Source organism: Falco punctatus (assembly GCF_963210335.1).
Source record: "Falco punctatus genome assembly, chromosome: 8".
NCBI classification, from domain to species: Eukaryota; Metazoa; Chordata; class Aves; order Falconiformes; family Falconidae; genus Falco; species Falco punctatus.
This window is the reverse complement of record NC_137588.1, coordinates 25,847,278-26,404,811: the sequence shown is the minus strand read 5'-3', so window position 1 is coordinate 26,404,811 and position 557,534 is coordinate 25,847,278. Positions and strand designations below refer to the sequence as shown.

Genomic DNA, 557,534 nt, shown 5'->3' with positions numbered 1-557,534 from the left:
GGAAAAGCCACAGGAACTATAAACTATACTTCAGCAAATTGCCTTAAGCTCTCCAGCTCACTGTGGTTTGATACCCTGCCTAGTGGACCATTCCTAGCCCTTAAATTAATCTGCAAAGCATTTTTTTTTTCAAATTTCCTTTCATCTGCAGTGTTTTCTGTTCTACCTCCTCTATACAGGTCTGCTGCCCTGGGACAACAAATGTAACAAAATAAAAACTCACAGCAACAACAGTGTGTTTAATTTCAGGCTCCACTGTGGTCACTTTCCTGCTGAACATGGTAGAGAGACATGGACATGGGCACTGGGTTCCGTCTCCCCCACCAAGGATCCAATATCCTGTTCTCAGCTCATACATTTTGCATCCTCCACTGTTTCTGCCAAAAGAGCTTAATTTTACAGGAGAGGAAAGAGAAAGAATAAGAAAGGAAGATGACAAAGGGAGATTTTCAAAGGGCAGCCAAGATAATTCCTCCTGGATGTTTTGATCTTTTAAATAACTTGTTCTTGAAGAAACTATATTCTGATGGCCCTCTGCAGGAGAATACTTACAGGAACAAAATCCTATCACCACAGGAAGAAAGAAGATGTAAGATAATATTATTCTTTTCTGACTCTAAGGACAAAGGAATTGTTGGATGAGAAAACCCCACTAGGAGCAAGAGGAGATTGATCCTCTTTCAGGTGCAGTGCAGTGCTGTTGCTTTCTCTCAGATACAGGCAGACATATAGGAGATACAAAACAAGTTCAAAAACAGGTTCAGGTGAAACAACTTACAGGTGGATCCAGAACCAGCTACTGGAAATCACTTTCCCAGCAATTTGCTGATGCTTTTATCCCCTTTGCCAGGAGTCACATAACAAATTTAGGGCACTGCAGTGGCTCCGCCTTTGTTCTCTGCTTACTCAGATCCACCTCCAAACATCCCATGTTCATACCTAAAATCTCCTTTGTGCATGATCCAAATTCAGTTAGTGGTCCTTTAGCAGCACAGTCTTCTTCTCCTGTCTCCTTTCTGCTGGGGTGGACATGTAGCTTGAGTGCTCAGTAAACAAAGTTCACACTTTGAATATGAAAAGCCAACCACGGCCACGACTTCCATTTAGTTTGCCAAGGTATTCCTAGTCTGAGCCCTTCTAACCTGTGCCAGTGTTTGGCTGCTGCTCTGGTATGCAGGGAGGTAGCCCTGAGATGCAAGTGAAAGCCCTAAAGACTCTTTAACACCAAAGCTTTCCTGGAATAATTCCACGTTTAGACCAGGGTTGATGAGAGCAAATTGATCCTTCTTTCTTTCATTTTCCTTTCTTGAATTTAGCACTACTTAAAGCTCATACTCCCCAGTTTGTACCCTACTAAAATCTCTAGACCTTTAAGTTCTGTTTTCTGTACAGCTCTCTTATTTTAATCCACTCCAGTGGGGCCATTTCTGTAAAGGTCTGACTTGGTTTGTACCATTCTCCTACTTCCAGTTTGTTTTGGAAGTAGAAAGTCTCAAACTATGAAACTCATTTTGGGTTATAGAAAGCTCAGAAAACTCCTCTTTCATGTTTGGTGGGTTTCTAAAACAGAGACAGGCCTCATACCGATTTTTTCTACCTGAAGTGATTACACTAAGGTTTTAGGTCCTACAGCTGGCCTGAATTTAACCTGCATTGCAATGACAACCTACAAGGAGGATGGAATGAAATACCAATTGCAAAATACCCTAATTTTCTGTCTTTGCTGAACAATTCAAGTGACGTTCTGTATAACAAAGGTGCAGTGACAATTCTGCAGCAGCCTCCATATCCATAGGCACTCACACCCCATTACCAGGTAGTTATGTTTAGAAAAACCCATGTGGTATTTTTATGTAGTATTGGAGTACATTTAGTAAATATCCTGATCATTCTGAGACTGTGTTACTTATTGGCAACAAATTTAAGAATGTTCCTTCAGAAAATTAAATTAATTTTAAAAGTCCATCTTTATTGAAGCAGCAGCTGAAGAGCTTGCAATCCAAATAGCATCTCCTGAAACTGAAAAAGAAGCAGAGCTGTGATTTTGATCATGTTACTCTGACAGCTGAGCCAGTAACAAAAAATTCAGAAATTAGTGTAAAATGATGCCACTAGACTATGAAATTCAACTGTTCTGCTGTTGACATTTTCTTGCCATTTTGATCTGAAAAGAATCAACATGCCTTTAGTCATTTAGACTGTACTTCAAACACAGTCCTATTTTCATTTCAATGTTGTTGATGCATGTACTTGTAATATTCTCCACGCATGTTTCTTGTCAATATCATTAAGAAAAAAACTATTTATAGATTTCCCCTACTAAAAAACATTGCATAAAAACTGAGTTGTTTGGTTAGAATGATAATACAAATGACTCCACTCTCCAGCTAAGTTCCAGCTTGTAAAGTTTAGAACCTTAACTCTATCAGGTTCAGTCACCTAACAATAATATTCAGCTCTGCTTCACAGCAGCCAGCACTGACTGGCAACACCTGACATACCCTTATTTAGGCAGTATAGGAACAGCCCAGAGATAATCATGCCCCCAAGTCTCAGACCAGATGAAAGGTTCTGATATGAGACTTCTACCCTGGGAGCCCAAGTAACACAGACAGTCACTGTGCCTGGAGAGGATTTGCATGTCTTGCATGGTAGATTAACTTCTTGTCTCTTTAAACAGGGATGTTGTGTTACTCCTTGGCCAGGTAATGAGCTGTACACCAGGATTTGATATGTACAGTCTTTAACCATTGGTCCAGAGTGTGTTTGCTATTTATAAGCAGGCATTCAGAAGTTTACCAACAGGATTTAGCACAAGATCTGGTGCTCTGGCTTATTGGAGCGTACAGTTGATCATTCACCAAATCAAACAGAAAATAACTCCATTTGCATCTTACAGGGTGTAGAAAAAACATGATTATTTTCCTAACAGTGATTGCCTCCTTCTCCATGTGAGACTGCAAAGTGCCTCACCACAAATGAAAGTATGATCTATCATATCTCACTTCCTTCAATTTTCCTTCTTACACGTCTCCCTAGAGCTATTGTTTTTTTCTTGGCTCCAGTGATAAGATGACTTCATTAGACTTGCATTCAGGCTTTACATGATTCAGCCAGGTGTTACTCATATGCCTACATCAAAGCCACACAAAAGAGGAGAGAAATCCCTACTTCTCCAGGGAGTGCTTTTATGCCCTCTTCCACCAAATCAGCACTGTTGAAGGCAGTGACATACTTGACCATACTGTGTCTGCTGAGTGTGTATCTAAACCCTCATTAGAGTCTTTTGCCCTGTAATTACACCATGGCTTGATCCAGCATTAGCAAGCTAATGTGGCTGAAATTAAGACAAGACCCTTTTCAATCCTAATTCAGCAATTCTAGTGGAGTCAGCCTAGCAGGATTTTATACAGACCATGAGGTTTCTTAGTAGGCTTCAGAAGGTCAAACCCAAAGAGGCAAATCTACCACTTCAGAGCAGGCCTCCACTGAAACTGAATGTTCATCCCAGCTGGATGCTGTAGAAACTGCTTCTCTATCCCACCATTCCTCTATTAGCTTCTGTGTATATAATAATAGGCAATATAACCTTCATTTCCAAGGGGGATTGTTCTTTCCATATTTGTCTCTGTAATTGCATTATTCCAGTTATACACCAGACTGTAGGACTGTGGTAGATCTTTTATTTTGAAGCCCACTGAGTTTGAGAGCTTCCTGCAATTTCCAAGTGTTTTTTTTTTTTATCCCCACACGTCCCTTTCTAGGCTATTAGTATAACATAGCAGACATGGGTAACTTGGGACCCCCACAACACTGTCTTCTACAAACACAAGTGTAAGAGCTGAACTTCCAATCATTTTCTGTTATCAGTTCTCAAGATGAAACTTGGCCAACATGCAGCCTTTTCCCTTTTAAATGAATTGGAATGAAATGGATAGTCTGTTCCATTGTTCTTGCTCATACTTCAAGTGTTCCTCCATCCTTCAAACAGCTTTGATGTCATCTAGCTCCACTTGAAGGGGAAAGGATGTGTTTGGGAATAATTAACAAGCTAAAAATGACTTTGTCAGAACATTTGTGTTATTGAATTACTTGCATCTACTAGCTTTAGAGAGCTGAGGCAGTGGTTGGGCACGATTAGAGCCCTTTAAAGGGGAAAAAAACAGTAGTCTTTTGGTGAAGCACACAAAGTTGGACATATAAGACAAGCAGGTTAATCTCCTGATTCTGCCTTAAAAATTCTCATGTAACCTCAGGCACATCATTTAGTCTACCTACACTTCAGCCCCTCGCACAAAATCCCCCTGGTGACTCTTGCCTCATTATAGCATAAGCAAATATTAACATTACAACAGAGCTGTCTCTTATCCTACGTTCCTACCTCATCCAGCATAAGAGTCCTGGATTTTGTCAGTGCCTCTGGGCACTGCGTTAACACAAATAATACGCTAGTCAGAAGTCTTTTTCTTCCTTGTTATGTAGAGCATTGTTATTTTGAGGAGAGGCAATAATAAAACTGCCAGCCTTTATAACAAGGACTGTGAGCAATCAATACAAAAAAAAAGTCAACTAACATATGGCTCTTTCTTCTGTCACTACAAAGCAGAAATAAAGACACTTCTGTTGTCCCTCTACAGCAGATTTAGAAACTCAGATTGCTAAGTCTCCTGTTTCATAGGGAAAACCAGCACATGTTGTATAGAGTACTGCTTTAAAACTACTCTTTGGTATGGGATAACTTAACAGAAAAGAAAAAGTTCTGACCTTCATAAATTGCATTTCATGCCTGGATTTCTAAGTATTTGAGCTATCTCACCCCTGCAACTAAGATAGCTGTTCCATCAGCTGTGCCAGGATCTAGCTTGAGACTCATGTAGACTTAACCTTTTCAAGCCACAGTGAAGAACCAAAGATTAGATTTAGACACCCAGTTTTCCCCTCAGGTCTTCTTTAAATTTGTCCTTTAGTGGATTAAACTAGTTGTTCTGTGCCCAAGCAACTTCACAGACCAGAGCCTATATATACCAGATCAGACTTATTCAATATAAAATCAGACTTGATAGTAAAAGAGTAGATTGCAGGAGGAGGAAGAAAGGAAAATAGAGAAAAAATCCAACAAAAACGTTTAGCACAGCCCTCTGTCTAGTGTAGAAAGAGCCTCCATTTTCTTTTCAAGCCCCAAAAGCTCACTACCCCCTATCTCACCCCTTTAAAATCAAAGCTGGACCTGGCAACATCTGTGGCTTGTTAATGTTATCTCCAGTGTCTGTGGTTCATAGCTCTTACATAAACCCTCATCTGAGGCTAGCTTATGTCTTATGAGGTGCTTTGCTGAAGAGGAAGGTTGGTAGTATGTTGGAGGGAGGAAAAGTGCTCCACTTAGGGAGAAAATATGATTTTTAATTTTTTTTCCTTTTTGTAGAGCTGCTATGAATAGCCTGCTGTAGCAAAAGCAAGGCTTTCTGTTTAAAAAAAAAAAAAAAAGTCAGATCTGTCCTAGATGTCTAAAAGCCTAGGTAGGCAAATTTTGTCTGTTACTATCGTATTGCTAACTTAGTCTCTGCTGTATGACTTCAGAGGGGGGGGTCATGCAGGAACCTGATTATCAATAGGAGGCTGCTCACCTACTAACGAGAAGGCTTTCTCAGATTAGTTTTTGTTTTTCTTCTGATATATTTTAGCATTAAAAAAATATTTTTGTACCTGTCTATCTGATGCCTGTGTAGTGTCCCTATTTCAACTTTGAGTTGAAAGGGAATGCACAGCACACAATGTGAAGGAGCAACATAGATTAAAATCCATGAGGAGCCAGTAAAGGAGCTTTTGGTTACAGTAGGTGGAGAAGGATCAGTTGTCCTTGACAACTGATGTAGCCCAGCCTGGTATGCTGAAAGCTAATTGCCTGTCCTTGAGCTCCCCAAAAGAAATATCTTGTGTTTGAACAGAGAAGCACCCAAAACAATGCATCATGACTCAGCACTCTTATTTTTCCCTTTCTGCAGAGAACTGTAGGCTCTGAACACAGATCATGCTGCTAAACAAGATTGCTGTAAGTGTATTAAATCCTGTAGTGAACACACTTGTAATACAGTCACCTGTGTTGTATTTAACCTGCTGAAAAACAAAGGAATGTTGTGCCTTCCTAAAAAGTTAATCCACTACCTGTGACCCTGTGGCCTGCTTCAGAAAGTATATTTAAAAGCTCTGCTTTTAACCACATCCTCTGCGTGCTGTGTGTTTGGTTTGTGCTGCTTTGTGGGTTTTTTTCTGTCCCGATTGTGGAAAGAATAAAAGGTGAGAGGGAAGCCATTGGGAAGTGTGGCTAAGGAAGGGAAAATACAACATATCAGCCAGACCACCCAGTTGTCACTAACTTAGAAGGTGTCAGAATGTGAGTATGGGCTACTGTCACTGTGCAGGCTAAAACAAAACTGGAAACTCAATTCACTGTGTAGGGAGAAAACAATCCTGATGGTTAAAGCATTTGATGGGATCTGAAAACTTTGAGGGCCAGACATTGTAGCAGGATGTATAAACATGAATTTCTAAATAATGCCTGTCAAGTGCTGATGTCCTGATTTGAACCTGTAATGCTAGCTGAGCAGGCAGCACAAGATGTTTGCTGCACACCCCCCAACCAGCACACATGCACCCCCGTGATGCCCCCACTGCCTGTGTATGGATGTTCCCTCTTTCTACTCCCGTTTAGATTTCTTCTTTGAACTTTAGTTCTCATTATTTTTGGACTTGTCACTTTGTTTGGAAAGATTTATTTCCACTGTTCCTTCTCTGTTCTTTCCTTGCTTCTTCTCCTCTGGATGCTTTTTTGGCAAAGCCCATTGCTATTTTTTATGACTTTGTGTACTGTTTCAAAACAGTAAAATGTTTTTGAAGCAAGATGATCCTGTGTTGCTATGTTCATGCGGTAGTTCCTCCACCTCTGCTCCTTTTTAAAGGGTTTGTGCTGTACTTCTGGTTTTCAGTGTTCATTAAGAAAACAAGTCACCCTGAATTGTATAACTTAAACCAAAAATCCATTCTAGTGTGTATTTTGATGGTTTTGAGTTTTTTACTTCCCTCCATGACAGCAAGCCAGGTGTCTTTCTGTGTTCACATGCTGGTTTTCACAGATATGAGTGAAAAGGAGCAGTCCTGATATTTCTGTCAAGTGATGTTGAAATTGGCTGAAATTGGTGGTGGAAGGGGGAGAGCTGCCCAGTGTGATCACTGAATTGCCACTTCCTTTGGACACAAGGACTAAAACTAAAATGTTTGGATCATGTTGTACCATCCTAGCGACAAGTGAACTGATTTCACTTGGAAGTTGGAGGCTAAGATCTAAACCTAATTTTAGTAGCTCAAAAATCATGCCAGTTTATAAATACACACTTAAATAGATTTGATTGATTGAAATGGTTTTCTGTTAATTCTCTGGGGTGAGGTTCCTCTTGTGTCTACAGGCCCCTACAAGAAGCTTTTGAAGAGTTTTCACTTTATTCAATACACTGATAGCAATAGAATTTTGATATTGAGAATTATGTGAAGAAACATCTCTGTGCATAGTTAACTGGTATAGCTTGAATGTTAATTTTATATTGCATGGAACACAATAAAAAGAGTGATTAAAGTCAGGTTTCTAGAGCTAACACTTCTGCTTCTCAACTCATTTTTTTTTTCCTAAATTGAGGATTCTTTAAAAAAAGTTTCTCACTTTTTTGCCAGTTGATCTTTATTTTTGTGTTTGCAGAACTGCTCTTTGAGGTGATGAGGTAAACAACAAAATGTTGGTCCATGGTAAGGATTTAAACACTCCCCGATAAGGAAGATGAGACATGAACATCACTTAAAAATTGGAAAAATAGTCATAGGATGAGCTCTTCAAGGCCAAACAAGCTATAAGAGAAGTACTGTTCTGTTTTATGCTAGGGGATAGCTTACCTCCCAGAGTGCAAACTTACCACTAATACAAGAGATCTGTCCCTGATGGAACCTTTACTGACTTAGAGCCTCAGTTTTCCCACCATTAGAAGAGAAGGCTCTTAACCTGTATTACAACGGCCTTCACCAACACTTTTCCTATTTTGTTTGGTGCTCTAGACACTTTCACTGCTGATTTCACTTTTATAAGGTTGAAAAAGAACTTTCTATTGATGCTACATGAATGGTATAAAAAATAAATATCTCTTCCTAAATGTACTCCATGGAGTCCAAATCTAGATGCAAAAAAACAGTGATGGAGGCTTCAGTTTCCCTGCTGAATAGCTTCAATGTCTATAAAAACCCTTATCAGTAGACCTAGGTGCAGTCTGCTGGCTAGTAGATAGACAGTTTGCTGGAAATACATATCCATAACTTTCAGGAAATATGGAACTGAGAGATCAATGTGACTCTGAGGAGGATTGCGACAGCATTGTCCAGAAGGAAAGGAACTGCCTGATCTGGACCGGTAATGGATATCAGTGAAGGACAGCTGGTGTCAGCTCATCACAAGTAGTTCTCTACAGATAGCATCATACAGTCCTATCTGAGAAGATCTGATGCTTTTTCTTGTACATCGTAATAATGTACAAGAATTGTAACATTTTCTTGCATCTTTTTCTTCTGTTAGAAAACTTTACAGAGACCTTATTCCTCTCAGTTATTTTTAAAATTTTTCCACACTTTCCACCTGACACTGTCTTGTGAGCTAGTTTATCCCTATACCTTTCTCTGAGCCAATGCTGGCTGAAATAACTTTTTTTTTTCTTTCCCCTCCTGATGAATGACTTCAGTGTACTACCAAATAAAAGCTTAATTCCACATTTAGTAGGCTATCTCCTGCACCTGTTTCATCTTTCTTGAAGAGTACTAGCCAGAACTGTACACTTGGGTGTGACAAGTGTACAGTTTAAGAAGAGGGGACTAGGGACAACTTGGTAGAAAATGGTGGATTCATCCCCTTTTGGTGGAAAGGGATATCTCAAAATCAGAGCAACTCTGTCAACAGTTGTAGTGCTGTTGCAATTTGAACCAGACCCATGTACATCTGCAAAAATAATTTGTGCAGTGGCCACTGGAGGGGTAATAAAGATATTTTTTCTTTAATCCAGTCATTGGTAGAATGAATGGATGTTGTCGAAAGAATCCCTTATATCCTGTATTAAAAATAAGCATGTCTCGCTTCAGCTTCTGCAAGACACAAATGCTCCAATCATTTCCCCTTCCTTTTTGGAGCTCAGAGCAGGCTTTCAAGGGCAAAACAAAAGTCCAGATTCTAGTGAGACCTGTGGAATGCAGTTTGCAGTGGTTTTTATACGGAGGGTCTTCAGGCAACCAGGAATTTCCTCTAAAAAGTGAAAAACAACTTTCCTCTGAAGAAATAAATTAAAGTAAGCTGAAGGTGAAAGTGTTGGAGTTTGGAATGGGCTGTTTTAATGGTCTACAGGGAGACAAGCTGTGAAAGGGGGGAGGAACTGCTGTCCGTCACTGCTGTTAAGGCATTCTCCTGTTATTTTGCCTTGTGGTGTGGAGTTTGCAGCTCAACCGGCTCCAAACCAAAGGGAATGGCTCTGTTCCCTGCACCAAATAGGACTGTCTGTGTCTCTGGAGAAACATCTATGGGGCTCAGACTGCAAATGGTGTGGCTGCCTGTGCTGCAAGTGAATAACTAATGCGAGACCAGGCAGAGTCACCATCTGCTGCGGCACATGCTTTCCACACACTACTGATGGCTGTCACTTGGGCTCAAAGGATCCTGCTGTGGCACAGAGGGAAAGGAACATGTCTGGCTTTACCCACAAAGCATCTGCACTGCATAAACTAAAGCTTTGGGACTGAATTCCCAGTTCAAGAACTTCAGGGATCAGGTGTGTGATCTCTTCCAAGACTTTTACTGCAGAGGAGGTGTAACTCTTGTCCTGAAGGAAGGTTTGGACTTGTAGCTAATTGTTATGGTAGCTTACCTCTGAACACCACACAGATTCTTCTGATCAGTTTGACTTGCTGTCTGTGTAGACCAAAAGGAAGGGGAGACTTGAGATGGCACTGTTTGGGCTCTGACATCATCAGTCACAGGTCTTCTAACAGATATCCATTTTTTGTGTTTGCAGTATGGGAAGTTTGCGTGTTAAAGCTCTTGCCATAACCCTCACCACACTAAAACAGCAAGATTTTGGATGTTAGTAGAAATGTTTTTTAAAAGGTTGCTATATATCAAAGATGCTTTGGAGAGACAGAAAAGGTTTTCCTGGGAAGAACCTTTTCTTGAATGTCATCTGCAAGTTATTCCCTGTTGTGCTGTGTTTTGAGCTCTGTAGAAGATGTGTGGGTTTGCCCGTATAACCATTGGCTGCATGTTTGCCCTCCATGCCCAGTCTCTCCTCTTGTGTTCAGGGCAGGATCTGCCATTCTCTCATCCAGACACCCTCTCTTCAGTTTATTTTTAATCAGCTGCAGGGAGAAGGGAATCCTGTCCGTTAGCTTGTGTTTGGCAGAGCTTGTTTCAATTCTGTTTGATTTTTCTTAGCTCTTGTAAAGTTGATCCCGAAGGACCCTGTCCATTGCATCAGCTTGCTTCTTGCTTTCAGCTTCCATGCTTTTTCTTGCTTGCAGGCAGGCAGTCACCCAAGAGCAAAGTCAAACAAACTAGGCTACCAGGAGGCCAGCCAGAGGCTGTTCTTGCAAAAGAAATTTCACCCATCTTACCCAGAAAAGGGTGGGGAATGAGACAAATTCTCTTTTAAACTGCTGGCAAAGAGACACTTTGAATAGTCCCCTCTCCCTTTTGAAAACAAATAGAAATATTTCCTTTGTGCTGTGGGGTTGGAGGGACCTGTTATGGACACAAAGATTTTGCTGCTTGCAGTTTCAATCTAAATTTTAGCTGCCAGTGTTTCAGGGCTATGAAACAGCCAAAACAAAACAAAAAACAAAACAAAACAAAAAAAACAACCAAACAAACAAAAAAAAAAGATGAAAAAACAAAACCAAAACCCAACAAAAACACCCCAGACCATTTAACTGAAGCTGTATAATTGTAACATTAATAAGTTAAAGAAAACCAGATGTAAAGGTGTACTGGTCAAGCTTTATTCAAATTTTTTTTTCTGTCATACATTATCACAGCCTTCACTTAATGAAATAAGACACATCATTTTAATTTCTATTTCTCCAATGTGTGGAGCCTGCTCCTCTTCTGGTCTGGGTAGATCATAGCAGAAAAAGAAGTGGGAGCACAGAAGATGCAGTCCACCTGCAATACAGTGCCACAATGTTCTCCAGCAGCCTGTGTCAGACAGCCCCACTCAGCTGTTGGCACACAAAGAGGGAGCATGCTGCATGCATAAGAGCAGTAAGGGGATCAGAGCATGCTCATTGCATGTTGATCTGCCTGAGAATTTAGCTGCCAAACATTGACAAATTTTCTATTAAGCCTGTGGTTTCTTTGAAGTTTACAACTTGACCATATTTGTGTAGATTTTTGTTTTTCACATTGATGCTACCAGTGCCATCTTTGAGAGCAGGGCAGTCCTGTCAAATTTTACATTCCTATTCTAAGCAAAGGCACTACAGTTTTTCACTGGAACTGTTGTTTGTTTCTTTTTACACTTGGACAAAAAGATGCCTTTTTTCACTTTTCCTTGGGAGTGGAAATATTCTAGCTGAAACTTCAAAGAAAATCATTCTGCAACAGATGCTGTATCATGGAAAATTTCAGGTTGAGCCATTTCAGTCTAATAGCTTTAAAAGCAATGATGAAGCAGAGGCCTTTCTGCAAGGAAGAAATGTTAAATACTGTCTGTATTGTCTACATTTACAAAACATGAGTTGAGAGGGGTTTTTAGGGAACCATGTGCAAGTGTTCTCCCATTCTTTGTGGGAGCAGCATCAATTTCACCTCAGATCCTACCATTAATTTGTATGGAGGGTCCAGAGCTCAAGAACCCTCAACTTCTTCAGGGGTACTGAGCACATTTTTATAAAGACAACCTTGCTGCTGCTTGCAATTGCAGGAAAGACAAAGGTCTGTATTCATCCCTCAGTTCCCACGAGGCACCAAAGCATGGTGTTAGGATGGGAATACCCAAGTGCTCTTTTCTGACCTCGGCTGTGACTCAGTGACCTCCAGCATGTCCTATAAAAGCAACGTACCTGAGCAACCCCTGTCAGCAACCCAGATTTCTATGCAGTCCTGTCATCTCCGCTTGGAAAATTGCTTTGGCTTTGCTTCCTCAGCAACTTTAAAAGCTCCATAGAGACTGTAATCCCAATGGCTCAAGTCAGCAAACCTGCGCTGCTCATCTATTCCCAAACACACTGCTCAGTTTGAGTCAGAAAATGGAATTAAGAATTTTCATTTAATATATGTATATATAAAAAAGAAAAATGAAGGAAAAAGTTGTTTGAGGGAAGCTGAAGATGGTTTTTGCCTTTTATTGCCTCTGCTTGAATCAAACCATTTAGACTAACATTATTCTTTCCAATATATTTATGAGTATGCTACTGCCGTTGACTCATTTATGACACAGGAAGCGTGTGAGGGTCACATGCCTTAGAGCCCATCGCCCATTGGGCCTCTGCTGTCCGACCCAAAGAAAAGGCTAACAGCCATTATTTTCTTTGTCTTTATTCTCATGGAAACAGAAAGTGGATTTGAGGTGAAACATCTGGTTTGTTTTGGGTAAATTTTATTTATCTCTTCTTTCCCCTTGGCTTTTTTATGTTTTATTCTTTTTTTTCTAAACTCTTTCCCCTTTTTGGAATAAGGGCCTTATTTGAAGCTCATTGGATTTTTCCATCGGCTCCAGCAAGACCTTGGATCAGGCCCTAGATACAGATACAGATTTTTTTTCCACACTCCTTTGTATCTGTCCTCTTGTGATCCCCAGTGAAAATGCCTTGTGCATTTGCTGAAGTGTTGTTGTATTCCTGCCTACTGCATTTGAAGGTGTGTTTCCTCTTTTATTCTTACTATGTTCCATTTGTGCCAACATCCTAGGTATACTAACATTTTGGGGAGCAGGGAAGGGAGGTGAAGTCTTCTCCCCAGTAGACAAAGATCATGGTGGACTGAGGGAAAAGGGCTATGACAATGACTCTAACATATTGCAACAATGCCAGGGATGTGTCAGTTGCATGCAGAAATATAAATGAGCCTGCATTTTATTAAAATCTCTACCAGAACATTAAGAGCTCAAGTATGTGAGAAATTCTCTCTTCTAAACCTGCATGTGATCTACCACTTGAACAAGTTCCCAAAGGATGTGCTTATGGTCCAAGTGACCAGGACACCAGCATTACAGACTGAACTTCTTCCTTCCTAAACAGCAGGGTTTGGACAGAGGTTTTAGGGTTTAATACCAGCACCACTGGCTGACAGCCTCTGGCATCTGATGTGCCTACAAACCTAGGACTGAAGAATTTTTTTTAATTTTTTTTTTCTGGAAACAATGGCATCCTCTATGTATTAGCAAAAATAAGTCTTGCATGTGTGGTGTTCGGAAAGGCTTTCTACATCCATTATTTCTACTGAAAGACACTGATTCTACTCAGATGCTAGCCTCCAGCCAAATCTGGCTTAAATTGGCCTTGGCATTCAGTAGGTAGTAGAGCAGATGGACACTCTCTTAGGCATGTATCACTGACCACACAAGCATTCATTCTTTGAGGGAAAAAAAGGCTTGAAATACAGGTATCTCACTGGATATGTTAGTTTGAAACCCAGTGTTGTTAAGCACATTTTACATCTCAGTGAAGTTTTCCATCTGCCTTGTGCCCACACACTCTAACACCTGACTCACTCTCTGTGTTCTAAGAAAGGTTCTGCAGCCGAGAAGTTCACCTCTGCCCTCCCTCCCTTCCTTTTTTATTTATGAACCTGCAGAGCAGCTGATGTTATCTAAAAAGTCATGTTGCTTGACTTTGATTACACTAGTTCTTTCACTGTCTGAGAACTGAGCTTCGGGTGTAACCCTACATTTACACACATTACTCTTATTCTGCTTTCACTTCATCTGTGCAAGTTCTCATGTCTGTGTTCTTTCCCATTAGTTGGATCCTCATTGTCTCTTCTCCCTGAACACCAAAGCAAAGTGTCCATATGGTTTCTGGTTCCTCCTTACTTTCAGAACTGACATTGGGGCAATTTGCTTTAATTTAGTAGAACTGACTGTCAAAATCAGACTCGGTGTCCAAATAAGTTGTTAAAATTCTCTTCCAGGAGACTTTGCTCTCTGTGCTGGTTGGCTCACGTGGTGTCTCTTCCTCTTTCTACTTACTATGAGTAGCTCTGAAGCCTTGATCCCTACTGCACCAGCTCCAGCTTTTAGCCTTGTTCCCATATCCCACCATCTCCTGGTGAGTCAGATACTTGACTGATGTAAACCCACATACAGTCTTTCTTCAGTCATCTGCACACAGTGCAGCCTTTCTTTTTCTTTATGTAGTCAAGGAACTATTCCCTATCTGTGCTAGCTTTATTCAGGGGTCTAGCTTACATGGCTTCTCTGGAGGTTTAACTAACCAGAACAGTCCCTTGTAGCCTTTAAAGAAATTTGTTGATCATATAACTACTCCTGGTTTCACAGACACGTTCCTGAAAGCAGCATTGGGACAAATAGCCAGTAGGACTACTTGCAGCTTTTGCTACTGTTCTCCTCTATTGCCAGGCTACCAGTGTACAAAAAAGGAAAATTATGATGAACTTCAAAGTGAGTTAATTCAGCAGGAGTAAACATTTGAGGAAAATTCTGTCCTCTGTTCCTTGCCTGTCAGCATAAATGAAGCCTGCATGAAATTTCTACATGGAAATCTAGCTGTAAGGTCTATGTGGAAAGATCAGTTATGTTTTCACATGAGCCTTTGGTTTATTCACCAATTTCTTTGCAGAGACTGCAGGGTTTCCCTGCCTTTCTTGGTTTTGACCCAGGTAGACTAGATGGCAATGGTTGAACCCTAGGTTATGAAAGCTCATAAATTATTGTGGAAGACGTTATCACCAGAAAGCAATGGCTGGAGCTGCCTTGTCAGCCACAGTGATAGAAAAGTGTTGCAGCACTCTCCAAACTATCAGGCTGCAACAAGGTCTTTTACCATCTCATACCAACATACTCTTCATGCCAATCGCTCTGCTGCCTTCTCCTAGTCTCTCCTCATCCAGAGCACATGCACTCACACTCTTTCTCTGCTTCTTCCTCCTCTCTCTTCCTTGGCTGCTTATTCTTCGTTGGCTGCCCACCTTCTTAACAGAACCAGCCACAGCTGTACCCTGCTTACATCAGCAAACCTGTAGCCCCTGAAGCCAGCTCACAGTTGTATATTATCAGTGCCAATTAACGCAGCTTCATTCATCTACAGGAAAGTCCTTTCTCTGGGCAATGCTATTTGATTGCCTTGAACAAAGCACTATATCCCTGCAGCCCCTGAGGTGGGGCATCCTCTGGAGTGCTCATGAGCATATGGTTTTAGGAAACTAGCAATTTCCATCTTGTTATTGTCAGTCAAGACACTTATTTTTAAATAACTTCCTCTTTCTCATCTTTAAATCCATCTGCTTTTTTTCCTACATTCAAAGGATCTTATAGGAGGAAGTGAGTGGTCATCCAGCAAGAAATACCTCCAAGCCCTCACACCATCTAGCTGTTTCCTGAGGTCCTCCCAAATATCTTGCCCAACAGTGACCTCCAGAATGCTTACGTGCTGGTGGCAATTAAATGTTCTGACAAAATGTGTGAGCAATAGATGAGACTGTACTGTATGAAGCTGTTCTCCAAGGACATTCTTCCACTTCTCCCTTGAACAAGATCTGAAACAACATGTGGACCAGAATTTTTGTCACATGACTTGAAATACACTGACATTTTACATCAGTGACACATTCTGATACTCTTTCAAAATGAAGCACCTAACAAATGAGGATTTAATTTAGATTTAAGATTGTATTTATTGTTTATTAATAAAGTACTACGTAATAACTCAAACCACATTTATTGAGGCTGTTATGATTATCTAACAGGCCGTTATGTTTCTAAGAATTAGCTGGCACCATACAATTACATATGAATTAAAGACATTTTCTAGTTTGCTAAGAAGCCAGGAGTTGTTCTCAGCATGGATTTGGTGTTGGTAACCAGAGAAACCTCATGCTCTGGAAATGAGGTGTGTCCTAGGTGACAGCCCCACATTTTTGCCTTGTGTTCTCATTCTTGACTTACAAAGATCACCTTGAAAAGAGACCAGGAAAGGTAGAGTGCAGGCATTCAGGAACAGGAGGCTGAAGGGACTGGCTCAAGGTAACACAGCAGGAAGTCTAAGGTGGACCAACATGTGAATGTGGGTCTCCTTAAGTTATTCTCTCATTTCACATAGCTTCATATTGCAGGTGGAAATCCTGCCCCTACTGCTATTCCGTACCTCAGGGGAATCTCTTAACCACACGGTTAGTGTTCCCCTGTGCTGTGGGGCTCTGTTTTTACAAAATGAATCAAAAACTTTGAAAGGTCTTTTTTTTTCATCAAAATGTGGAAAGGGAGCATTTATGAAATCTCTGTTTCATGGGGTGGGAAAATTGTTTCCCTTTCTACTCTAGAGCAGATTGATAAAAGACGCATGATAGCAATTGAACACTGAGGGGATTTTTGATCTGTGCAGCTGTGCATAATCATTATTTTTACAAGTCACTGGAGGTGCTTGGTAGGGTCAACATGGTAAGAAATATGGACCTGAAAGTGAAACAAAGTGTCTGTCACAGAGGCCAGCTTTTAATTGGAAGCTAAATTTAATTTCAGAGGAAGAGGAAAATACCACACTTCTAATGAGATCCAGGGCATTCCAGAAAGCGGCCTGCAAAGACTATTTAAATAAAAAAGTCCTGTTTAGAAAAACCTGTTGTAAATGAGTTCTTGATATTGAAGGTAGGTAAATGCACTTAAGCTCATGCCTCACAAATGAGAAACCATATCTAAAACATGCTGATGACTTTAAAAGTAGTTTTAACTTTAACTGGGAAAAAACTTATTATTATTTTTTGAACTGGAACTGTCAGAGAAGCTAAAGGCTTCCTTCTCTTTCCCTTCCCTCTCCCTTCCCTTTAATATTTGGAAGAGGATTATTTTTAATTGAAAGTGGAAAGCAAGAATCAAATTCATTGTAAGTGAAAATTTCCCATTTTCATGAGATGCTTTCAATTAAAAGACAAATTGAGAAGACTTTTTTTGTTTGTTTGTTTGCATTTCATTTTTCCGTTTTTTTTTTTTTTTTTTTTTAGGTTTGGATTCCTGCACCTTGAAATAATTCAGGCTGTTTAAAATATAGTACAAATATTGATACTTATACATGAGCTTTTAGAAGTGGTAGTGTTGATTTTTTTAGGTAGTCTGCTCAAATGAGTTGAAACCTTGAGGTCAGGTTTTGATCCTTAGACAGTCATCCGAGGAGGAAGGAGTTTTTGTTTTGTGCATGGTGACAGCCAGAGGACAAGGGCAGAGGAAGAAAGGATGGTAGGTTCCTGCCTCTGTCTCTTGCAGTATGCAAGACCTTAGAGACAACCTGGGAGGTGGAGAGGGATGCAATGACTCTAAGAGGTCCAAAGTCAGGCTTCACTCCCTCAGGGAAAAAGGGAAGCAAAACCAAGGGGGTTAACTTTCCTACTTCACCAAGTGTACTTCAATCCCTTAAAAAAGCTGAAAATTATTTTGGATGAGGGAGGAGGAAGATGTTCCTTCCTCCCTCCCTGGATTTTATTCTTAACCTATGGTCTTAACTGATTTGCTCAATGTAGCAAAGCCTGGAAGTCAGACATCTCAGCAACAAAATGACGGCTTGTGAAAGGATGCAGACACCCCTGGTAGCATCCTTGTGTTGGAATCAAAATTAAGTCAGGGCTAAATAGATTAGTAACCAAGTAGAAAAGGGAAAAGCTGCTTGAGGAAGAGTTAAAAATTCTTTTTCTTGGGCTGCAACCGCAAGACTGAATAAAATAACCAAGTCTGTTGAAATCAGACATTTCAAGCCAGAGACTGGCTCTCTAGGGAATAAGGGTAATACCTGTCTCCATACCACACATCAGATCACACTTGGATTTTTTAGATGCACTGCTTTTGAGTCCAGTTTGAGTGGATTATCTTCATATGAAGGAATATGGTACAACCACAAAATCCCTGAACTAACAGATTCACAGTCACTTCTTCTGCAGCTGGGTTGACTTTGTCCCTGCTCTGAGCATATAAGGAGAAGCTTAAATATGGGGGAGGACAGGGAAGGAAATGATACACGAAGAAACCATTTTTTTTCCCTTCCCTCCAGCATGTATCAGTGGATAATGAAATTTTTCAAATGATTAGATGCCCCATTGGTTGGAAAATTTGGAAGCAATCATGCAATTATATCGCAAAACCTCAGAGTCATGTACATTCAGCCAAGTAGAGAAACCAAACTATTAGCAAAAGAGGGAGGGGGGGGAGGGGGGCAGAGAATAACAGAAAAAAGACTATTTATATTGCAATACTGGTCCTAAAAAATGGAAAAGAAAACACAATGGAAACTTTTCTGCAAACAATTAAAGGAGGGGGAGAAAGGCTCAGGATGGGGCTGGTATTTCAGGATAAATATAGAATTTATAACATAGTAAGAGCTGTTTTTAGTGGGCCTTAATTAAAACTACATTGCTTGCCCCTCTGCTGCTGCATCCCAGTGCTACAGTCCGTGAGAAAAAGAAGGACTGGGTGACTTTCCTAGTAAGGGACTGATACATCTCACTAGAGAAAACAATGATTGGCAATGCTCTTTGCCAGCACTTGGGGCACTTTTGTAAACAGGGGCATGGACTTGTGCTCTCTTCCACGCCATAGCGTCTCTGCTCCCAGCAGACACTGTTCAGCCCCCATCTGCTCCAGAAGCCGTTAGACACAGATACAGTTTTACTAAATGAAGCCATTTGCCTGAACTAATACTTTTTCTCTTTCCTTTTTCTAATAGGGGAATTTCTTGCTCCTCTTGGTACCAGGATGAAGGAAAGTATTGCTTTTGTGCACCCCAAATCATCTAGATAAGGACTCGGAAACACAGTGTTTTCATTAGTAGGAAAACGGAGCAGTTTTGGGGGTGAAATCCAAGCCCACTGAAATCTCAACAGCATCTTTTTGGTCTTGGGGGTTAGAATCTGACCTCAGCATTAGCAGCATCTCTGTCAACAGCTTCCTTCCTCTTCAGCTGCCCACCCTCTTTCCAGGGTGCCACTAAAATGTGGCATCTCTGGGGATGACCTTGCATGTGGAAGCTGAGGTGACATTTAAAAGGGAGCACCTGCACAGCAGTGGTTGAAGGGTGTGTATAGCCAGATGATCAGAGGAGGATCAGCTGCAATTAAAGAAGGGGCAGGTGCCTGCAGCATGCTCTGTAACAAGCTGAGGACTTCATCAGCTTCCCAGAATCCAGGATCCTGGATTAACCTATTAGCCAATAATGGAGCCAAACACAGATGAAGATCTGAGATCCAGAATCTGGTCCAATTCCACCTTTTTAGTCTTCTTTTCTGCCTTTGAATGGACTTCAAATTAATTTTAAATCTGGTTCCACTGAGGGACAAGTAGGAAGAGATAGGCCAGGATGGAGTGGGCAGAGAAATTAAAATAAATATTAGCATATTGCTGGCATATAGGAATAGGGGAAAAAATGTTGAGGTGATCCAAAACATAAATTGAATCTCAGCTAGCCACTTACCTAATTTCTTTGCCTTGTCCCCATCCTGATTGTGATAATTGGTCTGTTCCCACAGAGGGACTCCATCCCACCTTTCCTGTTGCCATTTCGAATGCCTCACTAGTTTTGATGTCTCGGTACCTTGCTATTAATGGAAGGAAAGTATCCCTTCCCCTTGGCATGACAAATGTGAAATTCAGTAAGACGTAGAAATGGTTTTATTATTTAATTTTCTTTTTTTCCAAGATAAAAAGGAAATATTTTGCAATTCCATGCTTGTTTGGTGCTGTGGTTTGATCTAGTTCCCCAGAAAAGTGGGGACTGTTCTTTGGATTCTGCAAAGCCTCCCGGGGTGAGGGGAAATTAGTGGCTCTTCGGGAGCTTCCTGGAATTTGAAATGCCATTTAACACTGGCTTTATGGCTTCAGATGCTTGGGATCTCTGGAGTCTCAAAGGCACAGGGAGTGCCAGGGTAGGATGGACAATTAGATGGGTTAAAAAGGGGAACTCATTAGGAGCATATTCAGAGCAGAAACTGCAAGAGAACAGTTACATTCTTTGCCTTATTCTTTACATAAATTTTGAAAGCCAATGGAAAAAACAGACTGTCACAGGGCTGGATCCAGGCCTGGTAGAGGCAGGGTTGTATTTTTGTTTTGCTTTCCATCAAACACTCAACACCCCAATTTTCTCTTCTTCCCTTGCAGGGAAAAAAATTGGATTCAATAAAGAGCTCTTCACCCACCAGCTCTCACTGTCCTACTGAGTCTTTTACAAAATTTAGGTGCCAGCAGGAGCACATCTTTTTTAGAAGAATTATTTGCCTGGTCTCCAGATGTTTGTGAGCCAAATCTGTCCCATGACATGGAAAATCAGTGCTGATCCACTCTACGCTGAAGAACCAGGACCCTTACCAGACAATTGATTGGTAGCAGAGCAAGGTTTACAGTGGGAATAGCTCTGCGAAAATGCAATCCCAGGTATCTGCAAGGTGTAGTAGTGATAGTTATAACTATCAAGATGGAGAAATTTTTGCAGGGACATCAAAATGAGAGTGCTTTTCCAATATGTTGAAGGTCCTGTCACTGTCCTCTGTAACTCTATGAGGCTGACTTCAAAATGATCTGTTGCAAAAAAAGGGGAAGTATATTTATTTGGGGCTTTCAGCCAAATACAATTCTTTAGTGAAAAGTGAACACCTGTCTTGAATCTGTCCTACTTCTCATGAAAGCACCAGAATGCTTCCCTTTTTGACAGGAATTATTATTTTTTTTCATATAGAAAAATGCATTCCTTTTTATAGGAAATCAAGAAATTTATTTTCTGTATTCCTCTTTTGTGTGGATTTCCCCCTATGTTTCCTATAGGCTGGTCACAGAATCACAGAATAGCCATGGTTGGAAGGGACCTCTGGAGATCTTCTACTCTAACCCCCGGGAAAGCAGGTTCACCTAGAACAGGTTACAGAATCACATCCAGGCAGGTTTTGAATGTCTCTAAAGAAGAAGACTCCACAGCCTCTCTGGGAAGCCTGTTCCAGTGCTCTGTCACCCTCAAGGTAAAGAGGTTCTTCCTCATATTCAGATGGAACTTCTTGTGTTTCAGTTTGTGCCCGTTGTCCCTTCTTATCCTGTGGTTGGCCACCACTGCAAAGAGCCTAGCCCCGTTCTCCTGACACTCACCCTTCAGATATTTATAGACATTGATAAGACCCCTCTGTCTTCTCTTCTCCAGGCTAAACAGGCCCAGTTCCCTCAGCCTTTCCTTATCACAGAGCTGCTCCAGTCCCCTCATCATCCTCCTCTGGACCCTCTCCAGTAGTTCCCTGTCTCTCTTGAACCGGGGAGCCCAGCACTGGACACAGTGCTCCAGATGTGGCCTCACCAGGGCAGAGCAGAGGGGCAGGGTCACCTCCCTCCACCTGCCGGCCACGGTCCTCCTCTTGCACCCCAGGATCACACTGGCCGCCTTGGCCACTGGGCACACCGCTGGCCCGTGGGCAACTTACTGTCCCCCAGCACTCCCAGGGCCTTCTCCCAGCAGGTCACCCCCAGCCTGTGCTGGTGCCTGGGGCTGTCCCTCCCCAGGGGCAGGACCCTGCACTGGCCTGTGTTAAACTCCACCAGGTCCCCCCCTGCCCAACTCTGCGGCCTGCCCAGGCCTCGCTGGATGGCAGCGCAGCCTCTGGAGTGTCACCCGCTCCTCCCAGCTCTGTGTCATCAGCAAACGTGCTGAGGGGACACTGTGCCTTCACCCGGGTCACCGATAGATAAGTTGCACAGGACTGGGCCCAGCACAGACCCCTGGGGAACACCGTTGGCTCTAGGCCTCCAGCTCGACCCTGCGCTGCTGGTCACAGCCCCCTGAGCTCCGCCACGCCGCAGGCGCTCAGCCCACCTGGCTGCCCGCGCAGCCACCGCTCTGCCTGCGCCTGCCCGGGAGGGCTGTGGGAGACTGTCAGAAGCCTTGCTGAGCTCAAGGTCAACAACACCTACCACTCTCCCCTCATCTTCTCAGCCAGTTATTCCATCATAAAAGGCTATTACGTTGGTCAGGTATGATTTCCTCTTAGTGAATCCATGTTGGCTGTTACTGATGACCTTCTTTTCCTCCACGTGCTTCGAGATGACCTCCAGGATCATCTTTCCAGAGGTGGAGGTGAGGCTGACTGACCTGTTGTTTCTTGGGTCCTTCTTCTTGCTGTTTTTGAAGACATGAGTGACACTGGCTTTCCTCCAGTCCTCAGGCACCTCTCCTGTTCTCCATGACCTTTCAAAGATGATGGAGGGTGGCTTAGCAATAACATCTGCCAGCTTCTTTGGCACTCGTGGGTGCATCCCATGAAGCCTATGGATTTGTGGGTGTTGCTTAAGTGATCTCCAAACTGATGCTCCTCGACCAAGGAAAGGTCTTTCTCCGGGCTTCCTCTCTTGCCTGCAGGGTCTGGGAAACCAGGGGGCCAGCCTTGGCAGTCATTGGCTTTGTCTCCACTAAGACATGAAGGATAAATTTGAGCTCATTAAAATCACTGAATTGTGTTCTCTATTTGCATAATGAACAAAGAATAAACTTTGGCTTTCTCTTGCTTGGTCTGGAAGGGTTTGACTCCTGTGCAGAGAATTGCATGCCATTTTCGACATACATTATAGACTCGATTATCGCCTCTCGCAAAATGTATTCCTCAAGATTTGGTCTTCACGGTTTTTATCCAGAAGAATCCTCATGTCTTCTGATATGGATGTTTTCCTTTTTTTTTTTTTTTTTTTTTTTTTTTCCTGTTCTCTTTAGTGCAGTCTCCACTCCCAGGATCCCAATTGCAGCTGTGAAGGGAGCCCTGGGACAGTCCTTTATGTCCTAGACAAAGGTGTCTAAAATAAATGGAGGAACAGTGTTCTGAGCCTGCCAGTTCAACTGTTTCACTGCTTTGTCCTCAACGTCATCTAAACTATGATTGTTTTAATATCCAAAACCCAAACTAGTAAAACAAGAAGCCTGGCAAAGAACTGTTGAGCTTTATCTTACTAATTTCTCAATCACTTGATTCTGTTGGAATTATTTAAATTGTTGACTGGAGTTTGAAGGCAGATCAGCTCTTATAGCTTCAAAATCCTTTGACTTCCCATGCAGAAAAGGAACTACCCAAGGTTAAATTGTCCACAGTTACTAAATTTGTGTCCTTTGCTGTATCTCTGAAGGTCTTTAGAGGGCTGATCTGAAATCAATGTTATTTCACATAAAACCAAATCTGAAGGTGGAACAGCTTAGTTAGTCTGGGGACTTCAGGCTCATATTAAGCAGAATGGGAATTAGTTCTTGACATTGTTTAAACTCTCTGGAGTTTTTTTGGTGATCAAAGGGGTTACTTCTGCAATATGGAAACAGATCTGTTGAGGGGAAAAAACCCACATGCCTGCAAAAGAGAGCACAAGTCCCACAACAATGCACACACAAAATGTTTTTTTTCTTTACATATTCAAAATCTAGCCATGAAACCAGTCTGAACTGACAATTTTGCATGAGAAGCCTGTGCCACTAATCACTTGCAGCATAAAACTAAAAAAAGGTTGTAGAGGAGTCCAAACTCCGCTCCGTTACAGACGTTGGTGGTTCTTTCATCCATTTACATTGATTTTTGTGGGATCACTTCAGTACAATTAAGAACACTTCCTTTGACCTATGCAATTTATATCAAATTTTTTTTGGTTATAAACCCAAACTGAGCACAATTCCACTTTTAAGAATTAAATCCTTCAATTGCCTATGTACAAATCCTCAGTAAAGGTTTTGGCTTTACTGCTCAAGCCTTTATAACCCACAGAGGAGAGCCTGCACATAAAAACCCATGAAAATTAATGAACATGGACTTGCAGGAGTGAGAAAGTTGGAATTCCTGCTCTTTGGGAACTTCCAGTGTGTCAAAACTTATTATTCTAACTGAAGCAAGTACTTCCAATGTAATAAATCTGCACAAAACCTGAAATTTCTTATAATTTCTGTTAAAAATTTCCAATACTTTCATTGTTCTTGAATAGAAATGAGAATGGAGAATTACCTATATTGAAATGTTTCCTTTTGTTTGCTGGATTTGACACACATGTTCAATTTGCCTGAAATTTGGTTAATACTGAACTTCACATTTTGTAAGGGTCTCTATTTTGGCTTTGTAGCTAAAAGGCCAGAACCCCCAAATTTCCCTGTGGACTAAACTTTTCTGTCCAAATTATATTTCTCATACAGCACTGAAGTCACATAAGTATCCAACACAACACATAATTCAGGCTGAGTGCATGCTATTTCTTGGGAGCTGCAGTCCTCCAAAGGGTTATGGGCTCACAGTACAGAGAACAGTTGTGAACTAAAACTCCCACAAGGCAATGTTAAAATAAGGAAATTAAGCTGAATGCCATGGTGAATCAAGACAAAAATTAATTATTTTGTATAAATAATAAGGAAAACCAAGTTTTCTGAACTTGGATTGCATTTCATTTGGATTGCAACACTTCATTTTGCATCATTCCCATTGTGATTTTGAAAATTCTTCACTTTGGAAAATCAATTGGGTGGAAATTGCCATTCCTTTTGGAAAGTTGCACCAGTGTGTCTCTTGACCATCTCTGCTGTTGGTAGCTATTTCCTCCACTCTGGCAATGACAAGCACAATCCAGCATTCTTGGTGAATCAACACATGCTGGAAAAAAGAAGCCAGAGGAAGTTAGTTGCTATAGCCAAACATCACCAGTAAAAGTATGTAGGACTGTTAGTTATCTAAAATGACTTTTCTTTCTCACCCTCTCCCCACTAGCCCTATGTCTTTTCTGCTGACAGATAACTGCTATCCTAAATGTTCTCTTACTCCACAGCACATCAGCAGGAGTTCCACTGATGTAAGGGGAGGATGCTCTTGTGTAAAGAGAGAGGAGACTGAAACCAGAGATTTCTAAGAAAGAATTTAGTTTCCCAATGTACTTGTTCTCTTACAGAGCAACAGACTGCAGTTGCAGTAGACACATATTAGCCAGAATTTAATTTTCCTGTTGCAGCTCAGTGATGGTCTTGGCACCAGATCCTCAGCAGGTACAAAACAGAATAGCTCCTGCTGGTTACACTGATTGAAATGAGAGAAGTGTCCCCTCTCCTGTGCCATTAATTGCATTTGACCCTGTCATGCATTAAACCCCCAAAGCATCAGACATTGCCTTAAACACCACCCATAAGGCTTCCTGTCCTAATCCAGCCCACAAAGTCAAGAGCTCGGGAAGTAAGTAAAACCAACTCTGCAAATGCATTTTGTAGGCCACAAGGAAGAAAAACAGTGTTCGTGGAGCACACTTCAGTTTTCATTGGTGCTTCTGGCAACCTTCTTCTCCTAGACATCATCATCATCAAAGAGAAAAAACCCAGGCTCCCTGTTACGTACACAAGAAAGGGAGACTTCTCTAATGCTTCTCTGTGAGCTGTAAATTTCTGAAGAGCTCTGCTATAATCTTTTACAATCCCACCCTGCAGCTTAATGAAATGGAATGGTACAAATGCTCTCTGGACATTTCACTGCTGACAGTTACCCAAGGCTTGCCTCAGCTGTTACAATATGGCTAGTTTATTGTCTTTTTTTTTTTATTTCTGTTGTACAATTTCATGACTAACTATGCGTAAAATGGAAGGAATTTCACTACGCTTTCTTCATCCAGTTGGACACAAACTGGGCTGGTTCCTTTAACTCACTTTTCAGCTGGCAGGGCTTGCTTTCTGTTTTCTTTTAAATGTCAAAAAAGGTTAAATAGTCTTTTCAAATCTGCAATAGATCTTGAAGATCTCTGGGGGTAAAACCTTCACAAAGGAAACCGTTTATACAAGTTCAAACAACAAACTCGGGTTCAGAACCTAGAAGGCAAGAAAAACAAGCCTAAAACATGTCTCAAGTAAAAATCACAAGAATGGTGGGGTTTTTTGTTTGTTTACCTGATCTCCCAATATACTGAAAAGGAGGGGTTGAATCTCTTTGACTGTCTTGATCTTTTTCTATTTTTATTTATATTACAGTTATACATTGCAGCTTTGAAATACACATGCAGATCAAGGAGCTGGACATCAGGTGATTCCTACCATTTTCCTGTGTTTGCCTGGTATCTTCCTTTGCTGCAGGACTTTCAGAGGGACTGAGACCCTAGCTAGCCTGCCACATCTCTCCTCACCTGAAACAGAAAGCAAATGCAAACACTGGGTCTAAAAAGCTTAATGGAAAGTTGGCAAGAACTTTGGCTTTCACAACTTGCTGAAAAATTCAGTATTCCTCATACCAGCATAATGCTACCATCCCAACTCAGCATTTGCCTGGTAGATACAATATTAACTCAGGAAAAGGACAGTAAAGAAGTGTTTGGATTCATAGAGCTGGCTATTAGACAGATCATCTCAAGTCACTTTTATTTTGAGGTCTGTAAGACGGGTACAAGACCAAGTGAAGATATACAGAGATTTTGAAGACCAATGGTGTGTGCTATGTGACTAAGGCTTTCAATGTCCAAACATAGTCCACACTAGCATACAAACACACTAGCACCAAACTCCTGCTGATTCAAACACAGTCTGCCCTGTGCTACTTAGAGCTATATGCAAGGGCCTTACAATTCAGGGTGACCATAGTTTTAAGCTTCTTTGGATGCATCTTCTTTTGTTTCTCACTGGTAATATTGCTCAGGAGGAAAAAGACAAATTTTGGCCAGCCAGGTGAAACTTTTTGTGCAAAACAGTAACAAGTCTGGATTTGTTGCACATGCACTGGGGTACTCCAAGTCAGACAGAGGCTCAGAACATGTCAGGCACCTTGTGAGGTAATGCTTCCCCAATAACTTGGCCATGTGCAAGTGTACCCCAAAGCAGATGGACTTCTGTTTCTGCTTCAGATTTCCCACTGCAAATGGAAAAGTTGAGGTGGAACATTAAAACTGGAAAATTCCTTGACACCATCATCAGCAACTGAGGTTTCTCATAACTGGTAACTCCTGCCTGCTCTGTCCTCACCTTGCTACAGAGAAGCCAAACTCCGCATCCGAGCTCCAGACAGGAGCATGGGTAGCGTGCAGTGGAGGGGAGCACAGGAGTGTCTGAGCAGAGAGAGATCACATTACCACAGCACTAAGCCCCTCACCTCAGCACTTTGGCTGATGCCAGGATCCCTTCCCAGCACTCCCCTGCTTTGAGAAAAATGTGAAAAGTGGTTTATTTGGCCTCAGGCCTGTTATCACTTATGACAGCAGTGATCAGAATCAGGGTCCATTAACAGCCTTGGTATTTAATACATGCATTAACTTATGAGTAGAGGGTTCCCGGTCTGTATGATTAATGTCATCTCAACATATTCCATTAACAAAAAATATGAGGCACTTTGATTTTTTTCCCCCTATGTGACTGACAACATAAACACATTGTCAAAAGCACTGAACAGATGGTAAGGCACTTAGGAAAGTGCTGCATTTAAACAAGTCACTGGCCTTCAGCAAGTAGTTAAACCATCATGGGCAGTAACTGAAAGAAGGCTGTCCTTTATTTCCAGAATGAGATGGAGTGAAACACAGTCACACTTCGCATCTTTCACGCAGTAATTCTGCATTCCCATAGTGGTCTCTAATTGTAAGCCAGCCTTTTATCTCTGGTGGTCTATCAGTAGAGAACGGCACAAGGAACAGAGGATGGGTATTTGGGATGGGACAGCAGAAGGCAGGGAACAGAGCTTCAGTACATATGGGAGGGATGCTTGCCACAGTGTCAGCATTGTCATGTACAGTTGCCTTCTGCATCCTTCTTTGCTGGGAAGCATTCTCAACTTGCATCTCCCTTTGGCTACACAGCAAGCCTTAAATGCTCACCTGCCAGAATCTTTGAGTCTGGCTGTCTTGGCCTTCAAAACACTCTTTCTCATAATTTCCTAGAAATCGTTACCAGTTTCACGCTCCCCAGTGTCTTGTTTCACTTTGGGGTCTTTCAACAGCTTGAGTAATGAGTATTGATCAACATCAGCTTTACTCCCACAACATGAATTAATTATTTCTGCAGAGACCTCTTGTCATGAAGACAAATCTGCAGGGGACTTTGTCTTCCTTTCTGCTGAGGGAGTTTCAGTAGTTCTTGTTCTCCTTGACTTTCAATGGCATGGATTGCCTTGTGCAGCCTTTCTCTCTAGCAGGTAGTATAGCTTGCATTATATCTAGGGCTAAAAGCTGGTAGGGTTTACTAAAAACTGGAAAGGAATAAACTACTTTGAGAAATATGAAACATCCCTTTTCCCTCTTCTGTTTTTTACTGTGTAAACTGGACTATCCTCATTCCTCAAGCTTTAAAACCATGATATCATTAATCACTTTGGACAATAGGTCTTGTCAAACTTTATGCCATTCTGTAGGGCAAGTTAGTGTTTAAGTCTGATTCTAAGGCATAAGATAAGCCTAGTCAGTGCAAAAAACTATTACTGATCCCACCTACGTAACCTTTCACTGTCATTCCAAATCTTCTGTTAGAACATGGTGGTGAACATTTGTGATTTGATATTTGACACAACTGAAAGCCAGACATGGTTATGGAGGGTAAGGTGTGGGACTCTCCAGAAATATAGCTATTGATGCAACATCCCCATCCTGAGAAAGGAGTCATGTCCCCACTGAGGACACAGAAATTCTTTAAAAACTTAGTAAAACTTCTAAGTTAGTATCATTTCTGAAAACAGCAATAGCTATCCAGCTACTGCTTAGCAACATTAATTAAACATAACTCATTAGAGAGCTCATTAGGGAGTCATTAGAAATGTTATATGTTTGGATTACTGTCATTAGTTTTACTGAATTGTTAGGGCTCCATATTTTGATTTAAAACAAATGAGTACGGAACAATATACAGAGCAGGAATAAATTAAAAACTGACTGATAGATCTCCAAATTTCAATCCATGGAAAAAGCCTGAATAACTGTATTTTCAGTGCTGCTGTTCTAGGATAAGGCTCATTTTGGATCTGCACTTTCATCACTGATTTATTAATAGGTATAAAATCCCTGCTGATAAACACTACTGGGTGACACAAGCATTGCTGGATAAATGGTTTATAATCAAAGCAATCAGATGATAAATTCAAATTAATTATTTCAGTAAAAGCTTCTGCCTAATGGAAAGGCAGTATGTCATACCTACAGAAAGACTGGCCCTCACACAAATGTGTTAAAAAGAGAGGATTTAGCAAAGGGTGCTCATTCTGGCTATGAAGATGAGTGAAACAGGGGTGCTGAGGTCATAGGATAAGTTGAAAGTAATAATAACCTGACAAATGACATCATTACCTCTGCAGATGATACCAGCTTGTTGCATTTAGCTCTGAATCCACACCTGAGTAAGTATAAAGCCACAATATTTTGTAGAACAGAACCACATGGTTATTCTGGGTCTGGAGAAATCCCCTCACCATGGGAGAGTTAAAGAAATCAATCTGTTTAACTAATCATGAAGACAACTGGGGAGACAAGAGGTGACTTGATTACTCTATAATTACCTTCCCAAGGAAAAAATAGCAGTTGCTAAAGAAGTCTTTAATTCAGCAGAGAAATGCAGAACAAGAGTCAGTAGCTTGGAGTTCAATTAAAACTTGGCACGCTATTTAACTAAGGGGGCGAGGGAGAAGAATCAGCTATTTGGAGTAATCTGCCTGCAGAAACAATGAACTGTCTTTCATGCCTTGTCTTCTCCAAATAAGACCTGAGTATCTCTCTAGAAAACACATTTTCACTGAGCAATGTTAACGGATCTTATTAGATGGCAACCGGGAGAAAAACTGCATCTAGTATTCATGAACTACACAGGCAGTCAAATCAGATAACCCTAATGGTCTGGCCTAGATTCAGAGAATTTAAAACTAAGAAGTGCCTGGTACTGACCAGGGCTATGTGAGATGTTTTAATTTCATGGTAGTACAGTAACCTTCTGAACAAATTATATTGGACCTCTGCATCCTAGTTGTGGATAACCCTCTTGGGAAAATGCTTTAAAAGGCATTCATTGAAAGTTTGGCTGCCAGTATATTGATTCACTTACTGGTAGTTAAACAGGCTGAGACAAACCTTACAAAGTCATCTAGTATGACTAACACATATTCATATGCTCTTTTTTCTTATTTCCAGGTAAAAAAAGAAAGTCTGAAATGACACAAAGTCAGCTGGTTCTGCTGTAACAGTCTTCATGGGGCTGTGGCACGCTGGACTACTGTGGCAACTACCAAATAGTCAGCAATTCTAGTGGCATCTATCCAGATCATATTTTTTTGGCTGTTGTCTTTTCTTAGCTACATTTTTGGCTGTATATACTAATAGTGGCCTCCTGCAGTGGAGGAATAAGATGTCTTGGATTTATCTCATGTAAGAAAAGCTGTAGAAAGTGAATGGCTTTCTCAATACTCTTGCAGTAAAATCACCATATTAGCTTGGCCCATGTTTTATTGCCTTCCACAGACCCCCCTCTTTCGCAATTTACTAATATTTTTAGAGTAGTCACATCAGATGTGCTTATGTTAACCATTGAAAATTTTCTTTATATTCTATGGAACTTCTTGAATGCTCATACCAAGATACATGTGCACGTCTCATCACCAAAATCCTCAAAGCGTTATTCATGACCTACTACTTTCCAAGGCATATGGGAGAAATAAAATGACTGATTTCACTGATGTTGTTCCTTCCTAATCCATTCAGAACATTATGAATTTGAGAGGAGTTGTTTTCTTGAGCAATTTAGTTTTTTCTGGTTGCTTTCCAAAAACTAGGCAATGTTGGATAATCATTCATTTTCCAAGCACATCAGTGCATGGTCAGGCTGTGACCTGTCTCTCTGGAATAACTTGCAGGATGCGTTTTTCTATTTTATCCAGCAGATGTGACACTGAGACATGTCTTCCATTTGCACTTGTTTATGCACAGAGATACACAGATAAAACTAACCAACTAAATCACTTTATTCTGAGCAGTCACGCATGGATGAGTAGACTACTTAGCACCTGTTACTTCAGGAGATTTGGAGCTAAGAACACCTCTAATACACATGAAAAACAAGTTCTGATTTCCAAAACTCTGATAGCTTACAACCAGTGAGCATACTCCCAAACATCTGAGTCTTATCATGACTGACCGAACTTGTGATTGAGAAATGGACAAGATGAAGTCTGCTGATCTCTTCCTTTGTGATACGCATCCTATCAATGTAAATTGTTTGAAAATACATTACAATTTATACACACTAGAAATGCATTCAACTCATGCATCTTCTGCTATTAACACTATTATCCCCACACAGCTATTAAAATTAAATTTTCTTTCAGCCAAGTGTCATAGATCTTGGCATTCTTCTAAACAGACCATATCCATTTTCTGGTGAATGTCTTGTAATTATCATTGGCTCTTTTGTTGTTGCTTTGGTACTTTAGATTTCTGGAGGAGCATGTTTCCGAAGAAATGCAGTGAAATTTTTTTGCTTTATTTCTCTGGAAAGGTCAATGAACCAAGGTAAAATCGGTGTAGTTGATTTGTGAAGCAAGTGAGATATTTTGGCCCTGAAAAACACTGAGCAGGACTGAAAACACCACAAAAGTCTGCAGCTTCAGGTTTGAGAAGTAAGGGCAGTCAGTTGAGCTAGTAAAGAATTCAGCCATGCTTTAAAAGGTAAAATCAAAGATTTCTGTGTGCCATATAAAGTTGAAAGGGAAGCAGAATCCAAAAGGGTTGGGTGACCAGTTTTGAAATACTTTTTGAAGAAGATGGATGGTTTGGAGCTTGCCATACTTGGTTTGAGGCCAGGAACAATCTTTTGAAAGCTAGAAGTACTTTTGATCTCTGCCTACTCCTCCTCATCACTGTGAATCTCCAGGGATACAACCCTACCATGCAATACAAGGGAAAGAAAATGTGCTTCAGAAGAGGGAGAGGAAAAAGGAGTAGGAAGCCAATGAAATAGTATCTGAGAACAACACCACTGCCTGTAATGACACTGACCTGCTGGTGCCAGTGGAAGAGTTTTGTAATATTTTTCCAGGTCTGCTCTTGTTTTTGATACTAGGCTGTGGAGCTGGCTTTGTGACTCTATACCACCCTCCGCATGCTTCCAAGGGTATTGGGAATGATTCCTATGGGCCTGTGACTTGAAAGTATACCCAAAATGTTTTACAGGCCAAAAGTCCCATCAGGCAAAATTGAGCCAAACTGATCTGACATTGGTGGGAGTAGATACGTTGAGGAGCAGGGGTGTCCGCAACGCCATCTCTACCCCAGTTAGGAGGTGGCTGTGTTGGAAGTGGAATGCAATGGGTTTATAATGTGCACCAAACACAGGGAATGATTTGGGAAGAAATGAAGGGTAATAATCCATCAAATGAGTACAACAGAAGACTCAAGGGGAACATGGTATTGTTTATAATGGAATTCACACAGCTTAGCTGGAATGGCATCGCAACTCTAGTTTAAAAAAAACAAGCATCTTCTCTTTCAAGGACCATCAGACCTCTTAGCTACACATTGACTCCAAAACCACCTTAGCATTCATTATGGCTCAGCCTTAACTTGTGGAGAAGCATGTGTCCATGGAATTACTGAAGCCATATCTCTAACGCAGACCTCTCCCTGGTGGTTTGTTGTTGTAGTCTGTAAATGCTAGGAAATTAGAAGGTCCTGCTGGGAGCATATAGTCATTTCTCAACACCTCTCTTCTTCTCTACAACTTAGATGCCACTAAGACTGAGAAAGAATCACTACCTCCTATTGGGTGGCATATCTTATGATGCATGGGAGGCTTTAATAAGCTTTTTCTGTGAGTAATATAATCCCCTGGGACTGTGGATACAGGCTTGAGCCATGGAATAAATGTGGCTTTTTGGGCTTACAGTTGTCCTGAGCAAGATTCTCCACTCAAAACCACACCCTGCACTTGCTGGCGGGAGAGTATAAACAGTCAGTTGGAAACTTCCTCTGGTTTCTTCCTATCCGATTCAGAAATCCCCAGTATGGAGATAGCCAACAGCACCTCCAGCTGTGACCACCATATAGACCATTTCTGAAAGTCGCCATGGTCATGGCTTCAAAGAAGCCTGCAGACTGCTGGCATCCCTGAAGCCTTGCCAGGGAGCCAGGCCCTTGGGGGCTGGGGGGCTGGGCAAACCCAAGAGAGCCACAGATCATACATGCCAGCAGAGCTGGGTGCCTGCCTCCTGAGTAGCTGAAGGGCAGCCCATGCCCCACTCAGACCCCACATTCATATAATTTTTTATGCAAAGCTGTTCTCTTTTGTTCACCACCCTGCCTCACACACGCACTTACTCGTGTCATGTAATTTCTGGAGTGCCCAGACAGATGTGTACTGCCTAGTGCTCCCTTCACTTCTCTTCTGCGTGCACCCAGCCTCACAACTCCTGTCAATTCACCTTCACCTGCTGTTTGTCAGAGCATTATTAATTCTTTAGAAATGGTATCCTCTAGTGTTTGTCATCCTTTTGTGCACAGAAAAAAATGTAATTTTTTCTGAAAAGAACTGAATAAAGAATCAGTTTGTGCAAAGGAAAAGGCAGGGGGAAAGGGGACAGAAGAAAAGATGAAAGAAACCTTGTCTTTGCCCTCGAAGGCTTTTCTTTTAAAGATTTTATTACTTTTCTGTCAATGTTAACTTACTGGCATCTCGATCAACACTCCATCCACTCCACAGATTCTTTAGCCAACTTTTAAAACCAAACTGAATTCTAGGGAAAACTCACAAGATGCACAGAGAAGTAAATTTCAGCTTGTCAAGCTTTATACTGATCAGTGGTAGTGTAAAACAAAATGTCAAAGAACAACCTTCCCTCACTCTTCTTGTCAAAACCCACACCCTCCCGTTCTGCTTCCCCACCACCACTCTCACCTTAAAAATAAATGCAATAAAAAGGAAAATAAAATAAACCTCTTTCTAACCACTTTGGAGAATGAAAGCTTTGAAAGCAAAACAATTCCATAAAACGATCCAACTGCAATTCAAAACAAGCTGGTCACACAGAGTAAGTTGGTTGCAATATTTGGAAAAACCACTGCATACGTTCCTACCCAAGGTCTGGTAAAGGGCAGCCACAAATTGTCTGATCACAAAGAAGGAATTTCCCCCTCACTGGTTTGTGGCAAGTATACGTGAGGCTAAGAGTGATGTTCAAATGAGACGAGCTGAGCGCAGCTTCTGCTGAGTGATCCCTTCTCAGTCTCCAGATACAGTAGCAGTAAAAATGAAGTAGAGAGGAGGAGACAGTACCATACCTCAACTGAGATGGGAGCCAGCATAGACACCAGATGCTTAGGACCAGCACTGAGCGGGAGGCAATCCTTACATTTTCAAATATCTTGATTATGTCTGATAGGAACAGGATGTGCAGGCGTTAGCATGAAGAAATGTCCCATCCCCTGCAGCATTGAGGACCTAACTCAGCACAAGAACTCACAGTGCAAGGCCCCTTTTGTGTATGCTCAGATATGGAAGGCACTGGGTGTCTTCTATCCCCACTAACAATGCACTGTGTCAAGGGGAACTCAGCAGCAAACAGGAGATCCTCAGGTTCTCACTGAAATTTTTAGTATTGGCAACATTCATTATCTTTCGAGTCCATTCACCACATGGAAAACAGTAAAAGAAGTCACTGTGCTGTCTTAAAGATCTGTGTGCAACCCCAAAAGCCTTCTAGAGCTTGTGTGGAATCAACCTATAAAGCAGAAATGAAGTCAAGTAAAACAAAAGCTAAGGAGAAGCATCATATGCATTGCAGTTGTAATCCTCTGTTTTGACTGCTAAATAGGAGATGCTGTGATTAATCTGTGATTATGTGACTCACCATAATTATTGTTGAAGTTGAGTTTATTGAAGCATGAATCATTCCACTCAAAGTGGAACCTAGTTGCTCCATCGCTGTGGTAGCCATTTAGGGTTTAGAGAAGTTGATACTTGGGTGCAGCCTTCACCTTGATTCAAGCAATGAAAAAAGGTGAGAGTGGTGGTGCCTTGTCATTTGCAAAAGGGTGAAACTTCCTTTAAAATGAGAATAGAAGAATCCATCCCACTTCTGTTTGAAGTTCTTGGAACTGTTCAGCCAACATAATGGTGAAAAGCTTCCTTAGGCTGAGAAGGTACATTAGTGATCAGTTTGGGTCTGTGAGGTTGCTGTCAGTATTTGAATGCTGTATCACTCAAGCTACAGACCTCTCACTGCTTGTTTCTGGTCACATGCTCAGCAGGGCTAGTATATATCCACAATAAACCTGTAGTTTCATCAGTAAGAGTAGACTAGAGAAATACAGCAAAGATGAGCCCGGCACTTCTGCTTTTGATGACATGTGTGAGGTTGGAGTATGTGGCGTGTCTGTGGGGTGTCTCTCAACCAGAAGCCCTGTATAACAGAGAGAAAACTAAGGTCAACTTGGATTTTCTTGCCTCTTTTTAAAAAAGAGATCTGCATTTTATATTCAGTTGTTTGGATTTTTGGATGGAAAAGCCTTTTTTCAAATGGGAATTTTTATGGGTAGACTTTTTGTTCCACTTTTTTACCAAAAAGCCACATTTAATGAAACAGTCTTTGTATTCAGTTTGGGAGGGGAAAAAATTTACATTTTCTCCTCTGATGTAAAATGGACCCTTTTTCCTAACCAGACTTTAGTACAATTATTGCTAGCATACATGAAGAAGCATAAACAATGGCTCTCTGGGGTAAGGAGTTTTGTTAAATTGTTAAATATCCTGCTCTATTTTTAAAATTCCTGCTGCTGCTGCTGCTGTTGTCTATAACACAGCAGTAGCAAAGGCCCACAATAGCAGTTAAGGTTGAAATTGGGATGAAAATTGCAAGTAAAAACAAAACCAAAGCTAGGAAATACTTTGCAGTGCATAATGCTCAACCAGGCAGAAGAATTATGCAGGGCAAAAAAGGGGGAAATTTACTCTTTGATTTCCCACTTTTAATGCCCATTCAGAGATCCATCACTAGGTGCTGAAATGAAGGAAACAGTCCTGCCTCACATCACTTGACCTCAGTGCTCTGTGTTGGTACTGTTGTTACCCCCCAACTACATTTAGCCAATGGGAAAGTGATGCAGTCCCATCTGGTACATCAGAGGATGTCTTTTTGTTGGGATCACATCTGGTTTATGTTCACACTGAATCTTGGAAAGGAGACATGGAGTCAGGGTATTTGCTTGGCTATTACAAATTTGTTACTGATTTCTAGCAATGCACCCTTGAAAACGAATATTCAGTGCAAAATAGCTGGGCTTTATGGACAGTGAAAAGGAAATAAACATGTCTTTTTTTGGTGAGAAACTGTATGTGATGAATTATTTATCAAAAATGTCTCTTCCTTAAAAGGAGACACTGTGTAAGGTATTTGTGTCAGTCATTCTCTTCTAGATCTGCCCCTCCAGAGAAGGCTTCCATTGGCCCTGTCAAACAGCCTTCCAGTTATCAGTCTGATACTAGGAACACCGGTTCTTGTGTTGGTCATACATGATCCTTTTATTGTTTTAAAAGTTTGTTAACATCTATGTTTAAATGTTTGTTAACATCTATGGCAATCTTTTTATTCTCAGACTTCCTGAGATCTGCTGCGGAAGAGATTCCTCTTGGTCATGGTTTCTTGTAGAATCTTCGCTTTTGTTTACTCTTGTTTTTTAGGAATGGAGAGATGGAGTCACTTCTTGTTTTTCATTGACAAAAATATGCTTCCTGAGGTCCATCAATTCATGGTACAAAAGACTTTTGAAACTAATCTCAATCACAATGCTAAATCAGTCCTGTTCGCACCTTCACATGTTCATTTCTGGCTTGACATTGCTGAATGCTTCATGTCTCAGGGAAGGTATGTGAACAGCCTTGCTCCAGAACAACGTATGACTTCTCTTCTGGGGCTTAGAAGCCAGGCCCTGCACTCTCCTGTGCATGGAATGGCACACAGTCCCTGTGTGAATGGACAGCTGAGACTTGCACCAGGGCAAGACACAGAAATAAGCCCCCAGGACTGGGAGGAACACGTCTTTACCTTGGCACAGCACTTGATTTGCTTGAGCTGCAGAGAGGAATGGATGCACATGTGTATGGACGCACAGGCAGTACAAGTATTAGCAGCATTGCAGGCCACAGACTTAGAGGGGCAAGGATGGTAGTAAAGCAGGACTTCTAAAGTCATTCCACTGCTTCATCCTCAGGCAGATTTCTGGATGTCTGCCCTTTCCAGAGTGGGAGGAGCGGAAAAGACAGTGATACTTAAAGGTCAAGATAGCCACAAACATTTTGCCGTGCCATTCATTGATGGCTCTGGCCCTTTAGCTAAGACCACTAGAGTATGAGTCTTGTCCTTTTCCTAGCAGTCTGTCCCCCATCCACCACAGAAGGTCTGAACACCAGCAGAATTGGTCCTCCTTTCCTAGAATGTGGAGCCAGTCTTGATTAGATGGTTAAATGCTACCTGACCAAGAACTGTCTGCTGTCTCCACTTCCACAGGAGCCAATCTGCTGATCTGCCAACCAGATTCCAGTTATTGGCATAACTTTCATCCTTTCTCTTTGTTAATTTTTTTGTCTCTCTTGCATCCAGAATAAACTGTCATTTTTGTAGTTCTTGAGTTTCATGCTAGTTAAATGACACCATGGGTGTCACAGAACATTTGTCCACTTGCTGAAGCATTGGTCACAGAGGATCAGGCTTACCAGCCTAAGAAGCATATGCCTCCCTGAAGGTAAAGTAAGAGTAGGGGAGATTACTTCATGGGGATAGTTATACTCCTGAATGAATTCTTGTTAAAGCTAAATGGTTCATATAATGCTCCAGCATTTCTCTGAGCTTTGACCATCTAGGGTCAGCAGTCAGGCACTAAGGATGCTTGCTCTTCTGGGGGATGGCTTGTGCAGTCTTTTCCAGGTGCAAATACAAGACAAACACTTTCTGAATAATTCCACTCTTCATGTTTGAGCAATGACTTCTCATTTTAAAAAATACTTAGGTATTTCTATCTATCTGTCTGTCTGTCTGTTTATTTATCTATCTATTTGTCTATCTGCATTTGTTGAGAAATGTATAACCAAACATTTTGATGAGTGTTTTGCTGATTTTATCTGCTTTCCCTTCTTCTTCCCTCTGGAAGATATTTAAAGACAAAAAAAGAAACTTTATATTCTCTTTAAGTCCCTACCATTATTTATCTGAATGTTGCTACCCTCCTCTTCCACCCCTGCAGATGTCTGCACCAAATCAAAACTTTTACTCTAGAGTGGCTTCCCCAGGAAACAGTTCAATGTGATCATGTTGTTTATGTATCAGCCCATACAACTTACAGCTTTGTAACCTGACAGGCAGGAGAGGATGCCTAAAAATATTGTGACTATCATATTTCATCAAAATAAGCAAGTGGAGAAAGGAGAGAGACTTTCTTATTCAGGGATCACACCTTTTATTGAACACTAGAGAATCCATGCAAGCGAGAGCCTTTGGAATAACCTTTCATTTCTTCCCCTGCTTAAGGAAACACTTTGTCTGTGGGTTGTCACTGCTCTCCCTAATTAGAGCCCCCTCCCCTGAGCTGTATCACTTTTTCAGCAAGTGTGAAATATTGCCTTGGAACCTATCATCTCACAATTCACCTTGGGTCTGGCCTGGAGGATTGTGCAATTTCTGCGGTCTGCTCCAGTGCAAACAGGAAAAAGAATCCAAGCCTCAGTTTTTACAATGTGCAGCTTGCGTGCAGGAAACGGACTGACTCGGCAACATCTCTGAGATGTTTATTGCTCTGTACTCCCGCCAGCAAGGCCCAGGCCACTAGCTCTGCTGGCAGAGGGCTCAGAGCTGTCAGCATTCACAGGGCCTCTGGTGGCCCATCATCCTGCTGGAGGTCATCTGGAAAAGTCCTGGAGAAGTTCTCAGGTACTGCCTGGGGAAGAGGGGAAGGTTTCTTCCTCTTCCAGAGAGGTGATGTGAAGAAGTGCAATGCTCCCACCTCCCCAACCTCAAAAACAACCAGCTCCAAGTTACGAACCTGATCCATTAACTTATTATCAATAGCAATTTACAGGTGATGGTACAGCCCACTGCAGTACAGTTGAGACCATATGTGAATCCATCTCTGCCCAAGGGACCCGCTTTCCTTATCCACCTGTTACATTTTCCATCCAGCTCAGCTGCTCTGTGCTACTTTGGTCTTGGAACCTTCTAGGGATGAAGTTTCTCCCTCTGGAATAGAAATGGAGCCTTGGGACACTGGGTTAAAATCTTCAGCCTTTTTATTAATTCATCCTATTTATAGTCCAGTGGGATGAAGCCCCATCCTGTGTGCAGTTGTGTTTCTACAGTCATTAATACTACACAAATCAATCCTACAGCTCACTAGTGAGTAGTTCATGCCAGCCAAAACAGACAAGTTCTAAAAAGTATTTCTCCCACACTTTTCTTGTTGCCTAAATCCATCAAGGAATCATTTGTTTTTCTGCTTGAATTTTAATCTCCATTGACATGTTTTCTCCTCAGTTAACTTTACTCAAAGGAGAAAATGGCCTAGTCCTTGTTATACACTGAAGACAAAGAATTTGCATTCTCTCCTCTAATCTTTCACACCATGAAGATAGAGATGAAGATGGGGCACTGATACTTCGGGATTCCCCCTTCTAGCTTTCTAGTTTCCATGCCTTCTCACTGGGTTGCTGAACTGGGCCATTCCTTCTGAGTAAGTCACATTCTCCCTCTCTAGGCCTTGGTTTCTCTACCTTTTATAAACTCCACTGAGGTTCCTGGATGACAAGGAAGACCCAGAGAAGATGATATAGTAGCACGGCAAAGGCTACTAGCAGGTATGTACTTGAATTCAGGAGATTCTTAACTTGCCCTGGTTAAAGCAACCTTTGTGGTTTGCAATTTCCACCTATGTGTTCTTTTGACCCTTGGACAACCCTGGGAGATCCATGTGTATTGGGACAGAAAACTGCTTTCTGTGTGTCTCAAGCATGTAATTCAGTCCTGAGGAACAGAGTGGGCCACCACAAATATTTGTGGAAAGTGAGTACTCCTATGCAGAGAAACAGCAGATGTGTTCCTGCCTGAGGGCAGGACCTGATGTCTGGGCATCACTGCCTCAGGGCTTTAGGATACACAACAAAACTCAACCAGAGAGGCAATGAGCCCCAAGAGGGGTTAGGAGGTGAAGAAGCTTGAGACATGCAGATCCTTTCCTCAAACTGGTACTGGAGAACCTACAGGAAAACTTGCAATCAATGGAAGAGTTGAGCTATGTCGAACCTTGAAACCCAGGTTTATGCAGGAATTAGAGCGATTGCTAGAAAAGCAACAAGCTCTGCCAAGGGCCAATAAAGGGGCAAAGTCTAGTGTGTGGCTGGCTTGGCTGTGGACTGCTTCATGTCACTGAGCAAATGTCTTCTTTAAACCATAGTGTTGACTCAAGGAATGAGGCAAATAGATCTTCCTTGCTTCCCCTCTTCCATCCCCAGTTTACGTATTGGATGACCAGAAGCAGCTGAAGAGTAGCTGTGCATTTACTAGCACAAGGTATGGAATGCTGCAGTGAAAGCTTACCTGGGGTTTCCCACTGGGATACGTGAATATCAAAAGTTTCTGTGGAAAAATGTTTTTTAGAGCTAGGGAGAAAATCCAACTGGATTTCAGTTGTTTCAACTCCAGCCCAACTGCGTTCTCCTTTACATGACCTCAAAGTGCTTTATTTCTAAATCTGTGCAACAAAACAGGAATTTCACATTTCTTTATGGTATGTTTCTGGATGGTACTTTGCAGAAGACCAGATGCCCATGTTTCCTCTTCAGAGTACAGATTTCCTAGAAAACTACATATCCCACAAGGCAAACAAATATTGCAGCTTTTTTGGGCACATGATGCCACTTCTGTTTAGGTAGTTTCATGGGAGATGTAGTGTGCAGAAGAAAATACAGGCTGGAACAACAACTCCTAGAAGGCAAACATTGCTGTAGCGTAAATCTGAATGCTGAAATTAACTCAGAGGAAGGGATCCTCTTCAGGCGGTCTCAGGGATGAAGTGCTTCCATTATTTACATTTTAAATGTCAAAACAAGATGTTTTGACATTTACTGCTAATAAAAAAAAGCTTTTGACATTTTCTGCAGATTAGAAATTATGGCATTTTTTTCTCTTTTTCTTTAACCTCATGTTTTGGAACCTAAAGCAAATTTTAAAATGTCAGATTTTCCCATGGGATGGAGATTCAGAATTTTTTCTCAGCTGTAGTTATGATGCTTGGAATTACTTCTGATAGCCAGAAGACCTACAGTCCAAACAGTGAGACAGTCTGCAGGCTCGGGCAGAGAAGGAGCATTTCCTCCCTTTGTTCTGTATTTTGAAACAATGTTCGTTTTTAATTACATTCCTCCATTCTCTGATACAATTTTGCAAAGTAAGCAATTCCATCTAATAGCTTTCTTCTTTACTATAAAGCAATCCCCTTGTTGCTTAACCCTGCCTAAATCATCAGTGTAAATTTCTTTGGGGACAAAATGAGCTTAGTGTCCCAGTTGGGACCAGCTGATGATATTTCTCCTTCTACAGTTCAGGCTAGGTTGTGTTTATCCTGTGGCCCTACCTTGTTTAACCAACAAAGATCTGAATTCTGAAAACTGACAAAATTTTTCCTGGGTATCTCACATCCTCCCTCAATAGAAGACCAGGGGTTGACCCCCAGAATCTCCCCTGTCAGCAGAAAATGCATTACATCTGGGAAAACCCAAAAAGCAATGAAAATCTGCTGACTATTGCACAGTAACCAAGACATGAGTGGTACACATCTTTATCCAAAGACTCTACTAATATAGTCAGGTGTCAAGACCCTGTTAAACAAAATTTGGATTTGATACTAGAGGCCCAAAGGAGCCTGTATCTGACCAAGCTTTGCATTTTTATAGAAAAGGAGGTTAGATGGGGGAGCAGAGCGCGTTGTTGGGACAACTCAAAAAAGAGGGTATGAGTTCGCTTGGGCTAGCAAGCTAGGGGACTGAGCTGATTGCCTTTAGATTTGGCAGTGTAAGGAAGCTGTGTCTGAGCCTTGTGATACAGGCCCATGAGGAACTGTTCAAAATCTTTCATGCGCCTTTGCAAATAGGCTGTTCCTCTAAGATGTGCCACATAAAAGGTAAGTGCACTTCACTGTAGTGTTATCATTGAACATGAAATAAGACAGGCCACTCACACAACAAAAAGCTCTTGATCCTGATGACTGTTCTGCCTGATGATGCTGACTAGTGGCAGCTGCTCTAGGATAAGTGCAAGAAACACCATGAGCAAAATCCATGGGTTATGGGGAGACTTTTGTATCCTGCAGCTATAGATCTATTACATTTTTGATTTAGGATTCACTGTTGCAAACCCAGATGTTCAAGCTCTTGCTGAACATGACAAAACTTTGGTTGACAATCGTACCTCTGTGCCAGTGAGCTACACAGAGTCATGTTCTGCAGAACAGATATCCTAAACAGACATCCTAAATAAATCTGGCAAGGTATATATGATAAAGAAAAAGTTAGTAAAGGTAATGTAGGTCTGATGGCATGCCAAAAAGCAAGTAGGGTATCATCAGAAAGGTGAGCAGAGGCACAAGAGTTGCCACCATCTTCCCTTAAAGAATAGAGGCTGCAAACAAGAATCTGATGTGATTTTGCATACTGCTTAATAACTTACTAGTGTTGGCTCCAGAGCACATTCCCTGCAGGGTATAAGCAGGAAAGGATGTTTTTGGACTTCAGTAGTCGTGTCAGAAACTCCCGGAACAGCTTTGCCTACACAGGGGCATGCAGCATTGCTCATTTGAATTAAGCGGTGGGGTGAATTTAAAGCTGATGTTTAAACTACAATGAACCAACCCCTGGTTAGACTATCTCATTTGGAATTAATGTGGCTTCAGTGTGATTTACTTTAATTCACTTTAGGAGTGAAAGCGATGACTTAAATCTTAGAATAGAGTGTCTGTAGGATGGTATTTTAATGACCTTAGGGACAAACGGACTTGTCCTAGTTACTTTGAGTTAAATAATTGCTTGAAAAAAGCTAATTCAGATTCCTCTTTTTTCCTTCAATGTTTCTTTGCAAATAAATCTGTGCAGATAATGGTTTTCTCATCCTGTGAAGCTCTCTGAGACTTCAGAAATTGTTAATGTCCTACCACAGGATAAACCCAAACTCTTTTGTAGTGGTTTGGGTTCATTTAGCTGGGATTTTTGTGTGTGTGGGGGGGGGTGGGGGGTGGGGGTGGGTTCTCTCTTCCTTTCCTCATCCTGGACAAACAAACAAAAACTATGTCTCCCTGGAAGAGAGTCAGCTGACTAAAATAGCAAAGAGATCAGCTGAGGAGGGAGCCATTACCCCCTTGAATTTAACACAAGCTTAAGACAATCTTTCAACTTTTTATGATTATGAATGAGGTGGTAATACCCCAAAACATCATTCTCCTAGTCTGAGACTTGGTCATACTTATTCCAAGACATATATATTCTATATTAGCAGCTGCTCTGAGCTGAAAGCATCTACATTTAATCGAAAATTTCATCATCAAGCTAGAAAACCCAACTTTATTGAATTTTTGGGTTTGTTTTATTTTACAATGATGCTTTTTTGTAAAAAGATGTGTAGGAGGAAGGTTGCAACAGCAACATTTTCCAACAACAACACCTTTAGCCAGCAGTCCTGTCTGTCTGCAAGCTACTGTTTCCTGGTTTGTGACCTTTGTATGCTGCTACTGTGTATCTCCAGGGCTGTGCTTTTGTGTCTGCTTTTTTTGCCCCCTCTAGCTGCACAGCCTAAACAATCCCACTCTCTAGCAAGTTTAGAAATTACCACATCCAAGGGCCTCAATGGTTACACTCTTCAACAGACCTGGGCCTAAAGGAAGAAGGTAACAAAAGTCCAGGGAAACCCAAGATAAGGAATGAAGTAATGCTGAGTCTACACAAAGGTCATCTGAATCCTTAGGCTTGTTTAAGACTGTTAGGGTTAGGACTTGAAGAGTCTCATTCCTAAATGGCCACTGATTTCTGCAGGACTAATGCACCCAAAAGCCTTTGGGGGGTTTATTTCTGATTGCAAGGTTATTCCTGTCAAGAAACACGTAGCCAAAAGAACTTAATGCCAAGTCTTTAGCATGAGTTTTATGCCATAAATGAAGAGAAGTAATATGGTCTTTAGTAATTAAAGTTGTTTTGCTGTCTACAGTTACAAAGGAAAGAAAATTGTCAGCATTTTAATTTAAAACTTGAATCTGAGAGTAACTAGCAAAAAGAACTTGGCAAGTTATGCCAAGTTGAAGCTTGATGAATGAGGCTGTAGAAACTCAGTTTCTCTTCCCAGTGTGTAAAGAAGAAAAGGTGTAAGCATACATGTTTAAGGAGTAGCTTCTCAATAAAGATGACCAAGGAGAGCAGGTAGCCAAAGCCACTTGGCTTGCCAAAGCGAATAGCTTGAGGTCAGATGAGAACAGGCAGCAGGACAGTTCCTTGGGTTTGTGATTTTGGGTTATTTGGATTGTTATCTTGAGGAAGGACTATTACTGCAACCTCACTGCTTTGAGCTGGTTGGTCTTTTCAAAAGGATTGAGAAATGACTAATCACTGCTCTGAAACTAGTTTAGTGACAAAACTACAAATTGTCCCAGTAAGGGAAATCAGTCAGAAATTTGATCAGCTAACACTTCTGCTTGTTTCGAGGAAGGAAAAAATGCCTTCTCTCCAGCAACATCCCAACAGTAATGAGGCACCTTAATGCCATTACTCTGATCAAGTCCAGCTGCAGATTCCCCAGGTAGTAATGCCTGTGTGGTGTGTCTTAACATGGTACCCCTTGGTACTATTGAATAAAGCCCCTTCTGCATCCTGAGCTTCAGGAATATGGGTCCAAAAAAAGACCAAGACAACTGTGCAAGAGTGACAACCAAAACCACCTACATCCATGGTGAGAGGTTCACCCAGCCAAGTACATTTCAGGGACGCAAACACATTTACATTATGTCACATTGCACCATCACCATGTCCTCACTCAGTCATCTTCTAAATTAGCCTATGACTACATCCAGCTGTGTGTTTTTCTGTGAATTTTCAGTGGAAGAGAAGTCTTTGGGTCACTGAAAATTCAACCAGAATACTGCATGAGAGCGCCTGTAGTCATGGGGCAAACCCAAAGGGTCCCAGCATGGGTTGAGAAAGGGGAAGCTTGTTTGGATAGCTGGGGAAATTGCTTATTCAATGCATTCCTCTGTGTCCATGGCCAGTTTGTAGCGTGCTCGAAGACCCTTAGTAAACTTGATGAGGAAGCAGGAATAGAAGAAACAAGGCTGGAACTCCCAAGTAGGTCAGGGAGGGTAAAATTTCAATCTGCCTACATTATTGGAGAACACATGAAGGGATGGGACAATCTTCATGAGACAGAATTGGCAAAGTAAGAGCCAAATTAACAACATAAAGTTGGGGGTTTTTTTTCCTTTTTTTTTTTTAAGGAACATTTGGAACCAAACTTCTAGGAAGGAACGTAGAGAATTAGCTTTGCAATTCCTGCTAATAGGAGTCTGGAGACCCTTCCATATGTATTCTCATCTTCTCCCCCCCCCCCCATCTATGGTGAAAACCTACCCTCTGAGGGTTATCTGAATGCTGCTAACAGGAAGGCAGCTAAACATGTGTCTTGCAGCAAAGACAGAAACAAAAACGAACCAAGGTTTTTCTTCTTCCCATAAAACTTGAGCATTCATACTCGGAATGAATGCAGACAGCCCTGGGACCTGTATAAAAGACTAGCAACTGGCTGTAAGCACTGTAACTTAGAGCACATTCCACACTAAAATGAGGAGAACTCGGGAATAACAGGAACAGAATAATAGAAAGTGCCTCATCGAGCAAATTCCCAGCACCCAGCTCAGGGAGAGGTGAAAAGTAAAGGCAATTAATTGGAGAGGATGGATTGAGATCTCTGTGACCAGATGAGGGAAGGGAAAATGTAAGGGGAAAATGGGAGTATGTAAAAGTAGTTGATGCCTTCCAATAAATCTTGCAATGTTTGCGCATCAGGAGCAGTCCTGTTCTGCACAGACTATAACCTCCCCCTTTCTCTTCATGCTTCCTGCTAGGGATGCTCACTGAATGAGCTCTTTTGTTTTCCATTGGCTTATGCTCAAGGAGGAAAGGAAATATATCTTCCTTATATTCAGTGGTGGGGAAGGAGAAAGAGAGGAGTATCTTTGCCCAGATGAGACCTCTCCTGGGTGTAAAATATTTGCCCAGCTTTACTTGGATCTCAGGTGTTTTCCAGTTCCATAGCCAACTCTGACTGCCTCTGCAAGCACAACTGAGTGACCTTTGGAGTGTGATCATGAATCTTAACTCTCTGCAATTTGAGCTCATGGAAACTGAAACCCATCATCTGAAAATCTGGTACTTTCAGATCAGCTGCAGCTTCTTGGAGCCCCTAGAGCACACATCTTTAGGGCATCAGATCCAAATTTCTCTGAATTTCTAGCAGAAAGGTTTGGATTCAAGGCTGTGGAAGAATGATTGTGCCTCATAAAGAGTACGTACTTAAAGATCTCAAAGGCAGGAATGTCCTGTGGGTGGTCATTCACTCTCCCATATGCCACTGAGTTTGAAGAAGAGAGAGATTATTCCACACTCTGTGGAAATTTTGCTATGGATCTGAGAAAAGATGCTCAGATTCTGCTTAATCACACAACAATTTTTCCAAAATTTTTCCCACAGTTTTTGTAACTGCCAAAAATCTGATTCTGCCTTTGATTTTTTTGTTTTCCTGTGAGTGTGTGTTAACCTGAAGAGCTTAAATCCAATAGCCCCTGCTAGGGATTCCCTCTAATAATTACACAGTCCTACAAAAGAGACTATCTGTTCCTGCTTAATGCATTCCCAGCAATGTTTTCCCAGCATTGTTTGCAGGTCACTTTCTTTACCAGAAAAATCACTGCAACTTGTTTAACAAGAGAAGGAATGAGAGCTCCTTCTTGAACCACCTTATCTGCTAAACAAGAGCAACTAACTATGTGTCTATATGGCCTGCTTGTGCCTTCTCCCTTCATAAATAAAAATATTCTAAGCCACGTTTCTATAGGAAAGTTGCAATACAGACTTTTGCACCCTGCAGTCAGAGACCATGCAAACAAATAAGATCTCTCAGGCTATCGTCACCTCCAGCTAAAATTATAATGAGTGAATTATTTCCAATTTACTCAAAGGCAATGGTAGTTGGAAAGGCAAAAAGGGTTTATTTTTGTCTTTTGCTTTTTTTATTTAAGCTTTTTCAAAGAATAAATCTTCGGCTAGGGGGTGGTGGTGGTGGTGGAAATTCTTCCTAGCACTTGGTTCAGAAGACACAAGGGAAAAAAACCACTTTATCTATTTTTATTTTTAAATAATTAATGTGGTTCAATTGGTCACTTCACAGGAATGCTTCGGCCTGTTTGGTGCTGATGAAACTGTGGTGAGGTTAAAGAAAAGAGGAGGTTCAGTGCTTACACAAACTGTCCAGTTTCTAAAGCATCTGGCACTGGTATGAAAATTAAATATGGCTATCATGCATCATGCATGATGGGACCCAGTTTTACTGTTGTGAATCCAGATGCTATAAACCAGCCACGTCCTGAGAGCTGATTAAGCACCACTTGGTGAGCTTAAATCCAATGAAGAAATCCATGACCTTGTCAGAGCAGGAGCCAGATATATCTCCTGTTGTCATTTTTCAGTTCCTTTTGAGAAAGGACTGGTGTTGGAGATTACATCAGGCAGAAAGAGGACACACAGTTGCATAAACATGTGAAAATACATCTTTTTGCATCATTTATAGCTTGAAAGTAGCATGATAAGGCAGAGCCAAGAAGTCATTGAAGAGTGAGGGAAAACACGGGAAAGGTGTATCTAGCACAGCCAGGTTGCAGGGTGGTGGGTCTGACAGACTGGTGTCCAGATGTGAGATGTGAGCCTTCTTCTCACAGGGGCGTGATCCAGCTGTGCACCATTAGTCTTGCCTGTGAATACGTGCCCAAAGCCAGGAACGCTTATACCCCAGAAGCAGAGTCTGGTGGTTGAACACCTCCAGATGGTTCATTTAAGTAAATTTCTTCCAGTTGAGACTTGACCTGGGCCAGGTTTTAAGCACTTTCTTGTGTAAGCACAGTTTGTAAGCAGAAATGTGTGTGTTGGGCATACTGTGTTGGATGCACATGCGCTCTGCTTGAACACATGGGACCTTTTGGGGCCAGACCTTTTAATTGCTGCATTTCCTTCTAATGGGTCTGTTGCTTCCCAAGTAGCATTTACATCTGTCCTACAAACTCTCAGCCAGAGTCCTGTTCTGAAACAATGTGCTTGTTGCAGGGCTAGAGTCTCTTCTCAGACAATAAGCCAACAAGTCCTGAGTGCTTTTTAACCCGTGCATCATTGTGTACCAAAAGATGACTGATGCCTGCACAGTCCATGAGGCGATTTAGTGACCTGGAAGGCAGAAATAGGTGCAATCTGAAGTTTGTCCATAAGGAAGGCAAGCAGGTGAAAGGGAGAACATTCTCTTCTCATTCTGGCCTCCTGCACAAGAACAGTGCAGATATAGCCGAAACAGGATGGGGGAAAATCTGAAACAGAAAGCTGACTACCACCCCATGTGGAATGAGAAGCTCAGATACCAAGATGGGGTATCTGCAGCCCCATCAACACAAAGAGAAGCTGAACCAGAGATCAACCCATCACCTGTCTGTCCTAATGAAAACGTGAGGGAATTAGCATTTAGTGTGCTCTTCAGAGTCATTTCAGGCTGGTGCTTCTGATCTCGACATCTTTTTCTTTAGTTCATCTTTTCCTTTACAATATCATCAATAAGAATCTAGTAATGGCAGTATCCTTTTGTGTAGTTAGGATATCCTGAAAGGTTCCTGGAATTTCAGCAGGTAGTAAATTGCTGTGATATTCAAAGGCAATTTTTCATCAGCATTGTATTTTTTCCTCATCTTTATGTCTCACTTTCTTACCATCAGTATTTTCTTGCTTAATCATATGAGACTCATGTATATTTATTGTTGTTGGGTAGATATGGTGCATTTACCTTGAAGCATTTCCTATTTTTCAGACAAGTCCAAGAGTGTCCATTAGATTTCACAAAGGTGCTTTTGGGTTCTCGGGTAAAATCTGTTCTTCCACAGCTTTATAATTCCACAGTTTGTTTGTGGTTTAGTGCAGGAGGGCCAGCAAAATAAAGAACCAAGCCAACAAACAAAAATATACACACTCCCAAACAACCTTCCCAGTGATATGCCTGGAGATGAGGAACACCCATCCCTCTGGTCCTCTAGTCTCCTTCTAAAACAGCAGTAGGCTCAAACACAGTTGTCAGCTTTACTCTGTTGCAGTGACAGCTCAGGGATTTCATGTGGCATCATATTTCTGGTAGCTGGTTCCTGGAGAGTGGACCTGATGTCCTGAGAGAAAATATTGCATTGTGTGCTGTCTGTGCTGCAGAGACGGTTATCTGCATGGTTATATGCAGAGTGGGCCTGGTGTCCTGAGAGAAATTATTGCATTGTGTGCTGTCTGTGCTGCAGAGATGGTTATCTGCATGGCAGTGATCCAGATGTGCATCTGTGCTCAGAATCCCTGCTCCATAGGCCATTGTCTCCCTGGTTTCAGAAGATGAAAGCTGGATGCCTCTGTGAAGACCACACTGTGTATACCTGTAAACTAAGCACCTTTTGTCTCATTTTACAGGCAGGTGTTACTGACTTTTCTGCCTGGCTCACACACTCAGAGACCCACATGGCTGGTACCATGCCCAGCTGCCGCTGGCCAGCCATCCAACGTGAGTCGTGTGGGACGTCCAGCACTGGCTTTGACCACAGGCAAGCCCAGCCAGCCCTGGTAAGCCTTCCTTGTTGTAGTTCTTGTGGCAATGGGCTCTTGCTGCAGAAGTGTTCAAAATCTAATTTAACGTGTGTCCATCTCTCAAGGGCTAGGAAGGCAAATAACCACACTGGTTCGGCTGACAAGGGGTAGCTCTTTTACATGAACACTGCACGATTTTGCAGAAGTGATGCAGAACAGGAGTTTTCATCCATGGGATCCTTTCAGGACCGCATTGTAGTTAGGCTGGCTTTATGTGTATGCTATGAACAGAAACCATCCTTATTCCAAAAACTGCCTGCTTTTATGCTGCCGTGGTACAAAAGGGTTGTTTTTTTCCTGCAGCCTGATTCCATTTTAAACCCAACTTTTATAGCTCCTATCTGTATCAGCTTCCAGTAAGACTATTCTCATCTGAGAAAAAATTGGTTTGAGGAAGTTTTACCACAAACCCTTAAATACTTTGATATGACAGTATCCATTGCACTGACAAAGTCCAGGTTAAAAATAGAGTTTACAGGCTTGAGTTTGGCATTCAAGTTGACTGCAATACTGCAAAACGATTTTAAAGTCAGCAAAATAATGTTTAACATGTCCCGGATCCCAGATCTCCTTGGAGGAGCAAGAAAAAAAAAAAAAAAAGAAGAAGAAAAAGCTAAACAACCACAACATCAGGTCAGATGGTAATTTACTGCTGCCAAGCCTCCTCCATACAAAATCATTGCAGATGCTTCCTGGTCAGTGACAGTCTAAACAAGCAGTGAAACATTTACAGCTGTAAGCTTGCATGCCTATTCAAAAAAGCCTTCTGGAAGGGAAGGTGCATGGTTTCAGAGAGGATGAAGTTAGGATCTTGTGGCAGGATCAGGGCAAACCTGGAGTTAAGAGAAAGGTTTCAATGAGGAGACAGATGGGTCTTTTGTGTCTTCCTGCAAGGGAGGGTGAGAGTACTTTATTGACACCTTGCTGACCCTATTTGCACTTTGCTTAACAGAGGTTGTAGGGGACCACATCAGCTAGACAAAGGGAAAAGGAGGATTTTATTTCCCATGATTCATAGTCCCAGTTCTGTCTGTTTTATTTCCCATGATTCATAGTCCCAGTTCTGTCTATTTTTACCCATTTTTCTCCTGGTGTTTTAAGACTGAGCTGTACCTAGAGACAGGGTGTGGGGCAAGCATCCTGGTGCTGCTAGAGGTAGTGAGAGTTTTCCCTGGAGCACAGCAGTGTGAGGTACTCATGCCATCCAGATTAATCCCATTGCCAGATTTGGCTTTGGGAAGGTATATCTTTTTTTTACCCCCATTGCCCAGATCTGGCATGGATTATTTTAGAGAGATTTTACTTTTCTCTATGAAGCAGGGGTATAATCTGTTCTTCCAGACTACTACCATAATAACCTCCTCTCTGAAAGTGAAGGAACACATGAGCACACTCTGTGCTAGCTCTCACCCTGAGTGCATGGTGGTCCTCATACCCTTTCAGCATTTTACAACAGGTCTTATGATTTAAAAGGGCACGTGTGGGTTGTGCTGGGAGAAAAGCAGTGATTCTAAGGATACTTTTTGACTACAAGTTTCTACATGGTGGCTTGAAACTATCAAGATGGGGAGGTTTTTGCCACCTAGTGTGCTTTTTTCTGTCCACAATTTATTGTAGATTGTGATGACTGACATCACACCATCACTGAAAAGCCTCAGCAAAAACCAGGTTGATGATGTGTTTGAAACTCAGTGGCTTTATTAGAGGCTGACTTGGAAGCACTGGCCGCTCGTAAGGCTCCCCAGTGCCTTCTATTACAACACATGCTGCCTTCAGTTGTTCATCATTTTGCCAAAGCTGAATGTTTGAGTTCAGGTTTTCCATGTTGGATGTATGCCTTTGTGTTGAACTGCTTTTTGGGTTTCATTTTCCACCCTCCAAATACCTTTCTCATCTGAGTTGACCTGACAAATATCTAAAAGAAGAAAAGTCACACAGTCCCTGTTTTCCAGGCCTGAGTCTGAGCAATACTGAGGAGAGTCTGTCAATAAGCATTGCTCCACAGAAGGAATGAAACCACTTGGAAAAGGTCAGGAAGGAAGTTATTGGAGGAGCCAAGAATTGCAGTCAGGTTTCCCAAACTTACAAACTGTATCTAAACTCTCAGGCTATTTGTTCTCTTTGTCCTTTGCTGTAGGACTGATGATTTAAAAGGCAGGATGGGACTGGTGTTCAGAGGAGTCAGAAACTCTGGGTCAATTGGGTTAGAGGGTCTCTGCTCTCCAAAGAGTTTCCCTTGAGGGTCTTGGGTCGGAAATGTCTCGCACCGCAGTATTTCTGTACACCAGCCCTGTTCTTGTATGCTGCCCTACAGGCATCTGTGGTAACTACTCTCCCTGCAGAATTTCTCAATGATTAGCCCAGAGCCTGCCCAAACAAGAAAAAATAATAAAATCCCTTTCACAGGAAAGAGTGACTTGGCAGCAGGTAGGGGACAAAACCAGAAAAAAGAAGGGTGGCATGAGAACAGCAGAACAGAGCCCCCACGCAGCACCTATCCTCCCCTCAAAGAGGTTCAAGGTGTCTGCCAGTACTACCAGGTGGTGTTTAGTCTGAGTCAGGAAAATTGATAAGGTAGACCCCATGGTTGCCCCGCTTTCTCCTCCTCCCTGCTCTGGGGATTCCCAGCTCAGACCTGGCCTTACAGCTCTTGAAGGAAGGATTCTGTGACTCTCCAGGAATGAGACAGAGGAAAAAACACATCCAGAACCTGAGTAAGGTCTCAGGGAGCTTCATGGGACCTACAAAAACCCTTTTGTGGTACAGCTCAGGCCTCAGCTACCTACATATCTAGATGGAGGGCTTTGGGCATGGCAAACCAGATGCTGGAATGAGGTCTCAAAACCTTGGGGGTCTCAGAAGAGATCTCTCCAATGTGTGAGGAAAATACCGCCAGTTGAAAAGTTTTTCACATGGGAAAGTTGACCAAAACTGGCTGTTTTCTCTTCCAAACACACAAGGTATTGTTTGGTTTAAAAATCTGCAAGGACTCACCGTTCTTTGAAACCAAAGCAGAAGTTCCTTTAGAGGATGATTCAGAGCAGGAGCTTAATTTCCTGGGCTCTGGATCACCAAGCTCCCCACTGCATCTGACAGAGACAAAGGCAGCTAGACAGATAAGTTACATGTCTGTAGCTGGATGCTGGGACATGAATGCTCCATGCAGGTTATGTAGGTACCTTTCTAATACACTTCCCACCAGATTATGTTCTTCTTGAGGCTGCAGTACCTTCCTGCTCACAAAAGTGGTTGTAATTCACACGTAGGTGAAGTGTAGAGGCAGGCAGACAGTTCAGTTGTTTCAGACACATTAAATAAACCCTTTTCCTGGGGTAATATGATTATTGTTGTCAGGTAGCCCTGAGGGCTCATGGACAAGGATTGCACAAGGATGCCTGAGTCTGTACACCACTGCACAAAGCAAGGAGGCTTTGGACAGAGCAAGGGATTGCCCTTAAACCAGAGCAGATGACTGTCTTATGTGAGTTGCAGTCTCTGGCTTGTGTCTTTTGCCTGGTATACCAGGTCTGACGGGGTGTTGGATACATCTCCCTGTGATCTAGTGGTGATGTAGCATTAGCAGACATAGGGAAAACTTCAGCCTAGCTCCTAGTCGGAATCACCCAGCGCAAACTGCTGCTACTGAAGAAGACAGTCCTGCTCCAGCCACATGATAATGAAGACTGGAAAGTTCAGCCAACTGAAACTGAGCTACCCTTATACTTCACTAGTTTTCAACAAGATCAGTTCCCTGACCCCATTCATCATCAGACTACAAGGATGCCACTGCTGCTATAAGAGCAGAGAAGGGAATGAGAGAAATGGGTAGATGGATTTACCCCTCCAGATTAATGCTGGCTTTGCTTACCCTGACTTAGGGTAGTAGTTACAAACAGACACATCTCTGTGACGTGTTCTGGCTCCAGAACAATATACTTCTGTGAAATTTCCTTATTTTGAAAATACACAAATGAGCTCTAGTTCAAAATTAAAGTGATACATAAATCACAGCAGATTTTGGCTTAAAATACAATGCCTTACCAAAAAAAAAAAAAAAAAAAAAAAAAGTATGTGTATGTTCGCTAATCCAGCCAAGAACTGCAATAAACTGTCAACATCAGTCTTGTTCACTTCATTTTGGGGTCTTGCTAGTCCTTACAGAAAGGTTCTTCAGCTATGATCTCCAGGCTGGTGGTCTGTGGAGATTTTTCTGTTCCTGTGATTCTGTTTTTTCTATCTGAATCTGATAAACCTCATTAAAAGAAGTCAGTACCCTATGGGATGAAATGTCAGGTCTGTCTTTATGAAATATTGTGTTCTGAATTGATCCAGCACAAGCCAGCTCCATGTGGGAAGTAATGCAGTCATTTTAGTGCATTGCTGAACCCAGCTAATAAGCACTTTTGAAAAGTAGGTTATATTAGTTGTCACTCAGCACCTTGTGATTGCATTTCTGTGGCTGTTGGACCAGTTTGGAGTGTGGGCAAAACATGTCCTGTCTGCTTGCAGACGACTCTGTGGATCTATGTGGATGTATATCTAAGCACATAAATGATTCTCTAGGTGACATGAAAATCCTTGCCCAGAGTACAGGAAGGATATAAGAAGCTGTATCGACTTTGCTTTCCAAAAGTGCTGAGGTTACTGTGAATAGAAACCTGAACATGAGAAATTTGCCTGAGGGAAGGCCGGGACAAGTCAGAGTATTTCAGAGTTACACAAGTAATATAAAACAGAAGGAAACCCATAAAGATTTATGGACAGAGTGTCCTCTGTTCCCAGGTAAAGGAAAACAGGACTTCCACAAGAAAAGGAGGAGGCAGGGAAAAAGTATAAGTCTTGCTGTAAATTTCACTTAAATCAGGAGTGCAATATAGAGGCGGTACATGTTGCAGCTCAGCTTGGTGTCCCATACCTTGTTTGTTCTGTTTCGGTGCGGCTTTTTTCTAAGATGCTGTTCTCTCCTGAACCATCCATGCCCTAATCAGCCCTATGTCATGCTGTTTGCTGTGTTAATCAGTAGTTGTCATGCCACATATTTGTGCCTGCTTCCTGCATCCTGTGCCAAGCCTGCCTTGGTTTTGCTGCTACGTGGTTTCAGCCTTCACTCAGCTACACCAGTTTTTGCCAGTACAACTTGTCATCAGCTCTAAGGTCAGTTCCTCACCGACATCCCGTTCACACGTCATCAGGCAGCCATGGGCTCTGAGCTAAATCCAACACAAAAGAAAGGGCTTAGCAGCACTATAAAAATTAAAGAGGTGCCTTTGTTTGTGTTCATCACCTCCCAGGTGACACTCTATAGAGACCAGCAGTTCCTGGTCTGAGGCTTGTGCCCATCATGAGCACTATGTAGCAGGCAGATCTAGCCCAGGAGGCAAACAGCATGGAGTGAAAAGTGCACAGTGGCAGCTGCAGTTGCAAGAGACTAATTTCTGTTCAGGTTTTTTTCTTGCAGCAGGCTGTGTCCATCCAGTGATACTTTATTTACCAGTTCTTAATTGTCTTGGGAATGCTTCAGACGGGTACATTTGGCTGCCAAAGAAGACACCAAAGCCATTTTCCCCTTGCCAAGGTTTGACTCCATCCCGGCAGACTTGACGTGTTGCCCAAAGTGAACGACACATTTTGTTTGCTGTTCCCACTGACAAGGGGTTGTGGCCACCCCAAGGTAATCCCTGACTTGCAGGAGCAGGGGAGACGAGAGGAGGTGGTGACAGTGAAAAGATAAAGCACAGGTTTTGGTCACAGCCATCAGACTCTCCAGGATGCAGTTTACTGGCTGAGGGAGTCTACAGCAATGTTTTCTTCCTGCTTGCTCCTACAGGAGACTATCTTGGTCAGAACAGGCATTCAGATGACCACACAGCACCGAAGGGTTTCAGGTATTCTGAGACAGCAAATTGATTTTACCTCCAGAACACTCATCCTCTTGGGTTGGAGGGATATATTCATTTCAACACACAGAACCACACAGAGGAGAAACGAAGGACTGCCTCACCGAGATTTTGGATACAGATTAGGAGCTAAAGGAAGATCTCTCAAGGTGCTGGTCTTCCATCACCCCAGGACCCACTAGCTACATGTCTCACCTGGTCAGCAGGGAGGTATCCAGCCTCTGCTACTATATGTGTGGTGCTGGTGGGGTGCAAATTCCTAATACCATCACCTCACAGGTCTGCCTGAAACAAGTACCAAGACTCATGGAAAGCCAGTGGGGAGTAACAGAGCAGCCCTTCTTTTCTCCTCCTCTTTCCTTGAGCCCCAGGTAACAGACCTCATGGCAGGGCCCCCCACCTCAAGCCATGAAGGGTTTCCTCTCTTCTGCTGCTTATTTGTGAGATCTACCAGTGGTGTGGATAGCCCCTTCTGGAATGGAGAAGTGACTTTTACTCCTTACAGTTTAATCAAACCTCAGATGTGACATCAGCCCTAGAGATGGGGCATCTATTCTCATGGCTAAAGACTAGAGACTTTGGCTGTGTTCCCCTCTGGAGGCAGTCCCCGCAGACGACCTCCTTACATCCACCAGCTGGTGAGAGTTAACCAAGCTCTGCACTCAGATGCATGTTTTTGTCATGCAGGCCTGTGTATGCCTGCCCTGTGCAGCCCTTTCCAGCTGAGTCTGCAGGGTAGACAAGCAGGTCTGACCTTCTGAGTGACCCAATGGTCACATTTGGTGATGTGTTGTGCCTCTCGCTCATATACCATTGACCAAGTCACCTTAATCTCATCTGGAGGATGAGAGCAATTTCCTAGTTTCCAGGCTTGCTTGGGAATGACATATACCTGGAAAACTGACTTGAAAACTGCAGCGATCTGAGTAAAATACAAGACCCCAGAACCTGAAGGAGATGGAACCTGCTGAATCAGTCTTCTTTGTTCTTCACAGAAGGGGGTGGCCTTTTACTGCTGGCCTACAAGCACCAGTCCTCCATGATGCAAGGGGGTTGTTGCTTCTGTGTGTAGTTGTCTGTCACTGCTGAGCTCTCTGTGGGAGTGTGGCTGTAAACGTGCTGAAAAGCCAGCTTGTACTCAGGAAGTACAGGAATGCCTGCAGAATAAATAACAATGTAAATTAGACAGGACTGGAGCTCACCAGCCTCAGCAGGAGTTATTCCCTTGTCCAAACATCCAGCCAGCAGCTGATGAGCTTCCTTGTGTGCTCAGCAGTGCTCCTGCCAAGCTGAAAAGATTAAGAAGGAAAACTTGCCCCAGCTGAACAAATAGCTCAAAGGTCTGCCTGAGGATCAGTGGATGATTGGGGCGGCATGGTTAGGCACTAATTTCTGTAGCCTGAGAGAGAGATGCAACTAGCATCACGTCCAGCAGCAGCTGCCACGCTAGCCTGCAGGACCTGCAACACACCCGAAATTGTGCCCCCTTTCTTCACACAGCAGGTGAGAGAGAGGTTGAATTCCAAAGACAGAAGTTCAGATACCATCAACTCTTAGTCATCTTGTCCTTTGAACCACAGGAACAAATACCTGGGAAACTAAATGCTTCCTGCCTTCCTTGTCTGCCCAAGAACAGGGACACATCTAATCTGTAAAAGAGAAATCACATCTTCCAGAAATGTTGACAGTCCTGTGTGTTTCACCACTGTTGCTGAGCCCAGGAGTCAGGTTCTGCTTCGCTTATCTCCCCTAGGATGGTTGATGGCTCAGCAGGGACTGCAAATCTATGGCTTCCAGCTAGTGAAGCGCTGCTCAAAAACATCTTCTAATTTACAGCCAAGCATTTATGCAAACACCATAAATCTAGGGATGATCCGTAGGGACTAGTGTAATCATACTTTAAGAATAACAGAGCATTTTGAAACACTCATGACAGGTTCAACCCCACCTGCCTTAAATCACCTTTAATGGTCTTGGCCTCATCTTAGTCCCCAGCTGAAATCAAACCTGCTGTCATACTACTTTTTCTGAGTGCTGGCTGCACCTGAACTCATCAGCAGGGACTGAAAGCAAGGAAGAGGGGCTGGAGAACCCAATGAATGTTATCATCACAGAGGGAACTTTTAATAGGTTTTCCATCATAGCCATAAACTGAATGATCCAGGGACTTTTATGATGATCTCCCTATGGAGCCCCAAAGGACAGAAAATAAAACACATTTTTATTAAGCCTTCTGAAAGATATAGCCACTCATTTTTCTCTGATGAAACCCTACAGATGGGACACTTCACAATCATTTTGCTTTCTGAATGCAAGAAAGTCTGTTGGGTGGTCAAACCGAATATTATTGTCATGGCTCAACACCAGGACAGCCCAAAACAATGTAGGCAGGGTTTGGCACCCTCTTAGATGTGTTTTCCTATCCCCAGTCCTGAGGTGTTTCCATCAGAGCATCTACAACCCATCTTAACAGTCTTGTTGATACCACTGCCTCTATGTGAGAAGCAGTAAAAAACATTATCCATGGACAGCAAGAGATTTACGGTTACAGAATGCAGAAAGCAGGACAGTGGTATGGAGCTGAATATATAGCACCCAAGAATAGGAGGTGATTTAAAGAGACCTATGAATATCCAGACACTTGTCACTGAGCATGGTTTGAATGTGTCACCTCTGATGCCTTCAACAAATCACATGAATAGGGAGGTTACACAAACAAATGCAAATGCAAATGGAAAAGTGTTTTATTAATCAGATACTGTGAAAAGGCCTCCAATGCAGTGGAAAGTTAGGATTACAAGGTTTGAGAATATTAACTTGGCAAAAAGAGAAAAAAATTGTACTTTTCTCCCACTGTGCAGTTCTTTTTCTTTGTCCTGGCATCAAGCCACAAGCTGCATAAATCTTTGGAGGCATCTCCTAGTACAGACATGGCTTCTGGACTAAGAATGGTGTAAGTGCATCTTAAATAACAGAAGTGTCCTTTGCTCCACTATAAAGGGTACAATAGAGAAGTGTCAGCAACAGGAATGGACTTTGGGAAGGAATGACTCCATAGCAGTCACTGGGGCTCACTGTGAGCAGCTCCCCTTGGGAACGTTGTTGAAGTGCATATACCTTGCCTGTATCACTGCTCACAGATTATCTGTCTATATAATTAATTTGCCTTTATAGGCCTTCAGCTCTGGACACACCCCAGTTTACCAGGCAGGCAGGTCAGAGCTTCACTGCCCTTGCTATTCTCCCAGTGCAAAGCTGACATTTCCCTTGCCTGTTTAAGCCTGCAATTTCTCTTCTTGCTCACCACAGAACCCAAGAGCTGTTCATCATCCTCCTCTATATCCATTCCTCTTTAAAACATGAAGACAGATTGCGTGTTGAACACTGTAAAGTTTTCAGTCTTTCCTTTAGAATTCTCCAGACCTTCAGTCAGCCACTTCTTTTTCCTCTGGATCTCACCATTTGCTTTGTCCCTTTGATAAAGCGTGATGCCCATAAAACAGCACTGTACTTCACCTAAGACTTTATTGATGCTGAGTTAGAGATTATTGTTTTAGACACCTTGCAAAGCAATGTTCCCCTTTATGCATCCAATTTTCATAGCAGCCTGAGATCCTGTCTCCCATTTTATCTGGACCCACCTCAAAACTCATACTGGGGAATGCAGAACTGCTGCCATGCTATTTATTCCCTATCTTATGTATTCCCCATTTGAGCCATTGAATATTCCTTCATAAGCAGAAAATTTTATTCCTTCCTTTGTGGAAGGAAATCACATTTATTTCAGTCTGCTGCTCCAACTGGGAAAGACCTCTGCAAATTCCTATCCCACTCTCCATCTCATCATCAACAGTCAGAGTTTTCAAATCCTCAAGGTTCAAGCTAAACTCACTTTTAACCTTTTGACCATTGGAAAAGATGCTTGAATGTCATGCTCTGTTCTCCAGCTGTCTTCCCATACACTTAAAAAACGTGGCACATTCCCATAATTAAGCACATCTTTGACTTCCATGGGGTTCAAACCAGTCCCTTCTTAAGAAAATAATGATTTAAAGGATCCTCTGTGTCTGTTATTGAACCACACTGGACAACTTCTTTTTCTTTTCTGAATAGTAGATTAATATTTAAAGACTATTCTGGTGCTTCCAGTATCTTGTGTGTAGTTATTATGGTCTATAGATCAAACCTAATGATTCCTGATAAATATCTTAAGTTCCCCTGGCTGCTTACATAGCAGTAATAAAATTGCCAGGCAAAGGTACCTGGCAAGAATCACTTCAGTTCCTGACCTCATTACTCATGAATCTGCATACAGCTGCCTCTTACCTCCATCAAATGCAAACCCTAGAGGCCTGAGCAATGATTGTACACACTTGAACATGCCAAACTCCCAGTAGAATAGCTCACACCCCCACCCACCCACCCCACCCCCGCTCCATGCACCACATCACAGTGCTTTAGCCATGCTTTGAAGGAATCGCTTCCTTAAAATGCCTCTGGTTTAAAGCAACAGGATGAGTTCATGCCTGTGGCCTAGTCTTGGCCCCCTTTCTCTGCTGAGGCTGACATTTTACACTCAAGATGATGTCTTGCAAAGGCTGTAAGGGTTGCAAGAACTTCCCCAATTGTCCTTCATGATGTACCCATACTTCACCCGTGCCCCCTTAGATGAACACTTGCGGTCACTTGCCCACGGAGCTGGGTTCTGCCTGCCTCTTTCATTTTCAGGTGCTTCTAGAGCAAACGCTTTGTGGCTCACTGACCTCCTGAGGCAAGATGTTATTTTTTGTTAAAGCCTTTTGATAGATTTTACACCTGTGAATTTGTCTAGATATTTTTGAACCCAAATAAACTTTCTACAACTGCAGAAACCTGCAGCAAGAAGTTCCACAGCTGAATTGCAGAATGTGTGAAAAAGCATCTTCTCTTCATTTCTTTGTCCTGCCACTTAGTTTCTTCTGATGTCTCCTAGTTCTTGAATGGTAAAAGACAGTGGGAAATCATTCCCTATCCGTCCTTTCACAGACATTCATAACTCTACAGATTTCTACCATACCTTTTCTTGATTACCTTTTTTTCTGGGGATCTCATTAGCTTCGTACAGATAGGCAAATTGCTCCACTTCTACTTCTTTCATCAGGATTTCTCTGATGAACACGTATCCTCCAGAAGTGAACTGAGAACCATCATCCTTATTGTACATGATCAAATGGTCATTTCAGTCACTACCTGAATTTGGACTATCTTCTTAGATCAGTAAATGGTCAGACACCTGTAAAAGAATGTGGCAGATCTGCTAAGCACCAGTTGTTTCCCATTCCCAGCATAGTGAAAGGGCTCAGACTCCTCATGTAACCAGGGTTGTGAGTTATCCTGTCTTTCCTCAGCTGGGGCAACTGCCTATATCTCTTCTCTTTGCCTGTGGCAAACAGAAAGCGATTCAGTTTAGCTTAGTCTGAAGTGTTAAATTACATTATTCTACATTTGCCCAGGGATAAATTGACTCAGCATCTAGGCTAAGCATTTACTGTAAGGTTTGCATCCAGACAATTACCTCAGCTTTGCTGATGCTTGATAACTTGTTAAGCCACACTATCTTAATTACAGGACCTAAGGCTCTCATAAGACAGACTGGGATGTTAAGATAACTTCAGCTTCTATTTTGGAAATCTGGAATAAATTCCAGGGGAAAAGTGTTCTAGAGCAAAGCTATGCATTACAATCTCCCATCATGTAGTCAAAAGAGTTTTGTATATAAAATGGGAGTTGCAGCCATTTTTTTTCTGATCCAAACTGTCCACCAAATACAGAAATAAGATGAAAAACTACCCTTGGCATAGCTAATTGTAATTAGAGACTTTTGAAAATTCAAACACTCATTCCCTACTTTAAACATAATTCAGCAAAGCATTTAAGCTCTGACTTGAATGGGATGACTTAAGTGATTAGAATTAACCACATGCTAAAGCATTTTGCTGAACCAAGACCTAAGGGGGAGAATAATGTCTTAAAACTATGCCAATTCTTCAGCTGAAAGAACACAGAAGACCCTTGCTCCGGGTACCGAAATTATGTTTCTTATGCATTTTTGATCTCCAGAAACAAAAGACCACTTTAATATGGTCTATGCCGCAGCTACTGGATATGGATGAGTCTGGTCCTTTGCAAGCTGCAAAATAGCTTCTTCAGGAAAATGTTTCCCCTTAGCAGTTAAGAGATAGCACATTATCTTTGATGACTCTGCAATACTGACAGCAACAATTTAACCTGGATATTTTGCAATTTGATTTAACTTGTTCCCAAAGGTGTGTGCACAACAAGGAATCCGGAAATTATTTTTTATATTTTGCTCATTAGGATCAATCCTGACAGCAGCATAATCTGAGCAACTTCATCACTTACTGATAAATGACATGATATAATTTAGAGTATTTTTTTACACAATATAGCTCTTAACACACAGGCACTAAAGTCACTCATATTATGTACCAAGATTCATTCCCATATCTTGCCACTGGATTTGTTAATATTCTGTACTTAAACAAAGCACAGATACATGGAATAGGCCTTTAATTAGTTTGAATCAGTCTGCAAGACTTGGCCATGATGTTCTGGTGCTGTAACATCAGAGAATGGGCTTGCTTCTCCCCAACCATTCACCACACATAACATATACATCCATGATTTTTATGACCTTACAAATTCTTCTCCCACTCATTTACCATGGTAAATGGCAGTCATTTACCACGGTAAATGTGACTACAATACCAAGGAAAGAAACTGGGAAGACTGCAGTACAAATTCAGTTCTTGTAAATATTCCAGGCATTCATGTTAGGCATCAGCTGTGGTTGAAATATGGGGATTTGGGGTTTTTTTGTTTTGCTAGACGATTGCTCTGCTTGGGATAATTACTGAAGCATGGCCTTGAAAGAAATGCCTTAACTCTGGATCTGGGAGAACAACCTTGCCAGTTACAGTCCATCAGTTTAAAGGTGACATGTAAAGTCCTGGTTTTGGCAGAGAAAGTGGTAAGGGGAGCATTTTTGTCCCAGCCAACTTTCCTGTGCTTTTTATGTTCTGTAGTAAAGGCAAGTTGGCTTCCTCAGTCTATCTAGTCTAGTGTCTTTCTGATACAATCTCTTCATGGTCCTACTATCAGCAATTAATTAATCCAGGCCAATAATCCACTTGAAGATCAAAATTAAACCCCAACTGCGCATTAGAGGACCAGACCTCTTGTATCTTGTGTCAAGCTCATACTGGTGTCAAGCTACCACATAACTATCAGTATGCTACCTATTCTTAACTTAGGCATCAGGCAAAAGGGAACCAAGGCCATTCCTAGATAAACTGTTCCACTGTTAAAAAACATGCAATTTATTTCTGCCCTAAATTTGTCACACTCATCTTAAGTGTCTGGCTATGTAAAGTCTTCATTCAGTCGATCAGAGTTTTGTACTAACAAAGCACTTAGCAAACAGAGATAGAAGAAACTCCAAGAGATCCTCTAGCCCATTTCCCTGCCCTAAGGTAAGACCCACTCTGCCTGTGCCCTTCCTAAGATCTCCTGCAGTGATAACTGCACCATCTCCCAAGGCCTGTAAGCAAGATCTCTGTTTACCATATCGGTCATAATCTTTCAGGGAGTTTTACATATTTCAGCTGTTTTGATGTGTGGTGGCTCTTCATGGAGGAAGCACTGCCTCACATGGTAGATGCCCCACTAGCGCTGTGATGTGCATCTGTCTTAGCTATCTAAGCGAGGTTCCTGCTTTTTGGTCTTTGGGACTTGATTGTATAACTTCTCACAGAGATACCTCCTCAAGAACATTCTCCTAAATGGCACTGACAGACACTTACATACAAAATGTTTGGAAACCTTCAGTTTGTAACCCCCTCTGCCAGTGGGTGGGCTTCTGTGGGGTATCCAGTTGTTTTGCCCTGGGTATTGAACGCTGTAAACTGCTTCATTTTTAAAGGAGCTGAAAATGTCTGGCACATCCAGCCCTTGAGCATGAGGTCTGGCAAATGCCACAGATGATGAGGTTTCTCACTCAAAGGAAAACACTGCAATTAACACTACATTAATTAACAGAATAAAAAGCAAATTATTTTTGGAAGTAGGCGCCTGCCCACTCAGAAGCATCCACGAGACCCATTGTACACTTCTAACAAAGTCATGTTAGCCTCCCAGACTAACCAGTCCAGAGATGGGGAAAGATGGTTTAAACTGGGGCTACACACTGTGCAGATCCATATTTTGAGAATCCATTTTCTGGCACCCTGACCCAAAATTCTGCTGGCATGGAAAAGGAAACCCTGGGATGCCAGTAGAAGCAGAAGCTAAAAAGTAGCAGGGACTGCCCGGCTTTTTATAATTCTGCTGTCATGGGATAGAAAAACCAAAGCTTCAGCACGTGCTTGGCTGAGAGAACTGTCTGCTTTTAGAAATCCATACTTGGCTCTTTTTGGACAGATAAAGTCTCTTTGAAGCAGCAAAAAAAAAGTGTTTACAGAACCTGTCTTGTCTTACTCACCAGTGTAAGAAGAGGCAGGGCTCTGCCTGATGTCACTTTTCACACTCAGATAAGAGGAGCATGCCAGGACAGCTTTCTAGTTGTCTGTGGTCAGTGGCATGGTGATCTTACATGAAGGATTCCTTGGGGAAAGAGATATATAACATATAAAGGTAAATCACGGGATAATAGATTATAATGGAGGAGGATGAAGCTGTATGCTAAAAAAAAATCAACAAAAAAACAAAACAGAAATGCTAACTGCTTGAGTTTAGTCAGACCTGTTTATGAAGCTGGTTCAGGTGGTGTTTTCATGATTTAATGACCTCTATGTAAGCTCATCAGAGGTGCAAGTCAGGAGTAACAACAGTGTTACACTCACGTACCCGTAGCACAAAGCCAGATTGCTGCCGTTCACGAGTCTCAGTGTGGGTGTTGTCTTACCAGCCACATTCTGGGTATTGCTGACTCTGTGAGCAGCACTGAGGACTCAGAGAAGGAATAAATTAATGCTCATCATTGAGAACTGGGGAGGAATTTTCCAATGGAAGTGTTTGTTGTCGGAAAATGTGGGTTCATTGACAGCTGTACACGTGGCAAGGGACTGACTTCAGTGACACACTTTTTTTTTTTTTTTTTTTTGACAAGAACATTTTTCAGGTCCAGCATAGAATTTTTACTCAAAAACAGAGCAGAAAACAGCAACTCTGGAGTGTTTATTTCTCCAGTGATCAGCGTGTGAACTTGGAGATGGAAAGCATGGGTTTAAGCCCCTGTTGCAACTGATTTGTCTTTCATGTCCCTTCATCTCTAGCAAGTCCCTCACTCTAGAGGTGGTTATGTGGGGAGAAGAACATGAGCCCTCTTGCTGGGGAGGGCTGTCTCTGCCTTTGTTTTGCTTTGTTTGTTTGTTAAGAATACAGCATTATTTCATGTAGTAAGAGAAAAAAGAAAAACAAAGTTCTTGAAATCTCAAGTGATGCCAGGACATATTTTCTACCCAGCTACTTGCCATAAATAAAACTGACATTTTATATCTTGGCCATTACAACTAAATGACTGCCATGGGGTTTTTTTCCTTCTTCTTAATAAAGTAGAAGCCATGTTAACACACACTCACTACCAGAAAATATGGGGTTTTTTCAGTTGGTGCAAAACTGAAATACTGAAATATCAATTTAGAAAGATACACAAGGGGCACTTCTTTTTTTCCTTTGCCAAGCTTAATTTTCATTCGGGGGAGTTGTCTGCAATCCAGATGGTATCTATGAGGGGGGATAAAGACAGGCGCCATTTTTTCTTCCTCTCTTTTCCTTCCAGGAATCACATTGCAAACAAATTTGGAAAAGGAGCCATTTAGAGAAGACCTGTTTCAATTCTGCAAAGGTGACTGGCACAGCTTTTCTTCCATACAGTTATTTTAATTTTTCTAAGTCCTCCACTGGACATTAAGTGAATCACCAGCTTTCAGAATATTTTATTTCAGCTGAAACATTTCTCACTGTGCCCTTTGGCAATGGATTCTTATGCTGCAGTTTTGTCAATAAGTTTGTGTGAGGAACTGCAAAATTAAGAAAAAAGTCTTATGTCTCCATCTATAACTGCCTAGCTCTGCACATCTGGAGAGTACCTGGGGATGGGATCTTTCCTGGCAAAGAACTGAGTTTGATCCTATGCTTCCATTGAATTGAATTACACATTTTAATGCATTTCTCTGCATTCTCAGTGATTTTTATGAGTAAATAACATCAACAATGAATAGCTTAGAATGTCAAGCTCTTGAACTCAGAACTGGATTGCACAGTGAACAGTAGAGTTCACTGTCTCAGGATGAAAATAACAGGCTTATATCTGACAGAACCAAGTTAAATTCCTGCCATGGACTCTTTCAGTCTTTGTGATGCCTCTGGAGCCAAGATTAGGTTTTGCACATATATACAAACACACTCAATGGTATATTGCTTTTAGTAAGACCCTTTTATTTCCTCTGAGTCCTGGACTCTGTTCATGTAATGACTCATGAGCAAACAGCTTTGCAGAACATATCCTTTGATTTGTAATGCTCCCTGCTGTGCTTCTGCAAAGTTTTTTATTTCTTTGTGAAGTTTGCACAGAACATTTTCATAAACATCATCTTCCAAAAGCTGCAATCAATGGGAGCCATATCCATTACACTAGGGATGCATTTGTCTTGTCATTTGGGACTTTTAAAATCAGAAGCTTTAAAGCATTCATCGTTGAAGATAAGAACACTTAGGAGCACAAATCCTGTCAGCTTTCAGTGGAGATCAGGTTCTAATGGCAGATTCTTAAACAATGTTTTTCAGATATCTAGCAACAGCCTAAGGTGCTTAAGCCTCCTTTTTAAATCCAAGCTCTCCAGCTATGTTTGTGCTTCCTCCAGTAGAGAAGTACTTGAGTTCAGAGCAAGCCAAATGCCTTGAGATGGTGGCACCTGTACTTAAGGTGGGACCACAAGTCTCAGCCAGGTTTCACCACCTCAGAAATGCATTCACCTGACTGAAAATTCTGAATTCAGCTCAGAAGTCAGACCTGGCCTTTTAGCTTAAACGTCTAGCAAGCAAAGGAAGGCTGACAAACCAATGGTGAAGGGGGATGGCTTAGTTAACATGTCAGGTAAGAGGTAGCTTTAGCTGCTCCCCATAATGTTCACCCATCTTTTCTCCCCAGCTCCCATTTCAGTGGCATTTGCACATCTAAATCTCTTAGATGCCCTAGGCAAACCTGTTAGTTGCAAACAGCACTGGCAGCAACATATTTCCCCCCATTCTACCCAACAACATCTGAACACTTTGTAAATGCTGAGGGATCTGGGCTTTGCAATACCTCTGCGGAGAGCAGGCTGGTAATGCTTGCTTTTATTGACAGATGCAGGGCTGAAAGATGCAATTATTTAGCAGAGGTTGTCACAAAGATCTCCAGCTAAGAGAGGATGGATATAAATTATTTTATATTTCCTTGGAAGCCTCCTTTCCTTCTTGCCTCAGAGTTAAGGGACAACTAAAATGTTGACTGGACAGTGAGAGCTAGATGGGAAATTTTGTCCCAGTCATGTTTTGTTCTCTCTTCTTACAGGACACTTCATCGTGTTGGGGACTTCAAAAGACTGCACCAGATAAGCAGAGGAGAAACACAGGTTAGCTGAGACATCAACAAACATTGGATGAGGTCAATTAAAGCCAAATTAAACAAATGAAGCTTTCAACTGCGATCCAGACAGGAAGAAGCAGTCGAGTTGCAAGGGCTGGAGATGAAAAGAATTCCAAAGGGCTGATGCAGAACAGGAGCATGGGGGTTGGGAAGGGCAGGAGGAGCAGGGCGAGGGGAGGGAGAAGAAGTACCTTCCACCTTTTGTCTTCAGACAGGACCAAAACTCACCTGGATCCACCCCACCTGGAGAAGCTGGAAAGCAAAAGCCCTGTCGAAGCTGAGAACCACTTTAGTGTCTGCAGAAAGGAAGGTGAAGCAGAGTCCCAGAGTAAGGGTTGGGGTGAGTGAGGGCAAAGACAAGCTCTACTGCAGCAAGCAGAGCAGTGGCCTAGCAGTGAGAAGAGGCAGATTTTGTGCCAAGTGGATTCTGGGTCACATAACTGAAGCCGAGCTGCTGAGTCACTCTGCAGAGCCTTCCAAAAGCCACTTTGTTCACCTCCTGCTACCACAGTCAAATCTATCTTGAAACAGGGGTCAGGACAGCTGGAAACTGTGCTGTAGAAACAAGGTGCTGCCTGAATATGCCAGAGGTGACCCTGTAAAGGGCTTGGTGCTGAGCCCACAAGGCCCTCTGAGTCAACAGCTGAGTACCCCTGAAATGCTGGAACAAAAAGACTGGGTTTGTTTCATAGTGGAGTTTTTTCATGTCTTGGCATTTTGCTTTGCCCATCTAATCCACTGACTTGTATGAGAGATCAGACTCAAGCTGTGTAGAAATATTGACATGATAGGAACTGTGAGGAGGTAATATATGTGCATGGAGCAATAAATATTCTTCTTTTGGGGGGCTGTTGACAACTCTGCCTCTAGGTCATATATGTAGGACATGGCAAACATCCTATTTGTTTATATCAGAATATTTGTTTACATCAGAAGCAAATTCAGCTGGGTTGAAGGACAGGCAGCTCTCTCCCCTGTATGCTCCAGCATCCATCAACTTTTGGTATAAGTTTGTCTTGTGGCTTCTAGGTCTTCTTTTGCACTGTTTTTTCCTATATCAGAGAACTATTTTCTCTCTGGAACATAATCCTCATACAGGTATTTGAAAGTCATGTTTGCTCGTTTATGGATCACCTAATCAGACAGCATCCACCTGCTTTCTCATTTAGAGCAGGCTTCTCAGATTCTGAGTCAAACAGCGGCTGTTTTCTGAATTCTTCTTTCTATTCTTCAAGGCCCTTTTTGATGTGTGGACAACTGAAGCAAAAGCTGTCCTTGTAGCAGTGGTAGGTGAGAATGATTTGTAAGCAGGTCATACCCTTCCCCTAGGCTGTCTTGATGATATTTTTTGCTAACATCTCCAGGGTTTAGTCCCCTGGGCATTAAAAATAAAGGTACTTTTATTCAAATGACTATTCCAAACCACTCTCCAGAGTCATTGCTTTCTTGCTTTGGTTTTCCAGCTCCCAATTTTGCCATACACTTGTATCCTTGCTTTCTAAATGGGAATAATATTAATGATCTCAAAATTACTATCTTCCAGGCTATGCTTCCATGTGGGCCATCTGACTCCATCAAGAAACTTCAACAAGTAGAGTATAATCTCAAAGACATCGTGTTCCCCTATAAGCAACGGCAGATTAGAGCAGCTAGAGGACAACTAATACTCTCTTGCCAAGGGTAAAGCTACAGTGCGATCCCAGTGATTATCTATTGTGGTGGCCAGAAGGTCCAGAGTTTGGAACCAGCTATGGGTATGTGACTACCTGCCAAGATCTAGGAACAAGAGAGGAGATGACAAAGGGGCTAGGGCACATAGGAACATGGCAAGCAGTCATACAGCAGAAAGAGAGTTGTTGCATGGTAAGGAATGACAGGGGAGCTACTGGGGCAAATCCACAGGGAAAGAGTTTCCATGACTTTCTGTGTCCACGGGACATTTCACTTGCCTGGACCAGAACACAATCTACTTGAACAAAACCTTTCCTTGCAAAGCAATCTAGTTCCAGTAAGATGCACAGCGTTCCTTTTGCTGCCTATTTACGGTCCTTGCAAAGACCAGAACTTGGAGGCAGAGGCCCATCCAACCATTTCCCCTCAGTATCTGAGTTTATCTTCCTTTTATTCTTAAGAACTACAGGACAAGGCTGATGTCAAACTCTTTCCTTCAGGCTGATTTCCATCACTCCCAGAATTATGTTCAAACACACATATAGCCCAGTAATTAACACAAACTATCATGAGCTGACATGCACCTCTGTCTGTGTATCAGTATCCTCCACACCTCCAGAAGATGGATGGATTCAAATAGTATCTTTGAAGACAGCTGAAGCAAGTTAATTAGGGATTGACTAACACAGTAAAGTTATTTTTAGCAGTCAATTTATATCTGGTTACCTTGTTACGGGAAGCTTATGCAATGCTAGTAAATTCTTAACTAAGGAGATAGGTTGGACACCAAAATTATTTCACTGTTAACTCTTTGAGTGTCTCTTTAGAATAACATAGGACTTCAAAAAGTAATACATTTGACACAGAGAGATTTATTTGCCTTCTGCTGTTAAAGTTGCCAGGGGGTTATTTTTCTCCTCAAGGTTTCCTCTGAAGCTATGCAGGCTACCAATAAAAAAATGGAAATTTGTGATGAAACACCTGCTTCCAGGAGCAATTTAGTGAAATAAACTTCCAAATCTCACAATCCTCACCCATATTTTATGTGACTTAGTAGTACCAGCATTTTGGAGCATGCATTTTTAACAGACTGGTGTTTTAATATACATGCATAAAAAAAACTTTTCTGTGCAACAGGGGAGCATTGATATGGCCACGCTGATCTGAACAGTCCTGGGCTGACAGTCCCAGTAAGTTAATAGCTTTTCAGAGAATGAAAACACCAGTCAAAGCAAGTTCCCATTAATCTTCTGCCTCTCCAGGGAGGAAAGGAGGATGGAAGAGGAGGACCAATTCTAACTTTGTTTTTACCTTTGCAACTCTGCTAAGATTGTCCCTGGATCCAAGTAAGGACAGAGTTTGGCCCACTGACTACTGAGCGGGAGTAGGGGCTGATGCAATTGAACCCAAATGCAGAGGCAGCTGGCCAGTAAGACAAACTGTCTTGGGAGCCAGGGCACGATGCCGTGAAATGCTTGATCCAGCACAGCAAGATGTTTTCCTTCTTTGCAAGCCCTAATATGAGAACAAGGCACACTCAGTATATATAGCTCTGGGGATCTGGATGGAGAGCTTTTGTGTCCTCAAAAAAAAAAAAAAAAAAAAAAAAAAGTAATTTGCTGGACAAAGGGGGACAGCATTGCCCAGCTTGGAAGGAATCTCTTTTTTTGGAAGGCTCAAGGGAGGGCAAATGGCACTGAGCCACTTCTAAAAATTGATTTGGAGGGCAAAGCATGTGCATGTTTCCAAGCAATGAGTAAGCACCATGACATCAAGGAAAGGTTTTGTCAGTGGGATGAAGAATTCCCACTGGTGATGTGTCTTGGGGATGCAGAGCCAGGTAAATGGTAGAAGCTCCCTGGGGAGGGACTCTTGAAAGGTGATATCACACAACCCTAGAAGATTCAGTTTAGACTTCTCTAGAGAAGCATGGCAGATTATTTCCTAGGATCACAGATAAGGGCAGAACCAAGGTCTATCTAATGCCATGTCAGCAGTACCAGCAGAGCCCCAGAAAGGAGTAAAATGTTAGAATCACCCTCATGGGATGAAACAAACCCAGATCCTAAGATAGGTCTTTGCCTGACATTTAATAACCAAAATTGGCCTGCGCTAGGTAGCAATGAGTGTAACATCCCTTTCAAAATCACAGTAATTGATTCCAGTAACCATGAAAAAGCTTGTATTTAACAGAAATAGCAGAAACATTTTGTTTTCCCTTTAACTTTGCTAATTTTTTTGTAGATACATCCATGGCATAAAGTTCTACGTTCGCCTATCTTCTGTGTTAAAAAATAAACACACACACATATTTACTCTGTCCCAGTTCTGAACCTGTGTTGCTACTTAATGTCACTGAAAGGAGGAATCCACTGCTGTTCTCAGATTCTTAGCTCCTTTGATCTGTTCAGGTGTGGAGGCAGGATCAGTCCTGTACCCATCAATGGCAGAGATTACCCTGCTGGAATAGACTCACGTCCCATTTTCTGGCCTCCAGCTGCAGTGCTCAACTCTTTTCCAAGAAAGCAGCCCTGCCTGCAGCACCTCACTAATTGTGCACCAGTGTGGGTGTGTGGAAGTAACTTGACTCATGCTGCCAGTTGCAGGAGGCACAAGGTTTGACAGCCCTTGTAACTATCATCTTATCTGCTGGAGCTGATGGGTGCTGTTCTTACAAGTGGAGTACATAATCCTCTTTTATCTCTCCTAAGCACTGGGCCTCCATGTTAGCCTCAAGCAAGCCCAATCCCTGTATTAATTATTGGTTGCATTTTCTTAAAGCCATTCTTCTTCCTTTCTTTTCTATTTTTCAGAATCAGTCACTCCTAAGTGAAATCCTGTCACTCACCCTTCCCTCATAACGGGCTCACATGTGCTTCTGCAGCCTTTCAGTATCACAGCAAGTAGGCAGATTTGGGGGTCTGAGGATGTTTTCAGGAGCAGGGGGATGGCAGATAAAAGAGGCAGAACTTGTGATTAACAAACTGAACAAACCTTCATGACGGCATCAGACTACAAGCCAAATTCTCAGGGAGCAAATCTCAGCTCCACACCTCCAGTCTTGTTTCTCACCTGTTTATACTGGTTCCTCTCCACAGTGCTACTGTATTTACATGTGCATCCTGGAGCTTTACATAGCAAAATGAACAAGAAGAAAAAACCAGGTATGTAACTGGCCCAGAAAACACCTCCTCAGTGCCCCTTTGCTGTTCTACTCCCAGCAGCTTCAAAAACGGGAGATGGTAAGCTCTGGTAGAGTGTTCACAAGCCTGCTAAAGGTATACCATACTACTTTCTACACAGCATAGCACAGGTGTGAGTAAGAAAACCTCAAGCATGCGCATTTCTTCTTTTCCAAATGTAAATCATACTTTTGTAATAACCCCAGGCCCAAGCCTATAACAGTTCCTGGGAATTAATGTCTTTTGCTGCGCTTGCCTCCCTGTCTGCCCCGTCAGCATACAGGATCCCTCAGCTTTACATCTCCTGCATGTTTCCTATCACTTTCCAGCCACCCTCAGGTGGTGTAACCTCAGGTTATATCACAGCACTCACTACAGTAGGGCCGTTTTTTCCAGGTTTGGGATGGATTCTTGCCCAATTTCCCCCCACCTGCAGAACAGGCATCTGGTGTCACCTTGGTTGTTCCCAGCTGGAGCTGGATTTCCAAGGGTAACCTTCACATGAAGGCTTTGATTAAAGCATCTGGGTCAACCCCTCTCCCCTGCTTCCAAGGTGAAGAAGTTGGAAAGTTCTGAGGCTCTTGAAAATGCCCTCAAGTTCTGGAGGAGCAACCCCACCTCTCCTCAGCTCCCTTGTGCCTGACATGGGTGGACCAGAGCAGAGGAAGTTCTCCTGGACAGAGGTAGCAGTCCTGATTTCCCATCATTTACGCCTGCAAAGAGACTCACTGATACTATCTGCTGCTTCTACTGTTGAAACAGCCTCAGCTTGACCTCCCTCTGACAGCCGCTCTTGTGCTGAGTCACAGCTCTGCACATCCCTGCCCTTACATATCTGCAGGGAGGTTACATGAGGCAAAGGAGTCTGTCTATCCTCCATCTCCAGAGAACTTCTCAGTGACGTGGTGGAGAGGAATAAGGGGTGAAAGTGTCCAAACCTTTACAACTTTTACAGAACAACTTCAAGAATATATTCTTAGTCATTCCACAAGACAGGCTGTAAGAGAGCACAAACATTAGATGTCAGAAAATCTAGGTGACGCGAGACTTCGGGAAAGTCACAAACACAGATCAGACCAACACAGACTTCCTTAACACAGAATTCAAGTAGCCTCCCTTACAAAGGCTTCATGTCCTTGAGTTTGCTAATTAGACTGCTCAAAACTTCTTTTATTTAGTCTCCTCCAAAGCTTTGTTTCACAGTCAGTCCCACTAGAATTACACTGGTTCTTGAGATGTCAAGACCTCAGTATCAGCATGTGCCTAAGGTTTTGGAGAGCAGTGCTGACAAATGTTCTCAGAATACCCTGGCATTCTACTGAAACAATGCCAACAAAAAAAAAAAATCATCTTCCTCTTCATTTTTGCAGCAGAGATGTTGGGTCCCATGTTGCCTATTCTTAATCTGTAGCACCACCTTTTGAGGGGATGCTGTACTCCCAAGCAAATACACTGAGCTCTCCCCAGAGGATCCCCATGGGGCCTTACAGGCCACAGTCAAAGCTGGCTGAAAAAAATTGTGACAGTAGCTGTTTTCCATTGGAAAGGGACATTTCAAGGCAAAATGTTTCTTGGGAATGTGTGACGCTGAGTAAATTTGTGACTGAAAAACGTCGAGCTGCTACAACAGCAAGAAAGACTTACTTCGTTTCTAGTTTCTCAAGTTGTTTGGTCCCAGCTTGGTTTTGTCCAGCTCACATTTATATTTGGGCAAAGGGTGCTCTGTATATTGATACTTTCTATGCAACATTTGCATTGCTATATTTAATATTTTAGTATAATATTCTGGTATTGCTAAACGGTGTCATTTTCATGTTTTCAAATTATTTTTTTTTTTTCTCGGGGGGCGGGGCAGGGAAATAGAGAAATGTTGACTTTCCATATCCATTCTTTCTCTCTGTTGTTAATGGCATCACCATCCATACAAAGACAGCTTCACTGTCCTGAACCTGCTATGGTTAATAGCAAATAATTGCTTTATGTCACACTTAAGCTCTGAAGGACTTTGCAGGGAAGTGAGTGAATGTCTCTGGGCAGCATGTGCCTCCCTTCACTTCAGCCTGGATTTCAACCAAGGCTGGGTGAAGGGAAGACACAGTAATATTTACAGTGTTGTGTTAGTAACCTGCAATGATGAGACTGCTTGGCAGCTAGTGACTTTTCTATCCCCAAAGTGCTCTGGGGTGAAATATTCACACCCAACAAATAATGGGGAAACCGAAGCATGGAGAAGGGAGGTGATCCTTTTATAGTTAATGTCCAATATCTTCACTTTCCTTTCAAAACTTCATGAAAAGCCATGAGATAGAAGAGGCCGGTTTCAGAGGATTCATTGCTCGCTCCCATTTAGGTAGGCACTGGGTGTCTGCTCAGCAGTGCTGCTCTGAGCCACCTGCAAAGTGCTACACGGCATGTGGAACGGATGGTCACCTACTGAGCTGTAAGTGATGGGTTAGATCACTGAAGCCATAAACCAAAGCTTGGCATGATGGAAGCTCATGGTCCCCATGGTGCAGATAGTAATGGAAGCATCTTCCAAATGCTAGCCATGTCTAGAGAGGAATATAAGCAAGGAAAAGTTTTCCACTTTCCTTTTATTTTTATTTCAACTCCTTTTATCTGTCTTGTTTTATAGCTTTACATTGGAAGGAAGCCTATTTCCTGGTACGTACAGCAGCTTGACTGAGCATAGCTTGGCAACAGTGCCTGTTGCTTTAGGGAAGAACAGAGCATATTCTCATTGTGCATGTTTTCCCTTGGAAACATTTCATCCTGTCTATATAATTCTATATATGGCTCCCAGCCATGCCACTACAAGCTGCAAAAACACCAGTTCTTATATACTAACAATGTCAGGACTATTTAATGACTGGATCCAGGGCCATCAAAAAATTACCTGTGATTCTGTAGACTGTCTTTTTCAGATTTGGGTTTTTTCTGGCTCAGCATAGAGAAGGGACTTATTTTGCCTTTTTGGAGGAGACTCTCAAAATCCTCATTTCTTCCATGCTCATCACATACCTCCTTTGCTGTTTTTCACAATGGTAAGAAAATGAATTTGTGGTGTCCCAGCTAAAATCCAGTATTACTAATTCATGCAGTTCTCCCTGCTCTGAAGAGTTTATTGCCCCCATCTCAAACAGGTCGTGCAGAATGCCTAGGTCCCTCTCCCACGATGCAAGCTGCACACTTCTTTTGAGTTGAACTGGCTATGCCTGCACTGAAAGACCTAATTCAGTCCTGTTCTTCTGCTGACAAGCTAAATGGAAATAAAACAAAAATACTATCCCTCAAGAGCTGCCCAAGAGATGAGATTCTTTGGAGTCCTTTCTCTGCAAAATGAAAAAGTAAAATGTTACAGGTTCAGTTCAGGCCTTGTTTCATGTCTGCCCTAAATGCATGTCAATTTTGCTGGTAATAACCATCTCAATGTTAAACAAGAAAGAGAAAGTTTGCAAACTTTCTTAGTGTTGAAGGCATAGGAATGCTCTTGTCCGTATGAGCATGGATTCCATCTTTCGTTGAAAACAGCTGCACTACTCCAGGAAGTGCTGTTTCTCTGAATACTTTCTGGCCCACATCATCTGAAGTCACTCACAGAGCTGAGACCTTTTATTTGGGTTCTTTACTGTATCACACTGAGTGCCCTCAGCTCCCAGGGTTAGCAATGGGAACTCCATGCTACTCCAGAGGTGATCTACATAGGACCTGTCACCACAGAGGATGTGGACACAAGGGGGATGATTTCTCCAGAAATGGGCAGCTTCAGCTCCACCTCTGCCCTTGACACTGCAACCCTTGATTGACTCTTGCCATCCTCAGGCATAGCCTCAAGAGCCTGAGACCTCGTCTCTCTGGTTTCTTCTCTGCTGAGTGGAAGAGTGTTTTTCTTCTGAGGTTAGTGTGATTTTTTTTATTTTTTTCAGCTTCTCAACTGATATGTCTCCCCAAACAGCTTGTGTGAGAGGAAGGGACCCCTTGAACTTTTCCTTGATGTGCTCACTGATGTCTCTTTGCCCTGTCTGTGGATGCTATACTGTTCTCTAGGACATCGTGTTTGGCTGGAGAACACCCTGGCAAGAAGGGATTTTGAAAAATAGCAGTAGCAGCAACAGTAGCAACAGATGGGACTAGCAACATTTCCCTGGGTGGGTATCAGATCTGTTACTCTTCTCAGCTCTTTGGTGGGTCATTGCTGGATTAGGTATCCAGTGATGTTTGTGCTGTGTTCTGGCCTGGCGATATATATACCAGATTCTTCTGGTTCTCCTCATTGCTTTGCTTTAGAGCAACAGCAGTGCACTCAAACGCTCAGCAGAGGTTTTGCAGACTCTGAACTGGAGCAGCCAAAAAATGGAATGTCCTAAAGTTTGAAACAACTTGTTTGTTTCAGAGACATGTATGCATATATACTGCATAGTTTCTCATTATTCAGCTTTGGTTACTGCTGTCTGTAGCCATCAGAAGCCTCTACATGAAATTCTGTTTCCTCCTCAGCATCATTGGTAGTTATCTCAGGGGTGACTCATTATCTGCCTGCATTGGTTACCAGAGGGCTTTTTTCAGTGTGAAATCTTTCTATACTGGAGTCATGGACTAAAAAGCCAAGAAGGACCATTTTGGAGCACCTGAAATAACCTCTGAGCTGTTCATGTATTGAGCTGCGAATGTTGGCTGGTGATTGTAAGTGTTTTGCGTACAGAAATGGATGTTTCCATTTTCAGTGCAAGTTTGTACTTGTTTGCTTTCCCTCAGTAACATTTACCATGCTTTCGTAATAAGATGGATCATAACAGTCCTTCTGCGGCCTAACAGCTATGAAGTGGAAGTCCTTTTCCCAGATGGTCATCAAAGACAATGGGCAATAAACAATAAGCTGTCATGGAATTTGAATGGCTTTGGTTCTTGAGAAGGACACCTTAAGATGATGTTCACATTGTACAAACAAGTGAAGGACAGGGATACTTTGACTAGAGCCCCCAGGTGTGACATCCACATTGCATAAGTCACTGCAGAAACATTGCCTTTTCATGCACTGCACTATTAGCACAGTCATTCCCAAAACTGTAAGTCCAGTTTTTCAGTAAAACTCCATCCAAGATTTTGCACATATTTCTGAATCCATGTTCCTTTCTTGTCACTATTTATCACCTAGTGCCATTGATCAGTGTAGAAATGCCACAAAGAACCTTGCTTGTCCTTGCAGCCTGCTCTGGGATAAAGAAGTTCCTTCCCTACAGTTATGCGAAAGTTTGATACCCATGTGATTAGACTTCCTTTTTAAGGCAGAAGTCCTTGGAGAATGAGCCCTTATAATAAGAGTTCCAGGTGGCAACTCATGCTTAGGCTGAGGACTGAGTAGCGGGACAGGAGAGGAGATCTGTCCATGAGAATATCACACTGGACATATTAGGTCAGAGTAATGGTCTGTTTGGATATGTTGTCTTTAATAATATTCAAAAGCAGATGCCTAGGGAAGTATATTAGAACAGAAGAAACATCACGACTTCCCCTCTACGCGTCTAGCCTCCAGCCATGGGAGATCACATGGGACCCCATGGGAGCTAAAAATGCCATGGACCAAAAGTGAACTGAACACTGATACATACAGGCAAGTCAAACTCAAAGAGGACACCTGACTGGTCTTAGGCCACCCAGTGATCCTTACACACCTGCAAACAGAGCAGAAAAAACAGTAGACCTAACTCAAAGGTGAACAAAAGTGGTAGAATGCAATGGCAGGACAGGGAAATTTTTCATCAAATATATCAGTAAGGAACAAGTGTGGTATGATGCTGGAAGGAACAGAAGACACAACCCGCTCTCCCAGCCATGCTGCAACCTCTCCCATCCATGGCACAAGTGTTTACACTTTACAGTGTTTCCAATGGAAGATTTTTCCTGTCGGCAATGTCCCCAGCTGTCTAATTATGTTATTCCATTGGTCTCTTAGCCGTTAGAGATAAAATGGTGCGTGTTACAAAGAGGAGAGACAGCTCTAGAGTATGGCCACTGCCAGGTGGGACAGACCTGTTTCCTTAGCAACTGCAATTTCTACTCTTCACACTAGAGGAATAAAATTGTGTTATTCTGAAGAGCTTATTGGCAAGCGGGACAAAATGGGCACAGTATGGAAGACCTCCCTCAGTTTTACAAGAGGGTAATAGAGGCAGCAGTGCCAATAAGACACATCCACATTCATCCAGGGTTATCTGAGACATGAAGCCATGTTGCAGCTCTTGTTGTCCTTGGTGTGTGTCCTGCCTCAGGGGCAAGGTTCCTCTGCCAAGGTGACCTGCCTGAACACTTGATCTCACCACCTCAAGCCTGCTTCCATAAACAGCACAGTCTTTCCATGGCTTACTGCTCTCTATCAAACTTATCTCTTTCATAGCATAAATGCCTGTTTGAAGACTGACTGTGCCCTGAACTAAAAGTGTAGTCAATCCCCACACATCTGGATGCCATACTGCATGGCTGAAAATGTTTCTTTTGACCATGATTCATCCCTCTTCATTTTTTTTCACTCTTTGAGCTTCTGTGAGTGACTCAAATCTGACACCCATGAAAGGCCTTTGTTTCTTTATAATTCCTGTCAGACCACTAATTAATTGCTGTGTATGTTCTTTAATACCTGACCAATTAGCGTAAGTAAATAACATGGGTAGAACAAGATGGCATGCAGGACTAATAAAACTGCTGCAGTGGTTTTAATTGCCAGCTTAAAACCTTGCGGAGTCTTTAGCACAAAAGGAGGAGAACAAGAAGGAAATAGGCTGAGTGTCTAAATTAAGAGCTACCTCTGTGGGCTACCCTTCCAATGTGTGGACTACTTCTAAGAGATTTATAAATAATAATATTTTTAAAAAATAGCCATGTTTCAACAGATATGAAATCAGGAGGGCTGATGAGTCCACAAAAGTTGAAGACCAGTCCCTAAGCAAGACCCCTGGCTGGGTCCAGATCCTCAGAACTGGGATCACTGTATTTCCAAGCAGATTGCTATGTCTGCTGTTCGTTTATTTTACTGGCTCACTATATAAAATTACAGGGTGGAAAGAGCAGGAATGTCTAGGGAAACCTAAGATGTCACTGTAACAGCCCAGCTAAATTTCTAAAGCTGTATATATGCATTAACACAGTATTGCTTTCAAACTAAACCATATCCTGCCTCCTAGCTTGGCTTCTTACCCCAAACTCGGGTTCAGCAATGCAGGTACATGGTTTCTGGAATAGAACCATCATGTGGCCAAACTGCTTGGACTAGCAGTAAAGCTGTTCAGATGTCTCTGTGTAGAAATGCCCTAAGTGGTGGGAAAAGGTAATAAAAATCCGGAAGCTACTTGGAGACATTAGAAAAGAGAGGGTGAGATTTTTGATGTGTTCAGTGAGAGCCAGGAAAATGGAGGGGCACAGGTTTAGGTTAATCATTAAATAAAAGGCAGGCCAAACATGAAGGTGACGTTTCCTACAGCAAGAGCTATGAAGCACAGAGCCAGCTTGAGGGAAGCACCATCACTGACTCATTTCAAACTAGTCCGAACAAATTAATAGAGAGAGCAGAGATGCAGGCAAGCCTGGCAACAAGATTGGAGCTGATGATACTGCTTGATCCAAGAAACTGTTGGCCCTTCTCATCTTGAGTTTTCTTTGATTCTGCAGAAGCTTTTAATAATTTTATGGATTTTTGCATAAAACAGCTACAGTGTTGCATAAGGTCTCTATTAGCAGCTCCAGCTCTAAAGATGTGTCAGCAGTTCTAGTGTTGCTCCACTCGAAGGGGCTGGGGGTGCAAGCATTTCATATGCTGTAGAGATATCTCCCATCAACACCCTTTTTTGACGATGGGCTCAAAAATGAGATTTATTAATTTGCTCTTCTTTTAATGTGGGTTGCCTTTCTCTATAAACTATCTAAAAGCAGGCATAGCTGTTAGAGACTCTGATTCATGGTTCTCTTAAACTCACACTTTGCAGCTGCTACAATGCCTAGCTTAGGTGTTGAGATATAGTTCTCCTGGCCACAATTTTAGTGTCCTTGAGAGTTAAGCATCTCAAAGTCTTTAATGGCTCTGCAGATTGCTTTGTGAGCTAAATCCACCATTTAGCATGGAAATTCCCAGGTGTGAATCTGTGGTGCTTTCCTTAAGCTGGGGATTTCTGGAACTCATGGAGTGCCTTTGGGATGTGTCGCTGGGCATTAGCCATGGTCTTGTACTCTTCCTTCAGCATTACCTGCCTACATGGATACTTGCCTGAATCTGCATGGCTATTCTTATGTTCCCAGGGAAACCTGGCAACTATAGGATCTGGCTACTAAAGCAAAGCACAGCAGGCTTTATACGCTTGTGGGGAGCATCTTACAGGCACATGGTCTTCATGCTTATGTACATGTATAGACCTCATATGAAAGGTTAACATCAGGTTTGACCCCTCAGTTATAGGACACGAGAAAGGCTGTTGGAAGCAGCAGGGCAGTTGCAAGGAACATTTGGTATGAATTTTCCTCTGTTTCGCAGTTAATGAATCATCCCTGAGCCTGCCCTTCCACTGTTCTCATTATTCCAGTTCAGACTGTTGGGAAAAGAGCTCTTTAGATGGAGCAGAGTCCATTTTTATGTATTTAATTTGGTTGGCCAGGGACAGAGGGAAGATGGACTGCGTGCCATTTCTTAACTGACTACCTTCTTGTCCAGTACAAGTTTAAGCTTGCTTTCAAAGCAGTCCACAATTTATCTCTAAATTCATAGGCTACTATGAAGCTATAATGCTTGAAGGAGTCCCAGAAGATCTTTTCCTTTGCTGTGACCTAGGCACCCCACCTCTGAATGCACCCTGCAAGGAGCTGCAAGTATGGCTATTCAAACATGGTACAGTGCACAAGGGTCTTCTCTTTAGCTTGTCCTGCTGGGGCCCACAAATGCAATGAGGCTGATTCAAATAAAGCCATATGGTAAAATTTCTTTCTTCTTACTAGTCAGTTAAAAAAAAAAAATACAAGCTAAGGCAGCTGAAAAATAAATTAGGCATTTTGGTAGTGAGGCAAGGTACCTGGATTTTCCCTAGGTCTTCTGGGAGCATGGTACACATGGGACTCTCTGTGCTGTTGCTACCTCTATCTTGGGTTACTGTGAGGGGGGTGCAGAGAAGGAAGACAACTCCGTGGTCATTGTAGTAACTGTTGTGTTCTGTAGGGTTAACTCATCTCAGGTTTAAAAATCCCAAGTGCAGAACATCAACAGGGCATGTAAAAGTGCCTTTTGGTAAATTGCACTTTTTTTTCCACAGCAAAAATGAAACCACTGAAACACTAGCAGAATTTTAGCTGACATACGTATGTGTATGTCTGAAAGCCAATTGAGGACACAAGCCCACAATCCAAGAAAGGGTTAACTTCAGAGAACTGTCAGGCTAGGCAGGACCTTTTATGCTGGCCGCCTTCTAGGAAATTCCCTGCAAAAAAATTAGAGGGAGAGGACAGTGTGTAGCCATAATCAAACCTTGTTTAGTTTGGCACATTCTCTATCTATCCCATCTTTACCAATCTGACTTGCTCCACTGTTTTTCTTGGCTGTATCACTGGAGTAGTTATTCCATAGATATATGTAATATTTTAATGTATACAGCTAGCACAGTTTCTGCTTTGTCCATCCTTTGTGAAGCAAACCTCAGGGAATGATTCTGAGTGAGATGAATTTCCAGGGTTTGCTGGAATTCTGCTCCAGGGCTGTGCAGATATCCAGAGCAGAGGTTCTTCTAGACTTGGCATGAGAGAGGAGGGAAGAGCTTTTTTCCTTCATGTGCCTCAGGCATTTGAGCTCTCAGACACTTGCTGGGCACCCCTGAGATATGTCTGAGATTTCAATACGGGAGAATCTGAAAATACTTTCATACTTCATGCTGCATAATTAGCCCATCATAGGGAGTTTATTCTAAACCAGAATTCTGCCTTATCTATGCATGCATCACTATCCCAATAAGACTGAATTGCACCTAGCCAAGGTAGCAAAGAACCTCTTTAATGTGTGAAAAGGTGACCCATAGGCAGGTGTCTCACCAAAACCAGCTGAGAAGAGAATCTAGGGTATGACAGAGTTTTTCTCCTGTTAATGAGCAATCTTTATATTTTAATATCTTCCTTTTCTTTTCCAGAAACGATTGCCAAACCCCATAAATAAACATAGTATTCTATACGCTAAGGAACTGGATTGACGTTCAATGGTATTTCATAGCATGTACACTTTAATTAAGACATGATGACCTGGCTTCAGTGAGTTGACACAAGGGAGCATTAACTCTCCATTCTAACAGTTCTGCTGCCAAGGACAAATTCTCTGTTGCATCGGTGTGACTCAGTTCGAACAACAAACAGTCTTGCAATTTAAAATCCCTACAGGCCCTGGTCAAGTTTCCCCAGTTCTTGGATAACTTCCTCTTTTCTCCTTGATGTTTTTCTTAAAGTGAGATATTCTGTTGCTTTGTCCTGATTTTCCAAGTAACGGGTGGGTCTTTATACTCCTGACAATAAAGTTGCCTTCCAAATATTTATCACATCAAATAACATACTTTTCCATGTTATTAATCCTGGAGAATCTCCATCTTTCCATTTGGTGAACTGTGTTGTCTAATATGGACAGATATTTCCAGAATTAATGTTTCTGGGATTTAACATTTGTAACGTACATTGAGAAGTGTATGAGGAAAAGAAATAGGGTTAAATTCTGTTTTGTTTACTTTTAGTTGTTAACATTCATGTGGTTCTGCTCGAGTCAGTGGGTGTAACTTAGAACAGAACTGGGACATATTTGTATGAAACTGAGTGTTTTAAACTGGAGATGGATGAACCTCCAGAGAAGCCATAGGCATAGTCTCCTGAGAGACGGAAGTGAAGTTTTCCTGGATTCTGGCTTCATAGAGGAACTATCCATTGAGCTCCATCATACAGACTCACATAAGCTTGTACCATCATTGTGCTTCAGATGCCTTCGGCACAGTATGGAAAAACAAACCAAAAATAAACTTATTCAGAGTTGAGCAAGTTTCTCTACTACAACTCCGTGTTACTGAGGCCTGAGGTCACCTCCACAGATCTCCCAGTTTACCCTGAAATCTGCCCTTACCTTCCTCTGAGAGCACCAGTAATGGACTCTGCAGTCCTTTACTGAAAATAAAGTAGGATGAAGTTCAGTGAAGAACTTTGAGAGACAGCAATGATGAACTTTTGCAGTTGTCCCAGGTCCTGATGTTGCAGCAATCCAGGAAACCAGAGTCTTTTCCCCAGTCCTTCAGTCTTTATCATACAAGCCTCAGTTTGGTCCATAAAGCATAAACACATGGAGAGAAGATGAAAACTGAATCAGGACAGCAGAGTCCTTGTAATGTGTCCAGCTCCCAGCGTTAGGCAGAAGGTCCCAAGGAAATGTGAGCAATCTGGTGACTTGGCTTACAATGCATGCCTACCAACTTTCACGAGACCATGCCTACTGCTGCAGAAGTTACTGGGGAAAAGCTGCTGTCTGTAATAGGAGCCTGGCTTTGCTGACCTGGAGAGTTTATAGGTTTTGACCTTTCTGGAAAGCTTTCAATCCACCTGTGTGACACTAATAGTATAACAATGGCATCCACCCACAGCAGCTGGCTCCGTGTTTCCTAACTGCTGTTAGTAGCAGGGTTTGGATAATTCTGCATGCAAAGAGCTTTTAAACCAGGCCTGTTCATAGCCTCTGGAGCTGGCCAAGAGGTAGGGCTGCTGTCTGTGCTGAGATGGGTGAGGACAGTACTCCTCCATAGCATTACCACAGGTAAATTCCTTGATCCCAGGCTTTCCTCATCTGCACAGAGCAGAAGCTTTGGGGATACTTTTATTTTGTTCTTGTGTTTTAAAGACATGAACTTTGCAGAACCCTTTTCTTCTTGGCAGGTTCCTTAAAAAAGGCATATTCCTGAAGCTTGTGTAACCCTTACTGTACCTCTCCAGGCACAGAGATGGAGAGCTTGTGTGTGCACACAGCTTCCCCTCTGCTGGAGATGTTTTTCATACGGCTCTGAATACCACAGGAGATGGCTGCTTCTAAAGGCGCAGGCTGGCTTGCAGTTCTTCACGACAGATACAGCTCATGTGCAGTACAACAGCTCCTGTGAAGAGTACCGGTAGCTCTGCCCAGCCAGTCTTCTGTTATCCTGCCTCAGCCAGGTCCAAGGAGTTCGTGACAGCTGATATCAGGGAGTCTGTGGTGCTCTGGAAGATGCAGAGAGAATAAATTCTGTGGAATGCACTTGTCTCTCTTCTCCATCGATAGCTTCAGACCACACACTGGTCATCCGTTCAGGACAGCTGTAAACACTGCCTGTGATAGAGCTCTGGCAAAGAGGCCAGTGGTCCTCCAGTGAATGCAGATGGGTCTCGGAGGAGAACAGCTGTGTGTGAACAGGAAGGCAGAGCTTCCTCCTGACTCTTCCAAAACCTACCACTCAACCACTAAATAAATCAACGTCAGCAGTGACTCTTCATAAGACAGAGTGAGCCAAGCCCAGAATGGGAGTTTACCTCAGCACGTAGTGAAAGGAGAGGAGCTGTCTGCAGCAAACCGGGGTTTTCCCAACACAAAGCTTTAGAGCATCACCAATCCAATTTTACTTGTTTTCATATAGCTTCTTTCCTAATGCTGTTTGTGCTCCCTGAAGTTACAGCAATGACATGGTGTGTATCACCAGATGGAGACAAGGCATCCGGAATGTAGAACAGGTGAACTAAAAATTACTTTCAGCTATACAACAGTAAAAATATCAAGCAGCAGCTCAGAAAGATGTGGTTTGGGTAACACTGTCACTGTTGAGAGCTGTGGAAGAAAACCTGTCCTACCTTTGGATAGAACATGAGACATGGTTTATAGGTTGCCAACAGTTTTTATTTCTGCAAGGGCACGTTCTTGCAAGAAAAAAAAAAAAGCAAGACTCAAGAAACTAGACTGCTTGGATCTGCTATTCCCACAGCAGTAGAACAGAAATGTCTGGTCTGGCATTAGACAACAGTTGAAGTGACAAAAGAAACTGCAGTTCTTGTGGTATCTTCACAGAGCACTGTACTGATCATTTATCATTTTAAAACAGCGCTTGAGGTCCTTTTAACATGAGTGTCTTGTAACACTTCAAGCCTCATATCTGATAGTCTCAACTTCATCCTAGGGTGTGTAATTACAGGTACTTAGTTCTCATCATCATGTATATAGTTAAATTACAGTATAAATTAATTGATGGATTTCCTATGTGTTGTGTATGGTATGCTGTGCTTAGGATAAGAGTCATTTGGATTGGAAGGGACATGGCTCATGTTCTGGTCCAGCTCCTATAGTTTAGGACACACATACAGCGTACCAAGGAAGAATTGTGCAATGTACAAAGCAAGGATTGAATTGTGTAATACCATATTCGCTAAGCTGTCTGGAGGCAACCATATGAGTGGCTGGATAGGACAACCTGGCCTTTCTAATGTTGTATGAAATGGCCACTCTTGTCTGAAGAGGAGATCAGGACACATTTTTTCCAAGAAGATATTTTCCTGTTATAAAGCTTCATTGAGAAGAAATACATTTTCCTAGAAATATGTTGGTTTGGACAGATGTGTGTTTAGAAAGAATAGTGTGAAATGCAGAATTTTAAAGCCAAGTGTTCTCAAAATATGTCATTTTAGTGTGTTTGGTTTAGGGGTGTTTTTACATCTTGAAACAACATTTTACCCCTTTTCTTCTAGGGTGATTATTATATTATTAGACATAATTGAGAGCTGGAGATAAAAAAAAAATAATAACCCAAAGAAATTTTTGACTTCCTGAAAAGAAACCAGTTTGCTTTACCCAGAGGAAAACATTTGTGCGAGAAGCTTTCAAATGTACTTGTGTTTAGTCCTACTCCCAATGCATCTTGGTGTGGATTCACAAGGTTTCATCCTTGCTGGGAAGACGAGCTGCAGCAGCTCAAAAGACAAGGTTTCCTAGCTGGGTACCTCTCAGTCTTTGTATTGGGTTCAAAAAGGAAGACTGCAGCTTCCAGCTAGGAGAGGGGTTTACGCTGATGTTTCTTAATCCTACCTAAGATCTATCCTGAGCCAAGGTGGTCCATCAGGGCCACAGGGAAATACTACAGCTGGTATCACACCTGGTTTTGGTTTCCCAGTTAGAAAGTCAGGTTCCCACTCATAGCTGGATGAACTTGGGCAAGATCAAAGCCAGGCTTGAGCACAGGCACCTGGCTTCAAAGGAGCTCAGGCCATACAGTGCTCTGGTACCCTTTCTCCAGCAGCTGAATTTCACCCCTGCAGAGTATATTCAGGATTTCGGGTACCTAAAAATTTAAAATATTTCTAGTGTGGTTTTGATTTTGAAACCTCACCAAATTTCATTATCCCTGACTCCTTGTAGGACAACTCAGCAAATGAAATTTTAGGCCTTTCTCATTTGTTTAGATAAAGGGGCAAGAAAGAGGCAGGAAGAGGCTTGGACTGTTTTGTGTAAGGGAAAACACAGTTTTCCAGCTCGGCTGAAACTGTTCTTCCTCATGCACCCCAGTAAAATTCCCATTCAGGGATGGACTATGTTTGGAAAAATTCAGCTGAAAATGTGAATGCTCTGAAACAGAAAAAAAATAATTATAAGAATGAATAAAAGAGAGGTTTAGCATGGAAACTGCTCTGCAGCCTTCACTATAAAGCACTGCCAGATGCTTTCTCTAAAAGAACTCAAACAAGGTATTGCTCACATGGCAGTTCCATTGTCCCCTTTGAGTCTATGAAAATAAATTAGGGTTACTCATGTGAGTAAAGCATTGTGGGATCAGAGTCCTCTTTTGCCCAACTGTGAGCATCTGTAAAAAACCTTTTGGAATAAAAGACACGGAAGAACCGTAAGACCCTTATGGTTGTCAAATACAATTCCCCTTATTTGCATTTTTTTCTTCCATTTGGGCTCCGACCTCCATCTGTTTATGGAAATATTTAGATCCCTTTGGTGTATTTTTAGCAGATCATTTTGCTTTTGCTGCTGCAATATCATTGCATCATCATTCTTCTGTTGCTCAGCTCTGATTCCTTCGCATTCTTTCTTTCTCTTTTTTTTTTTTTATTTTTATTCTTAAGCTTCCATCATTCCAGCAGACACACACAAAAACAGTAAATGCTATGTTGTGTTTACACTCCGAGTGCTCACACAAACATGCTGGCAAAGCACACACAGAGACATACACACAGAGCGTGGTTTGTCCTGAGTGTTAGTGTTGGGCTTTTTTCAATGATATTTCCATTTGTGAATCATCCTGCCTGAGACATTATGGGATGGTTGCCCTGGCAGCTGAGATCTCAGGCTCTTAGGGGTACTGCCCATAAACAGCTGAAGCCTGAAGGTACACATAGCTGTCACTGTCCTTTGAAATGTTTGGTGTCATGTTCAGTCAGCCATAAATGCGCCAGTCCTGGCACATTTCCTTTACCAGTGTTCAGACCTGCACACATATATGTATATGAATCATCTTCTCCATTGTCTGAATGCTCTTCCTCACACAGATATGGACCTTCCTTTGACAGGGAAGGGTTCTTACTCCTTCCCCACCACCCCTGTCTATTTTGTCTGCAGGCATGTCACAGCTTTAAATGGTTTCAAAAATCAGGAGCCATTTGGGCCTAGTTACTTACAAAGGCGGGAGAGCCTCAGCCTGCTGGCAGACACTAAGTAGAAAACCTGCAGTATGGAAATTCAGCTGAGACCAAACAACTCATTAAGTAAACTCTTTTGTCCCTCTTCATCAGATAGCACTCATTGGGGTTTACAGTGTCATTACCTGCAGCCTGAGGTGACCAGGCACAAGTGAAATCCTGGAAGAAGTGTATAGGTAGACCCTGATGAAGGTCTAAGTAAGGTCCTCAGGGATACAATTAGAGCTAACTTCTCCATGGATGTTTGGGAAATGCCAAGAATTATGTCTCCTGGGAGAAAAGCTACCCTGTTTCTGTGATAACCTTAGGGAAGCAAATATATGACTTGTCCCATGGATTTGATTTCATAACCCTGTATTAGGTAACAAGGTGGAAAAGAGGAATATTATGTCACTGGGAGGCTATGTCATTCTTTGGCTGAGCTGTGTTAGTTTTAGGAGACACAGTGATTTGTGACTCATACATAAACAGACCTGCACTCAGGAGAGGTCAGGCTCCTTTTCCACACCTGAAGAGTCTCTGACTAGGCGCTAATGAGAAAACCCACAAAAACCCAAGCCATGCTCAACATCTGCTCTTCCTAAATGCCTCAAAATTGTGTTGCCATTTGCAAAATTTCAAACCACAGCAGTCTATTTATCCTTCTTAGCCCAGACAGAGAGTGTGTGATGCTTGCTCTGGACAAATCAAACCATTGTGCCTTTCAAAATGCTTTCATCATCATCATTATTTATTATTATTTATCATCCCTGCCATGTGTTATGTTTTTTCCACACACAAAGAACAGGCAGATGTTTTCCATCTGCATGATTTCTTAATTTTAGATCTTGGGGGGAGCTGGGGGGGGAAGAAAAAAGAAACTGTCAAGAATGAAGAAATGCATAGCATGTCTGGGAGTGGCACTGACCCTCACGTACAGGTATGTGCATGCATGAGGTCTCTGGAACCAGAGCCAACAGCTTCGCCTTTCCTCTGGCTCTCAGCTGCCTTGGAGAAAAGGCTCCCGGGACTGCGATGGGTAAGTTCATCAGTGCATGGGTCCTAGGGGAGCAGTACACCAGATGAACAAAAGACCTGCTCAGGAGGTTACTCTCACCCAGAATGTCGGGATGAAGTGGCGCTGACCCAGGCCAGTGTGCAGGCCTGCTTCCTTCCACACGAACCCTTTTTCATCCCTTGGCCTCTTCCCTTCAGCCAATTACTCCTCTGCCCATAAGCTCTACTGAGTCTCCAACTCCTTCTCAGCTTCTTCCCCCATACACATGTGATGTTTTTTCTTATTACCTGACAGCTCAGACAAGCAGAACTTTTTACTTTCTTCTCTCCGCTGTGTGAGACCCATGGATCAGGCTAAGTGGCCCAGGACGGTGCCCTGGCAGGGGAGGTGGTATTGCCCAGCACTCTCCCTCAGCTTTGCACAGCTGTAGTCAACACTGGCTTTGCTGGGAAACTAGAGTTCTGATTAAATGTACGTTTTCTTGAAAAGTGTCTTCTTTCCACAGGAATTTTGACTTTTTGATGAAGACCAAAAAAGTTTTGGCCTAAACATTTGGGGGTTTTGAGTCTTTTTTTGGACCATATGAAAGGCAAGACATTCAAAAATTGCCACAACCAGATTCCAGGGGGAATGGATTTATTTTGGTTTTCCTTCAGAGTTTTCCCAGAATCTCCCTCTCTTTTCTGAGAAACTTGAGTGTTTGATGTGAACACATAGCTATGCCATACAACCTACCAGCAAGTGAGCAGGCAGGATACCAAAGTGGGCTGACAGAAAGGTGAAAAGATTTGTATGTTACATCAGTCCCCAGAGCAATCCAGTTGCCCAAGAGGAAATAATGCATGAATAATAACAAAACAATGGTGGGAACAGGAGCTATATTAATAATAATACACCATAAATGCACATGGCTTTTTACAACCATATTACTAACAGACCATATCAAAGACCATGCAAGAACAGCTCAGTGCCTCTAGGGCATTTGGAACACAGACCAAGATTTTGCCCATAGAAACTGATGTGATACGTGAGGTGACAGTTTAAATTCAGACATCTGGTGGGTTGTGGGGAATGGGGCACTGTGGCTCTGGTATTAATAGCATGTTCCCTCCATTCACTAGTTCAAACAAGTTGCAGTGTTGTTGTTAACTTCAGAAAGCAACCAGGCTTGTGAAAAATTAAGCTGTTTTCTTTCTGCTTGACATATTGTCGAAGAACTGAACAGACACAGTAACAAGTTCAGGCACTCTGAAGTGTTTTGGTTAGTGATTATTGCTATGAAGTCCTCTGTTTTTTCACCCCCACCACCCTGCTTGCCAAAATGAGAATTTGATGACAAGGTAACTTGACTCTGCCTCGCCCTGAAAAAGATAGAAAGATTCAAAAATAGCTGTAGGCTTCAGGCTACACAGAAAGCTTGCAAAGAAAATTTGGTTGAATTAGTAAAATTAAAATTTGTTGCATAGAAACTCCCAAATATATGGTTGACTTGAAAATCATGAGAAATATTTGGGGTGGTGGGGTGATGGAAGAGTGGGGAGAAGAGGGGGTTGGGAAGGGTTGGATGCTTCCTGCTGTTGGTTGTCTTTTTGGTGGTAATCCACCACCTTGGGGATTTCTTATTATTATTTTTCTCCCCGTTAAAAATGTAATGAGTATATTTCCAGCCTCAAGAAGTGAGGAAAAGAAAAAATCAGATGAAAAATTTTATAGAAGTGTAGGAAAAAAGGGGTAGGGGGAACATCTCGGTCAAGGTGCAAATGACAGCAGAAGAAGCCAAAAAGGGGGGGGGGCGGGGGTGAAGTAAGAACTGCTTTCAAGAACAATTTGTTTCATGGGAATTGAAATGATCCATCAACTATTGTGTTAATTTGCATATGTTGGGATTATTTTTCTCCCAAGGAACTTCTGGAGAGACAGACTGCTGTGAGGTACTAACAGGCCTGACCAGAAATCTCTGACTTCAGGTCTGTTTTGCCAGGTTTCTGTGACAAGATGAGCCCACGCTCCTCTCTTGTAATGTTTGCCTAATCTCTTACATGCCTCCCAGCCAGAATCTGCTGGTACCATCATGCCCAATGCACCAGGAATAGCACTGGGCACGCTGGCAGCATTGCCTGTGTGCAGAGCCCAAATACAACTGAATCAGAGCATCGCATCTCCAGCACCACTTCACTGAACCAAGTCTGGGACTCAATTCTGTCTTCTCTCTGCCCCACCTTCTCCAACGAGTAGAGATACATGTGCCAGGTGATCTGATGGAGAACACCTGTTTGTCACCTGCTGCATGAACACAACAAACCGGTAAGAAAGCCTCTTCAATGTGACCCTGAAGACCTTGGTCTCTTGGTGTTCCCATTCCCTTGCGCAGCCACCTGAAGGCAACAGTTCTAGGAAAAAGGAGAAGGGTTTATACACTGAACTTGGGTTGGATACTCGGGCTTGATTAGTTTGCTCTAAGATGCAGTGAGACCATTGTTTCACAACAGAAGACAATGGCAGTAAAAACAGGATTTGGAAATAAATTCACAGTGTCTACCACTCTGCTCTTCTGTGTGGAACAGCCTCCCCACTTGTCTGTTCCATTATCCTCCCATGAAACTCCCTTCTAAGCTTCCTCCTGCACTGTGGTGATCAGGACTTCCTTGACAAGATGAAACAGCCGGTGAACTGTGAGCCCTGCAGGACCAGCAGGTCTGAAACCTTTCAAACTCAAACTCATCTGCCCTACTGTGTTACAAACCTTCAAGTCTGCCCTGAGAAGATGCCTCAGCCCAAGAGTCAGAGCTTTCTAAAGGGTCCAAGTGAGGTTAGGCATGGCAGGGGGTAGGCCAATGACAGAGGAAAAGAGCAAGACCCTGGTCATAAGCTGAGCACGTTCAAGGCCAGACCTCCACCTTGTAGCATTGGTCTTGGCAGATGCACCGGGTCACTCAGCACAGCAGCTCTGGGATAGAGCAGGGAAGTGACCCTGGAAAGTGGAAAGCCAATGCTTCAACAGGTGGCTCATCCTGTCCCACTAGAAAGAAAATCCTTGCATTCAATGTCTGTGAAGCTGTGTTCAGAAGAGGATGACAAGTATCATATGTCTGCACCCCTTTCTTTGATTATCCCAACCAACATTTAGAAACCTCTTTCCCTCCCATCCTTAATCCAGCCCTGTCTGTTTCTTGATTTTTACTTCCTTTGGGACTGCTGCTTCTGATTCCTTGTGAATGGGCTGTGTGGAGAGGCTCAAGAGAACTTCTTCTCAGCCACAGAAAAGGAAAAGAATTGCCTTGTATAATATATGCTGCTTATTTTTATTTCCTCCCTTCAAATTGGGAGTACTGGTCCCCACTCCCAGCCTTTTGACATGACAGTTTAACACTGTCCATGAAATAGAAATTTGTTCATCACGTGGAATTTCCCACTTCAGTTTACCTTAGAAAATGTGGGAGGCTAAGAAGGTAGAATTCTATTAAGTCTTTCCAAGTGGTGCTATGATGCTGTTCAACCTTTCCCCACGGATGTATAATGCCAGAGCTGTCAACCTGGATACAGCGAGTCTCTGCATGTACTTAATGCATGGACAGAGACCAGATCTTTAAAAGAAAATGTCTGCATAAGCAACTTTGCATTCACCTACCTTGGTTAATTTAACTCTTTCTCTCCTGAGATGCATTTTGCCGTCCATCTACAGCAGAGAGAGAGAGAGAGTGTGTGTGTGTGTGTGTGTGTGTGTGTGTGTGTGTAATATTTATATAACAGCATGTTCCCATTACACTGGTTGGGTCACCTAAGGATAACAAATATTGTAGATCATTCCTTAATTCTAATGATGGAGCCCAGGCTTTAGTGTTGAAGGTCACAGGTTCATCCCTTTGATACAATGTTGGTAATATGCAGTGGCATGTGAAAAACATCTCATCTCCTAATGTACCAAGTACAATGGAACTATAAAGCTAAAATTACTTTTTGGGTTGGTTGGTTTTCTTTTTTTTATTGTGCAGAGACTCATTTTCCAGAACAGAGTTCCATTGATCAATTTTTTAATTTTATAAATATAACTCACATCAACATGATTGATTCTGGGGAGACAGGTGGGCTGGATTTGTCCTCCCACACATCCCCTGACAAGAAACTAAAATATCCCCTAATGGCACAGTTCTGGGCTGAGTTTCAGAAGTCCTGAAATCCAATCCTGATCTTGATACTATTCCTGGTGTGAATATGGATATGTCATTTCACTTCTTTGTGCATCTTCTTTTCCTCTGTTTCATCTAGTCTTAGCTTGTCTCATGTTTTGTACAGCAGCTATCAAGACCACAGTCCTGATACCATCACCACTCAGCAGATAATGATATAGAGCTTCCCAATAGATACTAGAGTCTCAGCTGGGATCAATGACAGTGGAGGCTGAAGACCATTTTGAGGGAGTCTATTTGCTTTGCTTGAACCATTTGTGCCTTTAAGGGGAAAATCAAGGTGTGTAAAAACTAAATCTGAAGCTGCTCAGTATCTGAGGCAACTAGATGTTCGTGAGTCATTATCTGACCAGAAGTCACTGTTAGGCCAGCGGATTACTTGGGAAACAACTAAAACCAACCAGAACTATAAAGAAGATAAATTCCATTCTCAAGGAAATCTCAGGATCTCTTTTCCTTTGCAAAATAGAATAATTTTTTTTTCAAATGGCATTACTGAATTTCTCTAAAATGAGCATTCCTGAAGGTATTTGGTTCAGAAACATAGGAATAAGAAAGCTTGTTACAAAAACATAAATTATTTCATATGGAATGTTTCCCAACCAAACTAATTTAAGCAGAGAATTTCTGTGCATAAAAAAATGCCACTCAGTGCTGACGAAACTCCATGTATGCTAAGAGCACCTACCTGAATAACTGTTTTTGCAGTTATCCACTGCTACACAAAGAAGAGAAACCCTCCTCTTATATATCATCCCCCTTCCCATTCAATGCAGAGATCATATGGAACCCTGATTACCTACAGATTCACTGAAGGAGGTGGACAGGTAGGAGCTGGGGGATGGCAGAGTAGAAGGAAAAAAATCTTTGGAGAAGAAACCCTAAAGAAATTCCATGCTTCTGGACCACAGGTATGGTATGCATTACTTTCCATATCTCAAACAGTTATGATTTTATTATTTTTTTAACCAAAAGAGGAGATAGAATAAGGCAAGGAGCAAAACTACAATTTTTCAGGAAAGGATAAAAGACAGAAGTTCTTGACACAAGAAATTAGTTTGGCACATTGACTTGAAGGCAGGCAACCTAGGCCAAGGAATGAGAAAGAGAGAAAGAAGAAAAGCCATGCAAAAGCCAGCACACCACCAGGATGCAGCTGGGAATTGGCTGGCAGTGATGCCACTGCACTCCCTCCAATGACCGACTGCTGGTGATGTCATCTCCTTTCCCATAATACATTCTAACAAACAACATGGTGCAGAGGGAGGTTGTCCCTTTTTCTTCCTATTATTATTATTATTTTAATTTCAAAATTAATTCTGTAATAACAGCAATTAGACCCTCCTGCCAGCCTGTCCCTGGGGGGTGATTCTAGTTCTTGTGCAGCAAAAGTTTGCTTCTAAAGAACGTCATAGCAGGCATGCAATAATCACCCAGAAATGCACAGCCTGTCGTGTCTTATTCCTTAATTATCCATCTTACCTTCTCTCAACCCTCCTCTTACTGTACTTTGTTTGATGCCTGTTTATTTTATATAATTTCACCCTGTTGCCCTCCCTCCCTGCCTTAACATTATGAGAGCTGAAAACATTTTTCCTTTTCATTCTGCTCCCCTGAGATTCCTCCTGCTTGGTCACCGCTGATTGCTCCCATGAGGGATTATAAACTCAACAGTCCCTGAAAGCTTCTCCCACTTTTAAGTTCTGGGGGACCAATTCTACCAGCTGTAACATCACTGCATTTCACCAGACGTGAATGTGGCCTTTTGGGTTTATGCCCTTAGAATACAACTGACTATGACCTGGTTCCTGAAAGGAACTTCTCCTGAAAGAAAGGGAGATGAACCCAAAGAAACCTAACATGCAGCAGCCAAAAATACTGTATGAAACAGTGGCTAGGAGTTTCTCACCTGGATATCCTGGGATTGGCTTGGTAGGACATGCACAAAACTGTACCAAAAATCTACGTAATGTTTATTACGGTGTGCCTTGAGATCCCTTGCATTAAAAGTTGCTCTGGTTTAAGATAGTTGTTAACCTCTGCTAAATTTTGAAATCACAGCTGAACACCTGAGTGGTATCAGGGTGGAACAGTCCCTGCCCCTTCCACCCGACCCCACTGAGCCAAAAAAATAATCTGTTCAGTTTGAATCATTTTGCTCTGCTAGTCTAGAGAGATGTTCTTTACAGAGCAAAATCTGGGCCTCTATATCACATATCAAAAAGATTCTCAAGAGAGTCTGAGTAGCTCAGAAACCTAAGTCTGAAGATGAAGAGAGGAAAAAGCTGAATGTTTCACTGGAAAGCAGTAGCATTTACATCTCTCTTGAAAATAGGAATCAGTCTGCGAAGCTGCTGGGGTAAAACTAGCAAAATTGGTCAATTTTGTATCCACATTCCAAACTCTCCTTTTTCCTTGATACTCTCATTTCTTGTGCTATGTCTCTTGAACTGAACTAGGATCAGGATGAGCTGTGAGCAGCAGCTCGTGAGCAGTTCAGCTGAGATACCCATGCCCAGGTGACAAGAGGGGGCTCATCCCGGGCTGACAGAACAAATGTGCCAAAGGGAGCTGGGGAAAGCTAGGTCACTCAGAGATCCTGCTAGAAGCCTCACAGATGGGCTTCATAACAGGTGAGGAGATTTAGAGTGTATTCAGTTTTTCCCTTTCTGCTTTTTTGGTGCTTTTTTTAGATTGATAAAACAAAACAAAGCCAGGACTGGGAGAGAGTTCCTTTTTGGTTTAAATTAATTTTTAAGAAGATTTTTACCAAGCAAAAATGAAAACAAATAGGCATTTTTATACTGACATTTTAAATTCAGTGTTAGCCATCTTTAAACACATGTGAAAATACAGAAAGGTAAATTAACTAATTTATTTTTAAGTGAGGACCTATTTCCAAGGCAAATAATGGAAAACATTTATTTTCCAACCTATTGGAATGAAACGATTGGACGGGAAGGGGCTTTGGTATTATTATTGGGTGCTTTTTCCTTGCCTAAATGAACTGCTCAGGGGAAAAGGCATGAATTCATAAAACATTTTGGTACTACTAAATCAGGAGGGGATTTTTTTTTTCTTTTTTTCTCCTGGTATAAAAAGCATTAGACAAAAAATATCACCTAGCTCAATTTTGGCACAGTGGCTGTATAGTATTTGCTGGGGTTTATACCTCAAACATTACCCACCATGTTTACCCATCTTGAGAGCTGGGAGGGAAGTCCATTACTGTCCTTGGCAAGTCTCCGCCTGGCCCCCTTGAAGACCAGGTTTGCTGTTGCCGGTGCAGAACACAGGGCTACACAGACGGCTGCTCGCATGTGGCCTCCTGCCTGCCGGGGCGCTGGCAGTGGCGCGGCAGACCCGGCATGTGGCCAGGCACACGGCAGCTGGGTGGCCAGCCCTGGGTGGGTCAGGCAGTTCCTGGTGCTCACATCTGCACCCAAGGTGGCACTTTATGAACAGTGTGGACACAAGACCAGCCAAAGAACATCACTGGTAATTCCTCCCTCCAACCTACCAACTTTATTTTTTTCCCTAAGATATGCAAGATACGTCAAGGCTCGGCTTAGGAAGGGCTTTTAAGAGATCTTTACCGTTCAAGGCAGGCTGTGGTTTCATTATTTTTATTATTTTGGTAGAATGAGTAACTGGAATAATAGTAGCTGAGGGTTGTTTCTCTTCATTGACTCTGTGTTAGGCTTGGAAGCTGTTCGACCAGGACAGTCAAAACACAGACAGGAAATAATCTGTGATAATGTCCAACTGGGGTATCAATTACGGCTTTAGAGTTTCATGTTAAAGGGATATTGTGAGATCAAATTTAAACCAAAAGTTGAGGGTTGCATTTTTCAAATACATATATATACATATAGATTCGTATATATATGAGAGAGAAAAAAGAATGGAGACTGCTAGAAATATTTCCAATTCTCTTTAAGTAAAAAACAAAAATTTCTAAAGCAAACAGTCTCCTCCCTGTTATGTGTGAAACTTGACTGCTATCCTCAGCCTAATCTGACCTTAAGAGCTTGCTGGGGATTTTTTAACATCCTCTCTTAAAAGACTCCGGTGGGTGAAGCAACTTTTTCCCCAGAGACTAGAAGAGACAAAGGGTTAAGCTGTCACAGTGGCCCCATGGCAATTTCCAGAGCAGGAGTGGACGCGTGCCCGTGTGGAGGCTTGACAAGTGCATCTCTGACAAGGGTACGGTGCATCCAAGCAGAGTCGATGGAGCCTTTCCCCAGTTCATGGGACCTGAAAGATGTGTCTCATGGAGAAAGCCACACAGGGTAATTGGGAGGGCAGCATTTCAACCCAGCCTTGCTCAGTACAGTCAACCTTTCTTTTGGCCAGGCTGGGAGAAATAGGTGGGACTGATGCTGATTCTGTTCAAAAACAGCTACTTTCTGGACATCTGCTGTCAAGTCTCATAAAGATAAGACTGTAATTGCTGCTTGGTGTTATACCAAAAGTCACTGGGTGGTCCCCAGAAAACCATGAAAGATTCCTCCATATTAGGATCACATAGTTAAAAGAAACATCATATGCTATCACTTTCCTTCTCAGTCTCCCTTTTGTCACCCAGAACTGGCAGAAATAAATAAAGGGGGATATGTTCACAAACCAACCTCTGGCAAACACATGAGAATGAAATCCTCTGTCCAGTCCCAGAGTTGGTACTTTAAAAAGAAAACTTGGAGAAAGCTCAAAGAAGAGCTGCCAGAAAGATTTACAGCCTGGCAAACGTGCTTACTGGTGAGAGAGGAAAGGAGAGCAATTTGTGAGATGGCATATGGACTAACAGGTTAATAAGTGATTAGAGGAATTATGGAGTGAAAAATTCTGATATAAAATGGATCTTTGATCTAGCAGCCTGAGGCATGAGTGACTCCACGGACTGCAATTTGGAAATCAACAAAACCCACAGAGGAAATTCATGGCACATTTCTGCGCAGAAGAGTAATGCATCGTGGGGAGAGCTGCACCCCAAGGGACAGGGTGGATTTACCATCATTTGGAGCCATGGGATGACATCCCTGGTCCTGACCCAAATGAACATAAAATATTACATCCCTGCTAAGCACAGGGCCAGATAAACAGGTGAAAAAGATGTCTTCCAGATCATCAGCCTGGAAGGTCTTCTGGGAAGTAACCATCACTGCCCTGGTGTCTTAGTTATGTGACCTATGCAATGCTGGAGCAGTTATTTTCTACATGTATGGACAGAAAGGGATTTTTGCATATGTGAACACAGGGAAGGGACTGAGAGTCCACAGGTAATTCCTCCATCCCCAGTGAGTCACAGCTGGATCTTGCCTGCACACCATCATGACTGATTGAGCCTAAGGAAGCTTCACACACAAATGTGTCAGGCACAGAGGCCAAATGGGAGGCTGCAAAGAGAGAAACTGCATGTAAAGCCTTCCTGGTAGCTGCTAAATATGGCTAAGCATGAGCCTCTTGGCTCACAGAGAAGGGACCTGAGGCACTGTTCAAGTGAGGTCCTGTGCTGGCCAGGTAGAAGTCTTTGGCCTCACATAGTGATTTGCATGGATCTGGGACCCTGTTGAAGGAAATGAGAGTCATCTTTTAGCCCAGGGGTTTGAGGTACAGAAAGAAGTTAGCAGGCTCAAGGTCAACACTAGAATGAAGGAGGTTTTATGTATATAGCCACATGCATAAGGCAGTGATTTTCAAGTAGGAAAAAACATCAAAATGAGCTTTTTCTGCTCTTCTGTTCTTTGAGAGAGCTTTCACTAATGTTTTCATTAGATCTCATTCTTTATAAAGGTCAGGCTAAAAAAGACCAGTAGCTGGAGCAGACTTCTCTCTCGCACACATCCGTCAGGTTCTGGTGAGGGCCTTCCATCCTTAGGAAACCTTTAAGTCCAGCATCGTTGCAAAGCTTGCTCAGCCTTTAAAAGGAATGTGTGAAATTCCAGGAGCATTCCAGAAAAGCTGAATTGTGTGGAGCCAGGTTTTGACCCCAGGATTTGATTAAGCCTGAGGATAAGGGAAAGAATTCTTTATACTGGGGAAATATGAAGGAAGAAAAATTTCCAGACTCCAAAAAAGTCGAGTTGGTTCTGAGTATGTTCTCTCCCATCCCCTCTTCTCACAGGTAATGTTAAAAATCACTGTTACTGTAAAAAGTTACTGTCTGCAGACAAATCACCCGGCAGTGGCACACTGGGAGGTTTTATGTAGATGATGACTGAAACCCACAAATGTGTTCCAGGATCTCAGTGTAAGTAATTGGGCCAAGATGTAGAGACTGGATCCAGAGTATAAGGGCAGGTGTCATCCATTCCATACCCTTCTCAGTCTAAGGGAACAACCTCCCAAAGCCACAAACCGATGGGTGCATTGGAAACCCTGACCTCAAAGCGGAAGGTCCCTGTTCCATTGCCTTGCTTTTCCTGTCCCCAGCGAGGAAGCTTTTTGTCTAAGCTCCCCTCCTTTCTGCCATATTCTGTCTCCTCAGGCTCTCTTAGGCAGTTCATGTTCCATGTGACTAGAAACTGGAATGATTAAAAAGGGAGCCTCTGATTACAATAAAACAAAAAAGCCAGAGTTTGTTTTGTTTTCTCTGCAAGAAGATCTGGTGATTGGCCATTCTTCAGAGTTACAGTTTTGAGAACTTGTCAGGGTGTACAGGGCAGAGGAAAGCATGTGACAATGGATTCAGGGACCATGACCACAGCTTGGGACAGTGAGAGGATACACAGTTGGCTGATCCTGACAGCCTATTCTGTCTTTCTCCAGAGCTGATAAACAGTCCCCAGTGATAATTAAGCAACAAGTACCAAAGACGCATTTTAAACTATGTTTCCGGGTGTTTTTTTTTTCCCCTCATTCTCGGCTCAGGTAAAGCTTTATGCCAGATACCTAATAATAGGTGCTTGTGCTGTTTCACACAACCTTAAGGATCACCCCAGACAACTCAGCTGCTAAACAGGAACATATCCCAGAACTGGCCGACAGAACGTCCTGTATTTGACCTTTTCCCCAGAGCCAGGGTGCCTGTAGGATAGGTTCCTTCTCCCTCAGTTTAGCAACTAAAACTCAGGCTTCTAGCCCAGGCTGAGCACCTCTGGAAGCAATTCATCCTGCCTGGGGTTATCTAAGGAAAATGAAACACTGCTTTCCATTGTTTTGCTCAAAAACATGGCATCCAACTTTAGGTGGCTGAAGTGTAAGTAATTCCACATTATTGAGATGTATGCATCTACATGCATAGATGTGTGCATTGTTGGGTGCATACATCTACTCTAGGTACCAGGAAAGAGGTACTAAAGATGTCTGAAATACAAGTTGGATGATAAATACAATTACATTATATTTAGAACATCTTCTGGACCGTAGTTGTGACCTAAATTTCCAAGATAAGGTACATAACCTGCTATTTCCACATGTAAACAACAGGTTCAAAAATGCTGAGAATACCTGGGTCTCACAGAGGTCATGCAAAAAGAAAGTTAAGAGAACAGGGTCGCTTGTCACAAAGAAGAGATTAATTAAAATAATACTTTTAAAAACTAAGGACAAATCTGAGAGAGAGAATCTGTCTCTCTTTCTGATGATAAGGGAAGGCTCAGCCAGAAGAACAGAAAAGTGACAAATTCCATCTTTACGAAAAGAAATTAATGTTTGGTTTTCATGGGACAGTGGGAGTCATTGCCACAGGAAGACTGGGATGCTGAGAGCTGAAAGTTTAAGCCATTGCCTGGTTAAGAACAGTTGGGAATTTTCCCAGAGGGAGGAAAGGGCTGGACAGATCATCCAACAGCTCTCTGCTTTGAATGGCATGACCTCCCTTCTGAAACACCTGTGTCAATTGTCACTGAACACAACCTCATATTCAAATGAACCAGGAGTACCTTGTATCACCCTGATTTCAGCAAGAGGCACACACTAATGACCTGATAGACAAACACAGGGAGAAAAGCTCTGCAAGAGACTTTCAGATGTCCCTGTTTTACCCACCCCATGTTCACCACTTTCTTACTGTCAGCACCAGATCCTAAAGCTGGGATCATGTTCCCAGAGTACAAAAGCAAGTAAAAAATGGCAGTATCTCCTAAAGGAAGGCATAAGGGTGGGAGATGGACTTAGCATCAATAGAAAACTATACGCAGATTTTCAAGGAGCTCCAGAAATAGCAGACATGCTGTCATTGAAATGTAAGAAGAGGAGGGCAGAGCAAAAATATATAGGTTTTATGGGGGATTTGGAAGATTAGAAGAACAAATAAGTAACACAATAGCTGGATATTGACTCAAAGAATACTTGAACTAGATTTGACTGGCAAACAGTCCCAGTCTCTATTTGCCAACTGCTTGGAATTGTTTGAGCAATGACCTTGAAAAACAGACCAGATTCAGAGACTGGGAAGCCAGAAGGCCACACTACTGGTCTGATCCAATCCTCAGCACAGCAGCATCCATCCAATGTCACCTAGTCTCAACTCTGCTAACTTTTTAAGCCAGCAAAAGTGGCTCAGCCACTTTAAGACATTAAACTGGTTTAAAGAACTAAGTCCTCCTAAATCTTGAAAGCAGTTTAGCAGATCATACTGCTTTTAAGACACTAAATTCTTAAACCACCTTAACTCTGATGGAAGAGATGGGTGCTTATTACACCAGAGCTGTGCCAACTTAAGAGTTTAAACTCTTAGAACACTTTTCACAGTATAAGCCAAATTCAGGATCAAGCATAGTGCCCACATTCTTGCCTGGTGTCAGTTCAAATGTTCAGCATCCAGCTGTGTCACCGCACACCAGGTTGAGAGACTCAGGGCTAAATGCCTGTTTTAACTCATTGCCTGCTTTGCCAAATCACTTGACTTGTCTTCCAAGAGCTTTTGTTCATATCAGTCAGTCTTAATCTATAAAGTTTATCTCTCTCTGCAGATGGTTTTGATGTGGTGTAAGAATGTAGTGGGTAAGGCTTTTTAAGTTCAACTCATGTTGAAATTTTCTGATGATAAATACAAATACAAGATCATATCCAGATCAGCTCTAAAATCCTAAGAAAGAGGCCTGACCCCAACATATTTTAAAAGAAGGCTTTTGCTATATTTTTGCAACTGGAGAGGCACATATACAATTAGGTTTAAAGAATGGAAGGAGAGGATAGGGTAGTTAGGAAATCAATTTGATTCTTTAGCAAACACCAGTCCAGCAAATTCATCTTTCAGCAAAAAGTTTTATGACTGGTCACAAACTACCTTTCCCCTGGATAGAGAGTGTCTATATTTGCAGCTCCAGAGCTGATCTTTCTTGTGCGGGGGTGGGGGCATGCAAAAGAATTTAGAATCCGATTTTCTCCATAGAAATGGGCTCACTTGGGATAAGAAAACCTCCTGTGGTTTAGTGGGATATGACAACTTCTGAAACAGTAACTAATTGTGGTAAAGAACAAAAAAAAAAGTCATTTACCAAGCAGGTAATATATAAGAACACTGAATGCACAAAAATGTTTGTATTGATTGCATTTTTGAGGTCTCCATGTTGTTTAGAGTGAATGACTTGATGAGGAGAAAGAGGGACTCTCTGAAAGGGTGGTTCAAAGCAGAAGTGTACTCAGGTAATATTTAAATTGGGGGATGCAAAAGTACACCCAGACAAATCTGGACTGTGTGGTTTGGAGACAGATTCGTGTGTGCATCAGTCCCCACTGCAACTCCAGTGCCATCATTTCCACAGGGAGAAAAACAGCCATATGGGCCAGAAGGGAGCAACAGTGTTCTCCATTTGGACCATCAAGGAACAAGGACCCCTGTGTGTGTACTCCTCACACAGTGCCCCAGAGTATGCCATGCACACACTGTGTATAGCATCAAGACCACCCTCTGAAATGTTTCACTGTCAAAGGATCTTTCGACTTAAGATCAAATGAAGACTGCTCTTCTCCAGGCTGGCAGTGAGTCCCTCAGAGTGGCTCGGCCCTAGACCATTTTTCAGCTTGTTCCTGCTGCACTGGGGTCAGTGGTACAGAGCTAATGATCTGGCTGGCCATTCCTTTGACTCATATACTTTGCAGATTTGCTTAAGAGGAAAGTTAAAGCAAGCCACAGTTAAAAGCAGCTTTGTTTTCTTGAGGTAACAGGTTTGCTCTGTACAAACAGTTTCTCTTATCTAATAGCCCTAGAAAGGCATGTAGCGTCAAGCTGATACTGTCTTCATGCTTGGCTTATTTTTGCATTTCAGGCCTGAGATATGCAGGCAACTTGCCATCAGCTGTAAAACCACAAACCCCGATCTGTGATGGGGACTGATAAGAGAAAATATATGAAAACAGACTCCTTAGAGCTTGACTCCTTTCCAGGAGGCTCTGGACTGAGATCTGGTATTTGAAAGTGATTGTTCATGCATAAGAAGCAGCATTTTTTATGTTTCCTTTTTAAGGCTGTAGAAAGGCTAAAAGAAATGTGACTGAGGCGGGGGGAAATCAATATGACGTTGTTAAGCTCCTGTCATGACATTAGCAAGTGCAACATCCAGTAGAACAATGGCTTTGACCTGTGCAGCCCCCTGGGCTCCCAAGAGCCTTCTCCTCACTTCAAAATGAGAGGAAACATCATGTCAGTGGGTTGGCACGATTCACAGGGACAGAAAACAGAGCACAAAGCTGACAGCTTCCACTGATGGACTGTTTATCAGTCCATCTTTCCCTTGCTTGCTTAGTCTAAACAGCCATTTACTGACCTTAAACTTTGGAGTCTTCTAGTTTTCTCAGACTTCCTGCTCCCAAATACTTTTGAATATAGGAATTAGGTGGCATCGCTTAAATGTAGGTGCTTGCTTGTGATGCTGTTTGGTTTGTAATATTTCAAGACCAAGATACCTGGAGTACCTGTGATGGACATGATACAATAGAGTGCATGCTCCAGGCCAAAGGCACAACCACAACTGCCTGCTTCCTTCATGTTGTTTGTCAAACCCTGCTCTTCCTTGCAGGATTTCTGCCTAACAACAGAACCGAGGTAATGGAAGAACTCCTCCTCTGGATATGTCTGAGTCTGAAAGTAGAAACAGCAGCTACTGCTGCCACTGATGTGTGAAATCTACTGCCCAGAAGGAAGTCTTTGTAGCTGTTATTTAGCCTGCCTCCATCTCAAAACACCAGATTCCCCTGCAACTTGAGCTAAGACAGTATTTCACCACCTGCTTGCAGAGCCGGGCCTGAGAAACACTGCCAAGCTGTTGTGCTGCTACCTCCTAGCAGGCAACACCACCCCCACACTCTCCCCCGCCTAATAAGCATTATCAGTCCTTGCATTTTTTTCTGGGAGCAAGCCCCAGCCATGTGTCAGGAGCAGATCTTCCTTGTCGAACTCATGGCATTGACCTCTCCCAATACTTTGCCTTTCCAAAGTCCTTGGGAGAAGCACCCAGCTGCAAAGCAATTTAGATGGATGGGGAGCCAACAAGTATACTAAATGGCTTATCTGATTCTCTGAGGAATCCATCTGGAGCCAAGAGCTTTTCCCCATCTGTGTAACAGCGATTACACTGCCTTCTCACCCTCATCCTCCATAAACTCTCATAATCCCCTGCCCTCTACCCAGACAAGGGCAGCGATTCTCCCTGGAGCAAAATGAGCTCACCAAGGGAGAGCTTCACATTATCAGGAGCACACCAGTCCCTGGCATTCAGTTAAAGGGCAGCCATCCAAACAAAACCTCCAAGGAGAGCTCTTTCTACCTCTCACCAGGTAAAGGAATGAAGCAGAACTTTGCTTTGAGGATGCTCCTGTTGCACAAAAATGTTCTGAAGATTATCAGTATCCTGTGACAGCTGCACTTACCTGGCACCATTCTGGACCATCTTTTCTGCACACCCTGAAAGCTTGAATTCGTCACTGCATATGGCTATACTGGGACCAGCGCAGAGGACTGGCACCTTCTTCCTACCATGTACTCCTTATAGGTATTAAGGACATGTTCTTGACGTCCACTGCACCAGGGAGAAGTGGTTAGTGGCATCCTGGCCCACGTGGCTCCATTTGGTGGTTCTCTGTTGAACCTGTCCACTTACAACAACTCTGAAGAAAGCAAAATGTAAGCAAGAGCCAGATTTAAAGTGAGGAAATCAGGGTTGAGGATAGCATCAATGTACAGAGCCTAAAAGGGCTTTTTTTCTTTGTGGACCATTTGTGGGAATGGCTGGAGCTGTCCAGTGCCAGCTGTGGGCTACTCTCCAGCAGGGCATGAGCAATGAAAAAACCCAATAAGAGTCACAAGAAGAGAGAAAGCATGTCCTGACACCTTCCCAGAACACTTCTCTAGGCCTCCAACATTTCAGGCTTGTTGACTTCCCAAGTTATCTTTGGCACCTTCATACTGAACAGCTCTTGATGGATTCAGACCAGTTGAAGAGATTAGTGGAAGAAAAATCTTTAGCACAGATCATCATGCAGCAAGGAATTCCACAGTTTAGCAACTTAATGTGAACAAATACTTCCGTTTGTTTTATACTTGCCTTTGAATTTTGTGTGGTGCCCTCCAATTTTTCCACATTTTGAGTAACTCCTCTCTTACTTGTGATGCTTGACACAAGTGGGTTGCAGAAGATTTTTTAAATTAGTTTATGTAGAATGACAATCTTTATTTGAATGAGGAAGTTGCAAATAAAGACAAGATCTGGACTGATTTCCTCCTGAAAAGCCTATGGTTGCCCAAACATACCTAATCACTTACCTTCATCTAGCCCATATTTTTCTTATTATAATGATTTTCTCTCTTTGACTGTATAAGACTTTATTTTTGTATCCTGGGGTAGCTAAATGAATTTGAAATGAATATGGATTTCCTGCTGATCTCATTTAGTTTTGGTCTTCACCCTAGAATTGAAAACATCAATGCCAGGGTGTGTTAGAGGTACACTTCTGGAAAGGCAATTATCCTATAAACACTCAGCTGTAACTTATATAATAATTATTTCTTCAACTGAAGTGCCTTTTGAAGTACTTTCCAAAAACTTACAATAGCTCTAACCCATAAGCATTTTGGTGGGGCAGGGAGACCAAATTCTGCACTCCATCTGAAACCATTCTGCAGAAACTGTGTCTGAAGTGCACTGGCATTGGGTATAGCTGGATCTCTAACATTAGGTGTTTGGAAATCTGTCCGCAAAGACATATGCCCTGCAATGTTTACTTTTCAAATATTACTTGGAAATGATATGATGGATGACTGATCCTTCTTTTCTTTTTTTCATTCCCTCTTGGCTGAGGGTTTCCCTGGAACCTGAGACATGTCTCTGCTGAAAAAAATCACTCAACATTTATGAAGAACAAAAGAAAGCAGAAGGTTATTGACTGTGTCATGTAGTTTCACCTGAACCCCAGTGGTTTCAGGGTGTATGAGACCTACCAAGCATCTTGTCCAAGTCAAAAGCAGACTGCTTGTAAAACCTAAATTAATTCTTGTGACGCCAGACGTCTGCATTAGCTGGTTAAATAACTTCTCTCTAATACAGCCATTAACTGAGGGGAGAAGTGTATGGGCTGAGAATCAGCAGATTGGGGGGTCAGTAGTCTTTGGTGATTCAAGTAATCTTGGGAGCCTCCCTTCATTTCCCTGGAGCCCTTCCTTTCTCTCCTTGTCTGAAGCCTCTTCCAGTCAGGGATTTGTTACGCCTTGTTCTCACACAGCACATGGTACAGGGAGCCCTCAACTGTTGTTGGGATCCATTGTAGGCACTGACTTAATTTAGAAATGGTATTAGGCTATTTGGATGAATTCATTTGGATGAATGGTGAAGAGCAGCCATCGGGGAGGCTGGGCTGCAGCATGAAGCTGAACAGCTGGAGCAAAGTAGTGTCTGGTGTTTTGAGAAAAGGCCTTTTAAAACCAGTACGTGCTTAGGATTCAGAAAATAGTCACAGAGGGGCAAATTCACCCTTGGCAAAACCCCGGCCCTGGGTCACATCGGAGGTAAGCGTGCTTCCCTTCTATCAGAGGGATTTGCAAGCAGAAAGAATTTTAACAAGGTCTCCAGACGTGACTAAAGACCCTGTTTGTTTTAGATCAAACTCCCTCCACACCAGAGCCCTGAGTATTTCTTTTGTTCATAAAATATCACAAGCTCGGATATATGTTTGTTTTCAGGGATGACTCCTCCCCACAGCTCAGCCTGGTTCACCTGTTAAAAGCTCATGAGAAATTGTAACCACAGCATTCCTGTCCCTGTAATACTGGCGCGTGGTGGAAGCCAGCAAGCTGGTTCTCCTCAGACTATGCGAAAACACTGTCTTTCAAGCCTCCCTTCATCTGAAACACGCTGACTCCTTTCCAGGGCAGGCATACAATATTGAGTTCGTGCATCTCAAAACATTGAAAAACTTTTCCAGAGGCTCTTTAAGAAATAAAACCATAACCATGATGATGATGATAATGATGATAGTAATAATAATAATAGCCTTTGAGTCTGCTTCTGTACCCCCCGCAGCTCCTTCTGTTGGAGGGAATCTTATTTCATTGGCTCAAACAGAGGAGTCACAACCAATTCAATTACTCAAGAGTAATATCCTTCGTAAAGAAGAGCCCCTGCCGCTGTTCCTTTGGAGGGTTCCCCTTTCCTGCTCCAAGCAGCTGTGTTGGTATTTAGACACAGGATACCAGCTCAGCCTCTACTTCCAGCACAACCTCGACTCATATCCTGCAGGCTTTATAAGTCCCCAGATGGTCCATAATGCTTGTGTAGTAGTTAGCCAGCCAAAGAGTGCTTGCTGCTTATCTGGTGTATAACTCCCTGGAATGCGTGTGTGGGGAGAATGAGAAAAAATGCCAGATCATCTTCCCACAGAACATTTCCTTTCTTGTCCTCAGCCTCCCCTCTCTAAGCCCAGACAGAAACAAAACACCAGCTAGGGAATCGGCCACATTTGCGTCGCAATGGACTTGATCCTCGCATCTTTTCAGAAGCAGCCTGGTGTATTGTGGCTGTGAACCTTTGATGCCAGGGCATTTATGCTGATCTCTGAGCTCGTGACAACCCATTTAGCTCTAGCTTAAATGACAGCACCAAATGGAAGTTAGTAACAAAGCATGTCCAAAGCTAGCCGTTTTCAAAATAATGGAAATTCAGAGGATTCCTGCTAGCAGCAGCAGGAGGACAGAAAGGTAAGAAGAAAGGAAGAAGTTATGGAGAAAAGTCCATCATACTGCTGACGTTCAGAAATCTTTGTGAGGGTTTTGTGCTAGATTACCCTTCAACCTCAGCTCTAGCTTGGCTCTTCCTTCACCGTGTGAAGAGCCACACTGGTAGCTCCCAAAGTCCCTGGTTCAGCCCTTGAGACTGGCCAGCAGACATGCCCACAGTGAAAGAAATGTACCAGACAAATTAATAAACCAGAGATACTGACAGTGAGTAAGAAAATAACTGAAGGTGTCTCCAGGGCCAGCTTACTCTGCTCTCCCAGCAAAGACCTGGGTTTGCCTGCTTGTTTGTGTTGTTATTGACTTAACCAGTACTGGCAACATTTGGATGATCCACACCCTAACACTATGGGCAAACAAGGCATTCATTTCTTTTGCCAGTGCTGATCTGTTCTGATATTCAGCTACCCTGGAGCAGAGTAGGGAGGCCAGGGGAACACACGGAGGCACAGATGGAGGTTTTCATTTCAGATTCACAGCTTCAGAGATTCCATTTTAATGTGGAAAGGGAATCTTCTGTTTAGTGTGAAAAACAAATTAGTAAATGTTGCTGTTGTTGCTCAGATTTTTGTTGTCATGAATAACTGCTGAATATAGAAAGTGCTGGCCCTCAATGTCACTTGTGCCTGGGCAAGTGGGGTGAGCAGTGTGGGTACCTCAGGAGAAGGAAGAGGTTGTCATATATCCCAGTTCTTTTTATTTTGTTAAACCTAAATGAAAACAGCCAGGGTCAACACCCTTGCCCTGAGTTCCAGAATTACTGCCACATTCCTGAGTAGGAACTCTGGACACTGAAGGGCATGACAACAATTAATAAAAAATACAAAGGCATTGAACAGAGGACAGCAGTGGCAAAAGACAAGTTTCACATTCTCTTGGTGTGATGGTGACAACATATGCTGTAACACTTCAGCAGGTAGCCATCCACAGCCTCATTACCAGGTATTAAATAAACAAACGGACTTGTATTCAGCCTTCTGTTTCTTAATGGGAGCTCCTAAGGTTCTTTCTAACCTTATCTTCTGTGATTAAGACCTTACATAACAAAGACTGTGGACAAGGGTAAGTTGGAACTGAAGATGAGTCACAGAAAAACCATTGAAATATTTTGGTTTCTTTCTTCCTGTGCTTTCAAAGGACCTCAGGAGAACACTGACCTGGTACAGGATGCTGAAACCCCCAGATGCAGGTCAGCAAAGATATTTAGTCATCTAGCTCTCAATTCACTCAGTGCCTGAGTCTCCCTGTGTTTTGTTACCCAGAGCCTGAATGATGTTATGATGGCCATCCAACTTCCACTATTGTTAATTGTTCCCTGACGGCTGAATGAGCACATTGAAAGAGTAAATTCAAAACATATCCCATTGTCTTGATGTTTTCATCTTTTATTGTAACTTTTTCTTAGTGCCTCCTCAGGCTTTACATACAGTCACTTCTCTTCCACATATCACCCATACCTAAGACACCAGACAGCTGAGCTAGCCAATGACTGCTGTCTCCCAGCAACACAGAACTCACCTAAATATATGAGGCTTGCATGACCATACAGCAATCCTCTTGCCATGTTCTGCTGTCACGCTTTGGAGGTGGCATGTTACTTCTCCATTTCTTCTGAAAAGATTCCACAAGCATTAAGCATCCACCAGGAAAATGCAAAGGGGGGGGGGGGGGGGGGGGGGGAGGCAAAAAGCATGACATTAAAATTCAGATGCCAGGCTCAGTAGCATGAATTAAAATTGTCTTAACCTCTGAGGTCAGGAGGTCACCAGCTGGAAGTGGAAAATCGCCACCAGTAAATTGCTGTGGGTTGGAGTGATGAATGCTAGTTAGTACCAGTGAATTTCAGAAGAATCTCAGCTGTAGGGCGACAGGGCATCTTGGAACAAGGCTGAACAATTCCCGACTGTGTTTTCTTTCTTCTTTAGTCTGTCTTGTGCTCTTTCTGCTTCCACAGATTTCTCAGTTGAGGCAGCAAAAGATTAAACCCTTGTGGGAAAGTCTTGCGGCACATAATAGGGGTGAAAGCAGTGAGATTCCATAGGGATTGAGTGGTATTGTAAGAAAATTGCTCTCAGGTCCTATGGATGTCAAGAGGGAGGGAAAGTGCCCCAGTACTTGAGATGTGCAAAGCTGACTGGAGCACAGAGGTGCATCCATTGCCCTAGTAAGCTAAGATCATTGCCACTTATTTCAAATTACAGCCCAGTCCAGCAGCAGGCACCCTGTACTATGTATGTTCTGCTTATTTGAACTCAAGCTATGAACAGCCCAAGCTGGGAAAATGCTGAATTCATCTTTCTGTGCTAGTCCACCTTTTTCTTACAGGGTGAACATAAACATATTTTGCCTGGGTTCCCCATTGGCTTACCATCATTCATCCATCCATTGCCGTGTACGTCAGCTTATAGCCTTGTCTGTCTCTGCTCAGCCACCATCTAGAATAACAGGTTCTTACTCTGTTCATAGGACATAAAGCAGTGAAGTAATACAAATTAATAAATGCCTATATGAGTGAATAGAAGTTGTGTCCAAATCACTTTGTCTAGTCCAAAATTCTAGGGTGGGGAAGGTTTCAGGTTGAAGAGGTTGGACCACACCACAAAATGCTCCAATGATGATACAATTCTCTACAACACTTTACGGGACACTTGAATATAAGCCCCTACTATTAAATTTGGTTTGAGGTTTCCATACCGGAAAGGGGCCAGCTTGCATTTCAGATGTCATTTGTGTAGGGGAAGCTGGACAAAAAGCAGAATGTTGGCAGCAAAAAGTACCAGGCTCCTTTCTCCTTCCATCCACCCCTCTCCAACCTCTTTGGCTAACACCCAAACCATGGCAGGAGCTGAACACTGCTTTTCATTGAGTGACATACCTGGCTCTAGAAGAACACACCCTTGTGGAATTGGCACCCGGGCAACATTTCCATTCCCTCTGCACAACAGTTTTCTTTAATGCCTTCCAAACTAAAACAAAATCCAGAGGATTTGCTACCATATTCCGCTCATTATATTGGTTTTATGAGGGTGTGGAGTTTTCTTGCGTGATGGCAGGATGGATTTGTCCCTGAAACTTAAAATACAGCAAGAAAATATAATAGATGGGGAGCTTTTCCTTTTTCTCCATTGGCCTTTCTATGGTTTTGGTTTGTTTCTTGAATATTTACCAATTCAGCCCAAATCAATCCACAATCATTTCATGTCTTTTTTCAGGAATGTGTTCACCCTTTAGAACTAGAACAGCAGTGGGAAAATCAGACATCCTGGACTCATGTGGAAAACACAAAGGTTCATAGCAAACAGGTCTGCCAGGGACCTCCAAAAGTCACCAGAAAAAATCACTCCAGTGCACGATGGTTATACCTGGACCATTTCTAACCTCCTCTTCCAGCTTTTAGGGCTTGTGATTCCACAAGTCCTGATGGACACATCTCCCCCAAGCTGCTAATGATGTTTGCTTCGGTTTTAATCTATTGCCTTTCACCTTGTCTGCATTGACAGGTGAAACAAGTTGTTTCTTTTTCTTTGCAGCTTTGTGTGTGCACAAAGACATCTATCATGGATCACTTCAGTTTCTCTTCCCAGACTAAACAACCCTACTTCTTTCAATCTTTCTAAGTCAGATCTTCAATCATTTGTGTTACTTTCCAGCTGGTCTACATCTTTCCTGAAAAGCAGTAACCAAAACTGCACACAGTATTAAAACTGAGTCCCTGCTAATGGCAAGAAGAGTGGAAGAATTTTCTCATACTTACAGGCAGTTCTCCCACTTAGCCATCACAGTATAGCATTTGTCTCTTTCCCAACACCATGACTGTGTTGGATTATACCCAATATTCAACCTGCTCTAGGCAATCCTACTCCATCCTCTGGCAACTCAACCAATCCTTCTGCTTAAGGGCAACATCCTGCATGTTTCTTTATTGAAATGCATCTTATTTTCCCCATAAAAGTGGACCTGACTCAATCCTCTCTGAAGCCAATAGAAAGAATACACTCTGTACTGACATTACAATGTGTAATTAGGCTGTGATGCATCTTCTGCACAAAATACATGCTAGTTAGATCACACCATTTACCAATTGGACATTAGAGGAGCATTTAGAGACATAGGTAGGAAAGCCATGTTCTTGACCAGGACACACCACTCTGCTCTTCCATGGCACTTCATTCTGTTATCCTGCTCATGAACTTCTGAAGCCTGATCCAGCCACAGGGAGATTAGAGTCCATAGGGATATAAGGAAATTGCTTTCAGATATTATGGACTGAAAGAGGGACTGAAATAGTCCCTTGGGCTAGTTGAGGGAATCTCTCTAGTAAATCCATGAAATGTGGGTCTCAAAGGACACCTATTGAGACCATGAATTTTGAAAATAAACCCATAGTTCCATATACGGATCCTGTTGACTTTGTCACTTCCCACACTGTGCAAAGGGCTTTGAGATCCCTGGGTAGGAGGTTGATGTGGGAAACCAAGAAGTTCTTTTTCCTTCATCTGGCTAAAGGCCTGGGATTTTGGTGGAAAGGTGTTTACGGTACATGTACTGCATGGTACATTTGTTTTCAGGGGTGGGCAGATTATTCTGAGATTCTACTCCTGAGAAGGCAGGAGTAGAAGCAAATTGAGGCAGATGGTTTGTTTCCCTAAACTGGCATTCCTAAAAAACAGCTGTTTTCTGCTTGAATAGACACATGGATGGGGAATATAGCTGGAAAGTCATCATATCAATACTGCCACCTTCCACCTCCTCCATGGGTTAAAGAGTCCAGCATGGTCCATTGCTCCTCCTTCTTCCCTCTCTTCCTAAAAGTCTTGTAATGTGTTTCACAGAAAGTACCTTTCCTCTTCCTTTTGGTGTAATATTAATCTTGGGGGGAAGGGAGGAGGGGCTGAGGGAAGGGACGTAGCATTTTGAGGTTAATATTCCCCTTGCAGTTAATCTCTTTAACAAACCCCTTTAACAAATGAAAGGTCTGACAGGAGGCAGAATCATTAAAATGAATTAAAGTGCATCCAGGAGAGAGATCAGTACAAAGTCACTCACCAGACAATGCCCCTTTTCTTCTCTGTATGGACTGCTAGGAAATATCCCACATAACAAAAGGTTTTACAATTGAAAATGCCGATCCTTCAAAGATGCACCATGTTGTCTTCTCCTCGCTCCACAAATACATCTGCAGCCAAGGGATCCAAGAGTAATTTCCTCAGGGGGAGGGTCAGAGGGATTGGTTTTAAGCACCATTGAGCCTGCAAACCCTCACATACAATGAGAACATGTCAGCAGACAGTGACTGTGGTGCAGGATGGTGTCTACCATGCTGGCATGGTGAGATATCCAAACACATCCACTCCTATTGGGTACCAGAGGAGTTTGGACCAGGTCCACAGAATAAATCTGGAGAGTATGGCACAGGAGGAGGACCAGGATGGGATCAGCAGTGAATGCTGCACACATGCAGCAGGTGAGAATTTGGCCGGGGAGGGGGGAAATTAGGCAGGGGAGGAACAAGAGCAGTCACCAGTGCACTGGTGACGAAGATGGGAATAGACAGTCTTCAGGAGAAACGCAGCTGTAGAGAGATAAACTAACTGGATTTTGAAAGTAGGTCTTAACCCATACAATGGTCATTCGATATTTCAAGGGAGGCCACACAGATCCTCTTTCCTTCAAGAAATCCATTGTTTAGTTGATTTAGCTGAAACTATGCTGCTCCGTGCTCTTTCATGGAAAGAGTCCCAAAAGATAAAGCTACCATATGTGACAATGCCATGGTATGCCTGGATGATGTTTTCCTCCAGTTCCTGGTGAAGTAAAAGCCATATGACTTGTGTGAGAGTGTGGTCTGTGCTATCAGTTGTAAGTCAGTCAACCTGTGATCCACATGTGCATCTTAGCATGAGCAACAATAGAGACAAGCCAAAATCCAGCGGGCTAAAGCTGCACTGTGAGGTTCAACCCTTCACTGAAAGTGTTGAGAGATCAGTAAATCAACTGGAGGTTAAAAACAACTCCTCGAAGTGACGGAGAAGACAATAGATAAATAAAAACTGGATGGCTGGAGAGAAAGAAATCAGATTTTAAAATCTCCTAAGCTTTTTAAAGTATTATTCTTATGGGAGGTGGGGGCAGAAAGAGTCCCTCCACCAGTGCTGTATCTGAATTCTTTCAGATCTTTTCTGGTTTTCTTTTCAACGCGAAAAGGGTGTTTCCCCAAGAAGTTCCCCAAAGTGCCACACACCACATTTGCAGTTTCTGCATGCCAAAGCAAAACAACTTTCTACTTTCTAAGGTGGCAAACAATTAATCTTTAAACACAGCAAGAAAAATGTGTTTTGTTTTGAACAGTTGATTTCAGTTGATAGAGCCTCAATTTCCCAACTAGCCCACATATCTGCCTGGAAAATGACAGCTTCTGTATCTCAGATCAAATTTATTGGTGAGCGAAGGTTCCCATCTGCAGATGGAAACTCAGCAAAACTTCCAGGGAAATAAGAAGTCATAATAACCTACTCCACTGACATGAATGAAACTCTGTGCTGCATCAGCTCAGACTATATCCCAAAGTTTGCTGATGACAGAAAAACAATGAGGTAGTGAATTGGTGGGGGACCCATTTCATTTGTAGTCTGCAGAGTTACTACATCAAAACATGTCCGGCAAAGTTTAATAGTGTCAGCATTTAATGTTCAGTATAATGTCATTCCTACAGACCACGACAGACACTTCCCATAAGTAATTAATCTTGTACAAGTAATTTAGCCATCGTAAGCAAAAGTGGATGAAATGTATTAATGGGGGAAAAGGTTGGGGGCAAACCATGCATGGAGAAATATTTCTCTGCATTAGTCTCACAAAATTACAAGTGAGTTACAGCCGATAGATTTAGGACAGTTCCTGTTGAGTAATTGTATTCCATGAGGGTTTTCAATACAATGTGATATTCATTTTCACTTTATACAGTAGAGACAATAATGGCTACAGGTGCACAGGCTGTCTTGCTGGGAGGAATAAAAGTGTGATTGTTTAACATCTGATTTTTCTCACACAGTTACAGACGTCAGAGTCAAGCTATATTTTGCACATATCTCAGACTTGGGTTGTTCTTTTTTTTTTTTATACTTCAGGAGTCTAGCTCTGAAAAATACAGGGTCTAAAGATCCATTGTCAAATGAAGCACACTTCCCTCATTTGATTTGTTTTTTCCTCTCTTGCAATATCAGCTTTCACTACAGAAATGCAGACAACACTGTGTTTGGGTAGAGAAATGAAACTGCCAGCTCATGCAGGATGCACGGCTGCCAGGCCAAGCTCTCAAAACCCAAGTCCCAAAACAGGAACTTTTTTATGCACTTCTGAAAACCTGGACATCCCTGTAAACGTCTCTCCGTTCTGCAGGACTTTATACCATTGCTTTTTGCTTTGGCATCTGATCACAGCTCCACTGTGTCCTTCTGGGACTTTCCTGGTCTCTCAAACAAGAATAACAACAACAAACCCAACGAGCCAAGCAAAGAGAGAGCCTGAACTTTCTCCTGGAGAAGATGGTATGGCTATTCCTGGATTTTGCCTGCCAGCTGCCTTTCGTCTCAGAAATGAACTTTCCTTCCTTCTGCTCCCCAGAGACACACTAAGTTTGCTTATGACGTGACTGCAGCTAACCACATCCACCTGCCAGGGTGACTCTGCTTCCTTACGAAGGACTCAGTACCTGAGCTGAAGGTGGGACACAAGAGAAGCCCAGCAGTGTCTAGAAAAAACTGTACAGTTTTCTCTCCAGCGGAAAAGCTGTAGGTTCAGTCTGATCAGGAAGTGATTTGGGGCTTTCTTATGTGAAAAACGTGCATCGTTTTATTATGTTTATATCCTATATTTTAGTTTAGGTAAAAACTTATTGCCCCTAAAATTGTTGTGGTTTCCTGCTATGAAACACTGAATTATTTCTTCCTTCATACTTCAGAAAATTAAAATACAGATTTAAACACTAACTTCTATTTTGCTGGGGGAAAAAACAGATTAAGATGATCTTCATTTTTTTAAACAAGAAGTTGCACTGTTTTGGCAAAATGGATTATTTTTTTTCCAAAAAAATAAAGTCCCTCCCTCAAGTTCTTTGACTTAGGGAATTACTGACTTTCAACAGACTTACCTTTTCTAAGTGTCTCCAGGTTAACTGCCTCTGGACTTTGCTCTTTTCCATCTCTCCAGGAAGAAAATAAATCCTGGCAGTTTTGCTTCTGGACTTCTAGTGACCGTCAATAAAACTTTCCCAACCATCTTGGTGGCCTGGGAACCTAAGCTGCCCACCCACTCCCTGGGCTGAGTACCTGGACTGCCCATTTGACCATTTTCTTTGTATTCTTGTTATTTCTGCTACGTGCTGTTCACAGCAGCTCTATAAGAGCTGGCACTAGTGTTGATTTCATGTAATTTTGCTCTCCATCACTGTCCCTTAAGATGCAAGTTCCCGTGGCAATTTTCCCCTTGGATGAAACAAAATGTCTTTGTGGTTTGTAAGAACAGGCATCCTCATGCTCCCGCCTGCACCACAGTGAGAGCCCTGGGCTCATTAGCTCCCTAGTTTTCTCAGAGCCTTTAGGAAGGTAACATTGTTGGTAGCTGTGCTGGTCTCCCAGACAGGAGACAAACTGGGACTCAGAAAGTCCTGGGAATGGCACAGATAGACGGGCACACACACAGCCATGCATGCACAGACAGAGACACATAGCAGAGGCTTCACTTCTTTAGGAAGCAAGGCTTAAAACAACCAGGAAAACCCATGCAGCCAGTGTAAATCATGCAACAGCTTCCACTCATGCAAGGATTTCTGAACCTGGTTTTAGAGCATTCTGCTTGCGCCCAGCATTAGCTGAGGGCCTTGTTGTTCATCTGAAACCGTTACGCTATTCCCCTTGTGAACTCTAATCAACATCTGAACCCAGGTATTCTGAACATAACGTGTCACCTTCCCCACTCTTGGGAAATGAAGTCCTCCAACGAGCACTACAGGGATGAAATATGGGTTGCAGATGTTGAACCGGGCACAGAAACAAGTTTGCAGGGCTGAAATACAACTTCCAAAACCTGTATCCCTTTGACGTTTCAGTCAGCTGTTCCACAAGTCTTTGAGGAAAAAAGGACCTCTGTTTCTTCCTTTCTCCTTCTTCCCTCCCTTTTTAATGTTGTATATTTGGACTATTACTTATTCACTTTTATCTTTAATTATTTTTACTGAGTGTTTAACATCTGCATACATTTTGGAAGTGATCTCGAAATTTTAGCTTTGTCCTCACTTGTTGAAATGGGGCAACCTTAAATAGATCTGCTGCAGTGCAGGCAGAGAAATTGCTGGGCTCTTCTAGACCCTATGCATTTGTTTAACTGAAATACGTGGTTTATAGCGAATAATTCTAGTGGACACTGACGGACACAATTGGGCAGGTGTGGCATCTATCCAGGGCAGAAGGCTACTGAGCCAGTCAGGTATGCCCACTCCTGCGGTCCAAAAGCAGGAGTCAAATTGAAGCCATATTGAGCAGAGCAGGCTCTGGAGCCCAAGCAAGTCATTAGCAGTCTTTCAACTGACTTTGAAACAGGTCTTTGAGACCCGGTCTGTTTTATATGGTGGAATGTGGAATAACAACCACTACAGCTTGTAAAACAGAGGGGAACAAAGCAGTGTTCCTGTGCGCCTGCCAGCCCCGGCTTCCCCAGCCCCTTCCGCGCCTGCAACTGGCCAGACTGCACCCCTTCCCCACTTGACTCCTATAATTTTCTGACCAATTTAAGCACGACCTGTAACTTCCCCTTTTACATCATTCATGAATTCAAATGCCTCCTAATTTTAGCTGCACCTCATAAATCCAGTGGAAGTGATTGTGTGATCGAAAAGCCTTGGACTGGCTCCCAGAGGAGCTACTCCTGTCATGAGCAATACAGCTGACATCAAAAGTGGGTTTCTTTGGAATAAACTCACAGGCACACATCCCATATGCTCTGTACATGAGGACACACTCACATGCACACCCGCATGAGCTAAAGCTACACAGAAAACTGAAGTTGCAGGTATGAACCATGATTGAGCACATGCAGCTTCCATATCATACACACACATTTTTCAGACTCTGTCCATTTCACAGCCAGCTCTCTCTGGACAACTTCACACTTTTCTAAATAAAAAGCATTTCAAAACAGCTCTCCTGAAGGCTTCCCTGAATAAAAAATACCAGGTCCAAGGACTGATATGTATCAGAGGAGTGGAGGGAGAAGGCGCTGCCTTTCCAGCCTCGTGGCCCATGACACACACAGAAGTGTCAGCAGTCGGTACAGGTAGCTGGAGGCTGATGTTTATTTTGGCACCTGCCAAGGTGACTTTGTTGTTGGGATCAGGGCTTGGCCGGCAAATTGTGCTGGTAGGACGACATCCAGACCAATGCAATAAGCCGTGTCTTGAGGGAAGCCAAAAGAAAAGACAAAAAAGACCACACACAACTCAGGGCTGGTGCCTGGATTTTACAGGAGAGTGGGGGGGGGGGGTTTCTTCCTTTTTTCCTTAAAACCTCTTTCCTTATTTTTTTTCCTTTTTGTGAAAATACTTAAGGACTTGAGAAAAGATTTGAGTCATTATGAAAATATAATTCTATCTCATGATACAGCTGTAGTGAGCAGGGCAGCTAGGTCTGGAGGAGTCAGCAAATCGGGCTCTCTGATTAGGAAGCAGGGAGGCCTTTGGTCAAATTTAATAAAAATAGACTTGTTATATTTGGAACATTTTATCTGAGAACATGTCATCTCTTTAATGCTGTCTTTTATCTGCTTGTCAGGCAGTAGGACACTTCCTGCAAAAGGGGCAGGCTCTCAAGAAAACTCAGAGCTGTGGCTGGGAGGGATCTGTGGCTGCTGTGGGCAGAAAGGGCCATTAAGATGATTTCTGGCTATCACAAAGTTTTGCCCAGACTGAGGGTAAAGGTTAACTTTTACATGGTATGAGTTGCCTGTATGAATCTCTCTCCCTCCAATGACATACAGGGAAAAAATCCTTTTACTTGTCTCATCTGTCAGCTAAAAGCAAAGCAAAACACACCCCATGATAGGTTAGGTTTTAGACAACTGGCTAGTCTCTCTCTTCCCTGGTGAATCACTGCTATTCATTTAACGAGCTTTAAAGCAGCATGCAAACAGCAAAAGTCAGCCCAGCCAAAACCATTGAAACCACTGGGAAATCCTCAGGTCTTTGCAGTGGTGTTGTCAGCCTGTAACAATGATAGACAGAGGCTCTTTGGCAGCCCAGTTCAGGGGCAAATAAGAAGAGATTTGCACAGTATTTAGCAGCTCTAAATGACTATCTATGGAAAGGAGCAACAGCCGAGGAGACAGTGAGGCAGTGGGCTTTAAATTATTAGAGAAGTAATTGTTTCCCTTCATTCTTTACTCAGGAGGCTCCATCTGAACTATTTTGGACAGTTATGGGCCCCCAGTATAAGAGAAATTTAGGGCAGAGAGCCACTGAGATGGTCAGAGGGCATGAACACAATGTTCAAGGAAAAGCTGAGGCAGGAGGTTGGGCTTGAGACCTCCACTAGCTTCAGGGCATAAGAAGACTGGTGAACAACGTCCTTTATTAGGAGGAATCTGTCTTCCTGGACCCCAAAGCTCCCATTGAACATATTGTGCTGAATTCCAACACAGAACTGACAAAAAGGAGGATTTCGGTGATCTGGTTCTGTTTTCTTTATAATCCCTTGCTAGGGTTTGACCTGCTGTGGCGCAGCTCTGTGGAGAAGGACCTGGGAGTGCTGGTGGACAGAAAATTGCCCATGAGCCAGCGGTGTGCCCTGTGGCCAAGGCGGCCAGTGGGATCCTGGGGTGCATGAGGAGGACCGTGGCCGGCAGGTGGAGGGAGGTGACCCTGCCCCTCTGCTCTGCCCTGGTGAGGCCACATCTGGAGCACTGTGTCCAGTGCTGGGCTCCCTGGTTCAAGAGAGACAGGGAACTACTGGAGAGGGTCCAGTGGAGGGCTACAAAGATGATTAGGGGACAGGAGCACCTCCCTTATGAGGAAAGGCTGAGGTAACTGGGCCTGTTTAGCCTGGAGAAGACTGAGATGGGATCTTATCAATGTATACAAGCATCTTAAGGGTGAGTGTCAGGAGGATGGGGCCAGGCTCTTTTCAGTGGTGCCTGGTGACAGGACAAGGGGCAATGGACACAAACTGCAACACAAGAAGTTCCACCTGTATATGAGGAAGAACTTTACCTTGAGGGTGACAGAACACTGGAACAGGCTGCCCAGAGAGGCTGTGGAGTCTTCTTCTCTGGAGACATTCAAAACCTGCCTGGATGTGACTCTGTACAACCTGCTCTAAGTGAACCTACTTTAGCAGGAGATTGGACTAGATGATCTCCAGAGGTCCCTTCCAACCCTTGCCATTCTGTGATTCCTTGTCTCTCAATGACATAACCTCACGGAGTCTGTATCTCCCAGGTCTCAGTCTTGTGTTTAGCCAGGAGCCATGTCTCTAGACTTGCCATCCACTTTGATCTCAACAACTACAGCAGGCCTCCTTTCAGAAGTGTCCTTAGAGAAACTTTCCTGTGAAGACTTCTTTGACTAGGATAAAACTCTGATCAGCAAATGCTCTATGTTCCTCAGAAAACAAGACTAAGCTAAATGAGGAAAAACAAACAGTGTTTTCATCTGACAATAGATAGCATCCACTGTAGGGAGCTGCTTTATTGTCACTTTGGTTTAAAGGACAGGTGTCCCAAAATGCAAAGAATGAGAAACACGACAAAGCCCAGGATGAGGAAGGCAGAGGAATCCACTGACTTTTTAATTTCTCTGTATACAGTTACATTTGATAGCAGAAGTTTCAGACTGAATCTCTCAGCATTTCACTGCTCGGGGGCTACCTCATCTCCAGGCACAAACCACAGGACTTCTCTTGGAATTTGGGACTTTCTCTAATCCGTAGTTTCAATTGCCTGCTTGGTTCTTAACACCCTGCATGACTAGACTGAGATACCAACAGCTTCCCCATCCTTCTCTTTCCTGTCTCATTTCATCTGAGTAGCCTGAAATGTACATGACCTGAGGGGTATAAGAAAGGTTGCTGATAAAGCCAGCTGTACATATTTCCATCTGTTGTTGTTTCTTGCACTCAAACATTCTGCCTTAATTGTACCTTGGCTTTACTTCTCATAAAGGACCCAAAGGACCTTGACCTTTGGCCCTTACACAGCTTTTTTAGCATAGACTTGTGCACATGGATTATGCAGTGTGTATGGAGAGGAAGTAGCTGGCTGAACCTGGCTTTGGAAGTCATAAGCTCCAGAGCATGTACTGGGATCTGAGGAGATCCTAAGAATTTAGCATTTCCATCTCGTCTTGCAACATGTGTATCACCGTTTTGATACAAAACACCTACAGACTTAATCTACCCTTGGGTGAAATGAATTCTCTCATAACCGTAGCTTAGCCCAAATAATTGTATGCACTGTAGGCACTTGACACGGTGGGGTAGATTTAATAAACCAGAGTTGCATAGACCATTCCTGTGGTTTAGCTTTAGAACCTCTCTATCAAAAACTTAGGAAATGAAGAGTTAAAAAGGAAATCCACATGTGTTTATAGCCAAATGGACTATAATGAACGTGTGAAATGAATTACCAAGAAAAGCCGTTGGTGAATTATGGCTGAATGAGAAAATGAAAGACATAAAGTTCAGAAGGTGTTAGTTAAAGGCAGCTGATGGGCTTGTCAGAACCAGCATCCTTCTTCCCTACAGTGACTCATGGTTTTCATCTCTGTTACTGCATGTATCCTCTCAGAAAGAGAGCAGACCACCTATGTGATGCTGAGCTTCCCCTCCACATGCATAGATGTGCCCGTACACTTAGAAGCAGAAAGCTGTGTGGTCTAGGATTTCAAGGGGGAAATAAAAGTTGGATTCAGGATCCTGAGTTTTAATCCCAGTGCTTCCCAAAGGCTCATTGCACCAAACCTGAGAAAGTCACTTGCTTCTAGCTGCAGTTAAGGAATATGAGACCTTTGGGGAACCTTGTTTTCTATTGAGATCTTTCTTGCTTCCTTGCTTCTTTCTAAGGAGTATAATAAATGTAAAATAGGCCTCTTTAGATGGTCTATCATTACGTTTTCATTCATTTGCTTGTTTGTTTGCTTGCTTTGTCAAGTGTCCAGGCTGAAAGTAGACCCATTAAGAACAGCTTGTTCCTGAGGGACTAAGAATAATCTCAAAAAAAATTATTTAAGAGTTGCCCAGATTCATGTATAAAAGTTCTCCCTGAATATTTGGTTGTTGCTTCTTGTGATCCAGCCCCAGATCTCACAACTGCCACAGCCATGTATCTTTGCCCCACTTGCCTGACTCTCCTGGAGTCAATCATATCTGCTCACCCGAAGTCCTAGTTTCCTTTTAGTTGCTGATAGTTAAAACCTTGTGCAAGTCCCTGCTAAAGCAGCATAAGAGACATCTATTACACTTTTCTGTTAAGGCAAGTTTGTTCCCCTTCAGTGCTTTCTCCAGACTAGTTTTGAATAGCTGAGAAATAAGGAATTTTCATCTCTGCAGATTGTAGAGCTGCAGACTGATGGAATCTTCTTGCCCTGGCTTAGCAACCCAGACCTGTTATTCCAAGCTATCCTTACTCCAGTTTTACCTAATTTTCTTGAAACTGATGGCCTTCAGAAATATACAGGTGGTTTGCCTGACCAACAGACATTGGTGGCTCTTGGACGTACTGAGGCTTATAATATGTGGGAGTCATACTGGAGGCCGAGATGGTGCCAGGCTTGTATCTCCAGTAGAAAGGACAATTGTTTCTCAGGGCACTCTCTTGTATCACGCAAAATACAAATTTCTTCAAAACTTCCAGTCATGGAAGAAAGTTTTTTCCAACTGAAAACATGAAAACTTTCCATTAAATACCAGATTGTGTGATACAAAGCACTGATGGCCCTCTGGCCACAGCTGCTTCTGTTTAGTCACAGTGTGAGCAAAGAGACACTCAAATAACACATTTGCACTGGAACAGCCCTTGCTGTAACTTGCGTTACTGCAGCTGGACTCACATCAAAACCCAACGCACCGTGTGGAAAGCAATTATCCACTGCAAAATGGTGGAATGAAAAGCACTTTTCAATATCCCCTTTCTTAATGGTGCTGAACCAGATCCGGCAACTCAACAAAATACTTGAGACACTTTCTCCCCACCCCCTCTCTCTTTCTTTCCTTCTTTTCCTCTGTTGTTCAAGCTGCATTGCAAAGATCTATCAGACATACTAAGCTGAGAGCAATTTTACCAGAGCTTTTATCAGCCCATCCAGGTTCTCAACTGGCCTGGCAAGACTTGTGTTGCTGCTTGTAAAACTGTGAGGATCCTGGTTAGGGGCCACATTGCACTAATTTACAGGATTTAAACAGATATTGTGAGACCAACCATGAGATATGGTGAGGATTCAGCTAAGCTTCTTGCACGGACTTTGGGGCCCAGCTGGTGGCCAGACATAACCCAGCACATAGTTTTGAATCTGGGAAGGGATGAGTGGGGGAACTGTGGGAGCAAAGGACTGCAGAACCCACAGCAGAAAAATCCATGATGTGCAGCCTATTAAAAGAGGCAAGTAAATTAAACATTAGAAGTCCTGTTTCACAAAACAGGTGCTTGTTTTTCTCCAGCAATATACATCCTTGAGAAATCAAATCACTGGGGACAAAAATGACAGCCTTGTGATGCAAAGGAGGGAGTTTGCCGAAACAGCTTTGCATTTTCAAGTGTGTCCAATGCTGTGCCTTATTTGGGAGATGCAGCCTGTCAAGTTCAAGTGAAATTGGATCATTGATTTTCTGCTGCAGGAAGAAAAGCAAGATTTCCCGGCAGCCTGGAGAGTGGTTTGGTTTGGGTTTTTTTATTATTGTTATCATTCATATTTTTCCAAGCTCTTAAAATTTATGTCAAAGTACAGAGTCATTTGTAATCCAAATAATTCATAGTAGTTTTTTTAATTGTTCCCTTTGTTTTGTTTCCCACCAGTCTGTGGGAAAGAACTCCACCTTTGGAATAAAGCATCTCCGTTCAGTAGCTTGGAGTCTTATGCTCTTCTTTTGCCACCTTTAATACTTCTCTGTCACCTACTAGCAGGCTAGAGAGCCAGCACCCCATCAAAAACCTACACCTCATTCTAGATGATACATGACGTCAACTGAAAAGATAATCCCTGCTTCAAAGAGGTTTCTACCTACCCCCACAATAAAAAATGCTTATGGATGGGCACAAACAAAGCAAAGAGAATGCAGAAGTAGTACTCCACTATGGGAAGATATTTAGGTCGCCCCATTTTAGACACTGCTCCTTGCTGTCCCTTCACTGCTGTCATCTCAGCATGCACCATGAAAACACTCAAATTCTTATGGCAACTGCTGGTTTGCCAAAGGTGTACTGCCTTGATGCAGTCTTCCCCCAAAGGGTAATAATAACTGTAGCACACCAACCCAATGGGTGAGTCAAATTATGTGCCACCCATCACTAGTGATAACCTGGGGCGGTAATTTGTAGGGCATGCAAATTATTCCTCACCAGCTGAGCTGTGGTAACTACCTAGTGCATATGAAGTGGATCTGTTTTTTCTGAGCCACTGCGAAGGCTGTGGCTCCTTGACATCATGGGGTATCTCCCCACTGAGAAGCCACTATGTGACAGGTTAGGCAAGGGCCAGGGACAGTGAGGATCCAACTAGCCTGTGGAAGTTGCTAAAGGCCTTTTAAATGAGCAGGACATGAAGACTATATCTCTGCACCCGGGAGGTGGATACTCAGCGGTTTTGGGGACAGGGCACAGAAGGAAGAAGAGGAGCTGTGTCTCGAAAGCTGCATCTGAGAAGCCCTATTGTAGTGAGAGCACAAGGAGTCAGGGGAGGTTAAAAGGGGAGTGTGCTGGGAAAGCAGAAAGCTAGCAAGAGCAGTGAACAAGCACGCTAATTGCAGGAACAGCAAGGAAAATATGACAGGGAAAGGAGTCAAGGGGAAGCTGGAGGGGCCCCATCAGCCTGCTGCTGCTGGGTCGGGTGCAAATGGTTTCAGCAGAGGCAGCTCGCAGCTGTAGGGAACAGGTGCAAGGGCAGACGGATGCTGCCCTAAACCTGGGGAGAAGGCTGTAGGCAGGAAGGAAACCAGTTTTCCCAAGCTCCAAACAACAGCACTCGAAAGAGGGTGAAGGAGGGAGAGCAGCATTCAGAAAGAGGAGAAACAGCTCTGTCACTCTCCACTTCAGGAGCGTGATGGGCAGATGAAAGATGAATTTACTTCAGCCAGTCCTGTCAGATGTTTCTGAGCTGTGGGACTTATCAGCTGTCAGACCAGAAAAGAATAAGCTAAACAAAAAGCTTTCACAACCCTCATTCCCAAATCTGTGCGTCATAGTGTGCCAGGAAAAATGATTTCTGGCTTTTTCTTTTTCTTTTTTTTTTATTTCCCTTTTCTCTGCTACCACTAAATGCTTTTCCCTTTCTCTCACTGGACAGCTGGAGGGAATCCAGACGGCTGCTGTTCTTGTGGCTGCACACTGAATGCAAAGGGGAGAGGCTTGCAAATGGCTTTCCAAGTAGCCAAACACAATGGTGATGAGGGGCAGCCTGTGTGTGGGAAGCAGAGGGCTTTCTCTGAAATGGCAGGGGCAATGGCAGTGTGGGCATTCAGGGCTTCCTGTCCCTTCATTCTCCCATTATGCACCTCAAAACCTTCCGCTCCTCTTCCCCTGCTCTGCCTCCCTTCAAGGGCCAGCTTATTCAGATGGGTGCCACCACACAAAGCCCCGGATGTCTCCACACAGTGGTCTCACTGGTGGATTCAGTTGGTGGCTTGTTCTAATTAATTCCTTTTAAGCTGGAGTTTGGAGGTAATTGCCAGTCCAGATACTCTTGACTAACTCAGATGAATACCCAGGACTGGGCTGGAAGAGAAGCAGGTAAGAGGAGCTATGCTGTGCCAAACCAACACTCTACTGACGCCCCAGAATCAACAAGTAGATCCACAGGACTCCTGAGGACTCTTCCAGTTGGATTATCTGATGATCCATTGTGGTGCTTCTCCACAACAGAGGGTCGGAGCAGGTCACTGGGGAATAAGGCTGGCATAGAGTGGTCCTTCTCTTGCATGGTTCGTGTCTCAGCAGATAAAACTCATACAAGCACCTCTGAATCACAGGCTACTCAGCCTTTCAATCATTCCTGACTCTTCTGATGACATTTTAAGGTGTGTCTATGTTATTTTCTAGGATATCCCTCTTTTACTTTTCAAGAGGCTCGGAAGAACAGAGTTGGAAGAGGAGAAAATAGGTTAACAGATTGAACTAACAGTGAAACTGGCTTGAAGAAAGAAACCAAGCCTCACATTCTTTATCTACCAGAGACAAAGGGGTCATGCTTCTTGCCAAGTTATCATGACTTAATGGGTTACCAAGCATCAGCTAAGCTATTATAGCAGTCTACATCAGCAGTCTCAGCTGTAACAAACAGAAGGGAATATGGCAGGACATAATATGTAAAATAAGGGTCTAAGCTTAGCTGCATTACTCTGTGCTTGTTTCAGGCCAACAGGAAACACCCAGGTGGTTCCTTTAGATCTGCTGATGCCTGGTAACTTGCTGTGCTCTTTGTCATTTGATTATGACCATCACACTCTCCCTATGGACTTGGTTGACATTTTTCCCTCCCTTGTGTTTCTCTGCACTTTGGCCGTGTCTTTGCATCCTGTCCCTGGTTTGTTTCTGTCAATTCTTTAAACAGCTGCCGGGTTCTGCTCTAGAGGTGGCTGCATTCCAGCAGTGGGGAATGTGACTCCTGACATATGGGAGAGCTGGTGCTGTGTGTCAGGAACTGTGAAACTGAGAGATGCAACACATCCAGGGTCAGCTTATCAGCACTGTGCAGCCCCAGGAGAGGTCCTAGTTCGGACATCCATTTTATTATCTTCACATGCTTCAGCTTGGTTTCTAGCAACAGTTTCTTGTGTTCATTTCCTGGCCCATAACTGAGTCACCCCTTCTGAAAGCCTCAGCAGTTGCCATACACTGAATCGGCTTCACATGTGAAATCCCATGCTGGAAATGACCCTCAGTCATCAACTGCAAGCAGCACCAGGGAATGGAACTGCCGCGCATGATCCTGGTGTCGAGTATCGAAGCAGCTGGGCGGCTTTTGGCTTTCCCCATGCTGTGTTAGGGAGGGTCATGCTGCATTTGCCACGCTGGGTTGGGTCCCCATTTTCAAAATACTTTCTGGGCTTCTCAGGAATCTCCCTCTGGCTCCCTCACTCATTGGCAGGCACTTCCCCACATCCCTTTTGTTTCTCTCTTGTGGTCAGCTGGTGTCAATGCCCTCCACAAAAAAGGGCACCTTGACCCATTCACTGCTTCCCCCTGTGTCCAGCAGGCTCCAGTGAGTCTGAAGCCTCCTCTGCTTTTTTCCAGGACAGAAACTGGATGTTGGCTGTGCAAGAAGGCATCTGTGGGTTTGCTGTATTCACTTTTTCTGTGCTATTTCACAGATCATTGTCTGAGTTCTCATGGACCAGCAGTGGTCCCTGAGCCATCAGCTGGGAGAGGCAGCAGCAGAGAATATAGCCTATGACTCAGTTTCCCACAAACCAATTCCTTTTGTGCTAGTACCAACCAGTATCGGTATCACGAGCTCCAAAGCTCCACACCCTCCTCACAGGCTGTGCACAGTGATGCTATTGGCATGGAGGAACATCCCAGTATGGTGAAGAGGCCAAGAACATGGCAAGTACAGCAGAGCTGAAGCCACTTATCTAACAGGAACTTTTCATCTCCCCACTGACAGCAGAACATGAATCCATAGAGTTTCACCCTTTCCAGCTGAGAGGCATCTGCCACAACCCTTTTCCTTTAGCCAATATACTGCCTCTTCTTCCACTTCCTCCCAGAAGACTTCTTTTCAACAACTGACTCCAAGGACCTTCTGCTCGGTCCTTTCTCCAAGCACCTTCTGCTCGGTCCTTTCTCCAAGCCATTCACTCCAGTTCCCATAAAGCTCATCTGTTAAGCCTCAGAGAGCCTCATCTGCTTCTCCCCAGAAGCTGCATGGCCATTTCCATGGATAAATAGCCCCACTTCCTGAAAGATCAGCCTATAATCAGGACACTTAGGGCACACTTTGTAGCAGACTCTCATGAAAGCTTGTTGCTGGCTTGAGGAAAGAGGAGCAAGAGGATCTCCAGCTCAGCCCACTGAACAGATCGCACTGCCATTCCCCAGAGCCAGGAGCAGATTTTGCTCAGATGATCCCAATGCCAGGACACATAGCAGAGAAACAAGCTTCTACAGCAGGGTCAAACCAGGATCTAAGCTCTGTGCACCTGGAACATGCCCTAAATTGCTGGAAGCCCAACAAGGACTACCTTGCTGGCCAAGAAGGATTGCCATCCCCAAGCAATAGGGTGGCAACCCACAGAAATTATGTGGGGTGGGGATCCAGTTATCCAGAATGGAAGAATATAATTTTTCTTTCTTTTTGTGAGAGCAAGATTTCTTAGCGTGTTCCCTATGCTTCACTTCTGTCCCTTAGCTGGAATAAGGCAGAATGGGACAGCCTGTGTGTACTTTGTGATAACAATGGGGGCATTTCCTTGAGGATGAGAGAGAAATTCATGTCAAGTTACAAAGCAGAGACCTTTGGGATAGCCCAAAGTACAGCTGTAAGCCAGAGGTGTAAACATGTTTGCAGCCTCCAGAAGCAAAGAAGAGGGGGGGAAAGGCAGGCACAGAACCAGGAGTTGCACATGGGCACTCTGCAGTTAGTTATCCACTGCCTACAAGTACCACTAAAACGTAGTTCCCCAAACTTCTATAGCAGGAAGATGTCACCCATGCCTAGCCAGAACCATTCCTTGGGAAATTTCCATGAGCCTCTCACCCAGTGAACCAGCACATCCTTCTCCTCCTCCTCATTATTCACTCATGTAATACCTCTACAAACTCTGCTCCTTACTTACTTCAGTCCCCTCTGTTTGTTCCGCTGCAAGATGGGTGGCAAAGTCCTAAGCTCCAAAGATAATGCTGTGCCAAGGCATTTAGACACGGCTATGTCTGAAGACAGAACATTTCTCTCTGATTCTCAGCACTATTGCTTGAATATACCACCGCTTGCACAGAGATAGAAGTTCTCAACCCCCTTATGAGATGAGACAGGTTTTTGCTCACCCAGGGAAGCTGAGGCACAATACGACCTGTCCAAACTGCCTTCAACAGCACCTAAATTAGACTCAAAAGCCTGCTGTGATGACAAAGTTCAAGACAGCAAAAGAGAGTTTCTGCCATCAAGGGTTTTGGGGAACCTGAATCATGTCTGGGGTTGCTGAAAGGGCTGAGGATTGCATTCAAGGCCCTCACTTGGCCCTGCTGTCTCAAATGAGAGCTGGAAGGTTATTACCATCTCCTGAACATTGTTATATACAAAGAAAGGCACAACTTCAAGATGTCCACAAAGCCAAACAGAAGCACCTCTGACACAAGCAGACATGGAAAAGAAATATAAAATCAGTCAGAATTAGCTGGAAGCTCTTCTGGGCTGAAAGACTGGGTGGAGGATGCCAAAAAACAAAGAAAGTGAGTAGTGACACCTGTGGCTTATCTTAACATTGTCTTTATACTACTGGAGTGTATGCAGATAAAACACAGTTCAGTATCACAAACTAGCAACAGAGATGTTGGTAATACAAACACGATAGCGTTATACCTACAGGAAGAACAAGAGGCTGAAACTATTAAAGGAAAAGTGTAAATTGAATCTCTCAGCACAAGCCACAAACTGCTGATCGGTGTTCCCTACAGCAACAACAAAAGCATCACTACTGGGGTCACTGGTTAATATGTGCAAACCCTTGCCAGAGGTAAAGGTGGTGCTGTAGAGTGATGCACCTGTAGTGGTGTCACTGCTATACAGTTTTCTCACCCATGAAGGAACATGTATTTTACTCCAAAGGATCAGAAGATTAACTATGTACAGTTATTGCAGAGTCTATGTGAAAACAATAAACTGTAGCATAATGCTATTCTTGTTGTGGAGCCAAGTGGCAGCAACTTCTTTGCTTGCCAGTGCATTCAGTCCTACATCTGCAGGACTGCTTTCTTGGGTCAGAAACTTCAAGCGTGATATTAAACAACCACAGATATTTAGGGGGGGAGGGGGGTGTGTGTGCGCAATGTTCTTGCACTGAGCCGATACAAGAATATATTGCAGCTTATGCATTGTTTTTCCTGGCCCGACTTTACATTGGCTTATCAAATTGTGAACATCACCACCTGCCAGGTTGGAGAAGATGTTTTCACAGACAGATCATCTAATTTATGTTATTTCCTACGTTCATGGATTTTAGGACCTCTGCAATAAACTATTCTAGTTTCATGATAGTACAGACTAGAATTAAGAAGGCTATAAAATTTCAATACCATCACAAGCAGGGCAAGAGCACATTTCTACAACTGCAAGAGGGTATTACAGAGGTCTAAACAGAGAAGATGAATAGGAGGTGATTGTAGCTTGGCCCTCATAATGTAAGGCTAAAAGGAGACAGGCTAATAATAAAGGAAACAAAGCACTTTGCGTAATGCATCATTCAACAGTTCAAGTCTTACACCAGATGTTGAGGAAGCAGAAAGCTTGCATGGACTTAATACATGAATGGACAGTTTAATGGAAAAACAGACCATCAGGGGCTCCTAACCACAGAAACAGCACTTCTGAGCCATCGGATGCCAGGAGAGTTACCTGTAAAGCTGTAAAGCATCATCCTTCCCCAGGAACCTGCTGCTGGCCTCTGTCAGAGGGAGGGTTTGGGGCAGCTGGACTTCTGGTTTGATGTGGGTCAGCCTGTCCTAGACAGAAACTATGGCCAGGCCACACGGAATTTTCAGGACTGTTGTGAGCCTGACACCAGTCTTTTCATCTGTGCATGCAAGCAGTAGATCTGCCAGCATGGCCATCACCGAATCTGGGGCTTTATGTGCTCCAGTAGGCTTGATCCCTGCTTCCCTAGGAAGCGACAGAACAGATGCAAAGTGGGTTGGTCGGGGAGTTCTTCATGCTCCCTATCGTTCCCAAAACCACAGCTCAGAGCAGTGTAGACACAACCCTGGAGACCTGTGCTCCTCTGAAGTACAAACCCTTCACATCAGTTGTGTTCTAGCCTTGGAAAAATACTTAAGGCACTTAAGTGTGAAACCAAGCGAGTCTCCCCCTTCGTCCCTGCCAGGAAGCACTCCAGAGGGGTGGAATTTGTTTTTCCGATTAGACTTCACGCAGCACGACCTTTGCCATCTCCAAGCCAGGTCGGGCTGATTAATGGGCTGTCATCCCAGCACAATGAGGTCCAGAGGGGTGTGGGGTTGCTAGGACATTCTCCTAACAGCTTCTGCAGGAGAATCACTTTTGGATTGCTCTGCACCATTAAGCAAAGAACCTGGGGGTCTTTAATTTATCAGGTGGGAAGTGAGGATAATTACTTTTCAAGCAGCTGATATACCCAACATGCACTCACAGCGGAAGCAAAGTGGGGAAGTTGGGGGATTTAGACACTGTTTACATTCCACTGAAACTGGATCTCAGTGCTACACACCAAGCTTGGAAAGGGAGTGTCGGACCAGGATGGAGAGGAGGACAGGCTGTTATATAGAGTGACTGACAGATTAATCTAATAGTCTGGACTCTGAGGCTCCACAGGTGTTCAGACCAGGGGTCTGACCAACCAAATTTGCAGACAATAAATCCAAAACCTACATGGGGCCATAGTGACTAATTCTGCTAGGGGTAACATCAGGTATGTAATAGGATGCAGGCCCCCCCCTGCAAGGACTGATAAGATCAAGTGAATATTGAGAGCATTTTGAAAAAATAATTTCTTGCTCCTTTCCTACCTCTCTCTGGTTTTGATATTACACTTTATTGTCAGGATCTTCGGTCATTACATAAACATGAAGAGAATCAAAGCCCAAAGGGAAACGACACTTTCCCCTCTCCTGAGCAGAAGGCTGGAATTGTTTCCTGCCACAACAGGACTGTGGTTACTGTTTATTTAACTTTCAGGGGAGGGGTTGAAAGCATCCATGTTAGATGATGGTCTCGCCCAAGAAAAGCTTGTTTTATATCTTAGCCTGGGGTGCAGGACCTCTCTGTGCTCTTTTCAAAAGGTGAAGCAGTGGTTTGACCAGTGACTGGTCTCTGGAACAAGGATGGGTCAGCTGTACCCGACCTGGGAAATCATTTGGGACGAGCACAGACATTGAGGGATAATGTATTCCTCCCAGATAACCAAGGCTGTCTGAGATGCAGGACCAGCAAGGCTTACTGTCATGCCCAGGAACAGAACAGTTGGGAAGGAAGCAGCTGAAAAAGAGATAATCTAGATGTGTTTTCAAATCCCTAAGAAAAAATATTGGGAGCTGACATCTTTAGCAAGTAGGCAGATCTCTGTAGGAGGCACAGAAGGAATGGGGCAAACACAGATCCTTTATCTGAGAGGAAAAGTGACTGAATCTTGCTGTGAGTGATGCTGGTGAGCCTACCATACAGCTTTTCTCACATCCAGTGCAACCAGAAGACTCAGTATTTTGAGAGTCTGGAATCTCTCTGTGTGCCATCCCTCCCTTGGACATGGAGAGCTATCACTGAGCAACAGCCTTTTCCCCTGCTCTATGCCATCCCACAGGAGCCATGTAGACGTCATACCTCTTCCAGCCTTTAGGTGAAACCAACTCATCAATGATATCTTAATAATAGTTAACAGATGCACACACCTCCCCTGGGCTCAATAAATACTTTCTGGGCTCATCTCCTATCCCTCTTAAAAACACTAGTTAAAAGAACAGAAGGGAGGGGGAAAATAACCCCAGATGCAGCACAGTGCCCTGTGGGATGAGACTTGGGTCTCAGAGCCTTCCTCACACTGAAACCCCCCGTGAGTGAAATATGTCTCATTTGGGGCAACAGGTAAAGAGATGGTGATCTATCAGCTGCTAAAAGGCGTCAGCACGAAGCAAGGACAGGGAGAAGCAGGCCCTGGGGGGACATGCAGGGATCATTCAGCAGCACAGGCAGCAGCACTAGCAGCAAAGGCATTTACAGAGGCCATCAATCCTCGTATTTCTAAGTCTGGGCGGCCCATCAGCTGGGATAAGGTAAGAGTTTCCTCCCCTGCATCATGCTGCACTGGTGCCAAGGACCTGAATTATGATGCTGAGTAGTGTAGAGGAAAAGGGCTCCGTCTTTTGAAATATCCAGTGTTGGCTCACCATCAAAAACAGTATAACAGGCTGCATGGAGCACTGGACTGGGACCTCCAAGTCTTGAAGCAGCAGGACAGCTGCAGGTGGCTGCAAGACAGTTGTATCTAAACACATCGCATTTGTGTTTCCAGCACCATGGGAGGAAAGATGTGATGGTATCATTACCCCTTTATCTAGAGTGGCAGCAGCCATCCACAGGGATCACAGGAGGCCCCTGAATGCCAAGGGAGCCCCCTAATTTCTAGCCTTTCCCACCTCCTTTTCCCAGGGTGGTGGAGGGAGTTCCTTACCTGTGATGAAGAATGGGCTGCAGGTGCCCCTTTCACCCATTGCTCTGTTTCCCCCTGTCTTCCATGACTGCCCTGTGACCCAAACGCTGTATTAAATGTGAGATATTTAGGCAGAGGGTCATGGTTTTGCTCTTTGCTTGTGCAATGTCTAGCAGCTAAAGCCATTCCCCATGCAGAGCTTAGAGGCATTAGCTCAACAGTACCAGAAATAGTAAAATACCACAAGCACAGCGTAGTTTCAGTAAAGAAATCTAACCACACATGAGCAGGGGGACTTCAGCTTTCTGGTGGAAAGAAAAGGGTAAAGCAAAGCTCTAAAGGCTAATGAAATTTTCCTGGCTGTCATCAGGGCTGCAAAAAAAATGGGCTTCTCCTGTTGATTTTGCTGTTTCCTCAAGCCAGTAATTGTTTCCTTCATTTGCTTTAAGCTCTTACACCTTATCCTAGTAATCTCAGATGCTACAAGGATCCCACTCTGTATTAACTGGAGACATTTTGACAAGGTCCATTTAGACACAGGAAACTTCTCTGTACTTTTATATGGGCAAAGTCATATGGGCAAACTGTCGCATCCTTTGGGAATTTATATGGGCAAATAGTCAATTACTGGTACAATGGCACTAGACAGGCATCTTTAACTTCCTCAGGTTTTCTTCTTACTTAACAGTGAACTGTCATGTTTTCACATCACTAGGAAGAGATGAGCACCTCTCCTCCTTTTACACACACACACACATGCAGTTTGTTAGTCTGTGAATTTAACTGAATCATGAACTTACCTGCATCCGATAAAATGGGATCCTGACTTAGGACAGGGATCTTTCAAGGACCTTGAGACATGCTACGTGAAGCTTTGGAGATTCAGTGCACTAAATAACCAGTTATCTGCTTATTATCTCAGCCATTTACAGATCCTCACCAGCTGTGAAGGGTATAATTGGGTAAGACTGAAGATAACCTCTTGGCCCTTTGTCTTCTGAACTGAGCGGCTAGCTAGTCAAGGTAGAACTGTGACCTCTGCAAGAGCATTGAGAATAGGCATTAACAGGACTAAACTGCACTTGACAAGTCAGAGAGAAAGATTCTGTGTTAAAAACGGTGCAGAATGTTTGTAGCCTAGTCAAGAGCTTTGAGTGAGCAGATGGCTTGACTGCAGCACTACCAAGTCAGTTGAAATGGTTTCATGGCTGTCAACATTAGAGGAACCTGTTTGCAACACCCACTATGGTACATATGCTTAAATAACACCCTCTGACCTGACAACTACACAAACAGAATCCCCTTTAGAGGACCGTCTTGTAGCACCTGTCAAAGATCCTCCTGATCCTCTAACACGAGGTCTAAATGAAGAGATGGGGAATCTAACACCGCACCCACATGCTGTCTAACCCCACAGAGAAAACACAGGCAAAGTGAAATCCTTCCCAATCTGTCATCCACAACCAATCTGCCAGAAAGCAGCACGTATCTGTAAATATACTGTGGGAAGGAAAATGCATTGTTACTACACATAAAAACATCCTTCCGCTAGGAGAGAGGACCAAAATGTGTTCAAGGCTAGCCAGCAGCAAGAGGGTCTCTGAAGTACGTGCTTCCTCAAAGCCCTCAATCCTTTCCACTGTAAGTATTCGGCATGGCTTGAATCAATATTGCCAGTGCAAAATCTGTTCTTCATCAATGTCACAGTGTTAAGATGAGCCTATACTTTGCCTTGCCTTTCTGTTGGGATGGTCGTCAATCGTCAGCTGCTAGGATCATGATCTAATTCTCTGGAAGACAGCAGTGAGGTTATTGGGGGCAGTTCATTCATGTGGGAGTTTTCCTGCATTCATCACTGGGCGGGGGTAGGTTTTCACAATAGGTCATATCTTTTACAACCTTTTTGTTCCACAGGTAAATGTTGTTCTGATTGGAGAGGCAGAATTTGACAGTACCCCTCTGAAACACTTTCCCTCCAGCTCCACCAGTTTAATTAACAAATACCAAGATGAACATTCCAGTTTCTTTCCCTAGGTATGTCCAGAGTCTAGCACAGTGGGACTTTGCTGATCACAAGAGTTTCTAAGTGCTATGTCAGTTGAAAATACTGTAATACTTTATCATGGGCTGGGTGTTTTCAGGCTGCTGCTTACGGATGTGGAGCCCAAGTAGAGTGTCTACATGCAAGCCATCGGACTAAGCTCCTGAATTATTAATGGACATACAACAAGTACTGTCAATACATGACCAGAGAGCTGGCCAGATGACTGAATTTAGGTGTCTAATCTATCTGTTTATAAAACATACAAATTCGCCGCTTAGAGAAAAGAAAGAGAGAATGTGATGTGCAGGATATCTCACAGATCTGTGAAACAAAAATATTGGCTAGATAGAGAGATGGCAGCAGAATAATTCTTTCTCACAGAGAAGTGGTTCATCTGGGTCGGTATGAATGGAAGATGAGGTATACTGTCACACTAAATAAGGGGAAGATGAGACATCCTGGGATAAGAGAATTTTGCCCATATATTTGTCTTTAGTGCAATGCACCTCAAAAAATCAGCTGTATTGTTGATCTGAAAGTGCAGGACAGACAGAGTTCACTGGGGAGACAGTTAATTCATGGCAAAGGATGTTAAATCACTGCTCTGAATTAGCCAGTAATGGAAAGAGGTCCCCAGTAAAGACTGTTTGTAGGCAGGGAAGAGATGGAAGAGATTGCTCAGTCCAAATCACAGGCATCTCCATCACCAAAGTTACCAAACCAAACCTGTGAGCTCAGCCTAGGAAGGTGATCTACCCTTCCTTTCTCGAGGCTCCCCACTGTGATGGGGGAAAGCCATTTCCTTTTCGAGTCTTTGCCTGGTCTATGAATTAAGACACTGCTCTCTGGGGATATCCATCTGGAATGCATCTGACATATTTCTCCGGTGTTGCATTTGGCTCATGGGAATTGCTGTCCTCCTGAATAAGATCAGGGGTCCATCTACCCCATCTGCCTGTCTCCAAGAACAGACAACACCAGATGCTGGAGGTGAAGCTGCAGGAAACCCCTGTGGTCAGGAGTTATAGGATAGCCTACCTAGGGAGACATTTTGTTTCAAAAATCCTATTGCTGAATGTTAACGAATGGACTGGAACGTGAGGTTTCTGCCTTCTCTAAGAACATGTGCCTGTGAGCGAACACAAGAAGTTGCTATTTATGGGTAACCCTCCCTCAGCTGAGCTGCTGTAAATAACCATATACACCGATGGCCTGCTCCTGCTGAGAGAGAAAATGTGTTAGCTTAAAACTCATTGAACTCCTAGTTCAACCCTGACTCTTCCTAAAGAAATAAACTGCAGTAAAATAAGAGTTTGGCTCATGTTTGATCAGCTCTATCCATCTGAACACACCCCACTGTTCCTGAATCAAGTATGCATTGAAGCAAGATCATACTGGAACAGCACAGCAAGTGAAACTGTGAGAGCTGGCTGTGTTAGGTACAGAGCTTTCACAACAGGGCATAAATCTTCTCTGAGAGCAGGAGGACAAAGGGAAGGTGAAAAGAAGAGGAAAAACAAGGTGCTGCTCTTATTTTCTATAAAAGACCCAGACAGAAAATGCAAACTTGAAGTTTTGACATGATGTGCTTAGATTCATATTTTTGTTTTACAGACTGAAAAAAATAGTAAAAGTCTTGCATTCCACAGCAGCAAGTCAGGACAAAGACAAGACTGAAACCATGTCTGCAGGAGGAGAAACTGCGAAGATGCAAGGCAGTTACCAAGAGAGAAAAGGAGCCAGTACTGTGGGAGTGTGAGCGATACCTCCAGGGCTGACTAGTGGGAGACTGAAAGTAGCCTTCCAGTAAGGGCCTGGTCTGCAAAGCAATGGGGGTGCCTGAAAGCATGGGTTTCCACTGATTAATTCCTTGCTCTGCAAAAAGAGTTGAGTGAAGGTAATGTTTAGGAAACAGAGGGAAAATGCACCTTCTGCAACTTTGTGGACTCCAGCACTGAACGATGTGGAAATCAGCACAGTGACTGTTTGCATCTACTGTAGGGCATTAAATGGTTGAAATCTTGTCAGCAGCAGTAAGAGCAACAGCCAGCGTTTCAGAGGGAGAGGTGTTACATACTTGATGAGAAAAGGTTAGAACTGATACAGTGGTGTTGGACTCAATCATGATTAACTACCTTGTACCAGTTCTGATCAGGAAAAAAACAAACAACAAAACCCTGTGGATTTCTGGATCCAAGTGTCCTATTCTTGGCTTTGCTGGATGGAGTCAGGCTAGCTTAGCCAGCAGGTAATGAGTAGCTAAGCAGGTCATTTGGCAGCCAGGATGACTGATGAATCCTGGGTTCCTATGGCTTTGTGCCTTGTGAGCCATCACCCACCCCAGTTACCTGGTGTTAGAAAAAGGCTAGGCCCATGGCCTGGCTTTCCCTGGACAGAGGCACTGAAGGAGTTTCCTTCCTCCAGCCAGTTGCTCATGTCATGCCATAATATGATCCAGTACACATGAGATGATGTTATGGGGGAAGAAAGACAAACCCACACAGTGTAGTCTCGTTGCTTTAGGAATCAGGGTGAACAAGATAACAGCCCTCCCTGAAATGTCTGCCTCTGAGAAATCACCCACTCCTGGTCTGCATCTGAGACACACTCAACCCTACCAACCCCCACCAGATGAACTCCCCATCCTGCTCTTAGGGACTCCCAGACTTGACGCATTTCCAGCCTTTCCCAGTAGCTTGTAAGGTTTCAGTGTTATCCTGCTCACCTTAGCAAAAATCTAAGACTGAATGGGATAAGACCCTTGAGCAACCTGACCTAACTTTGAAGTTAGCCCTGCTTTGAGCAGCAGTTTGGATTAGGGATCTCCCGCAGTGCCTTTCAACCTAAACTGTCCCAACCTAAACTGCCCTCCCAAGGGGACAGCCACCACTGGAGATGTGCCACACTGTTCCTGCTATCTGGACACAATCAGGCAATGATACGCTGAGCTGCCACAGCAATGCACTGGTTTGATTGCTGAAAGACAGCTGCCTCCAGCAAAGGTGGAAAAGGCAGTCTCCATTTGTTGGCTTTATTTAATCCTTCCCAAGCTTGTGCCAATCAACACAAAAGAGCTTCTCTCAGCAGAAAGACAGAAAGAAGGAACGAAAGAAGGAAAGAAAAATTAAATAAGCCCTCATTCAAGGAGCTAACCATCCTGTCAGCATAACACTTGAAGCTCCTGAGGGCTACCTTGTATCTCATCTCTCTGGCCTTTCAGATTCTCCTTTTCAGATTTCTCCTCCCCCTCTAAAAACAACCCAGCCTTCGAGCCAGTCCTGGCATCTCTCTCCCTCTTGTGCAATGTTTGCCTACTCCACAATCCCCTCTCCAGCAAGAAGTTTCTCCTGCTGTAATGAAAGCTGACAGCAAACAGGAACCAAGGCTCTTTTTCTGCAGAAATGCACACACCTCACAGATTCCTACATGCTTCTTGCTGTTGGCCATAATAAACTCTCCTGGCAGTGGTAAGCAGAATTAATGCATGTTTGAGTCCCCAGCTGGGGGGGCTGATGGCACAGCAGATAAAACAAAAATTACTATTGTATTTCCAAAACAGCACCAGGGGAGATGTCTTTCCATGTGACACCACATCACAAGAAATCACATGGATTTTTGCTAATGTGAAGCTTCAGGGGATGATTGTGTGAAGCAGAGACGCAATGGCTTTCTGCAGCTCTGCATCTGAGTCATTTCCAATTGACTATGCCCTCACACATATCAAAGGATAAATCTGGAAAAATCTAGGCAGGATATGGGGCATTCAGGAAGAAGATACCTCCAGGATAAGATCTAACAGGTATCATCTCTGACACCAAATCGTTACAGGATACCACAGCACAGAGCTTATTAAGTCCAGTTGGGTCCGAGATTGCTTTATGTGCTGTGCACTCATGGCCAAGTTGAACATGAGGCAGGAGGAGTCTTCCTCTCCCTCTCCCTTCTCCTTCCAGGTTGGAGAATGAACTGAGCTCCCACGACAACCTCCCTTCCAAGACATCCCACACACATTGTCGATAGCAACCCCCTCCTCCCTGCTGCGTACCAGCTATTTCATGGTGGTAAAACATGGTGCCTGTTTAACCACAGCCTCAAACTTATACAGCAGATTAACACAAGGGGTCAGAAGTACTTCCTCCAGCCAAACACGCAGTATGTCTCTGGGAAGAGCAGCATGCAGTTACCCAGGCAGGAATTAGGTAAAGGCAACAGAATCCTTTCCTGCAACACATTTCCATGATGCTTTTAGTGACTGAAAGGACCGCTGTGTCCCTTTGCTATGTGTGGGTATGTGCCTCTAAGGCAAAGATCCATCTCTCTTTTTCATCCATTGCATGAACAGCTGAGTCTGCACTAGGGGGCCATATCAACCCAAACTGCAGAGCTCTGCACGCTGCAGTGAGATGCTGAGCACTCATCTGGATGAACTAGATGCAGTAAAACTATAAACTAAGCTTGGACTTCCTAGAGATACCTCCCGTTCAGCTGAAGAACTGACTGCTTTCCTTGCAGTCTAGACTGCAAACATTTGTCCAGCTTGGGATGCTCAGGCCATTTGCATTGCCATACAGATACTATACTACAAGACTCTTTAGAGGCAGCTTCTCTTTTCCACACCGCTAAGCTGGTGATGTGTAGATCTACAGGATAGTCCAGCCAGACAGATTTAGCGCTCTTGTGTCTAGTAGATTTTAGAGAAGTAATGGCAAAATGCCATCAAATATCCAGGATCTAAATGAGTTGTGCACTGAGTAGGCCCACTGAGAGACTATCCTCGCACTGAAGACATTATCGCAATACAGAGAGGATAATGCCGTAAAAGAGGGTGGTATTACCACAAGGAAAATGCCCCACCACAGGAACAGTGGTGAGGGCAGGTTCTGCAAGTACCTGTCTCTCCATTAGCTTGAATCTCAGAGGTCCCTTCCAACCTCAGCCACACTACAATTCTATAAGGAATCCACACTACTGGCTTAATCTGTAGACAGCAAATCCCATGGCTAAGTGACTTCCCTAAGCTCAGATGAAGTCCCTGGCTGAATCAGGAACTGAACCACTCTTTTTCATATCTTTCCACATCTAGCCATCCCTCCCATCACTTGAATTTGCCACTTTTGTCAAAGACTCTTGAAAACTAACAAAACTTCAGCATTTAAAGCCCTGTCTCTTTAAACACCACAGTGTCCCTAAAGGATGAAAGCCAGTCCCACACAAATTGCTGGTACCAGGAGTTAAATGGGTTGCTGAAATTCTGCTGCTTCTGTCTTTGTGCCTGACTTCCACCCTCCAAAAGCTGAGCTCACACAGGTCTCTGTTTCTGCTCACAGTGCCAACACTTTGCCCTTCTCCTTTTGTTCAAAACTGCTGGAAAAGGAGGACTGTTTCTTCAGCAGTTATTTGAAACCTTGGTGATTGTATTTTTCATTTCACAAGAGGATGGAGGGGGTGGAGATTAGACATTGCCTATAGCAAACTAGCAGTATTTCACTACCTCTGTGATGAGAGAGTTTCCAAAACCTTCGTAATCTGCTCATGAAAGAACACACTGACCGTGAACTTATTTCTTCCAACCCCATTTGCTAGCTTTGACCCTAGACCTTCCTCCTGGTTTAGGATATTGGCTGAAATCTTGCTGTTGGGATTAATCTCTCTCTCTCTCTAACTGACCTCTGGAAGGGAAAACAAGTTTTGCCTTCCAAGGAATTAAGAAAAGGTTTGCAAAGCACCCAGAAGATAATTAGCAAGCCTTTTCTTTATGCACAGCAGTGTCACTGAAATCAAGATTTATCACATGACGACTTGGACCCAAAAGGAGTAGGAAGCATGAAGTAGTTTTCCTGTTGGAATCAGTTTTCTCATCCCTATGTTTTATCAGTTTGGCTGGGAGAGGAGAATGGGAGCCACAAATGATGCATCTGTAACCACAGAGTGACTCAGCTCCGGATCTGATACTACGAATGCCCCTTCTTCTCTTAGCCTCTTGCCTTAGTCAAGACCACACAATGTCCTTAGGCTGCTGACAGTTCCTCGGCAGCTGAGTTCCAGTTTATTCCTATAGACTTTTATGGCTACATATATAATCCTGAGACAATTTAATCTTTAAGTATCATCAAGTTTATGCTCTTTGATCTGGCAAATCCGGCCTCTTTTTTTCTTTTCTTTTCAACAGTCTTTGTGGTTAATCTTTTGCCTGCTGCAATGTTGTTGCTCTGCAACTGTAGCAGGTCAGGGAACTCAGCTGCTGACTCTGCAAATATTGTTCTTAATCATGGTTTGATGGCTTTTCATCCATAATGACAGCCAAACAACCTTGAGCAAGGGTCCTGTTCCATCACGTGAGTTAGCTGAGTTTTGATAGTTAGACACAAAAAAAAAAACCAACCCAAAACGAAAAAACACAACCACACACACACAAACCCTACAGCAAGCACCTAAGTGGCTGTAAAAGCAAGTCACTTTTTACACAGCAGCACCCAACCAGGGAGGTTATGGCCAACTGGTCAGCTGAATTCCCTTCTTTTCAATGACCCAATTCACTCCTTTCACTTGTGAATCAGAGGTATCCTTCAGAATTTGGCAAGAGGAGGGGTGCCAGATTCTTGGTCCAATCCCATCTGACGGACCCACAGTCCATTCTTCCCTCTGTAGGCCCCAATCCAGTAAAGCCCTTAAGCACGTGCAAAAAACCCCTTGACTTCAGTGGAATTTCTCACTGGCTTAACACTAAGCATATGGTTGCATTCATACCATTGCCTCAGCATGCTTCTCCAATGGCTGTGTAACATGCCCGTGACCTGGTAAGCGGCTGACACATTCCACCTACAACAGTTCTCCACTCTGCAAAGTGATTTCTGCATCCAGAGAGTGGGAGGTTACAGAATCATAAAATCATTTAGATTGGAAAAGGCTCTTAAAATCATCAAATCTAACTGTTAACCTAGCATTGCCAAGTCCACCACTAAACCATGTCCCCAAGTGCCATGTCTACACATCTTTTAAATATCTCCAGGGATGGTGACACAGCCACGTCCCTGGGCAGCCTGTTCCAATGCTTGACTACCCTTTTGGTGAAGAAGTTTTTCCTAATATCCAATCTAAACCTCCCCTGGAGCAACTCAAGGCTGTTTCCGTTTGTCCTATGACTTGTTACATGGGATACCCCCACCTCACTACAATCTCCTTTCAGGTAACTGTAGAGAGGGGCAAGATCTCCCCTCAGTCTCCTTTTCTCCAGGCTAAACAATCCCAGCTCCCTCAGCCACTCCTCATAAGACTTGTGCTCCAGACCCTTCACCAGCTTCATTGCCATTCTTTGGCACATGTTCCAGCACCTTCTTCCAGCATGTTCTTGTCATGAGGGGCCCAAAACTGAACACAGTATTCAAGGTGCAGCCTCACTAGTGCCACGTATAGGGGGACCATCACTGCCTTAGTCTCGCTGGCCACACCATTTTGGATAAAAGCCAGATGCTATTGGCCTTCTTGGCCACCTGGGCACACTGCTGGCTCACATTCAGCTGACCATCAGCCAGCAACCCCAGGTCCCTTTACACCATGCAACTTTCCAGCCACTCTTCCCCAAGCCTGTAGCATTACGTGGGGTTGCTGTGACACAAGCACAGGACCTGCCATGTCTCCTTGTTGAACCTCATACAACTGACCTCAGTTCACCGATCCAGCCTGTCCCAATCCCTCTGAAGACCCTTCCTGCCCTCCAGCAGATCAACATTTCTGCCCAACTTGGTGTTATCTACAAACTTACTGAGAGTGCACTTGATCCCCCATCCAGATCGTTGATAAAGATATTAAAAAAACCTGGCCCCAGTACTGAGCCCTGGGGAACACCACTTGTGACCAGCTACCAATTGGATTTAATTCCATTCACCACAGCTCTTTGGGTTCAGCCATCCAGCCAGTGTTTTACCCAGCAAACCGTAAACTTGTCTAAGCCATGAGCAGCCACCTTCAGCACAAGAAATGCCTAATCACTAAATATCCTTTTATTTATTTCTTATCTTTGTGCTCAGCACTCAGCAATGCATTAAGCTGTCAGAAGGGCAGGGAAAGGGGGGAAATTCCTGCTTAGTTTGCTTCTTATCAATCACTGAAACAGGCTATAAGAGAAAAAGAGTATGAGGACCTGAGTAAAACAGACCCAAGCAGGCCCACTACCTGCAAGGATCATAATATTACATGACAGGGAGAAAAACTTAATACCTTGAGGAAAAGATACTGACTTTAAAGAGAGCTGGAAGCAGGCAGTAATCTGCCCGTAGACTTGCCTGACAGGTAAGAAAATTCTCTCTGTGGATGATAAACCCATGGCCAATACTTCATGCCCTTTTACTCTTCTCTTTTAAGAACAACCATGCTTTCTCCAGCTGCTTTTCTTCATCTCTTTTCATATGGCCAAAAAAGCTTGGCCAGAGATTTTCTCACCTGTAGGGCTTGTCCTTCTCTCCTCTCCCATGGCTGTGGTGGACCTACAAAAACTACAGTTTAGAGGCTAGCTACAGAGATGCCTAAGGAAGCATGGCATGGAAAGTGTAGCTGGGACAGGATAGATGGAGCAGGATTCAGAATTTGCTGTAAAAAAAAAGACTAAAAAGTTCTTCTAGGAACATTTTATTTAAGAAGTTGGTCCACCTACAATTTAAGTCCGTGTCTGTTCTGTCACAATTCCAGCTCCATCTCACCAATGCAAACACATTGAGGAGGATCTTTAGAAACCCAGTCTAACAAGATTTGTTCACGTCTCACATGAGACTGAGCTGAACCAGGCTAACTTCTATTGATCTTTCACCTGTCCCTGCACCAAAGGACTTAGCAAAAGACACTGACTTTGTGTTGGTTTTGTTTGTTGACCTCACTGGATTTTACTGCTACAGTTCTGCTGCCCCAGTCATGTGTGTGCTTTGGCAGAGGGTGAATAACTTCAGAAATGTTGACATCTGCCCCATGTTTCTTTAGCGGGGTTTGGAGCTCATGGGGGATCTTTACTTTTGGAAAGCTGGGGGGAGAAAGTTGTTGACTGAGACACAAGTGACTCAACAAAAAAAAACTTGAGCTAGAAATGTGCATTATAAAGAATTCTTCTCCTTGCTAGAAGGGCTACAGTTAACTTTGAAGAGATAAGAAAGCAGGTAAACTTGTACAACCCATCCCCACCCTCCTTCTATTTGCTTTGCAATATTCAGGTTTAGAGTACTTAAAGTACTTTGTGTTGCAAGAGCAGTCACCTGGCTTCAATCCTTCAAAGCCTTTCTGACTTCCCACTGACCAGTTCATCTGGGAATTATTTTGCCTAGTAAAGAAGCATCTGTCATTGGCCAGAATTGGCAAAGTGATGACACGAAGACTGAATTTGGTATGGTGCTTCTACAGACCCTGGAAGCAGAGGTCTTGAAGGAAAAGAACAAGAGTAGGATAGGAAACATTCCCTTAATCTTCTCCTTCCTACAGTCTCAGAAATTGTGGGACACCTTTAATTACATGAAACCTCTTGACTGAGATCAAAGATAAGTCAGGTTTATAAAAAGCCCTGATCTTGGCCGGGACCAGATTCCAAATACGTTTTCTGATGCTTCTTCCACCTTTTTTCCAATCCCCAAACTAGAGAGGACAAAGTCTGTGTTGCCTTTCAAGATGTGACTCTCCCACACCCAACTCATTCAGACAAACAGATACAACAGATGTCTTTATGTCATGACATCCTTAAGCAGTTAGCATCCCTCTAGAATGTGGGATCTTACCCACCCATCCACTCATCCATCCATCCATCAAAAATGCCATGCTACCTTTTGTCAGGTCTCTGCATACGTGGTCCAGAGATCCACTACTGTTAGGAGGGACACTGAATGGGACTGAGCTTCTGCTTGAGTAGATACCCATGAGAAATATGTATTTCAGATCCTATCTCAGGGTGCTAATTTAAGACTTTCCAGCTGAAGACTTTGGTATATAAAATTTGACAAAACAAAGGAGGTGTTTGCCCTGTGTAGGTTACTGGCTACAGCTCACGTGATGGACTGAAAGTTGCTGAGAGAAGATAGGTCTGACTGTTTCTGCCATAAATGTGTGTCTGAGCTGGCAAGAAAATAACTTTTTCTGCAGTATAAAAGGATATAAAAGAATATTTTGCCATAATCTCTGCACCAGGATGGAAATAACTAGAAATAAATCCAAATGGAAATTGCCAACCGGTCACAGTTTACAAGGAAAATTTTGGAGAAGAAAAATGGTTCTGTTGGCTTTTCAATTCCTTATTTCTTCAAATAAAACCAAGTTGAGAGCATGCAATGGACTAGTGGAAGATTCAAAAGTGTAATGTTGGCCTTCATAAGAATCCCCTTCTCTGAAAGAAATATTTTCATCTGTCCCACTTACTTACAAAATGGATCAACCAGAAGTAGTATAGTGTGCCTCCTGGTAAAAGATCTAAGACAAACATCCTTAGACTTAATGACTCGGCCTTAGATTAGTCTCCCAGGAGGGAAAAAAAAACACTGGTCCCATTTTCTAAATCATTCCAAACTAAACTAATCATATAGCTGTGATAATTAATGATTTATCCTTTCAATAGACAGAGAGAACAAATGAGAATATTAATAGCTTTATGGCATCTCTACTTTGATATCTGTAATTTCATAAACACAGTACTCATGTTGAGTGTTCAAAGTAAATAATAATGCAGTTTGAATTCATGTAGAAAAATGGGTAAATGTTCCATGACCACAGGTCTTCAGGGGATGGCAGAAAGCAGCTTGCTTTCAAGGGCTAGCTACATATAATAGAAGTTCAAATGATGCACAAGAGATTTACTTGGTGACTGCGGCTTTTTCTCTCAGCAAATGGTCATGACCAAGACTTCAGTATTCTCAGAAGTGTTCATTATGGGGGATTTATTTGTGAATTTCCTAAGCAAGCAAATTGCTTTCCACAAATTATTAATACCTCCAACTACTTTAGACTACTGATATTTTTTGACTGTTTGAATAGCCTGACATCAGTGTATGGGAAGCGTTGTAATTTTTGCAAGTCTGTATGGTAAAACAAAAGAAAATAGATGGGAAGTGACCTTATTTTGCTCCCATTACCACCTAACTAAACCATTCACTTTAGAACAGAGAAACAGATCCTCCAGAGGCACCAGTCCTTCACCTTTGACTATAGCATGAGCCTAGAGAACTAGAAAAGATTATGTTTGTTTAAAGCTTAGGATAAAGAGTTGTGAAATGAATTCCACCTCTAATTTCATCCTCTGCTGCATTTTCTCACTCCTAGCCATAAGTGGATTTGCATTGAGGGAAAATTTTATTTTGTGGCTGTTATCAAACATGATTGCCCCTAACTAATTTGAGATCTTCGTGGAGCACCTTTCCAAGAAAGTCTGAGCCTCCACAACTCTCGTGGAGATCCTCAGCACCTCGCCACACTTGTCCTTTCACCAGCTGGTGTCCTCGCTGCCAGCAGCATTGCATTTCAGTGGCATGTCCATTTCCACACGGAGAAATGCTGGTGCACACAAAGCATATTAAGCCTGTCTCCAAATCAGCATACAGATGCAACACACAGCACTGAGTTATTATTTACTAATTATTGTGCAGATTCACACAATGGAGGAAGAAAACTCCTTTATCTTTGGTGACTGATTAGCCAAGAGCCATGAGGGACGAGGAATGTAATCCAGATACACCACCAAAGCAAGAGCAGCGAAATTCTGGAACAGATGGTCTGGAAAGTTTGTGAAATCTCCATTACTAAGGGATTTTAAGAGCAGTCCAGGCAAAGACTGGTTTCAGTTGAGTTGCTGTTTTCCTGGGGAAGGTCAGTGCAGTGAATCACCTCCCAGGATCCCTCCCATCTCTTTTCTGTGGCTCTAAAAATTCCCTTTTCTCTGAAACATTCTAAGTGTATTTGCACATAAGAGCTGCCACGAACCGAGGTGTTCCAGAGGTGAGCAGCACATCGAATACACACTTTCTTGACAGATTGCCTTGCCTGAGTGAAAGGTGAATGGTTTTCTGGAGACTGAAACATAGACATTATAATGAAGGGAGCAGCAAAATCCACCACAGGTAGGGCTTTCACCTACTGCAGCACTCCTTGGAGCGGATATCCACAGAAAAGGTGTGACTTGCTAGGACAAGAGTTTGATGGGGATGAGTCCCCGTGGATGAGGGTCTTTGTACTTCCTTCTCTCAGGGAAGCAAAAGCCCAGTGCAGCAGAGCCTCCACTGACACTGGTCTCAGCCCCAGCCTGGGGAAGAGACAGCAGCTCTCCCGCTGGGCACGCAGCAGCCAGATGCACATCACCTTTGCGCCCAGCAGCTAGAAATGCTGAGGCACCCCCAGGCTGCTTTAATAAAAACCCTGGCCCAAGTCTAGTTAAGAAACAGCCCATTTCTCCTCTATAACAGCATGCTGGACCTCCCCAGGGTACAGCAGCAATACAATGACAACACAACCTGAGGAGACTCAGTCCCAAATCTGAGCTGCCAGCTCAAGGTCTCCAGCAGAGCCCTTCTGTCCCAGGCCAGAAGTGAGGGAACAGCAACTCTATTTTTGTCTGCCACCACTGCTGACAGCATTTCTCTCCGGTGCAGATTACAACAAGCAGCCTCTTGCCCTCCCTACCTGGCCCGTCATCTGCACAGCCCCTTAAATTCTGCCATAAAACTGAAAAACCTGGTCAAGCAGAGAAGGGGAATGTTTTGAAATAGCTCTTCACCGTTGACTCCTCGGTTCTAACGCAGAGTTCAGGTCGCAGCAGACTCACTTGTTTGCTTATATTTAAAAGGAAGGGGGTGGAAGGGAGGAAAGGAGGAGGAGATGGGACAGGAGACGTGCAAACCTTTTGTTTTCAGGCAGAGCAAGAGCACCCTCTGCAGCTTACTGCACAAAGCACAAAGCAGACAGGCTGGGAAGGGAGGGTGGATTACCTTACTGTCTCAGGAAGAAGGGATAGAAAGCGGCAAAGTACCAACTGACCCTCAGGTCACAAGTGTTTCCTGGCTCCTAATGGCCTCCAGGCCCTTTGCAGTGCTCTCAGACCTCTTAAGCAGACCAGCTTAGCCTGTCCAAGGCACATACAGGCTTGCAAGTGTCTCCACAGCCAGAGGACCTGGGCTTTAGGGCAGAGTGAAGGTCACTTTGGTTCATTGCAGTTCCGATCTGGAAAGGCATTTGAACCAGCTTCAAGGGCTGAGATCAGACAAAGGCTGATCTGACTCTTCGATTGTTGCAGTGTTTCCAGACATAAGTATTGGAGCACCACTACATCAAGAGGATCAGAAAATCCCCAGATTTCTTGGTTGTCAAGAGACTTCACAAGAATGCAAAATGATGCTTCATTTTTTTATTGGACTCTAGGTGCTGTTTGTCATTAACTCAGGTTTTCCTTCCTGATTGTGGAAGTTAGAAATTTGTTCTCTTTCTCAGAAAGTGAAAACTAAGAGTCCTGCCTTATGAAGAGCACATGAATCTCAAAGCTGCACCTTCATGGCAACAACCAAAACCTGTTGGACTGAGGAATGAAGTATACAGCTTTTAGTCTCCACCCCACCCCTTCCCATCTTCACTTATGAATACAGTTTTGTATCCTGCTTGTATTAAAGATTAGATTATTTTGTGTTTAGAAACAAAAAGAAAAGCCCTTCCTCCATCTTCTATCTGACCTTAGAGACAGTGAGGCACCTCTGCTCCTGCAGGTCCACAGAGCCTCTGTCGATTGTCACAAGAAAATACTGTGAATTTCACAGCCAGGGCCACCCTGGATATCTGCAGTAGCACAAGGATGTGAAGGGACCTATTGTGTTGCAGAACCAAGATCTCTGTCATGGCAGGCCATCGAGTCATACCTTCTCCATAGAATTATCAGCATCCGTCACGCAAGAACATCCTAGCTGAGACGAGGGAGTTAAAACTTTTTATGACCCTAGTGCAACCCTTTCTACAGATTTTCCTGACAACAGGTGAGCATAGGGCGGTTAATAAAACAGACTAGGGTGGAGTGTGGCCAATATGGGCTAAGTATGACTAGAAAAGAGTATTTATTTGAAGGGGTTGGGGGACAGGAGAGAAAGTTACATCATTTAATATTTTAATTAAATGGCACTGTAGATATGGCTAACGACACTACAATAGGAAAGTGGCAGAACATCTCCTTATTTGTATTTAAAACATTTCACAGGACAGGTCTCCAAGAAGCTGATGTTCAACCTCTTGATTCAACTCTTGCTCCTAGAGAAGGTTAAAAGGAAAATCCTCTACAGAAATCTAGAGAGCTTAAACGTCTCCTTGGCATGTATATTCATTGAAATGGCTTGGCTTTTCCCATTGAATTCCAAGAATTAAATGATTTAGGGTTGGTAAGGAAAGAAGAACAGACAACCATTACCTTTTGGCTTAGAACAGAATTGGTAGGTTTTTCCATTTTCCAACAACAAAAAGAAGTAAAGTGGCACTTTCCAAAACTCCAGCTCCTCACTATGAACGGACCAAAGCCATTTTGCCATTGTTTTCAAGTACACTTGTTGAGTCATCCAACATCTCTGTGATCAGCTGCATGTCACTAGAGCACCAAAAAGAAGCCAAGTTCCTTGTCAGCAAACACCAGCATCCTGTTGCACCTGGTGACTTGTGCAAAAGTCCCATAAAAGTCGATGAGCTATTTCTTGTGAAGTTTTGCATTATTTCACATCTACTTCTGAAGGGCAGGCAAGCTAATGAAATAATAACCAGGAAACCAATTCTGTGGCTTTCCACAGGATTTGATCCAGTTTTTCTCTCTCATTGTAACAGACATTTGCAAATGGATTGATTGTCCCTGGACTTTTCTTCAGCAGAAATATAAGCTGAATTTTGCTGAAAGCTGGAGCCCATTTGGCTTCTTTGGAGATCTGAACCATATTATATTAACTAGAAGTGACACAGCTACACCCAGGCACTCCAAAGCTTCTAAATTCTGGAATCAGACCTGACTCATGAGTTGGCTGGTCTCATGTCCAAAACTATGAACAACGCTTGCTTTCTCCCAGCTGAAAGGATAGGTTGACTTGAAAATGGACCAGATTCATTAGGTCCCTTTGTTTTTCCTCGGGCATATCCGCAAACCTAAACTGCTGGCACTTGTCTTCTCTCCCAGCTGCAAAACCTCTGGATCTCAGCATGTACTGAAAGGCCTGACTTCTTTTGCATCTTGCCTCTACACACAGATTTTGTCTTCATAACAGGCCTTGGAAAGATGGACCATGCTCCCTGCAGTATAGGTGCACTTGAAAGAAACCCTTGTGGTACTGCTGTGATACAGGGATGCATCTGCAGAACATGGCAATATCTCTACATTCTTTTGAGGCCAGGAACCTCACCCACATCCTATAGGTGCTCTTGCACCTCTCCCACAGCAGTCCCCAGAAATGCAGAAGTCAAGCCAGGAGGAACAGAGAAGATGACCTGGAGACAGTCATCTTCTTGCTGGGGCAAAAGCACCAGGTTTTCTGAAGGGACACAACACCTGGTGCTGCTAGAAAAGTCAGGAGACTGCTACTATTTGAATGCTAGTAGAAAAGCATCCCGAGATTTTTCAGTGCTGCAGAGAGTCTGAAACTGTTTCATTCAAGCAAGGTTCCTAGGTGCCCTGCTCATCTCTTGCACACACAGCTAGCTCCTTGCCCCTAGTTAGTTTTTTATGCAACTTATCCCTTGAGCAGGTACTCTGGTCACAGCCCAGGCCAGACAAAGCCTCTCATCCCAACAGGGAGCGGTCCAGACAATTCAAGCAGAGAAAAGTGCCCCTCAAACCACAGGGATCTTCTGACTTTTCTTCTGACTTAAATCCTGTATTCTTTTTGCATAATGCTTCATTTTGCATTTCAAAAGCCAAGCCCTAGCCTTTCTTCTTGCACATAATTAGCTGGAGAAATGCCAATACCCCCCAGTGTCTTTTTCAGGGCCCATAAAGAGTTAGGATATTCCTGATGCAATTCTCTGTACCTCCGCCTCCTCATTAAAGTCAAAGGCATCCTCAGCAGCTTACCTTGAACACTTCATAGGGCAAGTTCTTCTTGATGTGTGCTTTAAAGTCTTAAACTGGGACTCATGCATTGGTGATGCTCTACCCATGGTTAGGTGGAGGAGCACCATCAAGGAAAGTCATAGAATCCCAATGACACCACCCCCTAGTCAAAATGAGACAGTAGTCCTGAGTGCTCACCCATGAAGTATCATGTGCAAACACCAGGCATCGTCCATCTGAGTTTCAGCATGTGCCTCCAAATAGGCCTGAGTTACGGTGCTGCCTGTGCGGCCTCAGAGGCAGCTGCTGGGGTCACAGAGAGCACCTTAAAATCAAGGGTGGCTACAGCTAAACAGTGGCCACATGAGCCTCAGCTGCAACAAGATAGGTTTGTAAATTCAAGAGAAATAAACCCTTTCCAAAGGGAAAACACAATATTCCACTCACGTTTAGTCTGCGCCTACCTGACAAGGATAGTTAGGCATAATTACCCTCAATTTCCAAAAAAAGGGAGGAAAACATGGAGGTTAAGTTTTTTGCCCAAGGGCCTTTTATGTTGCAGTGTTTCAAAGACCAGCATTTTGAGTATGGACTCTAAAGCACCGGTTTCAAAGCTGGGATTTTAAAGGGTTTCCAGGCAAATATCTTTGGCAAACCAAAGAACATCACAGCACAGAGAACCAGCCCAGTCTTTCTCACTCCCAACAAACAGTGCAATGCTTTGGGCCAACCAGACCTTGTCTGAGATGTCTAAAGTTGGGCACAACGGAACATCTAGCATAGCTGAGCCACTACTACAAGTGCAATGACAAAGAGTAAAGTCTCTGTTTGTTGCCCATTTTATGCAACTTTGATAGCTTCACAGCAATTAGTTGAGCAATTAGACATTTTGCATTTGCATGCACAATTTCACATCTATATAGTCTGAGAATCTGGCTCCAGGCTAATGCTTGCCAACAATATCAGGCCATCAGTGTTTGAGCAGGATGCAGTGTGGCCCATATTCAAACAATATGTCTCATTTCTATATGGATGGTCTCTTTTAAATGTTCCAATCCAAACAGCAGGATTGTCAGCTCCCTGCAGCCCCCACTGTCCAAGATCTAATGTGTCTCCTGGTCACCCAAGGCAAGAAACCTCTCTCTCTCACTCCAAAGCCAACTTATGTGCCTCAAAATTTTGCTCTTATTTCCTTAATCAAACTGGTGATGGGTTTGGATATGATTTCTTCAGTCTGAAGACCCTCCTGTCATGGCCACATGCTCCTCATTTTGCATGACATTTTTGCTTGCACAGACAATCCTTTGTACGTGCAAAAGCTCGCATTTGTGCTTGCCAGTCAAGCAAACCATTGTCTGCTTAGCCTGTCTTTGTGCCTGCAGAAATTCTAGGGCAAATGCAAAGGCTGGACAGAAGAGCCTTTGGGACTCCAATTTTCTTAGCAGCCAAAGCCAAACACATTTCTAACTCACAACGACCATATCACAGTGAATGCAAGCACACATCCATCCATCCCAGCACAAAGACTGAAGTCCTGGTCCTGTCCAAACTGATGGGAGCCTTGCCTCTGATTTCCAAAAGATGCCTGAATTTCCCTTCTGTGGTGTTTGTTTTTTTTTTTCCAAGTCTTCCCCTTAGCAGAAACGATGCTCCTCAGTTGCATGTGCTCTGCCACTTGCAGCAGTGGAGGCAGCCACATGACCCAAAGTAATTAAGGCACCGAGAGCTCCGGCCGGCTTGTTCTTGCATTCTGTTTGGTCACAAAAGAGCAGTCATGGACCGTTTCAACTGAAAATAGACCTGAACACAGAGACTTCATTGTCCTGAAGCCAGAAGAGATGGCTGCTGGGAAGAATTTGAAAGGCATAGGTTTCGGTATATATGTTGCTTTTCCATGAAACTATATACACTTTTGCAAATTATAAGCCGTTTCCTGTCTATGTTCCAGCACTTTGGGCTCAAATTAAAATCTCCTTAAAATCAGACCAGCAGGGGGGGGAAGAAGGAGGAGGTGTTTGCAGGAGTTCTTGAGCAAATGGCAGGAATTCAAGGTCTTGTCCTCTCTAATTCCTCCCCTATAAAGGAACGTACTTCACCAGGTTGCCACATACTGAAATAAACTTGGCAGTGGTGAGAGAAGAGATGTTTTCCTTTGCATTTTTTATGTTTTTGGCTTGGACTGCATTCTCATTGCTTCTTCCTATTGCATTCTCCTGCCTTTCCATCCAGGTGCCACTTAGCACACTGGCCGTTTTGCCTGGGGACACGGCAATAAAAGAAACCATTCCACTAGGCTGTGATGTTTTCCTTCCCCTTTGCCACTGGCGACCAGCAGGCCTCCAGGCAGGAGGCGTTGGCCAAGGGATAGGAAATGTTTTATATGCCCCTTGCATGGGGCTTGCTTGCATACCAATTACAGCCTGGCTCGCCTCTGTGTCCCCCCTGAGGGCTGAGAACATCTGGAAGCATTCACAGTCCAAGCACAATCCGGGCCAAGTCTCAAATTGGAAGGAAAACAAACCAGGGAGCCCGGGAAGTCAGCAGAGCGAGGTTCACTGAGGCACACCAGGGACCTGCCTCTGATGTCTCTGCTCCTCTCTCTGCTGCATGATGGGAGTGCTATGGGGTGAAGATATCCACCTGTCTGCTGACCCCATGCCACACCTCTTTGCTGTCTTTAGGGCTCTTCTCATCAGTATGAAGGATCTATCTCACAGGCTGCTTTCCTGCTGTTCTTGAGAAGGACTTGGTGTTCCAGTCTCAAACTCAATATTCACAGATTTCAAGCCTTGATCTTTTCCAGCCTCCTTAAACTGGTCTCCTGTTTCCCTGGATCAGGTTTTCCAGTGCATCTTGGGTGCCTTGAGAGAGCACACAGCCCCACTGAGACATGAGCAGGCACTTCAGCTCCCAGGAGAGCTGTTTTCTCTCACACTAGTGCTCAGTCATGGCTCATCTTCAGGCACCTCTTTCAGCCAGTGAAAACAGCTCAGCACCTGCCAGAGGACAATTTGGCCCATGCACTTTACACACTGACCCAAGGTTGGTGTGGTGACCAGAGGAACCAGTCTGATTTTGCTGATGTTGCTCTGCAGGGATGAACACCATCTTCCTTGAGTGTAGTGTTGTGCAGGGGTAGAGTGCTCAGTGCCAGTTGGCTGTGCCAGCACAGAGCTCACTGTAAGGTAACTTATCCTACTTCTCAGGTGGGTTTTCTAGGCGGTGTTCAGTTCCACGTTGCCCTGGCTGAGTCAATACTGTGGTCTAGACACCTCTTTTAAAAGCTGAAACTCAAAGTGAAGAAACCAAAGAGAATGATTTGGTATGGAAGAGAATATGGACTGGCCTTCATCGGTTTTTTTCCTGATAGTTGTGTTTATAATAAAAGATAATGCCATACCAGAGGCATCTATGGGCCAAATACACACATGATTTGTAGTCCAACATTAGCTCCCAGTCCAGGTTTTCATCCAATATCACAGAAACCAAGAACAGTCTTTCTAGTTGTATCCTTGGTGGAGAAAGGTAGGGAAAAAAAAATGTGGAGTAAGCTTTTGGACTATTATTTTCTTTGGCTTCTGTTCCATTCCACATACACATAAAGACAAAGACATAAAGACAGAAGGTAGGCAGTTAATATGTTGGTTTGCTACACTAATTGGAGTTTCAGAGCCCTACAAGGCAGGCAGCACAACTGTGATCCTATCCCACCTCAGCTTTGTAATGTTTGGCTGCAACAGACCATTCCTTTATTTGCAGATGGCTCAGAGTAGGGTACATTTCAGAGGAGCAGCAGCAGAATCTATGTCCTCCTAACCTGGAGTCGGGAGAGGAGACTGACTTTGCAGTGCCTGATGCCTACAGCTCATGTTCCCACAGGATGCTGGCCTTGGTAATTCCAAATCTCGAGTAAGGTCCTTGGCTCTTCAACATGGTAGGAATGGCAATCTGTGTTTTAAGTCATGGGGGTATGGAGCTGTCTCTGCCAGTTCTGTTTGACCTTTGCTGATTTACCCCCCTCACACAGCCTTGTTCACATCTAAATATTGTTCCTTTCTCTTTTGACATACATGCAGCTTTGAAGGCAGAGTGGATGGTTGCTATCATGAATCCAGCCCAAGTCAGAACCAAGGAAAGAAACAGGCAATCTGGTGGGGAGACCATGGTTTAGCAAGAGTAAAGGGAATAAAAGATCCTCCACTGGGACACAGGTAGCCTGGCAGACAAGGACATGTATTCATTTCAGACAATATAAATCAGGATTCAATTGTGGCTTAACGTTTTATGTGGGGAATCTCATGGCAGCAGATAGATCTGTAGTCAAGTCTGTTTAGGTGGTCATCACAAGCAGGTACAGAACCAGCAAGAACAGCATTTCCCTTCTTGTGCTCTCAACTTGCTTCAGCTCTGCTGCTAAGGCCAAGCAATGCTGAGAACAAAGAAATTCCTTCATTTTTGCCAGCTTCAGCTGGAAGACCCAGAGGTCTGAACTCAGCTAAATAAGCCAATTTTTCTAAATCTGAATTTTATGAAGGAGGAAAAAATAATACAGAGAGCACAATAATGCAGAAAGCATGCTGTATCTCCTCCATGCCCATGGTGTGCCTTCTGCTTGAGGGTGCAGAGTCAATGTGCAGAGCTCAGAGGAGGATCTTTCCTACTCACCCACAAGCAATTGCCTTGGGAAGAGTATGTCTGTAGGCACAAGCCTGCTCTGGCCTCACCTCCATGCTGAACGCAAAGGAAGTTGTAGCTGCAGTGGGCAATTTCCAGATCTACCCAGTCCCCAGCTGCTCTTGGAGCCATCTTGCTGCTCTGCTCCCCCTGTCCACCATCAGCTCCTTGAGATGTGGTGTGCAGGTTCCTTTGCTTTGCACATCATCACAACCTGATAACTCTTTTGGGACTGAGTGATGTAACAGCTCTGCAGTGTTGCTGTGGGTTCTTTTCCCCATACAAAGCAAAACACAAAAGCCTGTGTTGAAAGGCCTGTGGAAGACAGGTATATTTTGTCTCTCCTTAGGGTGCTCGGAAGTACTGAGGAGGTAGATTTTTGCCTAACGAGGGGAAGAAAGAGAGGGAGGAAAAAACCCCTGGGGAATCCCCTTCCATTATATTTTTCACACAAGCAAATGAAACAAGGTAGGGTTTGGTACAGCATTTGGGGTTTTTCTAATCAAGATGGTTAAGTGATGTCTGAAACCCAAGTAGACAGGGATTCCCTTTGGTCTTGCGGCAATGCTCTGTGTGTTGGTCTCATAATCCTACAAAGCAACAGTGGGTTTTAAGAGTGCGGTTGAATTTGTCCATGTCCTTCTCCCCATTTACTGAGAGTTCCAGGGTAAAGCCTGGTCTGTGGACACCCTGTGCATGCTAGAGAAGGAGGAACCTCTAGGTGTTCTAGTAGAGGCTGAAGATGAGAGACATATAAGCTGATTAGACCTGTTCTAGGTCCTTGATGATGCTAGGACCCCAGAGACCTACCATCACCCAGGGCAGAACTGATTAATGTTATACCTGGCTGCCCAAGCTGTTTGTATGCAGGGAAATCAGCATCTCCAGAGACCAGTTTATCCAACTTTTCATGCTTCATTCCTTAAAGTTGATGAATCCTTCCAGTCTAAATGATCTGTTTTCTATTCAATGATCCCAAGATTTCTTATGCTAAGCATCGCATCTCTATATACTCTTAATTTTGGGTCAAAAACCAACCAATCAATCAACACACCAGTGGATGCAAATATTGACTTTATCTTATTCCTGATTCACCAGTGTGGCAAGACTTCTTCAATACAGCTCCCTTTCCTCATAGAAAAGAGGAGCACAACTTGTACATATCAAGTTCCAACCCACAGGGAGAGTTTATGAGCCAGCCGTAAGAGCCTGAAATGCGACTCCAAGATGTGTCTTTGAGAATATTGCCACTGAAAGCCCCTCAGCTGAAAACCTTTCATATAAAACCCTTCATTGGAGCAGCCAAAGAAGAATGCTGGTGTCTGAGTACAGACTGAGAAATCAGCAAATTCATTTGAAATTCAGATGCCAGCACTAAGACACATATGGAAACAGGCCCTACCCCTTCTAATATAGATGATCATGGGGATCAGGTTCCTTGCAGGACCCAGGCCTCAGACAGACAGGGATTTAGGCAATGGATGACCTTGAAAATGCCGCAGCATAAATCACCATGCAAACCCAGGAGGGTGGGTCTGTTTTCCCCATATAAGTATTTAAAGAACACTTTTTTTTTTCTCTAAGTGATAGATGACAAGCAGGTGGCCTGAAAACTGGAAATATTCTTGCCATTTGTTCAGGGAGTTTTCTACACAGGTTTTGCATTTACTTCTTTATCTATTTATTTATTTATTGGTGGTTTGCCATGTTATTCTCTAAGGCCAGGAGTTGCTTTTGGAAACTTTCCTGGAGAATGGTGCTCCTGCTTTGGGATTGCTTTCTAAGCCTGGTTTTGATTTTAAGCAAGCAAGATCTGATTTCCCTGCTTTACTGCAAGCTACCTTGCAGGCCACACTTTGGGTCAACCCTCAGCACTTGCTCCATGGTCAGGGCTGCGCTGATTACATTAGCTCATGACTACAGCCAGATCTGATCAGCCCAGAGGGCCCAATCTCTTTTCTTTGACGTTATGCAGTAACAGGTGCCCAGTGAAGAATATAAGGGCAAGGCAAGTGCACAGTGATGGAGCACTTGCCCACCCTCCAATGATCAAAGACAGTAGCTTTGTGCTCAAAAGCACTTTAATTAACCAGTTAGTTTTTGAACCCATGCCAAGTTTTAGCCTTCATAGCCTCCTGTAGCAAGGAGCTCCTTTGGTTAAGTCTTGGTGGTTTATATTTGTTTCCTTACTTGTTTGCATCCTCAGTACTTTTCCTGCCTTTACAGGTACCTGTAAAATCCTCCATTAGCCATCTTGTTTCCCAGCTAACAGTTCCAGTCTGCTTATTTCTCTTATAGAAGCTCTTCCCTGCTTCTGACTATCCTTGTCAAAGGAGCATGAGACACAGGTATGAAATCCATGAGGAAGTCCCACCACCTGATGGGCCCAGGAAGTGGGGCAAGGCCGTTTGTACTTCTGTGGCAGAGCTTGTATCTATACATACACAACACATCTCTGTTTAGCACAAACATATCTGTAAAGGGGAATCTCTGCCTCAGGGGTTTTACAACACAGATAGGAACTGGAGGGAATGAGGCAAGGTGCAAACCATAGGGCAGAGGGTGAGATATTTTCTCCGATAACCTCGTGACTTCAAAGTCCATTTGCAAGGTAGATTAATGACACAAATACCTGAGATACATTATCTGAGCATTAATGAAGCCATCCACCAAGGCAGTTTCCCAGACCCAAGCACAGTTTTAACAGGGGGTAGCACTATAAAAGCACTCTCTGCATAGACCAGAGTGGTGCTGGGACAGGGCCTAGAGAGAGACTGATAGGGAGAAAGCGGTTCATGAGCCTCAGTCTGCCCTAGTTTATTTCCTCCCCCCCCTTGTTAGCGTGAATAACACAAGGAGGGTTGCTGGAGGGTTGCTGGCAAGGGTGGTGACTGGACTCCTGAGTCCCTAAGGAAAGCATATGTAATTATCTGAATGAGTTAAGACTGAAGCCAGAGATAACCAGCACGAATAAATGAGCAGAGATGAGATCAGGCTGATGTCATTCACCCCAGGCAAATTTTGGATGTCTCTCCGGGTGGAAGTTTCGCTAACCAGCGCAGTGGAAATAGGAAATTAAAAACAAGCCTCTGAACCATGAATTTCACCATTGAGTGCTAACACAACTCTCCCCAAAGCCAAGGAGGCAGCCAAGTGGGGGAGAAAAGATCAGGTTCCCGTTTATCTCAGATCTATCTCCCAGTCCCCAGCAGTGCTTTGACATGGTTGAGTGGCTTCCGATGAGTCACTTCCCTCCAGCCTCCCCTTCCAACTTCCCTCCACCTTGCCTAGTGCAATGCTGGGCTTGTGGAGGTAAGATACAACCCCCTTTCCAGCAGTCAGACCTAACAGTCGTGGCATTTGCCAAGGCTTCAGCAATTGTGCTAGCAATTGTTTTTGGAAGTGTTAAGCACCACTTGACAGCAACAGGAGTCAAAGAGACTCGACAAGCTTTCAAAACAAAGCCAGAGAGGGGGAAAAAAAAAAAAATAAAATCAAGCTACTGCTGTCTTCTTTTTCAGTGGAAGCACATGTATTAAGAGGGGAGCTGCTGATTTTTCTCCCAGTGACTGACATGCGACCACTTGGTGAAGCCACTGGCTATGGATGAACAATGGTTGTTTCTTTTATCTCAGCAGACATATTTATAGATTTGCAGAATACTCTCTACAGTTTGCAAATGACTGCCTCATACAGCTCTCTCCATCTTTAAGATTTTTATCATATGGAGCCAATCCAGCGTCTAGACCAATAATGATAGCCCACATCTCAGCCAAACCTTTTCTTAATTGTCCACAGGGCTAGCGAGGAAATATAAACATTCATACAAACAGTGACATTACTAAAAAGGCTTTGACCAGCCGCCATCTTTCCCTGCCAGTCCTGGGACAGCTTCTTACTGTATATTTCCTAGAGCTCAATCCAGTCTGGTCTTAAAATAGCTCAGATGATGGTTGTTCCCTGAAAAAGAAAGTTTCTGCAGAAAATGTAATGGCTGGAGATTTGCCTTCTGATCCTGTCCTTTGGGGTAAAGCTTGGTTACTCCTTTACTCACCTGCAGACCCCTCAAGCTTCTTTGTGACACAGTGTGGTAGAGCCAGGTTTTTTTGGTGCATTTGTTCAGAAGGCATAGCCTCCTCCCTCCCCCATCCTTCTCCCACGTTGATGAGGCCAAATGTCACACATTGGAGCACCAGAGCTGTGAGGGGTGCCAGTGTCAGCTGCGGAGTGCCCTAGTCCCACATAGGGTCTACAGGTGCTACCATAGTGCAAGAATATCATTGTCTCAACAGATGGTAGTTTGTATTGGAGGAAGTTTGGCTGTACCACCAAGGCATACGTCTATGCCATCCTTTTCTTCTGGACCTGCAGCACCTCCTGAACAAGGTTATGTCCCTTGCTTGCAACACAGCTTTCTAGCAGTTCTTTTCCCAGGCACTTGTCCTGAAGTTTGGTGATGGTGTTATCATTCTTCCACAGTTTTTCCAGTTCATTTCCAGATTTTTTGATTGTCTGTCCTCCCACTTTGGCTATACACCTTCGCCAAAAGCATGCCCAAAGCCAAGTGTTGTGATCCAGGTGTGGGTGGACCAGGAACATGCTTCCCTAAATTTCTCCAAGACTGAAATGCTCCAAAGATGGTTATGAAACCTTGAGACCACATGGTCTTGTGCCTTTGTGTTCATATCTATATATCCACCTAGTTAGTCTTACTTGAGACCGTAAACTTGCTGGTATGGGATCTTACTTTTCATTTTGTGGTTTCAATAGCACCAGGCAAAAGGAGAGATGAGTGAGGATGGGAATGAGTCAGGTTCCTCAGTGTTCCCTCCAGATCAATGAATATTAAGAACCCTAAAACTGCCCATCTCTCGTGCTTACAGGAAGAACCCCACCTCACCAGCCCAGACCGTGCATATCCCATCCCAGCAGGGCCTAAGCTTCATTTGAAGTCCAACTCAAGCTATACTTTGTGGCATTAAATTGGAGTTAAGTACTGAGCAGGCTTTATGCAAACTCTGGGCAGAGGGAAGTTTCACCACAAAAGCATTATCAGAGATTGCTGACTCAACCGCTGCAGCACCTCATTTTCAATTGCATGGAAGCTGCAGGATCCAGACTCCAATGTCAGGGGGCCAGGGGCTTCAGGGTTTTGGTTGGGGCCTATGTCCCCTTGCAAATTACCCACTGAAGACACAAGCAAAGCTGTGGGCTGTCATGTAATAAGAGGCATTTTATGGCAGCTGGATTGGGGTTTTAAAATAACATGATACCATGCATTGAGCAGCTGGGGAACCCAGCTACCGAGTGCCACTCCAAGCCTTGCCCGCTGGGAGCCAATGGCAAAGCCAGGAAGTAAACCCACAGCTCTCAAGACCCAGACTAGCGGCTGAGCCACAGGATCATTCCTCTCCCCCTCCTGCAATCACAGCAACTGCCCCACCCAAGGGCCTGCAAGCTCCCCAGCATACCAGGACCCCGCAGGCAGAGTAGGCTTCCAAAACATCTCTGACAAAGGTTGAAGTGAGGCTGTGCCTTCTCATGGCCAAGAAAGGGCTCTCGCTGCTACCCAGGATATAATCATTCTGCACCTCTGTGCCGGCAGAGCCCAAGGAAGTTGCAGTTTCTTCCACCTTCCAAGTATTCAGCTTCTTTTCTTGATACTAGAAACCCAGGAAGCCCAGGTTCCTCCATCCTGTATGAGGATTCTTCCTACTAAAAATTTCAACCATCCCATTTCATCCGCACGCTCAGAGGAGGAACATATCAGCCCTGCACACCATCAGGTTGTCAATGCCATGGAGTAGGAAGTGCAACTGGAAGTTGAAATGCGTGGTACCCTGGATAGGAAAGCATCAAGCTGGTAAAGTCCATCAAAAAGAGCATTCACCAGCAGTCACCATGTGTTCTCTTTGGTTCTTGACAATCCCTTGTAAACACTCAGGTGCTGGGTTAGTGCAATGCCAAGCGTTCACTCTGCAGCTGAACTCAAGTGGAGGTGGGCATCAAATGTACACCAGTGAGCCACATCCACTGTGCACCAAGACATTCAGGGACCTCACAGAAAGCAGACAAGCAAATTAAAAACATATGCCACCAAGTCCAAATGTATGTTGCACAGAAGCCTATTCGCAGGTATTTCTGATCTCCTGACCTTGAGTCTGCAAGCAGAGCACTCCATTCACCTCATTTTTATTTGGTGTAATATCAGCAGAATTCCTTCATGCCTCTGTTACTCAAATGGTTAGAAGAGCTGACACAATCCTATCATTGCACTGGGAATATATATTCAGCTGGACATTCACTGTAAACAGTTTTCTGCATAGTCACCATCTTTGGGAGAACAGCTTTTCCTTTTTTCCCCCCCCAATTTGACTTTCCCCTTTGTTCATAGATAATATGCATGTGGCCCTGTTAAAACCCACTTCCACGTGCAGCCAACTATCACTGTTCCACTGGTTATTAGCAGCCAAGGGGCTGAGCCAGATGGACATATCACTGCAAACTTGTGGTAATGACAACATTGCCCTGGCACACAAATGATAGGGTTTCCCATCTCCTCTGCTTCATTGTACCCTAGAAGCCTAGGTCTTCCAGATTGCAACCTGGTGCTCTAGGTTACTAGGGGCATTGGTACCATAGAAACAAAATAGATGGGTAGCTAGGTGGTTGGAGACTCGCCAAGCCAACAAAAATAGCTGAGTAATGCCACAGCTTAAGCCAAGAATGGATAACTTCTAAATTCTTGAGAAACTCTTCTATTCCTAGCCAGGTGTTCAGGGACCAGGCAGATGCAGCTTAATGCTGCAGCTTTCATAATAAATCCTACCAGACCTAACCTGGGTCTGCACTGCTCCCACAACAAACACATCCCCAGGGTGGTAGATCTACCTGTGAACTGGATACTAGGGCCTGCATCCAGTTTTGCCTTAGTCAACCTTAAACAGTCTAAACTGAGAAAGTGAGCATAAGATATAGCCCCCTCTCTTGTGCTGACGATGCCCTTTATCATGGATAAAAACATCAAGTCTTCCCAGCTCTGTAAATCCTTTCCAGTTGTAAGGACACAAGGAAAATAACACACATTAAGTAGACCATAAACTGCTCTAGACACTGATTCTACACAAAAAAAAAATCTCGCATTTGGAGCATGACATTGATTTGGCCTAGTGGTCACATGAATTCCCAAGACTGTATATCTCCTTTTTGCTTCTTGTGTTGCTGCTTACACACAAACTCACATTGTCCCTGTTTCCCAAAGACTGCAGAGATAGCCAGAACAAGGGCAGGAATGCTTCTTCCCTGAGGCTAGAGGAAGCTCCAGAAGTGCGATGTAGAATTGGCAAGTCCATCTTCAAGTGGAGGTGGGGGGGAGAAGACAACAATTGCTTTGGGACAAACCTGGCATAGCTATTTTTTGCTTGCCACCTGGTGCCCAGCCTACCTGGCCTAGCCAGGACCTTCCTGCAGAAGGATTTCATTATCTCTCTGCTCACTCCATATGCTGCAGTCCTGGATCATGGGTCACCTGGTTCTAGGGACATAGGACTGAGGTTTAGTGAATCCATTCCTCACTGGGCCACAAATATTTTGGAGGATATAAATAAATTGCATTTCCATTTGCACACTGTAGATAATATTTCTTTTCAGGCCTTCTTTGCCTGTTAAATTTATAATCCTTTTATGATCAGGACTATGCCCATAGAACACTCCACACCATGTGTACCAAATTTCATGTAGAATCATATAGATTGGAAAACGTCTTTAAAAATCAAGTCTGTTAACTTAGCACTACCAAGTCCACCACTAAACCATGTCCCTAAGTGCCATGTCTACACATCTTTTAAATACCTCTGGGGATGGCGATACAGCCATCTCCCTGGGCAGCCTGTTCCAATGCTTGACAATCCTTTTGGTGAAGAAAATTTTCCTAATATCCACCTAAACCTCCCTTGGAGCAACTTGAGGCTGTTTCCTCTTGTTCTATCACTTGTTACATGGGAGAAGAGACCAACCCCACCTCATTACAACCTCCTTTCAGGTAGTTGTAGAGAGCAAAGAGGTCTCCCCTGAGTCTCCTTTTCATTAGCCTAAAGAACCCCAGCTCCCTCAGCCACTCCTCATAAGACATCATTCCCACCATTTCTGACCTTCCCAGTCAGAGCAACAAGGTCCCTTTTTGCTCAGTTTGGCAGGAAGCCTTTGCCATAAGTGTGAAAGAAAAATTGAACTCACAGTCCTGGACTTGCAGCAAAATAGTTTAGTTGCTTTAGTATCTCATTCCAGCTGGAAATAAGAAATTACAGATGAGACAAAGAACAATGTCAATTCTAGTCCACATACATGCTTGGAAAAATGTAACTCATAGGTCTTCAACAAGTGTAACTCCACCTAAAGCGGCAGTGATGTCCGCTGTGGGTAACTCTGAACCCACCAGAGCTCTTAAAGAAATGCTATGGTAAGCAGCAGAGTAGGACAGTTATTCCTAGAGCCAACAGCAGGAAATTAAATTTGACACCTTTCTGGACATAAAATGCAAATTTTGGATACTGTGCCCTCACTTTTGGAGTAACTTCATTGGGAATATAGATTTTCCATCCTTTGAAGTCTTCAGAGCAAGACTGGGCCCATATTCAGATGGCCTACTCTTGATGCCTCAATCACTGCACATGCTATGCACTCAAAAAACCCAAGAAATCTTGGTTGTTTTCTCTCCAGAGCTATAAGATCATTGGATCCCTATGCAGTCAGTGAAGAGAGATAGTCATGACATTGAAGTTAGCTTCCTAGAATTGTTGGCCTGCAGTTGCTTGTAGTCTCCTTTCTGCACAATAGGTTATAGCTTCACCTCAAACTGGTAAATTAAAAAAATTAGGAAAAAAAAAAAACTTTCCAGGGTTTGGCTTATCTGTCACATGTCAGGATTCATAGTCCTAATTGTCCTTTCCAACCTTACTGCTCAGAGACCACCACAGAAAGCTTTTGGGAAGAACCAAGGAACATTATATTTTCAGCTAGATAAATGACAACCAGCTAAAACTTAGTCTGTTTGGGGACTTTCTGGTGAGGCTACAGCTTTAAGTTTTCAGTCAGCTATAACAGATAAAGGGAGAAAAAAATCACAACAGTCACTTCCCCCTTTTGTGGGATGAACATATCCAACAGATCCCTGATCTCTCCCCATTGGGGACCACCCCTCTACTCCATCTCTGTTATGCATGAGCACTGTAACACGAGTAACACAATCACAATCAGTCTTCAGCAAAGAAGGGGTTAAGTGGGACCAAGAATGCCTTGTAAACAGACTGAAAGCGTAACCTTTGCTTATAAATCATGTGTTCAGCCCCAGAACATGCCTGTAATCCTGTAATTACATTCAGAACTTGCTGTTTTAGTTAAAGAAATATGAGCTCCTCTCCAAATGGCACCAGGGCTGACCTTAAATGATATGTTAGCTCCCCGAAACGGCCGCAGAGCCCCACTGCTTCCAGCACCCCATTCCCAGGCGGCGATGCAGGGAGGCGCATGGGCCAGGCTACGTTACCCTAGGTTTCATGAAACTCGCCTGCTGGGGCCCTGCCTCCAGCCAGCAGTTCCCCAAGAGAGAAAACCTGCCCGCAGGCGTCAGGTTGGCTTTGCAGCTGTGGCTGATGGCAGTCCAGGTCCCTGCTGGATTGCAAGCACACAGAACCTCAGCCGTTGGCAGCAGGGCAAGAGGATAGGCATTACTGGTGGAGCACAGCATCCCCTCTCTTGCAGCTCTCCTCCTTCTGTGGGCAAAGCCTGTCCCCACAACCCCTGGGGAGCAAGCAACGGTCAAGAGAAGGCTAATGTCAACCAGGCAGCTCCCTTTCTGGTCCCAGCTCTGCTTCTGCACCAGCCTCTCCCTGGTCACTGCACAGCTGCAGCTCACCAGACCATCCTGAGGAAGGCTCCCAGTCAGGGTCCTGCCTATACCTCTCAACTCATTCACAAATGAAAGGCTGGAAACTCAGAGGTTTCCACCAAAACAGCAATGTGCAGGCAGCTGGCCAGCCCTGCACAAAGCCAGAGCAAGGCTCCTAGGTGGTGTCGCCTGCAGTTGCTGGACCCAGCTGGAACAGGTCAGACTGCACAGGTAACTCCACAGGGCACAACTCCCAGCACGGACACCCACCCAGACAGTGTCAGCTGCAGACCAGAAGTATTCCCAGGAACAAGACTGGATCTGTCCCCTCTTCTCTGGAGGGAAGAGAGCTCAGCTGCACAAACACATGCTGTACCATTTGGATGCAGGGCTCAAGTCCATTCCCCAGCCCATTTTAGTACCCATACAGGCTGGGAAGAGGAGTTGGAAGACCTCGCTTTGTTGCAGACATCCTGCAGAACCTGAAGCTAGACCCAAGGCCCCTGAAAGACATTTTCTCCTGCCAAGCATGCAGATACATTTTCCTACCATGGTGGGGTGGCCACCTGCTCTTGGGTAGCTGTAAAAAAACAACTGTGCAACCAAAGTTTTAATTTATTCCCAGGACATCTATATTATCTTTCAGTTAACCACAGGATTGTTTTTGCCCCCATTCACTTCCTCTCCATATCCATTTCCTGCAGAAAGTATACACCAATATCTTCAACATACTTGGGAAGGTTTTTCGTATCTTATCAGGAACCTTCCACAGGTGCATTTTCTCCAGTACTTTCAGAGTTTCTGTGGGTGGATCAGCAAGGAAAAAAAAAAACCAAAAAAAACCCCCAACCATAATGGTAGTATGACCCCTGGCTCTCAGCTCATCTGCACTGGCATAATTACTTGTTGAAAGTTCAGCAGAGCTTTCAGTTTCCATTGCAAAGTGAAGCAGAGCTGCTTCTTCCTAGACCCATTTAGCCTTCCTTCAGATATAACAATGTGCTGTTTCCAAGACATCTCAAATGGACAGATGAAGCACAGAGCTAGTACCTCCAAAAAGAGTGGCTGGCAAGATCCTGCAATAAGCAGATGTTCTGCCAATACCTCCTGAATTTCTGGAGCTCTTAAAGTAGTAAACAAGGTTATCACATTGCAATGAACTCCCAAGATCTCTCTGGATTGAATCCATTTTCCATCCCCTTCATGGAAGTGATCCAGGAACTGGATGACTCATTAGCGGTGGCTGGCCAGAGCGTGCAGCAATAGCACACCTCCTGGGTTTTTATGGGAGCAGTTGTATTGTCCTCCCTGGAGAAACACTGGTGTGTTTCAATTCACAGCTGCCTTGCTGCCTTCCTTATATTTGCTTTTCCAAGCATCTAAAGGGCAAGGAATGCCAAAGGCAAAGCTGGACCAGCAGATCATGGTCTGTTGGTGGTGACATCAAAAAACAGAGTTTCAAATGTCACTTTGCAAAACATGCACCCATGGTTCCCCTTTAAATCACATCTGTATCCTTCACACTGGGCAAGAAATTCCGATATTCACACTCCTATCCCCAATACCTACCACATCTGCAGGGATGACGTGCTGCCCTGACCATCTATCTGATATTAGATGAGCCCTGATGCAGAGATTACCAATGTCTCATCCAGGGTCTGTAGGTAGTATGCATTTCATTGTTTGTATCTGTTCGGACACCACAGTAGCCTTTTGGCCTAGATGGAAAACCAAGTTCCTGGGCTATTCTGCTTTGGAAATGTAATGAAATCAGTAAGGGCAGAGAGTAACACGGGCAGCACAATGCTGGTCAGTGCAGTCCTGTAGAACTGGCTGCTGAAGTGATGATACGTGGTTTTCAGACTTGCTGTTGAAAACACTTCTTGCAATTGAGCCAGTTCATATCAAATTCTTGAATCCTAACCTCTAACTCAGCAACTAGGAATTTACTCCCTTTCTCTTAGGAAGTCTGAGCACAGCAGTTCTGCAAGGACCCTGAATTTCTGAATGCGTAATCTTCCAATTTTGTTCAGTCAATTAATTCCTAGCTTGAAAAAACCTCCTTCGTTTTTACAACCCATCTCCCCAAATATGTCTTTCTTTCCTCCCTCCTCCCATTGCAAAGAGTTAGCATCTATGCTAGACCTGTGCCTTCCCAGCAACACATGGCTGATAGCCTTTGAGGCTTGGCTCCCTCTTTGGGCAAGATTGCCTAGAGCTGATCTGTGCCGAGGAACAGGGACTGCAGCTACACAGCTTTTTTCAGAGTTACAACCCAATTTTTTTCAGGCGAGAACTATTCAGTCTTGCCCGAAGCACCAGAGAAATCTTCCATCTTACACACATGATACATGCCACCAAGTTTTACCACATCTTTAATTTCTTCTAAGCCCATATTCCTGGTGACAGAAAAGCAGACATTTTAGTGCAGTGAAAGGAAGAAAGAACAACCTCTTTTTATTCTAGGGTCTCCATCCTATTACTGCTGCTCCCACAGAACGGATTTGGACAGGTCAAACTGTCCTCCATTAGTGCCCTGTGCTTCTGAGAGAATACCACAATACCATATCAATTTAGATTGTCAAACTTCAGCTACAGTAGTATGGCAGGACTGTTGCAGAACTGATTTATGTGACCAAATGGATGTGGTGTGGTTGAATCTGGCTTCAGAAATCACAGCTTTTCCACAAGACTTCTTCACTTCCCTGTAAGTCTGCTGTGATATTTTTAGCACAGACAGCTCCAGGACAAGAGGAAGGGGACCTCACGTAATGGGATTTTTCTGCCATACATTTTGGGGAGGGCTGAACCAAGGAAAAGGAGAGCTCAGACTCCACCTTTTGTAGATGGGAGCAGAAAATTGGCTGCAGAGCAAGAACCATTGGATAATTCTCAGTGGGATCCTTTCTAAGTGGGAAGGAGTTGCTTGTGGAATACCACAAGGATTAGCACTGGGTCTGCACAGTTTTTAATTATTTATATTGCATAAATTCCCCAAGTACTTGGGGAGGGGAAGCAGGGGGAACTACATCTTACCTGGCAAGACAACTCTTCTTCCTCCGAATCCACCTTTCACTCTATTTCATGCCTACTATCTCCCTTCTCCCTTTCAGCCCTCTACTCTCCATCATTACCCACCTTTTTTTTCTCTCCTCTTTTTACCTTCCTTCACTCTAAGATTTGTGACATTTTGCTATGTTCTGATACAGTCTGTTATATATGGCACTCCACCAGATTGTGAAGTCAGAGGGAGACACAGTCAATGCTGTGCTGGCATTTTGACTTTTAACCTAATAGCAGTCAGCGATATGTAATTGATTAGATCCTTGCTGCAGTAGGGCACTGTGCCTTCCTACAACAGAAGACAGCTTCTGCCCCAGAGCCATGAGCCAGGTCTACACAGAATCCTCACACTGTAGTCGATCTCTGTCCCAAGTTTTCTCTAGTTATATCCTCATGGTACCTTAGCATGACACAGTCCAGACAGGAGTTTTACTGACTGCTGGCCTGGCCAGCCAGAAGCTTGATGCCTGCCCAGCCCAGCAGGCATTGATGGAAGTGGATCTGGTAACCTACTATATTTCATGTCCAGTCTACCAAATGGGCAACATTTTGGATGATGGGGGTGTCCAGCCTAAGCGGGACCAGACCCAGGAGCAGGTAATTCTCAGACCTGCTATGCCAACATCCCTGATGCAGTGACACCTGGGAGGTGACAGAGCACAAGCCCACTTCATGCCACCATCACTCCCACACTGTTGATTCCAGGTTGTGCAGAATGATGTTTCCATCACTTTCAAGGGGCATTTTTATTTCCAGTCCCACTGAAACAGGGGTTTGGGCTTTGTTCTTTAATTAAGAGAAGTGACAGGGAACAGTTAGCCCCTTTGCTTTGTAGAGGTGGAACCTGAGCTTTCCTCTAATGCTGCCTGGCTTCAATGGATCAGCTGGCTGCAGAGGTGGAGGGCTGAACATGAGGCACCTGCAGAGTCTGATTTCTAGTGTTTGCTCTTTTCTTTCTCTATTCAGGCAATATGACTATTCAGTGAGCAAACCAACTCAGTATGCAGCTTCATAGGGTGAACAGGCAATTGGGAAGAAAAGTCAGGAACCATGATTTTGTAATGAAATCATCTGAGCACCCACCTGACTCATCTTGCGTTTTCCCAGCAAAACTTTTTTTTAAGGGCTGAACTAAAACACATTAGAAAGATACATAGCCTCAAGTTAGGGGCACATGAACTGCTTTCTTCAGATAAGACTAAAGAAATAAATGTTCAGCCTGGCAGTAACTTCATCAGCTCCTACAGAGTCACACCAAGTCTGCATCTGATTCACAGAACAGAAGAAAACTAACTAACTCCAAGAAGGTCAAACAGCCAAAGAAAATTAGAAGAGTGGAATGGGAAACCCAGTCACTGGTTTCCCTTATGTCATGAACTACTCTTAGGCCTGAACCATGAGCACACAACATAAGCACAGACATTTTTCATTACAATAGAGGTATTTCAAAGCATTGGGATCTTTGGCAATCAAGCTTAACTGTCTATACAGCCCCGGCCAGGAGCCAGAGGGGATCAGTTTCATAGCTAGGGTGGCTAACTAGGATCAGATGAGGACTGAGGTTTGGGATTGCTTGTCACTAAGCTCTAAAACCACTCATCCAGCAGCAAGGCAGGTAAAAATTGATTGGGGTAAAAATGGATGTTCCCCTCAGACTGACCTTTCCTACAAAAAGCAAAAGTTTTTCTGGCCCCAGTACCTTCTTATTCAATGATATATTGACACTTCCACTTACAGGAATGGGGATTTCCATCACAAACCAGTGTGCTGATATCTTTTCTCTGATGGCAGCCAAAACTTAAAGCCTCAGAGGAAAGCAATAAACTGCCACAACGCACCTGGCCAATTTTGTGTGGCTGAGAGGAGCAGAGGAAAGGGCTAATTCCTTCCTGGCTCCCAGGATGATCCCTCTGCTGATGCCTGAGATCTCATTACTTTCCTCTTTCCTTACATGGCTCCAAATGTTTCTGACCCATTGTTTATCCTGCGACACTGCTGAGATTGCAGCAGGAGTGTTGGGTTGAATGAAATGAATGATCTCTTTGCTCGAAGCATGGGAGCTTTGGGGGGGACAGATTCAACTGAACTGCACCTTCCACCCAGAGACTTAAGCTCAATTCAAAACTAAGGCTGGCACTCTCCAGACCCATGACAAGGTTTCCTATCAGTGTCCTTGTGATCTTGCAGTCATCTAGTCCTGGATAGCGTCCCAGCAGAGGAAGCACATGTGATCAGACAAGGCCCAGGAACAGAATCAGAGCATCTGAGGACCTATGAGAGCCAGCTAGCCCTTGGTATGTGCAACATTTTTCAAGGGCTTGGGGAATGGCTTTCAGCTATTCGTGGAAGGGATCCAGAAGTCCCTCTGAGAATAACATGTTGCCCATTTCCCCTCTAAAAGGTATGCCGAGCTAAGGATGCAAACAGAGGCCATCTGGTTTGAATGCCAGAGAGGTGCCTGCCAGCAGACCACCAGCTATCCTGATTGTCACCACCAGTAAGGGAGGCCGTCAATACAGTTGTGATTTGACCATGGGGGTGGTAGACCAGGGAGAACTGAGGCAAGGCATGTTTTAAAACAAGAAGTATTTCCAATAAGATTGGAAGAATAGCCAGACCAAGAACACAACCCAGCTCTCCAGAGCTTCCCCAGTCCAGTTCTGGAGCCAGAAGCTTTTATGACTTCCTGTTCATACGTGTATATCAATCTGTCTCAAGAACCTGCCGTGCTTGTCCATACAAACTCCAGTCCTCCCTACGTACTAAATATTTGTTAGCTGCATCTCCCAGGTGTGCTCCACCCCAGTGGTCACAACATAGGCATCAGCTGACCTACAGTCACAGAGAGACTCAAGGTTACAAATATAGCCATGCAAATACACTGCACCAAGTCCCCTCAGGTGATACAACAAACATGTACATCTGTACGTCACTGGGTTGCAAGCCACTGTGTTCCTGAAGGTTTCTGGTCTCTGTTCCACCCTGCACACAATACAAACACAGACCCAGCTGTCATGACTAGCTGCTCCAGCCAAACCTCTTGTGTAATCATTGAAGTAGGACCCAAAGCATCCCATCTGTCCCTGTGGGCACAAAGTAAACAAAAATCTCTATGGCTTTGCTCTGCTTGGACACAGAGGACACCACCTTGAAACCCACAGAAGGGTTGTACAGGGATCTCAGAGTGGCACTCACCTTGTGCCATGCAGCCACAGACCATAACCTGTTCTTACTCTGCCACCTCCTGTTACCTTGACTTCCTAAGAAACACAACTAGTGTCCTGCATGTTTGCTCTGCCATAGGTAATTTTTTATCCAGTTGGTTACTTTTGAGATCTTATTATGGAAGCTGGTTGGAGTTTTATCTAGACAGAAGCATTCAGGAGTGTTCATCCTGAACTGAATCCTACTCTTACAAGGAAAACGTGGCTGAGGGGAGCACAACCATAATTATTCATCAGAACATCTACATGAGATACCACATTTCCTTTGAAGAACCTCAGCCATGGGACAAGTTTTAGCAGGAACCCATGCCTTCTAAGAAACCAAGATGAACCAGCTGTGAGACAGTTCTGCAGGTGCTCAGGTACCCATCATCCTGCCCTGCCCCTTTCTGACACAGAGCAGAGTGACCTCTTAAAAGGAAGTAGGATGAGGCAGAGCATGGAAAGCAGCAGTAGCACCAGAGCATACCCAAAGAGGAGAAAAAAAAAAAAAAAAAAAAAAAAGACACACACAAAAAACCCTGCATGGGAAGATACTCAGCCTGCCCTCAAGTGGCTCAGCCCAAAGGCTGTGTAGAGGCAGGGCAGAAAGGCTTCTTCCAGTCAAGTCAAGCTGCAGTGGAAAAGCTAAGAAAGGAAAAAGCTTTTGTGTGATTTAATTACATGCATGATGCATCTTTCCAATGAAGGTTGAAGGGGCAAGATGTTTCCATTGAAACAATAACAGAAAGAGAAAGTTTCCACAACCCTGTTCTCAGGATAAACAGAGGGTGGGTGACAAGGGCTTTTAATCTATTGTTTGTTGACAACTTGGCTTTGTATTTCTGAAGCCAAGCAATCAAGGACCCAGATGGCTGCCAGGCTGCCTGCAAACCCCATCTTCTAGTCCCTCCTATTTTACAAAGTGCCTTTTATTTTTAACGTGGTTCCCTAAATGAACAGGCTTATGCAGCCTCACTGTCTGCGTGTCACACTCATCTGTCCCCACCCTTAGCAGCTCTGGAACCCGTATGTCCTTTCCACTGACTTTGAGTAAAGGGAGATATTTCAAAGATAGGAAACTGCTACCAGATTCATGAAAAGAAGCATCCAGACAGATGATACAGGCTGTATTAGGGATCCCATTCCACAGCAGAGTGAGAGATGAACTCAGCCATACCAATCCACGTGCAGGTGCACCATTCACTTATCACATTTAGGCTCCAAGACCAGGCTGCCTAAGGGTCACAGCCATGATCAAAGAGTAGCAACAGCTAGTATGCAACAAGCCAAAACCAAACCATACTCACCACAGCATCTGAGGTGCTGCACTCTAAACCCAGACACTGTTGAGTTTGGAGATGCCTCTGGGCCACCCATGGGAACACAAGAAGGTTTGCTAGAGGAAAACAGCTGGCAGAATCTTGCCAGCAGCCACAGGCAGAACTTGAACTCAGTGCCAAAGCAGTCACAGACTGCAAGACTTCACCTTGAGCATCCCAACTACCCTGCTAGGGCTGTTCCTTCCCACAGAGGACAGGAAGATCCATCTATGCCTCCTTACAAAGACCCTGGCAGAAGCTGGTGGCTGTATTTGGGTGGCCTCACTCTTTGCGAGTAGGTCATCTCCAGCAGAGCAGAATCAAAGGCATTACAAAGCTGAGGCTGAAAATGGGTGTGCTGCTCTGGGGTTTGTTTCTAGTGCAAGTCCTTGGACAAGGGAAATAAAGACTATCCACTGAGATTTCTGACCTGGCCCCTAGGAAACAGATCATAGTAATGTCCCTCACAGACTGGTTTAATGTGCTTGTACCTCGGGGCTGTGTCTGGTGGTCTCTGTCTCTCTGATGGGAAACTGGTTGCCCTCTTCCCACAAGCAAGATATGATGGTGCAATGTTTCCATCGTCACGGAAAGGGAAAAAAAAACAAGCTGCCACATGGATCTATGGCATGGCTGGACTCTGAGCCACCCGGCCAGAGGTCCTGTATTGTTAGCAACAATTCCTTGCCAGCCCCTCTGTGGCTCATTTTCCAGTGCAGCCCTCTGAATCCTATTGCTCTGGCAGCTGCAATGCTCATGTCCCAGCAACACTGAGATTGACATCACTAGATTTGTTACAGCCTCCCTCATTTTGCAAGACTGTTTCAGGCACTCTTGTTTGCCTTGGAGACATTACTGATGTGCCCAAACAGAATCACCAGCCGAGACCAACAGTTTCTCAAGCTGCCACCCTCTCTTGCAGCAGCAAGAAGTTAGATGAACAAGCCTTGGCTTCAGGGAAGGGACTAAGCCCATCAGCTCTATCTTGCACAAACATGGGAGTGCAAAGCTGAGCAGCCCAGCCGTTTCTTTGGCACCACCCCAGGGATGGGTGCTGTGGCTATGGTGCAGGTCTCTGTGGTTCAGGGAAGCCAACCTGCTGGCAAGGGGTACCCCCAGTGGGATGGCATCCTAACCTTTTCCTACTTCAGCCTCTGTCATCCAAACTATCTTCCTAGTGGCTGCTGTCTCACGTGTGTCATTGCCAGCTGTGCTGAGGATCCTGCATCCACTATCAGGCAGCGGAGCTCACCACAAATTACTGACTCCATGTGCCTGCAGGAAACATGTCCATCACTGCGGGGTGGGTGAGAAGAAGATGTTAGCTCTGTGCCAGACATATGCAGTGCTCCCTCCAGCTGCCATTGTTTTCCCTGCAAGGCTGCCACCGCTCCAGAGAAAGGTCCCTGAACCCACAGAGCAACTACCGGATCAGACAACATGGCTTCAGGGCCCCGAGCCCAGCTGTGGCTCTGAGCCCCAGCCACTGCACTCATGCACGCTTTCCACTTCACACAGATGCTGCTTAGCTAACCAAAGACCAGGCTGCAGGATTCAGCAAACCCTCCAAAGGGGGGGCCATGAAGGAAAAAGGAGGCACTGCTATTTGCTCCAGGGGGAGCAGCACTGCATGCAAAGTACCTTTGCAGGGGGTACCTCTCATCATCTTGCTGATGGTGTGGCTCAAGAACAAACCTCTGTCTGCAGCCACTTTACCTCCCCACTAGCTGCAGAGCTATTTTCAGTCACTGCCAGTATTTCTTTTTCCTTCCCTGGGATAACTCTGCAACCTGACTAAACCCCATCGGCCCTTTCCTGGGACTGCAGGCACCCATTGGCCTCTCTAGGCTGGAGAAAACCATTGCTTGCTCCTGCTTCACCAGAGACCTGTGAGAAGATTCAGATCTTGAAGCTTTGCTTCTTTCCCATTTCCTCAAAGAAATGTCAGTGGAATTGAGGATGGGGGCAGAGGCTTCAGCTGGGAGCCTTGGAAAGCCAACAACCATTAGCCATCAAGGACTGATCTGCTAGAAATGCTGTCTATTCTATCCAGAGGTTATCTGGGAAGATCTGGCACGTTTATCCTACTTACCAGGCTAAAACTGAGCAGCAGCAGTGACTCCAGACTCCTTTTCTTCCTACTGTGAGGGACCAGATAAAAGGACTTGTCCGTAAGTTTGGCATAAGGAAGGAGGGATGCTAGGAGAGCTCTATGTTGTTAGTGTGCTCATGGCCTGCTTCAAAATAGATACAATGCAAAAGCTGGTACCTCCCCCAAAACCATGGAAACCTTCTATATACATGTACTGCTGTCAAGCCCAGCCCAGAATAGTCAAGGCTGGTGTTAAATAGACCTTTACTATTCACACCCCAGCTCTTCCTGCCTGGATTGTTGTACCCACCATTGTTCAGAGCTGAATCAGCAAAGCCCAGTTTCTCCAAGAGAGCACCCAATAACTTAGGCTCTATGCTGAGACTTGAGATGCAAGTACACAGTGTCCACCCATGCCACATTTGTTAGTGTGATCAAAGTCACATTTGGACTTAAACTCCTCAGTAGATAATCCCTTACAGTCTATTCTCTGCTCTCTTGTTTTATTCCTTACACAAGATGGGCTTCTTGGTGCCTCCCAGTGTCTACCCACAGGAGTTCTTAAATACAGAAGAACTGCTAAGCCAACAGGGTAATGTCTGGTGCAAGGGCAAGATGTATTTTGCTGGAGCTAATCGAGTGAACTACTTCAAGTTCAGGAAACACTGTGAATGTCCCCCAGACCTCAGTGTCATTCACCAGCATGCCTCCCCTACCCTACTGTTAAGTGTTCAAGTTTAAAGCTGCTGGAAGGTAACTGGGTAAACATGCAAAATACCCTGGGAAAAACTGAAAGCCAAACAAAAAACAAATAACATTTTGAAACATGATGATGTCATTTAACCAACACAGTCACGGTCTCAGTGTAAGCTGCGCCAAAGGGCAATCAAGACTCCAGGAAGGAAAGCAGAGCTTGGTCTCGTCTGCAGTTTCACAGAGCATCTGACACCAACAGGAAAAATGAAATCCCCAGATAGGCAAGAGGTGAAAGTTATGCGTTGTTTTGTCCAGTGTTTGCTGATGCATGAGAGTAGGACAGGCAGGAAAAGACCCCAAAGATACTACATGAGAGCTGCCTCGTCAAGGAAAAAACAAAAATAATTTTTGAGCACTGACAGCAGGCTTTTCACTCTGCCTGGCTGCAAACTGGTTTCTTACAGCAGGTTATTTTTTCGTTATTGGACTGAGCACCAAAGGGAAGAACAAGTCATGTTGATCTCTACTGGGAAGGCCATGGAAGATTTGGCTAGCTGGAGGGCTGCTGCAGATTGTAAAGGTGAACAGCAGGAACCTACGGGCCTCACACTGAGGAGAAGCAGGGGAGCTGCAGTCTGCTCCAGCTCTGCTCACCTAGGATTGTCATCAGGCCGTGTTTCCCAGTTCTCCCTCCATCTGTCCTCTCCCTACCCAGATGAGTGAGCAATGCTCCAGCCAGGACAGTCTGTCCAATGGATAACTGGACATCAGATTATTGTAATGCAGCTCCCAGAGATGAGACAAGCTACCTGTGCTATCCAGGACCTAACTTGGTAGACAGAACGTAGAACAGCAAGAAACCTGGGTATCTGCATTGTTCTCACACAGTGGGCAGGTAGCTCACCTCTGTGTCCCCACCTAAGGGGTGCAGATGATCTGCTGGCATCCTGTGCCGTTACATCCCCCTCCTGAAGTGAAAATACAGCAGGGGGTCTGCATATTTTCTAAGTGATTCCTCATGGCTTATCACCATCAAAGCGTCTGCTCTATGTCTGGGCTCTCAGACATCCTCTGCAGCATGGCCACCCGGTGCTACCCAGGGGATTTAGAGGCATTGTTCCAAAGCGAACGCTTGCTTGGCTTCATAACAGTATCTTTGCAAGACAAGTCACCCCACTCCCTGCCTGCCCCATCTAAAAGCAATATTTATAATCAGAGCTCTTGTTTTGTGAGGCAGAGCTGTACCCTAACCTCCGAGTATGGAGGGAGAAGATGATTTCTCTCTCCTGAAAGGAGGTCTGTCCGTCTCAGTCTGGAATGGCACAGACAAGTTCAGCAGGGTCAGCACCCAGTGCTGGAAGGAACAGTCCCTTTGACAGAGCACATTTGAGGTTTGGGGTGAGAGGCAGCAGTGGGAAGGCATTAAATATCATAAAAATATATAAGGAGTGCTAAAGACATACACTGCCATTTAAATAGGTCAGTGTGATTAAAACCCGATGTGTTGTAAGATCTTATGGGCATCTCATTAAAAACCTATTACTTAAAAAACACAGCTTAGATGGGAATGTTGTTAAAGGGCAACTTAAAATAAAACTGACCATCTGGTCCTCATTAGGCAATTGTCTATAACCACCATGTTATTATAAAATCCACTGTGTGCTTCACATCTGCTTATCTCCCGCCTGCCCCTAAAAGGGCAACATCTGCTGAGACTCAGAGTCTAGAAGAGGCATAGTCTGGGGGAGGCATAGGGGGTCTATGCTGGTGTAGGATTTCTAGGTGATAGCAATCAGCTCTTCCCACACTGCCCATCTGTCCATGCACCCCCTTATTTGATTTATCCCCATGCCTTCTATCCATCCCTGCGTGGTATTTGCAGTATTTACTTTGTCTGTCTCTCACTGTAAACCACTCATCTTTCTACCTCATCCCTACTTTCAGCCTTGCCCAGTGCCCACAGCATACCTAAAGCACACACAGTTAGCAACTCCAGTTGGACCAGGGACTCCAGGTTTTTTAACCCCAACCCACAACAGTGTTATTCCAAGACCAATGCCCCATGTTGTAGCCCAGACCACCCACACTGCAAAAGCATGGAGGGTAGCAGCATCACAGCAGGAAGATGAAAGACAAGAACCCATCCCCAATAAATACTAGCCTGATGAGTCCAGCACTTCTTAGAGGTGTTGGACTCACGCGTGGTATCTAGCCACCAAGCACAGACTCTACCAGGGATCCCTTGTCCCAAAGCAGCTGCAGTGGAATAACATAACCACATTGTCAATAACAAACCTACATGCAGAGCCATCAAGATTTTTATCAAAAATATTGCAGGAAATTCCATTCCAACACAGGAAATCCTCCAAATATGCCCAGAAAATACAAACAATCAACACCACCTAAAGACAAACAAATATGACTAGGCTTTGTGTTTGTTAATTGCAAAGTTTAGGAGAAAGGGACTTTGTAGGAACAGCTGAAGGAATTTTCGCCTAAGGAAGGCATACACTGAAAAGAGTCCCAGAAAAGTTTGTCCTCTGGATGATGCCTGGGAGCAGGACCACATACTGATTATGGGGTCCAACAACAACCCCAGATGAGGTGAACGATGATCCAGTCCAGGATTCATCTAAAGAGCCCAGTCAGGATCAAAAGCATACAAGGCCAAAGACAGGATACAACCCACATCAGAGGGACATATATAGGAGACAAGTTACCTGGAACAAAGGTCCAAGGTCTGTCTAGGAAGCAGGATCAGAGGCAAGGCTGCAGCCAGGCATACCAACAACACAGCTCAGGAAAGGATTTAATACCCCGGGCTGAGCTGAAAGGTGGGTGGAGGTCCCAGGTGAGGCTAGTTAGGGCAATTAATGCCTATTAGTACACTGACAGAAGAGCTGCTGTACCAAGGGATGTCAGAGATGGGGGTGTTGTGAGAGGAGGGGTGATTTCAGTGAAGCATTGAGCCTGCACTGGATTACTTACAGAATCTTCCTTCATCTCAGTTGTAATCTCCAAGGTCTCCAGCTAGACCTGCAAGAGGGGCCCTGCCTGTGACTTTCCTACAGGTCAAAACACCCCCGGGACACTGAGCCACACAGCTTAAACACATCCAGAATGTTACAGCCCATCTAGACTGGCAGAAGAAATTGGTTTCTCTCTGTGGTTGCCTTATTTTTACAAGGAGAATAACTGAAACTAAGGCATAACATCTCTGTGTCAACATTAGCACTTCAGCTGCCACATGGAATAGAGTGCATTATCTATTGCTATCTTATCTATCTTGTTATCTCATGTCTCCTATGAAACAAAAGGGGACACACAAGGTGCACTATCCATAGCCATGGCTTCATCTACACATTACACCAGTAAAGGCCACCTGCTTAACTTGTGTAGTGGCTTCATTAACCTGCATCAGACCTCTGTAACATACCTGCTCTTTAGAGGCAAGTGGCCTTCCCTTTAAACTGGCTCCTACAGTAATGAATTAGCCTGAATTCTTCTTTCCTGAAAGGCGTTGCAGTAAAGTTAACTTCCCCCTCCAAGCTCAGGCTTACATTTGGATAAACAAAACCATGGGCAGATGTGAACATCTCTCACGTCACCACGGCAAGACAGATGTATTGTAACTATGCCACCCCTTCCATAAGAGCAGGCACCTTTACCTCCACCTCGAGCAAGAAGAAGCCTTCTGGACTTTGGAAAGTGATGTGTGATATATGTGCCTCCCTACATGCCAGCTGGAGGAAGAGGATGACTGAGCATACCTGAGAAGTGCTTACAAGAGATGTTCTCCAACAGCATCTTCCACTGCAGGAAACTGAACTTTAATAGCACGGGGTGACCTGGTAAGGTTTACTCTTCACTTTCTTCTTCCCCATTTCCATCAGTCTGCATACTCCAGAGAGCCAGCTTGCTTGATGCAGAGTGAATTTGGGCCCATAGTGTCTTCTAGTCTTCAAGCACAACAGTGAGAACAACTGTGTCCTTCCATTCAGTTTCTCTGAACCCACAGCTGGCTCCAAATATTGCAGAAGCATGGACATGGCTGCATGTTGCCACTCCAAGGACTTGGCTGCTTCAGCTGAAAGAGGAGGTGCAGAGACATATAAAGACAGCTTGCAGAACTGAGGACAAAACACAGAGAGATAACTCTTGCTCTTGCTGTCCTGGGAGGCAGAAGGTATGGTCAGTGCCTTCCCTTCTGGGAAGAGATGTGCTGCAGAAAAACCTCAAGCACAGAAGCCTCATTATTTCTCCAGACACAGCCAGCCTGGGATTCCTGCTCTGCACAACTCCCTGCCTTAGGCAACCACTTGCTTGACTTGTCATTAGAGTCTGCCTTGTCTGACCCTCCGCACAGCATCCAGCTAGCATACTCCTCCACACAGAAGATGTGGGGCCACACTTTTCTGGTACAGTACATTTATCCATCCAGCATACACAGAACCAAACCAATGGGCACTCCACCATGCATAGACCTTGGGCTCAGGAAGCAGACAGGACTGCTCTGAGTGTCCAAACCATCTTTCTACACCCAAGGATGGGGCTTTTTACAAGAGGCAAGGTTCAGAGGAACCATTTGGCAGACTCTCAGCACTTCCAATATAAAGCACGGGCAGTTCCGACCAGAGGAGCACACAAGTAGCCTACAGTCATGGCATGTGAGTTCACGACCCCTGAGACACACCACCTGTCAATCCCACACGAAGCGGTGGAGAGAAAGGTTTCCAGGAAAGAGCTAACACCATTGGAGAAATTGCTTTCAGCTTGGTCACAGAGAAGGAAGGAAGGAAAAGGAGGTGAAGGAAACGGACGCTGGTCCAGTAGGAAATGACAACTTCAGGAACAACATCCTGACCTCATTCTGTTATAAAGGAGTGGATCCATGAAAAAGGTTTTGCTGGAGTTTTCCTCTTACCTCCCTAGTGAAGAAGTCAGTGATTTGCAGTTTGCTCCAAGTATTCACCCTGAAACAAGTGCTCTGTGTTTATCACCAAGGTACACCTCCTGTCCCCAGGCTCTGGAGATGAGGGTCAAATGCCATTTCAGGAACACGGGTGGGGGGAGTGCTTGTTTGCTTGCTTGTTTGTCATTGGGATGTTGTGAGGGCTGCTTGGTTTGTTTGTTTGTTTCTTAAATCTCCCAGGGGAAGTTTCTGGCAGAAAGCACCTCCTGAGCAAGCTTGGACCAGGGTGTGCTTTGGCTGGGAAGTGAGGCGATCTGTGTATGAGGAAACAAGGGGTGAAGAGGAGAATTGTCAGGCCAGGGGGCTCCAGAAGGCTGAGGATTTGGCTTTGCTATGTAATGTGGTCATCAGGCAGGGACAAAACCAATGAGAAAATCAGAAACAAGCTTTGCCCACAACACAACTCAAACCTCAGCAAAAGACATTTGAAATATTTCCATTTTAATTTTTTGCCATTGTTAGGCCTCCTGTGTGTTTTATGTGACAGGGGCTACTCTGGTTCCTATTGAGATTGAGTGAAAAGCTGCCTACTTTAGGCTGGAGCCATGTGAACCCCCTGCCTGGAGAGAAATCGAGCAATGTTAATGCAGCCTAACATGTCTCAGAGATGGTTTTTCTTGGAGTTGCATCCAAGGCCGTTACAATTCCCTAAGGGGGCACCTGTCAGCCAGCCTTACCTTTGCCACTTGTTGAACTACTTCTGCAGGGCTTTTCCCACAAAGAAATCCACAGAGCTCCAAAATATGCCTGATGGAGAAATCTCCAGACACAAGAGAGAGCCAGAGGGATGGCTCACTGGTGTCACAACAAAGAAACATGTCCTGTGGCTGCTGAGCTATCACAAAGCCATACGAGCTCTGGGGAGCTGCAGCAGTTTTCACGTAGGCTGGTTCTGCAAGCTACCTTAGCTGACTATATCACTGCCTTTAAAGTAGCTGGACACGTGGAAAATAGAGCTACCTTTCCATTTCCTGTTTCTCTTGGGATAAACAAATATTGCACGGGTCACTACAAAGAAATCTTTCTAACAAGATGCCAGGGCCCATCTGCTCTGGGAGAAATCACAGTCCTGCATTCAAAAATTGCTGATGGAAGTAACAGATGATGTACTAATGATCCTTGGGGCTTTTAGACAGGTTTACTTAGGAAACCAGGCATGTGAGACCACAGTGTCTTTTAGTCTGCCAATACATTTGTCTGGGTCCTTCGTAAAAGCTTTTTAGCTCATGGGTCAGTTTTAAGAAAATATAACAGAAGAGTATGAGTCTCCAAAATAGGAACCTTGTATGAGTTTAGTGAAAATTATTGGCCAAGCGGAAGAAAAAAAAAAGTATAGGTCTAATAAAAACACACACTGCTACATGAGCTCAACCCTTTACAAGGCTTCAGAGAATCCACAGAGGTGCTCACCTTTAAGTTCCATGAGAAACAAAGCTTCCTTGGTTTTGGTGTTCACACAATGATTTAGGACATCTTCAGGCTTCAGATTCTGAATAAATGGGTGCCCTTGTCCCCTTTATCATGCAATGCAGCTGTCTGTTCAGATCAGGACAGAGATAGATCAAGAATGCCCAAAAGATGTTGCAATGCAGGACATGTAAGGTCACAAGCAGGTAAGACTTACAGAGCTTGTGTTCAGAAAGTGGCAAGGGAAAAATCTATATAATTCTTAAACCCCAAAAGAATGATGCAGATTTGGGCACACATCTCATTTTTGTGTTTGAACTTTGTTTGCTTTCCTTCCCACAGCTCTAATGTAAAGGAATGTGTTTGCCTAAAAAACATGTACTTACACATTCAGGGAAATTTCCTTTGGAACAAAAAGCAGTGCTTCAAAAAAAAGGCAATCTAAATAAGATTGAAAAGGGATCTCAAAATGGGTGCTGCAGATCATCATTTGCAGAACTTCCATGCTGTCCTGCCACAAGCACACACGTGAACACACGCACACCAGCACACGCTCATTGCTATAAACGGTGCTCTGGCTAGTGAGGAAAGAAACATGGAAAGGTGAGCAAAAGCTGCAGACCCCTGCACCCAAGGGATCAGCATGGTGTTAATTACTGAAGCTGGTGCTAATGCAGGAGCACTAAAGCACAACTCTCATGGTAGCATCTGGCACTACATGCCTGGATCAGAGCACTGATGCCAAACAAAACTCTTTCCTTGTTTTTAAAATAGTCACAATCCTCTCTCTCCACTGCTTAGCACCCCTTTCTCCACCGATCACATCATTGTTTTGGATGACTGATTTCCCCAGTTTGCCTCCAGAGGCGAAGCCACCAGAGTTAGCATGTGGCCATATACAGAAAAGGACTTGATCTCCTCACCCCACCTGCTGCTTCTCATCACACAACCGATACTCCTTACCTATTAATGCCTGGAATGCCACCTTTGCTACTTTATCCTGGCCTTCCTTACCCAACTATGTTCAAATGCAAAAGGCCTTTTCCTTTCCCAATCTCCTTCTGGACCTGGCACAAATGTGTGGAAAGAAAGGCAGGGATGGAAAGATATTTTCTTTTTCCTATAACATTTATTGGTCACCCATGCTCTGTCACCTCCCCCTTCCCATTTACCCCATCGTCCAGCTGCTGGCTTTCATCTTTTAGATCTCTGGGACATGGAGATTCAATTAGGATGGTTATAACCATGCAGGAACCTTCAGCTGCCTCCTGACATACATATCTGTAATAATATTTACATGCCTATTTCTATCCAAAGGCACTGTCAAACTTGACTTCATATGTTGATACACATAAGCAGAAAGTTAGAGATCTACCCAAGACTCTGCAGCTCAAGGAAAATGGAGTTAAGGAACTATCAAGTACAGATTCACACCATCGGCAGTGATGTACCTTGCGATATTTTGGGCACATCCAGAGTATCTGATGATGAATGGATCAGCCTGCATATGTTTTAGAAAACCCTTTGAATTCTAACAATGTTATACATCAAAATCAGATGTTATTCTTCTTCAGTAAGCAAATTCCTAGAAAAACTCAAGAAAAAAACAAACTCATTCAGCTTGTTACAAGATCTATAAATAAGATAGAAAAGCATAGTGCATGTTTTTTCCCTTTACACCCAAACAATTAACAACATGGAGGACATTTTATGATTGTCTCCATTAGAAAAACTGATGATACAAGAGCAGTTTGATGACATCTTGTAAACACTTTTTTGCTGAAAATTTATTTTTAAAAGTCTAGTTTCCCTTAATAACAGTGGCATCCCATTTATTTCCTATGTTCCTGTGAAATCCATTTCTAGAAAACCACATCTTTCTTTTCTTCCTTACAAGTTGTGTCCTCATTGCACAAGTAATTCAGAACTTGTCTCAATTTTAGCTTATTATCTCTATTTCATTTCTAAAGAAAAAAAGTCCTGGACTTGGGTTTGGAGATGGCTTGAACCTGGACAGCCTTAGCTGGCCTGAAGTATCCATCAGAGCTCTCCCATTTTGAAGCAAAGGACCTGACAAAATCACAAGGGTGCTCATAGTCCTCCTCTCCATATTTTCCCACAGTTGTTGTGAGGGACACACTAAATTCATCTGAAACCAATAGAAGAGATGGGAAAAGAAACATAGCAGAGAGACTGGTGGGAATTCACCCCTCCACATAGTTATGAAGAAGTAGGGGTGATGTGAGCTGTATATTTCACTGTGATTGACATGCCACCAAAAGTTGGAAGACTTTTCCCCAAGGCAGCCAGCCTTCTGGCATACCCAAATCTCCACATGACCAAGATATGCAGACTAAATCTCTTGAGGGCTGAAGTGCAAAACAGCTTCCAGAGAAATCTGCAGTCAGGAGATGGTAATAGCTGTCCAAAGGCATACTCCACTCCATAGTTGGGGAAAAAGCTGAAGAGGATGTTATGCTGGGTCCATGGCAATCCAAAGATCTCTGGGTTAAAATATCTAGAGGTATTTCTCTCTGGCTGTCTTCACTCCAAGATTTCACATCACCATCATAGCCCAAAGACAGGTCATGCTAAACCTCCATCACTACAAATGCCACCTCCTGCAAGACATGCAAGAAACAAAGCAGGTGACCTTTTAACAGTCACTGGAACACCTCAACCTGCATGTGTCTGAGCACTCAGGAGTTGTGTGGGTGTCTGTGAGAAGGAGAAGGCAGGAGACAGCCTGATTTAGAAAAGAAGTGAAGTGTTGAAGAGATGCTCGGGTGCACTGGAATCTGAAGGAAGCGTATTTGGAGCAAGAGCCAAGCACTCTTCTTCTACAGTACTCAAGTGTGGAAGTCCCTCAGCCTAGACCCAGCTTGTACAACCTGTCTGTGATGCATCAGGATGTGTTTGAGCCCATGGTAGAAGCACACCTTAATTTCCCAAGCTCACTTCAGGGATTGTGTGGTCACAAAGAGAACAGTCAGCATTTGGCCATACATTAACATATTCTAGAAAATCAGCAGTACAGGAGCAGCCAGACATTATCTGTCTCTGTGACTGCTTTTTGCTGTGCTCATAGAACAGCCCAGGTGTTACTCATCCTATTCTCCCATGCCATTCCTTTTCAGGAACTACCCAAGTTGCTTCTGCAAGTTGCCTCCTATTTGCCTTCTCCCTGTCTCTTCCCCTCCCACTGGAAGCCTCTTTCCATCTATTATTGCCCACACAGCAGTTTGCCTTTGAGCAAAGTGGCCAGGCATGAGCTTGGCAGAACACAGATCTAATCCAGGTGCAAAGAACCTTCCTTTTGGGCAGCATCTCATCCATGTTTGACCCTTTGGGCCCAGCTGTCCCTTTTTGCTTCTGGACCCACTGTATTCCTGCAGCTTCCTCTCTCCATCCTGAAAGAGGTGGAGGAGAAAAGGAAGGTGTTTTCTTCTGACAGTCATGCTTTGGAAGATGTGCCCATGCACGGCATTCCCCTCCCGCTCTGCCATCCCTTCCCCAGGGTTGCTCCTGGTGGCCACAATAAGAGGTTAGCCAGCCTATTTCAATTAGTGGCAAACCGTGTGGCGTGACTCCAGGGCCTCCATATGTTCATAAGTATATGCAACCGCGCTTTCCTTGACGCATTCCTCATTCCAGGGAAAGGCCACATCTCCACAGCTTCCTGGCACAAGTCACACAGGCAACTGCAGAAGAGATGGGATAATAAATACACGCTCACATACATATACACATACACATACGTAGGAAAACTTGGCACCCTACCACCCTCTCCCGTGTTGACGGCCACATGGTCCCCATCAATTTTTGTCAGAGCCAGCAAGCCAGCCAACTGCTCACAGATGCTGACAAGGCAATTTCAACAGCTGAAGGGACTTCTCTGCTTTCCTCCACCAACCCGTAGGATTTTGGTTTGGTTTTTTTTCTTCAGTCATCTGCTTCTGAGAGACATTTCTCAGCCATGGCATTGCCAGCTTCCTAGGTATTCCTTGGCTAGGGTGCTCCTCTCTGCAGCTGGGGGTCAGCAGGTTCCACTTTGTCCTGTGTGGCGATGGGATGGGGTCTGAAAACAAAGAAGTTCTCATAATGTGCCACCTCTACTATCTCAAGCATTCCCAGAGGAGACATTTTCTGCCATTTTCCCATATTGGCCCCGAGAATGCAGATTCCATCTACTCCTCCTCTGCCCCAAACACAACTGCTACCTTCACATTACTCCAATCCCACCGCTTTCAACAGCCATCCTCCCCCTTCCCTAAAGCTGTTCCCCACCTCTCACTCTCCTTTCTTCTACCCACAGCTTTCTTTGCACCCATCCCTCTGTCCCTCCTTTGACACTGATCTTTCCATCATTTCTTGACTGCCAGTTCTCCTTTACACCATGCCATGCCCTGATAAGGTTGCTCTTACCCATGAGCTCGTTACCTTCACTCATCCATGTATATCTAGTGATCCTTCCTTAATTTATAGTGTGGCTTCCAGTAATGCCTAAGAGAGCAATGGAGATATGATTTTCTTCAGCAATTTGAACGCTCTAAGGTTCTTCCTCTTGCAGGTACTACACACTCCTTGACTCCAAAGAGCACCCTATGCTCTAATCTGCCTGGAGCCTTCTGCATTCAGGATAAATGGGCTGTGCTCAGCACCTGTCCTTTGAAGGCCTCACACTTGTGCTTGGCCATGCAATGGTGAAGTGTCCAAAAAATTACAATTCCTTTGGCATTAATAGCTTGAATCCTTGACCCTTGAGGACCCTGGAGAGATTAATCCAACTCTCAGCTTTGCAACTGTATTAATGCAATGGTCAAAGACTTTGATGGGGGTTGAGGACACATCTTAGTGTTCAGGATGTTCCCCTGCGACAGGCTTCTCCTTCCATATGATGTTTTCAGAGTTTTCTGCAGGTGAGCAGGAGTTTGTGTTTGGAGTCAAAGTCAGGCCTGAAAGATATTTGACACATGTCAACAAGTTTGCTAATACTTAATGACACAACAAATACTGTAATGGCCCCTAGGCTAAGCTGAAGGGCAGGAACTGTGCTCCAGAGAAAGGGCTATAGTAGTATTTGGGGAAGGAAGCAGAAAGCAGTGGTGGCAGAATGAGGATTTGCAATCTCAGTGAAATCCTGGTCCCACTGAAACCCTGGAAAAACCTCGCATGGTTGCTCACCCCAACCCTATCCTGGGTGAAGCTCAAGAACATCAGTCTGGTGCCATATAGGCTGGTGTTTTCAGTCCCATGAGAAGAGGCATTTTCGTGTCCTAGGCCTGGAGGCTCCCACCCATCACCTGTGCAAATCCTCCATATCTGACCCTTCTTTCTTCACTCAGTCCTACCCCAGGTCAGGAGAGGGGTCTTTGTTTGAAATGTGGTTTAACACAGAGAGAATTCCCAGCCAGCTGTTTGCAATACAGCTGTGGGGCTGAATTTTGCAGGCAGGAATGTGTTGCTTGCTCAGATGCCCAAAAACATCTGTGCAGACAGTGAGACCAGCAGGCACGTGGTGGAATGGGAAGCAGAGGGAGAGCAGGCCTGGGAGGACTGGGAAAGAACTGAAGGGAATTGTTTCAGATGAGCAAGCAAAGTTCAGCAAATCTTCACAACCAGGGTGTCCAATCAGGTCTGGCAGAAGTATCCAGCTAGCACAGGAGCACTCTTCTTCCTCTGCCCCAGCCATCGCGTCCATAATGGACAGGACAACTGAAACCCCTCCTGCATTGCTGAATGCCAGGTCATGTCAGCCCTTGCCATGCAGTGAAGAAACCACATCGCACGAGCAGCCCCATTTCTCAGAGCTGGAGGCAGCTGGGTTGAGGAGATGCTTCAGGAAATATGGAATTCAGTGAGCAGCTCTGGCCTGGATGGGGTCATGAGTAGAGTCAAGTCAATTACGAGGAAGTGCTCTGACCACAAGACCACACTGCCTGTCACTTCCACCAAAAGACACATCTTCTGACATGAACAGGGATCTTGTTAGCAAAAGAGACCCTGAAAGCCATCCAAAGCTGACAAACCTTTTCCAAACCACTAGCCTGGGCTCAACATGCAGCATCATGGGATTTCCCTATACCTATATTATGGTGCTGCTCAATTATATGCATTATGGTATTTTTATATCTCTCTCTGAAGCCCTGGGTGTTGATCACAAGTGATGACAGGAGAGTGGGCAAGGATAACCCTCAACTTGGAGCTTGAGACTACAAGTTTTAGGAAGCAGGCTAGGCCTCACAGAGCAAAATATCACCATTTCCAAGAATGTTCAAAATGAAAGACGCAATAAAGTGCTGGGATGAGCTGAGGAATTAAGAGCCCTTACAACATTGCATTTTGCTTCAGTGGTCTGTCTTGGACTAATGTGGGTTGTAGAAACTTGGCCATGTCAGGGACAGGGGCTACAACTGGAAAAGCAGCTGGAGGGTGAAAGCCGTGGAGACTGTCAATGTACAGGACTGAGGCAGCTCTCCCAAGCTCTCTGTTGGACTTCCCACTGCAACTGCAGCTGTCTCATCAAGACAAAATCAGGTGTATCAGCTGTGATTTGAGGTAGATGAGAAGGACAGAGGAATTTAACAGCTGTCTCAAATTGTCCTGGCAAGTCACCATGGGAAGTACTGTTTTGTCCTGCAGCTAACTATGAGATCCATGCTAGAAGAGACTTGTTGCTCCCAGTCCTCTTCCTGAGCATGGATCCTGCACTGGAAATGAGAGAGATCCCAGACTAACCCAGAGAGTCTTTTAAAGAAGATAAAATTAAGACATGACATGGAATCAGTCCCCTGTATTGCACTCTCAAGATGTTCTTCTTCCATATTCCTGCCTATACATCTGGGAAGGTCAGAAAGAAAACAGAGAAACTAGAGAAAGTTTCAGAGAAAGTACAGTTTCTACAGATTCCTCAGTTGTTTCAACTGAAATGCGTAGGGAAATCTGTCCTGTTTCCAGATGACCAGTGATTTCAAGAGGTCACTGCCGTCTCGATGCCTGACGTGAATGCTTTCTTCCCCATTGCTCCTCTGCAGGTAACAGCAGAAACACACATGGTCCAAGAGAGCATGGATGTGAAAATTTTACTGCTACTGATCCAAATATTTCTCCAATCAGCCCTGAAACACCCACATCCTTCTGGATCACAGTTGACAGCAACAAATATCATCTGCAGGGAAGGAGGCAGAAGAGAAGGAATAATTTGATTTGTCAACTTTGCCAAACTGCTCTAAGGCTAATTGCTCCTGTATCTGCCTAGGTCAGAGCTAAACCTCATCAACAGTTTGAAATCTCACTTGCTGGCCACCCCTGGGTGGCTGGAGCCAGGCAAAGAATGGGGGCATGCAGACAGTTGGAACGACCTCCAAGCAGAGCTCAAGGAAAGATCTAGAATTTCACTGCTGGTTGAACAAAATAAGCTGATTTTGCCAGTTGTCAGGCAGCAATCACAGCCCTGATGAATGACAGAACAAACCAAGTTCCTTCTGCAGCCAAATTCCATTGACACCTCCACAGAATTGGCTGTCACCATCCATCACGGTATCTGCTAAGGTCCACAGGAAGGGGAGAGGGTGTAGCTCTCCATCCCATCCTGGGTTATTTTTACAGCTGGGAAAGGAGATTGGTGAACCTGGACGAGAAGGTTGGAGGCTTTTCCAAGGCAGCTCACAAAGGCTGTGAAATCAGACCCAGAGCTTACAAGGCCCCAGATTTCCAGATCAGCAGCTCCAAATGTGTCACTGGCAATGAACCTGGAAGGGCCATGTGCCCCAGAAAGGAATTTCCCTAGTTCTGCCCAAGCAGAATTTTTCTGCACACAAATGAAATGTCCCAGCCAAGTACCTGTCTCCCCCATTGGTGTAGAAACCTGAAATAGATGCTTAGAACTCATAAGCATCTCCAGCCCTCCTGGAGGGCACAGACTCAGGGGGTACAGGCAGGACATTGGGACAGAAAAGCCATCTAGGACTTGCAAACTTTTTGCCTGCCCAAATGCAAGACTTTTGGAAAATGCCCAGCCAAGCAAAGGCCATGAAGCTGTGCTGATTTCCATCATATTAAGATGGGTCCCTTGAAAATCAATTCCAGGTGAGCTGAGTGGAGCTGCCCAGAAGTTGCTTGCTAATTTCTCTCTCCCCATTCCTTATTGCCAAAACATGTTGAAGCTGAGGATTCACAGGCAATGCAGAACAGTTCCCCTCAGGAGGAGTCATTCCACACATGCCTTCCCAATAAGCTATCCCAGCAGAGTGGCAATGTTTAGAAACCAAATCAGTCATCTCTGGCAATTGTAGAAATGGACAAAAATAGCAGAAAAAAATTTCACAATTTCCTGCACATTTTTTCTGATTGTTCTACAAAAAAATGTTGAGTTATCCAAAAAAGAAGAATGGTTTAAGCAAGCAAAACAACAGTAATCACCTGCTTTGCTAAGTGTTTGCAAATACCATAAACTGTTCTTCTTAGACAAATGTCATTCCTTTCCACAACCATCACCCCCTTCTCCCAGTTACTCACTGTGACTAATGGGAGGGGAAAGGATTGTTGCCTTTTTTCCTAATGGATTTTAACTCAAAAACTTTAATTTTAGTTGGAAACTGCTCTCCTCACCTCCTCTTTGCACACACACACCCTCAGGATGGGGACAGCATTGTATCTGTGGCACAAAATCCTTTGGCTTTGGACACTTAAACATTCAGCAGTAGAAGATAACAGCTAGCTAAGTCTTCTCTGGCAAACTGGGAGTGGTGGGACGAGACCTCTAAGTTTATAACACTTCTCCAAGACAGGCAAGGTTCCTCCGACACATCCTTCATCAAATTCTCAATTCTGCTATCAAAGTCGTGTTGGAAGGGAGAATTGTTTATATTTATTTCTTTCTGGGTTGTAGACATTGCCAGCAGAGTCTTCAAAATAAGAAAAGAAAAACCCTCTGACTCGCTGCCCAGAAACTCAATCCCAAAAGCCTCCTCCCAACCTCTGTTTACAAAATTATAAGCTTTCTTTGTCCTAACCATTTTCCTGTTACAATAATATTCTTCATTTTCTATCTGACTATTTTTTGGTGCATGGAAAATATGATTTCATTGTGAAAGGATTTCTTATGAATCAATACAGCAAAGGGAACACAGAGATGTTTGCAGTAAATCACCCTCGAGCAGAGACATGTAGAAAACGAGTTACAAGAAAAAGTAGATAATCCCAAGCCATTTCCAGATGGAAGGAGGTTATATTTTCCATACACTGTATCTGGTTTTTGTGTCACAAAACACGCTGATATTTATTTAAAGTATTTTTTTCTTGTACTGTAAAGTTATGATTACATGAAATGAGTTTCCAAAAATTACAAAAATTGGCCTGCTTTAGGTAACAAATGGAAGAACTGAGATACTAAGTTCAAACCAGCTAGGGCTCAGCCCCTTTTGAAGTTAAGAGCCGAGTCCAACAGCAGAAGGCTGACTTCCATCCAGCGAGGTTCCCTCCTGCCGGAACGGTCATGACCAGTACAGAGGTCTGATTTTCCAGCGTTTTGCAATTTCTTTCACCTACTTCTCCATAGCTGGCTGGGACAACACTTGGAGGTAGGCTTGCTTCTCCCCTTCTGTAAAGTGAACTCTGTCATCAACATATCCTTAGAGAAGGTTTGGCAGGACTGGACGCCTGGCGACTTGAGGAAGCCACTGGATCACTGAGTTCTTGGAAGCACTGGACGGGGAGCAGCCTGTCTGAGCCATGCATCAACTGGGTGTTAGGTACCAAGCCATTCTCCTAAAAGAGAGACATCTGAAAGCCATTTAGAGAGCATCTGGATGGAATCAGTTCTGGCTGCTACCCAGGGGACTGAGGCACATCCTCTGAGTGGTTCACTCCTGCAGTGACCTAAAACTTAGACAGGTAAATGAGGGAACTACATCCCCCTTTCAGCAATTCCCTGACACCTGAAAATCTGGTGAAAAATCATCCCATGGGCTCTTCATGGAACTGTGGTTCATCGACACTGTGGGTGTGTAGCATCCTGCAAGACAACTGAGAAACCGATGACCACAATAGATACAACCTCAGACATGCAAGCAAACAAGCAACCTGTGAAGAAATAAAAGTAAAACCAGACTTCTCTAAGCTGAGTCTAGCTGTGGGCAGACAGCACAGGAAAGCCCCTGTGCAGACATTTGGGGTGAAATGTTCTTGAAAGTGGAAAGAGTCCTTGAATTTTAAAAACTGGTGAGAAAGATTATTGTGATGTCCACATAAGCAAAGTAGTGTGGGTCTGGGCTGCCTATGGCAGTACCTTGTCTCCAAACAGCTTGGAAGGCAGCGGGGTCCTGGCCCAAGAAGCCACTCGTGCTGTTGCTGGAGTTTTCTGCCTCAGTGTACTTTAATCTCTGGCTCACACAAGAGCAATGCAGCTGTGTTGGGCCTGTCTCATGTGTTATTTGGATAAAGCACCAACAAGAAGAGCTGGGGTCACACAAACCAGCCAGGCAGGAGGACCACACAAAAGGTGGTTTCAGGGGGAGTACCTGATATACCAAAGCTCCTGTCCTTCGTTATCCAGTTCATGCAACATTCACAACAAACCTGTCACCTGCTGTCCACAGATTTCCTGAAGTGAAGAAGTACTCCAAATAAGACCTGCAGTGTAATTGCAACCTACCTTCTCCAGGTACACTAGGCCAGCCTCTTCCCTTGCTCTATAGACGACAGAACTGAGCAAAGGAGAAGCTGGATCTTCACTAAAGCCCCTGGCTGTTACCCTGCTATGTCCTAATCCTAATTGCGCTGACGAGGGTGGGACCCAGACATGGTCATTATAAGGGTCTGATGCTCAATCAGAGGTCCTGAGGGCCTGACCAGGTCCTGAGCTCCTGCAGCTCACTGAGCAGTAGGGGAGTGCAACCAGAGCTGAGACAGCTCTCCATGAGGTTGACTGTCTTCACTTTTCTGGTGGCTGGAGCTGCCCCTGAGGCTGCCAGAGGTCTGTGTGCACCGGCTGCCTGCTTGAAAAAATTTTTTTTTCCAGGAAAAGCTCACACTCCAGCTATTCCAGCACTCCCCTGCCCTTAAAGACCTGCTTTTTTTTCTGGCATGTCAAACACACCGATCTATACGAGGAGCAGTACCAAGCCTGGAAAGCTGGCCCGGGGCCGGGAGAAATGTCAATACGACAGGAAGTGTCTGTCGCATGCACACACACAAACACACGAGGTTCCATCAGCCAAGCTGATTGAAGTCATCCCTGGCTGGCTGCTCCCCGCGCCTGCCGGCCGCGGTCCCATCGGTGGGGCGCGGGCGGCCTCTAGCGGTGCGAGCCCGCAGTGCTACCAACGCGGCTCCCGCGGGCGGGGCAGCAGCCTGCGCCCGGGGCAGAGCATCTGACCTGCGCATGGGTTTCTCCCCTGCATAATAAAAAGATCCCACATGACTGGAGAAACCAATAAGGGAGGAAAAGGGTGGGAGAGCATCTAGGGAGCCAGAGGGAAGCAGCCACCAGAACTCAGATTATCAGATTTCCCTGGGATTTGCATTATCCAACCCTTCAGCATCTCCACCAGAGATGTTCCCCCAGGGCTGGGGGCTCTGAGAATACATTTGGTCAAAACGAGGTAGAGAGAGAGAGAGCAGAGATGGGACAGCAGGGTGCTGACCTCGAAGGGGGCTTGTGAGGCCAGGTGGAATATGGTTAGGGTCCCTGGGTTCATGCCCCAATATCTGCACATTTTTCTTTCCCTCATGCAGCAGTTTCTGAAGTAACTAAAGAGAGGGTGTCTCCCTGTTCCCCAGCAGCGTGAAGAGAAGGAAAGGCAGGAATGAGTAGCAGAGCTCGAGAAGCTCACAGCCAAGCACTTTTCCCTTGCCGGAAGGTATTATCTCCATCTGAGTGGGGCTGAGGCTGGAGCTGGGGCCCCTTGGGAGTGAAGGACAGCCATCGCTTGCAACGCAGCAAGCCGAGGCTGACAGCAGCCTGCCTGAGCAAGGCTGAGCTTTCTCTCACGTGGAAGTGTGAGCTGTAAAGACATGTGAAACCCTATCTCCAGTGCTATCCATATCAAAGTGTTCAAGGGAGGGCTGCTTTAAAATAGGACCTTGGCACAGGTTCCTGCTTCTCCTCACGTCCTACCAAGCGGCACTCTGCCAAAATGTCAGCTTGGCTGCTCCACATGTCCCAGGCATCCCACGCATGTCCTACAAACCTTTCCGGTGCTCCCAGGGAGATCGCTGCCTCCACAAACAGCCTCTATTCTCAGCTGTGGAGGGTCCCGGTGACCCCTGAGCACCATGTCCCCAGCTGAGGAGCGTCTTTCCTGAAACACCAGAAACAAGAAATGGGGAAATGCATGAAGAGGTCTCTGAAGACAGTGTGGAGGGACCCCCTTTTTCCCTCCCACCCTGAGCAAGTGCAAAGAATCCATGGGGAACCAAAAAGCACAAGGCAAATCTGGTGGGAGTGAACCTGACTTTCTAGTACAAGCAGAAGAAATTTCAGCTGTAATCAGGGGCATAGATGTCCAAGGACCCTGAATGCTCATGAGGAGCCACAGACCGGCAAAGCTGTGGTATTTTAGAAACTGTTCCAGACACATAAACCATGGAGCCATCTCCCAGGGGTCACCCAAATACCACAGTAAAACCCTAGAGGGACAAGACAGAGTCCCCTTATACTGTCCTGGGATATTGGCTCAATCCAAGCTGTCTCAAAGGGAGAACTGAGTTACCATAATCGTTTTCTCCCACCCCACCCAGGCTTTCCTCCTTGTTTTTGCCCTTCTCGGTACAGCACCCTTGCAAAGTCCCAGCCCAGAGAGGGAGCCCACATAAGTAGAAGCCTTTTGAGATTACCCCGAGGCTGGTGGGTATTTTCTCCCTGCTCTCCTAGCTGGAGGAACAGGCAGGGGTGGCTCAGCCGAGATACCCAGCAGCACTGGAAAGACTGAGACCTCAGTAAAGCCAAAGGCATTTGCTGAACATCTGTGAAGACGGATTGCTCTCACACAAGCTACCCCATAGACAGCCAGGACAATGAGGTGCTGCAGCAATAAACCACTCCTCTCCTCCCCAGCCCTCTTGAGTGACTGCAGTGCATCCCAGCAGAGCCCCGCTACACCAGAGCCGAGGTCGCTGGTGCACTCCACTCTGATTTAATGCAACCTTCCCTCCCATATGCTGTTTTCATTACAGCCTGGCTCTTCTGGCAAGGGCACTGTGCACAGTCACGAAAAGCTGTTCACTGGTGGCTTGTTTTATCCAGTTGTTGGAGGCTTAAAACAATGAGCTTGCAAATATTTCATTCCTTCCCTGCGCTTTTTCTTTCTTTCTTTTTCTGGTATGTGGTTGGGTTTGGGTTGTGGTGGTGGTTATTTAGGGGGCGTGGGGGAGGTTACATAGTGGATAGCACTGGAGCTTGGGGTTAGAAGGGATGGGAGAAAAGAGATCAGAAAGGTATTCCTGTCCTGTCCTGTTGTGAGAGAGAGAGAGAAAGAAAGCGTGTCAGAGACATGGAAAGGAGGGAGCCTGGAGTCCAAAAGGATGACCCCTATTTTGGAGCCAAACACTCTTCCCTGCCATTGACTGTGAATCTTTTGCTGGGACCATTTGCCATCAGGACATACTGATGCCTTGAGACCCAGGTGACTTGTGAGGAAGGCTTGGTTTTAACTGGAGAGGAACTGCATGCCTGTTTCTGCCAGGTACTGCCTGAGATCCATGTAGGGATGAGGGGTGCAAGCAATGGGACAGTGCAAATATGGGGTGGCAGCCAAAAGGCAGGAGGGTGTGAGTCACCCTGGGACTATCAAGGCTTGAGGAGGCAGAGGACAGTGCCACTTCGGTTATCGCACCATAAGGACAGCCAGCTGAAGGCCATCAGCGCTGTAGCTTGAAGCAGACACAAGGCAAGGTGTGAATGAGGTGGGAAATGAAGAACCAGTGAGCATGTTAGAAGAACCCCCTTGTTCTGGGCTGGGGCAGACAGGCTGTGAACAAGGTGCTACACATCCCTTTTCTAACCCACATTGCTTGCTTTAGCCTGTCTGTAGCATGCCGGGACAGTCTGGACTCCTGTCCTCTTGTCTTCATGCCTGTCTAAAACTGCTAGCATAAGAGGCATCCAAGGAAGGACAGTGACATGGTGAGCACCAACTAACTGGGGAGAAGAGACCTGGATAATGCTGCTTTTTACTCACCTGGGCTTTTGAATTAGGCTGCCTGCCTGATTTGCTTGGACTACATGGTCCCATGGGAGCCAAAGTTGCACAGTATTGCCGTGGGGGTGGAAAGAGTCGCTGGCACTGCAGGTCTGCGCCAGGGCACCTCTGGGATGTGCTCATGTGAAAGACAGGCAGGGTCTGGCAGAGGCTGTGCAGCACATGCGAGTCTGGGACCAGCAGTGCAGGGAGCGTTCTGCAGGTGCCCCTGCTGCACCTTGGTCCTGCAGTCACCCAGCAGGCTCCCGGCCCCTTTATATCAGGAATGGATGAACCGAACTGCATCTGATCTTGTCTGTCCATCGCAGAGCAGCAGGAGCACAGCTCAGAGGTCCACTGTGGGAGAGGAGCCACAGGAGAAGCTGGCAGCAGGCAAGGTGACATCACCTCCTCCTGCCCAGCCTGCTTTGGGCGTGCATCAGTACAAGGCCTCCATCACTTGGAGACACATCCCTGTAGATGGAGCCAGAACCTCACAAGGCAAAAGGACAGCCATGTCCAACCCATCACCCTTCTCCGAGGGACAGACCCGACCTCCTACAGATCACTCTGCTCCGAAGAGGATCTAGCCCTCAAACACCCCCAGAGTTTTGACTCCACTCCTCTCCAGACAAACCATTCCAGAGTGTCACGTTGTCCCTTTTTGTTCAATATTTAACCCAAATCCCTTTCTGTTGCCTTTTCCTGTCCACCATGGCCATGGAGAGTGGGTAACTCCTACACTACAGGTTGCATGTTGATGCCCCTCTTCAAGCAGTAATATCCCCCTGGGATGATAATGAAGTCCCTAGAGACATTTCTGGGATGGCTTTTCTCATGAGCAGCCCCTTTGATGGACTTCCCCAGGCCTTGCTGGGCTAGATGGTGTCACTCAACACATTGTGTACCCTACAACTGCCTTGGTCCCCTCCCAGGAAAGAGCTGAGGGTCTGACCCAGAGAACAAAGAGAGCTCCGAGTGGGTTGCTGAGGCAAGGGAAACTGACTGTCCCCTCTTTTTTACCTCTAAAGCTCCTGGTCTGGTGCTGCTTAGCCCCAGTCATCAATAGGAGCACCCACAAGGGTGACACAGGATGTCCCCATCGCACACAGTGGCCGAGCAGCTCAGGGATGCAGTAGCTCAGCAGCAGCAGCCAGACACCACAGTGGGGTTTGCAACCTGCAAAGAGCCACTGTCATTCCCATGTGTGCAGACCCCTGAGCGAGCTGGTGTGTGTGTGTTGCACAAGGGTACATGCATGCGTGGCAGGCAGCACTCTGCCCAGCACACCCGCGTCCCCAGAGAGGAGCATCAACCAAAGCTTCTAGCATGCTTGAGTGACTTCAGTACCCAGAGACTGTTTCACTTCAGGTCCTAGTCTGTGCTGCCTACAACACTACAGAGCCTGAACTGGTCTGGGAAATGGGACTCGAGTGCTTGGCAGGCAGCATTGCGGCATCTGTCAGGCCTGGCTCCACGTGGACAAATCCCTCCCTTGTTCGGCAACAGGGCAAAGGCAGGTTCAGACCAGCAGGGAGAACATGGCTGGGGTGGTTTGACATCAATGGTTGAGCAGGGCAAGGGACAGGGACACTGTTTGCTGAAGAGGGTGCAGACATGAGCACAGGTCACCCCAGCCCTGGGCTGGCTTTTGCCCACATCAGGTCTGCTCTACCCTTCCCACCCTGGGAGACTGGCTGGCTTCTGATCTTTGTCCAGGCATGACGCTCAGGAAAAGCCAGGTTGTGTTATGCTTTCTGTCCCTTGGTGACATTTTTGAGGGGTCCCCAGCACCACTGAGAAGCCTGGGAAAGAGTAAAAGTGAAGGAAGATGAAACTGGCCTATACCCATCACTGTGACCTGTTTCATTTCAGACCTGAAGGTTGTTTCTAGCTTAGTCAATGGAAAATGATGGTAGGGAGGGGACACACACACCTCCAGGGTTTCTCCCCAGGAACACTCTTACTTGTTAGGTTCCCCCCTGGACTTAGGGCATGGCTTTCTAGCTAGATTTTATCTGCCAACAGTACCCCACAACCCAATAACCCAAGTCCCAGGGCCTGGGCTTTAAAAATCTGTTAAAGGCTCCTTGGGGTCTAACCACATTTGCAAGGCAGTTGGCTAGGAATACTTGCCCCTCATGTAGGCTTGGTGCCCTGGCCTCAACCCAGGGTTTCCTGACTGTGTGACAGCATGGACACCCTTTTCTCCTGGAGCAGGAGGCAGAGAGGAGTGAGAAACTTTGCTACCTTTCACGGCCCCAAAAGAAATACTCCATGGGTGGCCCAGAGTGTCCAGAGCAGAGGCTGAAATTAGAAAAAAAATGCTGATTTGGGAACCTGAAGGTAGGAACTCAATAGGCACAGGGAGATGCAATGGGGCAAGGTCTCCTGGCACGGAGCTGGTGGGACCTACCTTTCCTGATGGTCACACCAGAGCCTCCAGCCTGGCCTGGAGACAGCAGCAAGTTGCAAAAGAGGGAGACCCTGAAAAGCCTGTGCTGCAGCAAGGGGAAGTGGGTGACAGATAAGAACATGTTGAGGAAAAACACAAACCAGAAGCTCCTGAGGAATTTTGGAAAGGAAATGGGGAATTAACTGCAGAAAAGGAGCACGGTGGTGGCGGGGGTTAGGGTAATGCACAGCAGTTTATGGCTCACAACAGTCTGTCCATGCCACCTTGCCAGGCACTCGCTGCCTCTCCTTCCTTCGGAGGGATCACCCACCAGCAGCTGCCTCAGCTGGGCAGGAGCACTGGAAACCAGCAAGTGGCTGGTGCCAGCTGTGGAGGGGCCAATTCCAGCAGGAATCAGGGAAAAAAACAAAACCAAGAGAAGCTGGCAAGAAAACACCATCCCCATCGTGTCAGATAGGGAGAGGAGGCTGCAGGTCCTGTCTTGCTGGCGGGTAGATCAGGGATGACTGAGGCTGAGGCCAAGGCTGGCAGACGCCAGGTACCTCCCGAGGTCCCATGGTGCAGCCTGCCTGGCTCAGAGGGCACATCACTTGGGTGCCCACCCACAGCCCCACAGCTATTTCTGGGCCAGAAACCATCCCATCTCCTCTTCATTCTTTTTTTACCCCTCTCGTCTTTGCCTCCCAGCACAAGCCCCGCAGCATGGGGTCCCCATGAAGCAGCCCCCTCAATCCGCCCCTCACCCTGCAGCTATTTTAGGGAAAGGCAGGAGGTATTTTTAGTGCTGCTGGCTCCCAGGAGAAACTCTGAGCCTCTGAGCCGCAGCAGTGCTGGCGCCAGAGAAACTGCCGCTGCTCTGGCTGATATTTCTTGTATAATTAAACTCAATCCATGCCGGGGGCCAGGCCTTGGCCACCAGCTCAGCAAGGAGGGGAAGGAGCAGAGCCAGAGAGCTGGGGGCTGAAGGGTCTGACAGATGCTGGGAATTGCTCTGCAAATGCTGGAAAAGCCAGGCCTGAGACTTTGGGGGAAGTTTTGCCAGGCATGGGGGAGCAGGATGGCTCCAAGAGGGGCAGGGAGTGGGATTTAACGTGAGCAGAACCCAAACTATCACCTCGACAAAGGCAAAAGACCCCATATCAGCATCGTCCCATCCTGCTCCTCTGCAGGAGATGGACTCAAAAGGGGACGTCCAAGGCTGCGCAGACAGCACCTAAAGTCAACCTGGGAAAAAGCAACCGAATTTGAAGAGCACCCAGTGCCTGCAGGGCAAGCGGAGAGATCCCTCCTGGTAAACAAAAGCCCAGGCTGGAGCTGGAGCTGAAGCCACGTAGGAAGCCCGGGGGCTGCCTGGTTAGCGCGCATCTGGCGCGCACCCGCCGCGGCGGGAGGCTGGCGAGGCGCAGCGCAGCCCCGGCTCCTTCCCACGCCCACCGGCGCCTGTCCGGGGGCCCCAGCGTGCCATCGAGGAACGGGGCGAACGACAGCCCAGAGAAAACACAGCACCCGCTGAGGTTTAGGGTTTTTTTTTTCTTTTTTTTTTTTCCCTGTGCAAAAAGAACAGAGCATTTATTCCTGCGCTCCCTTAAATTTCAAGATACATTTCCAGCGATCCAGACACCAAGCTGGCATTCCAAGCAACGGTATATTTTATATAACTGATTTTTTTTGTTGTTTTTACCACTTTATAAAGCCATACAATGAACTGCAAAGAATCTGATATCTGTACAACGGGAAGACAACCGCGGAGTCACATTCACACATGGACATGGTGTGACCGAAGTCGTCCTTACACACGCGACATTATGGGCACAAAGATACAAAATATAATGCATTTTTTTCCAACTATATAAATACACAGAAATGGGCGAGTCTAAAAGTTTGAAACTGTTCATTAACACTGATTAGCAAATAAATCTGTAACGTTCCCAAAGTAACAAAGACAACAACAATCAAAAAAACCCAAAAAACCCACGCATAACACGGCGGCACAGGATCCACCAACAGAAACGTCGGGTTGCTTCCTTTTTTTTCTTTTTTTTTTCTTTCCTTTTTAAGGAGAAAAAAAAAAAAAAAAAGAAAAAGAGTAACCCCAAACCAACCTCACAATTTGCAAAACAAACGAACGAAATGAAACAAGCCCCTGCGGGCTCCTTTGCTGTCTGATCCTCCTGCCTGCTCCAACGGGAAGGGTTGCCTTTTGTTGATGCCGATGTCTGGGGTTTTGGGGGCAACTGGTTTCTTTACCTGCCCGACCTGCTGGGTGGGGATTTACTTTGCGCTTAGGTTCAGGTGGTTGAACTCGCTAGAAAATAGATGCCCGGAGGCTGGGTTCGGTTTTTCTCCCTACCTGGTTTGTTTTCTATATGTGGTTTGACCAGGGGCAGCCAGCAAATGTTGCATCCAGAGCAACCCCAAACCTTGCTCAATTCCTCTGCTTAAACCCATGAGCTCCCCCATCTCCACTGGTGATGAGGGGCTGGCAAAGAGCATAAGATGGGTGCATTCCATCTGCAGATCATCCCCCAAAATAGCTCCTGGTGGGGTGCAGAGCCGGAGGCAGCCCAGCTGAACAGGAACCCCACATTTTGCACATTGCAGGTGCTACCATTTGGGACAGGCAGCAAACAAACCCCTGGGGAGCATTTCCCAAGAGACAGCAACATCGACAGCAAAGGGAGGATGGGTGGGAAGGGGCTTCCCCAAAGAACAAACCAACACAAAAAGGACATGTACAATAAATTTACACACGAAAAAAAATATATATATAATGTGTGGGGCAAAGTGCGTTTTTAAGGATATCTTTGGCAAGAATATATGCAGTTCTTTGTGCAGGAAGGAGGGATGCATTTGTGTGTGTGTGTGTGTGTGTGTGTGTGTGTGTGTGTGTGTGAGCAAGAGAGAGAGATACCATCCGGCTGCTGACAACGGCAGTGTGATTACAACAAAACATATGCTGGGCTTAACTCGCACAAGCTTGAATCTCAAATACCATGACTGCATTAAAAAAAAAAAAAAAAGAAAGAAAAAAGAAAAAAAGCGAAGAGTCTTTTCTGTCCCTTTCATAAGGAAAGATATATCAACACTAGGTCCCCACCACTCCCAGGACCTGGGCAATCCTCAGCACCGGCTGACAGTCTCTCCAAGGGACAGAAAGGGTAGTTACACCTAAAAATGTAACTTAAAAAAAGGAGATAAAAGGGGAAAAAAGTGCCTTTAAAGGGAGTTGACAAAACACCTGGCTACATCATTGGAAGGTGATTAGCTGTGTGTTAAAAAAATAATATAATCATCAGACGATTTTGTTAGTGTTCAAGATTTGGATACGGTCTAAATCTTCAGCTAGTGGGTTAATGAGGAAGCCGTGAGCGGCTCAGGACCCAAAGGTATCAGGACCCATAGGCATGATGCTATCGGCAGGTATCTACTGGGTTCAGCTTCTATGCAACATCTCTGTGGTGCTTAGATCTGCTTCATTTGTATGGGGAGAAAAAAAAGGAATGAGAGTTTCAAGCACCAGTTTCCGAGGCAGCAGATTAAAATAAAATTACATTATTATAATCTCTTTTCTGAGCAGTGAGAAAACAAAGTCTGAAAAATAGAGGCTTTCAAAAATATATCTTTATATATCTATAAACACAGTGTTTTCTCTAATCAGTGAACGGCGGCGTGAGGAGATTATGGGTGAGATCGTTTCTCATCTCACTTGAATTTCGCAGAAGGAGAGAATCGCTTTTTGGAAACATTGGAAATGAAAAGGTCTCTGCATCCGTGCAGCCAGGGAGCCGGGGAGGGGGAAAGCCCTCCCCAGAGCCCCCCATCCTGCCACCGTCTCACAACCAGCTCCTCGCTATGCATTCTTTCACTCTCGCTTCAGTACATCAGTATAGCCTCCGGCCATGCCAGCCCTCTCTGGGCACCCACGCGGCTCGCTCATACACGCACACGCACATGCACACCGGTCACACGCACGCCACCCCAACATGGGGGGGCCCCCCACGCATCTTCCACCATCCATATTTTTCCTTGCTCTGGATTTTCTTTTAACATGCAGGTGTTTCCCCGGGGCAGGGGAAGGCGGGGCAGATATAATGGGGGAGATAGGATGCGCAGAAAGCAATATGGCAAAAATAAATATTTTCGGAGTGTAAATTTAACCTTTTTTTCCTCCTTAAAATTTCATTAGCTTACAGTATTCCATCAGTATAGCTCAGATATATATATATATTATCGCTATCAAGGCAAGGGCGGTCTGAGGGAGACAAGCTCTCCGGAGGAGGGGGGCTGCAGTGCTATGTTTCTAATTTTTGCCCCCAGTAGACTAGCATCTGGGCCACTTTGCACTAAAAACTTCTCACAAAAATCTCTCAGGGGTGGGGGGGAGCGGGGATGTAGATTTTCAGCAGACGGCTCAGCAACAAGCCCACAGCTCCAACCAGACCGTTCCCCCTGCCCCAAACCTGCACGTCTGACCAAAGCATCCTCTGCTCCCTCCCCAGCACCACAGGGCTGTGACCTCTGCCTGCTGCCCCGCAACCATGATGGCCCCCCACCAGCAGCACAGGGGCCTTTTGCCCCTCTTGCCCTCCTACTGGCCCTCCTCATCTCCCAAAGTGAAGGGAAAAGCCAACGGCACCAAAGCCACTTGCCAAACTATGGTGCATTTGGGGCGCACAAGCCTCCAGCCAGCCGGTTTTGGGTGTACATGTGTGCCAAGCAGGGTGGCTCTCAGAGGACCTGTTTACCTCCCCACTGAGCCAAAGCTGCCCAGCGACTGCAGATCCTTTCCCTTTTTCTTTTCTTTTGAAATTTTCTTCCTTCTTTTTCTTTATTTTAACGTGGCCTCCAAAATAAAAGGAGAAAAAAGCGCCTGAGTTACTTGTAGTCATTCGCCTTTCGTGCAACTTGAACGTCCATGCAATTTAAAAACCGCTTGCGTGTCTCCGAAGAGTGAGATAGGGGTAGCCACGGGTCCGCTGCTTCGCACAGAGAACCCATCTGTGCCAGCATCCACTATTATTATAATTACTATTATTATTGCAATGTTTTTCTTTCCTTTGTTTTGTTTTTTTTGTGTGTTAAGAGAACACGTGACAGGCCACAGGAGAACCCTGCCAAAGAGGACCAGTGATGGGAGGGAAAAGGGGAAGACGGGAGAGGAGGCAACTTTTCTGCATCCTCCAAGGAGGTTCCTGGGGAGCTTCTGCCTACCCCAGGTGCAGGGTAGCAGCAGCCCCCCACCACCACCTCCTCGCAGGCTGGAGGGCACAAGCACCCTGGGGAGGTGGGAAATGCCATGACCCACCTCTCTGTGTGGACCCACAGCAGCTCACCTGTGACCGGCGCTGGGCTCTGGGTCAGCACAGAGGTTAGCCCATGGTCAAGCTCCCCAGGGACAGGAGGGTTCAGAACCAACCCCCACCACATCCCCAGTAATTTGCCAGGTGGCTGGCAGGTTTCAGGAGAAGCGTGGGGGCCAGTGAGGACCCTTGGCTCCAGCCGAGCAAGGGAAGGTTTCTGGGGGGTATCTCTTCCAGTATCCCACGGACCCAGCCCATGTCGTTATCTCTTACAGGTTGTTTCAAACACACAGCAGACGTTCGCTGATGGAGCTGCTGGGATGGAGTTTCTTCCATGGGTTTTGCTAGTTGTCTCTTTTTTTCCAGACGGAAAACACCATTCATGTTCCCGTATTCAGTCCCAAGTGGATGTCAGCACTCAGAATCATGATGCTAAAAGCTGGGAACATCCATCTCACTGCTGCCTTCACTTTGGTCACCTTCCCTGCGATGGGACATGCATCCTGTCTGGCATGACTTTGTGGCTCTCTTACGTAGGTGCTTTTGGTTCCTCTGTGTGTGTGTTTGGCTTGTGTTGAGTTTTTAGGGGTTTCGTTGGGGTTTTTTTGTTGTTTGCTGTTTTCCTCCAAAATTCCAACCCTTCCCCCCCAATTCACTTCCCTCTCCCACAATGCACTTCCTCACACTCCTTCTCGGATCAGCTCCAAGTCCTTCTCCAAAATTCAAGAATCACCCGCAAGCGCCAGCTCATCTTTTCTGTCCAGAGCCAAGCATGACCCTGGAGACAAAGTTGACAATGGCTGCAGCTGGCTGGTCTGGGTCCAGCTCAGCAAAGAGGTGACAGATGTTGTCTGTGGTGCTCCCTTGCTTCCTGGCCACAAAGCCGAAGAGCCTGGGTGGGGAGAAGGCAAGAGGCTCAGTAAGGTTTGCCAGCATTGCTCACCCAAGGAACACCACCACCCTCTTCCATCACAGTCTTGTCCACCTTCCCCTCTTCAACATGTACCTCACACAACAGAGGGGGACATCCCAAACCAGCCTGCATGACCCATCTACTCTTCCCTTTACTGCAGTTTCTTTGAAGGCCAGCACTGTGTCTCCATCATCTCTTGGCCCAGCCCTCCTTGCTCTGACCATCCCTGTCACTCTCCCCTAGACCGTCCCTGAGACGGGACCTTCCAGACAATCACAGCATTGCCTTGGTTTGGGTGATGACTCAAAGACACAGAGGTGTGATGGATGGGCTGGGATAGACCCTGTATGAGAGGAAGGCCATGTGGGGACACAAGGAGCTGGGTGAGACCATACAGTTATTTCTGTCTTTCCTCTGATGAATAAAATCTCCCTCCCCTTTTTTTTTTCCCCTTTTTTTTTTTTTTTTTTAATTAGAATGTGCAAACTGAAGTTATAAATATGGGGGAACAGAATGTGAGACAGGCTCAGGCCATGGCATTTCTAGTTAGGGAAGGGAAATATCCCAGCAGCTGGACAACCTAATAAAAAACCATTCGCTAACACAATGGCTAAAATTAGTGGGAACTGGTCCCTGGAAATGGGCTCAGCCAGCAGCTCTGCACTCCCATGGGCCAGGACATGGAGTACAGGAGGAACAGAGAGAGTCAGCCGGTGGCTCGCACGCCATCAGCATAACCCCCAGCTCTGATCCATAAGCTGGCTCCTGCTGATTCTGCTGGGACAGTTTCCAGTAAAGCCAGTTCTGCAAGGGCCATGCCTGCTCTGACCAGGAATTTGGGGTTGAAAGATGCCTCCTGAGTCCCCAGAACCGTGGTCTCATGCTTGGGTGAAATGTTCCTGCAGCAAACAGCTCAGCCCATTTCACACATGGCTAAGAGGCTGCCCTGCATGGGGCATCTCTCAGCCAGTGCTCAAGCATAAGTGGGAGCCACCCCAACAGTGGCTGGGAGGAACTGGCTGGGAAGCACAGAAAGCACTTACTTGGCTGGGCCACTGTCATCAGTTTTAGTCCACCTGCAAGGAGAAGAGGAAGTGTGAGGGACTCCTGCACCCCACAAAGAGACAGGGCCGTGATGGGGGCCACTGCACCAACACTGGAGGGTCAGCCTGGCTTTGCACAGGCTTGGCTCTATGAGGAAAAAAATGATGCACCTCTCCCCCAGCATGAAGAGGCTTGGAGACACCAAGTCACCAGGAGAAGCTGGTGTTGCCCCTCAAAATCTAAGGGAACCTTCCATCCCTGCCCTCTGAAGGAGGAAGGGGGACAGAGCTAGCAAAGACCCTGCTCCAAGCAGCCCAGGGGAAGGGAAAGGGGCAGGGGACATGTGCTCCCCCCAGGTTAGGGCACTCACTTTCGTTCCTGGGGGTCCAAGTCACAGAAGGTGACAGTGTTGAGGGGGTAGTGTCGCCGGAAGAACAATCTGAAACACAAGGTAGGGAGCGTCAGGGCCAGGGAAGCACCACCTCTGCCCCACCACAGCCCAGCCCCACCAGCACAGGGTGGGGATCCCGTGGGTCTCCCCTAGGATGCTCCTGGAGTCAAGGACAAAGCACAGCCCTGCCCATGACCAGCTTCATGCCACCCCAGGGACATCCTTCATCAACACACTCCCTGAATCACAGCCTCACTGGCTTTGGGGACCCAGGGACGTGGCCATGGGGGCTCTTACTTCCTCTGGTTGTCCGTTAAGGTGATGCCTTGTGCAGAGACTTTGAAGTGGACGATGGTAGCAGTGGGTGTGGGATCAGCCACCAGCGTCTCGCCAACAGCCTTTGCGATGGCCTGGGGGCCTGTCAGTGACTCCATCTCCACAGAATTGATGAAGAGGACATTGCAGGCTAGAAAGGGAGACAGCAGCCATGGGATCAACCACTGCTCTGAGCCACATTTACCCTGGAACAGCCCCTCTCTACTCACCCGCACCCTGTTTGAGGAGGTCTGTGGCTGAGTTGGTGGCAGACGCAGTGTCTTTCTTTTCCTCCATGGGATCTGGAAGACATGTGATGGTTACTGTTGCTCCCTGCTTGGAAACTTACTCTGTTCCTGCAGGCTGTGAGGGTGGATGCAATCCCTTTTGGTCCTGGCTCTTACCTCGGTCAGGAATGACCAGCTTGCAGGGCAGGGCCAAGGGCATAATGGAGTGCTGGTACACCAGAGCCGAGAGACAGCCTGGGGACAGAGAGGAGATGGTCAGTGCAGGGCTGGGGGGACAGGCTTCCCCAGCGTTAGGTTGTTGCTCTGGGTGGATGGAAGCAGGCTTTCAGTAGGCTTCTTCGCTACATGTGGCGATTCATCTTGCTGAAACTACCATGCCTGCCCACGGAGGGCTCAGGGAGGGGGAAGAGATGCCAGGGCCTCCTTAGGAACAACAAATGGGGCAGAGCTCCTTGTGCAGCACCTCAGAGCACATTAGCCATGGGATAAATAAAACAAGGGGAGCCCCTGCCCTCCACCCTGCCCAGTAGCATCATTTGTCCGGCATCTATGTGCAGAAAGGTATGTACCTGTGCACACAAGCACATTTGTGTGCACTCATGAGTGTGCATGACTCCAGAGGCTCCAAATGCGCACAGGACTCAGCTACACAAGGACAAGAGGCAGTAACAGAGGCAGAGCTCTCCCAGACACCTGACAGCTCTGCTTTGATAGTCCAGCAAAGGCAAGGCTCTCCCCACCCAGCCCCGCATGTGGAGAGCACACTGGGGCCACTCACCAAAATTGGGCTCATTGGGGCATCCTTTTAGTTTCACACCCCGTGGGCTAGTCTCGATGAGGAAGTGCCTTACCAGTTCATTGGTGAAGTCTCCTGGAAAGAAACAGTATGTTCTCACACCAGAGCCACCCTCCTCCTCCTGCTTCTCTGCAGTCCCATGGGGAAACCAGTGCTCCAGCTCAAGGAAGGGATCCCTACCACCCTGCATACCCTTCTCAAATCCAGCCCTTTGTACAGGGTCAACCCCAAGCCAGGCTCCCCAGTGGTGTCGATGGGCTGGGGAGGCTGTGCCCATTTTACCATGCCAAAGCCCAAGATGTAGATGAGCTCAGGGCAGAGGCTGTCTGGTGCTTCCCTGTGCCCTGGGAGGGAGGGATCCTGCCACATCAGCACATACCCAAGGGCATGACTGGCTCAGCAGACCCAGCTGCCCGCTCACCCCGGCTGAATGATGGAAGGCGTCTTGGCGTGGGATGGAGAAGGGTATACAATACCTTTCTTGTTCTGCTGCATGACTGTGGGAGGCGGAGAAGCTACTTTCATGGCAAGGCCGTAGGCTCCCCGGAAGGAGTGGCTGTCTCGGATGATGAAAGCCCCCGGCTCCCTGTCCTTCAGCAGTGCAATGGCTGCAGGAGAGAATGGCAGACCTCAGAGCCAGCATAGCAAGAGCCAATGTGCCTTCTGAAGCCACAAGGTGTGGGTCAGGACTGGGCACCCCCGTTCCACAGCCTCGCAGCTGGGCACTGCAATATTACCATCCCCCCTGCACATCTGCATGGCGGCCTCAAGTGGGTCTTCAGCCAGGCAGGGGCTCATCTCCCCCTGGCCTCCACTGCCCTGTGTGGGCATCTCAGAGCATCCATTCCCACCCAGCCCACCTCTGAGCAACTAAGCACTGGAGAGCAGGCAGGGACCAAATGCTGGGACATTGCCCCTGAAGGCACGTTGCCCTCTCCTTGTTCTCCCCACTTATTTTAGCTATGTCTCCAATACCCCTCTGAAGACTCTCAACTCAAGATCTGGGTGCTTTGCACCCCAAACTGCATAGATCCACTGCACACTGCAGGGACCAGTGCTCCTCCATGAAGGGGAAGGTTTGGGGAACCCATGTCATGCAAGCCTGCAGCTGAGCTGGGCTTCAACCCCCCTTCTGCAATGGTCTGAGCATGCACAATTCACCTTCACTCCTAACTCAGCCTCTCAGGGAAATTCTTGCTAAACCCTGTGATCCAAAATACACCCCAACTCCCAACCACGGCTCACTCAACTGCATCCTTCGCACTGTGCCATCTACCCACCCTGCTCCCTGGAGATCTCCGGTTTATACCAGTACTTGGAAGTGTCCTGCACAAACTTGACATTGGCACGAGTCTCGGGGCTGACATCTGCAAGGAAAGGAAAAGAAGACAAGGAAAAAGTTAAAAGATGCTGTATCTAAAATTCCATGTCAGCTTTTAGCAAATCTGGCTAAAGCATTAATACCTCCACCTCCTTTCCGCCCCAGCACATTGCTTTAACCTCAACCCAATCCTCCATACCCAGGCAGGCTGATCATCACCTGGAGCTTAAGGGGCTGCTGGGCACCTAAAGCTAAATCCAAGCACAAGAGCCCTCAAAGGGCTGTGCATCGAATGAGCCTCTTGGCCACAGAGCCAGAGACAAAATGGGAACTCATCATTTAAAAGGGAGCTGGCTGGGTGAAATGAAAGCTGTTGGAGGAAAGAGAGATGTCCAGAGGGTGGTAGAGAAATCCTCTGACTTCAGAAGACCTTCACTGCTCTCCAGTATTTAAGATTTGGCTTGTCCACTGTAAAAATAAATTCCTTCCCTTACCTGTGCCCTGTGCAAAGGAACTGGGCAGGTTGACCTACCCTGGGAAAAGCTACGTACGCAGCCCCAGCCCGACCCTGCCTCGCTCAGTGCCTATCAGTAACATAGCCCTGATGGGACCCAGTCCTCTGGCCATGAAACTTGTCACTTCACTTGGGTAACATTTCCAACCACCTGCCTTCCAAAAACAACTGAGCAAACAAGCCAGAGGGCTGGACAGCATCTCTGCTGGAGACGTATTAACAATCCTTTGCAATCTGGTCACCTCTGGAGAGGCAGGGGTCTCACTAATTGTTACGTGTTTTATTTGCTCATGCTTCCCTGCTGGGAAGGGTCCCCAGCCACAGCCAAGTCACAGGGCCAGGGCGGGCACCAGCATGCCCACAAAGGGCTGCCTGCTCGGCAGGAAAACCAGCCCAGCAGCCGGAGCCAGGAGCCACTGCGGCCCCACGGCTTTATTCCCCTGGTCCTATCAATCCAATCTTGGCGTCACCGAGGTGTCCAGTAACTGGAGCCAGTGAAGGCATTCCAGGCACAGTGGCACCCAGGGCACGGCACACCATTTGAAGTGAGGAGGCAGTGCCCCAGCAGGGTCCCAGCGGGGTAAAGCCTGCCAGGAATGGGGCCGAGAGGTCAGCACATCCCCACAGCAAAGAAAAGCCACCTCCGGGTGCTTTGATCTCCCTGTACACAACTCTGGGTGCTGTTTACGCCAGTGACGCCAGCTCGGTGCTTTTCCTGTTTGGATTTGCCAGAAAGTGGAGGAAATGGCCCAAGCCCCAGCGGTGCCGTCAGTTTGCAGATGGTGCAGGAGGGGTAAATCAGGACATGGCTGCAACCCCTTCCCCGCCGGCCAGCAAGGAGGAGGAAGGGAGAGTCCTGGGCACGGCAGGGGGATGCAGAGACCTCCAAGGGCATCCCTTACCTGGCATGGAGAACTTGGAGAAGTCCGGCAGCGTGTGGGAGAAGGTGACAGCACTCCCACTGCTGGGGCTGGACATGCCACTGGAGAGGGGGGAGGATGCCTTGCCATTGACGGTGGCGTAGTTGGGGAGGCTGTTGGAGCGGTCCCCGGCCGACATCCGCCGCTTCTCAGGCAGTGCAGGCTGTGGTGTGGGGCTGCCCTGGCGGTAGGCGGCCGAGTCCGGGGAAGAGGAGTGCGGCGTGCTCGTGCCGGGGTAGTACGCCGGCGAGACAGGGAAGGATGGCGTGGAAGGAGGCTGGTAACCAGAGGAGCTGCTCTGCCGAGACAGTGTCGGGCGCCTCTCCTCTGGGCTGGAGTAGCCATACAGGGGGCTGCCAGGGGGGACGGCTGCCGCAGCTTGATGCCTGGCCAGGCTGGGGCTCCCTGGTGGGGCCACCAGGTTGCCATGGGCCACTACAGTGTGTCTGCCCAGTCCAGGGCTGCCGGGAGTGCCGCTTACGCTGGGGTTGACGGCTCTTCGCCCGAAGCTGGGGCTGGATGGCGTGTTGGTAGCCACTGTCCGGTGCAGGGTGCGGGGGCTCCCTGGCAGGACATGGACCCCCACCACATTGACCTGTGCCTGCGGCCGAGCTTGGGGGTCTGGCTGGAGGCTGGCTCGGCCATCGGGATAGTTGGGGCTGGTATATGCTGAGCCCGGGACCCCACCTTGGACCATTGCAAAGGAAGATGGAGACGAGTTTTGGTAGCTGCTGTTAGCAGAGGGTGTCTGCGAGCTGACAGGTGACCGGCAAACAGGCTCAGCCAAGGCATGGGAAGGTGTAACTGTGCTGTGGGGGCTGCCCTCTGATGGGTAGCTGCGGAGGGAAGCCCTGAGGAGAGATGAGAAGGAGGATTCAGCTCCACTGCTCATTCCTGCTGCTGGCTAGCACCCTTCTGTGAGTGGCGCACAGGGAAACAGGCACAGCAGCAGCAAGCTGCTCAGCTTTCAGAGGCAATGGTGGGATGGGTCCTGCCAGCTGCATGAAAGCAACTAGAGGCAGCTTTAGTTCTACCATGCATCCTAATTCCATCTCAAGGTACGATTTTCTGGGAGACAGAGCCTTTTACCAGCTCCTCTTGCAGCAAACCACCTGATGCGCTCCTCTCTGCCAGCCTTGCCAGGCTGGGATGGTGCAGGACACCTCACAGGCTGGGGTGGGACATGACACAGGGACAATGGCTCCATTGCACCACAGGGGACCAATGCTCAGCCTAACCCAGGGCTAGGGGTTAGCATTGACCCCATGCTTCCTCCCAGGGGGTTCCCTGTGAGGTTCCCTCTCCCTCTGGCAAGATGCTACTTAGGTGCGGTGACCACAAAGTGACCACCAGTGACTCAGCTTTGTGTTCTCAAGGTAGTGAGTGACATGGTTGGCCAGGACCCCCAAACCCTGTGTGGGGAGATGGGGGTCCTTGCAAAGGCAACTTCAATGTGGGAGCAAGCCTGTGCACCTGGCACTGACCCCAGCCGCACCAGCCCCTGGGACCTGCACCACTGCCTTACCCGTCCACACTGTGAATGGGGCTGCTGGTGGAGACAGGGCTGGGGGTAGTGAAGGAGTTGGTGAAGGTGCCATTCCTGGCAGGCACCTCCAGGCCCTCAGGCTGGGTGGTGGGCAGGCTCCCTCCCCTGCCTGTCGTGGCCGTGCGTGCCACCGACTCGACGTAGCTCCTGGGCTCTGTGGCAAAAAAGAAGGGGAAAACAGATGAGCCTGCCGCTTGCATGGGAAGGAGGTATCCCTGTTTCAGCCAGTGAAGATGTTTGAGCTCAGCCTCTCCAGTGGCACATTCCTACCCTGTCGCTCTTTCCCCAGGGCTTGTGCAAAAGCATCTCTGGCTCATCTGGGCCTTTAGATTACTCCAAGAGATGCTGCAGACCCCAGCCAGTGCACAGGCAGGGGGCCACGCTCACCCCTTTCCCTGAGGGGGCCACAGCACATGGGACCACAGTCCCTTTGCACACCATAGCCCCTCCGCCCTGCTCTGAGTCAGCGTCCCTCCCCACCCAGGATGCCACATAGCACATGTCGTGCTCCCTGCTCATCCTCAGCCCCTAAAAATAGAGCCAGTGACTGTCCAGCCTGTGCTGACTCACACGGGACTGATGACGATGCCCTGTGGTCCCTGCCCTGTGTGGCCCACCTCTGCCAGCCATCTCCAGCAGCAGACCAGAGAGCAGCTCCAACTATTTCCACTGCAGCATCCAACACTCTCACTCCCAGCCCGCCTTGAAACCAGAGCCCGTGAGCACGACCAAGAAAAGCAATTTTCCTTTGGAGCCACCAAGCAGTCCTGTGCCAGAAGCAGCGGGCTGGGCTGGCCGTTACCAGCCACAGCAGCTGCCAGACCCAGCCCTTCCTCCTCCCGTTCCACCCTGCCTCCTGCTCCATCCAGACTGGTCCCCATCCCTACAATAGCCCCCGCAGCCCCCAGGCCCCCCACCAAAAGCTGTGCTGGAGGAAGGGGCTGCAGCTTCAGTCCCACCCCTCTGTGCCCCTGCAGCCATTACACATCAGCTGCCATGTGCCACCAACTGACTCCATGCTGGGGCACAGCGCCCTAAGTGACACCCACCAGCATCAAACACTATGGGCTGGGCACCCTTGCAGGTCCCTGGCTCCATGCTGGCCATGCCTGAGGCAGCTCCGCAGCAGTAATTAGCATGGCAAACATTATCATTATTATTATTATTATTAGTCATAACAGCCAGGCTCCAGCTAAGGCTGCCAGCAACCCAGCCTGCTCACAGCCAGCAATGCCGATGCACAGCTCCATGTTCAGTGTCGGACCAGGGAGTTGCAAGGAAAAAGACTGTCACAGGTCCCCCTCCTTCCCCCACAGCATCTCTGTGCTCCATCCGCCTGCACACAGGGAAGGAGGAGTTCATCCCTTGGGCTGATCTCCCTGCCCAGCCCTGCCCAACCATCCCAGGGAAGATATGAGCCAAAACCAGACCAAGGACCTTAACACGGGCTGGGTACCAGCATCCAAGGCAGGACACATGACAGGGTCGAGGCACTGCCCAGAAGGACACCCAGGGCAGCTGTGAGAAACTCATCGCCACTTAGGTAATTAAATTAATTTCACAGCTACTCAGTTTCCCCCCAGCTCCCCACTCCAGACTAAAATTAGCCAGACTGTACATATGAGTCAGCCTGCAAGAGGTTAAGACCAAAGGGCTGCAAAAATGCCAGCCCCTCCTGCAAAGGTGGGGGCTGAATGGAGGCGGGCTTGGGGAGGGGGGACAGCACACATGTGCCACAGTGAGGTGTGTCACCATGGGCATGAGTTCAAGTCGTTTGGTTCAATATGGGAGAAAAAAAGAAGAAAAAAAAAAAAGTGGGAGTTTCAGACAGGATCCTTTTAGGTTGAAAAATCTGATCTTGCCTCCTGTTTTTTTCTTGGAAGAGGCTCCAGAGATGGGAAGATGGTGGGAGAATAGAGAGGCTGTGAGTCACCAGGGAGGTGGAAAGTCATTCGAGAATCCCAAATCCAAGCAGGACTGCACTCCAGCCAGAAATCCCCAGCACTGCAACTGTGCCTGTTTTAAAGCCTCCTCGGAGGTGGCAGGCAGGACCCGAGCTCCTGGGCTGCTAGAGCATCCCTTAGCCCCAGGCACAGTCCGGCCATACAGGCGGGGATCTGCTGAGCAGAGCCTGGAGGGGCAGGGATCCTTGTGGGGTGTGCAGCTGAGTGCAGAGGGTGCTAAGCCAAAGTTTTGTTTAGCCAAAACACCAGTCCCTTCTTAGGACTACAGGTTCAAACCCCCAGAAACCTTCAGGTTATCAGAGAGGAGGAAGAAGAAGGGCAAGAGGCTGGCGGTGGCCAATCTGCCTTGCCAGCGTGGGGTCACTGGACATCCTCGCTCCGAGTCAGCCATAACACAAGCGGCCTGAACACCACAGGAACAGACAAGCAGCGCAGCTTGAGCTTCTGAGGGTTTGGTGGGAAAGAGAGGAGAGGTGACGTTCACATCTTTGTAGAGTTAAAGCTGGACAGAAATGGTAAAGCTGGGGGGTGGGGGGAACAGGGACTTAAGAGGGAAAAAAACTGGGTTTATCCCAGCTTTTCTTCCTTTAATGTACCCAAGAAGCCATCGCTGAAAAATCAGCTCTGGAAGCAGAACGTTTTCTTCAAGCACTTTCTCCAAGATCACACAATGTTCAGGTTTGGGTTACGTACATTTTGAGGAACTCACAGAGGGAAATTCTGACAGCTCTCAGCACCACGAAGAATCACAAACTTGCCAAGAAGAGATACCCTTTCTCCAAAACCCATCCTGAACACAATTCCCCATCCTGGCCCCGAGGGCCCAAAGTTTCATTAAAGAAAACAAAACCACCCAACCACTGTTAGATAGCAGGTGGCACCCCAGGGAACCACAGCCACTCCTGAAGCCTCTGTCCCCCCAGGAGACATGCCACCCCAGAGCCTGCAGTGCCTCCTCCATCAGCACAGCCACTCCTGAGCTGACATCCCAGCTCAGCCCCATCCTTGGCATCCCCAAAGAGGTGCAGCACAGGGACAGGACGGGGGCGGAATCTGAGCAGACTCCCAGCCAGCAGAAGATGCACACCGGCTGCCGGCGCTGTGCTGCTGCCCAGCCAGCTGAGCCAGCAGCACACTGGTGGCCTCTGCGCCTGCTGACCTTTTGTGCTGCACTTTGGTTTATTTTTGCTCCAAACAGCAGTGGCAAAGCCAGATCAGGAAGGCAGGAGCCCAAAACCGGGACTGCTTCTCCCAGCTCCCCCCACGAGGCTCATACAAGGCTTGCCACAGCATGCCAGCATCCCCAGCACCCTCTGGCAGCGAGGATGCCACACACTGAGAAAGAGCTCTCAGCCCCTATGGATGACTGATACCCAATGTTGACAGACCTCCAGGTCCAATTTGGACATCAGGGAATCCAACACAACACAAGGCACAATGCTCCCTTCCTCAAAAGGGAGCAGGATGGGCAAGACTCAGGCTCCTGCATCCCTGAGGGACAGTGCAAGGGAAGGCTGCTGGCACAGACAGTTGGAGCCTGCTCTGAGCAACAGTTCCGACAGCGGGGATGAGCAGGGAGGAGACAGAGAAAGAAAAGCCTTTCTTACCTTCTTCAGAGTCACCACCCGCCTCCCCTTCTAGCTCTGAGAGATGAAGGAGCAGGGGAGCAATGGGAGCAGGAAGAGGAGGAAGAAGGGAGGTGCGAGACAGAAAGAAAAAGAAATCAGAGTTAAGCAGCTTTGCCTTGCTCAGGGAGGGACACACAGAGCACAAAGCAGAACACCACACCTCCCCGACACTGTGCCCCAAACGGGACACCCAGCCTCAGACACCCCCAGGGTCCACCAGGGTATTCCAGAGATGATGTCTAAAACCCAGGAGGCTGGTTGCAGGTGGGGAAGAGGGAACAGCCCAGCAGGGAGCCACCACAAAGTATTGCTCTGAAAAGCCCAGCAAGGACAAAAAAAGCATCAGTTCTCCCTTGGGGTCAGAACGAGAAGGGTCTCGCTGGGTGGGCTCAGCCAGGCCATGCCCCCCAGGCTCAGCCAGGTTTTGGGGAGGTTGCACTCAGCCCTGAGATGGCCCAGGAAGGGGCCCTGGGTGCTGGGGAGCAGTGAGGTCTGGCTTGGCAGACTGCTCTGGGGTGCATCCCCAGGACAGCAGGGCCTTTGCACCCAAGGACCACTCTCCAGGATAGAGAGGGCTCTGGATACTGTTCTGGCTGACAGGCTCGACTCCCAGAGAGCAAACCCTTTCCAGCTGTGCTGGGGAGAAGGGACGGAGGGAGGGAAAAACACAGCGCTGGCCAGGAGGCAGGACCGTGGGGTTTTCCAGCCTCCACCACTGAAGACCCTGCTGGGCTGAGGCCCCCCCAGAGCCGTACCACATCCCCACATCCTCACACAGTCCCAGAGTCCCCACAAGAGGTGACAAGGACCCCAAGGCCACCTGGGCCCAAAAGGGATGCAGAAGTACCTTCCCCAGCCAGGGGGCCCTTCCAAGGGTATCCCCACAGATGCCCCCCCACACAAACCGCCCGCAGCCCCAGTGCCCACACTCACCTCCCACCGGATGCAGCAGGATCTCAGCCGGGTTGTGGGGTTTCAGCCCCAGTGCTGAGAGCGGGGTCTTGGCCAGGCCGGGGGGAGAACGCACTGTCAGAACAGGGCACACAAGCATTAGTGGAGGGGTTGGAGGTAAAACTTCAGAAAGGCTGTAACTGCCCAGGGGTTCAGAGCCCCCTGCCCCATCCCACCCACCCGCTGCAATGGCAGGCTGCTGGGAAGAGGAGATGCTACGGATGAAGCAGCACCTCAGGGAAGGGCCCCAATCCTCCTCTCCATTTTGGGAGAGGGCACAGGGCAGGAGGCACCTGAAAACAAGCAGCCTGCCCCATCGCGGGGCTGGCAGGATGGAGAAAGGGGGCAACTCCCACCAGGGCAGTCCCAGACCCCATCTCCCAGCGCTGTCTCTGTAAGCAAATGGTCCCACCATACAGGCATGAAGGCTCTTTCATTGCCCCTGTGCGAGCTGCCATCCCCCCAACACAGCTCTCCCAAACCTCAACCCCCCTCTGCTGATGCCCACGTCTGGCTGAGCTGGGACCAGGCTGTCCCGGAGCAGTCATCATCCCCATGAAAAGGACAGCAGGATTGCCAAAACCCTCCCACCCTCTAGACCAGCTTGATGGGTGGGTGAGGATGTTCACACAGAGCATGTTCCCCCAGGGGTAGAAATGCACACATGAGGTCTGTACCCCTGTGCCCATACGTACATACCAGGAGAAGCTGCATATGTATGTATGGCTATGGTATGGATGCACCAGCAGTGTGGGGTGGCAGGGTTTTACGGGGCAGGGCAGACCTCCCTGAGCTGAATGTGCCTCCTCTTCCCTCCTGCCCCCTGGGTTTGGCCCATTTCCCCAGTGCTGCATTTTCCCACACCAGGGGGGACCTCCTGGCCTCATCTCCAGCAGGAGGGCCCGGAGGGCACATTCCTCCAGCAGCATCTGAATCTCCCTGACGGTCAGTGCAGGCACGGACCCGCAGCGAGGCCGGGAGGCGGCGGGTGGTGGGAGCTCCAGAGGAAAGCCAGACCTTTGCCCTGATGCCGGGTCCCCCGGCAGCCTGGGGCTGCAGCAGCCAAGCAGCGAGTCCCTGGGAAACCAAGACGGCAGCGCCTTCCCCAGCGGGTGTCCAATTTCCCCAAACCTTGTCAGCCACAAGCCGCAATGTCAGCTCGCACCTCCGCTGGCTGACAAGCAGCAGGGTCCCTCCCGGGCCTGGGAATTCCCCCGGGACCAACCTCTCCCCGTGGAGAGGAACTGCTCCCGTATCCCCCGGGGGTCACTTTGGCCAAGCCTGCAAGCTGCAGCTTCAAACTTCCCAGGCCTCCCGGGCTGGCGTGTGACAAAAAGCATTGCCTCCGGGCCATGTCCCCAGTCAGGCTGTTCCCGTCACCTCTTCGAGTGACTCATCCCGCAAAACGAGCCACTGTCCCACAGCCAGGGAGCTGCTGCCTCTGGAACAAGCTCTCCAGTGCCCCAGAACAACAGGGCCATTTCCAAGCTGCCAAGTGCCCTGGGGATGCTCCCACACTCCAGTCACTGCATCCCACGAGATGGGGCTCAAACATCAGTGGGTTGCAGGGGAGAAACAGCAACGGTGCAGGAGAAAACAGTCTCGAGCCCCATCGGCTGAGTTATGGGGACCAGGACGTGGCATCAGAGGGGGCTGGGCCCAGCCTGAGCATCCCCAGCCCTAGAGCATCCGTCAGCCTTGATCCCTCAAAAATGTTTTGGAGGGGGTAGGGGGCTGCTGTCGTTTTGATCGGTTTCCCAGTTGACCAGCTGCTCCGTTGCACTGGTCCAGCCTGAGTCATGCTGTGCCGACGTGAGGCTGCTCATCAGGTTCATCGCTCGAGCCAGCCACACACCAGTCCACACAAACCCACTGTGACTGCGCAGTCAGGGTTAGTCAGAAAGGAGGCATGCTGCACTGGAGGAGCTGAGACAAGCTGCATGCAAACGGCTGGCATCTCCCAGCCATTTCCCCCTCCTGCCCTGGAAACAGTGAGAAGTGGTATGGTGTGTGAGAGTCTGCTCTGAGTCCCCTCCTATTCTTCAGTCCCTCCTGCCTTCCCTCCACTCGCTTGCTACTGCAGTCTTGCTGCCCTTCTTGCCATGCTGGTAGGAAAGATGGGGAGATGCAGAACCAGAACAGAGTGAAAGGATGCTGTCTTTCGGACCCTGCTTCTCTCTTTATCCTGCCTTGGGATCCCATGCAAGAAACACCCAGTAAGTACAGGGCGAGAAAAAGCCAACAGGAGGGTGCTGAGCACGGGATGCTGGTGGCAGTGCAAAGCAGTGAGATGTGGAGGAAAGGAGGATGGAGAGAAAGAGTGATTAACATGGCAGTGGGTGTCTGGAGACCAGAGCTGTCTGACCCTTGGCAAATTTCTGGCCTACCAAGCCCCTCCGCCTCCCGGAGCCGCAGCACTTACAGGGACTGGAGTAAGGGGGTTGTGGTGAGACGGGGAAGGCTGGGGTGGGGGGAGAAATCTCACCGCCGCTGGAGGGTGGGCTGGTGGGGGAGGCACCCTCCATCTCTTCAAAGGCTTCTTTGTAGCTGTGGAGGTGAGGCTGGGGAGAACAGGAGAAAGGGTCAGTCCCATCCTTATGATGGGCACAAACCTCCAGCATACCCCAAGGAAGGAGCAGAGGGGGCAAAGGGAAGGTTTTCACCTCCTCCCTGCTAACCACCACCACAGAGAGCATCATTGACCCCCAGCCCTCCAGGGTGCTGCAGATGCCAACCAAGCCTTCTCCCTCCCCAGAGGTGTCTACCCCCTATCAGCCACCTACCCACGCAAGCACCCCCCGATCCCAGCACACCTCTTTGGGCCTCCCTCCAGGGTTGGCCGCAATGGTGCTGACCACCTCGGGCGAGAGGACGGTGGGGCTGCGGGGTGAACTAGGCTCCGGCGAGCTCTTCTCATAGTGGCTGTTGCTGGGGGTCCGCTTGCGGGCAGGCACAGCACTCTCCTCTGGGGGCTTCTCCCGGGACTGCACCCCTGTGGGGCAAGCACAGGGTGGGAGGCAGGTGAGGAGCTGCTGGCCAAGATGAGGACCAGCAGGAGATGCTCTGGGCTGATCTGAGAGGTGTCCCCAGGGCCATGTGCCATGGAGGGAGCTCTGCCCAGCCGAGATGGCAGCTTCAGCACTCACCTGCATCTAACCCCTGGACCAGCATCAACAGTTTTGAGCTGGGGCAGATACACCCTACAGCAGTGGCCTGGGGACAAGCAATAAAGCAATGCAGAGTTGTGGCTACTGGCTGGATTGCTGCACTAGCCCTCCCAAGCATCACGAGACTTGGGCTCAGGGACGACAACCCCCAGCAGTGGGTGCAAGGGGCATGAGCATCCTCTGAGCAGCCCAGCCAGCACAGCCCTGCAGAGCTCCAAGGATCTGGACCTCCCAACAGCATCACGGTGGGAAAAGGCCAAATCCCCAGCACCAGGGCAGCTGCATCCCTGCTCCCACAGCCAGATGTGGCTTCAACCACAGTGGCAGAAAAAGCCTGGTTTTTTGAATCCCCAAGGCAGAGGGAGCATCGGGTCCAAAGGAAGGACTCCAACAGAGGGATGGTGCAGGGAACCCCAACAAACCACTGCTGATCTCCTACTCCCAGCACAAAGCCTTCCTAAAATGGGTGACTGGCATCTCCTCTCCATCTCCCCCCAAACCTCCTTTCCAGACCCCAGAACCATGAGCCACCAGTGACTACAGCCTGGGGAGAAGGAGCAAGCAAGTCACTGTGGGAGAATGTGTTTCTCCAGGCTGTCGGGGTCTGGTAGATCCCACTGCGATCCCTACAGGCTGCGATAAAGCCCAGAAACAGGGACAAAGCCAGCACAGGGCAAGTGGTCATGAGGCACTGGGATGAGAGGTGCGACCCCAACTCTCCCAGCACCCAAACACACTCTCCACTCCAACTTGCCTGATGAAGAGGTTAATTAGGGCTCACAGATGATAGTGCCAGGTTCAGTGCAGGGCAACTGCACAGAGCACCACTGGCGCCGCTCGGAGCCCTGCAGGAATCCCATTCTTCCCAGGGACCCACACGGCAGTGGGGTGACCTCTGCTCTCAGACCCACTACTAGCACAGGTGACAGGACCACCCCCTCCACCTTTCCCACAGAGGCAGGGAGCACTCTCGCTCCCCTTGGCCAGCACACTGGGGGGGGTGGTAGAAGCGGGGGGTGGGGGGGTGGGGGTGAAGAGGCCAGCATCACGCTCCAGGAAATGCACTTTTCAAACACCAACTCCTTTCCCACGGGCTGGAGGAGGAAAACCAGCCATCAGCTGCTTCCCCTCACTCCCTGGGGCTCCACGCGGGACCCACGCCTCACGCCCGCTGACCTCCCCTCTTCACCACCCTGGCACCCACACCAGAGCTTCCCCGGCCCCGGCCCCGGGAGAGGGCTGGGAGCACGGGAGGGAGGGAGGTGGCCGGGGTGCATTTCTAAATAATCAGCCCAGTGAATGGCAACAACAATAAAATCGCAGCTCAGGGGGAGAGGCGGCCAGGCTGCAAGGCAGGGGACATGAGCCAACGGGGCCGGCTCCAGCCGCGGAGGCGGCCTGGAAAATTCCACTAAGAGCAGCTTTGAAACCCAACTCCCGATCCCTTCTGCAGGTGCTCGCCGGCGCGGGGGACAGCCACGAAAAAGGCCTGTGGAGGAGCGGGAGGGAGGAGAGGGTCCCTAGGAAGCTACCCTGCAGGCATGGGCAGCATCGCATAGAGCCACCCTGTACCTTCTGCCCTGCTCTTCACTTGAAGGGAATGAAGCCCTGAGTTGTGAGCACAGGGAGAAACAAATTTTGGGGGAAAAACAAAGTAAAATCTTGTATTTTCTGTTTGTCTTTCCACCTTGTGTGCCATGGGGTGTCCTGCACGCTGTACGAGCATTACCAGGAGCATCCCTTGGCCCATCCCAAAGTGAGCTGCACCGACCAAGCACTGCAAAGAGGCAGGGACTGGCTCCTTGAGTCATGCATGCCTGCCTTGCTTTGTTTTCCATTTGGGAAGCACAAACAGCAGCTCGCTAGGACCCTGCTGTCAGTGCACATCCCACATTTGCAGCGTGGGACTCCCTGCATGTCACCCAGCTGCAGGGTGCTGGATCTGGCCCATTGGGACACCCAGGAGCTCACTGGGCTTTGGCTGCTCCACCCCCCAGACATGGAGAGCAGCCGGGGCCATGGGGAGGGGAGGGAGGAGAAGGGAAAAAAGGGACTCATTGTTAGGGAGCAAAGAGTGGGAAACTTCACAGGCTGCCCAGAGCAAAGCCTGGAGGAAACCCAGGCTCTGAGCACGGCTCCCCCGACCCCCTGGGTGATTTATGGGCTGGAAACTACACTTGAAAAACAAACTCTCCTTTCCCCAGCTCGCTGTGCCCCCTTGGCAGACATACAGCCTCCCTTAGCCACAGTACTTCCACCGACCCCCCAAGGGATGCCCAGCTCAGCTGCAGGAGGGAGGGAGTCCCAACCACAGGGAGGGAACAGCAGCCTGCACCCCGCTCCCCACCCCAGCCTCCACCACCTCTGGCACTACTACCCTTTCTGTTGCCCATTTAACTCCCTAACCTGACAGCAGCTCTCCCCCAGCAAGGTCCTGCTCTTGGACTCAGCACAGCTCTAGGACTGGGGAAAGGCAGGAGCACAACAGCCAGGCAAGGAGGAAACAGGAGGGATTTAAACCCAGGTGGTTTTGCGGCTGGGAAGCTGGGTTTTGGGGCCAAATCAGGAGGCAGTGCTTTTTGGGCATAAGATGTTGGAGCTACTGCCAGACAGGAGCTGGGCAACACCCCCAAGGCGAGAAGGCAAAGCAGCATCCTACGGCCCTTGGGATGTGGCACCCAGCAGTTAAAGCCAGACTGGGATACACAACGCCCAGAGAAAAGAGAGATGCAAACTTGCTCCCTGCTTGCACAAGGAACAGCAGCAGATGTTGCCACATACCGCTCTCCACCAGAGCCCAACTCACCCTGTCCCACCAGGCACAGACACATCTACTGCGCCCCACCTCCCAGCCTGATCACTGCAAACGGGCATGACAAAATACCTTACTCTGTGCTGAGGAATGGGAGGGTTCAAACCTCTTCGGTCCTCCTGGGGAGAAACCCGAGGTGCCAGCAGAGAGAGAAAGGTCATCCAGAAAGCTGGTGACTCCCCAGCCCACTCTTTGTTCCCAGCCCCTCTCCATACCCTTCCTCCTGCTCACCCCAGGACAAGTGGGTGCAAAAGTAGGTCTCCAGCACCTGTCACCCAGGGCAGACTCAACTCCAGGGAGGACAAGTCACATCGCCTAAACCCCCAGCCTCAGCAACTCACATTCTGTGGCTGCAAACAGACCCACGGGGAACACCTGACTGAAGCAGGTGAGACCCTGCTGGGCCAGGAACTGGCTGAACCTGGGATCTGTGGAGCTGCACCCCAGCCCTTGTCTCCCCGAGGAGTGAGCCACATCCAGGACAAAGCTCAGAGGGGCTGGTGTAAGCACCTAGGCCAGCAGTGAAACCCCACCAGAGAGCAGTGCCAGGCTTGGATGAGATGCAAAACCAAGTGTGGACAGGGGAGTCTGTACCCAGGGCCAGGGGCTCCTCCATGACCAGAGGAGGTCAAGGTGGGCCCTGAGCATTACTCTGCTGAAAAAGGGGATCAGTTCTGCATGGGGAGGGTCTCCCAAGCCTCCCTCCATCCCACATCCATGCAACACACAGAGCACTCAGCATGCAAGGATAGCGGAGGAAGAAGGGAGGGGTGGAAGGAGGGAGGAGAGAGAAGGGAAAAGGAAGAAAGGATGTGATGGAGGAATGGACAAGAGGGAAGAAGGATGGATGGGGAAGGCTGGAGGACAAGAAAGGAGGGAGGTGGAATGAACAAACCGGAGGAGAAGGACCGTTGCTGGTTCAGAGAAGGACGGGGGGCTTTGGTGCTCTTGTTGAGGTCCCTGAGCTTGGCGTTGTACTCTGCCAGCGTACCAGGACAGGGAGCGCAAGGAGGGGGGGAAGTCACACGGGACAGACACGGTTCCCCATGGGGAAAGGAAGGGGCAGACAGGACAAATGTCACAAGATACAATAGGGAGAGAGAGAGAGAAAACAAGAGAAAATATTAGTTGGGCTCCAACAGATGAGCCTGGGGTCACCTGGGGGGTCCGAGGGAGCTCAGACCCTGCTTGGAGCTGCTTCCCCATCACCCAAATTGCCTGTCTTCAGGCACCACTTAAACCCATAAGGGAAATCAGTGGTGGCTCCCAGCTACACATGGCCTTGTGCAACGCCACAAACGTCCCATCACTATCACCTTGGGAATGGCCCTGTGCAGATCCCTTCCATCAGGGGATGCCCAGGGCTGGGACAAGAAAGGATGACCCCAGACACCTCACTGGGAGATGAAGGGGACTTGAAGGATGGCAGGACCGGCTCCTCTCTGCAGGGAGGTGCTAGGGATGCCAGTGCTGCCCTGTTCCATCTCTTTCCCTCCATCACCAGTGGGAAGTGGGAACAGAAGCACTCCCCTGCAGGCCATGGAGGAGGTGTGAGATGCTCCTCGTTGCTCTGCTGGGACACGCAGGCAATTTATAGCAGCAGGGAATGTAAACAAACCCATCCGTGCCCCACCATCCCCATCGGCTGTCCCCTCCCAGTGCTGGCTTCAGGACACCTTGTTCCCGCCGGAGGTCAGGCTGCCCACCAGCACTGTCCCTGCCTCAGCATAGACAGCCCAGCTCCAGCAGGGACAGGTGGCCACAGGCTTGGGACTACCCCAGGACGCCTCTCCCCCCCAGGAAGCCCAGTGGCTGCAGGGGGATGAGAGTGACCCCAGCCCAGCCTTGAGAACCTGATCCCAGGGTTGGAGGGGACGGATTTTTTGGTAGGCACCATCAAACATTCATTTCCTACCCACTCCAAAAACTGTTCCTCCTCTCCTGAGGACTCTGCTCTTTTCCACCCTGTATTTTCCCCTCCATATTTCTGGGGAGGCATCTGCTCCTTATAATATTCAGTCCAGACATACAGCACGGTTTGGGCATCTGTGTGCCAAGCCCTGGGACCCTCTGCGGATCTGGCCTGCACCACCGAGGTCAGGTTCAGATAGATGCAAAGTTCCCCCAACACCTCTGCAACCCCCTCTGTCCCTCTCCCTGCTGCTGGCACCCTTCTTGCCCCCAACCTCCCTTGGTGCCGCAGTGACTCAGCCCCCGTGACTGGGAGGTTGGTGCTGTTGGATTTTTCCAGCCAGGCCTTTTCCCCCTCCCTCTAATGCCAGGCGAGTTTCTGGACTGAGCGCAGAGCTGGAAGGGACGGAGCTGCCAAGCCCCAGCATCACAAGCTGGCCCCCAGCCCGGCCGCAACCCCAAACCCTTCCCAAATGTCACTCCACAACTCAACAACTGCAGCTGAAGCAGCAGGGAGGGAGGGCACTGAGCTGCCACAAGGCCATGGCACCTTCCTCCTGGGAGGCTGGGTCCCTCTGCATCCCCAAAGCCCCCAAGCCGGAGCTACAGGAGGGCAGGGAACTGGAGGACAGAGTTTCCCCTCTGTGGCACAGAACAAATGCCTTCATCCAGCCATAGCACCGACATCCAGTGCTGCGCCCAGCCAAGCACTGCACCAAACCCTGTTGGCAGGGCTGGGAAATGCCTTCCCAGCCCCGACCACTGCCCCGAGGCCAGGGCCAGCTTCAGACAACCCCAGGCCAAACTGGCTGGGCAGAAATGCTGCTGCCAGCCTGCAGCCTGTCCCCTACTCCAGCAGCACCCCAGCTGCCTGGGGAGGAGGTCTGAGCACCAGACCCAGCACTCCCAGGGGGTAAGCAGGGGCTGAAATGAGGGAGCAGCCCAGCTACATTAAACACAGGGCAAATGCTCTGCTGGGACCTTATACCAGAGCACACTCCAGGCAGGGACAGCATCTTGTCTAAAGTGGGGTCCAGGCAGGACACCTCAGCCAGAGATGAAAACACCTTCCCAAACATGGCCATATTCTCCCCAAAGGGCAGAAATTCCTCCAGGATCCAGTGAGCGGCCCTGCTGCAGGTGACAGACCAGCCTCATATCCCAAAGGGGTGAGGATGGGGGCGGGGGCCAACCCCCTCGGCCACCCCTTCTCCCCACCTCTGGGTGATGCTGACGGTCTCAGATGGCAAAGACGGTCTCAGCAAAGGAGAGTGGCACAGGCTGCCCCCCTGCCCGGTGTGCCCCCACGGCGGGTGGCTCAGTCCCAAACCCAGATCCAGCACGGATGAGTAGTCGCTGCATCTCCCGTCCCCGGCTCCACCATGCATACCAACCCCACAGGCTCCGGCTTCTTGGGACATGTGGTCCCCCCCGTCCCCCCGAGGAATCAAAGCATCCTACCTGCCACCCTGTGGGCCACCAGGCCCTCCAGATTCAAGGGCTCTTCCGCTGACCTCGACAGGTCCTCATAGCTCTCTGGTCCCTTGAAGGGCGTCTGGGTTTGTGCTGGGACGGTGGGGGAAGGTGGGGAGGAGACAAGGAGCTGCTGAGACCCGACGGGGCTGTAGGAAGTGCTGAGTGGGAGGATGCCCATCGGTGTTCCAGGTGAGGCATGGCTGTAGCTCCTCGGCTCCGGCACTGGTGCTGGCTGGTAGCTGTACGGCGAATACGTTTCCTGGTACTCATGCACCCCGTAGTCTGGCTCTCCAGGAGAATAGCCTTTGCCCCCGGGCTCAGAGACCACGGGGCTCACAGAGGTGCTGAATGACCTTGGCTGGGCCACCTGTGGAGCTGGCCGGCTGTAGATGCCAGCAATGGGCTGGGCCGAGAGGGAGGAGAGCAGGGGTCCCACCGGCTTGTCCTGGCGGGAGGTGGCAGGCACACTCTGCGACTTGTGGACGGCAGGCGCGAGGTCCAGCATGAGGACATCGAGGGCTTCAATGGACTGCTCGATCTCCCGGCGGGAGGGTGCCCGGGGAAATTCAGGCATGCTGTGGCTGTGTGGGGGCACCGGCTGCAGTGGGCTGGGCTGGGGGCTGCAGCTGGAGACACTGGGGCTGTGGCTCTCCACACTGCCCTCCTGCAGCCGGGAAGGCGGCCGGCTCCCTCCTTGCTGCTGCCAGGAATTCAAGCCCCTTTGCACAGCCTCCCGGCTGCTGGTGCTGCGAGCCGGGGCCTGGGGCAGTGCCGGGGTCGCATCGTACTTGGCCGTGTCCACCGCTGGGAAAGACCGGGAGCGGTAGGTGCCAGGGGGGTCATAGCCATACAGGTAGGGCTGGGAGCCAGGCAGTGGCTGGGGCTGGAGCCAGCCCGAGGTGTGGGATCCCGGCGGGCGCTGCGGGTAACCAGCCAGGTGCTCCTGAGCAGATGCTGAGGGCCGCAAGGGAGGCAGCGGGTCACGGACGTGGTGGCCCATCAGGGCGTTCTGGTTGTTGTAGGGGTAGCCACCGTTGGAGAGTGGCTCACCGTCGTACAGCCCCTCCTTCGGCAGCTTCTCAGCCCCATTGCAGCTCGAGGGGCCATTGGGCAGGGAGGAGAGACTGCCCACCCGGGGTGCCTCCTGGTAGCCGGCCTCGCTGGCAGTGGTGCCATCCAAGGAGGAGAGTGTGCCCAGGCTGCCCACACTGTGCTCATCCTGGTTGGGCAGCTCGTCGTCCAAGATATCTGTCTCCCGCTCAGCCACCAGCGCCACGGCATTCCCATTGACGTGCACCTGAGCTGGCACCACGTGGCGGCCCAGCATGGTGGGCAGGCGCGCCGGTACAGAGCTGGGCACGTGGTTGTGCATGGGTGGTGCGCTCTCCAAGCCAAAGCCAACAAGCAGACGATCCAGCTCCCGCTTCTCCTCGGGGCTCAGCACCGCCTGGCCACCAGGCACCCTGGGCACCCCCGGCTCATCGGTCCGGTCGGTCTTGGTGGAGGCGGTGGAGTTGCCTGAGTCGCTGCTCACCGAGAGCGTGTGCTCAACGTGGTTGGGCGCTGCTGAGAGGGGGAGGCGGGCGGCGTTGACAGCACCAGTGCTGCCGTGGAGGGAGTCTTTCTTCTTCACTTTAGCGTAGAGGCTCCCGTCCAGGGGCCCTTGTGTGTGCCCAACCTCTGCAAGGGGAGAAACGAACACGAGACCCCAGATCAATTGCTGGCTTTCTGCACGGAGCTAATGGGTCCCATTAGCCGGTGGTTTCGATCTCTTCCATGCCGCCGGAATGCTTAACAACCAGCATCACTGTCTCCTCAGCACCCTCCGCAATCCCACGGGCGCCACCATGCAGAGACACCGGAGCCAGACCCCCCCATCCCCATGCACCTACGGCCTCCCGCCCTGCATGCTGTCCGGCCCTGCCCTGCAAGCACCGCCTGCTCCACTGGGATTCACCAAATATCCCCACCCTGGTTCTAGGCATCCTTCCTAGCAACTCCCCTCCACGGCAGGCAAGGGCTGGGGCTGCCCACACAGTCAGCCATCATTGCTCCACAGGGCTCACCCGACCTCAAAGGGCCACATAGCACCAGGGAGGCAAACAAGGAGGTGGGGGAGATGCACCACAGCCCGTAGGAGGATGGGCAGAGGCAGTAAGGATCTGGCCTTGTAGCTCTGTGTATCTCCAGCTGGATGAATGTACTCAGCCCACGGGTGAAGGACAGATGAACCACGGACCCATCTTCCCTCTCTCTGCCCTCTCTCCCTCCCAGATGATGCAAAGATCCAGCCAGCTGCCCATCCCTGACATTTTCTTCCCTGGCTACAGACAGACTCCCACTCTTTCTGTCCTTCCCCTTCCCTCTCTCAGGCCAGGTGGATCTGCCTCAAATCATTCCTCACTGCCCTGAAGCTCCCTCGCAGGCAGTACCTCTGCCCAACCCCAAACATGCAGCATCTCCTCCCCAGGAGGTGCCGAGCACCCTGGCACCACGATTCAAGGTCGGTGTGAGCAGCTGGCTCCACCCCACAGCCCCAAAAGGCTGGGAGGCAGTCAGGGCACAGCAGCATCACCACCAGCAACCCTGCACCCCAGCTCCAAGCCCTCTGCTCCCACAACCCCCAGCATCCCCAACACCACCACCAGCTGCACCCTTTAAACCTTTCCAAATGGGGCAGCCAGATTTTGGGGGCACAGAGGGATGTCAGTCACCAAGACAGCAATGCGGACAGCCCTCAGGCCGTGTCCCCCCCTGCCAGAGTGTGTGCAGCACCGGCCAGGCTTCAGACTCTTGTTTTTCCAGCTCCCTGCCGAGGTTTCCTGGAAGGGCCCACGAGCAGCATTAAACACTTTCTTTTGGAGGAAAAAATGACTCTTCCTTGGCAGGGAGCCAGGCAGCTGACTCAGGAACGGAAGACGGCCCTAACGCGATAGTGTGAAATCAGAGCGCTCCTATCTGCAAGCAAAACACTTCCGAAAGCCAGCCCTGAGCAGGGACGGCTTAACCAGTCCCACGCCACCACACCCGTGCCCCAGCAGCTCCTGCACCACCAATCCCCCTCACTGTAAAAGAGGAGGGCAGTAATACCCAGCATGAGTCTTATCAAGTCAGGGTCCCCTCCTCACCACTCATTTTCTACTCTCAAATCCCCATCGGCAGCATCCTAAGGACACAGCCAAGCCCCAAGCTCCCCTTGCATTGGAGATGCCCCAGGACTGTACAGGAGGGTCCTCTCTGGGCACTCGGTGCAGGAAAGGATGAGGATGGGATCCACAAATTCTCTGAGAGTCTCAGAGCTCCTTCAACCAGCTAGTGTAGCCAGGAACCGGCAGCGTTTGACTCCACAACACCTCCTGTACCAGGGAAACAGGGGAAAGAGGGAGGGAACCTCATCCTGTGGAGGCAGAAAGGAAAAAGCAGCATGTCTAGGGACAGCATCAATGCCAGAGAGGCTGAGACATTGCCTGGAGCTGGGGAAAAGGCCCAGCCCTCCCGTCTGATGGCAGCAATGGGTGCCGGCCTGTCCAGGAAACAGGGCAAGAGCCAGGATGGGGGCTGGGATAAATAGGGCAGGGGAATAGAAAGAGAAAGGGACTAAATAAATATAAATGAAAGCACGTGGCACCAAGGGAGAAAATAGATGGGAAAGGCTTTAATTAGACTGTGGTCTGGGTACTGCCCCATGGCTGGTAGAAAAGTCTTGAAGCAGGGTCAGGACGGGGCACGACGCAGTTCACAGAAAAGCCAGAAAGCCCCGAGTGCCCCATCCCACCCCACCTTCCCCAGATGCTCCAGCCAGGCGGGGACACGGGGGGTCTGGTGGCCCCCACTCTAAGAGCAGTACCAGGATAGCAAGCAAGGATGGCATCATGACACCTCCACCGTCAGCCAAGCCCTCATCCCATGGCTCCTCTGCCCCAGCTCTGACTGTCCACCCTGTCCTTGTCCCCAAACATTCCCTGGGCTCTGACACCAAGAGTCAAATTCTGCTGTTCCCCACCGCTCTCAGGCCCCCTCCACCACCCCTGGGCTATACTATCACTCACATGACTTTCACCTGAGAAGGTGAATAAAATCCCCCCAAAAAAGACAAAGGGAAGGAGGGACAGGCTGCCTGAACTGAAGCAGCCATCCCCAAAGCAGCAGGCTCCAAGGTTCCAGTTTGCAAAGTGTTTGCAGGTCCCAGCAAGGTCAGATTTTGTCCCTGAAGGTCAGAGCAGCTCCAGCCTGCCAGGCTGTGCCATCCCAGCGTGGGCTGGGTTTGCCCAGGGCTCAGCCCCAGACGCAGCTCTGCTCCAGCTCTGTCTGCTCCAGCTGTATCGAGGCAGCTGGGGGAAGCACTGTGCCCAGTCTGGTCCCACCACTGCGGCCAGGCTCACTGCCCTGGCAGGGCAATACTCTGCCCTCTCCCTCCCCAGCACCATGCGGCTACACCCAGGAGAAAAACTGGTCCAGGGCATTTGTGACAATGGGAAGGGGGATCAGCTTGCATCCCCAAAATCCCAGCCATCTGCCTCATGCCCAGTGGGGTGCACCGTACAGCATCATGCACCAGCATAAATCCTGGCTGGGGCTCTGCACCAGTGCAGAGGAAAAGGCTGGGGCACCACCAGATCTCCCCTTGTCCTGTCCCCAGCAGCATCCCACCTGCTGCCTTCATGCCCCACCACCCAGAGCCCGGGCCTCAGGGCATCTCTGGAGTATCAGCTGGCAGGGAAGATCCTGGAGTCCCAGGACCCTTTGTAGAGTGAAGGATGAGGGCTGAGTCCCATGGGGAAGAGCTCAGCCCCCTTCCCAGCTCTGGTTTTATGCTGTGTCCAAATATGATGGCAAGAAGTAACCCCAGCCCCTGAGCTGTGAGTCACCACAGCCATGAATTCCCCACCCACCCCCAGCCCTTACCCCCATCCCCTCTGGCTCAAATAAAAGCAAAGTCAGGACTTACCAAAGGGGACCGGGAAGAAAAGATCCCAGGTGAAGAGAACAAGCGGGCAGCCAGTATCCCTTTCCTTTGCCCCTTCCAGCACCAGAGCCTTCCAGGGGACCCGCTGCGGTGGCAGCTCAAACGGCGTCCGCAGCCGGCTCCGTGTATCCGTCCAAGACAGGAGCCGACGGCCCGGAGCTGGCTTTGGTTGGCGTTTGTCCCTTTCGCTTTGCTTTCCCTCTGGCAAAGGGAGCTACTCCCTCGCCAGCGCCATGTCCCACGGGGCCAGCGAGAGGGGCACCCCGAGGGCTGCGGGGCGCCGGAGGGGCTCGGATGCGGGGTACCCGCGGGGCACCGGGTGCCGGAGGGGAGGATGGAGGAGAGGAAGGCGGCAGAGGCAGGAGATGGGCTGGAGGCTGGAGGTACGGCTGTGCTCCCCTCCGCCCCAGACCACGCAGGGACTAGTGGGAGGGGAAGGGCAGAAGCAGCAAGGCGGCGGGGGGCCGCCCCAGCCTAAGCCCCAGCCCGGGTTAACCCCAGCGAGGTGCCGGGACAGCCGTGGAGGGAGGACAGCCAGACAGACAGCTCCTAGCGATGCATATTAACTACTTCCTCCACAGGCAGGGCTGCGCCGGGTTAACTGTTTCCTAGGCACGACAGACAGACGGACGGACGGACAAGCTGGACAGCCCACTCACCCCGCACCGCGTGCTGAGCATCACCCCACTGGACGACCCCCCCAGCTCCAGACCCCCAGCCTTGCTCAGCTCCTGAGTGCACGCATCACACCTGTCCCCCAAAAGCGGTGACACATTGGGGGTGAGGATGTCCTTTTGGGCCACACATGATGATGCTGTAACCCAGCTGGGTCTGCAAACCCAAATGTCTTGCTGGAGACTTGAGTTTCTCCATCTTAAATAAATACGCAGCCGAAGAGGAGTGGAAATCTGCTGTGGCCAAGCCACCGACCCTTCCAGTGCCAAACCCAACCTGTTTTCACAACCCCCCCTCCCTGCCCGCCCAGCACCATGGCACAGCGTGGATGCACCAGCACTGGTTTCAGGATGGCACATGCCGCCCTGTCCCATGGCAGGAGGCACAGCACAGGTTCCACCCGCCCTGGAGCTGCCTGCCCTCATGCTGCTCCATTCCCAGGCAAAACCTGTGCTGGGATGGTGCTGTCAATTCACTGGTCCAGGTAACAGTGAGTCCACCCCACGTTCAGGCCCCTGCTTGAACCTGTGCTCAAGCCTCCACTCCTCGATTGATTCAGTGTAATCGGCAAAATGCGAGGCTCCCTCCACTCTAATCCCCCAAATCGTGCGTTTCCCACATCCCCACAGATGACGGCAGGGGATGAGAGCAGCACTTCTAGCCGGCCCACTGACTCACAACCTCGTCTGCTCCCACATGGCGGTGCACACCAAGTCAGCATCCTCCCAAAACCTCTGAGGTTTGCTTGCTTCTCTGACTTCTAATTTTTTGCCCCAATTGCACAGCTGCAGTCAGCCTGCATGAGGGCAGGCTAAGAGCTCCCCGCTCCAGCAAGGCTGCCCGGGGACAGCCCCAGTCCCACACACACACTCCAGCAGGTTTTGACTTTAAGGACAGTTTAAAAGGGGAAGAGAAGGGACTGAACTTCCACCAGCCCACCTCTCTCTCCCTGCATCTTAGCCCTGCCTGGTTCCCAGTCCCAATGGGACCAAATCCCATCACCCTGCTACATCACAACCCCAAATACCAGGTCAGAGGACAGACTCTGCCCTGGGAGCAGCCACCCTCCAGCCGAAACGTCTAGCCAAACCCGTAGATGCTCCAGCATTTCTCCCATGGGGAATAACCAGAAGCAAGGGGAAGAACACTCCTTATGGATCCCCATGTAGCCCAGCCAGGTCCCCACTGCCCCCCAAAATGCGCGCCCCACCAAGCCTTTACCTTGCCGCGGCTGGAGTGGAGAGCGATGGAGAGGGGCGGAATGGGGAGGGGGAAGCAGATTCTTTCAGCTTTAGTCAGCTGGCGAAGGCGAGAGGAGAGCCAGCGGCTCCCCTCCCTGCAGAGCCCAGCCAGGAGATGGATCCAGCCACGGCGGGGGGAGCAGCAGCCTGCCGGCAGCTCCAGCAATGGATTTAACAGCTCTGGCCTGGCCCATTTGGCTCTCCGCCTCTGCACAGCCTGGCTCACCCTCCTGGGCAGCATCAGCCCTAGATAAGTGGGGCAGGATTTGACCCCACTAAGAAGGATGTACCCCACAAGATGCCCACCCTCCTGGGGGACCAAAGGGTGACAGCAACCCCATCTAGGGTCTTGCCTCCCCATGGAAAGGTGCAGGATCAGCATCCAGCTAGATTTGGGAGGCTCTGGAACCCCCCAAATTTTGCCACATGGGGTTCAGGCTCTGCTGTGACCTCCCATCCCCAAAGGGGTGGGATGCTCATCCCACGCCCCACCCCAGCCAGCCCTGCCCTGCGCGCGGGCCTGAGCTGCAGGGAAGCCCTGCGCCAGAACCATGACTCAGGTGGGGATTTAGCAAGTCTCCTGCAGATGTTGGATTTGGCCAGGCCCCAGCGACCCCACTTCCAGCCCCGGTAAGAAGGGATGGCGGGCAGGGCCAGCCTGCGGTGGGGACTGGGATGGTACAGAGCTGGGAGGTGAGGAGTGGGGATGGATGTTGGGTGTGGCAGGACCAGCCACAGTGGGTCCAAGGGCAGGTCATTACAGGGAGCTCCTGTGTTGGGGACCCATTTGTCTCACACCACACCAGGATGGCAGAGGCTGGTGTCCCCCGGCCACGGTCACATATCCAGTCCCTGGGGACAACCCCTCCACCCGCTCCATGCTGGCCCCAGCGCTCTGATCTCCACCAGTATTGTTTTTCTAGGAAAAACCAAAGCGGGCCATAGATGTTCCCCATCCAGACTTGCCCACCTGCCTCTGCAGTACCCCAAAAATTTCTCTACAGCAACCCTCCAACCAGCTCAAAACCCAGCAGTGCCGCATCCAGCCACAGGTCTCTTCCCTTCCTGCCTCCCTGGAGGTAGCCTAGCCCCCCAAGAAGAGCCACCACAGTGCTGACAAAGCTGGACACCCTGGATAAAGGACATCTGAACCTCAAAAACAGCCAAAGGAAGAAGTGCCTCATCACCACCCTTCAGCCCTCAAACACCCTCTCACCCAACAGATGGGTATGGGGACTGCAGCAGGAACCTATCACACAGCCAGCACCAACTCCAAAGCAACCTCCAAGGAGGACAATGGAGATCATGGAGAGCTGCTTGCCTCCCCCACTCCACGTGGGGATGGATGATGAGCAGTGAGACAGGGCTGTGGGGGTATCCCAGAACACCCCACTCTTACTAAGGACCACGGAACAGCCTGAGCTTGGCAGACAGCAGGGACCCTGCCTGGGTAAGGCGGGTGGCTGAGCTTCCTGACGGGGCCCGCCTTGGCCTTGGGGGTGGTTCGCAGAACAACCCCCGTCTTCTGGGTCCCCTCAGCCAGAAAGCAAGATGTGGGGGTTCAGATCCCCCTCTCGTGCCCCCTGGCTTGGGTGAGCTCGGTCAGGTGGCAAACCTGCTGCAACTCAGTTTCCCCTTTCCCAAGCCCCCATGGATAGGGACAACAGAGGCAAGGGGAACACGAGGACAGGACCATGCCCAGCCATCCACCTGCTCATCCAGGTCTGGGGTCCCACAGGGTCATCCCACTCCATCAGGCACCCCCCCAGCCCATATGTGTGCCCCACACTGAGACAAAGCTGCCGGAGAAAGGGCATCCACCTCCACTGAGAGCAGCTGCAACCAGCAGAGACGCGGCGCAGGGGGGACCCACCGTTTGGCAGGCGATCCCGATCCCGATGGCCCGGTCTGCGGCGCCAGTCTGCAGGGAGCCTTCGCGGAGCAGCCGGGACAGGCAATGGCAGGGATGAGGAGCAGCGGCTGATCCCACCCCGGCGTGGGTGCTGGTGCCAGCCTCACCCCCCTCCGCCCCCGGCTGCCGCTCGCTCGCGCCTGGTGGTGCCAAAAATGTGGCGTGCAATTCCCTGACCAAATAAGGCGAGAACAACCACAAACAGGGACCCCCCTCGCACAGCCAGGCACCAGGGTCCCCATCCCAGCCTGGAACGGGCTGGAGAAAAGGAAAAGTGCCGACAGAGAGGGAGGAAGATGAAAGCCCCCTGAGCCCGTGCTGGCTCTCTCCACCACTGCTCAAGGTGCCCCATGGGGCAGCCAGGGGAGACCCCAATAGATGGGCTGTCTTGCAGCTGCCTGTGCTGGCACGGCTCAGAGGGCGGCCTCCCGCCTGCCACTTCATCCTCTGGCAGTCCCAGCTCATCCCCAAACTGGGGCAGTGTCTGCAAATCCAAGGTGCCCTCGTTCCCCATCACCACCATCCCTCCAAAGAGGACAGCCCAGGCAGCGCATGGAGGGACCTCTGGAGCCCTGACACCTGCCGAGACCCCCAGGAGGCAATGGAGAGGACCCCTGGGGTACCTCTGCAGCCCTGCAAGGGGCTGGGAGTGCGGCAGCTCTGCCCTGGGGCCAGAGGGGAACACACAGGCACTCAGGTCTCTACATGCAGAAGGGGACTGCCAGCCTGTCCTGCCAGCTCGGGGCAGGGGCAGAGTCATGGTCTGAGCTCACGGTGGGGACACACGTCCCCTCCCCTTGGGCTGGACCCACAGCTCCCTGCTGCATAGCTGAGCCCATGTGTCACCAGCTGCCTGTTTACTGCCCTGTGCCAAGGCAGGTGCCCGTGCCCGTGCCAGTGCCGCACAGCCACCTGGGGTCTGGCCCCAAGTCCTCACTGTGAACAGAGACCCCCTCACCCACACCAGAGACCCAGAGACCCCACCCTCCCCAGCAAGCCCAGCTGCCCACAGCTCTCCCTCAGAGCAGCCGGTGACCTTCAGGGACATCGGGGATCGCAGCTGTCCTCACTACTGGGATGCCTGTCCGGACCAGGCCAGGAAAGCTCAGGCATCTGCTCAGCCACAGGTGGCTTCACTGCCGGGACAGGGGCCCACCACCCTTTGACATAAAAGTACTGCCTGTTCCTGCCAAGCGGGTGAGAGTGGCCGATTTGCTGCATCCAGATGGGTGCTCAAGGGGCTTTTCTCAGCTTCAAGCAATGGTGCAGACCCTCCAGGGCCAGTGAGGCATCCTCATCCCCCAGGGGAAACTGAGGCACAGCTATGTCCTGCCATGCTGGCACTGTGAAAAAGGACCTGGGAGATCCGTTAGGTCCTGCTCCCAACAGACCTGGGGTTTGGGTTTCCCAAAGCTCTGAGACATAAACCAGGGCTGGAACCTGCTCTGTGCAAACAGGGCTTTGAGAGCAAAAGCAGCAAAAAAAGAGCCTGTGCTCCCTGGCACCGCAGCAGGAGGGGAAGTCCACCAGGATCGTCCTCTCCCATCCCGTGGGCATGCTCCTCCCAGCAGCAGCCATTCACCTACAGCTCTGCTGCACATCAGCATCCCCTTCCCTCAGGGCGGGGGCACGGGTTTCCCATGGGGACACTTTGGCCACAACCGCCCGTGAGCCCTAACCTTTCTCCAGGTTCTTGCCGGGCAGGGGTGGCTCAGCCCAGGTACCCTCCGCATTGTCCTCACGCTGAATGTTGAAGTTCTCGTAGGAGTCCCACCGGATGAGCAGATCAGATGTGTTATAGTCCACAGAAACGCTGGGCCCGTTCTCCAGGTGTTCCATGCCTGGGAAGAGGCAGGACAGTCAGTCAGGGTGATGATGGAGCCACCATGGGTGGGACAGGGGGAGAAGATGGAGGGAAGGTGCAGGCAAGGGGAAAAGGGCAGCAGCTGTAGGGCAAGGCAGGAATGTCAGGTAGGAACAGGGCCACCAAGAGAGATGGATCGTTATGGGATGTACACCAAGACCCACAAATAAGACGTGCAAAGCTGGCTGGGGCTTTTGGAATTGCCTAGGGACAGGCAGACAGCAAGTGTGACTAGGTCTGTGCTTTTTGGGCAGGGGGTCCTGTGTTTCCAAGCACCCCCTCGCTCTCTCCCAGACCAGCAAGCGTTGCAGAGAGCAGCCTCCTGGGGAAGAGAGCGAAAGTGATAGGGCACCCAGGGGTGCCCCTAGGTCAGCATCATTGCCTGGACCCCTCATCCCACCCTGGTGACAAAGGGACTGCAAATGGGACAAGGGAAGGTTGCAAGGAAGGCAGCAAGGGATAGAGCTGGGGAGTGGGAAAGGAACGAGCATCCAGCTCCGAATCACGCAGCAGTGAATCAGCCATACCTTGGATCTTCTCAGGGCCATAGGAGAACACAAACTCCACCTTCCCGTACTCAGGGAAGCGCTCATCTGCCAGGGAGAGAGCAGAGCAAAGGGACCGTCTCCATCCATCCTCCCAACAGCACCCAGATAGCAACCCCAAACAGGCCTGCAGGCCAACTCAAGGCTGAGAGCTGGTAGAGGACATCCCAGCATGGAGCAGTGCATCTCAGCCCCCAAACCAACCCTGAGGCAGCCCTTCCACATCAATACCAGTTTTGGCAGTGAAGGGGATGATGCTGCCACCGGTCCCTGAGTAGCACCACACCCTGCCAATGGAGAAGGGGTGCCCTGCTTTGTCAGGGGCAGATTTGGGGTGGGTGCCCAGATGTCCTCTGATGGGAGCAGCATCAGAGGGGTGGGAGGAGGAGGGAGTTTGGAATGAGGAGGTGGTGGGGCGGCTACCTCTGAAGGCCTCATCCAGGTCCTCCTTGCCAAAGACGACATCAAGGTCATGCACAGCGCATGTGTGGAACTGCACGCGGAAAATCACATCACGGGTTGGGCTGCGAAATTTCTTGTGGTAACACTTCAGCTGCAGAGGGGAGTGGGGACAGGCTGTCAGGACGAGCTCCCAGAGCTGAGCAAAGAGGAACCAGAGGGTCCCGAGGCACGAGGACCACCCAACCCCTGGCTGCTCCCTGTGCAGGGGGCTGAGCCGAGGCTCCTTACCAAGATATCACCCTTGAGAAGCAAGCCAGGTTCAATGGTGATGCAGATGCCCGTCTGGCTGTCTCCTTGCACATTGCTGCAGAGAGGGATGGCAGGAGGATGTAAGCTGTGGTGCAGAGCTTCCCCAGAGGTCCCAGCACCACCTCAACCAGTCCTTCCACCCAAACCCAGCCAGGGAAGGTGCAAAGCCCAGAGTCAGCCCTCTTGGCGACAGAGGGGGGTCCCATCTAACAACCCAAGGGGCACCCATTCCCCGGGAGAGGAGGACAGGAAGGGGAAACTGAGGCACAGCTCAATGAGGGTGCTAAAAATGCTGGGTGGGTGGGTGGGTTTGACCAGGGTCGGAGTGCTGAGGCTGGGCTGTCAGCCATCTGTCCGGCTACCACGAGTCGAGAGGGGCACAGGACATGGAGGGAGGGCTCTCAGGGAAGGCTCTCATCCCTGCCTCCATTTCCCTGATGGAAGCCCTCCCCTCCCCAGGGCGCCAAGGGGCTGCCTTTGGGTGGTGGCGCTGGCAGCAGGGGATGAGTGAAGAAAGGAGTGGGGATTTCACAGGCAACATAAACCTGGAGTTTATTACTGGCATCCCATAAATGATCTATTAAAAGCTGAAAGGTAAGGCTGAGTCGGCACTAAATCTCAGCTAACAGGGATGCCCAGCTGTAGGGAAGGGAGATTCTGGTTCAGGAGGGTGAAGTGGGAATACCCCTGAAACAAAGCGCTCTGTTCCCTCCAGGGGAGCCAGGATTGGTCCCAGACTGGGAAATGGCCCCAGCAGAGCATCTGGACAGCTGGAGAAATTGGCTCCTGCCTTGCCTTCACCATTGCCTGCTCCCGGGAACAGTGTCTGAAAATGGTGTTGGGTAAACCGTGGGGTGGTTAAAATGGGGGGAAACTTTTTCTGGGCAAAGAAAGAGGGTTTTTAAGACTAATCTCTGGCAAGAGGAGCAGCTCTTTGGGCAGGGAGAGGAGAAACGCCTCCATCTCCCAGGGAGGTGTCCCCACCCCAGTTCTCGCTCCCTCCAGGGACACCCAGCCCCAGGCTCTGCGCAGCCCCAGGCTCCCTCTGCTGATACACAGAGTCACTACAGCCCTCCCAGCAGAAGGGCCCAGTACGGCCCAGTATAGCCAGTTACCACCTCCAAGGAAAAGGAAGCCCCTTTTTTTTCAGTTCCCTGGACCCCAAACAGACTAAGCACAGGGCAGGGGACCGCTGGGGTCTTGGCCTTGACCCTCTCCATCTCTCTCCACTTGCCAAGCCCCCCGTGCTGGGGAAGACAAAAGCCCCATGGTGAGGAGATAGTTACTAGATCCCCGAGGTGTAGACGGGCTGCATGGCCTGGTAGATTTTCAGGAAGGGCCGACAACCTGGAAGACATCAAGGCAGGGAGAGAAGGCGCACTGCTGTTAGCCGGCAGGGCGGAGGGGCCAGGGCAGGGATTAGTCACGGGGGAGAAATCCAAACAGGGAAGGAGCCAAGGCAAACAGCCACTCCCCACACCGGCCATGGGCAACATCTGGGATGGGCAAAAAGGGATGCTCTGGATGGGGTGGGAAAGAGGGAAAGACCCTGTAGTTTCCTGTAGGGAAAGAGCAGCTTGGCTCCTGTAAGACCTGGGGTAATTGCTAGGCTGGGAACAGAGGTGAGATGATGGTCTCTGAGCAAGGAACCACTTCTGAGTTCCGGCACCAGGTGTGGTACCGCATCCCAAACCCCAACCCCAATCTGGTGCCATCCTCCCAAAAGCCATCGGAAAAAGCCTTGCCACTCTGCAGCTCAGGTTAGGGCCCAGAGGTGGGGGGGCAGCTCCCCGAGGGCATCACTGTGGGAAAGAGTAGCACCCTGCTAATAAGAGTGCACAGTCCCTGAGAAGGAAAGAGAAATTCAGATTGCTGAGGTAACTGTGGAAAATATCCCCCACGGAGAGCAAGCCTGGCCAGGCAGCACGGAGCAGGGGTGTGAGCGTGGGACCAGGCTGGGGGAGGTGTGGGGGCACCTACCGCCTTTCGACTCAAAGTTGGGGATGCCGTGCATGATGACATGATGGAGGAAGAGAGGCTTGTTGTTCATCTTGATGCTGCCAGAGAGGAGCCCACTGAAGTAATGGATGTACCTGGAGGGCAGACAGGCAGCTCAGGGGCAGGACCCACAGCAAAGCACCCACCTTGGCCCCCTGCATCCAACCACCGGGGCCACAGGGTCAAAACCCAACCTGCAAACACGTGCCAGGACCCACCTCTTCTGGGATGGCTGTCCCACCGGCACCACCTTGTCCTCGTAGAAGCGCTTCATGGCAAACCTGTCCAGAGCCTGGTCAGCACTGTGGGGACGAAAGGGCAGGTGAGATTGAAGGAAAACATTGGCACCAGCACCCCAGCACTGCCACGATGGAGGTCGGCAGTGTGCTCCAGGGCCAACCCAGGACCACATGTCCCTCTCACCTGGCTGAGATGTTGCTGTAGTGCATGTAGGCAGCCACCACCACCCCCAGCCGGCCACGGTTCCCCTGTGGGTACACAGCAGAAGGGGTGTCACAGGGGTAGCAGTGTCTGCAGGCACCCGGGCACAGCCAGTCCCTAACCCCCACACACACATACACCGGTTCTTACAGGCACACACGTGCTGACACTTACCCACACCCCAGGCCACAAACCACCACATTCCCTACATCTCTAAGCCCTGTCCCTGCAGCCCCACAGCCCTGCCCAGCCCCCCATCACTGTGTGCCCCAGGGTGCAGCCCACCTTGTTGTGCAGCACCACCACGTTGTGTGCCGCCGCGTTCAGCCACGTGTCCATGGCTTTGCAAATGCTGCAGATCTTCTCCAGTGCTGGAGTGTGCAGGTCAGGCCACCCAAAATCCAGCACCTGGGCAGGGGGAACAGCCAGGGGTCACATCATGCTGGGCTCTGCCCCCTCTGTAGTCCCCAGCCTGCCAGTGTGCAAAGCCTAGGGCACATACCCAGTGTGGGCACCACCATTTTGCCCAGACATACCGCTCCCAGCCTCTCCCCAACCCTGCATCCCACTGCCCAGACCCCTGCCCTGGGAAAGGCATTGGGGTCCCAGATCTCAGCCCACTCCAGGTCACTCGGCTCAGCTGCCCAGGGCTCCCCCACAGTCACAGGGATGGGGATGACACCTTAGGGAGGTCTCCAAGAGGCCCCCAACAGCTAGGTTTGGGCTGGGGACTGGGGGAGTGTTTTAAGCTGAGACCCCACAATTCACTGGGAAGTCCCGGTGCTTTCCTCTGTGCTTTCCCCCCTCTGCTCCTCCACCATCTGGGTGGGATAGAAAGGGTGGCTGTTCCTCCCCAAAACAGCTTGCAGCAAGGAGCTGGTCCCGCAGACAGCCCTGAGCCCCTCTGCAACCCACAACTGTGGCCCACCTTTGGGTGAAGTTTGCTGATATCATTTCTCCGCTCAGAGAGGTTGAAAAGCTTCAGGGAAGAGAAAAGACAGGGTGATGGGTCATTTTCCTCCCTTGCTGCCACCTCTCACCTCTTCCTTAGCATAAAGCCCCCACAAATCACCCCATGACAGGCTTCCCTGGACACATTAACCTAAGTAATGTCTTGCCACAGGGCAATGCAATGGTCAAAAACTCCCAGGAGGTCCAAAACGGACTGGAAAGCTTCAAGGAAGGAAAAAAATCCATCAATTTTGATGCAAAGACGCCCATCACCAGAGTCAAGCCCAGCCAGAGGCAAGGATGCAGCACCCCTCCCCCACAGGGCACCAGCCCCAGGGCCTGAGCACCCCAGCCCCTTCCCCAGCCTGGTGGGTACTGGGCCACATCCCTCACCACATAATTGTCCCCATGCTTGGACTTCAGCATGTGGGCCACTTCACGAATGTTGCTGCAGAAGCTCTGCTCCTCGGCCGTGCTGGGGTAGGAGACGGCAATGATCCGCTCCGTGATGTACACCAGGTCCAGCTCACAGCTGCTCTCCATGGCTGTGGCAAGGCTCATGCTCCTGGGTTAAGGAAGAGACTGCTGTCAGGACACGGCATGGGGAGGGTATGCTGTGACCCTTCCCCACCTTGCACAGCCCCTGAGGTTAAGCAAGGCAGGCTGGGACACATGGGGATGCAGCGGCAAGGCTGCCTGCAGACTTTCCCCCATTCCCAGCCCCATTTGGGTGTACTGGGGACCCCAAGCTGAGGGTAGTGGGTCATAACCCCTGTGTCTTCTCCACTGGGAATGTCTCCCAGATGTAGCACATCTACATTGGCAGGGTGAGTGAGTTTCAGGGAGGGCAGCTATGGTCACCAGAAGGGGAAACTGAGGCATTTACCTGGATGTTTTGCGGCGTGACTGCCCGCTCCTGGGGGATTTTGTGGCATCCTAAGGAACCAAAGAGGGAAAGCAAGTTACTGCTCTGACCCAGCCCACAGCCAACACAGAGGTCCTGCTAAAGCCAGGTGCGATGGTGCTGCTAGAGCATCCCACTCCCACCACACTGCACCACACACTGTAACACCTCCAAAATATCACTGTCTCCAAATCCTACCTGCTAAGCATTCCGGTGGCACCAAACACCTCGATGATGCCATCGTCCCCCCACCATGGCCACAAGTAAAACCCAGCTCTCATAACTCCAGCACAGCTGGGACCTGCCACCTTGGGAACTGCAGGGCCAGTGCCTCGGCACAGGGTCCCAGAGGAGCTTTGAGGAGGATGTCATGGGTTGGGGGACAGTCTCAGGCATGTCACAAGTCCCTTGGTTTCAGCCAGGCTGTGGGCACACACCTAGAAGGACAGAGCGGCTTTGGCCCTGCCCAAAGCAAGGGCAGGTTTGCTGCCTGAGCAGCGGTGAGGAGCCAGCCAGGCACGACGGTTTGCTTTGGCCCCAGCTCTGCAGAGCCGAACGCCAGGAGGAAATGTTTGAGCTCTCGGAGCAGGAAACTTCTATTTATGCATGTTCTCCGGCCTCGAGAATTTCATCTGCAGCCGGTTTGCTCAGTGACTTCATGACCTCAGCCGAAAAACAAAGCAGGGTTTCCAAAAAAAACCGCTAAGGAAAAACACACTCACACCTCATTAGTTTTAGTATCTCCAGCTAATAAGCAGGAGTCATTTAAAAACTCATCTCGCACAGGCAGCACGTCCCAAGCCCCTGGAAGGATCCAGCAACAAGAGATGTGCCCACAGCTGGCTCCCAGGATGCCCCTTTTGTCCCCGGAGCTGTGAGACCTGCTGCTACCCTTCTCAGGGCTGCAGCATCCAGCAAACAACCCACACACTGGAGGTGACAAGATGAGGTGGTAGAGCCTTCCCCGGCACCCTTCGCCTGCCATCTCCTACTCTGCATGGTCCCAGGGCTGCAGGCAGCTGGCGTCACCCTCCATCAGCCTCGCGTCCCCTTTTCAAGGTCAGGCTGCCCGGCAGAGCGGAGCCAGGCTCAGCAGCCTGCAGGGCCGGGGACAACGGTCTCCCCTCCCAGCTGAAGCCACTCTGGGAGGTGGCAGCCCTGCCCGAGTGCCCAGGGGTGCTCAGGCAGCAGTAACAATCCCCTCCCAGGGCCCCAAATTGCTCGCTCACCCCAGAAACCCCCCAGCATCGCTGCGGGAAAGGAGTTAAAACACAGCAAAAAGAGAGGTACGACCTTTCCTGGGCAAAGCCAGGGTGCATGGAGCAAGCTTGACCCTGACTATGGGCTTGTCCCTGCCTTACCGACCAGTGACTGAGATGGGATCCCCACCGCAGGCTCTGCTCGGCCCCAAACTTTTGTAGCAGAAGAGGTCTGGGGTCCCCCACCCACACCTGCCTGCCAGGGGAGCCCCATCAGCCCCTGTCACCTCACCCAGTCGCAGCAGCCTCCCAAACTGCAGCCTTGCCCAACAGAGGAGCTGACACGGGGCAACCAGGACTCACCCCCCTCTCCCACATGGAGAAACTGAGGCACAGAAGGTGAGCAAGGCAGGGACACCACAGCTCCTCTCCCTCCCTCTTCTCCATACCTTGATGGCAGCAAGACCCTTGTTAATCCATTTCCATGGCATGGTGGCTCCACTCCTGGCAGCCCCCCAGCCCCGGGGAGCGGGTGCCTGCAGCCAGGGCCCTTCAGTGTCCCCCGCCCCCACAGGAGCCCTTCGGCTCTGCCCTGCTGCCTGCCACCGATCTAACCGCAGCCACGCTGCTGTCTCTGCTGCCAACCCCTGCACAAGGAAGAGTCAGCCCACGATCAGCTGATAGGAGCAAGCACTCACATTATTAAACACTTCTGCCCGCTACCAGTCTGGGCAACCCTGCAAAGGTCCCCTCTGGAGCAGAGATCTCAGCCAAACCAGTATGTCCCAGTCCAGCCAGCATGTGGTCCCCGCCACGCTGGGTTGAAGACGCCCCTTCCAGCCCCATTGAGCATCTGCCTCCCAGCCCCAGGCTGGCTCAAGAGTGTCCCCAGGCTCTGGGCAGCATCCAAAATCTGCAATTCCCTTCTGCTTGGAAACGGTGATGCGAGGCACAAGAGAGCCTGCAGAAATACCAGGAAACTTCCACAAAAGAGAGCAAAGCTGGCAAAAGGGGCTCCTGACTGTCTCACTGGATTTTTCTAGCTGTGTATGCTCTTCCTGCAGTTTGAAGAGAGGCTGGAAACATGGCCTGGACAACCAAAAGGATGGGGCAAAGCCAGCTACCAGGTGAGGAAGGCTTTCACCCTCTTCCTTGTGGGAACCACTCTGCCTCCATCCCTTGGGTCCCAGCCCCAGCACACAGGGAGGCCAGCAAGCTAGCTGCGGGCAGGGGGAAGCCATCCACGTTGACTTTGGCAATGCGTTTGTCTACACTGTCTTAGCAATTTCATGTCCACAGATTAAATAACATATCCCCAGCTTTGAGACAGGAAAGACGGCTTTGCAGCAAAAGCCCCAGCCCCCTCTCCGCTGGGCTGTGCCACTGCCTCTGCCACTGTTCCTGGGCACCTCACCTGGCCTGTGGCATGGCCACCATCACCTTGACTGGCAGGGAGGGAGGGCTGGGGGATCCCAGGGATGTTGGAGGACCACAAGGGCATCCCAGGCTGAGGGATTTTGGCTGGGGGGGCGGTGCTTGCAGCAATGGGACAGGCACAAGTGACCCCCCCCACAGACTCTAAGCAGAGATCAGCCTCAACTGGTAGCACTTACCAAAGCATCTACCTGCTTCGTGATGCTCTCCCCCGGTGATGGCTGCAGACAGACAATCAGAAGGAAGGGGAAGGTGAGAAAAAGGCAAGCGAGACAGAAGGAGAAAAATAGTGAGAGAGAAACACACACACATAGCAGGGACCGGGGTCAAAAGTTCCCCCCTGACTATTTCTGGCCCTTCCTAGGAAATGCGCCACAGTCCCGTTTCCTTCCCTGCCTGCCAACATGTCCACTCTTCCTAAAGGTCGGGAATCCCTCGAAACCCAAGCACAGAGGCGGGGCAATGCTTGGGTACCAAGGATGCTGCAGTCCTGCCTCCCAGCAGTCAACCCCCAAACTGGACTGCTGCTGTAGATGGGGAGTGCTTGGCCAAACCTTGCACCCACCCTATGACAGGCACCTGGTGCCTCCAGCACCTCTGGGATCCCATATGGATCCTCCATGGTCAGACCTCACAGCCAGGAGGTAAACAACGGGGCGAGCCCAGCACAGCCCCACACCCAGCCTGGCCGCCAGCCACCAGCAAGCCCAGCTCCCAGAGAAAAACCTGACGCCACAGGGCCAGTGAAGGACCCCAGTGGGAGCGGAGTGGGGATTCAAGATGCTCCAAAAAGGGGCAAATTTGGTGACATGCCACTGGAGTCCACGGAGAGCTTTGAAATGGGGTTGGGGACAGGAATTAACTTCCTGGGGTAGGAAGAGTGTCCGGACCCCAAATATAGGGAGCAGGGGACTGATGTCTCTGCCGAGGGACAGCTGGTTGGGATCCCTGGGGGTGGCACGGCAAAGGGACCCAGTTGGGTGGCCTTTGGGGGTCTTGAGACCAGGGGGACTGATGGGACCCACGAGACTGGGCTGCTCCGGTCCTGGCAGCAAGGCCAGGCCTGCCATTTCCAGCCATAGGACAGGGCAAACCCCTTTCAATTTCCTCCTAAAGCCGCAGTAACGGTCCCAGCTCTAAATCAACACATTTTTGCTGGTGATAAGTGCCCGAGGAGGCTGGCAGGGGTGGGGGGTGCAGGCAGAGATTAAACTTGGGGCAGATAACCACTGCGGGGCCCTGGGGCGGGCAGCACACGCTGCTCTCACCCCATCCCCTCGCTCGCTCAGGCTCATGCACTGCCCCCATGAGCTAGCAGGGGGCCATCCCCTAAACCCACTTTATAGGTGAGACCCCTGCCCGGCTATGGGGTGCCCAGCCCAGGGCTCCTGTATAGGGCACAGCCACCCCAGCACTGCCAGGCTGCCAAACCCAGAGCTGGAAACCTGCCAGGGCCTCCTCTCCCCAGCGCCTGCCCCAGCAAGCCTTGGCACACGTCTGGAGCAAGAAGGAAAGGCAGCTGCGCTGGCCCCGGGCAATGCCAGCCTCCCTGCCACCACGTGCCCACTCTGCCCACTGCCATGGGCACAGCCAGGCTGGGGATGGGGCAGCAGGGCTGCTCTGCTGGCAAGATGCTGTCTGGTGGCCACCGCTGTGCCACGCTTCCCAAACCTCTGCCCCGAGCATGGTCCTGCTCCCAGTGCCATCCCAGTGCCCTGCCATGCCCAGAGCCCTGCTGTGGCCCAGCTGGAGCAGCACAGCAAGAGAGCAGGGCTGCCCACCCAGCACCCCTGTGCCCAGCCTCCCCAGGATGGCGTGAACAGAGATGGGGCACCCAGCTGTTTTCCCGGTATCCAGAGAGGACAGGGTGGGCAGGGCTGTGCATCGCCCTGGCCCCAGCTGCTCATTAAAGGTCCCCAGGTGGGACAAAAGAAGAGGGTGACAACAACAAGGGCTGCAAATGCACAGCCTTGAGCCAAAGGCACATCTGGTAGAGTCATCTCCGGGCGTGCAAGAAACCGCCCCAGCTTTGGCCAGGGAGGGGAAGCCCTTGGCGCCGGGGGACCCCAGCACCCAGGCTGGTCACGTCCCACCTGCCTGTCCCTCCCAGCAGCCCTGCAAGCCCCTCTTTCTTGAAAACTCCAGCTCCAGAAATCCTGTGATGGCTGAGCTGCCCCAACTCATGCTGCTCAGACATGGGATGCCCTGCAGCCAGCCATGCTGGGGGGGCACAGCACCAAAATGGAGAGTGCCATTGTCCCCAGCACAGGACCCCTGTGGTTTTGGGGGAAGAGGACTAAAACCCTGAAGCCCCCAGGCAGAGAAAGCCCCACATCCAGTAGAGAACAGGGTGTCTGGTCCCACCCAGTGCACTCAGAGCCCTGCCTGACACCCATGGCTCACAGCGAGGGCTCACTTACCAGCTCATAGTTGACAGCAGGGGAGCAGGGGGTCACAGCCTGCAAGAAAGCAGAAGAGGGCCAGGATTAGTCTCTGCAGCCCCCAGGCCAGCAAGGGGCATGGGAAGGGGCTGGGTTGCCGCATCCACACCCCTACCACGAGCAAACCCAGTGCCCACCCAAGGGAGTGACAGGGGCACTCGTGACCTGTGGCCCTGCCACCTCTGGGCAGGAACACGGGCAGCATCCCAAGGTCAAGGCTGGGCTCCCTGGTAACAGGAGCGGGCTCAGGGCCATGGCGGCCGAGTCATTCAGACTCAGCCAGGGATCCCGGGCAGCCCCAGCCCTGGGTGGGCACAGCGGGCACGGCACGGGGCAGCTGCCTGGTGCCAAGAGCAGCTCCTGGAACAAACCCCAGCCCGGCCTCGTGAGCGCTCCTGCAGCCGCCAGCTGAACAGCCCAGCTATTGTTACCTTAATTACCAGCGGCAATTACTGACAATTAACCTTGGGTTTTGTGTGCACCCCAGTCCTCCCGGGAAGCAGCAGCACGCCAGGGTGGGAGAGGCAGCGCCCTGTTTGCTGGTGCCGGGGGCAGCAGGAACAGCCACCCCAACCCCACACTGGCCCAGAGATGCCGGCAGTAGCAGGAGGGTGTGATTCAGGGCACTCTGTCCCCTCCAAATGTCCCCCGTGTCCCCAGGACCAGTGATCCCCAGCCAGCCATCTCCTGCCTGGTCCCAGAACTGAGCCAACATACCAAAAACAACTCAAGGCTTGGTCCTCCACCGTGGCAGCACAGGGACACCTCCCCATGCTGCTCAAGACTCCCCTGCCCTGGGCTATAAAAAGCAGGATTTGTCCCAAGCACCCCACTCGGAGCACCTGGGTCCCACCCCATCCTGGTCCTCACAGGGTGATGCCCAGTGCCTGCCCCCTCCCCAGCCACCGGCCAGTTCCCATCCTGCCTCCCTGTTTTCTTCAGGGATTGTTGTTGTTCCTCCTCCCGCTCCCTTCCCCTGCACATTATTATTATGATTTTATTCTAATGCAGAAATGCTTCCATAAAAGGCCCCTTTCCCTGCCCCGCGGCGCTGGCCCTGCGCCAGCCTCCCTGGAATGTTCTCCGGCAGTGAGCCGCTACGGACGGGGCCAGCAAGGGCCGTGCAGTACTATGCTGCACCGTGCCCTGCACACCACCACGCTCCTCCCCATGGGATGCTCAACTGAGGGCCCCCAGCCCCCACTCAACCCCCACTCCCGACGCCAGTGACAGAGGGAGATGTGCAGCTCCCCCACCATGGGACACACCAGTCCCACAGACAGGTAGGGTCCATACCCAGCCCTCCTCTGCAGTCGGCACCTGGAGGTTTGCAGGCTATGAAAGCTCCTTCAGCTGGAGAAAGGAGAAAACCGGGGTGCCTGTGGTTGCATCTCCCTGTCCTAGTAGATTCTCTGATGTCTAACATGGGCTTGTGCTCACCCAGTACTGCTCCTCCCATCCACAGGAGACACCATCCCAGGCTGTATGGCACCCTCTCATCCCAGAAATGCAGTTTTACAAGGACTGCAGGCACATAACACTGTTTTCAGCTTCCATCCCTCTCTCAACTTTGGCTCACACACACACTGGGTTCAAGAAGAAGAGGGAAGAACCCTGCCTCAGGCAACAGACTCCTTCCTAGGGAAGCTGAGCCCCTGACTCAGGGGTGCGGGAACATCCCTCCTGCCCCATGGGACTGGTGAGAGCTTCACCCCACACAGGACTGTGGCAACCCCCAGGGCTGCCACCACTTCTGTCCTCAGGGACCCCCACGTTCCCCAGTGCAGGGAGGGGTGGGAAAGTAAGCGGGACCTGCACACCCCTGGTCCAGGCTTTGCTTCACCACGGCAGACACAGCAGCCTTTCTTCTCCCCCCCACACCGGTGTTTGCATTCCTGCCGCCAAGCTCCCACTGCCACGACCCTGCTGCCCGGCAGCCCTGCCCAGGAATGTGAGGAACGAGGCGCAGCAGGGCTGCCGCCCACCCTACCAGCCCCCCACGGCCCCCTGCCCGCCCACCCAGCCCCCCAGGTTGCAGCCCCATCCTTCCCAGCAGCCACATCCTGCAAACCGCTGCCTTGAGACCCGGGTTTTGCCAAGCAGCAACATCAGTTTCCCAGGAAACAAGGTTCCATGGCCACAAGTGGTGGGGACTCTCTGATGTCTCCTAAAGGGTTGGGCACTCCCAGCAGTCTTCCCCTGGAAAGCAGTGATGGGCTTGCTCTCTTATAGCGAGCTGTCACCATACCTAGAGAAACTCGATACCCTCGAGATGTCCAAGCCCAGAAGTAAACACCTGGCTGGCTAACCCTTGCTGGCTGGCAAACTCCTGACAGCCCCTGACCACACTGCCCCAGGGCAGAGTAGCGCATGGGAGCCCTCCTCCACTAAAGCCTACCAGCTGCAGCTCAGGGACCAGCCTCTGCAGCCCAGGTCCCCTCCGGGACTTCAGCACCAGTTCACAAGCACTGAGCAAGGCCAGAAGAATGCAAACATCCACCACATACTGGGAATGAGACACCCCAGAGCCTTCTTCTCTTGCATCTCCCCTCCTCCTAAAGCCTTCCTCTCCCTCCTCCTCCCTCAGCAAAACAAACCCTGCAGCTGCGGAGATGCTCAGGGGCATCATCAGGTCCTGCTCCAGCCAGAGCTTCCCCGCGGGTTGTAGCCCCAGCCCATGGGATGCCAGCAGGGCTGGGGGGAGACAAACCTCCATGGAGGGGCCCTTCAGTTCAGCAGCGGGCTGGGTCGGCACAGAGCTGGGCACAGGGTGGGCTGGGGGAACGCAGGGGTCCCCCCAGCCAGGCTGCCGGAGCCGGGTGAGCGCTGGCCCACAGCCCACAGCATGGCCTGCCCGGCTGCCGGTGGACGACGCGGGCCCATCTCTGACGCATATCCCTTCCTTTTGGTGGTGGTTTTTGTTTTTCCCTTCCCCAGGAGCTCCGATAAACATTCCCGAGCCGGCCAATATCCGGGCCAGCGCTGACCCTTACGATGCCGGGAACAGACGCAGCATTAGCCACCCTGGCGCTCCCACGGACCCCAGGCACGCCTGCTTCCCATAGCCAGGCACTGAGAGGCCAGCAAGCCAGCCCAGCTGGCACGGTCAGAGTCAGAGACTTGCTGCCAAAAGGGACACCCCCAGCATCCTGGACCCCTGGCACCAAGCCCACATCAGGCAGGCACAGCCCTCCTGGCCTCCCTACCCAGAAGGGATTTGGACCCCAAAAGAGGGGAGGAAGGCACCCTCCTCTCTCCAGCCCCCAGGGAGGGGGTCCCCTACCCAAACCACCCTGCAGGATGGAAACGTGGCTGTGAAAGAGGATGGTGACTCAGTGGCCAGATTGGCATCCTGCAGGATGACTCTGGGGTGGCATTGATACCAGCCCAGCCCACGTCACCCCATGGGGAACCTCATGGGGTCCCACATCACCCCATGGAGGACCTCTTCCTCCCTAGCAAGGTCACCTGAACTTTGTGTCATCCACATCCCAGCCAAGGCTGCGCATCACCTCCCCACGCACCCCATGGCTCTGCTCACCCTGAGACCCTGCCCCAGGCAGGGAGGGGGTCTCAAGGACAGCCATGGGCCACAGCAACCTCCCAGCTGGCCCCAGAGCCCTTCCCCTGCCTGCCAGCCCCTCCAGCCCTGCTGCAGCCACCAAGTCCTGCCAAACCCCTTCTTAGCCATGATGTGGGGCAGAGCAGGAGCCCTGCTCTGGCACCCCACAGTAGAAAGCACTTTAAAGGGACTTGTTTCGGCCAGCAAGTTGGGGACACCAGGGAAGGTTTTCCCCTCTCCAGCACCCCTGTTTGCCCCTTCCTGGTGGGACCAGCTGCAGCATCCTTCCCCACAGCTAACTATAAGGGACTACAGGGTTCAGGCTCAGAGAGGGCCCCTCCAGCCACCCCCCACCCAGCACAGGGGGCAGGTCCCCCCTGACCAACACCACGTGCTGCCTGCTCCTGCCCTCAGATTTCTCACAGCTCTAGTAAATCTGTTTATGCAACAAGTCCCCGGCAGGAGGACAGCATGTTTCCATCCACACCCTCTCCCCCCTTGCCCCAGCTCCACCCTGCCCAGCACAGCCCGAGCATGCAAAGCACGGGGCAGCCACATAGAGCCCCAGCCCCCTGGCACGGGGGTCCTGGGGAGCGGGCAGCACCCCTGCACCATGCAGCCCCTCTCTGCCCCCACCAGTGCACAGGGGTTCTGCTGCTTTTGGGGGTTCTCCTCTCAGGCGGGGGTAACTGGCGGCTGTGCCGAAGGGCAGGGGAGCGGCTTGGCCAGCAGCTCGGCCAGCAGCTCAGGGTGAGTCAGGCTAGGCTGATGCCGGGGCACAGAGGTCTTGCCACTCCCAGGCTTCCCTCTGAGCATCCCCAGCCCGCCTCGCAGCTGGGCCAGGGACTGTCACCGTGCCATCCCCTCTGTGCCAGGATGCTGGGAAGCACCCAAGCCAAGGCAGAGGCCACCAGGCTGCCACATCCCTGCATTGCCCAAGAGATGCTGATGGTACCTGGGGAGGGTACTGCACAGCAAAGAGCCACCACCATGGCAGGGATGTCCCCCAAGCTGTGACAGACCCCATCCCCTCTGTCTCCCCATGTGTGTGTGTGTCCCCCGTCCCTGGTATGTCCCCAGGGAGCCGGCTCATGGCCCGTCCCCGCCAGGAAGGCGGCAGCAGAGACAGGACAGAGGTTACCTGGTGCGCCCAGCCCTGCAGATCAGGGCTGAGATACCATGGGGGACACCAGCCACCCCACCCTGCCCTGGGGGCCACCACTGGCACCTTGATGCACCCCGGGATCCACAGCATAGCCAGGAGGGTGAGGGCCCCCAGCAGCCCACAGCTGGCCAGGCCAGCAGCCCCAGCACTGGGACACAGCACAGGACAGCAAAGGCAATGCGCAGGGAAGTTCCAAGGGGTTGCAATGGAGGCAGCAGCACCAAAATAACCTTGGTTTCAACCCAAATAAGGGCAGGTCCCAGCACCAGGGGAGTTTGAGCAATCAGCCCCAAGACTGCCAAGTGCCTACTAGGGGAAGGGGGAGAAGACAGCATCCCTGGGCCTGTTTAGGGGGAAAAGGAGTTTCGGGGCTCAGGAAGGGGACAGAGGTGCCACCACACACCCAGTACAGGGGCTGGCCCGCTCTGCCAGTGAGCACTGGCTCGGCACGGGGCCGGCCACAGGCAGGGATGTGCTGTGCTCCAGTGCCTAAAAAAGGCAACATCTGCAGGCAGCGGGTCTGGATCCAGCCCCACGGGCCAGCGCCTGCCTGGCACTGGCCCCACAGCCCTGGCCATGCCCTGCCACCGGCACCCACCCATGGCTGCTGTGACCCCACAGTGGGGACACCCCTCACCCTGGTCCCACAGGGACCCCACAACCACCCTGCCCCCAGGGAGCACACTGGGTCACGGTACCCTGTCTGCCCCAGGGAGGGCACGGGGGTCCCCCTGCCCCAAATAGGCCGTTGGCCAGGGAGCATCTTCTGCCTCAGGGATTGGCTGGGAGCAGAGTGACACTGGGATTGGCTGGGACAGGGTCTGCTGCAGGGGGCTTCACCGGGATTGGTCCATGCCCAGGTTCTTACATGTGATTGGTCAGCGCATGGATTCTCACACAGGACTGGCCAGCACACGGGTTCTTAAATGTGATTAATCAGTGCATAGATTCTCCCATGGGATTGGTCAATACATGGATTCTGACACGGGATTGGTCAGAGCACTGATTCTCACGCAGGATTGGTCAGAGCAGCGATCCCAGCACAGGATTGGCCAGGGCACAGATTCTCCTATGGGAGACTGGTCAGTAAATGGATTCCGACCTGGGCTGGCTGGCACAGGGCCGGCGAGCGGGCAGGCTGGCGGCGAGCGGGCAGGCTGGCTGCGCCCGGCGGGAGCCCTGTGCAGGACCCTGCCCCACAGGCCCCCTCTGCCCTTGGCCATGCTGGGGGGCGCCAGGCGAGCCCCATCCCTGAGAGCAGAGGCTCTGCCGCAGGCTCTGGGCTGCCCCAGGGCATCGGGTCACTCACAGTGCCCATGGGGCTGTGACTCATCTCCTGTGTGGTCAAGGCACCAGAACAAGCCCTGGCTGCCCCAGGGGGTGTGTGCCCCCCAGCACTGAAACTGGGGGCTCCCCTCAAGGGGGAAAGCCCTGAACAGATGGAGACTGGGGTCAGTGCTGTGTCCCCACCCCATGGGACGGAGCTGGATCTGCTGCAGTGAAAGTGAACTGCTGAGCAGCATCCCCAAAAACAGTGTCCCCCATCTGTCAGGGGGAACAGCACAGAACAGAAGGGGGAAGCAGAGACAGAGCTGTGGGGCTGCTCTCCCTGCCCCCCAACACCCAACGGGGCGGCTCCCGCGCTGACCCAGGTCTGCCGGCACTGTGATGGGATGCACTGGAGATGGGCTGCACGAGGCTGGGCACGGGACAGTGGCAAAGCAAGCAGGAGGGTGGCCCAGGGCAGGGCACAGCTCTGCTCCACAGGCCCCCCAAAACAGGTCAGGGTGCAAACAGACCTCTTGGCTTGGGACCCCAAAAGGGGGGACAGGGAGTGGCACAGCCCCAAGGCGCAGTGCCCAGCCTGGGGGGAAGCAGCAGCCCCGCGGGGCAGCAGGAGCCCTGCCCTTCCTGAAACAGCGGCCAGCGGCACTGCTAACAGAGAAGCTTCATTAGAGCAGGCATGGGCTGGGGGCTCATTTTCTCCTGACCCGCTTTCCTCGGGGGTGTCACCCCCAGGGATGGCTTCGGACTGCAGGCAGGATGCACGCAGCCCTCCCAGTGCCACCATGCTGTAGGGACAGGGGTGCCTGCTTGGGGGCCCCCCAGCACCACCGAACTCCTCACGCAGCAGATGCCACCCCCAGCACTGTCCGAGGACCCGGGGCGGTACTGCCACTGTCACCCCCTTGTCCCTGCCTGCTGCCCGCCAGCACCCACACCGGGGTCACCGGTCCCACACCGGTGGCTGACCCCGACGCCGAGCGGGATCAGGCGCCCCGGGAACGGAGCAGTTCCCTTTTTTTTCTTGTTTTCCCCTTAAAACCAAGAGGGCTGATGCCTCGCTTGGCCGTTTCCTCTCCCAGGAGCACAGCCCAAAAACATCTGCGCCGGGACCTGCCCTGCCGGATTTAACCCTCTGCGGACCCGGCGGCGCGGAGGGGCCGTGGATCCCTGCCCGGGGGGGGGGGCTGGCACCCGCCGGGGCTGCCGGACTCCTCGCCACTCATTAACCCGGGGTTTAACCATTGCCGGTCCCGCGGCGGGACAGGGGAGGGGGGTTAACCCATGTGCTGCCACAGCTCCCAGCCAAGGGACTGCCCCTCCCGTGTCCCCCGCCCCGGGGTGACAGGCACCCGCCCGGCATCGCCCACCCGACCGCGGTGCGGGAGCGGGGTGCCGGGGCAGGACCCCGCTTTCCCGCGCAGCCCCCGCTCCCCAGGGACAGGTCCCTACGCACTTCGGAGGGGACGCAAACCCCAGCGCCTGTGTTCTGCCCCCCCCCCCCTTCCCGGGGCACCCTGCGGGTCACCGCCCCGGCGAGGCGGGGAGGTGGGCACGGGGGTCACGGCCCCCCGGCGCCGCTCCCAGCCGGCAGCAAGACGGCCCTCACCCCCTCCCCAAATCCTCCTCCCTGCGAGCACCGCATTGTCCCCCCCAAGTCCCCCCCGTACCGCCAGACCCCCTCTGGGGACCGACAACTGGGGACCCCCCAATACGGGGGGGGGCAGCACTCCCCCAGCCACGCAGCACCCCATCACCGCTCGGATGTCATGCGTGGCCCCCGCCCCCTGATGAGATGCCACCCCTCGCAGCACCCCCCTGCGCGGGGGGGCTGCGAACCCCCGTGCCCTCGCAGCCTGCCCGTACCTGGTTCATGACGCTCCCGAAATCCATCCGGGGTCTCGCCTGCCTACATCCGAAAGGGACGGCAGCGCAGCCTCACCTGGCCCCGGGGGCGCGGGGGGCGGCCGGGGGCGGCCAGAGGGGCCGGGGGGGGCAGGCGGGAGCCCGGCGTCGCCCGGGCGGGCAGGCGTGAAGACAGACTGCAGGCAGAGCCCCCCTCCCTCCCCGGGCCAAGCCTAGAGAAGGAAGGAAGGAAGGAGGGAGGGAGGGAGGGAGGTGGGAGGGGAGGGAAGGAGGGGGAGAGCCGAAGGGTTTCGCTCCCCGCAAGCGGGACCCCGGCGATGGAGGGGCGCAGAAGGGTCCCGCTGCCCCCCCCGCTCCCCTCCACACCCCCGGGGCGTCCGGGGGCTCGGGAGCCCGGGGGCGCCAGCCCCGGCCCTGGGAAGGAAGGGGGTCCCGGGCAGCTTTTTCCACCACTCCCCTCCCTCCTCTCGCTCCTTCTCCCTCTTTCTTCTCTTCCCTCTCTCCCCAGCTGCACGTCGTGCTCCAAGTCCAGCCCCGCTCCGCTCCCCTCGCCTCCCCCCAAAACGCCCTTAAAGGCAACCAGGAGCCCGGCTCAGGCAGCTGGCCCTGGGCAAGGGGTGCTGGCAAGTGGGCAGACGCCCCCAAACACATACACCCCCACGCACCTCTGCCACCTCCCCCTGCCAAGCGCCTCGCACCCAGTGCTGAGAGGCCATGGTGGGGCGCAGCAGGGTCGGGGCCTTATCGCCCCGCGTGACGCCACCAGTGTCCCTGTGCCCTTGGCGGGGGGGGGGGTAGCAGGGATAAGGGTGTGGGGCCCTTCTTGGGGCCTTTATCTGCCTGGCACCCCCTGGTACGACTTGGTCCCCCCTGCCACTTGCAGGACAAGGTACCCAATTAATGGTCCTTGGGTGCCCCACACCCCCGGTGTTGGGGGGATGTGAAGATATAGCAGCCCACCCTCCAATTAAAAAGGAAACCCAAAACACTGGAAGAGTCCCAGCTGTCCCTCAGCACATGGAACCACGCCAGTCCTTGCTTGCCTGTCCCAAATCCAGGGTGTGCCCAGCATCAACCTCGCCTTCCTCCCATCTCCCTTCCTCCTCCTCATCCTCCTCAGGGGCTCTGTGTAGCGATGGATGGAGCCCTGCTCTCCCCAGCCACACCTGGGGTATCCCAGCCCTGGCTCTGCTGGGCAAGCAAGTGCTCAGCGCCGGGAGACCAAGGAGTGATGGGGGGAAGCCCCCAGCAGTGTGAAGCACTGGGGAGCCCACCAGTGGTAGCCCACAGAGTGGTGAGCCAGCCGAGGAGGCAGGGAGCCAGGCACCCGGCCCAGTGCTGTTGACATTTTCTCGCCCAACACCTCCCCGTTCCTGTTTGCGTTTCCGTCCTTGCACTGCGGGCTCAGCCAGAAGGCTGGGGCTGGCTCTGCTGGCACAGGGCAGGACCCCAGGGACCCCTCCGGCCTTGCCACCCCCCCAAAATGCAGCAGGGAGTGGCTGGTGGTTAGGAGCTCTCCTTCTGCCCTCCTCCAAGACTCCCATAAGATGCACTACCCATGGAGTGCAATCCCACTCCAGCAGATCCTGCCCAGCCTCTCTGTGCCTCAGTTTCCCCAGCAGCCGGATGGTGCTGTGGGATGGGAGCACTGAGAGGCACCAGAAGACCCTTCCCACTGAGGGGCAAAGCACCAGAACCCAAACATTCCCAGGGGGCACCTGCTCATCCCCCTCCTGAGCAAGCGCCAGTCCCACTGCGCTCCCCAGCACCCAAGGGCATGGGGCTGGACCCCAACAGACACCACTCTGGGGCCAACCCCACCCCCCCCCGGATCCATGGGCACCCCCAACCAAGCCCCCCAGCACCCAAAAAGCAGGCATTCCAAAAAGAGGGGAGTGCTGCAACTGGGATAGAGGGGCAGTAAAGGTCCTTTGCCAGAGAGCTGGGCATGGATGCCAGCTTGGCTCCAGCGCAGACCCCCGCACAGACACCCCCCCAGCCCCAGCGCCTTGGGAGGCAGCTGCAGGACAGCTCCTGGACCCTGGGAAACAGCAGCAGTAGCAGCGCCGGGGCCAGATGGGAAAGTATCAGCTTCTGAGCAGGGTGGAAATGAATGAGTGAGTCAAGGGCACTGACAGCACGTCCCCATCCCCAGGGAGGTGACGAGAGCTGGCCCCTGGGGAGATGATGTGTTCCCTTCACAGGACACAGCCAGAGAAGTCCTGACAACATCCCTAAACTCCATCCAGCCCCCTAAGTACCTCCCAGAGCCATCAGGTCAAAAAGCCAGTGGGAGCAGGTCCGACGGTTGGCTCAGCACCCCACGGGGTCCCACCAGCACCCCCAGAGAAACCACCCCCATGTGAGCCAGCTGCTCCACAACCCAAAACAAGCATCCTTGAGCATCACCACCCCAAAATGTCAGCAGAAGAAGGGGGACCAGAAGAAGAAGGGACCCAGCGGGATCATCTGCAGAGGTGAAAGCACACAGGAGATAAAGCCCCAGTGCGGGGTCTGTAAAGTCTCTCTTGAGTCAGATCTTTCAGCTGGTTTGGGGTTGATGCCACCCCTTGGAGCGTGCTGGGGGTCCCCAGCCACCCAACACCCTTCCTGGGGCAGGTCCCAGGAGAAGTGGCCATGGGGGACGCAAAGTGGTCTGGGAACAAATAAAATGAATGAGAAAAGAGACAGAGACCCTCCACAGGAGCTCCCATCCAGCCCAGACCCTGTGTCCCACCACCACAGGCCCCTGAGGGGGCTGGATCCAGCCCTGGAAGCCCCTGAGGAGGGAGGCCGGTGGTCCCCACTGTCTCAGCGAACACCTCCCAGGCAGTGCTCACCAGTGCAGCGAGCATGGGCAGTCTCAGCACCCCCACTCCCCTGCCTGCCCTCCCTGCACACAGCAGCACCCAGAGGGTGCAGGGAAGGGCCCCGGCTCCTGTGAGCAGCCAAGCCGACCCCCCTACCCCCCACCCCCCCACCCCACCCCCGCCACCTTGGAACTGAGAGAGGCTGAATATTTGGGCAGTGACGTAAAGAAGAGGAAAAAGGAAAGAGGGAGGAAAAAAGAAAACCAGAACCCCCTCCAGGACCCGCTGCACAAACACGACCTGGCAGGGCTGATCCCCACAGCCCCCCATCCCGCCACCCCGGCTGGGCCCGTGCCAGGGCCAAGGACACATTCCTGCGGCATTCCTCCCCCTCTCTGCCTTCTCAGAGGAGGGATGTTACTGATTACTTTGTCCTGAAGCAGTGGCAGGGTGGCTTTTAACGGGGCATCAGGGACAGGGACTGGATGGGCAGCTCCCTGTGTGACTGGCACATCATTCCCTCCACTGCACTGGGAGGAGGCAGCTGGGCAGAGTGGCTGGGGCAGTGAGCACGGACAGGACAGCCACATGTGCCCTAGCATGACCTCGCTGCAGCTGGGACGTGGATGTCCCCTCCTTGCAGCCCCCATTCCTGGCACAGCCACAGGGAGCCTGCAGTGCACCACCTGGCCATGCTCCCCAGCACTGCCCATGCCCCTGGCCATGTCATGGCTGCAGGGTGCCCACCACCACAAGTCAAGCCTGCCCAGAAGGGTCCAACCACTCCCTGCCTCAGTTTCCCCTCCTGGCTCTGACTTGCTTTACAAGCAGGGGAGCCCCCAGCACCAGCTGAAGACAGGAGATGCACATCCCCTTTGCCACCACCGTATGTCCCAGCATGGGTCCCACTGCATCCCCAGCGCCACCAAGGGCCCATTGGCGCCACAGGCACTGGGAGCGATTGCTCTGGCCAGGACGTGCCTCACTGCCCAGCTCTGGCCCTGCTCCAGCCCCCGGTTTAATGATGGACAAACACCCCCCCCGGCCAGAGTCCCATCGCAGGGGGCCACTCGAAAAACAAGCCGGGCCTGGCATGAGGCCAGTAGGAATGGATGGCACTGAGCTGGGAGCACACGCATGTGACCACCTGCCCATGTGCAAGCACACGTGCACACGGATAGATATTCTTGCACGCACATGCATTGCCCTGAAGGCTCACGCACACATTCATGCACCTGTGAGTGGACATGATCATGCACACATATGATCATGTAAATGTGTTCATGGTCAGACACACACATGCACACTCACACAGACACGTTCACATGCACAGACACACACGTACTCACACACATGGCCCAGCAGCCCAGCAAAGTTCCATCACTCAGTGACAGCTCACCAGGGGACAAGGCAGCCCTCAGATGCCTCTGCCCCATGCACTGTGCTGTGCCTCAGTTTCCCCTCTTGGCACAGCCCAGCACCCCCACTCCCCCAGGACCTGCGGGCCCTGGTGTGGCACAGGGTGACTGGGGCAGGCTGGAGCCCCACCAGGCCCAGCTGCCAGCACAGTCACCACTTCCCAGAACCATTCTCCCGTCCCCCAGCCAAACCAGCCATCACTGGGCTGGCTCTCGCCACCAGGAGAAGCATTGTCCCCTGTCTTTTCTCAGATTCTCCAAGCAGCGTCATGGCAAAATCCAGCCCCAGTTGGAGGGAGCGCATCCTGGGGGACGCAGATGCCCCCAGCACCTCCCTTGCTCCATGATTTGGGACATGCCTGCCTAGCTCCACCGCCTGGAGCATCCTCAGGCTCATTCCCCCCAGCCCAGCCAGGATGTCAGTGACACCACCAGATCCTGGCAGTGCCACAACTGGCACATGCCAACGCACAGGCTCACCCAGCCTGACCACTTCCACGGAAAGCACTGCGCCCCACACCATGTCCCCTACCTCTGTCTGCCCCCAGGCAGGGCTCTGTGACTCAGTTTCCCCACTTTTCAAAGGGAGCTACACGCCCCCTGCCTTGGGCAGGCAGTTTTGGTGCAGGGAGGGAGGGACCAGACAGGCTGGGGGGGTCACGTACATGCCAGTGTCCATCCATCCATCCCCCTCAGAGGGAGGGAGGGAGGTTTGCTAAGCGAGGAAAAATCCCTGAGTGGAGGCGCTGAGCACGAGAAGGGCCTTACATGGGCATGGGAACGGCGTGCTTCCCAGCTGATGCGTGTGTGGCTGCCACAGCCCCCCCAGAGCCGCCCACGGACACTGGGCACCCTGCCAGCATTGCTGCCACCGCGGGGCACGGGTCCCACCGCTGTCCCCCACGCTGTCCCTCAATGGGTGCAAGTCACTCCTGGGGCACAGATCCTGCCTGCCCTGGCACAGCTATACTGCTCACTGTCTCCTCAGGAACGTGGCACTCACCAGCATCCCAAAACGTCCCTGGTGTCCCCACATACACCCCAGTGCTCCCCCCCATCCCCATCACACCTGTGATACCCCTTGGCACCCACACCCATCACCCCCAGGACAACCCTTCACACCCAGCCAGCCCCTCTACCCACCCCGCTATTGCTCCCCTCTCCCCCCCCGCTCACCATACCCAGTCCATTTGGGGTTTGTAAGGGGGGGCGTCCCCCCAGCTGGGCCAGGAGCCAGCTATTCCAGGGGCAGCCGGTGGAGCAGAACAAGGGGTCGGGGCAGGTCCCAAGGGGGTAAATAAGGGGACCAAGGGGAAGATGTTGCCAATAGCACTGTGTGACAGGCTCCAGGGCTGGAAACTGCCAGGGAGGGGGACACAGGGTCCTTGCAGCATCTCCAGGGCAGGAGGAAGAAGGGTTGTGGGGGGGCAGCTGCCAGCACTTTGGGGGTGAACCCATCTTCCTGCTCCAAAGTATCCTAGGGGTGCAGGGGTTAAACGTAAGGGGCTTCAGGTAGACAAGAGGCCGTTTTTGCTCCGTGCCAAGCCCCCTCCCCACAGCGCCCTCCCTGGAGACCCTACAATAACAAGCCGGCGTGTGAGTCAGCTGGCCGCTTGCCCAGCCGAAGGAGCCCCTCCCTGGGCGCTGGCCCAAAGGAGCTCTGCAGAAGGCCCCTGGCCCTGGCCCCACGCACGCACCCCCCCTAGCAGCACACCCCTCGGCTAGCCGGCCCCACTGAGGGGGCTCCAGCTTCCAAAGAGTGTGGGAAGGGTGATGGAGGCTAATGAAACACAGCCGGCTGCAGGAGCAAGCCATGGGTTGCCCCTGCACACAGGCTACCCAGATGCTGGGACCCTGGTGTGACCCTCCTCTTAGTGCACTCCATATCAGACATCAGAGAATCCCCACTGGGCGAACGCCCAGACGCATGTGCTTCCCGACACTCTCTCCTGCCTGGAAACCACTGGCAGATGCACCCTGCCACCACCTGCCATACTGCAGACATTCCCCCACCCCGTGCCCCCCTCGCCTCCCTCTGCGGCATCCCAGCATCAAGGCAAAGCCACCTCCTCTGGCCCCAGCCCCTGGGCGTCTTCAGAACAGGGTCCTGGGATGGCAGAGTCCCCAAGATGGCATAGGGTTCCCCAGGGTGGCACAGGGTCTCCAGGGTGGCACAGCCCCACCAAACCTCCTGGCCACCTCTGTCCTGCCCACTCAGGGCCCAGGGTTCCAGGCATGTCCCCAAGGTGCCCCCATAGCCCCCACCTCCTCCAACACCCTGGCCAGGGCTTGGTGCCTGGGCTGCTCCCGGCGCCTGCCCCACACCGCCACCCACGCCGCAGCACCCGGCAAAGCCCAACGCGTGCCTGGCCCGCGGCACAGCTCCCCCCTTCCCCGCCCCCCCCTCCCCAGGCCTTTCCTCTCCCTCCCTGCCCAGCCCGGCATGGGCACGGACACGTCCCAGCCTACGCCGCTGCCTGCCCGGGGTGCGCCAGCCTCTTCCCGCCTGAGATGCCAGCCCCAGAGCCGGCTGGCACACATGTCTCCCCAGGGATTCAGGAAAGCACAGCCTCCCCTGCCCTGGCAGCATGGTGGCAGGCACCGTGCCCACCTCTGTCTCCCTGGAGAACCTGGGTTGCCGTAGGGTCCCCCTCCACCGGCGCAGCAGCCGGACAGCCGGACATCACCACCGGGCATCCTTGGCTCCACTCCCTCCTGCCAGTGAGATCCGCCCCTGCCGGCGCTGGGTATCAGGAGAGGTGCCCAGCCTGCGTGCGTGCTGCCAGCAGCGCTCAGCCACGGCGCATGGCACCCACATGCAGCAGCAGCCACCCTGGCAAAGGGTATCCTGCTCCAGGCGCTGGGGCACAGATCCCTGCCACCTCTGAGCTGGGCTGCACCCCAAAACCCAGCCCCGTACCTAGACAGGTATGTGCCATCAGCAGCCAGGCAGCATAATGGCACCGCCAACCTTACCCACTGGTGACACCAGTGCCACCATGACTAGCTCACAGACACCAGCCCATCAGGGTGCCCATCCAGTGGGGTCAGCTGGGTGGAAAGTGGCATCCCCCCTCCGAGTCCCCAGTGCCCCCCAAGCAGGGAAGGGCACACCTGAGGGTGCTGGCCTTACCTTGGCTTGGCACTTGGTGTGGCAGGAAAGCTTGCAGCCTGGGGGAGGGACAAGGGAGAGAGGGTTAGTGGGGGCAGGAGAGGGAGTATTTCTGGGGTCAGCCTGTGAGCACCCCACATGCTGCAGGGCATGGAGCACCTTGGCACTGGGCACAGGCTGCTGGGACATGCACACATGCACACAGAGGCCTACAACTTGCACACACACATGCACACTCTGGGTGGCACCAGCACAGCACAGCATCATGTGCACATGCACGTGGCACTCGGGCACACACCCACACGCACGAGCCATCCTCCCTGGTGCCAACGTGCCAGGAAGCATGTGTGTGTGCAAACCCCAGTGCCCAGGGGTTAATGGTATGAAGGGGAGGCTGTGCACAAACACGTCTCCCAAGGCCTCGCACGTGCACCAGCGTGCATGGGAGCACCATGGGGGTGCTGCCAGTGCAAGTGCCCCTCCTGCCCGCTTGCTGCTGTTGCACGCTCACACCCACGCCCCTGCTGATGGTATGTGCACACGGTCAGCACAGGCCTGTATTTGCCACTGCTGGGGACAGATGCTTATTATACAGGGCACCGTGCCTGGGCAGCCCTGCAAAGCCACATGTCCCATCCCCAGGGTACACCAGGGTTCCTGTGCAGCGTGGCCCCCGCCACAGTCACCCCCCAGGCCCTGTTCCCCCTTGGGGCTGTTTCCTGCAGCGCAGGAAGCTGCATTGTTCCCACAGCGGCAGGGTTTCCGACCGACCGCCACCCCTTGCACGGGGCTTGGCAACACCACACACGTGCGAGAGGCCGCAGCACCGCCTGTGTCCCACCAGGCACCATAGGCAGTGAGCACAACAGAGGGCACGAGCACCCACCCGTGCACACAGACCTGCATGTATGCACCGACGCATGACATGACAGTTGCACACTTGCTGCACGTGCATGCAGCTGGCACATGGCCACACGCACACAGGCAAGTGCCTCCACAGGCCCCCCTACTTTCCAGCCACCTTCGCACCCACAAAGGCACCATGCACACTCTTGCACACCCACAGGCTCCCCCACTAACACACATGTGCACAGGTTAGCATAGGCAGGTGTTCCCACCTTCACACCTTTGTGCACACAGCTGTACGTGCAGGCACACACATGCACCCCCTGATGGCCTGACCCCTCAGCACACCCCCTTCCACACGTGAATGCCCACGCCCCCGACTCACCTCGGCAGGTGCTGCCCTGGCGCGTGATGGCCTGCCGGCAGATCCCACATGCCTTCACCTTCTTGAAGCTCGTCATCTCGAAGCTGTGTTCCAGGGGGGCCTCCAGGTCCTGAGGCTGGGGGAGACACAGGGCTTTGTCAGCGGGACCGAGGTGGCAGGGAGACTGGGGAATTCAGTCCTACCCTGCCTCAGTTTCCCTCTGGGCAAGGGGTCATCCTCCACCCCCCTCCCCGGAAGAAATGTGCCCTCCCCTTGCACACCATCACCCGAGGCCGCGCCTTCTGCGGCAGGACCGGGGCCGTGGGGCGGTGGGCACGGCGGGGATGGGACCTGGGCTAGTGCCCCGGTGGGCAAGGGCTAGTGCCCCGTCCCGCGCTGCGGAGGCCCCTTTAAATAGTCTCTGCCGCCCCCTGGCGGTGCGCGCCGGAGGGCCGTGCGCGTGTGCGTGCACGCGCACGGGCCTGTGTATACTGTGCGCACAGCTAAGCACCGCCACACCTGCGTGCACGCGTGTCCACCGGTGTCTGAGCACGTGTGCGTGCACATACGTGTGTGTGTGCACGCGCGGTGTGTGCATTTGCGCATCCCTGCATGTTGGTGCATTCGCACACGTGTCCCTGTGAATGCCTGCCTACGCATAAGCGTTTCTGTGAGCACATGTGCACGCACAAGTGTGTATGTACGCACACACGGGGAGGTGCACGTGCTTGTACGCACGTATGTGTGTGCAAACTTGTATGCACATAAGCACATGAATGCACCTACATAAACGTGTCCGTGCATGGATGTGTTTGCATGTATGTGTGTGAATACACAGATAAGTGTGCAAACACACATGTACATACCCTGTTATGTGCAGGGGCTGCCAGAAGGGTGGCAGGGGGAGGCTGATGCTGCAAGTGTGAGTGCAGAATGGATCCAAACTTGTGCAGGCGCTGGGGTATGAGCGTGCAAGCATGTACGTATGCTCATGCATGGGTGCTGAGGGTGGAGCAGGGGGCCTGGCATAGCTGCAAGCAGCCAGTACCCCTCCTGACACCCCCCACTCCCCTGCAGTGTTTGGGAGGGGGGGACCTCCTGGCAGTGTGCCTGCCCTGCCCACTCACCCGCCGCCAGATGAAGACATGAGCCCCCATAAATCCGCCTTTTCATGCCAAGACTAATGAGATTAAGCAGAGGCCCGGCAGCCTCCCCTCACTCGGGCACCCCGCTCTCCTCTGGCCTCAACACTGCACCAGAGCCGGGGGGGGAGGTGCCAAAGTCAAAGTGTTGGGGTGCCAGGTATCTCCCTGCAAAACCTCCCTGCCTCAGTTTCCCCAGTGCACTCATGGACAGGCAGAAGGACCACACACAGGCCAGCATGCATGCATGCAAAGACCCCTGGAGCTGTGAGGGTGCTGTGCCTGCTACACACAGCGCATGTGTCAGGGCATTGCATGTACATGCACACCGGTGAGTGTGCAAGTGTGTGCAAGCATGCACATCGCAACCAGCCACAGCAGCAGCACACACGTGGGCTGAGTTCCACGTTCCCACATGCAAATCCATGTGCAATTGTGTGCACACTCATAAGTTTCTACACACACCTGCTCCCACAGGGCCACTCTCTGGTTCCTCAGCAGCCCCCAGCACTTGTGCCACCCTACAAAGTGGTGGTGGTGGTAGTCACCACCCCTACGACGAGGGGCACACAGCTATATGTATACGCATGCATGCACATGCATGTGCACAGGCGTGTCATCGCCCATCCAGCAGACGTGGGAAAAGCTCCCCAGGCTGAGAGCTCCCACGCCACAGTTGCTGGGTGACAGAGAGGCCAAACGATGCCATGAGCTCGTTTGCATATGCAAAGCAGCATCTTTGCTGCGGGGTGCCCCGGGAAGAGGCCTTGGCCCCCCGCTCCCAGGAACCCAGCCGGGATGCCCGTCTCCCACGCATTTACCCCCCACCCTGCCCTGGCACCACGTTAGCATGGGCCTGCTTCATTAACAGCAATTATCCTCGCTAGATGAAGAGCTGCCTCCCCCCTGTTCCCAACCCAAAGAGCCCCCTCTGCTTGTCCTGTTGCCAACACCATCCCCATGCCAGGGGGCTGCCAACCCAGAAGCCAACTTTACGCCCCCAACTCCCTGCTGCCAGGGGGGCACCTTGCCCACCCAATGCCTTCCTGCTGGCCAGGGAACCAGCTCATCCTATGAAAAAAACCTGTCCCAGCTCCATACTGGCAGGGTCCCAGTTAGTTTCCCTGCCCCCAGGGCTGGGAACTGCTGGTGGGACACATGGGGAGGCCAGGGGGCTTCTTGGGGATGTGACCTGGGTACCCAACCATGGGCACCCACCTCCAGGAGCCAGCCCCCACACGGTGCAGAGGGGGGGGTGGCACAGACATCTCTGGCCATGGGCCCTCCAACTTGCAGACACAAGGAGGCTGGAAGGGGACCCAGGTGTCCTGGGCTGGAAGAGGCACTGGGGAGAGATGCCAGATTAATCAGGAGCTGGGAGGCCTGGGTTCATTGCCCAGCACTGCAGAGAGGTGCAGCGGGGTGGGGGGCGATAACGGGGGACGGGGACAGACGGACTGGGACACCCAGTTCCCCTGAGGCTGCAAAGCTGGGGTGGGTGGGGGACACTGGGACACCTGGGTCTAGTCCTGTGGGCTTGGGGCCACTCAGCACTTCACCCCCCACTGTGCCCCGGGGTCCAGCTCATCCTGGTGACAGGGAGGGGGGGTGCAGAGCCCCAAACCCCCAGCACTAACTGGACCCCCTCCCCAGTTTGCCCAGTTTTCCTCCCCTCCAGTGGGGTAGCAGAGCCTCAAACCGGGGGACTGGTGGGGGCCCCTGGCTGGTGCCGCAGGCTGGGTGGCATGGGGGACCAGCCCCCCACCCTCCCCATCCCCAACCCCACACACCCCCTCCACAGCCGCCACCACCACCCCCGGTCCAATGTCCTTGTCCTGCATCCCATTCCGGTCGCCCCCTTCATGCACCCCCAGCCCGGTGCCCACCGCCACCGCCTTCCCGGGCTGGGTCCCGCTCCGCTCCCCCCGCTCCCTGGGGCTCCTCCCGGCCCCTCTCCCGGTCCGGTCCCCCCAGCCCCACCCCGTCCGTCCGTCCCTTCTCCTCTCCGCTCGGTCCTGGTCCCCCCCCGAGCCGGTCCCGGTCCCGGTCCCGGTCCCGATCCAGCACAGCCGGCTCCCCTCGCTCCCGCTCCGCCCCGGCCCCGTGCAAACGCCCCCGCTCTGTCCCGGTCCCCCCGCAACCAGCCCCATCCACCGCCCGTCCCCGGGACCAGCCCCGCTGCCGGGCCCCACCGCGCTGCTGTTCCGCTCCCCCCCGGTGCCCCCGGTGCTCCCGGTGCGGGCGCGGCGGGCCGTACCCAGAGCAGGCAGGAGAGGCACAGCCCGGTCATGCTGCCCGCGGCGCGGCCCCCCGGCCGGCCGAGCCCCCCGGCCCCCTCGCTCCGCCCGCCCGCCCCGCCCCGGCCCGGCCCGCCCCGGCCCCTGGCCGCCCCTCCAGCCGGGGGGAGAAGGGGCACGGCAAACCCCCCCACTGACGTCCCGGCCGAGGTGGCCCAGGGGGCGGCCGGGACCCCCTCACCGCAGCAGAGAGGCTGCGGGACTGGGGGGGTCAGAGCGGGCCGTGCCTTGTCCCGGCCCCCCTCTTCCCCCGCACACATTTGGGATCCATTTCCTCCGCTGACCCGGGGGGCACCCGCCACCCCCTCACTCCATCCCTCCTCAGGCCTCCAGCGGGTCCTGAGGCAGGGTGTCCTGTCCCCCCCATCGCCCCCAGCTGTGTCCCCTGGGTGGTCCCAGGATAGGAGACAGGGAGGGATGGGCAGACATCCATGCACCGAGCCGGGGGGGCCTCAGCCAGGGGGAACAACTTCCAAGCAGGATGGACAGTGGCTTGGCTTGGCTTGGCTTGGCTTGGCTTGGCTTGGCTTGGCTTGGCTTGGCTTGGCTTGGCAGTCCGTGGCCCTGACGGGGGTGGGTTCTGCAGGGGAGTACCCCAGCCCTTCCTGGGGTGGCTTGGCCAGGCAGCACACGGTCCCCCCACACCAGCACTGACTCCAGCTCCAGCGTGGAAACTTGTGCTCAACTGGCCATGACCACGAGGGAGTGAGTCAGGGTGGGGGACGCGCCGGCGGGAAGGACACGCAAGCAGGACAAGCCACAGCCGGTATGGGGACCTGGGCACGGTGGGGACATGGGCACTGTAATGCCCCCGCTCCTCATGCCTCAGTTTCCCATATATAAATTGCATACAGCTGCCAGCCCGGAAAGGAAGGGCAGGGTGGGATGGGGGAGCTGCCCTTCCCAGGCACTGGGGTGGTAATCTGACCCCCTCAAACTGCAGCACCCCCTCCCCAAAATATCCCCAGCCCAACACTCTCTGCACCACTGCTTCAATATGCCCATGGTCGGAGTACCCCTGTGGGAATGTGCTAGCTTGGACAGGGGACAGATGGGGACAGCACCCCCGTTCCCCCATGACAACCAGGCCCAGGGAGAGAGGCTGGGGGGCCTGATCCTGCTCACAGCACTAAACAGGCAGAGAGTGCCCATCCATGCACACAGGCACAAGGCGCACGCATGCACGCACGCACACACGTCATTATAGCTGTCATTAATCAAACCTCGTTACTGCCCACAAATGAAAGCCCCAGTGGAGAGGGGTGTCCCCACCCCCCCCATAAATCACCCCCTCTCATTCAGTGCCATGACAAGCCCGGGCCCCTCAGAAGGGCAGGGACAAGGGTCATGCAACAGGGACAGGGTAGCCACAAGGGACACTGCCTGTGAGCATCATTTAGGGCTTGTTTTCTCAGCAGGGTGTGGGGGGACACAGACAAGGGCACTTAGCCCAGGGATACCCCCCATGGGTACCAATGGTGTGGGCATATACCCCCAGTGCAAGGCCAGCCTTGGCAGCAGTCTTCTGTGTGTCCCCTCCTGGAGCTACCATGTCCCCAGAGGCCCCCACACCTTCCAGCAGAGCTGTCCCCACACTGCCCTTGGGTGCACAGGGCACACACATGTGTCAGACACACCCTCATTGTGTACACACTGGGGCACACTCACACACACCACATACAGCCCATGTCACGTGTGGCAGGTGGGCACCCGTGGAGGGGGCCATCTGGGCGCAGGATGGGCTGGGGAGCACCCCTCTAACAGCTCACACCAGCGCCAAGCCCCGCTGCTACTGCACCCAGCACACACACATATGCCGGGGGCATGCACACGCACCCACGCAGGGACACACACCCCATGGCAGCTCCCCAGAGACCTGCTGTGCACCCACACCCACACGAGCTGCAGTTCGCTTTCACCCTTGTCCCACCTGCACACTTGTGAACACACACATGCACAAGCAGGCATGTGTTACACATGAGTCCCTGTTCTCAGACCATATCGGGGACACATGGACACAGGGCCACACAACTGCCTCCCCACACTTCATCAGTGCCACCCACAGCCCTGAGCACACACACCCCCCCCATGCTCCCAGCAGCTCACGGTCCTACATCCCCAGCACGCGCTGAGGTGCCCAGGCAGCCAGGGGCCTCTCCCTCCTCCAGGCTGGGTCCCTGCCTTGGCACATACTGGCCTGCAGTGACACTCCCCCAGGCACTGTCCAGAGGTGGCTTTGGCACCTGCCTTGCTGGCACAGTGCAGCCAGAGCGGCCCATGCCATCCCACCGGACATGGGGCAGCTTCCCAAAGGTTAAGGAACAAAGTGAGGGTGGTGCAGTGGGAGCCCCGTGTCCTCCACCAGCCTCTCCCCTCCCTGCCTCAGTTTCCCCAGCATGGGTAGCAGAGCAGGATGGGTCCCCACACCAGGCACTGCATGGGCACAGGGATCTCCCATGTGGGACAGTCCTTTGGCACAGGGATCCCACACGCACCAGGTGCCGATGGGCACAGAGATGCCCCATGCCAGATGCTTATGGGCATGGGGGTCCCTCATGCTGGGCGCTTCTCTGGGCACAGGGATCCCACCCAAACTGATGACTTTACGGGCACAGAGCTTTCCAGTGCCAAGTGCTTACAGGCACAGTGATCCCACATGCTGGGCACTTTATGGGCACAGGGATCCCACATGCTGGGTCCTTTATGGGCACAGGGGTCCCCCTGTTGTGAGTGCTGTAAAGACACAGGGACACCCCCCACCTCTGCATTCACTCTGTAAGGACACTGGAGGAGCCCAGCAGATCCCTTCTCATGAAACGCTGTACAGCAGATCCCAGCAGACCCCCTCCAGCTGGGCACTGCAAGGGCCCGCAGGTGCGGGTTACATGGGACAGGGTTGGGGGCAGAGGGTCACAGTGCCACGCTGTGGGGGGACACAAGGAGGGACAAAGGACATGCCCGGCACCCTGGCATGCATATGCTCGGTTTAACCCACCGCTGCCCGCACGAGGCAGGGCCAGTGCCAGCCTGTACCCCGCTCCCCCCGCACCCGCCGGAGCCCACCCCATCTCCATGCCCCCCCTGCAGACCCTAACCCTAACGCAGTGCCCGGCGGTGCCTGCTTACCTCCCGGCGGCGGCAGGCACGGAGGGGCAGGAGGCAGGACACCAAGGACTTCCCCCAGCGAACCAAGGTGACAAAGCACCAGCTCAGCCGGGTCATGGTGCCCCTGCCCGGGGGTCACCCGGCCGGTGGGGTGCGCAGGGCCGACCCCTGCCCACGGCGCACTCGGGGGGGCGGCCGAACCCAGCCGTGCCTCTCCCCGGCTGCAACAAGGTCTGGTGCCCGGGCAGTGCCCAGGAGGTGCCCGGCGGTGGGCACGGGGCCGCGCGGCGACTGGCTGGGGGGCTGCGGTCCCACCGGGCCCTCTCCCCCCGCCGGTCCCCCAGCGTCGCCTGCGCGCTGGCAGCCAGGCAGGGAGCACCGTGCCCGCCCATGTCCTGCAGTGCTTGGGTAGGAGCCAGCTCCGCCACGCTCCCCCTCCTCCGCCGCTTCCTCCTCCTCTCTGCACACGGGGCTCGGCGCCCCCCGGGCTCCCCTGCCTGCCCCCGGGCACGGCATCCCCTGGGGTGGATGCCAGACCCCAACAGCTGCCCCCTCTCCAGCCCCCTCTGGTTTGGAGCTGGAGGAGCCCGGACACCTGGGTTCGGTCACAGCTCAACCCGCGACTCCCCACCCCGACACTGCCTCTGTTTCCATGCAGAACCCCCTGCCCACCCTAAACCCTAAATGGCAGTGCTTGCACATGGAGGGGCTTCCCTGCCCCTCTGCCAGCCCCCCTGGCACCCCACTAAGCCTCTCTCCTTCCCAAGAAGCCTGAGGACACATTCAGGGACCCCCCATCCAGCCCCTTCCATTGGGGTCCCCTCTCCAAAGGGTGCCTGGCTGATGGACCATGCCATGGGCACGGTGTTATCCAGGGGACCCCCTTGCCACAGGACACCCCCACACAGCTGTGGGCACCCCCACCCTACCACAAGGTTTACACAGGGCAGGGGGACAAGGTGCACCCACACAGACACCCATTGCAGTGGTGCCAAGGGGGGCTGGCGGCAGCATCCCCAGATGCCACTGCGATGCGGCAGTGATGCTGGGCAAGGACCTGTCCCTGTGGGGTGGCTGCCAGTGCCAGCGCCCAAGCGTGGGCAGCAGCCATGCCAGGCCTGGGTACTAATTGCGTTTGACTCAGGAAGGCTCCTAACGAGCAGCAGTGCCAGGGAGAGACACGGCAGGCAGGGAATTCTGGAGGTCCCACACACTTCATGGCTGTCCTCCACACCCTGCCTGGCACCCTGGGGCTGGCAGAGGGCTGGCGGGCAGGGGGTGCCAGTGTATGCCAGGGTACAGCCCCCCACCCTGAGCACCAATGAGGTGACATCACTGCTGGCTCCATCGTCCCCCACCCCCATTTAATTAGCAGATGGCCCCCCAAACCCCCCCGCCGGGCAGCGCCAGGCCTGTGCAGGGCCATTAGCTTTATTGGCTGTGCTGAACAAGGGCCAGGCCTCGTTAATTGAATTGCACCCGCGCCAAGGACGGGCAGGCGTCTTCTCCCCTCCCCAGCCCCCGGCACCCTGGCCCTGGCCCTTGGCTGGGGCAAGGACAGGGGATCCTGCTGCCAGGGTGCTGCAGTGGGGTGGCACCCACCCCAGCAAAGGGTGGGCAGGGGCACAGCCCCCCTGTGGGTATCAGTGTCCCGCCCGTGGGGTGCCTGGCATGGAGCAGGTAGGTGCAACCGTGGGCATATGCATGTGTGTACATGCACACATGGGTGCCCTCAGCCCCATGCCCGCGCCTGCCACATGTATACTGCCTGCACCTACATGTGCACACACATAGCCGTGCACACGCAGCCTGCACACAGGTGCAATCTTACACATGTGTGCACACACATACGCATCTGCCTGGCACAGTGAGGTGATGCTCCACCACCCTGCCTCCATCTACCCATCCACTCCACCCCCCATCCAACGTGAGGTGCTGTGCTCCATGCCCACAGCACCACCCACTGCGGGGTGGCATGGAGCAAGGGGGTGCTGGGGAGGCTGGGGTCACCCAGAGCACTGGCACCAGTTCCCTCGTGCCCTCTAGCTGCTCAGGGGCACCCCACGGCCCAACATAACCCCCCGCCCCCAGGAGCCGGGAGGGTGTGGGGAGGCCCAGGCTCCCGCTCAGCATCACTTCCTACTTTCGCTTTGGAGCTGAGCCGAGGCCTGGCCTGGGGGAGGCGGGTACCCCCCTGGCCCCCCGGGTGGCACAGGTAGGGGCAGTGGGTGCTGTCAGGTGGGTGCAGTGGGCAGCAGGATGTGGGGGCAGCTGGGTGTCACTGAGGGCATCCAGCAAGTTAGACAGTGCTGGGGAGCAGGATGGCAGTGGGTCCCCATGCGGGGCACTGGCAGGGTGAGCTGGCATCCCACCTGCCCCCCTGCCAGCAGATTTAGTCCCACCACAGAAGAAACTCACAGGACAGGGCTGGCACAACAAAGGGGGATGGGCATGGTGGCTGAGAGGCATTGCCAGGCTGGGGGCCCCCCAGGCATACATTGCAAGGGGGGGCCTTGGGTGCCCCGGGAAGAGTTTACACCCAGGCTTTGGGCTTAGGGGCATAGCCCCCATGTGGGGGCAGATGTCCAAGGGGGGCTGTGGGCCTTGCTGGAATGGGCTGCAGCTTCTGGAGGGGGTATCTCTGTGACTAGGGGCTGCTGCCCCTGGGGGCTGTTGTGCATGGGAAGGGGAATACTGTGCTAGGGGCTGCTGCTAGCTGGGTATGGGTCCCAGACCCTGTCCCCAAAAACTTCAGAGGGGTCCCTCAAAGCACTCTCAAGCCCCATTTGCGTGCAAGGGCATCAGGGTCACCCCCAGGCCTGGCACTGTCCTTCCCCCGCACCATGGGGCTACACGGAGGGACCAGCCTCACTGGACTCCTCCCCAAGACTGGCACCTCCCAAACCAGGGAGCTGGGTGTTGGGGGACCAAGCCACGGTGCCTGATGTGATGTGGAGCTCGTTGGGGGTGGCTCCTGCAGCCCCCCCAGCCTCCCACACTTCCTCCTGGCTGAGGTACAAAAGGAGAAGCAGGCAGGCACAGCGTGGGCACAGGCACACTGCAGCGTCCCCCCTGGCACCCAGCAAACACCTTGGGGCATCCCGCAGCTCCCAGCCACAGGTAAGGGGCTCCTCTTCCAGGGGAAATTGAAGCATGGGCAGGGTGGGCTGGTGGGTAGATGGCTTGTCCAAGGTCATCCAAGGGCACCAGGACGGGAACTCAGGCATCAGGAGTCCCGTGTCCTGCTCTGCCTGCTGAGCCACTCTGCCATAGCGGGGTGTGGGGGTGTGGGGGTGGGGGTGGTGGTACAGAGCACTCATGCATGCTTGTGCACACTTGTGCACACACGCTCCTGTGAGCACACACGGCCCCTGCCCTGCACACACACGTGTACTCCCCCAGCCGTGTGCCCAGCCACCACCTGCTGCGGTGACAAGCCCCGGACCTGCCACCTCCATGGGCACTGTCCCTTGCCCTGTCTCCAGGTTGCCACCCACCGCCCCTCAAAAACACCCTACTGCATTGTGCCCCCTGCCCCCCCACCCCATGGCCACAACACACCCAAACCCCGTGCCAGCCCTATAGGCAGCACGCTGTGCCAGGGGGCTCTGCCTGGGGGGAAGATCAGTTTGGGGGGCTTCATGCTGGGGGCTGTGTGCCCCCCTTCCTCAGCCCCCCAGGATCCCCACACACTGTTCATGGTGTAAGTAAGGGAAGCGAGAGCAGAAGCAAAGGCAGTGCTTCCCCCATGCCAAACCCACATCCTGGATCCTGGGGGATGGGGAGAGGGATGAGGACAGGGACACACTGGGGTGGGGGCTGGGGTGGAGACTCAGCCTCAGGAACCCCCTAAGGAATGGGGGCAGAGGCTGGCATCATTTTGGGACAGGGAACATGGACAACTAAGGGGGTATGGGATGGGACACCTTTGCCCACCCCATACACCCTACCCCATGTAGTGGGGAAGATGTGGGCAGGGAAAGGGGGTGTCTGAGCCCACCATCTCTTACCTTAATCAGGCAGCTCTGAGGTGGAGCTGGGGGGGCAGACCCTCTTCTTGGGGCAGAGAGTTTGGGCGTGCCAGGTGAGTGCCAGCCTGGCACTTCTCAGTGCTGCCCCTGCCTTTGCAGACCCCCGGGGACAGCCATGGCAGGAGACGGGGAGCTCAACCGTATCATCAAGGACCTGCACAGTAAGTGTGCCAGCCTGTCCCCTGACAGTGTGTCCCCTGCATGGCACATCCCACCCTGGCTGTGCCAGGTCCCTCCTCGCATCCAGCCCATGGAGCAGCAGAGCGGTCACTGCCAGGGGTGCTCCAGAGCCCCCCAGTGCCAGCCCTGCCACTGCCACCTGCTCCCATCGTCACCATCAGCCCCAGGAGACCAGCAGTGCCCAGCGGGTACCTGTGTCCCTCGCTCCCCAGTTTCATCCCAGGGCAGTTCCTCTTTCACCCGCTGGCAGAAATCCCCAGGGCTGGGAGCTGGGAGGTGGCGAGGAGCTGGGGTGGGATGGGGCAGGGTGCCCACTGCCTGGGCAGGGCTGTGCCAGCTCAGCTCTGCCATCCTGCAGAGACTGTGGCCGAGCTGAACCGCAGCTACCGGGAGCAGAACCTGCCAGTGACAGACGGGAGCCGGGAGTTGCACAGCCTCTGTGCCCAGCTGGAGTTCCTCCTCCAGGTACTGCTGCTCATCTGTCCCTGTCACTCCCTGCCTCAGTTTCCCCTGGGGCACAGCTAAGAGCAGAGGGGTCCCCATGCCGGCTGTTTCGGTGGGTGAGATGACCCCAGCCGGCATTGTCCAGCCCTGGGCATCCCCAGCCATGTAAGCACCTGGATCAGGCTCATCCATGTCTGCATGTGTAATTGCACATACTGCAAAAGGGAAACTGAGGCACAGAGCCAGCAAAGAGGAGACAGCCAGGGGACACTGAGACTCATTCTTCTGGGGAAGCTGGCTGGATCCCAGCCCCACAGGGGACACATTGAGGGGACAGGGGACTCCCCCGAATAAGCAAGCCCAAGTTTGTGTCTCTGTCAGTTTGACCTCAAGGAGAAGAAGAGCTTCTTTGGGCAGCGCAAGGACTATTGGGATTTCTTGTGCCAGGGCCTGGCACAGCGCCGGCAGGAGCACGAGGGCATTCGCTTCGTCACCTCCCTGGACAAGGTGGGCATGGGCTGGCAGGGCACCTGAGGGCTTGCGCACGCACACGTGTGTGCGCTTCTGCTTGTGGGTGCATATGCGTTTGTGCACCAGCACACACTCACTTGGGTACCAAGGGTTCACCCACTGGCACTATAATGGGTTTTCTCCCCTCTGGGGTCTCCGCTGTCCCCATCCCTGTCCCTGGAGGCCCTGTTCCCCCCCAGTAGGCTGTGGGGGTTGGCATGGAGGGGGCAGACTGGCATGGCAATGCTGGATAACCACTTCTCCCCCCCAGCTGAAGACCCCTGTGGGCAGGGGCCGAGCCTTCCTGCGGTACTGCCTGGTGCACCAGCAGCTGGCAGAGTCCCTGCAGCTCTGCCTCCTCGACACTGAGAACCTCCGGTGAGAGCAGGGGCACAGGCAGGAGATGCTCATGGTGCTGGTGGGCACAGCCAGGGCAGGCAGCACCCTGCAGCATCCAGTCAGTAAGGGTGCTGCAAGGTGCATGTGCTCACCCGGGGCATAGAGGAGTTCATGAGCTCATTTTGTGTATGCAGTGAGTGGTACTACGCCCGCAGTCCCTTCCTGAGCCCCCAGCGCCGGGCCGAGATCCTGGGCAGCCTCTACGAGCTGGACTGTGTCACCTTCCACCTGGCCCTGCACAGGGCTGACCTGGACACTGCTTGGCCCATGTTCTCTGAGTGAGCCTGGGGACACAGGGGACATCAAGGGTGCTGGGGATGTCAGGGGCACCTGGGGTTCAGCATCACGAAGCAGCACGCAGGCGTTGCCTCACCATCTGGGACCCCATGTGCCACCCTAGCTGTGCCAGCCCTCCATACATGGCCCCAGGCAGGCACAGACACTTGTGCCAGCGTGCATGCTATGCCTGTGCCTATGAACATGTCACATGTGCCTGCACACACACCCCCCCACACTCTCCTCTGCCAAGTACATGCCCAGGCACAGGTCTGCTGCAACACCGTGACACTGTGACATCTGAGACATGGGGGCATATGTGTATGTGTGCACACCTTTGCCCCCAGGCACACTTGCAGGAGGGCATTCGCAGATGCAGCCACTCCAGCACACTCACACCTGTTCTGCTGCTTACACACTCATGTGCATGTGCTGCCAAAAGCACACATGCAGCCCCCAATTTCCCACTGCAGCCTCCATGGGGTCTCTGGGTGCCACCTGTTCTGTGGGTGCCCAGGCTGGTAGCACCAGCATCCCTGCTCCCCTGTCACCAGGTGCCACCCAATGTCAACAGCCCTGCTGCACTCCCCATCCCCAATGCCTGGCTCGTGCCCAGGGAGCTCTAAGGGAGGGTGGTGGTGCCCTGCTCAGCCTGGGAGTGACCTGGTGGCCCTGAGCCCTATGTCCCCTCTAGGACACTGGTACGGCCCAGCCCGGTGGCCGGGAGCAGCCTGGCAAAGACGGCCCTGCAGACAGATGATACTTGCACCGGGATGCATGGATGGCCCAATGGCATTACCCATCCCACCGTGGCACACTGTGGGGTGCCAGCCCACCCATGCCCACCTGCCTTGGCTGCCCTGCAGGTAGGGGATGCGGAGGCGGAGGATGCGGAGGAGGATGTGGAGGTGAAGAAGGATGTGAAAGAGGAGGTGGAGAAGGATGATGATGATGAGGAGGAGGTAAAGGATGTGAACGTGGAGGTGAAGAAGGATGTGGAAGAGGATGAAGAAGAGGAGGTGGAGAAGGATGAGGAGGAGGATGGGGAGGAGGTAGAGGATGTGGAGGTGGAGGAGGGCATGGAAGAGGAGGTGGAGGAGGATGAGGAAGAGAAGGTAGAGGACGTGGATGTGGAGGAGGAAGAAGAGGAGGTGGACGAGGATGTGGAAGAGGAGGTGGAGGAGGAGGAGGTAGAGGACATGGAAGAGGAGGATGAAGAGGACGTGGAGGAGGAGGAGGTTGAGGACGTGGATGTGGAGGAGGACATGGCAGAAGAGGAGGATGTGGAAGAGGACGATGAAGAGGAGAACGAGAAGGAGCTGGAGGACACGGGTGCAGAGGAGCTGGAGGCCGCCCGTGGCGCTGGCCGCGCACCCCAGCCTGACGGTGACTGGGAGCCCGGCACGTCCCCGCCGCCCGGCACGGGGTGCGCGCCGGGCTCCACGCCACCGGTGCCCGGGCAGGACGGCAGGACGGCGGCGTCCCTGCGGGCGCTGGTGTCGCGGCTGCGGGCCGAGCTGGGGCAGCGGGAGGCAGCGGCGCGGGCGCTGGCGGCCCGGCTGGCGCGGGCGGAGCGGCGGCACCAGCGGCGGGAGCGGGGCAGCGCCCGGCGGGCCCAGCTGCGGGCGCGGGAGGCCGAGGCGCTGCGGGAGACCAACGCCTTCCTGGGGCGGGCGCTGGCGGCGGCGGGGCTGGGCGGCGGCGCGGGGGCGCTGGCGCGGGCGCAGGAGGAGGCGCGACGCTGGCGGGAGGTGGCGGAGGCGCGGGGCGCCCGGCTGGCCGCGGCGCTGGCGGAGGCGGCGGCGCTGGCGTCGCGCCTGCGGGAGTGCCGGGCGGCGCTGGCGGCGGCGGGGCGGCCGGCCGTGCTGGAGGGTGCCGGTGCCCCGGCCGAGGTGGCCGCCGTGGAGGAGGCGCTGCGGCGGGCGCTGGAGCTCGCCCGAGGCCCCCAGGAACCCCCCCCGGAGCCCCAGGTGGAGGGGGAGCCCGGCACGGCCGCCGACATGGCCATGGTATGGGGCAAGCCCGAGGGGACCCCACGGGGGGTGGTGGGGGTGGTGGGGTTGGCAAGGGTTGAGCCCCCGCTCTCCCACAGCGCCTGGCCACCTTGGCCACCGCGGCGCGCGAGGAGGCCCGGCAGAGCCGGCAGCAAGTCCAGGCGCAGCGGCAGGAGGTGGCGCAGCTGCGGGAGCAGCTCGGCAGGTCAGGCGGGGACCCCTGCTCCCATCACCCCGCAGCAGGTCCCCCCCATCCGCACCGGCCACAAAGTTTCCCCTGGGACGCCCACCGTGCCCCACTTGGACCCAGGGGAGCAGCAGCCGGGGATGGGCAGGGGAAGGGAGGGGGAAGGATTTGGGGAGGGAGGACTGGAGAGAGGAGGGCACTGTGGGCCTGCTACATAGATGGGTGCACAGAGGGGTAGAAGAATGAACTTGGCATGAGTAGGTGGATGGAGGGATGTATTTGGGGTGAATAACTTGATGGGCGGGCACACGGGGGGATGAAGTTGGGACTAGTAGGATGGAGGAACAGAGGAATGAATCTGGGGTGTGTAGATGGATGGGTGGGTGGGCAGAAGGCCAGAGGGATGGATGTGGGGAAGGACAGATGAGCAGCTGGGAAACAGATGGGTGGCTGGCCCTGCAGATGGCAAGGTGGCTGTGGGGATAGGAAGCCAGCTTGGGGATGGATAGGCAGCAGATATAGGGAGGGAGGGATGCGAGGATGGATGGAGAGATGGTCAGCTGTATGACAGGGAGACGATCTCCCCGCTGTCCTGCCCCAGGGCTCGGCAGGATGGTGAGCGCTGGGCATCGGCGCTGCAGCGGGCGCAGAGGGAGGCCCTGGAGCGGGAGGCCACGCGGGGTGCCGAGCAGGCACGGCAGCAGGAGCTCATCCGCGACATGAAGGGACGGCTGCTGGAGCTGCTGCGGTGAGAGGCCCAGGGATCCCACTGGTGTAGGACCATGTGTGGGCAGGGGAGTCCAGACCCCTTTGCCCAGAGGAGGGCACCAGAGCCCAGGCAAATTCGTTCTGCTCACCACCTCAGGAGACTTACATGCCCACCTTGGGTCTGGGGTGCCAGGGCGTGCTCCTGGACCTCCACCACCTGGCGTGTTCCTGCCAGGGTTGATTTGTTGCCTCCCGCAGGGAGAAGGATGCCCTGTGGCAGAAGACGGAAGGCATCAACACCCCAAAGCCCAGCCCGGCACCCCATGATGCAGGGCTGTGCGCCCGCTGCCACAAGGATTTCCGACTCCTCTCCCGGCGGTACAACTGCAGGTGGGCTGTGGCAGGCACCAGGAGGGGGGCACCAGCATGGCATCACGGTGGCAGAGCTCTCACCACCCACTCTCTCAACAGGTTGTGCCAGGGCAAGGTGTGCCACACATGCTCCGTGGACGTGGGCAAGCAGGGGCGCTGCTGCCTGCTTTGTTACCAGCAAAGGCACCCACAGGCTACATGAGTCAAGCCCTTGCACCATGCCTGGGACACCCCCTGCCCTGGCTGCCTCGTCTCAGGCTTACCAGGTACCTAGGTGTCTGGGGCCTGCAGGCAGGTCCTGCTGCCTGACATTTTGGGTTTGAGATAGGTCTTTCTTGTGGCTGGTCCACAAAAAAGAAAACAACCCATTCCTGCTACCCCTGTGCCTCCTGTGTTGTCTATCAGTCTTCATCGGATTGACCCCCAGGCTGGGCATGGGGTGGGGGACTGCTGGCGTGGGTGTGTCTGAGCACTCCTGGGGGGGAACCGTCCCCATAAGGAGTGTCCCAGCTGCAGCCAGGCTGAGCCACCATCTGCCCTGTCTGCTTCTGCCTCCCTGCTACGGGACAGGGCAGATGGCTCTTGGCCAACAGCCCTGGCTTCCTGCTGGCCTGTGAGGAACCGCTTGGGCAAGAGGTTTCCCAGCTGCAAAGGTAACGGGCAGGCCCTGTCCAGCACCCCTGCTGATGCTGCCCAGCCCTGAGTCCCCAGGGCTCCCGGCCTGGGTTCTGGGGTGCTCCGGTAGCCACCCATGAGCCAGCGCATGGATGGCTGGCACCTACTGATGCCCGCATTGTTAGGGCCCCCAAGATCCTGGATCAGGGGCAATGGAGGAGCAGTATGAGACCCCTGCACAGAGATGCTTGGGCACACTGGGGCAGACACCCTGCTGCCTGGCACACAGGGTGGCAGGAGAGACCCCAGCAGGGTCACAGCCCCCTCTTCAGCTCTTCTGCCCCATGCTGGTGCCAGCCCCCATTGCCCAAGCTGGGGCGGAAGCATCCTGGTTGTGTAATGGACAGGTTCCCAGCCTTTTGCACAATGATGTCCTGGCACTGCAGTGTCGGGGGGGCAGGGAGCACTCCGGGTGCCAGCACCCTTCAGGCAGGGGTCACAGGGCTGGCTCAGTGTCAAGAAGGGGTGCTCAGGCATCTTGCAGCAATTTGCTCCACTGTGGCTCTGATTGGGGTCAGGAAGGAGTGGCTTTGTCCCCAGGTGGGACAGATGCCACACAAGAGACCCCACACTGGGGAAATGCCAAGACCTGGCTGGGTGGATGCAGGGAGTGAGACTCGGGTCTGGGTCCCCTCTGGCCATGCACAGGATGCTGAACCCTCTGCAACAGCCTCTCAGGCAACAGCCCTTCTCTGGCTGGGCAGCGGGGTTACCCACAGCCCGCCAGGCTCAGCTGGCACCACCGCTTTGGCACTGAGGTAGAGAGCCCAGCACCCACTGTCCCTAGAGATGTGTCCCGACCGCATCCCACCATCTCACTCCCAATGGCAAAGAGGAGCCAGACCTGGGTGACCAACATGCCAACTCCTTTATTGCTGGATGGCTGTCGGCCACGAACACTGTCCCCACAGCAGGGTCGCAGAATCCCCGGAGTCACAGGCTCTGCTCCAAAGAGCAAGGAGGGTGGGCAGTGCTTGGCATCACTCCCCTGGCAATGGGGTCCTACCCCCTTGCTGCCCAAGCCCACTTCCAGCCAGGGTCCAGCATCCAGTGGTGGTCCTGCCAATCCCTGTGGCATTGCTACCTGCATCCAAGGGCGCTGGGCAAGGATACTGGGGTGTGTGGGGTGCTGAGACCTGCTGAGAGCTGTGAGGGTTGGGTCCCAGCAGGGCTCAGAGGGTGGTGGAGGTGTTGCCAGAGGTGGAGGCATAGGATGTGCGGCCATAGCGGGCCACGGCATCCTTGCTGATGAACCCACGCTGCGCAAGGATCTTGAGGAAGCTGTTGCGAAACTTCTGCCCAATAAAGGCATATATGATGGGGTTGATGCAGCTGTGAGCGAAGCCCAGAACCTGTGTGACGGAGAGGGCCGTGTCGATGCGGTTCCTCCTCTCGCAAGTCTCAGCGATGGCCCGTGTCCTCATGAGGGTATCGCTCACCAACGTGATGTTGTAGGGCAGCCAGCAGATGAGGAAGACCAGCACCACAGCGAAGATGACCTTCATGGCCCGCTGCTTCTGGGCATTCTTGGTCTGCAGGAGGGTGTGGATGGTGACACCATAGCAGAAGAGCATCACCAGGAGGGGCAGGGCAAAGCCGAAGGTCTGTGGCAGGACCCGCAGCACCACCCGCCACTTGGCCGTGTCCTCACCGCCAATGCGCTCGTAGCACACGGTGCCATTGCTGGGTGAGGAGAAAGCCTCACGGAAGAGCAGGACAGGCAGGGAGAGCAGCACAGAGAAGACCCAGATGCCCAAGCAGACAAACTTCACCCAGTGCCTCTTTTCAGTGGCAGCCCGGGTGGCGTAGACGATGGCCAGGTAGCGGTCCACACTGATGCAGGCCAGCAGCAGTATGCCGCTGTAGAAGTTGGCCTCCTGCAGCACAGAGATGGCTTTGCACATCACAGTGCCAAAGACCCACTCATGGGCTCGGTAAGCGGCCCAGAGCGGCAGGGTGAGGGCAAAGAGCAGGTCTGCCACAGCCAGGTTGAGCAGGTAGACATCAGTGACGGAGCGGCTGGTGTGGCTGGAGGTCACCACCAGTACCACCAGCCCATTTCCCACCATGCTGAGGATGAAGACGAGGCAGTAGATCACTACCACCAGGTACTTGTTGAGGACAGAGCCATCGGGCCGGCATGGGGCAGAGGAGATAGCAGTGTCAGGCATGGCTGTGTAGTCATAGGTATAGTTGTAGAGGGTGAAGAAGTTGGAGAAATCCCCATTGAAGGAGAAGGACTCCATTTAGCCTGTGGAGCACAAAGCAGCTTGAGGGTGGGGTGGGAGGGTGGCATGGGCCAGGGGTGACAGTGTCTCTGGGTCCCCTGGCATTTCCATTGTCCCCCAGGTCCCTTCCCAGCCAGTGGGCAGCCCCTCTCTATCACTCTACTGCAGGTGCACACTGACCCTCATATGTCTTTTTGTACAACACCCCCAGCACCCCTCAGTCTGCCGCACTTCACTCCAACTCTGTCCCTTCATTGTCCCCCACAGAGGAAAGGGGACCCCACAGCATCACATCCCTCCAGGAGACACCTGGCCCCTCCATCATCCCTGGGTCCCCCTGGATTGTGTGTGGGTCCTTCAAAATCCTCTGAGCTCTTTGAGCATCTCAGGGTCCCTCAGGCACCTCCAAAATCCTCCAAGCACCTCTGGGTCCCTCCAGCTTCTCCATCCCCTCAAGCATCACTGCTGGAGCTGCCCCTCCTGCCAGCCCAGCTGGTGGTGAGGCTGCAGTCACAGTGCATGGGGCTGGCGGCACTGAAGAATGTCTGAAGGTGGTTTCATGCCCTTCTTCCCCTGCCCCAATCCTGTCCCTGTGCGGGTGGTTTCACTGCCGGATGGAGAGACATGTCACCCTTTGCGGCTTTGAAAATATTACACATCTCTGGTTTTCCTGTTGCTCAGCCGGGCACTGCCAGGTGTCCCCATGTCCCCTGTGCTCAGCCACGATGTGGAAATCACAGGTGACAGTCACTCTTCCTGTCTCCTCACACGTAGGACATCCTGCTTTGTCCCTGCCTCCCCAAAGACCATTGGGCCTTCTTCCAGTATGGATCCAGACTCATTTCACCCCTCTGCCCCATTTCTGAGGCCCCGAGCCCCTCCAGGGCTTGGCAATGCCGATGGGTCAAGGTCCCCCTGAGTGGGGCTGCCACAGGCACGGGGCACAGCCAGACACCAGTGCTTCCCCTCGGTCTATTTTTGGCTGCTTCTTTCTGCCTCCCCACTCCAAAATCACAGTGGTTCCTGCAGGACCGGGTATCCCTCAACTGTGGGTACCCCACAGCCAGCCCAGCCAGGAGAACCAGCAGCACCCCATTTCCCCTCCTGACCCTGGAAGGGTTGGGGGACACTGGCGTGGCCCCGGGGGTTCCCACAGGGAGGAAGGAGGGATACACCATGAGGAAGCGCCCTTTCATTTCATGGCTGTGCAAGGAAATGGGAGCGGGCGCTTCTCCCCTGCGGCACCCACAGCTGATGTCCCTGGGGACCACAAGAGGTTTGCACCCCAAATGAGCTCTAAGCACAGTCCCAGGTGGCCCCACCTGCTGCCTTCCACTCCCCCTGCACCAGGCAGACCCTCAGGCAGCCAGAGCAGCCACTGTGGCCCCCAGCCCAGCTGGCTCCCCACATGTGAGGGGGCTCAGCCGGGTGCTGGGGGAGCCAGCACAGCCCAAGGAAAGCCCTGATCTCCAGTGGAACACACCAGGGACTCACCACTCGCTGCCCTCACCGTTCTTCCAAATCTGGGGTCTTCTCTTGGTCCCAAGTTGGTTCTCACCGGGAAGCACCCGGGCACAGGGAAAAATCCAGGTGTCACTCCCAAAGGGCTCCGGTGCAGAGTGTGGGAGGACGTGGAGCAGCACCAGACCTGGGGGTCCTGCCAGGCCAGTCAGAAGGTCCCTCACCTGCAGCCACCACTGTGCTGCCTCCTGGCACCCCTTCCCTCCGCTGTCCGATTTATGCCAGCCGGGGAGGAAGCGAGGTTGCAAAACCTTCTCCTAGCATGAAGGGGAAGTGGCAGTCAGCAGGGACCCTTCCCCGGCCCCCCCAGGATGCTTTTGTCAGGGCCGGGGGGAGTCTGCAGCACACCCACCCACCCTACCTCAGGGTGTCCGAGCCACCCGGCAGCAGGTGACACCGGGGCACATCCAGGGGTGCCTCTCTCCCCCTGCAGCGGTGCACCCCCTGGGGGTCTCCAGCCAGGGGTCCCCACTTTGTTCCCTGGCCCCCAGTCGATGTGGAGCTCCCCTGCGAGGACTCCCTGGGTGCTGCAGCCCCCCTCGGGAGGGTGGAGGCCCTCTGGGATTGGGGGGCTTTGGTGGGCAGGCCAGTGGGCAAAGACAGGCCAGGGCTCTGTGCCTCAGTTTCCCCATCGATGGGTCCTGCTATTCCCCATTGAGGGGGCTGGTGTTGGCGTTTTGGGGGCACAGGGGGACCCCCACTGCGGGGCTGGCTTCCTCCCCATTGAGGGGTGCAGCAGGGGACCAGAGCAGAGGAGCCCCACCCGCGTCCCTCCTGCCCTGGCTGTGCTGCGCAGAGCCGAGCCAAGTGGCGCCGTGCCAGCAGGCGGAGCTGTGCCCCCATGCCAGCCCCGCAGATTCGGGGGACCCTCCCTGGCACCCCCATAACCCTGGGGCACCCTCACACCTCTGAGCACCCCTGCTGCCTTCGGGGGAAACCTGCACCCGAGGGCACTCCCCGGGTACCTCTGTTCCTCCGGGGCACCCCCAAACCCTTGAGGCACCTCCATCCTCACACCTTTGGGGTGCTTGTCGGTCTTAGGGGTCCCACACTTTTGGGGCACCTCCCTTCCCCGGGGGGCACACGGACAGTTGTAGTTGCACCATCATACCCCTGGGGCATCACGAGGTCATTCATATTCCCTCGGAACATCCCCAGAGGTTTGGGCACCTCCCCAGCTCCAGGGCACCCTCACAGCCCCCTTAGGGTGTCGCCACTCCCTGGGGGCACCCCACATTTTTATGGCCCTGTAACCCTGGAATCATCCGGTTCGCAGGACGCACTTTTCCCCTGTGAGCACCCCCACATCCCTGGAGCACCCAGTTCTTGTGCAGACCTTCATACTCTGGGGCACGTCCACTACTTCCTGAGTTACCCCTATATCCCCGGGGTCACCCCACACTTTTGGGGACCCCTCATACCCTAGGAACACCCCATATCCCTGGGAGCACCCCACACCTTTGGGAACCCGCTCACCCCAGGCACAGCCCGTATCCCTGAGGGCACCCGGCACTTTCGGGGTCCTCCATCCTCCAGGCGCACCCCATATCCCTGGGCCCCCCAAGAGGGGGGGGGGCGCCCATCCCGAGGATCAGCCTCAGCCCCCCGGGGCACCCCTCTGCCCCTGCCCCACGACATCGGCGGACGCCCGATGTACCCGGTTCCCCTGACGCACTCCGCCCCCCCTTCCCGTCTGTCTCCCGCCGCTGGTGGGCGGGGCATTCCGTGACGTCAGCGAGGCGGGCGAGGGCGGGGCGGGAGGCGCGGGCACGCTAGCTCTGCCGCCTGTCGGCCCGCCGGGGCCGGAAGTGACGTGCGGGCGCGAGAGCGGAAGCGGCGGCGCAGGCTCGGGCGGGTCCCCGGTGCGCGCAGCGGGCTCGGCTCCCTCCGGCCTCGGTGCCCTGAGAGCCCCTCCCCTCCCCGGCACCGACATGATCCTGCTCGAGGTCAACAACCGCATCATCGAGGAGACCCTCACGCTGAAGTTCGAGGGCGCGGCCGCCGGGTAGGATCGGGGGCGCTGGGACGGGACGGGCTTGACGGGCACGGGGGCGGCGGGGCTGGGCCGGGCCGGGGCTGCGGCCTGAGGGAAGGGCGGACGCCGGCTGGCGGGGGCAGGGCTGTGCCAGAGGCCCGGGCAGAGGGGAAGGCCTAGCGGGTGGCGGGGCGGGTGGTGCCTGTGTGGGATGGGGGCCCGTGGGAGGACAGGGCTGAGCGGGGCCGGGGGGAGCGCCGAGGCAGGGTGGAGGTCGGGGGATGGAGGGGCTGAGCTGGAGGAGGTGGTACGGGGGCGGGATGGGGGCTGGAGGAATGGTGACAAGGCAGGATGGGGGCCTGGAGAATGACGAGGGGTTGGCGCTGAGGTGGGGTGGGGGTCTGGGGAGCCAGAAGGGCAGAGCTGAGACAGGGTAGGGGTCTGCGAGGTGAGAGTGCTGGGAGGAGGGTCTGTACTGGGGGAGGGTGGGCTGGGCTGGGGTAACTGAGCTGGGGGCCGTGGAGTTGATCATAGCTTGGGCAGAGTGAAGGGCTGGGGGACGAGGGAGCAAAGTCAGACAGGCATAATCAGAGGGCAGAGTGGGGCTTGAACGGGTTGGTTAGTGCTGGGGTAGTGTGGCGGCCCGGGGAGGGAGGAGGCAGCTGGGGAGGGTATTGGAGATTGCGCTACTGAGGTGGGCTGAGGGAGCAGAGCTGGAAAAGAGGGCCTGGGCAAGGAGGGAGTTGGGAAGGGGGAAAGGTAGTTTTCCAGGGATGTTTGCTTTGGGTAAAGCCGCATTTATAAGAACAGGCCCAGCATAGTGCCAGCACTGGTACAGAATGTGTGTGGGGAGCTGAGGAACAGGAAGCCTGTGTGTGGAGTTGTGGCCTCAGCCTTCTGCTTTGTGGGTGGGGAGCAGATTCCAGCCTGACCCCCTTTGCTTTCCAGAGCAGGAGGGATGTAGGCCCACAGCCCCTGGTGCCAGCCTGGTGGGTGTCCTGGCCTAGGGGCATGGTTGGAGGTGCTGGTTTGCACCTGCATGTCTGGCTGGGACAGTTGAGTCCCTGGGGAGCTAGTGATTGTTTACTGCGAGTGTTGCACCAGGGCTATAAAGGTGCTTGTCTGAGCACAGCGTAGCTTGGAAGAGAGTACCTTTCATATAAATGTCCTTATCTGTAGCCAAGCTACTCGAGGGCTCACTGTGCTGTCTGCTGGCGTGAGTAACACCAGGCACCTTTGTACGGAGACAAAGCCTTGAGAAGCAAAGCACAGTGGTGTTATCTCTAGGGTGGAGCCTGCCCTGGCACCTCAAATAGCATGGGCCAGGCTGCTCTGGGAAGGGACCCCACACACAGGCAGGTGCCTTTTTGTGTGTCACCTTTTCCTTCAGCGGCTTTTGAAGCTCTCAGCCTTTTGTGTGCAGAACTTTGACAGAGGCCATTTCCTCTGCTTTCTCTTCTCAGTTGACTTGTTGCTTGAGTTTGGGTTTTTTTTTCATAAAATAACCTCACAGACTGCACTGCCTTGCAGGATAGCTGAGCTGCTTGCAGGCTTTTTACTCTTCTTGAGCCTGATCATTTAATGCAACAAGTTTCCTTTCCCCAGAGCGCAGGCACCACGCTGGGAAGAGAGAGCTCCTGGGTGACTACTATGGTATTGCAGCTGCATCCATTAGAAAATATTATATGTACAGAGGTTGATGGTGTGTGTCAAAAATGCTCATTCATCACTAGTCTATACCAAGGCACTCTTCCTGCTGGAGAGAGAAGAATGTGCATGTGTCCCTGTGTTGGTGATGTGTAGGTGGTAGTCTGCAGCATTTAAATGCACCTTGAAACCCCAACTCTGTGTGACCAAAGCTGGACTTGCTCACTCTGCACCAGCCCACAGGCCCCCAAAATTTCCATTTCACAGTACAGCAAAGCCTCCTTGCTTCTGCATTGGCATGCTTGCATGACATACCGATTGTTCCTGGATCAATTCATAGTGCTGCTGATGGTGCTCTGCTTCTGCCTCTTACTCATCTATGGCGTGTTCTTTTCTTTAGATGTCATTTCTAGATAAGTTTTCTGTCTTGAGTGTGTTGCTGGAGGAGAGGAAGTTATTTACTTCTGCATTTTCTTCTCTGCTTATGCTGGGGCCCTCCTGTTCAGGCAAGCACAGGGTGGAGACAAAGTTCCAAGATGTGTAGGGAGATGTATTTTTTTTTTCCTGTCCTGGTTTCAAGTCTTCTAGGGAATGGGTGTTACGCAGTGTTTATTCATATTAAATTTCTTTTCCTTCTGGCCACGGTTCTGGGGTCATTCCTGTGGCACCAAGCCTGGAGAAAGGAGGGGATTTCCTGTATTTCATGATTTTGGTGATGCCTTTCCCAAGGCTTGTCTTAGGAATGGACACAGGACAGTCAGGGCAAGGTCAGGCTTTGAGGGATTCGGCAACTGGGAGGAGTGAGTCTAGACACTGACAGAATTGGTTTTGCATTATTTGCTCTAAACCAAGACTGGGGCAGATGCAATGCACAGATTTGGCTGTAGTGGTTGTCTCAGAGCCAGGTGTGCCTGGTGGCTTCAGCACCAGGCTGGGAGTCAGGCAAGGTGAGGTTTATTTCCAAATCCTTTGCCAGAGGCTTGTTCTGTGACATGGGCTGTGTTGCTCCCCTCTGCTTCCCATGGCTGCATTGTGGCCATAATTCAGCAGGCTCCCTGCAGAACTTTCCTGGACGATCAGATGAGAGGCACTTCATATTTCACCTTATCGTATAGAATGAGGTCAAATTTAGAAGTTGGAGCTAATAACTGCTCATAATATTATTGTCGTATATTATATGTCAAAATGCACTCTGCGTGGAGGTCCATCAGTTGTCTCTGGAGTTCCCAGTGTGGAAGGTGCCTCAGCAGGGCTGCAGAGATCAGGCCTCGAGGCAGGGCCTAATCTGTGTCTTGAGAGTCCTCCCTTGATAAGGTCCTTGGGGCTTGGCAGCATCCACCTGTAAACAGGGTAATTCCAAATTTAGTTTGTTTTTGTGGGTAAACCCCATGGAGATATCACATCCTTGGACAGCCACCATTGAATGGTGGTATTTAGATCAAGGTAGTGACAGGTAATGGACTTCAATGCATCTGATTTTTTTCTTTATTTAATATTGTAATTTCTTGTTTTAAATCCATTTCCTTAAAACAACCACATTTTTAAATAAAAGGCCTAAAGCTACCAGAATCTGTTGAAATAACTGGAGTTAGAAATTTGCTGCTGAAACTTCCAAGCATTGAACTGCTACAGTACCAGGGAACAAGCGTGTTAAAATGAGGCAGCTTGTGAGCTTTTGTAGGTGTCAAGAGAATAAAATGTTCCATAAGCTTTTGGCTAATTTATTTGGACTTAAGAAGTCACCTAGAAGCTGAAGTCATACTTCGGTTTTCCCATTTCTGATAGAAACCTGATGTGAGGGGATGAGCTCTACCAGTTGGAAGATTTTGTTTCTCATCATTGCTTCCCTTTGCTAACCACAAAGGAAAAAACCCACAACAAACAATTTAAGTATAAAACATTTTCATGCTTGTTCTCTGTACCTGATACTTGTTCTGTTTAATACATGGGGAGGAACTGCCTCCCAAAACAGATTTGCTGTCCCATTTTGTCCTGCTCTAATTTAACTGACTCCAGTGAAAATGTGGCACAAGGCTGCTTCACAGGGTGTTTGGTTTTCCAGCCATACATAGCTTGCTATAAATCTCTGATAAATTAATCACCTGCCTCAAACTGTTACTTAGTATTTATCCACTGTGCAAAAGAAAACAAATTTGCATAGCTGGGGAACAGTGTGCTTTTTCCCTTGGTCGGGGTGGAGGGAAGAGAATCCTGAATTAAACCATTGGTTTCTTAATAGGTACAAATCTGCAGGGCTTCATGACTATTAGCTACATAGGAACACAGCTGAAGCTTGAACTTCCCTGATGTAGAGCAGTTCCTGTGAGATGGTTGGAGAGCTGGGCTGAAGCGGCACCCACGTGCTTTTTGGTATTTCCCATCTGTGGTCTCTTTGGTGCTAGTCAACTGTAGAGCTGAGCCTTTCAGACCAGCAGGCTGAGTGCTGGGTTGAAATGAGGTAGTGTGAACTTTGTGTTCATGATGTGACATGTGTAAGTTCATTGTGGGGAGACCAAGTAGCATCTGGAGGCTGTCAGGCACGTTGGGAGGGTAGAGGAGCTTTGTGTCCTGCTAGGTATGACTGAGAAACATCCTGCAGGAGTGGCTGTGGTGATCTGTCGCTGTGGCACTTCAGGGGAGATCAGCAGCCCCACTGAAAAGAGAGGTTGCTCTTTGCCACCCCCTCCTTCTTGCTGACACAGGCGTTGTTGTGGCTTCAGGGGAAGCAGGATTGGGGAAGTGACCTAGGCTAAAATTAAACAGGCAAAACTGGGTATTTTTAGCCCAGATGAGTTTTCTCATCTCATTCATTGTGTGAAGGCTGCGCAGCTGAGGAGCAGGGATCAGCCCTCCCTCCTTCAGCAGCAGTGGCAGGTGCTGGCTCAGTGTCCTCACAAGCCCAGCCTGGAGCTGCACACCTCCCCTAGCACATCCTCACCTGCTGAAACAGCCTGCCTGACTCTGAGGAGCGCTTGGATGATGTGGCTGGCAGAAAGCAGTATCCTTGGGTTCAGCATGGCATAGGTGGCACTAGTGGTAAACCTTGGCCATCCACATTGAGCATGTTGTAGGTGTTTGAGAGTAGCTCCTGGGCTGCCACAGCACATCTGACTTCAGCCACCAGTGAAAGTGACTTTGCATTAATGATGGATTGTGAGCCACCTCTGTCCGGAACTAGGCAGTGCTCTGCTTTCAAGGAGTAGCACAAGGAACAGCATGGGAGAGCAGCCCAGATCTGCAGTGTTAGGTTTTGCAAGTTGTTCTGTCATTGCTCCAGCCTCAGTTTTCATCTCAGGTTCCCAAGAGAGGCCTGCTCTGTATTATCCTCTGAGAATGGTTCTCACTACAGCCACTGGTGTTTGACACCAGAGAAAAATGGGTATCAGTTGCTATACCAAAGAAGTGTAGTGAATGGTGTGTGCAAAATGAGGCTTTTCCCCAGAGACCTGCTGAGCACTGGATCGCCCTGGTGGGGAACTGTGGGCTACGTACCCGCAGCTGGAACGGAGATGTACAGGGCACAGACCTGGCTGGAAGTGGACCTGCGTGCTGCAGCACCAGCTCATGCCTTGTCCACTGGGAATCCCAATGCCTTCGTACCAGCCAGCCTTCTCCAGGCTGCCAGGCCCTCAGCGAGGGAGAAGCTTGAGCACAGAGGGGTCACCGAACCAAGAGAGGAGAAGTAGCAGGTATGGGGGCTGCCATACGCTACTTGGTGTTGCTCGCCTGACAGAGCACTCCTGTTCAAGTTCGTGGTGGGTGTGCTGCCAGAGCTATGGGAGCTCTTTGATTACATACGCTCCCGCAGCTTACGCAGAGTAGCTTTTGTTAGCTGAGCAGGGTCCGTGAATAGAAGAACTGTTCAGATAATTTTAGACATTGCTCATAATTTTTTTATTGGAGTGACCTTTCTCTGGTGAGAGCCTGCAGTCTGTCACTGAATCTGGCATGCTCTTGCCAAACTGTGTGTTGACTCTGGTGATCTGAAAGCTCTGCTCAGGGCTTTAAGCTTTGAAATACCCCCTTTCTTTCCCCCTGCCCCTCTCCTCTGGGGCAAGAGATTAGAATATCTGCATGCCTGCAGCTTTTAAAATAATTGCCATCCTCCTTTATTTGATACAGGTATTAACTGTGATGTGGGAGGTGCTTCAATATGGTTGTTGGCCTGTATAATTAGAGTCTTCGTTCTTCTGTACTTAGATTTGTTGTAACATTGGGCTAAGAGCCTCTGTGGCCTGAGAGTGAAGCTGGGGAGTCTGGAAGTTGTTTGAGTCGAAACTGAGGAAATGCTGTCAGAGAAAAAAAAAAAAAAGTTTGCTGTTGCTCTAAAGTGCTCACTGGTGTCTCTCCATGGGCAGTGTGGCTTTTCATGGATGTTCTGCTGGGGTGAAAAATCTGATCTAGAGCTGGCTCTGTATTAGATAGACAGACCATAGGAACCATTTGGAGACAAGTAGGAGGAATGTGGGCAAGAAGACATAAAACCTGTCAGGGTCTTCTATTGTTAAAAGCAGAGAGTAGGTGGGATTTGGTGTGGATTTTTACTTCAAACCTGGTAAGTGTTATCAGAAAGCAGACCGCTGCTGCTGCTTAGAACAGCTGCCATTTTAGCATCTGAGTTCAGGCAGGGTTTTGCAGAAAGGCCTGGTCTGGATTTGGTGTTTAGCGCAGAGAGGAGCCATCTCAGTTATTCCCTATGTGAGCTGGTTTTATTGTCCATTTGGGACAGAGGGTAGCAAACAGGGAAGGTCGCTGGGGGAGGCTATGTTTCAGGTAGCATTGGCGGTAAGGAGCTTGCAGGAGTCACAGCAGGTCTCTGCCCAAGGAGCGGATGGGCTGTACTGTCTGAGATCCTCTGAGCTTAACCAGGCTTAGTCTGGTTCTCAGAGAGACTTGAATCAGGGGTGGAAGTGAACCCCAAATGAGGTCCTGGCTGCCCAGAACCCTGCTTCAAAGTAAACCACAAAAAGGATGGCTGGGGTTTACAGTCACTCTGCACAGAGCTGCTAAACTGCTAATTCTCACCATAGGTGTGGATGGGTCTCATCACTGAGGCAGGGGACACTGGAGCATGCTAAATGTTGTGAAATTGCTTGGAGGGGGGAATTACAGATTTAATATTATAACAACGCTTTGGGGAAAAATACAGCACTGGACCAGGCAGAGCCCTTTGGGATCGTGCCAGTAACCTGATGGTAACCAGTACCCACCCTGCAGTGGTGCAGCCCTGGTGCCAGGCCTACTGCATCCCCTGCTCCAAGCCTTCACCTGCCCAAAAGCAGGGTGGGCTGGGAGGGCTAAACACCAAGAGGACATGCTGTGCCTCTGCGGGGTGTTCAGCACGTTCCTGCTGCTATTTCTGTTGGTGGAAGGTCAAGGGGAAGTGATGACATGCGCAAGTCTGCTGTGAGTCCAGAAGCCACGGGAGGCTGGAGGTGAGAGCTCCTCTCTCTTCTGCCTGGGGAATTCTTGATGGGGGAACAATTCAGGTAGCAAAATGGGTGATTTTTCTGTTGTACAAACGTTTTAAGTAGCCAGGATAGCTTTGGTAAGGTGAGCCAGAGAGATAAATAGAAGCACTTTAAACTTTGGGCTTATAAGACTGCTGAACTGTGAAGGGCTACGAGAGCTTGCTTTGCTCCCAGCCACACTTCTGATACTCTTCTCTGTCCTCCCCTGGGCCAGGCCAGGCCTGGGTTACTTAAGCATGTGCCAGGCAAGGCAGAAAAAACACCCTGCAGTAGATGACAGGGCCAGCGCGGCTGCAAGGAGCTCTGTATGCAGCTCACGTGAGCACTCGCTTCACTGATGCTGTGCCGGGAAGCAGTTGAATATTCAGCACACCAAAGTTCTGCCCAGTTACCTGCTTTTCCTTTAAATATCTCCCCTCCTCAAAATCCCCCAGTACAAGAACTGAGCTACTTGGGAAATCAGTGTTACAGTAACTTCTTTAAGAAATCATGCTTGCACGATGAAAGGTTCAAAAATGGGGCTGTGTTAGAGGTAGGCTTTTGTGTGCAGAACAAAGGCTCTCCTGCAGAGCCATTAACCGACTTTGGGTACACGGTCTCACACAGCTTCTTAAATAATGTGACCAGTGATCTTCTGCCTTCCCCTGGGGTACTGGGTGAGTGAGCAGGGGAATCGTTGTCCTTCCTAGGTAAAACTACTTCAGTGCGCTGGCTGTCAGTCTTCCCTGTGTTGCTGAGAGGGAGGTGCTGTGTTTAGGGGCTCTGCTGGGAGCTGGGGCTCTGGGAGGCGTCAGCTCCATGTGCATGGGGAATGGGGTTTGAATGGTGTAACTCTGAGAAAATGGAACAATGGTTTAAGGATGTGTCCTCTTTAATATTCCTAGCTCTCGTGTGCCTGACTGTGCTATCTTTAAAGCTTCCTACATAGGTTTCTTTTTTTATAAAAATTTATACTGCCATCCAAGCTGATTCCCAAGTCTGAGTGTGGTACTCTAAAAGAAGAAACATGTCTGCATTGACTGACCTAGTGGGATCAGCGGGATTTTCTTTTATTTCTGCTCTGAGCAGTACTCGGTGAGCTGAACTGACTTGGATGTGGCTTGGGGAATTGCTCCCCTTTCTAAGAGCCTGGGTTAAACATGCAGCCAGGGATGCCTGCTAAGCCTCTGTCTCAGGCCCAGCTGGGAAGGGGAGATGACAGAAGAGAGGTCACAAGTAGCTGGCACAGCTCTTAAACTAAAGGACCTGCCTTGGGTGCACTCGCTCAGCTTCTTTCAAGCATGTGGTTTTTATCTTCAGCAATGCTGCACAAAAGACAGAGGCTCTCCAGCCTCCCGACAAAAAGGTCTGTTGCTTTTCACAGCTAATAACTTTCAAGAAGCAGCCACACCTCATCGTTTCCACTTAGGATCTCTGGCTGGAAGTTAATTCCTCCGTTTCCACCTGAGTAAAATGTTGCTAACACAATGCATGGTCTGGGATCAGTGCTGTTCTGTGCCTTGGTCTCCCTGCATTGCCCATCTTGAGATTTAGCACATCACGGTCATTCCTGGCTTCCAGGAATGAGGCTGTCTGCAAAAAAGCTGATGGAAGAATAGTGCTTTCTGCTGGGGGCAGGGGGGAAGTCATTAAAAACTTTCCAGAATATGGTGAGGGAAATTAGAGTCATTGCTTCCCCCGCCTTTTTCTGTGTATGTGCCGAGGTGTAGCTAGTACCTAGCAGCATGTACGTGGGTGGACAGAGCAATATTTGGTGAAAAGGTTGAAGCTGGTCTCTGGGAAGCAGCAGCATAGTTGAGGCCACAAGGCTGTCTCAACACACTGGCTTTGGTTTGAGGAGTTATTTCAGTACATTGGTTCAGGTGGGTGTGAATGAACTGCTTTAGAGGCTAGATTTGTTAGCAACAGCCATTAGCCTGTACTTTGTTTAATGTCAACTGCTTTTGAAAAGTAAGTGGAGATACACAGTGAAACAGCTGCATTTTTATCCTATTCTCATTTTTCCACCCCTGCTGTCATTGATGGAGACCTTTGCATTGCTCCCTGTTGGAGAATGGCCTATTAATACTAGTCCCCTCAGAGCTGCTGAAGCAGTTTATAGTGGCAGTTCCAACAAAATCACTTTTCAGAAGCAGTTACATCTTTCACAGGATCCTAATCTACAAATCATGGACAAACTAGCAAATAGGGTCTGTTAAGATGTTGTGAAATCTTCATACCCACAACATAAGACGTGATGTGCCTTTGGCTTGCAAGGTGCTCTTGTTGCTGATGAGAGGATCCCAAAGACCACACTGGGCAGTGTTACAGCAAACCCACATGTACAGTTTTCCTGCAGAGGTAGTTGGCATAGTATTGGGGTATTTTGAAAGGGATGTGCTGGGTGCGGGATGAAATGCACATCTGGAAAGTTTCCTTCTGTGGTTCACTTCTAGCCCCAAACTTGCAGAAGGGTCCTCTCTGTGAGTGAGTTATATCAGTGTGTTTGTAGAGTTGCTGTTGATGGCAAAGGTGGCACTGCGTCTGGAAGGATTGTTCAGTCTCTAAGGCCCTTCCATGAACTAGTATCGCAGGAACTTAGAAAGGAGCCTCTGTCCCCAAACCTGGATTGTGGCTGTTCTCTGTGGAGAATGTGCTTGTTAAACTCCATAGTGACAATTAGCTTTTTCAAACATTCCTAACTGGAAATGTGCTATCTGAAAATCTATTAATAAGCTACAAATAATAACAGTCTCTGCCAGCTTCAAGACCTATTTTCTATCATCTAAGGTAGAACTGGTGGGTACAGGAATGAGGAGAATTTGAAGATCCCTTGTTGAAGGTTACCTGCTGGTTGAACAGCAGGAGACAGAGGGGTTTTCAGGTAGAGCTGCTTGTGAGAAATAAAGCATTGGAAATTAATCCTCTTTTCTTCACAGCTTGGAGGCTGCTGTTTGCATTCTCATTTACCTCCTTTGTTTTCTTTGCTTTTTAGAAATAAACCAGAGGCAGTAGAAGTAACATTTGCAGGTAAGCTCTGCAGCTCTCTTGACTTCTCGGAAAAAAAGGGCTGGCTCAAGTAGTCTGCCCACGGTTATGCCTGCTGTGGGGCACTGCAGCAGGGGGCGGAGAGCCATGCAGGGACAGATGGTGTGGGCACCCCGCAGCCTCCCCAGAGCTGGGGCTTTGTCAGCTGCCCCACAATTTTCTCTGTCCATTCACCTTCCCTGGGACTTTCTCCACAGCAGTGAGTTCAGTGGTGGCAGAGCTATCTTTGGTGTGGTTTTGTTACCTAGCTCTTCTTTTTTACCTCGTGTATTCTCCAGTCCTGCTCTTGATGCTACTTGTCATTAGGTCTTTAGCACCATCTAGTTTGGGTTGTTAGAAAGCTGGCTTAGGGTGACAGGCAAGATGAATTCATCACCTGAAGTTTGCTCTCCAGGACAAGAAGTGCCAAGGAAGCTCAAGTGCTCCTTCAGCAACCGATTTTTTGCTTCTGTTATCAAAAATCTTTGTAAGCTGCAGAGCTCCATGGGGAAGTAGAGCTTGCTAGGTAGCTGGAGGGTTGCCTTTCCCTGCCTCCTGCCCTCTCTGCCCAGTCTGCAGTGAAGTGGAAGCTGTCTCAGCAGGCAGCAGCTGAGATGCCTTTGCTGGCAGAGATGTTTTCCCCTCCAGGCTGCAGCTCTGGCCCGGTGGCCTTGTCAGTTACTTTCTGTGCTGGCCATCCAGAAGGCTCCAATCTCTGTGTGTCTGTATCCTCGTGTGTTGAGCATAAGCAGATTTTCCAGGGATACTAAATGACAGTAGACTAAAACTTTTGATGATGGACAGGTGTCAAAACTGTTTCAGCTCTTTCAATGGTAACAGGTCTCCCTACATGACATTACTGCTTTCTTTAATTATGGGTTTCTCTCTTGGTGTATGTGTGAGGGCTGGAGCAGGGGGAACAGTGTCTCTTTATGCAGTTCCTGGAACATGTAGGGAAAACCTTCCTCAGAAATAGGAATTGGCTCCTGTTCCCTCACATTTCTTTTGCTTGCTTCATAGACTTTGATGGAGTCCTTTACCATATTTCAAACCCCAATGGAGACAAGACAAAAGTGATGGTCAGTATTTCTCTGAAATTCTACAAGGAACTCCAGGAACATGGTGCTGATGAGGTGAGCATCTCTGGGTCTTGAGCCTACAAATACTGTCTTTAGTGTAGGCAATGTCTTTGCAATGTTGATGGATCTAACATACAACCCTTAGAGAAGCACCTGTGCTCCCATCTCACAGTGGTCAAAAGAGCAGCCCTGGGCCAACCAGGAGTTCCACTTTGCTGGAAGACAAGGGCAGAGTGTGTTCACACACTCTCATGAATAAAAAGCCATCTTATATGACCCTGCAGCCTGAAAGTCAAAAGACATCACAAGTTTTGAAAGTCCAAGTGAATGTGAGGCCTGGGCACATAGAAAGTTTCCCTGACTGATGTGCTGAGTCCACAAGTTGAAGGCAGGCACCAAGGCAAATCCTTGCTGCTGTTCCTACTCTAACCATGTTTGAGAGCAAGTGATGGGCTCCTGCTGTGTGTGGCAGATCATGATCTGCAGGCTGGTTCCCTCTTGTCTGCTGCTGTGTGAAGCAGTCGGTTCAGTTCCTGTTGAATGGGCCGGGGCTGTGGAGAGCCATTTATGGTAGAAAGAAGGAGCCTGTCTGAGCTGTGGTTGGGTGCTGAGGCAGGAAGTATGACTCAGTTCCTGAGTCAGTTTTCAAATCTCCACATAGTAGCAAATGAGGTTCACCCAAGGCTCTTAAGCAGGCTTTTGCCTCTGGGTGCCTGTCCTTGGAGGAAAACAAGGAAACTGCTCCATGAGTTTGAGTCTGGTGGAAAACAGGTGGTTTGAACCCAAAGTAAATTCCTGTGAGTTGCTGCAAGACATACCAAAGTCAGAATAAATACGTTTGAGTGTCCTCCTTTCCTGGTTCCTTGTGCAGCGCTCTCTAGGAGCAGCATTGCCTGCTACTGAAAGGTACCGCTGCTGGCAAACAAGAGAGTCAAGCAGCCCAAATGGTGGAACTCCCACAGCATATTTAGTGAGGATCAATATGGATTGATCCCAAGATAACTGCTGTGGTGGGTGAGTGGCCGATGCCACTATGCAGCAGCAGCCATCATGGTGGTTGGTTGAAGGCAACTTCCCAGGTTTTTAGGGTGAAAATGGGATCTCTGTAGAACTGCCTTGGGAGTGCTGACTAAATAGAAATTACACTTTTAAATTGCCAGTTAGCAAACTGTTGCTTTCTGTGCTTCCCTGGAGATGATGGAGCTTGCTTCTGCTCCATCTTTGGTGAAACTCCACTGTGAGGAGCGCAAAGTGGGGTTCCTGCTAAGAGCATCTCCCTGGGCTGCAGCAGGCAGGCAGGCTCTCTGCTGGAAAGGAGGTTTTTGACATGCAGAGAACCTGTGCATCCTCTCTGCATGGTGGTGGGTGTCATCCCAGGAGAGCCAGTTCTGCCACAGCATTTATTGTGTTCTCTGTGAAATACGTCCTGTTCCCAGCCCCCTCATTGACACAGAGCTATGGCTCAGTTGAAAATTGCCATTGATGTAAAATTCAGCAGTGATTACGTTTGAATAAAGGTTTTTGCTGTGCTGTAGGCGGCTCTGCTTCTGGGAGGCGTCCAAGCTGCTTGGCAGTCTCCTCTCCATCCCCATCTGTCCCTTGCAGTAGGCTAAGACAGGGTGGGTGATCGCCCAGCCATGCCGTACATGACCCCCGCTCTGAATTTGCCTTCCCACAAGGAGAGGGACGGGGCACACTTTGCATCTGCCTTTGAATGGGAAGAAGGGTTTGTAGCCCTTAGATCTGTTGTGTCAAGCTCTGCTACAGTTCTCCTTTGAAGTTACGGGGTGTATGGAGGGGTTTTCTACCCCATACAAGTTCAAGACTAGCAAGAACTTTAAAAAGTTCCAGCTCTCAGTCCTGTCCTGCAGTGCATCCCCTGTCAGTGGCGGTTTAGGGAGCTACACCTAGAGCAGGAGCAGCCAGTAATACTAGAAGCAGATGACTTAGTATTTGTCCAAGTTCACTTAGACTAAGAGAGGCAGATGCTGTAATTTGATGTTTCTAAATGAAGACCACACATGGCCTGGGCTTTGCAGGAGGAAACAACCCTGACAGCTTATGCTTTCAATGTTTAATTTCTTTCCTAGGTATTGAAGAAAGTCTATGGAAGCTACTTGGTAAATCCTGAATCAGGTAACCCTGGGGTAACATTTACTCTTCATGTGTGTGAATGCAATTCCAAAATTACTTCAGTCACTTCAGAAATGCTCAAATGAAGGCTGCACTTCAAGAGCTTGATATCTGGGGCTCTCTGTACCATGAATGACAATATAAAAGGTGGCTCAAGTAAGTCAGGGCTGCAGTAGCTTGCAGCACAGGCTGTAATTCGTGATGCAGTCCTCCTCTGGGAAGCCTCTGTTCCTCACAGTTGGGGTCTTTGTTCTTCTCAAAGACGCTTTGTGAGACACAGGAAAACCATGGTTACCTGTGACAGCATCTCTTCCTACTCACTGCAAAAACTTGGGAGCAGCTGAGCTGGCACTTGTGTCTGGGAGCTCAGGAAGGAGCTCCAGGTGTGTTGCCATGGCTTCTGATGATACTTGGGGTAGGAAACACTCACTCCTGGGGCTTCTGGGAGGGCTTAAGGCAAAGGTGGGACTATATATGTCTCTTTTGGAAAATGTCTCTGACTTCATTAAGGCCTTGCATAGATAATTAAGGTTAGTGGCTGTCCCTCCTAGGTTACAATGTCTCTTTGCTCTACGACCTGGAGAACCTTCCCGCAGACAAGGATGCTATCGTGCACCAAGCTGGCATGTTGAAGCGCAACTGCTTTGCTTCAGTCTTTGAGAAGTATTTCAAATTCCAGGAAGAGGGCAAAGAAGGAGAAAAAAGGGCTGTCATCCACTACAGGGACGATGAGACAATGTAAGTGTTCAAACCAAGCAGTACAGGAGTTGGCCAGCTGTAGGTTGTGGTGGAAAGTCAGGAAATCATACTGCTCTGTACTTTGCCAGGGCAATAAGGGCCTGTCCTAGGCTGTCAGAATTATCCAGTGAGGGCAGTGCTCATCCCTCAGGCTGCAGGGTGTTAAACAAGAGTCTCTTGTTAGTGCCAGCACTTGTGGCTGCATGCAGGAGAGGAATTGGCCACTCCCAACAGAAATGTTTTGCTCCCTGTAAATACTGTCTTGAGGGAGGGGAAATTTTCAGCATCCAGGCCTGTGAATGATTGTTGTATCTGCTTGACCTTGTCACACAGTTGCTTTCTCATCCAGTTGTACTTCTTGGCTCTGGTTCACAGCTTGATTCTCCTCTCTCACTCATCTGCAGGTATGTTGAGGCAAAAAAGGACCGTGTCACAGTTGTGTTCAGCACAGTATTTAAGGATGACGATGATGTGGTGATCGGAAAGGTGTTTATGCAGGTATGGAAACTGAATTGTGGGGAAAGGGTCTGGTCCTCAGTTCAGATGTCTTGTTGCTTGAAAGAAGCATTGCCAAAACAAGCAGATGTTAGGCTGAAGTGAGTTCACAGGCAGCTTAACGCACATAAATGCTTTCTTTGCAGGGCTCCAAGCTGCACTGGGATGGCATAGGCAGTGTATTTTCAAATCCAGGCACTTGCATTGGCATCTTCTATTATCAATGGTCTTGTTCATGTGGGCAATTAAAGATATTACCTGTTACAGATGAGAAACACCATGGTGAATACTTCAGTATCCACCCTGAGGCCCTGTAGTGCAGCTGGCTGTGTTGGGGGGATTGCCAGCCAGCTGAGGAGCTGAGCATGGTGGGGAGGCTGTAGAGGCAGAAGAAGGGGTGAGATGGTGCTGAGAGTTGTCTTCACCTTGAAGTTTGTTCCTGCTAATGTTCAAATGCTGTAGAGAGACTCCACAGCTCAGTGTGGCTGCTCTCAGGTGCCATGATGGTCTCTTGAATCCAAGCTTTGCAAAGCTATGAATTTGCTTAGTTTGCAAATAGATTGCTTTAATCTGTCATGATAATGCCAAGTACCTCTGGATTCAGCTACTCTTTGCAATTGCCATTCAGCCAGGAAGCATTCAGAAGCCCGTAGTCTTTGCTTTGCATGTCTCTTAGTGACTGCGTGCAGCCTGTGGTGATTGGGACGTTTGTTTACAGCTGAGGAAGGTTCAGTGCATGTTGGTGCATGTGTTCATCCATGTCGCTGGCCCACCTAGCTCACTTGTGTCTGCTGAAGCACCTGAGCAGCTTCTTGCGCAGTCATGGCCACGGAGCAGGGCCCTGCAGGATGTTCCCAGGGCTAGAGGAGCTTTATTTAGCCTATCCATTCAGGGGTACAAGGCTGTACTGCTGACAGGCTTGTGGACAGCAAGTTACTGTCCCAGTTTGCTGGATACCAGTTTACCTGTACTGGGAATCACTAGGGCGGTGTCTGTTGTGATGGGAGTCTCATCTCGCAGTTCTGCTCTCTGTGTTCTTTAGCCATGGGCAAGGCATCTTCTCTGGCTTTGAGCTTTTCCCCACCAGCATATCCCACAGCCTGGAATTTAGCTTTTAAAACACGGAAGGAGGATGAGGTGAACAAAACAGAACCCTGTGAGGCTCCCGGGGAGGTGGCAGGGTTTCAAGGCAGCAGCTGTCCCAGAGTATCCATGTCCCAAGTTCTTCGTTTTTAAAACAGCAAACCCTGCTCCTGCCCAACCACAAGAATTTCCACTCTGAGTCACGCTGCCTCCTTCCCTCCAGCTATTGCTCTTGCATAACGCAGCCCAGTCGCACATGGTGGCTGCTTATCTGGGCTGTCATGGAGAAAATCTGACCATTAACTAACCAGTGAAGCCATTTGAAGTACTTCACCCTCTGGCATAAGCAGGCAAAGTGCAAGCTAAGCATTTTGTTAAGGAAACCACAGTGAACTACTCGGTTCTCTAAAAAGGGCACAGATGCTCCTGCCCTTCCCAGGGTGAGCTGTGCTCAGAAGGGAGGAGAGGCCAAGGTGGCTGATATGTAGGTTGGGCTGGGAGTCTGTGAGGCAGAGGAGAGGCTGCCCTGTCTTGGGGCAGGAGAATGGTGTCTGGACTTTCCCAGCCCGGCATAGGGACAGTCCTGTAAGTCCTGAAATGCAGAGCCAGTTCATTTCATTTGAGGTGGGGTCATGCTGCTGTCAGGTTCCCTGGCAGAAGTGATCTGTTGTTTCAAGGTGTGGAGAAGCGTTAGGAAGAGCAGGCTTTGCACAAAATCTTCAAACCCTATAGGTGCCTTCTAATGCCTAGACAAAGACTCCTGGTGGGAGATGCTTTCTCACATGGAAGAGTCTTTACGCTAGGTGCAATGGAGACCTTGCAGCCCTTTCTGAGAATTTCCTTTCCTTTGGGATGATGGGCACTGCCTGCTTTCCCTGGAGCATTGATGGTCTTGACTTTCTGGCAGGAGCTGTGCTGTCTCATGCGTTTGCTGAGACGGGGGTGTCCCTTCCACAAAACACCCGTGGCAGGAAGTGCAAGGCTGAAAGTCACCCCAACTGAGGGGCTGTGCTAGGGCCACATGCAAACCCAGGACAGCTGTGCATTTTGGTCTGGTTTAGCTGGGAAAAAGGATTGTTTTCCCAAGGTTTGGCCTGATGGATTAATCCCATTCAGGGAAAACAGGGAAACCTCCTGCTCAGCTGCCCTGTGGGAGTGTCCAGTGGGCATGGGGAAACCCCGTTTGCTTTCCTAGTGTGTTGCTGGACTGTCACAGTGGGACTCACCTTCAACTTTGTCTTGTTCAGGAGTTCAAGGAGGGTCGCCGGGCCAGTCACACAGCCCCACAAGTGCTCTTCAGCCACAGGGAGCCGCCCTTGGAGCTGAAAGACACAGACGCAGCTGTTGGCGACAATATTGGCTACATCACCTTTGGTAAGCAGGCAGCTCTGAGGCCTGGGAACACTCGGGGAGGAGAGAGGTTCCTGCTGCCGCATGAAGGAATTCACCTTCCCTGAGTGTTCAAGTTGGTCATTGAGGGCTGAAGGGACTCTGGAGTTGGATTCTGTGTTGTCTGTCCCCTTTGGTGTGTCCCTTTGCTGTACTGGGTCACCTCAGCTCTGCTGAAGGTGTGGAAGTAGACAGTGAGCTATTTAGTGTCTGCCTACAAAATAAACTCAGCATTTGGAAGCAAGGGAAGAGTAGCTTTGCTGCAATACTGTGGAAACTGGATGTTTCCTGTGGGAGGTTTCATGTGAGTGTATTTGTAGCTTGTCCAGCTGCAGGCATCTGTGCAGTGCTTAATAAGCAATCGGAGAGTGGGACAGTGAGTTCTGCTTCTCCAGTTGTGCCTCTTTGCTCTGGGTCAAACACTTCCATCTCTTAAAGAGCCACTTTCCCCTGCCTGCGGAGGTGCTGGCCAGCAGTCACCACTTCCTCCTGGGCAGCAGTGCTGAAGGCTGAGCCGATTCCAAACCCTGCCCTGTTCAAAGGAAAAGGTCTTTTCCAGAGAAACTGGAGATCGTCATCCAGACAAAAAGGTCTTTCAGGCCTTGGATCTGAGTTGCTTAGCACAGCAGCAGCCTCTGGAAAGAGCAAGCCACCGGGCCCCTGCAGTAATCGAGTCTGGTTCTGTCATGGGGCCAGCAAGCTGGTCAAGGGTAGACTGGATCTTGAAATCAATTGAGCAGCCTGGCTGCCCTTGTCTGCCTCTTAACTCTCTCCTCCATTTGCTGCTCCAAAGTACTGAAGTAGCATCATGCAGTTTCCTACAGTGCCATCATCTCTGGGCACTTGGCCTTGCCGGCATCCTCCAGAGTGCACAGCTGTGTCCAGGCTGCTGCGGGAGACATGGAAAAGTGCTGCTAAGCCCTGTGTTTAAAATCACAAGTGCTGCTTAATCTTTATATTGTGTCATAGTAAAGGGCTCTTTGTAGAGAGCCAAGTAGGCGTTCAGAGCAGCACACCCTGAAGCCTCCAGTACTGGAGGAATGTGAAGCCCTTTGGTAGCCTCAGGAGGCACTAACAGTTTGTATTGCTCTCTTTTAGTGCTGTTCCCCCGTCACACCAATGCTGCTGCCAGAGACAACACCATAAACCTGATCCACACATTCCGGGACTACCTGCACTATCACATCAAGTGCTCAAAGGTACTGAGGGGATGGGGGATACAGGGTAGCTTCAGCCCATCCAATCGGGGTGCTGCAGCGGAGGAGCCACAGGGCAGAGGTGCCCCCCTGAGAACTCACTGGGGTCTGGCATTGCCCTCCCCAGTCATGCAGGGGGGGCAAGTGATGCATTATCCCCTTCTCCCTGCTCTTTGGCGCAGGCAGTGCCTGTTTGCTTCCCATTGTAGCAGCGAAGTAGAACTTTTTTTCCCCTTTTTGGATCTGGTTTCCTTTCTGAGAACAGGAGGGCAGTTGTTCAGAGAGACCTGGCTTTGACCAGGGCTCAGGCAGCCATTTTCACCGTTGCCTCCTGAACTTCCCTCACAGCACCATGGCTGTGCAAAGCTAGGTGCTTTCCCAGCAAGCAGAAAGATAGCTCCTGCCCTGTGTCCTGAAATCTCAGCTATGAATACAGGATCCTGACAGGTCCCCATTTTGTCCTTACAAAACGCAGGCCTATATTCACACACGTATGAGGGCAAAAACATCGGATTTCCTCAAGGTGCTGAACCGTGCCCGTCCAGATGCAGAGAAAAAAGAAATGAAAACAATCACGTGAGTAGCACAGCGAGGCCCAGCTCCCTGGGCTTCTCAGCCAGCCATGAGCTTGCTCCTTCTCAGCTTGACATAATCCAGTCTGGGGAGAACTGGGATGCTGTGGGGGTCACCAGACCAGGGCCTGATGTGCTGGGACCCCATCTGAGAGAGGAGGGTGTTTCACAGTCAAGTGCTTGCTTGGGTGTCTTGAGGTGACTGGACTCCCAGGACCCCTGGTGCTCCCTCCGCCACAGTCACATACTGCCTCACATGTCCTTTGAGGAGCTGGGGCTGTGGTGAATCCTGTACGGGCAGGTCCTATGTGGAAGGCTTGTACACAGCTCTGCGAGCCCCAGTGTCTCCGCTGCGTGTGTGTCCCCGAGCCTGTCCATGTGGCATTCGTGGGGCTTTTCCCCTGTTGTGTTCAACATGGTTGATCAGCTCTGGGGGCAGCTCCAGCTCACGGCGGGGCCGGGGGAGAGTGGCCCCGTGCTTCCCGGGGGTTTGTGGGCACTGGAACAGGTTCCTGCTGCCTGGTGCGTGTGCAGCTCCTTGGAGCCCCTGGCCAGCAGGTGGTTGGGGCCAGGAGCGCTCCCAGGCCACCACGCTGGCTGGCCAGCTGGCTCCCTCTTGTGAATAAAACAGCCCAGAGGGAAGTGGGTGGAGAAGAGTTGTGTGAACGTGTTTCCCTCGGGTCCTTTACCCTTTGCTCATCCCAGAGGCCCCTTGGTGCCCTTTCGCTGTGTGTCCTGGCACGTCCCCTTTGTTGTTCTGCTCTGGGGCCACGGGGTTGTCCCCTCTGTGAAAGCCAGCCCTTCCCCATAGCCCCGTGACCTGGTTCCGCAGCTATAAACGCCTGTGAGCTCTGAACCAGCGCGGTGCCTGCCTGGTTTTGAGAGCTCGGTGCAAGTATATGCCCCACCAAAAGCCCTGTAGCTGCCCTGGGGGACCCCAAAACAGCTGGGGACTGTGCTGACCTCTTTCTGCATTCTTTCAGGGGGAAGACGTTCACAACCCGTTAACGCCAGGGTCACTGAAGCTGCCGTGGAGGACAAAGGTTGGGGCACTTGCTACCCGGATAATCGTAGCTTTTAATGTTGCACCTCTGTGGGCTCATAAGGAATTCAAGCAATCGGGGTCTGTTTGTACAACAGTTTGGGGAGTAATCTGCAGAAACGAGCTGTGCTTGCGAGGACTCGATCGTTCCAAGAAACAAAACCTTAATTCCAGTTTGATTGACTTAATTTCTTTTCTTTTTTAATTTTTTTTTTCTTTTCAAGCTGTTTCGCTTTGCAATATGTTACCGGAAATAAGTTGCAGTATTTCTTATGAGAATAATGCAATATTAACTTGTTTTCTTCTGAGTATTTGAGTTCAAAACTCCTGTATCTGAAGAAATACTGTTGGGGTTCATTAATAAAGGAGATCTTTCTATCTTAAGGGGCTGTGGGGCTTTGGCTTGTCAATGCATGTGGCCTTGCCCCAGAAGGGGTATTTGGATAATTACTGTATTGTAGAGCAAATTACTTCTGGTGATCTCTGTCTTGAGGGCTGAAGTGGGGGTGCTGTGCCCAGGTCTAGGAGTGAGTAGCCTGTTGTGTTAGGGAACTCCTGGACTGCACAGAAGAGGATTGTCCTACCCTCAGTGAGCAATCTGCACCCTTCCCTCCTCCCCTGACGCCTTTGTTTCTCTTCCCCCCAACAAGCAGAGTGGATGGCATACAGTTAAGTGAAATAATTTATATAATTAAAAGACATTTTCATACAAAACCCCACACTTGGCCCCCAGATGGTGAGGGCAAAGCAGGGCAGGCGGGAAAATTACAAAGCACACACTGGAGAAGGGCATGAAACCCGTCTCCCTCATTCCTCTGTACACAAGCCCCCTGGCAGAGCCAGGACACCGTCCCTCAGCACAGTTCCTAGCGATCAGGGCGCTGGACACAGAACACTTTGGCTTGGTGGTCACCAGAGGTCGTCACCACAATGGAGGCATCCCTGGGGGAGACAGGACTCAGAGATGGGGCTTTGAGCATCCCTCACCAACACCCTTAGCCCAGCTCTGATCTGCCCTACTCCCCCTTGAGACCCTCAAGTCTCAGTGTGGACCTGGTTTGTGTCCCCCCCCCCACCCCCCCCCTTGGGACCAGACCCCAGGGGCATCCAAAGGAGAGAGCTCATGATGCAAGTTCCTGAGGCTGGAGGCCCCTGCCACCCCCCTGGTCTACTCTACCCCTCAGGGAAAGGGTCTAGGAGTTTCCTGCTCACTTGTTGACGGCGAAGTCAAGGATTTCGGCTGAGTGCCCTCGGTACTCGCTGATCATCTTCCCCGAGCGGGCATCCCAGAGCCGCACAGCCCCATCCAGGCTGCAGGTGTACACCACGGCTGAGCTCTCCTCCCACAGCAACTGCACAATCCCTGACTGGGGCAGGAGGACGCCACAGGGTAAACACTGGGGATCCCCAGCAAGTCTCTGCTCCCCCCACATGCCCCACCCAGTGTTGTCTGCCATCCCCACAGACAGGAGAGCCAGCCTCCAGAGCCAGGCTCTGGGGCACATCCTGTGCGCAGGGACTGCGGCTGCCTTTGGGGAAGCCCAAGGGGCTGAGGGAAAAGTGCAAATTGGGAACTGGCCCCAGGAAAGCCCCTGGCCTCCAAGGGAGATCTCGGAAGGGCCCAAAGCCCACCCCCAGGCCTAGGAAGAGGGGGCAGGGCAGTACCTCATGCTGGCACTTATGCCTCAAGCTCTGTGTAGAGAGGTCGTAGATAGCCAGCGTGCCATCCAGGTAGCCTACAGCAGCCAGTGGCATCCTGCAGAGAGGGGAACAGGCACTATGTGGGCCTGGCAGAAACCGGGATGGAAGCATGTGGAGAATCAAGGCTGAAGGCAAACTCTGTGCTAAAGACTACAGCATATCAAGAAGATGAGGGACAACCCAGTGGCCAGACCATGAAACTCCCCGATCAGGAAACCTGACAGGACAGTCAAGAGTCAGCAACCAACCCAAGGTTTACAAGGGAGAAGATAATGTCCTGGTAGGAAAGATCCCCAGCAGCCATGTCTAGAGGGTATCCTGGCCAAACAGTGGTCCATCAGGCTAGCCCAGACACCCCAACGTGGTGGGGGCAGGACTGGGCAGCTGGTGTCCCTTGTCCTCTGTGTCACACCCAAGTGACTCGGGATCTCCACAGCCAGCTGGGGAGGACGGAGGTGAGAGAAATGGCAGCAGAATGAGCACAAGAGGTGGAAATGGATGTTTGTAACAACCCCTGTTAGATCTAGCATTGAAAAGCAGCTGTCCCCACACTCACACGTTACAAAAGCCCAGCGACTCCACCGAGTTGGACTCTGCCTCCTCGCCTTCGCCGGCAGGGGCCTTGGGGGCCATGCTCTCCATCTTGAACACACACACCACCTGGGTGGAGGGAGGCGGACTAGTCCCCGAGGAGAGGGAAAGGGGACCCCCAGCCGCACCGAGGTCCCCTTCCGTACCCGGGATCACGCCTACGTTCCCTGGACACCAAGGCCCAGCCCGACCCCAAAAAACCTCAGGTCCTCAGCGCTAGCAAGGGGGAAACTCTTCCAGGAGCCCAGCGGAACCGCCCTGGGGGAAGCGGGTGTGTTGGCGAAGGGCGCCTCCTGCTGGCTGCCGCTGAGCACCACAGGGCTGCTGGGGCCGGCAGCGCACCGATCCGCCCGGAGACACGGGCCCGGCGCACGACAGGGGCTCGGGAGGCCGGTCCCCCGGGGTTCCGGGCTCTGCCCCCACTCACACGGACCCACCTTGCCCGTAGCGGAGTTGACCAGCTTGGCGTGACAGTCCACAGAGCCCGTCATGATCAGACTGCCGTCCTGGTTGCTAGCTACACACGTCAAGGGGTCCTGGTGGCCATCCTGGCCTGGGGGGCGAGGAGGAGGGGCATGAGCTCCACGTGGCCTCTCTGCTGAGACCCTGTGGGCCTCGAAACCCACCCTCCTGCAGCCTCCACCCTGCCTGGCTCCAGGCTCTGCCCAACAGCACCTGGACTCAGAGGGTTCCACCACTCCACCTGGCAGGCACTGAAAGAGGCGGTTCCCCAATTAAGGAGCATTCCAGGTGATTAACTCTTCCCTACCTTTCAGAACATGCAGTGAGGTTCCCTGCTTCAGGTCCCAGATGCGCATGGTCCCATCCTCATACCCCACCACCGCTCGCTTCCCTGGGTGAGACAGAGCCAGCAGATAGAGCCAGAGCTCCCCTTGTCCCTCCACCTCCTGGCTCAGCAACAGACTGGCAGAAGCAGGAGGGCAGATGATGACAGCTGGGATCAGTCACAGAGCTGCTGACATTCCCCACCCAACAGCTCCTGTGCCTCACCATCAGGCAGGATCCTGCCACATGTGGCTGGGCACGCAGGGCCCTGGAAGGTTTTGCAGTCTCCGCTGGGGATCTTCCACATCCAGGAGTTCCCATCAGCTGTGCCCGCCAGAAGCACATGGGCTTGAGGGTGCCACTCCATCCACTGGGCAGAGAGAGGGACAGACAGCATCATGGGGGTGGCATCCCCCCTGCCACCCAGGTGAGTCCCAGATGCCAGACCAGGAGCTCCCCACAGCACCAGAGGTCCCACCACTCACCTCCAAGTCTCCCACCACTCACCTCCAAGTCTCCCACCTCAAAGGACCACACTTCTTCCTTGGCATCCACCCGCCATACTTTGATAAGACCAGACATGTCACCCGTGGCCACAAACACAGAGTCGTGACTGAAGCCGGCACAGGTGACCGAGTCCTTGTGTCCTGAAGACATGGGGGACAAAGACTGCTCAGGCCAAGCCATGAAGGACAGCCAGGAGCCTGACTCCAGCAGAGCATCAGCTGGGAAAGAGCACGTCCAGAGAGACATGGCTGGGAGGAGACACAGCCTCTCACTTGGACAATTTCAAGTGCCTCACCTGAGCATTCAAACAGGAGCTCTCCATCGCTCACACGCCACACAAAAGCCTTGTCGTCCTCCCCACCTGTCACCGCCAACGTGTTGGTCTTGGGGTCGAGGCTCACACAGAAAACAGAAGCTTCACAGAAGAATAAAGACAGGCTGCATGGCCTGGATGCCACTCATGCCCCACCTGACATTCCCAGGGGATCCAAACGCCACATAGCACTGGGTCTGGGCAGGATATCAGCGAGCTGAACCTCCCAACCCAAACCAGTGGGAATCAATTCTTCCCATGGAGGAAAAGCAGCACAGGCTGTCTGCTGAGCCCAGCGCGAGCTGCCATGGTAAGCGGCCCAAATGGCTTCTCTACCAGAACGTAAGGTAGAAACGAGCGCAGCTGAAGGCAGCACTGAGTCAGGACGGCTGTCCCAGGAATGGCTAGGAGACAACAGCCTGGCAGAGACCTGCTGCACCCCCTTACCCTGGGGAATGCCAGGGAGGGAGCAGGCCCTGAGGGAGACCCCCAGCTGCGGCTACCTGTGCCCATCACTCACCCGAGTGGAGGGAGAACGTCACCTCGCTGTCATCCTGTGCCTCCATGCTGTCCTCCACCCCCTCATCGTCCTCCGTCTCCCAAGCCTCAGCGCTGGGCTCTTCTGCCCCCTCGTCATCAAAGTCTACGTCCTCCATCTCGTCAGCCAGGTCATCTGCAGAGAGCAAAGGTGAGAAGGCAGCTCGAGGCCTGCCCGGCTCGGCCCTTCCAGGGCAGGCGGCTGCGGCCACGGGGGACCTGAGGGACGGGGCAGCGCGGGGGAGACGCGCGATCCCGATGCCGCCGCGGCCAGGAGCCCCGGAGCAGAGGAGCTGCAAAGGAGCGAGGCGCCACCCGGGGAGAGGCCGCGGGCTGAACGGGTCGGGGCCCGTGGCCCGGCCTGGCGCAGGGGCGGGGCCGGAGCGGGCCCGGTGCCCCGGCGGGAGGCCGGAGCCCCCGCAGGTCCTGCCCGGTGCGCAGCGCGGTGCGCCCCGTCTCACCCGGCCCGGGCGGGCCCAGCTCCACCACCTCGATGATCTCCTCGTCGCCGTGGAAGCTCAGCGCCCCCGGGCCCTCGGCGGGCTCCATGCCGGCCTGCCCGCGCACCCCACCCCGCCGCCGCCGCCGCTGCCGCCGCTTCCGCCGGTCGCCCCGCCCCGGCCAATCCCCGCCCGCCGCCCTCCCGCCTCAGCCAACCCCGACCCGCGTCCTTACCCGGGCCCCGCCCTTTCCGCCAGCCAGGTAGCCCGCCCCCGCCCCACGCGGTGTGCTCTGGGAGCTGTAGTTTCCAGCGCGCCGCCCGGGCAGCTCCGCCCCCTGGCAGCCCAGCGCACGGGCGCCAGCTCCCGGCATGCAGCGCAGGGGCCGCGCGCCTGCCCGACCCGCCATGGCGGCGTTGCTCGGCGGACTGCGGGGTAACGGCGGGCGGAGCGCGGGGGGGCGGAGCGCGGTTGGGGCCCCGGGAGCATCTCGCCACCACCCTCAAGGCACGGCCCCGCGGCCCCCGGCGCACAGCCTCGGGGCGCCCCCAGGGCCGGCCCCGCCCCGCCCGCCTGAGGAGAGGCCCTGCGGTCCCGCCCCCCGCGCGTGGCCCCGCCCCTCAGCCTTGCCCCCACCCAGCGCGACTCTAGCCCCGCCCCCCCGCCGCGGGGGCACGAAAGGGGCTAGGACAGGGGCAGAGGCGGGGGCAGGGCAGGAGCCTCAGGCAGCTTGGGCTGCGCCCCCTACAGGCTGCCCCATGGCTGCCCCTCACTAACACCTCTCTCCCCACAGGGCTGCTGGTGGCGGTAGGACCAGCAGCGGGTCCTTCCAGGCCTTGGGCGTCGCTGGCACCTCCGGGCACACGGCTGTTCAGGCAGAGCTGCCACCGGCTAATGGGGCCACAGGCCAGCCCGGAGCCTGGCCGTAGCAGGCTCCCCGAGGGGGTGGAGTACATCCCCACACGCAAGGCCAAGAACCCAATGAAGCCAGTGGGGGTGGCCTGGTGAGTGGTTTGGGCAGCGGGAGAGGCTCAGCACTGGGAGGCTCCACTATTCTGTGGGGTCTGGTTTGGGACCAAGGGGGCCCCAGACGGCTGCAGTGCCAAGCAGGGGGGTGTCCATGCCACTCTAGGGTGGCACAGAGCCCTTGTTTCCCCAGCAGCTCCCTCCATCTCCTGCCTACTGGCTGTCCTGCAGGGCCATCGGATTGCCCTCTGGCATCATCCTCTTCCTCCTGGCCAAGCGCGAAGTGGACAAAAAACGTCTGGAGCAGCTCAAAATCCGCCAAAAGATGATGGAAGCCAACCAGGGCGAGTACGAAACAGAGCGATACAAGAGGGTGGCCAGGGGAGCATAGCCAGGTTGCCCCTGCCCCCAGCCTGGCACCTGTGATACCTTGAGGGGATGTCAGCCTCGTGTGACATGCAGCACTGGCACCTGCCCTCCCTGTCGACCCAGCAGGCTGGGTGTGGGGCTGGGTAGGGACAAATAAACCTCATCCTCAGTGAGTGGAACAACTTGGTGCCGCTGCGGTCACTCCCTCAGTGCTCAGCCTGCCCCCACAGCGCAGGGGCCCAGCTCCTCTGCCACCAAGGTTCTGCCCACAAGGGCAGACGGGTACAGGCAGGGGAGGGAGGCCAGGCCTGGAGCAGCTTGACCTTCCTTGTTTTTTCCGCCCCAAAGTTGGGTTTGCACTGCCCCACACCATAGCCTCCACTGAGGCTGCCCACAGGTTTTTCGGGGGAGTCGCCACACCAGTAAGACTGGGACTGTCTGGAAAATTAAAGTGTTTTATTTAGCAAGTGCAACTTTGCCCATGTCCGTGGCTCCAGGGCATCTGCAACGTGAGCTCTGCCACGAGTCCCTCCACGGGTGTCCCAGCTGCCCCCTGCCCACGCTAGGCACTGCCACAGCACGGGGAGGGGGGCATGGCCAGAGCAGTGTTTAAGGCACCAAGTGGTGACACCAACTGGGCTCTGTCAAAAAAATCCCAATACAATCCCAGCGGACACTGTCAGTTCCCCACACCCCAGCAGGACTGTGGCAGTCCACTGCCAGCCTGGCACTGCCAGCAGGGCCTCAGCAAGCAGTGCTGAGGCTGGGCATTGCCTAAACACCGGCAGCCAGTTTCCCCCACCGCCCTTGGAGGCTTGTGGCAGGGCGATCAAGGGAAGCAGTTTCCTTAGCAGCCTACGGGTAGGGATGCTAAAGCATTAGGAGTCATGGGAAGTGGCCATATCCTGTACAGAGGCCAGAGGAGGGGTGAGGGGTAGTGGGGGTTGACAGGAGTGGTCCCAGGGCTAATCCCGGCCCACGATCTGCAGGAGGAACGTGAAGATGTAGATGATGTCAGTGTAGATAGTGAGGGCACCGTAGACATACTCCTCAGGGCTCAGTGTGTTCTTCCTGTTCCCCAGCACAAGTTGGGTGTCATAGGCAAGGAACTGGGGGGGCAGAGGGTGTCTCAAGACAGGAACCAAGGCAGGGGGATTCCCCCCTACCCAGTCCTTACCTGATACCCTCTGCCCATCCCAGCCATCAACTCACCAGGGTGAAGGCAATGGCACCAATGGCCGCGTACAGCATATGGAGCCAGGGCACCTGCGCGGGGAAGGGGACATGGGCAGGGTGAGCCAGGTTGCTGGCACGCAGCAGACAAGGCAGGGCAGGTCCTGCCCGCACCTGGCTACCGAGGAGCTGCCGCTGATGCCGACGCACCCTCTCCCTGCAGGCAAACTGCCAGCACCACACCCTGCTTCCTGGCAAAGAAGGACCACCCAACCCCCCCCGCCCATACCACCCCTGGGGACACCTGTGGCACCCCACAGCCCCTCTCTCCTCCCCACTCACATATTTGAAGGAGAGGACGATGGCTGTGACAATCCCAGTCACCATGACCACGATGCCCAGCACGCAGAAGAGCCCAGGACATGATGTAAAATCAACCTGCCGGGTCAGGGGGACACATATGTCACAGGAGAGCCCAGTTGTCCCCACCACCCACCTCCCTGCGCCTGGACCTCCACAGGGCAGGGCACATCCCCCTACTTGCCTTGGTCTGGAAGCAGAAGATGGTGACAATGATGGCCACAATGGCAGTGATGAGCATGGCGATCAGGACGGCATTGGTTCGGTACATGCTGCAGATGGAGGGGACACCAGAGTCACCCCACACTTAGGCATCCTCCTGCCAGGGGGGTGTTGGTGACACCCCCCCCAGCCCTGATCCTGGATAGGGGCCCCTCCATCCCCAAGCCCAGGGGACCAGAATGTCCCCCAGCTCCTGGCAACCTCTCATTTGAGCCAGCTGCATGGCCAGGACAGGAGGGCCCCAGTTCCTGTCACTGCAGCGTCCCCGGGGCGTACCTGGCGATCGTGCCTGTCATCAGCCCCATGGCCAGCGTCTGTGGGAGAAGAGAGAAGGGTGGGCTCAGCAGACTGAGCGGCACCATGGTGGCCAGCAGTTCCTGGCTGCCCCCCACCTGCCCACACACCCCCCTGTCCCTCCCAGCCCGCCTGGGGAGCTGGGATGCCACGGGGGCACCCCCAGGCCCCCCCTGCCAGCCCCAGCCCACTCACGAAGATGCTCAGCAGGATGATGTTCCAGGGGAAGCGTCTCCTGGGGATGAAACAAGGTGAGAGAGGTGAGCTGGTGACAGGGGCCACGTTACGTCCCCCTGATCCTCATGCCTCAGGGGCAGCGCCAGGCAGGGACACCCCCTCCTGATGACCTGGAGACACCCCCCGTATCCACTGTGTGGGTATGCCATGGGACACCCCCAACCCCAGGGGTCCCAGACACCAGCAACTCACCGGGGACCCTGGCAGCAGGCCAGCACCAGGTAGGTCACCAGGAACACACCACTGCAGAGAGAGATGGCAGGGGTCAGCCCTCTGACCACCCACCAGGACCCCTCCTGGGCTGGGAGTCTGTGATTGTGGGGTGCCAGCTAACAGATGGCACCCCAGAGGGGGCAGGAGCTGGCAGACCCCCTACTCACTACGAGGCATAGTAGATGGCAACGTTCCTCTGGACAAAGGAGCGGACAGGGGAGCTGTGGGATGGGAGAGACGAGCATGAGGGATGGGGGACAGCAACTACTGTCCCCCCAGAACCCCACCCCAGGGGACATGGGGCCAGGCTCTCCCTTTTTGGGGGCAAAGCTAAGGAAGGACCTTCCACTCACACAAAGGTGAACACGGCAATGATCCCCACCGTCACCAGCAGCTGCAGGGAGATGATAGCGTAGACCTGCAAGAGACAGGGCGGTGAGCACCCAGCCCCCCACCCTGACAGGCACCCCCCCACCCTGACGGGTGTCCCCAGCTCCCCAGGACTCACCTTGCGGATGAAGGTGTGCCGGACTTTCTTGTCATCCCAGTCAACCGATTGGAAGGGGGAATCATCCCCGATGCCACTGTCGCCTGCAGTGGGGGACACCCCTCAGCACCAGGGTGGGCTGCACAGCTCCCCCATAGCATCCCTGTTTCTAGTGCCCCCCCAAAAAATACCCAAGCTGCCCCCACTTACCAAACCGAATAGGCATGGTGGGCATGGCCATCCCCGGCTGGGGGTACCCCCCTGGCTGTGCATACCCCCCTGCTGCAGGGTACCCCCCTGGCTGTGCATACCCTCCTGCTGCAGGGTATCCCCCAGGCTGCGGGTACCCCCCAGCGTAGTGGGAGGGCTGGGGGTACCCCCCTGGTGGTGGGGGGTAGAGGGGGTTCTTGTCATCGTAGGGAGGGGGTGCGTTGGGCTGCGCCATGCTGGCTCCCAGTCTCCCACAGGCACCTGGAGGCGAGAGAAGGTGGTGGGGAGGGGGGTGTCAGTGCAGGTCCCCCTCCCTGGGCAGTACGCATCCCCGGCAAGTGAAGCTGCAAGTGCAGGGACACAAGGGACAGTGGAGCCACAAAACCTCCGCCTCCCACTTTAATAGCAGCTTCTAACTAATGACAAGCTGGCCTCAATGCCAGCAGGTCAGTGAGACACAAGGGACATTTGGCCAGCTGGGGCCACCAGCATTCCTGTGCCCTGAGTCCTGCGTCAGTAGCCAGCCACCGGCAGGGCAAGGCCACGAACTGACTCAAGCTGTAGCAGGGACATGACCTCTCCGGTGAGGATATGACCCCTCTGGGCTCTGCAGCCCACCCCACCATCGCTGACCCACGCAGATCCCCCACTGCCCACCCCTCCATTTTGGGGGTGCCCCCCACCCAGCAGCCCAGTGGGTCACGCAGGGGCTCCGGAACTCCTGAGTCCCCCCAGGGAGTTATAGGGACAACTGCCACCCGCGTCACCTCAGATGGAGGTGGACACGTCCCCAGGGAGGGGAGCCAGGACCCCCCTGAAGCTGAACTCTCCACACCAGCTGCACTGGGCCCCCTTGCAGAGCCCCCGGCAGCCATGAGCAGCCAGCCTGGGCCCAGGGCCAGCTGCTGGGATTAGCCCTTGGAGGAGGAGGAGAGGGAGAAAGAGGAAGAAGACAGGATCTCCAAGGCCAGGAAAACAACGGCACTGCCAGGAGCCGGTGCCAGGCCTTTACCCGTCTGCCACCCCCGGCACTGCCACTGGCGGATGCCCACCCCAAGCCCCAGGCAGATGCCAGAACCCGCCACGTCCCCTCTGCCTGTAACAGTGACGTGACCCCAGGACCATCCCCGGGAAGGAACCAGGACTGGACTCCACTGGGAGTGGGCTGGGAGACAACTGGGTGCTTCCTCCAGCATGACGTCAGGGCTTCCCATGGCTGGGCTGGGCGGGTGGCGGAGCAGGGGGGCACACCCGAGCCAGCCATGCCAGACCAGGGGGAGCAGCTCAGGGTCCATCCCTCCATCCTTCCCACCGTCTGTCCCAGCCACAGCAGAGCTGTCACGGCTGTGCCGCCCTTCTGCCATCACGATGATGGCGGTGCTGAAAATAACCAGCATGGCACTGACCACCTGACTAGGAAGTTTCACTTCCACTGTTCTGCGGTTTCCCAAAAAACAGCCGGTGCCCCCCAGCACTGCTTCATCTGTAGCGCCTGGGAAGGGCCCAAAATAGGAGCCTGACCCCAGGAAAACCCCTGTGGCTGGCACCTGGTTAAGGGGAACCAGAGTCCCTAGGAAAGAACCCAGGCACCTAGGGAAAGCGGGACTTACCTGGCCAGCACGTGGTCACTGTGCAGGTCCCACCCTGGAGGCGTCCTACCCTATGCCCATGGCCAGCAACCTGTGGCCAGGGTCTGCCAGTTGCCCCAGTCCCCCCTGTCCCCACGCCACTGGGGTAGCCTTGGGAACAGGGAAGGAACCAGCCTGACGGGTCCCTGTGGCCGCCGCACCCAGAGAGGCAGGCAGCACCCTGCACCCTCCCGGGGCTACAGCACCGCACAGCCCCAAAAGCAGAGGTCACCAGCTCAGTGGCCCTGGCATGACGTGCTGTCCCCGGGGACAGGGTGCTGTTCTGCACTGGCACTGTGACTCAGCACAGATAAGGCACACGTGGTGGGGACCAGGGGTGCAGGCGGGTGTCACCCCCGGCACAGCCCCATCAGGCAGTGTCTCCGCTGGCTGCCTTGGCCTTCCTGCCAGGCTCAGGCTCCTGCCACCAGCTCTGCGGGGACCCTGGGGCACCAAGGGCCACCTTGGGGGGGGATCAGCGGGATCGGGGTGGGGGGGCAGGGGAGGGGGCGGCCAGGGCTCCCCGCTTTCCCCATGGCTCCCCACAGTGAGGCTGCCTGGGAAAGCATTTGACTTCTCAGAAGAGCCTGGAAGCTCCCACCAGTATGGCACAGCTTGGGAAGGCACGGCTTGGGACAGCACAGCCCGGGATGGCACAGCCTGGGACAGCACGGCCTGGGACAGCACGGCACGGCTCAGTACAGCACGGCCCAACAGAGCTTGGCCCGGCCCGGCCCAGCTCAGCTCGGCAGGGCTCACGCCGGGGGGGTCGGTGCGGCCCCCCCCCCCCCCTCACACGACACGAGTTTGCAGGAGCTCAGCATCGCCACCGCGCCTCTGTCCGCGCCCCCTGCCCGCCTCCGCGGGGGACGGCGGTGCCCCCCTGTGCCCCACGCCAGGAGCCCTCACACCGTCCACAGCCGGTCCCCACGCACCCCCCGCGGTGCCACGCCGCACCCTGCCGGGCACCGACCCGTGCCACCACCACGGGCTCCGTGGGGGACACCCTGCACGGCACAAAGGGCGCTGCCACCCCTGTCCCGCCCCGAACCACCCCACACCGCGCCCCTCCGCGATCCCGTGGGGTCTGGAAAACGGCATCAGATCCCGCCTGTGGGGGTCCCGTCCCCCCGCGTCCATGCCCGCGGGGTCCCACCCCGTCCCCGCGCCCACCCGCCGCGCCGCACCTCGCCCCGAAGTGCCCCACCCGCCCCGGGGACGGGGCTGGGGGGGTCGCAGCGCGTTCCCGCCGTTCAGGGACCAGCCTCCCACCCTCGCCCGGTCCCCGCCGCCCGCCGGGACGCTCGGTGCGGCGCTGGGACACCCCCCCGCACCGGCTGCGGGCCCGGAGGGGGCCGGGACAGGGGGGTGGGGGGGGGCAAAGGCGGCCGGAACCGGGCCGGGGGGGAGCCGGGGGAACGAGAGGAACCGCGGGGTGGGGGACGGGGGTCTCCGTGCCCCACCCGTGCCAGCGGCCCTACCTGGGAACCGGGAATGGCGGGGGGAGCGGAGCGGGGCCGGGCCGCCCTACCTGCTGCGCGCCGCTCCGCCGGGCTGTGGCCGCGACGAGCCGGGACGGGGCGGACGGGGCGGGGGAAGGCACCGCCCGCCGCGCCCCCCTGCGGCGACTCCGCGCCGCTGCGCCCCGGGGTGCCGCGGAGGCCGGGCGGGGGGCGCTCCCCTCCTGTTGCTGCCCGGGGCGGACCCCCTCGACCCCCGCCCGCCGAACGGGGCGCCAACCGCCCCGCCCACGCCCTCCCTCCTGCCGGCCCTGACGTCACTTAGGGACCCCCTTCTCCGCTCAGTGACGTCACTGGGGGGGACACCTTTTGCGGCGCTGGGGAGAGGGGAATCCCCTCCTCTCTCTGCCGGTGACGCGGCCGGTGTGTCCCCCCTCCCCGGTCCCCGCGGCAGTGACGCAGCGTGACCAGCAGGGGGCGCGGCGGGCGCGGCGGCGGGGGGCGGTGGCGTGACGCGCGGGGAGGCGGGGCGGGGCGGCATGGCCGCGGGGCGCGGGGGGCGGCACCCGGGCGATGGCGGGGCCGCGCTGCGGGTGGCGGTGGCCGGTGCCCGCGGGCTGGGGGCCGCCTGCCTGCGCCGCTACCTGCCCCTCCGCCGCCTGGCCCGCCGCGCCGCCGCCGCCCTCATGGCCCTGGCCGGCCCGCTGCTGTTCCGCGTGGGGTGAGTGTCCGCCGGTGCGCCCCGCCGGGAGGGAGCCACCGCCGCCCGCCTTTGTTCTGCCTGCGGCAGGAAGGGCCCGTTCTCCGCTGCTTGTGCAGAGCTCCCCGGCGATGCCAGCGGGGCCAGCCCGGCGTGCCCCGGCCCCGCTGGCATCGGGAGGCCGGGCTGGGGCTGGGGGTGTGCAGCCGGCCAGCCCTCCACGGGTGCTCAGCCCGCCCAGGTCGGCGGGGCGAGGGCAGGCGGTGTCAGCCAGGCTACGGGGGGGGGCTTTGCGGGGCCGGGAATCACCCACCGGCTCTCCGAGCACGGTGGCGGTCACCCTCGTCTCTGACACTCCTTTCCTCGGGTCTGATCATTAACCCACCCCGGTGCCCAGCCGTGGCCATGCTGCCCGGTGCTGCAGGAGCGCCCACTGCCCGGCTTCGGGCTCCTACCACCCCCTAGATGCAGGAGACCCCCAGCTTCTGCCAGGATCCCTCCTGCCGTGTACCTGCTGGTGCCAGTGCGGAGGGTGTAACCACCCAGGGGGATGCCCTTGGCCCAGAGATGGGCTTTACAGCCCGCGGCTTCGCGTGTCCTTCTTGGCACTGGTCCCCAGCCCCAGCCCAAAACGCTGCTGTATAAACAGGGGTCCCCCTGGACCCCCAGCCTGCATCCGTTGCACCCCTGCATGGCACATGCCATGGGGCATTTGTCGCTTCCCTTTTCCCCAACCACTTTGGCTCCCGCTTCCCTTTTTCCCAGGGCTGTGGCACCCAGGGCCAGCCCTCAGAGCAGGGTCAGCCCTGGGCATGGCCCTTCTGGCAAGGAAGGGGACACACCGCACAACACAGCCGGGGATGCCTGGCTGTCAGAGTGCTGCTGCAGGCAAATCCCTGAGGCTCCAGCCCTTCCTAGCGAGCAGAGCCCTCCTGGACAAAGTGACGGACACCCCCGCGGTGATGTCGCCCCTGGCCCTTGCTGCCCAGAGCAGCTGGGGGGACATGCCTGACGAACTGATTCTGCCCTTGCTGTAGATCAGGGACAGGGGAGGGGGAACGGATGCCACCTTCAGCCCCCGCGCATGGGAAGGTGACCTCGTATGTGTGCCCTGTGGGGGTCATGGCCCTGGCAGCAGCTCCCCCCGCAGCTGGACTCCTTGGAGGGGCTGGGGTTAACGCCAGGCGGTGTCTGCCCTCCCCAGGTACAGCCTGTACGCCCGCACACGGCTGGGCTACCTCTTCTACCAGCGGCAGGTGAAGAAGGCCCGGGAGCGGTACCCACATGGCCACTCTGTGCCCCAGCCCTGCCGCTTCCCTGGTGAGTCCTGGCAAGCCCCACCACTGCCGTGACCCCGTCGTGTCGCCCCACACTGGCACTTCAGGGTGGAGAGGGGTTGCCATTGCCAAATTGCCCAAAGCATGTTTAACTGAGAATTTGATTTAAGGTGTGGGGAGTTTGGCCCGTCCTCCCCTTTCCTGGGCAGGGGTGTCATGCCCTGATGTCTGTCTGCCTGTCCGTCTATCTATTCATCTCCTCCACCCCCAGGGTTGAAAATCCTGCCCATTCCCGTGCTCTCCAACAACTACAGCTACCTGGTCATTGACACTGGCTCTGGCCGGGCGGCTGTCGTCGACCCCTCAGACCCGCTGGCTGTGCAGGTGAGACCCCCACAGCCCCCCCAACCCAGTGCTCGGGTGTCCCCAGGTGAGGGTTGGCATCTCTGGCTTTTTTTGGGGGAAAATCTGTCCCTAATCTTCAGCCTTTAGTGCCTGGGACAAGGTTGGAGGGTGGCAGGGCTTGTTCAGTCTCTGGGGAGCTAGGGGAGGGTTAAGGGTCTGTGTCCCCCCAAGATCTGTCTGTCTGTTCTCCCCCCATTCCCAGGCTGCCATTGAAGAAGAGGGGGTGATGCTGGAGGCCATATTCTGCACCCACAAACACTGGTAAGGGGCAAGAGGGGGCCCTGAGGGCGTTGGTGGCTGCTGTGGAGGGTGCCCGAGCTAAGGCAGCCCCCAGCCCTACCCCCAGGTTGCAAGGGGTGGGGGAATATGGGGGGCAGCACATTTAGGGGCGCTGATCTCCCTGTCTGCAGGGACCACAGTGGGGGTAATGCAGCACTCTGCCAGCAGCATGGATCCTGCAAGGTATATGGCAGCGCCCTCGATGCCATCCCAGAGCTCACCAAGTAAGTCCTGCACCCCACATCCCCCACAGCACCCCTGTAATTTTGGGGGAGTGTGTGTCAGCCCAATCACCATTGTCTGCTCCACCCACCCACCAGTCCCTGTAGTACCACATTGTCTTCATGGGCAGAGACCTGGCACACTTATGACACTAGTGCACCAGGAAAGGGTTGTATGGGGAGGTGGGTGTTTTGAGGTGCTGGGGCGGGGGGCACCCTGACCATGCACCCTGTGCCCGGTGCAGCCCACTTGCAGACCGGGAGAAGGTGAGCGTGGGCTGCCTGACCTTCGAGGCGCTCACCACGCCTGGCCACACTGTGGGCCATATGGTGTACGTGCTGGATGGCGGGCCCTTCGGCGGCCCCCCCTGCCTCTTCTCTGGGGACCTCCTCTTCCTTGCTGGCTGTGGTGAGTGTGCCCAACCCCAGACCTGGGTGGCTGGGCCGGGGGGATCAGTCCTGCCCTGGGAAGGGCTTGGGGGGACCTCCCCAATCCCCTCCCCATGACAGGTGGTTGTGTGGTGGTCCAGGCAGGCTGTTTGAGGGCTCCCCTGAGACCATGCTGGCCTCCCTGGACGTGGCTGTGGGCTTGGGTGAGGACACACTGCTGTGGCCGGGTGAGTGTCCCCAGCAGCGAAGCAGAGCTGTCAGCGTCCCCCCCAGCCCCTGCTGCCAAGCTGGGATGCCAGACAGGAGCAATGCTAAAGGGTACAGGGGTCCACAGGCCATGAGTACGCGCTGGAGTGCCTGACCTTCGCCAGCCTCCTGGAGCTGGACAACCCCGCGCTGGAGCAGAAGCTGCGGTGGGCAATGCAGCAGCGTCAGGAGAAGAGGAGCACGGTGAGGCTGGAGGGGTCCCCTAGCTGCAGCCCCCACACCCCAGCACCTTGCGGGATTCCCCATCCCTTGGCTGGAATGCTGCACCCCAGCACCCCCTGCATGGTAGGGTGCGTAGGGGAAGGTGGTGTTGGGGGGGGGGGTCCCACACTCTGGCAGGGGTCTGAGCGGCTGCCCCCACAGTGCCCCTCCACGCTGGGGGAGGAGCAGACCTACAACCCCTTCCTGCGGACCCACCGGCCGGAGCTGCAGGCGGCACTGGGGCTGCGGCAGGGCAGGGGGGAGCACCCTGACGCCTTCCGTGCCCGTGTCCTCAAGGAGGTGCGGCAGCGCAAGGACCTCTACAAAGCCACCTAGACCCACCCCCCCATCTTTCCATGGGGCCGGGTGCTGCTTGGACACAGGGGGCCTGAAGACTGTGTGGTTTGATTTGCTGTATATCTCCCTCCTGGGGTGCTGAGTTGGGGAGGGAGTGGAGTGCACACCCCCACCCCATGGGCACCCCCCTCCGTGGGCACCCCATAAGTGATCCCTGCCTTTGCTCCCCCAGACTTGGGGGTCACCAGCTACCACGTGGAAGCACCTCGATGCCCCTTCTGGGTGTCTGTAGCCCCCCACCCCACTGCTGGGACTGTAGGGATGGCACCAAGGGCTTTTCCTAACCCACTCAGCCCCGTTTTTCTGGGAGCCTCCAATTCACACAGACACTGCTTCCCCCCAGCCAGCACTCAGGGAGCCCCCCCCTTCCCCTGCCAGCCCCCAGTGCCGTGCATCTCCTTTGGGGGCAGGGGCTGGGATGGAGCCAGCAAGGGGGGGGGGGGGGGGCAGCACTACCTCCAGGCAAGGGGCTCTTCTCCAGCACCCCATGCTTGGTGCCGGAGCCCCCCCTGCACACACACGCACAGAGAAATGGGGCCATGGGGGCACGCTGGTGGGATGCTGCTGTATTGGGGACTGGATACCCACCCAACACCCCCACCCCACCCCCAGTAAAAGACTGGATCGGATTTGTACCTGTTTGGTCTTTTCTCTGCGCGGCCGGTGGCCCCCCCCCCGCGAAACCCCACTGCGAGGTCGCTGCCCCTTTAAGAGGCGGGGCCAGGCCGTTGCTATAGAAACGGCTGAGGCGTCGCAGGGGGGTACCTGGGTCCGGTCCGGGCAGGTCTGGGGGCCGGGGGGAGCCCCGGGGCTCGGCCGGGGGGCTCGGGGGTGTTGGGGAGGCTGCGGAGGGCCGGGGGTGAGGATTGGGGGGCGACGGGGGCTGGGAGGGGCGGTCACTATGTCCCCCCCAGGGTTACACATGTGGGCACGGGGGGTGTACCGCGGTCTGGGGGAGACGTGCAGCCCCCTTACCGGGGGGTCCGGCAGCAGGAGCCCCCAGGCTGGGCATGGAGCCCCCCCGCGAGTGCCGGCAGGAGACCCCAGCCATCAGGGAGGCAGCCGCCGAGTTCCTGAGCCTCATCGGTGGGTCCCCGGCCCCGCGCTCCCCCACGTCCCCCTACGCCGTGCCCTGGGGATCCTCGGTGCAGGGGTGGGGGCCATCGGGTCCGGCAGGAGGAGGACGGGTCGGGGGGGCTTGAGCTGGATAGCACGGTGAGGGGCTCAGCCCGGGCTGCAGGGCGGGGGGAAACTGAGGCAGGGGGTGCCCCGGGCAGGGGTGACGGCCCCCCCGCGCAGGGCCGGAGGAGCTGGAGCGCTGCCTGTTCGCCGAGACGCTGGCGGTGGTGGCCGCGGAGGGACAGGCGGCGGGGCAGCGGTGGGCGGCAGCCCGGTGGGCGCCCTACGAGCGGGAGGGCGCGCCGGCACGGCGCTGCCTGCTGGTGCAGGCCGGCTCCCGCAGCAGGCGGCACGGCGTGCCCGCCTCCAGCACGCTCAAAGGTGAGCCGGGGTGGGGGGTGTACCCCCCGTCCCCAGGGCTGGAGCATCCCCGTCCCACCGGCCCCCAGGGCTGGGGTGGTGGGCACTGCTGCAGCGCCAGCAGGGTGGACTGAGTGTGGCTCTACTCTGCCAGCCTATGTGACCCTGCAGCTGGAGACCCTGGAGCAGGAGGAGCAGGAGCGCCTGGAGGTGACTGGTGTGGCAGTGGCAGTGGCGTGTCCCCTTGCATGTGTCGTTCCCCCCCTGCCCTGGGGTGTGCCCTGCAGCTATGCCCTCCTGGGGGCTGTAGCCTATGCAAGGTCATTGCGGGCAGCTGGGTGTCCCCTCCCCAGCTGGGATCCCACCTCTGTCCCACCAGCTTGGTCCCCATCCCCTCCTCTGGGTGGCAGCTGGGGCAGAGAGTTTCCCATAATGCATCTGGTGTGGTACCCTGATTGAAAGGGGTGCTGAGATGTGCCACCTCAGAGAGGGGGTGCCCTGGCTCTACCCTCCACCCTGTGTGTGTCCCGTCCCCCTCCATTCTGCAGCTCAGAGCACACCCCATAGTGAGAAGGACCCACATGGTGAGCCACCAGCATGGGATGACTGTCACAAAGACCTTCCAGGAAGGAAAGGTGAGACGGGGGTGGGGGAGCGGAATGTCTCACTCCTCTACCCACCAGATGGGTCACATCCTGGGGTGGGATGCGGTGCATGGGGCTGGTGAGGCTGTAGCTGTCCCATGAGGTGGCCAGGTCTCTCCACAGGCAGAGCCACACTGCTGGAGCTTCTCCTACAGCTGGGCCGAGCTGCAGGGGCTGGTGCTGGAGGGGGCCAACCTGCTGCTGCTGCGGGTGATGGCGTGCCGACAGATAGTGCCTCCTGGCCTCGTCTTCCCGACCATTGACACCGAGGGCCACCTCTGCACCTCCAGCTACGTGAGCTGCTGGCCAAGGGGGGCCTGTGGGATGGGGAGGTCTGGAGCAGCTTGGGGTGCCAGGGTGGGAAGTGGGAGATGGGAGTGAGTAGAGTGTGGCTGACAGCATGGGGGGACGTGGGGATGGCACCCAGGGCCAGAGGTGACTCCAGGACAGGGGTGACCCCTGTCTGTGCCCCCCGGTGTCCCCTGGGCATCCAGCAGCAGGCAGTGGGCTCAGCGGAGGCAGAGGTGTTTGTGATCAAGCGAGCTGTGCACACCAGCACTGGCGTCTCCACCATCTGGCACAGCAGCTTCCTCCCCAGCGGGTATGGATGGGAGTCCGGCCGGGGGCAACCCCAGCCCTGTGGAGACCCAGGAGAGGGGGTCACCAGCTCTTCCCCCTGCAGGCGTTTGGCCCGGCTGGAGCAGGTCGGCTGCCCGATGCTGGTGCTTCTGCAAGATGAGTCTGTCCTTGGCAAGACAGGTACTGAGGGGGGAGGCTTCTGCCCCCCAGCATGGGCAGCCCCAGCCCACTGTCTGGCAGCCAAGTGGGGAACACCCTGTCCTGCCTTTCTGCTGCCAGATGGGGTCGAGCCTCAGCCCCCCTTCCCCAAACAGCCCCTGGACTGGGAGGAGGACATCCAGCTCTGGTCCTGGTTCATGGACAGGAAGGTGAAATGGGGGAATGGGGACAGGGAGACATGGGGCTGTGCCACTCCCTAGCAGGGTCTCCCCCTGGGGTGCCCAGGAGGTACAGTGTGGGGGGCAGGCTGGCCAGCATCCTCTCCCACACCTCCTCAACCGTGGGAAAGGACTCAGGCATCCTGCCCTCCCCACCCTGGCACAGCACACAGGGTGGGGACACTGGTGCCCGTGCCCACCCTGGCCACCCCACCACAGGAGGAGCTGCAAGCGTCCCATGCCGCCTATGTCCAGCAGCACCCCGAGCTCCGGGCGCTGCTGTCTGACTTCCTCCAGGCCCTGCTCCTCCAGCAGCCCTGTGACCCCATCTCCTTCGCTGCCCAATTCTTCGCCCACCAGCAGCGCCCCAGGACCCCCTTCACCTCTACTGGGGCTGCCAGCCCCAGCCCCCCACCTCACCGCCCCCTGGCTAACAGGGAATAAAGCTGAGAGCGGTGCCTGTCCAGGCTTGTTTGCTTTGGGGAAACTGAGGCACGGGGAGGGCAGGGGGTGCTGAGTTGCATGCTAACGCCCCCCATGCCAGTCTGGGGAGGACCCTGTCCACCTCCCAGCTGTTCTAGCCATTAATTGGGGTGGGGGGTGTCTGGGTCATACCCTGGAGCAGGGCCAGGCTCACATCCCTGTGCCCACCCCACCCCCACATCTCCTTGGGGATAGACCCCGATGCCCACTTCTCTATGGGGCACAGCCTGTCTGGCAGAGGGGTGCCCCAGAAAGTCAGTTGGTGCTCCCCAGGCACCCATAGGTGCACCTGGGGTGCTCTCTCTCCCATCTCAACAGCCATGAGGGTCCTGGGGATGGAGTGCCTCACTTTTGTAGGCACAGCCTGACCTGCAATGACACTGAGCACCCCATCTTTGGGTGAAGGCCCCCCCACCCAGGGGTGGTGTGAGCACCCTGTGCCACAGAGCCTGCCTGCTGGGTGCTCCCCCCCCCGGCAGCTGAGGGTGCATTTTGACCTGCTCACGCGCTTGTGCAACACTCCTGCTTCCTCCTCGCTCCTACTCCTCCGGCCTTTCCCCTACTCCCGTGGGGCCAGCCCTCCCTCCCCACGCAGTGGGACACTGTCCCCCGTCCCTCCAGCCGCCCATGGAGCAGGACCCCTGGCAGGTGATGGAGGCCGACATGCAGACATGCTCCGACACCCCTGGGCACACTGGTGTGGGTGCCCCGGGCTTGCACATGCCTGTGCATGCCAGGGGGGAGGGAGGTGCTGGGTGTCCCCCCCCCCGCCTGACAGAGGGTGGGGGAACTGAGACCGTGCACATTCACAGCACCCAGCCCGCACTAGGCAGGGCCCCTTTCCCACCCCAGGTCTGCGGATAGGGAAGGAGCACTTCCTCCTCCTCGCGGGGGCTGCAGCTGGGGGTGTCCTTTAAAAGCTGGACGGCAGGCATTGCACGCAGTGTTGAAAAAGGGGCCTCCCAGCACCATGTCCAGATCAGACCCAGCCACGGCATCGCTGGAGGCAGGTGAGTCCCATGACACTTGGGTCCCCTTGCACCTCCTTCCCTCCCCTAGATCCCCTTCCCTCCGCCCCAGAACACCACCTGGCTCTGCTCCCCCCACCCACCCACTGCCCCAGTGGGCACCATCCCCCTTAACCTGTCCTGGCTTCCCCACTTGGCCCATCCTCTGTTCCCCCAAGACCACTAGTGATTTACCCACGCTACCAGGACATAAGTGGGCTGGGGAAGGGGGCGGTTGGGACCAGTATGAGCCTCTTGTCCCAGTCTGCCCATCTGGCAGCAAGACCCAGAGCACGGTCCCCTCCTGTCCCTCCTGCCCAGAAATGCACTTATCTCTTGGACTTGTGAAGGCTGCGTGTGACCAGGGGGCTTTAGGGACACGTGAGCTGGAGGTGGCATCTTACCCCTCTGGGTAGCCACTGACAGCCCTCATATACCACCCTCAGAGCCCTCCTGGGAAAATGGGGCTTGTCCCTCATGGGGCTCACTGGGCAGCAGCAGGGGGGACTGAGGGGAAGCTGGTTTCAGGGCTGCCAGCCCACCAGTGTCCTTGTCCTGCTCTCCTCTTCCTTGCCCTCCCTCCAGGCCTCACTGGGTCCCTGAACTGGGACAAAGCCCAGATTTACAGCACCGGCCGGAGCCCCATGCCCCCCCAGCGCCCTGGTACCCGGGATCAGACCTACCTGGATGAACTCATAAGCATCCCCAAGGGCGGCGGGGTAGGTGCTGCCAGGCTGGCACCTCTGGTTGAGGGTGGGAAGAGACAGGGTGGGGGGCCAGTACCACAGGGATCTTGAGGTGGGGAGTCAAAGGGCCACCGCAGAGGGGGACACATGCCTGGGACTTGCCCTGGGGACCTCAGTGTCTCCAGACCTGGCTCAAGCAAATCCCAGCCCCAGGCTGAGTGTTTCCACATAAAGGTTTCCAGATTGGGAAACTGAGGCACAAGGCAAGGTGCTACCCAGCCGCAGGGATCACCCTGCTGCTTACACACTTTCTGAGCTCCCCGTCCTGGGCCACCTGTGCCCAGGCCCGTGGGGGTCCCCCGGGGCTGCCTGCACCCCACCAGCTCCCCCATCCTCGGCTGGTCCCAGAGGCGGAAGGGAGAAGGGGAGGGAATGGGGGTTCCCCTGCCGGGAGGAATGGTGAAAGCATGGCCCAGCAGCAGGAAACCACGAAGTGCAATTAACGGTGCCTGACAGCCCCGCGACCCCCTCCTTGTCCCAGCCTGGTTTCAGCTTTAGGAAACTCTGGGCTTTCACTGGTCCCGGCTTCCTCATGAGCATCGCATACCTGGACCCGGGCAACGTGGAGTCGGACCTGCAGTGTGGGGCTGTGGCGGGGTTCAAGGTGAGCCCTGGGCCCCCCCAGCCCCGGCATCAGGAAGCAGACGAGGGTTTTGTAACCTCTCCCGCACTAACGACCGCCCAGCCCCATGGCAAGCCAACCTCCCCAGCCTGAAGAGCGGGAAGGGCATGGGTGGGGGGCCTTGGTGCTGGGGGAGGGCACCCAGGGGTGGGAGAGGGCCACCCCTCTGCCTGGGCTGGGGACCACCTCTAGCCCCTCCAGGCTTTTCTTCCCCATGTCCCTGGGCTGGTTGATAACCTTGCTGGGATCCCGGGAAGCCAGATCCTGCCTGGTGCTCAGCCCCTGCTACCTCCCTCCCTCCTGCCCCCCCAGCTGCTGTGGGTGCTGCTGTGGGCCACCATCCTAGGGCTGCTGTGCCAGCGCCTGGCCATCCGGCTGGGTGTCGTGACAGGGAAGGACCTGGGTGAGATTTGCTACCTCTACTACCCCAAGGTGAGCAACCACTGGGAATCCCCCAGGGGGTCACAGCCTGGGGGAGGTGCTGCATTTGGGCTGATGACAGTCCTGGCAGCGACTTGGGGGGCTGGAGAGGAGCAGGAAGATACTGTGACAGCCCCACCTTCCCCAGGGGCTCCCCAAAGCACCCCCAGCCCCAGTGCCCACACACTCCTGCAGTATAGGGGCCCAGGGTGTTGGAGGGAAGAAGCTGCCTCGGTGTCCTGGTCCCATCTGGGGACATGTGAACGCGTCCTCGGTGGGGGGGTGAGCCCAGGCGTCGAGGCAGCAACGCGCAGCTGAGACGCGGGATAAGCCTGGGCGTGTTGGTGCAGGGAGTTGGGGGAGCTCAGGGAGGGGCAAACAGCAAAGGAGAGGGGGAGCTAGGGGTCCCTTCTAGGCAGCAAGGTCCTGAGGCGGGGAATAAGTGATGGCTGATGTTGGCTGAACGACAGGTCCCCAGAAGGAGGGCTGGATATGCCTCTCTGCCCTGGTGTGCCCCCTGAGCATCATATCCAGACAGCTGGGTCCTATCCTCAGCTCCCACTGGGGCAGGTATGGGGATGGGGGAGGCAGGCTGGGATTTAGGATCCATCTTGCACCCTGAGACTGTGTCATGGGACAGGCTGGCGGGGTGTCTCCTGGTGTCCCCATGCTGCTCTGGGTGGCTTGCTGCAGCCTGGGGACAGGGATCTCCACCCTGGAGGCTGTGCCAGTTCACCTGGGGCCAAGCTCCTCTGCGAGCTCTGGCACCTCATGGCACCCTGGCCCTGGCCCCTCCAGGTGCCCCGTGTGCTGCTTTGGCTCATGATCGAGATCGCCATCATCGGCTCTGACATGCAGGAGGTGATTGGGACAGCCATTGCCTTCAGCCTGCTCTCAGCCGGCCGGTGAGCTGCTCCATGGGGACTCCCATCCTCCCCCATGGCCCTGCTCTGTCGAGGGGGACATGTCTAATGCCCCCCCTTGCCATCCTGCAGAATCCCCCTCTGGGGTGGGGTCCTCATCACCATTGTGGACACCCTCTTCTTTCTCTTCCTCGACAAGTATGGTAAGTGCCAGGGTGGGGGGACAGGGGAGACGCTCACCTGGGAAGCCCTGGTGCCCATGTGGTACTGGTGTCCCCTGCTCTGCCCCACTCCATCTCTCGACCTCTCTAGGGCTCCGAAAACTGGAGGCTTTCTTCGGCCTCCTGATCACCATTATGGCCCTGACCTTTGGCTACGAGGTGAAGGGGGGAGCTGGGGATACCCCTTTCCCTGCAGGGCGCTGGCAGGGGACCCCTGTGGGGCATCCACACTGGCACTGGCCTGTAGTGGGCAGGCAGGGCAGCTCACACTGCCCCTTCCCACCGGTCCCCAGTATGTGGTGGTGAGGCCAGGGCAGGTGGAGGTACTGAAGGGCATTTTCCTGCCCTATTGCCTGGGCTGCGGGCGAGAGGAGCTGCTCCAGGCCGTGGGCATCATTGGCGCCATCATTATGCCCCATAACATCTTCCTCCACTCCTCCTTGGTGAAGGTGAGACAAAGGCACTGCCATGGGCACTGCCACCCCAGGAGTGTCTCAGGGGACTCTTGGTGGGGATCAGCTGGTCCTGGATGTGGGACAGGGGTGCTCACCTGACCCTGTGGCACCCATGTCACCCGCCATGCTCAGACACGGGCAATCGACCGATCCAAGAAGGAGGCGGTGCAGGAGGCCAACATGTATTTCCTGATCGAGTCCTGCCTAGCCCTTTTTGTCTCCTTCCTCATCAACCTCTTTGTCATGGCTGTCTTTGGCGAGGCTTTCTACCACCAGCGAAACGAGGATGTGGTGAGTGTCACTTCATGCCCATGGGGAGGTGATGGCTGTGCCAGCTGTGGAGACGGGCAGGGCGAGCATCTCTTGGAGAGTGGGTATCCTCCTGCCCCAAGTCGTGGTGTGGCGGGGTCCCCCCATGCCTGTGGAGACTACTGGGTGGCTGTCACGCTCACGCCCGCTTGTGCCTTGCAGCACAACAAGTGCATCAACAGCAGCGTCCGCCAGTATGCCAGCATCTTCCCAACCAACAATGAGACGGTCTCTGTGGATATCTACCAGGGGGTGAGTGACCCTGGGCTGTGCCCAGTGGGCATCTGTACCCACTGGGGGAACATAGTGCTCCCCGCATTGACCCCTGGGGCTGGGAGCTGCCGCAACCCTGCTGGAAGGCTGGGAGCTGATGGAAGTACCCAGGGTGGGGGATGATTTGGGATCCCCATGGGACTGTCTCTCCGCAGGGTGTTATCCTGGGCTGCTATTTCGGGACAGCGGCACTGTACATCTGGGCCATCGGGATCCTGGCGGCGGGACAGAGCTCCACAATGACTGGGACATATGCGGGGCAGTTTGTCATGGAGGTGAGGGACAGGGATGCTGGCCCTTGCCCCCACAGGTAACACGTGGGAGCGGCGGCAGGAAACACAGCTGGGCCCTGGGTGAGGGGTCCAGTTTGGCAGAGTTAATTGCCCCCCATGCCTGCAGGGAGCTGGGCATACAGCGATGCCCACCTGGTGGGTGGCAGCTTGCTCTGGCACCAAGGTCCTGGGTCCCCAGGAGGTGGGATGGGGACAGTGCCCACCCATTGCTGCTGCATGGCCACCCCCATTCCCTGTGACACCCTCCCCGAGGCACTCTGTGAATGCCCCACACAGTATTTCCCTGAGATCTTTCGCTTAATGAGCTGGAGCTGACATCTAGTGGGGCCCAGCAGCCCTGCAAAGGCTTGCTCAGTGCCCTGGCATGGAGGAAGGGGTGATGCCCCACATGTTCCTCCAACCCAGATTTGGGGGGTCCACCCTAGCATGGTGCCCCAGGCACAGCAAGGGGTGAGGGCACAGATTTTTCCTTGTCCCCAGGGCTTCCTGCAGCTCCGCTGGTCCCGCTTCGCCCGGGTGCTCTTCACCCGCTCCTTTGCTATCTTGCCCACTGTCTTTGTGGCTGCCTTCAAGGATGTCAGCCACCTCACAGGCATGAATGACCTGCTCAATGTCCTGCAGAGCATCCTGGTAAGGTAGTGGTGGGGGGGCACCACCTTCCCCCCAACACCCCAGCCTGATGGCTATGCCCCCTTCATCCCCCTCTCCTTCCAGCTGCCGTTCGCTGTCCTGCCCGTCCTCACCTTCACCAGCCTGCACCCACTCATGCAGGATTTCACCAACAGCCTGTGAGTGCTGGGGCACGGGGGAGGTGCGGGGTGGGTAGAATGGAGTGCTCCAGCCGCAGGCACCCTCCTTTAGGCTCATCCTGTCCCCCAAAACCATGCCATGGGGTCAGTTGGTGTATGGGTATTGGGATGGTCTAATTCCTGCCTGTTCGCTCCCACCTGTTCAGGGCATCCAGAGTGGGACAGACCCATCACTGACCTCTCCATCCTCATCCAAATGCCAAGTGTGACCCCCTCAGGCATCCCTGGGTCCTCAGCATCCTCCTAGCACTGCCAGCCCTGCATTCAGAGGGTGGCCAAAGCCCACACCCAGACCCCCATTGTAGGGGTGTAGTATGGCCATGGGGTGCAGAAATGTTCTAGTTGGGGTTTTGCTCACCCACAAACCCAGATCCCCCAGTCCGCTGTGCCTGGTGGCATGCAGGGGGGGGGGGGGGGGTGCTCTGCCCTGGCACTGATGCCCACTCCCCTGCCCGCAGCCTGGGGAAGGTGCTGATGACCCTCATCACGGGGCTGGTCTGTGCCATCAACGTCTACTTCGTGGTGGACTTTCTGCCCACACTGCAGGGGCTGGGGTACTACATCCCCCTGGGACTGCTGCTGGCTGCCTACGTGGCCTTCGTCGCCTACCTGGTAAGGCTGGCGCTGTGGGGAGGGGCAGTGGGTGGGTGGCGGCATCCCTGGTGGGTGCCCATCAACCTGCCCGCTTTGCCCCCACAGATCTGGACGTGCAGCATCGCACACGGAGCCTGGTTCCTAGCCCGGGGCCACCATAGCCGGTTCAACTTCGGCATCTCCTTCGACCCAGCGGCAGTGGCAGGGACCCGGTGACAGACCCCGTCAGTCCTTGCTGCCCCGCAGTCCCTGCCCAGCACCGTCTCCCACACCAGGCACCCACCAGATGCCACGCCAAGCCCAGGGATGATGCTCTGGCCAGAAACGCACCCAGTAAGGAAGGGGTTAACAGCCGGGCAGCCCTCCCCCCAAGTTTTTAGAGCCTCTTCCCCCCCCCCCCCCAGTTCAGGTCTGGATGCTGGGGGGGGTGGTGTGGATGGCAGCAGGATGTGCCAAGGGCTGGTGAGCGAGCCGCCCCGGAGACCTCCCCCCCCTCCTCATTAGTGCCGGGAACCGCCGGCCCCCGGGACCGCTAATTACCGCCCGGGACCGCTAATCACCTCCCGGGACCGCTAACCATCCCTCACCGCCCGCCTCCCGGGGCCACCGGGGCAGCCCCAGGGGGGCCGGGGCCGCCAGCGCCGCTGCCCGGCACCGGCCCCAGCCCCCGGCCCGGCCGGAGCCCCACGTGGGGCTCCCAAACTCGGGGGGATTGGGGTGCGTGTGCTGATAAATGGCGTGTTTGTAACCTGGCCTCAGCCTCGCTGCTGCTGCGCGCCGCCGCGGCGGGCGGGGACCCCCACGGCACCCGCATCCCCCGGGCCCGACCCTTTGCCCCAGGCTGGGGGGCTCGGCGGGGGGGTGGCGTGGGGTGTTGCTTACACCTACGCGGTGCCGCGGGAGGAGGGGCTCGGCACCAGCCCCTTGCATTCCTCCGGGGGGAGCGGGGGCCCACCGTGCCCTCTCCGCCCCGGATGCCCCGTTTCCCGCCCGCCGGCACCGCCGGATGCGGAGCCGCTCGGCCCTTCCCCGGCTGCGGCCGTGCCCCCTCGCCTGCTCCGCACCCCGGGCCGGGGGGGGCGGGGGTCCCGCCGCGCTTCGCCCCCCGCCGCGGCCCGCACTTGCGAGACGCTCCCTGGCTGTTTCAAGGCTACCCCCTCTCCCCAGCACCCCCTACCCCAAAATCACCGTTCCCAAACCACCCCGGCCGGGAGGTGGAGGGAGGGAATTGGGGGGCCCGCCCCCCCTGGCCCTGGCCCCCCCCGCCCCCGGGAAGGGGACCCCCCGCTCCCGGGGGCCGCGCTTGTTTATGTGAAGAATTTCCCCTTCCTTAAAAGGGCGATGCCGGCCGGGGTGGGGCGGTGCCTCCCCCCGCCTTCGCGTTGGCCCGGCCTCGGGCTGTTTGAAGGAGGAGCCAGACCTGTGGGGCCCACCAAAATGCGGGGTCGTGCCGCCCCCCTCCCCAAGGGGCGCAGCCGACACCAGTCGCCGGGGCTGCCACTGGCCCCGGGGAGAAGGAGCAGGGACCACCCCGCACCCCCCTCGGCGGTGAGAAGCACCCGCAGAACGGGGCGCATCTCCCCGGGGGTACGGGGCTGGGGGGTCTCGGGGTTGTCCCTAGCGGGCGCGGGGCCGGGGCCGGGCGCTGGGGTCTGTGGGGTCCAGGGACAGCCCCACGGCTGGTCGAGGGGCGGGGGGTCCCCAGGGCTGTGCCTTATGGGATTGCCCTGCTCCGGCTGGGACCTGCACCCCGGGGGCAGCCGCAGCCGGGGGGCAACTGCCTGAGCCCAGCTTTAGCAGGAGGCATGCGGCCTGGGCTGTGGGGCAGCACACCGTGGGTCAAAGTGCCCAGCGCTGTGGCTGGCTGGTGGAACAGGGGATAGGATGCAGGACCCTAGCCTGGGGACAGTGGGGTGGCACGGAGGGGTCCCTTGGTGCCTGGCTGCTGGGTGCCACTCTGCCCTGTGCTCGCACCCCACAGCATTCACATCCAGGTGGGATTCGCCTGGGCTGGGGGTGCAGGATGAGTCCCCTGTCCCCACCAGCTTGGTGTCACCAGGATGGGTATGACCCCCCTCCCCAGCTTCCAGATCTGACCGCAAGCAAGCAGCAAAGCTAGAAGTGATGCTCCAAGTGCTGCTGCAGGTATCTGGCCTGGAGACGTTCCTAATTGCATTAATTAAGGGGACTGGCAGGGCCTGGCTAAGCTGGGGCTGCAGCCTGTGCATGGCTCATCAGGGAGGGAAGAGAAGGATTTGTCCAGAGGGACAGGGATGCTGGAAGGGACACTGTGTGGTCTCCACTGCTGCCCCACGGCGAGCAGCATCCCCTCGCACCCACCAGCAGCCCAGCCAGCCAGCAGGCATCCTGCCCCACTCCACCTGGGCTGAGGGAGCTGCACAGGTCAGCCCAAAATAGAGAGTGGAGGAAGCACGGTCTCTTCCTTCCTCCTCCTCCTGCCAGGCAGCGGGGCAGTGCCGGCTGTCTCCCTGCCCAGTGTGGCAGAGGGGCAGAGAAACCGAGGCATGGCTGCTTGCTGCCTGCTGCCGGAGCGCGCGGAGGGGATGGCAGGATGCAGCGTCCCGGTTCCCCCTGGGGCTTGTGGTGCCGGGATGCCCCACGTGGACCGGGAGCACGGGAGCCACGGGCACGAACTGGCTTTTGCTTCATCAGTGTTTCCAGTGCCTGCCTGGTCCCGCCGTCGTCACGGCATTCTAATTCCTCAGGAAGGCACGTCCTGATGCCGGACCCCATTTCCCCGAGGGGTCCCTGTGGGCATGTGTTGTGCCCCACACTGGCCGCGGGGAGCACAGGTCCCCTCCCAGCCCTGCTTCCTAGGGGCTGTTCCTGCCGTATCAGGATGGCTCAGCTGGGCAGAGCTGTACCCGGTGTGTGCCACCACGGGCATGGCAACCTTGCCTGTGGCCCTGCACCCCCCCGGGCCAGAAAGGACGATCTCGACCCCTGAAGTCTCCACACTGCAGCTGGGAGAGATGGAAAGACCCCTAACAAGCTTAGACAGAGAATTTCCAACCTGCTCTGTCCCTGGGGCAGTGCTGACTGCGGCCATAGCATCTCCTGCCACCGAGATGGCAAGGGAGGGAGTGACTGGGACCAGCCAGACCACGGGGTCAGATGCTGGGCAGTGTGGGGTGAGGCTGCCCTGGCAGGGCCCGGACGGGCTTGCCAGGGGGAAGAGGTTGGGGCTGGAGGATGCCAGCACATGGGGGGCTTGGGCAGCGGGGCAGGAGTGGCTCCTGAGGGGATTGGTGCATCCTCAAGCTGCTGGTAAGAGCCGTTTTTCGGAGAGCACCTGGAAACAGCCCTGCTTCCCCGCCCCCCCCCCCCCCCCCCCCCCGGAGTAAGAGGGGAGGAATTGCAGGGGGAGGTATATGTATTGCTTACATATATATATGGGTATATATATTTTCCCAAAATAACTGGGGAATTGCAGGGGAAAGAGGGAAAGAAAGAAAAAAGCAGGCAGCTACTGGTGCAGCCCCCCAGCACCTGCTGACCCATATGCTGGCCTGCCCTGGCAATGGGGAACGTATTCCTGGGGCAGGGGGGAACGGGGACGACGAGGACCACCCAGCCTTGAGCCACCAGATCCAGGGGTCTGTGCTCCGGGGCAAACCCAGCACTGGGGAGGGGCTTCATCTGCTGCAGGGGTCCCTTCCCCAGGGACTGCCAGCTGGACGTGGGGTGACAGCAGGGCTGATCCCCCTCTCCATTATCCCTGAGCCGGGAGAAGGGGGCGGGGGTTGGTTCCGTACGACCACCGTGGCACAAGGTGGTGGTGTTCTTCCCAACCAAACCTGCGGCGCAGGCGCCCCCACAGAGACCGCCAGCCCCTGTACCCCCGGTCCCAGCGGCGGCTCGCCGGGGACCCCCGCTCCTCCCCCGCGGGGCGGGTGCCGGGAGGCGGAGGTGGGAGGAGGAGGAGGGGGTCACCCCCCCCCCGGCGTTGCCCTTTTAAGGGGTTCCTTGAAACCGCGCCCGGGTTCCATGTTTGCAGCCCCAGCCCGGGCGGAGGAAACTCCATGTTGTAACAAAGTTTCCTCCGCGGCGCCGCTCCCGCGCCCGCCGCCCCGCGCCGCCGCCGGCCCCCGCCCCGCCTCCCCCCCCGGGGGCCGCGCCGGGGGGGGCCGCCCCCTTCCCCCCCCCTCCCCGGCGCCCATGGAGCACCAGTCCATCATCGCCCAGGTTAGCAGGGAGGAGGGGAGCGCCCCGCTGCAGGAGAAAGGTAACGCGGCGGGGGTGTCCCCCCCCGCCTCCGGTGCGGGAGAGGGCGTGGGGGGGGAGGTCCCCTGGGGGGTGTCTCAGACATCGAGGGGGCTGGGGGCCTGCGGGTGGCTGCGCCCTGAGGGTGTGATGAGCTGCGGGCCGTCTCAGCCTGCCCCCGTGCGTCCCGCTGCCCCAGGGCTGGAGGGGGATGCGCTGGGGCACGGGGGGGCCGCGGCTGGGAGGGAACGGAGTTGTCCGCACCCGCCGGGGCGCGGGGGGCCGGGCTCCGTCCCTTCCCGAATACCGCCGTTACCCCGGGGTGTTCGGGGCGCTGCTCGGGCCCCGGTGCTCGGCGTGTCTGCGCCGTTTCCTTCGGAGCCGGGCGGGGGTGCGCGCCGCGCCGGGGGGAAACTGAGGCAGGGAGGGGGCCGGGCACCCCGCCGCAGCCCGGCGTCCCATCTGCCGTGCTCCATCCGCTGCGCTCCGTCCGCCGGCGCAGGGGGTCTGGCGGGGAGCGCTGCCCGTCCCGCTGCCTGACGCGCGGGAGCTGCCCGCCGGCCGGGGGAGCGGGCAGGGCCGGGGGGAGCAAGCGTGGGAACGGACCCCGTCCCCAGCGGGCAGCTTCTGCCCCACGGGCTCCCTGCCGTGGGGCGCCCCACGGGGTCGCCAGGGCGCAGCGCTCCAGCCCAGCTGCTGGGGGGCGCGACCAGGGGCAGCCGCGGCTCCCGGCCCCGCTCCCAGCCCAGGGGCAGGATCCGGTGGGGAAGGGGCTGGAGCCGCCGCGCTGCCCCCGGGCGGGCGGGAGCGGCCCCTCTGCCTCAGTTTCCCCTTGATCCGCCAATGGGGGCCGCGGGCACGGCGCCCAGGGCGGGCGGTTCGCCCTGATTGGGCTCTCGCCTCTGGTACGCCTGAGTCGGCCAATGAGAGGGGGCAGGCTGGGGGCGGGGAAAGGAGTGGCTGTAAGCCCCGCCTCCCCCGGCGAGGCCCTGCGCGCGGGGCCACATAACCGCGTGAGTCTGTGCCCCCTGCGGAGGGACGGCGGGGCCGGCCGGGACACCGGCACCGCGACCGCCACAGCCCCTCCCCTGGGGCAGAGCTCCGCTCTGTTACTGTAGGGTCTACAGCCGCGCGGGGGGCCCCACGGGGGTCACCCGTGGTGGGGGACGCGCCCCAGCAAGGGGCTGTGGGTGGTCTCCAAACGCGCGTGTCCGCGGTGCTGCCCGGCGCCAGCGCTTGGCGGGGCAGGAAGGGCGGCCGGAAGAGTGCTGGGGGCCGATAAGGGCACGGGGGGCTCCGCCCCCCCCCCCCCCTCCCGCTCTGGTCCAGCATCAGCACCCTGAACCCGGCTGAGCCACCCCTTCCTCGGCGGGCCGGGGGTGCCCGTGCCCCCTTACCCCCCCCCACAACCCCCCGCAGGTACCCAGGCCCCTGCCAAGAAGCCACGGAGCCGCAGCATCCTCCAGTCCCTCTTCTGTTGCCTGTGCCGCGATGAGGGGGAGCCCTGCGCCAGCACCACCAGTGCCCCGCTCCTGGTGGAGGAGAACGGGGCCCTGCCCAAGGTACCCCCCAGCCCCCCGCCTGGTACTGGAGGGTGGGGGCAGCACTTGGAGGGCCAGGCAGCCCATCCCCAGAGCTCCTCTTGTGCCAGCATAGTGGGGTTAAATGGGCTCCCCCCTGCCATGCCACTGCTCTGAGTGGGCAGGGGGGGAGGGAGTGCCCCTTGCCACCCCGCTGATCCCTGGGTTTGCCCATCCTCCCCCCTGCCCCGCCGCAGGCTGCCGTCAAACACCTCCTGCCCGAGATCAAGCCGCAGGACGCCAGCAAGCTGTGTGTGGTCATCGACCTGGACGAGACGCTGGTGCACAGCTCCTTCAAGGTGGGGGATACCCTGGCCGACCCCCCATCTCTACTGCCCCATGCCCCCCACGCTGCCCTGCTCCCCTCCCCTCATCCCTCCAGGCGATGCCCAGCACCCAGGCACCCGTGGCCAGCACCTGGCACAGCCCTGCGGGGTGGGATGAAGTGTCCCTGCGAGGGGGCTGCGGGGCTGGCAGGGGGTGCATACTGGGCAGAGGGCGGGCAGCGTGTGGGCAGGGGGTGCCTGCCTGGCGCTGACCCTGCTGTGCCCTCCCCAGCCGGTGAACAATGCCGACTTCATCATTCCCGTTGAAATCGACGGCATCATGCACCAGGTAACAGCGTGGGGCTATGCCCATTGGGCAGGGGCCACAACACTCTGCCCCCCGCGCCCCCCCCCCCCCCCCGGGGACCCGGAGCCATCCCAGTGCTCTGCACCAAGGGGCAGTCAGGGGCATCAGGGTGCCAGGGCTGGCACCCTGGGAGGCAGAGGTGGGTGCCTCTCTTCCCAGCAGGGTGGGGAGGTGAGGGGGAGGTCCTGGCACGGTGCCCTCCTGCAGTGGCTGGCCCCGGGTTCAAGTAATCCAGGATAGGCTGTGGTCTGGGCAGTCAGCCTGTTCTCGGTTACTTGGCTCTGGAGCCGGCCAGATGCTTCGCCCTGGACGTGCCAGCAGGGCCGTGGTATCCCCCAGCTCACATGGGGCAGCCCCCACGGCATGGGGCACAGGCAGCTCTCTGCTCCCCTGCCCCAGCAGGGAGCTGTGGGCTGGGCTTGGGGACACGGGTGTCCCCTGGGGTGGGCATGTGGGTGCTGAGTGGGGTTACTGGTGCCCGCGGCACGCTGCCCTCTGCCCCGTGCCCGCAGGTGTATGTGCTCAAGCGGCCGCACGTGGATGAATTCCTGCAGCGCATGGGTGAGCTTTTCGAGTGCGTGCTCTTCACTGCCAGCCTGGCCAAGGTGGGTGCCCCCCCCGCCCCCCGCCATCGCCCTCCCCTTCCCAGCCACCCCTGGGGTGGCACGACTCCCCCCCCCTCCCCACTTGTGGGCATACCTGGCCCCTTGTCCCCTGCCTACCTGCAGGCAGCGCCAGCATCAGGCAGCACTGCCTGCCTGCGCCTCCAGGGTGCTGCTCAAGGAGACGCATGGGGCGAGCTGGGTGCCATGGTCACCATGGAGCGGGCACAGTAGCACAGCGTGGTGACCCCTCTTTTGTGCCTGCAGTATGCAGACCCTGTGGCTGACCTGCTGGATAAATGGGGAGCTTTCCGGGCACGGCTTTTCCGGGAATCCTGCGTCTTCCATCGCGGCAACTACGTGAAGGACCTGAGCCGCCTGGGCCGCGACCTGCGCCGCATCATCATCGTGGACAACTCTCCTGCATCCTACATCTTCCACCCCGATAACGCCGTACGTACCCCGGGGGTGAGGCTGCAGGGGGAGCACAGTGGGGAGGTGGCGGGGGGCCCACCCTCAGCTGCTGCCCGCTGCGCTGCCTGCAGGTGCCGGTGGCCTCCTGGTTCGATAACATGGCAGACACGGAGCTGCTGGACCTGCTGCCCTTCTTCGAGAGGCTCAGCAAGGTGGAGGACGTGTACGCAGTGCTCAAGAAGCAGCGGACTAACAGCTAGTGGCCCCCCACCCCGCCGGTTGCTGCCGAGGGGCACCGCTGTGGCAGCCGGGTGCCTTATTTTTGGGGGGGTGGGGGGAGTATGTCCCAGTGTGCCCCTCATCATCCTCCCCAGCCCTGGTGGGCACGGGTGCCCTCCCTGCCTGCCGGTGGTGGGAGATGTGGGTGTCCCCTCTGGGGGACCTGGGTGTCCCCCTTCCTGTGGAGGAGGGGTGGCCATAGGTGACCCGCTGCCTTGCTGTGCTGAGGACCTGTTGGGGGGGTCCTGTCCTCCCCCACTGCCCCGTCCCCACCCACCCCCCCCCCAAACCTGCATCCCCCCTCCCCGAAACAGTTCTCAGGTCCTTTTCCCCTCCATGTCCCCCCAAGTGGGGAGGGGGGGTCAGCAGCTGCTGCTTTCCACTGCCTTTGGGGGGAGCCTAGATCCCCCGCATCCAGGCTCTGCCTGCTGCAGGGGCTGACGGCCCTTGCCCCTATCGCAGGGAGTGCAGGACTGGTTAAGCCCTTGCCACCCCCCAGAAATGGGGGAGTTTTATTGGTCTTGGTGCACAGGGGTGCTGCCGTACCCTTAACTCTGCCTTGGGTGCAGCTCATCACCTCGGGGGGGTGGGGGTGGGGGACATGCCCCTATCCCCTGCCTTGTGCCTTCTACCCCCTGCCTAGGGGGTGTGTTTTGGGGGGCAGCCTGGCCTCAGGGCTGAGCCCCTGGCCACGAATGCCCCCCACGTGCCTTGGGACACTGTGTCTCCGTGCCCCCCCAATTCCTGCAAGGGGTGTGCCTGGTGGGGGGGCGTTCTTAATGCACTCCCTCCAACCTCGGTTTCTTCCCATGGGGGGAATCTGGTGGCTTCCCCCACCTCCAGCTATACTGTGCCAGTGGGAGCCACTCCAGTCACCGACGGGGGGGTTACCTCCCTTGTGTGCGGGGGTGTGGGGTGGTGGTGGTCATGCGCCCCGTCCCCATCCATCTGCAGCTTCATCAAAGGCTGCAGCTCCTAGGGGGAGGAATCCCCGTACCAGCCTTAGTGTAGCCCAGCCCCCCAGCTGGGGCAGGGTTGGGGGGAACTCTGGGGTCCCCCCCCCTGCAGCATGGGGTTACCCTGACCCCTGTGGGGTTGGGCTTGTGCCAGGATGTCCCCCAGCCTTGAGGCACTGGGGGCTCTCAGGGAGGGTTGGGGGGCAGGGGCAGGAGCTGAGCTCAGCCAGGCCTTTTTTAGCGTTTCAGCATGGACAATGTCTCAGATCTCTTCAGGGGGAAAAGCAACGGTTTCCCAAAAAATCATGGATGCCTTCTTACCGCTGTGCCAGGGAAGGGGAGGGGGCAGTATTTGGGGGGCGGGATGCGAGGGGTTTTAGCTCTCCAGTGCGGTCTAGCCAGCTCCTGCTGGCACTGCCCTTATCCCAACTCTGGGTGCCGGGGCAGGCAGGGGTCCCCCCAGGCCTGTCTGCACTCCGGTGGGGAGGCGGGGTGAGTGGTGCTGCGGTACGCGCACCCCCTTGGACCCCTGCCTGCCCCGGGCCTGATCCTGCCCCTCCGGGAGGGTTGAACTCAGCACTTTATATTAGACAAGTCAAACGGCACCAGCAAAGCCTGCTGCCCAGCAAGCACCCATGGGTGCTGCAGCACCCGAGGAGTGCAGCCCCCGTGCTGGGCACCCTTGGGGGGGTCCGGGGAGGGGGGGAGGTGGCACTGGGGGGGTTGGGGAGGGCTGGGGGACCAGATCGAAGTGCCTTCATGTGATTAAAGCTGTCAAACCATCTTGGAAAAGGGAGTCCTGTGAGTGTGTGCACGCGTGGGTGTGGGCACATGCCACCTGTGTGTCACTAGTGCGTGTGCACAGCGGGGAGGCAGAGAGCCCCCGGGATCCCTTAAATTCCCCCTGGGAAGGGGGTTGCTGCAGGTCAGTGCTGTGGGAGCACCCTTGGGCTGCAGGGTCAGGGGAGTCACCCCTTGTCTGGTGCCAAGGGGGCACCCTCATGCTCCAGGGCAACCCCCCCTACCCCAGCTGTCCTGGCACCCCCTTCCCCCTCCTCCTGGCAAAAGGACCCTGATGCCATGGGGATGGGTATCCTGCCCCATAACAAGGGGGGGCTGAATTTACTGTGGTAATTTACTATCAGATTTACCAAATTTACCCAGCTTTGGGGCTTGGGGCGGGGGGGGAGGGCTGGGGGCACGAGTCACAAGTGCTCCATTCCTTGGTTTGCTCTGAGTAAGGTGTCAGACAACCCCCCCCCACCCCCCCCCCCCCGAGTGGGGAACACTGGGAGGGATTCATGACTCCCACCCCAGGCAGCCTGCTGCCAACGTGCAGGCAGTGGGGTGCTGCCCCCTCCCCGTGCCCTCATTGGCCCTGTGCCTCTCCTCATTAGCAAAGTCTCTGTCCTTCCCGATGGTTGCACTAATTATTGAGTTCATTAGTGGCCCAGCCTGTTCAGCTGGGGGGCCCTGGGAGGGGGCGAGCCCTCTGGGCTGGCGTGGGGTCCCTCACCCCCGTGCGGCACTGGCAGTCTCAGCCCTGGAACGTGACCACCGAGCGGAGAGCAGCCCCCCAAAACGCAGCCCTGCACCCCTGCTGGCGGCTCTGCACCCAGGTAAGGGTCCCGTGGGGGACAGTGGCATGGGGTGCAGGGGGTTGGAGCTGGGTGCTGTGCTAGGAGCGTTTGAGGGTTTTGAGGGCCAGGGGAGCAGAGGGCGGCAGCAGAGCCCATCCCTGTGGCATCAGGGAACCCTCCTTGTTTGTGGCCAGTACCCTCTTGGTCTGGTTGAGCCCGATGCCATCACTTTGGGGATCCTTGGCAGGTGAGCAGTCAGGACTTGAGGCTCACTGTAGCCCAGGCCTGGTGCCAGGGTAACAGCTGGGGTGTGGGATGCCGGTGGCGCTTGTGGCAGGGGCTGCTGGCCCAGCAGGGCAGCCGAGATAAGGCTGCAGCAAGCCTGCAGGGCTGGGGGAGAGAGAGCAGGATGGAGAGCCCGGGGGGCTGCCTGCTGTAGTGAACACCAGCCCTCCCTGCCCAGCTTTATGTATCCCCAAAACCACTTCAGGGCTGGGAGCCACTGGGCAGGACTCCGGTCCTTTCTCCTCTTTGCCAGCACCAGCCGCATCAGCAGGTACTACCCCTTGGGGCTGGAAGCACGGGACAAGGCATAGGGTTTAGTTGTGCCACCGCTGTGTGCCCTGCCCCCCAGCCCTGTGCCCCATCCCTGTGCCCCTTTCCCATCCTTAAGGCTGGAGCTGCAGAGATGCCCAGCACAGGGAGGCAAAGCCCATCGGGGAGTGGGCAGTGATCTGGCCTGCAGCTGGGGCGGTGGCACAGCCTGGGGACAGTACCATGGGCAGGGAAACGATGTACCAGGTAGGGGACGTGAGGACACGTGAGGTGGGAAGGGGATGCGCTGGGAAGGTGGTGCTGCATTGCTGGTGGCACCAAAAACCCAGTTGCCACGGGACAGAGGGGATGGAGGGCAGCAGCGTAGACCGGCCCTGTGGCATCAGCCAGTTGCTGTCACTTTGGGGAACCTTTTGGCAGGGGGGAGATGCCAAAAAAAAACCATTGCCACAGGCTTAGTGCTCCATGGCTGGGAGGGTTTGGGGGTTTTGGAGAGTGGAGGGCAGTGACGGAGACCATCCCTGTGGCATCAGGGCACCTCTGTGGCTGACACCCCCTTGGCCTGGTTCAGCCCATTGCTATCACTTCGGGGAATCTTTTGGTGGGGGGCAGGCATCAAAACCCCCATCACGGTGCCAAGGGCCAAGAGGGGAGCAGGCATGGGAAGGGCACAGGTACCACCATGGGCACAACAAGCCCGTGTGCAGGGTGCCTGGGGTTGCCTGTGCTGCCATAGTACCTCGGGGGGGAGAGGGGGCAATTACCCCATGAGTAATGGGGCTCCTCAGGTACTGTGAAGCCTTGGAGGGCCGTGGGGACCTTGGCTCTGGGCTGTTCCTGCCCTTATATGGTGAACGTAGGCTGGGACAGGAGGGGACAAAGGTCTCCTGGGTGCTGGCACCTGAGCACTTTGCCTAGGTACGCTCACCTGTGCCCAGCTCTGCAGGGAAGGTGAGAGGCTGGGGTGGGGGGCTGGAAGGTGGGCATGGTGGGGGGCAGCACATCCCACAGCCACCCCTGCTCCTGGCACGGGGGTGGCCTGAGGATGGGGCCTGGGGACCCATCGTGCCCCACCTTGGGGCTGCACTCGGGGGGACATCACCCCCTGGATCTGAGGGCAGGATGTGGGTGCTTTCAGGAGAGCACAGTGGGACCAGGCAGGGGTTTGTGGGGCTGGGGCTGCAAAGGCCTCTCCGTTGGGCACTGCTGGCTCTCCCTGCCAGCCCCCTGCCGGGGCACATGGGGGGCTTCGCCCAATGCCGGCTGCCTGACCTTGCTGCCTGCCTGCTGGGAAGCACTGCCAGCCTGGCAGGGATGGCTGTGGGCAGCCTCGGCAGCACCGGGGCTGAGCCCTGGCACGCTCAGCACCTCTGCGGGGCTGGGCTGTGCCCTGCCAGGGGGACGTGGATCCGGCGGTGGATTCAGGAGCGGGGGAGGCTGAAGCGAGGAGTGGGTGCTTACACACATGTGTATGTGCATGCATGTGAACGTGCGAGGCCATGTCATGCCGTGCCATCTCGTGCCAAGCCGTGTCAGGAGCAGGCTGAGCAAGGCTGGTTCCTGCTGGTCCTGGGGAGGAGCAGGCTGCTGCACAGCTGTGTCACCCAGCTGTGGGTGCTGTGCTGGGGATGCCTTGCACAGCCCAGCCCCGTACCGGGGCACTGGGGCACGCAGGGGACCCAGCTCCTGCCTGCTGCAGAGCCTAGTACAGAGCTGTGACAGCCCCCAGCAGCTGCAGTGCCAGTCAGGCTAAGGGGGACAGTAGTCCCGCTTGTGTGCCCCCAGCCCTGGCACCAGGGTGCCAGGGGGTCCCCTCACCCTTGCAGCTCCAGGTAGGGGGTTTATGGCCTGGCTTGCTGCAGACTGGGCAAGGCAGCAGATGGCACGGCAGGTTGGCTCTGTCCCAGCTCTTAATGACACCACCTGCCATTAACAAGGGCGTTGCCAATGCCCCAGCAGGTCCCCTTGCCTGCCTGCAGCACTCATCACCATGGTGGAGCTCAGCACCAAAGTCAGCAGGACACTCAACAAGACCACGCCGGGCCTCCAGATATGGCGAATCGAGGTGGGGACACGGGCGCAGCCTGGGCACCCATCACCCAGGCACCCATCGCTGGGCTGTTCGGCGGGGCTGCGGGGCGGGAGATCCTCCTTGGTGTCCTCGGTGCCTAGCTTTGGGGGTATCAGTGCAGCATCCTGGGTTAAACCCACCCAGGTTTTGGGGATGGGGTCAATGGGGCTGTGTGGGGCTGGGGTGGGGGGTCTCCACCAGGGCTGACATTTTTGTTCCTTCTGCAGAGCATGGAGATGGTGCCAGTGCCCACCAAAAGCTACGGCAACTTCTACGAGGGAGATTGCTACATCCTGCTGTCGGTAGGGCAGCCTGGGGTCCCACGGGGGACTGGGGACAGGCTCTGTCCTGGGATGGGGCTAGGGGACAGGGAGGGGTGTCCCTGGTCAGAGTGGCCTGCGGGCATGGCGGGTCTTCTAAGTGGGGGCTGGTGTCCTGCAGACACGCAAGACTGGGAGCAGCTTCAGCTACAACATCCACTACTGGCTGGGGGAGAAGTCAAGCCAGGATGAGCAGGGGGCGGCCGCCATCTACACCACCCAGATGGATGACCACCTGGGCATGGTGGCTGTGCAGCACCGTGAGGTCCAGGGCTACGAGAGTGAGACCTTCCGTGCCTACTTCAAGCAGGGACTCATGTATGTCAGTCACCCCTGGGCACCTGCTGCCACAGTGGGTTATGGTGAGGGGGGGTCCTCTGCATGCCCCCCATGGGGCCGTGTCCCAGTGGGGTGGGGGTGGCAGGAGGAGGATCTGGAGCTGGTCTCACTCCATCCATCACCCACGTGGGTGGGTGGGTGTTCCTGAACTGTCCACAGAGGTGGGAAGGGGGACCCCACTGGAGCGAGAAGGGGGGGCCCAGGGCTGACACTGTGTTCATTGCCCCCAGCTATAAGAAGGGTGGGGTGGCCTCAGGCATGAAGCACGTGGAGACGAACACCTACAAAGTTCAGCGCTTGCTGCACGTGAAGGGCAAGAAGAATGTGGTGGCAGGAGAGGTAGGTTATGGGGTGTGGTGGGGTCCCCAGCCACCAACCTGTGCAGAAGTGCTGTTTGTGGTAAGGATCAGGCCAGAGCACACACCCCCCCCGCCCCCCCCTCTCCCCGAGCCCACTGCCCTCAAGCAGGGGATAGAATGGGTGTGGGGCCATGTGGCCTTGCCTCAGGAGCAAACTTACCTCAAAAAGCCTCTCTTGGGGTAGGGAGGAGGAGCACTGGCTGGGAGCATCAGCACTGAGCTAGGGCAGGTGGGGGCTGCAGAGCCAGAGGAACCCAGGTATCCTGCTGCTTGACACACACCCCTCTCCCCACCATCCCCCCCCCCCCCCCCCCCCAGGTGGAGGTGAGTTGGAAAAGCTTCAACCGAGGGGATGTGTTCCTTCTGGACCTGGGCCAGCTCATCATCCAGTGGAATGGCCCTGAGAGTAACCGAAATGAGAGGTTGAAGGTATGGCCAGGGAGTCCCAGGGTCTCCCCCTGGAGGAAGGGGGTGATCAGCCACCCCCTTCCCAATCCAAGCTGACCCTTTCTCCCCTGGATGCAGGCAATGACCCTGGCCAAGGACATCCGGGACCGGGAGCGTGGGGGCCGTGCCAAGGTGGGTGTAGTGGATGGTGAGGACGAGGGCGCCTCGCCGAAGCTCATGCAGGTACTCACACACGTGCTGGGCGAGAAGAGGGACATCAAGGCAGCCACCCCTGATGACAAAGCGGATCAGAAGCTTAAGTCCTCCCTCAAGCTCTACCAGTGAGTTGCCAGGAATGGGTCACCCGTGGGGGCATCTCACAGGGTGCCAGAGGGACCCAGCACCCCTCTCTGCTATGTCCCACAACTCCCATATCACCATGGACAGCCACAAAGAGGGGTCAAGGGCACTGCAGGGGTGGGGACAGGTCCTTTGAATGCTGTTGGAGCAAGGGGTTGGTACCTGGTAGAGAGATGCTCATGCAAGTCTGACCTTTACATATGGTGGCAATGTTCCTGGGTGTTCCCATCACATCTGACACCCCTTTGCCCCTCCCCATGGCCACAAGTGAGCTGCATGGCAGGGCAAGCTGCAAACCAGGTTGCCACTATGGGCAGGGAAAGAGGGTCCCTGGGTACCACCTCTGCCATGATCAGGGTGGGGATGGAGAGGGGACACCCCAACCCAACCCTGCCATCCCAAGGTGAGGATGGGGATGGGGCTTTTCAGCTCTACTTCTAACTCCTTCTCCTCACTTTTCCCCTGCCAGTGTCTCTAATGCCAGTGGGAACCTGGTTGTACAGGAGGTGGCGGTCCGACCACTGACTCAAGACATGCTCCTGCATGAGGTGTGTCACCCATGGGATGCTTGGGGGTACCCAATTTCCTTGGCAGCTTTAACCCTTCAAAAACTGATTTGGTGGGCACCAAAAGCTCTTTTGAAGGGTTAAAGCTGCCCAAAGTCCTAATTTCTGCTGTTGTCCCTCCTCCAAGGACTGCTACATCCTTGATCAAGGAGGTCTCAAGATCTTCGTGTGGAAGGGCAAGAACGCCAACAAGGAGGAGAAGCAGCAGTCCATGAACAGGGCGCTGGTGGGTGCTGGGTTAGAGGTTGGTTATGGGACAGCCTGGCTGCTCCCTAGGGAGCCAGGTACCCCATGCCCATGCTCTGGGTCTGAATCCCTCCAGAGCTTCATCAAAGCCAAGAACTACCCAGACAGCACCAGTGTGGAGACAGAGAATGACGGGTCTGAGTCAACCCTCTTCAGGCAGCTCTTCCAAAAATGGACTGTCCCCAACCAAACCAGTGGGCTGGGCAAGACCCACACTGTGGGCAAAGTGGGTGAGTGTCTCCTGATGCTGCAGGACTCCTTGGATTGGGATGGGGGGGCTGTGGGGACCCCCACTATCAGTGGGATGTGGCTCAGCCCTCTGCCCTCCCACACAGCCAAGGTGGAGCAGGTGAAGTTTGATGCCACCACGCTGCATGCCAAGCCCCAGATGGCCGCCCAGCAGAAAATGGTGGATGATGGATCTGGGGAGGTAGAGGTAAGGATGGCTAAGGCAGAATGTAGGACCCTCTCAGGGCACCCTCTGGGCTGTGCCAGGGGATGTCATGGCACCCAGGGGCTGCAGGGTAGGGGGACGCACCAGCCCTGGCAGCAGCACATCCCTGTCCCCCCAGGTCTGGCGTGTGGAGAACAAGGAGCTGGTGCCTGTGGAGAAGAGATGGCTGGGCCACTTCTATGGTGGGGACTGCTACCTGGTGCTCTACACCTATTTTGTGGGGCCCAAGGTGAACCGCATCATCTACCTCTGGCAGGTGAGACCCCTTAGATCACTGACCCGTCGCAGGGGGGAGGATGACAGGGGCACCTCCCTGGCGTGGGGGTGCTCTGCCCCTACGCGTGACCCCGTGGAAATAGCACGAGGGTTCCCCCTTTCCAAGAGGGAAAAGGGGGGCCATGGTGGCCACTGACCCCCTCTCTGCCCTGCCCAGGGCCGCCAAGCCAGCACAGATGAGCTGGCTGCCTCTGCCTACCAAACTGTCATCCTGGACCAGAAGTACAACAACGAGCCTGTGCAGGTCCGTGTCACCATGGGCAAGGAGCCAGCCCACCTGATGGCCATCTTCAAGGGCAAGATGGTGGTGTATGCGGTGAGTGCGGTGCTGCTGGGGAGGGGTGGGCAGTGGGCAGGCGGGTGAGCCTGTGGCACTGGTAGTGACCTCCTGTGCTGGTCCCCCTCAGAGTGGCACCTCGCGGGCAGGCAGCACGGATCCCACACCCTCCACCCGTCTCTTCCACGTTCATGGCACCAATGAATACAACACCAAGGCCTTTGAGGTGCCGGTCCGCGCCTCCTCCCTCAACTCCAACGATGTCTTTGTGCTCAAGACCCCCAGCTGCTGCTACCTCTGGTATGGGAAGGTGGGTACTGCCAGGCACTGAGGTGGGTGCTGCCACCCCCAAGAGAAATGTCCCCATCTCCTCTTCCTCCTCCTTGGCTGGGGCTGGTGATGCAGCTGCTGTGCTTGCTTGGCAGGGCTGCAGCGGGGATGAGCGTGAGATGGCCAAGACAGTGGCTGACATCATCTCCAAGACAGAGAAGCCAGTGATTGCAGAGGGACAGGAGCCACCTGAGTTCTGGCTGGCCCTGGGGGGCAAGTCCCAGTATGCCAACAGCAAGAGGTACCAGCCCTACGCCCAGGGGCCCCTTGTCCCACAACCCCCACTGTCAGGGGTAAGATGGGCCAAGCTCCATCCCCACCACCACTGCCACATTGCCCCCTGCCAGGCTGCAGGAGGAGAACCCCTCCGTGTCCCCCCGACTCTTTGAGTGCTCCAACAAGACAGGCACCTTCTTGGCCACGGAGATTGTAGACTTCACCCAAGATGACCTGGAGGAGGATGATGTTTATCTGCTGGACACCTGGGACCAGGTGACTTGGGAGGGCATAGGGTGGGGGACACGTTTGTTCCCACAAATGTCCTGGGGTGGTGCAGGACCTGCAGCAGCCAGAGGTGGGATGAGAGGCTGAAAACCCCACGTCCCTGGCCCCATGGTGTTTTTTTCCAGCCCCCCTGCTCCAGGGATGGCTGAGGATGGACCCCAGTGCCCTTTGCTGCAGACAGATCCTGTGTGCTCCCAACCATGTGTCGGGCACGGCCCCAGAGGGCCCTGTCTCACCCCAGTGGTAGACACAGTGACCTCATTGCAGGTTTTCTTCTGGATTGGGAAAGGTGCCAATGAGTCTGAGAAGGAGGCGGCAGCAGTGATGGTGCAGGAGTACCTGTGGAGCCACCCCAGTGGGCGTGACCTTGACACCCCCATCATTGTGGTGAAGCAGGGCCATGAGCCCCCCACCTTCACTGGCTGGTTCCTGGCCTGGGACCCTCTCAACTGGGCTGTGAGTCATGGAGGTGGCTGGAAAGACCAGGGAGGCCCTTTGCAGATGGGACCAGATGTGGATCTGGCCCCAGCCAGCATCTCCATGGTGCAGGCAGCGGTTTGCCTGATCCCTGCCTGTGCCAAGGGGCTGAGTGCTTTTGTCCCCTTCACCAGGACAAGAAATCCTATGAGGCACTGAGAGCTGAGCTAGGGGATGACAGCAGCTTCGGGCAGCTCACCTCAGTAAGTGGCACAGGGAGAGGGGGCAGCCAGGGGCAGAGAAAGGTCCTCTGTCCCCTTGGAGGTGGTGCAAGGACACATCCTCCTGTGAGTGGACACCTGGAGCCAGCCTGCTGCCTCTGGCCCTGGGGCAGCCCCCGATGTGACCCTATCCGTTGCCATCCAGGTGCTCACATCCAGGCAAGAGGTCTTCACCGCAACCACCACCCTCTTTGCTGACAAACTGGAGACCTTCCCGCTGGACGTGCTGGTGAACACCTCGGCCACGGACCTGCCAAAGGGTGTGGACCCCAGCAAGAAGGAGGTGAGACAAGACCAGGGGGCTGCTGGGGCAGGGGGACCATACTGGGAGAAGTCCCCAGCTTCAGCTCAGCCTTCTCTCTTCTCCCCCAGTGCCACCTTTCTGACCGGGACTTCCAGGATGTTTTTGGCATGAGCCGCTCTGCCTTCGGCAACCTGCCCTTGTGGAAACAGCAGCAGCTCAAGAAGGACAAAGGACTCTTCTAGTGCAGGAGCCTGGGCACAGGGACAACGTCAGCTCATTATTTTTATTAAATAAAACGGAGTTGGAGAGCAGGTCTGCTTCTTCCCCCCAGCCCCCTACTTATTTAGTAGAGATGGCATGCAGGGGGACATGGGTCTCCATCAGGCACCAAGGCAGTGCAGGGAAGGACCCTCAGCTCATTTTCCTCAAACCCTTCATTTGCCCCGCTATGCTCGGAGGCAACGCGCAAGCTGCCCAGCCCCTGGGGCACCCTATCCCACCCCGGCAGCTGCAGCTCAGGGCTAAAGGTCTGCTATACAGCTGGAGCTGCTCCCTCCACTATCACAGGAACCTCAGCAAACACGTGCGGTACCAAAGGTAAATGCAACAAGCCCAGTGGCTGATGGGATGGCACGTGTGTGGGGACAGAGACCTGGGATCACTTGTCCTTGCCCTGGGAGAGGAGGAGGACATCCCTCCTGCTTGGGATGCTGGGAGAGGGGCTGGGGGGGGGGGGGGCAGGAGTCATAGAACCATATACATGCTCTTCCCAGACAACTGAGCAAGGTCCCAATGGCAAAGGGGGGGCTGAGGTGCAGTGCCCAGTGCCTGCAGCACCCACGAGCATGGAAATAAGATCCCAAACCAAGAGAGGGTTAATAAAGATATTTTAATTTCACAAAAATCTATCTACACATCGTTTAAAAAGGGGCTGGGAGAACCCAAGAGCAAAAACTGTAAAGAATAGAGAGGAACAGGTCTGCTAAAACACAGAGAAAAGTGCTGCTCCACATCAACAGTGTAAAGAACCAGAAAGCTGGGGTGCAGGCAGAAACCGGCAGCAGCCACCCTGTGGCAGGCAAGGCTGGAGGCCAGCAGCAGAGCTACACGGACAGCAGCTGCCAGGGGTCCTGCAGCCCTGTTTTTTTCTCTTTGGTGGGTGATTACAGGGATAATTAGCTCCATTAAAAAGAAAACAAAGCAGATGAGTTATTTCCAGCCTCCACCAAAGCACAGCACTCCCCGCATGCCCGGTGCTGGGGTGAACCGAAGCAGGAAACGCTGGGCTGGCCATCAGCCCTTCCTCGGGATGCAGGTGGGAAGATGCACGGCGGATGGTTATCTGTGCGGAACCGAGCAGGAGGTGGAAGGCGAGGCCTGGCCACAGGCACGGGAGAGCCCCGTGCTCCTCCTCCTGCTCAGGTTCTCTCTTTGGGTCTCAGGCTGGGAAACCGGCCCTCGCTTTTCAAAGGCTCTTTGTACAGCCCTGCCAGCCAAGGCCCCCCAGGGACCCACGCACACAAGCTCCAGTTCATTGACAGGAGCTGGTTTGCACCTCTTGGAATAAGGGAAAAAACCGAGACCAAATTATCGCAGTCAAACAACGAAGGGGTGAGAGGAACGGCAAGATGGGAGTTCCTTGTGTTTATATGCTGAGTCACACTTGGACTAAAACTAGGCTGATTCAGGAGCAGGTAAATGTTTAACCGTGACTGTCCATCGGAGGAAGAGCCTGCACGTGTTCAGGGACTGTTAACTGAACTTCACCTCCCTATACCCCAGGATGGGTATCCCACCTGGAAGGGATGATCTTACTGAACTTGCTGCTGCAACAGCATGAGCACTGGGAATATTACAGCTGGTGAGCAGCACACACCTTGAGGATTACCCATCTGTCTTCCCACTGTTCTCAGACAGGGAGAAAGCTGGCTTCTGCAAGGAAGGGGCTCCACCAACACTCCTACCAGGGTGGAGGTGCAACTGAGCTGCTGTATACCGAACAAAAAAGCTTAATTCAATTATTTAATAGATGTCTGCAATTCTTAATGGATAGAATAATAAGCAAGAGCTTTTCATAAAACAAGGAACACTGGTTTCAAACATCACCTTTCACGTGTTGATCCAAACAAAAACTGGTTTTAAACAAAAGTTACTGCACTGAGAAATCAGGCAATGTTTGCTTTTATTATAAATTAACTGGAGTGCAGCACCTTGCAAAAACAAACTTGCCACCCCAAAAAGCAGAGCTGACTTCTGATACTACAGGAATACCAGTTATTTACAACACTAGCACAGGATGCACTTGGGGAAAAACAGATTTGCTCTCTGGACAGAGCAGTCTCTTCATCACATTCACAGGGGCCATCAGTTTGAAGGACAACTCCCATGTCACTGCCTGTTCCCATTGCCCAGAATTCTACCAAAATTAGTATCGACAATAGAAAAGTATAATGCTTTGTAATAAATTAACATATAGACCCACTCTGGCTGCATCTTACAAGATAAAATGCTCTGTCATGTTTACAACCATTCACTCCTAGCTCGGAAACCAGAAAGGTGTCACCCTGACCAGGTCCACCAAGCTCATCTGACACGTGGACTGGAAAGTCAGTCAGTCTTTTCACCACACTGGGGTCCCCAAAGTACTCTGCTTGGGGAGGACTACCGATGGCTGTCACTCACTGCTGCGCAGAGGTGTGAAGAGGCCATTGAGGAAGCATCCCCCTGCCAGCCGGCTAGGAGAAACTCTAGCGTGGAAGTGCCCATGAAAGAGGTGCCTGCTGTCTCCTAAATTGATGGTTTTGTCTGCTTTGCTTCAGCTGATTTATTCCTGAGAAACTCCTAACAATAGTTTAAAAACCCCAGAAAATATCTTGACAGCAAAAAAAGGCATTTTTTTTTAATTTAGAAAAAAAAAAGTAATCTTTCACCTCTAAAATTCAAGTTGCAAAAATCAGAACTAGAGGCCAAAACAAGAGCAACTACTCTGTTTAACAGTAACAACTTCTCTGAAACAAATGCCAGCAAAAGGAAACATCTGTCCCTGCCAAGTAAGTGCCAAGATGCTGAAAAAATTAAGTCACTAGGCTTTCCTCCCCTGCTGAAACAAGCTATAAAAGGAGCATCATGCCTCTAAATCCAATAAAACGCAACACTTCTTAACTGTGTTGTTACTGCTGAGCGTGGCCTTTCTGAAAGCTTTCCACCTGGTTTAGTTTCACAGTTTGAATGCTCTGCACTCCTCAGAAAGGAGAACAGAGGCATAGCTGTAGTAAAAACCTTCTCACCCTGGGATACAAGAAGACCAAGGCAAGACCATGGTTTGATCAAAGAGCAATTCAAGCGCCAAGCCTACCCTGCAGACCCTTTTCTCGCCATTCCCATTTCACAATGACTGAGGCCTGTGCAGAAAGGGTAATGCTAGAATGCTGCTTCCCTCCCAGAAGATACAAAGTAGCTGTTGCTCACCTTTTGCTACTGCTCTCAGCCTGCTCAAGGTGTTCACCTACCCCCAGAGTTATATCAAAGCAGCCCTAAGCAATATAACTTAGTGCGAAATACTGTGCATCCAAAGAGAGACCTTTCCTCTCCAATTGGTACTTATGCAACAACCTTATGAATAAAATGCAGTCAAATAATAGAACTTGCAAAACAAAAGAAATCACATATATAATCTCACATCTAAATGAGGATGACCGTGAATGGTGAAAAAAACCAACAGAGCTGCCACCAGGTATGCAATACATTCCACAGCACCAGACAGTTTGTTTCCTGGAACCGCATGTAAATAGCAGAGTGCTTACAAACCCATGAATGTCAAAATGCGTCAGCTTGAGTGATTCCAAAACGCCTGTTAGAGAGATGACTGGCAAGAATATACTCAGTGATCTGGGTTTCCAGTGAATATTACTAAACACAACACACGCCAGGTTACAGAATCTATTGCTTAAACTGCTCTTGGAGAAAAAAAAAAAAAAAAAAAAAAGAAAAAAAAGCCATGTGATATGTAAATCCTTTCCACTCACATCTCACAGGTGAATGGGCTTTTAAAATTAAGTCTCTTTTTGCACTGTTTTTTTTTTTTTTTTAAAATCAGTTTATGAGCAGCTGTAGTCTTGTGGCTTGATGCAACTCTTTAAGGCTCCATGCTGACGAAATTATTTGAGGAACAATAAAAACTTAACCACAGGAGGATCACTCTGGGATGTCAAGGTTTAAACACGTGGTTCAGGCCCAGGACTTGCACAGATGGTTCAGGAATCCAAGTGTCCCATATTTCTACCTTTTTTCTCTTGTTTTGGCCCTGAGCTGTTTGATACTCCTGCATGTCTGGCCCAAGTTCAGAATCTTCCTCGTTCCTCAGGAGGAACAAGGTGTTTTGCTCTTCACAGAGGCTGACGAACTGATCTTCCTACTTCCACGCTAAGTGGCTGTGCATTTTTTTCTGTTTCTAGTAACTCATCGAAGATATCCCTAAAACAGAGAGAAAGACCAACAGTGAAACTTATGTACAACAACAAACTGCTATGAAAGATAGCTCTGAGGGAATCAGCAACTGGATTTCATCTTCTAACTCAAGCGTCACAGATCCTGGTACAGAAAGGTGTCTTTAACTGGCATCTCTAAGCAAGGCTCCTTAAATCCCACAGGACTTTTTTTTTTTTTTTTTTTCCATTATTACAATGAATAAGGTCAGTGGTAAGCCTCAGAGAGCAGTAACAATAGTGAAAATAACTCCTGGCTGGTAAAAGGATCAGAAGCAACACAGGACCCAATCTGTAGATGAAGTAATATCCTTTTTTAGAGCAACCAGTAAAGACAGAAGGAGGGGACAAACTGAGGCACAAACCCCCTTCTTCAGTTCTTATGCCTGAAAAAATATCTCTTCTACCTACAAACCTCACCTTCCTCATGGCCTGAGATGACCACAGCTGCAACAACACAACCACTAGGAGCAGGGAAAAAGGCATTTACAAATATCACAGCACTTCAGGAAAAAATCCAAGCTCCATTATGATTCCTGCTGCAAGTATATACAGCTGAGACACTGAACCCCCTCCTTAAAATATGATTTAATGTGTCTTGTTAAAACCCTGTGTATTACTGACATACAATTCCATGCCTCTGAACTCTTGAGCACTTCAGTTTTGTCATCCTTGCATACAATTCTGACAAATACATGGAGATACTTTTCATCCTAGCAAAGAGGACTAGAGGAGAGGAGGTAATAATTACTAGCACTGAAATTTCCCAAGACACCTACTTGTGCATGTAGAAGAAGATGTACCCGCTTCTGTCTCTGTCACACTGAACAGTGGCCTCTAGAGTTCTAGACACTTCTAGGTCATTGTAGGTGAACCAGGATTGCTTCTTGATATCATAGACATCACTGATATAATGACCTTAAACACAGAGAACACACCTTTCTTTTCATGCTGCAGTTCAACCAGTAAGCTGTTTAGGTTGCTGGACCAGGGTGTCTAGCTATGTCAGATTTAAATGCTAGAAGACTCTTAAGATCGTGGTCCCTGGATCATACCTGGTCCACGAATGGGTAAGAAGCACAAGCAATTCCATGGACCCCATAAGCAGTACATTGCCCACATGCTGCAGTTAGGCACCATGACATCCCCAGCCTGCACCCCCACCAGCAGCAAGGCACGATGGAAGACTTGCTTTGCTGCCTGAACTCTTCTCTGCAAATAATCCTCCTACGGTAATTCTGTATTACAGATTTTTTAAGATAGATAAGAGATGAAGGATAAATTATGGTATCTTTTACCTGAAGATGATGTGCTTCCGATATGGCTAACTATGCTGATGAGACGATAGGAGTGAGGAAGCTCTCCTGTCTGAAAAAAAAGTTCAATTAAAGCTTTTAGGCATTCACTTTTGTCCCACATAGCTTATGGACAAGAAGATTTATAGCCCAGACACCAGCTTTGGCTACTATATTCAAAGCTGCAACCCAATCAAGGATTACAGAGACACACCCTGCTTCAGACCAAACAAGGAGTTCTTCCAGAAGTGGGAAAAAGCCTTCCATCTTCAGTCTTTCAGCAAGCCAATGAACATGCAAAAAAAAGGAGCCACTCTGACCTCAGAACAGATGCTCACACAAACTCTACGCTGCAAGTTTTCTAAACAATCATTTCCTGAGCAACTTCCACTGATGTCAGAATTAATCCACCAAATAAACATAGAAAAGCAAAAAGGAAACAGCATGCTTACTTCTGAAATATCAGAGAAATACCCTTCATAATGGCAAACAGACTTAACAGTTAATACTAGATGTGTAGCCCAGATTCTCTTGTCCTGCACCTGTAACGTCAGCAGACGGTGCCCTCTCTGCATGCAGGAAATATGCTCTGTCTATTCACTGACAATAAAACTAAACAACAGTAATTGGCTTTTGACAATTATTTTTTAATCCTCTCTGACCAGGAAATGTTACCGATACCATTCACTAACAATACTCTTAAAACGTAACTCTTGGTTTAAGGGTAAGGAAATTGGTGAAGGATTGTAAGAAAATAAAAACTACTCAAAGAAACTCCAATTATTTCCACTCCACACAGTACTCCTTCCGCTGAGGCAAGCAGGCAACTTTCACAACACTGCTATGTGGAGTCTGAGTGTGCAAGTGGCTGGCAGCACAGCCTAGGTTACAGTTACATTTCACCTAATGGGAATACAATCCTGCCACAACATTACAGTTCTGGTGGTGCAAGATCTAGAAGCCCATGATGCTGCAACTAAACTACCACGGTGGCTGAAGTCCTCTCTCTCTGCAAGTAAAAATTTCAAGCCCACTGCTTTATATGCACTGGAACATTTCTGCTATAAAATTACTGTTTCCTTTTCACCATTGTCCACATCTCAGAGAAACTCAGAGACCCTCTGCAACCACTTAGTTTTGTTTCTTTAAAATTAAAATAAGACAATAGGACAGACTCTTAAGGACAGAAATTCTCACTCTCTTAACTTTTGAACACAAGACCTTTCTAGACTCTATACCTGCTCTGTAAAACTACCTCCAACACTAAACTGATGGTCAAGATCGGGTATATTTCTCAGCTGGCTTTTGAAATCATAGATCACACCTCAGCATTTCTTTTCAGCTCTTCTGCTTCAGCTTCTGAATACTCCATGTCAAGAACATCCTCATTCCCAGAGTCTTCATCAGAACCAATGCTGTCCAGGAGTGAGCTGTTAAACTCTAGATAGCATGGAAACAATGACACTGTGTGAGAAGCTGTGGCACGCGCAGGAATTCACAACAGGTTGAGGTATATCTACCCACATAAACAAGCATAGTAAAATGCTAACGCAAGGAAAGCAGGAGATATTGGAATTTCCAAATAAAACCTCTCTCCCTTCCCAACTTGTCAGAGCAATAATTAAGGAAAGTATCTTGGACTACAGAATTAATTTTAGCATCATCTGTCTCATACTTTTACAAAAGGGCATGATGGCAAATGACAGCTGGGTGATAAAAGAGCATTTAAACACCCAATTCACTCCAGAGCACCAGTGGTCTGCAGCCAGGACTGACATTAAAAGAAGTACAGCCAGTCTGGTCAGTGAACTGTAAGTTTCTGCAACGAGAAGCTATGAATTACAGTTTTAACTATAAGTTCCAATAACAAAGTGCATCTTTCAATTAAAACTGGCATCAAAACGCTACTGCTGGCAGCAGGCATCTTTTCATTGTTTTCAATGGTAAGAAGGCTGCTCACCGCAGGAACTTCCAGTTTGCTTGGCTGAGCAAAATGCAGGCAGCTTTCTGTAAAGAGCCGGAAGGCACCACTACTCCCTGTACACACTGTTCCAAACTTCCTGGGATTCTGCAGCTACCCAACTAATTTAAGATTTTGTACAGTACTCATTAGGAGAAGTAGCTATGCTTTCACCAGCTAAATTAAAGCTATGAAGTCCGGTGGGTGAGAAGTTGAGATTAACACGACACGCTCAGGACTGTGTTTTTTTATGAGACTTATCATGCCAGTTGTGATGGAGATGTTTTGCCAAAAACAAAACGCACTGTTTGCCCTGTTAAATCATCACATTCTGGATTAGTATAGTCTTCTTGGGAAGTTTATAGACAAATCTCTTTAACTGAGAATATTTTACTGCTGATTTCTACACTAATTTGGGCTGTGGCAAGCTAGACTTACAGCCAAGAAATGCAGCCACTTCAGTAGGTATCTGCATGAAGCACTTGCCATGGGTACTGCTAAACACCATTTCACCAACAGCCCCTGGATGATGAGCAGTTCTTTGATTGCAGCACTACTAGGAACCTTACTTAGACAAATACTACCAGTTATAAGGCTCAAGATTATTAGCACCTCCTTGAATGACTGCTGGCTGATGCCTTACAAATGAGTCAGTAGGAAGTTGAGAAGCACAAGGCAACGCTCATGTTTAAGTCAAGCAAATGCACATCAGGAGGAGGAAGGATTTCTAGCCTTGAATTCTTCCTGGACACAAATCAAGGAAGACTTGGGAAGGACTGGGCATTCAGTCTACCACAGCTCATCAGGGAACAGATCTCAGGTCAAGGGATGCTTAAGCAGCATTCAACTTCTCTTCAGAAGCATACACAGGTTCATCCAGTAATAACCGAGGGCCTTTAAAGGTGCCTGAGCAACTATGAGTATTTTAACACAATAATTTATCCCCCCTGCCTCTCCCTCTTCAGAGCAGGAAATTTCTCTTGGTTATGCTTTGCCCTGCCAGATTGTATGAAATCACTTGCATGCCAGCCTCACACAAATGTTAAATAGTGCCTGAGGCTCACCACACTGTCTGGATTTGGAGAAGACAGTGAATTTTGGGTTTCTTTTTTCACCCCCAACAGCTATACCTTGCAGTGAGGTCTCCCTCCCTCCCATCCTGTACAGACAGATACAGCACTTGCACTGAAATACCAATGCAAGTAAGAAATAATCCTTACACTCTGAGTAGAGCCATTAGCATGCTGGCTTTTGATGGGACGGTGAAATTTCAAGGTCCATTTTGGTCCCTCTAGATTAATATTATGTATTAAATATATAATATATATTTAATATCATATATATATATATGTATACATCTAAGTAAAAACTCAAGAGACTGAAATAAGTAATTGAAAAATTAAGTTTTTTCCTGGCATTTGCTTTCGCAACTAAGAGCAAGAGAAGCTGACCTGAGCAAAGCCAAACACAACAAAGCACACACCAGAAGAACATGAAATCCCAGCTGACTTACAGACACTCAGGAGCTGCACTCATACATACAGATCTATTTTCCCTCAAAAGCAACATCCTGGAAGAAGTTAAATAAGTTTCACCTTGTAGACTTAATTCCGTGGCTCGTTTGAGGTCATCATCCTCTTTTTGCTCTCGTGCCTCCTAATGGGAAGAGAACAAAACTTAGCTCATTGAGACACTTCACTGTTTAAAATTCTTGTGGTGCTCTTTTTCCATTGAAACTGTGCTGCTCTGGTTTCTACAACAAACCTGACATTGTAAATTAAAGGTTCTGTGTGAAGGAATGTTTGCAACCAGTGAGAGTCCAATGTTCCCGTGCAACAGAACCTGGGACAAACCTTCATTAAGGCTTGTCAAAGCTCCTGAAGTTTGGTATGCAGCAGAGCAAGTCTCTAGTAAGACCAAACGCTTTCTTTGGATCATTAATTTGAAAAGCATCTGAATGAATTTGCAACTCTTTGCTAAGGAAAGCTGTCACACACAAAGCTCCTCACACTTCGGCAAAATTTAGACGACTTCTGCCCAAAGCCAGCTGAGGACAGAGTTGTTAAATTCTGACATACTTTATTATTTTTAAGCCATTTGAAAGTAGAGCCAGTGGTTTCATGTTAACAGGTATAATTCACAAAGGCAGGATGCAAAAAAGAGACACCACTAAACAACCAGGTATTAAAAATAATACCATGAACAAGTAGCAAAGAAACCTCAAGTCAACAAACCTTTCTAATCTTTGGATAATATCATGCTCCTGTTCCTCCCACCACTCTTGAAAGCTCAGAGCTACAGCAAGCCAGTCAATAATATTTAATGAGCTGGCTTCTTAATTCAGGGTTTGAATGCTTTCATGCACCTGAACGCAGAACCCTAACTACATATTTCAAATCAAGATAACCACAGCTACTACATTTCCATGCCTGAATCATTAGAATAGCAGATTTTTGCTTCAGAACTGTAGCAGAACAACACTCAAAGGGCAGTTTTACATTATTAGCATGAGGCCTTTTTATCTCGCTATTTCTAAAGCATTTGGGAATCTTTGTTAAACTACTCAGCACTGCTGAATCAAAGCTACATCTGGCATGGAACATACCAACCAGCACCTCATAATGAGCAATGGGAGAGAAAAATCCAAGAGCCATGGAAACATCAGATCTCATAAGGAAAACCATGACAGCTTTAGTATTAATAGAGAGCAGACAAGGGCACCTATTTAAAGAAAGACGTGGCTAAGCACTTGCTTCACTCTCAGCAGCTCGGTTAAACTTGTGGAAATCAGTTACAGGTCTTGAAATTCAAGTGGAATACAGATGGTGAGCATACAACCGAAGATCCCAATTCTTTCCAAGTCTAATTTAAAGGACTTATTTTAGATTAAATTATTTGGGATCCTTTTTCCAATTTTCTAACAAGGAAGGGTCACATAAATGTTCAGTTCCTATATTTTTGCTAAGCATCCCCCTCCTTGGTAGTACCAGAAACAAGACACTGGGACAGACAGATCTTTAACCTGACCTGCCATGGCCGTTCTTAGCTTTTGCTTTGAAACCTGCCTCTCTCACTGAGTCTCGACATGACACACTGCAGGAAGCAACTTTCAGGGAAGCTAAAGGTGGGTTTGGTTCTTGGTGATAGATACTAAGAGTTTTGTTCAGTTTATAACTGGTTTTTATGTGATTTTACAAGACAGTGTATAAATGTGCACAGAAAGCTTTGAGAAATCCACAGGTCTGTGATGTGATATATGGCTTCCAAAGCACATACAAAATGTACCCAGATGTATCCAGTGCCATGACTACTGACACTGAAGCTAGAAGAAACCCAAACCTTTTTTCATCTGGTTCTCTAAAAAAAAGCAGCAGAATCCCTTTGCAGTTACTGTTGGAGCACAAGTTTTTCCTTTAGCCATCAGGTTTCCAGTGTGGGGAAGATAAGGAAGCAAACTTTATTTCTTACTTGCTCTTGAAGGCTTTGAGCCAGTGCCTGCTGAAGTTCTTGTTCTTCCCTCTCTCTCTCCATATCATACTGCTGTAGCCAGTCAACGTCCCCCTGGGAGCCTTCCGGAGTTTTGTTTTCCTTATTCTCATCAAAATCTTTAGTTATCTCAGTGAAATTGGCAGGACCTGAGGAATCAGAAATTACAGTTATGCTTTCCTGGGTCTTCATTATGTTACCAGCTAAAGCCCCTTTAAATCACCACAATCCTTGTAGCACAGTGACATCTATTGACAGGGAGAGTTCACCAGCCATAAAAAACCTCACAGAGTCAAATGGAAAAAGCTCCAAAGTGCAGTCTTGCATTTATTTTAACAGGTGTAAGATGAACCATTTGATTATCCCCTGATCCTGTTCTCTTAGCCTTTGATGTTCACTCAGAAACAGCAACTTTTAACTGAAGTAAGATGTCACACTCCACTAGGTTTCTGCAGCCATGAAGCTGACACTTGAATTTCTCTAGAAGGAACTATGGATTACAAAAATTTGCATTGCATATTATACCTTGGAGTACTACAAATGAAGCCACAATTAAAGCCAAACCATATGCAAGGCGGAGGGAATACAAATCTCAAGTACTGTTTAAATCGTGTCAACTCGTTTCCTCAGGTAAGAGCCTCAATTTTGTGAGCACTGTCTACTGCTTTGAAAGTGCAAGAAGATTATAACTTTTCAGTTCACCTTTAAAGAGAACACACTATGGCAGAAATATTTCACAAAACTTCTGGAATGAACATCCATTCAACTATCACATACATCTCCCTGCAGTTGCAGGACACTTTGATTATCCCATTTGCTGGCAGCTGAGAGTCAGGACTTGCTCCAACAGCTATCACACAGCAACATGTGAAACTTTATACTTTTGCCCTACGCCAACTTCAGCATCTGCTCATTAGTTATTAGCAAGGATTATACAAGGCAGACTCTGGTATCTGTGACCTCTTAAACACAAGACCACCAGAACCAGCACTATAATCCATCAGTCTAATCCTCTTACCATGAAAAACAAACCAGAATTTATTACACGACCTTTGAGAACTTGCAGTGCAAGAAGTACTCACTCAACTCACACAACTGTTATTTGAGGCTCATGTAGCAGAAAAGACATCTTCTGTCATATCCAAATTAGCCTTTTTTGAAAGCACCACAAATTATTCAGTGTTTACAAGAAAAATTATTACTAGCAGTAACAAGGAATGGACCAAGTTAAATCCATCACGTTTAGAATCATCTTGCCTGATATAGCAAAGTATCCTTTGCAATTAAGTTTCCTTTAAATAGGATATAGGATTGTGAACTCATGGCATGCCACATTCTGCTGCCATAACTGGTAACTCAGTGTACATACATAATCTCATCTGAATGCCAAACCGTATGCTTTGAGTAGTACTTCTGTCTTTTTGGTCATGCACAGCCAAATGCAGAAAGCAGAATGCAACACTGAGTGTTTAACTCCATTCTTAATCAGAAAATAGAGAAACTTTTATTAAACATATTTTTTGCTTAAGTGTCACAATAGAGTCTTCAAAAAATTACATTATACTTTGCAAAGAAAACCTGGAGAGAGATACATTCATGTGGCCGGCCACACTCACAACTCTTTCACACACCCATAAGCAACATCAGCGCATATAAAGGAGGGTAACAACAAGGCTGATTACGGATTTAGTTTTCTTAACATACTTTCCCAACACAAAAGCTGTCAAGAGCTGTACGTTGAAACAAGTGTAATTTTTGGTAAGAGTGTTTTGTTTTTTTTTTTTTCCAATATTTAAACTCCTGGCTCTTAAAAGAGAAGGAGAGCACACTGTTGGCCTGTTTTTCCAGGCTAGTGGAATTAAAAATGTAACAAATTATAAAGACTTAAATTTCCTTCAGCCAATTAAAGGAAGACACTCAATTTCCTCACACTGACATCAAACAGGCTCCTTGTTGTACTTAACTGTGTTTCTGGGTTAGAGGCTGTAATTCACATGCTCAAGGGTCTACACTCTCATATAAAAAAAAGTATTAGAAAAATTAGAGAGATAAATTTATTAGTAACAAAATAACTACATTTATGAAAGCATTCTAGTCTTATGCACCCCAGACATTGCTCTTGCACACCAGCAGTGTGAACAGTGCTACATGCTGCCCGGGCTGCAATAGCTACAGGAACAACAACACTTTCTGATTATGGAAGGTTAAGTTCCAGATGGTGCCAAAACTTAGTAAATTGAATTGTCTGCTATGGGAACCAGCGGAAGCACGTGTTAATCAGGAGAGAAAAAAAATGGAAATTAACGCTGAAGGATGACTTTACCTTTATCAGAGAGGTGACAGACATACAAGAATACATGTTTTCACAGTTCAATGAATTAATTAAACACTTTATACACAGGTAAGCTGGAAAAAGAACTCTGAGGAAGTCAGGCAGTTTCAGTAGTGCACTTGCACCTAGATTTTGCCACCATACATTACTAATCTGCTGCTGTCAGTAATTTGCTTTAGCTTGCTCTAGTCCAGCCAAGATGGTTACTTTGCCTTACCTGAGTCTAATGCTGCTTTGGGTTTCTCCATCTCCATAGATTCCAGGTTTTCTGGCAATTCCTGAATTTCATCATCTCCAAAACCAGTGTCTGGGCTGCTTGTGGGCTTATCTTCGTCATGGCTCAGAGACAGAGAAGCTTCCCTTTTGCTAATCTCCAAGACAGCTGCTAGCAGCTCATCTTCGCTCATCCCATCAAAACCAGCATTACCCAGCTCAGGTTTATCACCCTCCATTTTACTTCTTTTTGAACCCTAGAATGGAGTTATGATAAGTGCTTAAATAAACAGGTATATAACATCAGCTTTACATTTCTGTGGTGGTTTATTTTATTTATTAACTCCAGGGAGTGGGAGCTTGGCTCTGTCAACATTAAACAGATAATTATGAGACTCAATGGAGAGACAACCTTTGTAGCTACATTCACTCCAAGGAACAACATTTAAATATAAATTACAACCCAGTTTTTACAGGCCCTGTGGATTAACATACACAAGGTAACTCTTCCCTTCTTCCTTTCCTTCAACACATGGGTTCCACATTTAGGTTCCGATGAACCCTCAAGCCTCTGGCAAGTCAGTGCTGAGGCACAACTAGCAAAATCGCAAGTTTGTTAACAAAGGCTGAAGCAGCAACATGAGAGTAATTGCACACATGGACGGAAGAATAGAAACTGAAATCAGGCTGGTATGAAGAGCAATTAAAATTAGGTTTGGTGCTGTAGACTTGCCATATGAAAGATAGGGGGATGGTGGTGAGCAGGACTCTGCAAACCTAGTAAGAAAATAGTTAACCAAAGAAAGGGAGGAATTTTCTTCCTACGAACAACAGAATGACTTTAAAGTGCTTTTTCTTTCTTCCAATTTAGCCTTAATCTGAATTTTTCCCTCTCTAGCTATTTCCCTAAAACTGACACTCATCAACTCCTACACCATACTGATTTGCAACTAATATAGTAATTTCAATCATTTTGATATTAGCTGTTAATCAGGAGCTTAACCTCCATGTACACATATTTACACAATTACATTACTTACCATATGCTTAGATTTATTTTTTCTATTTTATGTTAAAAATGGGGGAAAACAGTTTCTATCAGAATGCACTTATCCAGGTCTTATTCCAAACTGCATTTGGCTGGATCTCAGAACTTGGTTAAAATGAACAAAAATACATTTGCACTGCTGCTTTTTACTTAAATACAGCAAGCCTTTGATGAGCAAGACTAATTTTACATAGTAAACATTTTGTATTAAAACTGGCTTATCAAACAAGATTAGCAAATGAATTAGCCAATTAAATTGCTTGTTCAAGACATCATGCCCTCCAAGATTTAGAACTGACAAATTTAAACCTCTCTCCTCAATCACATTCATGCTGAATAAGGGAAGCAGGGTACCTGTTTTTTAAGCTTTCTGATTTCTCTCTCTACACCTGTAGGCTACTAACGTCAAAACTGGTTTAGCTCTTCAGCAAACCCTAGTTCCAGGCACTTTGCCAACAACTACCACTAATTCAGTGGCTGGACTGTAAAGACTTGGCAGCACCTCTGTGTTATTTGAATACAACTTTTCTACAAGAAATTATTTGCGTAGATTTTAAGTAGCTTAGGCTTTAAAACAGGCTGCTTTAGGTAAGTGTTTTTTAAAAGTACTTCAAATATCACTTCATCTGCAGAGGCAGAAATCACAGGAATTGCAGTCCTGCCCACTTTAGATGGATAACTGCTATTTGCCCCTACAACCCAGTGTTATATAGCCCCGCTGTGCCGGCAGTGCCTAACAGGGGATATACCGGCCGTGTGGGGTGACTGCTGAATTCCTAATGCCGCTATGAGAAGCACACCAAGGGAAACGGTGCAGCGGCAGTAATGCCACTTCCAAGGACCAGGGCCAGGTCCTCCCAGGACAACACTGAGAAAGACAGATGATCTGAGTGATAACAGATAGCTGGTGAAGCCTGTGGTTGAGGAGTGCCCAATGTGCATGGCCACAAAGAATAAAGTCACTTATGTGGAATCATCACCGCTACTGTCTCTTTCCCACAACAGGCCAGAAAGCCTGTAATTAATTTGCTATTCAAATTAATAGACTTTATTCCCACAACAATATTTATGCGATAGAGACTACCTACACTTCCTCACAAACAAAACTTGAGGAAGAATCATTTAGGACACTTTGGAAAACTTCCATACGTAAGAGGGATTTCAAAGGCAAGCTAGTTTCCTTCTCCTACCCGCAGCCAGCTATAGACGTGCCATGCAGGACAGCAGTTGCCTATCTTGTTCCCGAGACCTTCAGCAAAGAGTTATCTGCTTTCTCCCAAGGCACCACATTCTATCCCTACGAGCATCAGAAAATTTTCCCTAATATTGAATCTAAAAATTACTGTCTGCTATTTAGTCTATTACTTCTTGTTCTATCCACCAAGGGCACAAAAAACAGCTCAAGTGTTCCTATTCATTTTTTTCCCCTTCCTTGAAGACACAAGCCCTGCTTAGGTTTCTACTTAAACTATTAAGACCCAAGTTCATTTGCTTGCTCTTTCCTCCAAAATCTTCCTTTCTAGATCTCCGACCATTCATGTTCCTCTCCTCTGGTTCCTCTCCAGTTAATCTACAACTCTTTTCAGTCCCAAAGCTGAACACATAAGTCCATCTAAAGCTCAATGCTGAAGAAAAAAGGAGGGTTACATCACACAACCTGCAGGCTATGCCTCTGTCTATACACTTCTGTTTTCAACCAGCCTGACCTTGTGACCGTTACCTTTCACACCCCTTCTGAAGGCCCACTACTTTCCCAGCTGTTTCCGTCCCACATTTACAGTTGATTAGTCCTGCTAAGATTAGCGCCTTTAGCCTGTTCCTACTGAACCACCCTCCTATTTTTATGTAGTCTCTCAGATTTGTCAAGATCATTCTAAATTGTAGTTCTGAGATTCATCATAATGGCAGCCCTTCCCAGCTCCAGGTCTTCTGAAAATTTAATACTCATTATTTATTTTATTATTTCTTAAATAGCGAGTGGATCAGGATCCTCACATCAGATTAGAAACTGTAGATATCTTCCTCTTGTTACCTACTGCTATTCAGCCAGCTTTACACTTGTCCTTTAATGCCATAATCAAGACCCCAAGTCCTGCTTGATTAAAATAACCCCATGAACACCGTCAAAACCTTTAAAGAAGTAGAGATGCAGGACACTTGTCCTAAGCACTAGACCTGCACTACTCTTAATAGAAGAAAGTGGACTGAAAGATAATCCTTTAAGCTTCTTGTTTTCCCTTGGGGGTCATCATTCCTTCCCACACAACTCACCTACCTGCTACACTGCCGTGACAGAGGCAAAAAAAATAATCTTGGTAACTTTAACACTAGTCACAATGAATAGCTCAAAGGCAATTAGAAATTAACTGTGCCTTTACATCAATTAACTTTATCTCTACACAATTCTACGTGTCCACCTCCAAGGACTGATAGCTTCAGTTTCTGAAAGTTTTAAAAAGCCACACTTGAAAGGGGACACAGATTGGATACGCAAGAAGTTGTCTCAATTGAATATTTTGCTTAGCCCAACTTGTACTGGATCTAATTTAATCAAGGGATTTACTGCATAATTTTATTACTGACAGCCCATTACATTTCAGCCTGGGAACGTTATTAGTGAAAGTTACCCAAAGGACTGAGAAAACTGCTATGCAGCTGGTATACATAACCTGAAAACTCAAGTGCAGTTGCAACACAATTACCTCTGTTCCCAGTGGGAACCCAAGACAACTGTACAGAGAGGTCAATTAGCAAAGCACTCCCCTCCAGCATTGTAGTGCTAACTAGGAGAAAAACCCCCACCTTTTAATCTTACATCAGTTTTACTCACAATCTGTGCTAAGAAAAGCACAACAGGCCAGACAAGTACATATAGGAACTAATATATAAAAGTTGTGGTTTTTTCCCCTTACCTTTTCTGGCTCTTCTTGCAGTTGTTGCTGATCTCTACTCTGTATGTTACACAACCTTTGACTATGGCCAACAGAGCGTTTCAAGGGCTCGTCATCACTGTCAGAATCTACATAGAGGGCTGCAGAGCTTTTTGACTTGAAAGTGTATTTTCTGTAAATTAAAAAACCATGGCTATAAAACTTTATAGCATTATACAAATCTGTTTCGAAGCAACCATTAACAAAACATTACACCTAACTTCCACACTGCAGGGCAGTGCAATTTGGGGAACAAAATGCAACAACCGACAATGACAATTTATTAACATAGCAGGCAGGGTTTTCAGAAAAAGTGTATTTACTAGGTTAACTGACCTACCTACTTCAAGCATGCAATAGCAACTTACAGTGTTAAAAGTTACTAAGTGTATGGCTCTTGCTTCTAAGGCCAAGGATTCTGCAATTTATTACCTAGCAATCCCAGATACTACGCATTTGAGTCGAGTCCAGAGTAACATGTAGAACTCGACACAAACCATTTGACTTCCAAATTTTACTAAGCTGGACACATGACTTCTTACATCATTACTAGAACATATAAAGTGCAAATCTGCACTGGTTTTCAGTTTTCCTGTTTGCTCTCTCATTAAGATAAATTCTTGCTTCTTTAGAACAGAAGACAAGGGAGTCTGGGGAAGTTGCAGTTTCTGCTTGATTACGAAAACTGGTGTTTTAAGTATTCCACAACGCAAAACTATCCAGTGCAATATCGGTTTTCACTATATCAAAAACTAGCCTTTCAAAACAGCCTATAAAAACAATGCCCTCTCATCTTCGCAGATAAACTTAAGGCACTAACCACCAGTTCCCACAACACACATGGGGGCTCCATAGAGCCCGAACAGAGCTAGACTGCAGAATTAGAAACGATTTTGCTTCTTATATATGTGACTTGCAACTACAAATGCAAGCTAGTTTAAGATATCTGGCACCGACAAATCATCTGTACTAACTAAATCCAGTTCTCATTCTGATGCTCAGCCTTCTGTCTGAAAAAAAAAAAATAATAAAAAAAATCTTTGCTTGCTTACAAGTTCCCAAAGGCTGTCAAAATAAATGCTAAGGTCATCATGTCAACTAGGCAAATTGTACCACTGATACTAATTTCAGCTAGCACGCAACACAACAAAACTCAGATATGAAAATAGTTGAAATAATTTACTACAATATAAAAAATAGGAAGAAAAGAAAACAAATAGCAAAAGTGGAACGATGAAAGAAAAAGAATTTTAAAATTTTAAAATGCATTAAAAATTATCCCATGAAACTCCAGGCCATGGGCATTTCAGAGCTATAACTCACCTACAAGGCGTAGAAGTGCTTATAGCACAGGAATTCACCATTTGGGAGGCTTTCAATGGACGGGAACTATTAAAAAAGCAAAGTATTTATTGCAGCAGTTACAGTCCTTAAAAAAATGTTTACTTGTCTGCTATGCATGCAAATCCACCACCAAAGAAACAAGTAAAGTATCAGCATGTACCTGCTAATTGCTTAGATTTAGAGTAATAAATCCATCACATTATAAATATACAACAGTTGTTCAAAACCATATATAATACTTTAAACTTGATTCACTTAGTGATGCACCCTTAGGGACAAGCTCACAAATTAAAGGCTTTGGGCTCCCATCTCAAGACAGCCCATTCCTTTATTTTTTTATTCCCACCAGCACTTAAGTTCCTGCTCCCAAACCGCAGTCTCCTGCTACTGTCTGGATCAGCTGGTTTTCTGGAATGTCCCATGTCTGATTCTCCTCCCTTACCTACATTCTTCAAAACAACTTCCTGCTCCATTTAATCCTTTCATGGGCTCCTCCATCACTATGTATCTATCCACCAGATGGCTGCTAATGCAGAAATCTTTTTCTAATCTTCCTCTCAAACCAGGGCTGCTTCTCTCCAGCCCAGTTACCCTTCCAATCTCTGGTCAATCAGAATGGTTTCAATGACTAAAGAAGCCATTGAAAAGCTATTTCAAACATATTTTCAAGTATTTGTGCTCTGATTAGCTTAAGCTGTTTGTTGTGTTTAAGATTTCTATTGTTAAAGCAAACTCTTGGAAAACATCCATGTAAATCTCAAATGCCACCAAACATTCAGCACAAAACATATGCCACATGACTGAACACATACACCAGATGTGTCCTAACTCACAACGGCTACCATGGTTAGGTAGGGACCACAAGAGGCCTGAGGGTTTCTTGTTCTCTATTCTGCCAGACTTCCTACGTAACAAGTGGCACATTTAATCTCTGTGTCTCAGGACAAGCAGCTGTACAGAAATAACTGTCACAGGGAAAAGGATACAGTATTTTTGCATGTGTAGTGCTCAGATACTACAGTGGCACAGGAAAGACAGTAAAAAATGAATGATAGCACAGGAGCTACGAGAAGAAATTAGCAAAAAAAGGTAGGATGTTACGTGTCCTAAGCAGAATTAACTGTGCTATGAAAAGTCATCTAGATTATTTTGGATCAAGGCATAAGAGTTTGTTTTGTCCTAAAATTTAACAAGGGCAGAAAGTTGTTTTTGAAGACAGAGAAGAATATTATCTGACCAAATATTACATAGATAATGCCCCACCAACTCTTTCTACTGCTTCTATCATGCTTCCTTTCCACACATGTTATCATGATGGCATCATTACAAAGTAGCAGTGCACATCTGAAGCTGCATAATTTTAATGTTTCCTTGCCCAGGTGTCTTCTGGAAAAGATCTGACAACTGCCTACCTTGTGGCATATGTGCTTAACATGGCATGAATCAACCACAAGTTGTTTACTTACACTGCAGAATGGATGCTCCATCCCAGCATCAGCGGCGGCCTAGTGTTTTCTGTGCAGTGTGAAAGCAGGGTTAAATATCTTGGAATAACCACCTGCTGCCCGACTTTATGATTGAGAGACAATGCTACATTGAAGCTGTATCGTTTCAGATGAAGAATCAGGACCCTGGGAGAGATGACAGAAGGACAAATGTTAATCTCAAGACAGAAGTCAGAGAAAACCTATTCCGAATCCAAGTAGCCCTGCTTACAAAATGCATTCACCTAACTCTAAAACAGATTATTACTTCAGGGTGGTAGGGAAACACTATCCATCTCTTACCTGGCAAGAGACAGCTAATTACTCTCCTGTCCATCATTCAAATTTGTGCCAGGTGCAGAGTGCAAATTCTGCCGACTCAAGAGCATTCCTGCTTTGATCCACATCATCTTGCTCTTCAGTCAAGCATAAGCAAGCAGCTCTTAGCAAATTCGTTGTTTTTATTATGCAGTGAGACGCAGGAAACAATCCAAATACCATTACAGGCCAGAATGCTAGTATATTAGTCCCAGATATTCATGACACTGATGGAGGTATCACACAGATGTCCGTAACGGAGGAGCAATTGTGCCCAATGCAAGATGTGTATTTGGTTTATCTGTCACGACATTTTTTCTTTGAAAGAGCTTTTGATCACAACAGTATAAAAACCCTGAAAAGGCCTCCTTATACTGAGTCTTCTCCCTTACACTGCATTTTGTGCTGCCTATTTTGATCATGCAGCTGTATCATCACTTATATTGTAATAATATTCAAAAACTTTGACAAGAATTTTGCAGAGACAAATACACTATCCAAGCAAAATGCAAACTAACTATCAAGTTACTGGGTTCAGTATAAGTACACCTGGGACAAGGACATAGACCAGGTAAAGTCATCCAACAGACTTCTAGCTTTACGTCCCATGAGAAAATGGGAAGCACTTCCTCTCTAAATAATGAACTAAACCCAACCACGAGGTCAGAAACTATCAAGCATGCCATTAATCCTCAAAGTGTCTGCCGTCTTCCTCAAAGTGCCATGCTTACTGAGAGAGAAAACAGGGTGAAACAGAGAAATCTACATGGGAAGAATTAACTGATCAGAGTAAAACCCTCCATATAACTTCTGGCACTAATGCCTCCAGCGCAGTCCCGCCCATCACGTCAGCTGAGCACAAGATATTAACTTCCAGAATATATTTACTGTTTCTGTTTTCTTCAGATCACAGGAACCCCATGAAAAGGGGAAAACTCAGCCCTCCTTGTGTACCAACAGGGAAGAAGAAAAAAAGTGTTGCAGAAGGTGCCAAAGAGAAGCTTCTTTAGAGGGAAACTCAAGAACAGCAAGAAGACTACTATCTGCATGTGCATCTTTCTCACATGCTGACCACCTCTATCGGGTTTGTGTGGCAAGGTTTTGGTAGTGGTGGAGCTACAGGGCTGGCTTCTGTGAGAAGCTGCAGAAGCTTCCCCTGTGTCCAGTGGAGCCAATGCCAGCCAGCTCCAAGACTGACCTGTTGCTGGCCAAGGCTGATCCAATCAGCAACAGTGGTAGCACCTCTGTGATAACACAGTTAAGAAGGTGAAAAAAGCACCTGCGCAACAAATTGCAGTAGAAGAGAGGAGAGAGAATACACAAGAACAACAACTCTGCAAACACTAACGTCAGTGAAGAAGGCGGGGAGGAGGTGCTCCAGGTAGTGGAGCAGATTCCCCTGCAGCCTGTGGTGAAGACGACAGCAAGGCAGGTTGTGCCCCTGCAGCCCATGGAGGTTAATCGAGGAGCAGATCCCCACCTGCAGCCTGGGGAGGGCCCCATGCCAGAGCAGATGGATGCCCAAAGAAGGCTGTGACCCCGTGGGAAGCTCAGGGTGGAGCAGGTTTGCTGGCAGGACTTGTGACCCTGTGGAGGACTCATACTGAAGCAGCCTGCTCCTGAGGGACTGCACTGCATGGAAGGGACCCATGCTGAAGCAGTTCATGAAGAGCTGTAGCCTGCAGGAAGGATTCATGTTGGAGAAGTTCATGGAGGATTGTCTCCTGTACGAGGAACCCCTTACTGGAGCAGGGGAAGAGTGGGAGAAGTCCACCCCCTGAGGAGGAAGAAGCGGCAGAGACAAGGTGTGATGAACTGACCACAACCCCTATTCCCCATTCCCCTGCACTGCTGATGGGGAGGAGGTAGAGTTGTGCCCAGGAAGAAGGGAGGACTGGAGGGAAGATGTTTTTAAGATTTGGCTTTTCTTATTATCCTACTCTGATTTGAACTTGAAGTAATTTCCTGCAGTCGAGTCTGTTTTGCCCTTGACAGTAATTGGTGAGTGATCTCCCTGTCCCCATCTTGACCAACAAGCTTTTCGTTGTATTTTCTCTCCCCTGCCCAGTTGAGGAGGGGAGCGACAGAGCGACTCTGGTGGGCACCTGGTGTCCAGCCAGGGTCGAACCTCCACACCACCTTACATGCTGTCCTACCCATCTTCCCAGCTTTACTCTTCAAGTGACTTCTGTTTGCACTTTTGTAATGTATGCTTTCAAGGGAAGAGACGAACACATGTCAGTGTTTACCTGGGAAGCTTGTTGAACTTGTGTGTGACAACAGCAGACTTTCCATTGCACTTCTCACAGGAATACTCGATCTCCTCTGCCTGTTTAAGACAACAGAAAAATGACTAGTGGAGCAAAAGACACATCAAACAGATCTCAACAGAACGCACATCGCTTTTGCTGTCACAGAAGCTCTTCAAAACAGCAGTTACACTTAAAATTAGAATCACCTTCAACATGACCTAACAAGAAGGCATCTAGTAAGAGGACAGGTAGCAGAACTTACAATTTGACAACATATCCACTAATACAGGTGGAATTTTTCCTGTAAGTCTATTGCAGACTAGTGAATTAGCTACAGTTGAGACATATTAGTTTCCAGAGAGAGGGAACTGTCTTACAAGGTTTATAGTTTTCTCTTCCACACACAGGGTTGGTTTGTTGGGTTTTTTTCCTAATAATTGTTGGTGGAGGATAATTTGCCATGAAGTTTTCTCTCCCTTGTTCAAAACCTCAGCTTTGTTCCTGAAAACTCCTGAAAAATCCTCATCTAAACTTGTCAAGGATGTGTTACACCAGAGTAGAGTTTTGAACAGACAGCAAAAGGGGAAGCATCACTGTGATGAAGTTACATGACTCATCCATCAAGCATTTCTACAGCCCATTTTTTAAAATGAGGTCAAGTGACACCACTATAATTTTAAGAATCTTTTAAAATCATAAGACGTCCACCAGCTTTTAGAAGAATAAGCACGTCAATTACTCTACCTTTTGAAAACACCATCTGTAAATGGAGAAAACACACAGGTCTGTCCCAAGATACAACAAAATACTACACTAATTCACAGGTGTAAGGCTCATCTTCAGCTTTCAGAAACCTCACCTTGAAGCTCTACTTACAAGATGAGCACTCACATATAAAAATTACATCTGCATGACCTTTTCCCTCCATGCTAATTTAGGCCAATACATAAGCTGTTGAAGCATCCTAACCCAGAAGAGGAAGTAGCAATTCCTGAGCAACTGTCTCAATTTGACAGCCTCCCTTCTCTCCCGTGTATTTGTTTATGCCTCAACTCTTCCACCACAAAATGGGGAAGTTTACCTATCTCACAGCAGTATTGTAAAGATCATTAATTTCTGCACAGCATTTTACAATAAAAACTTCTGTATACTGTTAAGGTATATACCTAAAAAAAGCGCAAAGTTTATTATTTCACATGCTGGCAACCCCTGTCATGCAATCTACTAATCAGCCATACAATCAAAACTTCTGTAGGGTACATAACCTACACATAACTCTACAGTGAATAAAAAAACCCTCCAAAACTATGTACCCGAAAAAAGAGGTCAAGGGAATCCTGGATCGATCGGGAAGGAAGCAATTTCTTTCTTCGAGGAAGATCAATGGAGAGGTCATTAAACTGTTCTCGTTTAGTGACTGTTTCACCACACCTAAGAAGGAAACATGCTTACGTAAGTCTGATGAAAATAATATTTGAAATTAATGACAACTTACATTTTTTAGGCTAAAGTAACTTCCCAGTAAATGCATGACTCTCGATCCGTCTATTTTTACTCATAAAAAAGAAACTGTTTCATGCTTATGACAAAGCTGAACTTTGGGGTTTCACTTTGATGCTTTAGAAGTTGAAAGAAACATTGTGTAAGGGTGAGGACAAAAACCCACAGACTGCTTTGGATAGGCAAGTGATCAAGTATAAAGGAAATCAAAGTGACTGCCATGTGGCTGAACACACCTTCTTCATTCAGCATTCTCAGAAAAAAAGAAGTCAGCCCAGCCCAGAAGAAAGGAAAGCCTAGAAATACTTTCAAACAGTTTTTAGAAACAAAATAGTAGACTTAATCTTAAAAAAAAAAAAAAATCTCAAATTTCTTGTGCTTTTGGGGTGGGGGGAAACCCTACAAGTCATTTGTCTTCAATAATTATTACCTGCATGGAATGTACATTTAATTATTTTAGGGAACCTATGCAGTACACACAAAGTAATATTCCCAATTATCTGTGTTCAAGAAAACTCTGTGGAATTGCAAGCATCTCATATGGGAATCTATGCACAGGTCATACACAATGAATGCCCACACATACCGGTTTACATCTTTTTTTTGCAATAACCTAGAGAGACAGAAGAAAATGCCATTGCCTGGAAACCCTTAGAAACAACAAATTAAAAACATGGGTTCCAATTTTTTTGAAAGAAAACATTATTTGGCTGAACGCCCCTTTTCTCTCTATTCTCATACAACTGGTACACAAAAAGCAGAGGCTTTCCACTGGATACATAATGAAAAACTAGATGGTATGACACTGTTTAAAGAAGGCCTGTAGCAGCAGGTAGTGTGGTGTAAGGTTTACAGCATTTCTAGACCCCAGAATATTTTCTAAATATCTAGCTTTGGAAAAAACACAGCTCTAAGTTCTAGTTATAACCTGCAGATGAAGTTTTGTAACATGGAAACACTTCCCAGTCTTTTAAGGTAAATATGAGAAAAAGCTCTCAAGCATACTTACATTTTGCAAATGATAGAATGCTGAACCTCAAACTCTAAGTTACTGACAACTGGACATGTATAAACTTTGGTGGCTGAGAGATCATCAGAAGCCCGTCCAGGTGAGTTATCCTCATTAGGGACTGGCTCACTCTTCCAAGTTTTGTTTAACTTTTCCATGTCTTCCTTCAGCTGATCCAGACACTGGCTCAAGAACTCATGTGCATCCTAGAAAGGGGGTAAACTCAAAAGTGATATTGTACAACTTCATTCAGTATCTTTCAAACACACACAGACTGGGGAAATTATGTTTTAGTTCACTGCAATACTGAGGCAGTTCTGCTCTAACAAACAGCAGGTAATCATCATTCAAATGCAGTCCAAATACTGAACAAATTACACATAACTATTTCTAGACAATATGGTACTTACATTCTGCATGTACCCAGAAAATCTCTCTGCAGTAGCCGAAATGGCACTTTTCACCTTCTTGAGCAGCTCTTTCTTAACCTCAGGGCTGCAGACATCCTTTTTAGCAAGCAGATGGGCAAAGCGTCTGTAATGAAACACTGATTGACTTTCCAGGACTTTAGAGAAACAAAATAAAACTCCTGATACCTCATTTTAAGAGTCTCTAAAAGCTTTTCTCCTGTGATAAGTGGTTTAGGGGTTCTATATAAAAATATCTCATATATAATTAACCTTTTCCATTTCAAGTACTTTGAAATCTCATTTAAGGCCATCATTGGAACAGGAACCAAAAAATTCCACAATCTTTGAAGGTAAAAAGAAGAGCCTTATAAAATTCTATAAACTTATTTCTGCTATATCTTTTATGAGAAAAAAAAAATAACAAAAACCACAATGCTTTTTGAAACCATTTGTATTGATAGGAGACATGAAATCACAAGGCACCAAAATAAGCAATACAAAATCATTAAACTCAACTTGTGTGGCCAGACTGGTTTCTATGTTGGGTTTGTTGTTTTTTTTTTTTGTGTGTTGGTTTTTTTTTTTTTTTTCTTACTTTTTAGACTTCCAGTCAGTTTCAAGCCTTACTTCTTTTGGCAGTAAAACATTAGAACAGAGTAGAAAAAAGCTGTAACAAGAAGAGTCATGAGGAGTTCCTTGGTTCAAGCTACATGTAGTGTTACTGGCAACTTAACTGTTGAAAATTACTTTACCTGTGCCTATCCGTTACTGTGATTTAGTGATCTTTTACAACTGCTTGATAATTTCACAGGAAATACATGCCTAATATATTCCAAGCACAACAGTTTTGGTCATAGTATATGCCCAGCAGGCGATGGGAAGATGTCATGTTCCAAGACACACAGACACACAAAAAAAAACCCACAGAAAAGACCTATGCAATTCCCCTCCCACCCCAAAACAACAGCTAACACTTTACTGAGACTCAAGAAGTTTCTGCTATTCTGCTGAGCCACAGTAACAGTGTGTGCCCTCCTAACCCTCTACAACTGCTCAGTGAAGCATGTCAGGAAACACTCCTTTTTCACCACAAAGCAGTTGATAGGCAATGGCTTTTCAACCAGAAAAACATTCACCACCTTAGATCAACTGCCCACACCCAAACCAATAGAAGCCAAAGTAGATGCTACTGAGTATCAACTCTGACTTCTACTAAGGCACAGGATCACACACCGCTCTCCATCAAAGGTACTAGGGCACAAGCTCTACCCACACAGTTTACCATTTAGGTGTATAGGATACAAGCTTCAGAGGTCTTTCTACAAAAATTAGGTAAAGGACGTTTCAAGAGGCACATGGAACAACCTCTGATCCTGAGTAGTGTAGGAAGACTTCAAGAAGACACAGCAAAAATAGAAATGACCCCCAAAAGATATAACACACTATGACATGGAAACTGAAATGGTTCTAATTATCCTGAACCTTGTTTAGTGAGTGAAAAGAAACAAGGGACACAGGAGCACATATAATAAAAATCCCAAATGGCACAGAGTACAGTACATAGAACAAACAGCAGTTAGTCCTTCTGGGAGAGATACAATGGAATCTGAACGGCACAGGAATTCAAAATTTCAAAGAGAAAGAGTTTTACATACTAGAGAAATCTCTGGAGTTTCCTGACATGAGGTTTGACTGAACTGAGTTCAGCTGAATTTAGAAAAAGACTAACTATGCAGAACTTGAACACCCTCCACAGCTACTAGACAAAGGATATTTTCCAAAAAGGCACAGGCCCTTGCATATCAGGTGAAGTTAGTGACCAGCTTAAACCCTAGCTGGTAATGTTTTAAAAAGAAGTAATTCTGCATTATTTCTCTTGCAGTTTCTTGCATTTTTTTCTGAACCATTTCAATCTGCTAGAAGTACTAGAAATACAGCAGAAGATATAAAACACTGCCTGTAACTCGGCATTGCAATTTTTAAGAGCCTACTTCCAATTTCTAAGAGTGCTCTATGATTTATTATCTACACATGCAAATCATCCTCTGCAAAGCTGCTTCAGTACTACAAAACTAGTTTCTCAGTAATGAAAGAGAAAATATCCTTCCCAGAAAGTGAATTTTACCTGATAAGTGCATTGATTGGAATTTTTTTCCATGGGATACCCTGCTTGAGCAAATCATTAGCAAAAGACTGAATTGAAAACAAGGACTGTAGAATGGCATTCATATAGCAGGTGTTTCCCAAGTTTGAAAATCTGAAAAGAAGAAGATTGAACATGGTGTGTATGTCAATGTGTAAACATGCCAGTGTTAAACATAGACACATAACACAGACATTGTCCCCAGCCGTTCCCCGCAGTTTCTTATTGGAACTGTCCTTCTGCCCTTCAGACTAATCTGAAAACTCACAGGAGGCAGCATTTCTCAGGACAGCACCCATGAGTTTCTACAATCAAAATTTTAAAAAATATATGTATATACACAAGATAGAGAAATGAATCATGGAAGTGTATGAAAGGAGCATGAGTTACCACCTGACATTATTATATATCTCAGATTCTCAGGAAGTTAATTTAAGAATATGTATTTTCCAAAACAGAAAAAGTGTTCCCTGTCTCAGTGTTCATTAATTTCAGATTTTTTTTCTCCTTAAATAATTATAACAAGAATGTGCATGTTCTGATGATCAAAGTGTGTGTGCTAGATAAAGAAAATTAAATTTACCCTTGTAATTGTTGTTGAGGATGGGTGGAAAGGGGAACTCGGGGCTTGTTCCACCCTGTGTAATCTTGATTAGATCTCATTTTTTTAACAGAAAGAGGAGCAGGCTGAGAAAGAAATCCCAGGGTTCTTTTGGCTGAAGGGGTCTGGCTGGATACACTAGACCTAAAACCACAAAAGGATAACAAGGGTAAGATATCTAATGCTCTTCCTTAAATAAATGTAGTCCATGACACTGCAATGTGTAACTATAGAAGACAAGGGCTGGTAAAGTCACACAAGGTAACTGGCATGTATTATAATACCAAAGAGGTGTGAGAGAGCGAGCTTCTTTGCAGAGCACTTAAATATTTTGGTTAAATTCTCTTACATCCACAGGTGTGCATGCAGTGTAACCAAGTCTTTTGTCTTTAAGATACTTAATTCCCCACACTGTATGACAATAGGAAGAAAAACTGTGTAGCATGAGATCACCACTCCTAAGATATGCTTAAAATTCACATCTGGGCCAGACTCTTTGTTTTCAGCCTTTTGGTTTTATAACCTAATCACTATGGACCTCAGTTCCTCACGTGTAAAGCATGGACAATGCTTCTTTTCTTCCTTTATCTTGTATCTCATCTATCTAGGGCAGAGACCGACAGTTTGATTGCACAGCACTAACACAGAAGAATCCCAACCTCAGCAAGATTCAGTATTACTATAGTTTCAGGCCATTTATCTACTTGGGAAAAACAAAGTAAGGATTCAGTCTAAAATTCTGGAGTTTATCTAGAATTTGAACCATCTAGAGTTTAGATATCATCTGGATCAGTCATTCACAATGACTATAATAGACTTGAGTGATTTTAGAAAGTCTATCTATTGCAAGCAATAACTGGAGTTTGTAGCCACGCTGAATACCTAGATTGTACTCCAGGGGGTGGTGGGGGAAATATATATCTATATGTATACACACACACATTTTATCCCTAAAAGCTATATACCACATGATAAACACACATGAAACTGAAGAACCTAATTCCTGGGAAAGAATTGTCTTTTACAGTTGTCCTACCTGTCCAGGGTGGAACTACCAGTGGAGTACTCTTTTGATGAGGACCGACTACCATAAAAGGATGATGACTGCAATGGTAAAATACCTTGAAAAACAGAAAGAGAGGCAGGTCATTTTGTTCCAGGTAACCCAGCTATTTATATAGTATACAACTGGGTTAAAAGTATTTAGTCAAAAGGTTTAAAAATCCTCAAATACTGTTTTCCAGAATTGGTTGGGAAAGTACTAACACACATACTTGGAGGTACTAATGCAAATATCTGTAAATAAAGACATACTGGGAATTTTAATTGAATTTAATACCATAATTTCCCTCAAATTCAAACTGCAATAGAAAATCTTAAAAAATTATTGAATGGTCTTAAACTATCTGAAAGACAATAAATACCTACCTCTTGTTCAAATATACAAGATACACGTAACAGAAAACTCACAAATGATTTCCAATACAGTGCTCTCAAAGTTCAAGGTAAATATGCATAAACGAAAACATTTTCTTCCCACTCCAAATTCCCCATTCAACTACTATATGCTTAGGGCAAAATATGACTGTTGCATTGTTCTGATATCATTGTGTCAAATCCTGAGACTCTAATGCCTCAGATGGTGCCACATAAAAAAATCCCATACTCCCAAGAGTAAAAACCCTCACCTATTACAGTGAATCACAGTATAATTTAGTTCGGATAATGAATAAACATTTGCTTCTATCCCAGCCTGAAGTGGTTTGAGCCATGCAATGTTCAGAAATGCAGATGTATGAAGGAAGTTCACAATACTGTTACCTGAACTTGCAGGTATACACTCACAGATTCTAACTGTGACTCTAAAGAGCAAACCAGATTTTCATTCAGAGATAAACATTCACCCTACTGGCTCCTCCAGTAACATGTTTGTGCCATCAGAGCTGCACTAAAAAAAGACTGCAATCAGCAACATTCCCCATAACAAGATCTTGAATACATTCTCCTTTATGGTGAAAGAGGTTCAATATTTATTAGTAAAACTGAAGAACAGTGCTGCTTACTAGCTTATGTACATATTTTCAATATTTCAGTATTGTCTGTAAAACCTGTCACACAACAGTATCCAATAGAACTTTGCTAAAAACAGAACAAAAATCCTGGCCCCAGATAGTTCCCCCTCTAAGTTCTGGGGAAGAGATACAGACATAAAAGCAAACAGTACACATTTTCAGCGCAAAACCCAGCCTACAATTCATGTTGGCATTAACAGCAAAGAACAGTTTTAAAAATAAACAAGAAAGCAAGTAAAAAGGAAATCCTTAGGTGTTTATAGGAATCCCCTCCCAAGGGGAAGAGCAACTTGGAGCGAAGTTTGAAGCTGCTTGTTGAATTTTCAAACAAGCTGGCACAAGGCTGGCATCAGCACACAAGTATAAAGGTCAGGGTCACATTAGAGCAGGATAGGCTTTGAAAACAAAAGCAAGTTGTTTGCATCTCATATATGGCTCTGTAGGAAGCAAGGAAGTTAGTGGTACAGGGAAAGACGAAGAGGAAAATCACCTCTGCAGCAACTTCCTAAACTAAAATCAAAGGGGTAAAATTGTACTGGTCAAACACAGGTACTATTTGGCTTCACTTTTATTTTTTTACCTGATGACCTATTTTCCTCTCCCTGCTTCAGATTCAACTGTTTCTCTCTGCTACTGTTCAAGTACTTCCATGCTGGATCACTCAAGGCTTTATTATTCCTACAGATAAACAAGAGTGGAAGTCAGTGCAGTTATAGAAGATAGATGATATTCCTGCTTGATATTTACAACTTTTTTTAAGCATTTCCCTCCTACCACCTTTAATACTTGACTGCGCAACAGTTAAAGTTTATTTGCAGGTAAGTTTAACCAATTCATTTAAATGAGCCTTCTTACTTATGCTTAAATGTGATTTCAAACACATGGAGCTTATTCTCCAAATGGCAATTTTCTTTTATGAATTTTGTTTCGAAAAGGGTCAAAGCAAGTTCAATAAAGAAGGTACCTATAGCTACACACATAGAATATGCGGCAATCTTGACTAAACTGACAAAAGGAAGAAGACAAAATTTACACGTGTCAGTTCCTGCAAATCAACTGCTAGAGCAGGCTGTATTTCTCTCACTAATCCTGAATGCAAACCCCATTTCAAGCGCTCAGTGCGTTCACAAGTTGACTATTGGTTAGCCTGTACCATGTTGCTGAGACAGGAAGCACCCAAGCATTCTTTCCAGAAAAAATTACCTTTACAAATGAACAAAGAATTTCAAATCAGAAAGTAGAAACAATGGTTACTTACGTTGAAGAATCATTCTCTTTGGGATAATCTTCACTCATTTCTGAACCAGGAGGTTGTGGTCTTTTCCTCTTTTCACTGATGACAGAAAATTTTTGAAGTGGTCACTCTTTCAGAATGGCTAGTAAATGATCCTCTTCCAACTGAACAGAACTCCTGAATGCTTTCTGTGCATTTTGCACCTATCTTCCACAATCTTCACTTTTATAACATAGCATATAGAGAAGAATTTGGTTTGCCCAACTCTTAAGTTGTTCATAAAGCTCTAGTGCTAGTACCAGCCAGAGGCTAGAAAAGCACATATTAACATCCTGTTAAAAGTAACAGCAAAACCAGAGGAAGAAACATATTCCTTTCTTACTTTTAGGTGCACTGAGTTCCACCTGCAGCTCTATAAAGAGCAAAAATGTAACAATATCATAAATAAGAGGATAACACTCCTACCGATTCTCCAACAAGCCTGTTCTGTGAGGGGTCGATGATGCAGGAGACGCTGAAATGTTCACCCTGTTGCTAGGTGTTCCAGTTCCAGCAGAATTCTTAACAGACGCTCTCGCTGGGGTACCCAGCACCTTGCGAAATGGATTTTCCTCCTTACTTTCCACGGTCACTCTTTTGGGAGGAGTCTGCAAAATTCAAGTGGAGGGGGGCAGGGAAACATCCAAACCAGTGAAAAACATGACCATCTTTAGTCTAACCTAGCATTTACACTACCGCTTTACTTACTACGGTGTAGCATCCAAAAGCAGAAAAATGCTACTTGTAATACATTGAAAGAGTTTAACAATAATTAGACATAGGTAAAATTTTTACTGTATCGATGCAAGTCAAACATGAAACTTTACTGCAGTAACCAATTTTCCTTCTTATTTTCCAATGCTAAGTCAGTTGAAGTTCAGTCTTTAAAATCTCCTTTACAAGCTTTGCCGTTAAAAACCCAAGGCATGATTCTTAACTATCCCAGATCAATACTGGGTGGTATTAAAAAAACCCAAACCAAACCAAACCAGGTATTAAAACCCACACAATTACAACAGCATCCTGACAGCCTTAGGCCAAGCAAGCACCACACGTAATGCAATGGAAAGAGCTAATAGTTGGTTAACTAAGGAATGTTGGCTATTTTTAGACTAAAAAACTGAACATGTCTAACCTGACTACTATATACAAAACCTTATACTTTTTACTGTGAGACTGCCTTTAAGCAACATGTATAATTTGTTTTGGGACAACATCAAAAATGTTCTCCTATATTCACAGAGATAAAGTAAATTAAAGCCAGTAGACACACCATGAAATCTATGTTATGCAGGAAGAACAAAAATATTTTGAAGGAAAACCACTTTTGGGGAAGAGTCTGCAAAATTTACACAAAAATCTGAGAATGCCACAAATTCAGTAACTTCATTCTGATACAAAATTGGGTCAGCAGCTTTTCAATATATACATTTGGCTGAAGTCTGCTAATCTCATTAAGATCTGTGCTGACTATAACATGTTCAGTTGCCATGTAAGGTGTTCAGTATAAACAAAGAGATATTCAGAACTCAGTGAGAAGCAAGTCTTAATCATGTACTTTCCCCACTGTTTCTGCTTCTTCTTCACTTGCCTGATAGCTCAGCGTGAAGAACATATTCTGTCTTCCACAGCCAGATGCTGATTTTTCTTATTCATACAGAATATATGGCTCCTCATGAGCAAGACACATCACTGCCAACAAGTGTTGCATACATCTATTCCAGGCCCTCTAGATTACAAAGGCATTACAAAGGCTTTGGATGCAAATTAAGTATTTACAGTACTATTACAACATACAATAAGAGAATGAGAGGAGAAAGTGAATGAAATAAAGTTAAAGGAGAGGAAAATTTGAACAATTAAACAAACCTGGTTCTCTGTATAAGAGAATTGCCTGTTAGCTTCCTTCTGTGTGGTCCTGCTGCCCAGCACACCTCCAAAGCTGCCAGATCCCTGAGAGGGTTTCCCAGCTGACGGGAAAAGCACACAACATTTGATTTGATTGTCATTTAACTGATTATCATTCTTTTTTTGTAATATAGTATTTAGCTGGACTGAGTTGATTTTGGAAGGGACACCAGATTTCTTGCCAACAGGCAGTGCAATATTCTGAGTGCACAAACATAAGCATATGTTTATGGATATCCCTTATATTGGTCATTTACTCAGTTGGCAAGAGTTCCTATCCTTAAAAAGGACAAAATAAAGGGGAAAAATAAAAAGAAAAGACTACACATGTGTGATAAACAGACAAGTTTTTCAAATACCAGCATACTTACAATATAAACAGTTTCTACATGTTTAATCTCTATTTTTATCATCTCTATTGTTCAGCATGACAAAGGTAGATTAATAGAAGGGTATATAACAAAAATTGGGGTTCTGGGCCAGAAAGAAGCATTTACACAAATGCAAAGAAAGTCAGTAACACAAGGAAGACAAAATGGCTAAAGATGAAAAAAAGAAAATACAGCATCAACCCCTCTCCAAACTGTTACTAACATGTTTTACAATCGCACTTACCAGTATGAACTCTGTCTTGATGAACTGCATCCAAATACATCCGCATTTCATTTGCATCTTTCAGTGGTACCTTATCAATTGTCAGGAAGCTGGTATCCTTTAGTGTTAGCATCAGACAGCACAGTTTTCTACCATTTGGTCGTAAGGTCACAGTTTTAATGTTATGGCTTAGCTGAAAACAAGAAAATTACTATAAACATAAATCCATTTTAAAAAAGGCCAAAATACTTAGAAATTCAAACAAAACACTTCAAACACAGAGGGTAAGAGGCACTCACACCAAAATACTACTTCTTGCTCCACTCTGACCAGACATTAAACCTCACAGAATTAATGCAATCTGTGATCTTGGAAGCTGACAGAACTGAAAGGACAGTATCACTATAGCTCAACAGGCTCTATATTCCTGGATAAGCTTTCTAAAACTTGCTTTGCTACCGAGTGTGACATTTTTGAACATAAAGGAAGAGCTTCATACAGTCCCATTTAACTGTCTGAAACTTCCACACCAAGTCTGAAACAATTTAAGGGGACAGTTTAAATGTTAAGTACAACCTGCTACTCACTTTATAATTTGCTCTCAGGGGAGACAGGTTTGACATTGCTTAAAAACCTTGCTGACAGAGTAAGCCAATAAGAAGCGTGCTTAGTCTATATGCAACATTATAACAAGTGCATCAAAACTTTCAATATCACCGTCAAGCACAAGAATAATTTTACTAAGAATTTGTGCTCCCTAACAATGCCGCTGCTACTTTATTACACCATTACTTAACTGTTATTTCATGCTAAGTCACCTATGAGAACTGGCTGTTCAGCAAAGGCTCTACTATCCACACAGGTTGAGGGTAACTCTTAAAGCAGAGGAACCAAAAGAATCTCTTGCATCTGCAGACTGCGTGGAAGTTTGACAATACATACCTAGGCATACTTTCATTTTCAATTCCCTTGTCCTTTTTTTGCTGAATTCTTCACTTTATTGCCACTTCTTCAGCCTTGCCTAAGATCAGGCACCAGATACACAATAACCTCCATGCCAGTAGACTGCTATATATACATATGTACACAGAGTGCTTCATACAAGATTGGAAACTGTAACCATGGTCACCAGACACTACAAGACAGAGTAAAATACTGCCCATCAGGCTGGAGTCTTTCTCCTAAAGTTGGCCTGACCTGCATACTGCCACACTACCAATCTAAGTATAACAATAATTAATAGACATGAACACTAATTACACTCTAACACCAAAGTTTCACTATACATTGCTCTAGAAGATATAAAAGACTAAGATAGTAAAAGGCACTCCATGTCCATCAGTGAGATTTCTTCTTTTCCATGCAGATATCTAGCTTCTTGGAAAGCCAACCTAGACACAACAGCAGTTTACAACAGAGGCTGAAAAACCACCTCAATTGGAAGCTAAGGGTTTATTTTGCTGGAAAAATTACACTTCTGAAATACTTTGTGCTCAATCCTTGTGTTCTGGGATTGGTTGCTTTTTTTGTTTAATATAATCTAAAAAATCTTCAAAGACCTAAGAATTTAAAAGGGGGCTCCAGATTTTTCATCCTCTCTTAAAACACTGAGCCCAGTGCAAAGATATTACAGTTACTTCACCATCTTGGTGCAAAACAACCTATTTCAACCCAAACCACTACCATAAGAAAGCTCCATCCATACTCTCCATGCACCTGTTATGACCCAGTCAGAGTCACAGAGTCCTGCAAAGTGGGAGTAAATTAAATATTTCTCTTAATATATATCTAGCATCTAGGACAACTTAGTCAAAGCTCTGAAACATCAGTAAAACATATCATCCAATATAAGAAGTTTGATGATGCACCAGTCACCACAGAAAGAAGTATAACCCTGGATCCATCCAAGTGTTCTATTATAGGGAAGTAAAAAAAAAAATAATGGAGAAATCACCCACAGTTCTCCCAGAGCAACTTGTCAAGAAACAGGGAATGCTACTTCTAAAGCAAAATTATCAGGAACTTGTCATGCCTGAAGTGGCACACAAGAGCACTGTGACAGACTGGGGTCAGCTCACACAAACTGCACTCAAGCCCAATCCTGCAGCAGAAGGGCCAGGCAGCTCTCCCTGCCTGCTGCTCACTCCCACCAATGCTCTTGTGCTGGTGTCTCTGTTGCTTCACAATGAACAGGACCAGAAAGCAGATCCTGCTGAAAGATAACCACCATCCAAACAAAAATAACTGATCTAAAGATGCGGCATTTCCTCCATTGCTGCAGTCCTAGCTGCATGGTGCCCTATCACCCTCTCCACCAGATCTCGCATTCTGTCTTTTCCCTGAATTAATGCACGTGAAAACCCTCCAACTGAGCTCACAGAGAGCTAGTGAGTGGCAGAGCCAGCAGATGTGAAAGGCTAGGAGCAAAACCTGCCCCTTTAGGCCATGGTTAGCTGTTCTATAGGCTAATCATCCCCATGCAACCACCTTTTGAGTCACTGTCATACCACATTAACACTTGTCCAGGCAGAAAGGAGCACTTGAGAGCAAGCACCCAGGGAAGAGACCACTCTTCTTAGAAGCAGCATGGTCCAATGCTGGATTAAATCAAACAGCATCATGCATGAGAAGCAAATGATTCTTTTCAAGTCTACAGTAACAAAGGTAGGAACTATCCACAGCTCATGATTTTCCCATGCCTTGACTCCAAGGCAACACAGGCTGCCAGATTCTTTGCTGTGACTTTTCAGCATGCTAAGGTGGCAAAACCTCATCTTTCTAAAATAAAGTGAACGTTTTTTCATTGAGTCCATACACAGAAATAAATGGCTCAGAGAAAGGTCTCGTGACCACCACTGATGAAAAACAACTGTGGCACAAAAAGGCAGAAGCCAATGTTTAGATCAAGTTTACGCTGTTACAAAGATGCTAAATAGGATACAATTTTTTTTCCTTGCAAGTGCTCTTACATGCTCTACATACTTTTAAATCAGATAGAAATTTCTTACAGTAAAACACTCCTTGCACTCTTTCAGTTAAGGGCATTTTGCACAAAAAACCCTAGGAAGATAACTAGAATGAGCTATAGAATGAGCTATAGAATGAAAGAAAGGCTGAATATCGCAAGAGAATCTTTAACAGTGATCTGCATCAGCCTCCCAGTGAGGAGACCACGTTGCCTGGCATATTTAAAACCTAGAGCCTATGCAAAAGGCTACACAAGATAACACCGTTCCTCTTCAGCTGGGAAAAATTGCTAGTACAACGTGTTCAGAATCTTCACCTCTAGATTCTGCAACTGTAACAGTGACAGAAAGGTTACATGTTCCAAAAATCTGAGCACCTGAGCCACCATCTGTATACCCTGGTAACTTTCCTCTGCTTTTTGGTTCTTCCCATTCAGTGATATCTCTAGGCTGACCATGGCTGATTGTTTAATGATACATGTGAATAATTTATAGGAGAGTTATACAAAGGGATAAGTGTTCAGGAAACGAGGAACAAGAAACAGTGACAGAGGGAAGTTTGCATGACACTTAATAGCCTTGAAGAGCACACCTGTTCACAAAGAAGCACAAACCATGCACTGATCAAACAAAACCCTTAATATTTGGTGTACCTGAAATGTCTTTGGAATTCCTCCAACATTGTAGTGAACCACTAGACTCACTTTGTTGTCCTTCTCCACAATTTCAAAGCTCCCTTCTTTCCATTTTGTAATCCCAGTCTGCATGCTGCGCATCCGGACAGGTCCATGCACCTTTAGTAGAGCCATGCTTTCTCACAGAAAAGAGCTAACAAGAGTAAACGTACTCCACCTTAAAAACCTGTTAAAAAGGAGAAATTTGTAACTAGGCAGGCCAAATAATCTCTACAGAAAGATGTAACTGTGGCTTAAAGCTTCTGTAGAATTTTGGTAGAACCATTTGGCTGCTGTTTTTAAATACAGTGAAAGTGAGCTAGACACCAGCTAAGGAAACTTAGATTAATAAAATCTCTCCCAGCTCGGGCAGCAACGTGCTGATTCCTCACTGTTGAAAAGCAAGCAGACCCAGTCCAGACATTGCTAAGCCTTAAAGAAACTTCAGCAGAATCAAGGGGGAAAAAAACCCAATCAAAAACCTGAGGAAAACCGGTAAGAGATGGACACCAAAGTTTTGGACGAAATCTAAGAGGGGAAACCTGCTCGCTCTTGACGGGACGCGAGCCACGGCCACTCGGAGGGGCCTGGCGAGGGTCCCCGTGGCGGTGGTGCTCCCCTGGGCTGCCGGCTGCCCCTCGGCACTCCGCCCGGCAAAGCCACCGGCCCAGCGCTAGGAGAAACCGCCCCGCACCGCCGGGGGCTCCCGCTCGGTATGGCAGGATGTATTGCAAATAAAAATTAGAATAAATGAATGAAACAGCCCCCGCGCGCAGCCCGCGAGGCGCCGCCGACCACGGTGCCCCCTCGCAGCCCGCGTCCAGCCGTCGCCGCTCCGCCCCTCCCGCTGCTCCATGGCCGCCCTGGGCCGTGCCGCTGCGAGGGGAGGCGCCGCGCAGCGGCGGGGGGGGGGGTGGGGGCACCCGGCCGGGCGTTGCGGGTGGGGTAGGAAGCGCGGGGTGGCGGGGGAGAAGGGGGTGCGAGCCCCGGTACCTGCGTCCCGGCGCGTCCCCGGCGCCGCTGGGCAGGTTGAGGCCCGGGGGGAGGGGGAAGGGGGGCGGCGGCGGTGGCGGATGGCGGGAACCGGCCAGCAGCGCCAGACGCCGCGCAACGCACGCACGCACGCGCGCGCGCGCCCGTTTACGTCAGCGCGGCGGCGCCCTTCCCGGCGCACCCCGCGGCCGTTCGCGCGCATGGGCCCAAGCGACTCGCCAGCCCCCTCAGCCCCGCCAGCCCCGCCCCGCCGGCGCCCGCGCGCATGCGCACAGCGCCCGCCTCGGCGCCCCGCCCCTGTCCCAGCCTCACTCGCGGCGGCCGGGCGGCGGGGTGAAGGGTCGGGGCGGCCTCCTAAGCCGGGCCCGGCGGCAGTACCGGCACCGCTCCCACCATGCACAGCTTGGCTACTGCCGCGGTGAGGCGCAGCTCCGGGGCGCGGCGGGGCTGGGGACGGGGCCAAGCGGCGCAGGCCGTGCGGGGAGCGGAGCGGGGCGGGAGGCCAGGCGGGCCGCTCGTGGCTGCGAGGGAACGTTTCCCCTCGGCCGCCCGCGGTGGAGGGAGTGTGAGCCGCGTGGTGGCGGAGCCCTGGTGAGCTGCCTCCCCTCGGTGCTCCCCGGCGGCCGGCTGTGGCGGCGGCCGGGCGGCGGGGTGCCTTTGGTAGACGGGGAGGCGCCGAGTGAGCGCTGTCTTGCTCCAGCTGACTCTGTGCCTCCCCGGGGCGGCCGTGCCTTGCTCTGCTGCTCCTGGGGACGAGGTGGCTCGCCCAGGGGCCAGGAGGGCTTCCCTGATGGGTACCCCGGCTGTGCGCCTTCTGCCTAGTCTGTGTCACGTAGAGTTTTCCCCTCTTCCCTCCTCTTCCCCCCTGCACTTCCTCCTTGCACCTGGATGCTCCTGCATTCCCAGCCACCTACTCTGTCCTCAGCAAACTCTAAAAGAAGTAAAACTTCTGGCCTTAACTGCAGAGGAAAAGAGGAGACAGCAAAAAGTTCCTCAGGGCAGCACACAAGCAGGAGGGAAAACAGAGGCTGCCTGTTCCTCCCTTTTCCCCCAATACCTTGCAGTGCTGTCTGTAGTTGGTGCTTGCCCTCTTCCCCCTCAGAAAGCTGCCATGGTGAGATGGGATGCCTGACATTCAGCCTGCTGGGAGTGGAGCGGGACCTCGGCCTGGTTGGGTTCAAAAATTGAAATTGGGTTCAAACTCAGAACGATGCAGTTATTGCATCTTATCTCCTGTCTGAGCGGGTTTGTGTTGTCATTTTCACTTATCCAAATGCATGTTCGTCGTGTGTATATGATGTCCTAGAGCTGATTGAGTCTCTAGTGTGTATTGAGTTTGGGAGCTGTACTGCAAGACCAGCAGTCAGAGCTGTTTTCACACAAACTTGGCTAAAGGATCTGTTTGGGCTAACAAGCAAACAAGAGTAAAGTACTTAGGAGCAGGAGCTGAGAGATCATTTTAAGTCTTCCCACTTTAAGTGCTCCTGACTTTAAATTGGTTCTTGTAGTGCTGGCAAATACTTCTGATTTAAAGTGGCGCTTTCTGGAGGATAGAAAGGTGTGCAGGATCATAGAGAACTCTCTTAATTAGCATTTACGTTTTTGTAGCAGTGTAATTCCTGAGCACTTGGTGAAACATGTGAGGGACTATTATAATCTCACATTAATCATCTATCTGTGTTCTAGTCACCTCTCTCTAAAACGATCTTTTTTTTAAAGACAATTTTAACAAAATCTCTTTAAAGAATTGAAATCAACTTTATTTTGTGATTCATATGAAAGTATATTTAATTTATATATAATTTGTGCTACCTGGTAGTTCTGTATTGAAATGTTTCCTACCTCAGTCAGTATGCTTACTCTAAAGGTGACAGGGAAAGGTGTTTGGCTCTGGAGATGTGCTTGGGAGCTGCAGAAAACAACATTACCTCTTAGTAGGGTCGTGAGTTGGCTCAGGAATCCCTTTGAGTGTTTTGAACGCTGTTGTGATAAAGCTGTGGTAAGCAAGAACACTAATTTTTATACAGTGATGCTGGTGGCAGAAGAAACATTTCAATTTCAGATCTGAAGACAGCATAACATGCTAGAGGCTCAAGAATAGGCTAAAGACAATAAATGTAACTGTAGCAGTAAGGCATGGAAAGGCCAACTCAGATAAGCTAATTTACTGTTACTGAAATTCAAAGTTCATTTTGGTATTTTGAGTGGTGGTCTATCAAAACAGTATAAAAAGCACATGTATCCAGTTAGTCAATGTTCTGCTTTGGTCGACCAGTACTCTTACCAGTGTGTGTAGCAGCAACTGCTCAGTTAGGAAGAGAAAGCCAGTGGCTAAACCCAGTTCGTTACGTGATTGTTGGAGATATAGTTGGTCATGTTTGAGATAATGCTGTTTCCTTTGAGGAAGGTGTTCCACGATCTTTCATGATGCAAAGGTGGCTAGTTTGTGCTGTGTTGAGATGCTGTTCGTAACTTGCTTTCCCTGTGTGCAAAAGAAAATCTGCCTAGCAGGGTTCCGTCTTCGAGTTTGCAGGATTTGTGTCTAGCACTTCGGGTTCCCCAGAATTTTTGGATTTAGAGGGTGAAGAGGGAAAAACAATAAAGTAGGAGACTAGCAAAAGTATGTCATTCAGTTTAAACTAAAACGAGAGCAACAGCTGTAGAGCCTGTGAAAAGCAGTTGGTTCTGGCTAAGACAGGTATTGGACATCATAAACTTAATTGTGTGGAAAAATCTGCTTAGTGTTCTCTAGGGATCACAAGCACATGATTGTGCTTTTAAAGGGTCGATGTATTTAAGCTTACAGGAAATGAAACTTGCAGTGAGTCTAGAAAAATAGATGGAAGCTTTAGATAACACGATTATAACAACATTATTACTACGCTGCTTGTCACTCTACCATCCCAAATAATAACAAATGAGCTCTGTTTATTCTCCCTCTTTTTCTGAGCTCCAGTATAAGAGTTGCCATTAGAATTGCACTCACAGTTGCAAGAACAGAATAAATTTGTCAGGATTACTAATTTAGTGTGAGGTTCTGGAAAAAAAAAAAAGAAGGTAGACAAGAGAAAAAAAGAGGATAGGAGGAAAGATGAACAGCTAAAAAGTTTTTGAGCCCTAGTACAGGGTCTGATAACAGCACATTGGCTTATATATTGTCCTGGTTTTGGCTGGGATAGAATTAATGTTCTTCTCAGTAGCTGGTATAATGCTGTGTTTTGGATTTGGTATGAGAATAATGTAGATAACACACTGGTGTTTTTGTTGTTGCTAAGTACTGCTTACTCTAAGTTGAAGACTTTTCAAGTTTCCCGTGCTCTGCCAGTGAGCAGGTGCACAAGGAGCTGGGAGGGAGCAGAGCCAGGACAGCTGACCCAAACTTGCCGGAGGGGTGTTCCATACCATAGAAATGTCATGCTCAGCATATAAAGCCGGGGGAAGAAGGAGGAAGGGAGGGATGTTCAGAGTGATGGCATTTGTCTTCCCAAGTAACCATTATGCACGATGGAGTTCTGTTTTCCTGGAGATGGCTGAACACCTGCCTGCTGATGGGGAGCGATGAATGAATTCCTTGTTTTGCTTTGCTTGCATGTGTAGCTTTTGCTTTACCCATTAAACTGTCTTTATCTCAGCCCATGAGTTTTCTCGCTTTTACTCTTCTGATTCTCTCCCTCATCCCACTGCAGGAGGAGTAGGCAAGTGGCTATGTGGTGCTAGTTGCTGGCCAGTGTTAAACCCTGACATACATAGACTTTTAAGTTAATATGATGGAGGTGGCTGGAGGAGAGAGGAATCGCACAGCTAGGGAAGGATCTCTCTGGATGTGACTATGGATATAATGTGTGGATGAATGGAGGAGGGAAACCTTTGCAGACATAGAAACAGGCAGCTCTGAAGGTGTCTGCCAAAGGTTAAGTCTGCCAAAGGTTAAGTCTCCCTTCATCCCTCCTGCAGTTCTGGGAGCCTGCCTCCAGCATATGGTTTCAGGTTTGGTTGCAGCCACTTTCAGTTCCTGAACTCCTTTGTATTCTCTTCACTGCTTTAGTGATGAGCTGCTTAGCAGTAGCGTCGCTGTCGGTGCGGTACAGGCAGTGCTCACAGCTGTTGTAGTAAGCACATGAAGAGTTTCAGTCTGGGTTTAAAAAGGAGAAAAAAAAAGAAAAAAAATACAATCTGTTCTCTGTTCCCAGCTGTGATTGCTGTACACATGGGGATGCTGAGCTGGTTGCATACAGGCTAGCTCAGGAGCAACAGTATATGAGTGGGGCTGTGCTTTATTTGAATAGTAAGCACTGCAGCAGAATGTTTAAATAGGTTCTGAACTGGCTTTTGGAAGTGTTCACGCAGGAGGTGTTAATGCTGATGTTTGTCTTCCTCAAAATTTTGTACCTGAATCACTAAACTGTCTACTTAGGAAGCCTGCTGAGCATTTGCACCTTGAGTACTAGTTGTGCCAGCAGAGGCATGAGGCAAACTTGCATTGAAAGACTTGAGTCTTGCCCTCACCACAGAAACTATGCTACAGTTCTACAGTTCCTGCTTCTCTTCCTTTCCTTCCCAGCTCTTCCTCATTTTTTTGGCTTGAAGACTTGTTGGCCCTGATGCTGCTGTTTCCCTGATGTTCCAAGAAAGGCAGAGGAGAAATCCTACATTTCTGCTGAGTAGTAGAAAATGTGCCTTGACTGTGAATACAAATCTACCCTTTTCTGGGTTTATTTTAAACAGGAGTTTTTGTACAAAATCAGTCTGAAAAAATTCCTTTTTAGCTCCATGCATGTAAACAAGATACATGGGATGAGTGAAATGTCTCTAACAGCAGGTGTTACTGGCTGCAGACAGTGTCATGCTGATGTTGGAGTACTGAGGATTTTTCTAGTATTTGAATATTTTTCTCATGTCTGAATCCCATTGACAGTTTCCAATGTAATAGATGTTTTTGGAGATACAGGTAGAGTCTGCCTTTGAATTTGTGGAAGCTTGCACTTGAAGCATGAAATGAATGTGTGCTAAATACAGGTGGAGCAAATGATAGCTGGCTAAAGTATGTGTGACCTCCCTGGGAGCTCTGCTGGCACAGACAGGCAGCAGCGTGGCTCTCTTGTATTGCTGGTGAAGTTATAAGGTACTGCTTGACCAGTGGATTAAGAGACTGTCCTAACAAGTCAGGCCAGTTGTGTTTCAAGTAGGTGAAATAGTAAGACTAATCTAAGGGAGGGATCCATATCCAGAGCGTTGTAATGTAGCTTTAGTTCCTCCCTCCCCCAGTCAGGAGTTTCTTGAGCACTTTTTTGCTTACCTGCCAGGTTGTGGGAAGGGTTTAGGGTGAGACTTGGATAAAATGTTTGGACTGAAGTTTCCTTGTTTCCCACCCAGCCTGTGCCAACAGCCCTGGCTCAGGTTGACCGTGAAAAGATCTACCAGTGGATCAATGAGCTGTCCAGCCCTGAGACGCGAGAGAATGCACTGCTGGAGCTGAGCAAGAAGCGTGAGTCTGTGCCTGACCTTGCCCCAATGCTGTGGCACTCATTTGGCACAATTGCGGCGCTCCTTCAGGTGGGTAGGATTGGCAGCCTCTTTATTCAGTGGTGCAGCACCAGAACATTGCAGAGCTTGTGTGTACATGGGGCAGATCTGGGGAGGCACTGGTGGGGTCCCTTATTGCCGTTGCTGGAAATATGATGTATGTTGGGTCATGTGGTGAGGGGAGCAGATGTGGGAAGCCCATTTGGCATTAATCATCACTAGCAAGGCAATGTGTGCAGAGGCTGTAAGATTTCTAATTAGCTTACATACTTGGAAGGGGAACGGGCAAGTTTTTGGGTGTATGAGCTCCCTGTGGATCATGTTCTACTTATTTTCATACAGTGTCATAGCAGAGCCACAACAGTCTTACTCTTAAGATCTCTGGTGTGATTTGTTTTGCATGAACTTGCGCGCTTCCTGGTCAGAAGGTTGCCCTTGCAGGGAGCCTGTTGGAAGGGCAGCATGGGAATACTGCTCACTCCCTGCTCCTGAGACACTTGCGAGGGAATATACCTGCATTTCGTGTGAGACTGAGCAGCTCTGCTTGTCTCTGGGCAAACTATGGCTGATGACTGGCTGTCTCTTAGTGCCAAATCTAGTCATTTCTTTCAAAGAAGGAAGGAAAAGAGTGCAGGATTGCCAATGTCAAACTGCTCTTGGAGTGGCCCTGAAACAAGTGAAGAAAATTAGAAGGGAGCTAAAGTTGGAAGCAAGCAGATTTCTGAATTGGATTTCTTGCCCTCAGCTGCTTTCCCTGCATTGAGTTAGAAGAGTACCAGCAGCCACATTTTGAATAAGAGTGGGTGTGCTCTGCCTCTAGGCACAGGAACAACACTCCTCTTCGATCTGGAAATTAAAAATAAAGCAGTTCCTACACTAGTAAAGAGCCAAGAAATCAAATGAACTCTTTTATTTTAACTGAAATTAAGGATGGAATGCATTCCTGTGATTCAGTGTCAAATTGATTCTGACCCAGCTCTGCCCTTGCCTGGGTGGCATGGTGGCTGCCACGTAACTTCAAAATGATGCCTGGTGAAAGCGGACTGTCATCTGCTGTCACCATAGCTCCTTGCTGGGCAAGTGCTTTGGTACAGCTTTCTCTAACTTTTCTTTATCTGTTAATTTTTAGGAAATTGTAAATATTTATCCATCAATCAACCCTCCAACCTTGACAGCCCATCAGTCCAACAGAGTTTGCAATGCTTTAGCTCTACTACAGTGTGTTGCATCACATCCTGAAACAAGGTAAGTGTTTCCAGGTGTGTGAGTTTTCTGAGGTGTTGAGGTTGACAGCTCAGCCTGTTTGACTCCACAAGTATGTAAGCTCCTTTCTTCATTTTTACCAAGAGAAGTGGAGCAGAGGACAGAGCTGGAAGATAGGCAGTTGCCTGCTGCTTTCACTTGTTTGCTGGGATTATTAGGATGACAGCTTTATGGTGGTCCTAAATGCACTGCATTCCCTGGATCATCCTGAGATCCTGCAAATTCCCAAAACACTGGGTTGTGGCAGCTCCTTGAAGCTCAGCCAGAGATGCCATGTGCAGGATCCTTGTTTTAATGAGCTTACAATTATTTAGACCAACAGCTTACGGTTAGTTAGACTAGCTGTCCAAAGGGTGGGATGGGCAGGGCTGTCCTTCCCAGAGACCGTGTGTGGCAAGGGAGCAATAGCAGAGCTGTGTCTGGAGTCCTCAGCCAGTGCCTGACTTCAGGTTTTCTCAATCGTGTGTCCAGCCTGTATCAGCAAGGGAAAAGATGATGTTGGTTCAGCCGAAATCAGTAGCTAAAACTCAAAGAAAACTGTCCAGAGATCCATGATATCATGCTTCTGTTCCTGCGGAGAAGGAAGTGCTACATAGCTGAAGTTGTTTTTCAGCTGCTGCGAAGTAATACTAAGCTGCAACCCTCCACGAGGTGATATCCAAAAAAATAGGGTAGTTTTACACCACACACACTTACACTTAAAGTTTGAAAACTGAGAACAGAGGAAGAACATTGGATGATTGTGCAAGGGAGCTTCCCTCTGCTATCAGAGCAATCTCTAGGCTTCTCCTTGCAATCTGTATTTTTCCCCGTTGTCAGAAGGCAGTGTGACGACTGTTGGGGAAAAGTGGCTGTGCACATTTAAACTGTGGTAATGCCTAGAGATCAGCCAGTCTGGATTTCTGTCATGCAAAAGCTTTGCACATGCACTGTGGCTGACTGTCCCTTCCCATGGGAGCCTGCAAGGTGAAAGGCAACAGTGAATGTACAAAGCAGAGGTAATAAAAGCAACAGGAAGTGCTTTGTTCCTGGTCAGCTGGAAACAGCGATGCAGGTAACTGACAGTTCAGGTGTTAGGTTTTGTGCTGTACCCAGTGCAGAATTTACTTCATACTGTTCCATCAGAGAACAAACTGTTACCCTCTTTTGAGGAGTGGTAGAATGGTGTCTGTCAGGAATAGTCTTAGGTTCTGCATGGTAACACTGGATTGTATGCTCACTTTGTTTTCCTTGTCTCTCATGTTGGGTGTTCTCCCTTTCCTACAGGTCAGCTTTTCTGGCAGCTCATATCCCTCTCTTCCTGTACCCCTTCTTGCACACAGTTAGCAAGACACGTCCATTTGAGTACTTGCGTCTCACAAGCCTTGGAGTGATTGGTAAGCAGCCAGACTAATGCTGGAGTGCTGTTTTTTCACTCACTTTGATGCAGTTCATTCTGTGGGTGGAGAGACCTGCACGACCAAAATCACAGGTCTCATTACTGGGATCTTCTGAGTCCCGTAGTATTAACAAGAGGAGCTGCTTATGCATTATGGAATCTAGCAGTGAACTCCCCAAAACGGTACCTACTCTTTTTGTCTTAATTAAGACTTATTGTTGTTTATCTCTGACTGACCAGGCAGCTGGTAACCTGCAGAGTTGGCTTGTGTCCTGTTGCAAATACTGGGGCAACTCTGAGTGGAGTTTTTACTTCCTCAAAACCCACCAATCCAAGCCAGAGTTCCTGAGCTTGATAGTTTTTCTGGGAAAGATCTTGCCACTCTCATCACCGTTCCCTCCTTTGCAGCCCTGCAGAGTAACTTTCAGGGCTGAGCTGGATCAGTTATGAAGCAGGTTCCCCTTAGTGTGTAGGAACTGGGCTCTTCACTAATAAGAAAACACTGAAGTCTGGGTGCATTGCCAAAAATGTGTTTCCTGCGAGTACAAGCACCTGCAGGCTTGTGCCTTTGCCCTCAGCCCAGCCAGTGAGACACTAGGATGGTTGGGTGCAGGCTGGGCTTTCTTTGGGTTTTTGTCATTAATTGACTTGTGTGTATTTGCCCTATCTTTGCCTTATCCTGTTTTTTTTGTCTTCTGCCCAAAACATTTCTCTCTCAATGCATAAAGTAAGAGGGTCTTAAAATGCATTTCTTCTTCCCAGAGGTTGCTGTGGGTGGCATGATCCTCTTGTGTTTGTTACTACTGGAGGAGAGCCAAGAATGCATCCACTTTCTGAAAAACAACCCCCAAACCCTGCTTGATTACTTTTATGCTGCCAAAACAATTTCTTCTCCAGCTGCAACATATTTAGGATGACAGTTGTGCTGCCTGCCATTCAGACTTAATGATTCCTGGGAGGACATAGCACAGGCAGTCTTCGAAAGGTGAGATATTTTTGAAACCATTTATCATTTATTGATTTTTTTATTTTCTCTTCAAGGGGCCTTGGTGAAAACTGATGAGCAAGAAGTGATAAACTTCTTATTGACAACAGAAATTATCCCTCTGTGCTTACGCATTATGGAATCTGGCAGTGAACTCTCCAAAACGGTACCTACTCTTTTTGTCTTAATTAAGACTTATTGCTGTTTATCTCTGACTGACCAGGCAGCTGGTAACCTGCAGAGTTGGCTTGTGTCCTGTTGCAAATACTGGGGCAACTCTGAGCGGAGTTTTTACTTCCTCAAAACCCACCAATCCAAGCCAGAGTTCCTGAGCTTGATAGTTTTTCTGGGAAAGATCTTGCTGCTCTCATCACCCGTTCCCTCCTTTGCAGCCCTGCAGAGTAACTTTCGGGGCTGAGCTGGATCAGGTTTCCCTGGCCTGAGAAAACAAATGCTGTAAATACACGGAGCAGAGTTTGGGTGGTAGCTGTTAGTGTTGGTTATGGGAATGTTCATTGCACTGGACTAATTTGTTGTCTCCTGTGATCAGGGGCCCCTTTCCCCCATGAGCTCAGATGAGGTCAGACTGGTCTGATGACCCAGGTGGGCAGGCCACAGGTTTTAGTCTGTGTGTGCTTCTCCGGTGAAGCCTGCTGACGTAGCTGGCTGAGGTTCTTCCAGAAAGTGGTGTCTTGTGATGAATCGATAATGCTAAAGATGAAAACTGAAATCAGCTTGCCATCTAGATGGCAGGGCCAAGGGACAGATCCTTCTCCTGCTTCCTGCTCTGTGACTGCAGTAGTCTGACTGTAATCTTGAGGCTGTCCTGAGCGGCCCAGCAGTAGTTGCCATCTTACGCAACCTGCATCCAGTCACCTTGTACACACTGCTTTGTGTCCATCTCTTTTCTTTAACCAGAGATGCCAAGTATTGTGTAGAGACCTGCATTTTCTTTTGGCTTTAAACTTTTACTGACTAAAATGTTTATTGGCTGCTGAAAGGCCTTTCAGTTCTGAGGCTGCCTTGAAAAGAACACAGCACAAAGGCTGTCCCTTTTCAGGATAGGTAAGTTGTTTCAACACTTTTTCTGTGTTCTCCCCATTCTAGGTTGCTACATTTATTCTTCAGAAAATCCTCCTGGATGACACAGGGCTGGCATATATCTGTCAGACTTATGAGCGGTTTTCCCATGTTGCCATGATACTGGTAAGATTATTTGGTTTTAAAATATCTGGGTTTAAGGAAATAGTGCTCCAGCAGCTACTTTTACTGCCCTCTGGCTGGAGCACAGAATGAGGGAGGCAAATGGTTCTTGGGCATTATTGCTTGCGACACTGTAGCACTCTGTTTCCGCATGTTTCCTTTGTGTATCTGGTTTGCATGTCAGGAGAACACACACCAGTTTTAATGTACCAAGTCCTCAAGATAGACCAAACATCTCTAGAGAAGAAAAACTTTTCAGGGTTGTTGTTTGGATGTGAATTGATTTAATTTTATGTAAGAATGATAACACAGCTCAGACCATTGATCCATTTCCCATCTCTGCCTCCCACAACCTGGCTCCTATTAGCTGCTGCTTATGACTCTAATTTTGTGTTGGGACACAGAGAGAGCAGGCAATATTTGTCCATTCCCTGTCCCCTGTGAAGGAGAACTTTGGGTACTCATAATCTCTTCATCCCAGGAGTAATAGCCCCAACTTGAGCTTTATTATCTTTGAGCTCACCAAGGGGAGTACGTCTGCCCTGAAACAGCTATTGTCCTGCTTTTGTGTTTGGTCGTTTGTTTGCTTTTTAAAGAGCAGTCTCAGGAGGAGAAAATGCAGCATTAAGTTAAGTGCTTTGCAATGCTGGTTCTGTGCCTAGATGTTGATGCGTTCACTGGGAATATTTATTTTTCTGTCTGTTTTCCCAAACATGAATAAAATGTCACCTCCTAATTCACCCACAAACAGCAAAACATGAATGATTGTGAGCTGATACCCATAATACCCAATGTGACATGATTTTGCATTCCAGAAAAGAATGGACTTTGATGAAAGTACATCAGGGTTGGGGCCAAAGTGAAGGATGTAATTAGAAACCCTGGAGTAGAGGAGGGAAGGAGACAAAGGAAGAATCTGTAGCTGGGAATGGTATGAACATGAAGGGATGTGGGCATGTAAAACTCTGTTAGCGTGGAAGAAATCCTAGCTGTGGTGTAATCCCACCACCAGGTGAAGCACTGACATGATTAATGCTCCATAGCACTACTGAGAGAGATGAAAATGTTCATCGACATTTCTGTTCTCTATTTCAAAAATTGAGATAGTGTACTGCTGTTTGAGGGTGATGATTTACTACTTTGTCTACTGATAACCAAGTAAGATGTTACACAAGCATTAGATGCTTTCAGAAGGGTAAGTTAGTATTTCCTATGCAGGAGCTGTCTGAGGAATTCTCTGACTTGTTCTTCATTGTGAAGAAACTTGGTATCCTGAGGAATTGCTGAGAACAGGAAGTGTGCAAAAGGGCAGATGAGGGAGACCTACTAATTTCTAACTGCCAGAATATCCAAATACAGGTGAATTTGAGGAAAATGGTTAGGAGGGCCAGCCAGTGTAGTTTTACAGGAAAAAAAACCAACTTGTTGGACAGATCTGAAGATTTGATTGACTCCTAAGTACAAGGAAGCAGACTGTTCAGACTCCTTCAGAGCGGGCATGTGAAGGCATCCATCCACACTGCTTGCTGGGCTGGTGCATTCCAAGATGCAGCCATGTGCGAAGTCCTACATAGTGTGAGAAATGGAGGCTGGGCCAGAGACATCTGCCCTGATCTTGTTTCCCAGTAATGGGTTGATGAGGGATGTAGCACAAAGAGAAAATACAACTCCTGGGTGCACGGTAAGACCAGATGTGGATCTTGCTATACGTGGTATGGGTGAGCCCAGTCCTTCGGCATGGCTTCCCAGGCTATATTAATGTTTTAAAAGGGTGTTGAAATGAAGGCAGTGCAGATGAGAACACGGAGCGTTACAGATCTTGGGAACACACCTCACAGGGTGACTCAGCCTGAGCTTATCAAAAGGTTGGGGATACATTCACCTTCTTCCACAGGGGGGAAACCCCAGGTTCAGTTTAATCTACCAGTGAGTTGGATCACTAAGGAGTCCTGGGGATGTAAAAACCAAATAGAGATAAGACAAGCTTTCCTTGAGCTGCTGAGAGAATCCTTTCCAAGTTGTGACTGGCTGCTCTTCTCAAAGACATCTTGGCAAGCAGACCACCGGACTTCATGCAGGGGTATCTAGATGAAAGGTAATGGGCTGTGATGCGTGGGAAGCCAGAGTGAGCGATTCAACAGTCTTTCCTAAGTCTCTGCTGATTGTGAACCTGTTCTTACGAAGACTTTTAACTGATGGCACTGGCCTCTATAAAACAGGGTAAAATGGTCCTGCAGCTCTCCAAGGAGCCATCGGCACGGCTACTGAAGCATGTTGTCCGCTGCTACCTTCGCCTTTCTGATAACCCCAGGTAAACATTTTAAGAGTTTGGGCAGGGGCTTCTTCTGCTCCCTTGGAAGTGCAGTTCTTTGCCACAGTGCCCACTCAGGGAAAGTCAAGTTTCCTTGTCTGCCTTTAAGTTAGCCTTAGTTCAGTGTGGAAAGTGGGTGGGTTTTTTGGTTTGTTCTGTTTTTTTAACTGCTACTTCTGGGAGCTTTTATGGTACATGAGAGAAACAGTGACTGTTTGGAGCTTGAGCAGACTCAGACTGTACAGGTTATGACTGCCTGAGCTCAAATGTAGCTGGAACTAGATATGAGGGAGGGGCTGAGGTGGAAGGTACGCTGTGCTTTCCCTCTTCTGCATCATGTGGGCTGTTAGCAGTAAAAGCCAACAGATGAAATTCAGTTGAGGGAATAGAAACTGTTTTCATGCTGATCAGCAGCTCTGCCCAAAGCCACTGAGAATGTATTTGTGCCTCTCCTGGCATTGCATTGCTTTTGACTGAGGGGTGTCAGGGCACAGGGGTTGGTGCGGTGGGGTCTAGCATGAGGGATGGGAGCCATGGTGGCTGGCCAAGCACCACGTGCTGCAATGCTGCTGCTCAATGCTTTGGTTGGCTGGTCCTGCCAGGGAGACCCCCAGGCAAAGGAGGTCATGTCCCCAGTGGGGTTTGCTCCCCTCTTGCCCCTGTGAGTTTATTTGTTGGGCCCCGTTTCTTGTCTCTTGATGTAGGGCACGTGAAGCTCTCAGGCAGTGCCTTCCTGACCAACTGAAGGACACCACCTTCGCCCAGGTCCTGAAGGATGACACCACCACAAAACGCTGGCTGGCTCAGCTCGTCAAGAACCTGCAAGAGGGTCAAGTCACTGACCCACGGGGCATCCCTCTTCCTCCGCAATGACTGCTGGGGGAGGTGGGGGACCGGGGAAGAAACAGCTCAGGTTTACAAAGAACCAGGAACAGGTGACCTCTTCCGCAACAAACGAACTGGACACGCCAGCTGACTGTTGGCTTGGCAGCCAACGGGCTGCTGTGTAGCTGTGCAGGATGCCTCTGGGGATCGCAACACCAGCAAATGCTGATACTACAGCTTAAAAAAAAAATCAATAAAGACAATCTGTAAAGATCCCCATCTCTCCAGGAGGCTTGGCTGGCATCTCTTCCCCCACTGCCAGGCAGGGGGTAGTGCAGATGTCTGCCCTTCCAGCTAGCTCAGCCTCCACCCAGGTGGTGTGTGACAAGGGGTGTGTGCACCACCACCATGTCCTTCCAGTTCCTTGTCACTCCTTGTTTATATGTCTCTTTAGATGAGTGAGCTGAATAAAAGGTGATCGAGTTGCTTTATCCTCTCTTAAGACTGCTGCTCAGCTGCAGGTAGCCCAGAGACAGCTAGCTTCCCTGTCAGCACATCCTTGCTCTCCATCCGGCTGGTGCAGTGAGCTTTTCTCTTCTTTTTCTTTGGCATGGAGGTAGCGGCTGGAGCCAGGCCATCGTGGTGCTTGCCCCAAGAGGAGGGGTGGATTACTCAAGATGAGCCCACACGTCATCAGCTTGCTTCCCAGAGCTCTTGGGAAGGACAAGGCAGCAGGACTGTGACTCTTGTGCTGTAAATACTGTGCTCATGCAGCTAAACCAGCAGCTGGGGGCTGATGTGTGCTGGCCTCCCGTCTAGCTCACCTCTTGCCTGGCAGGGCTGCTGGCTGGCTTGTCAAACGGAGCTCAGCGTTGGGGAGCCTGCCTTGTGGTGGTGGGCAGGCCACCGGCCAATGATCCCTGCTGCAGGACAGCTGGGAGCGACGTCCTGCGGGCTCCAGGTATGCCAGCTTCCACAGCCGCTGCTGCCTGCCAGACGCCTCAGTCCTGGCCCCCTTCCCTTTCCTCCCTCACCAGCTCATCTCTGGCGGTCGGGTGGATCCATTTCAGCTTTCAGACCTGCCTTGGCGCCTGCCTCGGCCGTTGCAATTGAACTGGAGTAGCAGCTGCTTACCTGTGTTCTGTGGTGAGGGGTTAGTGCGGCCACGGCAGGCTCCCAGAAGCAGCCATGGAGCTCCCAGCTCTGCTGCAGCAGAGCCTGCTCTGCCTGCTCTTGGCTGCAGGCAGGCCTGGGCAGCTTACTCGACTTCTCCCCCCTCCTCCAGTAGCCCATTTTGCTGATCATCTGCGGTGTCGTGCCAACAGTGTCTTAAATCCCATCTCTTTTTTCCCCTTCCCTCCCCTCCTCTCGCAGCCTTGCATAACAAGGGCAGAGCGTGGCCTCTTCCTTACCCCGGGGTACTGTTTTATAACCATCACCTTCTTTTCCCTCCCCTCCACCCTGACCTTAATAGGGTGTGAAAATGCTTCTGTTTGGGGGTGGTTTTTTTGTTGTTGTTTGGGGTGGGGGTTTTTTTTTGTAAGTTCAGTTTAGTAAATAATAAAACCCCAGCCAGCACAGATTGGTCCTGGTCTGGTCTCTTGGGGAGGGCGAGGGGCAAGGAGGGGAACTCATTGCAGGTGGGACTGAAGGGGGATCAGTGCCAGCTTGGGGATATGAGCTGGGGAGGGAGTGTGGCTTTTTCCAGTGGGAGCTGTGGAAGCTGTCCGCATCCCTGTGGCACCCCATCTCTCCTGGAGCAGATAACATTGAGGGGTGTTGGTGGGGAGGTGCTGCTCTATCCTGCTTTGTGGGAAGGCAGCAAGTGCAAGTACTGACCCCGGCTCCATTCAGACCCTGCCAGGGAGAGCACTCGGTGCCACACTTGCCCAGGGTCCACGTCTGCTGAAGCATCGGCCACCTCAAGTTTGGTCCCTGCCCTGCTGTCCTTGCACCCAGCTTGAATCCCTGTGGGCGGTTTGCACTAGGATGCTCAAACTGTGCCCTGCTCTTCGGGTCCTGCAGCTCTCCCAGCCCTGGGAGTGCCCGTGGGCCACTGTGTCCTGTGACGGGGACAGCGACACGCTGGGGATGCTCTGTGCCCTGTGGATGGGGAGGTCAGGCTGTGCTGGGTGCAAGCGGGTCTGGGGAGGGACAGGATGGGAACGGGTGCCCTGTACGGTGCTCCCACCCCTGCCGGCCCCGCCACCCCCCCAGCTCCGGGAGATTCGTGACCTTAATCCGAGGCGACCTTGAGAGGCGGTGGCTGCTGGGCGTGCGGGGCCGGGGGCGTCCCGGGGGGCGGGGGGGCCGGGGGCGGGCTCGCCGCCCTGCCGCTGCCGAGGGGCGGGCAGCCGGGGCAGCCCCGGCCCCGTGCGGCCGCTGGCGGTGGAGCACCGGCGGAGCGGAGCGGAGCGGAGCGGCACGGCACCGGAGAGCGGGTACGGGGCGGGGGCCCGGTCCTTGTCGGGGCAACTGGGCGTCCTGCGGGGGGACAGGGGTGGCGGGGCGGGCTGGGACCCCGGGCTCGGGCAGCGCTGCCCCACAGGCGGCTGCACGGGTGGGGTGGCGCGGGGTGGGGGCCAGAAGAGCTGGCGGTTTTGTCTCCCTCGCTTTCAGGCGTCACTTGTCCCCCCTCCCCGAGCCCTGAATCCCCCGGGCTTTGCTGGCCCATCCCGGGGCCCCCTGTCTGACCTCCGCCCCGAGCCCCTCCGGCCCCGGCAGCTGCCCCCCGGCTCGGGTGATGCTCCCGGCCCCTGCCCTGGGGCGGTGGGAGGGCTGTGCGGGGCTGAGCCGAGCCCCGGGGCGCGGGCAGGCTGTGTGCGCACCGGAGCAGCAAGAAGGGGCGGGGGGGCGAGGGAAGGCATGTCCCTTCCAGCTCCGGCACGGCCACCCCCATGGCGGCGTTTAATTCTGCTGGGGAGCTCCGCGCTGGAGTGGCTGGGGAGCGCTCACACCCACCGGCCCTCCGGTTCTGCTGGGGGACTGTCACCTCCAGGAGAGGAGCTGCAGTGGCTCAGCGTGTGCTCAGGCAGCTGGGACTGTCCCTGGCAGGAGGCGGCTGTGCTGCGGGAAGCTCTCGGGTTGGATTTCTCTGTGCCCTGGCTCCTGTCCCGCTCCTCTCGACAGCGTAACTCAGACCAGGGTGAGGGGGGCTGCATGGGGCCCTGGGCTCGGGGCATCTCTCATGCTCTGGGGAGAGCCAACAGCTGTGTCTTTGCATCCATGCTTCTGGGATCTTCCCCGTGCTGGCAGGGATTGTCTCTTCTTTGCTCTGTGTGTGTGGAAGGCACAGTTCCACGGCTGGGGCAGGGCTGGATGTGCCTGGTCTGTGCCGGGAGCCTGGAAGGGCTGGCACTGGGGGAGATCAGTTTAGCTCCAAAATCTGAGTGGTTACAGGCCGGGGGGCTGCAAGCAGCTCCCTTGCACGCTGCCACCTTGCACACATGCATGGCGGGGTGCAGAGAGGGCAGATCGGTGCAGGCAGCCCAAGCCCTGGGCCAGTGGGTTGGTGCCCCCTGGCACCTTGGATGTGGGGGGATGCAGGCACTGCAGCGAGTCCTTGTGGTCTGAGCCCTGCAACAAGGGCTGCTGCTGGGGACGTGCAGCCCTGCACTGGGCACTGCCGGGAGGTAGCTGGCATGGCACCTTAGCTGCTCCGTGTCTCCTGCAACACGTGAGGTTCCCAAGAGTGTGGACAGGGGGTCCTTATGTGCCCTGGGTACAGCTGAACAGCCACTGCCAGCCCCATGTCTGGCATGTCCCCCAGGAGCAGGGCCACAGCTGGGGATCTGTCTGCCTGGCCATCCCCACACTGAGCCGGGGACGGCCATCGTCTGGCCCCAGAGCCTGTGAGGGTCTGGCAGCTGGGCTTGGCAGCTGTCTGCACACTGACAGCACCGGCTATTCTCGGCCCCGAACGGCCGGTGCTTGTGCTGAGTCAGAGGCCTGGGGTACAACTGCCACCCCTGTGCCCTGGCACAGGGTCCTCTGCCCCCAGGGACCCCTGGATCCCCTCCTGCACCCAAATCCTAGCCCACCAGCTGAGGCCTCCACTCCTCGAGGGCCCAGCTCCAGCACCCAGGTGACAGGCACATCCAGCAATTTGTCAGTCTAATTGAAGTCTTAACAGCCTAATCAAAGCCTTATTGTCAGTCCAGTCATATTTATAGTCCCACTCGTCGCAGTGCGCTCCCTGTATGGCCACTGGTGCAGTCACAGCCCCTGGGTGCTGGTGTTCCCTGGGGAGAACGGGCTGGGGGAGCTGCGGGTCATTTCTCTGCACCCACTTCCTTGCTCTCACAGCCTTGCCCCTCCCTTGCTGCCAAATCTGTTGGCTGGGGGCTGTTTCCCACGTAGTGGGGGCTGTTCTTGGTCACCCCCACAACAGTTTTTCCTGGCTTCCAGGGCTGCTTCTCCCCTGGGAGCAGTGACCTGGGAGCACTAGGGTTCCAGTACCTGCTGGGCTGTTGGTTGGGCATGCTCTCAAGTATTTCTGTTTTCCTCCGACACCTTTCGAGCTCCGGCTTCCTGGTAACACTAATTAATATTTCATGAGCACAGTGGGGTGAACTCGACACTTAAGGAACCCAGCAGGAGACAGGCGCAGGTGTGCTTGCACACAGACAGGCGCACATGCACCTCCTACACATGTGGAACGGTTGGAGCCCACAAATGCAGTGCGGGGATCCGTCCTGTTCCCACCAGCTGTCCTCTCTCTTCCTTCCCCAGCAGCCACCAGTGTGGAAGAGGCACAGCCATGGCATCGCTGCTGTGTAACGCCCGTGAGTGCCCCGGCGGTGGGGAGGTGCAGGGGCAGGGCACCACCATCCAGATTTACGCCATGGCAGATCTGGACGGTGGGTTGAGCTCTCAGCTCAGCCACACTCAGGAGCATCCCTACCCCCCCCATGGACATTGAGATTTGGGATTGGCAGCACTGAGGGTGGATGGGAAGGGTCAATGGGGAATTACCTTCTGCCCCTCTTGTGGCAAAGGGAGTTTGTTTGGGGTCCATCCCTCCTCCATCCCAAACTGAGGGACCACATGGGGTTCCAGAGGCAAGAGGGAGCAAGGTACCAGGGCACAGTGCCCAGATACCCTTGCCCTCAGTGATGTAGCCCATGCTGCCCCCAGGCATCCAGCTCACTGACACGCTGGAGCAGATGCAGCAAGGGACACTGATGCGCAAAGTCAAGTCCAAGAGCTGGAAGAAGCAGCGTTACTTCAAGCTGCAGGATGACTGCATGACCATCTGGTACCAGTCCAAGAGGACAGGCAAAACTGAGTCTGCCTGTGAGTACCAGTTGCTGTGTGTTGGCTGTGGGGCCATCAGTAGGGTTCAGAGTGAACAGGGATGTGAATGTATGAAGATTCTTGGAGCCATGCTTGCAAATGGTGCTGGGGCATTCAAGACAGGCTCTGTGTGCGTGCTTCTCTCACCCATACCGCTCCATGAAGTATCCTGCCCTCAGCATGGGTCACAAGGGCTGAGTCGAAATTGCAGCTGATACAAGTGGAAGCTCTGGCGTGCCACTTGTACATGCCTACAGAGGAGTGGGCAGGCAAACAGAGGAGCAGGTGGATAAGTAGCTGGATGGATGGAAGAATGGAAGAAGGGATGGATGGAAGGACAGGTTGTCTGTGGGCAGTGCCCCCTGCCCTCATCCCCCTCAGACAGGCCTCCCCTCCCTCTGCCCCAGTCTCCATCAGTGATGTGGAGACGGTGCGGGAAGGGCACCAGTCGGAGGTGCTGCAGAGCCTGGCTGAGGAATTCCCCCCTGAGCGCTGCTTCACCATTGTCTTCTACGGCCGTCGGGGCAACCTGGACCTCATTGCTGGCTCAGCAGAGGAGGCGCAGTGCTGGGTCCAGGGCCTGCGCCAGCTCATCGAGGTGGCCACCAGCATGGACCAAAGGGAGAAGATAGACCAATATCCTTTCTGCAGGCACCATTTTGCACTTCACACCCAGTCCTTCTCCCATCTCTGGCCATTCCCCAGGCCCCGCATCTCCAGCCTTGCCCCAGCATGTGCTTAGGTCTTCTGGGTCTCACCATCTGCATCAGGGCAGGGAGAGCCCACAGAAAAAGGAAAAGAGGCCATCTGATGCTCCCCAGAGCCATCTCTCTTAGCCAAGGTCCTTTCCCTTAACATCTGCCCTGGTTTCTTTCACATGGATTCGTGACTGGTTCCAGAAAGCCGACAAGAATAAGGATGGACGCATGAACTTCAAGGAGGTGCAGCGTCTCCTCAAGATGATGAATGTGGACATGAACGAGGATCATGCCCTGCGGCTCTTCCAGGCAAGCACTGCACCTGAGGGCCTGGAGGGGCTGGGGAGGGGCTGGAACAAGCTGCACAACACCTCCCTGCAGAAGGATGTGATCACTTCCTTCTGTCCGTCCGTCTGACCATCCATCCATCCATCCATTCATCCATTTGTTCACTTAACTACCTGTTTACCTAGAGAAACATCCATTTGTTCATTTATCTGTCAACCCAAGCAGCCAATGCAGCTGTTCCTCCCCGCATTCATATGTCTGTCCAGCAGCTTATCTGTCCACCCAGCTAACCAGCCATCTATTTATTTACCCATCAACCCAACCATCCACCCATCCATCCATCCATCTGTTCTTCCACCTGTTTGTCCATCTCTCCATCCACGGACCCATCCATCTATCATCCCACCCCACCAACCCTCCATCTGCCAATCCATCCATCCATTCATGCACTGATTGATGCCTACCACTGCTGCTGGCGTGGAGTCTCTGTGCCCTCTGTTGGGGGTGGGTGAATCCCCCACAGCCCCTTGGTGTGGCCAGGACACCCCATTTTACACTGGCTGGATGCTGAGTGAGCTCCCTTGCAGGCTGCTGACAAGTCGGAGTCAGGGACGCTGGAAGGGGAGGAGTTTGTGCTCTTCTACAAGGCCCTCACGCAGCGTGAGGAGGTGCTGAGCCTCTTCCAGGACTTCTCCGAGGATGGGAAGAAGCTGACACTGCTGGAGCTGGTGGATTTCCTGCGGCAGGAGCAGCTGGAGGATGAGGACACAGAGGACCTGGCCATGGAGCTCATTGACAAGTATGAACCATCGGAGACAGGTGAGAGCCAGCCCAGACATCATTGTGCTCTGCATGGGGGGAAGAAGGGGGCTGAGACCCACAGCCCCATGGCAGGGTCACCCCCATCCCCATCCTGCTGTGGATGGGCACAGGGGGAAGACTTACTGTGGTGTGATCTGGGTGCAGTTTCCCTTTTTTTGGTCCATTCCTGGACCATTTTGGTGTAGAAGGTTGACCATCCATGGGGTGCAAGCTCTGGCTTTGGGGTCTGCTGCTCACCTTCCCAAGGTTTCTGCCCTGAGGCATCTCTCCCTGTGCCCCAGCCTCTGGCAGAAGCTGTGCCCACCATGCTGGGGATGCCAGGAGCCACCAGCAGCCCTGTTTGCCCCCATCCTGTTCGCTCCGGGTCCCTGGCTGTCACTGAGCCTCCCACTCCACCTGCAGCCCGGGCTCGCCACGTGCTGAGTGCTGATGGGTTCCTCATGTACCTCTGCTCTCCGGAGGGCTCCATCTTCAACCCCCAACACCGGGCACTGTGGCAGGACATGAGCCAGCCACTCTGTCACTACTTCATCTCCTCCTCCCACAACACCTACCTGATAGAGGACCAGATCCGGGGCCAGAGCAGCATCGAGGGCTACATCAGGTAAAGGGACTGGTCCCTACTGGCTACCGCCCAGTACCCTCCTGCCCCAGTGCCATGCCACGGGCAGCTCCATGGGGCAAACCCAGAACCTCCTTTGCCTCCTCCATGGCCCAGCACCCATGCAGCCATGCCATGTGGTGCTTAGCAAGGGGGATGCTGAGCCAAGCTCTACCTGCCCTGCATGCAACAGCATCCCCACCCTTGATGGTTGTCCCCTGGTCCCTGTTAGGGTTGACAACCACAGGCATAGGGGAGGGCAGGGGGCTGGTGCCCTGGCTGAGTGCGGGGTCCCAGGGGTGACAACACAACCCTAGGGCTCTGAAACGGGGCTGCCGGTGCCTGGAGGTGGATTGCTGGGACGGGCCGAATGGGGAGCCCATGGTGTACCATGGCCACACCTTCACCTCCAAGATCCCATTCCGGGAGGTGGTGAGCACCCTAGGGAAGTACGCCTTCAAGGTAGGGCATTCTTCCTCAGGTGCCGGGTGTCATGAGTGTCCCTCAGCGGGTCAGGGGGGACATGGCTGCAATTCGGGGCAGTGATAGGTCTCTGGAGGGCTCGTGGTTGTAAGACTCACATGCCTGGTGCTGCAGCAGGATTCACCCCACCACAGGCAAGAAGGGTGGCTGTGTCCCTTCCTAGGGGACAGCACTGGGGAGTCTGACCCACAGCCCTGTGCCATGCCATGCGAGGGCACATGGGTGCATGCAGACATGGTCTGCTGGGGGTGCAGGGGTGAGATGGAGCCTGGTGGATGCGGGGATGAGATGGGATATGGGGGATGCTGGGGGACTGGTGGGGTATAAAGGTCTCGAGGGGATATAAAGACACACAAGGGGCTCCATCCGGGCACTGATCATGCCTGGGCAAAGCCCTTGTGAGAGCTCCCCAACCCCACCAAGTCTGATCTCCAGCTGTGCATGTTGCTCCCCAGACCTCAGACTACCCGGTGATCCTGTCCCTGGAGAACCACTGCAGCATGGAGCAGCAGGAGGTCCTGGCCCAGCAGCTCAAGTCCATCCTGGGGGAACAGCTCCTCACCACCACCACGGATGGGCATGTCCCCAGCCAGCTTCCGTCCCCAGAGGTAGGAACAGAGTGCGTCCGTGCTGGGCATCACTGTCCTGCCTGGGAGTGGGGTGAGGAGGTGGATCTGCTGTCCAGAGGAAAGGCCACCCCTGCCCCAGCATTGTCCTGCTCTACTGGAGCACTTGGGAACACTGGGGATACTGTGTCCTCATGTTCACCATGGTCCCAAAGTTGTCCCCAAGGTTGTCTTCCCATGTCCTGCACAGCCAGGCAGCAGGGCAGAGCCCTCCTACCTCATCCCCTCCTGCGTGCTGAACGGAGCTGGTGGTGCTGGCCCCTAACAGTGTGGGGTCCCAGGGGACAGCAAGTCCCATGGAGGAGATGGGCACCCCAAGGTGCCTACCTGTCTATACCCAACCCCACAGGAACTGAAGCACAAGATCCTGCTGAAGGGGAAGAAGATTGGGCGTCTGGAGGACATGCTGGATGGGCCAGGGGATGAGGCACCTGATGTATCTGATGATGACAATGGGGCAGAGGCAGAGGAGGAGAGGCGGAGGGCAAAGGTGAGTGGCCTGGGCTGGGGACCATCTGGGAGCAGTGAGCCCCTGGACACAGCTATGGGCTGTGGTGACATCCCAGTGCCAAGAGGAGAGGCAGAGACTGCAGGGACATCACCAGGCAGGGCGGACAGCCATTTCTGCCCCTGGTCACACCAGTCCCCTCTTTGCATAGCATCCCTGTGGTGGCAATATGTTGGGTGCCACTCAACATGTTGGGTGGGTCCCCTGCTTGCTCTGTTCCTGGCAGGAAGGCTACCCATGGTGGGGATGCTGCCTCCCTAGCACATCCCTGGATGTTCTCGGCTGCCCTGGGCTCTACAGCCCCTGTCCTGGGTGAGTGCTGGAGGATGGTGCTCCCATCAGGAGGCACTCAACGTGGCTCTGCCTTGCAGAAGGACAAAGAGAGCCTGGCACAGGCATTGTCTGACTGCGTTGTCTACTGCAAGAACGTGTCCTTTCGGGGCTTCCAGGAGGCCCGCAGCCATTCCCGGCCTTCCGAGATCTCCTCCCTTGCTGAGGCCAAGGCCAGGAAGCTCATCCGGGATGCAGGTGAGATGGAGGGGGCAGTGGCACCAGTGGACTGGGCCAAGTGGAGGGGGCAGGAGGCTTCCTCAGCTGTAGGGCTAGAGCCTCCAGACACCAGGGTTCCCTCCCTGCCCAGGGTGAAGGGGGTCCAGGGGGGCTGTCCCCTGGGCTTTAACTCTAGTGCGTGAGGGGGGTTTATGGGCTTAGGAAGCAAGGCAGGATGCCTGCAGTCCTGGGAGGGGAAAGGGATGAGGATTAGTGGGTGAGTGGATGATGTTTGGATGGGCAGCACATGTGGGTGGCTGTGCAAGCCAGGGAATGACCCCACAAGTAGCCCCTCATGCTCCATCCCTAGGGAATGAGTTTGTCCGCCACAATGCCTGGCAATTGACACGCATCTACCCCAGCGGGATGCGGACCGACTCCTCCAACTACAGCCCACAGGAGATGTGGAACGTGGGGTGCCAGATCGGTATGGCCAGGGGGCTTCAGGGATGTGGGCTGGGGAGATGCCCTGGGTCCCATGCTGAATGGCACCATCAACACTCATGTTGGTGCTAGCTGCAACCCCAGCTGGAACCAGGTCTGGCCGCACGCTCTTGCTCTGCCCTGGGAATAACCCGGGCATTGGTGCCTTGTCCCGCCGTGCAGCCCCGCATCTCTGGCTACGGGGACAGGCTGGTTCTCAGCTCCAAGCAGGTCATGGTTTCTCCAAGCTGCCCTGAACTCTTTCCCTGCCACCTTCTCCCAGTGGCCCTGAACTTCCAGACAGCTGGCATGGAGATGGACCTGTGTGATGGGCTCTTTAGCCAGAACGGCCGCTGCGGCTATGTGCTCAAACCACCCTTCATGAGGGATGAGGAGACTCCCTTCAATCCTAGTGACCCCAACAGCTGGGAGGGCCCTGGCCCCATCACCTTGACAATCCAGGTACAGGACCAAGGAGACCCCGGGGAGCCATGACAGTGTCCTTGGGCTCCTTGTTGGTCCCAGATGAGTAGGTACACCACTGGGCAGCGTGCTGGAGCCGTGCAGCCTCCAAGCAGATCAGTTCAGCTGCTCCCTGGCTCATGGGGTCTGTGCCCCTTTGCACAGGTGATCAGTGGGCAACAGCTGCCCAAAGTGGCCAACAGCAAGGACGGAGCTATCATCGACCCACTGGTGCGCGTGGAGATCCACGGGGTCCCTGCAGACCAGGCACGCCAGGAGACCAAGTACATCGAGAACAATGGTGAGGCCCACGGTGGTGCCAGGGACCCCCTGTGCCCATGTGGCCAGTCCCTGCCCTCCCTCACCCTCCCAGCACACACTCTCCCTTCCCAGGGTTTAACCCCCGCTGGGATGAGACACTCCAGTTCCAGCTCCACGTGCCCGAGCTGGCCCTCGTCCGCTTTGTGGTGGAGGATTATGACAAAACCTCCAGGAACGATTTTGTGGGCCAGTTCACCCTAGCCTTTGCCAACATCAAACCAGGTGAGCGGCTGCTGCCTGGTGGTGGTGGTGGGGCCGGCAGGGCAGCCCCACGAGGGTGTCGGGCTCAGCTGGGTGCTAGAGGGTCAGGTCAAGGGCAAAAGTCAGCCAGAGCCTTGCTGTCCCCCCTGCAGGCTACCGCCACATCCATCTGCTCTCCAAGGATGGCACCAGCATCCCACCCTCTTCACTCTTTGTCCACATCCGCATCACCGAGCCGCCTGGCCCTGAGCAGGACTGAGCTCGTGGGGTGAGCCCGACCTGGATGGAAGCCATAGAGCAGGCCCCACGTGGCTGGGGCTGCGAAGCCAACTGCATTCATCCTCTTTTGAGCCATTTGTATTGTCATTGCTGCTGTGCCCCGCTTTGCAGTAGCTTCTGAGGGCTAGGAAAGGTGCTGACCTCCCCTTCCTGGGTTTGGGATGCTGTCTCCCATGCATGAGCACGTGGTCTGTGCTGGTGCAGCACCCTGTGCCCCCAACATGTATCCTGCCCTGGCCCACAGGCATAGCTTCGCTACAGGGAGGAGGAAAGAGAGTGCACAGTGCCCTGGCTCTGCTTCAGGGGCTGGTCCCTTGCGGCCAGGGGAGCAAGGCCGGAACCCAGCAAACCCCAGGGCTGGGCAAAGCTGGGAGCAGAATCGGTCCTCACTAACCCCCCAACCCTGCAGGACCCCATCACAGCCCCAACTAACCTTTGCCCTGTCCTTTCTCTGTGAGCAACCTAATAAATTGTTCGGTGACAGGCACTCTGGGTGTGGTGGTGCTGGGGAGAGATGGAGAGCTGGATCTGTGCTTGCACTCTTTCCCTGTGGGCATCTGGCCCACTGTTCATGCTGGGCTCCAAACAGCCCCAAGAAACAGTATTAAAAGGAGCTGAGAGATTCCTTTTATACAGCTGCATATTTTACAACCCATATACATATATGCCTATACACACACATCGCCGCAGCAGGTCTGTGCCACCAGGGCCTTAAAGCAGTCAGGATTCAGCCTCAATGCAAAGTGTCATCCTTCTCCCCAGAGCACCCTCCTTCATGCTCCATCCTGGGGGGCCCCTCAGCCCGGTTCTCTCTCTGCACAGCGTGGAGGTGGACGGTAGGCGTGCTAGGGTCCTTGCCCACCCCCTGGCTGGGGTCGCCAGCCCCATGCTCAGGGTGATGCCGCTGGATGTGTTTGATGACCTGGAACTTCTGCTTGGCCTTATAGGGGCAGTAGCGGCAGAAGAAGGGGTGCTCGTTGGTGTGGGTCAGGTAATGGTGGCGCAGGCCCGCTGCCCAGCGGAAAGCCCGCCCGCAGGCATTGCAGACATAAGGCTTCTCCTCACTGTGCTTCTTCAAGTGGGTCTTGAGGAGGAAGCGGGTCTTGAAGGCCTTGCCACACTGCTCGCAGATGAAGGAACGGGCCTCCTGATGCCGCGTCTCCTTGTGCACCCGCAGGGCATCTGCCCGATTCGTGCGGTACTCACACTCATTGCAGTGGTATGGCTTCAGGCCTGTGGCAACAGGGAAGGAGATGGCACCGGGATCAGGGGCACAGTGCCCTCCATCCCACAGGTCTCACCATCCCTGTAACAGAGTGTCAGCCCCCAGGGACCATCCCCTACATCCCATGTCAGAAGGCATCCCAAGACCCCCCATTTCCAAGGCACCACACGGTGCCTGGGGTCCGTACCACCCCACCTTCCCTCCCAACCCACCAGCACACAAGAACGTCCTGCCACCCAACTGCTAGGAGTCCTCCCCCACCTCCAGCTGGGCCACCATAGCAAAGAAAGCACAGAAATGGGGCTCCCACAGCCTCAACACCCTCAATGGTGCCCCATGGCCTGTCCTCAGTGGGCAGCACTCACCCGTGTGCTTTGTCATGTGGTACTTGAGCTGATTCACCCACTTGCACTTGTAGCCGCAGTCAGGGCAGAGGTATTTCCGCTCCTCCTTGTGGATCCGCATGTGGTACTGGGCACAGGGCAAGAGGACAGGGTCAGGATGAGGCCATGTCCCCTGTCCTGAGAATGTGCAGGGCGCTGGTGTACCAGCAAGGGGCTTAAAGACAGCTCTGACATCTCAAACTGCATGAGGCAAGGAGGGCTGTCTGCTTACCTGGCAGACTACGGGCAGGAGGAATCCACAGCAGGGTCAGGATGAGACGCCTGTACTGCTAAGCTTGCTCTGTCCCAGCCTGTGGTTGGCACAGGCATTTCTCCCCAGTTTGGTATTTAGGGCAAAGTCTGGGCTAAAACCCAGCCCAACAGAGCCAGCCCTGAGCTAAGCACATTGTGCAGCCTCACCCCAAGCAGTCCCAGAGGGCTCCAGCTCAGCCTGGCCATTAAAAAAAGTCAATATTTCTTTTAGCAGAATGAGACCATTTTCCCCTCCATTACCCCATGGCTGGCCCTCCAGGACTAGCAAAGGCCCTTTACCATGCATAAGGATTCCGCTAATCACCTACAGAAATGAGGGCAGGGGCTGGCTCTGCTTGCAGGGAAGCTGAGCTTTCCCTGCACCATGTCTAACTGGTGCCTCAGAGCACGCTGCATGCCAGCAGGCAGACAAACTTGGCTTTGAGTGGTGCAAGGCTGCATCCAGAGGCCGCCAGAGATGTCAGCGGGGAGAGGAGTGAACTTGGGCAGCTGCCTACATTCTTGCCCCTTCCCCTTAATCTGCAACAGCAGGAAGCAGGGAAGAAACATACTGTACCCTCATGAGTTTTATCCACTCGTCTCATGAGCCACAGAAGAGGATGGAGGACAAAACTCCCCTTGGGAGTTTCTTCTTCCCCAAATCCCCGTCTGGATCCCCCTTAACCCATGTAGATGCAGCAGGGTATATCCCCAAGCAGGGCGCTCACCTTGAGACGTGAGGGGTCGGCACAGGCGTATTTACAAAGGTGGCACTTGTAGGGTTTCTCGCCGGTGTGGATGCGGATATGCCACGTGATCTTCTGCCTGTTCTTGGTGGTGTACTCACAGTCTGAGCACTTGTACACGCGGGTGCCCCCATGACCTTTCATGTGCTGGTCAAAGACAAGCTGGTGGCAGCAGGCAAAGTCGCAGAAGGGACACCGCAGGGTTTTGTCCTGGGGGGCAGCCGGCTCGTGGCTCTCCATGTAATGCCGCACTAGCTGCTGCCGCTCCTTGGCTGCAAAGCTGCACAGCTCACAGCGGTGGCTGAAATGCTGTGTCTTGTGCTCCTCCAGCGCCTCCCGGGTGGTGAAGGTCTCCTTGCAAGTGCTGCACTCCAGGTGCGGGTGCTGCTTCTGCAGGTGGCACTTGAGCGTGGCCTCGCTGTGGCACACAAAGCCGCAGCGCGGGCAGCCATAGGACACCTTCTCCTCGTGCCGTCGCAGGATGTGCTGCTTGAGGGCCGTCTCAGAGCTGAAGCGAGCCTCACAGCGGGAGCAGCCGAAGTTGAGCTCGCCACGGTGGCAGCTGTTGACGTGGCGGGTGATGTCATTCTGCAGGTAGCTGCTGTAGTCGCAGAGTGGGCAGAAGTGGGTGGGTGTCTTTTCATGCACCCGCAGGCGGTGGATGCGCAGCTTGGAGTTGGTGCCAAAGGTCTGGCTGCAGATGCCGCAGGCGATGCGCCCCACGCCAGTGTGCAGGGACTGGTGGGCCTCCAGGCGGTAGCGCCGCGTGGTGCTGAACTCACAGTAGCAGCACTTGTGTGGCTTTACCCCCTCGTGTTTGATGCGGATGTGCTGCCGCAGGCAGCGGGCTTGCTTGCAGGTGAACTCACACTGGCGGCACTGCAGCTGTGGCCGCTTGCTGTAGTGCTTGCGGTGCAGTTTGCGGTGCAGCCGCAGGGCTTTGGCTGCCTTGGAGGTGAAGGGGCAGGAGGTGCAGCGAAACTCACCCAAGGTCACACAGCCCCTCTTCTTGTGTGTCTTCATGGCCCGTTCCTGGTGGCAGGTGAAGGGGCAGGTGGGGCAGGAGAAACGCCTCCTCTTGGGCAGGGTGGCTTTTGGGGGGGTCACATCCAGCAGGAGCTTGCTGGGCTGGCCTGTCTCAGTGCTGGCTGGGTCCCCCTCAAGGAGCTCGGTGCCTTGTGGTCCGTCATCTTCAGGATGCATGATGTGCTTCTCGGCACAGTGGCTCTTGAGGGCCCGCCGGGTGCGGAAGGTCTCAGGGCACAGGGAGCACCAGAACTGCTCTAGGCTCCGGCACCCATCCTCCACATGGGAGGTGATGGTGGAGACACGGGAGCACACAAAGGAGCAGGCATTGCAGTGCAGCTTCCCTCCCTCCCGCCGGTATTTCTCTGATGGTTTTCCAGGGTGGGGAGGACAAGTGGCTCTACCTGGCTCAGCCCCATCCCCTTGCTGGGGAGGCTCTTCTGCCACCTCTGTGCTGTCACCCAGCATGGATTTCTCAGGAGCAGGACAGCCTGATGCCTGCTCCCCATCCAAAGGACTACGTGCTGTCTGCATTTTATCAGGCAGCAATTCAGCTTCCCAAGGGCTCTTGGCATGCCCTGACTCCTCTGAGCCTCCCTTCTCGCTCTCCGCTGTTTCTTCTGTATCATTACCACCAGGCTGGTCAGCAGGTTGGCACAATCCAGGTGGCTCCTGACCAGCTGGTTTGACGATCTTGTTCTTCTTCAGGAGAACTGGGCACTTCTTGAGTAGGTGGGTGTTGAGCCCCCTTTGCTGCTTAAAGCTGGCACCACACTCATGGCACACGAGTGGGGCCCGGCGGCTCTGACAGCTGGCTTTAGAGTGCAGGGACATGGACTTCTCCTTCCGCGTGATGTATGAGCACTTCTCGCACTTAAAGATCTGACTCTCTGACTGCACCACCAGCATCTGCACCCTGCCCTCCAGCACCAGCGTCTCTGCCTGCTCCTTGTCCTGCTTCCGTAGAGCCTTCAGCACTGACTCCGAGCCACTCCTGGCATCATCACTGGAGGTGGCCATGTCCTCTGGGACAGGTGCGTGGCTCTGTTCAGCTGTCTTCAGCACGCTGAGCCAGGCCTCTGGCAGCTCGGCTTGGCTGGTCTCTCTCATCTCTGTGTCTGGTACCAGATTATTGTGGTCTGAGCACGACCCCTGAAGGTGGCCCGTGGCCTGCCTCAGGGCATCTTTTTGCTGGCTGTCTCCTGCTGCTACACTGCCCTCCAGCCTCGCTGCCTTGTGTTCCCCTACATCTGCCTCCTCTTCTTCAAAGTCTGGGATGTCTTCGAGGGCATTGTCATTGTCATCCAAACCCAGGTCCTCCTGGGAGCTCAGCATCTCATAGGCTGCAGGAGGCTCCTTGCAGGACAGCATTTCCACACCCTCTGGCCCTGCCGCACAAGATTCTCCACCCAAATGCTCCAGGAGGGGGTCAGATGAGACATTCAGTGCCTCCAAATGCAAAGTGCAACTCTCTGCCACATCCCCAGGAGCAGCGAGCTCAGTTGAGCCTGCAGCAGCATCTCCTTGCACGCAGTCATCTCCCAGGGCATTGCCAGCAGTGGGACAGCCCTGCTCCCCCTGGCCCACACCTCTCTCCACCTCGCTGCTGCTCTCAGGTGGAGCGGCATCCTGCCTAAGGAGGGGCACCACAAACGCTTGCTGGTAGCCCTCTTCCCCCTGGGATTCCAGCTGGGATGGCTTTGCCTTTGCTTTTGCCCACTGCTCCTTGCCAGCAAGGGGGGAGCTGGCATCCACATGCAGGGCTGTGCTGAGGTCATAGCTGAAAAGCACCTCAGATGAGCTGATTTCCAGCTCCTTGTTGGCATAGTTTTCCAGCCAGTCCTTGTCACCGGGTACGTAGCCATGAGTCTTGCGCTTGTGGAAGAAAAGGCTGGTGTTGCTGAAGGTGCAGTAGGAACAGAGGGCGCAGCGGAACTCCTTCTGCTTGGTGTGTTTGCAGTTCTCATGGTTCAGCAGTGCCTGCTTGTACTTGGTCTGGTAGGTGCAGTACTGACACTGGAAGACGGGCACCTGGTAGTTCTGCGAGTGCTTGGCCTGCATGTGCTTCTGCAGCTCGTACTTGCGCTTACAGGTGAAGCCACACACCTCACAGATCAGACTTTTGCCCTGGTGCCGCAGCTTGTGGCTGCTCAGCTGGTCAGCACGGTGGCACCGGTATGAGCACTGGTTGCATTGGTACCTGGGGAGAAAGTAGAATCAGTCAAACAGTATGAGGAACTGGGGCAGCCTGAGCCCCATCAGGCACGTTGAGCTCTGATTCCTTGTCCCAGACACATGGGGAAGGGGTACCACTTGGTTTGCCAGATCTGACCTTTGCCATGCAAACAGCTCTTACCGCAGGCAATTCCTCCCTGCTGCAGCCCTTGGCACTGCTGGTACTTTACAGCCCCAGCTGGGGACAGGAGATAGATTCCCCGAGTATTCCATACAGTGACTGCATCACCCCCACATACATCACACCAGCAGCAACCCCAGCATCCCTGGAGGCACACTAGACCCAACGGAGGTGATAACACAGAGGTGAAAAACATGTTTTGGAAGAGTCCTGCACATGCCCAAGCTGGCCTTGGCCCACAGTCATCAGCAGAACCCACGAACCCAAGCTCAGAGCTGCACTGATATGTTAATACACCTCCTTGACCAAAAATAGCCTTGCCTCCACAGCACCATGCTGGCAACAACCTGCAAGCTCAAAGACCACATTTTTTACATGCCAGAGTAGGCTGTAGCCATCCCCCAGGCATGAGAGTCTGGCACACAATGCAGCCTGGAGCAGCAGACTCCTGGAGCAGGATTTGGGGAGCCCTGACTATGCTGCCAGGCCAGCAGAGACGGGTGTCATACCGGAGATCTCCAGTGTGCTTGCGCATGTGGACATTCAGGTAGTGCTTCCACTTGGTGATGTACCCACACTCGGTGCACATGAAGTTCTTGTCATCGGAGTGGGTCAGCATGTGTTTGGACAGGTAGCTCACATCCCGGCATGTGAAGTTGCAAAGTTCACACTTGTGAGGTTTCTCTCCTACACACAACACAGGAACACCCTCACCATGACAGCCAGATAAAGCAACACTGTTTGCCTCCCTCTGCAGGTAAACTAGATCAGCAGGAGCTGGGGGTAACAGCAGGGACAGGGACATGCCCTGACTTCAGCCAAGTGATGACAGGGTGACAGGGCCAGCAATGGGACCCAGGAGCCCTGACCCAGCCCTCCCTGCCCACCGGGAGCTGGACAGGATCCCTCCATCCCAGCTCGGGACCCCTGCAGCGGACACCCACCAGTGTGCAGCAGCATGTGTCGGATGAGCACCCTCTTGTGTGCAGTGGCAAAGGCACACTCAGTGCACTTGTGGATCTTCTCGTTGGCGTGCATCTTGCCCACATGGTCGTGAAACTCCACGGGGTTGAAAGTGGCGTATGGGCAGAAGCTGCACTGGAGCTGCTCACTGCCTGGGTGCCCCTGCTTCTTGTGCTTGCGGAAAACATGCTTGTTGGAGCAGATGAAGTCGCACTGCTGGCAGTGGAAGGCATAGTGGGTTTTTCGGTGAGCCTCCATGGCCTCAGCTGTGCCAAAGAGCAGCGAGCAGGCATGGTACTTGCACTCCACTGCCTTAATGCCATGAGCATCCTTGAGATGACGGACAAACTCTTTCCGGTCCTCCACGCAGTAGTCGCAGCCCCCCTGGAAGCAGCTCAGCTTCTTGGGCTCAGCTTTGTGAGTCTTCAAGTGCTCTTTGAGGGCCTGGCTGAGCCGAAACTTCTCCTCACAGACAGGGCAGGAATAAACATCAGAGTAGAAGTTGGAGATGTCCTCGTGCATGCTGGCCATGTGACGATTGAGGGCATTCTTCTCCACCGAGCTGTAGTGGCAGAGTGGGCAGCGATGGGCCTTCTCTCCTGTCTCCCGCATCATGTGGATTTTCAGTTTACTTTTGCTGGTGAAGTACTTGTGGCAGTTGGGGCACTGCAGGCTGGGGTCAGGGAAGTGCAGGTTGAGGTGCTCCACCAGGTGCGTCCGCTTCTTGAAGCACCGCTTGCATTCAGGGCACATGTGGGTTTTGTAGAGGTACTCAGAGCCTTCCACGACATCTCCTGTGAAAGCAGAGTAGGGGGAGCCGTCAGCAGAGACGGAAAGCATGGGCAGATGTTCTCTCCCAGATCCAGCTGTGTCAAGGCAAGGGCTTATACACATATGTGGTCACACAGCAGCCATCTACTTGGAGGTACTGTCCCCACCCCAAGCCACCAGCACAGTTCAGGTGAGCTCTTTCCAGCCTAACAGTGGTAAAGCACAGCCTATATCAGGCCTGCCTGCACACCCCCAAAGCCAGGCAGACTTTTGCCTGCTTTTGTCTGAGCCTGGCAGCAGTTGTGGACATGCAAAAGGAGGGATGCGTTTGCTTGGGTAGAGGGCAGGGGGAACAGTGCACTGGTACATGCAGGAGATGTGGGTCCTGAATGGGGACCCCCAGGACCCACAAGCCCAGCCCACGTTCCTTTGCCAGTCTTGAGGCTGTGCTGCTTGATCATAATACAAACCAGAGCAGCTCCTGGTAGGGCCCCACATCCTACCTTTAAAGTGCTGCGCCCGCAGCACTCTGGCTTTCTCGGGAGCTGCCTTCCCATCCTCTTTGGCCTCGCCTTCACAGGGGCTCTCACCATCCTCATCCCGTGACTCGTCCCCACTGCTGTCTGAGTCCTCTTCTCCAGCTGACACTTTCTGCCCCTCCAAGGAGCCCTCCCTGGTCCCTGTGGGCTTTGCAGGCCTGGCTTCTGCTGCAGTGGCTTCCCAGCCAGTGTGGCAATTCCCTGCCTCCTCCTGTCCTTCTTCTGCTGCTTCAGTGGGGCAAGACAGAGATCATCATGCTCCAGGCAAGAGGGAGCCGCCCTCCTCACCCACACACATGCAAAAAACTTACTGGCCAAGATGGGGGGCACAAACCGTGCCACAGGGAGGAAGGAATGCAGGGCTCCATGGCCCTCCAGCAGCACAGCCTCAGCCCTTGCTCCTCCCAGTTGTAACTGGGATGCATGGACAGTCAGCCTCTGCAGCACCCACAGGCCCTGACCCTCCCACCCAGCCATACCTGATGGCAGGATGCAGCGCTGCTCCAGGCTGTTGGGGGCTGAGCCAGGGGGGCTACCTGTTGCAGGCATCTCAGCAGGGGGCTCTGTGGTGTGGCCCTTCCTGTGCTGCCAGAATAGCTTAGCATTGGCTGTGATGAAGTCACAGCGGCCACAGTGGAAGGGAAAGTGGGTGCGGTGGTGCTGCTCCATGGCTGGGCGGCTGGGGAAGAGCAGCGGGCAGGCACGGTAAGCACAGGACACAGGGGAGGCCCCATGCAGGCGGCACAGGTGGCTGCGCAGCTGCTTGCGGTCCTCTGTGGTGAAATGGCAGCCCTTCTCCGGGCAAGGCAGGGCTCCTGGTGGCGTGCGGTGTGTCTTGAAGTGCTCCTTGAGTTCGCCGGGCTGCATGAACACTTCCCGGCAGATGGGGCACAGTAGGTGTTCAGGAGTGGAGCTCTCCTGCATGCCAGCTCCAGGTGGCTCCGAGCCCCCAGGCTCACTCTGGCCCTCGTTGGCAGAAGCCAACAGTGCCCCAGAGAGCTCCAGGTGCCTGGGGGGGGTCAGCAGCAGGCACTGGTGCAGCGACAGCAGGGAGGCCTCTGGGAAGCTCTGTCCACACCTCTCGCAGAAATACAGCTCCACTACTTTGACCAGCACCTCTGCAGAGAGCAAGGGGCAAGCGTTAGGAAGGGCTTTTGCCAGGCCCAGAGCTTAGAACTGGTGGTTCAGTTCCAGCTCTGGACAAGGAGGATAAACCTGTTGCCACAAACTACAGTTTGGAGAACTGCAGCCCTCCACCTGCCCAGGGTATTCCAGGACACCTCCCATAAGAGAGGGGACACCACCACCAGGGTGACCACAATGACCAGGTCTGTCCCTTAGCACCTTTGAGGCATGCAGAGATGTGAGGCTGGCTCAGCCCCGTTCCTAGCAGTATGTGCCCATGCTGGACCTGGGTGAGAAGTGTGCTGGGGGTGGCAGTCTGGGGCGGACATCTCTGCCTGGTCCCCACTGACAGCACAGAGCAACCCCCTCACCCGACATGCAACTCCCACAGCCGCCCCTCCCCATCCACACTCCCAGCTTGTGCCAGGTCTGCGCTTGATGGTAGCACTACACTCATGATGCACACAGGGTCAGAGACACAAGGGCACTGTGGTGTCCCCAGGGTGCCAGCTGGTAGGGACAGGGGCCCTGGCCAGACCTCTGTCCCTCTGTCGAGCGCTGTGGGGCCCATGTTGCCCTCCCTGCACCCCATACCTGTGGCATTGGCTGCGTTGCTCAGTGTCACATTGCCAGCCACTGCCTCGATGAATATTTCCACGTTGCTTCCTTCAGCATGAGCCCCTTCCCCAGACATCGACGCCTCTGCCAGCAGCAAGTCCTGGCTGGCAGACAATGGGGGTGTCCCAGCCAGGTCAGTGCTGGCCACATCAGGGCTTTCCACGGCTCCTGCCTCTCCTGGCGGGGGCAGGAGCAGCTCCGAGCACAGGGCCTCCATCTCCCTGCCGGCACCCTCAGACACAGCCACTTCTGCACTCATTGCCAGTGGGCACTGGTGCTGGGCAGGAGGGCCTCTCACTCTGAAACAGAAGAAAGTGCTTTAAATGAGGGAGAACCCAGAGGCTCAGGGGTCCTACAGGATTTTGGGGGTCAGCCTGCTGTGCCAGTCCCCAGGCAGGGGTATCTCGACACTGGCTCCCTTCTGCTGTCCCCAAGCAGGCTGGTGACAAAACCCACTGCCATGGAGGAGATGGGGTGTGAGGACCCCTGTACCCTCCCCAAAGATGCCCAGGGGCCTCTACCTGAGCCCAACAGCCAGACTTGCTCCCTGGGCACGGGTGGGCCCAGACCCGGGCCTAGCCTCTGGATCCAGGTCCAGGTGGGCCCGAGCCCGAGTCCAACCCCCAGACCTGGGCCCAGCCGCCAGTGAGGAGGTGCCCACGGCGAGTCCCCGCACGGCCGGGGCCGTCCCAGCCCCCTCGCACTGCAGCCCCGGCCTGTCCCCCCCGGGCCGGGGACTCAAGCAGGACCCCGGTGCCTCCGGCCCTGGCACATCTCGGTGGTGCGCGCCGGGCGGGAGGGAGCGTCACCCTTTGTGCAGCTCGCCCGGCCGCTCTGCTCTGCCCCGCCGCCCGCCCCGGCCCCGCTCTATGGTGCCAGCCGGCAGCCGACCGGAAGCGGCGCCGGGCGGAAGTGAGGGCTGGGGCCATAGAGAGCGGCGCCGCGCGGGCCAGAGCGGCGCCGCGCGGAGGTGAGGGGCGGCGGGGCCGGGGGCCGCAGGAGGCCGGCTCCTGGTGCGGGGGGCGGCCGGGGGCGGCCGGGGGCTGGGCCCCTAACGTGGGGCAAGCCGGTGTGGGGCTGGGTCTCCTGCCGGGGAAGGTGGGCTCCTGCCGCGGGGCTGAGGCTGGCTGCGGCGGGGGAAGGCCCCATTGCGGAGCGGCGACCGTGCCGTGGGCCCGAGGCCGTCCTGTGGGGCAGGGGACACCCTGCCCTGGGAAGGCGCCTTGCTGTGGCGTCAGACCCTGTTCTGGGGGAGGCGGGGTGCTGCTTGAGGGGGCAGAGCGGGTCTGTGCATCTGTCAGGAGAGGCGCCTCCTCATCCCCTATATCTGACAGACCCCTGCTGAGAGCTGGAGAAACTTCAAGCCCCCTGTGTGTGCGACCGGTGCCCTTTATCCAGACGTGGAGGTGCTGCTTCCACCACATTTGTGCACCCGTTGCCAACAGCAAAGAACCAGCTCTTGGCTCAGCTGGCCGATGCACTTCAGCTTTTTCAAACAATAAACCTTAAATAATTGCAGTACTTGTGATTTCTAGCTGTTTAAAGAATAAAACTGTGCAAAACTGTTGTAACGGCTGACGAAACAATAGAGTGCTCCTGTGCTTGCTTGAGAGCCTACAGCTCCTGGCCCTTTCCTGCCTGTCTCGCCCAGTGGCCTGCAGAGAGCAGGGAGGCTTCTGCAGCCAGTGGCAGTCTGAACCTCTGGTAGTAAGATAAGCATGGTTGGTGGGAGATCTGTATGTGCCAGGCAGCCTTTCACCTTGAGAACTGGCTAAAATAAAGCCCAGGGAACTGTGGGCAATCTATTGTGTCCCTTGCTGCCATTCAGTCCTTCTTTTTCCATGCAGATTTGTTTCTGGAGCGCGGAGATGGTGCTGTGGAAAGAGCCTTCTTAACCTCCCACAATGCCCTTTTCTGACTTTGTCTTAGCACTGAAGGACAACCCGTACTTTGGGGCTGGGTTCGGCCTCGTCGGGGTGGGCACAGCCCTGGCATTAGCTCGGAAGGGGGCCCAGTTTGGGCTGGTGGCTTTCAGGCGTCATTATATGATTACCTTGGAGGTGCCCAGCAAGGATAAGAGCTACCACTGGCTGCTGAACTGGATCTCCCACCACGCCAAGCACACACAGCACCTCAGTGTTGAGACATCATACCTGCAGCACGAAAGCGGGCGCGTCAGCACCAAGTTTGACTTTGTCCCCAGCCCTGGGAACCATTTCATCTGGTAAGAGAGGGCAAGGAAAAGCAGTCTGGGGACTGGCCCTCACTTTGGCAAGGGAGCTTCAACCTGGGGGGTCCATGGAGGCAGCAGAGAGGATCCTGCCTCCTGCTTGGGTCTGGGTTAGGGCAGGAGGTTGAGAGATGCGAGAGGAGTCTGTATTCACCACTGTGAGGTGATATCTTTACCAGAGATGAGTGTTCTTGATGCTCAAACTGGGCTGGGTGCAGCTGAGTGGTGCTGGACCGCTGTTGCCCAACCCCATCTTCTCGCCCCAGGTATCGCAGGAAGTGGATTCGCATCGAGCGCAACCGGGAGAAGCAGATGATTGACCTGCACACGGGGACGCCATGGGAGTCTGTCACCTTCACTGCACTGGGCACCAACCGGGAGATCTTCTTCAGCATCCTCCGGGAAGGTCTGTAGGGGAGCTTCATGGGGTCCTGCTGGGAACAGCCTGCTTCCTGGAGACACCCAGGGCTTCACAGGAGATCCTTTTCCCTGCCAGCTGTCCCCTCTGCCTCTCTCTGCAGCCCGGGAGCTGGCGCTGCAGCAGCAGGAGGGGAGAACGATCATGTACACAGCCATGGGAGCAGAGTGGCGGCAGTTTGGCTTCCCCCGCCGCCGCCGGCCTCTCAGCTCTGTGGTGCTGGAGGAAGGTGTGTCGGAGAAGCTGGTCCAGGATGTGAAGGAGTTCATCGACAACCCCAAGTGGTACAGTGAGAGAGGCAAGGCTCCAGTGTTGTGTCCGCTGTACTGTGCCCAGCATGGCTCCTTACCTTCCTGCAGCCACGGCTGTGGGACACCACCCTCAGCACATCCTGCAAATGAACAAGCCCAGGCAGTGATGTCAGTCCTGGGTCTGCAAAGGGACACACTCCCCTTGGTTCAATCCAGTCCTGGAAACTGCAATAAGCCATGAAGTTCATTGCTCCTGCAGTGCTGCTGTGGGGTGGGGCAGGATGCCTGTGGTCCTCTCTGGAGATGGCTGCAGAGAGATTTTTCCCTGCTGCTTGCCTTCCCCTGGTGTGTCCTCTGTGCATGCTCAGCACAACCCCATGGCTCTAGTGGGGAGAGCTCAGAGCATCCCAGCTGGTTCCTAAAAGGTCACTGTCTTCCTAGGGATCCCCTACCGAAGAGGCTACCTGCTGTATGGTCCTCCTGGCTGTGGGAAAAGCAGTTTCATGTGAGTATTGCCAATTGGCTAATGGCATTTTTACTGCTAGCTGCCTGCTCTGGGGCACAGCAGTCTCTGGTGAGAGGGTGTGGGTGAGTCTGGGTTTGAAATGCAGGAATGGGCTGTGCCACCTGTGTGGTGCCTGGTGTAAGCATTTGTGTTGCTGGCACCGTGACAGGTCTGGGTGATGAGCCCATTGCTTTTCACAGTGCTGCATAGCACCAACGGGCTGAGCAGGTGCTCCCACTCACTCCCCATGTCTGATCCCCACCAGGGGAGGGTGCCTCTGTCCTCTCCTCTGCTGCTGGGCAGGGAGCTCTGGTTCTTCCTGTGCTCTGGGCTTTCTCACTGTGATTCCACCCCTGTGGTTTGTGTCCTTCCCAGTACAGCTTTGGCTGGGGAGCTGCAGTACAGTATCTGCCTGCTTAGCCTCAGTGACCGCAGCCTCTCTGATGACCGGCTCAATCATCTCCTGAGTGTGGCACCGCAGCAGAGCATCATCTTGCTGGAAGACGTGGATGCTGCCTTCATCAGCCGGGACCTCGCTGCTGAGAGTGAGTGGTGCCCTGTTCCTGGGCCAGCAGTGGGAGGGATGTTTGTTGGCTGTGCTGGGGGAAAGTTTGAACTCTGGGCTGCTCTGCTGCACCAGCAGAGACCATGAGTGGGCAGCTCTCAGGGGCCTCAGGGCCCAAGCTGCACCTTGCCCAGTTTTGGCTAGGCTATATAAAGAGAAATTTGGGTCCTTTATTCTCAGAGACACTTCTCCTGCCCAGCTATTTTCAGCATGAAGGAGGAGGTGGCTTTCCCCCTTGTTCTCTTTTTGGGTTCCCATGGGTGCAGGTGGGTAGGGAAAGTGAATATGCTGCCAGCCAAGGAGACGCAGGGGGCCAGCCTCGGGACGGGGAGCTTGGCTTAAGCCTTAGGTGATAGGGAGGTGGCCTGCAAGACTACACGGGGTTAGTGGCCAATGGATATGATCTCAGACACCTCTGTCTCCAGACCCAGCTGTGTACCAAGGCATGGGGCGCCTGACCTTCAGCGGCCTACTCAATGCGCTGGATGGTGTGGCATCCACAGAGGCCCGGATTGTCTTCATGACCACCAACTACATGGACAGGTCAGAGCTGCCCCCTGGGAGGGAACAGGGAAGGTAGCAGGGGAAAACCTTGCTCTCTTTTGATGGGCTTTATGGAGGGCTATTTGCATCCTTCAGCTTGACAACTGGAGGTTTCCCAAATCCTCCCTTGAGATGCAAATCCTTTGATTGCTAATCAGGATCCTTTTTGATGGAGCCTCGGGTGCTTCTTTGCTGTTCAGACCACGGTTGTGCCATTCAGGAGCAGTACCAGCTTCCTGCCTGTGGGACCTGCAGGTTTTGGGGTTCTGACTGTGCTGCGAGTGGAAACACTGGCCCCACACACAGCCCACCGGGTTGGCAGGATGCAATGTGGGCTCATGGCACCTGGCCAGACACTGCACTGTGGCAGGCTTGGCTCGCTCCAGACCACGCTGGCCTAGAGGGTTGTTTAGAGGTTGCCCGTGGAACAGAGATGAGCAGAGCTGTTTCCAGGACATGCTTGTCCTCCTCCGGAGCCAGCCCTTCCCCAGCTCTCTTGCTTTTGAGTTGATTTTCCCCCTCAACCTTCCCAGGGACAAACCTGTTCCTCATCTTCATCGTCTCACAGTGCAGAGCACATTGCAGATAGGACACTGGCTGTGCTGGTGTGGAGGGGGGCCTCCTGCAGGACCCACCTTGCAGAGACACTTTGATCAGGTTTTCAAGTCACCTGTGTCTCTCAACAGGCTGGACCCAGCCCTGGTGCGTCCCGGCCGTGTGGATCTCAAGCAGTACGTGGGCCATTGCTCCCGCTGGCAGCTTGCCTGCATGTTCCAGCGCTTCTACCCTGAGCAACCCCTGGCTGCAGCCGAGCGGTTTGCAGAGCAGGCACTGGCAGTCTCCAAACAGATCAGCGCTGCCCAGGTGCAGGGTCACTTCATGCTCTACAAGACAGACCCTGAAGGAGCCATTTCAAACATACGCTCCATCCTGCTGTGACCAGGGGCCCAGCTTTCCCCGGCCACGCTAAGAGGACTGGGACAAGGATGTGACCATCTCAGGGATGCCATGAAGCTGCCCAGCCATGCATGCCAGGTTTCTGTTCACCTCTACTCCTCCAAGGCCTTGACTTTTTATTAAAACACATGGAGAGTCAGAACTGCCAGCCTTGCAGCGTGGAGAGGGAGTCAGCTCTTGCTGCTCCCCAGACTTTGGTGCTACTGCACCGTCCCTGTGTGTGCCTCGTGCTGGGATTGCTGTAAGCTGCCAAGGCTTCTGGATGTGAATCACCTTCCTTGCAGGACAGCCTGGGGGTGCACTAGAAGGGCATTTCCTTGGGGCAGGACATTGGAGTGCTGCACTACTAAAGAGCTGCTGGCCTTTGAAGGGACAGCGGTCTTCACTGGTTTGTGAATATCCTCTGAAATACACAGCGTGGCTCTTGGCTTTCCAGTCCCTTCACCTGTTAGTAGCCCCAGTATCCAGCTGCTGGTCCAGAGCCCTGCTGACCAGGTCCTGGCCACTGCCAGTACTGGAAATCCAGAGTGTTTTAGAAAAAAGCAGCTACCAAGAGACAGCTCGTTGCCCATTGGGCTGTAGGCTGGTGCCACAGCTCCTCCCCTGCTGGGCTGTGACACCAAGTCACAGATCTGCTTGGACATCGGTCCTGGGTGGGCTTGACTGTCCCTCCTACCAGCAATGCGGGGCTGGAGCTACTGCAGTCCTCGGGGCAGGGCAGATGAGAGGCTTTGGCTGGTTACAGAATATCTTCCCAAGAGCCTGATATTAATACCAACATGAATTTCTGCAGCCGGGCCAGCCTGGTACAAGGTGCAGAAATCCCTGCTGGAGGTGACTATTTGTGTCTTTCCAGCAGGAGAGGCCCTGCATGGTTGAAGGAGGGATGTGGCCTGCTGCTGGTAGTCTCGCAGCCTTTTTCCTGTCACTGGGCTTCTTTCCTGCCAGGAGTCAAAGTCCTGGATGGGCTGGTAGAGCCACAGGTGCCTGAAATGCAATCAAAAAGCAGGCAGGTTCTGCACCTCCTTCCCCACACCACAGAACCAAGTCGGCATGTGCGTGCTGACCCCCAGAACAAGCCAGCCACAGCCTCTCTGCTCCCCCGTCCCTGTTTCAGCATCCCTAAATCTGGTTCCCTAGAGCCAGCCCCTTGTTCATATCCTCAGTTTGGGAGCTGTGTCACCTTGGTGGGGCTGGGGGAGCTGGTTCCAGGCCACACTCAAGCTGTTAGGTTGCTGCTCAGCCCTCCTCTTGGCCCTGTCCTGCAGGGCCAAGGGTGAAGCTGAGAGCACATGGGGATGGGAAGGGGCCCAGCTGATGCTACCCAGCTGAATTTCAGTGTAAAGAGGCACAGCTGTGATGCAACCCCCAGACTCGAGCAGATGTCTCTGCAAGTGAAGGGTTGATCCTGTAGGCACAGCAGGGGTCTCTAGTGACTCAAGGTGGCTCTGGAACAGGCTGCTGCTGTTGGCATCTCAAACCCTATACTTGGCCATCCCACTGAGGTTGACTGCTCAGATCCAGCCTCTTTGGTAAAAGCTGACCAGTGAGTGTCTGGCGAATGCCTCACAGCAGTTTGAGAGGATGGGGGAGTGGTGAGGGAGAGCGAGAGGGGCCAGATACCACCACATGACAGCACAGGTGACATCTTTCACTGTTTGCTTTTAATAGTGTTAATGCTACAGACACCATCAATGTCTTTCTGCCCAGCCTGAGTGCTTTTGCCAGTTAAGCCTCACAATAGCCTTGTGAGGTAGGTGAGTGACACAGGTGGACGCCAGGCAAGGAGCCCCAGGGCAGGGTGCAGGCTCCATTCCTCCCCTCTGACCTGGAGGTTTGTTTTGTTTAGCCCAGATTCATTTCCATGCACTTGCAAAATGTTCTCTGCTCCAGGCTGACGGCAGTGAGTCAGAAAGGTGAACGGCCTTCCTAAATCCTTACTCCTAGGAAAAAATCCTCCCTCTAACATGTCTAGCATTTGATTGAATTTACTGAAGTCCTTGCTCACCTCCCATTTCCATGGCTGAATTCCCGTGCTCCAAACACTATGCACAGCAGCTTTCCTACTGAGAGTAAGCCTGGCTTACTGGAGGAAGCCACGGAGCTTCAGCAAGGGGCACAGATCTTCTGTGTTTCTTTCAGGACATGATCGGTCACCTTTCTTGGAGCACAGCAAATTCATAGTGAAGGCAGGAGGTCACAGAACAAGCATCAATGTCAGATAAAGTTTACATCATTTCACCCAACTGTGGGCAGGCCATTCACCCAGAAACCAGCTGGAACAAGGACAGAGTGAGCACTGAAGTAAAATTAGGGCTCTCTTCAGGGAGTGAGTGCTCAGCCCTCGTGCCCAGCAGGGCACAAGGTCTGACTGTTGCTGTTGAGATGGACACAACACACAAAGAACTGTGCACAAAAGCCAAAAGGCCAAGGCCCCCATTTATTGTTCTAACAAACCTTTTTCTATATTTCTCAAGAATAGGTGTCTATACATGATCGGTTCACAGAGACAAAGGGCATGGCCAAATGTCTAGAGGCAACCCAACCAAGCAGATGGAAAAAGGATTTTCAGGGGTAGCAACAGAATTAATCGATGGCATTATGTTTGCCAAAGTTATCCATACATTCTGCTTTGGTTGTCAGACCATCCATTCTTCACCTGCATGAGTCATCCATAACAGGCCGAATGCAGTGAGCAGGAACCCACCGGGGGCTGCCGTCTGTGGAGACACAAGCATACCCTCTTCCCCAGGTTAATAAATCACATGGAGGTGACCATTGACCGCTCTGCAGGTCCTTCACCCTAACATTGACACCAGGGGAAACAGTGGTCATTTTACGTAGGGACTCAAAGTAGAAAACCAAAGGTGGCTCCTGCAAATCCTCTGTTACATTAACAAAATTCAGCACATAAGTGGCTTCATTTAACTGTGCTTCAGGGGGTTCACCAGTCATTCCCCCTTCTTGTTTTTGAAGAAGGCGTTTGAATGTGCCATGTGCACATTCCACAGTGCTTTGTCTGGTGGAAGAATGAGGGATACTGGTGACATGGGTAACCCCCAAAAGCTGTAAAAAAGCTTTCACTCAGCTGGAAACATAAGCAGGACCATTACTGGTCTTAATTTGATGCGGAACACCACATACAGCAAAAGCTCATTGCCAATGTCGAATGACATCCTGAGCTGTTTCCCTGTGTGTGCAGTAGCTACCATGACTGATGAAAATGTGTCAATAGACACATGCACACATTTAAATTTACCAAACTCTCCAATGTGGGTAACATCAGATTGCCAAATCTGCCAAGCTTTTAGACCTCTGGGGTTCATACCATAATACGCAGGTGTGTGCTGGCCCCAACAGTCAGGGCAGGCTGCAACAACAGAACGGGCCTCTGCAGTTGTTAAATGAAATTGACATTTCAAGGCACAAAAGCCTTGATGCAAAAAACCTATGGGATTCAATTGCTTGCTGTTTCAGGTTAGGCACCGGTCCTGTTGCCACAGCTGAGACCAATTGGTCTGCCTGCGCATTACCAGCTGCCAGGAATTCAGGCAAAGTGGTATGGCTTTTAATATGCAAAACATAATACAGTTGCAATCTTTTTTGAATTGTCAGCTGTAATAGCTGTAGCACACCAACTAACCAGGTGTTACTCACATCCCCCAAGACTGCCTTATCCAGTTGTAGCAGCCCCACTACATGTGCTGAGTCCGTAACAACATTCATTGCACAAGTAAATCCTTGGAATGCCAAAGTAACAACACAAAGTTCAACAGTTCGAGGGGAGCCTTCTTGTTGCTTGAGTATGTGTTGCCACTGATGACCATCATACCAGACAACAGCTGCCTTTCCAGTCCTTCCTGACCCATCTGTAAATACTGTGGGACCTGTTACAGATTCCTTTTGGCTTAATTGTTTCTGGCCAATATGTATCTGACTTCCTAATTTACATAATGGATGACAGGGAAGATGATACTCAATTTGTCCCGTATAATTCGTTAATGTGGCTCGCAATGCTGAACTTTTAGCTAGACACCACTCAAAACAGTCCACCTGCACAGGCAATACAATTCTTTCCGGGTCCCTTGCCAACAGCTCTGAGCATCTCATTCGGGTCTTAATGATGATTTGTGCCAATAATTCAAATAGGCCAGGAACAGTTTTTCTGTTACGACAAGACAAGAAAGCCCATTCCAATACATGAAGTGGGTCTTCCCAACCAGAGTTCCATTGTATGATCATTGCAAATGGTATCATGTCATCAATTAAAACAAATACCTGTACCACAACAGTCATCTCAACTCTCCAAACATGCTTTTCCTGTATTGCCCGTTCCACCATCTCAATTGTTTGCCTTGCTTCAGGGGTTAAGGACCGTGGTGCTGCAATACCAGTGTCCCCTTTTAATAATTCTAAGAGAGGCCTCAAGTGTGATGAAGTCAAGTCTAAGTAAGGCCGTAACCAATTAAAAATTCCTGCTAATTTTTGTACATCATTCAAGGTTTTCACCTCCATCATTAACTGGATCGCTTGTGGCTGCACAGTTCGATCAAGCACCTGCATGCCTAAATAAAGCCACGGCTGGGTGCGCTGTACCTTCTCTGGCGCCAGGCCATATTGTTCAGTGAAACTCGTGTGTCGGATTCCATTGCCGACAACACTTGAGATGTAGGAGCAGCCAAAAGGATATCATCCATATAATGGTAACAGTACCCTGCTGAATATTTTTCTCTAATTGGGCTCAAGGCCTGAGCAACAAACCATTGACAAATGGCAGGCGAATTTTTCATTCCTTGTGGAAGCAGTTTCCAGTGATATGGAATGTGCCCAGTGATTGTGTTGGTTCAGCATGATTAATCGATGGAACTGTAAAAGCAAGCTTTTCCATATCATCCATATCTAATGGAATTGTAAAAAACCAGTACTTTCGATCCATCACAACAATTTCCCATTGCATGGGGATCATTGTGGGTGAAGGCAATCCTGGTTGCAGTGCTCCCATTATTGTCATCACCTCATTGATCCGACGCAAATCATGTAATAATCACCATTTTCCTGATATTTTCTTAATTACAAACACTGGGGTGTTCCACTGCAGCTAATTGTTCTGCTACCAAATTTTGCAGGGCTACACTCTTTTCATGATTGAGGGGCCACTGATCCACCCAGACCAGCTTTTCCGTTAACCATTTCAAAGCCATTGTGGGTCTTTTCATGCCCTGCAACACAGTGACCCCTACTGAAAATCCATAGTTATCCAAACACCTCATTGTGACAAACAGTCTCTTCCCCATAAATTTAGAAGGGCCACAGCCACATAAGGTCGAACAGTAGCCTTTTGCCCTTCTGGGTTGGTGATAAGTACTGGTTTCTCTGCTATGAGACCATTGGCAATTCCCCCCAAGACCACAACTCCTTGGGTGGTGGAGATGACAGGCCAAGAGGAAGGCCAGTCTCACTGAGAAATAATAGTGACATCTGCACCTGTATCCAATAGTCCAGTTACCTTCAACGATGCTGGTGATGCCTGATCCATAGACAGTGCACACACCATTTGTGGCCGACTGTCAGACTGTCTGTGTCCAAAACACTTGCAGTTGTCCAGTGGATCCAAACCCTCCAGTGCCCCGGGTGACCTGTTCAGTCCTAGGAACACAACTCATAAAAAGGTACAAGTAGAGCAATGCGAGTGCCTTTGTCTATTGTAACAGTGGAGTGAGTGTTGAACCATAGCACAGATTTGTCCCTCACAGTGAGCATCAATGACTCCCACATGTACCATAAATCCTTGTACAGTAGCACTTGACGGTCCAATTCATAATGCACTTAGCCCTTCCCCAATAGGTCCCCAAGCATCCAAGGGGACTTTATGTACCCTGTGTGTTGTTACAGTTACTGTGTCAGTAGTGGATACATCCGTGCCGGCTGATCCACTGGTTTTCCCTGATAACCAGTCACAAAGGCTCGTGTTTGAGGATGGCCGAGAAATGGATTGTTTGCTGATGTGGCAGGCACTTCTGTCTTCCCGCAACCCCTCACATTCTTCTTGCCGTTCCCCTGTGGCGAGGGCTGGCCATTTAAGTGAAATTTAGACTGACACTGCTTTGCAAATGACCGTTTTTTCCACATTTATGACATGTAACCACTGCTGCTCCTGCTGCTCTACCTGTGCCACCCTTTTTATTTTCATTAGAACATGCTACTTTAATGTGCCCACTCTGGCAGCAACTAAAGCATTTCTCGTCTTTTGTTTTCAAAGCAGCCATGGTTGTGGCCAGGGTCGCCATTTTATGCTCTACAGATCCCACTTTGGCACAAGCCTGTATCATCATGTCCTGGGTGGGGTCCCCTGGCAACGCCTCAATAATTTTTTGGCAATTGGCATTTGCATTGTCTCTCACAAGTTGAGTTACTAACACAGTCCTTAAATTCCCATCAAATACTTGCTTTTCCACTGCAGCTTGCAACGTTTTGACCAACTGCAAAAATGGTTCTCTAGCCCCCTGTTGAATCATGGTATATTTGGCTATTTTTGGTTCAGCTAATTCGGCCATCTGTATTAGGGCTTCAATACCCACAGCCTTAACCTGTTCTAAAATCAATAGATGCTGCTGTGCCTGACATTGTGGATTAGAAAACAGTCCTGTTCCTGTTAGCACATCTGAACCATTACCAAAGTGCACATCATCTTGTGGAAACTGTAAATTTCTAAGTGCTTGGGCATCAGCCTTCTGCGCCCATGTTGTTTTAAAAACAGCATATTGCTCCGGTTGAAACATGACCTGCACTAACATAGCAATATAATAAGGTGTAATTTCTTCCATAGTTAATAGTCTAATTAATTGCAGAATCGCTGGAGAATTCGGACCATATTGTGCTACACATTTCTGCAAATCTTGGATTACCTTCCATGAATATGCTTTGCGTTCGTTCATTATCCCTTGTGCTGGGTCCCCCCTTGCAACAGGAGATGCCATTGTTACAGAAGTGTCAGCAGCAGGCTCTGACACTGAGATGTCTATCACCTCAGATAAATCCCAATTCACTTCCTGCAAAGCCTGTGCTTTTACCTTCTGCCAAAAAGTTAGAGGATTATACGGACGAACAGTAATACATACAGGAGGTAAATCACATGACTGCAGCATCTTTCTACAAGAGGGACCCCCAAGAGGTTTCTCCAATTGTTGTTTTGCTTTCTGGCCCTGTTCATTCTTTCTCTCCCCACCCCTATTCATCGGATTATCCCAATCATCAGGCCCTCCACCTGGGAGTGGAGGATACAGAGTTTCTCCTTCATCTGAAAGAGGAGATGGTGGAGCCGATGGCTCTACTGGAATTGAATTATTGGTGTCAACTGATTCTGGCTCATTTAACAGCTCTGCAGGTGTTTTATAAGTTTTATCACCAGCTGTCAGAAAGCTTTTTGTGTACATCTCATCACCAGAGTCCTCCCAAAGCTTCACCCTCCTTCGCGGTTCATGGGTTTTAGGGCGTGCTCCAGAACCTACAATCTCTTCTCCTTCCAACATTACATTTCCCGTTGTCCCCTTAGCGTCCATACTTTGTGCATTTCTCTGAGTCTCTTCCTTTGAAGGAAGCAGCACGGGGGGGTACAAGACTTTGCGTGGTATTAGAAGCTGAAGCAGTGCCCTCTGCCTGATCTCACTGCACTTTAAAGTCTTTCAAAGTTTCATAAAGCAGACGCCATGTCGTTAAAAATGCTGCAGTCTTTGCCCCCACTTCCCCCCGTGTGGCACAGTCAGTTTATCGCCTAACTCTTTCCAAGTAGAAACACTAAAAGAAGTTACAGTATTTATTTCACATCCTTGTTCTTTTACTCCATAACATTTTTCGCAATAACAACTCCTCCAACTGAACTCCTCGTTTTTGCAAAATCATTTTCCACATAGTAATGATAATAGTCTCTTCCTTACTTAATGAAGTACCCATGTTCCCAGCAGCTCACCTTATCCAGGTGTCTCTTCCAAAGCCGGCTCCGGCAGCTCTGCCCGCTGCTCTGCCGTGCTGGGCTCCGTCCCCGCGGGCCGCCCGCCGCCCGCACAGTGCCATTGCTGTGATCGCGTCGGGGTCACCAGGTGGCGCTGTTGAGACGGACACGACACACAAAGAACTGTGCACAAGAGCCAAAAGGCCAAAGGCCCCCGTTTATTGTTCTAACAAGCCTTTTTAAGTGTTTCTTAAGAACAGGTGTCTATGCACGATGGGTTCACTCACAGACCATCAGTTCATGACTGGATGGCCTTTTCTTTGCTACACCTTTGATACACTTCTTGTACATGTGCATCTGGAGGTTCCTTATCTTGTTGACTCGGCTCTTCTCAGGTCTTTCCCAGGCTCTTCAAGGATACACGGGTATCTGTTCAAGGCTAATGTTAAGCTCGCATACCGATCCCTCGGACCAGCCGAGGTTTCCCACAACCCTCAGATCCCCAAGCCCAGGACAGGTAGTGTAGGCTCAGAGCAAGGAGGGCAAAAAATGCTTTTAGAGCATTGGGGTTGAAAATAGGCCCATGATGGAAATTTAAGCACATAAGGTTCTTGGGCAGCAGGTTAAACAAACCCCTTCAGGACCAGGCTGGGCATGGACAGAACGGGGCAGCAGGTGAGGAGGACCCACTGAAAAGAGCTTTTGTGCACCCTTCATGTGCCAAAGGATCAGCCAGGCAGATGCAGCACAAATGCCCTCCTGACCAGCGTGCAGCCCTTGGCTTCTGAGGCACCTCACACAAAGCTCTGTCAAGTCCCTGGAGGCATGGCCATTTTTGCATTTAGCAGGAGAAAGAAAACAGTAACAACACATGTGTGGCCAAAAGAGAGGTGGGGGCACAAGGCACGAACAAGTGTGAAAGAATCAGCTGTCCAGGTGAGCCAGACAGCTTACAGTGAGCCAGGCAAAGCAGGGACTGGGAAGACCTCCTGCCAGCCACCCAGGAGTGCCAGGGGAAGGTCTCTGCCCCGGCTCTGGATGTAGGGAGCAGGGAGGGGAGCAAACAGTGTGAGGGATCAATGTCTTTGCTCCAAACAGCAAAGAACAGGAGCAAGAGTGCAAAGAAAACAAAGGGAGCAGGCATGGAGAAGACTCAATGAATTAATTTAATAGCAGTGTCCCACTTCAGAGGTTTGGGATCACCTGTTCACAGCTCTGAAGTGGGACGCTGTTTAAATCCGTGAAGCAGCAGCAGCAGGATTGGCACCAAGGTAAACCCAAATCTCATTTCTTTGAGGCAAGATCAGCTTAAGGAAAGGAGGGTAAGAGTATCCAAAGTACTAGGGCATGTCTTCAGGCTGCTGGAAGCTCCAAGATACAGCCTGGCCTTAGAGGGGGATCCCAAGAGATACATGTCACAAAGCAGAGTGCTCTTCCCAGGTCTCCCCTATCAGCTTCTGCCTGCGTGAAAGCAGCTGAAGGACAGTGCAGGAGTTCCACCTAAATTCAGGCTTCCTGGGGGAATAGGAGCCAACCCAAAGCCTCAGTCACCAGACAGCCCTGACCTGCCAACGTGTTGACTTAAGCTTAATTTAGGTCTCCTGGCTGGGACTGGGAAATGTCCCGTCATCCAAAGGAACTTGCCTGGCCAAGCCCATCAGCTGAACAGTGGTCAGGGCTGCAGGAGAAGGAATGTTGTCTTCAAGGGACAGGGACAGCAGTTGAGAAGGTATGCTGAGAAGGGATGGGCGACATAGCAAGCTGAGCTCCAGACTGCTGTCCTGGTACAGCCTCATCACTTGGCACTACCACGGCTCCACTGGGATGCTGGCTTCCAGGAAAGGTCCTGCCACAACTCTGGCTCTGCCTTAGCACCGCACGGGGCTCATTCCATTTGCTCTATAGGTGTGCATGTTTCTTGGTCGCTCACAAACAGGGATGATGGCTGCGGGTCCCCAGTCAAGGCTTCCTTTGTCCCCTGGGTCCTCTGAGACCGAGGTTGACGTGATCTGTCAGGAGTCAGCTTCTCCAACGCTGGTGACAGCCAGTCATTCATGCCAGGATGCTCTACTATGCACATACCTTGGAGACACTGCCTGTCCCAAGCTGTGCCACATGCCAACTGCCTTCTTCCTCCCAAGGGGTACGGTGCCTGCTTGCTACTGCTCCACCTAAGCCTTTACTGTTCCCCCCATAAACAGCTCTTCCCTCCCCCAGCTCAGCCACTCCCCACTCCTGCTAGGAGCCACTCTCCTTCTCAAGGAGATGGGCTTCTCGTTGTCCACTGGGCCTGAACGCTCCTCGCCCTCTTGGTGCTCTGGGGTAGGAACCACGCTCCTGGACTCTGGACCTCTCCCACCTCCCGCAGTCCCAGGGCCTGTGGTGGCCCTGCCAGCTGGGAGCTGCTCTGTGCTCACTGTGGTTGAATGCCAGGTTTTCCATCTCCCTGCCCTGCGCCTCAGCCCCCTCCTCCGGGGACCATCTCTCCACATCACGGTGCTCTGCTTTCAAGTCCGCTGCTTCAGTTACTGGTGAGGGATCTTCAGGACACAACTCCTTTCTTTCAGCCAAAGTAGCAGCCCTGCTTCTGTTGTGAGGCTTTGGAAACTCCTGGCTGTGTCTCCCACCAAGCCTCCGCTCTGGTCTCTGGCTGAAGCCTCTGGCCCCCCTGGAGCCATGGAGCGGATGACAGGCTTCCTCTGCCGGTTCCTGCAAGCCACTGCATGACTGCCTGCCCTGGCCTCTGGGGGCTGGCCTCTCCCCTCTGTGCTTCTCCCTCTTGCTCTGTTGCTGTCTGGGCACAGAAGGCCTCTCGGGCCGCCTGGGTTCTGCCCTGGTCTCCAGCACCCCGGCTGGCTCTGTAGCTGAGGCCTGACTGGGCAGCTGGGGCACGTTCACAGCACTTGCGCTCACCGGCATTTCAGAGGCAGTGGCTGCTTGGCCTGGATCAACAGCAGCTGGAGGCTGAAAGAAAGAAGTCACCAGTGAAGAAAGGGACAGGGTCACAGCAGATGTCCCACAGCAGATGACAGTGCTCAGTCCTGCAGTCCAGGGCCCCCCTTGCCAGCTCTCTGTCCCCAGTGCCATACCACCTGGAGGCTGATGAAGTAACGGTTCCTCTCTGCTTCAGGGTCAATGATGCCCCCTTTCTCTTGCTGTTTCTTGAAAATTAAGCGTAGTTCCTCCTGGTGCTGCAGTGTCTTGGCATCTGGCCTGTATGGCTCCTGAGTAGCAGAAAGCAAGGTGGGTTAAGGACTCTCAACATCTATCAAGGACAGGCAGCTGGCAGCACTAAGAGCTGCTCCCCAAATGCTCCTTTGATCATACAGCACCCAGGCAACCTGCTTCCCTTTGCCACATTTGGCCAGGCCTACAGATGCACGTGAAATCCCTAGATGCAGACCCACTGTTCCTGCAGTGACTACCTTGGGACACCCTGCTGTGGAGCAAGATGCAGAGCAGCTACAATCAGGTCACTCTCCTGACCCTGGTGATATCCCAGTGAGTACGCCCCATGGCAGAATCACCTCTTCCCTAGCACATCTGCTCAAGACTCAGGGCTATACAACTAAGCCTGCTCTTCATGGACACATCAAAGTCAGGAGAAACCCTGCTAGGTTTTGTAAACTGCCCTTTGGATGGGCCATCTAGGAGGACCTGAGAGCATGCACTCATTCATGCATTATAATGTCCCAGTTGAAGCTAGCCAGCAACCAGGCACGGCTGCACAGGTGAGCCCCTCATCTCTTACCAGCGGGTGCTGCGGGGGTGGTGCCGCCTTCAGAGCACAGAGATCGTAGACCAGGGTCTCCCGGCAGACAGGGCACTGCACACCGACTTCCTGAAGGGAGGCAAGAGGTGATACCAAACCCTGGCTGTGACCCAGCTCACATGCTGGTGGATAACACCAGCCTGGAAGTGGAACAGGGTGGCCTTATTCACACTTCTGCCAGGGTAGGGAAGACCATGAGGGTTCTGGCAGCATGAAAACAGCCTGGTGTCTCAAAAACTGCTATGGAAGGCGTCTCCACCATAAGGCATGCTGGTATTTGTGCTCCAAACCTCCTCTGTTAGCACATATGGCTTCAGTTCTCCTTAGTCTAGGATCTATTTTTCTCCACTCCAAAGTGGAGCATGTCATCTAGGCAGCACCTCTTTGTAAGGGTTTTGCAGGAAGGAGCTTTTGACTTGTTTCATGCTCAGCTGCGCTATTTGCTCTGTGGCTGACAACTGTTCCAACACTTGCTCAGGCAGATTTTATCACCCCAGAACACAGGTCATCACATTTATCCTGCTGCAAACCCCTGCAGTTCAAAAACTAGAGAAGGAGCTCTCTTTCCTAACTCTTTTGGTTCCAGAAGTCAAAAAATGCAACTCTCCCCTGCTCCCTCACACAGCAGACTCTGATCCAGAGATCCAATAAACCAACTGTTAAAGTACTAAAAAACTCATGGGGTAATTTTGCTCAGAAAGGGCCCTTGGAGATCACTTGGTCTAATCCTCACTTTGCTTCTCAGGGCAGGCACAACATTGACTGTGCTGCTGGGTCACGCTAACCCTTGCTCCATGTCCCAGAGTGGGTGACAGAGATGCCATGAGGGCCTCTGTAGGTAGCCAGGAGAGAGAGCCCAGGGCCTAATACCTGTTTGGGGGATGGCACCAGGTGCTGGTCTCTCTCCTCCTGCTGCATGAGGATCTCCTCCTCCATGTGCTGGGCATAGCGGGCCAGGCAGTGAGAGTGGAAGTAGTGGTAGCACTTGGTCTTGGTGAAGGCTTCTCTTTCCTGTGGAGGAGAAAGGGCAGCTTTAAAAGGTTTCCGAGCACAGGGTTGTGTAGCCTCTGCAGCTGAGGTGGGTTTTTACTCCCATGTCAGTACTGGCAGTGGGGAACTAGTGCTACTGCTGGCAGAGCCACGTAACATCTTCTGCTGGGCTTCATCTCTAATTCCTCAGCTCTTACTGGGATACTGCTCCCTGTTCCAAGTGTTAGAAATACTCCTAATGTCAAGATGCAAAGTTTTTCTGGACGGTTTCTCTGCATGTGTTCCTGGGTAAGCAGCAATCTTCCCACCTGATGTGCTCTTCCTAGGTAGGCACTGCCTCTCCTTGCAGCCCAGGCAAAGCAAGCTCCCCTGTCTTCAGAGACATCAACACCTGCACAGATGTGTTTCAGTCCCTCCCGAACACATGTTTGTTGAACTCCAGGTGAGGTCTCACCAACACAGGGAAGCTGAGATGCACCAGCAACTATACCCCCACCCCACCCACTCCTTTGCAGATGAGATGCTCTGGCATCATTTGCTGTCCCTACACACAGTTTCTGTAAACGGTTATCTTCAGGCTGACAAGGAGAGCAGCACACATTGCCTTAGGAAGGTTCATGCTACACCTACAGACGAAGGGGGTACAGCTGAGGCACACCCCGGTCCCAGGCTGGCATCCCAAGCTTTGAGCCACAGGCTCCCTGTTCTCTTGCCTCACTTCCCAGCCCACTTGTGGGGCCAGGAGACACACCTACCTGGAATCCATAGAGGCAGATCACACACTGGCCATGAGGAATGTTATTGTCAGTGAGAATCTCCTTCCCCTTCTGCAGAAGCATTAAAGCAAACATTTTACTTACTGGCCTGCCCACAGGCTCAGGGCTGTCCCACCTCTTGGGCAGTCAGGGACCAGTGTCTGTGGTTCGTCACCCTCAACCTCCCTGAGCTCTCACCTCGATCAGTTCGTAGAGCACTTCTGTTCCCAGCCTGGCTTCAGCAATGCTTATAAGAGTCTGGGAGATCCTACAGCAAAGCATCAGAAATACTTAACACAAATTTAGCCCCACCTTTTCACTGTCCCACGTACCTGCTACCCCACCATGATGAAAAAAGGAAGAAAGAGAGCATTGGCCTTCCGGCTTTGTCTGCAGCAGGGGATGGGCACATACATATTCACGTGCTCTCCTGGCTCCCTACAAGCTGGTGTACTGGAAGCCTTTGTCCTCACTGCCTCACTTGAGCTCACCCAGCAACCTTTGGTTTTGGTGAATCTCAGGTTTTGTTTATCTGATGGCAGACCCTGAGCAGGTCTGGTGGGAGCTTTGTTACTCTTGTGCTGCTGGCAGGTACCAGTGTCTTTCTGCACACACTCTGCTGCACCAAGGACAGGAGCACAAATGCAGTAACAGGCTGCCCAAGGACTTTGTTCAGTCCCACCTCTGTCAAAGCAGGACCAACAGCTTCAAAGGCCCAGAGGATTTAGATTACATTTCAAGGGGACCACAGGGGAACAACCATCAAGTGGGCCCCTCAGTGTCAAACTCAGCACCAGCAGCTCCTATAACATTTAAGACAAGGTGACTTAAGGACCTGTATCTGACTGTTAACCAGACACGGGGAGCCACGTGAATCTGAAAAGCTTTTTCACTGGTTCTGCCTCCTGGATCTCCAAAGCAAAGGATCACCCTCTCCCCACCCTCTCAGCACTCACTTTTGAATTTGCTCATCTGACAGCCCCCGCGGGTTTCTGATTGAGATTTCTGGAGCTTTATCGGGATACTAGGAAAAGAAGGAGAAACACACAAAGCACAACAAGGAAGGCAGAGAGGCCCAGGGTGGGGACAACGGGGGGCGCGGGGGGCCGACAGCCTACCTGGGGGGGCACAGACAGCACCAGAGTGAAGCGGACGTACTGGGAGTCCTGGTCCTGGGCCGTGGCGGGGTGCAGGGTGATGCTGATCTCCCAGGGCTCCCACCTGCGGGGCAGGCCGAGGTGAGGGGCACGGAGCGGAGCCGACCGGGCCCGGGGGGGTTGCGGGCCGCGGTACGTACCTGTCGTGGCCCCGCGTCACCCGCAGCTCCTCCAGGTAGATGGACTCCAGCACCTCCACCTCCGGCGGCAGCGCCCTGCGGAAACCGGGAACCGGGCTGCGGTCAGGCGGCGGCAGCGCCGCCGGCCCCGCTAGGCTGTTGGTGCGGGGCACCGGGGCAGGGGAAGGGTGGAGGGGGGGAGAATGTTACCAGTCCGTCGTCTCCTCCTCCTCACCGGCCGCCGCCATGTTCCCGCGCGCCCCGGAACCGGAAGCTCGGCGAGGGCGCACGCGCGGGGAGGGGTTGCTAGGCGACGCCGCGGCGGCGGCGGGCCCGGGGCGCGACGGGAGCGGAGCGGGGCGAGGTTGATGTCACCGGACGGCCGCGGGGGGCTTCTCCCAGGGCTTGCGCCTCGCCCTGCCGCGGGGCGCGGAGGTGGAGCCCGTGGGTGGGGACAGAGCCCGGCGGGGGCCCGGGGGACAGGCGCCTGGCATCGGGCCCCGGGTGGAGCCCGCGGGGCGGGGAAGGCCCGGCCCTTGGGAGAAGCGAAGCCCTGCTGTCCCCAGCGCTGGCACTGCCTGTCCTCATCGCAGCCGGGGTTGGGGCTTGGCGCCCCATGGCAGCTGGTGGTGGAGTGGGAGACGAGGGGAGAGAGGGTGAAGTTTTTCTCCTCACCGGCCACTTTTCCTCGGCAGCTCGGCGGCCCCCTCCCCGAACGCCCGTGATGGAGAAGTACCATATCCTGGAAGTGATTGGGGAAGGCTCCTTCGGGCGCGTGTACAAGGGGCGCAGGAAACACAGCGCCCAGGTGAGCAGAGAGGTGGCAGGGGAGAGGGCCAGGGGTCTGTTGTGTGGTGCCAGAGACTGGTTTCTGGTGGCTGTTGGGTTCCAGGCCCTGCCAAGTGTTTGGGACTCAGCACTTACTCACTTTTATGCTGATGCTCCGGACCACCTCTTGCTGGCACAGAGTCGTTCAAGTGCAGGGGACCTCAGGAGGTCTCTAGTCCATCCCCTGCTAAAAGCAGAGCCAGCACTAAATGCAGAGCCTGTGAAACCTCAAGTACAAACACCCCACAGCTAGTGCTTGGCTGTACTTGAGGTGAATGGTGTTTCCTCATATCAAGTTGAAGCTCCCATGTTTCAATTTGTAATCCCTGTGTCATCCTCCCATGTGCTTCTGCCCCCTCACCATCCTGTTTGCCTCCGCTATACCCACTCCAGCCTATTGATGTCTTTCTGGGCCCAAAACTGGCCACAGTATTGCCGATGTGGTCTAAGAAGTTCCAAATAAAGGGCAATAATCACTTCCCTCTTAAGTCCTGCCTGTCAGTACAGCCCAGGGTGCTGCTAGTGCTCCTCACTGCCAAGCCACACTGCTGGATCGTGTTAGGCTTGCTGCCCACCAGCATCTCTAGGTCCTGTCCCATGTTTCTGGCAATCCTACTTTTGTCTGTGCTCACTGAGTAAATTGCTTTAAATACCAGTGTGCAAAATACTGTGAGCGCCTGTATCAGTGTTCAAGAGCCTGGGACGAGCTCCAGCTCCAAGGGATCCAGTGAACAAATGTCTTGTTCTGTGTGCTCAGCTGGAGAATCCTGAGTCTTGTTTGGGTTAAACATGGCCTCTGCTAGGGTGGGTAGGAGCCTGATCTGATACCAGCTTTGCCTGCTTTGAAAGGTGGTGGCCTTGAAGTTCATCCCCAAGGTGGGGCGATCTGAGAAGGAGATGAAGAACCTGCAGCGGGAAATTGAGATCATGAGAGGCCTCTATCACCCCAACATCATCCAGATGCTTGACAGCTTCGAGACTGACAAGGAGGTGAAGAGGACGGCTCCAGGCATACGCTTTTGCTTGACTGGGGCAGGAAAACAAGGATGGGTCCATGCTGTCATAGGGACCTCTTTCTCAGGAGATGCTGTTGACACCCTCCCAGGGCTTGTCAGTGTTGTTCAGAGCCCTCCAGTATGTGCTGTGTAGGGAGTCAACAGCTACCTGGGCTGTGTGGGGTGCACTAGGTCATACACAGAGGTAGAGGAGCTGGACGAGGAGTATGTGATGAAGGAGTGGTTTGGGATCACAAGATGAGGGTGACTCTTCAGTCACCTCATCAGTGCCTTTAGAGACTGATTTTTGACTGATTTAAGCTCTCATGGAGAGAGTATAAGGAAAGACTGAAGACTGTGCTATGGGACATAGGGGCATGAAATTAATTGGACAGCAGATTCAGAAGAAGCTCAGGGGAGCAGTTCTACCCACTGGGTTTGGAAGTACCATTCTGGGCTTGTCCTGTCTTTGCTTCTTCCCTGGTTTCTGCTGTCTGTTTGAGATAAGAACAGCCACAAAGCCTCTGCTAAGTGTCAGGCCCTTGCTGCAGTGCAGCCACGGGGGCTTTCTCCCATCCCAGCTCCCAACCCATGCTGATGGACTGTGCATGATGATTTCCCAGCATCTCCCTCAGATTTCCTACCGTGCTCTGTACTGGTTCCTAGGGCATGGTGGGGATGCAGCTGGGTGAGTGCCTGATCTCACCGCACTCCCCTTCCCTCCAGGTAGTGGTGGTGACTGACTACGCAGAGGGGGAACTCTTCCAGATCCTGGAGGATGATGGGAGTTTGCCCGAGGACCAGGTGACTGTCAAGATGATGGCCATGCAGTGTTTGCTGCAGAATGGAGAGAATGGGGCTTGTCTGCTTGCAGGCAGTTCTCTGCTGTGGGCCAGGAGACATCAGGAAGGCAAGGGTGTCTCTGGGGCTTTACCTTGCAGAACTTCTGAAGGGCATGGAGAGGGGGCCACGTTTCACTGGGGGACAGTGAGGTCCAGCAGGGACATCGGTTTCCCTGTTTCCTCTCCAAAGACCACAGTGCCAGGCTGCTGTCTCAGCCATTGGCTTACTCCAGGGAACTACTGCCCATGCTGGGGCTGGTCCCTGCTCCAAACAGGGCAAGGGCAGGAGCTGGAGGTACTGGGGGAGCCAGGCCATAAGGGACCCCATGGTTGTGCCAGCTGGTGGCACCATGGGACACAGGGTGAGGCTTCCATCTCTCTGGCAGGTCCAGACCATAGCTGCCCAACTGGTCTCTGCTCTCTATTACCTGCACTCACACCGCATCCTGCACCGTGACATGAAACCCCAGAACATCCTGCTGGGCAAAGACGGCGTGGTCAAGCTCTGTGACTTCGGGTAGGTGCTGGGGACCAGCTTGAGGGGGACAGTTGGCCTTGGGGCACCCAAGGGGTGCTGTAGAGGAAGAGGGGGGGAGTGTGGAAGGGGATCTGGATTCTGTGTATTTTTAGAGGCTGAGCAAGGGTGAGGGATTTTTGACTCTGGGGGGAGGTGTTGGTAAACTTGTAGGGATCTCAGTGGGAGTTGCAGTGGATGTTTCAGCCTGAGCTGGCCATCTGTGCTTTGCTCTGAGCAGCTTTGCCCGTGCCATGAGCATCCACACCATGGTGCTGACCTCTATCAAGGGCACCCCACTGTACATGTCCCCTGAGCTGGTGGAGGAGCGGCCATACGACCACACGGCGGATTTGTGGTCTGTGGGCTGCATCCTGTATGAGCTGTTCGTGGGCACACCTCCCTTCTACACCAGCAGCATCTTCCAGCTCGTCAGTATTATCGTCAAGGACCCCATCAAATGGCCTGCGGCCATAAGCCCAGACTTCAAGGTAAGGGCGAAGGCACTGTCTGTGGGATGAGATCCATTAATGCAGTAGCAGCTTTGGCCTCACCTGCTGCCCTGGTGGGTCACTTTTAGGTTTTATGTCCCTAATGTGGATTTCAGAACATAAAGAAGGGATGAGAACTGGGCCTCGGGGGAGGGGGACCCTTATGACTGCTGTCCATAATCTGGGAAACTCAGGCCAACAGTGGAGGAGTGATTTACTGAGCTGGAAAGGGAAGTGTCTTCCTGTCTGCCCTAAGCACTAGAACCACTCCTTTCCGAGAGCCAGGCAGGGAATGAGCTGCCCTCACTGTGGGAGGCTGGTAGGCTCACTGGTGGGTGCTGAGCGTGTGTCAGTGATGCTGGTGCTGTGCTGCCCTGTAGAGCTTCCTGCAAGGACTACTAATGAAGGACCCCCGTCAGCGCCTGTCATGGCCAGAGCTGCTCTCTCACCCCTTCATTGCTGGACGGGTTACTGGTGAGTACCAGCTCTTTTTCCAGTGCTGGCCAGGTCTGTTTCCTCCTCCACCTGCCTGGAGGCTGGGAGGACCACCCGGGTCTTGGCCTCTCTCCTCTCAGCTTTCTCCAAGCCCTGAACCCTAGTTCCTGCCCCTGGGATTCCCCTGGGGTCCCAGAGCTGATCACTCTCCCTGTCTCCCAAAGGAGAGCTGCTGATAAAGTTCTCCCCTCACCTCCCTAGTGATTGATGACACAGAAGAGCATGGGATCTCAAACCCCTTTACCACCAAGCTGTCCCCAGAACTGCAGGCCCTGAAGGAGCATCAAGCCCATTCCATGGCCCCCAGGAGTGGTCAGTCCAGGATCCTGAGAAAGGCCCGGCAGAAGATGGTTGAGGATGCACAGAAAAAGGTGAAGGAAAGTGTGAGTTTCCCCTGGCTTGTGTCCCACAGGCAGGGCAATGGAGGGACACTGAAATGGAACCTGGGGGGAAGGTACATGGGTTAGGCTGGGGTGTCAGCCAACATACAAGGCAGGATGTGGGATTCTCAGGGTGGTGGGGTCTAGAGAACTCATCTGGCTGGCTGAGTAATCCTGCTTTGACCAAACTTCTCTGCCATCACGCAGGGGCAACTGAAGGCACGTGATGCATCTACAAAGGTCTCTAGCAAAGGGTGCTCTGGGCATAGACCCAGAGCAGCTCCTGGGAAAGCAGCCCTTAGGGAGGGGGAGCTGCCGGCTGCTTCCAACAAGAAGAACCCCAGCGTCCTGCAAGGAAAGAGCAGCATGGCAGAATGGGAGTTGGAGGAGCCTCCTCCCAACCCATGGTGAGGGGTGGCTGAGGCTGGGACAGGAGGAAGAGGAGAAGGCGGGGTGGTTCACTGACTGTGCTGTTTCCTTGGCCAGGGAGCACAACATCACTCAAGACTATGAGCGGGAGTTTCCTGGAGTAGATGCCCCTCTGCAGCCTGGTGCTGGCAGGAACGAGACCCAGGGCAAGCACAGCATTGAGACTGTGGACCTGGAGAGTGAGGTAAGACAGTGTGTTGTGGTGAGGACAGCAGGGTCCATTCCCCAGGGGCTGGTACGGAGACCCGGGGGCAGACAGAGTCTGTGGCACCAGTCCTCTCTTCTCTGTGGCTAGGAGCCGGAGAGCGATGAGGAGTGGCAGCACCTGATTGAGGCCACTGAGCCCTCAGCCATGCAGCTGAGCACACCACTGAGCCTCCTGAAGGACCCAGCTTTCCATCATCGCGTCCAGGCCCGCCTGGCAGACTCTACTCAGCAGGTGAGTTGGCTTGCCCAGGCAACTATGACTGGGGACATGGATGCTGCCTTCTTCCCCAGGATTGGGTTGGGAGCATTGGGAGTGTCCTCAGTCCAGCCAGCAAGAAGATCCTCTGCTTCTCCAGGAGCTGGAGCTGTCTCATGCACTTAGCTTGCCATCTGCTCTCCTGCCGTCCCTTGCCTGAATGGGTTGAAGGGCAGACCCATGGCTGACGGAGAAGCCAAAACCACTGCTGATCATGAGCTCTTCTGGTTTCTTTGTGTCCAGGTGCTGGAAGGGATGCTGGAGGGAGCCTCCCGTCTTCGTCCTGTGCTCCGTGTCATGGGCAACCTCCTGGCTACCCAATGTGACTCTGAGCTGCTGGGCCACTTCTGCAGAGAGCTGAATGTGCCTCTATCCCTGCTGTGTCTAACCAAGCAGATCCTGGAGAGTGGTAGCATCAAGCAGGTAGGTGTAGGACCCCAGGTGCTGAGGAGGCTCTGATGTCCTGCTGGAGCTCGCTCACAGGACTGGTGCCTCTTCCAGGCACCCTTGAGAAGGCAGAGGTCCTGGCAGGGAAGCATCCCACTATGGTGGTGGTGGGATGGCCAGCAGACCATCCCCACTTGCTGTTTCTTTTTGGATCCTGCAGCAGCCCTGGGGTATCACAGTGCTGACAGACCTCCTAATGGTGACCACAGTTTATTTCAGCCATGAATGCAGCCTGGAGGATAGTGAGCAAAAGGACAGGTAGGGACAACCTTCTATGCTCTGAGGTCTCTTGTGACTGCTTTGGGGACCTGGCAGTAGGGTAGTGTTCGTACTCTGGCTGGAGCTGCCTCCGTGGGGAAGCATTATGGACTAAGTGCTTTGTGCTGTATTGCTGTGCTCACAGAGGACTGCTTTCCATGAGCAGGACTAATTAAGGGGAAGGCACAGCTGACTGGAGTCCAATTGTGCTGCCTGCTGACAGTAGCTCACAGTGCTAGTGTGTGCTGCCTGCTCCATTGGCCAGGGTCGTATGGGCCTGGCCGTATCCTGTCCTCACAGCTAGGGCCATGTTTCTCTGCTTTCCTCTGCCCCTGCTGCCTCCCTCAGCCTGCAGGTCTTCCAGGAGAGTGCTGGCTGCTTCCTAGCCCTGCTGCCAGAGCTGCTGGCTGAGCCAGCGGACAGCAAGATGAGGCTCTGCCAGCAAAGCCTCCTGGTAAGGGTGCCCCTGTCTCCCTTCTCCCCACCCTCTCCGCCAGCTTCGCGAGTGTGTGTCAGGGAGAGTGCAGGCTGTGCGCTCTGTTCCCAGCTGTGGGTTCTGATGCATTCTTGTCTGGGCAAGCTGTCTCACCCACTGGGTTTTTTTGAGGCGATCATGTGCAGAATGGAGGTCTCTGAGGGGACACCTTCCCTGGCTGTGCCTCCAGCCAGCATGCAGCTGCATGTGACTCCCACACATTAACCTGGCTGGAGAGGACACTTGGAGGTCCCTGAAGCTCCAGGATGACTCCTCCCCTCTCTGCTGTGCCCCCCAGCCTCCTCCCCCATGTTCCTTCTCTCTCCTCCCACCCTCAGTCCGTAGTGATGGCAACCCCTGTGTCTCCCTCAGTGCTTCACTCTGCTCTGTGAGAGCCTGGATGCAACATACCCCTCTGTCTCTGCCCCCTTCTATGCCAGCCTTCGAGAGGAGGATCAGCCACTGCTGAACAGACTGCTTCAGGGATCCACCTCAGAGCAGCCTGCTCTGCAAGGTAGCAGTGGTAGAAGCTTACCACCTCCTTGGGTTTCCCCTCTCCCTCCTGCCCTTGGGCTCTCTCAGAGCACTGACTGCCTGCAGTGCTGTTAGCCAGAGGAGGTGTCTGAAGCTTATGTGCCCAAAACCTTGCTAACCAGGGCTCTCCCTCAATCCCAGATCTTGCCCTCCTCATGTTACATGCCTGACTTTTCCTCTCTTGGCCTCCAACTCCATCCTGCTGCCCCTCAGCATCCTCCACCCTTAGCACGTGTCTCCCAAGTTCTGTCCCTGTGCAGGTGCAGCGATGGAGGCCGAGTCAGCCCATGAGCAGAGCCCATCTGTGGCAGACCTCTTCATAGCTGCATTGGCTGCTGCTTGCAGCATCCCTCTGGAGAGGAATGGCTGTCGGGAAGCCAAGCAGCAGGTCAGGCCAGATGTCTTTGCAGGGTGAGAAGGTGTGGTCTCCACAGGGGCAGCAACCCTTTGCAGGAGGATCTTTTTCAGCCTTTGAGTGAAGGGCTGGGGTCCCCTGGCTTTGGTGGCTGCAGGGCTGGCATTTGCAGACTGTTCCTCCCCAGCCAACAGCTGAGCTTTAGGAGTCTAAGGACTCCTAAATCAATTAAGAGACTCACACTTAGGATCTGAGCTGTGGGATGGGCTAAGTAAAGAACTAGGCAATGCAGAGAAAATATGAAGAATTCTTATAGTGATATGAACTGTAGGAAATCTGAAATTGGATGGACAATGAATAAGAGGGAAAACAAAACTGCAGATTTACATTTGATCCTTTAACTCAACTCCGGGATCAACAAGGAGGGAAGCGGAGGAGGAATTTCACCTCACTCATTTTGGCTCTGGGACTGTACAGCAAAGCCATGCTGGGTGGTGGCAGATGGGCATCCCTTTGTGAATGCAGGCAACACGTAGGAAGCAGATGCCTTTTTTTATTTATTTGTTGCTAGCATTAAACTCCTAAGTCTGTACAGTATTTCAGGTGCTCAGGGTGCAAAACAGGCTGATTTTTGCAGGTCGCTCAGGAGGTAGCTGGAAAGCTTATGGAGAGGGAGAGCCAGCAGCTTGGGAGACTGCTGGGGAGACTGGAGCACCCAAGCTGCTCCCTGAATGTGCTGAAGGTAATGGTCCCGTCCGTTTATGTGACTGTGCCCAGAGGTGCCTGGATCTTTTGGTCTGGGATTAGGAGCCTGGGAAAGGAGGAACTGTAGGCTTAGTCCTCAATGACTCCCATCTCCCTGGTGTCAGTTGTTGAATAAATGAGCCCATGGTAGCCATGGGTGTAACTGGGATGGGCCTGGTCATTGAGTCCCTATCCCCAGGAGCTGGTATGCGTCTCTCTGCCTCACAGATCCTCTATGCTGGCTGCCATGCCAGCCTGAGCCTGTGTCAGCACTTGGGAAGGAGCCAACAACTCTGTAGTTCCCTCATGCAGCTCTTGAAGGGCGAGGTAGGACTGACCACAGCCCAGGTGGTGGGGTAGGATTGTGGGCAAGGAGGACACATTCCTCCGAGTGCTGCTTAGACCAAGCTGGGGAATGTGTAGGGAGAAGAGTTTGGGGGAGCATAGTCTGGAGAGTGCAGTTCTCATTCAGGGCCCAAAAACATCCCTTCCTCCCCTCCCAGCCTTGCTGTCCCACTGTGACTCCTGCTTCCTTGGCAGGTCCCCATGGTGGAGGTGGCCCAGGGGGCAGCCTGTGAGGCCTCTCTGTACCTGCTGGCCTTGCTCACCCTGCAGCTCCAGGCCTCCCCTCCCAGGTAAGCACCTGCTTTCACTCATGGGTGGGAGAGGAACATGTCCTGCCCTGAACAGCCTTCTGTCCCACACCCTGCCCAGAGTTGGGCTTCTGCTCCCACTGATCCCTCCAATCCAGACACACTAGCAGAGTGCTGGGCAGCATGGGTGGCTGCTAGGGATGCACTGAGGACCCAGTGTGGACAAGGAGGTGCTGTGAACCAGGGCTCATTCCTCCTGGGAGCTTGCTTCCCAGTCCTGGGGGTATTTGGATGCTGCTGTTCTGTGGGATGCGAAGCTGTGGGAACAGTGCCTCTCTTCTGATCTCTGTGTTTCAGGCCTGAGGAGTTCGTTACCCTGGCTATGGATCTCATCACCCAATCTCCTGTTGTCTCTCTTGTGGTGAGTCTGCCCATCCTGCTAGAGCTGCCACTGAGAGCCCTGCAGAGCCCTACATCCCATTTGGGTCTTACTGTTGCTCACTCAGGGTGCGATGAGGGGCAGGCACAGCCTGGCTGTCTCTGTTGGCCAAGAGATGGAGTCAGCACTGAGTGGGCAGATGGCAAAGTCCCAAAGGTACTGAACTCTCCCTGTCCCACAGGGTGCTGCAGCATTATTCCTGACACAGCTCAGTCAGCATGGGGTAGCCTTGGAGCTCGGAGGAGAAGAGATCCTACTGGTGATGACAAATGTGCTGGCAGCACCTGCTGAGGTATGGGATGGGGACAGAGGAGCAGGGGAGTGATGCTGTCACCACACAGTGGAGGTGTGCAAAGATGGACTCAGAAGGGTGCAGGTGTGGTGCTGCTGGCCTCAGACCCAGCACCTAGCTCCAGCCTGTCCCCCACTCTGTCTTACAGCTGCAGTTCTCCCCACCAATGGGCGCTGGTCTGTACGATGGGCTTTTTTTCCTCCTGCTGAAGCTCCTTTCCCAGGTACCAGTCTGCCAATCTCCCTTTGCCTGGTTCCTGCCAAAGGGTGCGGTGGCAAAAAGGTCTGAATGTAGATCACTAGTGGAGGCTTAGGCAAACTGGGGAACCTGGCAGCTTTTGCTGAGCTGTACAACCTCATGAAAGTCACTTCATGTCCCTGGGTTGTCTGTGGAGCTCTGGAGGGTTTGTGGGAGAGTGGTGGGCAGGGAGGGGTGGTTCATGGACACACTGGAGTGAGAGAGGGAAGATATGCCCTGGGGCTGCCACTGAGCAGGCGCAGCAGGGCTGCCAGCTGCCTGGCACTCTCTCTTGCCCCTTGGCCATGTTCATCCAGCCTTGACCTCATGACCTCAGGACTACGGAGCTGGCAGAGCCATGGACCAGAACTCTGGGGAGTCATGGAGGACCATGAAGCCCTCTGACATCTGCTTCCCCACCTCTAGGAGGATGTGGCCACGGGACAGGGCTTTGCCACCACAGAGCTGTGGAGTGTGGTGTGGCATTGTGTTGCTGTGGTGCTTCGTGTGGGCAGCAACAGGGCAGCACTGGAGGGAGACCCCCCAGAGGCAGGTCACCCAGCTGTGGAGCCAGAATGGAACCTCCTTTCCCCTCAAGGTAGGAGCTGCGGGATGGCAAGGCATCTGCCCTGGACCCAGCTACACATCCTGCCCCTCAGACTTGCCCACATCTGTCTGCAGTCACATCTGGTCCCTGAGGCCAGAGGGCTCAGGGGGCTTTTCCTGAGAATTGCTGTTGTCCTCTGGGGAGACAGGGCTGGGCTGGCCCATGCTTTGCCCAGTCAGCAGCAGCTCAGCCGAGCCTGGCTGTGGAGGAAGAAAAAAGGGTGACCACCATGGGTGGACATTGGTCTGGCTTTGGGCAGGGAAGCACAGAAGCAATCCTGGAGCAGCCTTGAGGCAGTGTAAGCAGACAGAAGAGAGGAGACTTTTCAGCCTTCCCTAGCTTTGCCCCTCTGCCATGCTGTTCCCGCTGCAGGCACTCTGCTCTTCCTCAGCCTGGCCCTCTTTGTCTTCACTCGTGAGTCCCACTGGTGCCTGCCTCAGCTCACCCAGTCCCACGGTGTTCTCATGGTGACACTGAAGAGGCTGCTGTCCCCTGATTTCCTGGCATGCCTGGCACAGACGTGAGTTGTGGGGGCGGCTGAAGCAGGCAGAGCTCAGCTGCTGAACAGGGCTTGGACATGAGCACACAGAGGGCTGAGAAGTTTCTGACCCAGCACTTGCAGAGCACAGCTCATCTGCAGAGCTTCTCCTTAGTGCCTGGCGTGGGGAACGCTCTCTGCCTCTTGCCCTGATATTCTTCTGATCACCTCTGTGTTAAGCCCTCTCTCTCTAACAAATTCAGGCAAGCAGGAGAGGATGGGGACCCTGAGCTTGTCCCAGCTGTGGTAATCCAGGCCTGCCAGCTCCTCTGTTTCCCTTTTGCCCTGGATGTGGATGGAGACACCTTAGCATTGGTCATGGAGGCTGTGAGAGACACCCAGATCCCTGCCCGGCTGCTGCAGGTACCCTCTTGGCCCTGTGTTTCTCTTGCCCACCATACTGTGGAGACACCTCAGCAGCCCCTGATATGTGGCACCACTTCACACTGTGCTGGTGGTTTCTGCCCACACAGGGATGTCACTCGAGTGCCATGCAGGCCTCAGAGCAGTTTGACTGGCAGCTGAGCTCTGCACCAACCTGCTGGCAGGCTTTGGCCGCTGCTTGACTTGGCCCACACGTGAGCAAAGCACACTCAGCGCTGCCGTCTCTCCTTTCTCCTTAGGTCTGCTCTCGCCATTTGCCCTTTTCATACACTGAGCTCCCCATGAGCCTTCTGTGCCACCTCGTTGTGTGTGATGAGCAAGTTATAGACCAAATGGTGAGGGAAGCTGCCACCTCAGAGCACATCATTGCCTTCTTGACATCTGCCTTGTTTTCAGACAGCCTCACACTCACAACTGACCTCCTGTCTCTCTTGACCCATGTGGCCCGGGCCTGTCCGGAGCACCTGCCCTTTCTCCAGAGGATCCTGAGGGGCTCAGATGTGGCCAGCCAACCACTGACCCACCTGCTTGGCCACGAGCAGCACCTGATACGGGCCAAAACCTGCAACCTACTGGGCAACCTGCTCCGACATGACCACGGCTTTCCCCAGGCACTGCAGAGCCAGCCTGACTTGCTGGAGAGCCTGCTGGGGTGCCTGGTGGACCAGGAGGAGAGCGTGCGCAAGGCAGCCAGCTTCGCAGTGGGCAACGCCGCCTACCATGAGTCCTCCCCGGCTGGGACCCTGGGCAGGGCTGTGCCCAGGCTGACGTGGCTGTTGAGTGACACACAGACCAGGACACGCTGCAACGCAGCCCTGGCCCTGGGCAACCTGGGCCAGCGCTGGGCAGAGCTGGGGGGCCTGCTGATCGAGAGCCGGGCCCCCCATGTCCTGCTGGAGGTGGCCTGCCAGGACCCACAGGAGAGCGTGCGGGAGGGAGCCCTCATTGCGCTGCGGGCCCTCAGCCAGCACCCCGGGACACAGCAGGTACTGCATGGGGACCTCGGCTCCTTTGTGGGACCTGATGGTGCTTGGGGACAAGGGGCCAGGCAGGCAGGTGACTCCTGTCCCTGTCTTTGCTCTGCAGGTCCTGGTGTCCCTCGGAGCCACTGAGAAGCTGGCTGCGCTGGCCAGCGGCGACTCGCAGCCCGCTGGTGGCGGAACCCCCCGGCCACCTTCCGCTCGGCACTACGAGGAGCTCCTGCGCCTCCTCGTACCCCTGCGCAGCACCTGCGGGAGCGGCCCCCCGGATCCCGGCAAACCTGCTGCCCCCCGCCAGCGCTGAGGGCGCCGGGGCTCGGCCTGACGCTGCCTCCAGCGGGACGGGACAGGCGCTTTCTTCCTCCTCCTCCTCCTCCTCCTCCTCGGGCTCCAGCCCCGACCTGCCGTCGCACCCCCTCGGTCCGCCCGAGGGGGACCCTGCCCGGCCAGCCTTCCCCGTGGGAAGCCGTTCCTGGAAAAGTCCCTGCAGCCCCCAAGACACCACCTCTTTCCAAGCGGCCTCCCGTGCCGTGCCGGCCCACCGGAACCTTCGCGCCTCCGCCTCGGGGCAGCCCCGCGCCGGGCGCCCGCGCGCGCCACGCCAGGCCGCCAGGGGGCGCCGCGGGAGGGGCATCCCGCCGGCGCGGGGGCTGCTGGGAGGTGTAGTCACGTGGTGCCGCCGCCCCGGATCCCTATGGTAACGGCGGGGGGTGCGGCGGCGCCGGGAGCGGCGGGGCCCGGGGGCGCCGGGCGGGCGGTGAGTACGGGAGGGGCGGGCCCGCGTATGCCTCCCCTCTAGGGAGCGTGGGCCCCCTGGTCCTCTCCGCTGCCTCCCTGGGCTTCCGGCCCTCCCTGCCCCACCGCCGTGCCCCCAGCACCCGCCCGGCCCGGGCCCGAGGAGGCGCCTTGCCCAGCCTCGGGCCTGCCCGCGGGGGCTCGCCGCGGCCTCGCCCTCTGTCCCTTCGGGGCGCGCCGGGCTGTGCCCCGCGGGGCTGGGGAGACGGCGCGTGGGTGCGCGGCGGCGGCGGGGTGGGCTGGGGTCGGCCAGGCCGGCGTGTCTGGGGCAGGTCGGAGCGTCTCGGTAGCGCCTTTGGCCTCAGAGACCTTCACCTGAAGAAACGAGAAACAGTGTGTGCCCTGGGCAAGAAGAGCTGGCTCCCTGCGAGCCACGGCCCCAGTGAGCCTCCGGTGGCACTTGGAGCTGCAGTGGGGATGGAGCGGGTCTTGACCGGGTCTTGACCGGACCCGAGTGGGGCGCTGGGGCCCAGCCTGGCTGTTAATCTTTCTGCCGGGGTCTTGGCTGCTCTGGTGGTTTAAAAAGGAGCCATTGGGTCTGAAAGGTGAACGGCAGAGGTGTGAGAAGAGTTGAGACGAGTCTGGAGTGTTTCTTGAATGCCTCCAGGGTCCAGCCTGGGAATGAATGGCACAGGACTAGGGAAGCCCTGTGGTGCCGTGCCAGCCTGCCGTCTCCCTGCCCGGCTGGGCTGCTGGGTATCTCTGCCACAGCTACACATCAGAACCCTCCTCCCTACATGACTCCCTGTAAAGTGGTTTCTCATTGCTGTGTGCTCCTTGCTGAACATGCCTGGGACATCTAGTGGCTCCTAGGCAGTTTGGGGGAATTAACAGCAAATTTTTGGTCTGATTACAGTTTTATCTAGTAGTTTTTCCTTGACTCTTACTGGATGTACCCAGCAGATAATGGTACTTCTCTGTCTTGCGTTGCTGTCTTGCTGCAGTCCTTAAGTTTTGTATTGGCAGATTTTTATGACAGATCTGCCTTTCCTGCTCTTTGGTTGTGCCTGGGGCCCTTCTCAGCACAGCAGGGAGCACATTGCGAGGATGACACTGATGGGGGCCAAATGCCACCGGCCCCAGATAATTATGCCTGCATGGAGATGTTGTGTCACCGATGCAGGTCAGGCAGGGGCTTTGGCTGCCCTACTGGCCTGGCTGGGTGCCATTCCTTGGCATTTCCCAGGTTCCTTCTCTGCAGCAAGTCTGTGGGAGTTTTTGGCAGCTTCTTCCCAACTTGAATCTCTGTTTCTGCTCCACTCCTGAGCTCTGAGAGACTGCTGTATGGAGTGAGGTGGTTGCAGTGACTCCAGAAGAATCTTTCCCACCCCGGTCAAGACATGGAAGGATCCTCATCACATACTGAAGGACAGACCTGGGAACTTTTTCTTCCAGTTCCTGACATGTTTCAGGAAAAAAGGACAGACAAAGAATTGATGTGTTTTGAACTAATTAGGTAGTTCTTGTCTCCTTGCTATGTGTTGGTACTTTATACTTGTTCCATTCACTCCAAGTCTTCTGCCTTTATTTTATTTCTCTGCCAAAGGCTGAGAGTGTGGTCAGGCTACCTAAAACCAGACCAAGCTGTGCTGACCACCTGTCAGTTCCTGTGCTGGTGGCCAAGCTCTCCCTAGGTCTCACTGCATAATTCTCCTGTACCTTTTCTCCCATTGTGAAGCTCAGCTGAGACTGCTACCCCTTTGGTTCACTGTCTGCTTGGCTCTTCAGAAAGGTGCTTTAGACTTCCTTACTTCCTTGCTGAAAGGCTGTAAAATACCCCATGCTTTAGCTGGTTGCTTTTAACCCAGGCTCATTTTCCTGCTCTAATTTATGCTGCAATACAACTCCTCCTGTAGCACGGAAGTTGAGGAAGTATGAATCGGGGATGGGAGCGAGGACGGGGACTTCCCTGCTTCCCTGCTGGGGAAACAGAGCTGGGCAGTCCGCTGTCAGTGTGTGGCAGGTTCCCTTCGGTGGCCTGGGGACTCTCAGGGTGGAAGAGCTGATATCCCTTAATAACTATGGGGAGTCCATGCACTTGACCTTTCGCCCTTTGGTGAGGCACTCTCACTCTCTGGTCGCAGCCAGGTCAGCCTGCCTGGGGCGAGCACACAGGCAGCCCTTTATTTTAGATGTCTCTGGTGCGGTCTCTCCATGACAAAGCTGTGGCCCTGGATTTTCTGCCTAGCCATGCTCAGTCCCTCACCTCATCTGACACTGTGCTCCCATGCCCTGAGAGTGGTCCGAAAGTCGTGAACTTGAATGCGTGAGCCTTCAGTCCTCAGCACAGCCTGTGTGTGTGTGGAGGGAGGCATTTTCTGCCTCGCAGAGCGAGACAGTTACTGGATTCCAGCTCTCCCGTGGCTTGGTCCAGTGCCCTGCTGCCCATAAGGTCTGCCTCCCTCCTTGCCACCCTGGAAACAGAGGTGTGCACTAGAGCTGCCCTGCTCTTCTTGCAGGGTAGCACTCTGCTTAATTAAAGGATCATTTTGGGTAGCCATGCACTTCTCATGCCTTCTCTGTTCAGTGCAGAGTGGAGTTCAGCACCACAGCTGTTGAATTGAAATGACTAGCCCCAGCACAAATGCCAGGCACAAATGTAATCCCGGGAGGCAGGTGGAATTTGCTGACACATCCCCATGGTGGGTGGCTTCTCACTGGTATCTTTCTGACCTGAGTGGCCAAGCAAAAGCTTGCAGTCTTGATTAAAAGAGAAACTGGCTGTCATCCTGTGCCTCCAGTTTTGTACCCAAAACCTAGTGCTACAGGACAATAATAGAGCTGAGAGAGAGCAGCAATGCTTAACTGTGTGGCAAAGCAGCACACCAGGCTGTTGGTCCCATTGCTGCTGGCATTTCTGTGGTGGCTGAGCTGTCTTGTCCTCATAGACTCCTTCTGATGGCCAGCAGGACCCTCTGCTCTTCGGCTTGAACTTGTGGGTGGCCTTGAGTGCTGCTTTGCCTCCTTGTGTGACTGCACTTGAGGCCTCTTGTTTCCTGGGTCTGATGTAGGTGAGGGTTGTTTCCGTGCTGTTGAAACCCGAGAGTTTATATCTAGCTACCAGGTGTAAGAGCAGCTTTAGGTGCTCTCAGTCAGTTGGTTTCAGATCAATGTGCTTGATCTTGTTGAAAGTTTTTACATTTTTTTAAGGGGTACAAACCCTTATTTTGAAATATCTGATTGAAGTATATTGATTTTAAAACCTGTTTATTTTGTGAACTTGCTTATTCAAGCTTTAATCGAAAGCCCCAGAACTGCAAGTGAGGAACTTGGTGTGAACTCAGGTCTCATTTAGAAAAAGATGTTATCCTTTCTATTCATAAAGAACAGAAATTGTGCCCTGCAATGGCACAGAAAACAATAGCAAATCACAGTTGTCTGACACACACGCGCACACCCCCTTTGTGACTTTGGGCTGCATGAGGCTGACGGTACTTTATCAGGTCGGCTAGCAGCTCATACATTTGCAAGCTCTTGTTATTTTAAGTGTGTCACCACAGCTGCATTTAAAATAACCTCTCCAGCCAAACTCACATGATGGAGGGATGATGTGCACACCTGGGCTCTTACTCTCTTATCCTTTCCTGTTAGAAACGGGTCTGTGAGGAGCTGCCGTGCTGCTGTTGAAGGAGCACATGCTGCAGGGAGGCTCAGGCTGGAGGAAGGGACTTCTGCTGATGCTCACTGGGGTATGCATGGTGGCCTTACGTGCCTGTGACGTGACATTTATAAAGGCTGTGGCAGTGCTCCAGCTGACGTCCTGAAGCTTGTGAGAGGCTGTGTGATAATAAAAGGTGCTAGCAAAATAATTGTGAGTGCAGCTGTAGCGTCACTCCAACAGTGACAACTTTGGCCTCTATATTGTGTGTAAATAAGTCCAAGCCAAAATCCATTGATTACTAGTAATGATGTTTGTGTTTGACTTGCAGCGTGAACAGTTCACCCTGGACTTTTCCCAGCTCATGTTTCTACAATAACATTTCCAAGTGTAGTTTTATTACTGTTGTGACCAGCAGAATGGACTCCTGCTCCTTTCCCATATGGTAGAACTAGGGCAGAGCTAGGGATTGCATCAAGCTATGACCTTCCTCCACCCCAAAACAGACCGAGTTAAATGTAAAAGGGAAACTTCCCTACTGGTAACCTTGGGGCAGGTCACTTGGTTCATGGCCAGAGGCTCAGGGGCACGGCAGCTGCTGTCCTGTTGTGCCCACAACCTGGCATATGAAGGTGCCTTCATCTCTGCCAGTTCTCCTGGATGTTCAGCCGCTGCTTTGCTGAGCTGCCCTTGCAGGGAGGATAGGAGCTGGTTTGCAGGCAGATATCAGAGGTGGCTGTAGTGGCATGCAGGAGGTGGGACAGGAATGTGGATGGGGGGAAGGACAGACAGTATAAGCTGCTGCTGCCAGTCTGGATGCGTCCTGACCTGCCCTATGCAGGGGCATGTTCTTCCTTTCATCTTTGCTGCCACTATCTGTGAGCTCCTCTCTCCACAGGGAAACAGCAGTGGTTACTAGCCATCGACTGGCACAGTCCTTGTCTGGAAGCTGTACGAAAGGCCCTGCTGCTTCCTTCTGCAGCCACTGCTTCCAGTGCACCCCTGTTCTATACTGGCTCAGCTGCTTCTGCGGCTCCATGGCAAAACTGCTCCGGAGAGGGGCAAGTAGCACATTCTCCCTTTGGCACTGCAGGGCTGGGGTCTGGCCCCGGCTGAGCAGGCACTGGCAGCTAATGCTGTGCTGTGGCCGGACCTCCAGCCTGGCAGCCATGACTGCTGGCAGTACCCCCATGTCTGTCCTGGTCGTGTCTGTGCCACCATCGTTACTTACTGCAGAGCAGGGTCACACAGGGCTTCTGCTGGCCTACTCATGCCTGTGTCTAAGCCAGCTGTAGGATTTGTGTCCCTTGCTAGAGCTTCATTAGTCCAAATCACTTTTATTTTTATAGCTGGATGATCCACTGATAGCTGTAAAGCCAGGTGGAGATGAGGCAAAGGTGGCTTTCACTGCAGGCTGGTTTTGCAAGGTCACTCGCAGTGGGGCGAGAGCACTGGCAATGGCCAAGCCGGCAGCACGCATGGTGATGCTGCAGTGAGAGTCCCCTCTAGGCAGGGATGTTGGGGACATTCACCTCCTTGTATTTTTATTTTGCTTTTTCACATCTGCGTTTGCTGGTGTGCTAGGGTCACTTTGTGGTTTGAGCACACTTGCAACCTGGGTACATTTGAGGGGATGGTATGTGGAAGCCAAGCTTTGCTCACTTGTTTACTGGGAGAAACTTGGGCTGGGCAGCGGTGGCAGGTGAGCCACAGCCTCTTCACTCTGTGCTGATAGCTCTGAATGTCACAACACAGCCAGGTTTGCTGCTGGGCACAGGTTGGGTGGTAATCAGGTAGCATGGTACAGTTTGGTTGTGTATGGTGCATGGAATTCCCTTCCCTGGGGCTTGGAGCTCACAGAGGGAAGGAGCCACCCCACGTCATTGGGAGTGCTCAGTGTGACTGTACAAGTGCTAACACGTAGTGCAGCCATTGGGCATGGAGTGGACTGACCCCTTCCATGCTTGTTTGCAGAGTTTGGCAGGGCAGCAGCTCTCCTTGAGGACATACAGCTCCTAAGGGATCCTGTGTGGGATGTTCCCACCTTGTACAGCCTCTGTTTGGGATGCTGTTGCCCTGATGAGTGCTGGAGACTGGAGGCTGATTCACAGGCTGAGGAGGCAGGGTGTAGGTCTGTGTGGGTGTTGGTCTGTCTGACCCAGTCCTGTGGTGGGTGTGAGCTGCTGTCATGGTGCTACAGAGCAACGCTGGGGACGCCTAGCTACACTTTAAGTGCTGCAGCAGAGGCTGCATTTTCAGGTGAGAAAGCAGTGTGAATGTGTATTGCAGGAAAACAGTCATGGTTGATACTCTGCTTACCCTTCTTTTTGTACCTTTTTTTTTTTTTTTTTTAAACATGCAAGCTTGTGAGAGCTGGAAGGTAGAAGAGCCAGCCAGTCAGGCTGCTTGGGATACAAATTCCTATCATGTCCTATCCAGGGGCCCTCCAGGCATGTGTTAAAGCAAGACAAATACCTGGCACATGGTTTGTTTTCTTTTTACTTTCTCCCCAGGCAAGAGCATCTTACAGGTGCAATAGTTCATTTTAGGAGGATTCAGGACACCTATGTCTGCAGCTCTGTGGTCTGCCAGTTGCTCCTTGCAAGAGACTTTTCTGTAGGACTGCAATAAGGAGGAATGTGTATGTGCAGTACTGCCAGTCTCTGCTGGAAACCAAGATGTTAATGTTAGAACAGCCCTGTGTTTGCTGCTTGCTACCTTCTCACTCCTGAGTTCTTTAGGATGCCCTCAGCCCTTGCTGAGTTTTTCTATGAGGTTACAAAAGTGAGAAACACGTTGCTTTTAAAAGGAAGGACTGAGGTTCTTACCTAGTTTTGTGACCTTGGAAGCTGAAGCTTTAAGGAGTGGGGAGAAGAAAAAGAAGCAGACGTTTTGGGGCTTGCACTGGAGTCGGCAGAGCTGGTAGTGGAGTGCACTGTGTGGTTTGGAGACATAGACCCATGGGAATGGGCTCTGGCTGCTGTGCTGGATCCAAGGTGGGCAGGCAGGTGGCCTTTCCTTGCAGCTGGGGCTGCTGCCCCCCGGCCCTGGCTGGCACCCCTGCCCATTTGCAGGGTACAAGCTTTCCTGTGGACAGCACTTTTCCCAGGGCCCTCTCTTAAGCTGTCCTTCGCATCCTCTGGTTTCAGACAAGATGCCAGCTCTTCTTTTGAATTGGTCCCAGGAGACTCTCAGGGATCTTAGCAGATGGAGATGCAGTTTTTCATCCTGCAGGAAAGCAGTTTGCCCTGCTCCCCTCCTGGTGTAGTGGGCTGGGTACTTTGTCCTGCCACAGTAACGGCACCTTTCATGCTGTCATCTTCTTTCAGGTCAGTAAAGATGCTGCTGTAGGTGACTTGACTCGCCCGTGCCTCACGTGCTATGGGTCTACATGGCCTCTGCAGGACCGGAACGTGCTAATCTGGGCCCCAAACAGGAGAAGAGTGTTGAGCTTAAGTCAGGCACCCTTCTGGCAGGGAGAGCTCAGTCTCACCAGGCCTGGCACCTTGCTCAGCAGCAGGCAAAGCCCATCTGGAATTTAGAGAAGTATGTGAGTGCTTTCCAGGATCACAGCCTGCTGCCCTCAGGGATCCCTCTGCAGCAATCCTGCTTCTTGTGCCCACCATCGCTATGCCATGCACACCCTGCTGAAGACACCCTCACGAACCTGCCCTTGGCCCAGCCCTGCCTGGACCTGGGTGGGAGTGCTCTGCTCTACCGACGCTCCTGCCTCAGACCCAAGCCCTACGGGTTTCCTTTCCGAAGCCTTCCAGACACTAGTTTTGCCACAGGAAGAGTGATGTCTTCCTTGCTGATGGAGCCCTGCCTGCTGCCTGCGCTGGTGGAGGAGCACTCTGGGACTGGTATCAAAGGCTCTGCCCTCAGCTCAGGTCAGCAGGCTTCCAGCTCCTGTAGACCGGTGCCCAATAACAACTCCTTCCTACGGCCAAGCAGTGCTAAAGTGCCTTTGCTGCAGTCACTGGAGATCAAGAAGGTAAAAAACACCCACAGTTTCCCCACTGCCTCGTGGCCCCACTCCAGGGATGATGAAGGCATCTCCTCCAGGAATTTCATCAGTGGAGCAGTGAAAAGCAATGACCTTGTGTTGGAGCAAACCACAGTCTCCTCCCTCAGCCTTGTGCCCAGCAGTGCGATCCTCAGGAAGGACTGTTTGCAGGAGGACACTGAGAGGCGAGCGTGCCGCTTAAAAGAGAAGGAGGCAGAGATCAGCCTCACAGAGGCCGTGCAGCAGCTGGCCGGACAGACTGCCACATGCAACAGCTTTGGATGCGAAGTTGAAAGCTCCGGCCCTACAAATGCAGGCAGCCTGTCCAACTGGAACGGCAGGTGGAGGCAGCCCGTCATAGCACAGGTCACCCCGAAAGAAACCATCACTCCTCTGAACTTGGAGCTGAGTAGCCATCGCCTTAACAGCAACTCGAGCCTTATAGGCACTGCTGGTGCCATTGTCCGTACTGAGTGTATCAGTGTCCCTCACTTGGCCTCGCGTGCTGGCTCTCCCAGCTGCGACGCTGACTGCCGGCTTGTGAGCATGCTGAGCCCGTGTGGTGAGGACTGGGTACTAAGACCAGAGCCTCCACACCTTGCCACCGTCTCTGAAGTGACAACTCAAATATCCACTATCCAACTGGAGAAAGAGGAGAAATGGACCCAGGCTGTGCTCCCGGGAAAGCTCGAGTGAGTAGAGCCAGGAGGAGTGAGGCTGTGGTGAGCTGGGTTGGCTGCTGTGTTGGGAGTGTTGGGAGAGGATGCGCTGTGGGCACTACGGTGGTGGCTGTAAGGGTAACCATGGGCTGTGTCCCTGAGCAAAATCCATCTACGGCATCCTGGTGTTGGGGGGGAGCCTTCCTGTCACCCCAAGCTTGATGCAGGCACGAAGGCTGGCTGCAAGCCCTTCCATCTTCTCCTTCAGCCACAGCATGTAATTGCTGAGTGGCATTTCTAGCTCGCTTCCCACACAGCCACAGGGCCCTTCCTGCTGTGGCAGGCTCTGCGTGTATGTTGGGTGAAGCCTGCTGTCAAGCCAGGTCCAGCAAGGCTTTCCTGGGCAGAGGCATGGGTTCTTTAAGGAATGTGGAGCCGATGTAGGACAGAGAGGGTGGAAGGACATGGAGCTCCTGCTCTTGTGCTGGGAGAGGGTGTCCTTGTGCCTCTTTCTTTCTGGCTGCTCTGGAAAAATGTTCCCTCTCAAGGTGTCCTGGGGCCTCTCCATCTTGCTAGCTTGGGATAAGTGCTTGTACATCAGCACTGGGGAGGGCAGTGCTGTCACTCCCCTCTCTGTGTTATCTCATGCTGCCTTGTGGGCTTCTGGGTCTTTTGGCCCTGGAAAGCACATGCCACTCCTTCTGACATCATGTCCTTTATTCCAGTGTCACTGCTGAGCATTTGCCACTGGAGCTGAGCCATCCCCAGGATGAAGTGGAGGAAGAACTTCCTGATGGCCTGGATGAGAGCTGCAGTCAGGAGGATGATGAGGACAGTGAGTGCTGGTTCCCCTGGGAAGACTGCCCTGAGGTGGGGAGTGTGTGGGCTGTGTGGGACCTGGGGTTGAGCACAGCTGCCCTCCTGTCTTACATTCGTGCTGTCATTTCAGGATGACCTAGAGATTGGGCTGAATCCAAAAGCAATGTAACAGCAAGGAGGAACTGCATGGGTTCCTCTGGGGAGCAGGTTTGGGTTTACCACTGTCCTGCACTAAAACTTACCCATCTCTTCTTCTCTATGCAGGGCTGTCAGCTCCCCTCCCTGCCCTTTTATGCCACCAGTTAGTGGGCAAAACCCAGGATCCAAGGGTTCAGGGCAGCTGGGAAGGGTTTGTCACCTGGAGCATTTCTTTTTTCTCTTCCCTTACTAACTCTGTGTGTGTTCACAACACATGGAGACAACACTTGCGTCTGTCCCCTCCTGCAGGTGACTCTGATGCTTCCTCTGTGGCTGGTGTGTCATCTGTGACTTTTGTATCCAGGTTAGTAGCTGTAAATAGTGCATTGAACTTGGCGTCTTCATCCAAACTTGTCTGTCTTTGCCCTCCCTGGTGACAGAGGAGAGCTGTACCATGTATGGGAATGGAGCGAAGGTAGTAAACAGGCTCCCCAACCAAAATGAGCTTCCTTGCTACCCTGCAGACCAAAGTTACCTCTCTTGCTACAGATAGTAACCTGCAAAGTGCTGAGGGTGCATTCATCACAGCAGAACAGGGGTCTTAATTTCACTGCCACTGCCAGTTGCTGGGTTAGGTTTACTGGAATAAATGGTGCTCTTGCAGTGTTTGCCTTGCAGATGAAGCAGAGTGGAGGCGTCTGGGGCCAGAGACTGCAAAAGCTCCTTGGGGTGTTGTGACTCAGCATTGCATCCTAGGGACAAGTCCTGGATCATGGGTTTTTCTTTAGCTGTTGGAAGGAGGTTTCTTCTGGGGAGGATTGGTCAGCTTGTGGTCGTCTGAGCCCTGCCTCTTTGACTCCTGGCAGGCCTTTGTGGGACCTGGTTTTGCCCATCCAGCAATGGCAGCTGGTCCTTGCAGCTGTGCTGCCCCTTGCACAAGGGCTGCCTCGGGCTTTGCTGTCTGCCCAACAACTTGCTGCTTTCTATCATGCCACAACTCACCTGGGAGATGAGGAAGGCATCCTGCAAGCAAGTGTTGAACCTAAGGGTGCTGCAGAGCTCTGGGTATGCACATGTGGTGTGAAAGTCCTGTAGAGGTGACATAAATTGGACCAGAAACTGTTGCTGGCAGGATGTGGCTGGTTGGCTTCTGGGGGCAGATGGGGGGAAGTGATGCTGGGGCCAAATGCCTCCTGCAGCAGGGAGAGAAGCATGTTGGCCACTTGTGTGGGCTGTGTGTTGGGCTGGCCTTGAAGCCTTTGCAGCTTCTCCTGCCTTCAGATGTTGCAGGCAAAACCAGTTTTATGCCAGGGAATGTTAATGAATATAGTTTATTGCCAGTTAACAAACTTTTAGTTACCGATTCTGGTATTGAAAAAAACCCATGTATATACAAGGACTCAGGGAAAAACACCTCTTCTCCCCCTGTCCTGGTCTCCAACCTGCTTGCTACGCTCAGTCTCTTTAGAGAGGCAAGGGGTTGCTTGGGAGATTGGGGTCAATGTATTGTGTTTCCTTTTCTTTTGCTGCTCTTTGTTCCTTAGTGGATTGCTCTGGTATGGCTTCTTCCACTGGCTACAGTGGCATATATTTGAATATATGTTCATATTAAACTCTACTTTTAGTGTCATCGCAAACTTAATAGATACGTTATAAATTTTACCCTTCCTCCCAGGTGTTAGAGATTGCTGTGTTAAGGCGGCATACTTACAGTTGGTAAAACTCCAGCCCTCTTTGTAATACACCAAAACCAAGAGGTTTACAACAGCTGAATCATATATGCATCACAGCCTCCACCCCTTGTTCCTATGGACTAGGTTATAGGGTTTGTCACATAACAAATGCTACCCCTTGTCCCTGCAAAACACAACACCCACAGGGGTTACAACACTTATATGTGCAATCATTACAAGCTTGCCTCCTCATTGCTGCAGACTGGGTTACTGACCTTAGTGCCCATTGCTTGCACCGCATTGCAACGATGCAAATTCCCAATACCAGGATCAAGGCTCCTTTCAGCTTCCCCCTTCCTCCCTGTGCTACTTTTCACCCTTAGCCAACTGCCTACTGCTTCATTTCTCCTAGGAACTGCACTGAGTGCCTGACCCAGCCCACTGAGGCTCAGGAGAAAGTCCTCAAACCAGCTCTTGTCTGCAGTTTATTCCCTAATGTGCCTCCGACTATCTACTTCGGTACTCGGGATGAGAGAGGTGAGCCATGGTCCGTGGCTGTGCAGGGTGAGAGCAACCAGCTCATTATTAGCAAGGGCTGGAGTAAAATGATGGCTGGGGCATGACTCAGGCTGCCACCAAGTGTTTCAGTGTCCCCAGCTGTGGAGTCTTCTGCTCTGTGCTAGTTCTGCAAAGGGGGTATGCACCCTCCTTCGCAGGCCTGGTGCCTGTGCAGCAAACCAGCAAAATTTCCCTGGGTGCAGCTGTAGAAAATCCGCGTATTGTGCTTGTTTTCCTTCTGTCCTTATCTTTTTGTCCTCCTAGTGGAAAAGCTGCCTTGGGAACAGAGGAAACTGCTGCGATGGAAAATGTGCACAGTCACACCAAACATAGTGAAGCAAACCGTTGGCAGGTCCCACTTCAGAATCAGCAAAAGTAAGTTGTGGGAGGCTGGCAGCATCTGACACGTGTCCTCTGTCACCTGCAGCCCATCGGCATGAGAAGGCAGACTGCCTGTGAAAAGCAGAGCAGGAGCGATTCAGGCTTAGCACTGCAGAATGCAGCAGAATGCCTGTCTGCCCGCCTGCCCTGTGATATCCAGGCTCTGTGGGTCCTGGCAGGGCCTGATCTCCCTCTTGTCTTGTCACTGACATGGACTACGAGTCCATGGGTTGTCAGGAGCTGAGGCAGCACGTGGGGCAGCAGAGCTGTGCTCTGGCTTGTTTGAGCTGTACCTCTAGATGGTGCTGCCACTCTAAGGAGTCTGGTGCCAACCCCAACACTGCTGTCCCTTGTCCCCATGTGCTGAGGAAGAAGCCATTCTCTCTGACCATAGCCAGAGAGTTCTCGGGATTGGGATCTTATTGCTGAAGAGATGTGTAGCAGAGGGCTGGGGAAGCACTGAGCATTTGCAGCTATGATCCATACCCTGGAGTGTGATCTCCCAGCAGTATTTACAGGACTTCTGTGTATATCAGGAGACCTGTCTCCAGACCATTTTGGGGCTGTAATGGGGCACACAGGGCAGAGCAAGACCTAGGAAGTCTTGAAATCCTACATCTCTCTGAAGCGCAGTGCTGATTAGCCAACTGCTTCATTCACCTGTTGTAAAGAAGGGAAGTCAGGGTGTTGGGGGATTAAAGCCATCCTTTGACCCTGCACCTGCCCAGATCCCTGCAACAATCATGTTGCAAGGACATGACCCATCTGGTTAAGTGGATCCTGCTCACAGCCCTTGGTTTGGCAGCTTCACAGTACCCAGTATGAGTCCTTTGTGCTAGTGCTGTGCAGCATCCCTGGCATACTTCTGCTGGCTCCAGAAGATGGGGTGCTGGTGGATTGAGAGAGCTTTGTGGGTAGTGGTTTACTCTGTCATGGATTTTTCTGTTTTTATTGCAGAAAGCAATGACTGGCTGGGTTGCTGGGGCCACCACATGAAATCCCCCAGCTTCAGAGCCATCAGAGAGCACCAGAAGGTAGGGCACGTTTTGGGCTGACCTTCTTCATGTGCATGGAGAGCATGTTTGGAGAAGTTTGGGTGCCCCTCTATTCAGGGGCAGGTGTTTGCTGTGCAGGCTGTCCCTGCTGCGTCCCTCCCAGAGCATGGCAACTAGCATTCCTGTGCCGGGAGATGAGTCCAGGAGACAGGCGCAGCTGGGTGAGCATCCCCACTGTGAGGGTGGCTCTTGCACAGACTGAGGCTGTAGCCATCACACATACCTGTTTGTTCTAGAGAACCATGATGTTCCAAACTCCTTGGTCTTGAGGCAGCATCCAGGTTTGGAAGCTAGCAGCCTCCAGCCCTGTTCCTATCCTGCTGTGGGGTCTTTCTGTCCCCAGTGCTTGTGTTGCACGGGCAGGACTCTGGCATACAGTGTAGAAGCAAGTGGGAAACAGCTGAGGTAGAGGATTGTGCCAGAGGAAGCTCAAAAGCTGGGGGGCTAGTGTCCTGTAGCTGCTCAGACATCAGAAGGGATGAGATGGCAGCTGCTGGCTTTGTAGCTGGTGTGGGTTACCATGTGGGTGTTTGTCCCTGCAGAGCTTCAGGAGCAGGTGGGTCTTGTCTTGGTGCAGTCCTGAGAGGGGAGCAAAGAGCATTACCCTGCACTGTATTCAGAAAGGTTATATCCTCTGGCCAGGGAACAGCAAGGGGTGGACAGGGAGGCAGGGAAGCAGGAAGATCTCACCAGCATCTGAGTTCCTTTTCAGCTAAACCACTTCCCTGGTTCATTTCAAATTGGGAGGAAGGACCGTCTGTGGCGCAACCTGTTGAAGATGCAGGCTCGCTGTGGGAAGAAGGAGTTTAACTTCTTCCCCCAGTCCTTCATCCTGCCCCAGGACATCAAATTACTCAGGAAAGCATGGGAGGAAGGAGCTAGCTGCCAGAAATGGATTGTAAAACCAGTAAGTCCAAAGCAGAGCTCAATCTTCTGTCCCATTGTAGCTGCAGGAAGAAGATCTGATCCTTTCTTGTTTGCATTTTGTAGCCAGCATCAGCAAGAGGCATTGGTATCCAGGTCATCCACAAATGGAGCCAGCTTCCCAAAAGGAGACCGCTGCTGGTACAGAGGTGAGTGAAGGAAAGCAGGAGTTGACACACAGCCTGGGATCTCCTAGTGTCTAGTCTCTCTGGCCAGGTCTGGGCCACCGCCACCACGTGGCAGAGCAGAAGCACCTGATCTACATCTGGAAGCTTACCGACTGCCTGGGTGTAATGCTGCTGCTGGAAGTCAGGCCCTGTCAGTTGCAACTGGGCTTACTGGAGTGCTGCTGTCTCTGTGTAGAGTTTTGAGGTCTTGGGTACAAACTGGCTCCATGGGCTTTTTGGAGCTTCTGGCAGGTGATCAGCTTCAGCTCTGCTGTGATCCAGCTTCTACTGCTTCGTACTCTGGTGTTTAGCATCTTTGGAGGCAAACAAACCTTATCCAGTGGCCACAGGCCCAGTGGGAAGAGGTGACAATTGTGAAAGATTTTTTCTTACCCAAGTTAGAATGAGTCAGTAAAAGCCTGTCTGTGTGGATGTTGGTCAAAGAGAATTCTTGAAATAACAGATTTTCAGAATCTCCTTCCCCTTCTGCAGAAAAATTCAATAGTTCATCTTGCATTGAGGCTGCTTTCTGGGAAGGTTCTTGTGAGGGCAGGAAAACTGTCTGGTGTTTGGCAGACAGGGAACTGTTGTGTTGGCTTGTCTCTTCTCCCTGTCTGCTTCCCATGCAAAGTGATACGCTTTCCTATAGAACATGATGAAGTTCTGGTGTGACTAATCAAATGATTTGGATTAAAATTGCCAACTGTTTCTGCTCACTGAATCAAACCATCTGTGGCTCACTGCCTGTCTTAGATGTTCCTGAATATTGTGATCAGTCTTGTGGGTGTGGAGAAGCTACCGTGCCTTAGAGCTGGAGAAAATGTCTTCAAAATGGAACTGAGCTGAAAGAAATACAGCTTGTATCTCTGCAGGATCTCCCCTTGCATGGGAGACCTTTTTTCTGTCTTATTTTGACTGTGATGCATTTAACATGGAAATGCTGTGCAAAAGGGCTTCTGCATTGATCCCTGGTTTTGCCAAGCCTTCTGAGGTGGGGGCTAGAGATGTTCCTGCCCACATAAATCATAACCCTCCTCCGGTGCTTGCTTCCCTCTGCAGATATCTGCACAAACCCTACCTCATCGGCGGAAAGAAGTTTGACCTGAGGATCTACGTTTATGTCACCTGCTACGATCCCCTCAGGGTCTACCTGTTCAAGGATGGATTGGTTCGCTTTGCTAGCTGCAAGTAGGTTGCGAGGGAGAGAAGTGCTGGGGGGCTGTCTCAGTGCTGAGGCATGTGTGGCTGTGGTACCTGCCTGGGCTGGAGCAGGGAGGGAGTCATCCCGTATACAGTAATGCTTAAAGCTGTAGCTTACTTGCTTAAGGAGCAATCTGGAAGCGCACGGGGTCACTGCAGGTGACGGTGTTGAAAGAGAATGTGAGAGGATGCTTCATTCATCCACCTTTCCCAAGGCAAGAGCAGTTCTTGAAACATGTTGTCTGTGCTTCATACTGCATAAGAGCTGGCATACCAGAAACTGAGATGTTTCTTCCAGTTTGGGCTATATTGCCTTGGGCTGTTGCAGTTCCATCAGTGCTTTTGCTTACTTCTTTCCCCCCCCCCCCCCCTTTTTTTTTTTTTTCTTCCCTCTGGTCTTTTTGTAAGGACATGCTCTGAGGGTGGGATTGCATCCCACTGCCCCAAGGCAGCCTGTTCTGTGTCTTATGCTTTGTCCCATCAGCTTTGGGCCCATGGGGACAGATTGCTCCAGGTGGCCTGGGAAAGAGAGGCAGTAGGGCTGGTGGGTGGCTGAGAGTGGTGTGAGAAAAGAACAGTTTCTGCCTGCCCCATGGGCCTGGGGGCAGCCAGTTCAAGCGCAGATTGTTTGTGCTCTTATTGCTTCCTCCAGGTACTCCTCCTCGATGAAGAGCCTCAGCAATAAGTTTGTGCATTTGACCAACTACAGTGTGAACAAGAAGAACACAAAGTACAAGTCCAACTCGGATGAGACTGCTTGTCAGGGACACAAATGGTAGGTATCACTTTTAGGGCACAAGGCAGCTCTTTCTACTCCCCATTAAGTCATCCTTTTTTCACTATTCCTACCCAAAACTTGAAGGTGCTTCCTGTATCGTCTGCTCCCCCTTGGAGAAACTGGAAGAGCAGAGTGATTTTAGCATAGGTTAGTGTCAATGGAATCTGGACCATCTCCCGGGCTTGTGATTCATCCTGTCGGCTGCTGCTTGGGCTGTGGTTGCTGTTCATCCTGCCTGTGTCTGTCCCATTCCCTGCTTCCAATGCTGCTCTCATCTGTGCTCATTCATCCCCTTGCCCGATTGCAGGGGCAGTGGGATGTGGTGAAAGCAGAATCTAATTTTTTGCTGTTAAAACTTGAATGGGTAATTATGATGCTTAAATTGGCTAGATGGGAGCTTCTGCCCATCTCACTCTTGACTTCCCTGTGGAGGCAGAGAAAAGGACGGTCCTGGTGCAAAACTGATAATTTATGTGTTGCTAGGTGTGAATAGGAGCAGCGGTGCCATTTCTAGGCATTTGGGAGGAGGGCTGCAGTCTTGCAGGAGTTCATGTTTGCTGCTGTTCCATGGGTGGACTGATCCAAGGCCCCAGGCACTTGTCTCTGATTCCACAGTGGTGTTTAAACTCTTAAAAATAGTGCAGGATAGAGTTCTCAATTCATGGGCCTGAGCAGGGCTATTTCACTTCAAAGGGAGCTGCAAAAGGTGGTTTGCTGTGGTAGGATTGCTTTCTCAGACCTGTACCTGCTGCACAGTGGTTTGTTCCTCCACTGGGACTTTGAGAAGGGTCTGCTGTCCTCCAGCAGTTGAAATCCCACAGAGGTGGGATTGTGTGGCTTTTTGATACCACCATGCAAGTCAAAGCTAGCACATTAGAGATGAGAGTGGCTGTAATCTACTCCATCTCGTATGCAGGAAGCATGACCTTTGGATTCCTGGCCATTAGCCACACAGTCTCACTTGAGCAACATCTGAGCATCCTTGGCTCAGTGTCAGGGTTACTTGCAGCACTTAGTGTGGTGTGGGAAACTCCTGTAAAAGCTGGGATGCTCCCCCCTACCATCTTGTTCTCCACATTTTTTAAAAATCCACATACCCCACCCCAAGCCTCGGTGAAATGGCTCTAGCTAAAAGATTTATGGGACTCTTGCTGGATTCCTGCATTCCTGCTGAGCTGCTTTGCAGTGCTGCCGGGGAAGGCCTGCAGGAAGGGGAGGTTTGCTGAGGACACAGAGTGGGAGGGAAGAGAAGACCTGGGCCTGAGTTCCCTTGCTCATGTGCTAATTTGGGACCTATTATTCCAGTGCTGGGACAAGTCTGTGACAGATTTATGTTCCCAGTACAAGACCAGGGGCCAGGCTGGGGAGGGTAGCAACCAGTAGCTGAGGGGTCTGAAGATAAGCAGAAAAGGATGGCCGTGCCAGGGAAGAGCTTTGTCAAGGCTCCTCTCTGCTGCTTTCACTCCCCTGGCAGGACTGAGCAGTAAGGGACTACAGAGCTACCTCCTTTGCTTTCTCTCTCCCAGGGCACTCAAAGCTCTCTGGAGTTACCTGACGCAGAAGGGAGTTAATAGTGAAGCCATCTGGGAGAAGATTAAGGACATCGTTATCAAAACCATCATTGCGTGAGTCCTGGCACCCCTTGCTCTGTTCCTGGCTGTGGGGTACACCCTGGCCCTCTGGCTCTCCAGTCTGCTCTCAGCCCAGTCCTTTTGCTTTTAATCTAAATGCTGCCACTGCTGTTGGCTTCAGTATTTCTCTCTGGATCCTTCCTTTTCATCCTGTTACTTAAGCTCATGCTGCAGTAGCTTCAATGGGTACGTAGACCTTATGTTTTCTGGGTCTACCTGCAGTGCAGGGGAGGAGGCCAGGAGGGTGCAGTGTAACTCACACTTAGCCCAACTTGCCATCTGTTCCCGTGCTTGGCCAGGGTGCCCGAGAAAAAAGGTCCCCTGGTGCAGGATGGATATTGTGTTCGGAGGTGGATCCTGCCCGACAGAGCAGGGATGCTCAGGATGCAATGCTGTATCCATGCACAGTGCAGCAGCAGCGGCTCACAGGCCTGCATGGTCTCTCAGCCCACCTGATCCCACAGCATGTGGTTGCATACACTTTCAGAACCAGTAGCATGTGCTTTAAGCAGCCAGAGCTCTGCTGTCTGACTGTTGGAAATGTGCATTTTTTCCTTGGCTTGCAGATCTGAGCCCTACGTGAACAGCCTGGTGAAGATGTATGTGCGGCGGCCGTATTGTTGCCATGAGCTGTTTGGGTTTGACATCATGCTGGATGAAAACCTCAAGCCCTGGATCTTAGAGGTCAACATTTCCCCAAGGTAAAGCAGATTCTGAGCCACAGCAGACTGGATAATGGCCTTTCTTTTACCACAAAATGAATTTGGCTTGTGATGTCTCCTGCACCCTGTGCTGAAAGACTGTGGGCTTTGAAGCCTCCCTCTCCAGATTGCAGGAATCAAAGTCCTCCCTGTCTGTGAAAGCAACATCCATCTGCAGCTCAGAAAGCTTCGCTGGGCATGCTCCAGTTAGAGCCAGGGAAGAGTACGTTAAAAAAGGAAGGCCAAGGAGGGATGTGTCATGTGGGGAATGGGTGATGGCAGAGATTTCTTCTTTGTGTGGGCAGACGTGATCAGCAGCTCCACTGTCTCATGCGCTGTTCCTTGCTTGCTGATGGCACGCGGCTGCGTGGTGTCAGCTATGCAGGCAGGGCTGGGAGCTGCAGTGTACCTGAGCACAGCCACTCCTGCCTGCGAGAGAGAATGGGCATGAGCTGGATGCAGAGCCGTGGTCCCACACAGGGCTCTGAGGATGGGTTTGCTGGTTCCCTGCAAATCTGGGAAGAGGTGGATAAATGAACCACTTCTGGTGGGGACCCCCCCTTCAAAGAGCTGTTGTCAGGATTTTTCTCTCAATGTCTCATGTCTGTCTGTAATGAGATGAGGGACAGGCTGGGTTTTGTATTTTGGTCAGTATTAATCCAGGGAGTGATCCTGGGGCCATGGGGCTCGGCACCTCCATTCTGGGACTCAGACTTCTGTGATGCTTCCTCTCCCACAGTCTCCATTCCAGCTCCCCACTGGACGTGAGCATCAAAGGCCAGATGATTCGGGATCTCCTCAACCTCGCTGGCTTCGTTCTGCCCAGCATGGACAGCATGGCCTCAAGACCACAGACAAGAAGTGGCTCTACCTGCAGGTCAGCCCCCTTCTCTGCCAGAGAGGCAGGCTTTTGTCTTGGAGGATTTAATCTGGGGGCTGCTTGCAGTCCAGCAAATGCTGGTTTCTATGTTGTTGAGAGCCTTTGCTGGCTGGTCCTCAGCTATGGGTCTGAGGGACTTGCATCATTGCCTGGGTATCCGATTCCTGTGGTCTCTTCAGGGCAGAAGGATTTATGCCCTTTCTGCAGGTCCATAGTTGGAAGTGAGGCCAGCATAATTTGTGCTTGCTCTTTGGTTAGTAGAGTCGTGTTCTCTCCTTCCTGCTGCCAGCACTAAGGCAATGCTGAGCTGCACTGCCTCTCTGTTTGCTTAGAGGGCTGGCTGGCTGTGTTGGGGCTGGAGCTGCTTTGCCTCTACCCTAGGACTGATGTGCTGCTGCTTTGAGCAAGAGGAGCACCTGTTGTTTTGCAAAGGCTGGAGTGATCTATCTGTTCCTTAGGCAGGAATGTAGGTGCCAGAGGTTGTAGACCTATGGATAGGAGTGTGCACAGTCTTACCTGGCAGCTAACATGACTGTTTCTTACATAAGGCTAATTCCTGGGCATGTGTTAACCCAGGCCCCTGCTCCTTCTGTGTTTCACCACTGCTTGGGCTTATACTGTTTTCAAACCTGACGGTAGGGGAAACCAGTCCCATTCCCAGCAGCAGAGCGGCTGCTGGCTGTATGTCACTGAAGGAGCAGCTTGCAGAGGGGAACACCGGCACACAGTGATGTATGGGCATGCCAAAAGATGGGACTCTTGCCCTCCACCTGCCCTGTGCCTTCAGCAAAGGATGAAGCTTGGAGCGTGGGCCCATTCCAGCTGGGGACCTCTCGCCACCTCATCTGTGGCGCTTTGATCTGAAGCTGGTTTGCAGCTTGTGATGGAGGTGCTGAGGGGCAGGTATCCTTAGAGGGACCTACGGGAGATTTAACAGATTCTTAACATGGTTCAGATGATGCATTACTAGAGTTCCTGCAGCCAGGGGCAAGCCTGCTTAACCAGATCTCCTGCCCCAGGAAGGATACAAAGGGGTTTTTTGCATATGAGCATAATTCCAGTAGATTTGTACGTTCTGCAAGCACCATGCAGTGCAACCTCGAGCCTCTGCTCTGCCTGTTTGGATCCACACACAACTAATTACTTTTGCAGTGGCAGAGCAAAGTATCTATGTTGTTATAAGGGCTAAAAGGTGTTGTACAAGTATCTCACATACTACAGCATCCCCAGATGGTTCACTGGGTGCTTAGAATAATTTAGATGGTTGCTAGTCAAATTGTACAAAAGGCCAGGATTTCCTATGGCATATGGAGCTGGAACTGAGGTCATTTAGAGAGTTCTTGGATGTTGTAGGAGGAAGTTGTTGATCTGTGAGTCCTCTCCTTCCTTGTATACTGGCAGTACCAAGTACCCATACTCCCAGCCCTGTGGTTACAGTTAGGAAGCTGTGTTGTGAGCGGGATGTAAGCATTAAGATCCCACCAGGCTTCCAGTGCTATGAATTGTGTCACGGTGTGTCTTTGGCCCTCTTGAATCCTATGTGGATGTGAAGTGATGGTTCACCTATTGGATAAAGGAATGCTGAAATGCCTTGGCAAGGAGCTGGCAGGGCCCTCCCCGTTCCCCTGCCCATATACTTCCTGGGTCCTGTGCTGATGCACAAGGCTGTGGGTGCATCACTGATCTTGGAACTAGTGACATCCTCGGAGAAAGTGTTCTCTCCTCCATGGCATCTTCCTGAGTGTGTCACCGCTCTCACAGAAGTTGCTGGGAGCAGCTCTGCCATGACAGGACATTGTCTTCTCTGCCTAAATGCTCTACTACCTCTTCTTGTGTCCTCAGTCTGGGCAGTGATTTGAAGGAGAAGCCCAAGCCAGCATCTGAGCATTTCATAGCAGAGAAGATGAAGAAGGCCTATTACTTGACGCAGAAGACACCTGACCAGGTATGACACAATCTCCGATACTTGCGCTATCCTGCCAAGCCACTGTCCCAACCAGTCCCACCTATCACTTGTCCCTCTCCAGGTTGTACTCTGGAGCTGGGGACAGACAGATGATGGAGTACTTGGGCTCCCGTGGGTTACAAGACAGCTGGTCAGAAATAAATCAGTTTGCTTAAGCCACTGCTGTACTAGCTCATCTTTACATTAAAATAGGCATGTGTGGAGGGGCACGTTACCTACCGGTCCCCAAACAGGGTCTGAGCACTGCCTGTTCCTCCTTGTGTCTCTGTGCAGCTCTGGTAGCCTTTGCCTGCTGACCCCGTGCAGGTTAGCAGGGATGCTTGTCTTGTGTGCCACCTGGCAGTGTCTGTAAGAGAGGTTGGGCTGCAGAACTGGGGATCTCCTCAGCTCTGTGTTGCATTGATGTCACCACTGAGCTTAGAATTCTTCCTTTTCCATGTGGCCTGTGTCCCAGAGATCTCAAAGATCTCAGACACATGAAGACCTATGCCTGAGAGACTTTGAGTGGGGACGTGGGAGGTGGGAAGGAGAACTGACAAAATGCAGTTCACTTCTCCCTGACCCTGGATTGCTCTTCTCTGCAGGATTTTTATTCTTCTGTCTTGGACGTCCTGACCCCAGATGATGTTCGGATCCTGGTGGAGACAGAGGATGAGTATTCCCGACGTGGGCAGTTCGAGCGGGTGTTCCCCACCCACATCTCCATGCGGTACCTGCGCTTCTTCGAGCAGCCTCGTTACTTCAACATCCTGGTAACCCAGTGGGAGCTCAAATACTACCTGAATAAACACAAAGGTAACTGCCATCCGAGAGTCAGGCGCAGTCACCTGAGTCACACAGGCTGCCTGCTGGCGGTCGTGGGAGACTTCTGAGCTATGCCTGTTGAGGGGGAGCTGCCTGCCTGCACACTCACCATAGGAAATGTGTTACCCTCCCAGACTGTTTCAAATGTCACAAAAAGCTAATTCTGAGTTGGTCAGAGGTGCTGACTGTTCTGGTAAACGCAGCACGAGCACTTCTGGGTGCCCTGGGGCTGAAGCAGGCTGGGATTCTTCCATCACCCTGTAGCTCTGGCCTCTTATAGCATTCCTCTGCGCCCTTTTGAGGAACAGCTGGAGTCACTGGGCTTTGCTCCTCACAGGTGATCTGTGAAGTGAAGGAAAAATTGGGCCTATTCCCTGGTCTCCTGCTGCTTTCTGATTGATGAAAAACTGTCAGTGTGCACACAGAGGAATTTTTTCTGAACACTAAAACTCTAGCTATCATTTCCACCTTTCCAGGACACAACTCTATTTTAATAAAAAGCACGCTTAAATGAGGCATAGCTGGGCTGGACCATTTCCTTCTCACCCAGGGCTGTCTCTATCAGGGCAGCAGTAGAGGCTACTTAGAAGAGAGAACCAGTGAGATCTAGTGAGAAGGGTTAGTGAACGTAAAAACCTGTGGCTCGGGGCTCTCCATCCAGCATCTGATCTAGCCAGAGAGGCTCCTGCAGGAACTGGCCCTCCACTGAGACAACTGTATGTGTGCTGCTAGCCTGGCTGTCATGCAGAGAAAAAACAAAACACTTTTGTCACTTTTCACTGGTGTTAAAGCAAATATCAAAGGGGTTGGTAACAGTCTTTCACAGAGAGACGGTAACCTCATAGCCCTCTCCAGCTGCGCTGTCGGCATGTGTCATCCTTTGACTCGCTAATACCTTTGCTGGATGCTCTCCTGTCAGCTGGAGAAAGATTCTGTCATCATCTGCACTGAAGTGCTGCCCTGAACTTTCCCACTCAAGCCAGGGTCCTGGTTTGGTGCTTCAGCTTCCCTGAAGTAGCCCAGCAAGCAGATTTGCTCTGTCCTCTCATTACTCTTCACCTCTGAGCAAAACCCGAATTTCCTGGCCCCTTCCTATTCACATATGTTCCATGCAGCCCTCCTCTCTCCCTGGCCAGCAAGGTGCAAAGCCCAGGCTGGTGCACAGAGCCAGGACAGGGCTGCCGAGCTGCCTTGCTCCCCTCAGCCCCCAGCACGTGGGGTTTTTTTCCCAAGGTCCTGGGGCTTGCTGAAAGGTCACTGAGGAGCAGAGTTTGTTGGACAGCAAGGATTCCTCCTATAGCCAGGTCTGGTATCATATAGCGAACCACAGTAACCCCAGCTGGACAGCATCAAGTTCCTGGCCATTGCTCTGCTGGTTCTTAAATCTCGAGGCACCTTATCTTGTGCTATGGCTCTAGGGCTCTTAAAAAAGAAAACAGGAAGGGAGCAGTCCTGGATTTCCCAGAAATACTGGGAATATTTCTGGGCCAGCAAAAAGCAAGAAGCTTGGCTGCACTTGGGACAGCTAGCAGGAGGCCTTGGAGTAAGTGGAGCCAGTTCAGTGCAGTCAGACACATGGCTGTGCTTCAAGGTGACCTCCCTGTGCTCTGAAGCAGCATGTCTTGTGTGTGGCTGGAGGAATGGTTGCTTTCAGTCGCACCACCGGTGAGCTTGGTCGATGCCAGCCTCACCCTCTGACAGGAATCAAGACCAGGTCTCAGCCCACGTCAAGCTCCAGATGGATCCATGCAGGGAGGAGATGATGCGCTGGGATGCTGCAGCTGATCGTTACTGTGCAAGGAGGAGGTTGCCTGAGCTGCCCTCCTCTGGGAAAGGGGACAGTAGCAGCAAAGCTGCTCTACATTTGCACTGTAGGAACTTTCACCAGTGCAGCCCAAATCAGGTGCTGCTGTTGGCAGGCACCTGGCTCAGGGGGACAGCCAGTCTGGTCTAATTCGGCAAATCCCATGTTGCCCCAGTTTCCCTGCTTAGCTGAGCGTGCTGCATGGTGCGTCTGGCTCCCTGGGAGGAAGGCAGGCGCTGCGGCAGCCCACATGCTGGCACTCGCTCTGGTGTTTGCTCATACAAAGGGTGAACGCCCTTGGTTTACCCCGTGTTTGCTGGGGCTCAGGCACGTGTTCAAGTAGTTATTGCATAGCATGTACTTCATGGTCAGTTCACTCTGTGCAGCATATTTGTGTGCTGCAAGCTGGGAAGACTTAACTCTCTGCAAACCTGGTTATTCATTCTTGCTTCTTTTCTGTCGCTTCCCAGGTTTGGAGCTACTGAAGAACTGGTGTGTCAAAGGGTACCTCACTGGGGCAGGGGTGGATTTGGCCCAGATGGTGCGTATGGCTGTGGGTGAGCTGGGGGAGAGGTGGTTGTTTGCCTGGGCAGAGTTAGGCAGAGCAGCTGCTTATTCTGTTTCCTGTGGTTCCTGCCCTACCTGTTTGCCCTCTTCTTCCCTCTTTGTCAAGGCCTTCAGGAGTCTGGAAAACCCCACACTTCTCTGTCTCCCACCAACATAAAGTCCACCCAGTATATCAGATCTGCAGGTATTTTGCATCTGAATATTCTTGGGTGGACTGGGCACAGCCCTACGTATTTGGTACCTGGCCTGCCCTTTATTCCTCTCTGTGAGGGAGCCATCTCTGTCTGTCACTCCTGTGCCTCACAGCAGGCTGATCCATTAAAAGAAACCCGCTCTTCGACCTCGAGATGCTCTGCTCCCACTTACAGCAGAGGGATTCATTAAGCAGAGAGCAAAGACTGCTCTGTTTGCTGTTCTGGGAACAGTCTGGTGGCAGTGACGCTGCACAGCAGTGTGAGGCAGTTCAAGCTGAAGCACACTAGGGCAGCCTACGGCAGAGCACAGCAGGCTTGAGGGATTTTTGCCACGACTTAAATAGCCATTTTGTTGTCTTTCTCTCCTCCTGCAGTGGTCATTGCCAAAATCTTTCTTCCTCCAGAGGAGCAGTGTTCAGTCAAATGGCTTCAGCAAACTGGAAATGGGCAGACTGGGGTGAGTTTGCACTGGCTGTGACACGTATGATGTTCGCTGCGTGGCTTTAGTACTGGTGTCCTGAGAAAGAACTGGCAGCAGGGAAAGCAACTTCATGTAAGGGGAGAGGAACAGGTTGGCTTGCAGGCTCTGAAGCCAGTCTTCGCTCTCTGGAGAGCCGACTGGTGGGGCTGGCATGATGTCTGCGCAACGGGGTGTGTGTCCTTGGCACTGTACAGCCAGCTTCGATGGGAATGAGGCCTGGAATAGCTGAACTGGGTGATGTGTGGGGTTGTCATGCTCAGGACATGCTGACAAGATGTTTCTCACAGAGACCTGCACCACTTTGATGTGGCTAGCAGTGAGCAGAGGCTCTCAGCTGCAGCGTGGGGCTGGAGGAGCAGTGTCACCTCCAGGTCTGCTGCACTCTGCCAGCTTCCCTGAGCAAAGCTGGGCTGCAAGATGGGTGCTGCTGGCCCCGACAGCTTCCTGCAGAGTGGTGGGGGATGGGGATTCATCTAGGTGAGCCTAAGTGGAAGGCAGGCACACCCCTGGTCTCTGATGTTAAGGGAAGGGGCATCCCTGCTCCTGTGCCCAGACCAAGGGTCCTCAAACTACGTTCCGCGGGCTGGATACGGCCCCCCAGGGTCCTCAATCCGGCCCCCGGTATTTACAGAACCCCCCCGCCGGGGGTTGTGGGGGGAAACCGAGCAGCCGCAGATGACTGCCTGCCACTTCATCCGTGTGCCGGCCCCCTGTTTAAAAAGTTTGAGGACCCCTGGCCCAGACCATGGTGGAGCTGGATTTATGTGCAGGCAGGGAGATCAAGCTGTGACCCTGATGTCCCGTCAATGTCTTGGATGTCTTTTGGGGTGAGTGCTGCTGCCTGGGATGGGAAATGGAGTAGGTGAGCGTGGCAGCCCTGTCTCTCAAGTCTGTGTATGATACTGCAGATGAGTGTTGGTTGCACCATGGACCTTTTGATCCTTTCTCACTGTCCCTAAGAAGTATGGGGTCTCCTTTCTCCTGCAGCACACTCCTCCCTTTAGCTGGTGAGGACCTCACAAGATGCCTGGAGCCCAGCCCTACTCAGAGCTTACCTCTCAACAAGTGTACTGGTGGAGCTGACCAGAAACCTGCGGGCTGCCTCTCAGACACTGCCCTGGTGATTTGACCAGGCAGCTGCCGTCCCTCCCCAGGGACACCTCAACCTACCTCAAAGGAAGAGACAGGAGCTGGCTCTAGAGAGCAAGGACTGTGGGACCCACTGTGCTGCATACTTGCTTGTGGGGTTGTTTTTAGAGTGATGTCTTACTTGGCAAAGAGGAGAGCTGTGTGACTTCCATTTTTAAAACAAATGGCAAAGCCTGGGGAAGTGGGGTTTGGCCTTTGTCCTAGACTGCTCTGAAAGCTCGATGTGGTGGTTTCTTTGCTGGGGGGGTGTGGGAGCTGTCTGAGCTTGGAGTCAGCCTGGCCTTCCTGTCCCCGAGCAGCATGGGCTGAACCCTTGCTCACCTCTGTCTCCTTCTGCTTGTCCTGAGCCACCTGGAGCTGAGTCCGCTTCTGCCCTGCCGCAGCCTGGCCCCTGGAGAAAACTGCCCAGCCACCACCCAGCTCCTCGGGAAGGAACAGGGCTTGGGGCTTTCAGCTGACCCCTTTCATCCTTTCTGAATGCCTGTGCCAACATCCTGCCCTTCCCCAGACTCGGGGCGTGGGGGGGAACCTCGGGCGTGCATATAACTGCACGAGAAAGACCTACCAGTGCAGCTCCGGTTTGTTGTGGGGACAGTAGGGCTGCTGGGGAGGGAGCATCCTCTTGAGGCTATCTGCTCTCCTGGGTGACCTGCACCATGCATGCAGGGACTGCAGGCTGGTGCTCTTCTGGGCTCTGCTCTCTATTTTCCCTTTGTTTCTCAAGGATTTCTATTAAAGTTTGACACTCAGCTGCTCTTCTGGCTTCCATCTGCCTCTCTTTCCCTGACCTGTTTGGGTCTGCAGTGCACCTTGGCTCTCCACATGCTTTGCTGGGCTCCAGTACAGGAAGGGTTGGTGCCACCACCCTGCCATTCTGTTTTCCTGTCCTTTGCAGAGCTGGGGGCTGTTCTTGCTGCCCCAGAGCAGGTAAATGTGCCCTCTCGTGTGGGGGAGCAGCTCCCAGTGTGGCTGCTGGGCCCTGCTGTATGTCCTGGGGGCTCTCCCGCAGATTGCTAGCCTTGCAGCAGGGGAAGGGAAGGGTTGGGTCCCGTGAGCTGTCCCCTGCCTATTTTGGGTTATGTCCCCCAAGCATGGCAGGGGCATGCTGGGCACTTGAGTGGGTTGCTTGAGGTGCTGAGCCCTCTGTGTGGGTCGTGGGGCTTGCAGAAAACCCTTCCCTCCCCACAGCCCCAGCTGCCCGGAGCTGGGCCCTGTTTCTCCGGTCTCCTTGGTGACAATCTCATCGCTCCTCGGCTTCTCTCCAGCACCTGAAAATAGCCTCCGAAAGTGGAGATGCCTGCTGCCTTGCCTGCTGCCAGCACCCGGCCGTGGCCAGGCTGGAGCCAGGCTGCCCAGCTCAACGCAGCTGTAAGGGCTTGGGCCCATCCAGCCCCTTGCACCACTGTGTGGCCGGGGCCACCCAGGATCTGGGTAGCTACTGTGTCCTTGTGTCACCCCACCCTTGCTGGCTTGTCCCCAGCAGCAAGCCCCCTGCCCCATCCCTCCTTTTCCTCCCTGCCTTGGGGTAGCACCAGGGGACAGGGGCTTCGCTCTTGCACCCCACCATGGGCTGGGGTCCAGCTGTCCCGGGGGAGTCAGCTAGAGCCACTTTGAACCCGTGGCTGGGCAGCCACCAGTCTGCTCGCCCACGGCTGCTCCCGGGCTGGCCCGGCAGCCAGCCAAGGGGTTATTTGAATCTTCCTGAAATAGAAATGGAGCTGGGAGTGAGCGGAGTGCGGCAAGACCGGGTGGCCCTGTGGGCAAGGAAGTTGGTTCCCCAGCAGGTGCGGGCTGCCCCGCCGTGAGGCCTGGGGTGGCCGGGCACGGCTGAGCCGCGGTGGGACCCCGGGCAGGGCCAGGGCAGTGTCGGGGTCAGAGGGATCCAGCTGGATCCGCGGCTGGATGCAGCCCTCCCCCAGCATCCCCGGTGGAGCGGGGGGGATGCTGTGCCCCCCCTGCTCCCCGGCTCCTGCTGCAGGACGGCTGTGGTGGCACCTGGGCAGGCAGGGCCGCATACCTGGCAGGAGCCGAGAACCGCTCCGGGAGGACAGAGGGGTCGGTGGAGCGGGGCGACAGGTTTTCTGCTCCCAGCCATCTCTCCATCGCTCCCTCCCTCGAGTCCCCAGGCCCGGCGCTGTCCCCGGGGCCACGGCCACCCCCTCCCGGCCGCCGCGGCGGGGTGACGCCGTGGCTGCAGGCGCTGCCCGGCTGTGGCGGTGTCCCCCCCCGCGGCGGTGGCGGGGGCATGGCTGGCATTGCTCGGTGACACCCTATCTGCCAGGCCCCCACCAGCCGCGGGCCCAGAATAGCAGCGCTGCCCCGCAGTCAGCATGGAGCGGCTCCCCGGCCCCGCTGCGTCCCAGGTACGGCCGTGACGGGCGGGGGGCCCGCCCCGACAGCCCCCCGCTTGGGGACAGGCCACCTCCGGGGTGGGGGGACGCGAGGGACTGGCAGTCCCCTTCCCGCGGCCGGGCAGCCGTGGGGACAAGGACGCGGAGCGCAGCCCGGCCAGCCCGCCTGCCTCGGCTGCCCCCAGCCCCCTGGGAAGGGCTGGGGGCGTTGGTGCAGGGTCGCTTCCTTCCCGGGGCTGCCTGCGGGCTCCTGCGGGAGCCGTGCCTGCGCCTTTGGTATCGTAGGGTGGCTCGTAAACACCGGCTCTGGCGGCGGGCTGGTGGCCCGGGCTGGTGGCCCGGACTTGCCCTGCCCGCCGCACGTGCCGCCGCATTACGGCAGCGTCTCCCGGGGACCGGGGGCACGGGGCCGACCGGCCGTGCTCGCCTCCCGCCCGCCTGGGGCTGCTCCCCGAGTTACTGCGGGGTGTCCCGGGGCGGACCGGGTCCCGGGGGGCAGGTGGGGCTGGCGGGGCTCCCGGCACGGGAGGAAGCAGGACCGGAATTTACACCTTGGGCTTGGGAGAGGGAGAGGATGGGCGCGGAGCGGCTGCGGGACGCGCCGGGCTCCCACGGCAGAGGGAGGCGCCGGGGGGTCCTGACCCCTGCCCTGACCCACGGAACCCCGGTGTCCCCCGCGTCCCCAACCCCCGCGCAGGGCGACAAGCTGGGCGTCCTGGGCTGGAGCCACCACGGGCGCGCGCTGCAGGCTCTGGGGGTCCTGGGCGGGCACGGGGCTCCCCGGGGGGGCTGGAGGCTAAGCCCAGCCCGCATCCCCACCCTGAAAGGACTGTCGCCTCTGCTCGGCTTGGGGGGCGGGCGGCTCGGGGCAGCCGGTGGATGCAGGCAGAAGCCGTGGCTGGGGGAGAGACAGGGCTGGCTCCTGCCGACCCTCCCCCTCGCTGTGTGCCCCCTCAGGTGGCGCTGCTGGATGCTGCTGCCTGCCCTGAGGATGAAGGTGCGTAGGAGGCAGGGCCAAGGCTTGGGGGGAGGGGGGGAGGGCAGGCTCACTCATGCACCCTGCCCGTACCCCCTTTCGCTCCGTTCAGTTCCTTCCCAGCAGCTCCCAGTGCTCCCCAGGCTGGAGAGCTGCAGTGCTGTGTGCTGCTCCTTGCGGAGTGCGGAAAAGAGGGGGGTTTGTGGGGAGCATCCCTTCCCACAGCATCTTCCCGCTCCCCCCAGGCAGGAGGGGGCTGAGACCCAGCAGCTCAGCTCACCGGCCAGGGCTGGGGCGGGTTTGCCTGCAGGGTGCCTGGAGGCCCTGTGCCCCAGGAAGGAGGGGGAGAAAGAAGAGAAGGAAGAGGACAGGAGAAGGAGCCCAAGACCCGTCACCTTCACACTGGGCAATGAGGTGCTGGGGATGAGTCCAGAGAGTGAGTTTCAGAGCCCCGATGCTGAAGTCTACATGCACTTCATGAGGAGCCACTGCTGCTACGACACCATCCCCACCAGCTGCAAGCTTGTCGTCTTTGATGTCTCCCTGGAGGTGACAAAGCTGAGGATTGGTGGGGACGGACAGGGGAGGAGTGGGATAGAGGACCCTCTGACACCCTCCCCGTTCTGCCAGCAGATCAAGAAAGCCTTCTTGGCACTGGTGGCCAACGGAGTGCGTGCTGCCCCACTCTGGGACAGCAAGACACAGAGCTTTGTGGGTGAGTGCCAGGAGCACTGCCTGGCCCCTTATCCTGCCTGGCAGTGAGGGTGCGGGCAGTGCTGCCAGCCCCACGTGTCTCCGCAGGGATGCTCACCATCACTGACTTCATCAACATCCTCCACCGCTACTACCGTTCGCCCCTGGTGAGTGCAGCAGGGAGGGCACAGTGGGTAGAGGCAGGCATGGGGCAGGGAAGGGCTGTCCCCACCTCTCCTGGTCCCCTCTTCATCACTAGACCATGACCAGGGGATGCTCTGGGCCAGCCCAGTGTCCGCTTGGTGCCCCTCTGCCTGGCAACCAAGATATGATCCCTGTGCTTAGGGTGATGGCTGTGGTGGGATGTCTGGGGAAGAGGATAGTGCCCCAGAGTCCCCTCAGTCCCCTGTGGGGCCACCATGACCATGTAATTTCACTGCCCTCAGGTTCAGATCTACGAGGTGGAGGAGCACAAGATTGAGACCTGGAGAGGTAAAAAGTGGCGGGCAATGGGGGTGGCTGGACTGGGGATGTCGTGGAGGGCATGGAGGTGGGCTCTGGGGGTGTGGGGCTGCAGGAGTGGGCTGGGGGACCCCTTCTCCTACCTTTCTCCCTTGGCAGAGTTGTACCTGCAGGGCTCCTTCAAGCCACTGGTCTACATCTCCCCGAGCAATAGGTGAGCACCTGCCCACTGAGGGAGAGCACACCCTGTGGGGGGGCACCGGCATGCAGCCCTATCCCCCCACGGTGTCCCCGTCACCTGCAGCCTCTTCGATGCTGTCTACTCCCTGATCAAGCACAAGATCCACCGCCTGCCCGTCATCGAGCCCATCTCGGGCAATGTCCTGCACATCCTGACCCACAAGCGCATCCTCAAGTTCCTCCACATTTTTGTGAGTGCCGAGGCTGCGTGTGCACACACATGGCGAGTGTGCAGGGGCACAAGCAAGGGTGTTGGGGTGTGTGCAGGTGCCAGCCCAGCCCTGTCCTGCCCCACCACAGGGCTCCACCATTCCCAAGCCACGCTTCCTGAAGAAAACTGTGCAGGAGCTGTGCATCGGCACCTTCCGTAATGTGGCTGTCGTGCCCGAGACCGCCCCCATCTACACTGCCCTGGAGATCTTCGTGGACCGCCGTGTCTCTGCCCTGCCCGTCATCAATGATGCTGGTACCTGGGGAGGGAACCAGCGACCCCCGCCATCTCCCTCAGCCAGTGGCTCTGGCCTCATCTACACACAAAACCCCCCTCCTGACCTGTGGGCTGCCCCTTGGGGTGCAGGGAGAGCATGGTGTGTGGTCGCCAGGGCCTCCTCCCCAGCCCCTGTACTGTCTCTCCTTGCAGGGAAGGTGGTAGGCCTCTACTCCCGGTTTGATGTCATTGTGAGTACCCTGTGTGCTTGCATGCCCGGGTGTGAGTTTGGCCCCTTGCATGCCACTGGTGGGGTGCTCACACCTGCCTGTACCTGTGTAAATCCACCCCATGTGCAGTGACATGCACATCCCAGTGCAGATCTGCCCTGTGCATCCCTGGGACTCGGTGTCCCCTGCTGTGCCAGCATAACAGGGTGTGAGGACACGCTGAGGCACTGAGCAGACTCCTCTCCCACAGCACCTGGCAGCTCAGAAGACCTACAACAACCTGGACATCAGTGTGCGGGAGGCATTGCAGCAACGCAGCATCTGCTTGGAGGGTGTCATCACCTGCTACCCACACGAAACCATGGAGGACATCATTGACCGCATCGCCAAGGAGCAGGTGAGTGGCTGGGGTGCCTCGTGCCCACGCCAGCCCCTCTGCCTGCTGGCCAACCTGCCTGTGATGCTCTGCCTGCACCCCACAGGTCCATCGTCTGGTTCTGGTGGATGAGAACCAGTACCCACGGGGCATCATCTCCCTCTCCGACATCCTCCAGGCCCTTGTACTCACTCCCGCAGGTATCGATGCTCTTAACTCTTAGCCCGCGACGCTCCATCTTTCTCCACTTGCACCCTCCATTTCTCTCCACTTCAGGTAGGCGCTGTCCCCTGTCACTGTGTGCCTGTTCCCTCCCCACTGCTGGGTCACCTGCACTTTATGACCTTCCTGCTCTGTCCACCTGCCTCCACCACAGCCAAACTGGCCATGGAGGACAAATGAGGATGGGGCTGGGGACTGGCAGTGCTGTGTGCCCAGGTGGGGACAGCAGGACCTGGATGCTGTTTGTCCCAGGGGACAGAAAAATCAAAGGGGACCCCTTCTGGGGTCCTGATCCCTGGCATCTGTGAGGAAGAATGGGGGCACCTGCCACAGAGACACCCCCACATCTCCATCCAGGCAGTGCATGGGATGCACATTTTGCAGGTCTCTGGGCTTTGGGCTGGATGAGATGTTTTGGGGTGTGACGCACCCCAAGATAAAAGCCCTTTTTTGACATTACCTCAAAGCCCCCCCTGAGACCTGAAGCCCCTTCAGTACCATTCTCAGGGGACAAAGAAGGGACAGACCCGCACTCACACGCCCTGGATATGCTGGCCACCACTAGCCATGTGCACACCATAGCTGATGCACAGGCCATGGGTGGCAGAGCCCTCCACCCCCTCTACCCGCTGCAGCCCCAAAACTGCTTGCTCCAGGGACGGGACTCACTCCTGGGCTGCACCGGGACCACACTGCCCGGCTGCCTGCATCTGGCTCTGCTCTCCCACTGCCTGGTGAGTCCTCACTGGCAATGGGTGGCACAGCACTGGCATCCACTGTGGCACCCATTTAGGGGTGAACTGGGAAGGGTGGAGCTGGCCCCAGTGCCCAGCTGCTTCCCAAATTTTTTTTGGGGTGGTGTTAGGGAATGGGCTTGGGACAGCCCCATGCCCACCAGTTACCCCGGCAGTGCCCGGTTCCTCTACACAGAAGGGTACTGGGCATGGTGTGTGTGTTAACCACACCAGACATGGGACAGCTACCCCCTCCCTTCCCCATCACGGTGCCTTAGCTCAGCTCATCCCTGGCCTATGGGGGGTGGCCATCCAGATGTCCCACTCCAGGACAGTCCCTTCCACCCCTACCCCAGGGCTGGCATCCAAGCCAGGGATAGAGGTGAGACCCCCCTGTCTGCGGGAGCAGGTCAGAGGGCCAAGCCACCGGGTGCCCAGCCCAGCACCCGTCCCTGCCAGGGAGTTATGGCCTTGCACACTCTCTCATCCTGCAGGCATTGACCAATCCTTGCTCTGAAGACACCAGGGAAGTCCCGCCATCTCATGAGACTCAGGGGCATCTTGCGTGGCCCTGGAGCCGTGGAAGGATGTTTGGGCCCTGGAAGCTTTCCATGAGGAGGACCTGCCTGCCCAACCCAGTCCTGGGGCTCGTCTTGAGTCCAGGGCCAGGTGCTGCTGGCTACGGGGAAGCAGGGAGCAGGGAAAAGGGGGCCTGGCAGTGCCTCCCATCAGCAAGCACAGTTATGTTCGATGGGTATTGTGCCATGCCCGCAGGTGGACACCGAGACCCACACAGCCCAGGGGACTTGGCCACTCCGTTCCCATCTTGCTGCCACATTTGAGGGCTTTGGCCGCGGCTCCCCACCCAGCGAGCACGGTTTTGCCGGCGGTGCCTGGTGCCGGTAGCATAGGCTCAGCTGCACACACGGGCTTGTTTATTGTCAGGTCACGCGGGGCTGGAGGTTCCTGGCAAAGGCGCAGCCTGCACCGGGGCTGGCGCCAGGATGGGCACTTGCACGGGGACCCTGTGCACATTTCGGGGTGGGTGGGGTGTATTTATTTATTTGCTGGTCTGTTCAGCCTTGTTGTAACAAAGCAGCCTGTTCCAGGAACCGTGCCTTGCATTTCTGGGGTGCAGCCGGGCATGGCTCCTCTGGAGAGACCTGGGCTGGAGAGGGGGTGCCGGAGGCTTGGCAGGGCTGGGGGAGCCAGCATGGGATGCCAGTGAGGGTGGCATGGGCACAGGGTGGCACCTCGACCCATGTGGGTAGAGTCAGGGGGATGGGGACGTGGGGCATGTAGCCTCAGTAGCGCCACTATGGCACTAGTGTGCAGGTCCCCTCGGGGACACCCCAGGGATGGCAGCCTTGGTGCCAGCCAGGTTTCTGCCTGCTGCTTACTGCGGCCCAGCTAGGATCCCCAAGCAGCAGGAAGGTGAAGGGGGTTCACTCTTAGGGTGCCCCACACCCCAGCCTTCCAGGAGCCTGGGTCTGAGCCCCTGCAATGGCCCTGGGTATCAGCCTCATGTCCCTGCCTGGGCACAGGGGGAGCTGAGCCGATCCTCCCCTGCCTGCTTCCCTGGGAGCGAGTCCTGTCCCCATTCCCATGACCCCGTATCAGCATCTTGGCGAAATAACGGCTGATAGCGAAAGGTCCCGGGTGCTGAACACCCCTCCTGCGCTGGCTGGCCCTGCCAGGGCACACGATACCAGAGCTGGGTGGTGACAGGCCCCTTCCCCATCACAGGGACATGCTGTGCTACTGCTCTGCTAGCCTGGGACCAGTGCTGGCTCCCCCCCTCGGGATGAGGCGCAAACCCCAAACCCCGGACAGCGCTTGACCTGCCCCTGGGAGGCAGGGGGAAACTGAGGCACAGAGAAATGGCTGAGGCCAAGGTCAGCTGTTCAGAGAGGACCCAGATGTCCTGGCTCCAGGCACAGATCCACACGCAGCTACACAAGGACAGGACGAAGGAGACACAGAACGGCTGCAAGCCCCCTCCCCACCTCCCCCCCGCCCCAGCACAGGTCCCAGGTACCTGAAACAGCTCAAGTGGGCACGGGATGGGGGGACACAACCCCTCGTGATGTGTGAAAGGCACAGCAGTTCCCCAAGCCTCCTGCTGATTTGGGGTAGGGGGATACTAGTGCCCCAGGGGCAATTTGGGGGCATCCCTCATCCCCCCCCACTCTTCCCCACAGTGGGGCTGGAAGCCCCCTGGCCCAGGCTGGGCAGAGGATGGGTGCTGGGGTGGGTTTGCCTTCCTGCCCCTCCTCATGGGGCAGCAAGGGTCCCCACTTGGCACCTAGGGTGGGGGGGTGAACACGCGTTCAAGGGGCCCCTGGGCGAGCAATGAACTCCAGGTTGATGGGCTTGTCGGCCACCAGGACGATGCGGGACACGGATGTCACCTCCACACCGCGGGGGTCTGGCCGCACCTCGAACGCCTGGATGATCTGTGGGGAGAAGCAGGGTGGCAGTGCCTCGAGGACTCCGCAGGGCCCCCATCCCAGCTTGTGGCGAGTTACCCAGGGTGGGGGGGCCCTACTCACCCTAGCGAGGGCCAGGTGCATCTCCAGCTCGGCGATGCGGCGGCCGACGCAAGCGCGGACCCCATAGCCAAAGGGGATGGAGCTGAAGGGGTGGTGGGGGGAGCCGTGGCCCCGGAGCCAGCGCTGGGGCAGGAACCGCTCAGGCTCAGGGAAGTAGGTCTCGTCGTGGGACATTGCGTAGTGTGCCAGGACGAAGAGGGTCTGCAGGGCAAGAAGCGAGGGAATTAATGACCCCCGTCTGGCCCCCAGTGAGCACAGCAGGGGTCCCCACATCACGGTCCCCACTCACGTTTTTGGGGAAGAGGTAGTCTCCGATGACAATGTCCTTCTCATAGAAGACCCTGGCATTGGTGGGCACCACGGGGTAGACCCTGGGATATGGGGAGAGTGAGTGGGGAAGCAGGACCCATTTGGGGACCCCAGAGGGAGAGGACCACAGGCAGGACAAGGAGGAGCATCTCCCGCTGCTCAGCCCTGCACTCTGCTTGGCTGGTGCATCTCTGAAGAGTGGGGGAGAAAGGACTGCCCCTGGGGAAGGGGTCAGTGACCAGGACCCTGGGGCAGGGGCAAGGCTAGGCTGTACCTCAGTGTCTCCTTGATAACAGCCCGAAGCATCGGCATCTTGGGGATATCCTCAGCACCAGGAAACCGGTCAGCAGGCACGACGGCTTTCAGCTCCTGGTACAGGGTCTCCTGGATGCCCGGGTCCCGAGAGAGGTGGTACAGGGCCCAGGACAGTGTGTTGGAAGTCTGGAGGAGTGGAGCACCAAGGGGAGTGAGGGAGATGGGGCTGGCACCCGAGGAGCCTTGTGCCAAGCGTGGCACCAGTGTGGCACCACCCAGCTCCTGCTTTGGTGCTCAAGGAAGCCAGGGGTGAGGGGCAGTGAGCACAGGGGAAACTGAGGCAGGGAGCAGAACAGAGGACAGGGTCTGTATTGACCAGTCCCTGAGGGTTTGCCCCTGTGGGGCACCAGCCCCCCAGCCAACAGCCCAGAGCTCGCAGGGGCTGGGGAGCACGGCTGAGCCCCATGGCTCACCCTGGCACAGAGCTCAGTGAAGATCGCCTGGCAGTAGATGCCTGGCCCTCACCGTGTCCACGCCAGCCAGCAGCAGCTCAGCCACGCTGCCATAGACCTCGTCCAGGCTGAGCCTGCCGCTGGCCAACAGGTAGCTCAGGTAGCCAGACACCTCCTTGCCTCGCTCCACCTGCCCCTCCAGCTCCTCCATCTTTCGGTCAATCAGGTTCTTGCCTGCAGGGACAGATAGCAGGACCCAGCGCTAATGGAGCGAGGGTGGCCAAAAGGACTCATGGCTGTTGACTGCCCCACTTTTGAAGGTCCTTAGGGAGTCTGATCCCACTGTGCTGGGCCCCCATCATCACTGCTCACCGAAGGCAAAGATGGTGTCCCAGCTGTCCAGGTAGCGGTCCCAGAAGGGCAGCACCTTGCGGCTCCATCGGGGCAGTACGGTGGCAAAGATGGAGTTCTTGAACATGAGGTTGATGGAGTCAATGAAGCGCTGGGTCTCGGCTGGGACCTGCTGCTTCAGGCACCCAATGCGGGTCTCAAAGAGGATGTAGGAGATCCCTGTGGAGGACAGGCTGCATCCAGACACCCGTGGGGATGGGAAGAGCGAGGCAGGGCAGGGGTGAGGGGGAGGACCCCCCTACCTTCCAGGGCAAAGCGGTACAGCAGGTTGGCCACGTCCCCCACCAGCACCCCGGAGGGGCTGAGGCTCCGCTCAGCCCGCAGCCGCACCATCAGGTCCGACACCACCTCCCCGATGGCATCCGCATACAGCACGGCCTCCGAGGGCTTCAGCAGCCGCTTGTTGAGGACCTGGCGCAAGCGGTACCAGCGCTCCCCTTCCCTGTGTGAGGATGGGGCTCAGTTCTGGGGGCACAGTCGGGCAGAGGGCAGTGGCTGGCAGCAGTTTCCCAGTCCCCGGGTGCATCCTTCTAATGCCAGGCTGAAACCACCCTGGAGGTCTTTCCACCCACCATGGCCATGCCCTTCTGCTTGGGGGAAGCACATGCTGCTTGCAGGAGAGGGAGCAATGTGAGCTGCCACCTGGGCCCTACACCTGAGGAAGGGACAGGAGCCACCTGCTGCCCTGCAGAGCGCAGCCCGGGCAGGACTCACTCGGTGAAGGGTCCGTAGGGCAGGCGCCGTGTGTCCCGGTGCTCCTTCCACAGGGCCATGTCGCTCCGCATGGGGTACTTGCCCTCCTGCCGTAGCAGCTGCTCCAGCACCACTGGGCTCCCAATGTTGATGTTCTCGTAATGCCCGAAGGTTGACCTCCATATAGGGCCATAAATGCGCCGGGACATCAGCTGTGATGCACCAGAGCACAGCAGGGTGAATGGGACAGGGCCAGCACTGGGGCTCGATCACCTCTCCCTGCCCCAGTGCTGCCCTGCATGTGTCCAGCATGCTCTGCACCTACCCTAGGGACCCCTCAGCACCAACTGGGCCCAAGCACCCGCCCCTGAGCCCCCAAACTGGCACCATCCTTGAAGAGCTTTGCAGATGGCTTGCGCTGGTGTCTCCAGGCACATGTCCTCTGCCAGCACTACGCACACTAGGCACCGACCCCTGGCACAGGCTGATACATCCCTCACCCACCCCAGAGATGCACGGAGGGTCTGGCAGGTCTTCTGGGGAAGCAACACCAAGAGGGGACAGCAGGGACAGGGACAACTTCCAGGCACAGGGCTTTGCTGAGATGCAAGGCTGTTGCAGTCGCTGTCAGCAGGTCCAAGCCCTGCTGCTTCCAGCATAGCCCCAGCTCTGATCAACCCAGGGACAAGAGTACCTGCATGCGTCCCTGAACCTGCCACCTGATAAAGGTGGTTAATGATCAGCAGTGGGAGGGCAGTGTCAGGCTGGGGCAGGACTGGGCTGCTCCAAGGGCAGGCTACCACCCCCGGGGCATGGCCCTGGGGCCACAGGCTCACAAGCCAGCTAGGGGACATCCACCAGCATCAGACCTGCTCTGGGCTCTGCCAGCTGCATCTTCCCCCTCCTTGGCTGCACCCAAGAGAGCCATGCCTGCCTCCCCACTGGGGAGCACTGTGACCCCCAAGCGTACGCCTCAGGTGCAGCTGGGCACCCTTTTGCAAGCGGATCTGCACAGGGCCACGTCTAAGGGCTGCTCTCTGTCCTACCCGGCACTGCCAGAGCCCCTGCAGAGCGGGGCCAAGCCTGGGGGGCTGTGGGGGACCAAGCAGGGAAGCCCTGGTCCCCGTTCCCCGCGGCTACGGGGATGCACGTGGTACAATCTCCCTTGGTGACTGACTGCATCGCAGCCTGCGCCCGGATTCAGCTGGATTCGTCACCGCGGGGAGATGTTCCTCGCGCATGGTGGCAGGAAGAGGGGGAGGGATGGCTGCCCCGGTGCCGCAGGCAGCTCGCCGGGCGAACATGCTGTGTGGGGCCGCGGGCAGCCATGGCTCAGGTTGAAGCCTGCCCACCAGCATCTGCTAGCAGCCGGGACCCGACACGGCACAGGCCTTGGAGAGCAGGGCTGAGAGAAGCCAGAGCTGCCGGGACCTGGGGAAAGGCACCTCCAGAACATGCAGGCATCTGTCCGCAAAGCTGGGCTGTGCTCAGGGCCCCAAGGGCAGCAGGGAGCAGCAGGAAGCTCCCGTGTCCGCTCCTTGGGACCCCTCTGCCCTCAGCCCCTTCTCCAAACAGCAGTGCCTGGTGCTCTGCGGTGCTGGGGAGGCCTCATCCTGCATGCTCCTCCGGCCGGTCAGAGCTCCAGGGTGCTGGAAGATGCTGCCTGGTTCACAGCCAGCCAAGCCCGTTTCTTGCTTCATCCGACGTATGAGGAAATGTTGACAGAAGAAAACAAACACCTCTGCCTGTTCCTCCCCTGCCTGCCTGGGTACCATCTGCCCAAACATCTGCTGGCCGCCTGCCCCCCAAGCCATGGCCCCTCCAGCTTGTCACAGCCAGGGCAGCCAGGGCTGCTCGGGGATGCCAGGGCCCCATGAGCTGCCTCTGAACCTCTGCCCTCGGCTGCCTGGCCAGCTTAGGGATGGTGAAGTGGCCAGCTTAGTGATGGTGGAGCAGCCCTGGGCTGGCAGGACCCTCCTGGGGCCACCCTGTTCCGCTGCTGGCCCCAGCATCACCCCACGGTGCAGGGGTGCTCCCCGCCACCCAGCCCCTCTTCTCCCCTGGCCTGCCGCCCCCGCTCAGCTCCCCGCTATCACTCGTAGGCTGCTCCCCCACCCCGGAGCCCATCTCACCCTGCCCCCAGCACGCACCCACTCCCCCTTCTCGCAAAGCCCCCCGCCCCCGCGCACAGCACCCTCCCTGCAGCCCACCCGGGAGCCCCCCTACCCCCACGCACCCGTGCAGGGCCCCCGCGCTCCCCCTCCCCCCGCAGCCCCCGGGCCGGGCTGCCCCGGCGCACCTGGAGCCGGTGCGTGTGCAGCAGGTAGCCCCGCAGGAAGAGCCAGACGAAAGTCCGGAGCAGCCCCGGCCCCGGTAGCTCCTCCGGTCCCTTCAGCCGCGCCGGTCCCGCCGCCGCCGCCGCCGAGCCCCCGGTCCTGCGCGGCAGCCCCGGGGTGCTGCGCGGCGGCGGCGGCGGGCGGGGGCGCAGCAGCAGCGGCAGCAGCGGCCGCCGGGCCCCGCCGCTCGGGCCCGCCATGCTCCGTCGGCAGCGCACGGGACGGGGCGGGGCGGGGAGCCACCGGGGGCGGTGGGGGGCGGCACCGGGGGCGGCGCGGGGGGCGGTGTGGGGGCGGCAACCGGGCAACCGGCACCGGGCACCGCGCACCGGCAACTGAGCATCGCGCACCGGGTGCTGCGCACTGGCTACCGGCCCTGGTGCCGGCTGCTGCGCAGTGGGTACGGGATACCGGCTGCTGCACAGCAAGGACCGGGCACCGGGCAGCGCGTACCGGGCACCTTCTGCTAGTTGCTGCACACCTGCTACTGGGCCATGGATACCGGCTGCAGTACCAAGTACCCGTCACGGCACACTGGGTACCGGGTACAGCACACCAGGCGCCACATGCCATACACCAAGTACTGGACACTGGACCCTGCCCAGCAGCATCACACACCGTGCACCGGGTGATACGTACTTGGAACTGGCATCAGCAGTACGCAGTGCCGTGTGTCAGGTACTGGATGCCATGCACTGTGCACTGCACAATGGCACCGTGCACCCGGCAGCTGGCAGCCGGCGCTGGCAAGGTGTGGTAGTGCAGCACCCTGGGCACAATGTAGTGTGTGGCACCAGCAGCTGTACCAGCATCAGGCGCTGCACACCAAGCACTGCAAATGGGCAGCGGGTGCTGGGCTCTGCTCACCAGGCACCAGCACCAGGCACCGTGCATCATGTGAACAGCGGTGGCATTGCCCTCTGGCACTGGGTAGTGCATCCCAAACACTGCACACCCTACAGTGGCACCAGGCTCACCACTGGACCTGCTCTTTAGGGCTGCTGCCCCTCCTGATCTGAGCCCTTCTGCCCTTTCTCCATCCCCTGCCTGTCATCCCCTGCAGTACAGGATGGTGCCCTGGGAAGCTGGGTCCAAGCTGTCCCATGGCTCTCTCAAGCACTTCCTCTGGGCACTGCCAGCCAGGAGCCCAGCTAGGGAGACCTTGGCATGCCCAGTGCAGCTGGCTGGCAGCCCACCTGGAGGCAGGTTTGGTTTGTCTTCACACCAGGGAGGGCATGGCACCAGCTCCTGCCTCAGCCTGGACCCCCTGTCAAGCTGTCTAGACCACAAGCCGGGCTCTGCTGTGGCAGTGGGCAGGGCCATGGGTGCAGGGCATGTCCCCTCTGTCCAGCCTGGCACTGCCAGGCCTTGGGGCCGTGGGGTAGGTCACTGTTCTGCCCGGGTGCCACTCCCGGGGCAGCTGGCACCGTGCGTCTGGCTGGGACATCCCAGTGCTGATCATTAACCACCCTTATCGGGTGGTGGGTTCAATGTCCTGGACAGGGAGGTTTTGTCCCCAGGCTGGGTAGGCATCTCAGAGCCCCATGCGTGGCTGTTGTCCCCATTGGCCTTGCCGCACTGTGGCACGGGGCTGTCCCAGGCTGGGCTCCAGGCAGGATGTGCCTGCCAGCGGGGCCGGGGCTGGCAGTGCAGGGGCCGGGCACCCCTGTACCCGTGGCACCCCAGGCTGGGACAGCCAAGAGCGAGCACCTGCCGCCATCTCATGGCTGCTCCCAGCCAGCTCCGCAGCTGTCCCTGCCGCAGCGAGGCCCAGAGCCGCGAGCAGCTGGAGACCCCAGTCCCAGGCGGGCTGGGGGCTGTGCAACCGGCACCCGGGCGCCTGGCGCCCTTGCTCCCCGCGGCAGCACACCCCCCGGCCTCTCCGGCCATGCTGTGGCAGCGGTTCCCCTTGCTGAGGAGTGGGACCCCACCACCTCTTTCAGTTTAAACCCATCGCCCCTTACAAAAACCACAGGCCCTGCTAAAGTGTCTCTTCATTTTTCTTATAAACCCCTTTACAGACTGGAAGGCTATGACAAGGGCCTCTTGAGCCTTCTTTTCTCAGGCTGAACAACCCCAGCTCTTCATGGGAGAGGTGTTCCAGCCCTCTGGTCATTTTTGTGTCCCTCCTCTGGACCTGCTTTGACAAGTCCATGCTTCTCTTGTACTGAGGACCTCAGAGCCGAATGCAGTACTCCAGGTGAGTCCCACGACAGCAGAGTGGAGGGGGAGCATCACCTCCTCGGCCGTGTTTGCCTCAGTGCTGTTTTGTGACCCCAGATACAGTCGGCTTTCTGGGCTGCAAGCACACATTGCCAGCTCATATACTATCTTTCATCCACCAGTATCCCCGGGTCCTTCTATGCAGGGCTGCTCTCCATCCATCCATCCATCCATCCATCCCGCAGTCTGTACTGCTGCTGGGGTTGCCCCGACTCGGGTGTAGCACCTCGCACTTGACTTTATGGAAGGACAGGCTTTACCATCCCAGCGCCGACCGGAGCGGTCCACGGGCCCGATCCCCGCTGCCTCGGCAGCGCGGCCGGGGCCGGGGGACACCGGCAGCCCGGCTCCTTCCAGCTCCCGCCGCTAGGCTGTGCTCCCCGCCCTCGGACCGCGGGCGGCGGCGGGGGCCGGCCGGGGGCTCCGCCGGGGCCGGCCGTTAGGGCCGTGGCGGGGCCGTGCAGGAGGGGGGGGTCGCGTGAGTCACCCCCCTCTCCCCCCCCGAGCCGCCCAGCGGGGACTTCCGAGGGGAAGCGGCTGGGCCATGACACATCCGCAGCCGGAGGATGCCGCGGGGAGCCGGGGGCATTGCCAGCTCCTGGGAAGTCCCCCAGTGCCTGGGCCAGCCCTCGCCCCAGCTTGGTGACAAATGGGGCAGAGGCAGGAGAGCAACTGCTGTGTTTATGCATGGGAATGAGTAACTGGGGGTGGCAGGTCCCATCCTGCGTGTCCCTCTGCCCCAGAGATGCTAAGACTCCACTCATCCCACGGCCATGTCATCAGGTCCGACCTCACCTGGCCTGTGGGACTTGTGGGTGCAGAGACAGGCACCGTGGGACCCCCAACTGCTCTGCCCCTCAACCCATCCACCACACACTGCTCATGGAGTGCTGCCTCCAACGTGGAGAGTCCTGGCTGCTGGGACAGAGGGACAGCTTCCTTACGTGACTTGTGCAGTGTCACCCACAAGCTGGAAACTTTTCCCAGGGCTGTGTCCACTAACCCCCATTTGCTCTCCCACAGCTGCTGGCAGGGGGGAAGCAGGGTGTCCCAGGGGAGGGCATCCCCTGACTCACCCCAGGAAAACCTAGGCTGTGAGAAGGCTGAGCGTGGGGGCCCAGAGACACTTTTTTTACAGAGAGTAAATAGTCACAGCATTTAATTGGAGATGGCCCATGACACCAGCTGTGTGTCACCACACTGTCACCGCCTGAGTCATGAACCATGCTGGGGCCAGTGAGGCTGCACAAGGGGGTCATGGGAGATCCAGAGGGATGGGGACAGATGCCAGGCCTGGAGATAGCTGCTCTTCTCCCACATAGAGGGTTCAAGTGGGATCCTCTTATCCCTCTCTCAAAGGTCCCCATCCCCTCATTTCCCTCTGTCTGACCTCTTGGACCTGGGCAGGGGCTTGGGGACAGCACAAAGCTTTTGAAACAAGAGGTAAATTGACCAGCACATGATGGTCCCCCCCTTGCATACTACATGGGACTCAGCACCTGGTGGCAAGCTCTGCTCCAGGCTCCCCCCCCCTTTGTGCCCCACAGGACCCCGGTGGGCTGACACCTTTCCCTGAGGACATGGGAGCGGGATGCCAGAGCAAGCCCAGAGCTGGCGGCCCCTTATCGTGGGAGACAGGAGGCAGCCCTGGGCTGCTCTCAAGTGGTCCCAGCTGATTAGTGACTTCAAGTGCCTATGGAGTTATTCTAAGTCAAGTAGGCGCAAAGGGAGCCGACCTGGGACCTGCGAGACTAGCACCGGGCTTTGCTGGGGCATCCTCCATCACCTCTGCTCCGTGCCAAGCCCTCTGAGGCAGGGAGGTGCCTCCCCTCCCTCCAGCCGCACTCCCTGTCCGTTACTCCTCCTGCAAAATGTTGTTTGCTCCAGCCCAAAGCAAACTGATTTTATCTCTCAACTCCAGTTCCCTTGGCTGTGGTCCATGGTCGATGCCTCCCACGCAGAACTTGTGAAGCCCATTCGGGGACCCGCGCACAGAGCGGGCTGTGTATGCGGCCACATGACATCATGTTTACAGCCTGCAGGGGCCCAAGGACACCCCCTCGCAGCGGCATCACTCCCAGCCCAAGCACGGTGTGCCCTTCCCGTGGCCAGACAGATGGATGTGCGGGGAGCTGGAGGGAGCCACAGCACCGCGCCTGGCTGGAGAGGGGTGGTTTCAGCTTTGCTGCACTGCAGGCCGGTCCCCCCTGCCCTGTTTCCCCTCTGGGCAGTGGAGAGCAGATTCCGTGCTAGCAGCGAGGGTGCACTGCTGCAGCGGCACAAGGTCAGGCCCTGGAGTTGTTGCCCAGAGAGAAAGGCAAGTTTTCACCCCTTGGGATGTGGATGTTCCATACTGTCCCAGGACCGAGCTGGGCCTTTGCTGCTGCTGCATTAAATTAAGAATGTTGGGAAAGAGCAACAATTTCCACAGCCACAAAAGCTCACCAAGGAGGGCTGGGGCCACCCTTTCTCCCATCCGTCCATCCGTCCATCCGTCCATCCATCCACACTTGCATGCAGCCTTCTATCTCACAGCCACCTCCCCACCCACCTACTGTGCACTCGCCCATCCATCCATCGACAAACGCACGCATCACTCTTCCCACCCATCCCCACACGTACCCACCCACCCGTTCAGCTAGCCACCCATCCCTCTGTCCACCCTCCCGTTCACCCCTCCATCCATCCATCACGCTTGTTGATGCCTGCATGATGCCCAACCACCTAACAGCCCTCCTTGTAGGTATGATGTGTGTTCATGCATGTACACACGTGTCTGTGTGGGACATGCTGGCCACGCAAAGCAATGCGGGCAGGGATGTCCTGGGTTGTGTCCGGCCACGGAGCAGGGGCCAGGATCGACAGTTGGGGGGAGGCAGGAGACCTGTCTAATTTAAGAACGGGCCCTGCGGTCGCTGTCAGCACTGGGCGGCTCTGATCTGGGGACAAGTCCTCATCAGCTCTGCTTGCCGCCCGCCAGCCTGACATGAAAGGGCTCTGTGCCCCGATAAGGCCCCAGACACTCGGCCTCAGAGGTGGGCAGTGCTGCAGCTGAGCCTGGGAGACCCCCAAGCAATAATCCCTAGTATGGCTGTCCCCAGATTCATTGTCACCCCAGCAGCACGGGGCTTGTGTGTTTGACTGGTCAGGGAGCTCAGCTCTGGGGGCTGCCCTCTGCTTTGGGCACTGGATCATGCCCTGTGTCACCACCAGCTCCCACTGGTGACACAGCCCCAGGGTGGGCCCCGTCCTCAGTGTCCCACTGGCTGCCACCAGCCCCTCCACCGGCTGTTACTCTGCATCAGAGTCCCCTGGCCGCAAGCGGCCACGAATGGGGACCGTGTTGTTTTAATAAGATCATTCTTCTCCTGCCGTGAGGTCTCAACCCTGGGCTTATGACATCACAGCACGCTGCCATGGAGACACCGGGATGTCACAAACACAGCTCGATGACCTCACTGCAGGAGCAGGAGATGGGGCCATCCTGGGTTTGATCGCCAATGTCCTCGGGAATAAAGGAGGGGAGGGACGCTGGGAAAGTATGTGGCTGCTGAGCGCCAGGGTGTTTGGGTTGGAAATCGTCGTGCTTTCCCCACAGCAGGAAAGGCCTGTTCCTTCCTCCCCCCATCCGCTCCCTCCCAGCGGCCAGAGCCCCCACAGCCTTGTGGCTGTGGGGCAGGGGGCTGGGGGAGTGGGGCACCCCCATCCCTGCCCTTGGGGCCATGCAGTGGGGAGCAAGAACTGGAGCTCAGTCCAGCACTAAGGCACCAGCTTAGGGGCAGAGGGGGCGGTGTCTCCAGGCAGGATGGGGCACTTGAGGGGTGCTTTGTCCCAGGAGCAGAATGGGGACCACTAGGGATGCTCTCGCACAGGGCAGAATGGGTTGGTGTCTGGGGGAGGTGTCCTCTTCCCTAAGGGAATCCCAGCACTGTGCTGCTACATGGGAACATGATTCCCCATCACAGCACCCTGCAGCTGGACCCCAAAGCACTCTTGGCCCTGCCCAGCCACGCAGCAGCTGTCCCTTCCCCAGCCCATAACCAGCAGCATCTCCTGGGGTCCAGCCCCCACTGCCCCATGATCCTTTCCTGCCACAGTCCAGTTCTCCATCCTCTGCACTCAAACCTTGCCACTGTAGAAACCACAGCTGGTTGGGGGGACACCCGTCCCCCTGCCTCTCTGCTGCTCTCCCCCTGCATCCCCCATCATTAATTTCCATCAGTGGCCAAGCAAGGCCAGGGCTGCCCGGGGGTGGCCGAGGAACACGGCGCTTTCCCCTGATAGCAAAAATAAATACATTAAAATTCTTGCAGGAGGCAGAAGAATGTGGGACGGCAGGAAAAAATTGTTTTATAATTTGTAATAACACAAAAGCTTGGGGGGGGGGGGAGTTGAGCTGCGAAAGGCAAGGGAAGGCAAAGACAAAGGATCAGCTACGGCAGAGAAGGTTGCTTCGTGATGGTGGTGGCATCCCTGTTACCCATAGTCCTGGCTCGGTGTCACCACTGTGGCCTTGTGTCCTGAAGGATGTGGCCCTTTGGGTCTTGTTGCAGAAGGGGGGTAAGCAAAATCCTGTGGCTGGGGGAGCAGGCAATCACCCCCTGGATGCTTGAGCAAGTCTCAGCAGCTCTGTGCCTCAGTTTCCTCTTTCCTAAAAGCAGATTTTTATGCAACTGGGAGAAAAGCTGGAAGGCAGGGGCAAACTCTATGCATCCACAGGGCAAACCAGGGGAGCTGGTACAGGCACAAGGGAGGGAGCTCATCTTTGCCCACCCTGCTCCACCAGCCCCTCTTGGGTGGGAAGGGGGGTTTGCAGCAGGACTCAGGTGGTGGAAACCATTCCCATATAAGTGCTGGGGGCATCACACACACCCCTGGCCCCTTCCAGCCTTGCACAGAGCTGGGACATGATAAGGCGAGTCACTGTGCACCAGCCGCACCTGCTCGCCGGGACAGGGCTCCCCCTCCTCCCGCTCCCCTCTTCGGGGCAAAATCAAAGGGATTTTTCTGCCCTTAGGAAATCAGATAAAGGCTTCTCACCTGCCTTGCGCTGCCTTTGCGAGGAGGCCGGGTGCTCACTGGGGGGGGACGGACGGACAGACAACAGGCACTTTCAACACACTGGCAGATGAGCTGTGCATTGCAGCGAGCTGCTGTGGAGCTCTGCCCACAGGGGCTGGGGCCGTGGGCACAGTGTCAGCATGCCCCCAGCCTTGGCAGGGATGTCTCCTCTCCAAAAGCTGCCCGTTGCTAACTTTCTCCCTAGATTCGAGGTGATGGGGATCCTGTAGGGCAGGTAAGATGGAGGCTGGTGGGTGAAAGCAAAAGGCACCGGGGACTGTAGTGCAGCAGCCCAGATGCAATGCCCAGCTCAGAGAAGGTCCCCATGTCCCCGTGCTGCAGCCAGGACAGCTCAGTCCTAGTCACCATGCCAAGGGTGCAGACTGTGAACCCAGTACCCGTGTGGGAGGGTAGGGAAGGAGCAGGTGGGAAACCTCTGGAGGTGGTGGGAGTCTTACCTCCTGCACCCAGGAGGGAAAGAAGAATCGTGTCAAGTCACAGATAAAACCTGAGTCATTCACCATCAAATGCTGCTAGCAAGGGGTGAACATACCTGGGTTAAGGAGAGAAGCTGCTGGTGATGGGGGTAAGAGGAGCAGCGATGGGCAATCCAGGGGCTAGAGATGGACAGGAGATGGGGGGTGGTACCCTCCCAGGAAGCAGGGCAGAGCCTGAATCGCTGCTGGAGGGAGGGGTGAGCTCACCAGCAGTGAGGGTGCTTTGCTTTGCCCATCACTGGTGGCAGAGGCCCCCATTTGTCTCAGGGTAACCCAGTGGGCTGGCTGGGTGCTCAGCAGAGGTGAGTGCAGAGATGGACCAGGACCCCCCATGGCCTGGATACTGCAGGGCTGGGAGCTGCATCCCCAAGCTCTGCTGTGAGTCACGGGCGGTGCAAGAAGAAGCAGAGATCCAGGGCCCTGGACTGAGCCCGGGGAAACTATTCTTAGGGCTGCTCAAGGGGGACAAAATTGGGGTGGCACCTTATGGGCACCAGCTCCTTCTGTCCCCAGCCATCCAGCCCTGGTGTGGACCACCACTACCTCCTCCCAGGCCCCTCAGCTTCCTCCTGCCCCAGGCAGCTCCTACTGCCTGCAGTGATCTGGTGCTGGGGGCTGTCGGGCTGTCTCCCTCCTGGGTCCCAGCTGCACCTGAGATGAGATCACTACAAGCAAGCCGGCTCTCCCTGCACTCTTTTTCCACAGTCTTTGCGCCTGGGGCTTGCTCCCATCATCCATCTGCATGCCCCCCTGCCCCAGGGATGTCTCTATGGCAGAGCTGGAGCCAAATGATGCTTGGTGGGGGTCATTCCTCCAGTGTCCTCAGGCAGGACAGACTGGTCCCGAGGGCAGGCAGGGCCATGGAACCAGGCTTGTGCCAGGTGGACCCAGTCCAGGGGCAGGGGCCAGGCAGGGCTGTGCTGGGGGGCAACACAGGGATGCCAGGTTTGGGCAAGACCATGCCAGGGGTATCAGGGTCGGGCAGGAGAGCAACAAGCAGGTACCAGCGGGAGCCTTGAGGCCGGGTTGGTTTTGTCAGTGCCACACCAGGACCCTGAGTGGAGCCAGGCAGGGCTGTGCCATGTCAGGTCCCCCGGGGCTGTGGGGGACAGGGCTGTGCCAGCCAGACCCCGCTAAAAGGGGTGCACGTCCAAGCGCGGCGCCGGGACGCGGGGCCGGGCGGGCTGCGGCCACCGTCCTGTTGCCGGAGCGTGCCCGTGCCCGTGCCCGTGGCCGTGGCCGTGCCCGCGCCGTGGCCGTGGCTGGGCGCCGGGAGCCGAGCCTGGCACCCAGGAGTCCCCCCGCCTGGCCCGCCCTGTCCGTCCCCCCGGGCTCCGGTTTCCCAGTCGGAGGCAGATGCTTTCGCAGCCCCGTCCCTCCTCCTCCTCCTTCTCCGGAGCAGCCGCCGCGCCGCGCTCCAGCCGCCCGGAGGTGCCTGCCCAGCCCAGCCCCAGCCCAGCCCCGCCGGCCGCGGTGCCCGCCCGCCCCGGCCCGGCGGAGGGAGGCAGCGGGCACCCACCCGCCGGGGCCCCGGCCGGACCCTCGGGCGGAGGCGAGCCCGGCTGCCTGGCTCTCCGCGGGGGGCGCGGAGGGGGCTCGGCGCTCCCCTCAGCCCTGGCAGGATGCTGCCTTCCTCCCGGACCCAGCTGGGGCTCTTCTTCATCCTCCTCTGCCCCGCCAACATCATCGGGCTCTGGTGGTGAGTAGGACATCCCGGGGTGAATGCCGAGGGGGTGCTCAGGGTCCCTCGGTCTTCGGGGGTGGTCCCCCCACGCCAGCTGGGGGACAACAGAGCCCTTACACCCAGGGCACCCCTTGGGTGCGGACTGCTGCTCGCTGGCCAGGCAGATCCACTTGGGGACACCCCCAAACTGTCGGGGATCAGGCACACGAGCGCGTTGAGGACAGCAGGCTGGGGGACCCCCAGGGGTTTGGGGCACCCAGGTCCTGCAGAGAGAGCTGCAACCTGCCTCCCTGCACCCCAAGCCCACAGCTTGGGAGGGTTGTATGCCTGAGGGGTGTGGAAGGGGGGATAGGGGCCTCAAAACCCCTCCAATAAGTCAACTTTAATTAAAAGCCCGAGGGTCCCTACAGTGTCCCCTCCTGAGCAGTGGCCTGGACATGGCGGGGACAAAACCCCTGTTTGTAATGGTGCCTTCATCAAAGGCAGAGACGGTGCCTTGCAGGATACTGGAGGGGGTGGGGGATTCATTACAGGCGCAGAGCTGGGACCCAGCCTTGGAAAGCCCAGGTATCTGTCGAAACATGAACTATTTAAATCTATTAAGAATTTCACCCAGCCTGTCTTTATCCGGTTTTAAGTGCTTAGATTCCAGCTCCCCAGCGTGCCGTCCGGGCTATCATTCATTATCTGAGGCTATTCGTCTCCACATTGTCACACTCTTTTGACCCCTAAAATAAAGCTCTCCATAAGCCTTTCCCCTCCTGGTCCCCTGCCCGCCTGCCAGTGATTTATTCTGTGGCTCCATTACCTTCTCTAGCCCTGGCTCCAGGGGTGAAGGGCGAAAGGGGGGGGCCTTGGTGGGTATAAATGGTGCTGTTACAATCAGTTGTACACCAGCTGAGAGTTTGGCACTGGAGCCCAAGCTCTGTGTTTATTGCCGGGGAAGGGGTTAACACAGGTCTAAGAGGAGTTTGTCTTGTTTTTTTTGCCAGAGGAAGGGAGAGCAAGGTAGGGGGAGCCCTGGCTGGGACAGGGTTCAGGGGGCTGCTCCCTGCCACCACCTCGGGGTACCTGTGCCAGCTTGGGGCGCAGTCCCTCTTGCTGCCCAAAAGCTGCTCATTTTCGCTGGCTAATTCTCAGACTGCTGCCCTGCACACATGGCTGTCCCTTCAGCTCTCCCTGCTTCCTCTGCCCCACCCTCATCAACACCTGCCCAGCAGGCCCTCACTCCCAAGCTTCTGGGGACATGGGTGCCATCCTGCCCATGGCTGGAGCAGGCAGGGGTGAAGTGGGAACTCACTTTGTCTTCAGTTTGGGGGCAGGCAGATGACACCAACAAGGGCAGGGTGCTGGAGTACCGCTGCCCCCTCCCTGGCTGCTCGGAGCTATGTCTCACCACTGAGCCTGGGCCGTGCGTGTGCTGGCAGTGCCGGCTTGGGGGAGATTAGCAGGATTTGGCAGAGGAGGGCAAGGGGTCAAACTTGTTTTTTCTTCTCTTAAAAAAGAAGAAAAGGAACCTTTAATTTAAGAATAATAACCCAGTTGCACACAGCATGGCCATATACACCAGGCATCAGAGTGGCAGCAGAGGGATCACCAGCAGACACTCTGCTTTGCTCTGGAGCCTGGAGCCAGTGAGCCAGGAGGAGGTGATGTGTGGATGAGGCCACCAGCACCATCAAACAAACATGCTGGGCTTCCTGGGATGGAGCACTGGAGCAGCCAGCTGATTCACAAGCTGCTTCCCCCAGAGCCTGGGATCTCTGGCCCCCGGGGCTGAGATCATCCCTCATTTCCAGGGAGCTGTTTCCACGCGGGGGAGAGAGGTCTGGGTGCTGCCTGGCCCTTTGAGCCAGCTCAAGACAGGCATCTTCCCACGTGCCTGCTCCCAGTATCCATCCCCTCTCCCAGGTCTTGGTAGCACTGATGTCTGTGAGTTTTGCTTTTGGTGAGGATGGGTTCAGGGGTGCAGCCATGTGTTGTGCCAGGGCTCCTGGAAGCCCCAGGCCTGGTGGGATTAGTAGAGCTGTTCCTTGTCCCTGTCACTGATATATAGGGACTTCAGTGTCATGCTTTCACCCATGAACCTCTGGGCACCTGTGGGTGCTCAGCTGAGGGCGCATGTTTCCCTGAGCAGGAAAGGAAGGTCTATACTGCCTCCCCTGTCCCACCCCTGGGTGCATTGGCTGTGCAGTGCAGAGGGACACAGGGACTGCCTGTTTGAGGCATTTTTTTCCCACACTGGCAACAAACTGATTTGTGAGAGTGACATGGCGGGGTGACGTGGGGCTGGGTCCCCAGCCCAAGCACACAGCTGGGCTGGGCCACTCGTGGGCAGTAACTGTACTCATTAGGATCCTGGCAGACAGCTGTATCTACAGAGAAAGGTTCATGTGTGATGTACAAGCAGTGACATCATGCTGAGGACATCATAGCCTGAGAAAGAGCATCCTCACTGTGGTAGGATGTCCCCAGAGGGCTCACTGAAGATACAGTCACCCTTGTCCTATACCCCCTGTGCCTCTGTGTCTAAGAAGAGGCAGAATGATGGGCAGACACACCTTTCCATGACAGAGGGGAGCAGGCTGTGGTCAGTGCTGATGGGAAGATGTGTCATTCAGATGCTGCCAGTCCCTTGGTTAGTGCCAGGCTGCAGGGAAGAGGCTCCCCTTGCTCCCACCAGCTCTGTAAAATACCTTTCTTCCTCCTCCCCTCATCTTTTCATGTTTCTTATCTGGGCCCTTGTGCAACAGTGATTCCTCCCTGAGCAGGACAGATAGGGACTGCCTGGGGCTCCTAGGATGGCCCGGAGAGTGCAGGGATACAGGGCAGGCAAACCTGGTGTCTCAGGAGCTCTGGGCAGGTTCAGGACAGGATTTCAACTGAGCTGGTTTGTGGTTGAGCTGTGCTCGCAGGGATGGAGGCACTGCGGAGATGGGAGTGAGCAAAGGTGGGCTTCCCCAGTGCCCCAGTGTCTGTCAGCTTTCTATGGGCACGACTGAGAGCAATCAGGAGGTGGAAGAGAGAGCAAGGGTTTAAACCATCCCAGGTGAGACGTGCTCCACTCCAGCTGTGAGTCTGAGGGGGATGTCTGCCCTGTGTCCCCTTCCCATGCGTGCATGTGGGCAGTGCATCTCTAGGTTTTCATGGGGCCCCTTCAGAGGAGCTCAGGGGAAGACCTATCTGCCAGCACCCATGGCTGCACCCTTGCTTGAAGGGGTCCCAGGCTTGTGCCCCCCAAAGCCACACCTTCTCCACTGCTTCCCTGACCAGCACCCACACTGCGCAGAGCCTGTAAGGGCAGGCTGCCGGGCTGTGGGCCCTGCCTGCGTGCCTTGGGGTGAGCATCATGAGTCACCCCCCGGGCTTGCTGACCAGCAGCCCACGGCCCCCCACAGCGCCCAGTAGACAGGGCTGCCCAGCCATCCCAGGCATGCCCTCACCCCCGGAGCAGTGTACAGCAAAGCACCTCCCAGTGTGGGAGCTCCTTCCCGGTGCCACCTCCTTGTGCCCCTTCTAGGGCAGCCACTGACCCGTGGGGTTTTTCAAAGGGAAAATGTTTCCCTTGCAGTCTTTGGGATGGTACTGGTTCCAGAATTGGGCTACTTGTGTCCTCTGCTGAAGACAACTGAGCTTTCCTCCATGCTATCCCTCATCTCTGCTCCTGGTCACTTCCACTCTCCCCCAGTGACACCCAGGCTGCCCAGCCCTGCCCTACACATGCCCCAGGCTGGAGGGCTCGGTTGGCATTTGCATCAGAGGCTTGACCCCTTCAAATCCCCCTCATGCAGGAGGGTGCTGGGCAGAACTGGGCATACCTCCATACTTGCTCAGGATGTGCAGGGTCCTGCCATCGCATGTGGCCCCACATTTGGGCATATGCTAACCCAGACCTCGTGCTACCCTAGCTCCAGCCTCCACCATCACCCAGAGAAAGGACGCGGTGACCACGGGTGGGTGGACCCCTTTCTTCTCGCTCCAGCCCTTCCAGGGCTTGGACACGGCTTTGGGACTGCCACCTCTGTGGTCACATTCTCCCTCCATCCCCTCCCAGTACCTGCAGCACAAGCTTGGACAGCTCCTGGCCACGAGCGCCTGGCCTCGGTGTGACCCTGCAGCCAGCAGATCCGTGGGCTGATGCCATGCCACGCCAAAGCCTCTTTCCTTTGGGCAGTTTCCCAGCTGTTTGCATGTGGTCCTTGCCGAGGAGGTACGAGGAGGAGGGCAGGGAACAGGCTCCCACTGCATTTTCTTCTCCCTGGGTGCCCCCAGTGCTGTTCAGCAGCCAAGCCCCAGCTGTGCCCCCAAGGGCAGTGACTTGCTGCTTACTCACCCCCCCCTCCATGCGCCTCCTGCTCTGCTTTCCGTGCCTGGCTGCCCTGGTTAGTGGCAGCACCCACGCATTGCCCCCAGTGAGGGGCCGGGTACCCGCTGTGTGCTTGCGTGGGTTGAAGGGAAAGCTCAAGGGTGAAAATTCATGTCGTCCCCACTCCTTGCCCTGTTTGCACAGCTTGGAAAGAGGTGGGCTCCGATCGGGTCCAATTTCATTGCAGGGCTGTCACTGAGTGTGACACCGTTAGGTGGGATGCGGGGTGACCTGTCTTCCCAGGGATGGAGCTCAGCTTTCCAGGGCTGGAATCCTGTGGCTCTCACCTCTCCAAGCAGGTGGAGAAGTGCCTGTGGGCTCCAAGTGGTGGGCTGCATACCCTGGCAACCTGTATCCCTCTCCTGAAGGCATCCAGGGTCTAGAACGCAGACCTGGATGCAAGACAAGCCATGCCCTTGCTACCTACCCCACAGCAGGGTCCTTTTGCCGCATGGGAATGCCCAGGCAGCAGTACTCAATGGGTACAGACCTGGCTAGTGCCACATGGAGCTGGCATGGCACAACTGTCATTCTCCCTCAGGGTTTCAGGGCTGTCAGGACCAAAGGAGACATTTTTCCACCCAAAATGCATGTGCCATTTTGCTAAGTCTGACCATCCTTTTCCTCGCCCCATGGCTCTGCAGCCCCTCTCCATCAGCTCCCGGCAAACTGGGAACCCACGGGCTCCCCTCAATCATGGTCTTCTGGCAGGCACCAGGAGAAGCCCTACTCCATATCATACCCATGTCCAAGAGGAAGCTGGTGACTTGTGCTCCTTGGTCTACGATTTTGGCTGGGAACAAGACAGGGACATACTGGAAGCTCTGTGACCCTAATCTGGGCTGGAAAATCTGGTGATCATGGCTCTTAGGAGCCCATGGCTCTGTTGCAGTGAGGACAGCATCCAGAGCACAGGGGTTGCATCAGAAGCCTCGGTGACTCCTGTTTCCTGTGCGTCACTGGGACGGGGCTCAGGCTGCGGCTATGGCAGACAAAGGGGTGACAGCAGTGGGTTGCAGCTCCTCTTCTGTGCCTCAGTTTCCTCTTTCAGCAATGGAGTTTGTTTACCTTACACAGGGGTGCTGGGAATCAGGTGGGAAAGCAGGGCTCATTGTCCTGGCTCCTTTCAGGGTGAGGCAGCAGCCACCCGGCGGCAGTTTCGGCAGCAGGCAAAGGGCACTGGGGGCAGGTGGGAGGGATGCTGCTGAGGCGCTGAGCCCGGCTGGGGGCTGCCAGGCAGGAGGTGCCGGGGGTCCGGTGTGCCCCAGGCAGGTTATGGGGAGCTGGGCTGGCGACCTGGTTCCTTCACCAGGGCAGGGGGAGGAGTGCCCGGCAGCAGAGGTGGGGTACCTTAATTGTAGATGCGGGAGGCCTTGGAGCAGGACAAGCTCAGGCAGATCTAGGCCCTGCGCCGGAGCCCTTGCCAAAGCGGTAGCAGTTTGGCAGCATTTTTCTTGCCCTTGTCTCCCCCCTGCCCCCCCGCCCCAAACCCTCCAAAGGAAAACAGCTTTTGGGCTCCCAGAAGCCTCCCCGCGCCAGAAAGCAGAGCCCAGCGGAAATTAATGTTGCACTGGACTTAGGCAGCCCACCCCATGCCTCGCCAGCGTGACTGGTGAGCTCCTGTGCGCTGCCGCTGGCCCCGCCGCTACCCGGGCCATGGGTGGGGACCCCTGCGGTGCCGGCGAGCCACCCGCCGCCCCCCAGCCCTGCGGGGCTGCGCTCTTCTTCCCGGCCTGATCTGGTGGGCCGGGGTGAGCCGCAGTTCAGCATTTGATCTGACGGCCCCGGGGGGCTGGCGCATCGTTTTTATATGAGTACAAAGAGTCGTCTCTTAATGAAAGTCCTGTCCCGGCTCCCCTTCTTCCCCACCCCACCAGAGCAGGCGGCCAAACCTCCGCCATCCTGTTGAGGATGTCAGGAGCCCACAGTCCCCAAGGAGGGTGTGCTGGAAGCCTGGCATGGAGGCTTGAATCCTCATGTGTGTGGTCATCGTGGGACAGGACCGGCCAGGCTTGCTGGTGACTTTCCATGTGGGCCTTAATGTCCCCATCGATGGGGGACCTGCACCAACCCAGCCACAGTCCTGCTATGCCTCCCCAGCTACCCCATCCCTTTGCAGAGGTGCCCGTGCCTCACGCAGCAAATGGAAACCAAGCTGTGGGGAGAAAAGGGAGATGGGTGCTCTCCAGCAGTGGTGTGGGCTTGCCTCAGTTTCCCTGCTGGAGGTCACCTTCACAGCCTGTGCCTCTCAGTTGAGCTGTTTAACCCTTTAAACCTCCAGCCAAAACATAAAGGTTCCTTTTCCAGGCTGTGTGAGAGGGCACATCCTCCCCAAACCCAGCTGGGGACGAGATGCAGGAAGCTTGGGAGCCTGATGTGGGGCAGGGGGATCCTGGCAGGACCTTGAGCTTCAAACAAGGGGCTTAGAGGGGGTTTGCAGCTGGGGCAGGATGGCAAAGTGAAGTCCTGCAGCCTGGTGTCTTGAACACAGACCCCCAGCTGTGCAAGAACGAAAAGGAAACCCAGAACATAGTTAAACAACGAGAATCAGCTTGTGATTTTTGAGCCCCTGGGACTTGGCCAGACTATAAAGGTCTGGGTTTGGAAGCTGCAGCACAGCTGGTGCTCCCCAGTGAGTGGGGCTGCTGGTAGCACAGGCTGCCTGGGTGCTGCTCCCCAGGGGACCCCAGGGGATGTGGTTTCACGTTTTTTGGACATTCCAAAATACTGGGGGATTCTGAGTCCAGCCCTGGGGTCCTGTGGGCATCCACAGCCAGGAAAATAATGCTATTGAGCAGGACGAGCTCTGAGCCCGCAGGAGCAGCGTTAGAGGTGTGGGGGAGCTGGGTGGGGCCGTGTTTGGGGTGTGCTAAATTCTGGTGGTCCGTGGCTGCGCAGTCTCCATGCCACAGGACCAGCAGTGTGGCATGCCTGCCCACTGTGGCTCTGGTGTTGCCCACGGCAGAGCTGGAGCATTGCCCTCGCCAGCACAGGGCATGGCACTGGCAGGCTGTGCAGCTGCATGAGCCGTGCCGTGGAGGGCACTCCAGGCAAAATGTGTGGGGAAAGTACAGGAGTTTCTGTAGCCAGCGGCATGCTGGGGAGCACAGCGTCATGCTCAGACTCTGCCTCCCAGCCCAGCCAGGCACCTCGCTCCAGCTGTGCTGGCAAGGAGGAGCTGCTTCTGACAAGGGCCCAGCTGAGACTTGCCCTCCTGTGCTGGCACCAACAGGGTTGGCAATGCCACCTGCATCCCTCCCTCGCGCGCTCGTGCCCGCCTGCGGCTCTCTTCCCCCAGGGCCAGTGCCTGGGTAGGGGGAGGCAAGCAAGGGAGCCTGGCCAACAGCCAAGCGGTTTTATCACTGGCAAGGCCACTCAGCTTGTCTCCCACGGGTAAAGCAGCGAGCTCCCCAGAGAGGGGGAGGCACACCAAGGGTGCTGGCTGGGCTCCCTGCTGTGCCCGTGGGGCTCCGGGAGCTACAGCTGCGCCAGGCATTGGTCACACCATGATGCCAGGGCTGTGCTGGGTCAGCACCAGACTCAAAGAGCAGGTGCTGAGCAGCACAGCATCTCTGCCACCTCCCACTGGGGACACTGCCATGACCCCCAGGGATGTCCCCAAAGGCTTTGGGTGTGGAGTGGCATGGGCTAGCATCTTCCCACAGTTGGGGGTCTCTCCCATTCCCCAACTGGCTGGGCAGGGCAAGATATCCCCTGGGTGCTGGCACGCAGATGCCACCCATACCTTTTGTCCTGCCTTCCCTACATACCTCTCCCTGTCCCCTTGTCACCTAGGCTCAGTGCTGAGCCGGCACTGTCCCACAGCCACGCTCTGTCCCTGGGAGCAGGTCTGGCCATGCTCCATCCCCACCCTCGTTCCCCCTGGGCTCGGGTGCTGGTTTTGCTCTGCTCGCTGTCCCCTCCTGCAGGGCAGTGGGGAGCCCCCTGGTCATGGACCCCAACAGCATCTGCCGCAAGACGAAGCGGCTGGCAGGGAAGCAGGCGGAGCTGTGCCAGCTGGAGCCAGAGATCGTGCAGGAGGTGGCTAAGGGCACCAAGCTGGGAGTCCGGGAGTGCCAGTACCAATTCCGCTTCCGTCGCTGGAACTGCACCAGCCACAGCAAGTACTTCGGCAAGATCCTGCAGCAGGGTAAGGCCAGCGCTTCCTCGGCCTCCCATCTCCCAAAAAGCCTCCAGCCACCCGGTCAAGCACCTCCCCGGGACCCCTGGAGCAGAGTCTGGGCGTGCAAACCTGTGAGTCTGTGTGTGTAGGGGGTTGCTCAGTGCTCCCCGGTGCAGTCAGGCTGAGGTTTTACTGCTGGGACATGTCTCCCGGTGTTGTAATGAAGCAATTACCGATGCTCCCAGACAGCGCGGGGCTTCACAAAGCCCAAGAATGCACCCTCGTCTGGCAGTGATTTACTGCTCCCTCGGGACCCCGGGGTGTGCTGGGGGAAGGGGCCCGGGTGGGATGCAGTATGCAGCCACTGGGAGCTGCCCCTCGCCCCATGGGTGCCCTGCAGATCCCTCCTCCTGGCCTTACAGGGGGCAGAAGAGAGGAATGCTTGCTCCCATCCTTGCATCCCTGGGTGGGCACCCTGATGTCACCCCGAGAGACAGGGGCAGGGTGACAGGGAGGGATGGGCACGTCCCAGCCAGGTGGCTACAACGGTCCAAGCACAGCCCAGCTGCATCAAAGCCAGAGCAGGAGCAGAGCAAGGGAGCACCTGTGAGTCTGTAAGAGACAGGAAAGCCCTGCCATACTCCTCGGGGAGAGAGGCTGGGAGGTGGATGGGGAAGGGGGGATACTTGAAGCACCTTGGGCTGGTAGGGCCAGTTAATGGATGGTGAGTTTAGTCTTGCCCTTTTTCCCATGTTGGTCCCTGTGCCGGGGCAGATGAAGATGCTGAAGCAAGCCCTGGTCTCCTCAGCCATCACATCTCCTGCTGGTGCATCTGCTGGGCCAAGGCAGAGTGGGTATGCCCTTGGGCCTTGCAGGGAGGTCAGGGTGGCCTCCATGGGGACATTGGCAAGAGCAGAGTTCCCAGGGTACTCAGCAGCTGCAGGTACCAGTGAGGGCAGAGCTGGGGCCCCAAGGGAGACATGGGCCCATGACAGAAGGGCAGGCTTATTTAAGATGCTGATTTGTAAGTGTGGGTTCCCCCAGTGCAGGAAGGTGTATTCAGTTGAAGGGCAGAGAGCCAAGGCACATGAGGGACACTCCTGCCTCTGGAGTCACCTATTTTCACACCAACCTGACAGCAAAGCAGGTGGGATCTGTGCCAGGCAGGGCTCCAGGCTGTAAGTGGGGTGGTGCCAGCATGCCAGGGCCAGACCAGTGGTGTGTGGGTGATGCTGGCAGATAAACTGTCAGGTACCCAGGGTCGGCTTGGGTTGGAGGAGACACAAACACATCCTGCATGGGGATACCAAAGGAGCCACCATGCTGTTTGACCCAGCCTCGTTGCTGGGGTGGTGGGGATGACCAATGTCATCTGAGGTCCTCAAACCTGAGGACAGTGGTGAGTTTGGGGGCCTCTGGCACTCTGAGGACATGGGACATGCCAGCTAGAGGCATGGAGGTCCCCAGGGCTGCATCATGGGTGCCAAAAGAAGAGAGCTTGCCCTGCACTAAAAGATGCCAGCAGGCACCATCCTCTCTGTAAGCCTGTGGGGACTGCATAAATGATCCCAGCATTTCTGAAGTTCCCAGCTGCCATCAGATAGGCACCTCCCATCCAACAGCCTCCTCTTTCCAAGGATGCTGCAGTGGGCTCTGGTTCCTGGCCATGCCCTCCCCGCTGCAGTTGTGGCCACCCCCCCTTCCCTCTCTGCTGCCTGGTGCCAGGCATGGCATGCCAGGGCAGGCTGGCTTGGGGGCAGCCACGTGTCTGGAGGAGCTGTCAGAGGAGCAGCATCCCCCGGGGGCCCTGGCTGGCAGGGTGGCATGGGGACCTCTGCCAGCGGCGGGCTGCTTGCCGAGGGTTCTGCCAGCCCCAGGCAGGAGCAGGTGGGTGGTCGTGTGCGTTGGGGGGGCAGGAGGGCCAGGGCAGGGAAAATCTGTCCCGAGGGTGGCACTTCTGGAAAGGCACTGGTGTGCCCAGTTCCTACCAACGTCGGTGGGAATCAGGTGCTGCATGGGCTTGTGGAGGAGCCACTCGTGGAGCTGGTGCCCGGGAACCCCTCTTTGCACATTCTCCCCAAGCCAAAGTGCTAGAGACAGAGGGATGGGGCACCCCCCAAAACACACCTTTCCCATCCATCCCCATGCCCCAGGCACCTGCTGTGTGTCACCACCTTGGGCTAGCCCTGCCCTGGCATTTGGGTGGGCAGGGGTCCACCTGGCACAGGGCAGAGAGAGTGCGGGAGCCCCCTGAGCAAGGCGCCGCACCCCCTGCTGCCAGAATCCCCCGCTGGCTGTGGCTGTGAGCGGCAGGTCCGGGCAGGGGAAAGATGCTTGGAATTTGTGTCCCGGAGCAGAGAGAGACAGGAGCAAATACTAATAATAAATAATCCTGCAGGGTGGAGGCTGTGCTGGTGGAGGGAGGGGGGCAGGCAGTGCCCCGTGGCAAAGTGGGTATGGCGGGAGAGAGGGCAGCACAGCTTCATCTCTGCCACCCTGCAGAGGGGTGAGCGGCACCCATAGCGTCCCTTGCAGCACTTCTTCCCAGGTGCCAGTTTGCAGCTGGGCATGGGGGTTTCACTGCTTGGAGGTACATTGCAGGGTAGTGTGAAGAAGCTGTGGGTACCACCTTGTCACTCAGGACCTCCCCCCCCTGCTCTCCAAGCTCCCCTCTTTCCTCCAGGACCCTACAGCTGGGGTGGAGGAACACTGGCAGGGCCTGGCCATCCCCCAAATTATGCATATCTGCTTGCAAGAGACAGCTCTTGCCCCAGGCAGCCTGATCCAGGGAGGGTGCATCAACCAGGGAATGGCACCAAGCACAGGCAAAGGGGGAGAATGAGCAGTCTGAGTCCTCATGGGATGTCGTCAGGGGGATGCCTTGCTTGCAGAGTCTTTGCCAGAGCTGATGCTGCATCCTGGCCCTGTCTGTTCTCCTGCAGATATCCGGGAGACAGCCTTCGTGTATGCCATCACGGCAGCTGGGGTGAGCCATGCCATCACACAGGCCTGCAGCATGGGTGAGCTGCTGCAGTGCGGCTGTGAGCTGACGCGGAGCCGGGCTCCCCCCTCGCCCACGGTGGGTCCGGGCATGGAGGGCACAGCCTGGGAGTGGGGGGGCTGCGGGGACGACGTGCAGTTCGGCTATGAGAAATCCCAGCAGTTCATGGATGCCAAGAGCAAGAAAGGCAAAAATGACATCCGAGCTCTTATCGACCTGCACAACAACGAAGCTGGCCGCTTGGTAAGGCCCCTGCGCGCCCTGCCCTCTGCAAGAATCATCCCCATGTGCCCCTACCCAGCTCAGCCCTCCACTTTCATCTCCCACAAGCCATGTAACTGCACCAATTCTGAGTGAAATATGAATCAAATATCTTCCAGTAGCCCTTTGCAGGTGCTTTGGAACCCCCCCTGTGCCCCACCCCAGCACCCTCCCCTGGGCCAGGGCAGCACCAAGAGGCAGGGTTTTGGCTGGGGGTGCTGGGCAGGAAGGTGGGGGACTGAGGGCTGAGTATCGCTGTCTCTTCCCCAGGCGGTGCGCAGCTACATGAGGACAGAGTGCAAATGCCACGGGCTGTCGGGCTCCTGCACCCTGCGGACCTGCTGGCGGAAGATGCCCCATTTCCGTGAGGTGGGGGACCGCCTGCTCGAGCGCTTCAATGGGGCTTTCAAGGTGATGGGAGGCAATGATGGGAAAACCCTCATCCCTGTGGGCGACAACATCAAGCCTCCTGACAAGCAGGACCTCATCTACTCGGCTGACTCGCCCGATTTCTGCTCAGCTAACCGTAAGACAGGCTCACTGGGCACCCGGGGCCGCATCTGCAACAGCACAGCCATGGACACGAGCGGGTGCGACCTGCTGTGCTGTGGACGAGGCCACCGGGACGAGACAGTGGTGCTGGAGGAGAACTGCCTTTGCCGCTTCCACTGGTGCTGCGTGGTGCAGTGTCGCAAGTGCTCTGTCCGTCAGGAGCTCAGCCTCTGCGTCTGACAGCCTGGGGTCAGGCGAGGACAATCTGTGGGGCCACCCCCAGGCTCACGCTGCTGCCCCACCGGGACAGAGACAGGCTGAGCCAGTGGCAGGGACAGTGTGGGTGAGCCCAGCTCTGCGTCCTGGGAAGCCCCAGCTTCCCCAAGGGACAGCGTGGGGCTGCCTGACATCCCCACAGGCCCCGAGGTGGGGGCTGCGGGCACAGAGCTTCCACTAATAAAGCTATTTAAAGCTATTTGAAGCTGGTGTGCCACACAGCTTCCTGGGGAGGTCTGGGAAGCACTGACTGCGGTACCAGGACAGGGCCAACTGAAAAGCTGTCCAGCCCTGGCCATGAGTCCCCATCAGCCAGACTCCCTCCAGCCTCCCATTCCTGCTGGCCGTGCTGGGACACATGGTCATTTTTTATCCACTCTCTTCTTTTCTCTGTGGTTGTGGAGCCAGGAGATGAGTGTAGATGAGGGCGAGCCCTCTCCTTCCCTGCTCTGCAGCCCTCAGGCGTGGTGGATGCTCTACTCCCATCATCCATGGCCACCATCAGTTGGAGATGTTAGTTTGTATCCCAACACCACCTGACCTGGGATGTTTGTGGTGACCTGCAGTCCATGGTCCCTCCGCTTACACCTCATGCAAGAGATATGGCTAGCTGCCCTGACACTGTGGTGATGGGCTATGAGTGTCCTGAAGGTATCTTCTATACTTTTCACTCCATCTTCAGCCACCATTGCTGCAGTCCGTACTGTAAGGTCTGGCATGGAGAAGCCCTGTGGGTGCTGACACTGTTGGCTTGGTGGCATGCAAGGCATTCGCTTGGCATGCCATGGTCCACGTGCAGCCTCACCTGGCTGGCAAGGCGCCAGGCATGTCTTGGTAACCTGATCAGCCTGTGCCCATTGTGGGCAAACACACAGTGAGGAGCAGCCTGCCTGGCTGCCCAGCAGGGCAGACTGCCATCCCTCTTCTCCAGAGGTACCAGGGGTCTCTCCCAGGCTGCAAGGTGCCCGTAGAAATTGTTTTCTCCAGCCTTATGCAGCATGGGGGTTTAGGTAACTGAAGAAGGGAACATGTATGTTTGGTGCCTGCTTGGTTGGCAATGCCACACTGGGCAGAGGAGCTCTTATGGAATGTCAGCAGACCCAGCGCCTGGGCTGAGAGGTTCACACTCCTGTGCCTGCCCTCCACACTGTAGCAATGCAGGGCATGGGAATTTTGCCCATCCTCCCCTGCCAAAGGGCTACCAGGGCTCTCAATCGAGGTGGGCAATGCCCTGCATGCTGGGTACTGCCAGGCAGGGCAGGAGCAGAGCTTGCAGTGCTGGGCATGCTACAAGGCAAGGGTAGCTGCAGTGGCGTGTTAGTGATGCCCACCAGCAGGATCGTCCTCGCTTGCCCCAGGCACCCACTGAACCATTAACTCAGGCCAGCAAGTGCTGGGGTGGGAGCATCTGAATCTGTCAGCTACAGCTCTGCAGCTGGAAATTCCCTCTTGGCTTGCCCACAGCAGCACCGGGAGAGGGGAGGCACATGGGGCTCCTGGGAACTTCCAGCCACACACCCACCCATGGGAATGCATGGGTGGGTGTGAGCAGGGCTGGGCAGGTGCAGGTGAAGGTACCCGTGCATGCAAGCAGGCTGATGTCCATGTATGTGCATGCACAGGTAACAGGTCTACCTGTGTTCATGGCCATATGTGTGCATGTGAGCTTGTGTGCATATCAATCAGTGTGCGTGTGAGCCCCTCATGGGTGTACAAACTGTTTTGCATGTCTGCATATAAGTCGATGAATACACAGCAAATTGTCAGCACGTTTGTGGCAGTGATACTGTCCTTGTGTGTGCCTGTGTGTGAGCATGCTTGTTTGCACATGTCTTACTGTGTTTCTGCAGGTGTGTCTGGGACAGAGAGGACATGCATGGAGGCAGGAGGGCCCTGCAGGATGGGAGCTGCGAAGATGCAGGGTCTGTGTGCTGGGAGTTGTGGGGAGCCATTTCATAGGCTGAGCTGGTCCCTTTGAATTATAAACACCAGGGCACACTGCAAGCCCTGGGCTGCACATCAGGGGAGCTCAGTCCAAGCAGGTCCTGTGAAACTTTGGGTCACCCCTGCTCTCTCCCAGAGCCATCCCAGGCTGAGGCCGGTTATGGTGAGGGATTCTGAATTTTTCTGTGGCGTCAGAATCCTAGCTCTGACTTTCAGCAAGTTCCTTTTCTGGAGCGTGCCTCAGTTTCCCCACAATGAGCTACTTTCATACTCCTTAGTGCATGGACGTGGCTCTGGAGGTCTGGATCATGGATAAACCCTAGGGAAGATGGGTAGTTCTTTTGAGTAACGGATCTGACCACTGTCCTCTCTGACATTGTCCCAAATCACAGCTTCTGAAAGCTGGACACTACAAAAGCCAAAAATGTGGAGGGGGATGAAGATGGAAAATGGAGCTAGTGCAGGGGCAAGAGGTTCTTATCTGGGGAGAGGCAAGTGGCTACTGATTGTGGGGTGACTGGTTTGCACCCCCAGGATATCTCATCACTTGGTCCACGTGTCTTGTGCCCTGCCCAACTGGGTTAGCTCTTGTGGGGGCTGCCAACTCCCTACCAGTGCTCCCTGCTGTCCCTGAGCTGAAAGAGCCAAATTCATTCCCTTGGTAGCCAGGAGAGGTCCTGACATAGGCAGGTGGTGCTGGTAGCCAGGCAGGGGCTGGGCTTGTCACAGTGGTCTGGAGAAGGCTGAACAGCTAGCAGAGTCCCCTACCAATGTCCCAGCTCCTCAGACACCTAGTAGCCACCTCCCAGCTCCCCAGACTTTCAGGAGCACCCCAAGAGCTCCCTATCCATTAGGACCCCACCCCAGACTCCTAGAAGCACCTCAGCAGTCCCTAGGGGCCTCTCATCCCTTTAGTAACTCCCCAGGTCCCCAGAAAAGTCCTAGGAGCTCCCCAGATTTCTAGAATTCCCCCAGCTCTCCAGACCCCTGGGAGCCCTCTGAACCCCCGCTCAAGACCCCGCAGCTCCCAGCCCCGGGGGCGCAGCATCCGCGCCGTCGCCGTGGCAACCCGGGATGCGGAGCAAGGCGGCCGGCGCGGCGCCGACCGGCCGCCAGGGGGAGCTGCGGCACGGCACGGCACGGCACGGCACGGCACGGCACGGCGGGGGTGTCCCGGGGGAGGGGGGGGGGCGGGGGGCATGGGGAGTGTGCAGGGGCGATGGAGTGTGCATGGGGAACATGAGAAGTGAGCATGTGGTGTGTATGGGGGCATGGGGGAGGTGTGTGTATGGGGGGCATGAGGGAGTGCGTGGCGGGGGGGCGTACGGGGCTGTGCATGGGGATGTCCGGGGAGGTGGCGCGGTGGGTGTGTAGGAGGGCTTGGAGTGGGAATGTATTGGTGTGCACGGGGGAATGTGCGTGGGGCCGCATGAACGGGGGTGTGCGTGGGAGCTGGTGGAGGCTCACAGGGGTGTGCAGGTGGCTGTGCTGGGGAAGCTGTATGTGGGGACTTGTGTGCACGGGGGTGTACGTGTGTGGGTGTGCATGGAATTGTACTGGGGCAAAAGTGCATGGGATTGTGCACGTGTGTATGTATGAGCTCCCCGATTCGCCCCCCAAACTCTGGGCCACATGCTTCTGGGGTAAGTGCTCAGGCAGGACCCAGCTCTGGGGGGCTGCTGTGAGCCAGGGGTGCACAACTGTGGCTCTGTGGGTGCCACGTGTAGCTGGGGAGGCTTGGGGGTGTGCGTGTGTAGCCCAGATCCCTGGTGCTGAGCAGTTTACATTGCAAAACTTGTAGGAACTTCCCAAGGGAAAAAGAGGAAGTTTATAATATTTGGGTTAAAAAAAAAAACACAACAAAACCATCCCAAACCGCTGTAACATTAATGGCTTTGGTTTATTTTTTTTTTTTCAAATGGGAAGAGCGCATTTTCCCTTCAGTTGCCCAAGTTGAAAACAGCCGGACAGATTAATTAAATCACACTTGAAAAATAGTCCCTCTGGACCGAGACCAAAAATAGAATGTTTTTGCCAAAAAAAGAAGCTTTTTAGGAAAGTATGGAGTTACAGAGATAGGTCTATGAGGGGGAGGCTGAGAAACCCAGATATCAGCTCAGCTGAGGGAAGGCTCGGACAGCAGTGCCTGAAACCTCTGACAAACCCATTTCTCACAGTTGTGGTCCCTCTGCCTGCTCATGGCTGGGCGTTGCGCAGGGGCTGCCCGGCCAGCAGAGCCGGGTCCCAGCCTGGGCTCCTGCCTGCCCGGCCCTGCTGTCCCGGGAGGACTCTAACTCTCCTCCAGGCTCTGCTGCTCCCTCCAGGGAGCTGCCTGCAACTTTCCTCCTCTGTCCTCACTCCAGCTCCCAGTGACAGATGTCACCCATGCAGCCATGGGGTCACATCCACCCTGCCCTGCCGAGGAGGGTCTGGCTCATCCCTGCCTGCCGTTGGGGCTCTGCTGACCCACCCCAGCCTGCTGCTCCTGGCTCTGCCCTATTGCTGGGACTCAGGTGTGCACGGTGGCTGGCTCTGGCCAGGGGGAGATGGGTGCTGAGGGAGATGTCCAGGCCAGCCCTGCTGCAGCATCTCCAAGCACAAGGGCAAGGGGGTGTGCTGGGATGTGGGGCATCCAAAGCAGGGTGCAGACAGTGGGCATGAGCCCTCAAGGGGCAGTAGATGGGGTGCACAAGGACCCCTAGATGTGCTGTTTAGGGACACTGACTGTGAGTGTGAGGGATATGTGCCCTTCATTTTCCTTGACCCTTTGACATTGGTGTCTGACCCCCACTCTGTCCATGCAATACCAACATCCCTGGGCCAGCTGTGCTGGCATGGCACACACTAAGCAGCATCTGCGAGGGTGGTGGGCTCTGAAGGGTGACCCCCACCTCAGCCCCACCCAGCAGAAGGGCAGGGCAGAGACCCCCTCACTCCTGGGTCCTGTTTCTGACTTCCAGCATCTCACATTATCCAAATCTCCTCCACACCCACAGCCACATTACTTACCCTGTAATAAAGGCAGCAGCCATCCTCCACCTCTGGGGAGGGGGCCCTCACTATGCATACCCCCGAGTGTGAAGCTGTGGGAGAAACGGCTGCTGAGGTGGCTCCATGCCCTGCTCACCCCGTATGGGGACCAGCACTCTCCACCCATCCCTGGGGTTGTGCATCTCCCGCAGGGGAGAGGCACCCAGGGCAGCACCACACAGATGTGCTTGGACAGTCCCATCCAGTCACCTCCCCCCAACCCCAGCCAGCAGCTTGGCCCTTTGGGAGCACTGCCAGAGGCAATGCAGGGTCTGGCATTCCCCATCCTGGTCAGACCAGCACCCAAACTAGCTCAGAGGCTGCTCTGTCATGGGGTGTCCCCCTGCACGGCCAGTCTCTGTGGTATGGGGGAGCCAGTGCGGGTGGGAGCCTGCCCCAGTCTGGGCATTTGAGGCTCCGGAGGGATGATACCCACAGCAGGGCTTCAGCCCCTCTCCTGCACCCTGCTGCCACTGTGGCACCCACTGCCAGGTGCTTGAAGGAGGACGAAGAGGGAAAGCCTGCCTCACCACAAGGATGCTCCCAGGGATGGCCAGAGGCAGCCAGATCCTGCCTCTCCGCCCAGACGTGAGGGGCACCATAGCTGAATGACAGCGCTGGGGCTGGCGTGCACCCACTGCCCCAGGCCCTGCCAGCGCCCCAGCCCTGGGCAGCCAGAGGACTGGCCGGGCCGGCCGGGTGGCCATGCAGTTGGCTCCTGAGTCACGGCAAGCAGACTCAGGCAGGTCGTGGGGTGTGTGCCAGCGGGAGGGCAGTGATGCTGGGGGCTCTGGTGCTGCCAGGCTGGGGCAGCTTGGCACGGTGACTAACGTTGCCGTAAAAGGCAGGGTGACCCCAACCCCACGCCCAGCCCTGACTCACGCAGCCGTCGCTCTGGTCCTGTGGGTGCTGCTGGGCAGGGGAGCAAGGAGAGCTGCACTGCAGGATGGTGAGGGCTGGGTGCATCGCTGACTGCACGGGCTCCTGGCAAACTTCTCTTTCCTCCTCCTCCTCCTCCTCTAAACCAGCTGACATGCCCCACTGCAGACTGCAAGCCACACAGTTCTCAGTATCCTCCTTTGGCTTCCAGGTCCTCCAGGTCCTGTCCATCCTCCTGCTTCTCCACAGTTTTAAGGTTCCCCAAAGCTTCCCCCTGCATCCCTTCAGCTCCACTCTGTGTCAGCAGAGCTGCCCCATCCTCCCATACCTGCACACACAGACTGGCTGGACCTGGTGGTCCTAGGGGCTGTTAGCCCCGCCAAGGCTGCAGAATGGCCAGGACTGAGCTTGGCTGGAGCAGGCTGGTCTCTTCTTGTGCTGCCTTCTGGTCCCATCTGTGGGCCTGAAGCCAGACTGTAAGATCAAGTGGAAGCAGCATGATATAGCACAGAGATCTCAACCCCTGCCTTTCCCTGCTGTGGGTGTCTAGGGCATCATCCTTGGACAGCCCAAAGAACCAGAGAGATGACCAAGACCCTCTGTCCAGCACCTATGAAGACCCTGCACAATTGTCCATGGCACAGGGCTTGGAAGTTACTTAACCCAAGGCGGAAGGGGCTAAAGAAGAGCATCTGCCAAGAGGGAAGTGGGGAATGGAGCCAGAGAGCCATGGGCTGCATGCAAAGATGCTGGAAAGAAGTCCTGATGGAGATGACAACAGAAGAGTCAGCCCCATTCCCTTGGGATTGTGGAGCCTGTGGTATGGGGTGCTGGCAGGACCTGCTCCTGCACGAGGGAAGAGGAGAGGAGCAGAGAAAGTGCAGACAGCCTGTGAGCTGGGCAGGAGGATATGGAGTGCAGACATGGAGGGATGGAGGGACAGAAGGATAGAAGGATGGAGGGAATGGAGGATGGAGATGAAGAGGAATGGATGCTCCTTCAATACCCTGCACAAAGCACACCCTGAGGCACCATGTAACCTGTTGAAGGAAGGGACCTGCCTGGATGCTTTAGCCTGGGAAGGGGAGGTCCAAGGGGTGTCCTTATGGTGCCCTGTGACAGAGAACCCTCCATCACCTTTCCTACCCTGGCTCTGGGGAAAAACACTCGTCATTCCAGCTCTGAGAGCTTCCCACATCCCTGCCTGGCCTCTGTAGAGTGTGGAGCTGCTGAGGGGTGCTGGAGGTGGGAGAGAAGCTGGGAGGTGGCAGGTCCCATGGCTGCGTGGCCCTGTGTCCCCAACCAGGGGGCTGCAGCAGTGACAAGGACAGACGTGGTGCTCACAGAAGGCCCAGCTTTTGCCCTAAGTCTTGATGCTCCCATCAGACCAAAGCATCCCCTACCAGTCTCGCATGCCTGCCTGCACCCATCCCTGCACAGAGGGGCCAGACCCTGTCCCATAGGCCCCCCAGTTCCCTGGAGCCACAACATATGTTTAACCTTGTGCTTAAGGGCTTTGTCTGTGTGACGCAGAAGAGAGGCTGGAGGAAAGGCTTCACCTGGCTCTTCTTCAGCCCCAGGACGTTGCTGGGACATGAGGAAACAGGTCCCCCCCTGCCAGCCCCTGCTGTGAGCACCAAGACAGTGGGACGCAGCGGCCAGCCTCCTCCCCAAGTCAGCAGGAGCATGAGTGAGACACCCGCCCTTGGAAGCTATTATGTCATTAAGAGCTGGAGGAGGATGAAAGCATTTCCCCTCTGATTTGCCCAGGCATTTATTTGTGTGCAGGATCCTAATGAACACACAAACATCTGCGCTCCTGCAGCCCGAGTGCCAGGGTCCCCAGAACCGTGGGAGTTGTCTTCTGGTGGGACGGAGCCCCACTTTCACCAGGGGATCCCCAAAAGGAGCCCTCAGAACGTGGTGGGTCCAGCTCAAAGGTAGTGCATGCTTGGGGTGGCCCGAGAAAGGAGGAGATGGTGAGGATCTGCTGGGGACACCGGAGCCAGGGTGCTGCTTGGCAGAGAAAAGCTGCTCCTCTGCCTCTCCTCTGCCTGCTAAGGTCGGGGTCCAGCGAGCCTGTACCAGGATGCAAAGGGGAAATGGAGCATGGAAGCCAGGTCTTGGGTGGAAGGAGGCAGGGAGGGCAGGAGCAATGGCCTCTACATGGGGGTCCAGTGTGTGTCCCACTCATGAGTCCCCTGGGGTGCCCTGCCCAGCCCTGACATTGCACCTCCCATCAGCCAAATTCTGCAGCAAGGGGACAGACATCCTCTAGCCCCTTTGGTGGCAGGTTGGCTGACAGGAGTTCCTGACAGCACTACCAACCTCCTGTGGGACACCTCACATCACCTGCTTGGTGCTGGGTGGGGATCCAGGAGGGCAGCAGCTATGGAAAAAGTGGGATGGGTGCCAGAGAGATGCTGTGTGAGGTACCTCTCTGTGCACTCAGGGCATTGACCAAGGGACAGAAGGGTCTGTGATCCTACCTCCTGCCAAGCTGCATGGACAGAGAAGTTGGAGGACAGATGCTGGCCCTGTGTTGGTTCTCCCACCTGCCCACAGGCTAAGACCACTCTAGAGCACAGCTAAGGGCAGGAGAACAGCCAGCACCCCCAAGAACTGCAAAAGGGACCTCAGTGGGGTACCCAGGGTACCTGGGAGGGGACAGCACAGCCTTTGGGCCCAACTCCAGATTACAATTAGTTTTCTGAAGGAAACACATCTTCCTCCCCACTGCAAATAGAAACCGACACACAAGCAGCACTGGCAGCTCCCACTGGTGTGGAGACAAGGGGTGCCCGCCCCAGAGGAGAGCACTTTGCCAGGTGAGCTGCCGCCCAGCTGTTTGTGGCATGAACACCACTGCGGTGTGGGCCATGGCAGCTGGGGACACCCAGGAGCTGCGGGGGCACTGCCTGCCACCCCCCAGCTACCACCACCCAAAAGGAGCCCCCTTAGCTCCAGGGTGGGCACCCAAACTAAGGGGACACCAAGTATCCCCATGACCAGGAAGGGGCTGCATTGGGACAGACGGTGTTCACTGAAAGCCCCGTTATTCCAGGCTTTCCCAGGACACTCTTCTGTCCCCAAAGGAGCTGCAGGAGGACACAGGGACAGCCTGCAAGGCCACTGCACAGCTCACAGATGGATGGGAGACTCCTTTGCTCAGCAGGACCCCATGAAGGTAAGTGGTGCCTAGGTGTTGGGGTGATGGTGCCAAGGACGTGCGCACAATCTGGGTGCCCAGCTTGGGAGGGCTCATGGGGAAACTGAGCCAGGGAGTGCTTGGTGGTCCTGTCAAGGGAAGCTAGAGCCACATCCACAGCTCCTCCAAACAAATCAGCCCTGCAGCACTTCTTCCCTGACTCTGGGCTGGGGGAGCACAAAACAGGGCTGGCACCTGCACAGGATGTATGCAGCCACGCTCTGTGCCCACACACACAGAGTCACACCCTCAGCACGTGCTCCTCACACTCACATCCCTGTGCACAGAGACAGGTACCCATGTGCCTCACACCAGCAGGGACACTTTCCTGCCCACCTGCAGTTCACACTATGCCCTCATGCGCATGCCCTGATACCTCCATGCACCCCATGCATGCCCTACACCATGGACACACTCATCCCCATTCCTTGTATATCTCATGCCATGCACACCTCTCTCCCTGTGCACACTCACTCCACGCCCCATGTATTTACTTTCTGCCGTGCACACTCACTCCTTACACACCCCACACCATGCACACTCTCTCTATACCCCACGCACATTACCCATGCCATGCACACTTGCCCCACATGCTCCATACTGTCCCTATGTCCCAACCACACTCAACTCACATGGTTCACACTCACCCACATTGCATACACTTGCCTTGTGCACATTCATCCCACAAGCACTGCACACTCACACCAGGCTGCACAGTCACCTCACACTCCATGCATGCTCATTCTCACCACTCACACTTTTTCATACTCCACGCACACTCACCCTGCTATGCATACTCACCCCACGTCATGCACCTTCTCTCCATACCTAGTGGGCACTCAACCACACCATGCACACTCACCCATGCAGTGTACACCCACCCTGTGCCGCACACACTCCCCCATACTCCTGGACGCTGTGCACACACACCCCACACCCCACGCACACTCACCCATGCCATGCACAATCATCCCACACCCTGTGCACTCACCAACAGCTGGAGCACGCTCAGGCTGTGCACATTCACCCCACACCTCGTGTATACTTATCCCATGCCATGCACTGACCCGTATTGTGTGCACTCACCCTGTGCTCTGTGCACGCTCCCCTACCCTGCGCACACTCACCCCATGCCCACAGCATCCCTCTTCCGTGCCCTGCGCATGCTGCCCCACGCTGTGCACACTCCCCCAAGTCCCGGTGGATATCCCCCCACACCATGCACACTCCCCTCACACCCCACGTACACCACCACCCCCCGCACACGCTTGCCCCCGAGGCCACGCACACCCGCCTTCACCAGCTCACCCCCCACGCCACGCACGCTCCCCGCACTCACCCACTCCCTGCGCGCACCGCTCCACGCCGCGCACACCCACCGCACACACTTCTCCACGCTGTGCACGCTCACCTCCCAGCCCGTGCCCACTCCCCCGCGCCGTGCCCACTCCCCCTGCTTCCCGTGCGCACTCCCCCACGCCGCCCCTACTCCCCCCCCGCACCCCTCTCCTCCCCGTGCGCACCCCCCGCCCCGCGCCCGATCCCCCGCCGGCCGTGCCCGCTCCCCCCGGCCGCCGCTCGCCCCCCCGCCGCCCGCTCCCTCCCCGGCAGGCTGCGTGCGACACGCCGGCTCCCCGCCCCGCTGCCACCCTCTGCCCCGTCCTTCCCCCGCGGGCTCCTGTCTGGACGTGTCGGGACTCGGGCTCCGGGCGCTGAGTAATGCTCGGCGCAGCGCGATCCCAGGCAGAGCCGCCGCCGCTGCCGCTCCGCGCCCAGCGCTCTCGGGGCGCTCCGGCCGCGACCCTGCCCGCTCCGCCGGCGGCCCGGCGACACCGGCGGCAGGGGGCGGCGGGGGGGCCGCGGCTCCCCATGTGCCTGCGCGCCCCGCGGGAGCCGCAGAGCCGCTCGCCCGGCGAGCCCTGCCCAAGCCCGCTGCGGCCCCGGAGCCCCGGGGCGCCCTGGGGAGCGGCGGGGGAGCGCGCCCCGCGGGACGAGGGCCCCCCCGGCCCCCCGGCGCGTCCCGCCATGGGGGGCTGAGCCGGGGGGCTGAGCGCGGCGGGGCGGCTGCGGGCAGGGCGGGGGGCGCGCAGCTATCGCCGGGCTCGGCGGGCGCCGGGGCGGCGGGAGGCGGGGGGGGCATCCCGGGAGGATGGCAGAGCCGCCCCGGCGAGCCGAGCCCCGGCGCGCAGGGAGCCAGTGAGAGGGAGGAGAGGGGAAAACACAAACAAGCAAACAACCCACAACAAACAAAGCGGGCAGAGAGCAGCGCCGAGCCCCGCCGCCCCTGCCCCAAAGGCGCCCGCCCGCCCGCAGCCCGCACAGCCGCTGCCCCAGCGAAGATGCGCCCGGCCCTGGCCCACGGATTCTGCTCGCTGCTGCTCAGCCTCTGGGTACCCAGGTAGGAGCTTCCCCCCACCCCAGCCCCGCCGCCGCCGAGCGCCCCGGCCCTGCGGGGAGGGCGCCGGGAAGCCGCCGCGCCCAGCCCCGCTCCGGGGGCGGGCTGCCAGGGGGGCTCCGGGGTTGTCCCGCCACCCCGACTCGGCCCCGCACGGCTGCGGGCCCCCGCTCACGGCCGCTGTCAGGGCCGCTGCCCGCCCCTCCGCCATCCCCCCGGCCCGGCGGAGCGCCGGCGGGATGCGCGGCTCCCCCCGCTCCGGGAGGTCGTCCCCTCGCCTCCCCGGCCAGAGCCGCCCCGGCGCACGCCCTGTCTGCCTCAGTTTCCCTGCTCTCTTCGGGAGGAGAACGGGCCTCGCTGCCGGGCCCCCCCGCGGAGGCCGGGGGGATGCCGGCGGGGATGCCACTGTCGTGGGGGACGGTGGTCACAGGATGGGTGTCTTTGGGATCCGCGTCCCAGGGGCGCACACCGGGGCAGGGGATCCACCTGCGTCTCTTCCCCGGCTCCACTGATCCTAAAGCCGGGGGGGTAAGAGGGGGCCTCCTGCCTCCCAGAAAACGGCCCCAAACACTCACCGCCCCGGTCCATCTCCATCTCCCCCGGGTGGCTGGCAGCTCCCCTCTGCCTGCTCCCAAACTTGTGCGCTGCAGGCAGCCAGGGGTTAACCCTCGTGCTGGTGTGAGTGTGTGGGGGGGTCCCCCGCCCTTCCCCCTCCCTCTAGCCCCTTTAAATATAATTTGTTAACGTTGGGACTTGTATTAATTAAAGCAGCAGCCGCTGCAGCCTGTGACCTGGGGGCTTGTCACCGTGAAATCAAGTTTAAATCCAGATTTCAAGGGGGAAGAGAGCTGGGGGGAGCGTTGTGTCCTCCTAGGGAGGGTGACAGTGACAGCTTCTTGCCAGTCCCTGGTCCCCCTGAGCCCTGGGTGGAGCAAAAGGCAGAAGGACCTGCCCTCCGCTCTCTGGGCCCTAGACAAGGGCCCCTGCCTCAGTTTCCCAGCTGTGCAATGGGGAGAACAACCATAACACCCTCCCCCTGCCCCCCTCCCTAGGATGCCCTGGGAGAAGATGGTAGGCACTGTGGCTGTCTCAGAAGAGGCAGGGGACAAAGTCCTCGCAGTGCTTGGGCTAGGAGCTGCTGGGCTTGAGGGTGGTAGTAGCTGTGGACCTGCTTTGCATCTCGTGTCAGCCAGGGCTTGCTTCGACAGCCTGAATGAGTGCAGGAGCCGGGCAGAAGATTGCCCCTCCTGTGTAGGGGCTTTGGAGGGATGCACCCGCTGCCACTCTCCTTCTGTCTGCTCTCCCTCCACCTCAGCTCTCCCTGTTTGAGTCACTGTGGATTTGCACTGGGGCAGACCCACATATCGCTTGTGGAAGTGGTGGGATGAGTATAAACACGCTTGGAAAGCTGGAGAAAGCAGTAGCCTGGCCGTGACAGCTCCCCTTCCCCCCTGAGCAAGCTGTAATTCAGCAGGGGCCTTGGGACTGAGCCCTTCCTCCAGAGGTGGGCAAGAGCTTGAGCTGGGGAATTCAGTCCCTCACCCCTGAACAGCTGCTTCTGTCCGTGTACTGCACCAGGCTTGCAGGATTTGTGTGAGCAGAAGGGGAGTAAGCCTTCTCCCTGAGAACTGGCTGCTCTGTAAGGCAGCTGCAGTCCATCCTCCAGCATCCTCCAAGTCTCATCTTTGTAATCAAGGTTCAAAAGGCTCCAAGGTCCTTGCTCCTCCTAGGGACCCAGCCCTTGGCTGTCCCAGGGAAGAGGGAGCCTGGCATGGAGAGAGCTCTCAGCAGGGACTGAGCTGTCCTGAGCAAGGAGTGGGGCGGTGCTGAGCTCCTGATGGACTCTGCTGCAAGATGCAGGATGCTGCTGGGCATCCCGCTGCCTGCTGCTCGCTTTGCAAGTCCTCTGCTTGGACACTGTGGATCCCAGGGCTCTTCAAGCCATTCCCTGGAGCTGGGCAAACGCTTCCTCCCCTTTCAGCTACCTTTCCGCATCTGTCTGCCCTGTGTACCACCTAGGCACCTCTGTACCGCCTACAGAGTGCCTACACAGAGGTACGTAGGCACCTCTCTCTGGACATGCTTTGTTCATCTACACTCTGTCTACCCCCCTGTTTCCTCAGGCAGCATCTCTACTTGTATAAGTACCTGCACCTTACTAAGGACCATGTGCCTCCCCTTGCACCCATCCATCCAATGGTCTCTGTGCTTCTGTGGTGACAGGCATCAGGTCCAGTGAGGCTGGGATGTGACGGTGGAGTTGGGATTGTTGCTGGGAGCTTGAGGATGTTCGGCAGGGTGCTTGGCTCCAGATTTCCCAGCTGAGCTGGCAGGAAAAGGCTGGTCCCTCTGGTTTCCTCCCTTGTGAGGACCAGCAGTGACAGGGGCATATGGGAGATGCAGGGAGGGGATCAGCCAGCAACGCAGATGGAGCTGGACCTGGGATGGGTCTCCTGCTCTGTGGTCTCTGGATTCTCCTGGGGGAAACCTATGCTCTCTGGGGAAGGTGAGCTGGGGCAGTCTGCACTGCATGGCCAGGGCAGGAGATCTCTGGGGGAGCACACAGAGGGGGTGCAGCCCCAGGGGATGCTGGGTGGTAGAGGCAGGAGGGGCCAATTTGGCTGCTGCTGGGTCCAGGCTGCCGGGATGTCCAGGCTGTGCCGATATGGCTGGAGAGGACTGTGGCCCCAGTGCTGCTGGGGCATCTCTGTCTGGCTGAGTTGCCATTGTGCTCAGGTGTTTCCCACCCTTCTGTACTGGCACAGTGTGGGCTGAGGAGCATCTCCCCTCCCCATGTATGTCCCCCACCAAGCTCTTCCGCCTCCCTGAAGGGAAAGCAAGCAGTTGGCACATTGCTTGCTCTGAGTTCACCAGCTTCCCTTTCTCTCCCAGCTCCTGCTCCAATGAGATCCTGGGACTGAAGCTGCCATCGGAGCCGGTGCTGAACGCCAACACGGTGTGCCTGACCCTGCCAGGTCTGACACGGAGGCAGCTGGAGGTGTGCGTGCGCCACCCTGACGTCACTGCCTCGGCCATCCAGGGCATCCAGATCGCCATCCACGAGTGCCAGCATCAGTTCCGGGACCAGCGCTGGAACTGCTCCAGCCTCGAGACCAAGAACAAGATCCCTTACGAGAGCATCATCTTCAGCAGAGGTAAGGATGGTCTCCCTCCTTTACCTCTTCCTCTGCCCAGCCCTTGCTGTCAGGATCCCTCTTGGGCTCCCCACGGGCCTTTGCACAGCTCTTTTCTGGCCAAGGGCACCAGGCCAGTTCTTCAGCAGCCCCATGGATGGAGGCAGACAGAGATTGAGAAACCCCAGGGTCTGCCAGACCAAGCAGCACTGTGCTGTGGCAAAGCTGGGCTCTTCTCCATGCACCTTTGTACCTATGCTGGCTTCTCCCTGCCCAGCCCCAGCTGTGCTCAAGGCTCCTTCCAAGCCCCACTGCTTTCTGGCACCTTACCCCCACCTGTGCACTAGGCCCATGTTTGGAGCAGTGCCATGGACGTATAGGACAGGTGGTGGTTCTGAAGGTAGATGCTGCGCTCTGGAATTTGGTTTGGTGGATGCAGCGAGCATCTTGGTTCATCCCTGCTCTGGGGATGGTGTTTCAGTGCATCACAGTGAGCAGAAATGCCCCTAGCTAATGGGACATAGCTCTGCAAACCCATCACCCTGGCGTCCTGCCTTTGTGCCTGCTCCCCAATGCCAGAGCTGAGGGCTCTCTGTTTTATGGGACCCTAGGGCATGGTGGCATGCAGGGGAGGGAAGGTAGGTTGTCCTGGGAGCTCACCTGCCCACAGACCCCCAACCTGTGCTGCTTGGAGGGCTCTTCTAGCTCTCCATAGTCTGCCAAGCCCTGGTGCCAGGGTCTCTTGCAGGTGCCATCCCTTGCAGGCATGGCCAGCACTGCCTGTATCGGAGCCTCCCCAGTTGATACTCTTTCCCTCAGAAGCAGACTCTGGGGGTGCAGAGGGGCTTCTCTGCATGGTCTAGATCAGGGTTGTGACCTGATGGGACATTCTGTAGGACTGGAATGTATCTTTTCACCGAAGTATCCTGCTTGAAGCCTGGGCCTCAGTACATTTCTAGAGTGCCTGTTGCCCCAGATTGTGGGCAGGAGAGAATAATATAGTGCCAGTGGCAGGCAGGCAGGGTGCTGAGGGCAGGCAAGGTGCCCGGCAAACACAGTGCTCCTCCAGCTCGTGAAGAAGGTGAAAACTACAAAAGATGCTGCTCACCTACCCACTTTAGGAGTCTCCTAGCCTGGTGCCCAGCAGAGAGATGCCTCTTGTCTCTCCTTCCTGGAACATCCTTCCACATCATGCACCATCTTTCCCTGGGACTGTGAGGAGAGCTTCACAGAGGAGAGACTGACAGCTTGAGGGTTACGTGCCTTTGAAGGGATGGGGTGGCAGGAGCCTCCAGGCAGCTGTAGCAGGTGGGGAGATGGCTGGATATGAGAGCACAGAAGTGTTTTGGTACTGGGACATCCCTTGTGTCCAGGGCAGATGGGCAAAGCTTCACTGGAGGGGATGCTACCTTGGAACACACTGTGGCATCAGGGCTGTGGTGGGATGGAGCAGCCATGGTCCCTCTGGGCATGCTGGTGCCTGGGGAAGGGCAGTGTCTCTTCCCTCCAGGAGTAGTGCCCAGGTTAGGGCCTGACAGGGAGGGTGGGGACCATCAGCCCTGATAAGCATCGAGGTATTTCCAGGTCCTCTGAGGAATGCAGTTCACTTCTAGTCTCCTCGGGCAGCAGGAGACACTGACTTGCTGGCTCAAGCCTCTCACACACCCAGGTGAGCTTTCTTGCTCTGGGTCCCACCAGGTTGGGTGAGAAGCTGCAGCTGCAGAGAGCATTGACACTCTGCTCCCTGCCTCAGCCCACCAGGCATGGTGGTGGTCAGTGACTTGGAGCTCACTTGTGTCTCAGGTGCCACAGCAGCCCTTCCCGCAGCTGTCCGGGCTGTGACCGATGGCTGTGGGGACTGCTGCAGCCCCTGGACTCTTGCCCCAGTCCTGAGCTCTTGGATATGGCTCAGCCCAGGCTCCCAGCACCAGTGGGATCTCATTTCCTGGGATGGAGACCTAGCACCCAGCACCAGGGGTGGAGGTAGGGCTGGAGCAGCAGAGCAGATGGGCACCTCATGGCACTCCTGTTTTGGCAGCAGAGGGTGCAGGATGAATCCCAAGCACCTAGGCCATCCCTTGCGGTTGCTCGGAGCTGTTCTGGCATGGTTGAGGCTGGTGTCCTGGCCTGCTTCCAGCCCACTCGTGACCCTCAATAACGGAGCTGGAGCTCTGAGCTGTGCCTTGCAGCTGTTATGGACACAGCCATCAGAGTTTGCTGGGTGCATCTCCTGAGCCTGGTGCTGGAGGAGAGGCGAGTGGTGGAAGCAAGGGGTGCAGGCTTTGCGCCACAGGCATTAATGCATCTGACCCCCAGGGACCAGGTCTCTGCTCAGCGCCCTGCCTCATCCTTGCTGTGCCTGGGAACACAACGTACTTGTAGGATCGTTGTTTGTAACCCGAAGTGACAGACCCCTTTAATCTTTCATTCCTTTTCCCACTTCTTCTGCCATCAGTTCAGCCGTGCGTGAATCTCACTTTAAATTATTTGTAGCTGGCTTCTCCCTCCTGCTCTCCCCGCTTGGCTCCATTCCCCACCTCCGCCCCGTCCTCCTGCATCTCTTGCATCTTCCCCAGCATGAGCATGAGCCATCTGGGTGCAGCGCCGGTACCTGTCCCATGCTCTGCCTGGCATCCAGGCACTTGGTGGAGCCAGGGAAGTCATCCCCTGGGAACAGAGCAGGGGACAGTGGCAAATGAATGCCTGTGTTCCCATCCCACTCACCTGATCCTGGAAGTTTGAGTGCAAGCCCTGGGGAACGAGGAATGAGCAAGAAGGCTTCAAATCACACAGGACTAGGAGTCTGGGGTGGCTTCTGGGCAGCATAGCTGGGGACAGGGATGCTGAGAGCATCCTGGGCAGAGAACAGACCTGCCAGAGGTAGCAGGGGGATGCAGGGCACAGCATCTACGAGGTACAACAACAGGTTAGCTGAGGACGAACAGAGGGGGTGCTGAGGGATTTACAATCCCTGGTCTCACAGAGCCCCTGGGGTCTTTTGACACCCCCATAGGCTGTGAGTTTTTCAGGTTTGGTCTATTGATGCTGCACCCTTGGGATGTGGGGTGTCTCTTGTACCCCTTGCTGAGGCTGCGGTGCCATCTGCATCACCCATCCTCCTTGGCCCACGTCCCCTCCACATGCATCCAGGCTTGCATTGCCATTGCAAGTTCTTCTCCCATCTTCCCTGGCTTCTCAGCTGGCTGCCTGTGTTCTTGCCACCCTCTTGCCCATTCCCTGGCACTGTCACCCCTGCTAGCACCCTCCAGTCCTGCCCCTGGTCCCATCCCTCTCTGCTGTCCCTCCCTCTCCCTCCATGTGCTGGCCCAGCCAGCAGAGACATCCTTTCCTGGCCCCAGGGGCAGATGTAGGAGGATGGAGCAGTGAGGTGGAGGCAGATGGCTGCAGCTGCACCAGCAATAGAGACAGGTCCCTTGCTCCTGCTCCAAGTGTGAACAGCACAATTGTGTCCACCTCACTGGAGTGGGTGGCCTGCTGCCCCCAGTATGTGATCCTTCCACAACATCTGCGGGCTTCCAGGCACTGTGGCTTGGTTAGGCTGAACTGTGCCTGAGTGCCTGCCAAAAAGAAAGCTGCAGATGGTGATGGGTCACCGAGCCTTTGTCTTTGTCTGGTACACACGCACCCATGGGTGGGTACAATGCCAGCAGGACTGGGACTGTCCGGCTGCTGGGTAGGGGCTGTCTGAAGTGTGGTAAGGGATCCCTCCTCCCTAGGTATTCCTCTTTGCTCATCATAACCCCATCTATATGGAGCTCTGAAAGAAATGGGACTCCCACGGAGGAGCTGGGTGTCTTTGAACCTCGAGGGTGCATGGCTGGAGGGGATGTGGCTCTGGAGTACAGTATCCCCCGGTTCCTTTTGCAGCCTTTGGAGGGACAGGTGATGCTTGCATGCCCTGTGTCTTCCTTAGAAGGGCTCCCTGGTACCAAGGGGTCTGCATGGCCATGGCCAAACCTTTATTTCTTACAGCAAGGAGCGGGGAGCTCCTTGCAAGGCTGGAAACGCCAGGTGCTGGGACCCAGCCAGCTGTGAACTGGAGCTTGGGGAGGCCTTGCTGTGGGCTGAGGGAAGGCAGGTGCTGTTACAGCCATCCAGGGAGATGCTACCAAGCTCAGGACCCCAGCTCCCAGCTCTGCAGAGCCCCAGCCAAACTCTGGTGCCCGCAGACCACAGCGCCTGGCCCGGTGCAGCTGCAGCTGGGTTGCTGGCAGGGTTTTTGGTACCCCCAGGCAAGCCAAGGGCTTTGCCCACCCAGCCCCGAAGCACACGTGGGTGCTTTGGATGCTTGGCTTCATCCCTGTGAGTGCCCCCATCCCTGGACCTTCCTTCCCCCAGCTGATGAGTGCAAGCGAGACCCTTGGGCCAGGGCATCACTGCCGGAGGTGTGGGGCTGAGGCCAGCTCCCTGCAGCCTGCAGAGCCCCGAGAGCTGCCGGCTTGGAGCACTGTGGGCGGACGGGGAGCAAGGGCTGCCGGCTGCCCCTGGCACGCTCAAGGAGGAGCAGGGAGGCAAGTCGGGATCTGCAGGGAGGCGTTTAGCGCCTGGCGCCGGGCCAGACCCTGGCAGGTTCACCTGCAGTTTAATTAGGGAGAGGGAAGGAGAGGGGGGGGAGCAGGGCCGGGGGAGAGGCGGCGTGTTGGGACTGGCCGTCTCCCCGGGCCTTGCAGGAGGTGGCGGGAGCAGCTCTCCTCCGCCTCACCAGCCAGCAGGGCTGGGGCAATGTGCCCGCAGCTCCTGGCAGCTGCCTCCCACTTCTGGGGGGTACTGCCCATGGCGGTGGCAGCTGAGCATCCCTGGGGTACCCCAGGGTGTGCCCAGACCAGGCTGTCCTACCTGCCTCCTTGATGCCACCCAGGCACCGCAGTGATGGGTGCCAGCAGGGTGTCGCTGCCTGGATGTGCTGGCGAGCTGTGGAAGGAAGGCCGTAACTCCAGCTCTCCTCTGTCCCCAGACATGGAGCCCACAGCTGTGCCTGAGCTGGCCTCATTGCCTTCATCCCACATGGGCATGAGAGATGAAGAAAGTGCCGCATCCATGGCAAAGCCAGTGCCAGCTGGGACTGGGGGTCCTGCTAAATTCCCCGCAGTCTCCTAGGTGCATCTTGACAGGGAAATTTTTCCCCTGCTAAGAAAGCTGCATTGGCATCTGACCTGAGACCAAGATTTCAGATCCATCCTCTGCCCAGCACAGTCCTTTAAGTACACGGCAGGCTGGATGCCGGCGGTGGTGTCAGGGTGGTGTCCTCCATTTCTTCTTCCCTGCAGGATGCAATACTTTGTACCTCCCACAGCTACAGCCTCTTCAGCGGTCTCTGGAGGGATCTGGTGATTCAAACATCACCACTGAGGGCTTAGGTGTCTGGGGCAGCTGGAGAGCCTCCCTTCCAAAGGGCTCAGGGCTGGCTGCTGCACGCCATGCTCTGCTGCGGTTCCTGGAAGCTCCCACCCTCACCGAACCCATGAGGCTGGTGGTTGTCGCCTGCAGCCACATTGCTCGCTGTTTTGCTGCAATCCTCTGGGCTCTGGCATGGCTGGGGTAGAGTGAGGAATGTAAACTGAATCTCCAAGCAGAACTGCGCTGGCATGGCTGCTGTGGTCCTGGTGCTGCCCTGGCCCCCTCCTCCCCATTGCTCACAGCTCCCCATGAGGGCAGGTAAGGGAAGGAGGGGAGAAGGCAGGGAGGAGCAGTGGGGCCAGGTGGAGTGATACTGAGTGGGGAAATGGCCAGGGTGTTATGTGGACAAGACTCCCAGAGCGCTGGGATGTCGAGTCCTGGGGACCAGCCCACCTCTGTCTGCAGCCTAGGAGATGGTAGCTCCAGGGACAAGGATCAGTGCCTCAGCCATCAGCTTGCACATGGCTGGAGAGCAGCAGAGGAAAGAGGAGGAGGAGGGCTAGGGCTTGACCCCAGGGGTTTCCCAGCAATGGCGGGCACCAAACGAACCTAGCCTCTTTCCCTGTAAGGAAGCAAGCTTGCTAGACGGACTGGGTGGGGTAGAGCTTCTGTCTGGGCTCCAGAAAGGATTTTAAGGAGATGCCACATAGGAAATTATTTGTTAGGCTGGAGAAATGTGTGAGAAAGAGGCTAACGGAAAGGCAGGGCCGAGGAGAGTGTTGTGTGTGTCTGGTGGAGGGTTTGCTGCTGCCATCCCCTGGCACTGGCTGCATGAGGAGCCCGGGATGCCAAGCAAGGTGGCAGTGACAAGTCCCTGCTCTTGAGCTATGCCTGGGTTTGGCTCATGAAGGGCTGGAGCTGGCCCAGGCTGTGGGGATGGAGAACTGATATGGGGAGGATCTGGAGATCCTGGAGACTTTCCTGTGCTAGTTCTCCATCTGACATCATTCACCTGGGGGCTGAAGTTCCCCAGATTTGGGCTGCCCCACTCTAACAGTGATGTGGGTGTGTTGCAGGCGCTGCCTGCCAGCGCTCTCCCCAGGGAGGCTGCACAGTGTACGCACCAGCAGCCCCATTACCTGCCTGCTGAAAAATGTTGTTCAACTTGTGCATGGAAAGAGGCAGGCTGAGAGCAAGCTTGTCCCACACCAAGGGGAAGCTGGGAGAGGCTCCCACTGGCTTTTAAGCAGCGCCTCGTTAATTTTTTAAATGCACCAGTGTCAAATTAACACACAAAAGAGCAGCATGACTTTAAATGCAGGTTTCCGAGCTGCGTTTCATTTCCCTTTAATAAGATCATAGCGTTTGCTCAGCGGGTGGCAGCGAACCACTGCGTGATGGGGAGCATCGCCAAGGACTGGCAACGGCAGCAGAGAGCAGTTGTACTCTCACCTCTCATGACTCTACAGTACAAGCAGGGAGCTGGCAGAGTCCCTGCCCAAGATCTGTGCTTTGGGGTGCTCACCCAAGTCCCCCATTTGTTGGCAAGGATCTGCTGGAGAAAAAGCCCCAAAACTTTTTCAGCTGTGGCAAAGCCAGGGTTGATCAAGCTGCTCTTGTACAACAGTGAGAGAGAGGCTGGTGAACTCCAACTATTTATTTAGTCACGTGTGAAGCCACAGCACGAAATCTGGCTCTCTCTCCTTCCCTCCTTGTGCTGGGGTTGGTCACTGTGCACCAAAGCAAAGGGCACTGCATGCTCTCTGCTTGGCCTTGGAACCACAAATAACAATATTACTTTGCATTTAAAATGAAATAGAAGTTCCCAGGTAGGGGAGACTTTTCACCTGGCTGCAGCAAAGCCAAGTGGCCCTTGGGGAGCCCCTGCTTGCAGCTCCATGCAGCCACTGCCATGGGACCTGTCCTTGTCCCCATCCGCCCCATCCCCAGCTAATGACACTTGCAAATGTCCTGGTTCCCCAGCGTTTAATGACAACCAGCTGCTGGCCCTGGCAGCGTGCGCTGTGGTCACAGCATGCTCTAACTAACCAGGGATGCTCGATTTTTCCAGTGCAGTATCGCATTTAGAGCTTCTTGCGGGAGCTGGCGGGGCTTGGGGAGGGAAGGGCCATGGGCAGATGTATGTGGCTGGCAGGCAGTGCTGCCTGCTCCTGTTATTGTCTGATCCTGCACCCTGTGGGTAGGCAGAAATGGCCCATTCCTCAGCACAAGTATTCCTCAACCAGCATTCTATTTAATATAGTAGGAAACTCTTGAGTGGATGGGGGAGCACATACTGCCTTTCCCATCCGAGCCATGACGCTGATGCCTGAGCAATGCAGTGGTGGCATCTCCTGGGGCAATGTGAGGGCAGGGTGTTGGAGGGAGCTGGGATCCTGGCCAGGACAAGGCTGGGCTTCAGGGCAGCAATGTGTCCTCGTGGGGATGGGAATGGAGAGCACCAAATGAGGATTAGCTCATGGTCCAGGTGGGAGCTGGTACATCAAGACAAAGCAAGGCACAAACCAAACCTCTGGCTTCCTACACCCTAGCATGATGCTGGGCTCATTCAGCTCCCTGCAGGGGTCACACCACCCAGCCTGAGCCCTGCTCTCTTCTTCCTCACAGGCTTTCGGGAGAGCGCCTTTGCCTATGCCATTGCAGCCGCCGGCGTGGTGCACGCCGTGTCCAACGCCTGTGCCCTTGGCAAGCTGCAGGCCTGTGGCTGTGACCAGAAGCGCCGGGGCGATGAGGAGGCTTTTCGGCGCAAGCTGCATCGTCTCCAGCTGGAGGCCATGAACCGCGGCAAAGGCATGGTGCACGGGGTGCACATGGAGCATATGCCAGCCGAGACCCCTGGCCTCCAGGACTCCTGGGAATGGGGAGGGTGCAGCCCTGATGTGGACTATGGGGAGAAGTTTTCCAAGGATTTCCTCGATTCCCGGGAAACCTACAGGGACATCCACTCCCGCATGAGGCTGCACAACAACCGTGTGGGCCGGCAGGTGAGCAGGGCACCGGACAGGGGGGCAGGGTGATGGTGGTGGGGACAGGGTCCCTGGGACGTGCATGGGAGGGCTGCAAGGGGCTCGTGCTGGCTGCAGTGGTACACGTGTGTGAGGCTGGGATTGCCCCTGAGGCACCCCCTCTCCCTGCTTTTGCCCAGAGAAAAGGTGCAGCCCAGCTGCTGAGCACCTCTGCCGGGGAGGGCACCTCTGAGCATTGCTGCTGCCCCCATGCCAAGGGACACTTGCTCAGGCCACTGTCATCTGCCTGTGCTGCAGTGGTGCTACAGGGGTGGCACAGCAATGAGGCCAGCTCCTGCCTCTTAGGGACTGGGTAAACTGGTGTCAGGCAGCTGCACTGGGAGGGAGCTATGGGACAAGGAGGAGAAAGGCACAGGCATCTTGAGGACATGGTACAGGCTGTGCAACACCCAGCTGCGGCTCTGCCCCTGGAGAGGGAGCCAGTGTCCCGAGGGGGCAGATGTGAGCGGGACTGAGGCAGGCAGCAGGCGCCTGTACCAGCTGGGAAGTGCGGAGGGAGTGGAGGTGACAGCCCACAGCCTCATCTGCTGGCTCTGAGGGGGTGCTGGAGCCTGTCCAGGCGAGCAGGGCAGCCTCCCCTCTGTTTTCATGATGTCAGGCCTCGTTAAAGGTGCTAATTAGTAGCTCACTCTGTCTGGAAGCTGATGTTTAAAAGCAGCCGGACATTGGAGACAAGAAGCGTGCAGGCAGAAGACGCTGGGAGAATGGCTGCGTTTCCCTGCCTGCCTTTGTTCCTAGCAGGTGCCAGGGAGACCCCATCCCATGAATTCAGCGGGACATTTGTCCCCAAGACACCAGTCACATGCTGCCAAGGCAGTGCAGGGGTGTGTGTAGCTGCAGGAATAAGCAATTAAAGATCAGAATTCCACAGGGAGTGTTTCCTTCGGATGGCTCAGATGTTTGGATGTGCCTTTTGCTTTGAGCATGTTTAAAGCCAGCTGTGAGATGGGGACGCTGCAGAGCAGGACCTTGATGTGTGCCCTTCCCTGGTGCTGGAGCTGAGCTTTACCACCCCAAAGAAGCTGTCCCAGTTTGGCCAAACTGTAAATGCCTGGGGAAAGCTGAAGCTTTTTGCTTGTTTGGATTTGTTTGCTTGCACATGGTGAAGGCTCGCTCAGCATTAGGCAGCTAAATCCCTCACAAGCTACTCTGCCCCAAGCCAGGCAAGATCCCCCATCCCAATTCTGGATGCAGGGCTTATCCTAGTTCCCCTCCAGCTCTGCGTGACCTAAACCACTGGGACTCAGCAGTGCTCAGAAATTTGGGGTCTGTATTGCCCGCTTACCAAGGAAGGTCCCACAGCCCCCTGCAGAAGGAGGGGAAGGTGAGAGAGGAATATTTGCATGCGGGGGATGTCACCACATGGTGCCTGTGGGATCCGGCAACAGCAAAAATGCCTGAGCTCTGCTTGTCCCCAAGGGCAGGCAGGCACAGGACTGGCAATGTTGGCTCTTGGTGGTTTCAGAGACAAGAGCTGGACTGATGGAAGAAGCCTGGAAGCTGGAAGCAGAGGCAGAGGAGGGCCAAAGGGATGAAAGGAGGGAATGGTACCAGTGCAGGTGGGGAAGCACTAGCTGGAATGGCTGCCCAGCTCAGGGACCCTCTTGAGATGAGGGTGTGAGCCTGTGTGTGGGTCAGGTTGTGATGGTTGTGGGTGCCATGCACTGGAGCAAGGAGGCAATGCTGTGCTTGGTCTGTGCCTATTGGTGCCATCCTTATTGCTGGAGCTGGACCTGGCCATCCACACTGCCTGGGGATGAGTCCTCCAGCTCCCCACCTGCTCTTTTAGCAATGCCGTGGGTCCCCTGTCCACCCAAGCTCTCCTCACTCCTAGGACTACCTTTCTGCTGTAATAAGGAGCAATCTGCTGGGATTTGCCAGGAAAGTGAGTAGCCGTGCTGGATGCAGCAGCTCTGTGGTCCTCCCCTTCAAGTCCCAAGGCTTGAAACCTTTGAGCAGAGCAGTGATGTGGACACACATGCCACTTGCTGTGCCCTGCCACACACCATCCCTCTCCATGCACTGAGCAGCTGCAGTACCCAGGGCTCTCTAGCATCTCACTGATTCTGAGCATCCTCTCTGCGGTCCCTGTGTGTCCCAAGGGTGCTCTGCACATGGGTGAGCCTGTCTCCTAGCTTAGACCCTGCAATGCCAGGGGGAGGTGGTAATCCCAGCAAGAGCCACATGCAGTGACCGTGGGCTGAGGGTTTCTGTAGTGTAGTGGTTATCACATTCGCCTGACAGACGGAAGGTCCCTGGTTCGAAACCAGGCAGAAACATGCTGATTCTTTCCTCTTTTGCAGTCCAACTGTGAAGCTAGGAAGGGGATTGCAGCTGCAGGGGATGCGCAGCATCCTCGAATGGTGGCAATGGTCACCTTGGTCTTGAGTTGGGTGTCCTGCATCTCTGGGAGGGAGCATGTTCCCCAGCAAAGAGGAGAAGAAGCGCGCAAGAGGCTGTGCAGGTCCTCCTAACCAGATCAGAGAGCAAGAGAGGATGAAAGGCAGCCAGGAACTACCCATTACCCTCACAACAAAGACCTACGATAAAGCTCTTATGAGCGTGTCTGGGAGGAGCTGGGAATGTGTGAAAGAAAGCACCAGCAAGTCCGGGCATGTGCCTAACCTGGGTGTCTGTGAGACAGAAGGACGTGGCCGGGTAGGGGTGCGTTGTGCAGATCTGATGGCAAAAGCATGGGGCCGAGGCTTAGACAGGTCCTTCTTGGGTGTCCCAGCTCTATAAGGGTCCTGTCCCTGCTGTGCTGCCCATGCAGGAGGAAGAACTAGCCATCCCTGGGCAGCGATGGGTGTGTGCTTTGGTGCTGGACCTTGGGATGCTCAGTGGTGATGACTTGGGTGATGGAGATGGCACACAGACGCTGCCTTCTCCAGCCCCTGCTGCAGCCAGCTGTAGCCCCAAATAAGCCCCCATCCAACTGTCATGCCACTGTCCCCTCCATCCTGGTGGTGATCATTCCAGCCACAGCCCTTATATGCAGATTTTCCCTGGTCCAGCTAAGAGAGCAGGGAGGGGATGTGGGAAAGGATGGGGTCCCAGTGCCAGTGTGTTCCCATGGATGGTGGCAAGGACAAATGTGGTGAGCAGCCAGTGTTCCCAGTCAGCACACCCAGGGCATGGTGGAGAAGCCAGGCAGCTCATTACCTGTGAGGTGGAGGCTGTTCCCGGCAGGAGACAGGACTCTCAGCAGGATGAAAGCCAAGCTCCAGCCCAGCCCAGACCTCTCTGCTGTGTGCTCCGAGCTCCAGGCATGTTTTCCTGACCTGCCTGCATTACCATGACTGCTTAGCAACGGGGAGATTTACTCAAAAACAAGAAAACAAGGAGTAAAAACTACCCAACTCCTACGAAAACAGGGCACTCCTCACACACGCATCCCCCCCAGGGAGCAGGCAGGAACAGGCAGCGCGTGTCAGGCGTGAAGCCGGGCAGCCAGGCAGGGCTGGCATTGTGTGATGGGACCTTGCGCAGGGCCACATGCCCCCTGGGCTCCCCTTGAGCCCTGGAGCGTGGCCCTGGATGTGGGCATCAGCCTGCAATAGTCTTTGCAAGCCCCAGCCTGGCTCCCTGTGGGGCTTGGTTCCCCCCATGGGAAGGGAACTTGCTGGAGCCCGTGCAAGCACGTGGGCATGGGAGCGTGTGACCCAGCAGGGAATCCCTTTTGGGTCAGAACAGAGGATGGTATAAACTCCCTCTTTCCAGGCTGTTCAGGGATGTGCAGCCATTCTGTGCCCCTGGAGATCGCTGGGCATGAGCTGTTTCCCTTGGCACAGCAACAACAGCATCCCTTGCAGAGGTGGGGGTCATAGGGGGACCCCGGCATGCAGCCTGGGGCCTCAGCAGCACTGCACAGGGAGCCCAAGGTCCTCCTTGCCCCAACACTGGCCTCTGGCCCCTGCATGAGCTGTGCTCCCTGGCCAGCCCAAACCATGTCCACAGCCCAGCCCACGCACCCTAGTGCTCATGTGGGGTGGGTCTGTAGCACTGGCCTCACTGCAGCCTCCCCAAACCACAAGTCAGGGCTGTGAGCATCTCTGCTCCCTGCTTGAAATTTGGGTGATGGTGGGAGGCAGCACCTCAGCCCCCTGATGCTGTGCACAGGGCTCCTGTGAGAAAGCAAGCAAGAGCTGAAAGTGGAGCTGCTCCCAGGACTCCTGGAGCTGGGGCTTTATGGGAAAGAAAGCTCTGGGGAGGGGAAAGCATCCCTCCCACCTGCCCTGCTTCCAAGTGCTCCTGGACAGTGAGGTGTGTGGGATATCCCAACACTGGGGGTTCCCAGTAGGGCTGCAAAGATACAGCCACACCAGCTTTTAACTGGGGTCCATGGTCAGGTTGATGATGCTGGAGCCAAGCAGCAGTGGAAGGTGAGATCCAGGCTCCCCCTCCTCCTCCCTGTGGTCAGGGAGCTCACCCTCTCCTTTAGGTGCTGATCCCTTGCTGGAGTGTAAAAGCCAGTTGGTACTGCCAGGATGGGAAGGAAGAGGGTGGGGTACGTGGGTGACACTGGGCACAGCAACAGGGTGAAGCCTCACTGACTTTACTGCGCCGGGGCTCTGAAGGCTGCTCATGCCAGCTCTCGGTGTTCCCATAGTGCCAGCCCACAGAGAGCTCCATCTATAATGGCTTCTCCGGTCCCCAAAAAATGTCTCTTCCATGCTAACCCCTCTGTCCTTCCTTCCCCACCCAGGTGGTGATGGACAACATGAGGAGGAAGTGCAAATGCCACGGCACCTCGGGGAGCTGCCAGCTGAAGACGTGCTGGCAGGTGACGCCTGAGTTTCGCCTGGTGGGGTCCCTGCTCAAGGACCGCTTCTACGGGGCCACCCTCATCCGACCTCACAACCGCAACGCCGGGCAACTGGAGCCAGGTCACGCTCGGCATCGCCGCCGGGCCGGCATCAGTGAGCTGGTTTACTTTGAGAAGTCACCTGACTTCTGCGAGCGGGAACCAGCCCTGGACTCCTTGGGCACCCAAGGGCGCCTGTGCAACAAGACCAGCCCGGGCATGGACAACTGCGAGAGCCTGTGCTGCGGCCGTGGGCACAACATCCTGCGGCAGACGCGCAGCGAGCGCTGCAACTGCAAGTTCCACTGGTGCTGCTTTGTAGCCTGCGAGGAGTGTCGCATCACCGAGTGGGTCAGTGTCTGCAAGTAGCTGGGCAGGGATGGGTGCCCACCCCAGGGTGCCAGGGACAAGCATGCCTGCCCATGGTGTGGGAGGGAGACAGGGATCGGCGCTGGGGGTGATATGGAGCCACGGTACCCGCTTCCTTCCACTCTGAGGGGAGCAGGAGAGGAGATGCTCGGCACCCTCCAAAATCAGCACTTTGTTGTCACCTGGGGAGGGCAGGGCTGCCCACTGCCTGCCGCCCACCTGGCCCCACACAGAGCACCAAGGCTCCCGGCCCCGGGGAGCGCATGGCCATGCTGTACAGACCGCCGACACCAGCACTGCTCAGGGGGGCGGAGGGTGGGCATGGGGGTAGGGGAGGACCCGCTGGCACCCAGTGGGACGTGGCAGGGTGGGGTGGGGGAACAGCAGGGCATGGGGAGCCCAGGGTGGGAGGGGAGGGGTAGGACACATGCACTTGGCACTGTGCACACATTCTTCCGGCCACGTGCGAGGCTGTGCTCTGCACAGGATGGGGATGGAGCATCCTGTGGGATGGAGAGGGGACACAGCTCCCTGGGCTGGGGCTCACCTCTGCCAGGGCAGAGCTTGGGCCAGCTTGGGCTGTAGTATTGTGGCCAGAGGGGAGGGTGCCCAGGGCTGTGCTGTGCGTGCCTGTGTTATTGTATGGTAAGTTATTTTCTGATTGTGAATAAAAGTGGATTGGAGACAGCATGGGGTATTTCGGATTGCAGCACCCTGCTATTCCTGCTGCCCAGGGCGCTCTGCTCCTGCAGAGTGCCAGAAGGCTGAAAGGGGACCCTCAGCGCTTCCTACCCACTGGTGCAAGACACTGTCCCCGGTGCTCTGCTGCCATCTCACTAGGAGCTGTTTGCAGACTGGCAGCAGGTGGAGATGCCCCGCAGGCACCCCAGACCTTTGTAAGGTGGCTGCTGGGAGGCTTCTGCCCAGCTGGATGCACTCTGGACCCCATCCATACTGTGGGAATCCTGGCTGTTGGCCCCACGTGGCTGTGCCAGGGCTAGGGGCTGCGCCAGTGCCCCCCATGCTCCTGGGGAGGGATGGTGGGGCCAGAGAGCAGCGAGGATGGGCCAAGTGATGAGGGTCTGCAAGCGGCACCTCGCTGCAGTGGCAGGGAGGGCACCCATCTGGCTGCAGCAGCCTGCGGGGGCCAGGCAGTGAATCATGCTGCTGGTATCTGCCGGCTGATAAACTTCCCCGCTCCTCCCACGGCTGCATGCCCCTTGGGGCTACACAAAAAACCATGAATAATAATAAAAAAAAACCAACAAAACCCAAATCGAGGAGGAAAATACCAGGCTGGAAGGAAGCAAGTGCCCTGGGCCCAGTGGGGAGTGGCCTGTGTCCTTGTTTCATAACGTTCCTGCAGGCAGCGGGGAGCTGGGTCAGCTGGGACGGATGCTCTGCCCTTCACCACCCCTGACCCTGAGCTGACTTTGTCCCTCCAGGAGGGACTGGGTGAATGGGGTCCTTGCCCCTGGACCCAGCTGTGTTTTGGGAGCTGAGGAGAAGGGTAGGGTGCTGGAGGCGATGGAGAGAAGCATGGGGGCTCCTGTGACCTTGTGGTACCTGTGTGGGTCTGTCTGTGGAACAGCAGGGCACGTGGCCACCACAGGGGCTGCCAGCATCAAAGACCTGGGGCTGGTGACCTCACAGGGGTGGGATCTCTGCTTGGAGCTCAGGGCACCCAGGCTCACCCTGTGGGGCATGAAAGTGGTGCTGCCTCTGTGGGGCAAGTTTTCTCTGGCAGAGCGTGCTCTAGCAGTTCATTTTCCCTTCTGAGGTCCTGCTTTTCCATTGCCAATATCCATCCCCAATACCAGGGCCCTTTTTCCAATTCCCCAAGCCCTTTGACTTTCACTCTTGGCTCCAAGCACTAGTTGGAACCCCTGATGTCCCCAGGCCATCCCATCTCTCCCCTCCCTCCCAGGCTGGCCAAACCCATGGGCCCCCAGGGCTGTGCTGCCCAGGGCAGTGGGGCTCTGCACATCCATCATGCTTTGGCACTTTGTAGGTGGCATTGGCTTCCCACCTCCCAGGGGCTGCTTTGCAGGCACCTGTGATCTCAGGGCTGCCTGGGGTGATGACTGACTCACGGCCAAGCTCTCCCTGCAATTCGCCAGCCCCTTTGCTCCCCTTGTTTGCTAATCCCATGCCACCTGTGCTGCAGCAGCTGGATCCCAGCACATGGCTCCCCTGTCTGGGCAGAGCTGGGGAGGGGAGTGGAGTGGGGACAAAGTGTGTTTGATGATGCAGAGAGAGGATGCAGGGCAGGGCTGTTCTTCCCCTGAAGCACATCTCACATCCCCCACCCAGGGACCAGGCTCTGATCATCCTGGGGCTGCAAAGACTGCAGCTTGCTCTCCCTGTACACACACACACGCCCACACACACACCCCCCCACCCCATTTTGGGAACATAGCATTGTGAAATGGCACACCAGTAATGCCAGCACAGCCGGGGCAACACTCCCAACACAGCCTGGCCACTGTGTCCGGCAAGCCACAGTGCCCGATGCTGTTTGGTTCTGCAGAAACCCCGTCTGAGCTTGGGACCCTGGGACATTCAGCAGAAAACATAAAAATATCCCTTGATCTTGGTGGGTCTGCAGGTGGCATGGTCAGGGGTGCAAGTGCTGTGCTGTAGGGGTGCTTTGGGCTGCAGGCAGCATGCTTTGGGTGCAGGCAGCTCCAGGGCACATGCTTCCTGATCGCAGGAGCTCATTCCCTCCCGGGGCCAGCTGGCTCCCAATGCAATACCAACCTTCAAGATCTGCTCTGTGGCTTCCCTCGCTGAGTGTCTGGGAGCCACAGGCAAGACGCCAGTGTGCCTGTGGTTATGAAAACAGTGTCCTCATGCTTCCCTAACTGGGAAGCAGCCACTGCGCAGCTATCCTAACTACCACACTACTGGGCACAGAGAGCATGCAGGACACCTCCTCTCCCCACAGCCACTGCTGAGCCTCCAGAGCCAGTTGCCAGTGAGGGCTTGGCTCCCCAAGGGCTGGACATCCCAAACCTCTTCTCTTCCATAAGGCTGAGTGCAGCCTCCTTGACCCACAGGTGGGATCTGTCCCAGTCCCACCAGAGTCATGTTTCCTCACATGGAGGGGCTGTCTGAGCCTTCTGAGCTGCTCCAGTCTTGCACCTCTGCACCATTTCTGGTGCACCCTGCGGGGGGTACCACACACAGAGCTGGGCTGAAATGGGAAGGTTCAAGGTGCTTTACCCAAGAGAGAGGAATGACCATCGGGGTAGAAGTGCCCAGGTAGACGATGGAGGTAGTTTCCAGCAAAGGGCACCAGATTTTCCTAACACTCTTCCATCATCTTCCCGCAGAGGCAAATCAGTAAGTTCCAAAACTAAAAAAGAAATAGCTATTTCTTCACATGCATGTCACAAAAAGAGCAGTGAAGGCTTCTAAAAACAGCAGCAAGTCCATGCTGGCAAAAATAGGTGGAACTTACTCCAGTTTCATCATATATTTTGACCCAGGCTCTAGAGATTCCTTCATCCCCGAGTGTCCCTGCTGCAGAGGGGACCACCAGCCTGATGGCTTTATTAGAGTCATGTGAAGTCCGGTGGTTTTCTCAAGGTTTTAACTTCCCAGTCCCAAGGGCAGGAGAGCTTTTTAGCTCCTGCCAGTAAACCAAAAGTAAATTTCACTTCTTGCCCCTGCAGTTGTGGACAGAGATGGGAAAACCTGACCTGAGTGTGACCGCCAAAAAGGGAATAGAGAGACCTGAGCTGACCCAATCGGTTTGCACTTCTGCCAGGTCCGAAGCCAGATGTGTGGCTGTCCAGATATGGATACCCCAGGCTGGTGCTCTCTCAGACCTTGGCCTTGTGCCCATCACGAGACACAGCATGGAAGAGCCAAGGGGACATTGGATTCCCACCAGCGTGGCAGGTCACTGGGTCCTTTCTCCTCTCACCCAAAGCCCCAGCTAATCTCTTGCTTCTGGAAAGTTCCAGCAAGGGTGGGGAAGGTCTCTGGGGGTGGCAGGGGGGGAGTGTGTGTGTGTGGGGGGGGCTGGGACTTTCCCCAGGAGATCACAGGAGGAACTTTGGCTGCAGGGTGGGGGGAACCGGTGAGGAGTTGCTACATCATGCCCCAATGAGCCGTGAGTAACTCCTCTGGTATTTATTCCCCGCACAGAACAGTCATCAGAGCCAGATCCTGCCTGGGGGAATCGCTACGCAGAAACGCCCAGCCCCATCCAAATTCCATTCCTGCTCCCAGCAGAGCAGACATGAAGCAGAACCATGAGGGGACAGTTCCCTGGTACCCTCCCCGTCCCATCACACTTGCTGGGGGTGGCATGAGCATGGCCATGGGCAGGGCTGGCAGTGTTGGCTAGCAGAGCCTGGTGAGCTGCTGACCCACAAAAGCGGCCAGATGCACCTGGGCTACTGGAAGTCATTGGTGAGCAAAACTTCATTGCATTTACTGGTCCAAGGGGAGCAGAGGGCAGATCCTTCCTTGTCTTGGTCTGGGCAACCGGCCTCTGTGTTTCCTCTGATGTAGAAGCAGATGTCCATGGCTTGAGACCCTTCCAGAGAGCCTGGCTGGCACAGCACTGCAACCTGAGCTGCAGAGAGGTGCTCCGAGGCTTTCCTGAAGTTCAGCCCCAACATGTCATGCTTGGCATCAGTACCTGTGCAAGCCCCCGAAAAAGATAAAAAAAGAGTTTGGCCCTAACTGACCTGCTTGGCAAGGCAGCGTACCTACAGCAAGGCAGCAGCTGGCTGAGGAGAGGAGCCCAGGAGTCCTGTGCTCCCCCTGCCAAGCCCAGCTCCTGCCCACCACTCCCTGGCACAGCGTCCTGGTGGCATTGCCCTCCATGATGAGGAGGATCATGTGTGTCACCTACCAGGTGAGGAGGCTGTAGCCACCACTGCGTTGAGTGGACAGACAGGCTGGCAGCAGCCCGACTCTGCAGGAGCGCCCCCACTATCTGGGAGGACTGGAGCATCCTTGCTCAGTCACAGCTGCACCAGCCCTTGGTGATCCATGACTGGGTGCCCCTGGGCTGCCACATGCTTGCAGAAGGGCAAGCTGTGTCTGGAAACAAGTGGGATGTGGAGATGGAGAGTGGAGGGAGGGCTTGGGCTGAAGGCTGTGTGAGCCAGGGCAGCTCCAAGGGCTGGAGCAAGAAGAGCTCCTGGGGGAGGCTGGACAAGGGATGGGGAAGGTGGGGGCTGAGCAAGCTGAAAGCAGAGTTTGGGGTGCACTGAGCCCCTTAGGCAGAAGATCAGAGTGGAGGCAGTGGGTGCAGAGGAGCAGGGTGGGCAGGCACTGGAGTGAGAGCAGGCAGGGGAGATGCACGAGAAAGGACGCTGATGGTGTGTCTGGGAAGGGAGTGATGTGGAGGTCCTCCACAGCCCAAACTGTGATGGATGAGATCCCCACCAAGCAGATGAGCATCAAGTCTCCCCAGGGAGCTTGCAGACTCAGAGGGAATTCTCTAACCAATAGACCACCTTGCTCATGATGTTCCCCCTGCTGCAATGGCTGCAGGTAGGTTTGGACCCAACTGTTTTTTACTCTCACAGCCCTGCATGTGATCCCCTGCCCCAGGAAACACCGGGGGCAACGCAGGCCTCTTGGGGAGCATATGAGGGTGGCACAGGCCTGTGAACCATGAGAATAGGACACCACCACCTCCCTTTACCCCTTGACAAAAAACCTCGCACAAGGAGTGCCCAGCCCTGGCTGCAGCATGAGCAGGTGCCTTTTCTCTTTCCCCCTTTGGAGCTGAAGAAGAGGAAAGTGGGTGCCAGTGACAGGGAGGGGCATCAGGGTCCACCAGCATCCCTAGCTTGTTGTTCCCATGAGGTAGGTGGAGGAGGTAGGAGGATGCCTTGGCTGTGACAGCACAGGACACACCTGAGGAGGGGTGTGACCCTGGAAGCAGTCTGATCAGGGCAACACGACTGATGAGAGAAAGGGGGAAAAGCATTTTGGATATGGATGGAGAACACCTGGGGGTACTTTGTTCCACCCTTCTCCTTCCCCCCATGGCAATGGGAGGCTTTGGGCTGGGGCGGGGAATGACAGAAGGGCAGGGCTGGCGTGGGGGCAGGACGCCAGTGCAGGGGTGGTGGGAGCAGGCAGCTGGGGGTCGGGGGATGAAAGTACAGGGTACTGGCGGGAGGTGACAGGGTTGGTGCAGAGGCAGCCAGCACAGCCAGGTGCAGCAGGAAGGGCTGGGGGGAAGGCAGGGAAAAGAGGCCAAGTGCAAAGAGAGCAAAGGCAGCAGAGGAAAAGAGAGCGTGGCCAGAGAGGCAGACATGAAAGGGGGAGTGAGGCAGGGGAGAGATGAAAGGGCCACAGGGCGGGCGCTCCTGCCTCCTCCCCAGGCTCCTGGGGCTCTGTAATCCCCGGGGAGCTGGCTCCTCTCATGTGGTGGCCCGCAGCTGTGTGCGGTCGGCTCAGCCCCACCACTCCGCACTGGGACTTTCCAGGAGGGGGAGAAACCCAACACAAAACACATGACTTAACCAGCGCCTGCCAGGCCTCGATGCATGCGGGGTCTGGGGGCACCCCAGTACATGGCATGCCCTGGGATGCTGAGATCCACTGAGGCCAGGGCCAGCTGGCAGGCATCATCCCTTCTGCTCTGCGGACAGATGGCCCAGAGCAGGGTGAAAGGGGTATGAGCCCCACCATTCGATGGGCAGAACTCCAAAGTGGTTCACACACACACAAGAGCCAGGCTGAGCTGGGGAGAGCCTGGACCAAACAGCACCTGTGGCAGCTATGGGGCCAGACCCTTAGGGACACCCCCTGAAGGAACAAAGGTGTGGGGGTGCAAGGGCTATATGGCCCCGTCCCTCTCCCCTGCTTTCCCTGTTGAGTGACGTACCACCCCCTCCTGCCTGCTGGGCTTGGCTCTGGGTACCAGGGATGCAGCAGGACTTGGCAGACGAAGTTGGCACCCATCCTGGTGGCTCACTGGGTCACTTATTCTACTGCTCAAAAGCAAACTAAGAACCAGCCACAGTGGATACTGAAACGGCACTTCCAAGGCACTTGTGACTTGGGATGTATCTGTTCTCTGTGCCCAGCTCAGGCAGCCAGAGGGTGGCTCTTTTCCATAGCAGATGACCTTGCTTATGGACAGTCTCCTGTTCACCACTGCTGACTGCAGGGATGCTGGGCTCTGCAGGGGTGCTGGGCTCTCTTCTCAGCTTTGGGGCAGGTGGGGCAGCAGAGCTGGTACCCATGGGGGAGTCCCCCATGTCTCCCTTCCTCCTCATCTCAGTTTTGCCAGTGTCAACCTTCTCTTGTGTTCCTATGGAACCTGGCGGGCTCAGCTAGAAGTGAACTGACTGAGCTGGGGCAGCACCAGAACCTGCCTTTGCCCTTCTGTCTCAGGGCTTTTCTTCTCCCCAACCCCACTTTCAAGACAAAAGAGGACTGGTGCTTGGCAGCACAGCCAGGGACCTCCTCTGAACCTCTGGTGAGTGTCACTCTGTAGGACCTTCCCCTTCCAAAGGCTGTCACAGAGCAGGTTTGTGTCAGCTCCACAGGTGTCACCCCTCTGGGGAGATCCCATCTAACTCCAACTTTTTGGCTACATCTGGAAGTGCTCTGACTTCCTCCAGAATACCTATCCACCCTCAGCAAGGAGCTGAAAGGGGACTCTCCATGGGCCAAGGAGGTCCCAGCCCTAATGCACTGTTCCTGCCCCTGCCACATCTGGCGCCTACTCTGCACTGGTCAGGGAGGGTCCCACCACCCTCAGCCACACAGACACAAAAGAAGGGGCACAGCTGTCCCAGGGTGCTCCCTATGCCTGCACAGCAGCCCTAAAATTGCTCCTGGGAACATCTCCCCAGGCTGGCC

General features: G+C 52.2%; 24 protein-coding genes across 70 annotated transcripts; 16 read left to right on the top strand and 8 right to left on the bottom strand.

The window, feature by feature from the left end:
* Positions 1-201,806: 201,806 nt before the first annotated feature.
* On the bottom strand, positions 201,807-269,400 carry TNS1 (tensin 1). Of its 12 annotated transcripts, none has more exons than XM_080397911.1 (34): positions 267,467-269,400; positions 265,128-265,242; positions 263,918-263,955; positions 248,659-248,697; positions 246,418-246,459; positions 243,588-243,637; positions 243,095-243,266; positions 242,679-242,729; positions 242,036-242,158; positions 241,733-241,797; positions 241,528-241,611; positions 241,292-241,404; positions 240,598-240,658; positions 239,291-239,366; positions 239,024-239,153; positions 238,583-238,648; positions 237,871-238,032; positions 227,383-229,077; positions 224,906-224,989; positions 220,845-221,023; positions 220,454-220,592; positions 218,014-218,106; positions 217,060-217,095; positions 213,468-213,642; positions 211,925-212,793; positions 210,468-210,554; positions 209,664-209,795; positions 209,170-209,262; positions 208,548-208,625; positions 208,374-208,445; positions 208,126-208,294; positions 207,808-207,876; positions 207,437-207,469; positions 201,807-206,372 (listed from the first exon to the last, which is right to left on the bottom strand). In XM_080397911.1, the coding sequence occupies exons 1-34, from the start codon at positions 267,524-267,526 to the stop codon at positions 206,228-206,230; spliced, it is 5,595 nt and encodes a 1,864-aa protein (XP_080254037.1). In that variant the 5' UTR covers positions 267,527-269,400; the 3' UTR covers positions 201,807-206,227. The 12 variants fall into 12 exon arrangements, with proteins under 12 accessions (XP_080254037.1, XP_080254030.1, XP_080254034.1 ...); XM_080397904.1 differs by having other exon boundaries at positions 268,506-269,400; XM_080397908.1 differs by lacking the exon at positions 224,906-224,989 and having other exon boundaries at positions 268,506-269,400.
* Positions 269,401-273,799: 4,399 nt separating this feature from the next.
* Positions 273,800-281,128, top strand: RUFY4 (RUN and FYVE domain containing 4). Its single transcript, XM_080397929.1, is given in 13 exon segments — positions 273,800-273,865; positions 274,559-274,725; positions 274,727-274,770; positions 275,781-275,842; positions 276,220-276,326; positions 276,687-276,812; positions 277,087-277,193; positions 277,349-277,492; positions 278,185-279,499; positions 279,583-279,689; positions 280,273-280,419; positions 280,638-280,769; positions 280,851-281,128. Coding segments are annotated over 12 exon segments (2,520 nt in total). The 5' UTR covers positions 273,800-273,865; positions 274,559-274,599; the 3' UTR covers positions 280,954-281,128.
* Positions 281,129-282,278: 1,150 nt separating this feature from the next.
* On the bottom strand, positions 282,279-286,912 carry LOC308068054 (C-X-C chemokine receptor type 2-like). 4 transcript variants are annotated; one of them, XM_080397957.1, is made up of 3 exons: positions 286,652-286,912; positions 285,165-285,432; positions 282,279-283,677 (listed from the first exon to the last, which is right to left on the bottom strand). In XM_080397957.1, exon 3 carries the CDS (start codon positions 283,670-283,672, stop codon positions 282,599-282,601), a length of 1,074 nt encoding a protein of 357 aa, XP_080254083.1. In that variant the 5' UTR covers positions 283,673-283,677; positions 285,165-285,432; positions 286,652-286,912; the 3' UTR covers positions 282,279-282,598. The 4 variants fall into 4 exon arrangements, with proteins under 4 accessions (XP_080254083.1, XP_080254085.1, XP_080254084.1 ...); XM_080397959.1 differs by having other exon boundaries at positions 285,138-286,912; XM_080397958.1 differs by having other exon boundaries at positions 285,149-286,912.
* Positions 286,913-286,986: 74 nt separating this feature from the next.
* Positions 286,987-307,385, top strand: ARPC2 (actin related protein 2/3 complex subunit 2). 2 transcript variants are annotated; one of them, XM_080397965.1, is made up of 10 exons: positions 286,987-287,180; positions 297,243-297,277; positions 298,295-298,407; positions 300,444-300,489; positions 301,038-301,224; positions 301,629-301,722; positions 304,050-304,176; positions 305,290-305,390; positions 305,863-305,963; positions 306,943-307,385. In XM_080397965.1, the coding sequence occupies exons 1-10, from the start codon at positions 287,107-287,109 to the stop codon at positions 306,965-306,967; spliced, it is 903 nt and encodes a 300-aa protein (XP_080254091.1). In that variant the 5' UTR covers positions 286,987-287,106; the 3' UTR covers positions 306,968-307,385. The 2 variants fall into 2 exon arrangements, with proteins under 2 accessions (XP_080254091.1, XP_080254092.1); XM_080397966.1 differs by lacking the exon at positions 297,243-297,277 and having other exon boundaries at positions 287,041-287,180.
* A 285-nt stretch (positions 307,386-307,670) lies between these two features.
* On the bottom strand, positions 307,671-312,060 carry AAMP (angio associated migratory cell protein). Its single transcript, XM_080397952.1, has 11 exons — positions 311,898-312,060; positions 311,420-311,572; positions 310,882-311,001; positions 310,587-310,726; positions 310,305-310,449; positions 310,063-310,146; positions 309,731-309,846; positions 309,259-309,362; positions 308,667-308,757; positions 308,214-308,368; positions 307,671-307,943 (listed from the first exon to the last, which is right to left on the bottom strand). Exons 1-11 carry the CDS (start codon positions 311,983-311,985, stop codon positions 307,868-307,870), a joined length of 1,272 nt encoding a protein of 423 aa, XP_080254078.1. The 5' UTR covers positions 311,986-312,060; the 3' UTR covers positions 307,671-307,867.
* Positions 312,061-312,185: 125 nt separating this feature from the next.
* Positions 312,186-313,393, top strand: LOC308068059 (uncharacterized protein). Its single transcript, XM_080397968.1, has 3 exons — positions 312,186-312,311; positions 312,670-312,880; positions 313,074-313,393. The coding sequence occupies exons 1-3, from the start codon at positions 312,248-312,250 to the stop codon at positions 313,231-313,233; spliced, it is 435 nt and encodes a 144-aa protein (XP_080254094.1). The 5' UTR covers positions 312,186-312,247; the 3' UTR covers positions 313,234-313,393.
* Positions 313,394-313,650: 257 nt separating this feature from the next.
* TMBIM1 (transmembrane BAX inhibitor motif containing 1) lies at positions 313,651-320,892 on the bottom strand. 4 transcript variants are annotated; one of them, XM_080397964.1, is made up of 12 exons: positions 320,707-320,892; positions 316,408-316,668; positions 316,219-316,301; positions 316,064-316,128; positions 315,878-315,931; positions 315,690-315,740; positions 315,456-315,495; positions 315,243-315,280; positions 314,929-315,016; positions 314,727-314,822; positions 314,424-314,477; positions 313,651-314,320 (listed from the first exon to the last, which is right to left on the bottom strand). In XM_080397964.1, exons 2-12 carry the CDS (start codon positions 316,640-316,642, stop codon positions 314,177-314,179), a joined length of 948 nt encoding a protein of 315 aa, XP_080254090.1. In that variant the 5' UTR covers positions 316,643-316,668; positions 320,707-320,892; the 3' UTR covers positions 313,651-314,176. The 4 variants fall into 4 exon arrangements, with proteins under 4 accessions (XP_080254090.1, XP_080254087.1, XP_080254088.1 ...); XM_080397961.1 differs by lacking the exon at positions 320,707-320,892 and adding an exon at positions 319,517-319,918; XM_080397962.1 differs by lacking the exon at positions 320,707-320,892 and adding an exon at positions 319,567-319,918.
* On the top strand, positions 320,069-324,221 carry LOC308068055 (putative hydrolase PNKD; the record flags this gene model as incomplete). Its single annotated transcript, XM_080397960.1, is given in 10 exon segments — positions 320,069-320,081; positions 320,084-320,216; positions 321,400-321,515; positions 321,744-321,856; positions 322,080-322,138; positions 322,288-322,380; positions 322,623-322,786; positions 322,908-322,994; positions 323,102-323,217; positions 323,398-324,221. Coding segments are annotated over 10 exon segments (1,068 nt in total). The 3' UTR covers positions 323,572-324,221.
* Positions 324,222-324,306: 85 nt separating this feature from the next.
* CATIP (ciliogenesis associated TTC17 interacting protein) lies at positions 324,307-327,811 on the top strand. Its single transcript, XM_080397969.1, is given in 7 exon segments — positions 324,307-324,678; positions 324,892-325,092; positions 325,226-325,522; positions 325,525-325,706; positions 325,839-326,009; positions 326,192-326,662; positions 326,891-327,811. Coding segments are annotated over 7 exon segments (1,623 nt in total). The 5' UTR covers positions 324,307-324,602; the 3' UTR covers positions 327,116-327,811.
* A 184-nt stretch (positions 327,812-327,995) lies between these two features.
* Positions 327,996-334,519, top strand: SLC11A1 (solute carrier family 11 member 1). Of its 3 annotated transcripts, XM_080397944.1 has the most exons (15): positions 327,996-328,164; positions 328,747-328,880; positions 329,389-329,511; positions 329,842-329,961; positions 330,748-330,854; positions 330,945-331,015; positions 331,125-331,192; positions 331,327-331,482; positions 331,621-331,779; positions 331,960-332,049; positions 332,226-332,345; positions 332,844-332,993; positions 333,078-333,151; positions 333,631-333,784; positions 333,872-334,519. In XM_080397944.1, the coding sequence occupies exons 1-15, from the start codon at positions 328,125-328,127 to the stop codon at positions 333,980-333,982; spliced, it is 1,677 nt and encodes a 558-aa protein (XP_080254070.1). In that variant the 5' UTR covers positions 327,996-328,124; the 3' UTR covers positions 333,983-334,519. The 3 variants fall into 3 exon arrangements, with proteins under 3 accessions (XP_080254070.1, XP_080254072.1, XP_080254071.1); XM_080397946.1 differs by lacking the exons at positions 333,631-333,784; positions 333,872-334,519 and adding an exon at positions 333,319-333,598; XM_080397945.1 differs by lacking the exon at positions 327,996-328,164 and having other exon boundaries at positions 328,758-328,880; positions 329,400-329,511.
* A 3,231-nt stretch (positions 334,520-337,750) lies between these two features.
* Positions 337,751-342,641, top strand: CTDSP1 (CTD small phosphatase 1). Its single transcript, XM_080397951.1, has 7 exons — positions 337,751-338,012; positions 339,410-339,552; positions 339,768-339,869; positions 340,129-340,185; positions 340,716-340,808; positions 341,073-341,258; positions 341,351-342,641. Exons 1-7 carry the CDS (start codon positions 337,775-337,777, stop codon positions 341,477-341,479), a joined length of 948 nt encoding a protein of 315 aa, XP_080254077.1. The 5' UTR covers positions 337,751-337,774; the 3' UTR covers positions 341,480-342,641.
* Positions 342,642-343,242: 601 nt separating this feature from the next.
* Positions 343,243-352,326, top strand: VIL1 (villin 1). 7 transcript variants are annotated; one of them, XM_080397924.1, is made up of 20 exons: positions 343,243-344,073; positions 346,569-346,654; positions 346,888-346,962; positions 347,102-347,298; positions 347,550-347,658; positions 347,997-348,107; positions 348,204-348,406; positions 348,895-348,973; positions 349,119-349,217; positions 349,314-349,467; positions 349,573-349,673; positions 349,810-349,947; positions 350,125-350,283; positions 350,375-350,554; positions 350,670-350,815; positions 350,922-351,066; positions 351,346-351,534; positions 351,690-351,758; positions 351,922-352,059; positions 352,149-352,326. In XM_080397924.1, exons 1-20 carry the CDS (start codon positions 343,872-343,874, stop codon positions 352,260-352,262), a joined length of 2,694 nt encoding a protein of 897 aa, XP_080254050.1. In that variant the 5' UTR covers positions 343,243-343,871; the 3' UTR covers positions 352,263-352,326. The 7 variants fall into 7 exon arrangements, 6 of the variants coding, with proteins under 6 accessions (XP_080254050.1, XP_080254049.1, XP_080254052.1 ...); XM_080397923.1 differs by having other exon boundaries at positions 346,527-346,654; XM_080397926.1 differs by having other exon boundaries at positions 343,957-344,073; positions 346,546-346,654.
* Positions 352,327-352,890: 564 nt separating this feature from the next.
* On the bottom strand, positions 352,891-391,480 carry USP37 (ubiquitin specific peptidase 37). Of its 3 annotated transcripts, none has more exons than XM_080397921.1 (24): positions 391,310-391,480; positions 390,296-390,503; positions 386,698-386,869; positions 386,044-386,144; positions 384,601-384,782; positions 384,160-384,234; positions 383,482-383,579; positions 381,866-381,950; positions 380,812-380,973; positions 380,211-380,342; positions 378,086-378,209; positions 377,676-377,881; positions 376,480-376,597; positions 375,164-375,243; positions 372,579-372,743; positions 371,092-371,157; positions 369,751-369,901; positions 365,795-366,047; positions 363,228-363,394; positions 361,355-361,415; positions 359,124-359,239; positions 357,803-357,872; positions 357,284-357,422; positions 352,891-356,493 (listed from the first exon to the last, which is right to left on the bottom strand). In XM_080397921.1, exons 2-24 carry the CDS (start codon positions 390,449-390,451, stop codon positions 356,406-356,408), a joined length of 2,967 nt encoding a protein of 988 aa, XP_080254047.1. In that variant the 5' UTR covers positions 390,452-390,503; positions 391,310-391,480; the 3' UTR covers positions 352,891-356,405. The 3 variants fall into 3 exon arrangements, 2 of the variants coding, with proteins under 2 accessions (XP_080254047.1, XP_080254048.1); XM_080397922.1 differs by having other exon boundaries at positions 390,347-390,503; XR_013929827.1 differs by lacking the exons at positions 352,891-356,493; positions 357,284-357,422 and having other exon boundaries at positions 357,839-357,872; positions 361,273-361,415.
* A 94-nt stretch (positions 391,481-391,574) lies between these two features.
* On the top strand, positions 391,575-406,375 carry CNOT9 (CCR4-NOT transcription complex subunit 9). Its single transcript, XM_080397967.1, has 8 exons — positions 391,575-391,727; positions 396,683-396,862; positions 397,962-398,077; positions 399,362-399,471; positions 400,515-400,624; positions 401,566-401,664; positions 403,881-403,972; positions 404,677-406,375. The coding sequence occupies exons 1-8, from the start codon at positions 391,704-391,706 to the stop codon at positions 404,843-404,845; spliced, it is 900 nt and encodes a 299-aa protein (XP_080254093.1). The 5' UTR covers positions 391,575-391,703; the 3' UTR covers positions 404,846-406,375.
* Positions 406,376-407,126: 751 nt separating this feature from the next.
* On the top strand, positions 407,127-416,840 carry PLCD4 (phospholipase C delta 4). Its single transcript, XM_080397930.1, has 16 exons — positions 407,127-407,238; positions 409,529-409,581; positions 409,934-410,092; positions 410,500-410,730; positions 410,972-411,099; positions 411,666-411,897; positions 412,303-412,504; positions 412,819-412,963; positions 413,440-413,592; positions 413,960-414,100; positions 414,490-414,646; positions 414,957-415,094; positions 415,374-415,552; positions 415,718-415,853; positions 415,946-416,095; positions 416,227-416,840. Exons 2-16 carry the CDS (start codon positions 409,557-409,559, stop codon positions 416,331-416,333), a joined length of 2,283 nt encoding a protein of 760 aa, XP_080254056.1. The 5' UTR covers positions 407,127-407,238; positions 409,529-409,556; the 3' UTR covers positions 416,334-416,840.
* Positions 416,841-416,968: 128 nt separating this feature from the next.
* On the bottom strand, positions 416,969-427,258 carry ZNF142 (zinc finger protein 142). 3 transcript variants are annotated; one of them, XM_080397901.1, is made up of 9 exons: positions 426,879-427,258; positions 426,334-426,656; positions 425,094-425,732; positions 424,579-424,842; positions 423,286-424,098; positions 422,851-423,028; positions 418,942-422,185; positions 417,944-418,049; positions 416,969-417,586 (listed from the first exon to the last, which is right to left on the bottom strand). In XM_080397901.1, exons 2-9 carry the CDS (start codon positions 426,614-426,616, stop codon positions 417,087-417,089), a joined length of 6,027 nt encoding a protein of 2,008 aa, XP_080254027.1. In that variant the 5' UTR covers positions 426,617-426,656; positions 426,879-427,258; the 3' UTR covers positions 416,969-417,086. The 3 variants fall into 3 exon arrangements, with proteins under 3 accessions (XP_080254027.1, XP_080254029.1, XP_080254028.1); XM_080397903.1 differs by having other exon boundaries at positions 424,579-424,839; XM_080397902.1 differs by having other exon boundaries at positions 426,987-427,258.
* Positions 427,259-427,261: 3 nt separating this feature from the next.
* Positions 427,262-432,255, top strand: BCS1L (BCS1 homolog, ubiquinol-cytochrome c reductase complex chaperone). Of its 3 annotated transcripts, none has more exons than XM_080397954.1 (8): positions 427,262-427,327; positions 428,205-428,581; positions 428,854-428,993; positions 429,109-429,303; positions 429,698-429,761; positions 430,137-430,306; positions 430,752-430,869; positions 431,556-432,255. In XM_080397954.1, the coding sequence occupies exons 2-8, from the start codon at positions 428,262-428,264 to the stop codon at positions 431,806-431,808; spliced, it is 1,260 nt and encodes a 419-aa protein (XP_080254080.1). In that variant the 5' UTR covers positions 427,262-427,327; positions 428,205-428,261; the 3' UTR covers positions 431,809-432,255. The 3 variants fall into 3 exon arrangements, with proteins under 3 accessions (XP_080254080.1, XP_080254079.1, XP_080254081.1); XM_080397953.1 differs by having other exon boundaries at positions 429,084-429,289; positions 430,142-430,306; XM_080397955.1 differs by lacking the exons at positions 427,262-427,327; positions 428,205-428,581 and having other exon boundaries at positions 428,861-428,993; positions 429,084-429,303.
* A 7,703-nt stretch (positions 432,256-439,958) lies between these two features.
* On the bottom strand, positions 439,959-446,866 carry RNF25 (ring finger protein 25). 3 transcript variants are annotated; one of them, XM_080397948.1, is made up of 10 exons: positions 446,778-446,866; positions 446,589-446,663; positions 446,410-446,512; positions 446,248-446,315; positions 445,490-445,559; positions 445,292-445,363; positions 444,417-444,557; positions 443,526-443,615; positions 442,864-442,998; positions 439,959-442,738 (listed from the first exon to the last, which is right to left on the bottom strand). In XM_080397948.1, exons 1-10 carry the CDS (start codon positions 446,813-446,815, stop codon positions 442,013-442,015), a joined length of 1,518 nt encoding a protein of 505 aa, XP_080254074.1. In that variant the 5' UTR covers positions 446,816-446,866; the 3' UTR covers positions 439,959-442,012. The 3 variants fall into 3 exon arrangements, with proteins under 3 accessions (XP_080254074.1, XP_080254075.1, XP_080254076.1); XM_080397949.1 differs by having other exon boundaries at positions 442,867-442,998; XM_080397950.1 differs by lacking the exon at positions 443,526-443,615 and having other exon boundaries at positions 446,778-446,841.
* STK36 (serine/threonine kinase 36) lies at positions 446,814-461,155 on the top strand (the record flags this gene model as incomplete). Of its 2 annotated transcripts, XM_080397916.1 has the most annotated exons (27): positions 446,814-446,931; positions 447,263-447,375; positions 448,245-448,385; positions 449,117-449,194; positions 449,619-449,749; positions 449,988-450,237; positions 450,618-450,711; positions 450,934-451,103; positions 451,320-451,519; positions 451,599-451,725; positions 451,837-451,980; positions 452,248-452,427; positions 452,612-452,709; positions 453,058-453,163; positions 453,557-453,698; positions 453,979-454,106; positions 454,711-454,815; positions 455,046-455,144; positions 455,358-455,452; positions 455,768-455,831; positions 456,031-456,141; positions 456,290-456,364; positions 456,805-456,976; positions 457,358-457,505; positions 457,727-457,886; positions 458,147-458,893; positions 458,994-461,155. In XM_080397916.1, the coding sequence occupies 27 exons, from the start codon at positions 446,814-446,816 to the stop codon at positions 459,189-459,191; spliced, it is 4,194 nt and encodes a 1,397-aa protein (XP_080254042.1). In that variant the 3' UTR covers positions 459,192-461,155. The 2 variants fall into 2 exon arrangements, with proteins under 2 accessions (XP_080254042.1, XP_080254043.1); XM_080397917.1 differs by lacking the exon at positions 455,046-455,144.
* On the top strand, positions 459,273-486,570 carry TTLL4 (tubulin tyrosine ligase like 4). Of its 3 annotated transcripts, none has more exons than XM_080397920.1 (19): positions 459,273-459,584; positions 466,610-467,978; positions 468,671-468,780; positions 469,212-469,266; positions 470,988-471,112; positions 471,398-471,508; positions 472,472-472,548; positions 473,282-473,476; positions 473,560-473,642; positions 474,720-474,848; positions 475,513-475,635; positions 477,165-477,263; positions 477,836-477,970; positions 478,710-478,847; positions 480,693-480,795; positions 481,401-481,611; positions 483,895-483,965; positions 484,560-484,642; positions 485,654-486,570. In XM_080397920.1, the coding sequence occupies exons 2-19, from the start codon at positions 466,672-466,674 to the stop codon at positions 485,793-485,795; spliced, it is 3,297 nt and encodes a 1,098-aa protein (XP_080254046.1). In that variant the 5' UTR covers positions 459,273-459,584; positions 466,610-466,671; the 3' UTR covers positions 485,796-486,570. The 3 variants fall into 3 exon arrangements, with proteins under 3 accessions (XP_080254046.1, XP_080254044.1, XP_080254045.1); XM_080397918.1 differs by having other exon boundaries at positions 459,273-459,644; XM_080397919.1 differs by lacking the exon at positions 459,273-459,584 and adding an exon at positions 463,315-465,539.
* A 105-nt stretch (positions 486,571-486,675) lies between these two features.
* Positions 486,676-494,355, top strand: PRKAG3 (protein kinase AMP-activated non-catalytic subunit gamma 3). Of its 6 annotated transcripts, XM_080397943.1 has the most exons (12): positions 488,018-488,178; positions 489,124-489,167; positions 489,430-489,691; positions 489,776-489,857; positions 489,944-490,002; positions 490,282-490,327; positions 490,457-490,511; positions 490,602-490,728; positions 490,838-491,003; positions 491,178-491,215; positions 491,445-491,591; positions 491,677-494,355. In XM_080397943.1, the coding sequence occupies exons 1-12, from the start codon at positions 488,146-488,148 to the stop codon at positions 491,791-491,793; spliced, it is 1,176 nt and encodes a 391-aa protein (XP_080254069.1). In that variant the 5' UTR covers positions 488,018-488,145; the 3' UTR covers positions 491,794-494,355. The 6 variants fall into 6 exon arrangements, with proteins under 6 accessions (XP_080254067.1, XP_080254065.1, XP_080254066.1 ...); XM_080397941.1 differs by lacking the exon at positions 489,124-489,167 and having other exon boundaries at positions 486,676-488,178; positions 489,388-489,691; XM_080397939.1 differs by lacking the exon at positions 489,124-489,167 and having other exon boundaries at positions 486,676-488,178; positions 489,388-489,691; positions 490,838-491,215.
* A 189-nt stretch (positions 494,356-494,544) lies between these two features.
* On the bottom strand, positions 494,545-500,583 carry CYP27A1 (cytochrome P450 family 27 subfamily A member 1). The gene is made up of 9 exons (XM_080397947.1): positions 499,498-500,583; positions 497,220-497,410; positions 496,748-496,947; positions 496,467-496,664; positions 496,168-496,328; positions 495,662-495,828; positions 495,368-495,449; positions 495,079-495,279; positions 494,545-494,982 (listed from the first exon to the last, which is right to left on the bottom strand). Exons 1-9 carry the CDS (start codon positions 499,732-499,734, stop codon positions 494,857-494,859), a joined length of 1,563 nt encoding a protein of 520 aa, XP_080254073.1. The 5' UTR covers positions 499,735-500,583; the 3' UTR covers positions 494,545-494,856.
* Positions 500,584-508,380: 7,797 nt separating this feature from the next.
* On the top strand, positions 508,381-521,717 carry WNT6 (Wnt family member 6). Of its 4 annotated transcripts, none has more exons than XM_080397896.1 (4): positions 508,381-509,014; positions 517,295-517,515; positions 520,431-520,732; positions 521,021-521,717. In XM_080397896.1, exons 1-4 carry the CDS (start codon positions 508,938-508,940, stop codon positions 521,480-521,482), a joined length of 1,062 nt encoding a protein of 353 aa, XP_080254022.1. In that variant the 5' UTR covers positions 508,381-508,937; the 3' UTR covers positions 521,483-521,717. The 4 variants fall into 4 exon arrangements, with proteins under 4 accessions (XP_080254022.1, XP_080254024.1, XP_080254023.1 ...); XM_080397897.1 differs by having other exon boundaries at positions 508,942-509,014; positions 517,300-517,515; XM_080397898.1 differs by having other exon boundaries at positions 508,582-509,014; positions 517,300-517,515; positions 520,431-521,113.
* An 8,306-nt stretch (positions 521,718-530,023) lies between these two features.
* On the top strand, positions 530,024-550,373 carry WNT10A (Wnt family member 10A). Of its 2 annotated transcripts, XM_080397894.1 has the most exons (4): positions 530,024-532,977; positions 535,867-536,129; positions 544,095-544,471; positions 549,219-550,373. In XM_080397894.1, exons 1-4 carry the CDS (start codon positions 530,879-530,881, stop codon positions 549,684-549,686), a joined length of 3,207 nt encoding a protein of 1,068 aa, XP_080254020.1. In that variant the 5' UTR covers positions 530,024-530,878; the 3' UTR covers positions 549,687-550,373. The 2 variants fall into 2 exon arrangements, with proteins under 2 accessions (XP_080254020.1, XP_080254021.1); XM_080397895.1 differs by having other exon boundaries at positions 530,024-536,129.
* Positions 550,374-557,534: the final 7,161 nt, after the last annotated feature.

Excerpts from the sequence above, each read along its gene's own strand:
- TNS1 (XM_080397904.1), bottom strand. The coding sequence starts at position 268,805 with ATGTGTGCGGGGGAAGAGGGGGGCCGGGACAAGGCACGGCCCGCTCTG. Across the intron at positions 241,612-241,732 it reads TACAGCAACATCTCAGCCAG|TGCTGACCAGGCTCTGGACA; the intron begins GTGAGAGGGACA and ends TCGTCCCCACAG. Across the intron at positions 229,078-237,870 it reads CGGCAAGAACCTGGAGAAAG|AGGTTGGGCACACACAAGGG; the intron begins GTTAGGGCTCAC and ends CTCCCCTTGCAG.
- LOC308068054 (XM_080397959.1), bottom strand. The coding sequence starts at position 283,672 with ATGGAGTCCTTCTCCTTCAATGGGGATTTCTCCAACTTCTTCACCCTC.
- ARPC2 (XM_080397965.1), top strand. The coding sequence starts at position 287,107 with ATGATCCTGCTCGAGGTCAACAACCGCATCATCGAGGAGACCCTCACG. Across the intron at positions 298,408-300,443 it reads AGGAACATGGTGCTGATGAG|GTATTGAAGAAAGTCTATGG; the intron begins GTGAGCATCTCT and ends TTTCTTTCCTAG. Across the intron at positions 304,177-305,289 it reads TATTGGCTACATCACCTTTG|TGCTGTTCCCCCGTCACACC; the intron begins GTAAGCAGGCAG and ends GCTCTCTTTTAG.
- AAMP (XM_080397952.1), bottom strand. The coding sequence starts at position 311,985 with ATGGAGCCCGCCGAGGGCCCGGGGGCGCTGAGCTTCCACGGCGACGAG. Across the intron at positions 310,450-310,586 it reads TTGAGGTGGGAGACTTGGAG|TGGATGGAGTGGCACCCTCA; the intron begins GTGAGTGGTGGG and ends CTCTCTGCCCAG. Across the intron at positions 307,944-308,213 it reads CTTGACTTCGCCGTCAACAA|GGATGCCTCCATTGTGGTGA; the intron begins GTGAGCAGGAAA and ends TGTCTCCCCCAG.
- LOC308068059 (XM_080397968.1), top strand. The coding sequence starts at position 312,248 with ATGCAGCGCAGGGGCCGCGCGCCTGCCCGACCCGCCATGGCGGCGTTG. Across the intron at positions 312,312-312,669 it reads GTTGCTCGGCGGACTGCGGG|GGCTGCTGGTGGCGGTAGGA; the intron begins GTAACGGCGGGC and ends CTCTCCCCACAG. Across the intron at positions 312,881-313,073 it reads AAGCCAGTGGGGGTGGCCTG|GGCCATCGGATTGCCCTCTG; the intron begins GTGAGTGGTTTG and ends GCTGTCCTGCAG.
- TMBIM1 (XM_080397964.1), bottom strand. The coding sequence starts at position 316,642 with ATGGCGCAGCCCAACGCACCCCCTCCCTACGATGACAAGAACCCCCTC. Across the intron at positions 315,932-316,063 it reads ATTGCCGTGTTCACCTTTGT|CTCCCCTGTCCGCTCCTTTG; the intron begins GTGAGTGGAAGG and ends CCCATCCCACAG. Across the intron at positions 315,496-315,689 it reads GCCTGCTGCCAGGGTCCCCG|GAGACGCTTCCCCTGGAACA; the intron begins GTGAGTTGCTGG and ends TTTCATCCCCAG.
- SLC11A1 (XM_080397944.1), top strand. The coding sequence starts at position 328,125 with ATGTCCAGATCAGACCCAGCCACGGCATCGCTGGAGGCAG. Across the intron at positions 329,512-329,841 it reads GGGCTGTGGCGGGGTTCAAG|CTGCTGTGGGTGCTGCTGTG; the intron begins GTGAGCCCTGGG and ends CTGCCCCCCCAG. Across the intron at positions 333,152-333,630 it reads CAGGATTTCACCAACAGCCT|CCTGGGGAAGGTGCTGATGA; the intron begins GTGAGTGCTGGG and ends CCCTGCCCGCAG.
- CTDSP1 (XM_080397951.1), top strand. The coding sequence starts at position 337,775 with ATGTTTGCAGCCCCAGCCCGGGCGGAGGAAACTCCATGTTGTAACAAA. Across the intron at positions 340,186-340,715 it reads TCGACGGCATCATGCACCAG|GTGTATGTGCTCAAGCGGCC; the intron begins GTAACAGCGTGG and ends CCGTGCCCGCAG. Across the intron at positions 340,809-341,072 it reads TCACTGCCAGCCTGGCCAAG|TATGCAGACCCTGTGGCTGA; the intron begins GTGGGTGCCCCC and ends TTGTGCCTGCAG.
- VIL1 (XM_080397923.1), top strand. The coding sequence starts at position 343,872 with ATGGTTGCACTAATTATTGAGTTCATTAGTGGCCCAGCCTGTTCAGCT. Across the intron at positions 347,659-347,996 it reads AGAATGTGGTGGCAGGAGAG|GTGGAGGTGAGTTGGAAAAG; the intron begins GTAGGTTATGGG and ends CCCCCCCCCCAG. Across the intron at positions 348,974-349,118 it reads AAGACATGCTCCTGCATGAG|GACTGCTACATCCTTGATCA; the intron begins GTGTGTCACCCA and ends CCCTCCTCCAAG.
- USP37 (XM_080397921.1), bottom strand. The coding sequence starts at position 390,451 with ATGGCTCTACTAAAGGTGCATGGACCTGTCCGGATGCGCAGCATGCAG. Across the intron at positions 380,974-381,865 it reads GGTAGTTCCACCCTGGACAG|GTCTAGTGTATCCAGCCAGA; the intron begins GTAGGACAACTG and ends TTGTGGTTTTAG. Across the intron at positions 361,416-363,227 it reads CTCAAAGCCTTCAAGAGCAA|GAGGCACGAGAGCAAAAAGA; the intron begins GTAAGAAATAAA and ends TCTTCCCATTAG.
- CNOT9 (XM_080397967.1), top strand. The coding sequence starts at position 391,704 with ATGCACAGCTTGGCTACTGCCGCG. Across the intron at positions 391,728-396,682 it reads ACAGCTTGGCTACTGCCGCG|CCTGTGCCAACAGCCCTGGC; the intron begins GTGAGGCGCAGC and ends TTTCCCACCCAG. Across the intron at positions 401,665-403,880 it reads CCCATGTTGCCATGATACTG|GGTAAAATGGTCCTGCAGCT; the intron begins GTAAGATTATTT and ends TCTATAAAACAG.
- PLCD4 (XM_080397930.1), top strand. The coding sequence starts at position 409,557 with ATGGCATCGCTGCTGTGTAACGCCC. Across the intron at positions 414,647-414,956 it reads GAAGCTCATCCGGGATGCAG|CCCCTCATGCTCCATCCCTA; the intron begins GTGAGATGGAGG and ends CCCCACAAGTAG. Across the intron at positions 415,553-415,717 it reads CCATCACCTTGACAATCCAG|GTGATCAGTGGGCAACAGCT; the intron begins GTACAGGACCAA and ends CCCTTTGCACAG.
- ZNF142 (XM_080397901.1), bottom strand. The coding sequence starts at position 426,616 with ATGAGTGCAGAAGTGGCTGTGTCTGAGGGTGCCGGCAGGGAGATGGAG. Across the intron at positions 418,050-418,941 it reads CCGACCCCTCACGTCTCAAG|TACCACATGCGGATCCACAA; the intron begins GTGAGCGCCCTG and ends CCCTGTGCCCAG. Across the intron at positions 417,587-417,943 it reads CCACATGACAAAGCACACGG|GCCTGAAGCCATACCACTGC; the intron begins GTGAGTGCTGCC and ends CTGTTGCCACAG.
- BCS1L (XM_080397953.1), top strand. The coding sequence starts at position 428,262 with ATGCCCTTTTCTGACTTTGTCTTAGCACTGAAGGACAACCCGTACTTT. Across the intron at positions 428,994-429,083 it reads CTTCAGCATCCTCCGGGAAG|CTGTCCCCTCTGCCTCTCTC; the intron begins GTCTGTAGGGGA and ends TTTCCCTGCCAG. Across the intron at positions 429,290-429,697 it reads TTCATCGACAACCCCAAGTG|GGATCCCCTACCGAAGAGGC; the intron begins GTACAGTGAGAG and ends CTGTCTTCCTAG.
- RNF25 (XM_080397948.1), bottom strand. The coding sequence starts at position 446,815 with ATGGCGGCGGCCGGTGAGGAGGAGGAGACGACGGACTG. Across the intron at positions 444,558-445,291 it reads TCTGCCTCTATGGATTCCAG|GAAAGAGAAGCCTTCACCAA; the intron begins GTAGGTGTGTCT and ends TCTCCTCCACAG. Across the intron at positions 442,999-443,525 it reads CACCCCCGCAGCACCCGCTG|GAGCCATACAGGCCAGATGC; the intron begins GTAAGAGATGAG and ends TCTGCTACTCAG.
- TTLL4 (XM_080397920.1), top strand. The coding sequence starts at position 466,672 with ATGGCCTCTGCAGGACCGGAACGTGCTAATCTGGGCCCCAAACAGGAG. Across the intron at positions 468,781-469,211 it reads TCAGGAGGATGATGAGGACA|GTGACTCTGATGCTTCCTCT; the intron begins GTGAGTGCTGGT and ends CCCCTCCTGCAG. Across the intron at positions 473,643-474,719 it reads AGACCGCTGCTGGTACAGAG|ATATCTGCACAAACCCTACC; the intron begins GTGAGTGAAGGA and ends TTCCCTCTGCAG.
- PRKAG3 (XM_080397938.1), top strand. The coding sequence starts at position 487,718 with ATGCAGCCCTCCCCCAGCATCCCCGGTGGAGCGGGGGGGATGCTGTGC. Across the intron at positions 490,003-490,281 it reads GCTACTACCGTTCGCCCCTG|GTTCAGATCTACGAGGTGGA; the intron begins GTGAGTGCAGCA and ends CACTGCCCTCAG. Across the intron at positions 491,592-491,676 it reads ACCGCATCGCCAAGGAGCAG|GTCCATCGTCTGGTTCTGGT; the intron begins GTGAGTGGCTGG and ends TGCACCCCACAG.
- CYP27A1 (XM_080397947.1), bottom strand. The coding sequence starts at position 499,734 with ATGGCGGGCCCGAGCGGCGGGGCCCGGCGGCCGCTGCTGCCGCTGCTG. Across the intron at positions 495,829-496,167 it reads TGCTGGCTGGCGTGGACACG|ACTTCCAACACACTGTCCTG; the intron begins GTGAGGGCCAGG and ends CCACTCCTCCAG. Across the intron at positions 494,983-495,078 it reads TGCACCTGGCCCTCGCTAGG|ATCATCCAGGCGTTCGAGGT; the intron begins GTGAGTAGGGCC and ends TTCTCCCCACAG.
- WNT6 (XM_080397896.1), top strand. The coding sequence starts at position 508,938 with ATGCTGCCTTCCTCCCGGACCCAGCTGGGGCTCTTCTTCATCCTCCTC. Across the intron at positions 517,516-520,430 it reads CGGCAAGATCCTGCAGCAGG|ATATCCGGGAGACAGCCTTC; the intron begins GTAAGGCCAGCG and ends GTTCTCCTGCAG. Across the intron at positions 520,733-521,020 it reads ACAACGAAGCTGGCCGCTTG|GCGGTGCGCAGCTACATGAG; the intron begins GTAAGGCCCCTG and ends TCTCTTCCCCAG.
- WNT10A (XM_080397894.1), top strand. The coding sequence starts at position 530,879 with ATGTGCCTCACACCAGCAGGGACACTTTCCTGCCCACCTGCAGTTCAC. Across the intron at positions 536,130-544,094 it reads GAGCATCATCTTCAGCAGAG|GCTTTCGGGAGAGCGCCTTT; the intron begins GTAAGGATGGTC and ends TCTTCCTCACAG. Across the intron at positions 544,472-549,218 it reads ACAACCGTGTGGGCCGGCAG|GTGGTGATGGACAACATGAG; the intron begins GTGAGCAGGGCA and ends TTCCCCACCCAG.